This window comes from Acipenser ruthenus, chromosome 4, assembly GCF_902713425.1.
Source record: "Acipenser ruthenus chromosome 4, fAciRut3.2 maternal haplotype, whole genome shotgun sequence".
Taxonomy (NCBI): Eukaryota; Metazoa; Chordata; class Actinopteri; order Acipenseriformes; family Acipenseridae; genus Acipenser; species Acipenser ruthenus.
In genome coordinates, this window is record NC_081192.1 from 4,550,702 (window position 1) to 5,050,985 (window position 500,284).

Below are 500,284 nucleotides of genomic sequence, written 5' to 3' on the forward strand. Positions count from 1 at the left end.
GGAGGAACAACGTCAAGTGGGAGCCACTGGTGGACCCCCGGAAGGTGCTGATGCCACCACTGCACATCAAATTGGGCCTTATGAAACAATTTGTCAGAGCTCTAGATAAGGAGTCGGCAGCCTTCAAGTACCTTCAAGACTTCTTCCCTAAGCTGTCTGAGGCAAAGGTCAAAGCCGGTGTCTTCGTCGGACCACAGATAAAGAAGATCCTGGAGTGCAATGAATTCCCCAAGAAGCTCACTAGTAAGGAGAAAGCGGCTTAGAACAGCTTTGTTGCAGTGGTTCGGGGCTTCCTGGGCAATCACAAGGCTGAAAACTATGTGGAGCTGGTTGAGACTCTGGTGAAGAACTACGGCACAGTGGGCTGTAGGATGTCCCTCAAAGTCCATATCCTTGATGCTCATCTTGATAAATTCAAGGAGAATATGGGAGCGTACTCGGAGGAGCAAGGCGAGCGCTTCCACCAGGATATACTGGACTTTGAACGCCACTACCAAGGACAGTATAACGAGAACATGATGGAAGACTACATTTGGGGGCTGATTCGTGAAAGTGATTTACAATATAATCGTAAATCTCGAAAAACTACTCACTTCTAAATCTTTTGTAGTCATTTTTGTATTACTTTAGTATAAATACATGTTAATTTGGATTCATATGTTGTTTTTTTCTGACTTTATGTGAACAAAAAGACACAAATTCGCCCGTTTTCTCATTGGAAATAGGTACATTTCAAAATATCACTGTCCTGGTCACAAAAGCAAAGTTTATGGGGAATAATAGCCATTTTCTATACTTTTGAGGCATAAGCAATTAGGAAATAACACTTACTACCCAGGAACAAAAATTGTGTTACATTATGTAATTAGAGCAGGGCTCCAGAGAGGTTATGGCAAGCAGGAGAGGTTTGAAAATCACTAATGGAGTAAAGATAGTGGTCCTGGGTTTCAATGGGTTTATTTGCAAGCAAAATAATTATAACTATCCTGTTTTTTATGTTGTATTTCAAATGGTTGTTTAAAATGTCTTAACCTTTTGCGGTCCTATGTCGGACCTGATCCGACATTGCAATTTTCCCTTTCCGGTCCAATGTTGGACCCTGTCCGACATCATCAAAAAGAAAAAACAGGTCTCTAGTCGTTTTTTCTCCGGAAAAAGCCGAGAAAACCATTAAATGGTCGAGTGAGACCATTAGGAGCCGATAGAAGCCGAAAAAAAGGGGCGTATCTCATGAATACAGATAGCCCCGCCACCACATAGATAACATGGACATAAACAAACAAGATAGCTGCTTCTGCATCCAGCACTCAAAGAATATCACAAACATTTGCAGACTTTTTTTTTTAGATATTATAGTAATAAAATAGTGACTTGGATAGCATTATTAAGGAGTTTGGTGATAAAACGAGTGATGAGGAGATGATTTATCGGTATGCACTACTATGTAGATGTATGTGAAAAATACAGCGAACAAGGGGTGGGGCGGGGCTGGAGATGCAGTACTGAGTGTCCTGTTGATATGCAGTGCCTTTTAAACCTGCTTTACTGTGAAAAAAATACTTTTAAACAGTGCGTCTAAAATAAACTGCGCATGTAAAAATAAATTGGAGCTGACACGCCTGAGACACGCTGAATAAATGCACTGCTAAGGGTTAATAAGCTATTATCCAGTATTATTTAGATAGATGCATGGGGTTAAGTGGAATCATTGAAAATCATGATAATAAAGGTCAGACTCATAGAAAGATTAGTAAGTAATACCTCACACTTTTGGGCAGGGCTCACACAGGAGGCCAGGCAGTCTTGTGGTCATGCCTTTTGGTCTCTGCAATACGCCAGCCACATTTGACCGCCTCATGGAGTGGGTGTCAGCTGCTGTACCCCATTCCGAGTGTGTGCTGTACCTAGATGACCTGTTGGTCCCAGTTTCGACAGTGCCCTGAGGAACTTGCGCCAGGTCATGGACTGTGTACGTAGTGCTGGGTTGAAACTGAGCCTGAAAAAATGTGACCTACTGCAGCGTGAAGCCAAGTTCTTAGGGCACGTGGTGGGACCAAGCGGTGTGGCCATTGACCCAAGCAAGGTGTCAACCGTGCAGCAGTGGCCAGTACTGACCAACATCACAGAGCTACGCAGTATCCTTGGCTAGGCCTCCTATTACTGTTGCTTTGTTCAGGACTTCGCCAGTTCGACTGGACTCCAGCCTGTGAGTCCGCCTTCATCGAGCTCCGTGAGACCCTGGCCCTGGCTCCTGTCCTCGCCAACCCCAACCCCGGGCAACCTTTCATCTTGGACACTGACGTGAGCAACGTGGGAGTGGGAGCAGTGCTGTCACAGGAGGGACCTGATGGAGAAAGAGTGGTAGCGTACTACAGTAAAGTGCTCAGCCGACCGAAACGCAACTACTGTGTGACGCAGAGAAAGCTTCTGGCAGTGGTGCAGGTGGTCTGCCACTTCCACCCATACCTTTACGGCCGCTCCTTCAAGCTGCGGATCGATCACGCGTCCCTCACGTGGCTTCTCCACTTCCAAGAACCGGAGAGGCAGATGGCTCGCTGGATCGAGGTACTGCAGGGCTACCACTTCATCATCGAGCATCGTGCTGGCCACCTCCACTCCAATGCGGATGCCCTTTCCCGCTGGCTGTGTGAGGGAGAAGACTGCTGCCCCTGTAGCCGGCTGGAAGACAAGGAGGAGCAACGGAGTGTGACAGAGCTGGTAAGGGCTGGGGCTGCTGCTGGGGCTGACATGGTCCTCTCTCTCACCAAAGTGGAGCTGGAACGTGTGCAGGTCTCCGAACCAGTGCTGGGAGAAGTGTGGGGCTGGGTAACCTCCTAGCAGCGGCCAGTCTGGGACCAGGTGTCGGTGTCTGCCCCGGAGGTAAAAGTGCTCCATTCGCAATGGAGCAGCTTCGTAGTACGGGGTGGACTGCTTTACCGAGCCTGGAAGGAACCGGCTCAGGGTCTAACTCGGTGGCAGCTCTTGGTCTTCAAGGCTCTGCGCGCTGCCGTGTTCTGCAGTGTGCATGGGGCGGCTGGAGTATGACACTTTGGCGTCAACAAGACCCTGCGGCGCCTCCGGGACAAGTTCGACTGGGTTGGTTGCCGGCAGGATGTGGAACTACACTGTCACTGCTGTGAAACCTGCACTTTAGTTATGTTTAATGTTTAAATACTTTAGTTATGTTTATATTAGGCTAGCTATCTGATTGAGTATTAATAACAACATGAATATATTCATAAATGTATTCATATTTATACCTTGTTTAAAAATGTACATTGATTCAAATGGCATCATTAGGAGGAGAATGGCACATTTTCCATACATCACTTAATATAAACAAGATAATAGCCTAATAATCATGAATCCCAGATACTTGTAACTCCGTTTACTAGGGATTTCAACATGTGAACAAAATGCTGGGGTAAATCAGTGCTGCATTTACTTTTGTTCAAATGCAGCTACTCTAGTGTATTCACAACTATACTGTATGTATTGTGCATCACAGTTCACACAGAAGGAGGGTTCTGAACATAAATGGTCAGTCAAATGCTGCAAATCCATAACTGTTTGTGAGCAATTTATTATGTGATTTTTGTGTTCGAAAACAAACCATCAAACATTTGGTAATATTAATTATCATGCACATGATATTGTTTGTAATATGTTATCGTACACAATATATTAGTATTACGAATATAGATCTTTTATGCTTATGTTTTAAAGTGTATATAATGCATATAAACTAAATATATACTAACTAATATCTTGGCTGTAAATATCTAAAAGAGTTACAATTTCATTCGCTGCTACATCAACTTCTGGAGTCTCCACTGGAGATAGTGCTGTCAATCACGGTACTGCACCTGGGGTTTAGTTTCACAGACTGAGTTAAGGTCGCAAGCATTTTTAACAATTGTAAGTCGCCCTGGATAAGGGTGTCTGCTAAGAAATAAATAATAATAATAATTTTAAAAAATCGAGCTGACCTGTCCGGCTTATCCACTAAAACAATTGGACTGTTCCAGTCACTATGGGACTCCTCTATTACCCCCAGTCTGAGCATCTCATCAATCTCTGCCTTTACTACCTGCCTTTTGCTCTCAGGTATGCGGTAAGGCCTCTGGCGAACTGGCGCCCCCGGATCAATCTCAATTTGATGGTGGGCCAATCGAGTCTGCCCCCGAGCCTGACATTTCTGTGTTTGTGTCAGATTATCTGCAATCTGTACCGACCCCTGTTTCGCCAACACAGAAGGATCAGGTCCCAGGGCTGTGATGTCATCTGCTTACGCCACTAACAAAGCCTCCTGTTGCAACCAGGGCTTCAAGAGGTTTACATGATAAATGTGCTTTTCTCTCCGTCGCTCCAGCTGGCAGATCACATAATCCACCGTCCCAATCCGGCGTGTAACCTCATAAGGTCCTTACCACTTCGGCAGAAGTTTAGAATCAGAGCTGGGTAACAATAGAAGCACTTTATCCCCCGGCTGAAACGTGCGTAACCAGGCCCCCCTGTTATATTGGATCTCCTGTCTGCATTGAGCCTGCTGCAAATTGTCATGCGCCCAATTTCCCACAGACTCAAGATGTTTGCGCAGGTCCAACACATACCGGACAGTATTGGTCGAATTATTCTGCTGTTCCTCCCACATCTCTCTGACCAGACTGAGCACACCCCGGGGTCTCCACCCATACAGTAGCTCGAATGGTGAAAACCCTGTAGAAGCCTGAGGTACCTCTCTGATAGCAAAGAGAAGGGGAGGAATCAGCTGATCCCAGTAGCGCATGTCACTGTCAATAAATCTGCGCAACATGTTTTTGAGGGTCTTATTAAAACACCGAGGTTCTAATGGTCTTAATCCCCAAAAGTTTACATGTTCCGCGGAATAGCCCGGGACATAAAGTTGGTGCCTTGGTCGGTCAGTATTTCTTTGAGGATCCCCACCCGAGAGAAAACCTTCACTAGCTCATTGGCAACTGATTTAGCAGACGCAGATCGAGGGGTATGGCCTCTGGATAATGCGTAGCGTAATCCAAAATGACCAATAGGTGTGTGTATCCTGCTGCACTCTGCTCTAGCGGTCCAACTATATCCATTGCAATACACTCAAACGGAGCTTCCACTATTGGCAACAGCACCAATGGGGCTACTGGGACGGCTCTAGGGCTAGCCTTCTGACACTCCCCACAGCGTTCGCTAAAACACCTGACGTCACCATCCAGCCCCAGTCAATAGAACCGTGTCACAAGCCTAGCTTTGGTCTTGTCCCTTCCCAAATGACCAGACAGGGGAATAGCTGCAGCAAATCCTCCTTAAAGGGCTGAGGAATGAGCAATTGGTGACGCACTTCCCCAGTCTGTGGTAATTTCTCAACACGATATAAGAGATCTCGATTAATTTCAAAGTGAGGGTACGCGGCGGCGTGTCTGGGCTCGACCACCCAACCATTAACCACCACTGCTTGGTCAAAGAGCCTGCCCAGCACGTCGTCACACCCTTGCTTGAGTCGGAAGTCACGGGAACAAGCTAAAAAATCAGCTCCCATGGCTTCTAGATCGGGATCAGGTCGGTCCTGAGCGGAGGCAGCCGAGCCAGACCCCTGCGCTGACTCCGCGGCCTCCCCCCCAGGCTCTTCACCAATCGCCCCCACCTGAAACTTCTCAGACCCTCCATTGCCAGCCCTCATTCTTAGCACGATGGCCCTGCCGTGTTCCTCCACGGCTAAGCTCTCCTCCCGGAATTTGCGGCAATAACCCTCCGGAGTCACCCGTACGCGGTTGGGGATGGCAGCTTTCAGCATGGGGTAGTCCAGCCTTGCAGTGGAATCCAGGGTCCTCGTGGCCGCCTGCGCCTCCCCGTCAGCTGTGTCAGGAGTTAGCTAGCCTACTGCTCTCCAGCCCACCCGGCAGAGATCACCATAGCCTCAAATACCTCCAGGTATGCGCCCGGCCGATCATCTGCCATCATTTTTGTTGGCCGCTCTAGCATTGGGTCGGGCGCGGCAGCTCTTACACGCCCCTGCAGTACCTCAGTTAGGGTTTGGTGCAGGAGGTCCATCATAATGGCGAATTGCTGTGGGTCCATTCTGACTCTCTTCTCTTGCACTGCTTTGTGTGGGCAGTGCCAGTGAATCCCACTACTAACACCATGTGCGGAAGGGTGGTGGGCAGTTCACTGACACACATGGGAGACAGAAGGTTTATTTGCAACACTGCACTGGTGCCCAGTTTTATTATTTTCTTTTTGGCTTTATTTTCTCTGTAGCCCGCAAAGGGCTCTGTTGTCTGTGGCCTGAATACCGACAACGGTAGTCAAGTCCACAGTAATACCAATACAGGTACAGTCCAATGCTTTCGTACTCACAGGTGCTCAAAAGAATAATGAAAAACAAAAGGCGAAAGAAAAAGGGAAAATAAAACACAGTAATAAAACTAAAAAATAAAGGTGCTGCACTCCGCAGCTTTACCCTGACCGTCGCTATCCGCATGGCCCGGGTCTCTGTCCTACGCTCACCCGTTCCCTCAATCTACTTATACTGTTCGGGGTTCTGCCCAAGTTTTTCCCTGCTACACAAAATTCCTTTTCTTTTTCGTTTTAATTAATTTGTTGTTGTGCTCGTTCTTTTTCGTCCGTGCTTGTTCCAGCAGCAGCGATTCCGCCAACTGGTCATTTTGTCTTAGAGGGGCAGGCTGAGGGAACAACAGAGTGTTATCTTATAGGGCCAGCAATCCCCCAAGGCCCGCCTCTCAGCCACTCAGAGAGAGGGAAAGCCAACACACCCTCTTCCCCACCTCTCTGTGTCACTGCCATGACTGACAGACGGATCTACGAGGCTGCTGCCCCCTTCCTGCAGTACCATGCATGCGCCAGAAAGTCAGCACGGATCTCCCCTGTTACAGTGAGGAATACGGGGGATTTCTGAAACGGGTTTCAGGAGTTGTTTCAGAATCGCGACAAGGGTCATTAGAGGTTTAATAAATAAACAATGATCTAAGTAGAAAGAGAATATTAAAAAGATATTAAACTGGTAAGAAATGTAATATTCTGAAAATGTACTGTGTGTGGTTTTCTTTTAAATCAGCTCCGTTGGTTACTGGTTAACCAAGGGTTTTTCCATGCTTCACTGAATTTATTGTTAAATTATTTTGCATGCTTCACAATGCAGTCACTGTAATTTAATTAGATACTATAATATTTCTTCAACTTTTAGAATGATATACTGCAGTTTCTAGAAGCATGAGCATTTATTAGAAATAATAATAATAAAAACAAAATTGTAGCTGTGCAAACATACATGCTTCAAGAAATTAAATTTACAAACCAATCAGCAACAGCAAACCTTAATTCACTTGAGATTTGACTTCACATACTTTTCATTCATGTTAACATCCGCTCAATTCAGCCACATAACTAGCCACAGTTTTATCGTCCCATTGAGAACAGCAATTTAAACAGAAGTAAGGTATCTTCAACAGCAAGGGGTGGTTTGCATATAATTTCATTATGAAACTCGCACACTAGCCTGTCTTTAAAGGCACAATTTAAGACTTCACCGAACTGACAGTGTATAGACAGTTTCTTTGATGCAGCCAATTATACTGCAATTGACTCACCCTCATATGGAATCTTGACCTTTTACCATTACCTTGGGGGAGGGGGGTGGGTTCTCATGGAATGTATTCACTTTTTGAACAAAATGTCAGTCAAGAAAGGTCTCTCAAGCATGTCCAGATACCCATCAAAGCTGGATGAAATTTTTCTGTATTGTATATTTTCATTTAGGGTTACTCAAAATTGTAATTTTAGCCTTGATCAAAAGACATTTAATAAATCATGGCACGATTGTTAACCGTCGTTGTTTTGAGGAGAAACAATTCCTGCTGATTTTGCCTCCCTGACCCGCTGGAGCACCAGAGCCATTGTGACACCCCAGAAAAGATCAGTAATGCTTTCCCTACAGACCACACAATAGTACCTTTATACTGCCTGCATCCGCCCACTTGATGCAGAACTCATTTTCCATTGTTTGATGAACTGTTCTCGGCGATCTCTGTATGTAGTTGGTTGTTGCTGTCCTCCCTATCCTTGATAGATTCCTGTAATATTCTAGGGGCTGGTTTATGTGTTTAATTGAAATAAACTGTTAGAGTATTACACTATACCAGAAGTTTAAAAATGATTTAAATATACAGTATGGAAACATAAGGCTTACAGTTCTTCCCATTCCTAATGAGACACTGCTTATGTGGCTTATGTGTGTTCTTAAATTTTTAAGCAGAACACATACTTTCCTCATGGCTTTCAACCACATGTTTATAATGTGGGAGAACTGTTCAGTTTTTCAGATGTGTAACAAATGAGCTCATAGGTGTGGCGGGTTGTGACTGCACTGCATCGGTTGTAATGGGCTGGTTGTCACTCCTGGAATGGATTAACTTTGCGTTGTGTATTTTTTAAATAAAGACTAGTCTTGGGTTCCCGGTGTTCCTTTATTTTGCCTACGTTGTGAACATAAAACATGAAAGGAATGAGTAGTCACCTCTCACCACACAGCCACCTACGTAAATCAGAGAGGAAACCAATCACCTTTCACACAAAAATAATATTAAAATAAAGAAATGAAACAGCGGCCCGTGCACATGTGCTAGGCCTCCCACACAACGCACACGCTACATCCACATAGCCATCATTCAGATGCATTATCCACACACACGTGGTTAGTGCCAAACAGAAAATAAAAATATAACATTTAAACAAGATTCCAATGCAATTCATCCCTAAATATCACTTTATATATCTTCCAATTGTTGTTCCTATTGCCCTTTACGGCAAAGGAAGCTGTGAAGATGCAAATGCTGCACTTCGTATCAGTGATATCATGGGGCAAGTACAGCATGGAAGAGGAGTCCTTGGTCTCAGTTCAGTTCCTCCTACATGGCACAATGCAGCCCCAGCTCAATGGAGGAAGATGGTAGTCAACGAGGTGCAAAAGCAAGAGGCGAGGATGAAGTGTGTAAAGACATTGGAGAGTGTGGAACAAGGCAAGATATATGGACAATGGAACAGAGCAGGATCAGTTTCCTCATCAGGTCAACATACTGTATGATGTTCTCCCATCACCACAGAACCTTAATTTATGGGTAGGAGAGGATTCATGGTGTCCTTTGTGCTCATCGCCAGCTACATTAAGACACATTTTGATAGGATGTAAGGTGGGTCTCAGCCAAGGACGATTTACTTGACGTCATGACCAGGTGCTGCAATGTTTTGCCTTAGCATTGGAAGACAAGCACAGCATGACCAACATGCTGTGCTTGTCTTCTGTGTGGTCCAGAGGAGGCTGTGTGGTCCAGTGGTTAAAGAAAAGGGCTTTTAACCAGGAGGTCCCCGGTTCAAATCCCACCTCAGCCACTGACTCATTGTGTGACCCTGAGCAAGTCACTTAACCTCCTTGGGCTCTGTCTTTCGGGTGAGACGTAATTGTAAGTGACTCTGCAGCTGATGCATAGCGTCTGCTAAATAAACAAATAATAATAATAATAATGTTGCCACCAATGCCAGCAATATATGACACACAAAGAACAACATTCCTCTATCCAGGGGAGCAACCTCCAAGAAAAAGTATTGTGACAGGGTGGACGAGTGGTCTGACGTCAGGCCAGATGCAGGAAGGATAACTGACACCCGGGATTGCAGTTAAAGGCGCTCGCGCCGTTTTTATTAACAAAAATAAATAAAATATTCAAACAAAAACACTTGCTCACAGAGCGAAAATAAAACAGTAAACAAAAATAATCACGAACACAAAATAAACAATTAATAAAACAGGTCAGGCTGGGCAGTAGCCTCCACTGATCCTGTACGTTTTCTTTTTAGTTTCGTTTTTGTGTTCTATCGCCATCTCTCTAACCCCCACACCTCGAGCTGGAGAGCTGCAGGCTTTTTATATTCAGGTGACCATCTCCCGATTAGCAACAAAATGAATCACTTAATTAATTCGGGAGACGGCCACCTTCTGCACGAGTTTTTTAATTGTGTTGTGGATGGGGCTACAATCGGCTACGCCGTCATTAAAACACAACGCAATAACAAAACATACGGCGCTTCGCCGACATAAAAATAAACAAACACAAAACAATCTGCACAGGGGCAGAGGGGACTCCGTTCTAAAAATAAACAAAACAATGTACAGGGCTGCTCGCCCTGTTACATATCCCCCGCCTTGTGCAATGCACACATGGCCCCAATGGCCACCTCCCCCCTCAGTCTCAAAGTCCCGGAAGAGGGGGAAGCAAGTTGCTTCTGGGGGTTGGCCATGGTGGAATCTCTGGCACCCCCCAATTCTTCATGGCCGGCAGCTCCCTCTTCCGGGGCTCCCGCCACACTCTATCCTGCCGCGAAAGTGCGGCTGGGGGAGCTGGTCTCCTGACCTTCCCCCTCCTCTTCATAGCCAGCAGTTCCCCTCCGTGGGGCTCCGACCACACAATCTCCTGCCGCGAAAGTGCGGCTGGGGGAGCTGGTCTCCTGACCTCCCCCCCCTTCTTCATGGCCGGCAGTTCCCCTCCGTGGGGCTCCGGCCATAGTGTAGTGACCCCAGGCGAAGCAGGATCCCTGGCGACCCCAGGCGAAGCAGGACCCTCGACGACCCCAGGCGAAGCAGGACCCTCGACGACACCAGGCGAAGCAGGACCCTCGACGACCCCAGGCGAAGCAGGACCCTCGACGACCCCAGGCGAAGCAGGATCCCTGGCGACCCCAGGCGAAGCAGGATCCCTGGCGACCCCAGGCGAAGCAGGATCCTGGACAACCCCAGGCGACGGCAGCAGCAGCGGACCCTCGGGAGGCGACGGCAGCAGCAGCGGACCCTCGGGAGGCGACGGCAGCAGCAGCGGACCCTCGGGAGGCGACGGCAGCAGCAGCGGACCCTCGGGAGGCGAACTCGGGAGGGGAGCCCCTGGCTATGGAGGCGGCAGCGGGAGCTCCACTCTCTCGTACCCTGTATCCTGTGGGGAACAAAAGGCAGCCCCAGGCGATGCGGAGCAACAGGCAGCCCCAGGCGATGCGGAGCAACAGGCAGCTCCAGGCGATGCGGAGCAACAGGCAGCCACAGGCGATGCGGAGCACCAGGCAGCCACAGGCGATGCGGAGCACCAGGCAGCACCAGGCAGCCCCATGCGATCCAGGCGTGGCATCCATGAGCGGAGCGGGCGTGGCATCCCTGGGCGGTGCGAGGCTGGCATCCTTGGGCGGTGCGAGGCTGGCATCCTTGGGCTGTGCGTGACTGGCATCCTTGGGCGGTGCGAGGCTGGCATCCTTGGGCGGTGCGGGGCTGGCATCCTTGGGCGGTGCGAGGCTGGCATCCCTGGGCGGTGATGGTGGAGGCAGAGGCAGCTCCTGCTCCTCTCCCTCAGGTGGTGATGATGGTGGATGCTCTGCTCCTGGCGAAGGCGGCAGGGCCTCCTCCCCTTCTGGCTGCGAAGGCGGCAGGGCCTCCTCCCCTTCTGGCAGCAAAGGCGGCAGGGGCTCCTCCCCTTCTGGTTGCAAAGGTGGCAGGGGCTCCTCCCCTTCTGGCTGCAAAGGCGACAGGGGCTCCTCCCCTTCTGGCTGCAAAGGCGGCAGGGCCTCCTCCCCTTCTGGCGGCCAAGGCGGCAGGGGCTCCTCCCCTTCAGGCTGTGAAGGCGGCAGGGGCTCCTCCCCTTCAGGCTGCGAAGGCGGCAGGGGCTCCTCCCCTTCAGGCTGCGAAGGCGGCAGGGGCTCCTCCCCTTCTGGCTGCAAAGGCGGCAGGGCCTCCTCCCCTTCTGGCGGCCAAGGCGGCAGGGGCTCCTCCCCTTCAGGCTGCGAAGGCGGCAGGGGCTCCTCCCCTTCAGGCTGCGAAGGCGGCAGGGGCTCCTCCCCTTCATGCTGCGAAGGCGGCTTCTCCCCTTCTGGCTGCGAAGGCGGCTCGTCCCCTTCTGGCTGCGAAGGCGGCAGGGGCTCCTCCCCTTCAGGCTGCGAAGGCGGCAGGGGCTCCTCCCCTTCTGGCTGCGAAGGCGGCAGGGGCTCCTCCCCTTCTGGCTGCGAAGGCGGCAGGGGCTCCTCCCCTTCTGGCTGCAGCGGGGAAACCAGCAGGCATGTTCCCTCTGCTGGTGGTGGTGGAGACAGAGGCAACTCCTGCTGCTCTGCTCCTGTCGTCAGAGGTAGTGGAGATGGGACCAGCAGACACTCCACCTCTGCTGGTGGCGGTGGAGGCAAAGGCAACTCCTGCTGCTCTGCTCTTACCTTCTCTGCTGTGGGTGGAGGCGGGACCAGCAGACACTCTCTCTCTGCTGGTGGGAATGGGCGCAGCAGGCACCCCTCTGATAGGAGGGGGCAGTTGAGTGGGGAATGCCCCTGCTCACTGCAGATGGGGCACCAGCAGTCCTGCATGACCACCCGGATGATGGCATCCCAGCTGCTCTCCCGCTTTGTGGCTGCGGCTGGTAGCTCCCGCTTCTGGGGTCTCCCCCGGGGTACCTGGTCCTGGCTCACTTGGGCAGCCCACTCCTCTCCCTGGTATTGGGTGGGGCAGATGGCCACGGTGTGCCCAAACTCCCCACAACCAGGGCACCACTCGTCTACCACATAGCTAGGGCCGACATCCCCTGGTGGAAGTTGTTGCCGCCGCTTTTGCTGCTTTCTGCAGCTCTTCCTTCCCATCCTTCCTCCTCTTCGCAAGTAATAATAATAAAAAAAAAAGAATAATGAAAAAAAACTGCAGTACCCTCTTCTCCTCTGGCCTGAGTCGGATGGCTGTGGTTGATCCCACGATGACACCACATATGACAGGGTGGATGAGTGGTCTGACGTCAGGCCAGATGCAGGAAGGATAACTGACACCCGGGACTGCAGTTAAAGGTGCTCGCGCCGTTTTTATTAACAAAAATAAATAAAATATTCCAACAAAAACACTTGCTCACAGAGCGAAAATAAAACAGTAAACAAAAATAATCACGAACACAAAATAAACAATAAATAATCCAGGTCAGGCTGGGCAGTAGCCTTCTGATCCTGTACGTTTTCTTTTTAGTTTCGTTTTCGTGTTCTATCGCCGTCTCTCTAACCCCCACACCTCGAGCTGGAGAGCTGCAGGCTTTTTATATTCAGGTGACCATCTCCCGATTAGCAACAAAATTAATCACTTAATTAATTCGGGAGACGACCACCTTCTGCACAAGTTTTTTAATTGTGTTGTGGATGGGGCTACCCATCCACGCTAAACAAAACAATCGGCTACGCCATCATTAAAATACAACAATAACAAAACATACGGCGCTTCGCCGACATAAAAATAAACAAACACAAAACAATCTGCACAGGGGCAGAGGGGACTCCGTTCTAAAAATAAACAAAACAATGTACAGGGCTGCTCGCCCTGTTACAAGTATTAAAACCAAAACTCGTCTAGGACAACTGGAAGCTGCTAGAGACTGGAAAATGCTTGCAGATGTTGGACAATGTCTTATTTTCCCACCTGAGATTGCCACCTCTACCCTTTGACCTGATATGGTCTTGTGGTGTGGATCAGCACACCTTGTTCGCCTGGTAGAGTTAACAGTGCCATGGGAGGATGCTGTGGATGAGGCGTACAAAAGGAAGAAACTTCGGTGGAGCGGTTGCTGAAGTGGAACAGGTTTACCCAGTGGAGGTGGGTTGTCGAGGTTTTGTGTCACACTCCCCAACCTGGTTTCTCAGAGACATCAGATTCAGTGGTCAAGAGTTGCGATGCATAGGGAAGAACTTATCTGAAGCAGCAGAGAGGAGCAGCAGCTGGCTGTGGTTGAGACGAAAAGATTCTGGTTGGGGACCTCAAGCACATTAATTAAAAAAACGTTGATGTAAAGGAAGATAAGTAAGCTGGGCTGGAGCTGGGATGCCAGGTCCACTTGAAGACTCCAGAGAAGTACCCTACTCAGCTCAGTCCAGATGGTTGTCATGATGATGCGCTAGGGGAACCGCACTGTGGTTGATCCCTGGAGCCAGCATTACACTTCAGCCATCAACACCAGGCAGAAGGATAGTTACATCATCAGATGGAAGGAAACAGATGGATCACATTCGTTTACAGTAAACAAAGTCCGTTGTGAGGGTCTGGAAACAACTCCCCAGTAATGTTGTTGAAGCTGACACCCTGGGATCCTTCAAGAAGCTGCTTGACGAGATTCTGGGATCAATAAGCTACTAGCAACCAAATGAGCAAGATGGGCAGAATGGCCTCCTCTCGTTTGTAAACTTTCTTATGTTCTTATGTTCTTATGTTCTTATGTCTTAGTTGGTGCTTATCCTGGTGAGAGCTGGGTCCAATATCAGCATGAAGTTTTAGCACCTACTCTCATGTAATGGAAATCTATATAACATGTATTAATTTTATATATAAACCTTTGGCATAATTGAATCTTCCCCAATCAAATAAATCTAATTACATTAATAAAAAATAATCAATAAACATTTTCCATCCAATATTACAATATACATCAAATTTATAATCACATTTAAACTAGACATTATTACAAAATAATATTTTTACAAAAGAACAACAGAGCTCATTGGAAAAACATCTTACCTCCTTCACAGGCGTCACTGACAGAGAAAGAGGAATTTAAATGACTGTGCTTTCGTTACTACAGACCAAACCATTTTTTCCCTGTGGACCCATAGCAACGATGACCACAAGATATATACAATAAAGATTTGTAGCACTAGCCTCAACAGTATTTTTCATTACTTAACACAGGAGGTTGGATATCTTTCACTTTTTCCACTACATTCCCCTATTTTTATCATCCACCTACCCATTTTTTTCTGATATATTACCAATCAATTTTTACCAGGGTAATTTTCTGAATAGAATAGGAAATAAAAAGAAACATCATGCCTTGGTACAATGGTATTGTATTTACACACTTGGATTTCCTACCATAAAAGGCATTTAATAATAAAGGCTAAATAACAGAGCTATTGTACTAAGCAATGCTGTGTCAGGACAGAAAATACAATGTAAAAAATTAAAAGCAGTATCAGTTCCTCTTTCCTGGGGAACATTACACTCCTGCAACTTGATACAGTCAGCGAAGCTAAGATCAGCAGGGTACAGTAATACCGGATAGCTCTATTAGAGAAATGATTTACAGGAGAACTTACAACTACAATTATATACCAGTACAATAGAGACCATGCAGATTGAAACAGAATTGCCATTCATCTATTAAAAAAGGAGTATAATAGGGCTTCACAAAACAGTCTTTTGATATTAAAAATGTACTTTGGTCAGGGCGTCCTTGACCTTCAAGGACTGTGGAATGCAGAAGCCTGTATTCACAGTGATTGTAGCTTTCTTTTTTATTTCATTTTTTATTTACTCATGCACACACATGTATATTATTTATTTACTTAGCAGAATATTTATTTACTTAGCAGACGCCTTTATCCAAGGCGACTTACAGAGACTAGGGTGTGTGAACTATGCATCAGCTGCAGAGTCACTTACAATTACGTCTCACCCGAAAGACAGAGCACAAGGAGGTTAAGTGACTTGCTCAGGGTCACACAATAAGTCAGTGTCTGAGGTGGGATTTGAACCGGGCACCTTCTGCTTACAAGCCCTTTTCTTTAACCACTGGACCACACAGCCTCCTATGTATGTGCCCCATTATTAGTGAAGAATGCCAAAAAGAGTAATGTTACCCACTGTATATATCCAGAACACATTAGACCTGTGAAACAAACCCAGCTCTGTATACAATAATACAGTACTTATCTGTCTAATATGGAGCAACTATTCTTTAACATTTAGGTCCCATTTAGGTCTTACTCATGAAAAAATGTAGGTCATTGAAAAATTATTTCAGCGTCAGCTGCAATGTTTAGGAGAATGACTTACTGAGTCAGAGCATAAATCCCTTTACAAGTTCCAGTAACAATCTTTATGATGTCATTTTTTGGGGGCCACTTACAAGAAGCTGGTGCCATGCTAAGAAGGAAGCTGTTTGACAAGTGAAGGCTGTTGACCCCTGAAGCCAGTGGATTGGCCTCAGGTCTTGGCTGTTGACCTAATCCCCTGCTGCACATGAAGACAGCAGCAGACAGAATTACATAACTTTATGTTACTTTATATATTCTCTAATCCATGTAGGCCTTTGGGGGTGCTGACAGGAACACAACTGTCAGCTTTAGACATATTTATTTTGAAGTTCAAATCACTTCTGGTTTGAGCCAACAGATTTGGCCTCTTTCACAGCATGCAGAGCAGTAACAAGCAATGGCAGAAGTGACATTAACTACAGGGGTCCTGTAGAGTTTTGGGTTATGTGTTTAGATTGAAATCAGTTGTTTGGAATGCTAATGAAGTATAGGCACTGTGTCACACTGTACTTTTAAGAGTGCCAGATTTGGCCCACTTCTGCTGAGAAGAGGCCATTCAGCCCATCTTGCTCGTTTGGTTGTTAGTAGCTTATTGATCCCAGAATATCAAGCAGCTTCTTGAAGGATTCCGAGGGTGTTGGCTTCAACAACATTACTTGGGAGTTGGTTCCAGACTCCCACAATTCTCTGTGTAAAAAAGTGCCTCCTATTTTCTGTTCTGAATGCCCCTTTATGTAATCTCCATTTGTGACCCCTGGTCCTTGTTTCTTTTTTCAGGCCGAAAAAGTCCCCTGGGTCGACATTGTCTATACCTTTTCGAATTTTAAATGCTTGAATCAGATCGTCACGTAGTCTTCTTTATTCAAGACTGAACAGATTCAATTATTTTAGCCTGTCTGCATACGACATGCCTTTTAAACCCAAAATAATTCTGGTTGCTCTTCTTTGCACTCTTTCTAGAGCAGCAATATTCTTTTTGTAACGAGGTGACCAGAACTGAACACAATATTTTAGGTGAGGTCTTACTAATGCATTGTAAAGTTTTAACATTACTTCCCTTGATTTAAATTCAGCACTTTTCACTATATATCTAAGCATTTTGTTGACCTTTTTTATAGCTTCCCCACATTGTCTAGATGAAGACATTTCTGAGTCAACATAAACTCCTAGATCTTTTTCATACATTCCTTCTTCAATTTCAGTATCTCCCATATGATATTTATAATGCACATTTTTATTGCCTGCGTGCAATACTTTACACTTTTCTATATTAAATGTCATTTGCCATGTGTCTGCCCAGTTCTGAATGGTGTCTAGATCATTTTGAATGACCTTTGCTGCTTCAACAGTGTTTGTCACTCCTCCTATTTTGGTGTTGTCTGCAAATTTAACAAGTTTGCTTACTATACCAGAATCTAAGTCATTAATGTATATTAAGAAGAACAGAGGACCTAATACTGATCCCTGTGGTACTCCACTGGTTACCTGTCTCCATTTTGAGGTTTCTCCTCTAATCAGTACTTTCTGTTTTCTACATGTTAACCACTCCCTAATCCGTTCAGTTTGAGAATTAATCTTTAATACTGGACTTTGTCAAAAACTTTTTGGAAATCGATACAGAGAACACATTCTCAACATAACAGTACAGTACTCAAAACCACATTAACCCCAAAACCTCCCTCTGATCCCCAGTTAGGTGGCAAGCAATCCTGCTAGATAGGTATTACATCCCCAAAAATAATTTAATGGTAATTTAGCTGATGAAGGGCTTCTTTGTCCAAAATGTCCTGAGTAAATTCATTCACCTGTTGAACCTGAACTGCTGTGCATAATTACAATTGATGAGTGTGCACAATGTAGTATGATTCAAAATCCCAAGTGTAGTAGACGCTGATCAAGGCTGTAAACAAATCCACCTCCAATTGGGATCCCTACTTGTAGAATTTCAGATCACACTGCATTGGAATCTCTACCTGTGGCAAAGTGGTTTGCAGGGTACAGGTGTAGGAGTGATGTGGTGCGCAAGGAAGAGACAGACAGTGATAATCCAATCAGAAAATAGATTTTATTTATAATCCAGGTCTGGTGACCAAAACAATAATCCCAGGTAATACACAGCAATGTGTATTGCACTGTTCAAAACAAAGGGTTTGCAGTCCCAAATAATAAACACAGTCCAGTTACAAACATAAAGATATAAACACGGTCAACCAGTCCTGGGTGCGTGCTGTAGTGCTTGTGGTGATAATACAATAATTATTGTGACACAGGTGTAGTGATGTCCTGGTTCGTGCTGGCCTCTGGCGACAGCTCCAGAACGTGTTAGCCATCTACTAATAATAACAATCAACAATTAGAGATGAGACAAAACAAACAAAACACGTACGCTATCACAACAATGGTCCTTCTGGGTCATTTCCTTAACCATAAACGAAGGAACAGACCACGTCTCTCTATCCCTTATTTGTACCGTCACACATGACCCCTTGGTAAACGAGTGCAGCCACTCCTCCAATCCGCGGCTGCGACATCGTTTCCCTTCTGGGTTGATGAGATAGCGCACCGGAGTTCCGCCCCCTTTCTAGATGACTGACTTCCTTTTAACCCTGGGAATGAATTGTCAGGCCAACCAGTCCAGGGTACTCTGTTCCTATTATTTAGCGCCCTCACAGGTCAGGAGGGAGATTTACCACCAAGAATCATTCTATTTCTGTCACATATCCCACCGCTCAGAGTGGAGCCGAAGGAACACGCGGCTGAATCTACCTTTCCCATTACTCCCCACTCCTGGGAAAAAATAATCTGCATTTTGGTGGACTTTCCCTGCACGGTGTACCATATGGCACATGAAGGGCTGCAATGCCAGATACCACCAAGTTATCCAGGCATTGCTGTCCTTCATTGTGCTTAACCACTTGAGTGGGGGATGGTCTGTGACAAGATCAAATGAATGTCTCAGCAGGTCATAAAGAGTGAGTAGCCCATTTGATGGCCAAACACTCATTTTCGACTATGGAGTAGTTGCTTGGGGTAGGCATCGAACTTGGCAATAGCGTTTAACTTGCGGAAATCAATGCAGATGCGGTTAGTGCTGTCTTTTTGGCCACTATCACAATTGGACTGCTCCTGGAAGGCTCAATCACCCCAAGCTCGAGCATCGCCCATACCTCTTTGCTAACGCCACTTCATCAACATTTTCTGGGATGCGGTAAGGTCTCTCTCATAATGTGACACCTGAGGGAGAGATAATGTCATATTCAACAAGGTTAGTTCTACCGGTTAAGTCAGAAAAACATTGCTGAACTCCTCAATAAGCTTACACAGCTCTTGTTGCTGATCTATAAATAAGGCCTCCCTTGCTTGCCAGGGCTTTAATAAATTTACATGATAAATTTCACATTCATTACGGCGATCTGGCTGTCTAATTTCATAATTCACCTTTCCTATAGCCCAAATCACTTCATATGGCCCCTGCCATTTAGCACATAACAGATTCTGAGGAGAGAAGCAGCAGCATTACCTTGTCTCCTGGTCGAAAGGTTGAAATTAGTGCATTTTTATTATAATGCTACTGTTGCCGGTGCTGAGCCGATTTGAGGTTGTCCTGGGCCAAACGACCGACCAAATCCAGGCGATCTCTTAATAGGAGCACATGCTGCACTACATTTTTGTACAAGCCTTTGTGCTCCTCCCACCCCTCTCTCAGCAGATCGAGGATGCCGTGCCGTGAGGCTGTCAGCCGTACAAGAGCTTTAAGGGGGAGAACCCTGTCAAACTCTGCAGCACCTCTCTCACTGCAAAAAGGAGGTAGGGAAGAAGCGATGCCCAATGTTTTTGCTCTTGGTTTACAAAACGTCTCAGCATCTGCTTTAGAATCTGATTAAAGCGTTCCACCAAACCGTCCGTTTGTGGATGATAAACAGATGTCCTGATGGGACGTATTTTTAATAATTTATATACTTGCTGTAGCGTGTTAGACAGAAAGTTGGTTCCATGATCAGTCAAAATTTCCTTGGGGATCCCTACTTTAGCCATAATCTGCAATATTTATTTGGCAATTGCAGCTGCACTAGTGGACCTCAATGGAACTGCCTCCGGGTATCGAGTTGCATAATCTACCACCACTAATGTATATGCATTCAGAACAGAAAATAGGAAGCACCTTTTTACACAGAGAATTGTGAGGGTCTGGAACCAACTCCCCAGTAATGTTGTTGAAGCTGACACCCTGGGATCCTTCAAGAAGCTGCTTGATGAGATTCTGGGATCAATAAGCTACTAACAACCAAACGAGCAAGATGGGCTGAATGGCCTCCTCTCGTTTGTAAACCTTCTTATGTTCTTATGTTCTTATGTATACACAGAGTCAGAAGGTAGCAAAGGGCCCACTATGTCTATTGCAATGCGTTCAAAAGGGGTGGAAATAATCGGCAGTGGGACCTAAGGGGCGGGGCGCACTCGACCCGGTGCTACTCGCTGGCAGTCTGGGCATGTGGCTACATATTTTGACACTTATGAAGTCCTACCCAATAAAATCGAGCCAATATTCTCTCCCTTGTTTTGTCAGCTCCGAGGTGCCCTGCAAAATAGATATCACGCGCCAGCCTCATGACCTAGGTCCGACAAGACGGGGGAACTAATAATTGTGTTACAGGCCCGTGGCAAGGTTTAACCTATACAGTAATTGGCCCTTGATAATGAAGTGTGGAAATACTAGCACCCTTCAATACTACCTTCAATAGACCGGACCTGTCCCCAAGTGTGCACTATTGAGGGATCATTTTGTTGTCTCCACACTATGTCCGCACTTGAGTGCCATATGTCCGGTATATTGAGAGGGGCTGAAGTAGCTTCTGCCCTGGATAGCCCAGTAACCTCGCCCTCTCGGTCACACTGCGTTCTGACTCCTTTTGACTGGCGTTTGTTACCATTCAAGCATTCTCCCACCAGACCCCAGCCTTCTCTCATTGATGCTCCCTCACATTTTTTGGTCCTTCCCTCTTTATTTGTTTTTCTAGGACAGAAGGCAGGAGAAAACATTTCAGCTTGAAAAGGGAACACATCACCAATTCGTTCCCTTTTTTCTGCCACGTTTACATGTGTGGCTGAGACTGCCATTATTTGCATTAATTTTTTTAATTTCGGCCAGTCTCAGCCCAGAATAACCGGGTGTGGTAGCCTTTCCGCCACCCCTACTACCAGGTGACGTTTTATCGTTCATACTGATAAGTGCACTTTTAGTGTGGGGTATGCCGCCGTGTCTCCATGGATACAGGAGATGGCCACCTCAACTCGTGGCCGCCACAACACACAGCCCAAGAGAGCTGTTCGAATTAAGGTCTGCTCACACCCTGTGTCCACTAATGCGTGGGTTTTCACGTTCCCTAAAACCACATCAACCATACAAAGCCCCTCCCGACCATTTTCCCCTCGCTTACCTATTTCTGGTGCCCAATTGCATGTCACACTCCATTGCTGCGGGGCATGACCTGGCCAGGTGCCCTGGTTGGGTATTCACTGACACGGGAGACAGAAGATTGTACTTGAAAACACAGCACAGGTGCCCATTTATTTATTTATTTATTTATTTATTTTCTTTTTTATTTATTTTAGCCCGCAGAGGGCGCTGTTGTCCGTGGCCTGTATACTGGCAATGGTAATCAGGACCACAGGGTTACCAACACAGGTATAGTCAGGTTCGTGCAGGCGCACTCACAGGTGCTCAAAAATAATAATGAAAATCAAAGACGACATGAAAAGGAAAATAAAACACAGTAATAAAACTACAAAATAAAAGTGCTTCTTACACAATGTCCCCACTGCCGCTATGCCGGTCAGCTCAGGTCTCCGTCCTACGCTCTGCTATGCACTATACACTGGGGTGGCCAAGGTTCCCCTTCCTATAACTACACACGTCCCCTCGGGTACGCAACAATCTATTTTAATTATCATTTTCTTTATTTAAGGACGGCTGTCTTCCTCAGCCGTGCTTGCCTGTTTTTGTTCTTTCGCTCCCACCACTGGTGTTCCTGCCTGGTGTTTGTTTATGCTTACCTCCTCAGCTAGCGTCACTGGGTTTCCCCAGTCATGGCCACCCGAATGCATAACCAAGCGCAGTACTTATGGGCTGAGCAATCCCCCAAGGCCCGCCTCTCAGCCACTCAGAGAAAGGGAAAGCAAACACACCCTCTTCCCCACATCTCCGTGTCATCGCCATGACAGACAGGCGGATCTTACGAGGCTGCTGCCCTCTTCCTACAGAACATTGGTCTCCATGAAGGGGAGACTAGGTGGCCCATCGGGGTCGGCGGTCTGGGAGGTCTTGATCCTGGTGCTGGTGTGGGTGCTGATGGTGGTGGGAGAGAGAAAGGAGGTGGTGTGCGGCTCCAGTTGGTTGGAGAAGTGAGGATGCTGGTCCGGGCGGAGACCAGGGAGTCTTCGAAGTCCTCGGCTAGTGTCATGGCTTTTTCCAGGGTGTTGGGGTTGTGGCGCCGTATCCACGCTTGAGTGTTGGCGCCAACCACATGCCAAAACTGCTCCACCACTATCAACTCCCCCATTTGTAGATTGGTCTTCTTGGTGGGGGTCAGCCAGTGTACCATGTGGTCAAACAACCTCTGCACGACCACCCTGAGGAGTGTATCCGGGGACCTTTGGTACTCCCTGAACCATACCCGGTGCGTCTTCGATGTGATGTTGAGGCAGTTTCACCAGGTTGTAATCGGCGGCTTCAGCGTCGGTCATCGTCTGGTAGGCTGCCTGAGCCTCCCCGATCAGGCAGGATCCCAGCTGGCTCACCCAGAACTCTCGCGGGCATGACGCTGTGGTGGCCAGCTGCTCAAAAGTGACCAGGTATGCTTCTGGGTCATCCTCTGTGGTCATTTCCAATGCCCGTGCCTTCGGTGCTGTCATGGCAGGTGCTGTTGTAGAGTGTGGCATTGTTGCCAGACCTACCCTCTCAATGAGCATCGTGTACTTCTCCTCTCTCTGTCTCCTCGGTCTCCCATCTGTGGTCCAACGCCTCCAGCAGCTCCGCTAATGCAGGGCGATCCATAGTCCCATTATCTGATACCACGTGTGGCAAAGTGGTTCGCAGGGTACAGGTGTAGGACTTGTAATTGGCTTTTTATGTATTTATTATATTTTTTTCATCCGCCTCCGGGGTCTGGATTTGAACTGCTGACCCTCGGCACTGACAGACGCGCTACAGTTTCGCTAAAGGGGAATCCCCCCTAGCAGGGTTTGTAGTCATGTCTTTTATGCACACATACAATGTGCCTATTCGGCCAGTGATAATCCAATCAGAAAATAAATTTTATTTATGTTGGTGTGGGTTCAATTAAATGTATTTTATATGTGAAAATATTGGTGACAAATTGTATGGTTAGACAAATATTTTGTCTTGGGACCGATTTGTGTGGGCCCAAAAAGTTAGGACTCTTACTACCAGAATGAAAGGAGAGAAAGGGAGAGAACACAAACCAAACAACGCCCCTAGCTAGATCTGAACACAAGAAGCAGTGCATTCTGACACTCAAGGATAGGGCAAGATAGGCAAGCAGGTGCAAATGAGTACTGTAAAACAGCAAATCTCTGCAGCAGCATTATTTTGCAGATGTCTCACTATGGATAAATTTAAGGCAATGGATATTTGCGCATTTTAAACTATAGATTTACTGTATATAACTTGAATTGAGTAATTATGCTAATTCTGTGGCTTGTATATTTTACGTTTTTTTAATAAAAGCAAAATTAGTGAATATTTCTTGTTGGCAAACATTTCATGTTTAACAGTACAGTATCTGTGTAAAATGAATGTCAGTGGAACAAATCATGATATACTTTGAGGTCATTAATGTCCACAAAGCATACAGGCATCTCAGTTTATAAATATTTTCATAATTAGTTTTAGTATGAATCTTTGAAATCAGTTGTTTGGAAACACCAAAATTATAAGAAAATGTATGTATTCATTTTGAGTTAACACTTATTGCAAAATAAGTATAATGTGTCTGTTTTCATAAGAATAAGGTTTCCAGACACACAAATTACTTGCTTGACTGAAAAGCACCTTAAGGCTTACAGGCATACAGGCACTTTAATTACAGTGTCTCAGGGTTTCAGATTCAGGTCACTATTAATATGATCACTGTACTTTTTTTGCAAAGTATTGCAGCAAACTCCCTAAAGGATCGCTGTGACATTTTTGAGAAAATTCATTTAAATTGAAAAGGTACAGTTGGGAATTGACTCCTACAGAAACATATTACTAATTTTTACGGCTCATAAGTTATGAGGAGGCTTAAATATCCCTCCTGGGCACTGACGTGGGTATCCAGATTGGAGTTTAGATTGAACATTTTCATAACAGTGCAGAGAAACAAGTGAGCACATACCTAAATACTATTATTAAATAACATACCCCATGCAGAACGCTGCTTTTCTGGTAGCTATTTTAAATGTAGTAATGCTGTATAATGGTTCTAATTCTGTAAAGCTTATCTTCATATTTCTGGGATGCAGTTTTGTCATATCCCAGAATCTGCTGTAATAAAGCTTCAGAACATGGAAAGAAGATCTCCTGGAACTACAATCTGGTGCTCCCTCACTAATTGTATTTTATAGGATAGAACTGTGGAGCAGGTAACTTATTGGCACCTAACAGAGATATTGGAACACAGGGCGGAGGCTGGTCATGAAACAGCGCCCCCTCCTGCAGCAAGCGAGTGTCTTAACCACTATGCAAAAGAGCCGGGCTCATCTGCATTCCTAGTTTTTTACAGCTGTGTGGCGTAGTGGCGGGCAGTCAAGGCTGGTCAGTGGGAGAAATAGCAAACTCCAAACACAGAACTTGAGGACTTTTATTCAACAAAATAAACAAAAACAGGAACAAACAAAAAGTTAAACAAAAACCCTACAAACCAAACAAAATAGCACACCCAAGCTGGGCAACACACCTTCACTGACACACTCTCACCAAACAAACACTCCTTTGTTCCCTTTTAATACCATGTGGTCAGGGGCTTAATTGATTTCATCAATCATCCAATCACCACCTGGCCACATTCCACCCTCTCCCATTCAAAATTCAATCACTCAATTAATCCAACAATCAAACAATTAAACGGTTAAACAATGCCCTGTTGCTGTACAAAGGTGGTTATCTTGGTTCCAGCTTCCTTCACAAAACTCACACCCACGTGCACACTCACACCCACGTGCACACTCACACCCACGTGCACGCCCATGTGCAGAGCCTCAGCTTTGTCACAAGCTGTTAACGTCATCTTATCTCACCCTGTTTGAAAAGTGAATTTCCTGTTTGGAAATGATGAACATAAAAAGAACAATAGAACATGCATCAAATTGTTTATAAAATGTGTTCTGAGCATTAAAAATAATATGGCACCTGTTGTTTTGAAGAAAATAGTTGGGTTTATGTGTATGTCAAGTTTGGTTATAATATAAATACAGTTTTGTATGTTAGTTTGTGTTAACCCATTTTGAAAGTTTGTTTTGTCTTTAGCACTAATTAACTTTAGGAAGCTAAAACCTAGGAAAATTAAATAGCGTGTTCAATTATATAGAGACTACTGCATGGGTTAGTGTGTGATATGAGAATTTATGCCCATCCGAGCGGTGGGATACTACATAAACATTTAATGCCCACCCTCAGGGTGGGATACTACACCTCCAAGCATCACATTTCATTTATTACACACTACCCCATGCAGTATTTTTTATAATCTCTGGTGAGCAATTTTATAATTAAAGCAAACGAGAGAACAGAGGACAGAGCGGACAGCTGAGTCAGAAAAGCTGCTGTGTGAATGTGCAAGACTGTTTGGGGCTGGGAATATTCATCCCAATAAACCGTGGAGGAGCCAGCATTGCCGCTGCCAGTGTTGTCCCTAGCAGCATTTCCGCTGCTGGAATATGCCACCCCGCTGTCAGCATATCCGCTGACAGCATTGCCACCAGCAGCCTTTCCACTGCCAGTAGTGCTACGGGAGGAAGAACTCACCCTGCTGTCAGCATTACAAATGGAGGAGGACATCGCTCCACTGCCAGCACTTCCGCTGACAGCATTGCCGCTGTCAGCCTTGCAACTGCCAGCGTTGCTACTGGCAGCATGTTCGCTGCCAGAATCGCCTAGGCTGGAGGAGCCCATATTGGAGCTGTCAGCATTTCTGCTGACAGCATTGCTACTGGCAACATTGCCGCCCTTGATGCGTCTGTTCTTGGCCCAGGACTATAGGCAAGACTTTTGGGGTTTTAAGTGGGGAGGTGGCCTTTGAGGCCATGTGTGCTGCGCACAAGGAGGGAGATGTCTGATGGGGTACCCCCGCCCTAATTTTGGTTTATTTTGTATAGTTTGTGTTATGTATCACAGGGGTGTTAATATATATACTGTATATATATATTGGCATGTGAGCACAGGGATGTGGGTTTGTGTGTGTGGAATAGTGGTGGCAGGGAGGCAGTTAAAATCCTCCTTGTAAAGCACATGGGAATGTGGCTGGAGCTGTGAATTGAATAAATTATTAAATGATTAATTCATTAATGAATTATGGGTGAGAAAGGGGTGTTCAGAGGCAGAACGTGAGTCAGGCAGAGGAGTAAAAGTAAAAGTAAATATAAACAATTGAGCTTTCTGTGCCCTTCACTGCACCCTTCGACTGAGTGTACAAAACAGCTGACTTCTGCAGAAGTGTTTTTGTGTGGAAGTCCCAGAACTCTTTACGTTAAAGACGGAGACAAGTGGGAACAATTCGCAATATGGCAGACGCGGCTGCACAGGAATGTAATGTAACTGTAGTTCCCTTTCAAGTCAAAAATAACCATCAAGGTATGGGATATTGCCGTCAGGCAGTAGGGATTGGCTGAGCTTTTATAGCAAAGCTGCCGATAGGCCTCTGCACGAGCTGCCGTGTAATCCCGCCCCCCTGGGAGCTTACTATACGCAGTGCGCAGAGACTCATTTCCTCTTTTGTCTTCAGCATTGGTAGCGGTAGGTAATAGAGCTAGGTAACTGATTGTACTCAATAAGTGTAAGCTTGAGAAGCTGTTTTTTTCCCCTTCTCCGAGTTTATTTCAGTTATTATTATTTTATTTGTTAGGATTATATATTTGTATTACATTTATATTTTCCTTCACGCTTTGCTTCGGCATTGCGTTTCTTTTCTTTCTTTCGTGGTCTCTCGTCTTCCCTCTGTTCTAATTAATTAATAATTATTATTGTTGTATTTCGGGTTTTTTCTGTATATATATATCTATTGTTTATATATATTATATATTGTTTAGAGGACGTGTTGTGCGTTGGCCTTAGGCCACGCGCGTATACTGCAGCCTCAGTCTTGATTTAGACCGCGTGTGTGTGAGCCTGCACTGCAGTGTTCCCCGATTCCCATTGCGGCGTGTTCTGTACTGCCACGTGGTAGCTGTACGGTTTCCCTACAGTCCCCTTATTTTATATAGTTGCTGCAGCGTCCAAAAAAAAAATCCCATTCACTATACAGAGGAAGACGACCACAAAGTGCAATTCCCAGTACCAACAGGTAGGTATTGCACAGCACCCAAGACACTGTACCAGCACTTCGCGTCTCCGCTCTGCGGGTCAGCTGACGCCTAGGCGTCTGTGCTAGCGTTCTACGCTCGGTACTCACGCTCCGGCACTTTTGGTGTCAGCGCTTCGGCGCTTGGTGCAGCGCTTCAGTGCTTGGTGCTTAGTGCATCCGCGCTTGGGGACTCGGTGCTCGAAGCTTGACGCTTCAGCGCTCGGTGCTCGACACTCGGTGCACTTCCATTGACGCACGCACCTTCGGTGCTCGACGCTCGGCGCACGGTGCTCGACGCACGGTGCTCGACGCTTCGACGCTTCGACGCTTCGACGCTCAACGTTTGGTGCTCTGCGCTCGGTGCTTGGCACTCAGTGCTCTGCGCTCTGTGCTTGACGCACACACCTTCGGTGCTCGGCGCTCGGTGCTCGGTGCTCGGCGCTCGGTGCTCTGTGCCCCGGCACTCAATGCTCGGTGCTCGGCTCTCGGCGCTCGGCGCTCGGCGCTCGGTGCTCGGCGCTCGGTGCTCTGTGCCCCGGCACTCAATGCTCGGTGCTCGGCACTCGACGCATGCACCTTCGGTGCTCGGCTCTCGGTGCTCGGTGCTCGGCGCTCGGTGCTTGGTGCTCTGTGCCCCGGCACTCAATGCTCGGTGCTCGGCACTCGACGCATGCACCTTCGGTGCTCGGCTCTCGGTGCTCGGTGCTCGGTGCTCGGCGCTCGGTGCTCTGTGCCCCGGCACTCAATGCTCGGTGCTCGGCACTCGACGCATGCACCTTCGGTGCTCGGCTCTCGGTGCTCGGTGCTCGGCGCTCGGTGCTTGGTGCTCTGTGCCCCGGCACTCAATGCTCGGTGCTCGGCACTCGACGCATGCACCTTCGGTGCTCGGCTCTCGGTGCTCGGTGCTCGGCGCTCGGCGCTTGGTGCTCGACGCTCGGTGCTCTGCGCTCAACGCACGCACCTTCGGTGCTCGGCGCTCAACGCACGCACCTCGACGCTTTGACGTTCGTCGCTTCAGCGCTCGACGCTTGGTGCCTGGTGCATCGACGCTACACGCTCACGCACCTCGACGTTCGACGCTCAGCGCTCGATGCTCGGTGCATGAGCATGTCTTTCCATTGGTGCGTCACTTGCCAGGCGAAGTTGCCTGCGAGTGACCCACATGATGATTGTGTGGCGTGCCTGGGCCCAGAGCACGCCGCATCCGCCTTAGCGGACAGGACATATTTTGGCTTGTGTGCGGGATTCCAAACCCCGCACCCTTCGCCAGAGGGCGAAGGCGGCAGTTGGTGGGCATTCGCCCTCCTCGGGGTCGTCCCACACCGCCTCTGCCCCGCCGTCGTCCACGGCGACTCTGCCAGTCAGGCTGCAGCTCTCCAGAAGCCCGTCCTCCCAGCTCACAGCTGGTCAGAGGTCCCCGCCCAGATGCTTGCGGGAACGCTCCCCCAGTCCTGTCGTGCGAGATCCCTCCCCTTGCAGGGAACGCCCCCGTCGGGAGTCCAGATCGCGCTCCAGGTCACCGCGCCGGAAGGGACGGTCCCGTTCCCCTCGCTGAGACAGGCGATACAGGGACCGATCAGGTGTGGCGGAATTGACCTCCAAAATGTCTCAATTTATGGAGGTCATGATGGGCCAGCAGTCCCTCCTGATGTCCTTGGCGAATGTGGCGCCTCCGGTCTCACACCAGCTGCCCAGGCCCACTAGCCAGCCGGTGGCTCCTCCACAGCCAATACCGGTCCCCGTCCCTCAACTACACCAGGAATGAGACGTTGATGCTGTCTCTAGGGACGCATCTGACGGGAAGCCTCTGTTGGAGGAGGACAGTGCAGAGGCAGAGTTAACCTCCCAGCCCTCTGAACAGGACGTGGAGCTGGAGATACTGGATACCAACGACCCTATGTGGTCGTTGGTTGAGAGAGCAACCCGCCACCTGGGTGTGGAGTGGCCTATGGTGGAGCAACCGCGGTGCTCTCTATTTGAGTCGCCCTCAGCTCAGCCCCGTTAATCAAGGATGCTCCCGACATTCCCTGATTTTATAAAGGAGGTGCAGTCCACCTGGGGGACTCCGACATCTCGCAAGGCTTCGGCCTTTAACATGCAGGGGGCAAAGGAAGCTGGGTTGGCGTCCTTCCCACCGGTGGATGCTGCGTCCCAACAAGCAATGCAGGATCACAGAGGTACACCTCAAAAAGGGGTACTCTGCGGCCACAGAGGTGGTCAGGCTATCTAATGTAGCCAAGCTGCTCACTGTTTACCAGGCGGCGCTTATATATAAACAATATATACATTGTGAATACTATATAAAGGAAAATAATTAACCAATTAAGAAAAAACAAGTTTACTTTGTATATTGTGGAGAACTACTGTACTTACTACTGTACAAACATTAGTGAAAGCAACAAATAACTTAAAATACCTTCATAACTTAAAAGCATCAATTAGGTTCAGAATACACAACAAAGTGGTCTAAAGAAACAGAGAGAATAAATAGCTTGTTTATAAGCTGTGTAAAAGCCTCCGGATTTTTGTTTTTATAAAGCCCCTGATGAAGAACATAACCCTCACTAGCACAGAATGACAGAATGTAATAGGTTTCCTTTTATCATGCTAGTACACTGATTTGGAGGTGATTAAGGCCTGTGAAATGCACAGCACTTTTCTTTGTGTTTGATGTTTGCAGAACTGTCACTGCTTGCACTGCATTAAAAGGACCAAAGCCAGAAAGTATATCTACTGTATAATGAGCACTGGGATGTTGCTGCTGTTTCTTGGTTTTTCAAATCACTTCCTGAGACATAACTCTGTTTCACTGCTATGGTCCATCGCCAATCATTAGATACCAGGAAGAAAGTATTTATTTTTTAAATCTGAGGCACTATGTAAGGATTGTGGAAACAACTATAATTTTATTTATTTTTATTTATTGCATTTATATAGCGCTTTTTATACAAAAGTATCACAAAGCACTGTACAGTACTGTGTCAGTGACAGGGTTAATGTTCCTGCCAGCAACCACAGATGTGGCCACTCTCCAGTTAGTGCAAATTGGTGCGAATAGGGGAGTGGCCATCTGCATAAAAGCAGCCAAAAATCCTCTGTCTAGGAGAGGGGAGTTTGGTGAGTGTACACTGTGTTTGCTATTCTGTTTCTGCATATTTGGTGTTTGTAAAGTTCAGTGAAGGCTCTGCCCAGCTGGAACAGTTTTTTGTGGTCTGATTGTAAGTAGTGCCGGCAAATGCCCAGCCTATGTTTTTGCGTTTTGTTTAAACCTTTATTTTGGCCCTTGTGCCCTTTTTATTTGTATTTGGTGTTATTTTGTTTATTAAATGTGTGCTTTAGCGCTTAACTGCAGCTTCCTGGCTTCTGAGTCTCTGTCTCGCCGCTACCCTGAAACAAATACATAGCAGAAAAAAAGAACAAATCACAATTCATTTGTATAGCATGTCACACGTACAACTGCCACAATCAGACCATTTAAATAACAGTATACACATAATCCAAAAGCAGTCATTTTAAAGTTACATTAACACCCACTAAGATAAGAATGCTATTTATAAAAGTGCGTTTTTGGTCTTAAACTTTAACAGTTCCAGCTTCCCTGACAAACGAAGGCAGGGCATTCCATAATTTAGGAGCTCTACAAGAAAAAGCCCTACCTCCTGTGTTTAAAACTACTCATTCTCTGAGTAACTTATAGCTTGTTATTACCTAAATGGCATTGTCTCAGATTAGGCTTGTCTACTGGAAACACATGCTTGGCAGTAATACTCTCCACCGGGTGCTGCATAACATTACCCTTTTGAGGAGGAAGCCCAAACTGTAATGATGTCTGTTATATATGCTTAAATAAATGTGGAATTCATATCATGGTGTATGACAAGAATAAACTATTTGCTTGAATATTAAAATATTCCTTGATCATGTACTGTACAACAATCCCATTCTATTCCTAAACGTCAACTTGTTAGCATCAGTCTCACTGTAGTATTCTACCAGTTCATTAAACCAGGTCAAACCCAATTGTTTTTAATTAAGGCTCCTTCATGCATATTGAAGCTTTGACATTTAATTTCTATTTCAAATAATGTCGCGTTTGATATCTTAGAATGCAGAATGAGATTGCTTTTATAAAGCAAAACTGCAGCCCTGAAAAAAAAAAAAAATCTTTGTACACTACCAGGGAGTTACATTGATTAAAAGAACACAAAAACAATGGTATATTATTATCAACAGCGAGAAGAATCATTAATGTCAGCCCTCGTCGTTCTATATATTTCTTTTTAACTTGGTTTTCTCTTTCAAATGCTAATTAGGTCTGTGCACATTCATTTAGCAAATAATTCTCCTTCAGATAAGGTCTTAAAAAGTTGATACTTCTATAAGTAGAAAATGCTGAAAGAAATAGCTTTTCTAAATAAAAAGCATTGTTTTTTTCTACTTTAAAAACATTACTGTTTCATTTTTGATAAATAATAAAATTAAAATAAATAATAATAATGCACATTTGTCAAAGCTATCAGTTACAAAATTCCCAGATCATGAACACAGATTCCCTTAGTAATCATCACTGGCACTCCAACAACCTTGAGCACCTCTTCCTGGGAGGTACTGGAAGTACCAAGTAAATGACTTTTTCTTTATGGTTGTGTTTTTTACATAATTGGGTGCCTTATTTAATGCATTTAATTATTTCATTGTCCCTCATAAATTAACCTTACGTTGTATCACATCTGAAGCCTGTTGTACACAAAGGCTTATTAGTTGATGTGTAGATCCCTCAGAGGAACCACTTCTTAATATGACACTGGTATGTGTAGATCCCTCAGAGGAAACACTTCTTAATATGACACTGGTATGTGTAGATCTCTCAGAGGAAACACTTCTTAATATGGCACTGGTATGTGTAGATCCTTCAGAGGAACCACTTCTTAATATGGCACTGGTATGTGTAGATCTCTCAGAGGAACCACTTCTTAATATGGCACTGGTATGTGTAGATCCCTCAGAGGAACCACTTCTTAATATGGCACTGGTATGTGTAGATCTCTCAGAAGAACCACTTCTTAATATGGCACTGGTATGTGTAGATCCCTCAGAGGAACCACTTCTTAATATGACACTGGTATGTGTAGATCCCTCAGAGGAACCACTTCTTAATATGACACTGGTATGTGTAGATCCCTCAGAGGAACCACTTCTTAATATGGCACTGGTATGTGTAGATCTCTCAGAAGAACCACTTCTTAATATGGCACTGGTATGTGTAGATCCCTCAGAGGAACCACTCTTTAATATGACACTGGTATGTGTAGATCCCTCAGAGGAACCACTTCTTAATATGGTACTGGTATGTGTAGATCCCTCAGAGGAACCACTTCTTAATATGGCACTGGTATGTGTAGATCTCTCAGAGGAAACACTTCTTAATATGGCACTGGTGTGTGTAGATCTCTCAGAGGAAACACTTCCTAATATGGCACTGGTATGTGTAGATCCCTCAGAGGAAACACTGAGCCCCTCTGCTCTGCCAGAAGTGGAGGTGTGAAATGCAGGATATTAATCAGAACAATATGAGATCACAGATGATCGAATCCAATTGTCAGGAGCATAAAATATCAGACCTTACAGTATTAAGTTTACCTGTCACAAATGACAATTTGTTTATTAAACCAGTATACTTACTATATTGCTCCTTTCATAAATGGTCCCACTCCAAGTCATTTTTCACTGGACAGCATTAGTTACTATAGTGACAGGCCACTAACAGAAGGAACTTCAGTGATTGAGAGATATCTCTTGGTATCCTGGCAGCATTATTAATTACTGGAAACAGTTTTTCTAGCAAAACCGTTGACATAGGCTGAGATGTGAGATTCTGTATTTAAGGCAAATTGATTTTAAAATCATGGTTAATACACACTCACTGCTGATTTTAAAATCATGGTTAATACACACCCACTGTTGATTTTAAAATCATGGTTAATACACACTCACTGCTGATTTTAAAATCATAGTTAATACACACTCACTACTGATTTTAAAATCATGGTTAATACACACTGATGATTTTAAAATCATGGTTAATACACACTCACTGTTGATTTTAAAATCATGGCTAATACACACTTACTGATGATTTTAAAATCATGGATAATACACACTTACTGATTATTTTAAAATCATGGTTAACACACACTCACTGCTGATTTTAAAGTCATGGTTAATACACACTTACTGATGATTTTAAAGTCATGGTTAATACACACACTGATGATTTTAAAATCATGGTTAACACACACTCACTGCTGATTTTAAAGTCATGGTTAATACACACTCACTGCTGATTTTAAAGTCATGGTTAATACAGACAGGAATTATGGGTGAAAGCGCTGGTGCACAGATTTATTGCAACCAAAAATATATAAAACACTTTTACAAAAACACACAGCTCACCAAGCAAAATAAAAAAAAAAAAAAGTTTAAACAAAACAAAGTCTCAGACACATAAAACAAAACGATACTCAGGTCAGGCTGGGCAGTCGCCTTCACTGATGGTCCGATGACACTAGCATGCTGGTCCTTCCAGCACGCGTGACACTTGTTTGTTTTCCTCTCTTTTTACTTTTGTTTTGTTCTCTTTCAGTTCTTGCTCACTCACGTTCCTATCTGACCATCTCCGGATTAGCAATAAATGAATCCATCTGGAGATGGTCACATTCTACATGAGTTTAGAGAGGTGGGGCTTTAACCCCATCCACGCTGCCAAACAATAACACATTCACCTGTTCTAAATAAACAAACACAATAAATGTGACATCATAATACACCCCACAATAATACATTTAACTGCAGCCCCACTAATCGCGTGCAGGGCTCTCCTCTGCCCTGCATATATAAAACAAGTTCAAAAAGAAATTGTTACAAAATGCTGACAGAATTTCAACAAACATGAAAGGTATGCACAAATGAATTTAATTTAGACCTCATTTTCGTTCCAAGAAATTAGTCAGGCACCCTGCTTAGAACACTAAAAATAACCATTGCTTTGATTTTTTCCAGTTGTGTTTCAGAGGTAGTAAAACACACATGCAAGTGCGAGCTGGATTACAGAGGAAAATAAATGAGATTTCCCTTTTGCAAAAAGACATGAAAGGATTATTTGCCTGCGATTCTATTTTTCTATTGTTTTGCTCGCAGCTCACTCTGGTCCCTTCTTATATTGCTTGACTGGTGTGAATAACTCAGCAAAATGTATTCTTATTTGGAAAAGGTTGTTTTTATCCCCTTATAAACACATCTTTTTTTTTTAATACATTTCAAAATACAGGTAGATACATTTAACACATATTTACTACATGCACTCCATATTAACAACATACATTTAACAAAAGTTATTTCCAGATCATATGGTTTTATTATAAATATGTGCTATATTTGTGAAGCGGTTAACTCTAAATAGTCATTAACATTTTTTTTTTCAGAAAGGAAAAGCACACACAATACAATTAAAAAACAGAAATAAACATCTCACATATTTAATTTAAGGACTTCTAAGTAGTCTTAAGTGTTTTTTTAATTGTTATTATCCTGGATTCTGTTATCAGAATATCATTTATCATTTGAGAAATGTTGCCAAATTGAAGTCTGTGCTGGATACGAGGGATTCAGAGATGCTGATACATGCATTTATAATTTCTCGTCTTGACTATTGCAATTCCTTGTTTGTTGGTATACGTGCCACTAAACTCAGAAGGCTTCAGCTTGTTCAGAACGCAGCTGCCTGACTGCTTTCTCACACTCGTCTTTCTCAACACATTACTCCAGTGCTCAGGTCCTTACATTGGTTACCAGTGAGTGAACCAAAATGATTTAAAAGTTGCCGTAATAACTTATAAGGTCCTTCATGGATTAGGGCCATCCTATCTCCAAGAACTACTAACTCTATATGTTCTATTGATTCTTTGAGATCAAAAGCAAAACTTTTTTTTTGCTGCTGTGTTCCTCGTTTAAAGAAACTCTGTTCCTCAAACTCTATCATTTCTCATTGTTCACATTTATTTCTATCTGCATAGGAGGAGGCTGTGTGGTCCAGTGGTTAAAGAAAAGGGCTTGTAACCTGGAGGTCCCCGGTTCAAATCCCACCTCAGCCACTGACTCATTGCGTGACCCTGAGCAAGCCACTTAACCTCCTTGTACTCAGTCTTTCGGGTGAGACGTAATTGTAAGTGACTCTGCAGCTGATGCATAGTTCATACACCCTAGTCCCTGTAGGTCGCCTTGGATAAAGGCGTCTGCTAAATAAACTAATAATAATAATATCCTCAACTAAAGTTAATAACACATAAGAAACCAAGATATTAAACACAAAAAGTGATAATACTGCTAGTCCTGGAGTTAAAAATACAAATATCTTGGTTATTCCCCATCCCTTCCTATATAGCTTCATCTCACTCATCTGAATGCAAGCTCCTGGTTCTCTAACAGAGGTCACTGGATGCAATGTTGTTTCTTAGGGGAGAGGAGGCATTGTTGCATAAGGGACATGCAAACTCTGTAGCCCTGCACCACCCACTGGTAATACAATTGTGTTTATTTTGTCTTTATAAAAATAAAGGTTGGCAACTGTATTTTACAGTAACAGGCGTACCATTTTTTATGTTTAATAAGTTGTTATTCGAGTGCAATGGTGTAACGTCAATTTTTGCTGCTTCGTCAAAATTTGCTACCGGTGTAGTGTTAGAAAGTTCCATTAAGATCACGTAAATGGATAAGAACGATTTCAAATAAGAGCAGTTTCAAACAACATGAATTCGGATACCTATAAGAGTAAAATCAAGTACAACATACAGAGAATAGTTATAGTTAAGAGCATTAGTGGAATACGGCAAAGTATGGAGCAGTTCAGTGCAAGTACAAGATGATGGAAGTACTGATACAGGTGGGTGCCATGTAGTCCAGTATAGTCGAGAGTTGTGAGGTTTACAGACGCTGTAAACAGAGGTTTACCATTTACTATTTACAATTAATTATACTTTTTTTTTTGCAAATTTAAATTGGAAACAGACAATCAATTTCTCTAAAAATAAGAAAAAAAAATCACAATGAACAAGGCAAAATGATAAGTCCACTGCAAGTTGCATAAGTAATAAAATGACAAGACCCAACGTATTGCATATGATAAATAGTTGCATACTATTTTCTTAACGTTGGAAAAATATGGTTAATTCAATTTAAAAAGATGTAAAAGACTGAAAACAGCACAACGTACCAAATTTGAATGGGTGATTCCCTGCTTTCTTAATGGAAGTTGTTTAGGCATGTGCGAGCATGCACAGTGCGCTGCGTACCACTTTTTACTGCATACCTGAAAATAACACAACACCGGTAGCAATATATGACATGTATGACCGTCAAATTTTGCTACCTTGTCAAAATCTGCTACCTGTACCAAAATTTCATCTGTACCTATAAATGTAATTTTTTTGGGTCAAGTTATAACAATCCAACAGTTCATTTTGGTGGTTATAATTATAGAGAGTAGTTTGAAAAGATTTCAAAAAATATATAGCAGAACTAAAATAATGTAATATAATTAACATTACTTATTTTTAAACTAATCTCAATAACATGACTGGAATTCACACCAGGAAATATCTCTAATAATAATAATAATAATAATAATAATAATAATAATAATAACAGTACTAACTTTGCAAAACAATTTTACAAAGCTGTACTTCAGGGTTATACAGTGTCAAGAAAACGCAGCGCTTCAATGTAAACAATTGCAGTATAGTTGCTGTCTGTATTTAATATAATTATTACATGTGGAGTAAAATGTAACTTTACAAAACACGCACTTTCTCATCCAAAAATATAGGCAGCAGTTTTTGATGAGCATCCTGCGCATAGCAGGGTGGAAATAGTCTGGGCATGTGCAGTACGCAAAGTAGGAACATTTGATAGGCAGCATAAATTGATGTGACAACTGTAATAATACATAATCTTAACCCATGCCTGCTCACTCAACACCATAGCTTTCTTTATGTCAGAGCACCGTTTTTTTTCTTTTATTATTTATTTATTTCTTAGCAGACACCCTTATCCAGGGCGACTTACAATTGTTACAAGATATCACATTATACATTATTTCACATTATACAGATATCACATTATTTTTACATACAATTACTCATTTATACAGTTGGGTTTTTACTGGAGCAATCTAGGTAAAGTACCTTGCTCAAGGGTACAGCAGCAGTGTCCCTCACCAGGGATTGAACCCACAACCCTCCGGTCAAGAGTCCAGAGCCCTAACCACTACTCCACACTGCTGCCCGGATGCTGAATGTTTTTTTAATTTTGATATGATAATAGAAAAGAAGTGTAATCTCTACCCTTAATGGACAGTCAGGGAGAGTTAACTGTGTGCCGTGGGTTCACAAGAAAGACTGCAGTGAGTAACAAGCTAGTACTGATACTTTTAAATTACATTTACTTCTAGGTAATGTCACACATGACATGCGTTATCTGCAGAAGCTATTAACCAGTCTAGTTCATTTAAAATGTTTGCTGTTTTTTAATTAGTTCAGAAGAAGTGTATTATACAGTACTGAGAAAAGCTGATTATATTTTGTATTTTGCTCAAGTTAAAACGTCTTTGTTTGCTGCAGGTCCAGAATCCGAACTTGTGTCAGGAGGTTCAGATAACCTGGTCCTTCTCTAGGAGGAACAGGATGGAAAGGTATGTTGCAAACAGTAGGCAGTTCCCTTTTAATAGGGCCCCTGTGAGTTGGTATTATAATCTGGATCCTTCTGTAAGGGTTGGTTCTTAAGCGTTCTAGGGTCCTATGTTTGTATGGTGGTGTCAACTCTGTTCTTGCTCGAGAGTTTTCCCCAAAACGTCTTGCAAACCTACTGTTTTCTTTTGGGGTTGGGCCCAAGACAAAAAAAGTGAATGCAAAATTCAAATTTTCAAAAGGGTGCTTTCAGAGTTGTATGTAGAATTATATCCTAATTACCTCAATAATATTAAAAAAAGATAACTACAAAATATGTGTGGAGGTGTAGCACAGACTGCAGCTCTGAATCGTTAATGCTTCCCCTGAAGCTAATATTTGCCACTGCAATTAGTAAGGTTGCTTCTTTAAAGCTATGTAAGCATCAACATTGACACCTGCTGTGTGGATCTGGAATTGCTGTTTTGCTTTTTTTTTGCTGTAAATCATTTCTGACTCCTGGGTCAGCAGAGCTACCATTAAATTCACCCTGCTCATGCCGAACAAATAGAATCATTAAAAATAAATACATAACAAATATCCATTTCTTCTTAAAACAAAAACTAAGCCTCTGTATTATACTGTCATGCAAGGGGAGTTGGGGGAATCAACATTGGGGTAACATATCTCCAAGACTGGAAACATAAACTATTTTACAGGTATTCAAAGCTGCTGAATTGGATCTTTAAATCTTCAGTGTATATATTCACTTTTTTTCTGCCTGGTTCTCCAAGTCTGGACAACTTATTGGCCACACTGGAGCAGTCTGTGTAGTTGATGCTGTTTACCAGGATACAGAAGCTGCCCGTCAGCTACTCGTAGCCTCAGCTGCTTCCGACTCCACAGTCAAAATCTGGACTAGACAAGGCCCAGAGAGTAAGTGGTTACACATGGGCTATGCAGACAAACATTTGGCAACGTGCCTGTAACATGCTGTACACAGATATGTTTTTAGACACCAGTAATTCAAAAAGCAAGTAAACATGTTCCTTAAAAATAATGTTCATGTTTTATCTCCCAAAATTAAATTTTATACCTGGCATTTTGAATTTCATACTTCTACAGCATGTAGAGAGTTAATTCAGGACACTGAATAATAGACAGTTGCCATACGTTATTTACAAGTTGCACAGAATAGATTGTGTACAGTATAATGCTACACCTATTAAATTGAAATACATACTGTATAAATTGCTCTTGCACCTTGTTTCATGATGGAGACAATTTTGACACAAACAGGCTGAAGTAAATGTGGCCAAAGGAAGTAGTGAGTTACAATTGTGCCTGGACAGAGTAAAACGGCAGGATTGGATTAGATGTGATTGCAGCTGATATGACACCACCTGTTTCAGGCTATAAGAAAGGAGTGAATCCCTGTAACCTTGGCTAACGATCCCATAACAAACATCGCCCATAGTTTTCCATGGATGGCAGATCAGAAGAGAGAGCTCTGATTTGGGCAGACACATCTAGTTAGAATGAACCTATTTCAGATGCAGGTCATGTAATCTGCACTTGAAAAGATATCCCTGTCTCGGGTGGTTTAATACAGGGCGGTGGAGATATTTCTCATGTTTTATGCTCGAGATACTGTAATGCGGTCTGTGGTTTGGAGGAATGGTCAGTTTTATTATGTCTCAACACAGCATGCATTTGTCATATGTGCATCAGTCAATAAAGAACATTCTGTGCGTTGTGTAGGTCTTTAGGGTAAATGACACTTGTATCTGTAATCATGACCTCATGATATTTAAGCATCCTGTGAGCTCATACTTTACCTCACTCTTTTTTTTTTAATCTTCAGTACAGTGTGTTCAAACCATATCGTTTGGAAATGGATTTGTAATGGACGTCTCCCTAGCGCTGTTGTCGGGCATTAGTGGTGAGTGTTCTGCTGCTCCCATGTTTTAAAATGTATTATTTTTATTTTTTACTTTAATGTTTAACAGCTACCTGTAAATTCAGAACCAACACTTAACGGGGGCTTTCTCACTATGAGCAGCCATTAGCTCAGCACTGTTAAGTGAACAGAGACACTCAAGAGTTACTGAATATGGCAGCAAGTCTTCTATATGCAGCTTTAAAAGAGCAAAGCTTTGACCCTGTCTCCTGTAACAGTTATATTGGTCAGATCTTCCTGTTACTAACTAACACTACTCGCTTGCTTTTTCTCTCTGCCCCGACAATAACATTCAGTTTTACATTAAATATAATTATATCATTTTACACTTAAATATAATTATATCATTTTACACTTAAATATAATTATATCATTTTACACTTAAATATAAGTCTGCCTCACATTTACTTAGAACCAGACTCTTAACCCTTTAAGGTACAAGGAGCATATGTGTCCCACAAATAAACGTTTTTATTGTTGCAGTGAGGTGCACGGAACAGGATTTACAATGTACTGACAGGTTGGATCTGGTCATCCATATTTTCAATTTCCTTGTGATCCCTGAGTCACTCTCAAATGTATTTTAAGAAACCGTTTGAACAACCGCTCAATTCCTTGTGTCCCTTGAGGGGTTCATATTTGATAAAGTCCTAATTTAAAAGGATTTGTATGCACTTACATTGACCAATACAATTTCACACATTTAACCTCGTTTAAAGGTTACTACTGCGTGTTTCTAAAGTTATAAGCTTATTTTATTATTAGATCTGCTGTAGAAATACAAATGACTGCTTTAGTTCATGGTGTGTGTGATGGCTAAACTTGCGCAGGATATTTCAGTTTTTTGGTCGTCCTGCCTATGTCTTCAACCACAAGTGTCCCATTTTTCTTTCATGTGCTTGAAGTTTGACAGATGCACTAAAGTGCTATTCTTTAGAGCATTGTGCAATTATACCAACACATGTATAAATATTTGTAAAAAGAGCAGTATAAGAAATGTTCTAGTCTTCAATGGTCATGTTTGTGATAAGCTGATGATCGTTTTTCTTTTTCAGTTCCTGTTTTGGCTTGTGGGGGTGATGACTGTAAAGTTCATATATTTATACAGCAGAGCAAGCAGGTAAGGTCTTCTAAGCTGCATACGTTTCTGACAGTGTGGAACCCAAAAAAACTGTTAATAAGAATGTTTAGCTGGATTATACTGTAATGGGAGTCTGTGTGGGCAAATGTAATGTCAATTATTATTACTCTCTAGAAAATATCAATCATATTTATTGCTTATGGTAAATAAAAGCATACTGTAGTTTACCTGCTGGTTCAACATTTATTGTGAGAAATGAGTGTCATTCCTAGAAAATTAATATCATTTTGGATTAGCACTGCTCTTGAGACTCATTAAAACAAATTGGATGTATCTGAAGAAATTACTGTTTTTTTTTCCCCAGGGATATTAATATCTTTTGTAACAGGTGGCCTGAATGGGGTTTAACAGACAACACAATTCTCTTTTGCTAGTTTTTTGGTGAACTTCTGATAGCGTCCTCTGCTCTTTTTAGTGCAGTCTCTTATGCAGTGATATTAAAGGGTTTGATTGTACTTGTTGGTATCAGGCTTTTGTCATTAGAATATTTTTTCAATAGATTGAAGTCAATAAAAGTATTTTTGTAAAAAAGATATGATCAGAGACTTTGTTCACCAATTGCTTGTGTAACTAGAATGTTTCTTTTCTTATCATCTGAGAAAACAATCATATGGAAATGTTTGATTCCATGTTTGTGTTATTGATTATGAACATAAGACCCCTTTGTTTTTCTTTTTTTTCAGTTTCTGAAAGTCCTCTCGCTCCATGGGCATGAAGATTGGATCTGAGGATTAGAGTAGACTGTTCATGGTAAAGATGGAAACAGACACTGTCATTCTGTAGTTCTAGACGGCATTAGTAATTCATGGTGCCTTCTTATCTAGCACAATTATCATTCCCCTGCTTTTTTTCTCATGTTAAACATTTAGGGTTCTCTTTACATTGAAAAGACCACCAAATATAAGGCAGTTTAAACTTTATGTACAGAATGTTGAGATGCTTCTTTGGCTCTCTTCAAGGTCCCTTCTGGTAATGCATTTTGTTAACTTAGTTATAAAGGCTTGTGCAAGTCACAAAATATTGTGTTTAAATGGCTAAGTCATATGAATGTTGGAAACAGTCATTTGAAAGAAGACATTCTAATTCCTTAAATTATAATGACTATATACAGTAAGTTGCAAGTAAGTTTTTTTTGCCTCTGTCTTGCAATTTCTAAAATATGTTTATAATGCAAGGATAAAGTTTTTTGCTCTGTGCTGAAACATGGTTGAGTCCCGTCGTAATAAAATATTAAAGAAAATAAATGCAGTATGTAGTGTAGCATTACAATGGATACATTTCAGTTTTATTTATTTATTTTTTAACAGGTGGGGATGTTTTATTAGTGGGCTGTGCACAGTGTTTGCAAAGCCTGCCTTTAGTCCTGAGTCCCTGGAGGAAGACATTATAAAAGTTGTGCAGAACTTCTTCATGGTAAAAACAACGGGTGAATCATGACTGCTGAGTGTACGTGGTACACTGACTGCCACTTAATGTACCAAGTCCTGCTGTCCTTTAAAATGTAATTACTTCAATTGAATTAACCTTGAATGTTTTAATTAACTGTTTGAAGAAGTGGTAGTTCTGTAAAGGATTGAGCTGTGCACTGCACTCCATTCAATTGTGGTCATTATGTCCTGTCAGCTCAACTCTAGCATTGTGCCACATGCTTCTGTGTGGACAGGGATTGTGAAAGTAAATAAACTTTACTGATCGTCGTAAAATTGAAATCATATGTAATAAAATGCCACTGCCTTGTGTAGTAAATAAAAACACAAAAATTGTATGTGTAATTGTTCATTTGGCAAGAAAGTGAGTTCCTAAAAGTGAATAAAGCAACATGAACTGACAGGAGCCAGTGAATAACTTCACGAAACTGTGTAAAGAGCCAAAACGCTTTACAAATTTTAGTCCCTTAGGTATTAATCAAAAAAAAAAAGTCGGTGTAAAACAAAATCGGTTCACTTTTGTACATTACGGGAAAAAATCAAATAACAGGTGAAAGTCAAGGGGTTACAAAACCACCAGGAGGAGTGGCCAAAGTCACTGTGTGTTTTTAACTCTGCAGTATAAAACAGACCTTTATTTATTCTTCAGATTGTTGCACATCATTTGCAGTTACCTTGGAGACTGTGTTGGCAGGCCACGAAAACTTGGTGTATGGAGTTCACTGGCAGCCTCCTTTTCTTAAGGTAAGACAGAAGTAAGTGTGTGACTGGAGAACAAAAATCTAAAAGTAAATAGGATATATAAGTCATTTACAACAATAGTAACATGATAGCATAGTGTAGTAAAGCATAGTGAAAGCATGCTAAAATAAAATGAATAAATTACCATGGCCATTTAAACCTTTCATAAGGGATGGTGCTGAGTTTAGTTTAAACTAGTACTGGGACGAGCACGGCATTTTCATGTTCAGATATTCGCTCATAATTTAAATATTTGTTCTGATATTTCTTCATTTTCAAAAAGTAATAAAAGCCATTATATTGCTCGGAACGCAGCAGAGACAGCATAGCAGCAGGGGGAGGGGGGTGTGGCCCCTGTGTGTGCCTTTATTTTACAGCAAGACGTTACAATATGTAAGACGTTAAAGTAGAAAAATATCGCAGGAGTAAAGAATACATTGTGTTGACCTTACTTTACCCCAATGAATTAAGTACAAAATAAAGGATGCCAAATAACAGTTCAAGTTAAATGTTGTTTTGTTTATTCCCGAAGAAAATAGTACATAAAGTTGACATCGCATTATATATTTTTTTACTTATTTTCATTCCTTGCCATTGCTGTTTCTTCACAGTAAACAGTGGCCATCGACACGTTTTCATAAAGTAATAACATGAGGTTTACTTGTGCCTTTTTATAGCTAAACAAGCAAACGGAAACTTAAATTTAACTGTAAACACTTCAAATAAAACAAACGTGGAAGTGGCTTTGTAAAACAAAGGGGAAACAACTCAACGTTTAGTTTTCGTTTATTACATTCCACATAACAGAAAGTCGCAACAAAAAATATATAATATATACAATGTATAAAAATCACTACACATTTCCAGCAAGTTGGGCACTGTTTAAGCGAGACATTTCAGAACGACATGCTTGCCTTTTTTCTCTACCATGAAATTCTGACTCTGCAGCACAACACTTTTTTGACCCAGATGGGTTTCCACACTATGCGTGCGAGTGCATAATCGGGTTTGTTTACTTTTTGTTGTCTAAAACTTTTAAATAGAGGCTCGAGCTGCTGTGTTGATCCTGTGTTTTTTTTTTATTCATTTATTTATTTATTTATTTTATATATATATATATATATATAAATTAAATCTCACAGATCACACCAAGCTCTTTTTCATTTGCCATTTTTGAAACTGTTGTGCAGCTTCTGGTGAGGCAGTAAAGAAGTGCAAGGTATTTCTGTAATTTCTAGCGAATACAAACTGATTTTTTTATCCAAATATGTGTCAAAAAATATTCGTTCGACTATTTGGATATTTGTCCCAGCACTAGTTTAAACATTCAGCAGTACAGTAGTTTAAACTTGATGCCCTCAATATCTTGATCTTGTTTATCAACAAACTGGGTCGTATTTGTTGGTTTTGCAACCAAAAATCATATCAGAAAGCCTCTGTTTTAAATGGAATTTTTCCTTACCACAACAGACCCAGTAACTGTGATGTTATTATCCTAAGTAACATGTGTTGGTTTGTTCCTGTAGATGGCATTATCCAACAGCCAATATGTCTGCTGTCTGCCTCAATGGATAAAACTATGATCCTGTGGTCTCCTGATGAAGAGTGTGTGGCTGGAGCAAGTGAGTACACCCTTCTTCTGCTGAGCAGCAGTGTCAAAGCTCACACCATTGCTGTGTTTGCTTTTGCAAACATTGCAGATCCCATAGTCTTTACACACACCCCCAACAATGGCAGTACAGTGACTTGTGTGACAGAGATGCACACACCATTTTACTAAATTTCTGAATGGTATACTAGGTTTTTATATGATATGTCTTTAAAACATTTTAAGAATCACAAATTTCCAATTTGTTTTCCAGCACTTGATGATTATGTATTTGTTTATTCTATAATTATCATCAGGTGTTGGTTTTCAATCATGATAATTGTCAATAATTATCAATGAATTTGGAATTTCGGCTTCTCTCGGCTCCTGTCTGTCTCACTCAGCCATTGAATGGTTTTCTTGACTTTTTCCAGAGAAAAAACGACTAGAGACCTGTGTTTTACGTCTTTTTGATGATGTCGGACAGGGTCCGACATTGGACCGGAATGGGAAAATTGTAATGTCGGACCTGGTCCGACATAGGACTGCAAAGGGTCAACTGTCGTACAACTTCTGGTGAGGTGCAACTGCTGTTGCTGGGGATAACAAAGCCCTGTGTGATGACAAGCAGGCATCCCCGGGAGGTGTTGTGCAGGCACCCCTGGGTGTGGGCGAACTGGCCTCCCCAGGTGATGGCAAACTGGCCTCCACCGGGTGGAAGGCTTGGCAGCCCTAACCGTGCCAGGCTTAACATCCCCAGGCGTTGCAGGCTCGGCAGCCCTAGGCGTTGCAGGCTTGGCAACCCCAGGCGTTGCAGGCTCGGCAGCCCTAGGTGTGGCAGCCCTAGGCATGGCAGGCTTGGCAGCCCTAGGCGTGGCAAGCTTGACATCCCCAGGTGTTGCAGGCTTGACAGCCCTAGGCGTGGCAGGCTCAAATGAGGGAGTGGCACTGTGGCATCCTTTTACATCAAGAATTATTTTTGTGGCTTGGCAATACCAATTTACTGATACACTGAAAACCACGTGCGCTTTTATGCATTTGCTTTTGTTTGCTGTCACTTTGCATGAACGTGTATTAGAAATGTAACAGGATTCATTAATGAAACTGTGTGTTTTGAGAAACAGGGCAAACTGCTGTGTCTTGATAAGGGGGCCTCTGGCTTGCAGATATACTGAACGATGTGACCTATTGATTAGGTGACCGGCGCCTGGACTGGATTAGGCTGAGCGGACAGTTGAATTATGTACAGATATTTAACACGTGCAACAACAATCGTTTTGTCGCAAGGAAGACATAAACTAGTGATGTCCCAGTGGAAAAGGACATTAAAACATCAAAGGACTGTGAGTTTAAAGAGGCAAGATACACAAATGATCTCATGAAAGTAGCCATTTAGCAGAGTGAAAAAGACTATAAATATCCAAGCAAAACTGAACATTTTGCGCTCCACATCAAACGCTAAACAAGGTGCTGTCACTCTGCTAAGCAGAGCTGCAACTCCGGGACTCTGCCTGAAAACGGACCCAAGACGAGGAAGCAAGCTGCAAGCGAGTCAACGGCCACAAGCAACGGGACTGAGGCCCGGCTGGAGGACTGCCGTAAAACTTACAGCAACTGTTATCAGATAAACCAGTCTGGGTCGTTTGTACACCTAAAACCATAGTATCCAAAAGAAACTGCTACCGGCGTAGCTAAAGATTCAGCGAAGAGGACATAGTGGACGGGTGCTGTTGTGGATCCTATACCGAGGACTGAAGACTTTGTTGCAGCTGTTTGTTGATTCTATCGAGAACTGAAAGCTTTGTTGCCGAGTTTCAACCAAAGTGGGATTGAAGACTTTGTTGCTGAGAGGAGAGCTTTTTGTACTGGACACTTCAACAGATTGAGTTTCCAAAACAGTGGACCAAAAGTCTAAGCTTCAGTCAGCTGCATTTTCCTTTCATGGAACTAAATTAATTAATTGTAACACATTCACATAGAATTGAACTGTTCATTATTTAGTTTGCACACTTTGTGTGTGAAATAACTTTTAGTGAAACTTGATGAAGTAACTATAAGTAATCTACCTCATGTTGTTGTATGAAGAATTTCTGTAAAAGTAAACTTGCCATATCCTTAATCTATATACCATTAATAAGCTTAATGTGATTGTGGCAAAGTGCCCCGCCCCTGTGTGCATTTGTGTGTTGTGTTGTATGTTGCGTGTGTTAATGTCGGTGTATAGATTGGTACACGGGATATAAACGGGTCTGTGTTTCACGTGTATTTAAAAAGTGTAGATTTGTATTTAGGCACGAGGAGAGCACAAATCACTTCACGTGCTGGTTAAATGTAATATGTGAGCACGGGGTTGCACAGAATTAATTCACGTGCTGGGATTCAAGTGAATAATTAATTAGTAATTGAATCCCAGCACAATAGTATATATAGACGCACATTTCTTGCACTCAGGGTTGGGTGTTCGGAAGAGGAGAACGGGTGAGAAAGAGAGGAGAGTTAAAATCATTAGAAAGATAGTAAAGATAAGTGTTTGTTCTCACCGTGTTTGTTTGTCTCCGTGCACCGTTTGTTAAGTGTCAGTCGTTTTGTCTGTCTGTTTATTTTGGCGTCAAGTGCCGTGTCCTGTTTTGTATTCCGTTGTTTAAACCTTTTTATTTTGTTAATAAACGCTGAGTGCAGCCATTGCACTCAGCTCATCATCACAACCACTGTCTGTGTTTGGATTCCTTTCTGGTCTGACGCCACCCACTCTGGCCGTCTTTGTGACAGTGATATATTCTACAATTGTCTGCATCATCTCAGTTAAGGCTGTGCTTGTATGTAGGCATGTGTGTGTGTGAGCAAGCTACTAGCTAAGTCACAGCTTGCTCAAGCTGCTGCTTTGTGTGTGAGGAGACAGGCGGTGTCATATTTCAATTGCCTGCTAACCAGCATGAGTGCAGTGAGAGCTTTTGACTTGTGCTCAGAGACTAAGAGATTTACTTGCTGACTTTCTGACCATTTCCCCCTTCCTCTGTGAAATTTACTGTGACTGCTCTGTGATTTTTAGTAATAGATATGAATGACATATCAAACAAAAAATGTCAGTCTCCTCCATTTAAAAGATCAAGAGGAATTTACCACAGAATGGTCATTCATTAAAATAAATAGTGTCTTAATCTCACGTCTGCTGTGATTACGGCCGGACAGACGAAGAAACACCAGCATAAGCAAAATCTCCCCATTGCTGTATGTTTGTGCAAATGGGTTTTGAGGTTTAACTCACTTCAATTAATTAAATAAATAAATTAATTAATTAATTAATTAATTAATTAATTAATTAATTAATTAATTAATTATTGAATACAATGCAACATTTTGTGTTTTGATAGTTGCAGAGTAGTGAACAATTACATAAAAAAACATTGTTAAATCTTTTTTGAGGTGTTATTTTGATAGTTATTTTTTTATAAAGTTTTGAGGTTGAATATTTCATCTTTAAATCCAGAATAAATTAATAAATTCCAAGTTTTAAAAAATCCAAAAATCAGTGTTTTTATTGGGGGGTGTTTAAATTTAAAAATGCAGTGTGTTTACAATTACCAAAATGATAGTCATTGGCTTACCAGAGCCGAATAACCTTTTAATTTCTAGGGGCTAGCAGCCACTGGCCTTAAAAAACTAAATAAACTGCGACTATTTTCTCCTTTGAGAAGTTGGCATCTCTGCTAACAAACTAGAGGGGCTGGGCTATTAAAACCAACATTTCTTTACAGAATTTACAAATATTGTGCTCAGTTAAAAGGCGTGTTGTACATAATAACATCATAAATATGTTAAATGAAAGCCTGCCTTATTTGTAGAGGAAATGGCCTCTGTTTTTTTTAGAAGCAAACACTTCTATGACCTGATGGTCAGGAATACTGCGGATAAGCTCCTTTTCCGTTGACAGTACACCAAGTGCGTTAAGTCTGTCTTGGGTCATTGTATTTTGCAGGAAACATCTCTCTGATTCGGCTGTTGTTACTATTATTATTATTATTTATTTATTAGCAGACTCGCTTATCCAGGGCGATTTACAGTCGTAAACAAAAATACATTTCAAGAATCACAGTACAAGTATTAATACAATTAAGCGCAAGATAAAATACAATGACTTGGGGAAGTAAGGGCGATCTCAGGTTTCTGAAATGGCTCTGAAGGTTGTTCTCCCTCAGCACTTTAAGCAATGGCGACACTCTTTACAGTTTCGAATTCAGTACTGCTGCACAAAACCGTTAGTTCACTTTGAAGTTTTTCTTTGCATAGCACTGCGTAACACTTTACTGCCATGTGCAGATGTTCATTGGGAAAATCGATGGAAGCGTTCTGAATCAATATGATCTAATGACATCAAGTGATTATCTTTGTCGAAGCGTTCTTTTGCCTGCAGAATCATAATATTACATGCTTCCTTCACTACATCAGCATTGTTTGATCAAATTATTTTCTTTGGTGGTTCAGTTTCGCTGTGGTTTTTTCAGCTTCTTCTGTGGGAAGGTTTTCTTTCGATGCTGTCACAGATTCAGCGAATTTGTCCAGAGTGTGTTTAATTGCTACTGCAGTCGAATTTCGCTTTTGCAAGATATTGTAAAGAATGTCCATGTAAAGCATGGCAGAATGAAAAAACTTCAAAAAGTAAAGAAAATCTTTATCTCCCAGAAGCTTTGCCAGTTCATAAGATTGCATAAACTGATCCATCATCCCAGCCGTCCTCATTCTGAATTTTCTCAAAGCACTCTTGTAGAGCCTTTTGATTTTCATAAACTGTGTTTACTGTTCTGCTTTTAAAATTACACCTTGTTGCCGCAGAACTTGGAATTCGACTGTCAAGTACAGCTGTTTGTTTTGGAGATGTTGAGAAAAATGTTGAAAAGGTTGAAACTTATGCACAGAAAAGTGATTGGTTTGACAACTGATCAGACGTGTCGCATAATAATATTTAGCTGATGAGCATAATAATAGACAAAGTGCACGTATGGATAACTTTCTTTGAGTCTTGCTTGGACATCATTAACTGCACCACTCATTACAGCTGCTCCGTCGAATGTCTGTGCGCTAAGTTTTGTTTTTAAATTGTAGGCTCCAGTTCTTGCTTCAGAAGAGTTGCTAATCCTTCAGCCGTTCGGTCCCGAACTTCCAAAAAAACGTGAAACCTTTCAATTACAGAGCCTTCCTTGATATACCTAAGCACAATCACTAGTTGAGCTGTACATGACACATCTGTCATTTCGTTGGCTTGTACTGACACGAAGCTTGCATTTGAAACTTCAGTTTTAATTTTTTTCATGTTCACTTCCAGCATACAATCTAGAAGTTCGTTCTGTATGGTCTTCAATGTATTTTTAGACACAGTTGCATTTGCAAGGTGATTAGCTAACGGATTCTCTAGTTCAGAAAACGCATCTCCCAAATCTCTAGAAACACTCATGACTTCCACAGAACCCGATGTAGTCAATTATCCAGGAAAGAGCATACTTATTCTGCTGTACAAGATCATTATACCTTTGCATGGAAATACGGCAACCTTCATCAATCTGAGTAGCAATATTAATGTTTCCAGTCGTTTTCAGTTAACACAGTTCTCGACATGAGAAGCACTGCACTCATGTTTCTTAACTTTCTCTGACAGGTGTTTTAATCATTCATTCTGGGTTTGAACCAAGCTGTATCCCCTCCACACGAGATGCAGGGAAAACAAGACAAGGTTGTTGTTTTTTTCAATCACCGTCAGCCAATTCTTCCTGTTAAACTATGACACACAAAAGCTTCGGTTTTATTTCTTGTGATTTTGTGTCATTTTAATATCACAAGGCTTGTGTACACCCATCCTTTTAACCTCACAACTTTTCTTCTATTGACATAGAAAAAAAGGCTTCTGAACCCTCGTCACTCACCGAATAACTGAGACACTGGCGGGCTGAAGGGTTACATCGGTAGTTTCCGTAAATACTCGGATAAGACTTGGGCTGTTGGTGATTAGCCCCATTTTATTCCCGGCGTGCTTCGCATGAAATGTAGGGAGTCCCTGCAAGCCCCGACTGATGAAGTGATAAACACATAGCAACTCGAACAAAGAGCTAACGAAATGTAGCCCTTTCCGGACTGATAACGACGAGGAGTGTCAACAATGTCCTGATGCAAGAGAGCACACCTTCACTGTAAATTTAAACATGGGAGTGAATTACATTTATTGATGATGAGAGAAACTAACCATGAATATTAGTGGTTGGGGGAGTGCAGTGAGTGCTGTGGTGCTCATTATAACTAGGGGTCTACTTAAATCGCGGTAAATTTACGTATTTTTCACGGGTATGTTGCGGAATAAAATTAGGATTTCGCGGAAATTTCGCGGACATGTTTAAACATTAAATAAACCTAAGTAGACAGTATTTCAGAACACTATAAAGCCTAAAAATAGTGGTACTTGCTTCCTTACTAAAACAGAGTGCTGGCATTTGTTAAAGGAGAATATGTAGCATCCCCCTGCAGTTGACTTGCCCATACATTGAGACTGCACGTCTGCATCCACTGAATTGGTTGGAAGTTAAGGCAAAGCTTTGCCAAGTTATACAGATGTGGATACCGATTAGAAACAGCCCAAAAACTCGGTTACACAAGGGCATCTGGCATACTTTAATGAAGTCAATGTATGCAGCACGTTCGTTGTCATGTTATTTGTCCCATCCAATAATTTATTTTATTAGTACCGAGTCAAAACAAAGAAAACGTGGCTATTCGGGTCTAAAATTCCAACTGTAAGCAGCAGGTTGAAGCGAGGTGGCTGTGCTGGATCGTTTTAGTACTGATTTAACTTGCAGACAGGAATACTTTTTGTCTCGGCTGACTTTCCAGTTTGGTTTCTGAAAGCTGTTTATTTTACGTTATTATTATTATTATTTATTTCTTAGCAGACGCCCTTATCCAGGGCGACTTACAATTGTTACAACATATCACATTATACAGATATCACATTATTTTTACATACAATTACCCATTTATACAGTTGGTTTTTTTTTTACTGGAGCAATCTAGGTAAAGTACCTTGCTCAAGGGTACAACAGCAGTGTTCCCCACTGGGGATTGAACCCACAACCCTCCGGTCAAGAGTCCAGAGCCCTAACCACTACTCCACACTGCTGCCCTCTGTAGTAGCCTTTTGTTTAATGTGTGATTCTGAAGCTAAATAGCGATCGATCGTATTTTCTCCAAATACACATTAAGATATGGAAAACAATTACCTCAGTCTGCATGTAGTTTATTTGGAAAATATCTTGAAACGATCATCAGCCGAAATATAGTTTGCTTTCTTTGTCGTCCATTTCTACTATTTTACCTCCAATGCTGAAAACTAGATTTTAGCAACCGAAATCAAAACAGCAATGCAGCACCAACTTTGTCCCGCAACCTCCTGCACAGTACAGGTCACATAAAAGCAGTAAAGACGCACTGATAGGCTGATTAAAACTTTGTCATTTGAATAGTAAACAAGAACGTTAACTGCTTTGGAGAATTTCTTTTGTAAATGTTACTTGTGGACATTTTTTGTTTTTTCTTTGCTTAAGTGCAATGCACACAGGACGGCGAAGGAATAAGAATGGGCTATCTACAGAAGGAAGATACGTATTTTGCGTCACTTGCGTTGTGCAGAAGTTCATTTAAACGCGGTTTCTTTTTTTTTTTCTTTCCTCTCCGTACTTGTTTGTATGCATTGGCCCCTAAGAGGTGAATTTCGCGGTGACCCCTTAATTTCACGATTTCCGCGAAATCCGCGAAATCGCGAATTAGGTAGGTCCCTAATTATAACTCCATTGCTCAGTAGAATTCCCATTAAAAATGATATTTTTTTGTTGCAATGCTAGTTATCCCAGTTAACCCAATATCTAATTTTACTTGGAAGTATGATTAACATTCTCAAAATATTTGATCTGTTAATGTATCTTCTGGGCCCCCCTGGAATGCCCGAGCATTCCGGTTATACCACCACTGTGGGCGTGTGAACAGGATGGCTTTGCAGGGGTGGCGTCAGACCAGAAACTCCAGGAAGTAGCAGGGGGAAATGCTAAACAAAAGGGCACATTGGCCAAACAGACAAACAAACAATAAACAATAACAAGTATCATGCTGTTTTATTGACCAGCACGTTTAGCAATTGTTATCTCTCTGCGTTTATGTTATTACCTCCTCTCCACACTCATTCTCCACTCTAAACCCTCTTCCAAAAATGATCTTGGAGTGGGTCTTTTATATCTGCTGGAGCCTTAATTACCTATTAAACAGTGAATGCTGGCTCCAGCCACATTCCCACAAGCTTTACAAGGATGGGGATTCAACCCCATCCACACCAGCTACACTTTACGAGACTGGCTTTTTATATATATATACAGTACTGTGCAAAAGTTTTAGGCAGGTGTGAAAAAATACTGTAATGTAAGAATGCTTTCAAAAATAGACATGTTAATAGTTTATATATTTATCAATTAACAAAATGCAAAGTGAATGAACAGAAGAAAAATCTACATCAAATCAATATTTGGTGTGACCACCCTTTGCCTTCAAAACAGCATCAATTCTTCTAGGTACACTTGCACACAGTTTTTGAAGGAACTCGGCAGGTAGGTTGGCCCAAACATCTTGGAGAACTAACCACAGTTCTTCTGTGGATTTAGGCAGCCTCAGTTGCTTCTCTCTCTTCATGTAATCCCAGACAGACTCGATGATGTTGAGATCAGGGCTCTGTGGGGGCCATACCATCACTTCCAGGACTCCTTGTTCTTCTTTACGCTGAAGATAGTTCTTAATGACTTTCGCTGTATGTTTGGGGTTGTTGTCATGCTGCAGAATAAATTTGGGGCCAATCAGATGCCTCCCTGATGGTATTGCATGATGGATAAGTATCTGCCTGTACTTCTCAGCATTGAGGAGACCATTAATTCTGACCAAATCCCCAACTCCATTTGCAGAAATGCAGCCCCAAACTTGCAAGGAACCTCCACCATGCTTCACTGTTGCCTGCAGACACTCATACGTGTACCGCTCTCCAGCCCTTCGGCGAAAAAACTGCCTTCTGCTACAGCCAAATATTTCAAATTTTGACTCATCAGTCCAGAGCACCTGCTGCCATTTTTCTGCACCCCAGTTCTTGTGTTTTCATGCATAGTTGAGTCGCTTGGCCTTGTTTCGACGTTGGAGGTATGGCTTTTTGGCCGCAAGTCTTCCATGAAGGCCACTTCTGACCAGACTTCTCCGGACAGTAGATGGGTGTACCAGGGTCCCACTGTTTTCTGCCAATTCTGAGCTGATGGCACTGCTGGACATCTTCCGATTGCGAAGGGAAGTAAGCATGATGTGTCTTTCATCTGCTGCAGTAAGTTTCCTTGGCCGACCACTGCGTCTACAGTCCTCAATGTTGCCTGTTTCTTTGTGTTTCTTCAAAAGAGCTTGGACAGCACATCTGGAAACCCCTGTCTGCCTTGAAATTTCTGCCTGGGAGAGACCTTGCTTATGCAGTATAACTACCTTGTGTCTTGTTGCTGTGCTCAGTCTTGCCATGGTGTATGACTTTTGACAGTAAACTGTCTTCAGCAACCTCACCTTGTTAGCTGAGTTTGGCTGTTCCTCACCCAGTTTTATTCCTCCTACACAGCTGTTTCTGTTTCAGTTAATGATTGTGTTTCAACCTACATATTGAATTGATGATCATTAGCACCTGTTTGGTATAATTGTTTAATCATACACCTGACTATATGCCTACAAAATCCCTGACTTTGTGCAAGTGTACCTAGAAGAATTGATGCTGTTTTGAAGGCAAAGGGTGGTCACACCAAATATGGATTTGATTTAGATTTTTCTTCTGTTCACTCACTTTGCATTTAGTTAATTGATAAATATAATCTATTAACATGTCTATTTTTGAAAGCATTCTTACTTTACAGCATTTTTTCACACCTGCCTAAAACTTTTGCACAGTACTGTATATGCACATTTTTGTTAATTGTTTTATTAGTAATTATCCCCTGCTCATGGTGATCATTGTAAATTAGAGCCAGGTGCAGGGTATATAAAGAAGGCAGCCAGTCTGTTCTGGGCTGCTGGTGTGTTTAGAAGCCCGCTTGACAGTGTGCTCAAGCGTAAAAAGAAAAGGTTGTGTAAAAACCTTTTTGTTTCTGTGTTAAACCTGTGTGGTTTGGTGTGTTTGTTTGGCCGTCCTGCGAGCTAGTCAGGGACCTGCCTGTATAGTCAGTGTTTATTTTTGTTTGTGAGTGCCGGCCGGGTTCTATATATATATATATATATATTACCATTAATAATAATAATAATAATAATAATAATAATAATAATAATAATAATAATAATAATAATAATAATAATAATAATGCAATACAAATAATATTGTCATATTTACATAAATTGTATCATACAAATAAATCATAAAAATAGCGCACAATATATACATAGGGGCTCCCCGTCACAGGGCGGCACTGAGAACCCTAACTGAATCTATGCAACTAGTTTGTTAGCTTTTATTTCTAAGTAATGGAGGGGAGAGGGTAAGTGTATTATAGTTCATCACTAGAGCTGAATACTCTTGACGCACCATTTATCGATAGGTAATCACTGAACTCAGTGCTGGTGTTATCGATGTAGTCTGAAGCTAGATGGGATGTGCATTTTCAGTGACAGATTTCCATCCTGTGCTTACACATCATCTGGGAAATGGATCTCTGCCATGTTCTGAACTGTAAACTGTTTAAATACATGCCGGCTTGGGACAGCTGAGCAGTAAGAGTGTGTTACAAAGCCTCAGAGAGAGTGATTCGTTTTGCCTCCTGGGTTTTCATAATTAGGCGGTAAAGATGCCTGTCATTTTGAAACATGTTATTCAAGTCCATTGTCTGATGTTTCCTGGTATTTATGTGCAGTTAGTTTATTGTAAATGAATGGTAGTAGATTAATGCCCGTGACCTCTGAGGTCAGATGTTCTCAGTTTTTTTTAAAGCTTTGTTGAACAAAAATGTCTTTAGCCAAGATAAATAAATAAATAATATATTCAGAATCCTTAACCTTTTACTAGCCTTTATTTTTGTTGCTCATTTTTGGGAGAATCGATAACCCAGAAGCTCTTTGAAATCACAGCTGTGTTGCCTTTCCAGGTCTGCGTTGGGGAGGTTGGTGGAACACGCTGGGATTTTTTGGCTGTCACATGAGTGCTGATGGGTCCATGATTCTGGCTCACGTGTCCCATGGAGCTCTCCATCTTTGGTGCCAGGATCCTTCTAAAGAGGGAAGCCCATCTTTAACATTCCCCTTTTCTGCAGTTAGTAACACTTGAGCGTTGGCTATATCGCACCTTTTTGATGGCTGTTATGTACATGTGATGTGTTTTTGCTCTGACTTTCTTTATGCAGCATTAATGAAATGCATATCTATGACATCAAGCAATAAACTCCAGATTCTACCACAAGTTATGTAAGCCATAACTTGGCTGAGGTATTGAATGCTACATCTTGGGAACCACAACAGGGATGGAAAAAAAGACTCCTATTGCACAGCAATTTCACCCAATCCAGGTTTTAGGCTTAATTAGCCTCAATGTATAGGTGAAACGCTCGGGTGAGTCTTTTCAAAACTCCTAGAAAATTCAGGATCAAACTGCTATGCAAGGGGAGTTGCCATTATTTCCATTCATTAGGATGAATGGTGCCCCACAGTTGTAATTTCTGGACACCAACAGTGTTCATGACCTGAGCTGGATTCCTGAAGGTGAATTCATTGTGTCAGCTCTGACCAGACTACAAGGCTTTATGCTCCCTGGAGAAGAGCAAACCAGAACCAGGTAATACTGTATCTCTGCAAACCAGAACCAGGTAATACTGTATCTCTGCAAACCAGAACCAGGTAATACTGTATCTCTGCAATGAACCATCACCCCCTGATCATGTAACTAAACCTACACTTCTACAAGTACCGGAAATGGCTTTTTTGTCTAGTACCCCCAAGTTTCAGAAAAATATGTAATTTTGCACTGGGCTGGTCAGCTTTACAGCCATGTGTTGCAGTGCCTGTTTAAAACCCAGAATGGCAGAGATATATTCATAAAATCATTTGTTGACAATAAGGATGAATGACTGCATTAAGCATGGGTGAACGTTTGCTGTCCATTCCTAATGCAGGTGTGTGTGGGGGGTGGGGATATTTTTGATCATTTTGTTATGGTTTTGCCTTTTAAATGGTTTAAAATGTAATAAAAAAAAAACAGAAAGTCTTTCAGAAGGCACCAGAAGTCCGATTGATAAAAACAACAACAACAACAACAACAAAAAAAACACACAATAAAACACACCCTACATGAACATTGGTTTGACCCATAGTCCACACAGCACTGCTTACAACAGCTAAAGTTAGCAGTGGTGTGACTGTCTTCAACAGAAGATGCTGGGCAGTTTGTGGAGACTACAAAAAATGATTAATTAAATATAGGCTAGCTAGTTGTTAGTTTTATTCTCTATTAATTAAATGATATGCATTAAAAAACAAAAAGGCAAGAGAGAACCAGACAGTTATTTATTTATTTTTTTAAATAAGGAAGTTAGTAGGTTCATGTTGCTGTGGGGCCATAAACGGGTTTCAGTTTAACACCCACATTAAAATAATACGGTTATTAAGCAGTAGTAATAATCTAAAGCAGTGGTATTTCAAAATAACAGAAGCCCGTTTTTATTTTAGTGGAGTAGGCTAGGATTTATTAAAAATGCGTCGTTGTTCTTTATTGAAATACATTTTCAGCTTTCACATAGAAGCTTGTTGTGTACGACTCATTCAATCAAACCAAGTAGGAATTTGCTTGCATCGTTTAAGACGTTTTTCAAGTCAAGGAAGTTTATTTGTGTATAAAAAGTCGCAGTCATTTTTTCGCAGCCAGTGACACTTTAGTAGGGTTCAAGCTATTTTTGCCTGTTTTTTTTTACTATTGTAGGTTTGTGGTTATAACTCTTTAAGTATAAAGTTTACAGGTACATGTCATACGTGGAATGAATGTGGACACTAGGCTTCCATAAAAAAAGTGAAATAGTCCTGAGACTCACCCTGTTTAATACAGATAACAAAAAACACAGAAAAAGAGAGATGCTTTTTAGAAAAAAAATATTTTAGCATGGCCAGCTCAAATCTGACGTGTACAATGACACTTCAACATGTAGGGAACATGGGAAAAAAGAGAAAAAAACGCATTCACATTATTCGTCCCAGGGACCCTGATCATTTGGCACAATATGGGGCTGTTCACTGTGGCTTGAATGGCCAGCAAGGTGGCTGTACCCTAACTCTAACAGCGCGTGTCTCGGGCATCTGATCCACAAACACGAAAAACAAATAGATATTTATCGGAAAATAGGTCCTTGTGCCTTCGATGTTGCCATTTCTCTTCTTTTGTGTAAAGATGTGTGAAAATGTTTGTTTACTACATGAGGTAGGTCTGTGTGGCAAAGTGCCCCGCCCCTGTGTGCATTTGTGTGTTCTGTGTATGTATGTGTGCGTGCGTATGTTAATGTTGGTGTATAGATTGGTACACGGGATATAAACGGGTCTGTGTTTCACGTGTGTTTAAAGTGTATAATTATATTTAGGCACGAGGATGGCACATCACTTCACGTGCAGATAAAATATGTATAATGTGTGGCACGGGGTTGCACAGAATTAATTCACGTGCTGGGATTCAAGTGAATAATTAATTAGTAATTGAATCCCAGCACAATAGTATATATAGACGCACATTTCATTCAGTCAGGGTTGGGTGTTCGGAAGAGGAGAACGGGTGAGAGAGAGAGAGAGAGAGAGAGAGAGAGAGAGAGAGAGAGAGAGAGAGAGAGAGAGAGAGAGAGCAGCAGCAGCAAGATGAGCTCTTAATTTAAACTAAAAAAATGTTAATCTAGAGTAAATTTAATTGTGAGAATTAAGAATATAAATCAGTAAGAACAAATAAAAAACAAATGGAAAACTTTTACTACAGAAATAAGACATCCAGGAAAAATTAAACAATTAAACAAGAAAGAAAGAAAGAAAGAAAGAAAGAAAGAAAGAAAGAAAGAAAGAAAGAAAGAAAGAAAGAAATAGAAAGAAAGCAAAAGAAAAGAACTGAACTGAAGAGGAAAAGAAAAGAAATAAGACCTCCAGGAAAATTAAACAAGAAAGAAAGAGAAAGAAAGAAAGAAACAGAAAGAAAGAGAAATAAACAGAAAGAAATAGAAAGAAACAGAAAGAAATAGAAAGAAACAGACAAATTGAAATAAACAGAAAGAAAGAAAAAGAAAAGAACTGAAGAGGAAAATAAAAGGTAAGCCTTTTTAATATAACAAATTAACTAAAACCTAATAGCTAAAAACTCTCAGTCACTGAAAGCAGCTGAAACCGGTTGGTTTTTGACAGTTGGTCGGAATGGATAAATGTATCAATTTAGCCCTGCAGAGTGGGAGGGGCCAGACTAGCAGTGTAATCCGATACCCTGATGAGGTCACCAGTGCAAAGGCAAAGAAGCTTTATAAGAACAAGCTAATGAAGGAGTCCCCAGAGACACTGATAGCAGACTGCAGCCTGGCTGGGGGCAAGAGGACCAAAACCAACCTGCTGTTCTATACACAGCACCCCACTGCCTGGCACACAGCCCTCTGCACAGCACATAGTAATATCAAGCTGGGAGGGATTTGCAAAGGAAGGCAACTGCGTATAGGAGATGAAACTGACCCTGACAGCACAAGGCTCAGCATCAATGTGTTTTATAATGGCACTATTATGATTCAGGGAACTGAGGCCAGCCTAGAACTATTCGAGAAAGATTTCCAGGCTCTAAAAGAACTGGCTGAGAAGGAGAAAAAAAATCCAGAGGTACTAGACCCAGAACAGCAGCCAGCTCCCCACACCGCAGACACAGCCCCCTGCAGCCCCCACACTGCAGACACAGCCCCCTGCAGCTCCCCCACTGCAGCCCCCCGCACCCCCCCGCTCACCCCCAGACTGCCCAGCACAGTGCAGCACTTGAAGGAATGCCTCTCACTGCTGGAGGTGGAGTTTGCAGAATTCAAGGAGCTCACCCTGACCACGCTGACAGAGAACGACCTCGTGCAGCAGATAAGAGACGAGGTGAGGCAGGTGAGGAACGAGGCCAGGGCTTCCATCAGGGAGCTGGGAGCTGAGATGGGAGAGCTGCGGCAGGACAACGAGGCCCTGAGAAACGAGCTGGCCAAGCTGAGAGAGGAGCTGCAGCGCAAAGAGAGGAGCATACAGAGCCTGAGAGAGCAGCTACTCAGAGTCACACCTCCCCCCCCCACCCAGAACAGCAACACCACAGCCAGCCCAAGAACACAGGAGCTACAGCAAGCAGGGCCTGTGTGACTGACACCGACACCGATACACACACCACATCATCCCACACACACACTGATCCAAACACACACCCCACTCCCCCAGCACACCCCGACAGTGAGACACTCCCCCCCACCACACACACTACCCCCCACTCCCCCACCACACACACTGATCCAAACACACACCCCACTCCCCCAGCACACCCCGACAGTGAGACACTCCCCCCCCACCACACACACTACCCCCCACTCCCCCACCACACACACTGCCCCTCCCTCCCACATCACACACACTGCCCCAGAGACACAGACTCCCTCGAGTAGACAGGCTAATAAAATATACAGCTCCAAGGTAGCCATTCTTATCGACTCCAACGGGAAGTACTTGAACCAGCGAAGACTCTTCCCCAGCAGCCGGGTAGCAAAATTCTGGTGCCCAACTACAGAAAGGGCGCTCCAGCTGCTGTGCCAGTCGACCCTGAGAGACCCCGAGCACATTATCATCCACACTGGCACCAACGACCTGGGCTCTCAGGGGGAAGATGTGGCCGAGTCGGTAAGGAGAGTAGCGGAGAAGGCCACAAAGGAGTTCCCTGGTGCGAAGATAGTGATCTCCACCCTGCTGCCCAGAGAGGACGTCCCCCAGCACACTATTCAGAGGATCAACAGTGACATTTCCAGAGGCTGTGCCCTTCTGCCTAATGTCCACTTGGCACACCACCCCACCCTGAGCACGCTGCACCTGTACGACCATGTACACCTCGACCAGGAAGGCGTTAGGATCTTCGCCAAAAACCTAAAGGACACTGCCATGGGCCGAGACCCCGCCAGCCACCCCCGAAACAGGAGCACACCGGACCACCACCAAGGACAGCGCAGCCCTGTGCTTACGAGGAGACCCCCCCAAGAACACCAGCCTCTGCAGCCTGGACACCGGCAGCACACACTACAACAGACCAGAAGAGCCCAGCCCAGCAGAGCCCAGCCCAGAGGGACCCAGCCCAGCAGAGCCCAGCCCAGAGGGACCCAGCCCAGCAGAGCCCAGCCCAGAGGGACCCAGCCCAACAGAGCCCAGCCCAGAGGGATCCAGGAACAGCAGCAGCTCCAGCACAGCAGTCAGACAGAGCAGCAGCAACACAGCTATGCAGCAGCTGCTTCCAAACCAAGGACCCTAGCCAGCTCTGAGATGGGGGAGATACGGCAGCTCCTGAACTTAATTTTCAAAATCATGAGCTAAGTACACCCCACTCTAAATGTATTAGAAAAGAAATGTACAACTAATAATAATAATTAGAATAAGAAAATAGTACAAATAATAAGAAAATACTTAATAGTGTAAAACATGTTACTGATTTGTGTTCAATGTTTCTGACATTATATTTTATTCTAGATAATAATTATAAATAGCTTAAATTATAAATATGAGATCGCTTACAATTAGCTCCTGGAATATTCAGGGTTTGTGTTCGTCAGTGTTTGGGCTGAAGAGCACAGACCCTGAATTCATCAGAAATATAAATAACATAGATATAATTATTCTCCACGAGACGTGGTGCCGTGCTGATGTGTCCACTCACTGTCCCTCAGGCTACAGGGAGATTATAGTGCCCTCTCTGAAACACTCACACGTAAAACGTGGCAGAGACTCAGGGGGGATCATTGTGTGGTACAGAGAGGAGCTCACCGACTCTATTAGACCAATAAGAACAGGAGAGACCCACCTGTGGCTAAAAATGAGTAATAGCATTGTCACCTGCCAAACAGATATCTACCTGTGTGCAGCCTACATCCCCCCATCGGACTCCCCTTATTACAAGGAAGACACCTTCCATGATCTCCAGACAGAGATCTGCCACTTCCAGGCCCAGGGAAGTGTGCTGCTCTGCGGTGACTTTAATGCCAGAACAGGCACTCTGCCTGACTTCATGAACTCACAGGGGAACAGCCACATATTCGGACAATCCCCTCTGTACCACACGCACATGACTACAAACAGGAATAGCCATGACAGTGTGGTAAATAAAAATGGGAGACAATTATTGAATCTCTGTCAAGGCCTAGGCCTATATATCATGAATGGCAGGATCAGAGGGGACTCTTTAGGTAGGTTTACATACAGCTCAGCTCTTGGTAACAGTGTGGTGGACTATGCCATCACTGACCTGGACCCCTCCTTTATTAATGCATTCACTGTCAGACCACAAACCCCCCTGTCAGATCACAGTCAAATCACTGTGTTCATAAAAAGAACAGAGCAGATCAACAACACACAGACACAGCCCTGTAAGCTGTACAATCTAAACCATTCCTACAGATGGGCTCCAAACAGCACAGAAACATACAAAGAAGCAATTGGCACCAATGAAATAGAAACCCTAATACACACATTTCAAAACACACAGTATCAACACACAAAAACAGGAGTAACTCTGGCTGTAAAAGATTTGAATAACATATTTAGAAAAGCAGCAGAAAAATCTAAATTAAAAATAGTAAATCGGAAAAACAACCAAAAGAATAAATTCAAAGAAAAGTGGTTTGATGAAGAATGTAAAACTAGAAGGGAAAAACTAAGACAGCTATCCAATCAAAAACATAAAGATCCAGACAGCCCAGACTTACGTCTCAGATACTGTGAGGCACTGAATCAATACAAACACACTCTAAGAAATAAAAAACAAGACCATATTAATAAACAACTCAGCGAAATTGAGGAGTCAATAAACCAAAATCATTTTTGGGAAACCTGGAATAACCTAAATTCAACAAAAAAAGAAGAATTGGCCATCCAAAATGGAAACATTTGGAAAAAACATTTTGAAAAACTTTACAAAGAAATACAAAACAAAGAACAAAAAACTCAAAATGCCATTTGTGAAAAACTAAAAAATTTAGAATCCTGTATTAAGGACAATCAGAACCCCCTCGACACCCCAATCACGGTGGAGGAGCTGAGTGATAAACTCAAGGCCCTCAAATCAAAAAAAGCAAGTGGACCTGACAGCATCAACGCTGAGATGGTCAAACACAGCAGCCCCAAGCTGCAGGAGGCCCTGCTCAAACTCCTCAATCTTGTACTGAGAGCTGGGTATTTCCCTGAGACCTGGAACCAAGGGCTTATAACACCCATATATAAAAGTGGAGACAAATTCGACCCCAATAACTACCGGGGCATCTGTGTGAGCAGTAATCTGGGGAAGGTGTTCTGCAGTATCATTAACGCCCGGATACTGGCCTTCCTTACCGAACACAGTGTCCTGAGTAAGAGTCAGATTGGATTTCTACCAAAACACCGCACTTCTGATCATGTTTACACCCTACACACCCTAATCAATAAACACGTCCATCAAACTAATAAAGGAAAAATATTCGCTTGCTTTATAGACTTTAAAAAGGCATTTGATTCAATTTGGCATAAAGGACTATTTCTTAAACTTCTTCAAAGTGGTGTAGGGGGTAAAGTCTATGACATCATAAAATCGATGTACTCAGAAAATAAGTGTGGTGTGAAAATTGGCAACAAAAGAACAGAATTCTTCACACAAGGGCGTGGGGTGAGACAGGGCTGCAGTCTGAGCCCAACACTGTTCAACATATATATCAATGAGCTGGCCACAGTGTTGGAGCAGTCTGCAGCCCCTGGCCTCACTCTACATGACACTGAAGTCAAGTTTCTGCTCTATGCAGATGACCTGGTCCTGCTGTCACCCACAGAGCAGGGGCTGCAGCAGAGCCTGGCACTGCTAGAGCAGTACTGTCAGACCTGGGCCCTGACAGTAAACATGAACAAGACCAGAGTCATGATATTCCAGAAGAAAGCCAGATCTCAGGGAAATAAGTACCACTTCACTCTAGGTAACACCACCCTAGAGCACACCAGCAGCTACACATACCTGGGTCTGACCATCAGTGCATCAGGGAGCTTTAACCTGGCAGTGAATGCACTAAAGGAGAAAGCACGCAGGGCTTTTTATGCCATAAAGAGGAGGCTCTACAATATAAATCCCCCCGTCAAAATTTGGCTCAAAATTTTTCAAAGTGTAATTCAGCCAATTGCTCTCTATGGCAGTGAAGTGTGGGGTCCAATCACCAACCAGGACTACACAAAATGGGACAAACACCCCACAGAAACCCTGCATGCAGAGTTCTGTAAAAACATCATGAGATTACAAAGAAAAACACCAAACAATGCATGCAGGGCTGAATTAGGCCTTTATCCATTGATTATTAACATCCAAAAAAGAGCATTAAAATACTGGATTCATCTAAAAACTAGTGACCCAAACTCACTCCATCATAAAGCCCTGCAATACCAAGAGCTCAGCCCAGAAAAGAGTCCCCTCAGCCAGCTGGTCCTGAAGCTCACTGAGCTGAGCAACACTGACATCAGTCAGCTTCAGGACAGCACTGCAAAAACAATTCCAATTAGTGTAAACCAAATTATAAAACACCTGAAACACTCCTATCTGGACCATTGGGATACAAATACTAAAACACAAAACAAACTAGAGTGCTATCGGACCTTAAATAGAAATTACACCCTGGCAGAATACCTGGTAACTGTCAGAAACACAAAGCAGAGGCAGATCCTGACCAAATACCGGCTCAGTGACCACAACCTGGCCATTGAAAAAGGCCGACAGAGGCAAACCTGGCTGGCCAGGGAGAACAGGCACTGTGGTCACTGTGAGACAGGAGAGGTCGAGACAGAGATTCACTTCCTGACACACTGTGAAAAATATAAAAACATAAGGGACATTTTCTTCCCCAAATTCTGTGATTTAGTCCCAGAATTCCCAAAAATGTGTGATACCCAGAAGCTGTCAATCCTGCTGGGGGAAGACAAACACACAGCCAGACTGGCTGGTCAATACGTGGAGACCTGTCATAGCCTGAGGGACAGACCGTGAACACGTCACACTAGAGAGGGAAAAGAGAGAGGGAGGGAGGGAGGGATTCTGTTTAATATAGAGAGAGGGAGGGAGGGAGGGAGGGGGTATTGTTTAATTGAGGGAGGGGGGATTCTGTTTAATAGAGGGAGGGAGGGGGATTCTGTTTAATATAGAGGGGGGAAGGGGGTACTGTTTGATATAGAGGGGAAGGGAGGGATTCTGTTTACTGTATTAATATAGAGGGAGGAGGGATACTGTTAGTATTAAGAAAAATTCTTTGTCTGTATATTTGAGTTGGTTATGCCATGTATGTGCTTTGGCAACACAATTATTTTTATTGTCATGCCAATAAAGCCAATTTGAATTTGAATTGAAATTGAGAGAGAGAGAGAGAGAGAGAGAGAGAGAGAGAGAGAGAGAGAGAGGTAAAGTAAATATAAAAGATCGTAAAGATAAGTGTTTGTTCTCACCGTGTTTGTTTGTCTGTCCGTGCACCGTTTGTTTAGTGTCAGTCGTTTTGTCTGTCTGTTTATTTTGGCGTCAAGTGCCGTGTCCTGTTTTGTATTCCGTTGTTTAAACCTTTTATTTTGTTATTAAACGCTGAGTGCAGCCATTGCACTCAGCTCATCATCCCCACCGTCTCTGTCTGTGTATTCCTTTCTGGTCTGACGCCACCCACTCTGGCCGTCTTTGTGACAGTCTGTCATACAACGCAGCAGTAACATTGCAAAACACTCTCATTGATGCATAAGGCATTCCCCTTTTAAGAAGTGTACCGTAAAAATTTCAGTTATTTACAATATTTGCCAGCAGACCTTGAGACCGGCGTTTATATTAGATCACTAGCTTCACATGCTTCATGCGGTTATTGAGAAGCCGCTAACATACAACCTTGTAGCAACATCGTAACTCAATTTAAACATTCCAGCAAATTTGTTAAAAGGTTGTGTGTCAGTGGGAACCAAGTAACAGTTTTGTTTTATAGCAAAATTACATTGTATTGTACACCCTCAAGTATAAAGCAAAAGTATTATTACACTCTTCCTATTTACAACAGCATGTTGGTTCTCTTATCTGTCCAACAATCTCGAAGTTACAGTTATTATAAAGTATTGTTTATTTCGTACATTTCTGTTTTGAACAAAATAAAATAAACGCTGTTTCTCACACAGTGCTTAACACATAACTTTGCTTACTAGCATACTTTCAAAAGATCTTTCTTCAACATTATACCTGTCACTGATCTGGTATTGCTCATAGTGCTGCATGCATTTCCCTGCACAAAACGAATTCTTTTCAAATAAGATCATTAGGTTTATATATTTTTTTATTACAGACATTTTGTTATGCCTTCTAATTAAGCATTACTGCCAGGTGTCTTCTGAAAATCTAGTCTTGCTGATATCTGAGCAGAGATACAGACTTCATATTTTTAGTGTTCTGGAATCTCACCCATGGAAATATGTCATGGTAACCGTCTCTTTATTTTATTGCTTATTTTTATTTAATTACATTTTTACATGTCACCTAATGTAGCTGTTGTATTTTGGTTGTGAAACTTCTTTATTTTTTTTATTCGCTTCCCATTCGGTACACAAATTTGAATGTATTTTTTTATGAATCTACTCTTTTCTCTCTTCTCCCTGACGGTGACAGCATACCTGCGTTGGGACTTTCAAACAAGGCTGTCTGTAGTGTTGTATTCCCTTGATTTATTAATCTCTCTCTCCGTGCTCTTTCTTTCGACTGCATTACTCTCTATGTAACATCTAGATACCAAATGGACTGTGTTATATAGCTTCGGTCCTAGTAGGTCATGAAACATAGTGTTGTGGAACAATATAGGAATTCACTTGCGTCATCTCGACGGGGATGGGGGATGGGGGATGGGGGATGGGGAATGGGGATGGGGGGTCATATAGTAATTATGCATGAGTCCTATAATACTGTTTGAAAGGTGCTGTTTGTTTTTTTTTTTTAAAGCTTTTTAGCACCTCAACATCAGCACCTCATTTTTATGAAGCTAGTTAATGGAATAATGTTTCCATTTATGTTTGAACTAGAATACCAGGAAGAGGAAGAACCAAATGCACTAAATAATGTAGTTGCTGAGAATGCTGATGTGCAGCTTGCTATATATAGCTACAGTAATGCACTGGTGCTGTTTTTGTTAATACCTGTGAAGACACTATTATTATTATTATTATTATTATTATTATTATTATTATTGAGTAAGCCTGGAAGCTCAGGAAGCTTCTCTTAAGAGCTTTTAGGTTAGTAAGGAGAAGACCAGTTAGCTGTGTACCATGATTACAGATTTGACGTCACAGAGTGCGTTGCGGCAAGTTCCCAAGGCAGTGTGTCTGGCGGTGGACAGATGTGCAATTGAGTGACTTAAGCAGTGTGCTAGAGGTTTCACTGAAACCATAGCCTGTAATTTGCTGACCTTACATAATTCAGCCTTTAGCAAATCAAACTAAAAAGCGAGACAGCAGATTATCTGAATGGTGCTATTTTTAATATTACCTGTAGATGTGACATTTCTGGACATCCACTGCCCACCTCTTTCTAACGTTTTTGGTTTGTACTGTTTTAGTTTAGAAAGGTTTTCAGCATTTATTGTGTTGTGTTGTCTGTGTGTTATTTTAAATTTCTATTTGAACTGAAGCATGTTGGTGTGTGGTACATCACTTTTTTTGTTTTGTCATGTTGTGCTCTTCTCAATGCAATACCCACGGACAGCTCTTTTGTACAATACGTTCTGGCCCGTGCGCTTCTGTTGCTGGTTTGTGACTTGCTACCGAAAAGCGTGAATGTCAGTCGTGCGTTTGCTGGTCTGCAGCAAGGATGTGTGGTTTTGTCTCATCTCATCTGCCCTGCAGTTTTTTTTTTTTTTTTAAATTGGTGGCAAAATTATTCTGTTTACCTGAGTAAGCAAGTTTAAGGTGACGTGTATTTCCAATCCTTATGTCTTACAGGTGTGTCCTTAATTTGCTACATAGATACATTTTTTTTATCCTATTTAACTTTAAATATAAGTGAAACAAACCCCTTATTTTATTTATTTATTTATTTGTGTATTTAAAAAGAGGCTGAAAAAGGTTTAAAATAAATCTAGTTAAACAGGATCAAATACTTAAAAAAATATTCTCAAGTTACATTCCTTGCAATGGAATCAGTGACTTGCCACCCAAAAATATAATCCCTCACCTCAGTCTGAGACTAGCTTGCCATGCTTAAGGATGATACAGAATCCTCCTCACTGTGACTTATAGATAAACTGCCCTTGGAGAAGGAGGCGATACAGGAAAGATACCCAGTCAAGCTAAGCGTTTTAGTAAGACTCAGTATAGCTGTCTTTATGCTTTCTTTTTCCCTTCTCCTCCTCTCTTTCACAGGTGACCGGTGTGCTCAGACCCCTGAGGGGGGGCAGTTCTTCAGTGTATCTGCTCAGTATAGCAAGTCCTACTTCCAGCCGGTCATTCTCACAGGCAGCCTGTCAATGCCAGTGAACAGAATTGTGCAGGGAGTTGTTCATGCCAGAGGTTAAAGCAGATCTAATTAAGGCCACTGGAATTGTAACACAACTTTCTGACTCTCACTAATGCAGTTGTGTGTTTTTGGGGGTGGTCTTCCATGATTGAAAGTTTGAAAACAGGCCAGTAGAGTGCAGTAGTTTTTTAATTTATTTTTTTGCTTGAATTCTCTCTTCCATGCAGAAACACTGCAATGACACTTGTCGGTGTACACATGATTATATGCCATCATACACAGAGTTTTTCTGTCCTATAACCTTATACAGTAAAAAGACTCGCAACTTCATGGCAACTTATCTTATTATTTATACAAATCAAAAATTATAAAAATCAAACATTTATAAGCAAGTTATTAGTGGAACTCTGCAGCAATGGCCAAAGGTTTTGCATCACCTAGAATATTAGGATTGAGACAAATAAAAAAACCTACATGCATATGAACATAATTTAGATCTTAATTTAACATCATGTAATCAAAGAAACTACAAAATGATATCGCCATAATAGTAGTACAGTATTTCATGTTAGATTTCAAAATGTCAAATTATTCAGTTTTTTTCAGTTTTTCTTAAGTATATTGAAAACTACAAAGTGGTATGTAACTCAATATGTTAACGTGACATTATTCAGCAGGTTTCATTTGACTTCATCATTTGACTGATTCTAGCACTAGGGTGGCAAAGCAGGGGGTGCTGTGGCTATACACCCTGCAGGCTTGCAGCAGTGATTACCATTGATGTGATTTGGGAAAGCTCTGGAATCTAAAATAAGAATTAGAAAATAAGTATGTTCTAATTACAAAGTTAAAATGCTGGTGGCCGTGGGCTCAGAAAGGGGCACTAAAGCAGAGGAGACAAAGTTGTTCATGGAAGAAGCAAGCAAGGCAGACAGCTGCTGACTCACTTGAGAATAATACAATTAAGAAGAATATGAAGGCTGAATAAGTAGAGGGAGGGAAAAACAAAACGGAAAAATAAAAGTTGATTGATAAGATTAGACAAATGATGCATGGGATCTGGTGATTATATTTATATATATATATATATATATATATATATATATATATATATATATATATATATATACTGTATATATTTATGCAGCAATTCCCAGAAGTTATTCTACATAGGTTTTGTATTGTGGAACATGGCATTAAATCCATTGAAGCAATACCACTGTTTCTTCTCAAATCGGCTTCCATTTGATCCTGATTACTCACTTGTTTGTTTGATATCAGAATTCTTACCTTTATAAAAGTTCCCCACAGTAAAACCATATCCGTGTAATAAAGTGTAGTGAAAGTATAGAGAGCATTGTAAAAAATAACAAGCTATGGTAAAGCATATGCTAAATACTGTGGTAAATGTGTATAAGGATATATACTGTATACAATTCACATTCACACAGCAGTTGAATTTCTTTTTGTTTTTGTGGTGTTTGGGGATACACTATGTATGAAATGTGTGTTTCGAGGATTTACGGACCTGTTTTAATCAGATTTCAAGATTTAAGGTTGTTCTTATTCTGTAACGCCTTGTGTTAGTTAAATTATTTTCATGACCTGTACTAATTTTACTCTTTATTTTGCACAGTGCCACCTCCAGAGGATCACTTCCTACAGAACACACTGTGACCTGAAGTTCAGAAACTGTAAGTCTCTGAAAAGGTGACCTAGCGACATTACTGTAACTGAAATACACTGTCTGCCTTGCTTTATGTAGTTTGTAAACCAAAATTCTTATGCCCACTGAGTTCAAACAAATTTTGTAGCCCTTAGAAAACTGTTAACGAGGAAATGGATTTCATTACAAGGCATAAATAAGAAAATTAAGTAAGAACATAAGAAAGTTTACAAACGAGTGGAGGCCATTCAGCCCATCTTGCTCGTTTGGTTGTTAGTAGCTTATTGATCCCAGAATCTCATCAAGCAGCTTCTTGAAGGATCCCAGGGTGTCAGCTTCAACAACACTACAAATATTTAGGTTACAAATATTTAACATTACAAATATAAGTAGGATAGAACATGAAGGTACCAGGACATCCTATTTGTTATCCACTTTGACAAAAACAACTTTATGGCTTAATTTATTTTTTGTGGTGGAAATTGGCACATCTGATGTAAAAAAAACAAAACAGTAAGAGTGTATGTATTAGAGTAATTAGACTGCCAAAGCATCTTATTTAATAAGAGATCACCTATTTACCAGAATATACATAAACTATAATTATTGTGTTCCGAGTTCATTTAAGGCCTTAATTGCCTTTTCAATTTAACGCATTCTTTATTATTAAAGCACAAATTCAGCACAAAATATGCAGTACTCAGAGCCTGTGTTTGCAGATGACCTGATGTGGCGGAGTGTCCCGCCCCTATATGTATTTGTATTATTATTTGTATTTTTTTTTGCGGCGCAGGTCAAAGCGCCGCGTATTTGTTATTGTTTTTATATTTTAAAAACCTTGTGAGGATGCGTGACTGATCAGCTACTGATTATTTAACTAGCTGACAGTCACGCATCCTTACTAAACTCGTGCAGACTGTGGCCGAGGGGTAATAAGATAATTAACAGCTAGTTAACCCCTCGGCCAGAATATAAGAACCTGCAGCTGTCCGTGCTCGGAGGAGAGTGTCAAAGGCGAGACAGGTTTTGAGCAAGCGCGAGAGAGTAAACAACTGCTAAGTATCGTGCTGGGGTAAAACCAGCACGCTTATATGTTTATTTATAGAGAGAACATGATGGGAGACTACATTTGGGGGCTGATTCGTGAAAGTGATTTACAGTATAATCGCAAATCTCGAAAAACTACTCACTTCTAAATCTTCTGTAGTCATTTTTGTATACTTTAGTATAAATACATGTTAATTTGGATTCATATGTTGTTTTTTTCTGACTTTATGTGAACGAAAAGACACAAATTCGCCCGTTTTCTCATTGGAAATAGGTAAATTTCAAAATATCACTCCTGGTCACAAAAGCAAAGTTTGTGGGGAATAATAGCCATTTTCTATACTTTTGAGGCATAAGCAATTAGGAAATAACACTTACTACCCAGGAACCAAAAAAAAAAAAAAAAAAATTGTTATACGGTGTTATTTAATAAAATCAGCTGTACGCTGTATCATTTCAGCTCTCACCCGTACTTCCTGAGTCTGTGTTTCTGGTCTGTGACGTCACCACACCTCACCACTGCAAGCCATCCTTCACACCTGATTAAAATTTGTGCTGACATACAGTAAGTGGCACTGTTCATTGAAGGCTGCTTAAGAGCAGACATGCACCAATAGCAGCACGTATGTACCCAATGAGCCTCTACACAATCGTGTGTGTTTTGTGATGTGGACTAATATCCACTGGGGGCTATGCTGGAAGAATAATATGAAGTAGGGTGAAGGGGCTAAACAGCACTGCTGCTGTGGCAATAGACCAAGCTGAAAGCAGAAGGATTTCTTTTAGTTTTCCAGAGAACAATCATTTTGAACTATGTAGTCTAAATTGCTGTACTTGTCATGTGAAGTAATGGGATAAAGCAGAAACCAAAAATAAAATGACAAATAAAACGCAATGAATACATTAAGTTAGAGACTTTATACGGTCTACATTGTTTTTGAATATGTTACTTCTCACAGGTACCTGTTCAGCATCCTACAGGATTATGTATGTTTTGTGGTTCTCTGTTGCTGTTTTTGCTTGGGTTTGTGCAACTCTAATTCTGTGCCATCTGCACCTGTGGCAACTGTGAGTTAGCAGTCTGTTACTCACAGAGGGGATACACAATTACAGCTGCACACCTGTGGTGTCATTTACCAACCAGTTCAGCTCTTAGGGGTCTTTTTACCAGCAGACCCAGGAGTTGACCTTATAAATACATTGTAAATGACCCAAGCAGAAACAACAATAGAGAATGATTGAGGATATTACAAAGGTAGGGCATTTATGAAAATGTAGATGATGTGTCTCTTTACCCTGTAGTATCTATGTAGTGTACATTACCAAGTACAGTACCCGTAACCTTAAATTGACCATGTATGTATATGTTATTTAACATTTTAAAATGCTTCATACTGTGTGTGTGTGTGCGCAAGGCACTGTCTGTCATAATCGATAACCTTCTGTTTTATCTTGTTAGTTCACGCCTGAGCTCGTTATAACCTCCTCAGTTTGATTGTGTACAGTGTTTACAATTCACATTCAGGGCCATTGTCTTCTGCACTTCATAGAGCACAACAGTGATAATATTTACATCTCTGTAGCGCTTTTTCATGCACTACAGTGTACTAAGTAATATTGTCACTGCACTTCCATTAACCATGGCAACCATTATGTGTTTTAACCTGGCTCTTTGAAGTCTCAGACCTCTTCCTGATTGCTGTGCTTTCAAGGTTACCAAGCATTGTGCAAGGGCAGCCTGTTCTCTGTATTTTCTGTTGCAGGATGTGCATCCCAGTTGATATGGGTATACAGTAGTGGAGGCGCTTGCATATATGTTGCTTTTCTGTATTTCTATCTATAACTTGTCCAATTGTGATGGTACTTTATATACACACTTTGTCATCATACTAAAAGTTCAACAACCATGTGCTTGTCGTGAGGAATTGTTGCCGCCAATAAAAAGCTTTTCACTTTTGTCACTTTTTTTTTTTTTTAACCTTCATTATAGCTTGAAACATGTGCTACCATACCAGTAAAGCACAACACAACTCGGATATTTATGTGCCAGTATGTATTACCGGCTATTCTACAGTTTGTGTTTTGAAGTTATGAACGCTCTTCTTTGGGATGGTTGCTAATGTGTATCTCTCTCTCTCTCTCTATCTCTCTCCAGTGCCGGTTTCAGACCCCTGTGTGTTCTCTGCCACTGCAGGCCTCTAAGCCGGAGCACGCAGCGATCCTCCTGTGGAGTACCTCCAGCTGGAAGCAGCTGCAGAGCCTGGCCCTGCCCAGCCTCACAGTGACTCAGGTGGCCTCTCCTGACAGCAGGTTCCTCCTGGCTGTGTCTAGAGACAGGACCTGGTCTCTGTAGAGGCAGAAAGATGAGGCCCAGTGTGATGCTCCTAAGTGCTGACTGGTTAATGTGGGGTTACTCTGGAACTGGAAAGATAGCATTTATATCACTGGTGAGGGAGAACGTTCTGCTCAGGGTTCAGATTAAAAAAATAAATACAGTGCCTTGCGAAAGTATTCGGCCCCCTTGAACTTTGCGACCTTTTGCCACATTTCAGGCTTCAAACATAAAGATATGAAACTGTAATTTTTTGTGAAGAATCAACAACAAGTGGGACACAATCATGAAGTGGAACGAAATTCATTGGATATTTCAAACTTTTTTAACAAATAAAAAACTGAAAAATTGGGCGTGCAAAATTATTCAGCCCCCTTAAGTTAATACTTTGTAGCGCCACCTTTTGCTGCGATTACAGCTGTAAGTCGCTTGGGGTATGTCTCTATCAGTTTTGCACATCGAGAGACTGAAATTTTTGCCCATTCCTCCTTGCAAAACAGCTCGAGCTCAGTGAGGTTGGATGGAGAGCATTTGTGAACAGCAGTTTTCAGTTCTTTCCACAGATTCTCGATTGGATTCAGGTCTGGACTTTGACTTGGCCATTCTAACACCTGGATATGTTTATTTGTGAACCATTCCATTGTAGATTTTGCTTTATGTTTTGGATCATTGTCTTGTTGGAAGACAAATCTCCGTCCCAGTCTCAGGTCTTTTGCAGACTCCATCAGGTTTTCTTCCAGAATGGTCCTGTATTTGGCTCCATCCATCTTCCCATCAATTTTAACCATCTTCCCTGTCCCTGCTGAAGAAAAGCAGGCCCAAACCATGATGCTGCCACCACCATGTTTGACAGTGGGGATGGTGTGTTCAGGGTGATGAGCTGTGTTGCTTTTACGCCAAACATAACGTTTTGCATTGTTGCCAAAAAGTTCGATTTTGGTTTCATCTGACCAGAGCACCTTCTTCCACATGTTTGGTGTGTCTCCCAGGTGGCTTGTGGCAAACTGTAAACGACACTTTTTATGGATATCTTTAAGAAATGGCTTTCTTCTTGCCACTCTTCCATAAAGGCCAGATTTGTGCAGTATACGACTGATTGTTGTCCTATGGACAGAGTCTCCCACCTCAGCTGTAGATCTCTGCAGTTCATCCAGAGTGATCATGGGCCTCTTGGCAGCATCTCTGATCAGTCTTCTCCTTGTATGAGCTGAAAGTTTAGAGGGACGGCCAGGTCTTGGTAGATTTGCAGTGGTCTGATACTCCTTCCATTTCAATATTATCGCTTGCACAGTGCTCCTTGGGATGTTTAAAGCTTGGGAAATCTTTTTGTATCCAAATCCGGCTTTAAACTTCTCCACAACAGTATCTCGGACCTGCCTGGTGTGTTCCTTGTTCTTCATGATGCTCTCTGCGCTTTAAACGGACCTCTGAGACTATCACAGTGCAGGTGCATTTATACGGAGACTTGATTACACACAGGTGGATTCTATTTATCATCATTAGTCATTTAGGTCAACATTGGATCATTCAGAGATCCTCACTCTACTTCTGGAGAGAGTTTGCTGCACTGAAAGTAAAGGGGCTGAATAATTTTGCACGCCCAATTTTTCAGTTTTTTATTTGTTAAAAAAGTTTGAAATATCCAATAAATTTCGTTCCACTTCATGATTGTGTCCCACTTGTTGTTGATTCTTCACAAAAAATTACAGTTTCATATCTTTATGTTTGAAGCCTGAAATGTGGCAAAAGGTCGCAAAGTTCAAGGGGGCCGAATACTTTCGCAAGGCACTGTAAGTATATATATATTTTATTATTTATTTCTTAGCAGACACCCTTATCCAGGGCATCTTACAATCGTTACAAGATATCACATTATTTTTACATAAAATTACATTATTTTTTACACATTATTTTTACATACAATCATCCATTTATACAGTTGGGTTTTTACTGGAGCAATCTAGGTAAAGTACCTTGCTCAAGGGTACAGCAGCAGTGACCCCCACCTGGGACTGAATCCACGACCCTCCGGTCAAGAGGTCAGAGCCCTAACCACTACTCCACACTGCTGCCCTATGCACATGCACACAGTCAACCTCGGCTAACTCGACTGATGGATAACGCGACACCTTCACTTAATTCGACAGTCTTCGTCCTTAATTTTCTTCATATAAAATATATGCATCCTGCCTCTAATTTTTTTATTCAACACCATGCTTTACTCATAACTTGACACTTATTACTGGTACCAAAGGGATAAAAACTATTAAAAAGACTAGTGGATAACTCAACACGGTCATTTCACATGACTGACCTTCGACTGGAAACGGATTGATCATTCATGAGTGAGAAGTGAAAAATTAGATCTCGTTCAATTGGCTTTAAAGCTCAGGTTATTCGAGATAACAAGCTTGTTAGCAGAACTTTTAAAACGTGTGTTTTTACATGCAAAACAATCAACAATGTTTGATTTCTGTGTGAAACTGTGTTGTTTGTTATTGTTTTTGTTCACCGAGTTAATTCTGTATAATGTACATTTGTTAAATTTTGCTATTTAAGCCGTCACATTAGACAGTACAAGCCAGTAACTGAAAGTATAGTCAACAGTTTGTGGTTGGATTGTTTTCGTAAAAATAACACTGCAGTTATTTTACTAATTCTTTCAATCAAACTATACTAGTTGTACCATGTTTGTACAGCACTGCAGTTCTTTCAAACATTTTCATAAGGACATTTAACTAAAAATAAACCAGTAAATACTGTAATACTGTAAACGTGTGAGTTCTGTTACTTATATGCATGCTAATGCCATGGCTCGTGTGCACCTGTGGTTAACTTGATATCTTGGATAAGTCAACCCTAACTGGCATGGAGAGGGGAGAGGGAGAGGAGTGGGTGGGGGTTGGTATGAACATTTCTATTAGTTAATGTGGTTTACTGTTGTAAATTATCTGTGCATTTTACATGAAATCAAATAGTACATTGTTCTCTATTCTGAGACCTGCAGTCTAAACAGCCTGAATGAAATTGAAGCCTCTCTGACATTTGCACAGGATTCTAGATAGATAAGGTCTGGGCTCTGTCTGCCTCGATGTGGCTTGTCCTGTCCGCACATTACTAAACCGCTCAAATACAAGAATAAAGCTCCAAGAAATATAACCGTGCATTGCTTCTTCTTATATAGAAGAGGGCTTGGTTCAGTGAATCACTTATATCTATAAGAACATAAGAAAGTTTATAAACGAGAGACGTCCATTCGGCCCATCTTGCTCATTTGGTTGTTAGTAGCTTATTGATCCCAGAATCTCATCAAGCAGCTTCTTGAAGGATCCCAGGGTGTCAGCTTCAACAACATTACAGGGGAGTTGGTTCCAGACTCTCACAATTCTCTGTGTAAGAAAGTGCCACCTATTTTCTGTTCTGAATGCCCCTTTATCTAATCTCCATTTGTGACCCCTGGTCCTTGTTTCTTTTTCAGGTCGAAAAAGTCCCTTAGGTCGACATTGTCTATACCTTTTATAATTTTGAATGCTTGAATCAGATCGCCGTGTAGTCGATTCAATTCTTTAAACCTGTCTGCATATGACATGCTGTTTAAACCCAGAATAATTCTGGTCGCTCTTCTTTGCACTCTTTCTAGAGCAGCAATATCCTTTTTGTAGCGAGGTGACCAGAACTGAACACAATATTCTAGATGAGGTCTTACTAATGCATTGTACAGTTTTAACATTATTTCCCTTGATTTAAATTCAACACTTTTCTCTATATATCCGAGCATCTTGTTGGCCTTTTTTATAGCTTCCCCACATTGTCTAGATGAAGACATTTCTGAGTCAACATAAACTTTTTCATAGATTCCTTCTTCAATTTCAGTATCTCCCATATGATATTTATAATGCACATTTTTATTGCCTGCATGCAGTACCTTACACTTTTCTCTATTAAATGTCATTTGCCATGTGTCTGCCCAGTTCTGATGCTGTCTAGATAATTTTGAATGACCTTTGCTGCTGCAACAGTGTTTCCTACTCCTATTTTTGTGTCATCTGCAAATTTAACAAGTTTGCTTAATATACCAGAATCTAAGTCATTAACAGGTTATTGTATGGAGAAACTGTGACTCCTCTGAAAATACAGCAGAAAATTATGAAGTTGCCATTCGTCCCTGCTCTTCGGTGCTGGATGTCAGTGAAGCAGCCACTGCTGTCAGCTTCGCCCCTGTGTTGATCCCAGATCAGAGGTATTGTGCTGATAGACAGGAATGGGCAGAAGCACATGATGGCTTTGGCAGCGTGTGCAGAAATAATATCAAGAATCATTTGGACAAAGCAGTGATTATGTTTTTTAAAAACTGTGTAGTTTGAATGCATGGAGTAGCTTGTATTAAATGATTGTATTTATTTATTTATTTTTTTAAATTATTTTTAGCTACATCCTGGCAGTAGGTCTAGAGGGTGGGAAGATTAAGATTACAGTAAAATAACCCTTTCTTTGCCTATTTGTTTAACCTGTGGCCATATGTGATACAGACCATGCACTTTGAGGTAGTGTCTTTATATTTGGTTGGCAGCTGTATTCTTTGATTCTCTCAATAATAAAGGTAAATTAGTCTTGCTGTTATTCGATTTTTATTTTTTTGCCAGATCAACGATTAATATCGACGTTTATTTTAGAAAGAATTTATTTTAGAAAGAAGGACTTGTCAAGCACAGGTCCTTAGTGTTTTTTTCTCCGGAAAAAGCAGAGAAAAGCTTTCATTGGCCAAGAGAAGCCGAAAAAAAAAACAGTGGTGGATCTGAGCAATACGCATAGTCCCTTCACCACAGACATAACACGGACATAAACAAACAAGATAGCTGCTTCCACATCCAGCGCTTAAAGAATATCGTGGACATTTGCCAAGCTTTTTGAGATGTTATAGTAATAGGCTAATGACTTGGATGACATTATTGAGGAGTTTGGTGATAAAACGAGTGATCAGGAGATGATTTATAAGTATGCACGACTATGAAGAGGTATGTGAAAAATACGGCGAACAAGGGTGGGGCTGGAGATGCAGTACTAAGTGTCCTGTTGATATGCAGTGCCTTTTAAACCTGTTTTACTGTGAATAAAATTACTTTTAAACAATGTGTGTAAAATAAACACCTTGTGTGAAAATAAATTGGACCTGATGCGCCTGACAGGTGCTGAATACATGGACCACAAAGGGTTGAGATAAAGATCCTACACAAATGTAAAAAATGTCTTAAATAAACCATAGAAAATGTAGCATATAAGTGTATTACCCAGACTTTTAAAGCATACATTTACAAGTAAAAATAATATGCACAGAACAAAACATTAGATTGTTGAAAATAACTAACTTGCACTTATTATTCGGAGTCTGAGCTCCCTCTCTCCTGTTTCAGCACAGCTGGACTCAGTCACTGGAAGGCAAGGCAGACGGGCCCACTTCGTCCTGCCACGGAGTCTTTGGCCGTCGATCAGGGGATTGTGCACAATATTCATTAAGTGTTTTCCTCTTGCTCCCCATTTTCAAATCAAACTAGTAACTTGTTACTGTATATACCTATAGATTCTGGCTGGGGACAGGTAAGTAAGCTGGGCTGAGTTGAGTGGGGGACGGAGGGGGGTGATGCTGGGACGCCAGAATCACCGTCGAGCCCTCTTGAGGTGTCGTGGGCTAGTCGACGAAACACTGAGGATGGAAGGTGCCCACTTGAAAACCCCAGAGATGTACCCTACTTAGCTCAATCCAGACGGTTGTCATGCTGATGCGCTGGGGAGGCCGCACTTTGGTTGATCCCCGGAGCCAGCATCGCAGCCGTTGTGTGTGCTGATGCGCCAGGGAGGCAAAATAAGCTGATCCCTGGAGCCAGCATTACACTTCAGCCATTAACACCAGACAGAAGGATATCTACATCACCATATGGAAGGAAACGTAAATGGATGGAGACACATATGGATCACATTAGTTTACTGTAAAGCTACGTCTTAGTTGGTGCTTATCTTGGCGAGAGCCGAGTTCAAATCAGCATGAAGTTTTAACATCTACTCTCGTGTAATGGAAATCATGAAGATCTGGATACGTCCAGTGACTGCTGTGAATAGTGCAGCTGGCAACAAGGGAAAGACCTTGTGACAGCCTGGAGAGACAGCTGACAGGAGGAAAGAGACCCCATTGGGGCTGGTAAGGGTTAGCTACCCTTGTCGGCAGTATCCAGCTCTGTGTTTACAGGATGCTGGAGACACCCGCCCAAGGCTTCTAAGAAATTAAAGAGAAAAATACCCCTAGAGTCTGCGAGAGCGGGGGCGGAAGATGACTCAACGTTGGACAACACGGTTAACGACTTAGGAACGGAAACGGATATGAGTATGGAGAGTACTTCACAAAAGACTAGTTCAAGATCTGCAGTTAACAAAGACATGGAACTCCAGGTTTGTGTCTGCGGCTGGAGCAAGGCGACAACGGTCAGGGGTTTGAAGATTCATCAAGGGAGAATGAAATGCTTGAGGGAGAAGGGACAAGGGCCTCGCATTGATCAGTACTTCTTACGAAGTCAGTCAAGTCAGTCGAATGAAATCCAGCGACAGGAAGCAAACCACAGTTCGCAGGATATCAGCACCCCTGTCATAGATGTGAGGAGGACTTGCATGGACACAGTTAGTGATGAACCTAATGATCCTTGTGAACCCGGTCAGACAAACCAGCATAAGAAAGAAAAGAACCTCAACGGGCACAAGCCTGGAGTTAAATGGCCAAGAGCTTGTGAGAAAACTGCATGGGACACAGTAAACACAGATCTCTGCGTTGCATTGGAAAGATTAAGTGGAACAGTTGAAAAGAAGCTGGATAAATTTGGGGACATCATCTACGCATATGGAAGCGAGAGGTTTGGAGTTGAAAAAAGGAAGGAAAAAGTACAAACTATTCCTGGAAAGTCTAGACGGCAGCAAGAGATTGAACGCTTAGTTAGAGAAAGGAGACAGCTGAGGAACCAATGGAGAAGAGCAGAACAAAGTCAGAAGGAGGGACTCAATCTCTTACAAAGGGTCATAAAAGATAAGCTTGCAACATTGCGCAGAGCTGAGCGCCTACGGAAACGCTACAAAAAGAAGGAGCGTGCGAGAGCTAACTTTTATAAAGACCCATTCAAATTTGTAAAGAAGTTATTCACCAGTGAGAAGAATGGCACACTAAAAGCATCTAAGGTTGAGCTGGAGAGATATTTGGAGGAAACACATACAGATTCAAAAAGGCAGGAGCCTATGTCAATTCCGTCAGACATCCCACCTATCAATCCACCAGAATACCAAATGGAGGACTGTGCACCTAAGTGGAAAGAAATAGAGCAAGCTGTGAAAAAAGCAAGGGCTTCATCATCTCCAGGGCCTAATGGAGTTCCGTACAGAGTGTACAAGAGTGCTTCAGGAGTTCTACGAATTCTGTGGAAATTGATGAAAGTGGCATGGGAAAAACAGGTTGTACCAAGAGCATGGCGCCGAGCAGGTGGAGTCTTTATACCTAAAGAAAAAGATTCTACAAGCATCAGTCAGTTTCGTCCTATTTCCCTATTAAACGTAGAAGGCAAGATTTTCTTCAGCATTATTGCTCAGAGATTGTCAGCTTACCTATTAAAGAACTGCTTCATTGACACTTCAATACAAAAAGCGGGCATTCCAGGTTTCCCAGGTTGCTTAGAACACATCAATGTGATCTGGCAACAAATTCAATCAGCTAAAAAGGAGAGGAAGGAGCTCCATGTGACATTCCTGGATTTGGCTAATGCATATGGTTCAGTGCCACATGAACTACTTTGGGCAGCATTTGATTTTTTCAGTGTACCGATGACAATAACAAATTTAGTGAAAGCCTATTTTGGAGATTTGCAATTCAGTTTTTCAACTTCAGAATTCAGCACTACATGGCAATGCCTAGAGGTTGGAATAATGGCAGGATGCACCATTTCTCCACTGGCTTTTACCATGGCAATGGAAGTAATCATTAGGGCATCAAAATGGGTAGTAGGAGGAGAGCGCTTGGCTTCTGGAATGCGACTACCACCAATTCGAGCATACATGGATGACATGACAACCATGACTACAACAGTAGCCTGCACTGATTATTGGGCAAATTAACCAATAACATTGAATGGGCACGAATGCAATTCAAGCCCACTAAATCAAGGAGCATCTCTATAATTAAAGGCAAAGTAGTAGATAAAACATTCTTCATTAATGGTGAGGCAATACCAACAGTGTCTGAGAAGCCAGTGAAAAGTCTTGGGAGATGGTACGACGGGGATCTAAAGGACACAGTTCGTGTGGGAGAAGTTAGACAACAAGCAGTGGAAGGGTTGAAGAGCATAGACAGCTGCGCTCTACCAGGTAAACTAAAACTCTGGTGCTTTCAGTTTGGTCTACTGCCGAGGTTGCTGTGGCCACTGACTGTGTACGAGGTTTCTTTGACAACAGTAGAGAAGCTGGAAGCTTTAATCAGTTCATACATCAGGAAATGGTTGGGAGTTCCACGCTGCCTCAGCAGAGTGGGACTTTATGGTAAAGGAATACTGCAGCTACCAGTCTCTGCTCTAACCGAGGAGTTTAAGTGCGCCAAGGTCAGACTGGAAATGACTTTAGTAGAGTCACGCGATAAATGCGTAAGGGAGGCAGCACCTGTGTTGAAAACTGGAAGAAAGTGTGCGGCAAAGAAAGCTGTGGAAGATGCAAAGGCTGCCCTTCGAATTGGTGATATCATGGGGCAAGTTCAGCATGGAAGAGGGGGTCTTGGTTTCAGTTCAACTCCTCCTACATGGCGCAAGGCGGCCCCAGCTCAAAGGAGGAAGCTGGTAGTCAATGAGGTGCAAAAGCAGGAGGAGAGGATGAGGTGTATAAAGGCCATTTCCCAGGCCAAGCAGGGAGAATGGATGAGATGGGAGAGTGTGGAACAACGCAAGATTGGCTGGAAAGACCTATGGTCAATGGAACAGAGCAGGATCAGTTTCCTCATCAGGTCAACATATGATGTTCTCCCATCACCACAGAACCTAAACCTCTGGGTAGGAGAGGATCCCTCATGTCCTTTGTGTTCATCACCTGCAACATTAAGGCACATTTTGACAGGATGTAAGGTGGCTCTTAGCCAAGGACGGTTTACTTGGCGCCATGACCAGGTGCTGCGATGTTTGGCCTTAGCATTGGAAGTCAAGCGTAACATGACCAATAAGTTGTCACCTGTTCCATCAAAACATTACACACAAAAGACAACATTCCTCCGCCCAGGAGAGCAACCACCAAGAAAAGGTGTTAAAACCAATTCTCGCCCAGGACAACTGGAAGCTGCTAGAGACTGGAAAATGCTGGCAGATGTTGGTCAACGGCTTATTTTTCCACCTGAGATTGCCACCACTAACCTTCGACCAGATATTGTCTTGTGGTCTGGATCAGCACGCCTTGTTCACCTGGTAGAGTTAACAGTGCCATGGGAGGATGCTGTAGATGAGGCGTATGAGAGGAAGAAACTGCGGTATGCTCAACTAGCCACTGAAGCGGAACAGCGAGGATGGAGAGTTCGGGTTTACCCAGTGGAAGTGGGTTGTCGAGGATTTGTGGCACACTCTACAACCCGGTTTCTCAGAGACGTCGGATTCAGTGGCCAAGAGTTGCGTCGCACAGTGAAGAACTTATCTGAAGCAGCAGAGAGGAGCAGCAACTGGCTGTGGTTGAGACGGAAAGATTCTGGCTGGGGACAGGTAAGTAAGCTGGGCTGAGTTGAGTGGGGGACGGAGGGGGGTGATGCTGGGACGCCAGAATCACCGTCGAGCCCTCTTGAGGTGTCATGGGCTAGTCGACGAAACACTGAGGATGGAAGGTGCCCACTTGAAAACCCCAGAGATGTACCCTACTTAGCTCAATCCAGACGGTTGTCATGCTGATGCGCTGGGGAGGCCGCACTTTGGTTGATCCCCGGAGCCAGCATCGCAGCCGTTGTGTGTGCTGATGCGCCAGGGAGGCAAAATAAGCTGATCCCTGGAGCCAGCATTACACTTCAGCCATTAACACCAGACAGAAGGATATCTACATCACCATATGGAAGGAAACGTAAATGGATGGAGACACATATGGATCACATTAGTTTACTGTAAAGCTACGTCTTAGTTGGTGCTTATCTTGGCGAGAGCCGAGTTCAAATCAGCATGAAGTTTTAACATCTACTCTCGTGTAATGGAAATCATTAGCAACAACTTACCTACACCCTAACCCGCTAATTTCAAAGTAGGCACTTTGAATGACAGGTGCTGCAGCTGGCAAATGAAAGTGCACAGTCGGCACAGGTCTTGATGATTGACAGTCATTTAAATAAATGAGAGCATTCTACCACTGCTTCAGTCAACGAGATCTGTCAGAACAGGATGAAATCTGACAGTGAAACTAAGTAGCCTACTAAGGGACCACTGAGATGACTGACAGCGACATCTAGCCAATCAGAGCGGAACGGAGATGGGACAGACAGCAAGTACAAAAATTACACAAACTAGAGATGATTTCTAAATTATTGTTTTTGGTAAGAAAGTAAAAAATTGCCAGTGGTTTTACGAATATTTATCCTATGTAAATTTATTTCACTCCTATTTTTTGGGACACCTAATTATAGGTGTCCATTAAAAATGTTAAATTTTACTACCACATTGTGCTAAACTGGCTGGATCGCACGCTTTTTCAAATATCCATTTTACTTTCATGTTCACAATCCATTTTAGATATCTAACTATATAGTCAGCACTCGGATATACTACACTCAGATGCACGTCAGTCGCGTTTTACCGTCCTTGTATTAAGAAACAAATCAATTTCCATTATATATATATATATATATATATATATATATATATATATATATATATATATATATATAACAAATTAATGCACTTACCCGTCACATGTGATTTCCGACTCTGTCACCAGTTTTCTGATACAAAGCCATCTCTTCAGTGTTAAAATTTATTTGATTGTCCGTCACAGCCCTTGTTTTTTTCCCCTCAAATCAGTTTGTCTTTATTTGTGCAGTTACACAGAGCTTCCTCCAGTTTCACATGACGAAAATGCAGAAAAAACAAAGCAAACGAGACAAGCTATGGTAATGTAAAACAGTTATTCATTTAACAGTTCTAGATACTGTGATGCATTTTTTAAAATCTGTGATCTTTAGTTGCTTTTATGCATTTGTATTTGCAACTGAACTGTATTGAGCACTATATTCTGCAATGTTGAATACTGACTTTGGATACTGTTTTAATTTTGGAAACTGTTTTTTTTATCTTTTGCTAAATTGCATTGCCTTTACATTTTACGCAGTCCTGTGCATGGGTAACATTTTGATTTAATTTTGCATTAATGAGGAATTTTACATACTGTTACAATATGTTTTATTATGTACTGTATTACAGTCCAAATGTCCACAGTCGCCTCTTTTGGCATGTGATACTACTTTGGTTGAAAAAGTCAAAATTTTATAGGGTCAGATATGTGAGTGCTGACTGCATAACCAGGAGAGAACTTTTTTTCCATTCTTTCTCCTGTGCACTTTCACAGTCTTTTTTCCTTATCCATGCAGTGAAAGAAGTCATTTGAATCTTGAAGTCTGTAAAGCTCCAGGTTTGCAATGCCACTCTGACTTCCCCTGGCCCTAAATAATGAATCAAGCGAGAAACAAAAGATTAGCTGGTTTAGGATGATGAGAGTAATTGGAAAGGTCACTCTGCATTATGATAGTTTGACAAGTAGGATCTAATATATAGTGCCGATTAATTACTATGATATGGAAGAATGCACTTAGTGATTCAAAATGTGTTCTTATTAAGCATTCCTGTGAGGGGCGATTTGTATGAATTTGCAAATCCACCATCACCACTGCAACCGCTAATGTCTCATAATAAACCATTTGTGTTAAGGAAACCCTTTGTGCAGAATCTAACGGCACCCTCTTTAACCTGTGACCTAAGAAGGCTGCCTTTGACTTTTTGCTTTCCAGATCACAAGACCTAACTCTGGGAGGTACTGGCTTCATACTTGGTGCTCAGATGTTTGTGATTGTCTCGGTCAAGTTCGATCTTTCTATTGTAGGTACCTAAATGTGAACTTGTGACTCTGGCACCCAGTACAATAAAGCCACTTCCCCAGCAGATGAAATGCTGTAAGAGTACAAACCAAATGCAAAGCTCGATCTAAGATGGCAGGTCGAACTGTCAACAGCAGATGTGCTCAGAGGTCATTAGCGTTCCTAATAACCCCAGTAATTGAGGAATCCTGCCGATCCGTGGGATGCAAAAAGGCAATTTGTTTTTCAGCTGGAAGCAATTGCCAGTTGCTGCACTAATTAGGTGAACGACGGAGTATAAACAAAGGAGCTTGGTTAGTCTTAGCAGGTATATTGCATTTAGCGGCATCTACACCAAATTCCAATTACTATTCATTGCAGGCCCACAGGGATAATCATCTTATCAAGCATCTATAATAGTTACTCAATGAAGTTCGAAACTATCGTGGTGTCAGTCTCTTTGGCAGAATCTCAACTTTCTTGTTCTGAAAATTAACAGTGCTGATACATGAGCAGTTGGTCTGTTTAAAAGCTCTTTAAAGGTAATGTCGTAAGGCACCAGGGGAGATATTTTAATGTAGGGTCAGAATGGTTTCTTTAGACAAAAAGTGAGGAAACTGCCATTTGAGTCTTAGTACATGAAAAAGCAGTGTTGCACCTCACAGTTTCACCTCGTGTTTTTCATGGCTGCAAAGGTAACACCATTCTGAAAATTCAAAAAATAAACATATAGCACACAGCACATGTAATTGGACTGCCACATCAGTTTTGCACCTTTGGTTGGTGACCACAGAAAGACAGCTTGTGTCTGGAGACATGGTTTCTGTTTGTGGTGCACTGCTGTTTTCTGGATGTTTCTATTTTTTCCTTGCCTGCCCTTTGCTATAGCCAGTGCCATGCCCTCGCAATCAAGCGCCTGTGCTGGAGACCGTGTGTGGGCAGAGCAGGCCACGGAGATGACGGTGGGGACAGTGTGTGGTTACAGCTGGCCAGCGCAGGAGTCGACCACTGCATGAAGATATTTAATGTCAACAGACTGTTTAGCTTAACAGATGGCACTACCTACCTCTCTTAGCATGTTGTTTAGTGCTTCTGATCATTAACACAAATAGAGGTGCTTGTTCAGTGGATTCAGTGGAATACAGGGGGTGGGTAATGTGACACCAATCAGACTGCCTTAACCCTTTGCGGTCCATTGTCGGACCTGGTCTGACATTGCAATTATTCCTATTAGGTCCATTGTCGGACCCTGTCCGACATCATTATAGAAACGCGAAAAACGGGTTTCTAGTCATTTTTTCCCCGGAAAAAGCCGAGAAAACCATTCACTGGCCGAGTGGGAGCGACAGGAGCCGAGACAAGTCGAAAAAAAAAAAAAAGCGTATCTCATGAATAGTCATACATGGCCCTGGTATCACATAACGGGGCGGTCATAAGTAAACAAGCTGGCTGATAGTGCATCAGCGCACAGAGAACACGGACATTTGCAGAGCTTTTTTGAGATGTTATAGCAGGGGTGCCCAATCCTGGTCCTGGAGGGCCGATGCCCTCCTGGTTTTTGTTCAAACTGTACACTAAATTGATTAATTGGACCAATTAAGCTTCTAATAAGGGCTTGATTGGTCCAATTAAGTAATTTAGGGCACAGTTGCAACAAAAGCCAGGAGGGACATCGGCCCTCCAGGACCAGGATTGGGCACCCCTGTGTTATAGTAATAAAATAATGACTTGGATCGCATTATTGAGGAATTTGGTGATAAAACGAGTGATCAGGAGATGATTGTACGACTATTATTATTATTATTATTTATTTCTTACATAGGTGAAAGGGTGAGGCGGGGCTGGAGATGCCTAGTGAGTGCTTTGTTGTTATGCAGGGCCTTTTAAACCCGTTTGACTGGTGGAAAAAAATACTTTTAAACAGCGCGTCTAAAATTAACTGCGCGTGTGAAAATAAATTGGACCTGACGTGCCTGACACGCACTTAATAAATGGATTGCGAAGGGATAAACTGTTTACCTTGTGCTCCAGTTCACACATGAATGATAAGGATGTTTGGGATCCTCAGAGCATCTAGTGCTCATGGCTTCACGTCACCAGCTAGTGCTGAAAAATGGGTTGTTTTACTGCTTACACGATTACTCATGCAGATGTAACACCTCAACCACCTTGTCAAATGGTTTGGTTTAATAATAAAAAGTAGCAATACAAATTATTATTACATAAACGTTTCTTCAAAGAATTATGTATCTATATTTTATAGTGACTGAAAAAATAATTCCACAAATCTTACCTGTTGTGGACTTCTATTCATTGTATTTGCTCAGATGTCCATGTTTGAAAGAAACAAAGATTATTGTAAACATGTATTAAAAAATAATACTAATCATGATATCTGGTGCCACACTTGGTTACCAAAACCTCTGTTTGACATTGCTACTTTCACATAGTGTTGCACTTGCTTGGTCATTTCCCCTGGAGAGTGAAACTGTCCCAATCCCCTTTATGGCTTATTTCCTGTCAATATTCTATCATCTGCTTCTCTTATTTACTGGCATGCTAAGACCGTCGTAGTAATAGGTATCATGTTTTAAAATGAAGATACATTTAACATGTGTTTCTTTCAAAGCTGCACATTTGAGATCGATGTAGCTTATGGAAGTGCAAAAGATTGATGGAATGATGTTGTTAGTTACAACTACTTTAAAAGCAAACAGCTACACCGTTCATTACCATTATAAAATGAAAGCTTGTTATCTTTGATGCTCATTTGTGTGTAAATCGAGGGCACTCGTGTTCCAATTTTATTCTATTGTTAAAAAAAACTACAACCACAAAAAAAACACTTGATAACCTCAAAGAAAACGCACCCACTCACCACTTTTAGGTCCCTTTTGTATCGTAGACAGAAGATTGACACATGAAGGCATAGTACTAGAAGAAGGATTAAGTAATCCCTCGAAATTATCAAATGTATTTTAAATGAATCTCTTGAGTTCTTTGGACATGCATGAATTGATAATAGGATTTGAGGATTAAAGCAGAAGGTTGCCAACGGGTTATTTGATATAACAGTAAAGTGAGAACACAAGGAGACCTTTATTCCCCTTGAGATAGTGATTCTCAAAAGAGTCAAGCATTTGCATCTCATTCCAGCCTTACAATGAAATTGAACTACAGTATGTATATATTCTGGTTGTTTTCCAATTACTTTTTGTATATCCTTTTTACCTGAGGTACTGTCATTTGACATAGATGGATTTGTAAAGCCTGGAATTGTGTTACATTTAATGTATCGATGAGAAGAGATTATTTATTTATTTTAAAGATTTATACCCCCCTCTCAGACCCTTAATTTCCTGTATTTGGAGAGTACTTCAAAACTGACAAACACACACCAATTGGCTGAGGATCATTTATTTGGTGTACTCTACATGCATTGCACAGTGCTAACCAGTAATTAATGTTTACAGTAGTTAATTGTAGCTCACAAATAAAACTATAATGCATAGACATGTTTATACAATATTTTACCAGTTTCTTCCATCATTACATTTTTTTATTGACACATTTACAACGAGTAGTCACTCAAAATGCAGAAATTATTTTTTTTTTGTCTTTTCATAATAGCATATCATGAAACAAATCTCAAGTAGGGGTGTACAGAGACCCCACTGCTCATATTCCTCAACCAGTACTTACGAATATGGAGACTTTAACTTGGGTACCCGTCACCGGAAGTGTATTTATTTATTGTAATGGAGAGGTGCTTGTTACCAAAAAAAGGTCAGACGTTTTTTAGAAAGTAGATCGTTGGGAATTTGATTACTGCAGCAGTGCTCGCAAACAATAATGCCCTATTGGAACCAAGACATGATTCAATGCATTTTATGACATAGATTATTTTTTTCCCCTTAATACAAATAATAACAAAATTACCTGATTGTCATACTCATTACGAATATTTGTTTGTACTTGTTGCTCGGCACAGGCGTAATCTCAAGGGCCTAATCTCTATGTGTGTAAAATATGTGTATTAACTATGACTGTATGATTAGGTCCTTGGTGATACTGACACCTATGTTGCTGACAGCGTAACTGCTTTTCTGCACAGTGTGACCTAGCAGCGGTGGGACTCAAGTATTTTAAGATTTACAAACAGCAGCTGCATGTCAATACATGTTAGTTATTTCAGTATTCATGAGACACAATCCAATTTCCCCTCTATAATGAGATTCAGAGGAGCTTTCAAGGGGGCCCTGGAGTTTTTGTAATCTTGGAAAAAAAAAATAGAACCTGCTCCAAAAATATAAGCCATAGACAACTAGTGTAGTTTACAATTCATAAGTTTATATACACCTCAAATTTGTATGAGGGTTGAATTTCTGCACACCATTTCTCTAATACCAATAGGTGCATTTTAGTTAACCATCAACTTGTAGTCATATTCTGCAGTAAATAATCAATAAAACAGATGAAAACAGGTTATTTAAGTTGAGAGACAAAGACACGCATTAGATTGACGGTCTGCCTCGTTCTCAGTTACATGGTAACTGAGATGTAAATCTGAGGTTGGAAGTGACTCTGCAGCAGCAGTTGTGATGCATAGATCACCCCCTAGTCTCTAATTCGCTTTGGATAAAAGCGTCTGCTAAATGACTAAATAATAGTAAACTTGACATGGATTCTGTCATACTAAAGCCCATGTGGGTGAGTGGTAATGGGACATCAGTTTTACTTAAATAGACTAATTCATAACAAATACAATTCCACAGTTGGAGAGCAACTGTCTGTGTTAAATCACAGAACCATTGCCTCAGGATGGAAGATCCCTCATTGACGGGCACTAACGCTTAAATATAAACTGATAGAGAGACGTTATTATTGTTGTAATAATGTGGTTAGTATGACATACATAGTGGAATATTACTTTCTGAATACAGCCCTTAGATCTAAATGAAAACAGATACTACATATTGCAACATATTACGTCTTGTTATGAGATTTTCTCAAATGTGATGCCTAATTCTATTTTACATCCATTGAAACAATTTAGTATCCTTGTATAACCTTGTTTCAAAATGTGTAATACTCATGTATTTTTAAAGTCATATTTTTTTTTTTTTTACTGTAGAGCACTAGTACACTTCTACACATAATACGTATAGGTATGCATGAATATGGGTATCGTGTAGGCGATTTGATTAAGCTGGTCTGTAACTACACCAGAATCTTCTGCCAGCATGAATTGTCAGAATGGTTTGTTTAGTAAAGGCCAGGGCATTGTTTACAGTCCCTGATTGCTCCAACCCCCCCTGGGTCACAGGCCTCATTATTACCTGCTATGAAGTAACTAAAAAAACGATTCCACTGTATAGACTACCAGAGGTCAGGTGCAAAGGATGAGGGTGTTCTAAGAGTTTATTAAGAGAGGCTGTACCCTTGCTGAGGTACCATTAGGTCATGCAAAAATGCCTCAAGTCTACTCCCTTCCTCTGGGTATATGGTGAAAATGTATTCATAAACACAGTTTTAGTTGGCATGCAGAAAGGTATTCAGCAAGTATTAATGCGTGTATGTATATGAAGAACATAGCAAGTTGGTCTGGGGTATATGATCCTGTAGTGAGGAGTAACAAGGGTGGTTATGGATGCTCCCCCAAGGTACACAGTGTGCCCCCTTGATAATGTATGTGTATGATACTACCATCTGAGGATAGATAACAAAAAATCAAATGACTGCCTATTGTGAACTAGCCTTCATAGTACATCCCAAAGCAACCTGACATGTCTGATAGACATGGGTTTCTGAACTGGGTGTAAACTTTCATACTGTATATAATGAAGCAGCACCTTTAGCTGCTTTCTACCCACTGCCTCACATTACCAACATCAACATACATTTTAATAGTATAGATTTTCACCTTGGACTAAATACTTTCCATTTGTAATAGTCACAAAACCCTACACTCCTTTTCTGAATCATTTTTCATTTGACCATTAGGAAGAGGGAAGACACAAACAGCAGACCTCTCGTGGAAGAAACTGCTCGACTTGCGACTGAGCTTGATTTGTGACAGCAAGCTTGTAGCTTACTGCTTCATTTGGGAGTTTATGGCTACTGCTGAAGGAAAGAAAGAATATTGTTGAATGGATTGCCTGGTCAAAGTGCAGTGGATTGCATAGGGAGCATTATAAGATAGAACGTGATGACATGAGCGTGAAATATTGGCAGCTGCAGTGCCGGGGCGAGCGCAGCCAAATCAAGGATAGGACAAACCAGTCGCCTGAACCGTTCGATTGTGCGATCCCATGATTCAATGCGCGTATCCATGATTCGTTGCACATAACACTACAGGCGCCATTATTGCGCCATTAAATATGTTTTTATAGTGGGGTATGTCACCTTATCTCCATGGATACAGGAGAGCGCCACCTGGCCTTGTGGCTGCCACGACACACCACCCAAGAGAGCTGCCTTAATTAAGGTCTGCCCACACCCGGTGTCCACTAGTGCATGGGTTTTCACCTTTCCCAAAACCGCATTAACAATACAAGGCCCCTCCTGACCATTTCCCCTCGCTTACCCGCTTCTGATGTCCAATTACACGTTGCCACGTCACACGCCATTGCCGAAGGGATGGTGTCCCTGTTGGTTGCATCTAAAACAGGTGGGCGGGAAGGAGGGAACATTGGTCAAATATCTGTCCCGTTGCTGGTTTAGTGCTGGCCCTCGGCAACAGCTCTGGAATCGTGTTAGCCGTCTATTGTGGTGTAACAAAACAAGACGATTACACACAGACAAACAAACAAAAAACACTTACGATACTACTTTCTTTTTATAGAGGTCTCTCACCGTCCTTCTCAGTTTGCCTTTAAAAACCAAATGTGAAGGAGTAGATTGCGATTCTCCATCCCATTTTATGCTATCACGCATGACCTCTTAGTAAACGAGTGCAGCTGTCTCTACAATCTGCAGCTGCTACGTCGTTTCCCTTCCGGGTCAATACGTTCCTGCTTCCAGACTGACCGTCTTCCCGACCCTGGGAAAGAACTGTCAGGCCAGCCTGTCCAAAGAACTCTACTTTCGCTGCTTAGCGCCCTCACAGGCCGGGAGGGAGATTTACAATCAAGATTCATTATATTTCTGTCACAGTCATCCTCCGCCGTCATTTTCTGCTGCCTCGCCTTTGGGGCCATCATCACGGGTGCTGTTGGTAATGTGGGCTGGATCGCCAGACCAACCCTCTCAATCAGCGCCGTATACCGTTCCTCTCTCCTTCTCTCTGCAGTCTCATGGCTGCTGTCTAGCTCTGCCAGCAGTGCGGATAGTGTTGCGCGGTCCATCCCAGAGCTACGGTACACTAAACCGGGTCAGTGGTTTAGTGTACAGTAGCTCCGCCCCCTTTCTAGATGGCCGACTTCCACCAAACTCTGAGAATGAATTGTCGGGCCAACCAGTCCAAGGTACTCTGTTCCCTTTACACAGCGCCCACACAGGTTGGGGGGAGATCTACCACCAAGAATCATTCGATCTCTGTCACAGCATCATACTGGAAATGACACTTTGCATTGCTATGTTGCCTGGCATGTTTACCAGACAATGGGCATTAAGATTCAAGCACTGCTGGAGTGAGGCATTGTAGCTACTGTTAGAAGTGTTTGTGCATTGCCTGCTCAATATGGTCCCCATTCCCTTGGTTGGAAATTGGGATAACATTAAATTAGAATATTGACAACCACCATCTGCCAGCTTGCTCACAGCTGCTGCTGTGACCAGGTTCATACTCCCTGAAGGTTAAGTAGACAAAAAAAGGCAAACACAATATCTTTTTCAGTATTTTATTCATAAAAACAGACTTTGCGACAATATGAAAAATTGATCTCATGCAGTATTAGGGTACAAGAAAATGTTTGATAATAGACATGTTGTTTTTTTAATTTTTATATTCTGACAAGTTCCCGTCTATTTTATTTTATTTTTTAAAGCATTTGTTTGTGCACTAACATTGTTTTGAAAACACCACTGGGGCACAGCCTCTTCATAGATTTACAGATTTATATTATTTTTACCGCAGTATAAAATAATGGAAACATTGAATAACTAAGAGTAGTATTTGCTTTGTTTTTTTTATTCTGTGGGGAAACTTTGCAGTTTTAAAAAAGACACGTTCCAATACTGGACAGAGAACTACAGTATCATTAAGACAGATAATGAACTGCATGGTATAAACTTAATAAACTGCACACAGTCAGTATTCACAGACAGTTTACGGACACACACACACTCCTCTCCAACAGTCCTATTCTCTGTAGTGTTTTTTTTGTCTTGCTATCTTAGAATAATATTTCTATAGCAAAATTGTTGTATACATTATATACAATTATAGTCCTCTTCCCTTTAAGAAAACATAAATACATAGAAACCTCCTGCTATGTTGAGTTAAGGAGGCTCAAAACGGTGAATTTGAATTAGTTTAACTTGCAGTGCATTCCAACCAAATGTTCAGTCAAATACCAATACATTGAAACCGATGTCAGGGTTAAGTTATCCATACGTATACCCCACAGTTTAAACCATACATAACAACAATACAAATAAATAAATAAATAAAATAAAAACTTTAAATGAAAAAAATTATGTTTCTTTGGGCCGAACCAAATCAAACCCCGAAAGAGTGTTTATGCGATAATATCGCTAATTTCCATATCGTATTTTCTTTATCACAAAACCAAAACTAGCCATTTCCAATCCGCGAAAGGGGCGGAGAGAAGTTTCGCAGGCGTAGGAGGGTCGCTATGAAGGTCTCTGTGAATAACACACTTTCATGTTTTTTTACAGTGAACAGAAACAGTTCTACAGTACACAGGGTATGCGGTTTGAGAGAGCTGGATTGAATGCATTGTACTGCAGGCCAGCACACCACTGTCTTCTCAGTCTTGCTGCAGTTTCTTTCTCAAACCCTTACATAGCTCCACACTCAATGCCCTTCAAAGAATTAACAGAAGACCTGCAGATCATATTTATTTACTAGCGAAAAAAACTAAACAGTTTAAGAAAATATTTGCCATATTCCAATACTCTCTTCTTAAAGACATCAATGCATGGTAATTTATTTATTTATTTATTTTTAATGTTGAAATATATACAATACTCTTTTCGAATCACAAAACAGATTCGTTGTTGGGGGGTTATCTATACTAAATTAGCCATCACATTTTGGGATCTGCTAATAAACTGGAGAATAACTTGCAGTTTCCAATATTTACTAAAGCCAGAACTTTTCTAAATATCTTTTTTTTTTTTTTTTAAAAGGGACGAAATAAGACACTTTAAAAAATCTGTAAAAGTTCAGAAAATACATTGTACTGTTGGGCCACATTTTAAGTTTCCTCAGTTTGTAGTCCCAACAAGTCAAATGAATAAAAGCAGTGTGTAGATTCTGAAAACGCCACTGGAACCCCAATAACCTTCGTTTTGCTTAGTGTGTGAATAGTTGCAGTGCACTGCATGGTGACACAAGACATCCACACACTGTATGATGGGAGAGACCCATACTGCTCTAATCATGAAAGTATGTTGTGGTGCGATGACGGTAAATATCTACCTCATAGCACAATCTCTCTACTGTACAATATATAGATACAGATACTGTATATAAATGTGTTGCTTGTAGCATTTTGAGCATTGGAGGTCATAAGAGTAAGCCCAGTTGCTACCTGCCCCCATAATTTAGCAGGCTTTGAGTGAATAACTGAATTTATATTGGAGAAGTCTAAGGTCCTTAGATCTGATATGGGCCATATCTCATTAAAGGGAACACACTTAAGGCCTTATCCAGTCGCTGCTTTGTGCATGAGGCTTATAAGATATTTATAGCTAGGTATGAACATGTAGTTAAAAACGGCAAAATATAAACATTTAAAGCCCTGAAGTTAACAAAAGCATGTGACTAACAAAGTAGAAACGCTAAAAGAAAATAAAACTGAAATCCAGAGGATTGCTCTATTATTGTAGCGTTTCTGTTATTGTTATTAGTCAAAAAAAAAAAAAACTGTTCTGGTTTTAAACATGTTTTATATACGTCATTGTATGCAACAGTAACTCTATTCTGAAATGCTGTTTTTCTTCATTTCCTGTCTGCGGTGTAAATACCTGTCCGCATTTAGACACAGCTCTCTCTGCATCCACAGAGTTTGTTAGAATTAACAGACAGCACCGAGCTAGAGACGGGTTTGTCCTGTGTTTTTTTTATGTATTTTCTGCTCTGTTGGTATATATTTGACTTCCAAATTATTTTACAGGAATGACTGAAGCACTTTTTTAATTTATTTTGGACACTCATTTTAAAATGTAGGTCTAATTTGACTCGGCTGACGGTACTACCAGTTGAAATCCAAAGGTCATCTAAACCCGCCCCGGATGCCCATGTCTACCAATCTGTGAGTAGAGCTCAGTTGTAGGCTGTTGTCAAGTGTCAATCAGTAAATCCTGTTCTGTTCATGAGCTTTCTTTTTTAAATTAAAACAAGCTAACAATCGCATCAGGAACCTGTAACGGTACATATAACTGCACTGGATTTTACTGTAGGGTAAAAGTACACAAAAGACCAGATTTCACGGTTTATAGCATAATAATAACTTTGTTTTCCATCCTGGCAAGTTGAACTCTAAAGAGTTTTCCATCAAAGGAATTGCGATGTACAGTATGGTTTGTAATAAGAATAAGACTGTGTGGAATAAGACACTTTAAAACATTGTCAGGGCTCAAATGTTTTTCCAGTAAGTCGTGTTGATGCATTTTCAATAGCTCAAAATTCAGCTGCCTTTTCCTAAGTATGCTTTATTCCTTTTATCTTCATGTTTTATGAATGTCCTAGTCTACTTTCTAGCACAGTGTAACAAGCCAGTGCTATACATTCCCCACAATGCAGGAATACATTGCTACACAAAAGGTTTTATAATGAGCTTAAGCTGAACCAACCACTGACATTGTGCTCCCCATATTAAGCAACAACATAAAACACAAACACATTAAAAGAATTTGACTCTGAAGGTTCATTTTTATTAGCTGTTCCTCATCAATCAGCTCAGGTGCTCGTCCCTCGGCCATTTTTAAGGTTGTAGTGAACCATTTTTTTTTATAACCCTTTCATTAGCTTTAGCAGAATTTCAGTGTTGATTATTTTGCTGATTTTTTCCACACATTTTCTTTCTCTCACTCAGTGAAGCATGTAGCTTCTCCACCAGTACAGAGCACTGCAGACATTCTTTGAGCAGAGGAGAGGGAGATTTTCCGACTACACTGATTCCAGTGAAAGGTCGGAAAATGATTTTAAAAAGGCCATAAAATGCACCTTTTTTAAATGTAATTATGTACAGTACTTCCTTTCTGAAATGTAACAGATGGTAATCTAAGAAATCTATTTTCTCAATCTTTACCTGGGTAGTTATTTGGATAAAAGTGTGTATTTGGGATATATAGATAGATAGATAGATAGATAGATAGATAGATAGATAGATAGATAGATAGATAGATAGATAGATAGATAGATATTATTGTAACTCTCTCCTCGCTGGTCTCCCTGCTTTGGCTATTCGTCCTCTTCAACTTTTTCTGCTGCTCATCTGCTATTCTCCCAACCCTGCTACTCTCACGCTACCCCTCTGCTTCGCACTCCCCACTGGATACCTATCTCTGCTCGGATCCAATTTAAGACCCTTGCTCTTGCTTATCGCTATCTTCATCATACTGTCCCTTCCCATCTCCAATCCCTCGTGTTTCCTTATATTCCCTCTCGTACCCTCCACTCATCCTCTACTGGCCAACTTGTTATGACTTCTCTTCACTCTCCTTCCATCCGGTTATCCCCAGGACTGTTCAGTCAATGTTAAGAATAACCAGAAAGTTCCAATAAATGAAGAATCTTGCAGTTAAAGTGCACAAAAATGTCTCACAGTATAGATATGTTTCAAAGAAATCTCTTCCTAAACAGAAGTTTAGCTTTAGCCTACTGACACCAAGACACTAATGGTGGCGAAAGATATGTGTTTAACATGTCAACAACTGGCTGAGAGTTTGGGAATTGCACTTGTTTTCAGAATGTAAAAAGGCTGCCACCATGCGCAGTATTCCGGTGAGGCTGTGTCACTTAATGAGCAAAAAATCAGCTTTGACCTTCTCAACTGCATTTAGAGGCAGGAAAACAAGAAACTAAAATCACTATCCATAAAATCACTATCCATATATAATAATAATAAAGTTTTGTAATTGTAACTGGCTGACAAGAGTGTATTTATTGATAATTATTTCATAAGTGGGATATGTCTGCCATTTCATCTTTCATTGGGATTCCAAATCCCATTACCCTGTGATTATACAAAAGGAAGTCAGAAAGCAGCACATACTGTAACTGACAAAAATCCAGAACGTAAAACCTCTTGTCAAATAACAGAATCCCAGACCGCATGTCTCGCTTCTATCCATTTCTTCACTCGGAAGACTTCTCTCCATATACTCTTGTTGGGCCCTGTAGGTATTGCTTAAAAACAAACAAAAAAAAACATACCATACGTCTATCCTTGTTTTACTCACTCCAGACTTTTAATAACGTAGCCAGCAAACAGTTGCAATCTCTTGTATGTTAATCTGATAAGTACATTTGCTTTCCCACAACCTGCTTGGCCATTTGGATCTGCAGTCGGATTCATGAGCTGTAAAGAGACTGTATTTGTATATCCAGGTTTACACAACAATGACCCGAGTGATACAGGGTGCCTTGACTAAAACCAATGGTAAGAACCCAATGGTCTCGGATCCCCTGGAGACACCCTGAGAAAATGAAGGCGAATGGTTTTCAGACATTGAAAAACAACACTGTTGCCAACTGCAATTTTTCAAGGTCTTTAACTAACAATAGTCACTTTGAGTGAACCTCCTATTTATGACAGGAATGTTTTCAGAAATGCATATATATATTTATTAATTATTCACATTTTTGTGTACCTACATTACCTTTTTCTTATATATATATATATATATATATATATATATATATATATATATATATATATGGATGGATGGATGGATGGACAGATAGATAGATAGATAGATAGATTATATACAAACAATCTTCCTCCTTTTGCATCCCTAACAGTATCCAATGTTTAGTAAAATACCCAAGTTTGACAAGTTGACTCATGGTCAAATATACGACAAAACAAAATGAAAAAACATACAAAACACGAAAAACCCTTTAACATAAAAGGCTGACGGTTGTGTCCTCTGTTGCCACAAGCTTGTACATCAGGAGTGGTTATGGGTGATGGCCTTGGCTGTCAGTCCCTCTGTGATTGGAGCGTGCGTCGTGTAGAGAGTACTGGGTCACGTACACAGTTCGTTTTTTGCTGACTACAATATAAGTTCAACAAAAAACAGGGAGCCTCCCCTCTTCCTCCTTTGCTGTTGCTCACAGGCCGGAAACCATGGCCCGGAAGGACGGCTGCACATGCCTGTGCCGAGGGCTGACACTCGGGCTCACTGAAGGGCTGGAGCAGCTGGCGTCCACTCCTCCTATGGAGGGCAGGTAGGCATGGTGCAGAATCGGCAGCTGCAAGGACAGTCTGCGCTGTATGCTGTAGAGATTAGCAGAAAGACAGAGACAGGCAGGTTAAGGAAGGACACAGTTGTGGTTTGGACTTTGTGAATTGAGTGTTAATGAGAGATAAAAATTACGAAGCGTCATCAATCTAGCTCAGTCGGATCTAAACTCTCGTAGCTCATTCGTAATGTACTCTGGGAATGCAGTTTATTGGTGTCCACTGCCCACTGTTAATCACACATTAAAAACTACAAATCCCATACCCAGGCAATTTCACTGATTTATCAGTGCGATGGCTACTCGTTTCCAGACAGTTTGAAAACTTGTCAAACCAAGATGAGGAAAATAACAAATTATTTTCATGTGATTGGAGAGGTTTAGAAAGAAAACCGCGATAAACAATATTCAGATATGTCGACATCTTTACAAGAAATGAACAATGAAGGTACAGGTAGTGCACCGGCGTAGATTTAGCTAGGGACGGTAGGGACATGTCCCTACCAATGTCAAGGGACCGTTGAATTGTCCCTACCAATAATTTTGATAAATCTGAAACGTCTTTTGTCATGTTATTTTATCCGCTCCACAAAGGGTTAACTCTCTCAAGATCCCCTCGTTGCTCCTCCCTCCTCCAAAAAAACAAAAACAAACGCTAATTTGATTGGCTTAGGCACTATGTTCTCAACCTGGGATTTGTAGGTGTTTGGTGGGGTTTTGGGGTGTAATCAGCAGACAAGAAAACTACAAATTCCATAATGCATCACTGTAACACAGACTCAGTGCGCGGATGACGTCAGGGACCAAGCAGAGTGTTCTGTTTTTATTGAGGCGCGAAAGTGAACAAGGACTCGGGAGTTAAAGGTGATTCTCCGGGTTTAAAATAAGGAACATTCTAGTCAATCTTAAACGGTGTATATTGTGCCACATTTTTCACATTTATTTTAAAAAATAAGAACAAATGTACTCAGTTAAATTCTATATTTATTTTGTGTTTGTTGGTTAATGCGTTGTCACATTATTTCAATCCTCCTCCTTCCTCCCTTTGTAACTAACTTACTCCTTGCTTGATATTTTTGTATCGTGTGTGTAAAAAGCGAACACGAACATATATTTGATTGAATGGACAGTGTGACTATCCAGGTGGCTAAATAAACGCTCTATATTATATAGGTAGTCATAAAAAATATATATATTAAAAAGTCAAATTAACCAGGGGGAGGAGATATAAAAATAAATTTCAGTGGGGCGTGAGTAAAAAAGGTTGAGACCCGCTGGCTTAGGCTGGACTCTGGAAAGATGCTCATCTGAAGCTGCCGCTTGCCGGTCAGTCTGATATGAGTGTGAGCCACTGACTGAATGAAAGCCAGGTACCGCGGCTGAAGGTATTGTCAGCTCATCAGCAACATAGTTTGAGAGAATAAACCTACCTACCTACCTAATGGGTAGGTAAGTAGGTTTATTACGTTAGCGACACATTGCTAGCTGCTAACCCCACGTCCTTGGTGGCTAGCTAGCTTGTTTCACAGCTAATCATTATGTGTGTGTGTGTGTGAGAGAGAGAGTGTCAGTGTGCGTGAGCATGTTTTGATATCGTCAACCAACTAACGTTAGCGAATCACTTCAATTTGGCTTTAGGTGACTAAAGCATAATGGCAGCCAAAAAAATAAAGATGGACATAAGGAAGTTTTTTTTTACAAAAAGTCAAAGTGTAAGTAGGAAGATGTTATTAAAGTAATAAACACAATTGATAATGATTCTCATAGCAAATGTAAAAATAATTTACTAATGAAGTTAGCAGAGTCATACTTTCTCTCTGAACAGCATGCATCAATTTATCATTTTATCAGGAGAGTGAAGCAGTGCAACCTGGTAAAAGCAGTACAGAGGCAGGTGGAGCAACAGGGTCGCAGGTGAGGTCTGTAATGGCTTAGTGATAATAAAAGTGAAAGTGTTAGACTCAGTTTTGAGATATATTATTGTTTGAGGCACATTGTGATATGATAGTAGGCTAATGCTGTATAGTAATACTCAGCAAATAAAGTTAGCATAGCCATATATTTTCTCTCTATATGGCATGCATCAATTTATTATTTTATCAGGTGAATGAAGCAATGCACTCAGGTACGAGCAGCAGCACAGACACAGGAGAGGCAGGCAGAGCACGTGAGCGTGCATGTGCTCATGCTTGTAGTGGTAGGGGTAATGGTAGCTTACAGTAAGGCTGGGATAGGTTATAATTCAGGTTATTAGTAATTCTATAGCAGGGATGTCAAACCAGCTTCCAGGAGGGACACTTTATCATAGTGTTTTAAGTGTATACCAGCCAACTTCATGTCAATCAGATTATCCTCGATTCATTCATTTCAAGCCACCAGAAGTGACCATTTAACAGCTGTCTCCTAAAAAATGTCTTCCCGGGGGGGCACGCCCCTGAACCCCCCTAGCGACCGCGACTCCACCCCCCTAAAAAATTGTGTCCCCACCAATGTTCAAACCAAACCTACGCCCTTGAGGTAGTGAACAAATAAATGGAAACACCAATGTAAAGTCATTTAATAGGGTGTTGGGCCACTATGGTATCCCGCTCTGCGGAGATCTCGGCGGACCGTTTTTGATGAAACTGGCTGCTCGCGCCCCAGACTGAAATGTGCAGTCAATTGATCTGCAGTTGCTCGCCTGTTTTGCCTTACACTTCGAATTAATGCACGGATATCATGATCCTCGAGTATGCGCTTCCGCCCACTGTTGCCCTTTGCTGATGATGTCTTTCCCTCGGAGTTCCATGCTGACATCACCTTAGACACCATTGCTCGTGAAACATCAGCAAGTTGAGCTGTCTTGGTCACTGAAGCTCCTGCCAAATGCGCCCCAACAATCACTCCTCTTTCAAAGTCACTGAGGTCTCCTCTTGCAGCCATGCTAGCCATAATTATAGGCAACCAGGCCTGTCCAGCATTTTTATACATGACCCTATGCATGCTGGGATGTTATTTGCTTAATTAACACATGAGCCACACCTGTGTGGAAGCCCTTGCTTTCAATATACTTGGTGTCCCTCATTTACCCAGGTGTTTCCATTTTTTCGTTCACTACCTGTATGTTAGAAGATGAACGTGAACAGGGAACTTCGAGAAGGGCTATGTTAGTTACAGCATGGTCACAGTTGTAAGTAGCAAAAGAACATACAAGTTCAACCAACAGTGGCTAAAAGATTTTCCCTGGCTTAAGTTTGACAATGTCAAAAAAAAAAAAATCCATGTTTTGCACGTTTTGTCAGGATGCAGGGGAACTCATGGCAGGCAAAACTGCATCAAGTTCAAACGTGAAAATATATTAAAACACAGTGCTTCAAAATGGCACGCAATGTGCGGAGAGGCATACATCCAGAAACGTCAGCCAGACCATCCCGCTACCATAAACAGGCAAGCAGCACATTCTGAGGAAATGCTACCAGGCACTTAAAAATCATTTAAGTTGGAAAAAAAGTTGTCCATTATAATTTTGTTAATGTAAAAGTATTGAACTGCACAAGTGTTATGTAAGAAAGGAAGGAAAAAAAGATTTGTAGATATTCAACAATAAATTGGAGACAATTATTTTTTGTGTGCCCCTAAATTTTTCACTGCATGCCTACATATTTTAACTTAGGCACACATGTGCCTACACCAGGTTATAAGACTTGGATGAAAAATGCTGGTAAGTTTCTGTTTTATAACTGCCTATGCTTAATATTAAAAAGGCTTTGATTGCACATTTGTTATGTTTTTGCTGTTTTGGTTGTTTTGTTTTATTATTGCTGTCTTACGTATTGGACTCTATTATATTAAATCCCATTAATAATTGTTGTTCATAGCTTACTGGTGGATTGTCGATCCCTTCTCGTTGCTCTTAATTGTATTAATACTTGTACTGTGATTCTTGAAATTTATTTTTTGTTTACGACTGTAAGTCGCCCTGGATAAGGGCGTCTGCTAAGAAATAAATAATAATAATAATAATAATAATAATAATAATAATAATAATAATGTAATCCATATGATAAGAGTAAGCTTTTGAGATCCAGTAACACTAACTACATTACAGTGACATGCTCTCCTGTCTCTTAGAGGTAGATCAGAATGTGGAGGTGCACTTACACAATGCAATACACAGCTCAGACAATGCAATGCAGCCCTTTCTGCCATTAGGGCGTATGTGCACTTAGGCCCCTTTGGCACTAAACAAAACAAGAATCTGCAGTTGTGTCTTTATTGTTTTCTTATTTTATTCAATGCAGTTTAGGATTTCAGTCATGGCTGTGAGTAGATCTCATCCAGACCTTTCATTTGATACGTTACACTCCTAAGCCCAACATGTCACTTCCGCCCCTCTGGATCTGAGCCCTCCTGCTGTTTGTTCAACTTGCAATAAGAGAGCAGCAGTCACAGCTGCGCTGACAGGAGGTTATTTTCTCTCATTAGCTTCTATTTTGCAACAGTTCTAAAGTTTACATTTAATGGGTTTGTTCCGTTAGTTCTATCGTACTTCAAGGAGTAAAATATCATGCTTTTCTCATCAGCAGAAAACTGTTCTTGCAAGCCCCCTTATCAGTTTTTTGTAGCTTGTTTAGTGTTGTCCAGACTTTTTCACCACACAGTAATTTTCAAGAAAGAAAATGTTATTTTTTTTCAAAATCTTGGTTATTACAGTGCACTTCGTTTATAAGAATCACATCCGTCCTGGATGATTTGATTCTTATAAGCGGTTGATGCTTAAAAGCGGACCGATATGATTACAGTGGTGAAGTGCTGCTGAATTAGTATGTTAGTTTGAGAATGAAAGCTTGGTTCCCTGCAGTGTAATGGGTTGACCACTAGATAGCATAGGTTCCTGCATGTATGCACAGGGACCACACAAAGTGTTGTTTAGTTAGTTCTCCAACTAAGGTTTATTTTGTCTGTTTGTTTTATTAGCGGTTGTTTCCCCACCGCACTGTAAGAAAAATAAAACCAACAATGGTTTTAAACTGTAAATCAAGACTCCAGCCTGATTATTTACACTGTGCTCGGCCACGTCACATTACAATTAGCAAAAGCGCCTCCGCGGGTCAGCAGTTTAAATACAGTATACAAATGTCAATGGTGCTCAATCACTGAGGACAATACATCAAAACCAGTCCTCGTGGGTAAGCAACTTGCTATATGATCACGATTATGTTTACTCAATGCTGCAGAATCCTATTTTACTACAGTATACTTGAGAAGCGATCGTCTCGTGAGGGTGCCTAGAGCAACTGCCGTGCAGTGTTACGTGCAGTGACCTTTGAATTAAAATGACATTACAGTGCAGTATTTTACTGTCAGGACCACCACTGCATTTAAGCATCTGTGGCTTGGTTTTTTTCAGTTGCGATGCAAATCTCACTAAGCGGAGATGCAAAGCTCCTCAATCCCCACCCCTCCTCATCATCATCCTCATCCTCACCGCGCCACACCGCAATCCCACTCCCTCTACATGCATATCACACAATAACACTGCTGTACTCCGTATGTATTCAATGAATGTGTATTCACTTTATTGAAACAAATATTCAGTAACAGAGAACACAAAAAGACATACCTGCACAAAGCAGTGGCACAGTCACTGTTTGATTACAAACAATGCAGTGTTTCCTGCATCATGGGCCATTGTGGGCTCTTACATGGGCCCTGAACAGCACTGCTTCATATGATCAAACATGAATGTGCTGGGAATTGCTTTGGGGCTATTTTAAGGCTGCTGTTACACTGGTGCACTCTTGTTCTGTACAATATTGTAGAATTTGGGATTACAGTTATAGAAACAGTTTGAAGTCTTTTTTGTTGTTAAGAAAACACAGATAAGAATGCACGTTTTAAGATGTGCAGTATTGTGTGATAAAACATTTTTATGGTCATATCTTTTTTTACTAGTATTATATTTTAGCCTCCTGAGTTTTCATTTAAGGGATATTGCTAACTGTTTATTAGAGATCAACAAAAAGAGTGAAGCACTTACTGTTCTGGTGAGTTGATGTCTTCGATAGGTTCTGTACTCGTTCTGGAAGGGTCCACAGAGCCCCACTGTGCTGGAGGTTTCTGCTCGTGATTGTTTTTCAAGATAGATTTGTCTCCATCTGCAATGACACAGGATCATTTTTAGGCTCAGACACTGTCCTGCATATTCTCTCATATATGAGTACTGTAGTCACTGTAAGAAGGAATTGGCAAAGCTATGACAAACATACAATGACATGCTTAGAAATACTAATGTTTTTTGTGTTTTTATTAAGCCTGCCCAAAATGTTTAGTAGTTTAGTTTAGTATCGTAACTCTGGTTCCCTGAAATAGAAATGTAACCATTACCAAATGTGTATTTACCTCCTAAAGACCGGAATCCTGAAAATTGCATACCAAAGCTACTCCTAGAGCCTGTGACGCAGTCGTGACCCCGTCCCCGAGGGATAAAAGGACTGCGCTCACAGATCTCAGCGGAATTTTTCCTTCAAGCCTGCTGGACGCAGGACCTTGAAGATTTATGGTTACAGTTCTATTTCAAGATTGCAGAACAACCGGACTGCTACAAGGCTAAGCCGAAGGCTGCCCTGTGCGTTACCAATTAGAACCCCAGTAACAAGTGACTTTGGTACTGGGACTGTACCGGGACAGTATCGGGTCAGAAATGGGACGGTTCAGTACTGGTTCGGTGACTTTAGCAGCGGGTTGGTACTGGGACAGCACCGGGTCAGTTCGGTACCGGTTCGGTACTGGTTTGGTGGCTTTAGCATGGAGTCGGAACTGGGTCGGCACCAGTTAGGTGATTTTAGCACTGGGTCGGTACAGGAACGGTACCGTGTCGGTTTGGTGACTTTAACGGACGGTACTGGGTAGGAACCAGGCCGGTACCACGACGGTACTGGGTCAGTTCAGTGACATACAACCGGGTCGGTTTAGTACCAGTTTGGTGGCTTTAGCACCGGGTCGGTACCGGGACGGTACTGTTACTGGTGCGGTAACCTTGGTCCTGGTTTAGTAATGGTGCGGTACTGTACCAGGAGCGGAAGCAGGTTGGTGACTTTGGTATGGGTCCACCTGGTCGCAGTTACCGCGGGTGCCAATGCACAGGAAATGTACAGTAAAAGCCACTGGCAAAACCACTCAGTCAGTACCAACACGAGACTGAGGGAAGTCTGCTTGTCAGAATAAACTAACAGCCTTCACAATGGTGATGCTAATAGCTGTTCACCAAAGTGGCATCGAGACACTGTGGTTGTAATACAACCAACAAAAAGCCGAAGCGAGTATCTCGGTCCTACGCAGCGCTGCTCTTACTGTACGCATGTCAAGCACCACGTTACAGACAGGCCTGTGCTCAATATCTGTAAAACAGAAATAAAACAATGGGGAAAAAATCTTTCTCTGTTTCAAAAAACAGTAATTTAACAATGACAAATACATTAAAAAAAATAAATAAATATATATATAACCACCTCGTATTGGCAAAACAAGAAAAACTGGGGGTAGAGCACAAAGTCAGCCCACTTATGTTGCTGGGTCCTTGGGAAGGAGCGACTCGAGCTACTGACTTCACACGGGACACAATGCCGCAACAGGCTGTAGTGCACACAGTCCACAAAATAGAAAAACTATTCTAGCGATTCACTTAATATCACATAAAAAATTGTAGAAACACATAAAATGCGAATATATAGAGATATAAGCAATAATTGTAGCGATCTGAACAAGGCTGTCCGTCAGGTCAGTCCTTTTGATCCCTTGGGGGGCGGGGTCACGACTGTGTCACAGGCTCAAAGGAGCAGCTTTGGTATACAACCTTCAGGATTCAGGCCTTTAGGAGGTAAACACCCGTTCGGTAACGGTTACATTTCATACTTGAAAGGGAATCAGGTGGTTTCAAAAGGCCTAAAACTGTTAAGAAATACGAATTGCTGCAACTTCAGTTCTACTGTAGTTCATGGACAAAGTGACATGGGTGCTTTTAACTTCTGAGTTCTAAAAAGTAACCAGGAGTGATGACTAAAACAAACAATAGAAAAGATATGCAAACTGAATCTAAATAAGAAGTACAATACAATGATTAAAGTAACTGATCCATACACACCAACATTGCTCTACGTTTAGCAGGTAAATGACTGCTTGAACAGTGTTCAGAAGTCTGTGCTGATCATGTGAAACCTTTCAATTAAGATACCATGTTCAAGTTCTCTGAAACCAGAGCAGTTCGTAGAAAACTATGATAAATGTGTTGCAGCATTTGTTTTGTATTTTGTCAGCACACAGGGTGCAGCACTTTGGATGAACTGTAGTTTTGACAGTGATTTATTTATTTATTTATTTATTTATTTCATCGAAGTCAAGTCTATAAAGAATTGCAGTAGACAAGCCTTGAAATAATAAAGCCATGCACATGGGTCTCTGCAGTTAAACAGGGACGTAACCAGGCAATATTTCCGAAATGGAAATAGTCTGTCTTCAGAACTGTGCTCTTATTAGAGTCAAAACTGAGTTTCAGGGTTAAAAGGACACAGCGCTGCTGAGTCTGAGACGGCACTCCTCCAGCAAGACAGGAGGAAAACCTTGTTCTGGATGCCGCGGAGACCCAATTAGAAAAGCTTCTGTCTGTCCAAAATTGAACTGAAGGACGTTACTAAACATCCAATAATGCAGACAGCAGTACATAAACTGCCTGGGGCTTGGTTAGGGGAATTTATATTAAAAAAATAAAATAATACAGTTGCATACTGTCTCTATGCAGGTGAAAACAAACAGCAAAATACATCCCCAAAAGGCTGCATATAGGTCAGATCCAAACCTACGATATATCCCTTTGGAATGCATAAAAGGGTGTTGATATGAAGCCATTTGCTGCTAAAACTGGCCATGCTGAGATAGACTTTCCAAACTCGCAAATAGAGAAATGGAGAAAAACAAATGACCAGATTTATCAATAATATGCAGTCTGTACAATAAAATACAATAAAATTGTTAGTTACAAAACTAATAGCAACACACACACACTTCAGTATTTAATGTCTCAAAACAATCTGTAACTAGTTTTGTAACATTAAAGTGGTTCTAGCTAATGAAAGCACAGCGGGGATGTAGAGGATTGAGGTAAAATATAAATCCTTTCCTTGACGATCATTGGACGATAAATAAGAAACTAGCTATTCGATTGATGATTTAATCTGGTATTGGATGTGCCTAAATATGCTTGATGTTTACGTAATTTGATCTAGGGTTAAAGGGAGTTCCCTGCCAGAACCATCGCTTTGCTTAATTTCTTAATACATGGAGGCATCACTGTACGTTTGTTCATAAACAGCAATGGCTGTGATTTAGCTGCAAATTTATTAAGGAAAATAATATAGATTTTTGCTGGAAAATGAGGTAACATATATTTGCTACAGCTCTGATGGCTTACTTTAACCACTTCAACACCATGACATATGCCAAATGAAAACCCACTTACAGTACCATGCCGTCCATGCGTACGTCAAGTTTCCCATTCTATTCTATGATCGGTTTCTCAGTCTAGCATTTCAGGTTTCATTCCCTAAGGCAGTGCTCGTACTGTGGAATGTGCAATGAAAGTTGGGGGAGGGTCAGGTGATATTTGTATCCAATTGCGTGTCGGGTAGAGATTCCAATCTACTTGTGGGCGTTTAGAAGACCGAGATATATATATTGCGGGAAGCCATTCAACTTTTACAAGTATATATATATATATATATATATATATATAGATATTGTGAAAGAACTCGCACCACTCACGGTTCTTTGCCCCTTTAAAAATAGACCCAGACACAGGAAATGGATTTTTCACGCGCTGACGCGCAATTTTTTTAATAAACAAAATAAACAAAAACAAAATAAACACCTAGCTCTATACGAGCACTAACTAGACACACAGAAACCTAACTTATAACAGGACGGCCAAGCCGTTTACCTGCAGCAAACAAAAAGCTTCAACACAACCACACAGGTTTACACTTCACACACTTTCCTCTCGACTGCTCGGAAACAGAGCACCTCGTCTGCCTCCTTCTACTCAGTAGCCCTGAGCTAACTGACTGCACTCCTTAAATACCCTGCACCTGGTTCTAATTTAACAATAACTACCAGGTGCAGGGGATAATTAATAATAAAACAATTAAGTAAACAATAAAGCAAACCAATACAATTAGGCCAACAAAATGTGTCTACGCACATGTTTTTCTGCAGGGAGGATTTAACCCCCTCCCTGCTGTCTTACAATATATATACAGTGCCTTGCATAAGTATTCACCCCCCTTGGACTTTTCTACATTTGTAGAGTTACAACCTGGAATTAAAATGGATTTCATTAGGATTTTTTGTCACTGATCTACACAAAATAGTCCATAATGTCGAAGTGGGGAAAAAAATCTACATATTTTTCAAAATTATTTACAAATAAAAAACTGAAAAGTCTTGATTGCATAAGTATTCACCCCCTTTGCTGTGACACCCCTAAATAAGCCCTGGTGCAACCAATTGCCTTCAGAAGTCACATAATTAGTTGAATGGAGTCCACCTGTGTGCAATTAAAGTGTCACATGATCTCAGATTAAATACACTTGTTTCTGGAAAGCCCAGAGTTTGTTAGAGAGCATATCTAAACAAACAGCATCATGAAGACCAAGGAGCTATCAAAACAAGTCCGGGATAAAGTTCTGGAGAAGCACCAATCAGGGTTGGGTTATAAAAAAATATCCCAAACTTTGAACATCCCCTGGAGCACCGTTAAATCCATTATTAAAAAATGGTAAGAATATGGCACAACCGCGACTCTGCCTAGAGAAGGCCGTCCACCAAAACTCTGTGACCAGGTAAGGAGGGCATTAGTCAGAGAAGCAACCAAGAGGCCAATGGTAACTCTGAAGGAGCTGGAGAGATCCACAGCTGAGATAGGAGAAATTGTCCATGGGACAACTATAACCCGGACGCTCCACAAAGCTGGGCTTTATGGAAGAGTGGCGAGAAGAAAGCCATTGCTGAAAAAAAACCCATATCAAATCCCATTTGGATTTTGCCAAAAGGCATGTGGGAGACACAGCAAACATGTGGAAAAAGGTTCTCTGGTCTGATGAGACCAAAATTGAACTTTTTGGCCTTAGCGCCAAACGCTATGTGTGGCGCAAAGCCAACACTGCTCATCACCCTGAGAACACCATCCCCACGGTGAAGCATGGTGGTGGCAGCATCATGTTATGGGGATGCTTTTCATCGGCAGGGACTGGGAAACTGGTCAGGATTGAGGGCAAGATGGATGGAGCCAAATGCAGGGAAATTCTAGAGATAAACCTGTTTCAGTCTGCAAGAGACCTGGGACTGGGGCGGAGGTTCACCTTCCAGCAGGACAATGACCCTAAACACACAGCCAAATCTACACTGGAGTGGTTTAAAAACAAGAACCTGAATGTTTTAGAATGGCCCAGTCAAAGCCCAGACCTCAATACGATTGAGAATCTGTGGCAAGACTTGAAAATTGCTGTTCACCAACGGTCCCCATCCAACTTGACAGAGCTTGAGCAAATTTGCCAAGAAGAATGGGCAAAAATTGCAGGATCCAGATGTGCAAAGCAGGTAGCGACTTACCCAAAAAGACTCACAGCTGTAATGGCTGCCAAAGGTGCTTCTACCAAGTATTGACTCAGGGGGGTGAATACTTATGCAACCAACAAATGTCTTTTTTTTTGTTTAATTAACTTTTGTGTCACAATAAAAAATATTTTGCACCTTCAAAGTGTTAAGTATGTTGCGTAAATCAAAAGTCCTGTATCGGCTTTCAGCGAGGGAGGGTAAGATTCCGTTCCTGGATTACCTTTTACAGTGCTGTGTCGAAATACTATCAGAACACAGTACTGGGTACAAGGCAATGAAGCAGGCATCTGTGGCAGCCAGATCCATCACAATGGGGAGGCTGTGTGGTCCAGTGGTTAAAGAAAAGGGCTTGTAACCAGGAGGTCCCCGGTTCCCACCTCAGCCACTGACTCATTGTGTGACCCTGAGCAAGTCACTTAACCTCCTTGTGCTCCGTCTTTCGGGTAAGATGTAATTGTAAGTGTCTCTGCAGCTGATGCATAGTTCACACACCCTAGTCTCTGTACGTCGCCTTGGATAAAGGCGTCTGCTAAATAAACAAATAATAATAATAATAATAATAATAATCACAATGCCTGCGCAAAGTAGCCCTGTACACACATTTGTGACTATCCCTCCAACACAAGGGAAGCAGAGATCGCAAAAAAGTTGCAGGGTCTGCTATGAAAACAAAAGAAAGGACACAAGAAAAATGTGCAGTGGTTGCGAAGGCAATCCTGGGTTCTGTTATATTGAACATTTCAATAAATGGCACAGAGGAGTCGATAATGGCACACGTTTTGATGTTGTTTGATTTTTATTTGATAATTACTGTTTACTGATTATTATTGTTATTAGCAGCATTCTTGCTTTCATTGTTCAAACAAAAAATAAAAAATAAAAATAAAAACTTGTTTTTATCTCTATATTGAACATGGGTATGTAGTACACAGGAGCATATCCATTACAGGTTTGAAAACATTCTTATTATTATTTTCAAAATCTGGTACCTGGGAAGGGGTTTCATTTTTACATGGTGGTTAAGCTGTATTTGTTTGAAGGTGCTGTATAACTGATGTGTGTTTGTGCACTGATTAGGCAAAGGGCTGCAGTAGAGCTGATTTTAAGCTGTCACAGACACATTATGTAGATATAAATGTCTACACACACTATTATTACAGCATTTGGTGCAGCCATTAGCACAGCTTAAAGCCTTCACATTAGTTGATCAACTGTAAGTAGTTCAGGACAGAAGCTTTCACTGGTTAAAGCTTTTATTAAAGCTTTTGTTAAACTAGCTGCTGATTCGCAGTGCGCTTTCTGTCAAAGCATGAATAATCGGGAGCTTACTGTACCTAATCACTTCCAAAGTAAAAACCAGCACAGATAAAGTACATGTGTTTCTATTTAGTATGCATGGTGGTGGCATTCAAAAAGGATTTTTATTCCTACATGTTTATTTGCTGGCCGGCCTCACTTTGTTTACATATGAAAGCCTGCCCTACAAAGAAGCAAGAGAATTAATGGACTGACAGGAGATGAACTTCATAAAATTATTTTGTGTTAATGGAAAATAGTCAATGTTATTTTTCTTTCTTGTAGCTGGTAATTGCTTCAAAATCATAAGCCAACTAAGTGCTACTTACATTTGGCATCTATTATAGATGTTCAGACCTGGAATGATAATGATGAGCCAGACAGACATGTCAGGTGTTCCTGTAAAATGCAGTCGTAGCAATTCTCTGACTAGACAGTGGAGTGCAAATACATGTAGCAGGCATTTAATACTGGCTTGTCACTGCAGCCCCCCCCCCCCAAAAAAAAAGGTTCTTCAAAGACAAGTTTGTTCTCATCTTGCCAGGGAATGAAACGCTTGGTTGATGTACCCTGGCAGCAAATGAAATGAACAATGGGACACATGCTGATGAAGCTGCTAATCATTTGCTGCTAAAAGGTAGAGAGGCCTGTCTTGGCTGCTTTTAATGATTTTCAGCGTGGCAGGTGTTAATGTCAGACTTAGCCCTGGAACTGAAGGCAACCTACATGAGATCCTTTAATCTTGACAGGCTTTATTGACTCACCATAGCAAGACAGTAAAACAGAATCTACAGCGACTGTCAAGTAAGAACCTGAAGGGTCCACTACAAAGGGTTTAAGGCCTCAAAGAGCTGATTTGGTCACTGTTGAAGGTGAAGAAGTACACCTCTGAGCTGAATACACTGTTGAAGGTGAAGAAGTACACCTCTGAACTGAATGTACCATTGAAGTGAAGGAGTACACCTCTGAACTGAATGTACCGTTGAAAGTGAAGGAGTACACCTTTGAGGTAATTGCACTGTTGAAGTGAAGGAGTACACCTCTGAGCTGAATGGTTGATGGTGGACAGGCAGTGTTGAATTACTAACGTAACAGTGTTTTTCTACATTGAGAAGCCTTACATTGCGCCTCAGAGAAAAACATTATTCTGTAAGGCACTGTGGCAAAGTGGTTAACAGTGTGCAGGTGCAGGAATGCAGCAGTGATCAATAAACAGGCAGACAACGATAATCCAGATGCAATGATATTTTATTTGTATTCCAATTTGTCTGATGACACAAAGACAGTAAATAATAACAGTGAGAACAGGCAATACAGCAGTGTGTATTGCTGTGTTTTAATCCACGGGTTAGTCCCAAAATAATAATTGTCCCGATCTTTAACACCCACACGTAACACAAAACACAAACACAAGTCCACAGTGATTGATATAGTACTCGTGGTGCAAATACAGTTTATTCGTGAACAATTGGTGCAGTGATGTCTGGGTAAGTGCTGACTATTGGCGACAGCTCCGGATCATGTTCAGCCGTCTAATCACAACAAACAAAGTGGTTCCTTAGACACGACAAAACAAACAAACAAAACACTCACGATTCCAAAACAGGTTCTCCTTCCAGTTCAGCTTTAACCATACAAAGGAACAGATCACTTCGCTACGCCCCCTTTTGTACTGTCAATCATGTACCTCTTGATTAACTTGTGCCGCCGCTCCTCCAATCCGCGGCTGCCACGTCATTTCCCTTCCGGGTCGATGATTTTGTGTACCGTAGCCCCGCCCCCTTTCTAGATGGCCAACTTCCGCCTATGGCCGTCTGGCCATCCAGTCCAGGGCACTCTATTCCCTTTACACAGCGCCCTCACAGGGCGGGAGGGAGATTTATCACCAAGAATCATTCTGTCTCTGTCACAGGCACACAGTAAGTCTCTTCATCGTTCTAGAGGATCAACAAGATCTGATCATCTGAAATCACTTCCTTCGCAAGCCTGTGAAAAGACAGCTCGGCACAGCCAGAGGCGATAATTCAGAAGAGCACTGAGAGTCTTATCAGTCAATTCGACAAGGAGTCACAACCCCAGAGAAACCCTGAGCATTCGGATAACATTTTGCCTGCAGGAATGAACATGACTCTTTATCCAAAACAATAATTCATTTATAATGATGACAGTAGAAGTTTGTATTGTTGTAGCACACTATATATATACACTCTTAAACTCAGGGAAGACATTTAAGGAGGTCACAGATATGTTAACTAAAACAGAGGTCAGAGAACCATTGGCAAACTGAGATCACAACATGGTCTCATTTGATGTGCTTTTCAAAACCTAAAAAGGTTAGACTAAAGCGAAGGTTTACAATTTTAAAAAGGCAAACTATGAAGGAATGAAACAGAGGCTAACTGAAGTAGATTTGAGTAAAATAGAGAAAGCATCCACAGAGAAAGGATGGCTGTTTTTCAAAAATGTAGTACTAGAGGTGCAAAATAAATACATCCCCAAAGTAGACAAAACTAAATCTAAAACAAAATGGTTTAACAGATCAATTAAAAAAAATATTCAGACAAAAAAGGCACTTTACAGAGCGTTTAAAAGGGACCAAGAACAAAGTACACAGAAAGAGTACTTGAAACTGCAAGCACAAATCAAAAAGGAAGTTAGAAAGGCCAAGAGAGAGATAGAAATGAACAATACAAAGGGGGCTAAAACCAATTCCAAAAAGTTTTTCCAATATTATAACAACAAAAGAACATGCAAGGAGGAAGTAAAGTGAGATAAGAGATACAAATGGCAACATCATAGATGATGAGAAAAAAATAGCAAATATATTAAATGATTACTTTTCACAAGTTTTTACAAAGGAGGATATGGACAACATGCCCCACATGTCGACCTGTTTCTATCCAGTTTTAAATAACTGTAGCATAACAGTGGCAGAAGTGTTAAAGGGACTAGGAGCTCTTAAAATAAACAAATCCCCTGGGCTGGATGAGATCCTCCCAATAGTACTCAAAGAAATGAAAGAAGTTATTTACAAACCACTAACCAAGATCATGCAACAGTCTCTTGACACAGGTTGTACCTATAGACTGGAGAATTGCAAACGTAATAATGATCCAATAAGCCTGACTTCTATTATATGTAAACTTATGGAAACTATAATAAGATCAAAAATGAAAATTACCTATATGGTAACAGTATCCTGGGAGACAGTCAGCATGGTGGGAGATCGTGTCTAACTAACTTGCTTGATTTTTTTGAGGTTGCAACATTGACAATGGATAACTGCAAAGCATATGACATGGCTTATTTAGATTTCCAGAAAGATTTTGAAAGGCCAGCATAAAAGATTAATTTGCAAACTGAACACAGTAGGGATTCAAGGAAATTAATGCACGTGGATTAGGGAGTGGTTAACATGTAGAAAACAGAAAGTACTGAGTAGCGGAGAAACCTCAAAATGGAGCGAGGTCACCAGTGGTGTACCACAGGGATCAGTATTGGGTCCTCTGCTATTTCTAATCTACATTAATGAATTAGATTCTGGTATAGTAAGCAAACTTGTTAAATTTGAATACGACCCAAAAATGAGAGGAGCGGCAAACGCTGTCATTCAAAATGATCTAGACAGCATGCAGAACTGGGCAGACACATGGCAAATGACATTTAATAGAGAAAAGTGTAAGAACTGCTGCTGAAAACAAGTTCCAGTGTATTCAAAGGTAATTGTCATTGACTATACAAGTCAAATAAAACTGCTACGAAAGAGCAACACTTAGTGTAAGCAACACAAGCTTCAAATACTTCAATTATAAGGAATCTCTTAATTCTTATAGATACCAAAATTACACAGAAATACTTTCCTGGAAGCAGAATTTTTATAACTAGGTCAGATGTGTTACATACAGGGGTATCTTAGAAGTGTCCTAAAATGTGAGCAAGGAATGAAAAAATGAAACACTTGTGGAAGCTGATTTACATGGTTACTTCAAGAAATGGTTTGATGAGGTTCTTGCTTGGATCAATAAACAACTGTGGCAATGTGGCCACACCCTTGTGCATAGTTTGTGTTATATGTTGTATGTTACGTGTTGCGTGTAAATGTTGGTGTATAGAGATGGTACACGGGATATAAACGGGTCTGTGTTTCACATGTATTTAAGAATGTAGATTTGTATTTAGACACGAGGATGGCACAGATCACTTCACGTGCTGGTTAAAATGTAATGTGTCGTCACGGGAGTACACTTAATTAATTCACGTGCAGTTGTACCGAGATTCCAATTGAATGATTGACTAGCAATCGACTCTTGGTACAACTGCATAAAAGCAGCATGTTTTCACTCACTCGGGTTGGGTGTTCGTAAGTGGAGAACGGGAGAGAGAAAGGAGAAAGAATTAAAAGCTAAAGAATAACAATTGCTACAGCATGCTGGAAGTGCCAGCACGGTACTTGTTTAAACGTTCGTCCACTTGTTTTGTGTGTTAGTACGTTTTTGTTTGTCTGTTTATTTTGGCTCCAGTGCCGTGTCCTGTTTAAACCTTTTTATTTTGCAATGAACCTTCTGAACGCTACCATTGCGTCTCAGTTTCACTCATCACCACCGTCTGTCTGTCTGTTTCTTCCGGGTCTGACGTGACACTACCAGCCAGCCTTGTGACAACAACCAAATGAGCAAGATGGGCCAAATGGACCTCCTCTTGTTTGTAACATTTCTTATGTTCTTAAAAAGTCACATACAACATAACACCTCCATGAATCTATACTGTTCAAATCTTTTAAAAAGTTAAACAGGTAAACTGAGTATAGTGCTAAACTAGACTATCCTGATTGACTCATGTACACTGTAAAACATTTATTTTTAAACACTTACAAATAATTTAATAAAATTAGTTCAGCAGGATAAAATATATATATATATATATATTTCTGTTGAACTGCATTACTAAAAACGTGGAGTAGTGGTTAGGGCTCTGGACTCTTGACCGGAGGGTCATGGGTTCAATCCCAGGTGGTGGACACTGCTGCTGTACCCTTGAGTAAGGTACTTTACCTAGATTGCTCCAGTAAAAACCCCTGTATAAATGGGTAATTGTATGTAAAAATAAATAAATAATGTGATATCTGTATAATGTGAAATAATGTATAATGTGATATCTTGTAACAATTGTAAGTCACCGTGGATAAGGGCATCTGCTAAGAAATAATAAATACAAATTTACAAAACAAAACAAAACAAATGTGCCGCTAATGTAGATGCCTTCCTCTTACATGCTATTAGAACATAATTCTGTTTCAAGCCAAATGAGAACATAAGAAATCTTACTAGCGAGCGGAGGCCATTCGGCCCATCATGCTCGTTTGGTTGTTAAAAATCTTGCAAAGAAAGTAAATTAGACAAAAGACTACCACTATACTTACTATAATAAACCTCAAGTACTTTTCATTGCTTTCATGCTGACCCTGTAGCCGTCTGCATGGGCGGACTTGTGTTGTGTGACTCGGAACCTCTGCAGGTGAGGCATCACATTGATCCTGTTAGGGAAACTGATATGCTGGCAGTGAAGTCTATTCATTCTGGTCTTTTTACTGCTCATGCATGCAATTCAAAACACAGGACTTTCACAACTATCATTTGACATGCGGTAGAGTTTTAATGACACATGTCGGCACATTTTATTTTTGCACTTTCTAGCACATGCACTGTAACGACAAAGTAAACAAGCATCAATGAACTCCCTTTTGACCCTTTTGTGACTTTTTTATAAGTAATATGCACTGGAATTCAACTAAAAGAACGGAAGAAACTACATTCAAAGTAAACTTCGGCAAAGAGATCGGGGTGGTGACCTGAAAGATGTTTCAATAAATTGGTGGCATTTCCTCCATTTGTTTTTCACTTCTTTAGAACACTTTTGACATTTTGACTGTCTGCTTTCAACCAGATTGCTGTTGTCGTCTGGCTGAAATCCAAAATAGTTCCACATCAAGCTTCTGTCCAGCATTCGCCATGACTGCTGCAATAGTTTAAGTTTCCCAGAGCGCGCAGGGAAGTAGGTCACTTCTGCTAAAAGCTTAGTTCATACTGTTTTTAAAGCACACAATTTGTTTTGTTTTAAAAGCTCAAAAAACAAACAAACAAAAAAAACACCATATCGGAAAACTGTGATACTTGGATATTTTTATTTTACCCCGATATAAGGTATCGTAGGATTTTGGTATCATGATATACCATAGGTATCGCTATACCATGGAACATTACTATAGATTTTACAAGTCCAAGTGGAAAAACATGGATACACACAAACACACACACACACACACATCACATTTTGTGATAATTTCATGTAATCGGTTCTTCAGCATGGCACTAGACAGTTATGCTGTCAAGTCTAGGTCCTCATGGCTTCTCTTTCTCTCACTTTATCTTTTCCACCCACACATACACACACGCCCACACACGACAAATACAATATGAGGGAAGGGAGTAACAAAAATGTCATTGTGAATGTCAGTGCATTAAACATTACCGGCAAAGCTCATTGAAACAACAAATGTCAAATTGACATAGCTCAGCACTCGAATTGAATTAATATATGTAAAATTGACACAGTTCAATAATTAAACCGTAAATATGAAACCTTCAATGAAACTGCCTACAATTCAAATTGTGAACTGGTGTCACCAGCCTTGAAATAAAAGGACTAGGGGTGGGGCATTTATGGCCTCTTTTTATCCCACTGTGACGGCATACACCCCGCCCCTGTGTGTGTTATATTATTTGCTGAATTATTTAAAATGTATGTTTTGTGTATAAAAACACAATGTTTTGTTATTATTGTTTACAGCCTGGATGGTGTTAAAATGCCCAATCCAGATAAAATCGTGAGAATGCCTGGTCAACAGCGAGTGTTATTGATAAACTGGCTGTTGACCATATATATGATAAAACCCATGCCGAATGTGGTTGAGGGGTAAATTAGGTAATTGATAGCCAGTTGACCCCTTGGCCACAATATAAAAGACCTGCAGCTTTGGCTGAACGGGTTGGGTTGTCCAGAGGAGGAAAGACAAGTAAGAACAGATACTGAAAGTAAACAATTGCTACTCTTGCTGGTTTGTAAAGTGTTTCTGTTGTGTTAAATCTTTTTCTTTATAATTAAAATGTGCAGTAGCATTTTCATACCCTGCAGTATTGTCTCTGGGTGTGCTATTCTCTTCCTGGCCTGACATCACCACGAAGCCAGCCTGTGACACCCACTCAGACCCCTTACTTTCTAAATATCTTGGTATGTCTGAATAGCTACTTTTCTCCTCTTTTAAAATAAACCCTCTCAGAAATGCAGATTTCTGTATCCCAACGTGTAATGTATTTATAGGCATGTGAAAAGACTAGGGATGGTGATTTTATCATCCAGTTTTTCCTGGTCATGAAATATCGTGGTGTCCCAGAATCGATCATTTGCGTGTGTGTGTGTGTGTGCGTGCGCATGTGTATGTGTGTGCACGTGTATTCAATTATTTAAGTGCCACTTTGTTCAGAGGAGATGCGCTGGACAGGAAAGCACCAGGCAGCACCAGAGGGGTTTTGCTCCCCAGCAGCGTTCCGGCTCGCTAATTATTTCAAATTGCCTTCAGTGTACTAGGCTCTCTATTTGTGTCCAAGAATGGAAGAGGCATATTAAAATACTGATAAATAATGAATGTTTGATTAAAGAAAAGAAGAGGCTTCACGGGATGACGGTCCTTGTACTAAATGCCAATACACAGTTGCATCTGAGCCTTCCATCTTAACAGTATCTGCTTTCCTTGGAACGAAGGATTCTTTACCTTTGAAAAATAAAGCAGGTTTTATTTCCTTGTTTCACCTGTAAATGTTTGGTTTCCAGAAGAAGTACAGTGGTTCCTTTGTTTTACTTCATCTACTGTATAACTTCAAATTCTCAATCATAAAATCTTAAATTTCACTCAGTTGTTTGACTGTTCTCAGTTATGTAATTGTGAAGGGTGCAGTGCTGTACAGTCCAACTAGTAGTAATATCAATGTCTAATATAGTCAACTTTTCATCAGCAGTTACAGTACTGCATATCTTGTTGACAACTGGTTGAAAACTGTTTTTCAATTTAAATGACATGTTGACAGAAGCCATTAAGACATCCATGATTTTCCTGACATTTAGACACCACCAAGCAAATGCAGAAAGAAAGAAAGAAAGAAAGAAAGAAAGAAAGAAAGAAAGAAAGCATTTCTGTTAAGTGGTAGAAAGAAATGCTGCATACCATTTAACCAACTACCATTTGGAAATTAATCTGTTTTTTTTTTTTTTTAACAGATATTGAGCGGTAACTTCAAGAGTAAACATATCAATCCCAAAGTTTATTGATGGCATGCTTCCAGTTACATCACACACTAATATGTTTACCAATACTATTGATGTAATTTGGAGAAAAAAATGGGCAAATGCACAATCCAAAGATAGCCATTAAAATGTGAAGCACACATGAAATAAACATAATTGTTATTTATGATTTCCATCAGTAGTAATTGCACTTTAATAGCATTCATTTAGAGATCATTTTGCACCATTGTAATTGAGAAACTGTTCATGTGAAACTACCAAGGCTATTGCAGTAAATACAATGGAGGCCATTTACTATGGTTTGATATTTGTCTAATAAAAGAAGTTTCCACTTCCACCAACTCTCTTTATGAGTTTACAGTCTCCCCCCCCCATTCATTCAGCTATGTTGAGTCTTTAATCCTTTTTTAATTAATTTACTTTTTTTCTATTCAAAATAAATCTAAAATATCATTATGTGGAATAATCGATCAGACACCTTTCCTACTTCACATACCATGAAGCACATTTGATCTGTAACATGCTGATTAAAAAGATTAATTCTTAATGGATATTTGCAAGAAGAACAATGTGATGGAACAGCTTGAAATCAGTCAGATTCAGAGACCGATGACACCAAACAGAACTAATACTAAATAAAGCATCCTTCCCTTCTTCTCACTTTCCCAATAGCTCTTTATTTGTCGTACAAGATAACTGAGAGCTAAGAGGCCAAAGGGCTGTTAAAATGTCTTTTTTTTAATTACAATGAGCATACACCCACAGATTTTTTCAATTTTCCTGTAACAGTTGTATCATGTTGGTTATAATTATGAAATATTATATATTTCAATTGACATTACATGTACTGTTTCAGTGAGGTGTTTGCCATTAGAGTGTGTCCAGGTTTGTTTACAAGCAAAACTGGTGCCTGTACCTTATCATGGTTACAGCAGGTCTTCTCTATTGGAAATAGAACCTCATGAGCATCCAACATGCCATTACATTCCCCAAAGAACAGATGTGTGTTGATCAATAGGGTCTAGTTGTTATAGACAGTGAAGTCTGTCCTGTGCCCTCTAGTGAGATCCTTTCTGCCACATACTATGTAGTGTTACATGTCATGACTTTGGGATAAATTCTCAAAGCTATTCACTCCAAAATTTCAATAGCATGGTTTTCTTTAGATAGTAAAAACATACCCTATAAAGATACCAAATCAGAAATAAACAAAATCAGACATTTAATTTAGGGGCTTGTGAGTGGTCTGAAGTGGTTTCTTATCCCTTTTAGAATTGTAAATGGTGTTTTTGTTCCTTATTGCTGATGACGATTTGAAGTAAATAGCTTTGAGAATCTATCCCCTGGTGTTTTAACAGCCCATACTGCTTCCTTTTGAGCAGCTTACAGATTTCTAAGTGCAGTCGTGGCTTTTTTCATAAAACAGCAAACCACTGAGGTTGAATACCAGCTTAGGATTTTAAAATACATCCTTGATTCTAATACCCAGCGTTACTTGGATATTAGAACATAACTAACCTCCTCATTGTTTCCTTCAGGGGTAAATGTAATGTTTTGGTTTTTACTTTTCATCTTGTTTTGATTCCATGTTAGGTCAATGGAATTTTCTGTGCTAAAATCTCACTGTGCACTCTTCAGGTAGCCAAGCAACAGTCACCCACTTTTCATACAGGTGTTCAGCCCTGAAGAACTTCAGAGTTCAAAATGTGTTCCCTCTCAGCCAACTGTACGTGTTCCTAAATGGTCTACACAAGACATTTCAATTTAAAGACTAACACACTATATTATTCACACCAAGGTAAAAAAACATTTTTTAGGTTTAACTGTTTGTCAAGCAGGGGGTAGTGAGGTGGGATTTGACAGGAAAGTAGGCACACTTGAAAATGCAATTGGTCATGTTCTTTAAAGGCAGTTTAGACGTTTTGTGATTCTTTCTCTCACACAAAGTGCAGTACACAGAAAAGGACAATGCTGCACTGTAGGGGTCAGGGCCAGATGTAACTACAACCCATAAACACATCTGAGACCATGCAAATTGCCAATCCAACCAGCCAACTGGCAAGCCTTAAAGCACCAGCAAAACCATTTCATCTGCTACGTGAAGCTATTGAAAACCGCATGGTAAAGAGAGGAAGGAGGAAGCAATATTAGTTTTCAGGAGCAGAGAATCGAACCCTGCTGTTGTGGTGGCATTTATCAACAGTTGCTACAGTCCAGTACATCAAGACTTACTAAAGAGAGCCCCAAGCAAAAAGCAGTGCGCCGGTGACATCACAGGATTCAGCGGCTCCGCTGTTGGCTTACCTTTCCCATCTGTGAAGTTGTGTATGCCCAGGATGTTGTTGAGATCCTGATAATGGTTCTGCTTGATGTAGGGTGTCTTCTCTGGCGTGTCTTGCAGCTGCATGGTTACCTCCTCCAGGTCCTTGTCGAGCTGCAAATGAAAAAAAAAGTAAAGCAATGTAGTCTTTGAGTGAGACAGTGAAGATTCCAGGGATACTCCCTCCTCTGTCCAGAAACTTCATGGTTTACAGTATTTCCTCAGTTGAACTTTTGCAGTACTGTGTACATATTGTACTGCATATACTGTGTACTGGAGGACCTATTACTTCATACTCATGAAGCCTGGTTTTCCTGTCTTGCTAGGGGACATAGACAAGATAAAGAAGGATGAAGTCACAGCAAAAGGACAGGGTTGGTGCTGCTGTGGTGTAACACTCCAAAGTACAGTAGTTTAAAGTGTCAGAATCATGCTAATGATTCTGAGGTCATGTTTGTCAGTGAAGGGGTAAAAGGGTTCCCATCGGACTGCAGTAAAATACTGTCAGTACATCGCTTTTTCTGCACCCACATGTTCTTACTATCCACTATTATTTTATGGGATATATATTTTTTTTAATTTATGATTTTATACATAAGAAAACCCTCTTTAGTATATGTAGCATACAACCAAAATTATTTTAAATTACTAGAACGTAAGAATTTAAGTGACCTGTTACGACTGACCTGGGAGTGGATCAAAAGAATACACAGCTGTAAGTAAAAAAATAATTCAGCAGTTTGATAAACACATGACAGATTTGTTTGTTAAGAAAATGGCAGCTCTGACAGCAATTTTGTAATGTGGCAAATCTGACAGACTTGAAATAATCAGCTGGTACTTCCATATGTGTTCTGGGTAGTAATCACCAAATAATTGTTTTTAGGAAGAATTAAAAACAACTTGCAGAAAAACACTCTTGTCCTACACCCCACTGTGTTACTGCAGACATTTCAGTATATATATATTTTTTGTGGTCCCATACCTTTATTTTTCTGTAAGGCCAACTTTACAGGGTTGTGTTCCTGGACATTAGAGGCCAACAATTTGGCTCAAGAATGCATGCAAATCTGTAGCACCAGGACTGATCTTTCATAATAACAAGTTTACCTGCAGTATCAGCTACTGTACATATGATACTCAAACAGGTATCAATAACAATTACTGTACCTTTAATAATGTATAGAATAAAGTTAACATACAAATTAATGCAATTCAGTACAATTTTAACACGTACAGTTAAGGTAATGTTTGGTACCGGTTCAGTGATTTTTTCACCGTGTAGGACTGGGACAGTACTGGTTTGATGACTGTAACACCGGGTCGGTACCGCATTGGTACTGGGTTGGAACCGAGTCGGTACTGGGACAGTTCGGTGACTTTAGCACCGGATTGGGTCAGTGACTTTAGCACCGAGTCGGTACGGGTACTGAGGGAAGCCTGCTTGTTAGAATGGTAATAACAGCCTTTTTAATGGTGATGCTAATGTTGTCACCAAAACGGCAGCAAGATACTGCAGAAGACATTGCAAGCAATCACAACTGAAACAAGTATCTTGGTCCTGCGCAGTGTTGCTGAAACCAGCAACTGCTCTTGCTGCACATGTGCTATAGCCCCACGCTGTAGACAGGACTGCGCATAGTCTCTGTAAAAAAACTGAAAACACACAAGAGCAAAAACTTTCTCAACGAATACAGTCATTTTAACAATTACATAAAATAAAACGTCTCGTATTTTTTTCCAAAGCCAAAACGAGAAATAAATAACTACAACCGGAGCTATTGTAGCTTAGGGGGAGAGCACAGTCAGCTGACTTACGTTGCTGGATCCCTGGGAAGAAGCGACTCTAGCCGCTGGCTTCACGCGGGGCACAAGGCCGCAGTAGGACGTAACGAGCAACAGGCTGTAGTGCACAAAATGTGCATAATTAGTAAAAAGATTTACAGCGATTATTGTAATATCACATATAATTTGTGTAAAAACACAATAAATGGCGCTGAGACCTGTGAGTCCTCTTGTACCCTCAGGGGCAGGGCATGACTGCGACACAGGCTCGCTGAGCAACTTTGGTATATTTTATTCAGGTTGCGGGTCTTTGGGAGGTACATACCCATACAGTAATGGTTACATTTCATACTTGAAAGGGAACTTACTGTTAAAAGAGCAGTGTGGAGCAGTGGTTAGGGTTCTGGACTCTTGACCGGAGGGTCATGGGTTCAATCCCAGCTAGGGGACACTGCTGCTGTACCCTTGGGCAAGGTAATTTACCTAGATTGCTCCAGTAAAAACCCAACTGTATAAATGGGTAATTGTATGTAAAAATAATGAGATATCATGTAACAATTGTAAGTCGCCCTGGATAAGGGCGTCAGTTAAATAAATAATAATAATAATAATAAAAGGCAAATAAGTAAATTAGTTAAACTCTCCTGTTAACTCTCCAGTATTGCTTTGCAGTAGTGTATTAGTGTTTGCCTTCTAATTGTTTGTATAAAGTTATTTTAGGGACTCAAAAAGCTTTATTGACAAACCAGGAAGTGAGTTGGGTTGAGAAGTTGGAAGAAAATGTGTACAACATGTGTGCTGCACTGATACAGCTGTGTGACAGAGATCGAATGACGCTTGCTGTTAGATCTCCCTCCCGACCTGTGAGGGCACTAGGTAAAGGGAACAGAGTACCCTGGACTAAAAGGCATGACAGTTTATTCACGTAGATAGGTGGAAGTCGGCTGGCTAGAAAAGGGGGCGGAGCTACGGTACCCAAACTCAATGACCCCGACGGGAAACGGTGTGGCATCCGCGGATTGGAGAAGTGGATGCGCTCGTTAACCAAGGGGTCATGAGGGAGGATATAAAATAGGGGCGTAGCAAAGTAATCTGTTCCTTGGTAAATGGTTAGATACAACCTACAAGGAGCCTGTGTGTATTGTGCCGAAACACTGTGAGTTTTTTCCTGTCTGTGTTAGTGTCTGTTGTAACTGTCTGTTTGTTATTTTAGACTACTAACCACGATCCGGAGCTGTCGGAGCAGACACCAGCACTTCTCTTTGTTCATGGAGAACTGTCTTTGCACCACGAGCACTAATATCACTCACTGTTATCTGTGTTGTGTTTTGTGTTTTGTGTGGGTGTAGTAAACTGGACTTTTGGTTGCGGGTCAAACCCGGGGATTACAAATACCGAGTGATACACGTCGCTGTATCACTCCATCATTATTATTTACGGGCGCTTGCCTTAAGGCTCTGCACATTGTTATTCATTTTCAATAAACACCCTTTCTGTATCCACTCTGCACTGCACGCACCTGTAATCACTCATCACTTTCCCAGAAGCTGGAAGAGTGGAATCTGTCTGCATCCAGCTGAATTATTGATATATGAGTTATTTCTTCAACATGTCCAACCCCAGCATTACAGTGTCCAAATACGCAGGTGGTAATGGGGAGTAAAACAAAATATTTCTCACAATTCTCGGATTCAAAATCCATCCAAGGTTCTAAATTGCCTGAACCCTAATGTGGACAGCCTCACTTCAACACAGGAAGTTAACATTTATATATCTGTAATAGTAAAACGCACATGCAATTTATTATAGAAACTGAAAATGTATGCTTTGAGTGGTGTGTATTTTTAATAACCGAAAATAACCGATTCTGCCAAATAATAATAAAAAATGAAAAAAAAACCCAGACGATGAAGAATAAAACCTGAAGAATTCAAGCCCTAAAAATACTGTATATTTTAAACCTCATTGTTTTTCTGTCATTATCCTACCTGAAGATGACGACTAATCGTATTTCACAACCTACTAGGAAGACACATTAAAAAGCAAAGAAAAATATCGACCATAACAGCAACTACTGTGTAACTGAAGTGGACAGAAATAGCATTTTCCTAAAAAACAAATATGAATGTAGATGCAGTGAAGTACAGGTGCTGACACAGTACCTCTGTGATTCTCATCCTCAGGCGGTGGTTGTCTGTCTGCAGCCCCTCCAGTCGAGATGTGTTGGCCTGGTTCACGCTGGTCACAGATGTTGACGTCTTCGAGTCCTCCTTCTTCTGGTTCTGGGTGAACTGAAGCCTCCGGTTCTGAGTGGCTGCGTCTGGATTCGTTCTCATTGTGATTAGCTGTCGGAATTAAGATAAAACACAGACTGCAGAGCAATCCTTCAAGGCTGTTCAGCACAGCCTTCCCAACATGAACCCAACGGCGCTGGAGCCTTTCTAAAGTGGGTGGGCCAAGGTCGCAGTGGGGGTATGAAGTATTTCTATGGGTAAATGAATCCAACTACGTAAAATATTGAAGCAGGTTATATATTTATAGTCTATAGTTATTTAAAGTTTGCAACAACAATACGACTACACTACTACAACGACTACGACTACTACTAAGAATAAGCTTGTTATCTGAATCGTTTAATTTACTTAAAAATAAATTCAATGTTTTTTTATAAAACAAACAAAAAAAGAAAATGACCATGTACAGCATTTACATTGATAAGGAATACATTGATAAAGAATATTAAACAGCTGTCTATAGTATTTGTTTAGCTTTATAGCCTATGGAGCTAGTATTTCTTTAAGTTCTACAGTTATTTACTGCTTTGGACACAAATTACATGAAATGGTAACAAATGTTTCAACATGTTTCAACAGTTCTATAGTGTTACAAGATGATGAATGTAGAAACATTCGCCACCACACATAAACTTGGCTTCAGTGTACCTCTGTAGAAGCTGACGGCGCAGCGAGCGAAACGTTAGGATTATTGTCTATCAACACAGTCCCAGTTGTCTTAATTTGTGGATTTATTTGATTGATCGGTGTCGAGCGATGAGATTCAAGGTATATATATATATATACATATATATTTTTCTCTCGCTCTCGCTGCTAAAAGAGGATGGGCAGTGGCCTGTTGACCCACCCGTCTCCGGTGTACGAAACACACAGGTCATTCCAAAGAAAAGGATAATTAAAAAGTCATACTTTAAATGTTCTAATAGCAGCTGGTTGGTCCATGTTACTTTATAGTAGACTTATAGTAACATAGTACATTAGCCCTCAACAGAAAGAAACATTATTAAACCATAAAGTATTCAAAATGTGTTATGGAATAAAATGAAAAACCTATTATCTACACACATTCTAAATATGTTTTACACAAATCCCCCAAACAGGGTTTGTTCATAACTCACACATCTAACAATGTACTATTGGTAGCAACCCTGCCACTTTCAAAGAATGTCACAGTAGTCTAAGATACATAATACTTAAGATAACACTCATGCAAAAAATTAAGTTGCCTAACATCAAAAATGTTACTGTCAAAACACATTTTCAAAAGCCAAACAGTTCTTAAGCTGTAACAGAAGAGAATGCAACCAGAGTGCTTTTGGACTCACCTTTGGCATAAACACTAAACACAGGGTGATAGTGCTACAGAAAATGATGACCAGCGCCACTATGCAGAACTGCACGTTGGGCTGGTCGCGGGTGAGGAAGGACACGGCAGCTCCGATGATGCACATGATGCCCACGTTGTACACACTCATCCCGATGTACTTGCTGTCGTTCAAGGCAGGGATGCTTACATTGCGAGTCTCCCAGGCTAGAAAACACCCGAATAACTAGAAAACAAGAGAGGGAACATTCTATTATACAACATTAAGAGATAAAAATGATATACCGGTACTCATTTAGATTGTTGTAAGATTTGTTTATTCTGTTTGTCTTTGGCTAATTTAGAATGACAGGATAACCTGACCAGTACATTGGAATACATTAGTGTTTGAACTGTGTTCTGGGATATGGTCCAATGTTGATAAGCAGAATAGTATTTTGTTAGTATTTTAGTTCACATTCTAACTAGGGGTCTGCAGAGTTTGGATTTGGAAATTGGCAGGACCAGATTGGAATGCAGTACTACAATTCCCAATATACAGTACTGTAATGATTTCCATTACATGAGAGTAGGTGTTAAAACTTCATGCTGATATTGGACTCAGCTCTCGCCAAGATAAGCACCAACTAAGACATAGCTTCTTTTACTGTAAACTAATGTGATCCATCAGCGTTTCCTTCCATCTGATGATGTAGATATCCTTGTGCCTGGTTTTGATGGCTGAAGTGTAATGCTGGCTCCAGGGATCAGCCTATTTTGCCTCCCTGGCGCATCAGCACACACAGCGGCTGCAATGCTGGCTCCAGGGATCAATCATACACTACTCTTCAATAAGTATTCATACTACATAGGACAAAGGTGTAAAATGGTAATAGATAATTGGAAATATCCTAAATCATTGGACTCAATAGTCATAGATTTATTTCGATTCCACTTTCATCCCTTCCTCCTCTCACATATTTTATAGATGCTCAGTGAAGGTCAGTTTTTTGCTTCCTAACTTTTAGCATCCAGCCAGTTTGATCCAGGACATGTTCTATCAACTTTAAATCAATAAACTGCCAAATTGCTTATTTATTTACTTACATTTTTTTTTAACCAAGAAACTCTTGGAGCAGATTGTCAGATCTCATTTTAAACTCTAGGGAGATGGACGGGCCAAAGCTATAGGCACTCACACAGAATGACAGCACAGACATTCACATGCTGTGAAAAAAAGAAACCAAGCGTTTTAAAAAAAACACTTACACAAGATGTCCAAGCAAGAGTGCACTGGTTTTAAAAGCCGAGGAGGCTGGTGTGGGAGTTTATGTAGGCGGCTGGTGAACTGCAGGACAAGGATCTGCAGCAAGTGAGAGCAGCCCTGCCAGATTCAGCCCGACAAGTTTCAACGAGGCAGTGGCATCACCACAAGGTACTTTAAAGAAGCGACGATTCAGCTCAGCACTGTATCTCTTCAGGAATTATAGAGTGTAGGAATTGGGAAATCGCTCATGGTGAGCTATGCAGTCCATTAGGTTACTTCTTTTTCAGTTTATACATTTGGGCAGCAAAGTTAATTTGATTTAAAGCGGAAGTAGGTTGAAGTTACCTTTTCTTTTTTTCTGTTCCTATACCTCTTCACAGTGTTCGCAATCATTCCAAGTGGTTCTGAGAATTACTCAATTCTTTTTTCTGTTCCTATACCTCTTCACAGTGTTCGCAATCATTCTGAGTGGTTCTAAGAATTACTCAATTCTTTTTTTCTGTTCCTATACCTCTTCACAGTGTTCGCAATCATTCCAAGTGGTTCTAAGAATTACTCATTTCTTTTTTTCTGTTCCTATACCTCTTCACAGTGTTCACAATAAACTTCTCAAAAACATAAAAAAACACACATCATCTGAGTAAGGGTTAAGGGGAAAGTAATAATACAGAAATGAATAATATAAAACCAAATGAACAGGAACGTTTATTTTGAAGGGAATTACTCTTTAACAGATTAGCAGATTCTCAAGTCACATGACATTCACCTGTTTTGCAAATTACATCCTTTGATATATAAAAGCTGCATGTCCTTTCTGCGGTCAATTTTAGTCATGATGACAAAGGCAGCACATTTGACAGATAGAGGGATGACAGAATATAATTGCCCAATTTGGCAAGTTTTGTTTGTATCTAAGGCTGCACAAATCACTGCTACCTAGTGATTACATCAGTTACAGTGTGTAGTCAAATCTAGTTCCGGTACTATTTTCTATAGGCAGCTGAGACATCATCGTTCTGCCACTGACACACAGACATGTAAAATAAAGCATTCTGAAAGATGGAGAAAGGCACTTTGTGGAAATACTTGTGGAAATTAGACAAATGCATTTCCCTATTATAAGTGTTAATAGAAGCTCAGTATACAAATAAAATGTGAATTTGTATAATAATAATAATTATTTAATAAAATCTATATTTTAGATTTCATTAAACTGGAGGAGCTAAACTGGAGGTCATGCTTACCATGAGTAGCCCTTTGTAGGCATAGACTATGCCAAGCCAGATAGTCATGTTTGCATTTTCACAGTGTTCCAGGAAAGGGCGGATTGCAATGTCTCTGCCTTGAGGGTCTGCCTGTAAGAAAGCAAAAGAAAAACAGAGTTGGGGGAAGCAATGCCGGCAGGTTGCCTGTCAATGTGTTTTATTTCCCTTCTTTTTCATCATCCTTCTACAGGAGCTCAAGGATGAGGAATGTGTTGAATTTATTTATACTGACTACTGGGGTGCCAAAAGCTATAAAGCGTTTCCCTATTGCTGAGACAGAGAGAATGCAATGATTAATCTGGGATCTGCATTCTGATTTGCCAGTCATACTTTGTCTATGTAAATCAGAAACGTACATCATCTGCAAAAAAAAAAAAGCAATAGATAATTAAGAAATACTTCTGGTTAAAAAAGGTCTGCTTACCAATGCTTTCTTAATAAAACCACACATGAGGCGTCTGCAGTGCATTACCTTTGGGTTTTTTAGGTTTTTTTTTAGCGGAGGGGACTCCCATTATGTCAATGGTGTGAAGTTCAATTTACTTCCTAAAGCAGTCCTAATGAGGTCCTAATGAACACCTTTCAATTGGTATTCCCATACTGTACACATCCAAGACAACAGGCTTCAGCACTTATTGGATATGCTGGAATTGTTGATGAATGCAAGGGCATTGTATTTATCTGAGCTGTAGATGAGTGGTGTGTGCATTGCAGATGATACAAATGTTCTCATACCCCTAAGGATGAACTATGGAAAACAAGTAAAAAAGTCCCCAAGCAGTCATACTTTAATAGTAAACTGAAGATGATTGTGGGGCACTAGCAGTGCTACATTCAGACAAACGCAACTGAGGTCAATGGTAATACAAGCAATCCTGCAGCTTTAATGCGCCCACTCTCTACAGAACGGAAGCTGTAAACTTTTAGAATTCAAATATCATTGCAGAATGCAGATATGGTTGACTCGTCAGATTTTTCCTTCTTTTGACTCTGTATATAGCTTATATGAGGACCACAAAGATGCTGTCATCAAACGTGCCTACTTGGAAGAAAGGTATTGGTGTATTGAACGGTATCCAAAGAAATTACGAAAACCCTCTCAAACAGGAAAAAGCTATTGGCAACCTGTGCTGCCTCACTGTAGATAAGTGAGTGTGCCAAGCCAGGACAGAAAACAACTTGCACAGTGCAAGTCAGTTTCAGCAGAGTTAAACACACATGTATATTTAACCCCTTGTGGATGGATTTGGCCTGGGCTGATCTACCCACGTATTATCTATTGAATACCAGTGTCTATCAAGATTCAAATTGAATATATACTTTTAGAAAATGGCAAGAACAGACGGAGCAAATCACATTGGCTAACAAGTGTTCCAACCTGTGCAGATATGTCATCATACCGGCACAGCTTGGAACTTTGACTGATTCCTTTGACAACGAATTCACTGTGTGGAAGGGTAGGGGTGCCACTGTTAGTTAAGCTGCGTTGCTAAGCAGATGCAGAGCTTGAGCTACAAATAAATAAATACATAAATAATAATACATCTCAAATGTTAGCTGTAAATATAGGTTTAAACATACTTTCTTTTCCACACATTATCGTTGATGTATAAACAGAATACTCCATGAAGGTTCAGTGCTGAGGGGTTATTCAGTCATCCTCACTCATAGAATAACTACAGGACTCTATGAACGTTCATAGTGTAGCCTCTATTTACAGGGCTCCAGTTGTCTTTCTGTACTGTATATAACACATTTAAAATATGCTGTGTTAAATGAAAAAGCCTCCTTAGAACAGTTTTCTCCTCAGGCACATGACTGTATAATCACAGATAACACTCTCATTGTAATAATTCATGCTGCCATGCTGTCCCATTAGTTTACTGTAGAGGTATTGCATTGCTTGGGATGATGAACACTTAATTGCTTAAACTGTGACAAATTAGATGTGTCTTGGCAACACTTTGTCAGTGATTTTATGCCACCAATCACGCTTCTCTGACCACAAATAAACAGCCGATGTAAAGGGAAAAAAACTTGGCAGAAATAACAGAACCACTGACATCAGCAGAGGATCTCATTGTGATAGCTCTACATAGTAACTGATTCTGAATAACTGCACCACTGACATCAGCAGAGGATCTCATTGTGATAGCTCTACATAGTAACTGATTCTGAATAACTGCACCACTGACATCAGCAGAGGGTCCCATTGTGATAGCTCTACATAGTAACTGATTCTGAATAACTGCACCACTGACATCAGCAGAGGATCCCATTGTGATAGCTCTACATAGTAACTGATTCTGAATAACTGCACCACTGACATCAGCAGAGGACCTCATTGTGATAGCTCTACATAGGCACTGATTCTGAATAACTGCACCACTGACATCAGCAGGGGATCCCATTGTGATAGCTCTACATAGGCACTGATTCTGAATAACTGCACCACTGACATCAGCAGAGGGTCCCATTGTGATAGCTCTACATAGGCACTGATTCTGAATAACTGCACCACTGACATCAGCAGAGGATCTCATTGTGATAGCTCTACATAGTAACTGATTCTGAATAACTGCACCACTGACATCAGCAGAGGGTCCCATTGTGATAGCTCTACATAGTAACTGATTCTGAATAACTGCACCACTGACATTAGTAGAGGGTCCCATTGTGATAGCTCTACATAGGCACTGATTCTGAATAACTGCACCACTGACATCAGCAGAGGGTCCCATTGTGATAGCTCTACATAGTAACTGATTCTGAATAACTGCACCACTGACATCAGCAGGGGATCCCATTGTGATAGCTCTACATAGGCACTGATTCTGAATAACTGCACCACTGACATCAGCAGAGGATCTCATTGTGTTAGCTCTACATAGTAACTGATTCTGAATAACTGCACCACTGACATCAGCAGAGGGTCCCATTGTGATAGCTCTACATAGTAACTGATTCTGAATAACTGCACCACTGACATCAGCAGAGGGTCCCATTGTGATAGCTCTACATAGTAACTGATTCTGAATAACTGCACCACTGACATCAGCAGAGGATCCCATTGTGACAGCTCTACATAGTAACTGATTCTAAATAACTGCAACACTGACATCAGCAGAGGGTCCCATTGTGATAGCTCTACATAGGCACTGATTCTGAATAACTGCACCACTGACATCAGCAGAGGGTCCCATTGTGATAGCTCTACATAGGCACTGATTCTGAATAACTGCACCACTGACATCAGCAGAGGGTCCCATTGTGATAGCTCTACATAGTAACTGATTCTAAATAACTGCAACACTGACATCAGCAGAGGGTCCCATTGTGATAGCTCTACATAGGCACTGATTCTGAATAACTGCACCACTGACATCAGCAGAGGGTCCCATTGTGATAGCTCTACATAGTAACTGATTCTGAATAACTGCACCACTGACATCAGCAGAGGGTCCCATTGTGATAGCTCTACATAGTAACTGATTCTAAATAACTGCAACACTGACATCAGCAGAGGGTCCCATTGTGATAGCTCTACATAGGCACTGATTCTGAATAACTGCACCACTGACATCAGCAGAGGGTCCCATTGTGATAGCTCTACATAGGCACTGATTCTGAATAACTGCACCACTGACATCAGCAGAGGGTCCCATTGTGATAGCTCTACATAGTAACTGATTCTGAATAACTGCACCACTGACATCAGCAGAGGACCTCATTGTGATAGCTCTACATAGTAACTGATTCTGAATAACTGCACCACTGACATCAGCAGAGGATCCCATTGTGATAGCTCTACATAGTAACTGATTCTGAATAACTGCACCACTGACATCAGCAGAGGATCCCATTGTGATAGCTCTACATAGTAACTGATTCTGAATAACTGCACCACTGACATCAGCAGAGGATCCCATTGTGATAGCTCTACATAGTAACTGATTCTGAATAACTGCACCACTGACATCAGCAGAGGAAATTGAAACAGGAAACTTAAAACAGCTAAATGACCTTTGTGCCTTGTGCAAATAAATATATTATTATTATTATTTTTATTATTTATTTCTTAGCAGACGTCCTTATCCAGGGCGACTTACAGTCGTAAACAAAAATACATTTGAAGAATCACAGTACAAGTATTAATACAATTAAGAGCAAGATAAAATACAATGACTTCAGTTCTAGCAAGTACAAGTATATGACAAAATATAGACATAAATAAAAATAAAATACATTACCAAGAACTTTTTACACAATTATTATACCAAATTAATGACGATATATTACTGATTCTAAATTAATCAGTGTGTTTAAATACATCACACAGACTCTAGCATCTCTTTTTATCAATGTTCGAAAAACTCACTCATGGCCACATTTTACTAAACATTTTTAAACTAATAAATAAAGTTACCATAACGAACAATATCATATTCATCATAGTAAAGTAAACAGGAACACACTTAAAGTTTGAAACTCATTGTCTGGAGCTTGGTGTTATTTACGTTATTGTCAATACACTCATTTTGTTAGTGGTTTGACCACAGAGGTTCCCTAATGCCTCAAGGTTTCAGGGCTAAAAAAAACTAATATCAACTTTCAGGTGATCACATCTAACCAACACAGACTCCTAGTCAGAGAGCTCCTCTTCAGACCTATTCCAGGAGGTTTCAAAACTAACCAGACTCAATACAGAAAATAAGCACACTGGGAATATCACGTGTTCATAAGCGTACAGTATTTCCATGTCCTGTATATGATCTGTGAAAACCAGCCTTATACTGTAGAACAATTATTTTACTCTTTCAACACAACATTATGGGAAATACTTTATTTCTATACATGTCATGCACTTCTGAAATAAAAATAGCACACACGCACACAAACACTTTAAAAGTGAATCATTTTATACTGCTGGTTTGGTTCCTGGTCCCAGTGCAGTTCACGATTTATTCAAGCAGCCAAAGGCCTGGTACAGACACAGCTAAATCATCCACCAGCAGTCAAGCTGCTTTTGAACAGCAAGGAAACAGCGATTGCTTGGTACCTTTGTTCTTCAGGGTTGTGTCCTAGAAGTAATCACCTGGAATTGGCATCTGTCGCTAGTGTGTATATCAGGGCATTAATCCAAAACAGCACAACACGCTAGAGTGAATTACCTGCATATATCAGGGCATTAATCCAAAACAGCACAACACGCTAGTGTGAATTACCTGCATATATCAGGGCATTAATCCAAAACAGTACAACTCGCTAGAGTGAATTACCTGCATATATCAGGGCATTAATCCAAAACAGCACAACTCGCTAGTGTGAATTACCTGCATATATCAGGGCATTAATCCAAAACAGTACAACACGCTACTGTGAATTACCTGCATATACAGGGCATTAATCCAAAACAGCACAACTCGCTAGTGTGAATTACCTGCATATATCAGGGCATTAATCCAAAACAGTACAACTGGCTAGTGTGAATTACCTGCATATATCAGGGCATTAATCCAAAACAGCACAACTGGCTAGTGTGAATTACCTGCATATATCAGGGCATTAATCCAAAACAGCACAACTGGCTAGTGTGAATTACCTGCATATATCAGGGCATTAATCCAAAACAGCACAACTGGCTAGTGTGAATTACCTGCATATATCAGGGCATTAATCCAAAACAGCACAGCTGGCTAGTGTGAATTACCTGCATATATCAGGGCATTAATCCAAAACAGCACAACTGGCTAGAGTGAATTACCTGCATATATCAGGGCATTAATCCAAAACAGTACAACTCGCTAGTGTGAATTACCTGCATACATCAGGGCATTAATCCAAAACAGCACAGCTGGCTAGTGTGAATTACCTGCATATATCAGGGCATTAATCCAAAACAGCACAACTCGCTAGTGTGAATTACCTGCATATATCAGGGCATTAATCCAAAACAGCACAACTCGCTAGTGTGAATTACCTGCATACATCAGGGCATTAATCCAAAACAGCACAGCTGGCTAGAGTGAATTACCTGCATATATCAGGGCATTAATCCAAAACAGTACAACTCGCTAGTGTGAATTACCTGCATACATCAGGGCATTAATCCAAAACAGTACAACTCGCTAGTGTGAATTACCTGCATACATCAGGGCATTAATCCAAAACAGCACAGCTGGCTAGAGTGAATTACCTGCATATATCAGGGCATTAATCCAAAACAGTACAACTCGCTAGAGTGAATTACCTGCATATATCAGGGCATTAATCCAAAACAGTACAACTCGCTAGTGTGAATTACCTGCATATATCAGGGCATTAATCCAAAACAGTACAACTCGCTAGTGTGAATTACCTGCATATATCAGGGCATTAATCCAAAACAGCACAACTCGCTAGTGTGAATTACCTGCATATATCAGGGCATTAATCCAAAACAGCACAACTCGCTAGTGTGAATTACCTGCATATATCAGGGCATTAATCCAAAACAGCACAACACGCTAGAGTGAATTACCTGCATATATCAGGGCATTAATCCAAAACAGTACAACTCGCTAGTGTGAATTACCTGCATATATCAGGGCATTAATCCAAAACAGTACAACTCGCTAGTGTGAATTACCTGCATATATCAGGGCATTAATCCAAAACAGCACAGCTGGCTAAAGTGAATTACCTGCATATATCAGGGCATTAATCCAAAACAGTACAACTCGCTAGTGTGAATTACCTGCATACATCAGGGCATTAATCCAAAACAGTACAACTCGCTAGTGTGAATTACCTGCATACATCAGGGCATTAATCCAAAACAGCACAGCTGGCTAGAGTGAATTACCTGCATATATCAGGGCATTAATCCAAAACAGTACAACTCGCTAGTGTGAATTACCTGCATACATCAGGGCATTAATCCAAAACAGTACAACTCGCTAGTGTGAATTACCTGCATACATCAGGGCATTAATCCAAAACAGCACAGCTGGCTAGAGTGAATTACCTGCATATATCAGGGCATTAATCCAAAACAGCACAGCTGGCTAGTGTGAATTACCTGCATACATCAGGGCATTAATCCAAAACAGTACAACATGCTAGAGTGAATTACCTGCATATATCAGGGCATTAATCCAAAACAGCACAACTGGCTAGAGTGAATTACCTGCATATATCAGGGCATTAATCCAAAACAGTACAACTCGCTAGTGTGAATTACCTGCATATATCAGGGCATTAATCCAAAACAGTACAACTCGCTAGTGTGAATTACCTGCATATATCAGGGCATTAATCCAAAACAGCACAACTCGCTAGTGTGAATTACCTGCATATATCAGGGCATTAATCCAAAACAGCACAACTCGCTAGTGTGAATTACCTGCATATATCAGGGCATTAATCCAAAACAGCACAACACGCTAGAGTGAATTACCTGCATATATCAGGGCATTAATCCAAAACAGTACAACTCGCTAGTGTGAATTACCTGCATATATCAGGGCATTAATCCAAAACAGTACAACTCGCTAGTGTGAATTACCTGCATATATCAGGGCATTAATCCAAAACAGCACAGCTGGCTAAAGTGAATTACCTGCATATATCAGGGCATTAATCCAAAACAGTACAACTCGCTAGTGTGAATTACCTGCATACATCAGGGCATTAATCCAAAACAGTACAACTCGCTAGTGTGAATTACCTGCATACATCAGGGCATTAATCCAAAACAGCACAGCTGGCTAGAGTGAATTACCTGCATATATCAGGGCATTAATCCAAAACAGTACAACTCGCTAGTGTGAATTACCTGCATACATCAGGGCATTAATCCAAAACAGTACAACTCGCTAGTGTGAATTACCTGCATACATCAGGGCATTAATCCAAAACAGCACAGCTGGCTAGAGTGAATTACCTGCATATATCAGGGCATTAATCCAAAACAGCACAGCTGGCTAGTGTGAATTACCTGCATACATCAGGGCATTAATCCAAAACAGTACAACATGCTAGAGTGAATTACCTGCATATATCAGGGCATTAATCCAAAACAGCACAACTGGCTAGAGTGAATTACCTGCATATATCAGGGCATTAATCCAAAACAGTACAACTCGCTAGTGTGAATTACCTGCATATATCAGGGCATTAATCCAAAACAGCACAACTCGCTAGTGTGAATTACCTGCATATATCAGGGCATTAATCCAAAACAGTACAACTCGCTAGTGTGAATTACCTGCATATATCAGGGCATTAATCCAAAACAGTACAACTCGCTAGTGTGAATTACCTGCATATATCAGGGCATTAATCCAAAACAGCACAACTCGCTAGAGTGAATTACCTGCATATATCAGGGCATTAATCCAAAACAGCACAACTCGCTAGAGTGAATTACCTGCATATATCAGGGCATTAATCCAAAACAGCACAACTCGCTGGTGTGAATTACCTGCATATATCAGGGCATTAATCCAAAACAGCACAACTCGCTGGTGTGAATTACCTGCATATATCAGGGCATTAATCCAAAACAGCACAGCTGGCTAGTGTGAATTACCTGCATATATCAGGGCATTAATCCAAAACAGCACAGCTGGCTTGTCTCAAATCAACCCTTGTTCAGTGCAAAACAATCAGCAAATTAATAATTTCATTTTAAGAGGATCAACTTCCCAATAAAGTCATTTTGTTATGTTACAATTAGCCCCATTGTACTTATGCCACACTGGGAACTTTAAACTGTAATTGCATCATAAATTGAGAGAAGCCAATGAAGTAAGTTGCTCAGTTATGTGTTTTCTCTTTATTTTCATATGTTACTTTCTGTAAATAACCAAAAAACATCCCATATTAAGATCAGGGAATTTGTGAAGGTTCCTTATACACCCAAGTACAATCCATTATGGTCCTAGTTGTTAATGAACCAAATTAATCAATTATGAAATTAGCTAAACTAGTTGCAAGCAAAGCATTTGCAGAGACTGTGAAGATTCTCTGTAGGTACAGAATAAAGTGCTGTGTATAATCTCTGAGCTGCTCAGGAGGTGCAGGACTGACCCTGCCATTAGAAGGGTTCTCTGAGCAGCTCAGCTACATGATGCACCCAGTGACGACTTCCAGGACACTGCTAGCCTAGTGCACCTGCAGCTGCTTTATTCTAGTGGTGAGTGCTGGCTGAAGGCCAACAGTCTGACACAGTTACGCATTATTTGGTCCCACTCGATCCAGTAACAGTAGACAACAATGTGCAAGAAAAGGTTTGCAATAACAGGTACTGTAATGGCTTCCTGTCACCTTTACGAGATATGGGGTAAGGGAAGCTGAAATCATTTAACTGCTATTGATCACAGATTTAGCTTCTGCAATGATACAGTGTTACATTCCACAACACTACGCAACCACTGCTGGAAAATGGCTTGTTTCAGTATTATTATTTATTTCTTAGCAGACGCCCTTATCCAGGGCGATTTACAAGATATCACATTATTTTTACATACAATTACCCATTTATACAGTTGGGTTTTTACTGGAGCAATCTAGGTAAAGTACCTTGCTCAAGGGTACAGCAGCAGTGTCCCCTACCAGGGATTGAACCCACGACCATCCGGTCAAGAGTCCAGAGCCCTAACCAGTACTCCACACTGCTGCCCCAGTATTCGAGCTTAAAATGAATGGTCTGTATAATCAGTGAGCCACAAGATCCTCAAGGTTATTGCCAAGTTGGGCTCTTATTTACCCTTTCGGTTTTCTAAACTCCAAATGGCTACTTTATAGTGCTTGGGTTTTAAATTGTGCTGGTCAGAGCATGTAAATGATTAACACTCAACACCTCAAAATAAACACAGCCCCAAAACTCAGCTAGCCTGTCCAATATGTCTTTAATCATTTGCAATGATTTGTGGCTCATGCGTTAATTAAGCAAATAACATCCCAGCATGCTTAGGGCCATTACTATTATTATTATTATTATTATTATTATTATTATTATTATTATTATTATTATTATTATTATTATTATTTATTTCTTAGCAGATGCCCTTACCCAGGGCAACTTATAGTCGTAAACCAAAAATACATTTCAAGAATATGGAATATGGATTATACTTGGTGTCCCTCATTTACCCAGGTGTTTCCATTTTTCTGTCCACTGTCTGTATATATATATATATATATATACAAAAAATATCAAAGGCCTTGAATATCCCTTGGAGCACGTTCAAGACGATTATTAAGAAGTGTAAGTTGTATGGCACCACCAAGACTCTGCCTAGATCAGGACGTCCCTCCAAACTGGATGACCGAGCAAGAAGGAGACTGATCAGAGAGGCTACCAAGAGGCCAATGGCAACTTTGCAAGAACTACAGGCTTTTATGGCCAAGACTGGTAAAAGTGTGCATGTGACAACAATATCCCAAGCACTCCACAAATCTGGCCTGTATGGAAGGGTGGCAAGAAGGAAGCCATTACTCAAGAAAGCCCACCTTGAATCCCATTTGAAGTATGCAAAAAAACACTCAGGAGATTCTGTAGCCATGTGGCAAAAAGCTTTGTGGTCTGACGAAACTAAAATGGAACTTTTTGGCCTAAATGCAAAGTGTTATGTTTGGCGCAAACCCAACACAGCGCATCACCCAAAGAACACCATCCCTACTGTGAAGCATGGTGGTGGCAGTATCATATTATGGGGATGTTTCTCATCGGCAGGGACTGGGGCACTTGTCAGGATAGAAGGGAAAATGAATGGAGCAAAGTACAGAGAAGTCCTTGAGGACAACCTGCTGCTCTCTGCAAGAAAGCTGAAACTGGGACGGAAGTTCACCTTTCAGCATGACAGCGACCCAAAGCACACAGCCAAAGCTACACTGGAGTGGCTAAGGAACAAAAAGGTAAATGTCCTTGAGTGGCCCAGTAAGAGCCCTGACCTAAAACCAATCAAAAATTTGTGGCATGATGTCACAAGGCGGGCTGAGTGGTGACACGTCAGACCCGGAAGAAACAGACAGACAGAGACAGCGAGGTTGGTGAAGCTGAGCACTTGGTTGTGCTCAGCATTTAATAAACAAAACAAGAGAACACAAAAACACAGGACACGGCACTTGAGCCAAACCAAAAAGACAAACAAAACGGACTAGACAGACAAACACGGTGAGCAGATACTTTATCTATTCTTTTTAACTTTAACTTTACCTCCGTCTCCAATCCCGTTCTCCACTCACCAAACACCCAACCCTGAGTGAATGAAACATGCATCTATTTATACTGTTGTGCTGGGATTCAATTACTAATTAATTATTCACTTGAATCCCAGCACGTGGATTAATTAAGTGTACTCCCGTGACCACACATTACATTTTAACCAGCACGTGAAGTGATTTGTGCCATCCTCGTGCCTAAATACAAATCTACATTTTTAAATCACTCGTGTTACACAGACCCATTTATACCCCGTGTACCAATGACTATACACCAACATTTACACACGCAACATACAACATATAACACAAACTACGCACAAGGGCGTGGCCACATTGCCACACATGACTTGAAGATTGCTGTCCATCAACGCTCCCCAAGAACTTGACAGAGCCTGAACAGTTTTGTAACAAAGAATGGTCAAATATTGCCAAATCTAGGGTGTGCAAAGTTGGTAGAGACCTATCCCAACAGACTCACAGCTGTAATTGCTGCCAAAGGTGCTTCCACCAAGTATTAACTCAGGGGGGTGGATACTTATCCAATTATGATCTTTCAGTTTTGTATTTTTAATATATAATTTTTTTCTCAATAAAAACTTTTTTCCCCTTAACAGTGTGGAGTATGGTGTGTAGATAAATGGAAAAAAATCCTCATTTAAATGCATGAAACTCTGAGGCACTGACACAACAAAATGAGGCACTGTATATATATATATATATATACACACACACACACACACACACATACACAGTATATATGCTAAGCTGCTGTTGGGCTGGTACAGAAATATAACTAAGTGGGCCTGGCATGGCTGTCAGCGGCTGCTTACTTAAGGGAATTGCAAACTAGGTCTGAAGTGAGAAAACAGAATCCAGGGAGAACGGGCCATTCATTCATTATCACACATCTCAGCAGAACAGAAAGAAGAGGAAGGCCACTGCACACAAACAAATCATCAAATCGACAAAAACCCGTTCCCCAAATCTCTGTGCTACCCAAGCAGGGAAAATTACTTTTTTTTTAACACAACAAAAAGTTGGGAAATGTACAGAGAAACGAATGTTTCGATAAGGAGTCTTTATAAGGTGTGTGTCATGCAGTGTACCATGGTAAAAGCATGGAAAAGTGTGGCAAAGGAGAGTCAATGCACAGTGTAATCATGGGTAACCACAGGTAAGGAAGGTACAGTAAATCACAGTCATGGTACTGGAAAACAGGCACAATGTGGATGGAAATGGAAACAGGTAGCAGTTTGGTTGCTGAAATTTAATTACACTAAACATTTATTAATGTTAGTTTGATATTACAGTTCAAGCTTTATATTATGTGCCTGTAACTTTAAATGTGCAGGTTGACTTTTCGCCACTGTAGTTATGGGAGGGTCTTCCTGGAAGTATTCACATATAGAGTAAGTGCTGCAAAAAAAGCAAAAAGCAACTGAATAACAAAATGACTAGATGTTTCTTTTATTTTTCTAAAGTACAGTTTCAGTTTTGTATAGTATCAGTGTGCAAATGGGAAGAGATAAATGTTCAGGAAGCATAGAAATAATGAATAATTCTAAGGAAGGAATGATTCATAGTACAGTAAAATAATGTGCCCAGTCTAGGACAGTAGTGTAGCATGCACGGGGGTAGGGGTCAGGGCTGGTAGGTGACGCAATCAAACATGAAGACATAAGCCCGATACCAGCTCCTGCAAGGGAGTCGGCTCTTTTGTACAGCGGTATCAGCGCTATGCTTCAGAGCAGGAGGTCATGGGTTCGCGTCCCACCATGAGCCAGATGGCAGCAGGGATGTAGAAACATTTGCTCTAATCAACATTTGGGCCGACAGTTCAATCCAGAGAAGCTTGGAACATGCTGCTCACTTTTTCAACTCCCGCATTCCCACAGACACTCATATTTATACTTGCATACAAGGACATAAAAAGGCACAAGTAAAACAGTACAACCAATCATAAAGCATTGACCTTTAGATTAAATACAAAGTATTACATTAGACATATCCCACCCAATCACAACCAGTACCCGCATTGCCAGATGCACGCTGTTGCATCAAATGAAGTGCATACTGCACGTGAACTAAGGGAGCCTGGTGTGTGACATTAGCGCCAACAGTGCAGCCGTACTCCTGGCCACAAATAACAGTGGTGCCCACACTCACAATTACAATACTGTAAATTCATTAAGAAAATGCTAACTGTTAAAAAAGGAAAAGATATATGAAATTAAAGTCCTGTTTAATTCAGTTAAATTGCAGCTGGAAAAAGGCTTTTAGAAAATTAAAAACGTAGTTCCTCAAAATATACAGTATATATTGACATTTTGACAATAATTTCTCTAGCCTCTGCTATCTATTTACTAATGTGAGGGATGGTAGCAAGCAAAACAAACAGTCATTATAGTTTGTCTTATTTGGGCATCAACTGCCTTTGAAAAGCAACACAATGGCAGTTCAATTTGACCTGCATGTTCCATTGTAACATTTAGAGCTTGTGCTTCCAGTGCTCCAGGGCTAGTTTTCTGTGAGTAATTTCAATATTATTGTGATTTGCTGCCTGTGAAGGCAAGCCTCTCACTGTAGTGGCCTTTTACCAGAATGTGTAGAAATCTCCTTTGTCCCAGAGAAACATTACATTTTCTTTACTCAAAGGCACAGATAATACATAGTAGACAGTGCTATCTTCGTTGCACCTGGCTCATTTAATGTCTTTTGTATGCGTAAATTACTTGGACTTTTGCTTTTGAAGTCAAACTATAGGACAAGCAGAACAGGGTCTCATATAAAGCTTTTGATTGTTCAAAATGTCTTGTTACTCTAAGTATAACTTTCATGAAGTATTCTTTCTTTCAAAACCAACAGTGTGAGACAAGCAAACAAGTGGGAACACACCGCACACCAAACAGTGGCTTTAATTGGGTTTGTCTTAAACATTGAAACAAAAATACAATGAATTAAAATCTTATATTCTGTAGCAGTGAGCAAACACTAGATTTCCATGCAGTACACGGTAATGACCTACAGCATTTGGCCACTACAATAGAATAAAGTATTTAATATACAGTATGGGCATCCATCAAACAGGAAGTGCAGTAGGCTAAAACAACCAGAATTACATCTCATAGGCAAGTTTACAAACCACTGTGCCTCCTCACACCAATTTACAATTTCACCAGCAGAGGCAGTGCCTTTAAAGCACGACTCAAAGGGCAGACAGATGGTTCCACAGACGGCAAGTCCCCCAGATTCTATCCTTTAAAGCTCTGAGTGCCTGTGATCGATTACGCACACACTTCTATCAGAAGAAGGGTGGCTCCAGCACCACAGCTGCAGGTGTCACCTGTTGCTTTATGCAAGACTCTGAAGAGGATCAATTAAATCAGTGATGTGGAAAGAAAATCACCTTTCTGAAAGTGATTTCAAGTGTGTTCTTTGAGGGCAGAGCTTTTGTGGATAATGAAGAAGGGTGGAGGGGCTGTGCAAGGTAAAGAAGCTTCTGATTTCTTCAAAGGCTACACTGGCATCTTCCACTGTTAACATATACAGTAACCACTCCACCCTGCAACTCCATCTTAAATACAATGAATAGCACCCTATTCCACTGATCTAGCACCGGGAAAGTGGATCTCTCAATAAGACATTACAGCAGTTGCAGCACCAACTATGTCCAAGTCCCCAAATTGTGGGCACCATTCTATACTACAGCTATGGCCAAAAGTTTTGCATTACCCTATAGAATGAATTAATTTTGCTTCATAAAGTCGAATGAAACCTGCTGAATAATGTCACGTTAGCATATTGAATTACATACTGCTTTGTATTTTCCATATACTTAATGAAAAACTGACATAATTTTAAAGTCCAGCATTAACCTCCTGTCTGCAGATCTCTGTAGCTTTTCCAGCAGTTTGTTAAGGTGATTATAAACACTGTCATATTATCTCTGGCTTTTAAAACACCAATCATTTCCACTGTTAACTCCTCACCCTCTCAGTTTAATGTGACGGTTTGAGGTGATTGTTAGCTCTGAGGGGATTTACATTTTCACTAGCTTTCCTCAGTCATGATGCCGGCTCTGTGCTCATAAAATAAGTCTCACAGCCGCTCCCAACAGCAGCTTGTTTAAAAGAGCAGTAAAACTAGATGCTGGCACGAAAACTGTCACAATCCGTGGATGAAATGCTACTGTGTGTGTTACGTACTACCCAATGTGTGAAAAAAAAGCAGTTCCGCATCGCTTCTATTCAGACACATTGAAGCAATTACCATGGTTTCACTCAGGCCATTTTGTAAAAAGTGTCAAGTTACTGGAATTTAAACTGGAGACCTCCTAAGTCCAAACATACAGTAATCATTAAATATAAGAGAACATCGGATCCAGTACTTTGCAGCAAAACTTTACAATGGCTGTGCAACATCCAGGAGCAGTTTGGATTCAAATCTCATAAAATGAAAACATTATAGAAATTCACATACTAATAACAGAATTACAAAGTCACCAAGTTGCAGAGGTTATAGAGTCGTTTCAAACAGATGTATGTTTGACCAGTATTAGCAAGCAGCGTGTCACCAAAGGTTAGAAGATAGAACTCAAAATAATCATTGTATTTGTTCTATATCCTTATCTTTCTTGGCTCTGTACAGCTTTTCAGCTCAGGCTAAACTTCAGTTTCAATGCATTGAGCTCTTGCAGAGGGTTCTCATTTCCTCACCAGCTTCTTTGGGACAAGATGGACCACTTGGATACATTAGCTAATTTCTTCAACCCACTAGGGTTTCTCAAGCCCTTCAGCCAGCCGACCAGCCAGCTTCCATTTATATTCCCAAATCATTCCAGTCCAAAGGCACCAGCACAAACCACTAAGCAATTTAATGAATGCATAGGCCTAATTCTTCAGTTAGCTGAAATACCATTAGAACATTTCAGGTCTTGTTTCTATTGTAGAACAAGTGCAATAGGCATGAGTGTGATTGGGATAAAGACTGTTGGCTTTCATGCAATTAAACTAAACTCCATTGTCATTCATTTAAAGATTGTTTGCTGCAGTCATTTAAAGGGCAATGAGGATATACTGGCTTCTGAAATCCCAGACATAATCCATTTTCTAGAATCCCAGACATACCCCCCCCCCAAAAGAAATGTAATGCAAACATGTTTGGTAAATATCAGGTGAGCGAAGTTAACCAGCTGACCTGGTTCACATTGGGTCACAGGTGGTTTTTCTTACAGACCATGAAGCACAGCTCAGGCAGTCTGGGTGCTGACCTCCATAAAGAGCTAATTGGTGCAGAAATGTAAAAGCAGAGTCACTCCAGCCACGACACATACACAGATATGCACTTACACAGGCATCAGCACACCTGAGCTTGGCAGCAAGTCATAGCTCAGATCACTAACCCGTTACTGTTCTGCTGCAGAGTCGGCAACTAAGTTCTTTGATTGTTTGAGGGTATGAGTCAGCCTATCCCACAGACACATCTTTGGCTTTCATTACATTCTTGGCATGCAATTCAATGCAATCAATTTTATAGTGGACCTATCCAGGCTACATTATTTCAGATGTTTTCAGCTACACAGCCAGGGCTTTAGAAAGGTTGTCCAGCAGCAGGCCACTCATGCAGTCATGTGAGGAACTGAGGGAATTTTCTCATCTCATCTTTCTTCGCAACTCTGCTTGTGTTGTGAATGTTTTGCATAAAATCGCAAATGAGTGAAATCTAAAAGAAAATTAATAAATTAACATAAATTAACACAGGAAATCAACTGCAACTCTCTCGAGGTATAGAACCATCGCAACTTTTTGCAAAATGAAGATGTATTGTTTGGGCTTGACGAGGCATAGCCCCAGCACCTCCTCAGCTATGAAAGTTAAAAATGTCATTAAATGTTTTGCTCTCAAATGCGTTTTCTTACAATTCTCAACACAGTTTTATCCATTCTGCAAGTTCTTGCGTGCGCTAAACAAAGAGACAGTCCACTGCCAGGGACATTTAATTACTTTACCATTTATGTGCCATAAAGATGACACTGGCTGAGAAAGAAGGACTGTGACTCTATTGTCGTTTTTTATACACAAATGAAATAAGCTTACTTGATTTGAAAAATGTCTTGAACGATACAAGCAAATTCCTACACTACTTGGCAAGCTTCAATATGAAATATGAACATTAATTTCAATAAACAAGTTTTTAATGAAAACAAATATTGTAGACTACTTCACTAAAGTGAAAACTGGCTTCTGTTATTTTTAAATAACACTGCTTCCGATTATACAACTGCTTAATAACAGGAACAACATTTTATTTAGGGTTAGTGTTGAACTTAAAAGCGTTCATCCCTGCCTGTACCCCTACCCCCACGCAGGAACATTTAATAGAATTTAATTAATAGAGAATAAAAACAAACCAAGCTAACAACTATCTAGCCTAAACAGAAATGTATTTATTTATTTATTTATGTATGTATGTATGTATGTATTTTTTGCAATCTCCACAAACTGCAGGTTCTGTTGTATTCACAGCACTGATAATGTTAGATATAGCTAGATATTACTACAGTGCGGACCATGGGTCAAACCAATGTTTGTTTAGGGTGCGTGAATCGTTTTTTTTTTTATTAATGTCGGTCTTCTGGAGTCATCTGAATGCCTTTCCACTTTTTATTTCATTTTAAACTGTTTAAATGCCAAAACATAACAAAACATTTGAGTAATAGTGTATATACACAAAGCAAAAAAAGTGAACGAGCAAAATATATAGTTGTCGTCACCCCCTCTGACCTACGGGTTACATGCCTATTTATACAGGCATATATATATATATATATATATATATAGTCCTGCATTTGCCTTTAATTTATTTTTCTGCACATACTACTGCTTTGCATATATGATGTAGAATATGTGATTATAAAATTTAACACTAAAATCTAAACTTGTTATGATTTTGAATGTGCGCTTCTTAAGAACGGTATTATTGTCATTGCTTTTGCCCCGGCACCTCTTTCTTTACAAATTAAGCACTGGTAATTAGTATTGTTTAAAATAAACCACAAATAAATTAAATGTTTGAGTTGGAAATAAACCAAAATGTTATTATGTTTAATCAAAGTATAAATCGACTAAGGGCTTCTTCAGTAGACAAGTCAAGGAATGTTGTGCGTTGTCTGTATATTCTGCCCGCATGATATTTCCTCTTTTTCTGTTGCTCTGCTAGCATTCGCAAATATAGCTGTCTGAAAGCCATGTTCACTCTAACTAGAAAAAGAGATTGTCCTGAAATATTCTTGCAAAATAATTAAGAGATGTGTAACCAGTCTTAAGTGATTTCCATGCAACATAGTGATTTGTGAGGAAATTAACTTTTGAATTTAGCTTGAGGTGGTGAACTTGCGGGATTATTCATGACACCTCCACTAATTTGGGGGAAAAGCACCTGCGAGAGAACAAACTCATTTTTTCGAACGCAGCATCTGTTTTGAATTTCACTCAAAAGCGCAACTTTTTTCGCAAAAAAATCTCTACAACTCCCCTTGCGACACACGCAAGTCGTTTGAATATTTGGCCCTGAGTTTCTGTTCTAGAATAATATTCCAATCTATTGGGCAGTAGTTTGATACAAGCTCTGTACTTTTGCTAAGTGGGTAGTACAGTCACAAAACCTAAATACTACCACTTCTAGGTATGTTTTTTATAGGAGAAAGATATGCAGACAATCGCCCTTATGTGGCAGAGCTATTGAAGATACTCCATGGGGACTGGAGACATTTTACAAACTAGTATTCTGGATTCCATCCCTTCCAGCCATGTCCTGTAATAAAAATTCATGTAATAAATGTTTTGGAAGCGACAGGCCATGGCTACCAAAACGGCCTCCTCAACAGAACTCATTTATCTTCTAAAGGCATTCCCAAGGGACGCTTGTCCCAAACTGAGTGAAGACACAGAATTATCAGCATGGATAAAATGCAAATGGTTCTGGGAATCTCAAAGTGAGTGCCCTCACTTGATCATAAGCTGTCAGCCTGCCAAAATCCAAGGACACTGGGAAATTACCAAATTGAGGTATACGACATGAATAATAAAGAGAAAGTTGAAAACAGTGTGTGAACTCATTCCTTTAACAAAAAAAAATATCACTGCCTTTTCTGACAAGGACTTTGGTTATGAGTTAAAAAGAAAAATGACAATAATATTTTTAAAAAAGAACAAAGGCAAATCTCTAGAGAGGAACAATGTAAACAAAATGTATTCCTCTCAAAATACGGTGTCAATGCTCTTGTTTCAAAACACAATATGTCAATTTTTTTTAATATTCACATTTTTGCTTACTGTTTAATTTTTTACAGGACTTTTCAGGTTTTTACCACAATCCATCAGTTGATAGGCTAATACAATGTTTTGGTGGTTCAGAAATTAGACAGCACTATGAGGGATGAAACATTTGCTCAAACCACTTGGGCCAAAGTCTCAGCTCTAGCCAGTAATAGTTTTACTATGTGAAGCAGTGTGACAAAGACAGAATGATTGTTGGTGATAAATCTCTCTCCCAACCTGTGAGGAGTTTGTGTAAAGGGAACAGTGCCGTGGACTGGATGGCCAGACACTTCATTCCCAGGGTTAGAAGGAAGTCAGTGATCTAGAAAGGGGGCGGAGCTACAATACACTAAATCATTGACCCGCAAGGGAAACGACATGGCAGCCGCAGATTGGAGGAGCGGTTGCACTAGTTAACCAAGGGGTCATGATTGACGGTACAAAAGGGGGCGTAGCGAAGTGATCTGTTCCTTTGTATGGTTAGAGCTGAACCGGAAGGAGACCGTGTACTGTAATCGTGAGTGTTTTATTTGTTTTGTTCTGTCGTGTCTAGAGAATTACTGTTTGTTATTATTAGATGGCTGACCACGATCCGCAGCTGTTGTCAAGGTCCAGCACATATCTGGACATCACTGCACTTGTTTCACGATAAACTGTATTTACAGCATGAGCACTAAATCACTCACTGTGGACTTGTGTTTGTGTTACGTGTGGGTGTTTAGGAAACAGAACTGTTATTATTTCAGGACCAACCCATGGATTACAACAGAGCAATACACGCCGCTGTATTGCCTGTTCTGATTGTTATTGTTTACTGCCGTTTTGTCATCAGACTTTGGATTTACAAATCAAATATCATTGCACCTGGATTATCGTTGTCTGTCTATTCATTGATCACTGCTGCATTCCTGCACCTGCACACTGTTTAACCAATTTGCCACGAGCAGTTACAAATTAGATCAAGTATGTCTGGCAATGAAGTAACAGTGAGTTACCCTTTCAAATACAGTGCAGCCTGTTCACAACTGTAAACTTCAGTGAGTTCTGTATATTGAATAGAAAGGGGAGTATATTTTTCTTGTGAGCAATCACAAAACTTGTGATCACATAGTTTGGCCAAAATCACACTTCCTTTGGTATCCCTTTTTGTTACAAAACTCAAAAAACATGACAGTGAAAAGCAGAATACTGAGTGCCCCTCCCCAGACAATAGCACTGTACCAAAGGAAGGTAAACTCCCCTAGGTTCAAATACTGCCAGTCCCCTTCTCCCACTGCCAGCCCGCTGGGAATGTGTTCCCCCTGCAACTCCGTCCGTCAGTCCTCATTTTTCCGGCTCTCTAACTGCTGTCAGGTGGCCCCGCAGCAGACTGGCTGTCTTGCAGTCAGATGGTCAAAATCAATTCATTACCGAGCCTCAGCTGCTTGTGCTGGAAACATAACCACCAGGCAAATCGCAGGTGCCTGCCCACTGTGTGCCACCCTGCAGGGCCAGTGCTTCACCTGCTGTGGTATTCTTTGAGCGCTGGATGCAGAAGCAGTTATCTTGTTTGTTTATGGCCGTGTTATCTCTGTGGTGCCTGGGCTATGTGTATTGCTCAGATCCGCCCCTCGGTCTCACTCCGCCATTGAATGTTTTTCTCGGCTTTTTCTGGAGAAAAAACGACTAGAGACCTGTGCTTTACGTCTTTTTGATGATGTCGGACAGGGTCCGACATCGGACCGGAAAGGGAAAATTGTAATGTCAGACCTGGTCCGACATAGGATCACAAAGGGTTAATGGTAAAGCAATATCAACAGTGTCTGAGAACCCTGTGAAAAGTCTTGGGAGATGGTATGATGGGGACCTAAAGGACACAGTTTATGTAGGTGAAGTGAGACAACAAGCAGTGCAAGGGTTGAAGAGCATAGACAGCAGCGCTTTACCAGGCAAACGTAAACTCTGGTGCTTTCAGTTTATAATAATAATATAACAATAATAAACTATTTTATATAGCGCCTTTAAAAGCAACATCTCAAAGCGCTTTAGAAACAAAAAATAAAATAAAAACAGTCATAAAAATGCCTTTCTATAAAAGTAGGTCTTTAAGCTAGATTTAAAAGCATTAAGAGTGGCAGAATCCCATCTCTTTAGGAATGGTGTTCCAAAGTTTTGGAGTATAACAACAAAAAGCCCTGACACCCATAGAACGCAGGTGAACAGAGAGAACACATAACAATCCAAGATAGAACGCAGGTGAACAGAGAGAACACATAACAATCCAAGATAGAACGCAGGTGAACAGAGAGAACACATAACAATCCAAGATAGAACGCAGGTGAACAGAGAGAACACATAACAATCCAAGATAGAACGCAGGTGAACAGAGAGAACACATAACAATCCAAGATAGAACGCAGGTGAACAGAGAGAACACATAACAATCCAAGATCAGTTGAGCGAAGGTTGAGTGAAGGGGTGTAGACTGATAAGAGATTAGATAATTACTGTTAAGCCAAACCATGTAAAGCCTTAAAAGTAAGAAGTAAAATCAACACGAAACCTGACAGGCAACCAGTGCAGAACAGGAATGATATGATCCCTTGCACGTGATCTTGTCAGGATACGACCTGCTGAGTTCTGAACATGTTGTAATTTGGACAGTGTGCTTTTGGAGACCCCTGCAAGCAGAGCGTTACAATGATCAATCCTCAAAAAAACAAATGCATGAACCAGCTTTTCAGCTACAGAAGCAGAAAGCATAGGTCGCACACTAGCGATATTTCTAAGGTGGAAAAATGATGCCTTAACAGTATTCTGCACATGAGGTTCAAAAGTTAATCCATGATCAAAAGTAACTCCCAAATTTCTCATTTTGGATCTAAACTCAAGCATAGTACCATCAACTGACAAGTTTACAGCATTGGTTTTGCGTAACTGGTGGGCAGTGCCTACGAACATAACCTCCGTCTTATCACAGTTAAGATGGAGAAAGTTTTGTGACATCCAATTCTTAATATCAGAAATGCAATCAGCAAGCATAGAAGCAGCAACATCAACATCCGATTTAGTATGCACATCAATTTCGGTGTCATTTGCATAAAAATGATAATTCAGGCCATGTAATCTTAGTATGTGACCAAGGGGAAACATGTAAATACTAAATAGTAGAGGGCCCAAAACTGAGCCTTGTGGGACACCGGATGTTACCAGCCCAACCTCAGAACTAAAACCACCAAGCGAGACAAAGTGTTGACGCCTAGTAAGATAAGACTGAAACCATTTTAGTGCAATGCCAGAAATGCCAAACAAACTCTCTAACCTATCAAGTAGGATAGCATGATTTACAGTGTCGAATGCAGCACTAAGATCCAAAAGAATTAAAATTGATAACACACCTGAGTCAGCTCCTAGAAGAAGATTGTTTGTAACTTTAACAAGGGCAGTTTCAGTACTGTGTAGTTGCCGAAAACCAAATTGCAAAGGTTCAGAGAGTTTATTTGCAGTTAGATGGTGATTTAATTGTAAAGTGACAGCTCGCTCTAATATTTTTGCAAGACAGGGCAGATTTGAGATGGGACGATAATTTTTAAAATGATCCAAAGCCATGTTAGCTGTTTCAGGCACTGGAGTGACTGCAGCCGTTTTAAAAGCAACCGGCAGCACGCCAGAGCTCAGGGAGTCATTTAAAATATTTAACACCAAGGGGCTAAGATTTGCAAGACAAGAATGAAAAAGAACAAAGGGAATAGGATCCAGTACGCATGAGGTGGGTTTCATTCAAAGGACAAAATCATTAAGAGATTCAGAGGGAAGCAGTGTGAAACAAGACAGAGAGGACCCAGCAAAACCAGGCAAACTAAAAGATTGTACAGAAGCATCATGCGAGGAGGTAAGAATGTGCTGGCAAATGTTATCAATCTTGGTTTTAAAATATTCTAATAAACTGTTGCATAACTGAAATGAAGCTGGTAAATTAATGTAACAGTTAGGCTTTAACAACCGATCAATGGTAGAAAACAGGTATCTGACATTCCCTAGATTATTCTCAATAATATTTGAAAAATATCTAGATCTGGCTGTTGCCATAGCATCCCTATATACAACCAATGATTCTTTCCACATGTGCAGGTGTAGCGTTGAACCAGAGTCCTGCCACCTACGCCCACTTTTACGACAGCAAGCCTTAATAGAGCGCAGCTGGACGGTATACCATGTTGCACGGCGAGTATAATTGACAGACCTGGTCCTAATATTTACTAGGGAGCTATTGAAAAGCTGCACCTTTTAATCCAGTGTATTAGAGTCAGAGAAAGCAGAGAGTGAGAAAAGAACAGAATCAGAGAACCTAGCAGGGTCAACTGAATGCCAGTTTCGAAATTTTACTGAGCGTGTAGGGATAATGCGAGGGACAGCAAGTTCCAAATCAAGTAAAATAGCCATATGGTCAGATATACCCGAATCTAGAGTATTATTATTATTATTATTTATTTCTTAGCAGACCCCCTTATCCAGAGCGACTTACAATTGTTACAAGATATCCCATTAGTAGTCGGATGCAAAGCAAGAGGGCAGTTAGTAATAACTAAATCCAATGTATGACCTTTGTTATGCATCTAAGTATGAACAGACTGAGTGAGACCTAGGATTAGAATTTTGTCAAACCAAAAACACAGCAGAGAGAGAAAGTCAAAGAATGCATCTAAAAAGGCAGCATTTTGTTTAGGAGGTCTATAGACAGTAAAAGCAAGCAAATGCTGGGGAGCAGGGATTTTAAAAACCAGACATTCAAATGGGGTGTACTTAGGGATAGGAATAATGCTCTGGCTGAATACTAGCTTATACACTAAGATAAGTCCATCTCCACGGCCAACAGAGCAGAATTTTTCAAATAACCCAAAACCAGGAGGTACAAGTTGATTAAACAAAAAACTGTCATTTTGTTTGTGCCAGGTTTCAGTCAAGCACAGAAAGTTTGGTCTACTGCCAAGACTTCTGTGGCCACTCACTGTGTATGAGGTTTCCTTGACAACAGTAGAGAAGCTGGAAGCATTACTCAGTTCATATGTCAGGAAATGGTTAGGAGTTGCCTCAGCCGAGTGGGACTGTATGGTAAAGGGATATTGCAGCTGCCAGTTTCAGCTCTAACCGAGGCGTTTAAGTGCGCCAAGGTTCAATTGGAAATGACATTGGTAGAGTCACATGACGAATGTGTGAGGGAGGCAGCACCTGTGTTTAAAACTGGAAGTGGGCAGCAAAGGAAGCCCTTCGTATTAGTGATATCATAGGGCAAGTACAGCATGACCAGAATTATTTCAAAATCAAGGCCCCAGCCATTGTGTTGAACCCATATGCTTGTGAGAGCTGAGAAATAAACCAAATCCCTTGAACTGCTCGTGAGAGCTGAGAAATAACCCATATCCCTTGAACTGTTCGTGAGAGCTGAGAAATAACCCATATCCCTTGAACTGTTTGTGAGAGCTGAGAAATAAACCAAATCCCTTGAACTGCTCGTGAGAGCTGAGAAATAACCCAAATCCCTTGAACTGCTCGTGAGAGCTGAGAAATAAACCAAATCCCTTGAACTGCTCGTGAGAGCTGAGAAATAACCCAAATCCCTTGAACTGCTCGTGAGAGCTGAGAAATAACCCAAATCCCTTGAACTGCTCGTGAGAGCTGAGAAATAACCCAAATCCCTTGAACTGCTCATGAGAGCTGAGAAATAAACCAAATCCCTTTAACTGCTTGTGAGCTGAGAAATAACCCATATCCCTTGAACTGCTCGTGAGAGCTGAGAAATAACCCATATCCCTTGAACTGTTTGTGAGAGCTGAGAAATAAACCAAATCCCTTGAACTGCTCGTGAGAGCTGAGAAATAAACCAAATCCCTTGAACTGCTCGTGAGAGCTGAGAAATAACCCAAATCCCTTGAACTGCTCATGAGAGCTGAGAAATAAACCAAATCCCTTTAACTGCTTGTGAGCTGAGAAATAACCCATATCCCTTGAACTGCTCGTGAGAGCTGAGAAATAACCCATATCCCTTGAACTGTTTGTGAGAGCTGAGAAATAAACCAAATCCCTTGAACTGCTCGTGAGAGCTGAGAAATAACCCATATCCCTTGAACTGCTCGTGAGAGCTGAGAAATAACCCATATCCCTTGAACTGCTCGTGAGAGCTGAGAAATAACCCAAATCCCTTTAACTGCTTGTGAGCTGAGAAATAAACCAAATCCCTTGAACTGCTCGTGAGAGCTGAGAAATAACCCATATCCCTTGAACTGCTTGTGAGAGCTGAGAAATAACCCAAATCCCTTGAACTGCTCGTGAGAGCTGAGAAATAACCCAAATCCCTTTAACTGCTCGTGAGAGCTGAGAAATAACCCAAATCCCTTGAACTGCTCGTGAGAGCTGAGAAATAACCCAAATCCCTTTAACTGCTTGTGAGCTGAGAAATAACCCAAATCCCTTGAACTGCTCATGAGAGCTGAGAAATAACCCAAATCCCTTTAACTGCTCATGAGAGCTGAGAAATAAACCAAATCCCTTTAACTGCTCGTGAGAGCTGAGAAATAATCCCACACCCTTCAGCCACACTAGAGTTAGCACTGCCTTGAACTGCCAGGCAAAATAATGCATTCTACTTACAAAGCCATTGTGACAGGGCGGAAGCCCTGCACATGGGGAAATCTGTAGTTTATTGTATATTTTTGAGTTAATTGTTGTAAACAGATTGATTGAATTAATTGTTTAACTGCTGTGGTGCTCCACCGGGGACGATTACCTGTCTGCATGGAGCAGCAGCTGAAAGCAATCAGCTGTTCCAGCAGGCAGGTGGGCGTGTCTCAGCGGAGCGTCAGTATAAAAACATAGAGATCACTGTGATCGGGGCTGCTGCAAGGCCTGCCGTTTTCATGGCACTTTTGATTTATAGTTTGTTGTATTGTTTTATTTTTGTTGTTTCTACAGTCTTGTACCGTCCACTGTGCGTTACCATTGCTGGTAGCGTCACATGACATTATTGTTTTTTTGTGTTTCACTGCACTTCTGTGTCTCCGTGCCTCCATCCCGGCTCTCACCTGCCTATCTGCCTGTTTCAGTGCAGGAACAACACGTAAGAATGCCTCATATGGTGTTTGAAGTGGGATGCGCTGAAGAGGGGACCTAGCTTCTGAGTGACCGACGGCCCAGAGATAGTGAGAGAAGACCGGTGATATACTTGGGGTGACAAGAGCCAGGGGTGATGCAGTTGCTGAGAACACTTGGAAGTGGAGCTTGAGATCCACCCCTCACATTTTTTGGGGGGGGGGCAAGGGCAAGCATGAGCCATGACGACGCTCAGCACAGGTAGTGCCTGCTGTGCGACGAAGAAAAGCATCCTGTCGAATATTGGAGTGGAGGAGCTCCAGCCAACCACTGGAGGATTGTTGCTGTCTCCGGTTCAGCCTTTGCTGCAGGTGTTGTCTACAATAGTTCCCACCGTACAAATGTTCCCACCCCAACTTCCGGTTCGCCAAATTGCCAAAAAGGTGTTTAGCAATGTACTCATACTAACTACATTTATTTGCTATATGTACTCATACTACATTTATTCACTAGAGTGGCTGGTTTTATTCCGTGTAAAAGAAGCAACGCTATTGGAAACAGCTACAATGTTTTAACAAAATTGCCTGTATAACACAGTCGTGGCAAAATATATAATTAACAGCACAGACAATGTTTTCATGTTGAAAAATTATGTTTTATTGACAAAATTATAACATAAAGTAATAACAAGCTTAACATTGTCTAAACGGATTCATAAAAAATATATAAAAATTGTTTTATAGCACTTTGTATAGCCTGCAGTGGCGATTAAAGTAGTGTGTCAGTGGTGTGTGTGTCTAAGAAACACATTTACATTTACAGTAGAACTTTTACACCAAAAAAAAAACCTTTCAGCTCAAGCGAAACACTGAAATGAATTGCAACGTTTCAACGATTGATTAAGTTTCACTTCAACCTCCGGAAAAGCCAAACCAAAAAAAAAACAAAACAACGATTTTAGTTTATACTCCAATCGGAGCTTTCCGCTATTGTGATATCAAATCCTGCGACGGAACCGGAAGTTGGGCTGGGAAAATTTGTATGGTGGGAACTATTGTATACGACACCAGAGCAGTCGCTCACATTCTGTGACATCATCACATCAGAGAGGGTGGAGCTTCATGTCCAAAGGACTGGGAGGGAGGAGTGTCTAACCCGAATGCCGAGTGAGGAGCCATCGCTGACTTCAGAGGGAGAGAGTGAAGGAGAGTAAGAGCGAGAGGGAATGCTACCAGCCAGCCAACAAGGTACTCGTTTTACAGATAAAAGAGAATCATTTGTTAGTGTTTATTTAGATTTGGCCCATGTGCCTATTTCTTTGATGTGTTTTTGTCTAAACTACTTGTTTATTTTTGTTTATAAAATAAACAAACTGAGCGCAGCCATAGCGCATCAGTTTCACCCTGTACGTTCTGTGTTTCTGTTTAATTTCCCTGTTTAATTTCCCTGGTCTGACATCATACGTTCTGTGTTTCTGTTTAATTTCCCTGGTCTGACATCATACGTTCTGTGTTTCTGTTTAATTTCCCTGGTCTGACATCATACGTTCTGTGTTTCTGTTTAATTTCCCTGGTCTGACATCATACGTTTAAACTATTATTGTGTTATTACATACTGTTATTTTAACGACATCAGAGTTGGTACGGCGTCAGCGAATTGAAAAAAAAGGGGGAGGGGAAGGGGATGTGGAACAACCACTCAGCAATAATACAGTACCGGTAAGAAATTAAAGCTACTTTCACCTCTGCTGTTTATCGTCATCAGGAGTCACTGGAAATGTTCCCCTCAGTCTTTAAGAAATGAAATAGCACTTTATGTTTTTCATCTTGTTTCCTTGTAGCTACAGTACACCTTCAGGCCACGTTTGCACTTCTGCACTACACACTAAAAGGCCACTTGTTATAAAATCAAGGTAAAAAAAGGAACGTGATACTCTATTTTTGCCACCAGGTGGCAACAATCTGTTTCATTTTTTTAGGTTATTGCTATTTTATTTTTAAATGCTTTAACCAGAAAAAAAGAAAAAAACCTCTTGAGATTTTTTTTTTGCAAAGCAGCATCTTTTGTCCTACCTGATTATACCGCATTTCATTATAATACCTCATTTGTATGTTCAAATCATACTCCCACTCTCATGTAATAAAATGAATAAACTCAAGTTAGATCAAAATCAGTTTATGAACACGGTACAGCAAAACTGCCATTCTATCACTAAATAACACATGTTACAGCCTGGTGCTGCTCCAGACATAAAGAATTTAAAAGCTGTTACATAGAGTCAAGATCTGAGCTTTGGCCATAAGACCCAATAAGACTGTTAAGTGGCTTGGCAGGCTGTTTGTAGAGCAGTGGTTTTTAACCCCAGTCCTGGGAACCCACTGTGTCTGCTAGTTTTCATTCCAACTGAGCTCTCAATTACTTAACTAGACCTTTATTTGAACTGATAATTTGCTTAATTAGACCTTTTTAATTGTTTTCAGCTCTTAAACAGTTGCCAATTTCAAGTTAGCTATAACATTTTATAAGGAACTGTGCAACTGTTTAAAACCCACTTACAGTGCCATGCCGTAAGTGCGTACGTCAAGTTTCCCATTCTATTCTATGATTGTTTTCTCAGTCTAGCGTTTCAGGTTTCATTCTCTAAAGCAGTGCTAGTACTGTGGAATGTGCAATGAAAGTTGGGGGAGGGTCAGGTGACATTTTTATCCAATTGCGTGTCATGTAGCGATTCCAATCTAACTGTGGGCGTTTAGAAGGCTGAGATATATTGCAGGAAGCCATTCAGCTTTTACAAGTATATATATAGTGGTTTAAATTATTATTTTTATTTTTATTTATTAGTTTTACTTGTTTAGTTATAGTTTATATAGTTTTTAGCAAAAGCTAAACATGGCAACGTACGTGGTCTTTCTATAATGAGCAACGGGAGTGAAGTTGTTTCGGAGGATTTCAATACCAGCAATAGTGATGCTGACTTATCACTCAGTGATTATGATGAAGAGGATGTGGAGCCAAGAACAATACAAACTGTACGAAAAGAAGAGCATGCAGCTACTTTACAGGTACGGGAAGCTGTTTGGTTTGAAATGGCAGTGCTGTGACGAAATACTATCAAAACACAGCACTGGGTATAGGCAATGCGGCAGCCAGATCCATCACAATGCCTGTGCAAAGTAGCTGTGTACAAGCATTTGTGACTATCCCTCCAACACAAGTGAAGCAGACACCGTAAAAAAGGTACAGGGTCTGCTACGAAAATTAAAACAAAAGAAAAGACAAAAGAAAAATGTGCAGTGGTTGCGAAGGCAATCCCGGGTTCTGTTGTATTGAACATTTCAATAAATGGCACAGAGTAAGTCAATACTGGCACACGTTTTGGTGTTTTTTTTTTTATTTGATAATTACTGTTTACATCTAATAATTACATTTTTACATCTGGAGTTGAAGTGGTTAAGGGTCTAGTTAACCCTTCTATTAGGTTGTGGGTCTATTTGACCCGACTCTAGTTTCCAATTAGCTTAAATGCTGTTTTCGTTTCATTTTCTGTATAATATTTTATGACATTTCCTAAGTTGGGGTCATAAACTTATACAGAGAAAAAAGAACCTTTGAGATGTTTATTTTTTTTAGAACAGGTCATGTATACAAATAAGATGTTTTGGGTCACTTTGACCCGTGGCATTATCTATGTAGATTTGTGTGCAGGAATAAAACAGACTTCTTTAATTTGTTATTTTATTATTATTATGTTTTGTTATTATTTCTGGAAATGGCTGCACCTGTCTGGAGATATTTCTAAACAAAAAAAACAAACAATATATATCTACAAGACAGAGCCTAATTTTCTCTGTCAGTATTGCAAAAGCATCTCACTGGTAAAGACATTCCAAAATGAGACGCTCCCAGGTTGGCAGTCAAAGTTTTATCACAGCTCCTGGACTAAAAGAGCATAAAAGAGTAAAACTTTTGCAAAAAAAAAAACATTTAATCAATTTAAGGCTGTTTAAATTAGTTTGAAATTGCATCGGGTCAATATGACCCAAAAATAACAGATGTACCTAAATTCTGAACATAACAGTAGGGTTAAGTAATTGAGAGCTGAGTTGGAATGAAAACCAGTATTTATTTATTTTTTTTAAATCTGCTGACGATAACTTTAAGCAGGGGGGGGGGGAGGGGTATATTAAAGTTAAATTTCTAATTTCTAATTCAAATGTATTTATTTAACCAGGATAGAGCCCTTGAGATATACATCTCATTTCATGCGGGTCCTTGGAAGAGAAGGCTGCAATACATAACATTGTCAAAAACATGTCAGACATTAATGGGTTAATTCAAGAAACTTAAATCAAGTTAAGAGGATGTACAGCCAGGCCTGCTTTGCATTTTTCTCAAGTTAGTTTCTCTGTGTAGAACAGCAAACCTTGCCTTTGAGTGCAGTTGGCTGGGAAAAAAACACACACAAAAGGGGTTTCTATCAGTTAACCCTTTAATAACCCTGCTGTGGGATGGCCCTACAGGGTTTCCATATCCAACATTGTGCCACAGAGGTTAATTACTATACAGATGGCTGGCAGGAGGGGGCTGAGCTATTTGTAAACCTGGAAGATAACACTGCTGATGCCATCTGAGAAGCAATTCCCTTTGCTGCTGTATCTTACAGAATATGAACCTCTCTTGATAGCAGAACCATTAAAGCAAGCACTTTCATGTCACTGACATATCTGCATTTGAAGCCTTATGCTTTGAGCTGCATCTGCTGTGGTATTATAGTATCAGTAGATCTAACATAAGTAAATATCTATTCATCATTTTTGGTCGAAAAGCAACTTTTGACACAGACAACGTTTTTTGTCGAGATTGGCAATTTCACCCTCTTCATACAGTTTCTCACCACGTGTTCCTCTTTTGCATGAACACAACAACACAAACCCTTTTATTTATCTCCATCTCCCAAGAATGCATTGGTCCACTTAGGCTGGAATTACCGATGTAAACTAATGGATAACTAACAAATAGAACATTAAAACTGGGCATTACTTATTGTGTAGAAGCCCAATACAGTCTGTATCTTTGAGGACCACACAATGATATAAGTTGGGGTCCCATATGATTCCATTTTTTTTGGTAAAGAATTGCTGCAGACAAAAATTTCAAAACAGTATTTCAACCTGTTAGATATCTTGAAATCTAATTTAAGAAGACATGATCCCAGGCTTCCTGCCTGCCTTGTCAGCTTTCTGTTATATATCACCTGAATGTGCCTAAGCACTTTGTTTGCATTGGGCAGGTTGCACTCCAGCACTAAGTAAACAAACAGCAATAAATTAAGACTGTAAGGTTTAATACTGTCCATATGGTATACATTTCTGAACTGTGAACATATATCCTCTGCCCCCTTTGAATACTGATCCCTGGCAATTTGTCAGCATCCCGTAGTTCAATGTTTTTTATTTTTCCCCCAAGGTTTAGCAGAACACCCCTGTCCTTGAATGTCTATGACAAAGTGATTTTCTGGGAACAGTCCGTACATCATTATCCTGCTTAATTATTCAGGAAGCGCCATTCCTCTTGTTTGTTTGACTGCAGTGTCATAAGAACATAAGAAAGTTTACAAACGAGAGGAGGCCATTCAGCCCATCTTGCTCGTTTGGTTGTTAGTAGCTTATTGATCCCAGAATCTCATCAAGCAGCTTCTTGAAGGATCACAGGGTGTCAGCTTCAACAACATTATTGGGGAGTTGGTTCCAGAATCCCACAATTCTCTGTGTAAAAAAGTGCCTCCTATTTTCTGTTCTGAATGCCCCTTTATCTAATCTCCATTTGTGACCCCTGGTCATTGTTTCTTCTTTCAGGTCAAAGATGTCCCCTGGGTCGACATTGTCTATACCTTTTAGGATTTTGAATGTTTGAATCAGATCGCCACGTAGTCTTCTTTGTTCAAGACTGAATAGATTCAATTCTTTTAGCCTGTCTGCATTCGACATGCCTTTTAAACCAGGGATAATTCTGGTTGCTCTTCTTTGCACTCCTTCTAGAGCAGCAATATCCTTTTTGTAACGAGGTGACCAGAACTGAACACAATATTCCAGGTGAGGTCTTACTAATGCATTGTAAAGTTTTAACACTACTTCCCTTGATTTAAATTCAACACTTCTCACAATATATCCAAGCATCTTGTTAGCCTTTTTTATAGCTTCCCCACATTGTCTAGATGAAGACATTTCTGAGTCAACATAAACTCCTAGGTCTTTTTCATATTTCCCTTCTTCAATTTCAGTATCTCCCATATGATATTTATAATGCACATTTTTATTGCCTGCATGCAATACTTTACACTTTTCTCGATTAAATGTCATTTGCCATGTGTCTGCCCAGTTCTGAATGCTGTCTAGATCATTTTGAATGACCTTTGCTGCTGCAACAGTGTTTGCCACTCCTCCTATTTTTGTGTCGTCTGCAAATTTAAATAGTTTGCTTACTATACCAGAATCTAAATCATTAATGTAGATTAGGAATAGCAGAGGACCTAATACTGTGGTACACCACTGGTTACCTCACTACATTTTGAGGTTTCTCCTCTAATCAGTACTTTCTGTTTTCTACATGTTAACCACTCCTTAATCCATGTGCATGCATTTCCTTGAATCCCTACTGCGTTCAGTTTGAGAATTAATCTTTTATGTGGGACTTTCTGCAAATCTAAATAAACCATGTTGTATGCTTTGCAGTTATCCATTTTCAATGTTGCATCCTCAAAAAAGTCAAGTAGGTTAGTTAGACACGATCTCCTTTTCCTAAAACCATGCTGACTGTCTCCATGGATATTGTTACCATATAGGTAATTTTCCATTTTGGATCTTATTATAGTTTCCATAAGTTTACATATAGTAGAAGTCAGGCTTATTGGTCTGTAGTTACCTGGTTCGGTTTTGTCTCCCTTTTTGTGGATCGGTATTACGTTTGCTATTTTCCAGTCTGTCGGTACAACCCCTGTGTCAAGAGACTGTTGCATGATCTTGGTTAGCGGTTTGTAAATAACTTCTTTCATTTCTTTGAGTACTATTGGGAGGATCTCATCCGGCCCAAGGGATTTGTTTATTTTAAGAGCTCCTAGTCCCTTTAACACTTCTGCCTCTGTTATGCTAAAGTTATTTAAAATTGGATAGGAACAGGTCGACATGTGGGGCATGTTGTCCGTGTCCTCCTTTGTAAAAACCTGTCATGTTATTACACAGAAAAGTAATGGTTTGTTAAAAGTACAGCAAACCTCAGCCTGAAAGAAAAGAAGTAAGAAAGAAAAGACGTAAGAAAGAAAAGATGTAAGACCCTACCCTTAGATATCCATAACATGAAGGCACTGACAGGTCAATTAAGATATATTGTTCCCACGTTTGATTGGCTACTCGTCCAGGTCCCCTTGTCTCCCCTTACCAACATACTTAAACTGCAATTACATTAAATTCTAACACAGTACTGAAACTCACAAAAGACTTACAATAAGCATATCTCAGTTTAAAAGCGGTACAGCCCATGCATAGAGCAGAAAGGGGAAAAAAGACGGTAGAGGTTAGTGAGAAAACATTTGCAACTGCAGTGAGCTGGTCTGTGACAACTTAACAGTGCAAAACGCTATTTGCACAGCTGAGTTCAGGCTTCCCAAATAAGAATGTAACATCTGTCTTTCACCAGATCCACCAGGTCACTCATGAGAGTTATTTCTGGATGTGACAACACAACACAAGCACTTGCCAAAACATCCTAGTGCCAAAGTCCATGTCATGTACTGTACTTTAGTAGCAAGTTGACAGGCTTCCAATAAAACACTTATATAGTTAAAACAATATCCAAGAGGAAAACCACGCTTGCATGTTTGGCCCTTTAATTGAATACAAAATAAATACAAATAATAAAACACCAGACTGTGAACTACGGGGAATGACAGAATGATGGATACCCTAATCTAAGAACCTATTGAGGTGCGACCAAAAAGAAGAAAATGCACAGTCTGGTGGTTTATTTATTTTTATTGCATTTTGGCTAGTCCACAAAACAGTGTAACATAGTTACACAAATTAATAAATAAATAACCAGTTGCTTGCCAAAGTATATATGGAAAGATTAGTGTTAAATATGTGTCAAAGGTAGTTTTCAGGGGAGAAGTCAAGCCTCTGTTCAATGCAGTGATTTTTGTTTGGTCCAGCATCCAGAAATATAAAAGTATTTGTTTTATTTGTGAAGATGATGTGGTGTGCCAGCAAATTCCTCTGGTTTTTACCATCTGCAATTAATTATTTGTTTACGAAACCAAACTTATGTATTTGGGAACCGATGCTTACAAACCAAATTTTTTTTGAGGATTTTTTTTTTGGGCTTTCCTTTCCTGTGTATACCGGATGTTCTTTTCTTCTGGATTTTTTTTGGATTATCATCTGTGTGAGACGATAGCAGCGAGGACTGGTAAAATCTTTCCATATTTCTTTTTTTGGGACATGTTTTTTTTCTCAGACTGTGGCACCACCTTATGTACCACCTTTAGTGTGACGAGGTGTAAAAAGCGTTGTGAGAAATGTTCAGTCTTTCCAAAGTCAGCATTTTAATGATTTTTACAGGGATGTTTCATTATATCCCTGTAAAAATCATAAAAAGCTCAAAGCAGATGAATGAAACCAACTACATTTGTCCAACGTAAGTGTCAAGAAAATAAAACAGGCAACAATGTACATTCAACACAACAATCAGTAATACTGTATCTCACTTAAAAGAGGGTCCCGTATGTACAGTACAGTCAGCAGTATTCATTTGAACCCCTTGTTTCCTTTGGTCTATACTGTAGATATCATACACATTCCAGCTACTGACTTAATCAGAGTTAATGGCAGCTAGCGCACTTTCAAGATCTAAGAAAGTAGCGATTTTGGTAAGTACTAATGAATACTTGTTTACTGATGTAACTACATTAGCTGGTTGAAGGAATTCATTTTCTAAAGTGTTCAGAGCTGTGGTTGATTGAAGTTAATTTAGATAGCGTGCAAACTGGACCAGCTATAGACCTGCAGGACAGTATAAATTGGCAAACAGTCTTAGAACGTCAGCTGTCAAAGGGCCACGTCCAAGGGGAGTATGGGCTGTAGCAGTCTATGGACCATACGTCCAAGAGCAGTCTGAGCTGTGGCAGTCTACTTTCTTTAGTGTGGTGGAGAAACTGTTTGAATATTCGAACAAACATTGCTGCAGATGAATCTGAAGGCAAAAGTCCACCATAAATAACATAGATGATACATATTAGAAATAATTATCACAATGCATTTTGCCTTACACCGATTTACCACCTTGCCAGAATGTGTGCGATCGTTTCTGAAATGACAAGTGATGTGTGGGACAGTAGGGATTGACATTAAAATACAAGATCAACAAAGATTAGGCAGAGTGAGTCAGAATCGAGATACAGATGGAGGTATGCTGCACGCTTTCCAAGCACTGGCCCAACTTGCAAGTTACAGTATAGTGATAAGCGTTTTGTTTTGTTGTAATCTTAGTACATTCTGTTATGAGGACTGTAATAAATGGGAACCAAAACGGTGAGTTGTTTTTTCTTGGCCCCCTTTTCTAGATTTTGTTGAAGAGTTTATTTAAGTTAAATCTAAAACATTGCATAAGTAAACCACAGTAATGATATTACTTTATGAAAATGTGTCTTTTGCCACTTTGTTTATTGTGCAGAAACCACAATGCCAGGGATTAAAAAAAAATAAAAAAACATGTACATCATTTCTTTAAGAGTAGTACCTATTACATCAAAAAATTGTTTGACTTAGATTTTTCTGTATTATTTTTTCATAGCACAGTTGTTTCTTTATACCATTTTTTATAACATCATCCCTTTTTTAGGATATCTTGAAACAAAACTCAATCTCTACAGCAATTACTGCATAGTGTAATATTTCTTAATACTTATTTAAGGTTTAACTTAAGTGTTATATTACAGTACATGACTGAGTACAAAGCTTTCAGTATTTTCAGCTTCTTTGTTTACGGTAAATTAGTTATATTTTATCCATTATTTTATCTGGCTTATTTTGTATTTATAAATGTATCGTGTACCGATATGTATACATTTTAAAAGTATTTATTCATTGGCACTCAAATTGTATTTTTTTTTTAAATGTTTCCACCAGGCTGCACATTTGAGTACCTGTACTTTTTTGTTGAGAATTTCACCCCCCTGGTCCTGACAATATCCTCCTCCTCATCTATGCAAAACTGAGAACTGCTTTCTGCCGTGTTTAACAGACATGGGTTGGGCCGAAATGGGACGAACTGGGGTGTTTTTTGTTAGATTTTTTATAACCCACAGTGAAGGCACAATTCATTGGACTTACTGACACACTGGAATAAAATGCAGTTTATCATAGTCGCTCCCGAATGTCAAATCTAAAAACACACACACACACACACACACACACACACACACACACACACATATATATATATATGTAAAAACGTAAGTACAACAACATAGATGGGATTTTGAAAGGTTTGCAAGTTTGAAGTATTTTCTGGAGAAGAATTTAGTTGTAAGAAGGAGTAGTTAAATACTTTTTCTGAGTAGTTTCTTGTTAGTTTTATATAATTAAACTTCTCTTATTCCTTTCTGAAAATGTGTCTATCCACTTGCTTCAAAATAGGGCCTATAATGTTGTGGCCGGATAAGCTTTTAATTGACACATGCTCTCCCAAATATTAAATGACTACTCATTTTTTTTAGCACTCTACCCAGGGTCAAAATACATATATTAATAAATAAATCTTCATCAACAACATTGTGTATTATGGACATTTGCTCCAAATAGCATAAGAAAAGGTTCTTTAAAAGTGTGTTTGGTGGTAGCAGGTGAGCTACCTGAGTAGGGACTTTCTCCAGAGGACTACACATATTTATAAGCTCTTCATCTTCAGTGCTTCTCGCTTGCAGTTTTGATTAATAGAAAATTATGTATGCTCATAGTTTATAGACATAATATCCTAAAGAATACATAGACGGTACTATTTTTAGGCCATAAATCTTAGAGCTATGCAGAGTACCTGTATATGAGTAAGGGCTCTGCTCAGTCAGGTTGGTTGCTCAAGGGAGGGTCTTAAGAGATCAAGTCAGATACAGGATACCATCTCTAGAGAAGCGGTATCGCTCGTACAGAGTGGAATCTGTATTATTAATTGGGTCCTGGCGATCACTGAACACCTTCTCCCCATGAAAAGCCTTTCTTATAATTATAGCACCAACATCTACCACTCTCGGTATAAAAGGTGACACCTTTTTTCAGTTTTAAAAGTCAGGATTAATCTTTGTTAACCTGCTCTGAAGCAGGTTAGTTTAATCGTGATAAATTACCATGGATTTAAGCCTGAGTTATTATTATCTTGTCTTGTGCAATAGACTAAGCCTGACTTTCACAATTAAACCTGGAAGTTATCAGGATAACTCTTTAAACCACTTTTGTGCAATAGGCCCCAGGTGTTGGTATTTGTTGATAACAGCCATTTCCTCAGACAGCTTGAGCTGAATTGATCCAAATGCAGAGGACTCCCAGCTGAGCCAATCACCTTTCATCAAAGCTTCATCTTTAAAGGGAAGGGGGGCAATGGGGCTAGCAGTGCACAACTGACAAAGTGCAATTCATTAGAGTATGCCTTTCTGTACAGCCCTGATGGCACTGAATAAAATGATGCAGAAACTACTGTATAAAATGTCATTTGATCAGTCTTAACACAGTGGGATGTATCCTTTTAGCCTACAGATATTGATCTACTTAGTGTACCGGAATCATACTGCTTCAGAACATAGAATTGTTCAAATCTTTCAAATTATCTCTTTTTTAATGTATTGTAATAGCAACTGAATCTCACTTACCATAAATAGCTTGCATACACTAAAGCCTAGAAGTGGCATCTGTGTTTTCGGCAAAGTCCGTTTTTTTTAATTTATTTTTAGAAAGTAGAGCACAGAGAAGATTTGTAGTAAACATGCACCATTTTAGTGCAAAACTCAACAGGATTCAAATGACATTCATTCACTCACTGATGATTTCTGTGTCTTGTAAATAACAGCACCGTTTGCTTTCATCTGGTCGCCACATTGTTTTTGATTCAGGTCTGAGTCTCGCTTTTCCAATTCACTGGTGAGCGGTGACTTAGGGTTGTCTTTTCCAGTGTTGGAATGTCTTAGGCTGAAATGAGTCTAAAAGCAAGAATTAAAGGCTGGAGCAGCACGAAGCACAAAAGTGGAAGACTAACGATTGATTCTCTATGGGTAGATGGGATTAGGAGGGACCCAAGGATGAAGCAATGTGGTACAGTATGTATTTTAACACAAAATGTGGCATATGGCCACAGACCTCTCCTCAATGTATTTCTATTTTATTGTTTTTATTTTTATTTTTTTTTATTTTTTTTTTAAATGTCAATTAATAAACCCCCTGTAGGATTAATCATGTACAGCAAAAACTTAATTATCTGAATTTTGATTTTACAAACACCTCATGTTTTTGTGCATCATCTCCATGCCCTGTTGTCATGGAGACAATGTGGTAATCTGCACTGTATCTCTGGTATTTACAATACTGCAGTACATGTTATATATTTAGGTACACACTTAGATCCATTGCTATTTTGATCCTAAAAACAAATACTTGTGTATGTGTGGCAGTCTGGCTTGCAGTGGTGATGTCACAGACCAGGAAGTAACTGAGTCAAACAATGGATGGGCGGGTGAAACTGAGTGCAACGGCACTCAGCTGGATTTATTAATAATTAAACAAAAGATTTAAACAAAACACAAAACAAAAAGGCACAAGGGCCAAACGAATAAACAGACAAACAAATAAGTGACGTGCTGGCTAATCCAGCACGTTTTAGCAATTGTTATCGTCTGCTCTCTGCTCTCTCCGCTCTCCGTACTCTCCTCTGTACACACACTCCCCAACCGAACGGACAGCTGCAGGTTCTTATACTCTGGCCGAGGGGTTAACTAGCTGTTAATTATCTTATTACCCCTTGGCCAGAGTCTGCATGCGTTTGGTAAGGATGCATGACTGTCAGCTAGTTAAATAATCAGTAGCTGATCAGTCATGCATCCTCACGAGGTTTATAAATATAAATAATAAAAGACGCGGCACTTTTAACTGCGCCGCAAACAAAAATACAAATAATAATACATAGGGGCGGGACACTCCGCCACAGTCTGTTACAATTAAAGTCTGCTCATAATGAAAGCAGTGCATACACTTCAGAAGAGGTACAGTCGGTAGATTTATACGTGTTCAAAACACAATTTTAATACCTTTTATTCTGTATTGTTTTTTTAGTACTCTAGTAGTGCTGAGTGATCCAAATCTTAGACTTATCAATATTACAAAACCTCTGCTCCACAGTGCTTGGGGCACACAAGTGGTGAAAGACACATTGCTAATATCCTGAAGGTCAGTATTGTAAACATTGTACTGCATAGCAAGGGTGTATCACATGGAGAATCTCAATCTGCAGGAAGCTTATCTGCCCTTCCTTCCAAGTCATCAAATTAAACAACCAGCCAACATTAGCCATTCCATCTCTAAGGATCTTCATTAACAGGGAAAGAGATTACCCCTCATGAAACAGCAATGGATGTGTGTGTGTGTTACTTTTCAAAACCATCAGAAACTGTAATTGCACATTGATTCTAAGTTGACAGAAAGATGCCACTGTATGAGTAAACCTAGAGATCTTTAAAGTTGTTAATAAGGGTCTTAGGCTTCAACGTGTGCGATGACATTTAGAAAGGCATTGAAATTCCTTATGAGTATCTGATTGTATTTAACTTGCACTGTGTGTTTGTTTGCTCCAGCCTTGCTTTATTGGAACCCTCTGTGCAACAGGTCCTGGGAAACAGAGTCAAAGCATTAGGTCTTTATTATTCGAACACCACAAAGTCACATGACCACATGAGATCTTAGCAGTTGTAAAGGGGCAACGGTGGAATACCAAACTCATCTTGGAGAGATGTTTAAATACAGTGACTGCACTCCGATGCACAGATCTTTAAAACCTTGCTACTAAAAGAATCAAATGTAATCTATACCAGAGGTTCTCAACCCTGGTCCTGGGGACCCACTGTCCTGCTGGTTCTTGTTCCAACTGAGCTCTCAATTACTTAATTGAAACCTTCATTGAACTATAATTTGCCTAATCAGAGCTTTTTAATTATTTTAAACAGTTGGATGTCCCAAGTTAAATATAAATGATATAAGGAACTTGAATTCTCCAACTTTTTGTAAGCTAAACAATTAAAAAAAGTCAAATTAAGCTAATTATTATGGAACAAAAACCAGCAGGACAGTGAGTCCCCAGGACCAGGGGTGAGAATCACTGATCTATACTACTGTGGTTTCTAGATTGTCCGCTGTTTCAATCGGCCCAAAAATGTAGATACTTGCTCAATTTATTTGATGTTTTATGACTGTCAGTCAAATCTAAACACTGCAGCTTTCATACAGTAGGGCGGGCCAGTCAGAATTAAACATTTGCAATTGCTATCTTTCTGTGTCTCCGAAGCAAAGAAGAGAGAAAAAAACACATATGGTAACCAGCTCAAAAAAAAAAAGAAATCTCACCTGTCATGTTTGTATTAGTGTGAGCCTGAGAGATCTGACCATTTTTATGCATACACCACTCTTTTTACCCAGTTGGTTAAAAATCAAGGCAGGCAGAAAAAATAAAGGACATTCTACAGCAGGGATCAGTCCCAGAGCAGGGGCAGAATGCAATATGACTGTGTCCCAGCGACATGCTCTTCCTTATCTACAGTCACCAGCGGTTGCTAATGAGAGCTTTCATGTTCAGACCAATTACTTGAAATATTAAACATCCATCTTCTGGTGCATTTACACATGAAAGACAGCAGTGACTCATTCCAGCCATTCCGTTGCAGTGAATGCCAGCACATTCAGGGCAGGGTGATGGAAACACACGTAGCAGCACTGGGTGGCCCTTACAGTATATACATGGTATAAATATTAGCAAACCTTAAGAAACCCCCCCCCCCCCCAAAAAAAAGGAACGAAACAATCATGGACGGGGTGTCATATCTGCGGTACTTATTACTGCAGCAATGGGTGGCTAAGTGATTATTTTTTTGTCTGGACTATCAGCAGCGTCATGCTGGTGATATCAGTGTCAGAACTATGGCTGTTGCCATGGCGATGCTATGCTGAAATATTTTTGCAGCTTGTGTTAACGATAGCATAAGAACAGGGAAAAAAACAAGAAGCCTGCTGGAATGGAAATTAGACTCTTGATCATTTTTCTACATTGGTGATTGGGGTAGTCAGGTTATGTTTGTTTTTGGAATATTTATTTTTGGATGTGTATTATGCATACAAATTAGTCATAGTTGAAACAAAATATTTAAGTATATTTTGTGTTTAGGAAGAATGCACTGCGCTGTATACATATTGTAGATATACCGTTGCTGTATATAAAACCTCAAACACCTTCAGCAGCTATAGTGCTCAATCAACAAACCAGAATGTTACCATTTACATTTTGTTTGCTGCAAAAGTCAGTATTACATAAACATCAGTTAATGTGTACAATGTGTTCTTTGAAACGTCCAGTATAATAATTTATGTTATGGTTGCTATAGGCAGCCCCCCCAAGCAGTTTCCAAAGTGACTGTATTCACCAGTTTTGAGACCCATCCATGCTATAATGATGTTAGAAACCCCACCACATGTTCCCTTTTACAGCTCAACAGCAAGTGCAGCTGCAGCACCAGCCTGCATACAAACCTTAACTGTGTAGCTCAACATAGTCCAAATGACATCAAATATCACCCTTCACTTTCTAGATGACACTGCTTTTCTTTGTGTGCTTCTGTATAGCAATCTAGTGTGAACACGGGTGGACTGCATCATTAAAACTGTAGAAAAACTGTTTTTGTCATTTAATTTCAATTACTGTGCAGCTGTGTGCATGTTGTCAACCGGTAATGAATATCTTGCTTGTCGACATAAATCGACAACTCTTCTCCTACAGAGAAAAATTGACAAATGCACAGTGAATAAAATCGTAGTTACTTCAATGTTATATGCAACAAAGATCTTGTCGGGGCAGCAGTGTGGAGTAGTGGTTAGGGCTCTGGACTCTTGACCGGAGGGTCGTGGGTTCAAATCCCGGTGGGGACACTGCTGCTGTACCTTTGAGCAAGGTACGTTACCTAGTTTGCTCCAGTAAAAACCCAACTGTATAAATGGGTAATTGTATGTAAAAATAATGTGTTATCTTGTAACAATTGTAAGTCGCCCTGATAAGGGCGTCTGCTAAGAAATAAATAATAATAATGTAGTCATGTATTTTTATTTATGCGCCATTGCATACCACACAGCATGATTTAAGCGAATGTTAACTTTCCAAAGGTAGATTTATCAAAAGCCTTTCTGTATCCTACTGTTTAATGAGCAAATATATATATATACATATGGAGCATTATTTCTATCTGAATGCAAATCTCTTAAATCTGTATTATTTTAATGAAACCAACTAAGTAGCTAAACAGACTGCTGTATTGCAGCAGCAGGAATGAGATTATGCCTTGGATTAATGCGGTTGAATCATTTTATTAAAAATCATCATCTGTAATTCCACTGTGTATTCAGTCACCCCATCCAACAACAACAAACATAATTAATGTACTATTGGTTATATCCATAACTTTAAATATAAGACATTTTTCTAGTCTGAAAGTTTGTCTACAGGATTAGGATGTGTATTTTATTTTTATTCAAATTGTTCATTTAGATTTCAAAGCCTTCATTATAAATGCAGAGGCAAAATTGGATTCCATACAATACAATTATAAAAAACATCCCCCTACTCCTAATAATTCAATGGGGGTCCTTGCATTTCCATCTCATCCAGACAGAAGGCCCACAGCAATGTTTTGTGTCAAGTACTACTTCAGCTTGTTATTGTGGGCTATACTAGGATTTCAGTGCCATTACATGTGCACTTTTACCATCCCTACTTTTTGTTCTTAAAATATTAAAGGTAGGGCCTTTGACGAGGCTGAATAATGATTTTGCAACGTCCAAAGCATTGCTGGTTATTGCAAAAAGCGTTTTAAATTGAATACTGTCATTACAAGAAATTTGTAACCTAGCAACCAGAAAAAATTGACTCAAAATGACCCTTTAATATTTTAATATTGGCACAGTTCTATCACTCTAAATGCAAATTGTTTTCAACATGTACTGTATTTGTCTGAGCAGTCCAAATGCTTCAAATTTTTTGTTCGCAGCTCGCAGCGGTTTTATCTTAGCACTGCTTTGCCATTGCTACATATACAAGCATCTGTCAGTTGCAGCATTATCTTCAATTTGACTGCAGAAGCCTATCCATTTTTCACACTGAGTGGCAGAGTTCAACTAAAAATTAAGACACCCGTATGTTCGAATGTAGGCTTGATTGACATAAAGCTATCTAGTTTGTATTAAAATGGCTAGAGGTATTAACATGCCTTCAAATGATGTCTATTAAACACTGTAACAGAGTGGCGGTGGGACAGAGCCGAGCAGAGACAGAGTTGCTGCGGGTGGGGTGGGGGGTGGTTGGGGCAGCCAGTAATTTTAAACACTGTTTCCTCAACTTTTTTCTACAATACTTTCAGCCTGCTAGATCCCAAAAGGGACATGTGATTGAGACTGGGCGACTGCAGGCCGCCCAGGTGGTTGCGGACAAGCACATGTCTCTCTTGAACCGTCTGCTAATTTTTTTGCCAGGCCAGCAACTCTAAAACTTTCATGTGGCGACCCTTCCATGAGAAGCTCCACACATCTTGCACACCTCGGCCATTTCACACAGCGCCCCAGCCCAGGCTGGATGCTTTCGTGGAGACAACCTCCCTTCTGGTGACACTGCCCAGTGCTACGCCTTGGCATAGATGGGCAGGTTGTTTCCACCAAGAGAGTGCCCCTAGACAGAGGTGGGACACTGTCAATAGGCGGTCGCGATTCAATGTGGGCTGGAAGACCCTGCGATTGAACCAGTCCTGCAGAGGGCGCATATGCAGGAGACCCAATGGATAGGTCTGGGAAGCTGCTGCCATCAGACCCAGAAGTTTCTGTAACGTCATTATCATTTGTGCTCTGTTGAGATGAAAGTGATCCAAACAGGTGGCTATTCTCTGTGTTCTGCCATCCATCAGAGTTACCAGCATGGACCCGGAGTCCAAGCACACTCCGAGATAGGAGGCTGTTTGGAAAGGTGTGAGCTGGCTTTTCACATGATGCGGTTTGAGTATCAATGGGGCCAAATAGCTTCCATGCACTTCGAGAAGGCATGTGGAGCTAGAGAGAGGCCGAAAGGCAAGGCATGGAACTCGTGTGCTGTTCCCTGAAAGGCAAACCGCTGGTACTTCCTATGCGCTGGTTTTATGGGGATGTGGAATTAGGTGTCCTTGAGGTCAACTGTGGACTGTGGCCTGATTGACTGCAACAGTCATTGCATTGTCAACATCTTGAACCGTCTTCGGTTTAGAACAGGTTGTCTGAGGTTGAGTATCTCAAAGGGGTCTATCATGCGAATAGCCCGTTTTTGCAGCAGAGCTGTCACCTCCTGAGACACCGCAGCGGCATCTTGTGGCCTGTGACTGATGTTGTAGTCACGCCCCAAAAGGGAGAGGGACCGTGCTTGAATAGCAGCAAATAGCCAGTGCTCTAGATGGCTCCCTGAAAAGGGGCTTTGGGCCTGAGGTAACAAACCCCTAGGGCTGCGGTTTCGCCTGTGGCTTATCTTGCGTCTTCTGTCTTTGCAGAGGGCAGCAGAACCTGTTATGGACTCCGCAGTGAGGAGCCACGGGTCCCGAGCACTGCCTTTGGCCGGCACTGCTTATTAGGGCAGGCAGCATCCTTGCATAACAGCACCAAATTAAGCGCCTGGACCAAGGCAGCAATGTAAGCCTCAACCGGCGGAAATTGGGCCAGTCCCAGCTTTTCCACATTATGCACCCTATATAGGGCATCCAATGTACGGGATGTTGCCAGATGGTCCCAGGATGACTGGATTTCATATAGAAAATCCAGGTGAACTGGGGGTGATATGGGAGAGGTGGAAGGCTCATCATCAAAAATTGATTGCCTTGTTTCCCCTGCTGTGGGCCGGAGCACTTGCAAAGTTGCAGTGGCCCTCTTGATTAGTGATATGAACTCTGCCGACAGGGAGAGCTTTACTGCTGGGACGTGCTGTCTGACTCCACGTCGTCAGGTGGGAAGGCCAGCTCCTGTTCGCCCACCTCCTCAGAGGCGGCGATGGACAGTATGTCCTCCTGAGGCCAATCTGTAGAGCAAATGGCGCCGAGCATTCCCGCAGCAATTTACAATAACAGTTTCCTTGTGGGAAACAGCTGCCCAGATTTTTTCCATGTGCTCTGAGTCTGCTGATTGCCTGGAATGGTGACTCTTCCTCCTCAGGGTGGGAGGGGATAGAGAGCCACAGCTCGAGGAGGATGAAGAAGAACGTGACGCTTTCCTGCCTGGACTACATTCCTGGGTGCGTCATCCGCTATCCCTTGGCACAGAGTCATAGGGTGAGGATGCAGCCACCACTCCAAGAGAAGATGATGGGGGAGAGTGCTAAGCAGGAGTAAGGGAAAAAGAACGTTCCTTACAGCTGTGGGACCACCTCTTCTCAAGCGTGCATTGGAGAAAGGGACACAACATTTGCAGAAGCTGCAATTAACCAGTGCCCCCTTGGAATGCTCTGGCCCCACACAGGAAGAACACCTGTTGTGCTTGTCCTCCGTAGGCAGATTGGCCTTGCATATCTCACAGGGATGGAACCCGGGCATGATGCAAGGAGCAAGCAGTGCAATGTACAGTACAAGCTTGTACAGCTGGTGCCTGCCTCAGTCTGCTTTTATATATTGACTGGGCAGGTCAAGACCCTAGCGGGAGCGGTTTGGTGACGGGTTGGAACTGGGTCGGTACTGTGGCAGTATCGGGTCAGTTCAGTACCAGTTCGATGTACTTAACACCAGGTCAGTACTGTTTCGGAACCGGTTCAATACTGGTTCGGAACCTGGTCGGCACCAGGTCGGTTCGGTAACTTTAGCACCTGGTCGGAGCCGGGTCGGTGCAGTACTGGTTCGGAGACTTTAGCACCAGTACGTTACCGGGTCGGGAGTGGAAGCTGGTCAGTGACCTCGGTACCGGCGGTATGGGTCTACCTGGTAGCAGTTACAGCGGGTGGCAATGTACAGACAATGTAAAAGCCACTGGCTTTTACTATCTGTAAAACAGAAATAAAACAATGGGAAAAAAATCTTTCTCTGTTTCAAAAAACAGTAATTTAACAATTACAAATACATAAATATATATATATATATATATATATATATATATATATATATATATATATATATATAACTTTCTCGTATTGGCAAAAGCAACAAAAACGAGACAACAATAAGCTGCAGCCAGAGCTATGCAGCCTGGGGGGAGAGCACAAAGTCAGCTGACTTATGATGCTGGGTCCCAGGGAAGGAGTGACTTGAACCGCTGGCTTAATGTGGGGCACAAGGCTGCAACGGGATGTAACCAGCAACAGACTGTAGTGCACACAAATACACAAAAAAAGAAAAACTATTGCAGTGATTCATTTTATCACATAAAAACTGTGTAAAAACTAAGGCTGCTCCGATTAACAGATTAATTGGACCGATTAATCAACCAAAGAGTTGATAGCAGATTCTTTTTTTTTTTTTTACAATTTAAATCGCATGCAGAATTTTATTTTTTTTTATATAAAATGAAAATCAACCAATAGAAGATCTGCATTTTCTCCGCGGCAGTCCAATCATAAGTGAGCGGAGGCGGGACATAAACAGTTGAAGGTATTCTCCATTTTAGTTGAAGGCCTTGTGAGTTGAACCAATGGGAAAATCAAAGATCTGCCCTGATTTTGCAGCTGTCCAATCATTAGTGAGCATAGGCGGGACATAAATATGCTAGGGTAAGGGCATAAGAATAGCTGAATTTCGTGCGATATTGCTAATATTATAGAGACTGTTATTGAAAATTATATTGAGAACGTCAAAGTAATATTTAGAATTGCTCTTTACAAATTAAAAAATAAATTACAGACAACAGAGACATCATAGTCGATTTGGTTACAAATCAATCTTCAAGAACAGCTTTCTTAGAAAAATTTGAGATTGTTAAAAAAGGGAGCTATATACCACAAATACACTGGAAGAGAAAGGATATACTCGCCACTTCCAACATTCAAATTATGAAAGGTATCCGTGGCTTATCAGTAGCTGTCAATTAAAAAAAAGTATACTGCTGAATTGTCTTTTGTTCAGTACACAAAAGGCGATATGGAACAGTACTGGCTACAGCAATCTAGGATGTCTATCGAAGTCAGCACAAAAACATGAGCATTCCCAAAGTCACTTACGAGTCACTGTTACACAAAATTTTTGGACAAATCCAGATTGATGTTCAACTGGATCAGCAGAAGCATAGGGATATAATACATCACAATGAGCAAGTTAGATAAAATTGTGAGGTTCTTAAACGCTTGATTGATTCTGTTGTTTACCTTGGCAAGTAAGCGCTGGCATTCAGAGGGCACGATGAAGGCACCAATTCCTCAACTACAGGCAATTATGTGGAATTACTTTCTCTGATTTCTGACTACGACAGCATGTTAAGCAATCACTTGTCAATAGCCACAGTATTCTCGGGTACCTCTAACAAGATTCAGAACGAATAAAAGCAGAAGTACAGGAAGCCAAGTATGTAGCTTTAATGGGAGATTAAACAACCGAAGATGGAAACACAGCTCAGCTGTCTTGTGTTTTCAGGTATGTGACTGACAGTGGCCTGAAAGAACATACGAACATAAGAACATAAGAAAGTTTACAAACGAGAGGAGGCCATTCAGCCCATCTTGCTCGTTTGGTAGTTGTTCTGTGAAAATGTGTTACATTTACTCTATTGATTTTTTAGTATTGCTATACAGGACAGCAGCTATAACATCGTTACCTTATATTAAAAATGTGCACGGATTAATCTACCAATTAATCAACTAATGCCCATAAAGTAACCGATTAAATGTTTTAATCGAGTGACAGCCCTTGTAAAAACATAGTAAATGTGAAATATATACAGATATTATACTGATCTGAACAAGGCTGTCCGTCAGGTCAGTCCTTTTGATCCCTCGGGGGCGGGGTCACGACTGTGTCACAGGCTCAAAGGAGCAGCTTTGGTATACAACCTTCAGGATTCAGGTCTTTAGGAGGTAAACACCCATTCGGTAACGGTTACATTTCATACTTGAAAGGGAATCATAAGTCATGTATTATATTTTCTGTTTTTATCTTGAAAGTAAGCCATGTAGTAATAAACGTGGTCAGAAAGGCCACATAGCGTATATTGTTAACAACAAACATTGTTTTACTCACAGAAAAAGTAACACACATTGCATTAGTGAATATTTCTTTACTGCAATGAGGAGACAAACAACTGAAAATGTAGTCAGTAGATGAGTTACAATATAACAAAACTGGATAAACAAATACTGCATAACTACAAAGCACATAAATATACTGTAGGTGAACTCCCCTTTGTTTTACCTGTCATACTGCAGGACTGCATTTATGTGCCCCTATGAACTATATAGGGTATCCCCAAGGTTTCCCTGAAGACTTTGCAATATGCCAAGTAAACAGTCGCCCAAGGAGTTCTGATGAACTCACAAGTCGGGCCCTTGAGGTTTTCACTGCTGTAATCCAACTTGTTTTCCTCTGCCCTTGCTTGCTTTAACCTCTCTTTGAGGGATACACTGCACTGCGGTGTTCAACACAACATGTTTCTGATGAATATGCCAGCCCATCCCAACTGATTTCAATCTGATACCAGACAAGAGCTTTTTTTCACAGATACTCTGAGATATATAGAATGGGGGAGGTGTTGCCCAAATATTCAGCGACAAACATTTTCTCTTTGTCTTTTGCAGCAGATATACTGTAGAACCCACTGTCCTGCTCATCACTATCTTTTGCTTGGCTGGTTTTGTGTCGTAGCAACTGATATGAGCCTGGAGGCCCAAAGGAGATCCCGGGCTGCTCTGCTCAGGGGGCTGGAGACACGTGGCTGTTGTTGTTCTTCAAAGTGCAGAGAGCAGCTGATACATAACTTATACATCACATCTACTGCATGTGCTGGTGGGATCTGTTTCTTTTGAAATTATTATTTAGTGTTAAACTAAAAAAAAAAAAAAAAGATGATCCTGTACAGTATAACTAAACTAAGTAACTAAGTTTGACAGCACCTAGAGTATGTGCTGTATTTCTCATAGGGATTTCTGTAGTTGTTAACTACATCAGGGTTTAGCCAGGCAAGGCCGAATGTTCTGCTACTCGTACATATATTCTTTCTGAAGTACCAGCATTTTTTATTTTTAATGAGTCAGTTTATTTGCCTGCTATGTAATGGTGTCCCTTCTCAGTTATTTAGGACTGTTTGGCATATTCATTGAACCCAATGTGTCCATGAAGGTGATGCAGAACTCTGTTCACCCCATAATTTAGTTATGGTAAACATGGCGTGCCTCAGAAAGACACAGATCTTGTGAAATATTCTTGAATTGGGAGCCTCAGTAGGCTAAATTTAAACAATTATCACGGCATATTTTTTTTTTGTATCTTCTCCACACGGCTGCACCTCACCACCGTTTGATAAACATGAGACTAGCTGAAATGAAAAAGACAAGCAGACACGAAACAGACCACAGAAGCCTTTGATGAACTAATAAGGTAACACTTCAGACTCCTTCAAGCTTTGGAGGACACCTTCTTAAGATGTTATCCATTGCCGGAACAGATCTCCATGCTATACATCCTTCTTTAGCACACACTTCATTTCCTCATTACAATTCCTTCTTCAATTAAACTGATATCGTAATTTACAGAAGGCGCCATAAAAGATGAAAAGGACTCAAAAGACATGCTATTCTGAGAACTGCTTTAATGGAAATAATAATGCCATTTTCTCTGGATGTTGCCATTTTTGGTGCTTGCAGCATTAAACTTGTCTAATTTTACATTTCAGGTCTGGTTCAGTATTTTACAGCATATCATTAAGTGGTCTGGTATACTGTATCTACAACAAAGAAGGCAAAATTAATGTTGAAATTAAGAGATACAGCTTACTGCCCCAAGTTGAAATAGAGGAATGCTTTTAATTTCCAAACTGGTCCCTGTTGGAAGCATCATGGATGATTGAATCGTTACACTATTTTAGTGATGGTATGATTCAAACAAAATAAGTTACTAATTGTGAGAAGATACTAGTGATGCCTAACGAATTCATAAAATAAATTAATATGCAAAGTAAAACCTTAAAATTACCTTGTGGATTTTTACACTTATAACCGACTCTCCTCAGATTACTGCCTCCTATGTTTTATATAAATAAATAAATAAATTAATTAATTACTTAATTAATTAATAATAATAATAATAATAATAATAATAATAATAATAATAATAATAATAATAATAATAATAATATCTTTATTTTTATATAGTACCTTTCATAGTGGACCACCATCACAAAGCGCTTTACTGAGGTAGGCTGTCAACTGTGCATTATATGCAGAGTTACTAACAATAGGACATTGATTTATAATAATAATATCTTTATTTTTATATAGCACCTTTCATAGTGGAGAACCATCACAAAGTGCTTTACAGAGGAAGGCTGTGAACTGTGCATTATAAGAACATAAGAAGAACGAGAGGAGGCCATTCAGCCCATCTTGCTCGTTTGGTTGTTAGTAGCTTATTGATCCCAGAATCTCATCAAGCAGCTTCTTGAAGGATCCCAGGGTGTCAGCTTCAACAACATTACTGGGAAGTTGGTTCCAGACCCTTACAATTCTCTGTATAAAAAAGTGCCTCCTATTTTCTGTTCTGAATGCTGCTTTATCTAATCTCCATTTGTGACCCCTGGTCCTTGTTTCTTTTTTCAGGTCGAAAAAGTCCCCTGGGTCGACATTGGCTATACCGTTTAGGATTTTGAATGTTTGAATCAGATCGCCGCGTAGTCTTCTTTGTTCAAGACTGAATAGATTCAATTCTTTTAGCCTGTCTGCATTCGACATGCCTTTTAAACCCGGGATAATTCTAGTTGCTCTTCTTTGCACTCTTTCTAGAGCAGCAATATCCTTTCTGTAACGAGGTGACCAGAACTGAACACAATATTCTAGGTGAGGTCTTACTAATGCATTGTAAAGTTTTAACATTACTTCCCTTGATTTAAATTCAACACTTCTCACAATATATCCGAGCATCTTGTTGGCCTTTTTTTATAGCTTCCCCACATTGCCTAGATAAAGAGTCAACATAAACTCCTAAGTCTTTTTCATAGATTCCTTCTTCAATTTCAGTATCTCCCATGATATTTATAATGCACATTTTCATTGCCTGCATGCAATACTTTACACTTTTCTCGATTAAATGTCATTTGCCATGTGTATGCCCAGTTCTGAATGCTGTCTAGATCATTTTGAATGACTTTTGCTGCTGCAACAGTGTTTGCCACTCCTCCTATTTTTGTGTCGTCTGCAAATTTAACGAGTTTGCTTACTATACCAGAATCTAAATCATTAATGTAGATTAGGAATAGCAGAGGACCTAATACTGATCCCTGTGGTACTCCACTGGTTACCTCGCTCCATTTTGAGGTTTCTCCTTTTAAGTACTTTCTGTTTTCTACATGTTAACCACTCCCTAATCCATGTGCATGCATTTCCTTGAATCCCTACTGTGTTCTTCTGTCCTGCCTGTCTTTCCTATACAGTGTGTACCCACTAATATTATATTCGTCTCTATCACTCTCAGACAATGAAGTTTCTGTAACACCTATCACATCGTAATTACTTGTTAGTGCAGTAGCTTCAAGTTCTAACATTTTGTTTCTCAGACTTCTAGCATTAAGATAAATACATTTAATGGCTGTCTTACCTGAGTTGTTGCCTTTGTTTTGATGTGGTCTCCCTTCTGTTTTTTTTTTTGTTTTCTCCCCCCTTCCTTCTAGTTTAAATGCTTCTGGACCTCCTCAAGGATTCTTTCTCTTACAGAGTCACTTACAATAGGACTTGCAGAGTCACTTACAATAGGACATCGATTTAACATCTCATCCGCAGGATGGAGCACAAGGATGTTAAATGACTTGCTCAGGGTCAAACATTGAGTCAGTGGCAGAGGTGGGATTTGAACTGGTGACTGTCAGTGGCAGAGATGGGATTTGAACTGATGATCTTCTGGTTACAAGCCCTGGACTTTAACCACTGGACCACACTGCCTCCAGTTTTAAAGTTTTCTTGGAGAAAAGCAGACCAGACGCTGTACATTTTACACAATGCGTATATCATATAGATTTAATTTTGACTAATTTACCCACAATACATCTCACGTGAACTGAAGGTCAGTTGGCATCCTGCGATCACATGACCAAGCCAATTGTCAGTTTACACCAAGGAGCTCTACAGGTGACATCAGAGAGAAACTGGCCCAATAAAACACAGAAGATCATACACTATAGGTAATTGTGGGGTAGATTTTTACCTGTTGATTTTTCTGTACGGGCAGAGTGGTGGCTGGGAAACAACGGAAATGCCACCTGCAAACTGCTTTCCTTTCTTTATTTCATTTAAAGAATATGCCAGAGAGCAAACAACTCTGTGTAACTTCACACAATCAAATACCTTTAATTTGTGCGCAGTGGATTCACATGGATGCTTTGTTGTGGTAGAAGAAACATACCCATCGAAAAGGCAATACTGGATACAACAAAAACCTATTACAAGCTGGGTCAAAGACAAATCATCAGAGATCCTGATTATAAGCTATGTGTAATGATTCCTGAAATGACCCTTTTAAAAGTTTGACACATTTTGCAGCTCTCCCATGCTTTAGCATGTTTTTATTTTTATTTTTTATTATGCCTACCCATTCCTCGCAGGCTTTACAATGCTCACCTATACTTTACCATGCTTTCACTATGCATTTTTACACTTAGTTATTCTTTTATTGTGGTAAGCATTTATAAGAGGGCGGCTAACAAATGATGTCTCTGAAGCCCTTGATTTTGCTATTTATCTCCCACTAAACTGTAAAAAGTCACATTTTTTATTTTATTTTGATGACTTGACCACTGCCTTTGCATGTAGATGGTGAAAGGCATCCTCACTGATGCCAAGTGGTCAGCTGTTATCTGGACAATTGCAATGCTGACCAGATCTTTGGAACATAATTAAGAAATTCTAGAAAATGTGCATCCAACAGAAGCCATGGACACACAGAGTTCGATAAACTCATCAATGTGCTCAGTGAGGCAAGGCATTACTGACAAACTATCCACTGCCTCATTTCCATGAACGTAGTGATTGTGGTGGGCAAACATGTTTTTAAAAATTACTAAAGAAATGGACTCACTTTTACAGCCTGTAATCTAACTACCATCAAAGCATGTGGAAATGAATCTATTCTCAATTCCAGTCGTGATCCCTGTATTTTGTTGTTGTTGTACTATATACACTAAATGGTGCTGCGTATTTTGCTGCAATTATATTTAGATTTCTATCCCTATGTTTATATGGTTTCCAGAACACAAACTAACCAAATGCTTGATGTCATTTGCACTTTTCCTTAGTCCATCTTATCCCATCATGAAGATCCAGCCAAGTGCTCTTTTCCGCCACAGCCTGCCAGCATCCCCCTCCTGTCCAGCAAGCGGCTGTGGCTGCAGAGGAGGGATCTGTGTTAATTTCCTGACTTCTCAGCCAGGAAGACAACTGAACCATACCTTAGTAAATAAAACAAGACATCCAGAACCTCACTATATATCCATGCAGTGTCCATATTCGCAGTGTCGACAGCGAAGAAGAGGCTCGTTCAGGTCATGCATACTGAATGAAACTTGTGAAGTGAGCGACTTAATTCAAAGTGCACCCTTAAAACCTTGAATATCAATCAGTGTAGAACGGGTGGATGTAAAAAATAAATACAGCTAGTGCTGGTTCAGTAAGATGTCCTCACCTGCCAAAAGACAAGTGCCCATTTTAAAGTCTTTCATGCAATTCTAGAAATCTCATGGCCTGGGAAATGTCACAGCCTTGCATATGAATGTTTGAGTCTTCATAAAGTAATACTGCTAAAGGCTACAGATGCAATTTTATCACAACAAAATGGATGAAGAGGCCTAAATGTGTGTTGAAGGAGTTAGTTATGATGATTACAGGGATTTCAGTACAGCATAGTATATAATTCCCTGAGAAAGAAACTGAATAAACCATATTTCAGTAACCACTTAACTACAGAGAGTACCAAGTAGAGCACACATTTAAATACATGTTGAATTAAAGCTGTAACCCCATAGCACCACATGCACCAACAATATATATCCCCAAACAGCTGAGTAAAACAGGGTTATCAGACTAACAGCCAGACCAGTACGATTAATTTCTACTAAGAATTCAGTCAAATGTGCACCACCGCCTGCCCTGATGCTACTGGCCAGTTACACGAACTGAAACTGACAGTACACTTCAGCTTTAATCAGGTATGAGTCACACCTATTAAGAGCTTAAGCACAGAAGCGTAACATTTTATTCTCCCACATAAGAGTGCAGCATACACAATGAAATTACAAAAGTAGTTTAACCCTTTCTCCTTTGAATAGTCTGCTGTTAAATCATAAGAGAGAGAGGAGGAGGAGAGAAAAAAAGCTTGATTGTGCCCTGCATGGCCAGAGTACTGCATGACTTTCTGCAGTGAAGGACAAACTATTCCTCCCTCCTCCAGACCCCTTTCTGGTTAGAGTCAGCCTGGAAGCAGACGCTCTACACACATTCCCTAAGATCTGTTTTAGTGATGGGTTGTGGAGCACTGCTTACAGTTTATAACTTGGCCAAAAATGACATATACAGTAGGGGCCCTATTTCCGTACGTGACTAAATTGACTAAAGTTACATTTTTTTTTTAGGCAAGTGTAATCAGGGCTCAATTGTTGTAAATGACTAAGTGTTTAATTAGGCTGAATATCAATTAGGATAGTAATGAGCAGCCGGGGCACAGAATCGCCTACATTTAGATCTCTAGGCATTTGTAACAGTCAGCGTGCTTTACAATAAATGGCTGCAAACCCCAATACAACTGGAGAGTGAGAAAATAAAAAAGAACAGAAAACCACATTTTTCATCTGAGGAAGGAGAAATATTTGTTGATGCAGTTATATAAAACCTCCCTACAAGGCAAAGGATCAACAGATCCCGTGACCATGCAAAAAAGAGGCTGGATAACATGTTGAATCCCTGCAATTGTATACAATTCTTCTTGTTTTTTGTGACAACTGTGTAGGAAAGCATATATATGTATTCACTCTCTTAACTATAGCAGCAGTCACTTCAGTCACAATTTTGGACACGGTAGACTGGCTTATGCCCGAGCTGTCTCCGAAGGATCTTTAAAATCCCCCTGTAGCATACAATATTAGGGCAGTGGTTATCTTCACGGATAACTCCTCACATAAAAATATTGCTTGTGTATTTAGTCGAAAACTACTAATACTAATCTGTTGGGCCAAAAAAAATACAGGGTCTGTATAATCTAGCAAAAGGATACCCCCCTCCTCCTCCTTATTTTCCTTCTCTCTGCCTGAGCCAAAAAAAATCTGCCATTCTCGCTTTCAAAAGGGTAGTGAATTGTCTATCTTTTAAACAATAGCGGCTGAAGTTACACAAAGTAGGTGTAACTTGGGAGTGTCAGTTATTTTTCTTTTCTAGCTTGCAGCACAGCATGTTGCACCAAGCCCAGTAAAGTACTCTGCATATCCCCTAATTACAAGGTGAGCACCTACCTCTAAATTGTATTCTTCCACTGTCCGCTTTAGGGGGTCTACAATCTGCCAGCAAATCAGGATGCAGAGATCAATCAGCAGCATCCCACCAACTATTATCATCAGCTTCTGGTCTTTAATAATCTGAAAAAAAGAGAGTCAGAGAGGATGAGTGAGATGGCAAATGATTTGGAATACACAATGTTTAGTAACAATGCTAGAAACAAATCAGAAATATCTTAATAGCCCCTGTGACTGTAAAAACTTGTGAGGAGAAGGGTCATGGTTGGAAGGATATGATATCGTTTCTGACTTTGGGGCAGGAGCTCTGATGATTTGTTTCTTTCTTATAGCTCTCCTAAAGCCAATAGATGATATAATTGTTGGTACAGTGACTCACTAGATGGCACTCTTGCCTGAAAGTCACAAGTTGAATTTTGCCTGCAGCCGGATCGTACGCAGCCTATCTACCAACACCCAATCAACTCTCTCTTTTTATTTTTTAAAGAACATATTCATCAATTAATGTAACTGTTAACATGTCATAAAATCACATTTACAAAACATGTACTATTTAAGACGCTCATTAACAATGTATTATTTCCAGTCATGGACTGAAACTCATAGGGCCTTATTTAGCAACAAGTGCAATACCAAAGGTGCATTGTTTAAAAGGAATAAAGCAATTTTAGCTGTATAGGACTGGCAGTTAATTCATCAGAACTTACAGTGCCTGCTCCTAGCTGCTTCTTTGAAATGTGTGCATTCCTTTAAGAAAATAAGCCTTTTCCATGGCACTCCTTGATAAACAGAGCATCTTCTGATTTAGCAGAACTGTACATAGCATTAAATATACATTTTGACAAGAGCTTTGAAATATTTTCATTTACTTCTCTTGGCACTGGTATAAAGTCATCTCATAGGAATAAAAGGAGCAAATGAGAGAATAGGGGCTGCACTGGCAGTAAACAGGGATACCGTTTCCAGCAAAACTTGTTTATATTAGTAATATTCAATATGGAGTTATGAAGCTACCTGTTTATCAGTTACTTAATCCAGTATTTGACTAAATCGAAAACAACAACATTTCATGTTAATGTTACAAGAGTTAAAAAAAAAACCAACAAGCTGGAAGGTCTCCACACACCAGACGCGACCCGATTTTTTAATTGCCGACGAGCATCATGACCACACACCAGAAGCGACACAGAGGCGATGTGACAGGTTTGAAAATTGCCAGAATTATACAACTGTTAAAAAGTGCTATTAACAAACCTATGATCAAGACTAATACATATTTCAGCATGAAGCATTACGAGTGCCTTCTCTGGCTGTATTTCAACACATATGGCAATAAATCACACATACCAGGCTTATCCAGTTCCTTCGAAATGGACTCCCATATATTATCTTTCAAATCTGTATCTTTATAATTGTGATGATCTTTGTCATAAAGCTCTGGGTATTTTTTCAACAACAAGTATTATTGTTTCTTCCGTCATTTTGGATATTGCTTCACCTGGCTGGATGGCGTGCATTGAAGCTGTTCTCTGATTGCTCAATGCCCTAGTTGACGCGCGTCAAATTGCAAAAAATAGGATTCAATCGTATTTATTTCGTGTCGCTCCAGTACCGCCCTGGTGCCACTCTCACGTCGCCTCTGGTGTCAAAGGTACTTATCAAAAGTATAGGTTCTATTTTTTTTGACGCATCACTGCACAGTTCTGCTTGCCACACCGCGTCTGGTGGGGAGTAGCCTTTAGCTCATGAGGTTGCTTCTGTGTGTGGAAGGGGGCAAGGGGCACAACCTTCTAGCCATGACTTGCACACAGCAAAACAAGAGGTTGTTGAACCTAATCAAGGGCTTTCTTTGAAAATAAATGACACTTTTCATTGTTGACATAAACAGGACTCAGAGATGCTGAAAATGAACTTTAAAAAAAAAAAGATTGGTTATGCTGATGTTATCTGGTGCATTGAGGCAAAAGGTGAGACCAATGATCTCCATCAAGATGGAGAATTGAATGTGAAAAGCTTTGTGTTATGTGTTTTACTGTCTTCTCTTCTAAGGTCCACAGTTGCAGTAAAATATCTTTAAAATTACATTGTTAACCTTTTCAATGTCAAAATTGTAAATCTAATTAAGTGTTTACGAACCTCTAAAAAGGTAAAATTGTTAAATTACAGTATTATTCACAGCTTTCCCTCAGGTAAGCTAACTGTCATCATAACATTTGAAGGCCAAATATACATATATCTTACTTTAATAATACTTAAACGTCTACCTATCTTAGGTAGGCAATGATGAAAAACAAATGATAAAACAGTGTTTAAATCAGATGTTACATAAGAAAAAAACAAACATATTATTGAGAAGGGTTTTTTTGTGTGTTATTTTAATACTCTGTACTGTGTCTCCAGAACTCACTGCGGGTTCATGCTTTGCTTAGACAAGAGAACACTTGAGGAGTTGAGTGAAGCTGACAATGGAGCTGCCACTTCTGACTGAAAATACAGGGGGAATCTGACTGACAACTGTTTACCATGCTCTGAGGTGAGTGAGGAAGGGCTAGCAGGATTTCGGTTTACACAATGCTCGCTGCCTGGCACTGCACGCTTTCAGATTTACAATTAGCTATCTTCAAGAACAGTGGAACTAACCACTGTTTAACCCTTTCCATCTTTAAATACAAAAGGCAACCCCCAGGTATCACTTTCAATTTGAAAAGCTGTTGGAATTAAATGGATAAAACAGAAGCCTTTAGTCTGTTATTAGTGTATTAATAAATCCATCAAAGACTATTGAAAAAAAGCTCCATTCCACCACCAACGTAAGAGTTTCCATTGCAAACCAATGATAGTAATACATCACCAGGCAGGAGTCAGGCCTGTGTAGGGGACAAGGTGCTTGTGACTTAGTAACAGAATAGGAGTTTCCCCTTGACTACTCAGAGAACCGCCCTCGCTGAGGTGAGGCTGAACCGATCGACCTCCAAGACCGGGAAGCTAGGGACTTCCCCCAAGGGGAAATTAAAGAAGGGTAGGAGGACGAAGCAAGGTCTCCCAGGCTTACTGAGTCGTCTAGTTGAGAGAGGTCAGGCTCAGCTGATGCTCCAAGGCCGCATGAATAGCCGTGCGATCTACGCAGGGAGAACAAAAGTGTTGCAAAAGAGAATAAGAAATTAATATATAAAGAGGGCCAGGGGGTCTCCCTCCAACCCCTCCCAACTGTAAGAGCCACCTTCGATAAGTTGAGTCAATGACTGACTCGAAAGTTGGGAGCACGCTTTGCTCTCCGAAGGGGGAGACTGGCACGGGTGCAAATGAATTGATTTAATGGAAAATAGAAAATGAAATGTAGTTAAAGTTTTTTGGCTACGCCACCAATGGAAAGAAGAGAGAAATTGTTAGTTAGAAATGATAGTTAGTGATTAATTACATTTGACTAATTACAAGTATATATATATTGTGAGCCAGCTCACAGGTTCACCAGCAGGAGGCGTTCATGGCAGGCTAGGAACAAGCCCACAGGTGTTGCAGATAACACAATGATAGACCTGTGGTCAGCATACTTGCCTGCCATGATGTCAAGGAGTTGACGGGTAAACAGGCTGCAGGTGTGGTTAGGTAGGGGATCAAGGTTGTACCATGGTTAATTCTCATTAGCCTTAATTGGCCCGCACCTGTAGCCTGTAAACCGTCCAATTACCAGATGATCCAGCACCCTTTAAAAGAAAGCCTTCACAGCCAGTCAAGGTTGGCTTCCAACCAGTGAGCAGCGTGAGATTATCTACAACCAAGACTGACCGGGAATATAAAACAAAGCTGCCTTTGCGACTGAAATCTTCTTTCCTGGGTCGGCGCTGTTGGAAGGGAATACAGCAACGGGGGAAAAGACGCTGCTGGTTTTCACATGCTGGAGACAAGCTGAAGCCAACAAACAACCTGGTAAAACCCAGGAACCAATTAATTCAACTGGATGTGGTTAACTGTCCAGTTAGTTTACATTGTTGTTGTTTTTTTTGTTTGTTATACAAATCCTGTTTGAACTGTTTATTTTCTTTACATCTCATCTTGCAACCAGGATGGTATTTTCTTTTGTGAAGTAAGCGAGCAAGTTTATTTTTTTTACTTTTGTGAAGTTTAATAAACAAACTTGGATTGGAAACTACTGTCTGCTTCGTCTGTGTGCACCCACACGCCCACAATATATATATATATATATATATATATATATATATATATATATATATATATATATATATATAGTTTCTTTTTATATTTTTATATTAACTAATCTAACCACTCGGTGGAGAGGAAAAACCCTGCCTTCTTGTAGGAGGACACCTCTGGTGGTCCTGGTGGAAAGATGGCCCCCACTCCGGGCATGCTAGCAATACTGTGTTTAGTGGAATAATATCAAGGAGAGAAGAGCGAATGAAAGACTCCACCACTGAGGGAGGACTGGTTGATTTTTACTTTGGCTGCTGATGTTGCTGCACCTTTACAAAATGAACAGGAGAATACGATTGGGGAGGAAGAACAGCTTTAGCATAAGCTGAAGACAGAAGATTGTAAATGTAAATTTAGTTGAAAACCAGTTTGCTGAATGGAGGAATGGGTGGAGGGAAAGGTTGAGCTGAGGGAGCCAGACGTCTGAATTGAGTGATCTGTAAACTAGAAAGGGCGTCACCAGTGTTACTAGTGATACCTGGAAGGTATTGGGCTTTCAAAATAAAATTATTGATAACTGAAATCCAGACTAGCTGGCAAAGAAGTTGCATAATAGAGGGGAAGCGGAACATCCTTTATTAATAATATAAAACAGTAGACTGATACATTTTTTCTGCCAAAATGGGCCCCATAGATAGGCTGCAATGACAGTAGGGAATACTTCAAGTAAGGCTGTGGATTTAAGCTGAGGAGGGAGATTTTTGATTTTTGGAGGCCAGACATCTGAGAAGCTGGCAAGAGAGACCTGAGTTCTAGGAATGTTTCAGCTGGAGGGTCATTTAGATGAAAGGGCAGATGGAATGTGAATGAGCATCACCACAGAAACTGCACAGATGTAAAAAACAGCATCTTTTGGAAATGCAGAATGAGGAATTGAAATTATTGCACAGCTGTCTCCCGCCGGAATATTCGATGGGTCTTTTTGGCAGTGTGCCCCGTACATGTATGTGTTATGTGTTGCGTGTGGTGTGTTAATGTTGGTGTATAGGTATTGGTGCATGGGATATAAATGGGTCTGTGTAGCACGAGTGATTTAAAATATATAGTTGTATTTAGGCACGGGGATGCATAATCACTTCACGTGCAGATAAAGTATGTGGGATTCAAGTGAATAATTAATTGGTAATTGAATCCCGTCACAACAGTATATATAGATGCACGTTTTACTCACTTGGGGTTGTGTGTTCAGGGCAAAAGAATGGGAGAGTGAGGAGGTAAAAGTAATAATAATAATAATAATAATAATAATAATAATAATAATAATAATAATAATAATAATAATAATAATAAATAACAACTGCTACGAGTGCTGGAAGCACCAGCACCGTACTTGTTTTGTGTTTAATGTTCGTGCCCTGTTTGTTAGTGCCTGTTCACAGTCTTCCATGAGAATCGTTGCTTGTTGAAAAAGCAGACGGAGCTGAAGAATGAATAGGAGAAATTGGAGACGTGTGATTCCTAAAAAAAAAGAGTGTTGTCGAGAGCAGGGGAAGAATAATTTGAGGCTGATGAGGAGACTGATGAGGAGCCTGCTTTTGGACACAGAGAGGTAGAATGGGCGGTTGAAGCACAAACTCTGTAAGCGTTAGTATGGAGACCACTGAAGAATCTAGTAAAGAGATCATGATCAGGTTGAGACCAGTCAATCAGGGTTTTGTCCAATGCTAGCCGAGATGCTGCTTTGGCTGAACAAGATTTATGATACTTTATGAAATGGTACCGCCATATCTGACTGAGAGATCAACGATGTTAAATAAATATGAGACTAGTTATTGTTGTCGGTGAGCATAAACTTCACAAAAAACATAGTGAAAAACAGAAAATGCAAGCACAAATTCTCTAAGAGTGAGACAGATCTCCACAGTCAACTACCCTGTGATCCAGAAATTCTGAGAGTGCAATAATAATAGAGACCAAATTAACGTCTTTACCTTCAATACCATTGCGTCTCAGTTGAGGAGAGAGAGAGTGGCAATGCACAACAGAGGCGGTCTCTAGAGTGAAAATTAGCAACTCTAGAGTAGGTGTGGCCGTGGCTGAAGCAACGGGACAGATGAACGCTGTTGTTGTTGCCACTGATGAGGAAGTAATGGCTGCTGGTTCCAAGCGAGTGATCCTGCTATCTAGCGCATCCAGGCGATCAGATACTGTAGAAATTGTGGTGGATAGAGGATGAATGAGTTGAATGAGTTGCTTGATATCATTAAAATCACAAATCGGAAAAAGGATCCAGCAGGGACGGCGTGTGAATTGACTAGTTTGGATCTCTGCTGAGACTTATGTGGGTGGAAAAGAGGCTCAGCCAATATAGATTTGCTATATTATTATTTGTTTATTTAGCAGACGCCTTTATCCAAGGCGACTTACAGAGACTAGGGTGTGTGAACTATGCATCAGCTGCAGAGTCACTTACAACTACGTCTCACCCGAAAGACGGAGCACAAGGAGGTTAAGTGACTTGCTCAGGGTCACACAGTGAGTCAGTGGCTGAGGTGGGATTTGAACCGGGGACCTCCTGATTACAAGCCCTTTTCTTTAAGCACTGGACCACACAGCCTGATCGCTCCCTGCTTCAATGGGCAATCCTATTTTTTAAAAGAGTTTTCACGAGTTTGTCCATGGGCCAATCTGTAAAAACATTGCGCTGGAGAATCACCCTGAGGTCTGATGCGTTTAGAGTGGCGAAGAAGAATGGCAGCGGGAACCGCTGGATAAGCAGAGGTTCAAGCAGCAGCATTGTCAAATGGAGGAGAAGCAGGACGGGTGGATTTCTTTGAACATTTTTACAGTGGATTATTTGTTGAAAGACAGCCAGAAGAGAGAGAATTTCTTCATCTGAGTCAGATGAAAACGAAAGCTGCCTCAGGTGAATAGTCATTTTTGAAAACAAGGTTTGTTTTAAGATTGGGTCTGCAATTCTGCATTATAACCGCAAACTGAAAAGCAAGATGAGAATTAGGAAGCTGGCTACTGTTTAAATAGGGTGACTGACAGGTAATTAAAGGTTGACTGACAGATATTTTAGCAGGATGACACAAGGGAGGAGTCCTGGCTCCAGCCCCCCGAAATATGTAGGTGAACAGTAACTTGTGGAGAGCTCAGCAGTTTCTAAAACGCATTCCTACAGCAATCTCCTGTCCTGCATCTCAGTTAACCGAGCCTTGTATGCTTTTTTATAACCGGCACGGAAGAATTAAACAAACAGACTGTCTTTTCTGTATTTACTTCCCGATTTCATTTTCAACTCAAGTGCAGCGAAACAAAAGCACGGTGTCACTGCCTGGAACATTGTGTCAGGGTCAGTATGGAAGCGGAAGGTAGCTAAAAACAGCTCAGACCCACCTACTGTACTATTCAAACCCACAGTTTCTCTGACACATCGTGCTCTTCCTGCCCACATGGTAACAGAAACACTGTAGCTGTAAAATCTAAAAAAGAGGCTTGAATGGTAGCTACATCTGTGACCAATTCTGGACACTGATTTACATAACCTGTGTGAATGTAAAGCAAGGTAACAATTTGTCATTTGGTAAAAAGGTGTGCTAGTAAAAATTAACAAATTTAAGAATTAAAATCAGTCAATGTAAATGTGGACAACTACCTTTCTGAATTGGAGTAACCCTGAAACTGAGTTTGTAGTAAAACGCTGGTATGCAGGAATTGTTGTGCTTGGATTAACCCAAAATGTATAGACGTGGCTAATCCTGGACTACAACACCTAAGATAACATCAGGTAGTCCAAATCAATCCTATACGGCTTCATTATTTTTTTTCCCAACTGTTTTTTTTTTTTTTTACAGCTAAGTGAATTGATTCTGCAGTGATCATCATAGTCAAAAAACACATCTGGAAATACTTTAATTGTGTAAAATCCTCTTTTCAGTGGTGCTAAAAATGCATGGGAATACCAGTACATAAGCCCTTCGATTGGTCTTGTTAATGCATGGGAATACCAGTATGTAAGCCCTTCGATTGGTCTTGTTAATGCATGGGAATATCAGAATGTAAGCCCTTCGATTGGTCTTGTTAATGAATTGGAATATCAGAATGTAAGCCCTTCGATTGGTCGTGTTAATGCATGGGAATACCAGTATGTAAGCCCTTCGATTTGTCTTGTTAATGCATGGGAATATCAGTATGTAAGCCCTTCGATTGGTCTTGTTAATGAATTGGAATGTCAGAATGTAAGCCCTTCGATTGGTCTTGTTAATGAATTGGAATATCAGAATGTAAGCCCTTCGATTGGTCTTGTTAATGAATTGGAATATCAGAATGTAAGCCCTTCGATTGGTCTTGTTAATGCATGGGAATACCAGTATGTAAGCCCTTCGATTGGTCTTGTTAATGCATGGGAATATCAGTATGTAAGTCCTTCGATTGGTCTTGTTAATGCATTCTAATGCAGGAACCTATGTTGAGGTGTCTAGGGACAAATCTGCTCTCCAATCTAAACTCCCCAATTGTTTTTTAAAGATTGTTCTGAAGCGATCAATGAGACAGCATCAGGGAGGTAACTGTATTTGTTCCCATCATGCTTGCTGACGTAGAGTCCTGCATCGGATCGGGTACCTGCAGGTGACCCACAAAAGCGGGTCGGGTTTGGGTCGGAATGTGAACTTTTTTACAGTTTGTGGTTTGGGTGCGGGTCAATAAAAAATTATTTTCGGGTCTGAATTCAAATCACCAAAAACGTCCTTTCAACGTACTCATCTGTAACCCTTTCCCAAATAACTTATTGGAAGGCAACTGTACCGGTTTTTCCTACACTAAAGCAGGAGGCGATTAGGGAGGAGTCAGCTGACTAAGCGGTATTGTTCTCGCTTGTTTGATACGTCGCAAGATCTCTTTACATCTGCTGGGTGATATTAAAAATGTTTGTGAACGAGGTGAAACAAAAGATAGCTCAGGGTTTATACTTTCGCTCTCTGTGTTTATCCCAGTGTCTGCGGCAAAGAGCTTCTGATGGATGCTGTCCTGCTATGGGCAACACAAGGAACAGGACAGCGTCATTTTTATGGGGTTGACCGTCCCCCCCAAGCCCAGCCCCTCAACCAATCAAAGAGGTCAGAGCAACACACTCCTGCTCAACCTCTTTGTGTCAGCGCCATAATTGACAGGCAGGATCACACATGCGCCTGACAGCCAGCACAGATCTCCCCGTCACAGTGACCAAATTAGAAATCTGCATGAAATCAGTAGTCGTGCAAAGCCAAATTGGAACACTGACAGAAATATTTAAATATACCCTCCCAAATACGCATATTAATTAGGTCACTTGAAAACATCACTTTCAAAACATCAGGTTCCTATAAAAGTTGAGTGATTTATCACAGTATTTTGAGCCCTCATAAAGATATAAAGCTCTAGTTCTAGTACATGCATATAACAGATGCCTGTATTCCCCACCTTCTTCTTCATCTTGACATTCTTAAAGATGGCGTGGACTCTCCAGGTCTTTGCAAACATGGCTCCGAACGCCGTTGTGTAGCCAACAGTGAGGATCCAAGTGCGCACCTGCAAGAGTCAGGACAGGGAATAAGCACGGCCAGGCAGGGTCTCACTAACTTCACAATGAAAAAGCGTTGACCTTTTTAAAGGTCTCATTCCGTATCTGTACATTGGATCCATACAGGATAACTTACATGCTTTTACAGACTTTACCCTGTACAAAAAGAAGGAGTATTACAAATCTGAACACCTGTTTTAGTAAAAATCATAATTCTCAATGGATGCAAGTGTCCTTTCTGTCTGTTTACAAGCTTTTAAAGTTAATATGTTTTTAGAAGGCCATGTCCTTATAAAAGTTTACCATGGTAAAATTACAGGAAAGTGCAGTAAAGTGAAGTGAGAGCATGGCAAAGCTAGGAAGTATGGTTTTCTGCTGGGCATGGTGGTTCAAACACTTTAATGCTTTGAAAGAACTGCTTTAACTAGATCAGGTTCCGGTAAGCCAGCACTTGTGGTGTTCCACACATATGCCCTTGTGTTTCTCCAGTATCATATTTTTTTATTATAGAATTTAACTGATGTCACAAGGATACTTTGGAGAAATTAAGTAGTAGACCTTCTCTACTGTATCTGTACAGTATACACCACTATATTATTCTATACCGTCTCTGCATTGTCACACCAGCGTATCATAAATGCTGGGTTCTATTTCATCAGCTGCTATGAGAAAATATGTATTTACTAATGGTGCTTTCCCACCCCCATAATACTTCATTTAGCTGACACCACTGTTAACTTCACTCCAGACATGGCTTTGCAGAGCATTATGCCTCACAGCATTCAAAGCAGTAAATAACAGTGGTGTTAACCTTTTAACAGTAGTGCACAAACACACTTAACAAATGACCATGTGCTGCTAATGTCCCTTGTTTAGTTTATACCACTGTGTGAAGTCTAATAGAATATGATCCACTGTATTTAAACTACTCGAGTCTGAACACTGTTTTGTTGTTTTCATACTGATGCGGTGGACCATGATAAGATGGATTTCTGGTACCTATCAGTGACTAAACAACCACAAGGGGGGCACATGTATACCAAATATCTACAGTATATACCATTCTTGTTTTATTCATTTGTTATTTTGCAAGCCCAAATCTTCCTCCTGCATCCATCGGATTTGGTGTCCCGAGTTTGACAGCTTTGAAAAGTAGCTCTCATGAACGCTTTCTGCTGACTCTTTCCAGTTGTGTCAGTGCTAACTACTGTTGGTTACATATAGGAGTTATTTTTTTGTTGTTGTTGCATCAGTCTGACCATCAGCAAGTACGCCACTGCTTGCCAGTCCTCTGGACAGGTATGCAGGGATGTGTGTGCTTCAGTCACAACATTTTCCCAGCAGTACCACCAAGAGGTCAACCATTTCCCATCTAGTAATTTCCACATTGTTTGATTTTTGATAAGTGCCTTTGTCACTGCAGGCAATGGGATTAATATTGTTATATTCAGTGAGTGTGAATGTGTTGGAAGTAATATGCCTAAGTAAAATACCAAAGGTTATTTATGCATTTACACATGTATATAACAATTCACAGCATAATGCTGATACTAAACAAAATGTGTTTTTTTGTCAAATAGTCATATTTGAAGATGCGGCAGAAACATGCAGCCTTAATATCAGAGGTAACTTAACTAATGTGCTCTTCTTCTTGTTTAGATTCATATTGCATCATTTGGTGTTTTAGACCAATAAGAAATACCACATAGAACAAATGGGGTACTTCTTACATCATCGAGATCAGGGGCAGACAGCTCTGGTCCTAGAGGTACATTCCGCACCAGGTTTAACAAGCATAATTTTAAAAAAATGAACTGCTTAAGGAACAAAGACCAGGCCTAGAAGGGCCATCCCTTCACTATATGATACAAAGTGATTCTAGACAAGAAGAATACATTATTGCTTATTTTGCGTCACTGTGGTCAGAACCTTCGATTCCCACTGCAAATTCTCTCAGTCAAGTAACATTTATGCATCAGGGCTTCAAGATTTTCAGATGCTTCAGCAGTTTGTGGTGAGAAACTGGAAACTGGGTACAACACCCCCAGCAGAACCTGGATACTTATGCAGGTTTTCTCTTTATTATCGTTAGATACAGTACTTACAGTGCAAAGAGTTTCAAATACTTTGTCAGAGACAAAAGATCCGTCAAGACCAAAGAGAAAGATGGATGCGTAGGACAGCATTCCTCCAAGGATAATCAGGTTGTTCATGTATGGACTGGACATCTTTATCAGCCTGTAGAGACAGAGACAGACAGATAGCAGAACCACATTGATTTCATATTACTGAGAAGGAAAGTAATGAGCTGCATTTCCAGTATGATTAATGAATGAGACTCCGGTCTGACCCGTTTACAGGGCTCCACCGAGATTCTCTAAATATCTCAATCAAAAGAACAAGGCCACCGAATAACTCAGATATTGCACAACTCATCTTTCAAGTGGAGGGGACAGACTGACTAAAGCTGTGACGTTTTTCCTTACAAGACAGTACAAGATGTCGCTATGCTATCTCCTCATTTGATGAGGTGAAACTGCTTGTCTGTTTTCTATGGCGAGAGAACCAAATTACAGCAGTTATTTAAGATTCTGAAGCAGAAAAGGTGTCTGGGGATGCAAGGTTTTCTATAATTGCAGAAAATATTACGTTTGTGAGATGTTTCAAGCCTACTTATGAACCTGAAGAAAACCAACAACTTGAGGACTGGAGGAAAGTTGTACAGAGCTCAAAAAGCTTCTGTGCTACAAATCAGGGTCGCTGCAAGGCCATTGCTACACAGACGGGCATTGAGGGAAAGCTTGTTTGGTTTACATCCAGGAGGAGAGCGTCTGCTCTGCAGGAAAACTACTATGGAACCCTTCAACTGCAAGACGGTGCCTGTTGCTCTGCCAGGACCATCACAATGACACGGAGTCCTGGGAGGCCGGGACTTCGGGAGCAGCAGCAATAGGTTCGTTTAGGGGATGCTGAACCAAGTTAGAGAGGATTACCATAGTGTAGTAGGTTCCTGGAGTGGGGTGTCTCGTTTAGTGAGACCAGCACTCACCATGTGTGGCAAACTTGTATTTTGAGCTTTGTTTAGTTTTGTTTTCTTTATTAAATATGACACTAGGATTGCTGGTACGCTAGTGTCAGCGCTTGTGTGTTATTAAATCTGCACGCCTGTGCGGTGTGTCAACACCAATGCTCTGTGTCTGCCTCGATATTATCCAGTGACGACCCACAAGTAACAAATCACCCTGGTACAACATCATACTTGGGACTTCCAAAAATTCTGTGACAAAGTGTCGCATGAAAGGTTTATCTTCCCGCTGCAATCTGTGGGAATACAAGGATGTACATGCAAGTGGATACAGAACTGGTTAAAACACAGGAAGCAGAGAGATTGTAAGAGGGGAAATCTCTAACTGGGCAATGTACTCAGTGGGGTGCCGCAGGGCTCTCTTTGGACCACTGAATTCTTATCTACATCACGACTTAGATAGGGAGATAATTAGCAAACTTGTCAAATCTGCAGATGACACAAAGCTTGGGGGAGTGGCAGACACAAGTCCAGCAACTCAGGAAATCTCAAAAGATTTAGACGGCATACAGAAAAATGACAAAAGAAATTCCATATCAACAAAAATGTAAGATCCAAATACCAAATGGAGGGGAGAGAACTTGAGCAAGCACACAAAGAGAGAGACCTTGGTGTGGTAATAGATTCATCGCAGTCACAAATGACACAGTGTGGGGAAGCAAACAAAAAGACAAACAGCTTAGGTATATAGCTAAAAGTGTGGAGTAAGAGGTTATGATGAAGTTATATACACTGGTGAGACTGCACTTGGAATAGTGTGTCCAATTTGGTCACCACAGCACCATGGTACACTGGCTCTGGAGAGAGTCCAAAGAAGAGCAACCAGAGTAATTCCAGAACTTAAAGGACTAAGATACGAAGAAAGGATGAAATAACTGAATCTATTTAGCCTGGAACAAAAGAAGAGTCAGGGGGGACATGATTGAAATCTTTAAAATCTAAAAAGGAGTTGACACAGTTAACCCAAACCATTACTTTAAGTGCAGTGCCGAAACAGGGCCAAAGGGGTTAACTAGTCAAGTTGTTGAGGTTGAATTACTTGGATCCTTAAGATCCAACTTTACCAAGTTCTGAGATCAATCAGCTACTAGGAACCGGACGAGCACTGATGTGCAGAATGTTCTCCTCTCGTTCGTAACTGTTCTTATTTTCTTATATAACACTTAGTAACAGCTTTCTCACAATGTCACAGTAGAAGGTGTTTTGCACTCCAGCTGAGCTGTTAAAGACCACTCCGGAAACTGATATCTCATTAAAAGTAAAAAGAACATGAACTCAGCCAAAGCCCCAGCATGGCATGGGTTGGGGGCAGGATATGTGGTTCTAGTGGTCTGAGGATTCAACCGAGGGTAATAGCCATTGTGCGGTTCAACCTATGACCTCCTGATTAAAATGCACAAGTGCTAATGTCATTTTCATTAATACTCTCTTGCATGTCTTTCCTCAGGGTAGTAGAGGCTCCCAATTATCTTGTTTGTCATCTACAATATAAGCGTTGTCCCTGACATTTCAGCAGCCAGGAAATCAAAAAATAAAAATAAATGCAAAATGCAAAATCTGATGAGATCTTCTAGAGAGAGAGAGTTTGAAGTAAAAGGTCTTACTTATGATTGCGGTTTTTGATGTTGAAGAAAAGGAAGGCTCCTGCCATGAACATTCCCAGGATGGTAACGGCAGAGAGAATGCTGTAAAGAGGAAGGTTTATGTTACGCCGCTGGTTTTGGACAATCGTCCGGTCTTTTGGAGGCTCCACACCTAAAAAAACAAAGAGAGGGGTCAGCTGCAGTCCACACCTACTCAAACACCGAGCACATTAAAAGCAGGTGAATGAAACACAGCATGCTTTACTATGCACTGTGCTTTGCTTTTACCATGGTACATCGAAGTAAACCTTCACATGCAGGTTACTGACATTCACTGGTCTTTGTCTCTTTACCTTGGAACCTGATGGTATTGTTCATGAGCTCCAGTACGTCAGCTATTGCATTATACTCCCCAACCTTTACTTCTTGACCTTCTGTAGAAACAAAAACAAGACACATTATTTAAAAAAAAAAAAAAAAAGGTGTCTGGATAATGACAGGCAGTAGTTTGCATTTACAATCAATGTGCTTGAGTACACAGTGCTGAACTTGCCACTATAACTTATGTATTGTTATTGTTTTAAACTTCGAAGTAATAGGATTTACAAAAAAATTCAAAAGTAGGCATTTATTTGGCTAACGCATTCATGCACTGATGATGAACGTTTAACCATTTAAAGACCGTGGTCGCATAAAAACACGATCATACTGAAGTGTTATTCTGGGCCCGTGATCGAGTAAACACAATAAAAACACACTTTGTTTCTTTGACTTACTGGGCCACCATACTTCGCAGTACAGCTTGTTAACGCATATCATTGGATACGGGAGGGATTGAATTTCACTGCCTACTTGTTTTTTTCCCCATGTATCGTGAGACATTTTCATCAGCTTGCAGAAACAATACATGACACAATAACTTGTTTACAGCTAAGAAAAAAGGGAATCTACTTTAGAGTTTGTGTTGCATGCAACTTATATCAAATGAAAGACCACAACATGTCCTTTCATATTATATACATTGCAACAGGATCAGGCATACTATATGTGGTAGAGATGAGAATATATGTAAAACACTTTTCCAAAACAATCATGTTTGGTCACTACTATATATATATTTTTTAATAGATGGCGCAAAAAAACACTGCACCATTGAACTTCAATATGAAATGAACATGGGAAAAAATGAAGCAAATTGCGTGAAAAACAACTGTTTTATTAGCACTTTTACCAACCGAGCATTTTTTGGAACAAAACAGAATATGGAACACTGAAGAGAACTATTTACAATTTTACGTGCTCAGGCCTTGTCCATTACTTTCTGTGCCACTCTGTAAAGCAGCTCCAGTCTGGCACAAGACACAATGGATAAAAGTCTCTCACTCACTTTCTAGCTTCTCTAGAAACCTAGTTAGGCACTGAAATACACCCACTGATCTGATGCATCTCACAGGACTGTACTCTTTCAGGGAGCTGTAGTTCTCTCTACATATATGGGTATTGCTGGAAAGCTGACAGTAAGCTTTCCAACGATACCACCACTTTCCGTCTAGCTGCTAAAATGACATTCAACTCATAACAAAATCTATGCGTGTGACCCGTCACATGATGAGTGGCTTACCTTCAAGCGACCGTAGCCCCAACTAGGAATACCACATACCAACAGTGAATACGTCATTGGAAAGTGTCAGGTCTGTACTTGTAAACAGGTCCTGAACCACTAAGTGGCTTTTACATTGCCTAAGTAACATGCACTTAAAGTTTGATACACCGGCGCACCAAAACGAAAGAGTCTAAGTTTAAATTAATGGCCCGCTCACAGCTTTTTGTAACTTAAAGTCCTGTTAGCTCATTTTTAAATACTGCATTACATTCCCTCTGTGTATGGCTGCAAGGACTTAGTTTTACTGAAATCTGCCTTGCAACACATGACAAATCTGAAACCGAAATATTGGCTTGCGGTCTAATTGGCCTCATTCTAATACGCCGTTGGCTTCTAGTGAAGAGGTTTTGCAAGTACTGTACTTAATTTAGTAACTAAAAAAGACCATATTTTTTCTTGTTTTCATAGGTATATTATGACCCTATCTCAGATGGAGGTACGTGGTAGACTAGATTATTTGGAAAGGGGTACAGGGCCTAAAAAGTTTGAAAACCACTGACTTACGTGTAATTTGCCCAAACATCAATATTTCTCAACAAAACTTTCACAAAGTATTGTAAGGTCCCTTGCATCACAGAATAACATGTTTTTATACACGTATCTCTAAGAAGAATACATTATAATAAGAAAACACTTAACACTGAGAAAAGAAAACCAAAATATCGTGTTGAAAAAAGCAAAAAGGTTTCTGAAGTACTTTATAATGTTCGCCAGAGTTTTTTGGGGGGATAAAAGGACACCAATTCCAAGATGCTACTGTAAAATAAAAATATTTTTGGTGACTTTTTATAGGAAGAGACAACTACATCCAAAAAAAACCTTGGTCCTTAAAGTAATAGATCCTAGCTCCTTACATCTCCTCGTATAAAACTGACTGCCCAACAGAGAACAGCAAAGAGGTATAGTTAACTGAAGGATAACATTAAAGGTTTTCAAATCAGTTTTCTAACTATAATTATAAACACCCTGTCCTTTAGTTTAAGATGTTTAGGTTATTTTCCTAATATCAATAATTCAATTTTGAAAATGTTGATACTTCATAGACAAAGCTATAACAGTTGCTGAAAGTAAAAGTTGCTGCTTCTCCTTGTAGCAAAAATCACTTTTCAGATTTACTCCAATAGTCTAACGGCAATCGGGTCATGTGACAGAAAGTTGTTGGATACCAAGAAAAACAACTGTCTGTTTTATTCTACAGTGTTGTACTAGAATAATCGATACAGAAATATGCTAATTTGGCTAATGCAGTTTGAAGAATATCAAGTTGCTTGTCTTCTTGAAGGTTTTATGACTTTCTACACCAGTGGCTCTCAAACCAGAGGTTTTGGTGGCCTCAGAGTGCGGCAGCCAGCGCTTATTCATGGTTAGAAACTCACGCTCGTCCCCTTGCCCAAGACTACTTAAATCTGATGAGGACTAGTTGATGTCTGTGTCTCAGTAGTCCTCTGGGCGAGTACTTAAAACAAATGTACACATATACTCTTAAAAAAAAAGCAGGGAAGTCAATTTTCTAATGGGGTGTAGCAATGGTGAATAAGCATTCACAAATAATGCTTAGAAAACAGTTACTCGGAAATGAAACCTCCCTTCACCTCCCCTACGTTTTACATTTGTGTTCTCCCTCTGCGCGATAATCAGTTCGTTTGAAAACCAGGCTTTAATCAGTGATAATAGGTGCACAGGCAGTGATTCTGTGAGTGCTCTGGAGCTCAAGCACCAATGGTGTTGATGGCTGAAGTGTAATGCTGGCTCCAGGGATCAGCTTATTTTGCTTCCCAAGCGCATCAGCACACACAACGGCTGCGATGCTGGCTCCGGGGATCAACCACAGTGCGGTCTCCCCAGCGCATCAGCATGACAACCGTCAGGATTGAGCTAAGTAGGGTACATCTCTGGGGTCTTCAAGTGGGCAACTTCCATCCTCTGTGTTTCGTCGACTAGCCCACGACACCTCAAGAGGGCTCACAGTAATTCTGGCGTTCCAGCATCACCCCCCTCCGTCCCCCACTCAACTCAGCCCAGCTTACTTACCCGTTGTGGCAGGATGGCTTGCAGTGGTGAGGTGTGGTGACGTCACGGACCAGGAAGTAACTGAACCAAAACAATGGATGGGCGGGTGAAACTGAACGCAACGGCGTTCAGCTGATTTTATTAACTAAATAAACAAAACAAAAGATTTAAACAAACAACACAAAACAAAAGGGCACGTTGGCCAAACAAATAAAAATAAACAAATAAGCAGATACTTAGCAGTTGTTTCTCTTATTCGCCTCGCTCTCTCCGCTCCCCGTACTCTCCTCTGTACACTCAACCCCGCAGCACGGACAGCTGCAGGTTCTTATACTCTGGCCGAGGGGTTAACTAGCTGTTAATTATCTTATTACCCCTCGGCCACAGTCTGCACGCATTTAGTAAGGATGCGTGACTGTCAGCTAGTTAAATAATCAGTAGCTGATCAGCCACGCATCCTCATGGGGTTTTAAATTATAAATAACAAATAACAAAAGACGCAGCGCTTTTATCCGCGCTGCAAACAAAAATACAAATAATAATAAATAAATATATAGGGGCGGGACACTCCGCCACATCCGTACATCAGCGTTTCTTTCTTTCTATTGTGCTTGAGATCCCCAACCAGAATCTTTCCGTCTCAACCACAGCCAGTTGCTGCTCCTCTCTGCTGCTTCAGATAAGTTCTTCACTGTGCGACGCAACTCTTGACCACTGAATCCGACGTCTCTGAGAAACCGGGTTGTAGAGTGTGCCACAAATCCTCGACAACCCACCTCCACTGGGTAAACCCGGACTCTCCATCCTCGCTGTTCCGCTTCAGTGGCTAGTTGAGCATACCGCAGTTTCTTCCTCTCATATGCCTCATCTACAGCATCCTCTCATGGCACTGTTAACTCTACCAGGTGAACAAGGTGTGCTGATCCAGACCACAAGACAATATCTGATCGAAGGTTAGTGGTGGCAATCTCAGGTGGAAAAATAAGTCGTTGACCAACATCTGCCAGCATTTTCCAGTCTCTAGCAGCTTCCAGTTGTCCTGGGCGAGGATTGGTTTTAACACCTTTTCTTGGTGGTTGCTCTCCTGGGCAGAGGAATGTTGTCTTTTGTGTGTAATGTTTTGATGGAACTGGTGGCAACTTATTGGTCATGTTACGCTTGTCTTCCAATGCTAAGGCCAAACATTGCAGCACCTGGTCATGGCGCCAAGTAAACCATCCTTGGCTAAAAGCCACCTTACATCCTGTCAAAATGTGCCTTAATGTTGCAGGTGATGAACACAAAGGACATGAGGGCTCCTCTCCTACCCAGATGTTTAGGTTCTGTGGTGATGGGAGAACATCTGTGGGAGGGTGGTGGGCAACTCACTGACACCAGGAGACAGTATTTTATTTGAAACGTCGCTCAGGTGCACTTATTTATTGCGTCCAGGAGATGGCGTTGTTGTCCGTGGACTGGATACTGGCGACAGTAACCAGCACCACGGCTTGTGCCACAACAGGTACACAAGCAAGGGCACAACAAGTGCTCATAAATAATAATGAAAACCAAAGGCGAAAGAAAAAGGGAAAATAAAACACAGTAATAAACCTACAAACAAAAGTTCTGCTTACGCAGTGCCCCCACTGCCGCTAAGCCAGTCAGCACGAGCCTCCGTCCTACGCTCGCTTGCTTTACACTGGGATGGCCGGAGTTCCCCGTATAACTAAACCTGTTCCCTTGGGTGTGTAGCTACGTATTTTGATTTCTCTTTTAATTATTTTCAGGCCGGCTGTTATCCTCAGCCAGACTTGCCTCGTTTTCCTCCTTTTTAACACCTGACGTCTGCGGTCAGGGTCACGATGTGTTCCCCAGTCCGGCCACCCGAGTGCACCTAAAGCACCGTTCTTAAGGGCCGAGCAATCTCCCAAGGCCCCCCTCTCAGCCACTCAGAGAGAGGGAAAGCACACACACACACTCTTCACCACCTCTCCGTGTCATCGCCATGACTGACAGGCGGATCATAGGAGACTGCTGCCCTCTACCTGCAGCAATACGCATGTGCCAGATAGTCAGTCCAGGTCTCCCCTGCTACAACATCATATTTTGACCTGATGAGGAAACTGATCCTGCTCTGTTCCATTGTACATTACTAATGTATTAAAGTTAAATAAGAACTACTTTCAATGTCCAATCACATGCTGCACAATTTCCAGCAAAATATAACAAAAGTATATTGATTTGCAAAATCTTTATATCATAAAGTCATATGTAAAACTGTATTAAAAAAAATATCCCAGAAGAATAGGTTGCGAAGGCCTTACTTACCCCACTGAATTAACTATAAAGCAAAGAATGTCACATGAATACCTTTTTTCTTGTGTGTAGTTCAGGCAGAAATAATACAAAAAGTAGACTTTGCAATAAATAAAGTGGCAAAAGCACATTTCATAAAGTAATAGTATTAATGAGGTTTACTTAGTCCTTTTTAGCTGTACGCACAGGTAAAGTCAAATTTAAATTAAATAAACTTCAAATAAATTAAATGTAGAAAAAAAGAGCATTATACGAAGAAAAAAAAACGTTTTGGATTTTGTTTATTGCATTCCTCATAACAGAAAATAGAACCATAACATGAAACAAAACTTTGACCACAATACTTAGCATCTAAGTGTTTGGAAATGTGGAAATAGTGTTTGGAAATTGTGAAGCATTTTCCAGTGACGTACTTGCACCTGTATCCCCTGATTCTGGCTCACTTGCCAAATCTGAAGCAGCACTTTGTTGATCCTGTTTTATATATATATGTTAATCCCACACCACAGACAGAGCTGTTTTTTTACTTGCCATTTTAGAAACTGTCACGCAAATTCTTGAAGGTTGTAAATTGGTGCAACGCAAAACACCTTGTAGAAACGCTGGTTATACTACTAAATATTTATATGGAGAAATGGTTTTAAGTAGAAAGCAATCATGTACAGACATAACAAATTAATTATAGTGCCAAATAACATTGCTCTAGTTGCACAGCTATAAAGAATGAATTTATTAGCAAAAGAAGCAGGACTGCTGTACATTCAATCCCCTTTGCAAAATGAGTCACAACTAATTCAATGTCTCCAGTTTCCTTTTCACTGACATCCTACAATTGCTCTACACCTTGGTTCATAGTAACAGACAAAGAAAATGTTCAGACAAATTCTATCAGATGAAGAATTCTGTTTATATAAGAAACCTTCAAAGTCCTCTTTTTCTGTGTATTAAATCTCTATGTTCTGAAAGCAAGTCCTGCTTGTGACAGCCTTCTCCAATTAGTAGCGTTTACAGGTTAAAGCTGAGAAGACTGATCTTTCTCATAGATAAATTGGCATGGATTGCTCTGAAAATGCAAATAAAATACAATGTATACATAACAATATCATATCTTGGAGATATTTTTTTATTGTCACCAAATGATCTGTTTTCATTCTGTGACAGTGCTGTACAGCAAAAAGATAATGCCAATATACTGCTTTTAAATGTAATGTGTGTATGAATAAGGTAATATGCTACTGCTACTAGATTACCAATTTGGTGGCGTATGAAATGCAATTCTATTTGTCATAATTTATTTGATCAAGTTCAATACTATTTTCCTCAGATATTGGTGAATTTCTGCTACATATTTCCCTCAGTGGAGGGCTTCTGAAGTAATACTGCATGGAAGTTGTCATGATGCAGACTTCTGCAACACTCTGAATGTCAGTTGATACTTGAGTGTATATAGAAAATGTATATCACAACAAATTAATACTTTCGATTCATCGATTAATCTGTTAATTTCGATTCATTTTATTTGTTTTCATTTAATAATGCAGAAAAAAAAACAATAAATAAAGTGGCATCCTCACTATATAGTAGATGATATTCTGTAACATTAACAGACATGTCAACTCCTCAGTGTTCACACCAGTGAGACCCCTGCTGAAAAACCTTGGGATTGAGTAAAAACCTTAACCTAGACCACTAGATTTTGTTTTTTGGGGGGGCGGGTGCTGGTGATGGATCACAAAAGAGCCGTCTCCTTTTGTACAGTGATATCGACGCTATGCTTTAGTGCGAGAGGTCCCGGGTTCATGCCCACCCTCCGCCTGTGTGTGGATTGCTTCACCCTGTGTGATGCGCCTGCCTATGTTAACCGGGATCGCTACATTGGTGTCAGAAGTGGATGCAGGTACCCCGGCATGCACTCGTCGAACTGTAGCCTGGTGAGCAAGTCCGAGGCGGACTTGAGGCTGGCAGGGGAGAGTGTAGCGTGCACGGGGTTAGGCAGCAGCAGGGCTGGTAGGTGAAGTAATCACACGCGAAGACATAAGCCCAATATATGCTCCTTCCAAAGGATCCGGCTCTTTTGTACAGCGGTATTGGCGCTATGCTTTAGTGCGAGAGGTTCCCAGGTTCGCGCCGCCCTCTGCCTGTGTGTGGATTGCCTCGCCCTGTGTGATGCGCCTGCCTGCGTTAACGGAGACTGCTACAATATTATATACTTTTATTGATTCTCAGTTTTAATGCTGAAAAGAAATGGAAGAGAACCAAACTCCCTGCTGCCCTAGACCTCTACCGTACTCTCCTCTCCTCCTTTCTCCTCTCCTCTCTCCTCTGCTAAATGTACTTATTTCCAATCTGTAATCCAAGCCTCCACTAACAACCCACGTAAACTATTCTCTACCTTCTCCTCCCTCCTAAACCCTCCCCCCTCCTCCTCCCTCCTCTATCTCCTCTGATGACTTTGCCTCTTTCTTCTCTTCTAAAATCACAGATATCCGCAAACTCTTTAATACCTCTCCCTCCCCCACACCCCCTCCTGCTCCAACCCCTACACCCACTGCATCCCCTACTAACTCACCCTCCTTCTCCACCTTCTCTCCCCTCTCAGACTCTGACCTCTCCTCCCTGCTCCAAGGTCAGAAACCCACCACGTGTGCCCTGGACCCCCTCCCCACTCACCTCTTTCAAGCTGCTGCTGCTCTACTTCCCTTCATCTCCTCCCTTCTCAACACCTCTCTCCTTTCTGGTCTCTTTCCCTCTGCCTTCAAACAAGCCTCTATCACTCCCCTCCTCAAAAAACCTACCCTCGACCCCACCTCCCTCCAGAGCTTCCGTCCTGTCTCCCTCCTACCCTTCCTCTCCAAAACCCTCGAGCGGGTTGTACACCGCCAGCTCTCTGCTTTCCTGTCCAACCATTCTGTGCTCGACCCTCTCCAATCTAGCTTCTCCACTGAAACTGCCCTCCTGTCTGTCACCAACTCACTAAACTCTGCCCGAGCTGCCTCTCTCTCCTCTGTCCTAATTCTCCTCGACCTCTCTGCTGCCTTTGACACTGTCGATCACTCTATTCTACTATCCTCTCGCTGACCTGGGAATCTCTGGCACTGCTCTGGCCTGGTTCTCTTCCTACCTCTCCAACCGCACTTACCAGGTAACCTGGCGCGGAGCAACCTCCACACCTCACCCTCTCACAACAGGAGTCCCCCAAGGGTCAGTCTTGGGTCCTCTCCTGTTCTCTCTCTACACCCGCTCCCTGGGCCCCCTCATCACATCCTATGATTTCTCATACCATTTCTATGCTGATGATGCTCAGATTTTCCTCTCCTTCCTCACCTCTGACTCCACCATCCCCTCCCGTATCTCTACCTGTCTGTCTGCTATCTCCTTTCTAAATCTGATCTCCTCTTCTTTCCCTCCTCCTCCTCCCCCTCCTCTGATCTCTCTATCTCTGTTCCTCTGGAATCTACCACTCTCTCCCTCCTCCTCAGCTAAGAACCTCGGAGTCACCCTGGACCCCTGCCTCTCTTATTCCCAGCACATCTCCACTCTGGCACGCACTTGCCGATTCTTCCTGAGTAACATACGAGGAATCCGACCCTTCCTCACCAACTACGCCACCCAGCTCCTGGTCCAGGCCCTGGTACTCTCCCACCTAGAGTACTGCAACTCCCTCCTGGCTGGTCTCCCTGCCTCCGCCACCCGTCCGCTCCAGCTCACCCAGAACTCCGCTGCTCGCCTGGTGTTCTCTCTGCCTCGCTTCTCCCACGCAACTCCACTGCTCCGTTCACTCCACTGGCTCCCGATCACCGCTCGCATCCAGTTCAAGGCTCTTGTACTATCCTACAGTTGCCTTGACCAGACTGCACCCAGCTACCTCCAGACCCTCATCTCTCCCTTCACCCCCACTCGACCTCTCCGCTCCTCCTGCACTAGAAGACTGGCTCTACCTCCTCCTCTACGCTCCCCTGCCTCCAGAGCCCGCTCCTTCTCCACTGTCGCCCTGCAGTGGTGGAATGACCTTCCTACAGATGTCAGGGCTGCCCAGTCCCTGACCACCTTTCGGCGCCTCCTCAAGACTCACCTCTTCAGACTGCACCTGTAGAACTCCTCTTTTTTTTCCCTCTGGACACTTATCACTCTTCCTTAAATGCGCTTTACTTGCTCTTATCTGCCCCCTATTTTACTGCACTTAATCCTGTACTTTAGAGTACTGTAATCTGTCAAGTGTTATTTAATCTGTAGTATTTTGTATTTAATTATATCCTGATGTAACTATCACTGACACTTATCTTCTCCATTATTGAATGGTATTTTGTTATACTTGTACTTGCTAGAACCAAAGTCATTGTATTTTTATCTTGCTCCTAATTGTATTATTACTTGTACTGTGATTCTTGAAATGTATTATAAGTCACCCTGGATAAGGGCTTCTGCTAAGAAATAAATAATAATAATAAAATCTTCTCAGTTATTATGTGAATGTGATTATTATTATTATTATTATTATTATTATTATTATTATTATTATTATTATTATCTTTGTGGAAATTTGTTTTCCTTTTCTGTTTGGCCGGTGCCATAGTTGCATCAATGTCGGGGTCTGCAGAAGCCATCGCTGGATCCTATTATATTTGCCTACTACTTCTTCTTTCTGTTCACTATACCACTCATTTATCTTTGCTAGAAGGAAGTTCTAAATCTTTACTAAATCTTAAAAATATAGTTATAATGAGGCGTAAATTCCGATCTCTCCTGTATAATGAGCAGTAATTTATGCTGTTCGTAAAAAAAAAGAGCTGTTTAGTACATTGCACGCAAAAATTCTATGAAGGAAGGAGGCTACGAATTCACAATATTTACGAAGATGTAAGTAATATTAGTACATACAGCCCTACATGTTCCAGTATAGACATTTCCGTGTTGCGTGCAGGGTAAGTCACATGATCAGGGGCTCTGTGGTTTGAACCAGGGTCATGCAATTCTAACACTTTTCAGCTAAGGCTGTTTATTAACCAAGCATTGTAAGATAATAAACTGTTATTTCACTAATTTAACAAGCATAAACCAACCTCAGCTTAATCAATATTTACAGTTATTACTAAAGCATTAAGGTACAAGAGGGAGTGGGTTACCATGGATATTGTCACTGCTTGGTGCGTTGTTAGGTACTAGGCGTAGCGTTATTTTATTATTTTAATTATTCGTATGTGTGTGTGGTGAGTTTAGCTGCATGTATGCTCTTTCTCTATATGTGTGTGGCTTTTTTGACTGCACGTATGACTTGCTGTAGCCTAGGAAAGTGTGTGGGGCGAGAATGACAGCTGTTGAATGCTGAGAGAATGGTTCTTTTTCAGTTTACGGTAGTTTCGTATTAATGTTTAAAATAAAGATTGATTAGCACTTTGAAAAACATTTTAAAACAAGCTCTGGTGTCCTGCCTTTTTGTTATTTTTTTCTTGTTTCTTTATTGCCACTGGCGAAATCATAACACGCCTCTGCTGCACTGTTATTTTTTTTTTATTACCGGTATTTCAATAGGCGCAGTGATGGAATGGTGCCACGGGTCTAGTGATTTACCCAACAGTTACTATACCGGGGATTATATCACGGTTTAGAACCACTGGTTGGCCAATCAGCATGCAACATTCTAACAAGCTGTTTTATAATCTGCATTATGTTAATATAAAGCAAGACCAATGCATCAACAACTCTAGTAATGTGAAGGATGTATGCATACTAATTAGATGATAATAATAATACTACTAATAATAATAATAAAAATACTAATAATAATAATAATAATAATAATAATAATAATAATAATAATCTGGTGGTACTGTAGGTGTCACTCTTGCCAATCTGACACTGAGACAATCAAACATATGGTCTTTCACTGTCAGACTACTTTATATATGCAACATTTGCCATTGTGTAGTTTTGAACATGATACAGTATTTGACAGACCCAGGGTTTCTTCAGCACAATGGTAGCAGTTCCAGTTTCTGTAAAGGAGATTAATGTCTGTCTTGCAAAAGGGACAGCGCCTCTTTAAATATTTATTCAGGGCTATCCCTTCTTCACCAGCAATGTGTCAATAGGATGTCAATTATTTTCTGCCCAGAGAGAGAGAGAGAGAGAGAAACTACACAGCTCAGTAATTTTTCACAGCCACTGTACAGTGCAAGATCATCCATTCCCAGACTACAATTTGGTGTGAGGGATTTCAAGGAAATTCAACTCTTTCTCTGCCAGATCAAGCTCTAAAACAAAATGGAAATGTCACGGCTAGACTGAAAGACGTAACCCTTCACGCTATTTATCTATATCTTCCCATTTTTCCTGATCTTCACTTTTCTTTTGTGACATTCATTAATTAAGAGAAATAGCATTGCTCTTTTAAATTAATTAAAGTAGCAAGTTCCATACCAGTTAAAGCATGCTTACCTTGAAACTGGTTAAATCTGATGGTCCCCATCCGTTCTCCATTACGGAACATAACCTGGCCCTGGGAAGATAAAAAGAAGAATATGACAGACATACCAGAAATAACGGTACAAATATACTCAAGATTCACAGGAAATGCTGCATTTTTCACTCCATAGCATGTTAAACCATACTAATAATAATAATAATAATAATAATAATAATAATAATAATAAGAATAATAAGGAGTTAATTTGTAAACAAAAAGGTACCAGATCTTATAATTAAGGAAGAGGAATACCATTTTAGACTATTTTCACTCTCAGGTGAAACCACATTTTAAATGTATTTTCTGTTTTGCAGGTACCAGAGCCTAGAACCCCACCAGAGCTCACATAGAGTTCTAGACTGAGTGTGAGCCTCAAGAGGAGTCCTATTAAATGCTGCTTTTATAGCGAGGTTCAATGTCATGATTAGGAGGCCTAACACAATGATGCATATGGTATTGCTATTTGTGGATGACCCTTCGTGCTCTGCCATAAGGTCTGTGGACAGGCTCCTGTGATGTCTCATTAACCTGTCCCCCGATTATCTGACCATATGAGAAGGACCTCTTCATTAACAAACACAGCTGCAGGCGGTTGCTTCATGCAGTCTCTGACCCGATCTGTCTAAATCTATGATATAATTTAGACAGTTGGGACTGACTCTAGCACTTAGGTATTTAATTGCATTCAATCATGCTAGTTACAATCATTCAAAACACTCAAAGTTGGATTACTCACTTTGAACACATTAGTAAAAAGGAAGCCGTATTCTTTGTATTTAAATTCCTTCCTAATCTTCCTCAGCTACAAATGGTGTAGCACTTACAAATAGAAATACTGTAATTGTCAATGTATGACAAGCATTATACATATATATATATATATATATAATGACACACACACAGTTGTAGTCAAAAGTTTACATACCCCAATGGAAATTTATCATTTCTAGAAATTTCTCGAAAACCGAAATATTTTAGGAAAAATCTTTTGTAGCAAAAGTTTTGCTTTTCTGGATCAGGAAAAAAATTACAATTATTTATTTCAGTATTTTTAATTATTATTATTATTTTTTTTTTTTTACAAAACTCCAAAAATGCTAATTCAAAAGTATTCATACCCATTAATGCTATCATAGTTTTGTCTACAAGGTGCTAGAAATTTCAATATGATAATGCAGAACTTGTAGGTGAACATTCTTAGAGAGTATAAAAGGGTTAGGCATAGGATGATTGCTGTCATTAGCAATAAGTCAATATGGGAAAAAGTAAAGAGCTATCTGAAGGCCTTAGGCAGAACATTATTTATTGTCATAACGCTGGAGAAGGATACAAGAAGGTTTCCAAGCATTTGAGTATCCCAATTTCAACTACTGTTTCTATTACCAAGAAATACAAGACTTGCGGTGCCGTCACAACGCTCCCTCGGTCTGGAAGAAAGAAGGTTCTTTCACCAAGAACAAGTAGAAGAATTGTGAGGAAGGTTAATAACAATCTGAGATTGACTGCCAAAGATATTCAAAGTGAATTGGCTGCAGGTGGGACTGGGGTTTCCATTTAGCCCATAGGTCGAGTATTGCATGGTGAAGGTCTCAATGGTCGCAGGCCTAGGAAAACGTCACAAGGACAGTCACTTAAAGTTTGCAAAACAGCATTTGAATGATGGATATGAGTTCTGGTCAAAGGTTTGGTGGAGTGATGAAACAAAAATCGAGCTATTTGGTCATACTGATAGTCGTTACGTTTGGAGAAAGTCTGGTGAGACATACAAAGAAAAGAACACAATACCTACTGTCAAGCATGGAGGTGGTAATAGCCTTCTATGGGGATGTTTTTCAAAGGAATGGCACATGAAATTTACATCCAATACATGGTAAAATTGAATCCATAGCATACCAAAAGAAACCCTCCGCTACAAAACTTGGATTAAAGCACAACTGGACAATCCAAAGCACACATCAAAATCTACTTCAGAACGGTTAAAGAATAAAATCAAGGTTCAGGAATGGCCTAGTCAAAGTCCCAATCTAAATTGAGAATCTTTGGTATAAGTTGAAGAAGGCTGTACACAAGAGAAGTCCTTGAAATTTAAATTAGCTGGAACAATTTTGTGTTGAAAAATGGTCAAAAATCACTAAAGAATCATGCCAAAAGCTCATTGAAAAATATCCTAATCGTTTAAAAGAGGTTATTATTGCTTAAGGTGCCTCTACTAGATATTAAATATTAATTTCATTTTCCTTGTCAGGGTATGAATACTTTTAGAACATAAGAACATAAGAAAGTTTACAAACGAGAGAAGGCCATTCAGCCCATCTTGCTCATTTGGTTGTTAGTAGCTTATTGATCCCAGAATCTCATCAAGCAGCATCTTGAAGGATCCCAGGGTGTCAGCTTCAACAACATTACTGGGGAGTTGGTTCCAGACCCTCACAGTCAGTGCCTTGAAAAATATAATATAATATAATATATATATATATATATATATATATATATATATATATATATATATATATATATATTTTTTTTTTTGAGAAATTTCTAGAAATTATGTATTTCCATTGGGGTATGTAAACTTTTGACTACAAATGTATATATACACACACACACACACACACATATATATATATATATATATATATATACATATATATATATATATATAGTGGTTTGCAGAAGTATTCACCCCCTAGCAATAACGTCACATTTTGTTGAATTACAAATAATGTATGCACAGTTTTTCAAACAAACTTTTTTTATTCAAAGCTGTAGTGTTTAAACTGAACACTGTTATATCGCTGACCTGGGGATCTCTGGCACTGCTCTGGCCTGGTTCTCCTCCTACCTCTCCAACCACACTTACCAGATAACCTGGTGTGGAGCAACCTCCACACCTCACCCTCTCTTAACTGGAGTCCCCCAAGGGTCAGTCTTGGGTCCTCTCCTGTTCTCTCTCTACACCCGCTCCCTGGGCCCCCTCATCGCATCCTATGGTTTCTCATACCATTTCTATGCTGATCATGCTCAGATTTTCCTCTCCTTCCCCACCTCTGACTCCACCATCTCCTCCCGTATCTCTACCTGTCTGTCTGCTATTTCCTCATGGATGCACTCGCATCACCTCAAACTCAACCTCTCTAAATCTGACCTCCTTTTCTTTCCCTCCTCCTCCCCCTCCTCTGATCTCTCTATCTCTGTTCCTCTGGAATCTACAACACTCTCTCCCTCCTCCTCAGCTAAGAACCTCGGAGTCACCCTGGACCCCTGCCTCTCTTATTCCCAGCACATCTCCACTCTGGCATGCACATCCGAAGAATCCGACCCTTCCTCACCAACTACGCTACCCAGCTCCTGGTCCAGGCCCTGGTACTCTCCCGCCTAGACTACTGCAACTCCCTCCTGGCTGGCCTCCCTGCGTCCGCCACCCGTCCGCTCCAGCTCATCCAGAACTCTGCTGCCCGCCTCGCTTCGCCCACGCTACTCTACTACTCCGCTCGCTCCACTGGCTCCCGATCACCGCTCGCATCCAGTTCAAGACTCTTGTACTAGCCTACAGATGCCTTGACCAGACTGCACCCAGCTACTTCCAGACCCTCATCTCTCCCTACACCCCCACTCGACCTCTCCGCTCCGCCTGCACTAGAAGACTGGCTCTACCTCCGCTACGCTCCCCTGCCTCCAGAGCCCGCTCCTTCTCCACCCTTGCTTCGCAGTGGTGGAATGACCTTCCTACAGATGTCAGGACTGCCCAGTCCCTGACCACATTCCGGTGCCTCCTTAAGACTCACCTCTTCAAACAGCACCTGTAGAACTCCTCTGTTTGTATCCTGGGACACTATCACCCTTCATTTAAATGTGCTTTATTTTGCTTTTAATCCTGTACTTCAGAATACTGTAATCTGCCAAGTGTTTAACCTGTAGTATTTTGTATTTAATCATATCCTGATGTAACTATCACTATGTAATCATATCCTGATGTAACTATCACTATTATCTGCTGTATTATTGAATTGTGGTTTGACACACTTGAACAAAAGTTATTGTATTTCTTGCTCTTATTGTATTACTTGTATTGTAATACTTGAAATGTATTTGCTTACGATTGTAAGTCGCCCTGGATAAGGGTGTCTGCTAAGAAATAAATAATAATAATAATAATATGAGGAGGAGGTTAAATGTCAGCAAAACTTGCAAAGAAAATGTATAAAATGAAATTTACTGGTTGCATAAGTATTCAGCCCCTTAAGTCAGTACTTGGTAGAAGCACCTTTTGCAGCAATTACTGCTATGAGTCTTTTTGGATAGGTCTCTACTAGCTTTGCACAATAGGATGGTGAAATTTTTGCCCATTCTTCACGGGAAAATTGCTCCAGTTCTGATGAGTTTGTTGGGGATCGTCAATGGACTGTAATCTTCAAGTCTTGCTATAAATTTTCGATTGGATTAAAGTCAGGACTCAAGTCAGGAGTCACTCAAGAACATTAATTCTCTTCTTGTTCAACCACTCCAGTGTTGCTTTGACTTTGTGCTTCAGGTCATTGTCCTGCTGAAATGTGAATTTCCTCCCCAGGGACTGGCTTATTGTTGATGTGTGAACACTGACTCCCATCTCAGACACAGAACTTTGCAGATCTCTCAAGGTCATTGTTGGCTTCAGAGTGACATCCCAAACCAGTTTCCTGCTTGCCCGACTACTCAGTTTGGGAGGGCGACCTGATCTGGGTAGTGTCTGGGTGGTATGATGCATCTTCCACTTCTTAATGATGGACTTCACTGTGCTGAGAGGGATCATCAGAGCCTGATGTACCCTTCTCCTGCTCTGTGCCTCTCTACCACTTTATCCCTGACTTGTTTCAAAAGCTCCTTGGTCTTCATGGTTGCTTTGTTGGATCACTATGTGAGTTGCAGTTTGAAAGTCTTTATATACCTGCGTGAAATTATCTACAAGTTAAACCACTTTGAGAACACACAGGCTGAAACCGGGTTGAATACTTATGCAACTAAGATTAATCTGTTTTTCTCTGTAAATCTTACCTATTTATATTCTATATGCATTTTTTTTTTTTTACTTTATCAATGTGGAGTAGTTTATGTAGATTCTACATGTAAAGTCTCATTTGAAAACGTCATGGATTATGCTCAGGTGCCAACAAAATGTGAAAACTTTGCAGGGGGGTGAATACTTCTGCAAACCACTATATATATTATAGGGTGTGTGACAGGATAGTGTTGTGGGCCCAGGTGTTATCGGCAGAGACTCAGAGGCAAGGAAGGCTGCAGTTTAAACGCTCACCCATACTTTTAATAAACAGAATAAACACAAACAAAAGGGCACAGGAACAAAGTAACAAATAAACAGACACAAAATAAAAGTCAAACAAACACAAAAACGTAGGCGGGCATTCACCTTCACTACTAACAAAATACAAAAATTGTTCAGACTGGGCAGAGCCTTCACTGAACTTTATAAACACAAACGCATAGACACAGTTACAAGACGGGTTCACTAACCAAACTCCTCTCTCTTAATGGAGCCCGGTGCTCTCCATTTATAGGATATGGCTGCTCCCAATTAGTAGTCCCTGACCTACCACAGGGTGATTAGAAAGTAAGTTTACCACATCAACGCACCATATCTCACAAATGGTAGAGCACAGGAAAGTGAAATTGCATAAGGTTGTTAAGGGAACCATGGGGACGCATATGCCACAGTTACTACTTTGTTCACTACAGTACTGTGGGTATTAATAGGCCTCTCACTTGCAAGGCAGCTCAGTCAAGCAACATGAACACCAACCGAAGTTGTTGCTGAGATCAGCCATGCCGTAGAACAACCCAGCACCAGCACACGTGCTGTAGCCCGCCGCCTGGATTTGCCGAATTCAACTGTTGGTAAGGCTCTTGGTTCAACTGTGCGGATGTTTCCATACAAGCTGCATCATGTTCAAGCATTGGAGGAGACGGATTTCATCAGACGTGTCGATTTTGCGTTGCAGTTCTTGGCATGACTGGAATTGGCTGGCCTGTGGCCTGCTACTATCCTGTGGATGGATAAAGCTAACTTCACCCTGTCTGGAAGTGTGAACACGCACAACTGTGTTATCTGGTCGGAGACTAATCCACGTGCAACATTTGCGAGACCCCTACCTGATGTTAAAGTGACAGTGTGGTGTGGCTTTACAGCTAACTTTGTTACTGGGCCATTCTTTTTTGAAGAGCCATCAGCAAGGGTACCTCAAACATGCACACTGCTGCACGATACCACACCATGCTGACAGCCCATGTCATTCCTATGTTGCAGCAATGAAGTGTGATAAACACTACAGTCTTCATGCAGGATGGTGGCCCTCCGCATATTGGTAACCAGGTGAGACGCGTCTTGCAGGAGCACTTTCAGGACAGAATCATTTCCCGACACTTTCCTTGTGAATGGCCACCTCGTGCACCGGACCTTACACCAGTGGATTTCTGGTTATGGGGGTACCTGAAGTTACGCGTGTACCGAGGGGACCCTCACACAATTCCGGACCGCAAGGATGCCATTGTCCGGGAGGTGGCCAGCATACCTGATGAGATGTGTAATGCTGCCATAATGTCTGTTATCACACAAATGCAATTCATTCTGCATCATAGAGGAGCACATATTGAACACTTGTGATTATCAGAGGTAGGTCATAGTGGCACTCCCTAGTGACAAAAATGTATAACTGTGCATTTGCATCCCCATGATTCCCTAAACAACCATATGCAATTTCACCTTTCTATGCCCTACCATTTGTGAGATCTGTGGTAAACTTCCTTTCTAATCACCCTGTGTGTATATGCAGTATATATTAAAACATCTTCATATATATATATATATATATATATATATATATATATATATATATATATATATATATATATATACATATATATAGTAAAGCAATTGCACTCACGGTTCGTTGCCCCTTTAAAAACAGACCCAGGTCACAGAAATTGAATTTTTCCAGCGCTGATGCGCTATATTTAATTCACAAAATAAACAAAAACCAAAATAAACACCTAGCTCCTTTGGAGCACTAACTAAACAATATGCAGGTCCCTGACTAGCTCGCAGGACGGCTAAGCCGTTTACCTGGCATACACAGAACACACAATAACAACCCCGTACTCACAAGGGTGACTGCCTGGAAACAAAGCACACCGCCTTCTGCTTCCTTCTACACAGCAGTCCCGAGCAAACTGACTGATTCTCTTAAATACCCTGCACCTGGTTCTAATTTACAATTACCACCAGGTGCAGGGATAATTAACAATGAAATAATTAACAAACTAATTAAACAAAATATGCATACACACATGTTTTATGCAGGGAGGAATTAACCCCCTCCCTGCTGTCTTATGTATATATATATATATATATATATATATATATATATATATATATATATATTAAAACTAATTCGAGAATTGTAACAGGCTATATTCAAGCTGGTAGTTACCTGCTTTAGGACCTGGATGGAGGTAAAATTGGTTCAAGAAAACAAATAAGAACACAGGTGGATCCAAAACGCAAGTGGGACTGGAACACAAGCCAACCAGTTCGGTTCATTAATTTAGACAGATTGAGATCTCAGGAAATCAAGAAACAAAAAACAAGTATCCTTGGGATGGATTTGCTACCGAATGTATAAGGGAATATAGATTTAAATTCATAAAGTGAGCATTTTAAGCTAATACTTTCCCCCTATGAATACAGATTAAGGGCAGAAACAGTCAAAAAATCTCCCGAGTGATGAGCCAGATGGAAATAATACTTAACAGGCTGGTGATCTCTTGCTAAAATATTTACTTGCACACCAATAACTCCTCATTTTACTGAAAGACATGTGCTTCTGAAGGCTAGCAGTGTTTTTTGATGGATTTTATGCTTTTACACTAAAAAAAAGTAAAATAAATAAATAAAAATACAGCATCGCATCAGTGACTGAAGCATTAAATTCTAAAGACAGCTTAAGCAGCTCAGATTCTAAATGGTGGGACAGACCTACATTCTATGTTCAGTCATCACTTCATCTCTTTTGCATCAAGACTTCCCCTTGTAACTGTACTGTACATACAGCTGATTGTTAGAATAGTACCTATATTGAGGCACAGACTAGCTGGCTGGTCTGGACAGCAGTCCATGGTATGATTGGACGTGCACCGGCTTGAGATTAGTTGCGTCTGGGAGGAGCCTCACACATTCTTTTATCATACAGCAGTTGCTTCGGGTTACGTCACTAGACAAAGGGTAGGTTGGGATTGGTTGTGGAGCAGGACGTTCACTCAGGATAATTACTGGAAGAAGACAGAGCACAGGAGATCAAGGTTTTGGCCACGGAGAAAAGCAGTTTGCGTACAGAGTTGCGTAGTGATTTTTTTGCTGCCTGCTCCACATAGCTAATGCAACAGACAGTGTTGGGTGATACACTGCCGTTACAGATTGTCGTCCCCCGTCGGTGAGATGAGGTTAAAAGCTCTAAAACCATGAATGCCAATGAGCGTGTCTTATTTGTATTGTGGCTAAGACGCTCACTTGTGGTGTGCGGGGTCACCAGTTCACACACAGCCTCCATCCTGTTACACTGGCAATTAGGCCTCTGGCTCCAGCTATTGAGGTACTCAGTCAGATAAGAAAAGTATCCTCCTGCAGTTAAACGTAGGGGACTGAACAAGAAATATGTATGTGGCCTCTTGTTGAACAAGCTTGTGTCTTGTGACAAAATTATTCACAAAAGAATGTGGATCGAGATCATGGTAAATCAGATTCAAGGTTCAAGTGAAAATCCATAGTCATTAGAATACCTATTTACCTATGCATTTACCGTAAAAACCGTTGTATAAGTCGATTTTCTAGGCATTTTTAAAAGGGGGAGCGACTAATACACCGGTGCGACCTGTGTGCCGGTGTGTCTAATTTGAGTTTCAGTTTGTTGTAACTGCAATGCTTTTTGAGACTGGAGTGGCAGAAAAGGGGGAGGAGTCGGGCGAAGCACCTGGCTCCAATTTGTTTTAATGGGGCCCTGCATAAAGGCAGGGAAACCCCATGGTAAGGGCTGCAGTGGTGAAGGCTGTGTACAGGCTTGAGGAGACCTGTCTGGTTGGAATCAGCACAGGTACCGTGGAGACCTGTATTGGATTGTGTGTGACTGGGAAACGGCTTAGCTGTCAAGTAGTGTTAGGTTAGGATTAATCAGAAATGTTTTGTTTAGCACTCCCGGGTGGAGTTAGGTTTTTGTTTTGTTTTGTTTGCTTACTTTACTGTGTGAATAAAAGTGTGCAAGTACGCACTGAAAAAGAAAAATTCCTGTGTTGTGTCAAATAACTTGTGCACAACGAATCCGAGAGCCAAATGCTCGGTAACACTGGATAAAGTAGGACCGTCAGACAAAAAACAAAAATCCTACACAACAGATTTGAAATTGCATGTTGTTGAATTTGCTGGAATACATCACAGTGCTGAAAAAACAGTACGTGACTGGAGACGAAACAAAGACAAACTTAAATATGGCGAAAGAAAAACGAGCTGATATAGGAGGAAAGTGAATATGGCCTGATGTAGAAAACATTGTTTAAATGAAGTACTTTGAATGACTTTGATACATAACATACTGTAACTTGTTCTACATGTCAGTGCAACGCAGTCGTACACTTGTAAAGTATGTTTATGGTTCTGATTAACGAAACAAATGTATTTTTACTGCTGGAAATGTTCAATTGTACTGCACCATATGCAACGCTAAGATGTTTTGTTTAATAGTTATTAGATAGTGCACTGTTTAGTTTATAGTTTTTTGCTTGATTATTGATGCAAGCAGCACTGTTTAATACTTTACTTTTAAATTTGAATTAATACAACGAATTTGTAAAAGCCAATGCAGCTGGAACTATTGTCCATGGTACGGGAATACACACACAAAAGGTAAACAAGCAACGGCAGAATACAGAGGGCAGGGAACAGCACACAGCATGCAAACAAACAGGAAATACAGTACACAAACAGAAATGCATGGATCGCCACAGTATCTATATTTGATGTATTTTGACAGTGCATTTAAATTTACTTGAACCAATTATTTAGAATTTTTGAAAAATTGAATAGTTTCTAACTAAAAACGAAAAACACTGTAAAATTATTAATGGAATAAAATGTTGCAAACAAGGGTTATTTCAAAACTAAACCTGTGTATCTTTCTTTATCGGTGTTGAGCATGTTTTCCTAAACTTTTCCTAGTCTCAAAAAGGGGGGAGGGGGGGGGGGGGGGGAGGTATTATACCCTGTAAATCATGCGGTTTCCACAGGCAGATTACACTTCCTCTGTTGGCCAGTATAAGCACTGGGGGATCCTACAGCAAAGAGTTAATGAGTGAGTTCAAGTAAGTCTTGACAGAAATAGTCTTCTAGTCTTCATGAACTGGAAACTGTGCTGTGGTGCTGAAGCTGTGCCAAGCTGAACAAGAGACAGTCAGCCTGGTTCTTACTGCAAATAAGACCAGACAGAGTTTTTTTTTTTTTTTTTTTAATGGGACACTTAAAATTGGACTCGCACACCTTGTTTTCACTGCTGCCCAGGCACTTGCCGAATTTTAATGAAGCTTGCTTTTTTTTTTTTGTTATTTGTGCAAATGAAGTGCTGTTTTTCCTGCTACTATTTCCGTTGTAATCCAACCAGCAGGCTTTAAGGTTTTTCGTGCATGTGTGTGGCCAGGCCTGTAGGTTAACAGCCTGGAGGGTTTTTAAAACAGCGGAGACTGATGTAAATATACACTTTTTGTTCCGTTTTGGAGGGTGTGGGGCTATTGTTTTGTACTATTTGACAAAATTTTCAGTTTCTATAATACATTCACGAATACATATACAAACATTAACTTACTGTGTTGAAGTGAGGATGTCTACATAAAGATTTGCAAATGTAGAACTCTGGTTGCTAAGCAACTCAGGTATTGACTTTCCTAGCGTATTACGTATGTCCACAACATTGATTGGTCAGTAGCAATGTCTTTGCACACTGCCAGCCTTCTGAAAGCCGTTTTCTTTATGTACAAACAGTAGTGAATGAGTGACATTATTTTAAATATATTGCCAAAGCACAGGTCTATCAGGGTGTTTTTTCAGTTGTTATCAGTTAAAACCGAAAACTTCAAGCCCTATAAATGTATATATATATTTTTTATTAACTATATAATAGAAACAGATTGCTAGATGTCTTCTAGTTCTTCCCGGCATGAGGCAGCCTTACAAGGGTACGATGTTAATCCTATTACAGCAGCCTCACACGAGAGGTGAACGAGCACAGACAGTGAGATGCCTACAGCATAGGACAGTGGTGGCCAATACACCAAACACTGCGATCCATTTTGGTGGATCTCAATGGGATCCGTGATCCACCAGTAAGCTATGACCAACAATTGTTAGCGGGATTTCATATAATAGTGTCCAATACGTAAGACTGCAATAATAAAACAAAACAACCACAACAGCAAAAACGTAAAAAACGTGCAATCAAAGCATTTTTAATATTAAGCGTAGGCAGTTATAAAACAGAAACTTACCAGCATTTTTTTTATCTGAGTCTTAAAACCTGGTGTAGGCAGGGCTCTAGTCTAACTTTTTTTTTTTTTTCTGGTACATGTGCGACTAAGTTTAAAAAATTTAGGCAAGCACTGAAAACTTTAGGGGCACACACACACACACACAAAAAAAACATTTGCTCAAATGTATTGTTGAATATCTACAAATCTGTTTTTTTTCCTTCCTTTTACATAACACTTGTGCGGTTCAATACTTTTACATCAACAAAATTATAATGGACAACTTTTCTTTCCAACTTAAATGATTTTTAAGTGCCTGGTAGCATTTCCTCAGAATGTGCTGCTTGCCTGTTTATGGTAGCGGGATGGTCTGGCTGACGTTTCTGGATGTATGCCTCTCCGCACATTGCGTGCCATTTTGAAGCACTGTGTTTTAATATATTTTCATGTTTTAACTTCTGGCTCCCTGTTAAAAATGCACTCTTGTCTGCCATCAGTTCCCCTGCATCCTGACAAACTGTGCAAAACATGGATTTTTTTTTTTTTTTTTTTTTTTTTTTTAATTGTCAAACTTAAGCCAGGGAAAATATTTTAGCCACTGTTGGTTGAACTTGTATGTTCTTCTGCTACTTACAACTGTGAACACACTGTAACTAACATAGCCCTTCTCGAAGTTCCCTGTTCGCTTTCATCTTCTGACATACCTTCATTGCTCATTTCTTGTAAAGACGCCGACATATCTGAATTTTGTTCATTGCGGTTTTCTTTCTAAACCTCTCCAATCACATGAAAATAATTTGTTATTTAGCTCATCTTGGTTTGATAAGTTTTCAAACAGTCTGGAAACGAGTAGCCATCGCAGTGATAAATCAGTGAAATTGGCGGGGTATGGGATTTGTAGTTTTTAATGTGTGATTAACAGTGGGCAGTGGACACCAATAAACTACATTTCCAGAGTACATTCTGAATGAGCTATGAGAGTTTAGATCCGACTGTTTTTTTTGTAATACTTTCAGCTGAAAAACAATCATGTTTATTTTTTAGTCAACCTTTAGGAATTTCTAGTCGCACTTGTGCGCCTAAATTAAAATATACGTTCACACAAGCATTTTTTTAGTCTCATATGCAGAAACTGTCTGGATATTTTCTCTCTGTGACTGGACGACACATAAGGCTCTCCTCATCAGCCGTAACACAAACTGCTGTATGCTTATATGTTGGTGTTTGTTCTGAATTGTCCCAAGATCCACTAAAAATCTTTTGCGATCCACCCATGGATTACGATCCACGTATTGGCTACTACTGGCATAGGATAATCCACACTGTGAACTGACAGCAGGGTTCTGCATTATCACTGCCTGGGCCCTCTCACTGACCCGGAATACACTCCTTGCCTTTCTGTTTCTCAGTACTCTTTCCACTGCCTCTTAAAGCTGCTTATCACCATGATTTACTGATTGGTTACAGGCATGCAAAATATTTTACTGTTTATACATTTAAGAAATACCTCAAACATTTTTTAAATCATGCTATTCTCAACTCTTTATGAAAACATTTGCATCCTGGTAGTACATTGTTGTTTTCTATCACATTGCAGAGAAAAAAAATTCCAACATAAATACCTTACAAACAAAGCTGATTTGAAAACAATACACCTTTGATCAGTCATTGTCAAACAATCTTATTCATGTAGCCATCCAAAACTCCTATCTAAAAAAGTGTACTTACTGTCACACCAAGGAAGTTCGTCCCATTCATGACATCCAGGACGATCTCTCCGAGCTCCTTGTTGGTGTAGTCGTAGTCCTGGATCTTCTTGTGTCCTTTCTGTCTCAGAATTGCCATGACCCTTGTCAACGTCTTGGCAATCACCCAGATCCCATCATAAGCAAAGCCGTGAAATTTGCTGGACTCCAGGCCTTTCTGCAGCCTCCTCCTGTTATACTCTGCCTCGTACTCTTGTGGCGTCTACAGAAAAAAAAAAACAACCTTTGTGATGTTGTTGGGAGTCATAGCTGTTATTTTTTTTCTTGCAAAGAAAAGAAGGTAGTAGTGTATCCATTTTTTGGTGTAGTCTGAAAGGAAAGGCTCTGCTATAACCCCTAACCCTGGTGAACCACTTGTAATGAATAATTTAATGTAATGATTTAACAAAGTATCGGGGTTACACTTCTAAGAAAAAGCTCAAATGGGACAACCCTTAATTATACTATAAACACCGTGTTTGATCCTATTTCTCAGGTTAATGTTACATTAAATCAGGTGTTACAAAAATTAATGAAATAGAAATGTGTACCATAAAACCAGTTCATATGAAAGGAACATCTTATTGTAGCGGTGACAACAAGTGTGTACTACATGCAGGTTTAACTTTACAATGTGATACGTAACTTCAAAGTTATAGTCTTAAATTAACCTTATTCCTAATTACACATGGTAAGTGATTGCTTGTTTGCAAATCTTACACAATGATTCTTAGTGTGCATACTGACTATTTTAGCTGTGGGGGCTGTGTGGTCCAGTGGTTAAAGAAACAGGCTTGTAACCAGGAGATCCCCGGTTCAAATCCCACCTCAGCCACTGACTCATTGTGTGACCCTGAGCAAGTCACTTAACCTCCTTGTGCTCCGTCTTTTGGGTGAGACGTAATTCTAAGTGACTCTGCAGCTGATGCATAGTTCACACACCCTAGTCTCTGTAAGTTGCCTTGGATAAAGGTGTCTGCTAAATAAACAAATTTTATTTATTATTAATTATTTCTTAGCAGACGCCCTTATCCAGGGCGACTTACAATTGTTACAAGATATCACATTATTTTTACATACAATTACCCATTTATACAGTTGGGTTTTTACTGGAGCAATCTAGGTAAAGTACCTTGCTCAAGGGTACAGCAGCAGTGTCCCCCACTGGGGATTGAACCCACAACCCTCCGGTCAAGAGTCCAAAGCCCTAACCACTACTCCACACTGCTGCCCAGAGCAGCAACTGCATGTAAAACAATGAGATGCTTATTGTTTGACCTTTTTTCAGAAAGAGTGCCAACTAGCCAAGCAGGCAAACAGTACCGTCAATCCAATTCCCAATAGTGAACCGTGTTCCCTTTTGGATGCTACCCACCCTCCCTGATACTCCTCTGGTCTGTTTGGTGCTGAGCGGTTCGAAATCCACGCTGATGTAGCCCTCCATAGCTGTGAGAAGTTTCTTGGTGGTGCAGTTGGTGGAGTTGGCCTGCTCCCACCAGTTCCCCTGATACCAGCCTGGAATGACCCACTGGTACTTACTGCCATACATGTTCAGGTTGTACACCTGAAGAGACACACACAATATATATGTCAGGTTACACTAGTGAGCACACAGCTCAGTTTTGTAAGTACTACATTGCAGCTCATTCAGAGCAGAAACGCAAATAAAAATGATCCCAGTTGAACTTTAACATGCAAAGCATTGACTCAGCCAACTGGAAAACATTCATTTTAAATGGTACCATACTGTATGCATATTCCCAATTTGGATAATTCAATAGATTTAGAAATATAGGGCTCGTTAAATACATAGGATTTATTTTTATTTATTTTAAGTAATGCAAGCTGAATTTGCAACATATTAATATGAGTTATGCAGTCAAGTGTTCTGTGGCAGTGGGAGCTTGTATGAATGTATTTTGGTGCATCTGTTTGGTTTTGTACTTTTAAACTATACAGGTACTAAAACAGCACATATTACAGAACAATGGTATTACATAAAAAACATAATTTACAAAAAAAAAATCAAATTGTCCCTCTTATCTCCTGCAGGTAATTTACAAAAAATAGCTACCTGCTAATACAGGCTATTCATCATTTGTGTCTATTGAGTCACATATCTTATTACATATCGTCTGTCTTCATTAAAAGTTAAGCAGTTCTTTAAATAATATTACATAACATAATAAAACATAGATATACCAGTACTTAAAATTGAATTAGACTTGCACATTATTAACAATGTAAAAAAAAAAAAAAACCCGGACTGACTGAGTCTGACTGAGTTGATGCTTGAAGTATTTATAATAAAGGGTCAATGGCTCAGAATGTGACACTGGTGTAACTAGTTCTGGGTAATGTGTACTACAGATTTAGCACAAACTGTCCATGTATTATTTAGGGTCCACTGGAATCTGGCATGTACTAAGATGGGCCAGTCGCAGTGCAAACATACCGCAATTTGCATTTTCATTACGACAATTCGCAAAGTGCACATTTTGTCGTATGTACTAAGAAAAAATATGTTAATGAAAAGAGCCGCAATATACAAAATATTATTTTGTGTCATCTTTGCGAGATTTCTAGCGAGAGTTGTGCAACATTTTTTCAAATAAAATAGCGGGAGTTGAGTTGTGGTTTGCTGCAGCAGAGGGTGCCCGAAGGATAACGTCTATACATGCAAGGGTGCAAGAATCAAAATAACATTGCTTTTGTTAAATGTAAACGTCATCTGTACAATGCATTCTGTTCCATCTTCATTTTACCTATTTTAATACTGTTATACACTGAGTGTACAAAACATTAGGAACACCTTCCTAATATTGAGTTGCACCCCCTTTTGCCCTCAGAACAGCCTCAATTCGTCGGGGCATGGACTCTACAAGGTGTTGAAAGGGTTCCACAGGGATGCTGGCCCATGCTGACTCCAATGCCTCCCACAGTTGTGTCAAGTTGGCTGGTAGTGGATCTCTACTCCGAATAGCTTGTTCCATCTCATCCCACAAAGATGCTCAATTGGATTGAGATCTGGTGACTGGGTAGGCCACTGCAGTAAGCTGAATTCACTGTCATGTTCGTGGAACCATTCCTGGACAACCCTAGCCTTGTGGCATGGGGCATTATCCTGCTGAAAAAATCCATTAGCAGATGGATACACTGCTGCCATGAAGGGATGCACCTGATTGGCAGTGATGTTCAGATATCCTGTGGCATTCAAACGTTGCTCCACTTTTATCAAGGGACCCAATGTGTGCCATGAAAACACACCCCACATCATCACACCACCACCACCAGCCTGCAATGTTGACACGCGGCATGATGGATGCATGTACTCGTAGTTTTCTCCATACCCTAGTCCTCCCATCAGCGTGAAACAGTAGGAACCAGGATTCATCAGACCAGGCAATGTTTTTCCAATCCTCCAGTGTCCAGTGTTTTCGTTCCTTAGCCCACTGCAACCGCAGTTTCTTGTGTTTTGCTGAAAGAAGTGGAACTCTGTTAGGTTGTCGGCTGCCATACCCCATTTGTGTCAAGGTACGACGAGTTGTGCATTCTTTTTTGGGTCTTTCGGCACCAATGTTGTACTGGACTGTCAGTTGACTAACTGTAGCCCGTCTGTTGCTCTGCACAATTCGTGTCAGCCTCCTTTGGCCTCTTTCATCAATGAGCCGTTTTCGACCACTGGCCTGCCGTTGGCTGGATGTCCTTTGGGTGGTGGACCATCCTTGATACACACGGGAAACTGTTGAGCATGAAAAACCCAGCAGCGTTGCAGTTCTTGACACACTTAAACCGGTGTGCCTGGCACCTGCTACCATACCCCGTTCAAAGGCACTTAAATCTTTTGTCTTGCGCATTTACCCTCTGAATGGCACACATACACAATCCATGTCTCAATTGTGTCAAGGCTTAAAAATCCTTCTTTAACGTGTCTCCCTTCATCTACACTGTGGATTTAACAGGTTACATCAATAAGGGATCCTAGCTTTCACCTGGATTCACCTCGTCAGTCTATTTCATGGAAAGAGCAGGTGCTCCTAATATTTTGTACACTCCATGCATATATATATATATATATAAATATATATATATATATATATATATATATATATATATATATATATATATATATATATATATATATATATATATATAAAATGAGAGGCAGTTTAATCCTATCAGATTCTGTAGTAGGGCCACAACCTTCACCCCCCTAAAGCTTTTCATAATCATACAGTAGCCCCTCGCTAAACCGGACTTAAGGAGGTGTCGGGTTTAAAAACAATACAATAAAATTGCACACATACATTTACTGTTCTGAATGAATTTTAAATATAAATCATTGCGCTGAAATAACACTAATGTGTTTTGGGTACACTGCACATTACATTATGTAAAAATATAAATCTGTACAGTAGTCCTATACAGTATACAGTACAGTAGTAAAATCAAATGAATACCTAGCGCACTTTCTTTTTACTTTAGTAACACAAAATGGTAACACAAAATAAATCATGCTGCTGCATCCTACGCATTGGTGTACAATGCGAATAAAAGATTATTTTAAATTGAAACTAAATTATTTTTAAATTTTATTTTAATTATTATTATGTTTAACTTGGTCTACTTAGTAGCCTAGACAATTAACACACAATAGATCATGGTCCTATACAGATGTTCAGAATGAGCTGGAGGGGTTAGTGGCACATGTGTGCAGTCTATTGCTCCCAACACGCTGAGAAAACCAGAAATGTCATAGAAATGTGTTTTCAAGGCTTGTAAGTACACCCTGCCTTTAGTGAAAATTAGGTAGGGTGTTCGTCTCACTGGCAACATGAGAAAAAGCTGACTCGGAAATGCCAGCAACAATTAAAACATGCTTTCAAAGGTTCTTAACAAATTGATGAAATTGTAAGTGTCGCAATTGCCCACAGCTTTAGTACATCTCATTACAATATTTTTGATCCTTCATTTGTACTGTCTCCACCCTGTTTTTGTGAATTTCTGCAGGAACGCCCAGAATTACATATTCATTTAAGACTAAAGCGCAAATAAGAAGCCAATTCGTTAAAATGATGCTGACAGCGTTGCGTTTGTTTAGTACATGGCATGTTACACTTCCAACTGGTTTGCAATGATTGCGACAGACGCAAGACTTTAGTACATCTACCCCATAGTTATAGAGCAGTGCTTTAGTCATGGAGGCCAGAAATTACTCCCTTGATTCTTGCAGACTATTTTTACACACAGGCCTGATAAAAGCAGGTGCTGTAAACCTTCAGCTTTTTTTGCAGACATCTGTTTCAATATTGTTAATAGATTCATTAGACAAGTTATTTATAATACAGAGAATATACTTGTTATTAACTCTTTAAGGTATTCTGACCAGCATGTTTAAAAACATTCTTTTGGTTTACCCCATATTTCTTCTTGATTCAAACAAGTGTGTACCTGCAAAATGTGAATTTAGAAGCTGAGCGGTGTTGCTGTCCATAGTTACAGGGTTAGATTTGTTAGTATTTGTAAAAAAAACAAAATACTTCTGGGACACTTTAGAGTCTTTATTTGCTATGTTCTTTTTAAGCGATTTGATCATTGTAACTTGGTGATTGCTGGACTACCAAAATCCTGTCAAAGCACCAGTTCATTCTGAATTCTGCTGCCCCAGCCTTGACACATAGCAGGTCTACAGAGCCCATCACACCTGCCTGGAGAAATCTTTATGGGCTTCCTGAAGCCTTTAAGATTGATTTTAAGGTCTTGTTGTTGAACTTTAAGATCCTTCGTGGGCTATCTTCTCAGTACCTTTCAGACACGATGCCTGAGTAAGTCCCAGCTCATTCTCTATGCCCTGCAATTGCATTATATTGTATAGTTATTAATGATGTGAATGGTAATCACATTCTTTCAACAGGTTTTGATTGCACATTACCGAAGTAGGTAGTGTGGACATGGTATTTAGCCAGGGAGCAATGCAAATGGGTCATGAACCCAATCTTCATCCTGGATACACCCAAAAGTGCAGTTGATGTTTCAACTTGTTTTTGTTGCAAACAGAATCATCATCATCCTCATCTCCTAAGATCATTGTTGGTACTATGATGGAATCCCCTTTGACAAAGAGAGCTGTATCCTGCATATTACTCCCACGTCCACCACTGGGGGATCCAGAATAAAAAGAGCAGAACAGAAAGAGCACAACATGTGTACAATGATTAGGAGAAGTGTGCAGTTAGCAGGATTATAGCAATAACACCTCTGTGTTAGAAAACTGTGTGTGTGTGTGTGTGTGTGTGTGTGTGTAAAGGGCTTGTAACCAGGAGGTCCCCGGTTCAAATCCCACCTCAGCTACTGACTCATTGTGTGACCCTGAGCAAGTCACTTAACCTCCTTGTGCTCCGTCTTTCGGGTGAGAAGTAATTGTATGTGACTCTGCAGCTGATGCATAGTTCACACACCCTAGTCTCTGTAAGTCGCCTTGGATAAAGGCATCTGCTAAATAATAAAATTATATATATATAGAGAGAGAGAGAGAGAGAGAGAGAGGGAGATAGATAGATAGAGCAATGCTCATAGAACAATAGTATAAGCCAGCAGACCTATAATCTTGCTGTCTTCGTCTCTGCCATATACAGCATCTTTGTTTTCCAGTACTGAATAAAGGGAAAGTATTACCACCTCAGTGCAAGTAAAACTGAACCTTGGGCAGCTTGTTGAAGTCATTTTCTATTTTTACCAGGGAGTTTTTAAACAAAGAAGGACAGAAGTCCTTCAGAAATTCAAGACTTGTTTATGGATTCTGCCTTAAAATCTGACCATCAAATTATAAGTGTTTCCATTCAAGATGTTTCTGAATCCTTAGGACGGTTTGGGCATTCAGGCTTTCTTGATTACCAAGAATGCTGCAGAAGGAGCAGCTTGCCAAAATGTGACTAATTTGAATTGTATTTCTACTATTTTAAGCACACTGTGTCCATTCGTTACTGTACATCAATGTATTGAGGTACATTAGCTACACACACACGCATATATATATATATATATATTTACAAAAATGTTCACAATGAATCAGCAGCACAGAGGCATTGTTTTTCTTATAGTGAAATCAGGACATACATTCTCATTCAGCAGGAATCCAATGAGTCTGTCAATCCTGTAGCTACTATTAGAACAACATTATTGCTGCAATAATTGTGAATTAATGAAAGGGTAGAAAACGTCTTATGGCCAATTAAAATGATTTTAAGCAACTGTCCCCAGCAAATGTAAGCAAGGTCTCTGGATTATTATGGCAGTTTCACATGCTGTGTTCTGTAATTTCTTGGCAACAGAAACACAGGGCCACAGTGATCATGTGGAAATTGACCCCTTAGACATTGTTGCTAGCACCCCTATCAATAATCAATTTAAACTGGAGGCCAAGGTTCAGTGGTTATTTCTGTAACCCTCAGGGACAGAATATAGTAGCTGCTAGTCTGTAGTTGGCTCTGTATCTAAAAGGCAGTTTCCACTGCTGGCCGGATGCTTCTTCTGGCCTGGTTTGCTATATCGTACCCGATGTGACCAGACCTGACCACAAAGGAACTCCGTCATCATGTGGCAGGGAGGTGTGTGACTCTGAAATCCAGTGATTTGGCACTGTGCGGAATATGTGTCCTCGAGAATTTTATGTAGAGCGAAAATCAAAATAGCAACTAATTAAGAATACTCTGTAAATGTGTGCTTGTAAACTGTGTTATTCTTGTTCAGATCTGTTAGCGTTCTCTGTGTGTTTTGGTGCTTGTGTGACAGAGCCGAGAGACTGTGTGTGAGTGCGTCACTGAGGGGGACGGGAGCCGGTCTGACACCACCAGTCAGAGATAGGGAGTGTTGGACCAATGAGAGAGGAAGGGGGAGGGACTTGGGTGTGTGTGTGGAGATGACAGTTTGGAAGAGAGAAGCGGGACCTGGCGATGGGAGAATTGAGAGAGTTGAGAGGAAGTTCAGTTTGTGAGTGAGAGGAGAGGAATGAGAGTCATTGTTCACTAAAAGTTAAAAAAAAAATATAAAAATATAGCGGTTTCCTCCTGCTTTGAACCGCAGCTGTTGTCTGTCTCATTATATCCTAGAAACCCCGCAGCTCTCAGCACTACAGTATGTAAATAAATCCTGTTCGTCTGCAGGGCGTATCAACTTCAACTTCCGTCTCGATCTCCTGCCTGTCACTCAGCAGCAAATTCACACACCTAGACAGCTACTCTGTCACAAGCATTAATACCCTGAATCTTTCTAAACAAGGGATTTAGGGGAGCTCTCTAAAAGCAGAATCTCAAAACAATAATATAGTACAGTAACTGTTACAACTGTGTGTAATGGTATTTAACAGGATTCATTTATCTGCCTTTTTACATATCCGCCCTTACTCTGGTCCCACCACAGTCGGATACGCAATGGATTACTGTACTGGGTTTCTTTAAAACACAGCACAATATCATCCCACAAACCCCCAGTGACCATTTGATTTGGTACAAGAACTTTTGAGGGTGACCACATTTGGAAAAAGCAATTAAACATGTTTTTCATGGCCAGGGCCGGCCCCTGCCCACAGTGGAAATGAGGCATTAGACGACACGCTAGGGACAGTTTAAAGGTGATACATTTAAGAGCTATTCTAGAGAACAGCCTTCATTGCACTGAGTGGTTCTATATCCCTTCAGAACTGAAACACCTTGCGCACACATCAAACCTGTCCTGCCCTGGCTGTCCGTGGTGTAAACCCTTTTGACAGTATCATGTGCAGTCCTTTTAAATACATACATTTTAAAGATAGTGATACACTGAAATGCCTAATATAAGACTTAGGAGCTACTGTCACAGAAAGGATGTTATGCCAGATAAGAAGACAATCACTGAGCAGAGGTTCCTCAAGAGAGAGAAAACTCCTGTGATGCCAGTGAAATCATGTCTGAAAACAACTCAACCATCAATGATAAGAACTAATTTAGTTCCTCACAGAAAGTGAGTGTTTCAATGTACAGTAATTTTAAAAGCCAGGTGCACCTATATATATATATATATATATATATATATATATATATATATATATATATATATATATATATATATATCATGACTTTCCGTCTTTCATTCTTCAGTAATTATCGTACATCCATCCACAGGGACCCATCTATTGACTTCAGCTGTTGTTGTGAAGCAGCGCAATGACAGCAGCAGTGGAGATTATGTATATTTCAGGTATCTGTACTTACACAGCAAAAAACTTTCGCTGCCAAGTTCTCATCAAACTGCCCAATAATTATCCGGACATCGTTATCCTGCAGAAGACAAAGAAATAAAAATCATAAATGTGTAAATAGTTAAAAACAAAAAAAAGAAAGCACCTCCAGGAAATTCAGTCACATCTGTCTCACAATATGATGCCAAGAAAGAGTGAGCCACTCATCAATTAGACATGTTGGGCACTGTTTCAATAGGAATAAAATCAGCATGACATCAATGAACTTGCATGGGAACTACTATCGAGAAGGGACACTTAAGACAGGGCAGCAATCCAAGTGTAGCCTGAAGGGGTACTTGGTTTGGCCCTGAGAAGACTTAACAAAATGGAACTACATTTTGCTGAAAAGGGTGAGGGACTTGTGTTAGTGGAGAGAAAACTAAACCTGAACAATGTTATGAAAGCTATTATGCCAGGTCAGAAGCCCTGCTGCTGTAAATAGTTTGTGGGTGTGGGTGTGGGTGTGGGTGTGTGAATGTAAGGTTGGCAGGGATGGGAAATTTCTCCTTCTTTATATACAACAGGCCACTTCCCAATCAGCATCAATTACCTTACATTCCCACACACACTCAGTATTTCTGCCCTGCCACAGTTATGTTGAAGCCTGTGCAGGTACTTAGGGAAAGCTTTGTGAAGGTAGACAAGTGCAGTGAGGGAAAGAGCTGCACTTGCTGTGTGTGGCGGTTATTGCACTTAAACCAGGGCTTCTCAAACCCTGGTCCTGGGCACCCCCTGTGTCTGCTGGTTTTCATTCCAACTGAGCTCTCAATCACTTAACTATACCCTTAATTGAACTGATCATTTGTTTAATGAGACTGTTTTACTTGCTTGTTTTCAGCTCTAAACAGTTGCAGAGTTCAAGTTACTTGTAAAATGTTAACTGGAAATCTGTAACTGTTTAAGAGCTGAAAACAATTAAATAGTTCAAATTAAACAAATGATCAGTTCAACCCTGGTTTAAACCAAGCCACAGTCATCTTTGTTTTAAAGTGTGTTAAAATATCCTCCTTGATCTGGAATATCTTTCGAATGGTGTCTAACTTCTGATTAATAACATTGTGCCTGATACCTCTGGTCTCCAGTGTCTCTCTGCTCTCTAGCACCTCTGCTCCTGTCACATGTGCTTAAAGATGTGACCTGATAGCACGTTGTTGATTTGTCAATACGTTGGCTCGGATAACTTATTTTGAAGTGGGACCCAGGACACAAGGAGTAAACAGATGCATTTACATTTTACACCATTACTGAACCCAAATCATTTTTGTGTATTGCATGTAGGTAAACTGCATTTTAAATATTTAATGGCAACTGAATCCAAAAAGCAGGAGCCCTGCACATTAAAAAGCTGTCTCTGTTCTCATAGGGGAAGCTTTCTGCTGTAGCGAAGTCTATATTCAAAGTGTAGTACTTCAGATCAGTCGGGTCTGTAACGCTTTTAACCACATCCAACTGAATTACTGCACCTCATTTGCAAAAGATAAATAAAACAATATGTATAGTTATGCACAACACAGCATTTGCATTCAGTTTTTACATAATTCTACACAGGTTCGTCCATTTGAACATATTCAATTTGATATGATTAATATCACTTAATCCAGACTCTTCTGGTATGATTTTAATCAAACCCAGGTGAATACTGCTTGACAACCCATGTTTCATTTGTAAATTAAAAAAAAAAAAAATACATGTTATGTACTTTTTTCTCAATTTGCAGAGGGAAAAAAACACTGATGATTATAGGCTTTGAAATATCTTGACAGCATTCAAGGCACTTACAAAATCGCAGCACGATGATTTAAATATGAGTGCTTTTTGCCTACAAGTAGCGCCAAACAAGTTGCAAAGAATGTGCCAATCAAAGTGAAACTGATCTACTTCATGCCATTCTGCAGCTGTGCAGAAATGTTAAACAGAATCATGACTTAGCACCTCTAGAAATGCCAGCACTACGCCAGAGACACATGAATGAAAACCTGAAGACTCATAACAGTCTATTCAATTAATCTCAATTGTAGAGGATTTAAATGATTTTTTGTTTAAAAACTAACATCTGTAACAGTGAGTGTAAGTCTCTTTTTATTTTATATTTCTATGTTTACATGAAGATGGAGATCAGATATTCATGCCTTGATGGAATTGCTGGTGTTTTAGTTTAAATCACTGGAGATATATACTTTGTGCATGCAGGCCGTTTGTTAAGTATAGTCCAACTGCAGCGTGCTGGAATAAAACAAAGTTATGTTTCTACAGTATGTTTATTTGCATACAACATGAGTTAGCATTAAAGCATGTACAGTATTTGTTGAAATGACAGTAATGTTGCATTTTACTCACCCAAAACTCACTTTCGGCCTGATTTTCAGAAGGGGCAAAGTGAAAAACAGATAGGTGGCAAACTGTATTTTCAAGACCTGTAAGTCAGCTGCGCAATGGCATTTCAGGGTGTGCGCTTTATAAAAATGCACTCACATTACAGCTTGTTAAGCAAGTTCTATTTTGCAAATAACGTCTTATTTTCAAAAGGTGCAACTGATGTGCCCATATATCAATAAGAAACATCTGCTACAAATCAAGGATTCCTGGTAGCTCTTCCATTCTGGGTGCAGGCTATCGTTCCATTAAAAGAAACAAAAAAACAATTTGCCACATTTTAGGCCTGCTTTTCACATATGTAAATGAGGTTGCAGACCAAAATATGCGACGGCACTGAGGCGGGCCTGGGACAGCACAATAGTGTGAACAGGGTCTTAGTACACCAAAATACATTTGCTAATTAAGACACCGACCCCTCTCATGTCTTATTTAAACTGTGATCGCTGACAGGGCTACTGAGCTGTAATCGACAATGGAGGATATCGAAGCACTTCCAATTCTCTGACTGGGGCACGAGAGGGAAGGGAGGAGGAAAAAACGACCCTACCAAAACCCATAATAGCTTGTCCCCGTCAGACATTTCTAGATCTAACTCCAATACAAGTTATACGTAAATGCAGATTGGATATAGGCACTATAAAAGAGCTGTGTGATCTGCTTAAGTCTGATTTAGAATCACAAACAGCCCGCAGTCATGCCATACCTGTACCTGTAAAGAGTATATAATATTTCCAATTGGGGATGTGGAACAAAATAGAACCAAACAAATTTTATGAGTTGTCTGGCTTCCCAAACGTGCTTGGTGTAATAGCTTGCACATATGTTGCAATATCCCCAGACTCAAGGAATTAAATTGATTTCCAAAAAAGAAAACATCATCATTCTTTAACTGCAAGTTTAATGTGATGCTCAATGTATTATCACTGATGTGGTTGCCAAGACCCTGGCTCTTGACGCGACTCATTTATCATGGAGAACAGCGCTTTGTTCAGAAAATTTGAACAGGGGCTTAAGTGGAGGCTGGCTAATTTTAGAATATATTAAATACGTAATTAACATATGACCATTCTAAAACATATGTCACAAATGCATATTCATTTTTAACATTTTTATTATGATTTTTCACAAACACACAGAAACATTCAGAAAAATAATATGAATTTTAATATTACATCAGAGAATACTTTGTTATATTGAGGATTGTTTTTTTTCTATAGGAACGCTGCATTATTATTATTATTATTATTATTATTATTATTATTATTATTATTATTATTATTATTTAGTCATTTAGAAGATGCTTTTATCCAAAGTGACTTACAGAGACTAGGGGGTGAACTATGCATCACAACAGCTGTTCTGCGTTTAGGTCCCAGAATCTTTTTTGGACTTCTTTATTTTACCTTTTTATGGAAGAGGTTGCATTTATTTTTTCGGTTATATACTTCCGAATTTTAAATTTAGCAGTGGCTCCGGACCTTTTGCCGAAAAGAACATTTTGATGTACTAAAATCTCAGAGCAAAAGCTCAACTTCGGTGGCTAATTTTTTTCCCCCCATTGTTGAAATGACATTTCCTCGTTGGCTTCCTCGTTGTTGTCCAGTTAAAAGGAAGTCCAGACTATTGAATGTGACTAATTGGCTTGTTCAGGAACCCGAAAATCAATTGCCGTTTCAATTGAATCAGTCATAACAAGAAATCACCAAAAGGCTTTGCGAGCAGGAGAAATGAACCTGCCCCTGTTGAAAATAAAGAAGTATAATTCGGTGTCAAAAAAACCTTGCAGTGCAAATGTATTGTGTCGTAACCAGAGCTGACATTCTACCAGGTCAACCGAGGTTTCAAGCTATAGCTTGGAATATATGCTTGGTATTTACTATTCAACCTCCAAATCTATGTTACAAGGCAGACTAACAGAGAAAATTAAGGAGTTTTGTACTTTACCAGAATTTTGACATGAGCATCAGCATTGATGATGCAGAAAAACAAGCGAGGACACGACCTTGGAGTCCTCATAGCTAGATTGCGACCTCTATTTTATCTCTAAAAATGTGCCTTCTGAAAATCAGGCCCACAGTGTCTAAATTGGAGAGTAAATTACTCAATGACCCAAAACCTTACCTGGAGCGCTGATGTGAGTAATAAACACTCAAGGGCCAAGGATAACAAACTGAAGGAAGAAAAATTGAAGCCTATGTAAACAGAATTAAGATGTTGCATCATTTGTTTCGCCTGCGGTGTTCATTAGTTCATTTAAATCAACATGTTTATTTACTTATTTATTTATTTTTTTGCTCCATTGGTCCTAATACCATTTATTTATTTATTTATTTTTTACTGGAATGTACATTGTTACATTGTTTGAGGAAGAAATAGACTGAACAGCAGATAGGTGACTCCCTAAACTCATTCTCACTGTATCCCTGTTCTGGTAAGTCAGTTACCATATTTTAAATCTATATTATAAATCTATATTGAGATAAAACCGACAATCCTCATAAGGAAAATATAGAAAGCAAAGCAAAGACAATGCCTTGTTCAGTTTTTCTATAGGAAGTCATCCTTGTATGTACAGCAGACAGTATATACAGTCACACAACTTTGATATTATACATCTCTTTTCTGTAACAATATATATATTCGTTTATACAGTTACGTGCTCCCAGTTAGTGCATTTATTCTTTCTCTACTAGGTTACCAGTACCGGTAGCTTTATTTTTGTGGTCAGTCCACACTGGATTCCTGTGACCAAGAAGGTGCTCTTCCCATCATGCAATGTATAAGTAACCTTTTATTTTATTTCATTGGTAACCCCAGGTAAAAAGCAGGACCAAATTGCTAGCTGTGATTGCAAATATCTCTCTTCCACAGGCACCATTTTAAATCGCACGTCGTAGTATGTGGTCTTAAGTCACATCAACTTTGCGTCTCGCAGCAAATCTGTCAATTGAATGAACAATCTGAGCCTGGAATGGGCTTTTATCACAGCCAAAAAGATGCTGGATGAGAAGGTCTTTGTTCTGCAGGTCTTGTTTTTTCACAGCTTTCAGTTTTGCCTTTTCATTCCTGTCAGACAAGCTGCTGTTTCCCTGTTACGTCCCCTCTCAAGCAAACACAGCTCCCTTTTCTCATGAAGAGTCACAACTATTCACTTCACATAGCTGGCAATTGGCAAGCTACGAGGCCATGGGGGTTTAATACCATATGCAAAAGAGACTTCACCTTTCAGGATTATAAAAAGGAGGACCTGCTTCATTTATTCTGGCAAAAAGAGTGAAAATGATTCTGTGTACTGATAGATGAATGTAGACACTGATAAATACACAAAAGGCTGCTGTAGATACAATGTGGATGGATAGATGAAGGGATGGATGCATAAAAGATGATAATCTGTCACCATAAAGTCAAATATGACAGTATGAGACAGACTAGGGGCGGGATATAATACAGTGGCCTTGGCTTAAACATTGCACACAATGTAATTGAGGAGTCAGAATTGTGTTGCTCAACAGCCCCTCAACATATATGTTTTATACTTTTTCTTGTTTTTTTTTTTGTTTTTTGATTGTAAAATGATGTCAAGAAAGAAAAGCAATTGTTCTGGCAGAGGCTTGAAACAGCAACGTGTTGGATTCTTCATGACACGGCCAATCTGACAAGCTTCAAAATGCAATTATTGTTAAAACACACCGGCAGATTACATTTAGAGATGGTACGGCTCTATTAATAGATGAGCAAGCTTGGCAGTCTATTTATGTATCAAAGATCTAAGTAGCAAGCTGTTTTTCCATCTCTCTTTGCAGGGACATCCAGTATCTGGGCAACTGCCACTGCATCTTTTGATAAGTGACTTTAAGCTACAAGCATACATGCTATCTGCTCCTTGCAAAGCTATTTCTGTCTCACATGGAGGTGTAAAAAGCTCACCACTGATCTGTATGCACATTATAGACGTGGATTGCAAACAGCACTGTAGTAGCAGATGCTATGGGACCACAGAGATTTTTATTTTCTAACTAAATTGGACACCTTATCCAATTGAGTGGCACCAAAATTAAATGCCCAGAAAAAAATCTCCCTTAATTGAACAGCAGCTTTAACATATATTATTACATCTGAATTACTGAAGCCCTTGAATGAGCACTGCACTCACATATCAGATTTCTAATAGACGCCACCCTTGAATAAATGCTGCTCTCAATAATTAAATGTCATTTTTTTCCCCCTACCCCTTCTCAAATAAATGCAACACTTAATAAAGAAACACATAAAAAACACAGTATGGCAAAACATTACAAATAAAAACAATATTAATTGAATGAACTTGAATAAAATGTATTTAAAAGAATACAATTACACACTGGAGCACACAGGTATTTTACTGTAAAGTTTATGGTACCCAAATAAAAGAAGCATACCGTAGGTACACCACACTATGTACTGGTGTAGTAGTAAATAGAGCAGCACTATATATCTATATTTATATATATATATATATATATATATATATATATATATATATATATATATATATATATGGGTAAATGAGGGACACCAAGTACATTAAAAGCAAGGGCTTCCACACAGGTGTGGCTCATGCATTAATTAAGCAAATAACATCCCAACATGCTTAGGGTCATGTATAAAAATGCTGGGCAGGCCTGGTTGCCTATAATTATGGCTAGCATGGCTGCAAGAGGAGACCTCAGTGACTTTGAAAGAAGGGTGATTGTTGGAGTGCGCTTAGCAGGAGCTTCAGTGACCAAGACAGCTCAACTTGTTGATGTTTCACGAGCAATGGTGTCTAAGTGATGTCGGCATGGAACTCCGAGGGAAAGACATCATCAGCAAAGGGCAACAGTGGGCGGAAGCACATACTCCAGGATTGTGATATCCGTTCATTACTTTGAATTGCAAAACAGGCGAGCAACTGCATATCAATTGACTGCAAATTTCAACCTGGGGCACGAGCAGCCAGTTTCATTAAAAACGGTCCCCCGAGAACTCCACAGAGCGGGATACTATAGTGGCCCAATGCCCTATTAGGTGACTTTACATTGGTGTTTCCATTTTTTTGTTCACTACCTGTATACATATTAGGGATTAGCAAGAAAAGTAATACATTTTAGTTGTAATGCTGAGCTGTATGATTATTATTTAAATTTCTTAAATGCATTTCTGTTTTGGTTGTATGCACGGTATTTTGGCTAATCCAGACAGGAAGTTCGGAGAGGGGTGTGTGTGGTGCTTTGGAGTGTCAATGGGGAGCAGAAGCTAGTGTAGCTCTCACTGTGGCGTTGCTGTTAGGGGATAGCCACGGGATCAACTCATCTTCCTCACAGAAGCCAAGCCTGGATCAGGAGTGTTTAGTTGTCTTGCTGGTTGAAGAGAAAGAAATGCACCGTATATTAAAGAACTGCTGTAAGAAAAGAAAGGGAAAATAAACTGCCGGTGATGAATTGACATTTCTCTCTTGTTATTATTTCCCTCTCCACGCTACACTGGTATGTGACCTCACCTAGTTAAACACCGATCTGCTCTGAGAGCTCAACAGATTTCAGTTTGAAGTTGTAGGACTTCTTCACCATCCTGATGCAGTTGAATCCGCAGAAATAAACTCCAATATATGCTCCCTCAAATACCGTAAAAAACGCAATAAAAAATGATTTAAAAAACCATAGTAATTCTAATTACCACCGACCTTGAATAAGCGCGCAGCTGTTTTTAACAATTTAAAATAAATGTTGCAGCGTTAATAAAAAAAGTAATATGGTATATTCATTTTTTAAAGAAAATATACTAATTAAATTATTATTTTATTGTAAGCTGCAGTGTTTCATTAAAAATATTTTAGTTTCTCTCTTTGTTTTTTCTCCAAAAAGCGTATAGAGTCAGCATTCGGATATCTGTTATGCAGATACACGTCAGTTGCATTTTACCGCCCTTGTATTAAGAATAAAATCAATCCCCATTATACATGTAACCAATTAATGCAGTTACCCGTCAAACACGATTTCCGACTCTGTCGCCAGTTTTCTGATACAAAGCCCATCTCTTCAATGTTACAATGCACTTCTTTATGGTGTTTTTTGTTGTTTTATTCCCTCGCATGCCAGTCTGTCTTTATTGAGCAGTTACACAGCGCTTCCTCCAATTTCACATGATGCAAATTCAGCAAAAACAAAGCTATGATGATGTAAAAGTTAATCATTAAACAGTTTTAGATACTGTGATGCATTTTTAAAAAAATCTGTCATCTTTAGTTGCTTTTGTGCATTTTTATTTGCAAGTGAACTGTGATATTAGGGCCTTATCGAGCACTATATTCTGCAATTTTGAATAATGACGTTGCATACTGTTTTAATTCTGGAAACAGGTGTTGTTTTTTTAACTTCTTTTGCTAAATTGCATTGCCTTTTACATTTCACGCAGTTCTGTGCATAGGTAACATTTTGATTTCATTTTGCTGTTGGGTCGTTAATGGGGAATTTTACATACTGCTACAATACGTACCACATTTGAGAGTATTGTAATGACCCGTGCCCTTGGAAGATGAAGCAGAACACGTAATGCATTGCCAGGTGCAATGAATAACCAATTTATTGGTAGAATTAACATGGTCCCTGTTTGGGCCAAGACCACACCACAAAAACAAGAAAAACCCCTAACTCCTTCCTTCACTCACTTGCTGACCCCACTCTCACTTTCTAAGGTCCTTGCTCTCAGACTCTCACTATACTTCCTTACCCGGCTTCAATCTCTCAGTCTCTCACAGGCTTACTTGCTCTCGCTGTTTAGCACTGGAGTGCTGACTGTTCGGTTCCGTGAGCATTCAAACCTTCCACTGACTCACACTGTCCCGCGCAAGTGGTACTTATACCCCCCTGTTGCTCCCACCCATTCTTCCTGGACTGACCAACCGAATCCATCCCTCGCTCCTCTCCCCATTCTAAGGGGCATGGTGGCACCCTTACAATACATGCAACATGTACATAGGACAAGACAGACGAGACAAACAAACAGGATAACATACAAGTCCAATAGACACACAACGGTGCCCGGGTCGCTACAGTATGTACGTGTCCACAGTCCTCTCTTTTGGCAAGTGATATTTTCATATCGTTCTGAATTAAAATACTTATTTTGTTGAAAATATAGTACTGTACCAACAAAACCAACTACAGTACATCTAAATGGAAGCCTACTTATTTTAAAACACATCCCTTTTAGCTATGTATTTTTTTTGTGTTCCCTGAAAAAACAGACAAGGGTTGGAACAGACCAAAATAGAATAATCAGATATGCATCACACTCGTTTAACCATCACTGAAGTCAAAATTTTATAGGGTCGGATATGTGAGTGCTGACTGTATAAATTATTTAAAATGGCCACTTAATTAAATATTCAATGATAAGATCTAGTTCTCAGCTGTCTTAATCTCAGATCTTTAATAAAATAGCCAGATATTGCATTCATCACTTATTAAAATACAGATGTGTCTTGATTTTTTATATGCCTTAAAGCTCATCACCATTGATTTAGAATTCTTTATTAAATGTGCCAGTTTAACGATTATGATCTGATATTAAATACATGTACCTCACAGTTCCTTTAGTTTATTTAACAAGATTTATTCAACTTACGAACAATCACACACATACAATTGATCAAATCTTTGTCCCCTCCTTTCCACTCAGCAAGTTAACCAGTTTACACTTCATGAGCGGTGTTGAACTGAAGCTGTCAGAGTAATACTCAGGTGCACAGCTTCTTCACACTCACCCAACCCTATTATATAAAGGGTAACCCTTGTATGTATGTTAAAATCATCCCCTATTAGATACACTTTTTTTCACACTATTAAAAATAAAATAGTTGGAGCTGCAGCTATTTATGTCCAGCACAGTGATGGAAAACTTGAATCATTACTAGAACCATCAGTTTGCAAGCCCTGGTTGTCAGTGATATAACTATGTCCTGAGAGTTTTGTCACTTTAAATCCGAAGTGACATACAGTAACAGATGCACACATTTAAATTGAAAAAAAAAAAAAAACTACCAAGGTAGCAAGAATCTGTTACCTGTAAGGATACAAAATCCACATCACCTTGGTTCAGTGAAGGAACTTCAAATTTATTGGAAGGAACGTTTGTCATCAGTTATTGCTCCCTATATAATTGTTTTTAATCTATTAACTAAACTGCAGTTTAAATGCAGTTTAAACCCAGTCTTTTAGTTCTTGCCCTCAGAAGTGTGTGAATGGTCTATGACCACATTTTTATAAGACAGTAAAACCTGTATTTACAACCACCTGGACTAATAACCACATAGTAAACCCCAGAGCACACATATTCTGTGTTCAGTATAAGTGAATGACAGGGGCACCTTGATTAAACAGCCACCTGTCCTAAGAAACCACAGATCCCTGTGGTGAGCAGTCAGTTCAGATTTCACTATAATCCACTGCAGCCCACATGGGTTTCAAGACATTATTCTCACAGTGTTATAAGGGTATGGATTACACAAAGACACAGATAAAACAGATAAAGCAGAAATGTATTTGAGGTGGAAAAAAAAAAAAAAAGTTATATCTGGGATTTACAAATTCTACAAATTCCTTTCAATTGTTGGTGTAAAGTAATTAGTGTACAATGTGCTGCCACACATTTCCTCGCTGGGTGTGAATTAAATACATATAAACACAGCAGTTATCAAGTGACAGGTGCGATCCTAACCTCAAGTGTCGAGCAGATGTGTCGCTGTTTGACTTTGCAAGCGCTCATTCATGCCTACATTTGTGTAAATTAGATTTTCTCACATATCTAATTTATAACCATTGTGAGGAATTGTTTTGACCTGGGAAAGTTTAATGGTACACAAATCTAGTACACCTAAAACTAATGAAAAATTGTGAGAAATGTTGAAAGATATTTTTACAGTAATTTTTTCTTTTCTTTTCTAACGCATATTTAATGATTTCTGAATTCAAAATGAAGGCTGTACTGAGAGAGAGAGAGAGAGAGAGAGAGAGAGAGAGAGAGAGAGAGAGAGAGAGAGAGAGAGAGAGAGAGAGAGTGTTATTGATCATTTAGAACGCTACAAGGAAACGACATAACATTGTCTTCATGTTTCATGACATTGTCGTAGCTCTAAGGAGCAGAAACGGTTTTAGCCTTGTAACGCCCAAGCATTTCTGAAATGAGAAAGGCTACTTTATTTATGTAACTAATTCCATTTCTTGTACAAAACACTCTTTTTTTTCCTGTTCGAAAACACATAATGTACTGCATATGAAAAAATCTGCCTTGTGAAAAATAATAATGTAGAGGGGTGGCTAAACATTGTATCATATATGACACAGAAATGGGAATTAGAGGTTGGTTTTTTTTGGTTGTTTTTTTTTTACTGTATATCGTGTATTATGCATTTCTCTGTATTTAAAGTATTATGGATTTTCTTGTTGTTGCTGCATCTTGTAAAGCGCTTTGTGATGGTGGTCCACTATGAAAGGCGCTATATAAAATAAAGATTGATTGATTGATTGATTGATTAATGCATTTTCCATATAATTATAATATATAATTAAAAAAAAAAAATAATAATAATTGTAGGCTAGAGAGTTGTTTACTGCTAATTTTATAATGTTAAAACCTTTCCATTGTTCCTAAATAGGCCTAGGGCCCAATAATTCTGTAGCCTCCTGCTGTCCTGTGCTTGTGGACACAGGTATATTTAATTAACTCCCAGCTTCTACAGACTTTTTTTTTTTAATTTGCCAGAAACAGACTTCACATACACATCAGAAACGATAACCACGAGCATCACTCATTTTCATATTCAAATGCCATGCAAAACATCAGACACATGTGCAGCAGCACCAGCTCAACACCACCCAGCTTACTTACCTTGAGTTTCTTCACGTTGATACAGGGATCATTAGAGAAGCTCTCGGTGTCAGCAATTCTAATATCTGCCTTCTCCAGTTTGCTGGTCAGGTCGTTTCTCACCTGTCAGGAAACAATTGGAGTGAATAAATTGACAAGCATTTACAGTAGGAGGGAAAAGTCTAACTCGCCCCTATATCAATCTGATAAGGAGCAAAATGATTAGTTCTTCAACTTCCTTCCCAGCTCCCCCCCTGCCAAGCGTCGAAATGACCCGAATGCAACGCATCTGGAGGACAGCTCCACAATTACCACAGTACCTATCACCAGAGCCAATGAGCTGATCCTTGCCAGGGATAGTGACAGGGAAGAGTGGTGATTGCACTCATTTACTTTCAATTATCCTGCAGTCACTTTAATGGTGAACTTCATTACTGTACAGTAATTAATGTATTTTTTTTTTGTGGCTATTAATATAGTGACTTTACTCTTAACTTAAATGTGACAACTCAAGCAGACTAATTTGAGAGATAAAAGGAGCGTGTGGGCTATAGGCTTTTGTGAAAACAATTACAATGGAATATCACAATATCATTGAAATGTAGTGCTTGTGACAGGTGAGGCTCAACGGCACTGGCTTCAGCCAGGTACTATGGTGGCAATCTCTATGACAGCTTCTACCAAGCCGTTCAATTACAAAATGCCCTGGTTTATAATGGGTGGTTGGCTGAGGTCACCAAACTAACAGATTCTAACCCAGGCCAGGTAAACAAAATGAGGGGCTACTCAATTGGAATGCTGCACATCTCCTTCTGGCACACTGCATGGACATTACTGAGATAAATATCCATCTACTAAAATGTATTTCAAGTTGCCCACTTCACTGTAACTTACTGTTATATACTGCAGTACCATCCAGCACTGCTAAAACACTGAAAACAAACAGTGGCCATGCATGCACACAGGGAAAAGACAAATCACACCCAAAAAGTTGGATTTTAAACCCTACCATCTCCGATTTACACCAGACTTGGTTCTTAGGGTTGTTTCAGGCAAACAAGCTCAAATTTACATTTTTTTTTTAATGGGGTAAAAAGTTGTAGAGAGGTCAAAATGTGGGTACCCCCCGTTAACGTTAACCAACCTTTTATTTAAAAACAGTTTGTGCTACAGACTTGTGAGAGGTGTCATTGTATTGGAAATCGCACAGCAAATCCAAAAAAGGATCATAAAAAATACAGCTGAAAGAAAACAAAAGGAAGTTATATCTAAACAATGTTTTTTACCTTTGATCTTGGGGGAAAACCCCCAAAATAAAAATCTCAAAAGGTCAATGCCTCAGCTTCGTCAGTGCAAAATTTCAGGAAGGTAATATTTTTGGTTTGCTTTGAAAAGATCAAAGCCTAACCTGTCTTCCCCCACCTCTAAGAAACCCGAAAAATGTTCCTGTAACAAACATGAATCGGATGACACAAGTAAATGAATAACATCACTGGTAGGAAAAGAAGTCAGCACCTTTCATTCCAGGTGAACAGTTTGTCACACACGGTTCTGGCACGTCCCTTTTCTGCTATAAGTCATTAGATCCTTTTGCATGGAAGGCCCCGGTTGCAAGGGTGTGCGGTTCTTTGATGGACCCAGATTCAGTTAAAATCTGTTTGCCCACTGACGATGGGAATGATAATGTAGAGATGGGAGCCCAGCTAACAAGATTTAAGTTTTTGCAGGTATCAAGTAAAGGCCCTGGTCGCTCACACCTCTGATGTAAAACGCTGGATGCACAGGCCTGTTGTGGTGTTCGCAGAACCAGTCCGAGCTGAGCCTGGCGCAGAGTTAGAATCCTGTTGGGAACGTGCCAACTTATTAGAAATAGATTGGATTATTTAAACTAACCTGTATTGATTGAAGTAATATGATATATTCTTTGTCAATAATTATAGTAATGCTGTATATGTTCCTTTCAAAAAGATCTGTATACTCAGCAGACAACAATGGATAGCTGTTGTGTACAGTCTATGAAAGCACCTGCTGGAAGGAGTCAAACTTGGCAGGCTCTTATCATAAGACCTTGTTAACATATTCCAGTTTTATGAGAAAAAAGTAGCTTCTTTTGTTACTTTACTTTCATTACTTTTGGATAACAGAAGGTAGGAGTATTAGAAAATGCTTACGGTAGTGTCTCATACTAATCAACACTAAAAACTGACAAAAGGCTAGGGTGTCTTAACACCTGCTTCAACTGGATTTTGTATGAACAGAGAAAGGGAACAGACTTAACTCAGTAAAATAATATTACCATTTCTAGGAGCAACTGTTATACTGAAGTATCTGAATTAGAAATACATGTTATAAAATCATTTAAAGTTAAACTGTTATACAAATAACATTATTATTGTAGAAAGAACATATTACAGTTAGAAACGAAAGAAGTTCAGTACTAACTGAATATTGTAATAATTGTACTGTGGTTTAAAGAATATAAAACCAGCATAAATAATATTACAGCAAATGATTACAATGATTTGAACTAAGAAAACTGAACAAGTGTTAATGTTAGAAAAAAAGCTTGTCTATGTGCCTTTGTCATTAGTGCACATACACGCGTGGAACTCTGTAACCTTGAAAGAAGCAGGCATCTGGGGGAACTAAACATGGAGGCTAGGTATTGCAAATTAGCAAAAACAAAAGGTTAACCCTTTTCAGACAGAATGATATTTGAAACTAAAAAGACCTATTTGATTTTATTTGATTGTATTGTTACTAAGCATAGAGGTTTTATATAAAAAAAAGTATTCTGATCTAATAATAGAGTGACAAAACCTTCTGAAGAGAAATAATATGTTTTAAGTATTTTGATCTAATAAGAAACATGATATTTAAACTAACAAGTGTTTTTGCTTGTTAAGGCTCTATTGTAATACACATATACTGTAAAAGCAGGAGCGATCATTTAATTTAATCCATTTAAAAATTTGTTCAGTTTCTTTCTCCAACTAAATAAAAAATATTTTAGACATTACAATATCCATTAAATTAAATAATATACATGTTTAGTTTATAAGGTTTTACTGCAATAAAAAACAGGAACTGTTAGGTTGGAATATTAGACAAATAAAGTGTAAACTGTATTCAAGGAGGCTGTGTGGTCCAGTGGTTAAAGAAAAGGGCTTGAAACCAGGAGGTCCCCAGTTCAAATCCCACCTCAGCCACTGACTCATTGTGTGACCCTGAGCAAGTCTCTTAACCTCCTTGTGCTCCGTCATTCGGGTGAGACGTACTTGTAAGTGACTCTGCAGCTGATGCATAGTTCACATACCCTAGTCTCTGTAAGTCGCCTTGGATAAAGGTGTCTGCTAAATAATAATTTTAGTACACAATAAATCTACAGAACAATAGCCGTGCCCTTATCTGCTTGCAAGCAGAGCGGTACTAGATATGGAAGGTTCTTTTTGGCAGTCAAAGTGAGATTTACTTGTAGTCAACCGTTTTGAATCCAAGGTCTTTCTATGATAAGAAAACCAGGCAGTCGAAGCGAGCATTCCACAAATTACCGCTCGCATTCAATTGTTGTGCACAAGCTTTTACTTAACTGCAATGATATTAAAATAATCACGTCGGGGGGAGAGGAAAGGAGCGAAAATGTATGTGTGCGGGACAATCATTGATATTTATTTGAAAAATTCGATTTTGTGTGCCCAGTTAATCGCTTGCTATTTGGAGACTTAACTCCTAGTTTATTTGTTTGTTTGTTTGGCCAATGTGCTGTTTATTTTGAAAAGTATTTTGTTTTTGTAAAACCTTTTTATTTAATAAAGAACTGAGTGCCATTGCGTTTTAGTTTTGCCCCGCAGTAGCCTGTGTCTTGTGGTTTCTGTTTCTGGTCTGACGTCACTCCTACAGCCATCCTTGTCACAAAACCCCAATTGGGGTCATGTCCCACAACTTGAGAACCGCTGCCCTAGATCATTCAACATCAGCTGTTTGCTCATTTCAATCCAAACCTCCCCCAAGTGAAGGAAAAACTTCCCCAACTGAGGAAAATTCATTACTTCAGTGAGGGTTGTGCTGCCCAATACAAAAACCGGTTCAATTTCATAAATCTCTGCCACCATAAACTGAACTTCAACTTGGATGCAGAATGGTATTTTTTTGCAACTTCACATGGCAAAGGCCCTTGCGATGGTATTGGGGCAACAGTCAAGCGAAAGACTGCAAAAACTCAGAGAGGAAGTTTTGTTTCTCTCATCTATGCAGATATGTATTGGATGGGTATGATTGAAAACGTTTGAGGAATTTGGGGATTTTTATATCCAATTCATGCACCCTGGTGGGAAATGACAGCAATATCGCTGGTCAGAGAAGGATGACAAATGCTGGGCACTCCATGGCAACATTCTTTGCAGTGGCATATGCCCTAGTCTCACTTCGACTTCCTCAAGAGGCTACAAGTTTCAGAATCAAGATCTCAAAAAGACTGAGAAACTGTGGCGAGAGAGAGAGAGAGAGAGAGAGGGTGGAGATTGACTGGTGGAATAAAAGGTGCTGACTTTTTTTCCCAATGATAATGTGTTATTCATTTGGGGGGGGGGGGGGGGTTGGGCAGGTTAGGTTTTGATTTTTTCAAAGCAATCCAAAAATATTACCTTCCTGAAATTTTGCACAGATGAAGCCAAGACCTTGACTTTTTCTTGGTAATCTTTTGAAATTTTTATTTTGGGGGGTTTCACCCCAAGGTCAAATATCAAAAACTTTGTTAAGGTGTAACTTCCTTTTGTTTTCTTTCAAATGTATACCTTTTTGTATTTGTCGTGTAAAAGGTTGGTTAACGTTAAGGGGGGGTACCCATCAACCACATTCTGACCTTGTGAAAGGAAGACTTGAGTGGTGCATGTAGGTGGTGCCATCAGACCAGGAAATGAAACCAATATTTGTGGCTGGAGACTTAATTATCTATTAAACAATTACCTTATTAAGGCTCCAGTCATAAATATTGGTTTCATTTCCTGGTCTGATGGCATCACTCAAGCCTTCCTTTCATAAGGTCAGAATGTGGTTGATGGGTACCACCAGCTTTACCAGGATGGGGATTCAACCCCATCCACATTTTACAAGACCGACTTTTTGCCGGTCTCAAATAAAAAATAATAATGTCGGACGGCTTTTGTCCGTCCGCACACAAATACAATTTAATATAATACAACTAATACTACTACTACCAACAACAACAACAACAACAACAACAATAATCATATATAAATAATAAAAGGGGAGGGCACCTTGCCACAGACCTCTATAACTTTTTACCCCTTTACCTGATCACTGTAAAAATGTAAATTTGAGCTTGTTTGCCTGAAATAACCCCAAGAACCAAGTTTGGTGTAAATCAGAGATGGTGAGGTCACCTGTTGGGTGATTTGTCACGGAATGATCCATTAGGCCTATCTGGTGTTCCTTGTAAGTCCTCTGCATGGGCTTCTCAATTGTAGCTGCATTTTAGTATTGCTCAGCATTAGAGTGCACTGTAGCCGCATAAACTGGTGTAAATCAGGGGATACATTACAAAGGGTTGAGCTTGAACCGGATCCGCAAAGTAACTTCTTTGATATCAATACGATCACTCTCTCTTTCAGAGGTCGGGTTTTAATTATAAACAACTTGGTGGCGTCCATGCTTTAGCACACAATGATCTGTGTGCAGCCTCAGCAGTCCCTGCTACAACAGCTCGAAAGAATGATTGTTGATTTTTTTCTGGGATGGGCTGCATTGGCTCTATAAAGGTAAAAATAACTTTTATGGCTGGCTTTTTATAAAAAAAATGTTTTGCAAATATTGCTAAATCAGTCATATCACTGAAACATTAATGTCTGTAACAAATGTGCTCTTTAAATTGAGCGGTTACATTTGATCTGTGATTTTAGTAGATAAAGTCACAAATATGGAAACTGGTATAGAGCTTAAAAATAATTATTTACTGCAAAACAAAAATCTATGCAATGAGTGACTCTTTGAGCACTACATATGTTATTACATCCAGCCATGGCTTTTACATTACTTTATCTTTCTTATCAGCGATTCACTACACTCTGCTTTGGTAAATGACATACTATCGAAAATTACTAGTGTGTAGCAGAACATCTGCACACTTGAAAGGGCAGGACACAAGCTTTACTGTACATCAAAAATAAAAACTTCAACACTACACAATAGGGGGGAAGATTATCAAAGGCAGAAAACAGCTTTTAAATTGACAGAAAGATCTCGATTTAGCTAGAAAGTGAGCGCTGTGCATGACATCCTATCAAACAGAGAGCTGCATTTCACAGTGTTTACTGGTTCTGGGGTAAAGCTGGAGGGTATAGGCCTTCACTCTACCCACATTCTGTTGCACGTGATTAATAGGGAAAGTAAACCTAATACTGGCTATTAGGGCAATTGGGTTTCTGTCCATCTATCTAACACGTCAGTGCACTGATTATCAATAACAATAGTTCCTGGTAAAAACATGCTTATACTGCAGTGAGCAGTGCATCAAAAAACTCCTCATAGCACATCAGCGTCAGCAAGTTTACAGTAAAACACATTCAGTGGATCAATAAAACCAGGTTTTGCTTTTTCAAAAACAGCATCCTACATATCGTAGTTTGACAGAGTTGTGATTGATGGTTCAATAGCTCATCTGCAGTTTGTTAGGAAACACAGATAAAAGGTCATTCATTATATGGCACCAAATTGTCCTTTTACTGCCACTCTCTGCCTATGACACAGAAACTTATATTGTTAAAAATAAAGGATCTAATGGAACAAAGAGGCACTTAACAAACTACTATACTTTTTTATTGACACTGAGAAACCAGACATCCTTTCGTATGACTACATTTCTACCATTGAGTTTTTATAGTTCTGGATATACTGTATATGTAATGCTACCAGATGAGGATTAAAGTCCCTAATTATTGGTAAAGGGGTTAAACAGCTCCAGGCCAATGATGCACCAGCCCCGCACAAGAGACCAGCCAGCCAGAGCACCATTAAAGCTAGCTGCTATGATGGGACTTCGCCCTGGGAAGCCTACCAGGTGAAGTTCTGCCTGGTGACCCGGGTGAATGGATGGGCAGCTGGCAGCGTCGCTGGAGTGACAGGCATTGCAGGTCCTGCTTGATCTTGACCTGATGGGCCTTTATGACTTTAAAGAGCTTGCCACTGCTCTGAGCCGCCGGTTCGGGAAAGTCGAGCCAGAGATCGGCCTGGACCACTGGCTGGCTACCTGAAGCTGCGCCAGTGGGGAGAAGCTGGGGGAATGGGTAAGTTCCACGGCCTGGTCCCCACTGCCATCCGACAGCAGGTCTGGCTCGCCGCTCCAACCTCCCTAGAGCAGGCCCTGGCCCATGCCGAACAGGTCGAAGCTGTGCTTGAGGAAGGCAGTCGAGACCGGGCCATGAAGCGGGTCTGCGGTGCCACAGGAGAGGGGTCTGCCAGGTGTGCCTCCGAACAGTAACTGGGCAAGTCGATCCCATACTGGGACGGCGGCGCCTTAAAGCTCAACTAGGAAGCCTCCTAGTTGAACACGAGCTCTGGATGGCGGATATCCAGGACCACTGTATTCTGGGGCTGGATCTACTGGCCAAAGTGGGGGCCACCCTCGACCTGGCTGCTGAGGCTGTGTTCATCAGGCAAAACCACCTTTGGCTCGCACTGGTCCGGGAACTAGGGGAGGAGAGACGGCTGAGCGAGACGGCTGAGCGAGCCAACATCGGCGCGTCAACCAAAGAGCAGGGCTCGTCGAACGCGGAGGGGCAGGACCCGGCCTCTCTCAGAAGCAGATGACAGCACCCGCTCCACTCCGTGTCATATGGCGCCTCCACAGCCAACCAGCAGAATCGTTTCTGGGGTGAAGGACAGCGTTACAAAAAGGATATTGCTGCTCTAGAAAGAGTGCAAAGAAGAGCAACCAGAATTATCCCAGGTTTAAAAGGCATGTCGTATGCAGACAGGCTAAAAGAATTGAATCTATTCAGTCTTGAACAAAGAAGACTACGTGGCGATCTGATTCAAACATTCAAAATCCTAAAAGGTATAGACAATGTCAACCCGGGGGACTTCTTTGACTTGAAAAAAGAAACAAGGACCAGGGGTCATAAATGGAGATTAGATAAAGGGGCATTCAGAACAGAAAATAGGAGGCACTTTTTTACACAGAGAATTGTGAGGGTCTGGAACCAACTCCCCAGTAATGTTGTTGAAGCTGACACCCTGGGATCCTTCAAGAAGCTGCTTGATGAGGTTCTGGGATCAATAAGCTACTAACAATCAAACGAGCAAGATGGGCTGAATGGCCTCCTCTCGTTTGTAAACTTTCTTATGTTCTTATGTAAAGCCCCCTGAAGCAGCTGTAGATGCGGTTGAGGCCCTGTGGCAGCAGAGACGGGAGGGTCTCTCGCGGGCTCAACAGGACCAGCTGAGTGAGCTGTTGAGGGGGTACAAAGAATGTTTTGCAGCCAGCGTGGGGGACTGTAGCCGCACTAGCCTTGTACAGCACCACATTGACACTGGCAGTGCAGCCCCGCATCGCCTCCCCCTTGCTAAACGGGAGGCGGCAGATGCTCTCATACAGGAAATGGTCGTCGCTGGAGTTATAAGCCATCAGCCAGTCTGTGGGCTGCACCTGCTGTGCTCTTCTTTCAGCACCCTCAACCTGAGGAGCGGCTACTGGCAGGTCGAGGTGGCTCCTGAGGCGTGCCCGAAGACCAAGAGTCTGTGGCAGTTTTCAGTGATGCCGTTCGGACTGTGCAATGCCCCAATGACATTTGAGCACCTGATGGAGCGTGTACTAGCTGGAGTTCCCCGGACAGCCTGTGTGGTGTACCTGATGGCACACACTGCCACATTGTCAGACAAACTCGTAAACCTGTGTGCGGTCTCTGAGCGCGTCTGGGGAGCCGGTCTGAAACTCCACCTGGAGAAGTGCAACCTGTTCCATAAGAAAACGCACTTCCTCGGCCATGTCACCGGGATGGACAAAATCGCTACTGACCCTGCCAAAGTGGCCGCAGTAAAAGACTGGCCAGTCCCCATGACAGTGACTGCAGAGCTTTTTGGGCCTGGCATCATACAGGCGGTTTATTAAGGACTTTGCCTGGATCTCCAGGCCCTTGCACCGGAAAGGGGGCCAGTTCACCTGGGACTTACACTGCTTTGCCAGCTTTGGAGAGTTGCGGAAGGCCCTCGCAGACACCCCGGTCTTGGCGTTCCCCGATCCCCAGAAAACTTTCATTCTGGATACGGACACAAGCAATGTGGGGATCGGGGCGGTGCCAGGATCCCCCTGAGAAAAAAAGGAAGTGTGAAAAAGCAAAACACCAGCCACAGTGCTACCATAAAGAATGGGAGGCTGATCCTTTATTTGCTGGACGGTTACAGCCTGTAGTTGGCAATGCAACATGAGCAAGGTGCCATTGTTGTAACTCACTGCAGGACATACTGTCCTGAAAAAGCATGCCAAATCGAAGAAACACCAAGAAAAATTGAAATATTTGGCTCCAACTCAGAAGTCAATCACGCAGTGTATGCAAGTGAGTACTGAAAAAGTTACCTTAGAAACTGCTGTTATAACAGCAGAGCTGAAGCTTGCTGGATTTTTGTCTGAGCATAATATAGCCATGCAAGCCGCTGATCATTTGACTGATGTGCTGAAAGGCATTTTTAAGTAGCGCAAAATCTCAGCCTTGGTCGCATAAAGGCTACTGCTATTACAAAGCATGTAATTAGTGATTGCAGAAATTCTCAAAGGCAAGAAATTCAGCATTCTAACTGACGAGTCGACCACTCTGTGTTGTCGTATTGTCGTGTGTTTCTTTGATGATGCTACAAAGTCAGTTCAGAGCCGCTTCTGGCAGCTAGCTCAGGTTTTTTCAGGCATGCTGCACACGGGAGCCACAGCAGAACATCTATGTGAGGAAACTATCAAATCCTTCAGTAATGCAGGTGTACCTCTTGCAAACATTGTTGGTTTTGGTTCTGATGGATGCAACACAATGATGGGTAAAAATAATTCAGTTGCCAGTCGCTCGCGGAATGGTTTTCCCGGCATCTTAGTGCAACAATGCATTTGCCATTCATTGCACCTTTGCGCCAGTGAGGCATGCAAGCAGCTTCCTCGGAGATGTGAGGATTTAGCAAGAGATGAGAACTTTCAAAGCAAAAAAGTCATGATTACCACTCTGCGCAGCAAAATGGTTGAAACTTACACGGACATTCTCCAGTCCTACATGGGAAGAAATTATGTCCTAATGACACCACTCAGCCAACTGATCCTGCAGATGCATCTGAATTTGTACCACTTACCAATATGTACCTGGGTGTTAACATGATGCAGCATGTAAAGCTCTTACACAAGAAAATTCAAGTCTTAATGGATTTTCGAGTCAGTGCTTCCTCATGACTGCTTGTCTTGAAATAAAGAAACGCTTCAACTTTGATGATCCAGTTCTCAATCACATTGAATGCCTCATTCTGTCGGTGGCCACGGATCAGGGCTCAGTACCCCTCCTTGTTGCCACTACTACAAGAAGTACCACAAATCCTGGATCCTGAAAACACTGATTTACTCCAGCTCATCGATAACCAGTGGAGGCAAATGCCCTTGATGAAACTGCACGAGAACGTTAAACAAATGGATGTGGACAAGTTTTGGAGGATCTCAAAGGAAGGAAAATAAATGCTGAAGGAACTGGCAACATTTGCCCTTGACATTCTTGTTTTCCCTCACTCAAGTGCTTCTTGCAAATGGGTGTTTTCACAAGTTAATATAATTAAAACGAAGCTACGCAACAGACTCATCACTGACACAATCAATGGTCTGCTGCTCACTTCGCAGTGTGTTAACCTTTCTGGTGGATGCGTTAAATTCAAGCCTACTGATAATATGCTGCGCTCCATTACTTCCTCAAATTTATACAGACAAAAAACAGATCCCAAGAAGTCAACATCTGCAGGACCTTCACAAGCAGTAGAGGACAGCGATTCTGAAGTGGAATTCAACATAGATTAACTAAAGCGACTTACAGTTAACATTATAATGTAATTGTATTATATGCAATGGAACACTGTAAACTCTCAGATAACTGCAAATAAATGACACAGTGCAACACTAAGTACCTAATTCAGTAGTTTACAAATGAAGCAAAATATACAGTGTGGGCAACCAAAGCATATAAGGGGCAGAATTACAATACATAGAATTAAACAGCGAAACAAAACAAAAGAAGAACAAGCATAATAATGAATCTCAGTGCTTGCAGTAGAACAAAGAGTTAAACAAAAGGTGCTTGTGATCAGTGGGTGGTGTCGAGTACCGGTAGTTCAGCGCAGTGCTTGCGATACAGTTTATAAGGTAATATGATGTCACAAATCTGATAATTTTGAGGTTCCAATATGATATTTCCACTTTTCAAATCTGTCAACGCTGCTGCCTGCCTGCCTGCCTGCCTGCCTGTCGGTTGCTGCTCTGGTCTCTTTTGGTGACAAAGATAAAACAGTTGTCCCATATTTAAATGAACTGCAGGAATGATCCAATTACAATCCCTAAATAAGGAGGATATCCATACAACTGGATGAAGCCAACACTCATGAAATTCAAGATGTCTGTACAGGTGACTTCTATTGTCACAGCCATCAGACACGCATATTATTATTATTATTATTATTATTTATTTATTTCTTAGCAGACGCCCTTATCCAGGGCGACTTACAATCGTAAGCAAATACATTAAGTGTTACAATACAAGTAATACAATAAGAGCAAGAAATACAATAACTTTTGTTCAAGCAAAGTACAAGTGTGACAAACCACAATTCAATAATACAGCAGATAATAGTGATACTGTTACACATATGATCAGTATACACTCTACCAGTTTAAAATTCACTGGCATTGTCTTTTTTGTGTGTGTGAACTGATTGCAAAGGTGGCATCTTTAGCAAGTGATTCTGGGCAGTGGAACTATAATCTTTTAAATGGCCAGTAGGTAGTTTAGGAGCAGGCCTTATGTACATAATTTTAGGATTCAGACATAATTAAAAAAACTGGCTTCTTTGACACAAAGGCAGCGTACATGCTGTAGATTATACAATGTTAAGGGTTTTGCAGACAAATCCTTTTATAGGAGATTTTCAGCCTTCCAGATGCTGATCTTCAGAAGACAGTGATGAGAACAGCCCAGGGCAAATGGATAACATAATCAAATATTTCAGATTGTGCTTGTATTAAATAGGTTGAAATTGCCAATCCCTCTAATCTTTAATTATAAAAATAGTGTTTTGACCTAATCTGTAGAAATGCATGCCAGATTTTGACAGAAAATACTAAATCCACTTAGTCAGACACATATAATACAAAACATTAAATAAAAAAAAATCTCTGTGTGCTTTTGTCAGACAGGTACTTATTGAGAAACAAGTGCTGGGGCAAAAGCAGATTTTCTGGAAGAACTAAAATAATTTCAACTGTAGTAAACTACTTACAATACAGCAACAAAGGATAGCGGCACCATACTTAACCCTAGAATTAGTTGCAGGTGGGAGCTGCTAACTATTATTCTGAGTAACTCTGGCTGTTTGATATTAATCTTTTTTTTCTTCTTTTTTTCTTCCTATTCAGAAAATCTGCCTTTGCACTTGTAACTTAACCTAATGTAGATTTTAAAATAAAGGTGGTATTTATAAACCACTGCTCTTAGAACAGACCCACTGAGAACAGACCCACTCAGATAACATCCATCTTGTAATAAACTCAGCAACTGCCAAATGTAGAAATTTCAAGAGGAATAGAGACAGTAACCCTTTAGGCCTGCCACGAACCCCATTACGTGATGTTTCCTGATTTATGTTTCCCATATAGTTATATTTGGGGACCAGGCATGTAATAATTACTAGTACATCTCATCTCACAATCTTAGGCTGCATCAGCTGAGACCGAGAGTGTGAGCAGAAAGATCTAATATACTGTGCTCCCTTGCTACAACGTGGGTCTCGGGAGACACACAATATGAGTGTTATAAATGAAGAGCGTTATAAGCGGTGGAGGGGGTGGGGGGCGTCGCGGGACACAACACACATCTGACTGAAATACAAAATAAATCTCTCTCTATAATGCACATATAGTGAAGCAAAAATGTAACTTTCTGTGAACTAACCATGCACAAAGCACCATGTAATCAGCGCTATGTTTTTTGCAAAAAAAAAAAAAAAGGTAACAATCCCACTCATGGATCATTTTAATTAGCAGTTTTTAAACTATAAATAGCCTGTCTAAACGGAGTTCAGTTCGAAGCGACAGACAAGCAAACCAAGTACGAGAAGGAGAGCGAGTTGAGACAGGGGAAGAGGGAATGGGCTCGCCACAGGTTCTGCTGTCTGCTCTGACATCACTGAGTTGGGCACAGTGGGAGCAGGAGCATGAAGGAGTTGCTCATTTCAATAGGATTTTGCGAATGCAGTGTGTTAGTCTGAAGACATGGTATGATTTAGTTTAGTTATTTAATAACTCTCCACCGGGCCTGGGTCGGTCTATAAGTCATATTAAACAACAGGCTCATTTCAGAAAGCATTAAAGAATGAGTTATTATTATATATTTTATATATAGGTTCAATTAAGCATTAATGCCCAACCCAGTGGCCATTAACTGCTGGATAATTGGCTGTGGTGGCAGTTACGTGTCCCCAGCCGAATGCGAGGGCACTTGACAACAGACAATGCACTAGATTCTAAAAGCTATTTTCTACACATTGTCATTAGCAATATAAAAGTTCTTTTTGAGTAAAAAAGAACACGATTTACAAAACGAATAAGAAAGAATTGCAGACTGCTCACAAATCCTCAACTGTAATGTCTGCGTCCTTTATTTCTGATTTGGTATCCTTATTACTGAAGGTGTATTTGTGCTATCAGAAAAAATCATGCTAATAGTGTTTTGGAGTAAGTAGCTTTGAGAATCTACCCCAATGTGCGTTATCTACACGAAATGGCTGCAGAGGATATTATTGCTGTTATGAACTGCCAACAGTGTTTTTGTATATAAAGATTTTTTTTTTAAAGTTGTTAAGGTGTTATATCTATATCTTGTCTATAAAATGATGTTGCTGTTGAAAACCAATTTCAATATTTTAAAGTCTCATATAGGCTGACTATCTGTGGGATGATGATCACTCTAATCAGATTGACTGACACAATCCTTAATAGTTAGTAGTAAAGCTTCAAATTCATGAAACTGTTTTATGCTGTTGTATAACTAAAGTTAAAGAAATTCTGAATAGGGCCATGTCACAGTTTTGTTTTTTTTGTATTAGTTTGTTTAACGAGGAGGTCCTATACCATTCCTGGTGCCTTCACTGGCTGCCTATGGTACCCCTACACGTTATTAACAGGGTTGTAGCAGGTGCCTCATATTTGTCCAACCACTGTTACTCCAGGATACATGGAATAAAACCACAAGTAACTGAGAGCCTGTGATAGAGAAAGGATCGATGCTGCAAATCTCCCTCCCGATTAGAAAGGGAGCTGTGTAAGGGGGAAGGTATGCTGCCTCCTAGATCTACCACCTCGGTGGTAGGTGGAAACCGGAAGGTGACCATATTAGGAGGGGCGCGTAGCTGCAAGTACTCAGGACGATTCCATTGCAGTCAGCTGCGGGGCAGCCCTCTATTGGAGAAATCATGGCGACGCGTTGGCTGCAGGGAGGAGTTTGCTGGGTACAAAGGGGAAGCAGCTATGTCAAAACCTCCCCTTGCGCTGAGAATGAAACACAAACGGCCGGAGCCTGTATTGTTTTTATGATTTTGGATTACGTGTGTTTTGTGTTGCAGAGGAGGAGTGAGCCGCGGACCGGCAATTATAAAGAGCACGTCCTTTCACTGCACAGCACAGCACAGCACAGCACCGCACTGCACCACTCACGGCACCACGCTTCTCTGGAGCGAGAGCACTGCGCGCACAGAGAACGTGGGGACGGACAAAGTCCCATTTTTGTTTATTTTTAAGAGAGCTGCCGTGTACCCCCCAATACCATCGCTGGTAAAGGGGTGGACTTATTTTGTGTTATTTGTTATTATTTTTATTATTATTAAAACCCACAGACTGTTTTGGGAGAAAGGATTGTGTGGACTTGATTTATTTACTGCACCACTGCACCTGACTACAGAGCCCAAGGCACATTACACTCCTAGATACGTTTTTTGGCGAATAATGTTTAATGTACAGAAAGGTGAAAGCTGGTACACTAGATTCTGTGCAATTATCTCAATACATGACAGATGTGGAATGTGATATTCTTTGATGACTGAGCACGATTGTTGTTTCTTGTGTGGTTTTTTTTGTGCTAATTGTTATAGTATGCCACATGATGTTCCCAAGTTAATTGAAAGTAGCAATAAGGTATTGGAGATTCATTAGCTAGCGTGTCATTGACAGAAAAAACAAAGACATTATTATTGAAAGATGAGAACAATTAGAATAACTTACAGGAACAAAACAAAACACCAATTAAAAACAAAATAATTAATTAATGAAATAACATTATTAATTACAACAAAACAACATGTTAATTTACTGTATTGTAATAAATGAGTTGTTTTAGCAGTTTGTTGTGCTATCATTTCAATGCTGTTATTGAAATACAAGAATAACAATTATAATGTAATGCTTGTTTTAAATACCCACCCTCACGAGTATAATTAACTGGAACATAATGTTGGGGAGCAATACTACTACGACTACGACTACTATTACTAATAATAATAATAATAATAATAATAATGTGTTTATTAAATTAGCTTTTATATAGGGCTGGGGTGTCGGGAGTAGTCAGAAATCAACCCCCCCCCCCAAGTATAAGATGGACAAGTTCTGTGTATATGTCTGTCTGCGAGATGAGGTTGATATGAGGAGAACAACAGACAGCTTTAATAACAGGCTGTTTTCTGGTAAAATGCTACCCAATCCTTATTTGCCATTACGTAAAACATTTAAACTAAACATACAACTGAACAGAGAACAGTGGCTGCCAAGGAAGTTTAACACAAGCAGCTTTGAGAGCTCACATGACAATCTTGTGAAACAGGATAGTTTAACCAAGGCAAGCCCTGGACTCAAATGCTGTGGCAGGGCAGAGCACTGCCTGTAAATAAAGTGTTGGTGTTGTGTGTTTTGGTGGTGGTTGGCAGGGCTAGGGTTAATTCCTATACCTGCCAAATATATCTTAGATTGTGGCTCTTCCCAAATGAGATAATTGGTGTTAATTGGGAACAGCCACAGAGAATAAAAAGAGAGCTGGAAACTCCATTTGAGAGAGAACACCAGGGAGCTGGGAACAAACAAATTCTGGGGGAAAAAAAAAAGAGAAGCCTGAGTAAAGGTACTGTGTGAACCTTATGTAAGTCTGTAAACTTGTAACCGGTGTGAGTCTGTTACAAGAGTTTTGACTGGTAAACACCTTAGCTGTCCAGTTTTAGTTAGTAATGGAAGTCTAGTTTAGTTTAGCTGAGTTAGTACTCCACGTGGGAGTTAAGTTTTTGTTTTGTGTTTTGTTTGTTTATTTTAATGTAAATAATAAGAAGTACATGCAAGTGCTTTAAAAAGTACAGTTCTGTCTCTGTCTGCTTTAAAAGAGCATAAACGAACGTGAGCCATAAGGCTTTGTTACTGTACAGACTGGGTAGAGAGGGTCTTCCAAGACTTTGTATCTTGTGTTAAAATCATTAATAAATCCATATTTCATGGCAGACAGACAAATCAGAGTCCCTTACAAACAGACATGGACTGGTGGAAAAATGATTCTGTTTATTTATAGCAGAAATAATACCCAATCCCAATTCAAACAATGCTTTCTATTCAATTTAAACTGGGGTGGCAGGCCCATTCCTATTTGCCACTGATCTCCCCTTGTCTCCAGGTGTTTCATTTCACAGCCCACTTGCTTGCTTCTGCATGTCATTGCCTTGCAACATGTGGGAAAGTGGAAGTTTGTTATTAACACTTCACTGGCTTACTTTTGATAAGAGAATAACTTGCACAATGCTAATTAGGGGGACTTAGATATTTATCAAAGCCTCTGTGTATCCAAGAGACAAAAATAACGCTAATTGAAAGAAAAACAATATGGAGCTCAGCAGGAAATAGAAGAGATTAAGTGTTTGTTTAACTGAACGCGGCAGGCGTCTACCTACTGTACCCAACCAACGGAGAGGCAAAATCACATAACACCCCAGAGAGAGAAAGAGAGAGATGTGCTTTCTGTTCATGAAACAAGTCTCTGCACTTGCATTCACAGGATTTCCCCATAGGCTGGCGATGTAACTCCACCAACAAGTCAGGCCATTGCAAATGGTGTCCTGCTGCTTCCTGAGTAGTTAAGTTGAGGCAGCTGAGTCCAAAAGCCAGCTATATAACCAAAGGGTTATGAGTAAATGGTACAGCAATACATACCATAAAGTACCATTGTGATAGTAAACAGCGATCAAGAATATAACCCCACATGGTGCGACTAAATACTCTCTCACACAAGTCCTTGTGCTGATCTCACATACATTATGGGCTCAACCCTCCACAAATAAGGGCATTCTCCTATAGGTTTAATTTTGATAAGAGGATAATTTGCACAATGTGTGGCATAGTGGTGTGCGGTCAGTGCTGGCCACTGCAGTGGCACACATTTATTCACAAAACATCTTGGCCCCAGGCTATTCCTTTGCACCTGAGCCAAGGTGGCTGTCAGCCACAAAACAAACATTTTTCAGTGTGCAGGGCCTCTGCCCTGTCACAGTGCAACTATACTGTAATATACACGGAGATGACAAGTGTGTACATTCTTTTCATCTGCGTTCCTCTCAGTTCTGGCAGTTTTGCTGACAGTTTAAATTCTCACACAGTAACATACTGAAACCTGACAGTGGAGTAACATTTGGTAAATACTGAGTTTGACTCAATTGCTCTGGCAAAACACACACTCATATAACTTCTTTACAGTGGATTCCCTTAGAAACCGCATAATATTCATGATATCATCCAACAAAAATTAAAACCAATCTGAAGCCTATCATCATATTTTAAATACCGTACGTTAGACATCCCAATGGCTATTTCTTTTTTTTTTTAGTAGTCGCCAATTGTTTTTTTATTACTTTCTCCCAATTAGGAATATCCAAATATTATTTAAGCTTGGCTCACCGCTACCACCCCTGTGCTGACTCGGGAGCGGCGAAGACTAACACATGCTGTCAGCCGACCGCTTCTTTTCACACTGCAGACTCACTCCGTGCAGCTACTTCAGAGCTACAGCGTAGGAGGACAACGCAGCTCCGAGCAGCTTATAGGCAAGACTGCAGGCGCCCAGCCAGACTACAGGGGTCGCTGGTGCGCTGTGAGCCAAGGACACCCTGGCCGACGTAAACCACCCCCCCGTGCGGCGCTTGGCCAATTGTGCGCCGCCCTCTGGGAACTCCCAACTCAAACCGGCGACGTCCAGGCTTTAGGGTGCATCCTGCACTCCAGGCGGAGTGCCTTTACTGGATGCGCCACTCGGAAGCCCCACCCAATGGCTATTTCAAAGACATTTTCGTAAAACATGTGACAGGACAAACAACAGAAAAGTCACGACAGACCAAACAACCTTTGTGGTGCAAAGGATTCGTTTTAACATTGGAGCCCATGTTTTCAGTGTAAAGACAAAAAGGTACTGTACATTTTCAGATGAATGGTACAAAATCAATACAATCATTTTAACAAGAACTAGAAAGAAATTATTCAGACCAATACTGGGAGCACTCCTTCTTCTAACCAAGCTGTTTTTTTTTATCTGTTTCCAGTTAAACATTCTGTATTCCCCTCAGAACCTTTCTCTTCAAAATAGGTCATTTAGAAAGTTACATTTATGAAATACTGATTTCTGGCAGGTTTGATTGTACTCTTTAAGATTTATAAGAGTTATACCCTATTATTCTCAAAATCACATACATTGGAGGGAATATACAGCACTACAAACCCACAAGAATCCTTTTTCAGTTTCTCACTGAATACTTTTCCACAAGTTCAGATATTCCGAATAAAAGTTGTCATTCTTTTGAGTTCGGTTATGATTTTACAACAACCTGAATGAAGATACGACAATGGCATAACTATAACACAGGAAATTGCATTTTGTGTGATACAGTGCTGTGAGTTCAAGTTCAGCACTGTACAAGCTCTGTACTTGTGAGGAGTATGTATGAAGCTTCCGGATCTTCTTTGCAATCAGCTACAGGGCTGCCCTTCTCAGCAGAGATTGTGGGTCATACTTGATATAACTTTGCATTCGTTAATCTTTTTCAATCTGCAGAATCAGGTGCTGGCGTTAACATACACATGCTGTGGTCGACCTTGCAGCTATTTGCTTCTGGGGGATGTCATAAAGGGGATCAACAAGTACAAAATAAAAATCCTTAAATAATAAATGCTGTTCTTGATTTACCGCTTCATTGCCAGAGGACAGCACATAAGTGTGCTTGTCAGGGTTGTAGAGACAGGCACCTAGACAATCCAAAATGCTCAATCTCTGTAAAGGTTTACTTTGGTGTACCAAAGAAGAAGCATATAACAGTGTAGTATAGGACAGTAAGGAAAAGGCAAGCCAAACAGCTACACAAGCAAAGGCAACCCTAATATTTACTGGTATAGCTAAATATGTGATACTGCATGGTTTGTTATAATGGTATTAAAGTAAATAACCTGGCATGGACATCCCACAAGCTTGTCAGGCTGTACCATGTAGATGAGGAGAAAAAGAAGTCCCCTGACTCCTTTAACACTACATTAGTATTACAGTGGAGAATAGACAGCTGCCACCGGTAAAGGCTGCACATCAGCAGTAATTCAAATAATCTGCATCAGCACCAGTTAATCGGATTGTTTAATATCAAATACTGTGACACACTTAGTGGTGAGTAGTGCCAAACTAAAACATATGGATAAATAACAACACAATGGGAGAGGGGAAGGGAGGGGGGGGAGGAATAGACACTTTAGGAAATTAGTTTTGAGGTCTGAAAATGACAGACAGGAAAGGAGGTGGATGGAAGCCTCCAATCCACAGACTGGTTGACATTGAAAGCCGAGATAGTCTTCGGCAAGAAGGCAGGATTGGTGTGGAGCGTGATCTTTGTCCTGGCCTCTGTAAAAAATGAGCAGGGCTTTCGCAATAGAGAATGCCTGCATCTCGCTGTCGTACGGGAAACAGCAGGAGCAGGAGCCGGGTGAACTGGCGCTGAGATCTGTGAGCACAGCCCTTTTGTTCCCTCGGGGGTGGGGGCCACGACTGTGGTATAAAAGATTTGGGTCTTTAAATTTGGTAAAATGTTTCTGATATTAACATCATTCCTTGTAGTTGCTAGTTCTGTTGCTCCAATATTAAATTATACTCATTTTCTATATACAGTGGCTGCTTAGAAATCCCTAATTGCCACCAGGTAGCTTGTATTGTACTTCCACATTCTAGTCAACTCCTGCATCTGTTACCTTTCAAATCTGCCCCCTCACACACTCAATACAGAGAGCAGAGATGAACAAGTCTACAGGCAGGTACACAGAGCTATAGAAAAAAACGAGTACATCTTTGGAGCATACAAAATTCACACAATGGTACAAACCTCATAACAGGACAACAGAAATAATAATAATCATCAAAATGGCATATTAAAATATCTACTTGAAGAAAAAATACTTTAACTGTATATATACTGTGATGTGTTGATGTGGTAAACTTTCTAATCACCCTGTATATCTATGTATATAAACATTGATGGCAGGTTCACTGAACTGAAAACAGTAAGTATATTTCACTATATGGAATTGCAATGTACTGTCACTGAAGCGTGAGTTAAAATACATTCAAATGCTACAGAACAGCCTGCAAGCTTACAAGAAACCTGATGTTACCTTTGCTCTGTTTCGCTAGTTGTCCGTATTGCAGCGTTACATTTTTAAACATATTGTCAACTATTTTGAAATCTCATATACATCAGAAGTCATAAATCAAGTGGCCAAAACATTTCTCAGCAGATTTACTCGGGAGCTTGCCAGGAGAAAAACAAATCTTTTCCAAGGACCCCTCCTGCAATAGTGCTGTTTTTTTCTGTCCCCACAATGCACCACTCCTTTCAATCAGAGTGGCAGGATTGTTGCAGGAGGGTGCATGAACTGAGTGCACTGCATTGTTTGGAAGAATGATTATCTTTCTCCTGGTGACCTTCCCAAGTAAAAGTTAATTCCCTAGTTGATTTACCTATGATGTGTGAAAAAAACATCAAACCAATGGGGAATACAGAATATGGACAACATGAGATAGAGCCAAGGTAAAGTAATGTGTTTCTTGTGGACTGCATGGGGGTTCTGGAACACTTCAAGTTTAGAACACAGCAGTTTTAATTCAATATAAAATCAGACTGGCAGATGACACCTAGGGGTGTTTTTTATTATCTCAATATAATGGTCAAAAGGTAATTAATAATCAAAATCATAAACAAACTGAAAACCCTTTATTTAGCAAATGAAATTAACTAATGAAAGCATACCATTATCAAAAGGATAAGATTCCATATTTATGTTACCTGCTGTACAAAACTGAAAGACAAACAAGTGATTAACTGGACAGTAACTGAGACCTAGTGCAGTTAGCTGTAGTTATAAGCCAGTCTTAACTGTAACAGTCTTACCTCAGAGAACCTCTGCACATCCTGGGTCAGAGTCCCCACCCTACTCCACTCATATTTCTTGAGGAACTTGATGACTGCTGGGTTGACTGCATTGTCCGACGGGACGGTCCGGAAGAAGTTTGGATACTTTTTTTTGTCAGCGAGAACTGGTGTGGTTGCAGCAAAGGAAAGCTAAAAGAGAGCAGAAGACAGCTGAAATTAGTTAACAGATAAGAAAAAAAGAGAGGAGCTTGTAATATGTTTGGGTAATCTACAAGAATCGCCATATGCATAATCACTCACCAGCTGTGACCTCAAGTATTTCATGTGAATTTATCACATTAGCAAATAATCCACATTTTTGGCACAGCCTGCTTGACAAAGGGCACCCCATAAATCTGTATATTACTTAGAGCATACACTCTGAAGGGAGGTAGCCCAGTCTACATGAATTGTAATCACGAGGTCCCCGGTTCAAATCCCACCTCAGCTACTGACTCATTGTGTGACCCTGAGCAAGTCACTTAACCTCCTTGTGCTCCGTCTTTCGGGTGAGACGTAGTTGTAAGTGACTCTGCAGCTGATGCATAGTTCACACACCCTAGTCTCTATAAGTCGCCTTGGATAAAGGCATCTGCTAAATAAACTAATAATAATAATTTTTAATGCCTGGTAGAAACAAAAAAATCCACTGGAATAGCCCACCAGCACCTGGTTTTACACTACATGTTTGACAAGGTACTCTAGGCTAGGTAGGCTGCCAACAACAACGAGTTTGTGTGATATGTATTGCACAATGCATATAATACAAAAGAAACATCAATACATGTTAGAAATCGTGAGTGTCAGAACACATCAGGTTTCATAATGCTGCAGAGTAGCTGGCATTCTTAAAGGGACTGCTGCGATATGCTTCTTGCCTGTGATAGCACAGTAAGCACAGTGTGATACAGGAGCTGAGCATGAGGAAGTCAATAGCAGGTACACTACCTTCCAACTATTGGGTCAGATGAAGACGTGAAGTACCACCAGGGAGGGGCTTTTTACCCCATTCAGACTCACTGATCTCTTACTATCCCCAGGCAGAGAGATAGCCATCCTCCCATCTTCAAATACATGCAAAAATACTGAATTACAGAGAGCAATCAATCCCACAAATGCAGTGGTATTCCAAATATTATCAATCTGTATAGTCTCCCTCTTACTGTATGTGGTTGGGAGGAATGGAAACTATGACCATTTTGTTTTATAACTGGTGCTGCGATATAAAGGGACCTCTTTCAACAAGGGAGCACTGTACTGTACAACCCAATGGTCTCATTCAATTCCTTCATCAACAGAGGGCATCTATAGTAGTTTAAAATGGATATTGCTATTGTAGATAATGTATAATATGATCTAACTGAAGTAATTGATCTTGATCTGACCAAAGGCCTATATACAGTACAGGTAGGGGACCAAATTAGTGATAGGCTCTAAAAGGGTTTTCCACCTTAATAGTAGTATGATTTTTCCTCATCTAATTTCAAAAGTATTATGGGCTACAGCAACAAATCGCACTGCCAGACTGACACATTTACTGAACATTCTCAGACTGACTAGCTCTGGGAGTGTGTTCATTACTTTAAAATATTGGATGATGTTGACCGTGGATTTCATCTTCTTGCTGGTGGCTTTGAGGTAATGGTGATAACTGAGAGTCTGGTCAAGGGTGACTCCGAGGTACAGTCGCCACTGCTTAGAATGGGCGTGTTTCTGTTAACGTGATTCCGCCCCCTTTCTGGATGGCCGACTTCCAACTTTCCCTGGAATTAATTGCCAACCCATCCAGTCCGGGGCACACTGTTCCTCTTATACAGCGCCTTCACAGGTTGGGAGGGAGATTTATGACTTGGATTCACTCGCTGTCTGTCACAGCTCTGTATTCGGATGCTGCTCCATAGCATGGCGCAGTGTTAAAAGCGCAGCACGCACATACGTAGCCATTCAGAAAAAAATTCCCCAGTCATCTAGGCGGTTCTGTTTGCACGGTAAACCATAGGCAGGTAGTGAACTCCTCTAAAACAACGTGGGGTTTTCAATTTGTCAATCACATTTTTCACTGCCATCCATATTACAGCAAAGCAGGACTGAAATTCTTTCCTTCTCTCTTTCCAGCCATGCTTGCTTGCTGTTGCAGTCATGACTGTTTTTTCAAACTGTAAACCTGACACTGCATACAGGGATTAAATAGCTAAGGTACAGTACTGGGGCAATCGCTGAGTAATGAGGTGCAAACAGCTGACTGATCGATCTGTCAAGCTTTTAGTACAGTAAAGTGCTGCCTTTTGTATTGAAATCTATGTGAATGGCAAGGTAACAAGGTGCAAACAGCTGATTGGAGGATTAGTAAGAGCGATTACTCCAGTAATAAGCAGTGTGTTAGTTATTTAGATCTATGTGAATGGGACATAACGAAATCCAAACAGCTGAGTTTGTTTGAAATGTATGGAATGCTTAACACGGTATAAACGATGCCTTTGTTATTGAAATCAATGGGAATGGCAAACGGCAAACACTATTTGTCCGATATAAACGGCTGCCCAAAATAACCCTTGTAGCAACGTGGGGTGTTATTTACCACAGTACTCAGCAGGTCTTTCACAGCGGTCCTCTAGTGTGGTGTTGCAATTACACTCAGACAACAGAAATAAGGTCTAAACAGGGTGGGACCTGTGTGTTTATTAGTTTTACTGTGTCCTGTCATAGGGACACAGAGTCACCAATTTTTTAAACAAAAATTACAAAACAAAATAAAACTTTATCTCCTTTTTTTGGAGAACTTACTAATACAACAGCCATTTACCCTAACTGTCACCCAGGCAGCTAAGCTGCTTGCTGGTTTCCAAAACAAACTCAAACAGATACACACAACCTACAATAGTTGTCGTTATTACCGTTATTAATTTTCCTCCACTCTAGTCTCCTCTGTTGTTCACAGACATTAGCTCCACATTGCCAGAGAACCCCTCACGTAGGGCGTTTAAATACTCATCATTAATTAAGTACAGCTACAACCCATTCTCCTGTAATCAAGCCACTCAAAGCCCCTTGGGAAATGTAGTCTTTTAGCCCGCCGCCATTAACTCCCTCAACTACATTTATTAACTCAGTGGTCAGAAAGGGTATATGCTTCTTTCCAGGTGTGGCCCTATGTACCTGCCCTCCATCACTTTACCCCACACTTTATCACACCCTGTAAAGTGTAAGTGGTGGGTACTGTCTCAGAATTTGACTTCAAGGCTTCGATGTTTCTCAAATTGATAGACAGTGATGTCTTCAGGTGGATTGTGGGGCGGCACCAGATGACATTTGTCAGCTTCAGCAGGAGACACTTTAAAATATTGTAAGATGTCCATTTCATGGTGTACTGATTGGTCACAGCACACAGCTATATACTCAGATACAGATTACATGTACTTTATATCGCAAACATGGACATCCCTGCCTTCTGTAATGTATATTAACACATATGGAAACGTGACAGGTTATCATCGTACTGTTCAGTTCATTGATGATATTTCAGGTCAGTAGTTCTTTTGAAAGTAGAAGATTTTGAGCTCAGATTAGGCAGCACTGGGAATTCTTTGCAATCACATTAAATGCATTGCAATTTGCAAAATACAACCATTTGCAATTTCAATTTAACAGACTCAGATCCCTGTTTAGCGATGCACAATGAATGAATGCATATCTGATTCAGATTTGTACCTGTATTTACATCTGTAGTGAGGGTGCCTCCTAAGTGGTCCAAAAGAAAATAGTTTGGTTAAACTGTATTTTGGACTTCCGGTTTGTGAAGGCACATAGCTCATTATCTTTACTTTCTAATTCTGTTCCTGGTCACAAATTAAACGTTGTCTTGTCTGATTTCTTAGTGGACTGTAATTCTATACAGCACACAACTGCCACTCAGTGTGGCACAATCGGCAGTTGTTGTTCAGATAAGCTTTGGGAATTGAAAAGTTAAAAGGATTAGCACCATCATTTTAGTTTTGGAGATTGTCTAACTAATAACAGAAATCCCATTATCTTCCCACAGTAGAACCACCCCCCCTCCACCCCGTCACACACACACACACACACACACGTATTTAGGCTTGGGAACAATAATTTTGCAGTGAACTTGCATGCATATTATTATGCATGTTTTTATCTCCATAATGAATAATCCAGCCTTAGTAAGCATAAAACCCACCATAATAATTTCATGAATACAGTACATGCGATTCAAGCTTTCTTTTCCTTCAGGCAATAATTGTTTACGACATCAGCGGTACTCCTGTAAGAAAGATTTTAATTCCCCTTGTTGAGAAAACCTCTTAATAATTATTGTAAAAACACAAATAAAAACGTAATGAAAAAGCAGAGCAAGCTTCAGCCTCCCCTCGTAATTATGCGTTTCAATTACAATATGTAGCGTCCAGCAAATAAAGCAGGTATCCTTCATTAAATTCCTTTAATAAACTTTGTTTGCAATGAACAAAATGCTTCGCTAATATCATTTGACGTCAGAGAGGATTAAAATAGCTTTTTTAATGATGCATATTTTTTTCTGACTTTTCAGGAAATTATGTATTGTGATAGCTACAGCAACACAAACAATATCTGCATAGCATATATTTGCAAAAGTTTATCCATATTGGACCATAGGTTCTACTGCAATTGCAGGATTGGTCTGGTGTTATGAGACCTTAACTCACTTTAATATGCATTATTCATTATTAATAATTATTATTAATAGTGGTAGCACTAGTGGTATTCATAGTATTAGTATTAGCAGTAGTGAATAAAAATGTAATCGTAGTATGATTATTAAAGAAATATTCCTGGATTATTATAAAACAAAGGCTGAGAGGCAGTCTTAAATTTGAATATAAAAAGAAACAAGAATAATTTGTTGGTTTCTCGCTCCACTGCCTTGGCATTCTGTGGGGTCCTCTTATACATACAGTTTGCAACTCACTTAAAATGTGCTCCTTTACCACAGGGCCCCACAGCACATTAGAATGTATTGCTATGCGGGGTATGAAACATCTCCTCATATAATTGCATACATATACCCGTATAAATAAGGACTGTAAATAAAACCCCTCTACCGGGACACACCACCAGCTGCAAGATGTTTTGCTGCTGCTGTTATTTTCAGCAGCTTCATTTATTACTTTGCACTGGAGGAATCTGACCTTGGAGGTGGCCGGTATAGAAAAGCTGTTTACAAATACTGGAGCCATCACTGAACAGTACAGCAGTGTGCTCTTTTATTGTTTAGCATGGCGACATACAGGCTGCTCTGTTTGCTTGCCAAGCACAAAGGTAGTTCAGGACTTGAACCACGCTATTTGGCTAAAAACATTTGAGCGAGAAAATTGTTTCAATAGTGGCTTCAGGCTGAGAAGTTTACTTTTGGTTGCTGTTGACAGGAAACTACATTGTTCTGTTAGTTTAATGGCATGTTACCTTATTTACCGCCTTTTCCCCTTATAAAGCGCTGTAAAAGGGCCTCAATACAGTCAGTTACAAATGACACGTCTCGAGTTCGTCTTTGCATGAGTTCCCGTTACTGATTTTTGTTATTGCATAGAATTGGTTTCATTTAACCCAAACACTGCAACAGTGGGAACAGTGCATGACCTCAGAGCACAGAAGTGTGCTAACAATACACTTCTCAATCTACATGTATTGTTGTTCGTCAGCCACATGGAAGAGATGACCCTGAATCTTGTACAGGTTTCATATAGTATGGTACAATACTTGGAACAATGGCTAATACTCAGCAGTATGTGGCAGTTTTAGTTTCAGTTGATTAGTCATGAGAAGATGAGTCAGTCAAGCAAATCTAAGACACACACCTGCTCTTTATTATATTAAGATGTTTTCATTACGCAAATGACAGATTATGTAACCAGCAAATGCAGATAATTTTAATGCATTGCATACAATAGGCACCCAGTCATTTACTAACCATGGGAATTGGAGAACTGATTTCAAGCAAAGGATGTGCAATATTTGCATTTACTGGAGCACAGAGACTTTTGTAAAAGGTAGTGTTGAAGATGTTCTGAAATGTTCTTAGATCTTGCCCAAGCAGTTTCCATACCACTGAAAATCTGAATTATGTATCTGAAATGGAATATGAGATATTAGAAGTACAATTTCCTAAAACATATTAGCTCCCCTTGTTATGATTACAGATTTAACATACAGAATTCTGCTATAGTGAGATGGTTCAGAGCTGTACTGCTGGAATGCTGGTTGTATAAAACAGCTTTTTCCAGCTCTATTCAATGCATTTCTATTAAAGATGATAAGGTAAAATAATATAATTTCATTTTGAATGTGTGCTGTACTTATCAGATAGACTACAGCCAAAGAAAGACATATTCAGTTATCCCCAGTCTCATACTGTGTTACAGATCAAAATAAATCTTCACTGAGACACATTAAGAATGAATTAGTAATATTATTGTGGTTTAACTGGGATGGATTTTGACATTTATTCTTTCAAAGTCAAGCCCCTTGGTTTTAATAATGCAGTCCCATTAAGATAGTACTACTGAAATACATGCTTCCTCTTTATTTGACCTCTTCCTTTAATCCTATCACAATTCCAACATATTCATTATTACATTCATAAGCATTAACATGATAGCAAACCTACTAACCCAACATGCAATGAAACACCTGCGATAACAGTAAATATGGGAAGCCAGAACAGTGCTGGTTTGACATGATATGACCATTCCTCAATGATAGCTCCCTTTAATTTCTACCAAATATATTACTGCAATGTATTTCCAGTAGTGGCACATTGACTCTTTATTTGTACTGTCTCTAGGTTTCTTTACAAGGTTTTGTTGTGACTTTATTGCCAACTAGTTCTTCAGTTCAATGGGTTACAATACAAAATGTCTCTCATAATACATCCCAAGCCAGTTATTATACTATTGTAGCCAGCTAAGAGGAGGTGGGAGTAGATAATTGGAAGCCTCCATCTAATCCGGTACTGTAATATCCAGCAGAGACAGGAAAAAGAAAAGAAACACATGGTTTGTTAACAAAGGCTAACAATGCTAGTACTGGTATAGAAGGCATAGCGAGTGGAATGTAAGGGGACTAACGGCATAATACTGTATATGAGGCATGGTGTGAAAATTGGATTACAAATGGTGGTTTAGACTTTGCAGTTTACATTATAATATTGGTCACACTTTATCAGTTGCATGTAATTAACTGTTAACAATAATCTTATTAATGTTTGCTAAATAGTTTTAGGTGACTTTTCAATCAGTTTATAAATAGTTTGCTACAGTAAAATGTAAAAATAGGTTGCTACAGTATACAGTATATTAACTGTTCACATTCCCAAGATCACAGCTACTCAAACAATGTGCTTGGAGCTACACATTGTGGGCTAATGAGCCCATTCTCAATTATTTTTTTGGCTTGTCATAATTATAAATAATGTACAAGTTGCTTGTCTCTGAAACTTTAAAGGAATACAAACCCCCCTTTGTTAATTAGGCCTGCCATAACTATATTGCACCTATAGCACAGAGCGCCCCTTGCAGTTCCTATCAGCTACTACTGTTAACAAAGCACAGCAGAACAAGAGAAATATCCATTTAATATTCAAGGGAGGCATTTAGCAACACAGTTTGATATCTCTGCTGGAGTGGAACATCATTGTAGCTTCCTTCAGTGCAAACAACTATTGGTACTGACTTAATGTCATGGTGTAAATATGAGAGAAAAAAAACCTATTATAATCCATGCCTTGCAATCACACCATCTCAAAAATATAAACATGCTTTTATGTATGTATGTATGTATGTATGTATGTATGTATTTATTTATAAGCACTAACTTTATACCAAGGAAGTCATACTTTGTTTTCTTCTGTTAAGGAGAAAGTCAAGTACAGAAAAATACATTGTATTCAATCTTATTACTATGCTTTAAAGCAGCTGAGAATGAGAATGTCCTTTTTCTTCACATTGTTTTAAATCCTCTAATTACGTTCCATATGCATCCCATTACTAAGTGATGACAGCCCTTTAAACTCACTGGGAACTGAAGCCTGCAGGCATAGCTTCAGGACATCAAAGCAATTAGTGTTGGACATGCCACGCCTGAATGAAAAAGAAACAGAATTGGTGCTACACTTACTGAGACGGCAAAACAATCACTGGTACAAAAAGGGGATTCATTTAAAAACAATATCTTGGATTCATTTAGAGAGTAAGTAGCGGGGTTCCGAAAAATACAGCATTTCACGTCCCCATGTGTTGTTACAACTGTTTAAATAATGTACCTGTAATTGTTTTTTTCATTGTTAAAACTTTTTACAATTATAACTTTAAAGTCTGTTTCAAAGCTCTTTTAAAAAACACGTGAGATAATGCTATATTTTTCAGAACCCCGCTACTTACTCTTTAATGTGGTGCATAATTAAACAATGGAACCCTTAGAGGGCATTGCTGTCTGGTAGTTGACTGGAAGGTAAGTCTGTAAGTCTTACCAATTCTGTGGTTAGTTATAGGCATACGACATGGAATAGCCTATAAGGTGTATTTCGGGGGACGAGATCTGGGTCTCCACCCTGCTTTCCCTATTTCCTATTTAAGTTTGAATCTCACACAGCTCGCTGTGTAGCATTTTCAGTTTGTTTTTCATCTAGTGTCTTCACTTTCTAGCAATCGCTTACACTCCGTCAAACATGCTTAAACTTTCACGACTACACATGGGCTATGCCGAGCCAATCTATCTTATGTGTTTTCTGGTTCCCGAGGCTGCTAAACAGCCTGCCTTTGAGGCCTCTCCCTCTCCTCTGGCCAAGAAGAACCTCTTTCCTTTCCTATCCTACCCCGAGGCCACTCCTCAACCTCTCCAAGTAACAACCTTTCACTCCAGCCCTGGCTCTTGCCCCGTGAAATGGGATTTAATGTTATGAATGTAATGCATCTCTTGATTAAAGCCTATTATTAATTATCCTGTATTCTTAGTGCAATGCATGTATTGTATCCATTCAGCCAAGTTTGTTACCTTTTTTTCTGCTTCTACTAAGAATTATAGTTGATATTACACTGGTCCCATTACAGTGGTCTATACTGTATTATATAGAGCCCACAAAAACTACAGAAAATTCCAAAGAGGAAAAGTTGAAATAATTCATCAAGATTTCTCTTAGTTATTACATAACTGGAGTTTACCCATGTGTTACTATGGTTTGGCAAAAGTTTGGGGTTCATTAAGTTCTAGATATGCCTAGGGGCACTGAACATTTATATACCAGAGTGATTATAATGTAATCTTCCTTGCAATCACGCCAAGGCTGGCCTCAGAACCATTTTAGGCAGTACATTTTTTTTTACCTTATCATATGTTTTTAAAAACTTAATTAACAAATATTAGAAACCTGTGGACTTCCATCCACATAAGCACACAGTGTTCTCTAATGGAGCATAGTGGATCAATGTCTGGCTTTAAAAAAGAAAAAAAACAGTAGAAAAGACCATTGAAAAGGCAACAAAAAACAAATCTATAAATGAAAGACTGCCTTAATTTACTGACATGATGAACCACTGGGTGGTTATGTTCTAATCAGGGTATAAAGATGGATATTAGGTAGATCAATAGAATATCTTCCTATACATCCATATCACATGTCTTATGATATTTATGATGAAAAAACAAGCTCTCAGGGATGTTGTGCCGTTGGTTTAGCAGGGGGCAGCTTTGCCCCCAGAACAGTATTTTTGTAGGGGTGCATCCTGGGGCAGACTCTGACTGCTCTGTGGACAAATCTTTAAGAATACAATGGTACATTTCTGACTCAGTGATGTTGCTATTCAGGTGTTAAATCCCAGTCTGGAGCCTGGGTATCAATTCAAATGGATATATGCTGGTTGAGAACAATCTCCCTTGAGGTCATAAAGTCTGGTCTGGTTAAATTCCCTCAGTACTGATGATTGAATTCCCATCTCTGAAATGTACAGTATAACTCTCTAGTCAACATGTTTGCTCAGAACTACCGGTACTGTATCGACTACATTTCAATTTACGTGATGCGTAACACTTTGCCAGTTTTCCTCTCCATTAGACATTGCCAGGCGCTTGTCGATAAAAGAATTGGCGGTAACATTTCCAGGCTTGATAATCACACCCCTGATTACACTGCTAAATATTAATCAGGTTGCTTGTTTTTTTGATGCAGACAGGCTCTGGTATAAAAAGAGCCTCAATTATATTGTGGGAAAACAACACATATGCGGTAACAACATTAGTCTAGTACATTACATTTTGATATGTTATAAAAAGTATGTTTTATTTAAATATGTGTTTAATGGTTTAAAGATGCAATTCTTAAATCATATTCACTACTGCTAGAAGAAAAGGGAAGTATGTTGGATTCAGAATGGCCAGATACGCCAGGCATAAGCTCCACCTGTGAGAACACTGTTTCAAAGAGCATAATCAGATGCAACACCCCAGAGACAGAAACGCAGCAACACAGGCAAGAACTACAACCTGACAACCAGTCCTGCATTTGGCTGGGACCCAAGTCACTGAAAGTAATGAGTGAGGGGGTTCACAAATTACATTAATCTTTGAAGATCAGTCATCACATATCAATATTACAGGAACTGCCAGTTTTAATGGGAGGGCCTGAATGAGCTGATATTACTAGCAGGACAGAACGGAGAAGGAGCCCAAGCTCCTGCCCCTGAATCACACACAAGGTTATAAATAATAATCATGCATCAATGCAGTTTTTTCTGGTCCTTATAAAATGTTATGTGTGATTTATGTCTGCAATGTTAATGCAAATCCTGCTTCAATACACAGTAAGGAAAGCAATCCTTGCAGTTTAGTACAATACACATTACAAAAACATCCTAGCATTAAACGAAGTTAAACAGCAGACAAAATATCTGTTAACGTACTGCAATATTGAGAAAGAAAAAGCAGTCACTCTTATTATTAAAGTGTACCATGGTGCACAGATATATTAAGTTTACAACAACACAACTATCATGTCCAAGAAACCCCTGTATGAATGTTAGTACTTTTTATTATAGTGTGACTCCCAGTAGGCTATTTGTTTTATTGCTCTTTATGTAATTTGCGTACAAGAATAAACTGATTAATTTGATGCAGGATATTTTCTTCCTGGGGTGAGTTTACTGTCTTCTGATAAACAGCAATCATATTAACATTGACATTAACAGAAAAGAGACTGGAGTGTTTGCAATTGTTCATATTCCATTTTTATTAAATGCCGGGTGATATGCCAGTAGGCCACTAACAGAGGCAATTAGTCAAACTAAGGAAATAAAAACCTAAAATAAAAGGGCATATATACAAGGTTGTGTAAGAACTGTCGTACAGTATCATCTGCAACAGCTTTGATAACAGATTCTCCTTTACAGCACTGTGCAACACAATACAATAGCTAACAGACAACTCTTAACAAACAATACTTCAAATCTAAATAAAAAATAAAGAGAAACCAAGGTCAATTAAAAGTTAACACTTCTGCTGGTAGGCCTTCTTCAATAAATACATAGAGAACAAATGAGTTCTGATTGTTTTGCTCAACCATTTCTCTGAAAGGTCCTTTATTAATCAAATAAGTCTCATTAACGAAACTTGCTTTTAATGTACAGCTGGCTAAAATCCAACTCTGAAGGGAAGAGAGATCCATGTACTGTATGGGATTATGTTAACCCCTGTGATGCTGCCTTAACATGTTTTTTATTTTAAATATTTATTTACCAAGTTTTGTACAGAGTGATTTATCATGCTTGCCCATGCTTTATATGTAGGGCTTCTGATTTTAGATTTTAACCAATAAAAATGAATAAAACACCCCGGATACAAAAAATATATATATTATTTGTTTATTTAGTAGACACCTTTATCCAAGGTGACTTACAGAGACTAGGGTGTGTGAGCAATGCATCAGCTGCAGAGTCACTTAAAACTACGTCTCACCCGAAAGACGGAGCACAAGGAGGTTAAGTGACTTGCTCAGGGTCACACAATGAGTCAGTGAGTGAGCCGGGATTTGAACCGGGAGCCTCCTGGTTACAAGCCCTTTTCTTTAACCACTGGACCACACAGCCTATGTGTGTGTGTATCGCCAATAAACACCAGAAATGGTTACTCAATTCACATTGACTTCACCCCTTTCCCATTTAAAAAAACAAAAACCTACTATAAAAAAAACAAAAACAAACTACCTTTCCCAGTGCAGTTGGGCAGTTCCTCCTTCCTGACTTGTATCTATCAGTGATTCGTTCTGAATACTTTAAACCCTCTCCAACTACTGAGTGGCAGAAAATTACTACATTTCTATTGGAGACTCTGCTTGCGAGACTTAAAACAAGATTACAATTGGAAGGCATCTTGTGGGATTTAAAGCTATATTACAGTTAAATAGTGAGAATTTAAAACAGAATTGCAAAATGCCTAGACACACAAACCCCAGAAGAATGTACCCATGACCATAGGGATTTCGTTGTGGAAGACAGCAAAGGAAAGAAGGTACTGTCGAGTTACTATACATATTGTGACAGAAAAAAACGCCCAAGCATTTTGGAAAACAATAATTTAATACAGTATATAAAAAGCGAAAACCCCTAAAAAATAACTATTTACATAAAAATTAAAAATAGCTAAAATAGCACTGAAAATACATTATACCAGGGGTGGCCAAAGTTGGCCCTTCCACTGCTGTTAAACCTGGAGTGGAATGTCCCTCCAGGACCAAAATTGGACATTGTTGCTTTTTATGACACTGCTCTTCAACTCATCTCTATTTTTTCACACCTGTACTGCACCACAATATCCTCTTTGAGCTACTGTAGCTGTTGGGTCCCTTTAAATCTCTGCAGCCCCATTGGTCAGAATGCAGCAGACTTTATTGAAGTGTCCTTAATCCCACTGACTAATAGGTGACAAAAGTGCAACGGACAATTAAAAAAAAGTGTATCTGGATTGCCTCTCCAGCATTATATTTTGAACCGGTAGGTTAGAGCCTATGAAAGATTAATAAGCAAACTTGTCTTGCCAATACTTTTCCCTCTCACAGGCTGGATTGAATTGCATATTGCTTTTCTTTCACCCTGGATTGTTGCCATTTTCTAGCTACCGTTCCTCTGCTATACTTTAGACAATCTCTGTCAGCACGTTTCCTGCCTATATTTAGTGCGGCCCTGCGTATGAGATGCCTCTCGAAGGACTTCTCCTCTCCGCTGAAGACACTGTTGCTCCACAGGAATTACACGGCTCATAGCAGGGAGATGCCATTAAAATGAGCTGCCTCAACTGTCAAACATGATATAGCACCCTGAGCTTCGACCCTCTGCCCCTATCATCAATTACACAGGAAAGCATATGCCATCTAGTGTGCCAGCATAATTGTATGTTCACCTGTTCCACATTATTGCTAATAATTATAGCCTTCGTCCAGACTGAAAACCTAAAAATGGATGGAATGCAGTTACTTTTCCCGTCAACACATACATTTCCTTTGTTTCTGCAGTGATTTTGAAACAATCTTTTCAACGTCAAATGTACATTGTAAACTGTGGAAGGGTTCTAGTCACCAGGGGAATAAGAAGATTGAATGCCCAGAGCAGTAGTAGGCAAATTTCTAAGCCTCAATTATTTTAAACAACATGCACAGAATTTACACAATTAAAATTAATGTTTTAAAACAACAATAACAATTTAAGAATGTTATTCACCAGTTGAGAATAATTCATAAAAAAAAAATACTTAATCTACTAAAATTACCATTGTGCAAGTGTCTTGGTATGTGCAGGTTTTTATTTTTCCTCAATTATCTCATTCCCAAAGCTGAAATTACTTGTTACATCTGAAGACACTGTTTCTTGTATGACCGGTATACTGAATTTTCTGAGATACAAAACAAGTTAAAACCGTTTAATACACCAGTTTTGAAAATAACAAAAACCAAAGGAACATTTTGGGCTTGATTCTGATGAAACATGTGCAATCTCTGATCAAAATAAAAACCCAGCACACGTGCGTTTAGTGGCGCAGTGAAAGCGCCCAGCCAATCAATGCTGAGTAGGTTGGGGAATCTGCTATCCAATCAGGGCCAGGCAACAATCCCTTTAAGAGACAGAATGCACTTGCTTCGCCGCAAGGTTCCGTTTTGAACGTAGAAGCGGCGATCATGTCGAGCAGCAGTAGCACAGAGCAAGAACAACCAGCGCAAGTCAGAACAGCAAGTGGCAGGTCACTCGCCAAGAGAATATGTAAACCATGCTTCACGACACAGGAGATTGCTATATTAATAGAAGTGGTAGAGGCCCTTAGGGCAATCATTTATTATTTATAATAATTATACAAGGTACATTATTTCATGACATTGACATTATTTCATGTAAAGTGTAAAATACTTACTACCCTCCCTGATCTGTCTACCAGTAGCAGCAGCTGATTCATTTTCTTGTAATGTTTGTGCATTTGTGTACGTTAGGTCCTAACATTTATTAGCAAAATAAATCAAATAAAAAGTTTTAGTAATTAAAAATAATCTAGTTATCTGCAGTATGTGTTAATCCTGGTTGTGCTGTTTGTTCAGTTATTTGTTCACAGTGTGTGTTCATAAAGTCAAAGCCTACTTCTCCTGGCTTTAGAAGGCATGCAATGTAAACAAGTGTAACCGCCTCTCCTATCTGTGGCTGCCACGTCATTTCCCATCCGGGTCAATGCGTTCTTGCAACAGAGTCTCACCTTCATCGAGACTGGCTGACTTCCCGACTCTGGGAAAGAACTGTCAGACCAGCCCGTCCAAAGAACTCTGTTCTCGCTGCTTAGTGCCCTCACAGGTCGGGAGGGAGATTTACAACCAAGAATCATTGTATTTCTGTCACAGTGCCCCTTTAACAAAACAAAGGGTTAAAGCATTGTGTGTATACATGAGTCCTTTAGACTAAAAAGTAGTCTTTTAAGTATGATGGTGGCTGTCTCTAAGTTCGCCATGGGTACCTGGGAGTGACTTGACTTGAACTGGGATCAGGGTTTTGAGCAAGTATTAGTGCAGGTGATGAGGAGACTGGATCAGTGTTGTTGATGTCATCTGGGTCATCACATGCAAGGTGGTTAGGTTTTGATCCTTGCAGCAGTTTAAAATGTGAGATATTTCTGGTGATCTTGTGGTTTCCTCTTTGGGTTGTGATCATGGTTCCTTTGACTGCAGTCACTTGATATGGTTGAGCGTGGTATGGCATGGAGAGTTTGTTCTACGGCCGGTTGTTCGCTAGAGCATTATCCCCAATTTTTAGTGAACAGTTTGATGTTTTTCAACATTCTCTCAAATTCCTTGGCTGCTGTATCTTGTAGATGGAATTGGTCATTGTGGGCAGGAGTGGCTATTGCTGGCAACTTGATTCTTAGTGGGTGGCTAAACAGTGCTGTAGCAGGTGGGGTGTTAGTGTAGTATGTGGTGTTGCTCTGCAGTTTCTTAGAAAATGATACAGTTCTTGCTTCATGTTGCAGCCATCTGAAATCCATAACACTCTTTTCAGTGTTCTCATAAATCGCTCTACTTTACTATTGGCTTGAGACCAGTGAGGAGCGATGTTCAAAACCAAGGTGTTCTGCAAACTTGGCAAAGTCTGAGCTGTTGAATGGTGGGCCGTTGCCTGTTTTAGCGATCTGTGGAATGCCATAGGCAGAGACTATTTTCTCTAATTTTGGTAGAACCGCTTTGGCAAATGTGGTCACAAATTCTACCTCTGGGAAACGTGAGTAGTCATCGATAACGACTATCAAATGCCCTCCAGAGGGTAAGTCGCAGAAATCGATGCTGCCTTCCAACCAAGGTTTGGTAGGTTGGACATCTGTGGTGGAGGTATCTTGTGCTACAGAATTGCTGCTTGGCAAGAAAGGATTGGCTTGATGCAGCACTCTACTTGGAGGTCTATACCAGGGAACCAGACTTTATCTCTTGGTTTTCACTAGCCCTTGATGTCCTTCATGAGCTAAATTGATGGTGCGAGTCCATAGTTGTTGTGGCATGATGAGTTTCGTATTTCTTAGCAGCAGATTAGTTGAAGTCTGATTCTCTCATTGTGTTCAGTTCTGGTCACCTCGTTACAAAAAGGATATTGCTGCTCTAGAAAAAGTGCAAAGAAGAGCGACCAGAATTATCCCAGGTTTAAAAGGCAAGTTGTATGCAGACAGGCTAAAAGAATTGAATCATTCAAAATTCTAAAATGTAATGACAATGTCGACCCAGGGGACTTTTTCGACCTGAAAAAAGAAACAAGGACCAGGGGTCACAAATGGAGATTAGATAAAGGGGCATTGAGAACAGAAAATAGGAGGCACTTTTTTACACAGAGAATTGTGAGGGTCTGGAACCAACTCCCCCGTAATGTTGTTGAAGCTGACACCCTGGAATCCTTCAAGAAGCTGCTTGATGAGATTCTGGGATCAATAAGCTACTAACAACCAAACGAGCAAGATGGGCTGAATGGCCTCCTCTCATTTGTAAACTTTCTTATGTTCTTATGTTCTTATATACTGGAAAAAGAAAAGAAGGAAAGAAGCATGATTCATTTTCTGAAAACTGGCAGCAATAAATAACCTGGATCACTAACTAAGTCCAATTGCAATAGCCACCAGTGTTTCACAACAGTTGCTGTCTTTTGAAGATTAGTAATTTTGGTGAAAGGAAACAAACAGTACCTGACTGTTGTTAATAAGAAGTGTGGCTTGGTTAATATTCTTTAAGACTGTGGATCTCTGCAGGAACATATGACCACTGGTCAGGCTTGATCACATTTTTAACGAGAAATGCGTTCATTAACGACCTCATCGACTCAATTTCAAAGCATTAACGGATTGATTTCATTTACACATTTTGTTTGAAAATCACTTGCTACTAAAGCTCTCATTACTATACCACAAGTTCGGTTTTTGAAAATCCTGCCCAATACACCCAAACAATAACAATAATATTATTATTATTATTTATTTCTTAGCAGATGCCCTTATCCAGGGTGACTTACAATTGTTACAAGATATCACATTATACATTATTTCACATTATACAGATATCACATTATTTTTACATACAATTACCCATTTATACAGTTGGGTTTTTACTGGAGCAATCTAGGTAAAGTACCTTGCTCAAGGGTACAACAGCAGTGTCCCCCACTGGGGATTGAACCCACAACCCTCCGGTCAAGAGTCCAGAGCCCTAACCACTACTCCACACACCAACAATACAAAAATAATACAAATAAACACAGTGGCGGGGTCACAGACTGTTAAATTGAAAACTGAAACCCATTTCAAACCATTGAAAGCAGTATATTTTCAAAGAAGCCGAAGAAGTCTGGTCTTGAGTGCTGATGGAGCCCGTGGACTCTGAACCAGGCACTCGGCGTGCCTTCCTCAGTCGCTACTTTATGTAAGGACAGTGACTTCTCTCTTCAGCAATTCCCCAGTTGCTGTGAAAGAGCTGATAATTGCCGAACAGCAGTTTCATGATAATGTGTGTGTTTTATCACACTATTGGAACACTTGCCTGTTCATGTTAAAAGCAGAAGTAGTGTGAAAATGCCTTCCTTCTTGTTATATTGAGACAGTATTATAGTTACACCTTTTGGTTATGGTAACATTAGTTGGTGTCCTGGGAATAGCCATTTTAGGCTAAGAAAGTAAAAATCTGAATTCATTAATTATAGTAAATGTACAGCAACTCTTCAGAGTTACAGGCTGCCTATATTACCGTATTTGACATAGTGTCTATGTCAACAAGTATAACTTATAAGCAAAGTAATAAAAATACTAAATGTTGTTTCTGCAGAATCGCCTTCCTTAAGAACAGGCTGGCCCTTTTGTTCCTTGCATCACAAAAATACTAATGAACTGGTGTTACTGAGAGCTGCAAAAACACACAGAAAAATTCTGTGGCGATTACATAGGTGACTACATTTAATTGAATATGTACCTGTAAACTGCTAAACTATAGGTATAGTTGTAAGAACCATTGCATGAGAATAAGTTTGAGATATTAATCTTAAAATGCCTACCCCTGTCTAGCTGGAGGAAAGATACATGTAAGCCCATCTTGGGGTATCGTTTCTGGGCTTGTGGAGTGTAGATAGTGGGTACCAGCAGCAGTGTAAATCTGTTACAACCAACCCTCCAGAATATTTTAAAGGATTATGATACAACCATTATCACACTAAACTGCTCTAAATTACTCCTACATTCTTTCATCGAGCCCAAAGGCCCATATATTATAAAGGCAGCAGTACTACGATGTAAGTGCTGAAGGTATGCTGCCACACCACTAAAATGTGAAGCTACAGTACATGGCTGGCAATAAGCATCCAAAGCGAAAGACGCAAAAGGTTTGTTTGAAATCTCTGACTTCAGAAAAAAGGCAAATATTGCATGCTAGTGAATTCATTTATAAACGATACATGCACGTGATCTTAGACGGCAGGTGGGACCAGCGGATGTACTCAGTTTGATATTGGCACGAGATGAGATTGAGTTTTTCAGACTGGTCTGATGGTGCAGATGGAAATGTGGCACGAGAGGACCCCTCCAGAGCCCTGCACTTGGGTTCTTTGCTGCCCATAGAAAACTAAGCAAGGTCAGGTGGTGTCCTATTACCCATAACACAGGAAGTGAACATGTATGTGAATGGCAGGTAAGCTCCAGTCTGTGTCTATAATTCTCAAACAGAATTGGTATTAGCTGCTAACAACTCAGCTTACAATAAAGCTCACAGCACACACACAACCTGATCCCACCCTACTGATTCAATTCAGAAGGCTGTTTTCTAGAATGGCTCAGGCTGTTATTACAATTTTTTTAGGAAAGGATTAGGATACTTGAAGTTTAGTTGCTCTGTCTATAATATGCTACTTATATTTTTGCTGAACACTCTTAAACCACAGTCCCAGTGCAATTTAATTGCATTCACAGCTCAATTAAAATGGTGACTGACAACACTCCAAATTACGACATGTAAATCAGCCGTTGCCGAATAGCATCCAATATTTTTTTTATTGTTTTATTTTTTTAAACTGTGCAACTCTTGTATTTACTTATCTGAAAGTGCTGTGCAACATCATGAACAGAGCTTCAGGGTCTGTGTTTCAGTGTCTTCCAACAAACACTGCTAATTGGTCCTCAGACTCTTGTATGTATGTGTGCCTTGATGGAATGACCCACTGTAACAAGCACAGCTTTTGCATTGCAGCTTTTTAAAACTACTCCATCTGCCATCTACCCGTTTTTAAATAAAAAAGACAGGATGAGTTTCTATGTATTGCTTTATACAGGTACTGTAGTATTCTGTTTTTGTAGATTCTATTAAGACTTTCTAACTGCTGCTTTAGCTTATGAATGCATAAAGTGTGGTATAATAGATTCACCATATGTGAATCAGTGGTTGGAAATTCTGGCCTGTGATTGGTTCAAACCTCCTCATAGAGGCAAAAATAGATTGAACTATTGCCCTAACATCCTTACACCACCGGGCAAGTCTCCCTCTGTCATGTGATTGGTTCATATCACTGCCCGTCCCACAAAGGAACGCCTTCTCCCCTGTAATCCTCACAACAAGAGAAAATGGCTGAATGTGAAAAAACTGCTGAATAGCGATTCTGTGACTTAACAGAAAATTAATTACAAAGCATACTACAAAAGAAACTCCAAACACTAAAATGTTTTCTCACTTTCTGAAATTCAAACAAATTCAACTCGACGATGTAAACAAATATGATGACGGGGATCTAAACTGGATTCTGCAGCAGACAGAGAGCCAAAAGTTTGATAACTATGCAGTATGAACTTAAAAAAACATTTTCTGTTATTTATTTATTTACTTATGCTGTACCAGCTATATTTAAACAAAATATATAAAGTTATATTTACTATCCAACCTTGCCTCACTTATTTTCTTGAATGATTTATATATTAAATATGTACTGCAGACTCAGCCAGAGTGGACAATTAAATGCCCCTCGGGAAGATTATTGTTACCTCCAGGGTGCAATACCCTCAGGCTGCGGCTTCGGACATTATAGCCCCCTGTCGGTAACAATACTCTTCCCTCAGGGCAATAATTTTCCACTATAGCCCCCCTCTCCAGTCCATATTTACTATATATATATATATATATATATATATATATATATATATATATATATATATAGAGCGCCTGTCCTGAAGATACAGGAGCAGACTAGATGTGTCGAGTATTTGCACCAAGAGAAAGCTGTTTAATTGTTAGTGGGCAGGCAAAAGGACCAATTTTCTTTCCCACATTGAGGCCTTTAGAAAGCTCCTGTGTGCTTTTATTCTGTTCTTCAGCTTCCTGGCAGAATGCTAAAAGGCTCTTTCATTTAAACAGCAGGAAGTAAGGCGAGAGATAAATAAAAGAGGTTTCCACAAAGAGAAGGCCTTTGCAAGTGTTTTTTGTTTTTCACTTATGTTATTATTGTTATCCTATGTGTATAGATAGACAGACTGCTGTCCTTAACCAGTAAGTTAGGTTATCACAACTGTGAAATTGGAGTCACGTACTGTAATGTGCAAGGTGTGAGGAATCAGCCCGACATGCTTTGGGTACATCTACACTTCAGATAGGTTGTATACATAATATTACTCAGCTGTCACTCTTTGTTAGGATTAGAGTACAGGTTTGTGGTAAAAATTGTGATTTAAGATCAGGATTAGGTTTTGTGACAAAGCACTTTCCTGCCCACTTTTATTATTTACAACCAAATTATAAACAAACAAAACAAAAGCCTAAATCCAGCTTGGAGCACTAACTAAACTTTTGGCTCCCTAACTAAATGGTTGGGACGGCTAAGCTGTTTCCCCAACAAAAGCACTCCTTTAAACTACAGTAAAACCTGCCAAGAGTGACCACTCATGGGAGTAAGCAAAAGTGATCGCTTGTAAGAGGAGGTTTCTCTTCAAAGGTCAGCTGTAAAATGGGCACTTTTACGATGTACAGAAAGGCTACTATTGTTACTGATGTTTCCCTTGCTTCAAAAGGCATTCCACTACACTATCTTCTTTTTTTTATTAACTTTACATACAGTATATACTACTGTATTTAAAATCTCTTGGTGGGCTTATTAACATTTATGTTACTCAAAAGAAGAGTAACATTCAGTTCTAACAGAAATGCTTATTAAGTGCTATGAAGTTATTCAATCATTAGCAAAAATACCAAAATGTTCTCGAAACACTTTTGGTTTGCTTTTTTATTTTTCACTTCCATGCTGGCTTCTTTTAGCTTTAAACTGCAACTCACAGTAGTACCTTTCATTTCAACACGCTCACATCTTCAACACGTTCAAGTTTTGGTTCTGATTCGTGTTGAGTATGAAGCCGTTAATGCAGAAACGGTAATGAGAAAAAGAAACATTTTTTTGCTTGAAACTTCAAAGAAACACAGACTGATAAGCGGAGATCGGTTTCTCCTACAGGTCTGTTTTTATGGACGGGAGTAAGAAAATGGGGTCGCTGGTCGCAGATGATAGGTGGTCGCTCTTCACAGTTAAATTAGAGGGGAAAAACTTTCCGTGGCCTCTGCAAGTAGTCACTCGTGACAGGTGGTCTCTCTTCAGACGTGGTTGCTAAGGCAGGTTTTACTGTACTAGGCTACTGTACTAGGCTATGCAAAAGCCTGGTTTTCTTTTGCCTCTTGCTGGTGTTTGCTATTGTTTGCCAGGCTAAGCAAAGCCTTCACTGTCTTTCTTCTTCTGAAGTATTTGCCTCGCCACACCCCATAACAGGGTTTCCCTGCCTTGTTTTTATGCAGGGGTAACTGCACACAGGTGTCTTTCATTTCATTAGAGCCAGGGGTACGTTCAATAGGCAGAGCGCTCCAGAGCGTTACGTGGTGCTTTCTATTGAACGACCCGCACGCTGAGAGCACTTCGCTCACATTGGCTAACATTCTGATGAGCTGACTCGGTGGGCTTTTCAAAATGGTGGAGATATAATACCAGTGCAGCAGCTGTGGTGTAATTTCCCCACATATTGGACTTTTTGAGCAACATATCTGTATGCATTCTTTTTCTAAAGGGAAATCTGATTATTAACAGCGTAATTTACTATTTTCCTTTTAAAGGAAGTGAATCTGCAGCAAAGCATGCAACATTCGAAACGCTCAGCTTGTTATTGTTTGTTCGGTCAGTCTTACATTGAGGAACGTTTTCTTAACTGCATTTAAAAAGAAAAATAATGGATGAATAGCGCTGTGTTAAAGGTGAACTATATGTAACGCTGTTGTTTTTTCTTTTATAGTTTTGCTGTTTTTGCGAGATTAGGCTTCACAGTGTATCTCGGCTGAAAAAGCACAGCAGTATAGGCTACACCGAAAACCTGAAACCCTTTTTTTATGGCAGTAAAGGGCATGTTAGAATAAGGGAACTGTACTAAAATTAGGTACTTTTGCAGTGTTACATTTGGCACTTTATAAACAAAATGATATACAGTATGTACTATAAGACTTAAATCATATTGGAGAGAAAAAACAAACAAACAGTGGTACTTCAATTGTAAGACTTTGAGAGGAACAGAAAAGATGCAGGAGCTCATGGAAATGCAGAAGGTTGCAAAACAAAGAAACTAACTGCTAAAGTCATTCATAGATGTATTCAAAGAATCATTGAAGAAATAATTTATTTGGAAAGTTTTATTTTTTTATTTGCTGTATAAAAATGTTACTGGGTTGAATAATTGTTGAAAAAAAATTGTTCTATTTTTGGAAAGTTTTTTTTTTATTTTGCTGTACAACAACACTTACATACAGTAGAAACATCTTAATTGCAAGCATAAACTGCACTGTAGCCACCTGTAAATAAAACATGCGATATGCAACAATTGTTTTTATCCAAAACACAGAACTTAAGTAAATAAGTAGGAATATATTGAGATTTATTATAAGCACATGAAAAACTACATAACGTACATGTATATCCGTGCTCAAAATGAAAAAACTTGAATTCACATCAAGAGATCTTGTTGCAAAAAAAGTTATGTGGAATTGCATGAAACTATATAGACTTAGTTCAACCACAATGCTGACAAAATGGTCTCTTTTGCTTTGTGCTGTGCAATCAGCCTCTGCATTGCCAAGCTCTTGGTTAGCATCAGTGTCATCCATGCCTGTCATCAGCAGATAACTTTTCTGTGTTAATCACAAACATTGTATAAAACACATGCAGCACTGATGACCAGGGGAATGTTAACATCTGTGGTCATGTGCTGGTATTTCAAACATCTCCATTTGTACTTGAACAGACCAAAAGCTCTTTCAATGTCCACTGTTGCTGAGCTGTGGATTTTGTTATAGTTCTTTTGAATAACACTCAAATGGCCATTGTCTCTGTATGGTGACAGATGAAACGTTTTGAGAGGCAGGTGGTAGTCTGATATATTTAATCCCTCTAGGTGATTCCAGGGTGGGCTGTTCTAAATACCCTAGCAACTCATCCTGGCTCACTCCCATGGCATTCTGGGGGATGTAGTCTTCTATCACACTCCATGGACTACATTTTTCTCTCTCCTCCCCCTACACTCCCACAGTTTATATGCTCCTGGAAATGTGGATGTTTTTGGAGCATTTGCTTCTGGGTAAATGGTCAATGTGGATGTGAGGTGGCAACTAGAATACGTGGCATGACCTGGCTGGAAGGTTCTTTTTTTAATACTGAACTGAATACTGTACCAAAGTATACACAAACGTATGTTGAAACAATAAACTGCTTATATAGACTTTTTAAAATCATAACTTTACAGAGACATATTGATTTTTTTTTTCTTTTTTTATCAGTTGCCATCCCCAAGGAATTCTAAATGTATTCTCAATTTTTCTTTTCTTTAAACATTGACTTCTTCAGTACTAAATGAAACTTTCCTCAAAAGAATGAAAGACTCAAAGTTATTTACAAGTTGGCATATGACAAAACAATCTGTTATGTAAAAAGTTACTGTTATCTCTGTAAAACGAGGGCACATTTAAGCAGCGAGAGAACTACTGTACAGTCTAAGAGCCGTGCTAGATGCTCTAGCAACTCATCCACCCAGGGCATGGGATAAGCAAAGAACTTTGATTTTTTATTGACCCTCCTAAAGTCAATGCAAAACTGTGTCGCGTCATCTGGCTTATCCCTAAAACAACTGGACTATTCCAGTCACTATTATCCTCAGCTTGAGCATTTTGTCAGTCTCCATTTTCACTACCTACCTGTCATTTGTGTTCAAGTATATGGTACAGCCTCTGGCGAACTGGCGCCCCCGGCTCAACTTCAATGTGATGCTGGTCTACTCAAGTCTGCCCCGGACTGGAGAAACCACATCAGGAAACTCTGCCACCATCGCCCGAGCCTGACATGTCTGTGTTAGTGTCAGATTGTCTCGAATCTGCACCAAAACCTGTTTTCGCCAAAACAGAGGTCAGGTCTGTGACATCATCTGCTTGCACCACTAACAATGCCTCCTGTTGCAACCAGGGCTTCAAAAGGTTTACATGATAAATGTGCTTTTCTCTCCACTGCCTCGGCTGGCAGATCTCATAGTCCACGGTCCCAACCCAGAGTGCAACCTCAAAAGGTCCTTGCCACTTCGCCAGCAGTTTAGATGCAGAGCTGGGTAACAACAGAAGCACTTTATTCCCCATCTGAAACGTGCGCAACCGGGCCCCCCTATTGTATTGGGTCTCCTGTCTGTGCTGAGCCTGCTGCAAATTGTCATGCGCCCACCGACTCAAGACGTTTGCGCAGGTCCAACACATACCGGACAGTATTGGTCGAATTATTCTGCTGTTCCTCCCACATCTCTCTGACCAGATCGAGCACACCCCAGGGTCTCCACCCACACAGCAGCTCAAATGGAGAAAATCTCATAGAAGCCCTTTCACACCATCTATAAAACAAAGTGAACAACCCTTCATCTTGGTTTAGGCTCTGCTTTCATTATACTTAGGACTATGGTTCTCTACAGAATCCAATAACTGCATGACTGTTTCTAATCAATTTGTAGTAACTGCACTGCAGTGAATGTGAATCATCCTCGCTGAAGCGTCAAGAGCCCTCAAAATAGGAGCAAGACGGTCAGATCCAATCTATCTATCTGTGTATTAGACTGTCAGCTCATCTATTTACTTTCCTTCAAGTCGTTTCTCTTTCTGAGTATAAATGATTTCTGTTTAGCAACTCATTCGTCTACCTTTAAACATCACCCTACCAATTTATATCAGAAACACCTTGGCAGCACATAATGTACATTAATCTTACAGTCAAGAAAAGGAACGTCCTGTCAGCCATTAGAAAAAACATTGCAATAATGCATGAGGATTACATAACCCATGAAAATAGGGTTTTGTCATACTTGAAAGAAATGTGTAACTTGTATGAAGCAATTTTCAAACATTATGCCGCTGCCAATGAAGGCTGCTGTATTTTGTTTAATGTGAAACTTCAACAAGACACAGAATGCTAAATTTCCAAGTGAAAAATGACTTGTCAGTTACCCACCAGGCAGTGACAACATGCTGCGGATACTGTAGGTAAATTCCTTAATTCAATGCATACAACTGTGCCAACTGGTTGCTGTCAAACAGCAAAATGCAATTAAGTGACATTTAGCGATGTACAGTACTGCAGAATAGATCCCCAATTTACGGCTGCTATGTACACCACTTAACAATCAAAAGCATTTAGTGGAGTTCCTGAACGCCATGATTTCAAACAAATGCCCTTTATCTAGTCACAAAAATGTCAAGCTGGGGATATTTCAAGGTTTGTTGTCTTACTAGTTTTTTTTTTTCTATTGCAGTTTAAGAAATGCTCAGCAGGACAGGTTCATCCCAATCAGACAAGTGATTTGAGAAATATGCTGGAGAGCTGTCAGCATGCCAAGCTACTGCAATACAAATGAATGAAGCAACGCTGGCATGCTGATGCTTTATTATCCCCATTGCTCTTATTTATTTAGGCCACGGCGAGGCAATTTATTATTTACTAGGAACTACATAAGTAAACTGGGAGTCCCTTTTTTAGAAATAGACAGGCAGGCAGGCATATGATTAGAGCAAAAAGAGCCACGCTGATGAATAGGGGGTTCTTAAAGAGACAGAAAATCAAAAATACAAATTGAATGTAATTGTGTGTAAGCCTTAATATTTTTAGTTTACTAAAACTAAACATCTTTCTAAACTGTATATATATATATATATATATATATATATATATATATATATATATATATATATATATATATATATATATACAGTGCCTTGCATAAGTATTCACCCCCCTTGGACTTTTCCACATGTTGTAGTGTTACAACCTGGAATTAAAATGGATTTAATGGATTTTTTTGTCACTGATCTACACAAAATAGTCCATAATGTTGAAGTGGGGAAAAAAATCTACATATTTTTCAAAATTATTTACAAATAAAAAACTGAAAAGTCTTGATTGCATAAGTATTCACCCCCTTTGCTGTGACACCCCTAAATAAGCTCTGGTGCAACCAATTGCCTTCACAAGTCACATAATTAGTTGAATGGAGTCCACCTGTGTGCAATTAAAGTGTCACATGATCTCAGATTAAATACACCTGTTTCTGGAAGGCCCCAGAGTTTGTTAGAGAGCATATCTAAACAAACAGCATCATGAAGACCAAGGAGCTATCAAAAGTAAATGGCTGGTTATTGCCCAGTGTGACTAGTATACCTCTGTCTGATAACCCTGGGACCCAACTGAAAACTAACTGGGTTGTTGTGGAGTATGAACTTTATAAATATAATTTGTAATCTTTCTCCATATCTCGTCATGTAAGAGAGTTTATTTTCTCTAATATTTCAGCAAAAAAGCTATGGGCAGTGCAATCGGGCCACTCAAGGAGCGACTTGATTTTTAAACTTCACAGGAACCAACCTAATAATTTCTATTTAATGGGGTCAATGCACAACTGTGTTAAGTGGCTTATAGCAAATAAGCCACCGAGTTACTCAGCACCAGCAGACGGTTCTACTTCTCATGACAAGCTCAGCTGCCAAAGTACACTCATCTGTCATTATTTTTGATAAATATTTGATAGTGTCATTTTAAAAGTCAGCTTATCACATTCATGTTTTTTAAAGGAATGAGTTTAGCAGATCATGCTGGCAGAACAGCATAGCTATTTAAATATGTATTGGATGCACCATGGAAAGTGGGGAATTTGGAGAAGTAATCTATTGAGCAACATCAGGTCACATAACCCCCCCCAGAACTGTAGGGCTGATATAGAGTGGAGTCACACTCCCTATGCCTTGAATGGGTTAGACACTAATAACAAACAGAAAAGCAATCTAATGATAATACTGCCCTCCAGATGACTTTGGGGTCGACTGCAATTTGATTTATTATTAATACAGTTCATGAGAAACATTGTGTAACAGCACTGCACAATGTAAAACATTTTCAGTGTATTGAAGGTGCAGTACAACTGCATTTGGCCAAGCTGGTTTCCGCAATGAACTACTGTATAGTTTAAAGCACATACGGTGATGTGATTCATGGAATATGCTATATGTACAGTAGACGGGACACTTTATATCATTCAGCTATTAGATTTTACCAGGGAGTATTCTAACTCTAATCAACTTTGTGACTTGAATTAATCGCTAATTTGGTCTTCGCCAACTTACTTCCCCACAATCACTCTTGAGGAGAATTTAATGGCACACAAATAAAAGGGAGGTTACAGTATATCTTCTATTGTAGGCAGCCATTTTCTCTTGCATTGCACTACAAAGTTTAAGGAATTCCAGTGGATACCACAAAAGAAAAGGATTTTGAGCACACCAGGTCAAATTATTCTTTTCAACATTTATTGTAAGCTACATAACCACAGTTTACTGCTCCTTATTCTAGTTGTTAAATTGCGTAAGCACAGAGCTAAGCTTAGTTAGTACTGGAAATGACAGCCTCCAAGAATGCTGAATGCAAAACTTGGGTTAGTGAAGGAAAATAGATGTGATACACTCCATCTGTGAAATAATTTTTGTCTCATTAGTTAATCACAAATCTGCACCTGATTTTACCTGTACAAGAACACAAGCCTCAGAAACCAATGGCTGAAAGTTATACATTACATCAATCAATCAATCAGTCTTTATTTTATATAGCGCATTTCATAGTGGACCACCATCACAAAGCGCTTTACAAGATGCAGTAACAAGAAGAAAATCCATAATACTTAGATACAGAGAAATGCATAATACATGATATACAGTAAAATAAAAAAATACATAATTAATTAAATACAGTGGAAAGTGCATAATACATGATAGTAGCATAGTACATGAAATAGTACATTAAATACAGTGGAAAGTGAATGATACATAAAATAGTTGCAACAACACAGCAGCTAATAGCAGATATCACACTAACAGGTGGGTCTTGAGAGTTGATTTAAAGCGAGCGACGGTGAGAGCATCACACACCAAAGCTGGGAGAGAGTTCCAAAGTATCTAACATTTGCATCGCAGAAACACCGTATTTAAATGGAAAACATAAAAGGCTTTATTTTTAAAATGAGCGCATAAAAACAGTAAAAAAATATAATAAAATACACATTTCAAAAGAAACGAGTATGTACATATACCTGTGTACAGGTGTAAATGGGTATAAGTACATACAAAACTATAAAACTGAAATCATTGTTTCTAAAACTTTCTAAAAATAAAATATAACACTACTTCCAGTATGATGGCTGCATTGTACCCTATGGAGGAGCGTACGCGTCTGCCAGCTGACTGCCTGCATCCAGGAGCTGTGTTGTTATCACAGACGCAGTTTCATTGAACCCTATTGTGTAAACATGTGGTACATACAAACCTGTAAAACCAAAATGTTTTTTTTTTCTAAAAGTAATATAAAAAAAGAATATATAAAATACGTTTCATATTAGGCACATAAGTTGTTATCCTACCTGTCATTTCAGTTTGCTGTGTGCATCTGAGTGCAGCTTCCAATCAAAATGTTTACTTTCAAGATTAAATATTTCCTTCTGATATATTCCCACTTGCATTTGTGGAACAAAATGATTGTTGTCTCCCAGGTACATTGAGAAATAAGCAACTAGGCTTTCACTGAGTTGGCATCTTGACAAATCCACAATCGTAGCAATCTCTGTCTCGTAGTCAGTCTACAAACAAAGGCTTGAAATTAAAAAAAAAAAAACATGTGTGCTAGGAGGAGGAGGCATGTCTTGTTTGCTGCATTTACAAAAATAATAAAATATCTTACAATAAAATATGTTATATTAACAAAAAACATTGACCCACGTGGCGGTTCTAGGTAGAACTGTTTATAACTTTATCATTTCTGCGATTCTGGCTATCAAACGCTGTCAGGATATTTAATTCACATATTTAGGAAAAGTCAAAAACGGACACACACATACGATTTACAACGGAAGAGTAATTATCATTTTAAATGCAAAATGGGTCAAACTGACCCGCATGGCGGTTCTAGTGTTAAGGAGTTGAGTTATGCAGGCCTTTACTTTTGAATCTGAAACACGGTTCTCCTGCACAATAAAACCTACAAGTAAAAAAGAAGCACATCACTACTTCCATGCGTCTGATGTCAGGAAAATTCTAATTGAACCTAGTTTCTATTAGGTAGCCCCACACCAACCGTTGGCTTTGTTTTTACTCTATAAATCAAAAGATTAATACTGCTTGCCCTATGCTTCCCTCTGTTTCCTTGGAGATGTTGGTGACGTTGAAGTCTTCGTAGTGTTCTATCCATTGCCATTCCCCAACATCCACGCCATTTTCTTGAAAGGGCGTATTTCGCCATGCTAGCTGCCTTTTGGTCCGTGCGTCCAAACTCCAGTTTGCTTTGCATTAAGACGGTGTGTGACGAGAACCATATTTCAAATTCATAACATGAAAAAATGAGGGGGTTTTAGGACTGTAGGCTACCAGTAACATCTATTACATACATTATAGGGTGTTACATACTGTTCTATGTAAAATGCAGTGTTTGTAGTGGCATTGCAGTTTACGCCGAGAGAAATCTGCTCAGTAGCCCACTGGCACTGTGCCGCCACTGAACCACCTCACAAGATGGTTCAGTGGTGGAATAAAGCGTGCATTTTACAGGCATTTCCCATTAACACTTAAAGTGATACCACATCAGTGCCCTAAATGCGGTCCAGCAAATCCTGTACTAAAGTACAAATCTGTACTAAATTAGTCCTGATTGCAGCGTACCAAGCAGCTAATCCTGAAAATTGATTTAGCTCGTCTGAACAAGTGGAACAAGTTAGCCTGACAATGAAGACTTACCCCTAATAGCCACTACAAATGCAGGTACACTGCGAGACAGACTAGGATTTTGAAGTTGCCCTTAACCATGTAATGGCCAAGCATTTTTTTTTTTTTTTAATGAGGGAATAAGCTACTTTATTTATGCAACTAGAGTCTGTGTCACAATTTACTGCATATGAAAAACATTCAACTTGGGAAGCTGTCTTTAAAAAATAATAATACGCAGTGGCTAAATGTTGTATCATATTTGCTTCAGAAAAGGACATTATAAGGTTAAACTGAAGCAATGCAACATGTTAATTGAGTGCTAAACCTTTGCTAAATTAGTTCTATTGATTATCTCGTGGCAGCATAATAGCTTTTAACAAATTAAATAATTAAATAGCCTACCATCACCAATATTTAAGTATTCTATCAATAGCTTTTTAAAAACTTTTTTTTTTTTAAGTTTATAGTTTCTAATAGAGCTACTGTATATATTACTAATTAACAGGATATAAATAGCAACTTTTAAATATTCTTTACTAAAATATAAATTTTACAAAATAAAAAAGCATCTTAAATAAACATGTAAGTTTATGCTTTTTTATTTTGTAACATTTATATTATCACAATGAATGAAACAGATCATTAAGAAGCTGTATAAATTAAGCAAATGTTTTGTCCTCAAGTCACATGTTTATTTCTTTCAATGTAAAGGCAATTTATGGGGCCAGTTGGCAACCCTGGTTCAGTTTATCTTTGGAAGTTTGGCAATTTTGTGACACAATGTCATTCTGTGAAAGATACAAGCAGTACTCAATCGATCCCAAACTGCCAATGCCAAGACAAACGCGTTTTAATCTGTGAAAGAGGCAGAGACTGGTGCAAAACGAAGAAGACACTGTCACCGAGTCTGAAGAAACATTACCGAATCACCATCAGCATGTTTCACATGATGTAAGTTGACTGTGTCCATGTAGTTATCCCTTTTTACCTACATGATTATCCTAACAGCTAAATACAAGTAGATTAGGCTATATTTGGATTAGACTGCATGGCAGTGCTTGGTTGGGGTACTGTCTTTTACAGTAGTCATTATTTCTATATTATTATTATTATTATTTATTTCTTAGCAGACGCCCTTATCCAGGGCGACTTACAATCGTAAGCAAAAACATTTCAAGCGTTACAATACAAGTAATACAATAAGAGCAAGATATATAGTCGTATCTCTGTGACTATGTATTTTAGAATGGTTTTTGTGTAGCTATAGTCAGTGCAGGCTACAAAGAGAACATGTTGTTCTTTGTTTACAGTTGTTAATGGAATCAGATGTAAAAGGTGAGCTTTCTCCAAGCAGTTGTGGTGATCCACAAGAATGTGTTAACTCAAGGGGAAGATTCCGAATCACAGCAAGACAATGATGCTGATTTGCAGCAAGATTATGAATATTCTTCCAGCTCACAGCAAGATGATGACAGTCATTCTGAGCATGATGATTACAGCAGTAATGTAAGTTATGTTCCTGTTGTGGACATAATTGTTGCCTTGCCATGATTATGCTCTTCGAGCTGTAATTCTTCAATTTGTAATTGCAATATGAATCAATTGTTTCATAATTCTGGAATTATTAATCTACCAGCTGGTGATTTGTGCCTTTCCCAGCATGACATTCCTGGGGCTTATCGTAAACTGCTGTGCTTCCCAACTACCTCCATCAATGGATATGGTTGAGTGACACTTACTCGTTTTTTTTTTTTTTTTTTCAATTCCAGGTTAATATGCACAGTTATGATTCTTCAGAAAATTCCAACTTCCAACAGGATAATGATTCTGAACAGAGGATTATGAGAATGAAGTGAGTGTAACTTTATATTGCCAATATAATCTACATTCATTATAGATTTTTTTCTGGCCATGAAAGAATCAGAACCATTTGTAATATCTCACCCTAACCCTAAACCTATTTTTACATTATGAACATAACATTATTCATTTTTATAGTGAGCGTTAATTAAAACATGTACTGTCAGCAAATTGCCTGTGACAGAATATTCATGGTTTACTGATACTCAAATGTAGAACACATGAAATGTAGACCATGCATGCTTTTGCTATTGATATAAATTAAATATACGTAACATGTATTCTTGTTAGTTTCATTAATTTTTGCTCTTCCAATTTCAGGGTTTCCACATGGAAGGAGGAAATGAACCTATTTATGCTAATGCAACCATCACCAAGAGTCAGATTTTGATATTAATAATGTTTTTTGTACTGCGCCATGGACTTTTGGATGTGGCACTGGATGACCTTCTGAAGCTGATGAACTTGCACTGTCATGATAGCGTTCCAGAACTGAAGACTGTCGTGATAGTGTTCCAGAACTGAAGACTGTCGTGATAGTGTTCCAGAACTGAAGACTGTCATGATTGTGTTCCAGAACTGAAGTACTTGCTCTACAAACACTTAGATTCAAAGTGTGACGTGTGTGCAGCACTACACTACTATATTGCTTTAGGGTTTATTACCATGGTTTGTGTCCTCAAATATGCTGATAAAAATATTATTTTGAAGTGTTTTATTAAATAATGTGATAAGGTATAAGAACATCAGAAGTGAAGACACCGTTTCTAAAGCAACCAAATGAAATAGGCCACATGAGATCTTTAAAGATGCACAGTAGGGTACCCATATTTGTTATGGTTTTTGTATTTTATTTTAGGTTCACTTTTATTGCAAGGACTGCACATTGTACTTTGGAGCTGACAAAGACTCTAGGGACTGTGGAAGCTGTGGCAGTCATTTTGATGTGGAGGATAGTTAGAAGTTGGGTAGCTTTTTCATTAGAATTTCCATAAAACAGTAGATTCAAAATAGTTTACAATCAGCAGAATGGATGATCTGTTTGAAGACACTGATGTAAAGGATATAATTTATGGACAGCTGTATAAAGATCTGCTTTGTCAGAATGTTATTGGGGATAAGGATGTATCACTGCTGTTTAATACTGATAGGGTGTCATTATTTAAATCATCCAATTACTCTGTATGGCCCATTTTGGCCACAATGAATGACGTGCCACCACATCTTTGTAGGAAACATATAGTTATGGGTGGGTTATGGTTTGGGGAAAGAAAGCCAAACATGAATACATTTCTGAAAGCATTTATAGAGGAGTTTATTGATCTGGGAACTGCAGGGTTGCAATCTGAAAGTGGTATAACAATGGTGTTTGCATTATTCCTCTCTGCAGATGCACCTGCAAGGGCTATAGTAAGAAACTCTAAGCAGTTTAATGGGGCATTTTGTTGTGATTGGTGCTTGCAAGAGGGCACACCAGTTGCAATTGGTAATGGTCCTCCTGTCCGTATGTACCCTTATATGGGCAATGTGCCCTTGAGAACGGACAGGGGACAGAGAGAACTGTCTGTAAGTAGTTATGAATCTGGATCATGTCAACAAGGGGTGAAAGGCCCCTCGATAGTAATGTGTTTACCAATCATGACTGTGTAAAAGGTGTCTGTGCTGAAATGCAGCACACAGCCTTTTTGGTGTTATGAGACAGTTTGTAAATGCATGGGTTGATACTCGTAACAGAGAAGCAGACTATTATGTTGGTAAGCAGATAAGCGATGCAAGCTATTTGTCCACCTACTGAAATTACTAGATGTCCCAGGTCTCTTTCAACAAGAATATACTGGAAAGCATCTGAATGGAGGGCCTTTGTGTTATACTATCTTGCTATTCTTCAAGATATTCTTCCAGCTTTGTATTTGAAGCATTGGTTTATGTTAGTATTTGCAATATATAATTTGATGGGAGAAAGTGTCTCCCAAGTCAATATTCATAAAGCTCATGTTTGCTTTTGTAAGTTTGTGCTGCTCACTGAGCGACTGTATGGTATTCATCAGTGTACTTTTAATGTTCACTCATAATTACACTTTGCCCAGTCTGTGCGTACAGAACTATGATTAAGTTGTTTCAGGGAACACAGAAAGTTCCACTTCAGATTGTGGAAATGTTTTTAATTGTAAAAAAGATGATAGTGTTGGCGAGTTTGTGTATTTATGAAGATACACATCCTGCTGTTTACAACTTATACATCTCTTTTACAAATGGATATGTCAAATCAAGATTTGAGATTGTACTTGGTGAAAGTTTAAGGGGTCTCGGGAAAGGGTGTTCTTCCAAACTGTCTCCTTCTAAGTTGATTGCTGTTCAGGCTTTAATAAGAAATCAGGTAAATAGTTTAGCTGTGTCATACAAGAGGTTTGTATATAAACATCACCTATTTTCTGGGATTGTGTATGTCAGATCTTTGCAGCATTGTAATTCCTATGTTACTTTTACAAATGCTGAATATCTTTGTGGAAAGATAGTATGCCTTCTGTCAATCAAGGTGTGTCAGTGTAGAAATATTTCTGTGTGTATGTGCCAAAGAGTAAGCGTTTTGCTAATACGGCCATTCACAGTTGTTCGTCGGCCATTAGTTTGTGAACATAGATTAGAATGTTTTTCAGATTTTCTAATTGCAGGTCAATGATATAAATTAGTATATCTGTATATATCCTCAGAATATTTTCCAGAAGTGTGTATTTATAAATATCGGCAGGGCATCGTTTCTTTGCCCATTACCTTCTCGGTTTTACTGGGATTAAATGTGTTACTTGTATTTTAAGCCACGGTCTTTTCATGTACAATACAATACAAATTGGTTTTATATAGCGCCTTTCACAACCAGGTTGTCGCAAAGAGCTGAACAATCATGCATTTTAAAAATCAAAAGACAGTCCGTCTCACGGATAGACTCAGGGAGTGAGTGCAGGTGTTTGGGCACATAGACAGAGAAGGCTGTACAAGCACGTTTTCCCATACTGTACCATATTGTACAAATGTACACGTCTTAATTGTAATATAAATGTTATATAATTGTTATAATAACATGATGTAATAATAAATTATTCATGAAATAAATGTTTATGATGTGTTTTTGTCTACAGGCCTAGGATTCTAGATTCTGTAGGGTTCTAATAGAACCCCAATATGACTCTTTAGATATTCCTATAGGTTTCTATAGAAAAAATAAATTAAAAATTCTCTTAGAGACCTATAGGTTGTCTATAGGTTTACCTGTAGTCATTTCCCAAGAATAGTGTATAGGTCTTGTATGGAATTTCTATCAACTAGCCTATAGATATTTCTATAGGTAACATTATTAATCTTTAAATGTGTATGTATGTTATTAAAATTTACACTGAACTTTAGTTTTGAAGACACATCATACAAGATTATCATTATGAGACATATATATTTATATATATATATATATATATATATATATATATATATATATATATATAGTGAGCGAAAGTGCTCTATTTTGTAAGACTCTGACTGAATGTGCTATTCCAAAGACTGAGTCGGAAACAGAAAGGGCGAACCAATAGGTGAGATTTTATTTACAAAGAAAACAAAAGTAGAGACAAAACTAAATATGAGCACCAAAATAAAAACTAACCCAGGTCTGGGCACTAACTCACTTTTCAAGCCCTGACTATTGATTAGGGAGTGGCTGATCCACACCCTAATAATAAAGAAGAACTGTACACACAAACATAATGCAATTAAATCCCATAAAGATTTACTTGAAGTCCACTGGTACATGCACCTTTTCTTTTCAGTCTTTTAAGTGTCCACCCGTGGTGCACTTAGTCCAGTAAATAAAAAGAAACACAGCATCTCTTTCTTGTTCCTGGGTAATCACGTTGGCTTGTCAGCCTTTCCACCATTTGAGTATAGGAATATGTATTCCGGTTGTAGAGCTTGTACTCACAGCTTGTTGTAGCGTTGCAGGTAAGTTTACATCCAACTTCAGAGCAGTGTCTTCAGTATTACTGTTCCGTCCTTTGCGTTGAATTGCGTACACCCAAACGCGTCTTTTTTTTTAAACAGCGCACCTCGCTGTATTCACGTATTTCCTCGTCCTTTGAAGACTGTCCCTTACAGCCTCTGCTCGCGATGTAACTGTATCACCGTATCACCGTTTAGTTTCGTACTAACAATATTTTCCACTCTTTGGCCCCCACAGGCACGTCCTGCTAGGATTTTCTTTATAATGCGTAAAAACAATCCAACACACAGGCCTCACTGCCGTACCACCACCAACCCTTGCTACAAAACACTCCCCTTTTATTTACCCAGAATCCCGCCGTTACAGAGCCCCTGAGTTCCAGGAACTAGGGGAATTGTAGTCTTTTAAGCGGCAGCCATTTTAAAACAAACGAAAAGGAAATCTTGTGACCAACAGTACAGTTATCGCTGTTCTTTAAATAGAAATCCCTACTATTTCTATCGGGACTAACCCCCGATAACCCACTATTTATCACATATCCTTTTCCCCAGCTCAAACCTACTGGTTGGAGCGGTTTCATCACCCTTGCTATATACCCTGGACAAACCATCTGCATTTGCATTCTTTAACCCACTTCTGTGTTCTATCTTATATTTGTATGGTTGTAATGCCAGGAACCACCTTGTCACTTTCGCATTTTTCTCTTTATTTTCCTTCATCCATTTTAACGGTGAATGGTCCGTCACTAGAGTAAATTCTCTACCGAGCAAATAATACCTTAGTGTTTCTATAGCCCAACGTACTGCCAAACATTCCTTTTCCACCACGGCATACCTTTTCTCTCTAGGTAATAACTTGCGGCTTAAATACATAACCGGGTGTTCTTCTCCGTCCACTGTTTGTGACAGCACCGCCCCCAACCCTACTTCCGATGCATCCGTCTGTACAATAAAAGGTTTTGTGAAATCTGGAACTTTTAACACAGGACCACTACACAACAGTTCCTTCACCCGATTAAAAGATTTTTCTGTCTCCCCAGTCCACTTTACCTTATTTGGTGCGGACTTCTTAATTAAGTCTGTCAGTGGAGCTGTGATGGATGAAAAGTCCTGTACGAACCGACGGTAATATCCAGCTAAGCCTAGAAATGCCCTAACCTGTTTTTTATTTTGCGGAACTGGCCATTCTTTGATAGCTTCCACCTTGCTAACTTGTGGTTTTACTGTACCCCCACCCACAATATACCCCAAATATTTGGCCTCGGACAAACCAAAAAAACATTTATCTGGGTTAGCTGTTAGTGCAGCTTCTCTGAGACTTTGTACAACTGCTTGTACCCTAGCCAAATGTTCCTCCCATGTCTCTGAGAAAATCACAATATCATCTATGTATGCTGATGCATACTCTACATGGGGCCTCAGTATTTTGTCCATTAATCTTTGGAACGATGCGGGAGCTCCATGTAGGCCAAAGGGCATTACTTTATATTGGAACAGACCCCGGGGCGTTGAAAATGCAGTTTTCTCCTTAGACTCCTGGCTTAATGGAATTTGGCAATAACCTTTAGTTAAGTTTAGTGTCGTTAGATATTGAGCTTTACCCAGCCTCTCAATTAATTCATCTATCCTTGGCATTGGATATGCGTCAAACTTTGATACGTTATTTAACTGCCTGAAATCGTTGCAAAACCTCCAAGTGCCGTTAGGTTTCGCCACCATAACAATTGGACTATTCCACGGGCTGGTGGATTCCTCAATTATATCTAACTTTAACATGGTTTCTATTTCTTTGTGCACATCGATCAGTTTAGCCTCAGGTATACGATATGGCCTTACTTTTACTCTTACTCCAGGGGGTGTGATTATTTCATGCTGGGTGGCCGTCGTTCTTCCTGGCAACTGGGAAAACACATCTTGATTTCTTTTAACTAGCTCTTTCACTTCTTTCCTTTGCTCCAACGACAATCCTGCACCCATATTTACAGGTGTCTTATCTATTTCACTGGCGTGTATAGTCAATACTTCGCGGTCTACCCATGGTTTTAATAAATTGATGTGGTACAATTGTTCCGGCTTACGTTTATTGGGTTGACTTATTCTATAATTCACTGGCCCTACGGCTTCAATGACCTCATACGGCCCTTGCCAATGGGTAAACAATTTGCTTTCTGGGGTGGGAACTAAAACCATGACTCTATCACCCGGATTGAAAGAGCGTGGCTTTGCCGTTTTGTTATAATTAGTAGCTTGTCTCGTTTGCGCCTGTCTCAGATGTTCCTGTACAATGGGGGTTACTTTTTCAATACGATCTTGTAATTTCATCACGTAATCAACTACATTTTTCCCTTTAGATTTTTGCTCTTCCCAGGTTTCTTTTGCAATATCAAGTATACCTCTTGGTTGTCTCCCATATAAAAGTTCGAATGGTGAAAACCCGGTCGACGATTGTGGGACTTCCCTTATGGCAAACATGAGATATGGTAGCAATAAATCCCAATCCTTACCGTCATGACTAATTACTTTTCTTAACATTGATTTTAGCGTTTTATTAAATCGTTCAACTAATCCGTCCGTTTGTGGATGGTAAATCGAGGTACGAATAGGTTTTATATGCAGCGTGCTACATAATTCTTTCATTAACCGATTAACAAATGGTGTGCCCTGGTCTGTTAATATTTCCTTTGGAATCCCCACCCTTGTAAATACCTGTACCAATTCTTTAGCAATAGTTTTTGATGCAATATTTCTTAAGGGAATAGCTTCAGGATAACGTGTGGCATAGTCCATAATCACCAGAATATATTCGTGTCCTCGAGCCGATTTGCTCAAAGGCCCTACAAGATCCATAGCAATCCGTTCAAATGGGATGTCGATTATGGGCATAGACTCTAGGGGTGCTCTTAAATGGGGTCGAGGACTTGCCTTCTGGCATTTTGGGCAAGATTTGCAAAACTGTTCTACGTCCTTTCGGATCCCTAACCAATAAAATCTTTGTAAGATGCGCTGAAGTGTCTTCTCCCCCCCTAAATGAGCTCCGAATAAATGGTTGTGTGCTAATCTCAAAACTGAATTCCTAAACTGGGGTGGTACCAGTAATTGTTCTACCGGGTTTTCATTAATAATTGTATTTCTGTAAAGTAAATCATTTTTTACTACAAAGTGTTCCTGTGGATTAATGATTGCATTTTCTACCAGTGTTCCATTTACTGATACCACCTGTCGCTTTACATTGACTAATGTCGGGTCGTTCTCTTGTGCCCGAGCAAACTGGTCGCTGTTAGGAGAAAAGGATTCATCCCAGCTACCTGCTTCTTCCTCTGTTTCTATCAATGGTACTGGTGCTCTTGTTTCTGCTAATATGTCGTCTACGGTGCACTGTGTTGCCACCCCTTTCCCGACTCGTTTTGTACTCTGCGTGACTAAGACGTGTGTGACTGGAGCCCCTCTCCTTTTCTCTCTCTGACGCTGCTTTCTACTTTTTAATATTTTTCCGGTAAAACTTTCCTCAAAAAAACACTCTGTATTGGCAAAGGGAAACAGTTTTACTACACTTTCAGGAGATTCTAGGTCCCTCTCTTGCTTTATTTCGGGATTAACCAATTCCCCGTTTAACTGCACCAAGTCTTCAAACCCTGGAAAATCTCTACCAAGAATTACTGGGTGAGGCAACCTGGGGATTACCCCTACTCTCATCTCTTGTTTCACTTCCCCACAAACTACTACAACCTGAGTAGTAGGGTAATATTTTACATCCCCATGGATGCAAGTAACGCCAGTTTTTAGATTCTTAGTCAATAGGCAGGGGTCTACAAACTCAGGTGACACTAAGGTAATTGCACTACCTGAATCCACAAGGGCGTTAGTTGTGTTCCCGTTAACCATTACAGAGACTAAAAAAGGATACTTCCCTTGGGGTGAGCTAGCCACAATAATACTTCCACAAAAATTATCATTAACATTACATTGCATTGGTTCCTCACTCTCAGTGCAATTCTTTGCAATATGTCCTAATTTTTGACATTTGTAACACCTGATATTACTATGGTCAAATCGATACATTCCACTATTTCCCTGGTACCCACTCCCAAAGTCATTGTCTCTGTATTGTCCCTTCACAGTCTGTGACCGCTCCTCTACCCTCTTAAAGCCCTCTGCCTTACCCAGTCGTGGGCTGCTGCGTTGTCTCCATCCGGGGTTGGTAGAGGGTTGCCGAGCCAAATCCTCGGCGGCGTGTTGTCGTTCCACCAAAGCGACAAATTCGTCAATAGTAGAGGGGTCTCCCTGTCCCACCCATTTCCGAAGGTTTGCAGGCAGTGACCGTAGATAACGATCCATCACTAGTATCTCTACTATCCGGGATGCAGTGTTGACTTCTGGCTTTAACCACCTGTTGGCCAGATGGATCAAGTCGAACATTTGAGATCGAGGGCCCGTACCACTGCTGTAGTTCCACGCATGGTATCTCTGGGCTCTCAAGGCTGTTGTGACCCCTGCTCGAGCCAGGATCTCTGATTTTAATAGTTGGTAGTTGTCTGCGTCGCTTTGCTTTAGGTCATAATAGGCTTTCTGTGCCTCGCCTATCAAGAAGGGCGCCAGTATCCCAGCCCACTTGACCTTGGCCCACCCTTCTCTAGCTGCAGTCCTCTCAAACGCCAGGAGGAACGCCTCAATATCATCTCCCTCTGTCATTTTCTGGATCACATGTGTGGATCGAATTGGCACACTGCTGAGTGGCTGTTGGCTCCCCTGAGCCAAGTGCTGCATTATGGCCGTTCGCTCCTGCCGAGCTTCATTCAACTGCTCCTGTATCAGTCGGTTGCTTTCTTGTTGCGTCTGCGCCAACATTTTGAGTACCTCAGCCAAATCCGCCATTTTTTTTTTTTTTTTCAGTTACTCAATCGTTATAGCACTGGGAGTCTTGGTGGATATGTTGACTTAGCGTTCAGTCAGACAATCCCACTTCTGACACCAAGTGTGAGCGAAAGTGCTCTATTTTGTAAGACTCTGACTGAATGTGCTATTCCAAAGACTGAGTCGGAAACAGAAAGGGCGAACCAATAGGTGAGATTTTATTTACAAAGAAAACAAAAGTAGAGACAAAACTAAATATGAGCACCAAAATAAAAACTAACCCAGGTCTGGGCACTAACTCACTTTTCAAGCCCTGACTATTGATTAGGGAGTGGCTGATCCACACCCTAATAATAAAGAAGAACTGTACACACAAACATAATGCAATTAAATCCCATAAAGATTTACTTGAAGTCCACTGGTACATGCACCTTTTCTTTTCAGTCTTTTAAGTGTCCACCCGTGGTGCACTTAGTCCAGTAAATAAAAAGAAACACAGCATCTCTTTCTTGTTCCTGGGTAATCACGTTGGCTTGTCAGCCTTTCCACCATTTGAGTATAGGAATATGTATTCCGGTTGTAGAGCTTGTACTCACAGCTTGTTGTAGCGTTGCAGGTAAGTTTACATCCAACTTCAGAGCAGTGTCTTCAGTATTACTGTTCCGTCCTTTGCGTTGAATTGCGTACACCCAAACGCGTCTTTTTTTTTAAACAGCGCACCTCGCTGTATTCACGTATTTCCTCGTCCTTTGAAGACTGTCCCTTACAGCCTCTGCTCGCGATGTAACTGTATCACCGTATCACCGTTTAGTTTCGTACTAACAATATTTTCCACTCTTTGGCCCCCACAGGCACGTCCTGCTAGGATTTTCTTTATAATGCGTAAAAACAATCCAACACACAGGCCTCACTGCCGTACCACCACCAACCCTTGCTACAAAACACTCCCCTTTTATTTACCCAGAATCCCGCCGTTACAGAGCCCCTGAGTTCCAGGAACTAGGGGAATTGTAGTCTTTTAAGCGGCAGCCATTTTAAAACAAACGAAAAGGAAATCTTGTGACCAACAGTACAGTTATCGCTGTTCTTTAAATAGAAATCCCTACTATTTCTATCGGGACTAACCCCCGATAACCCACTATTTATCACAATATATATATATATATATATATATATATATATATATATACATACATACACATGTATATATAATTATAAGTACGAAACAGAGCAAAATAATTATGAACATAATGCAGTATTTCAGAATCTAGAACAGACTACAAAATTATTCAGGTTGATGTAGAAATCTGTAGATTCTTACAGGCCTATAAACCTATAAGCATACAGGTCTGTAGTGCACCTATAGGTTTCTAGAACCCTATGAACCTATAGGAATGTAAATCTGTAGAAACCTATAGGTTCCTATAGAACTATACGCCTACAGGCCTATAGATCAATAGAAACCTCTAGGTTTTCGTAAGGTTTGGTCTAACAAAAATGACAGAGAAGCATATTAAACGATACAGATGAGGCCCATTTCACGCTTTTATCAATGAAATGTGCTGCCTGTAGTGAACTCACATAATTGCTTTAAATTCTAATTACTTTTTCTCTCCTTCCTCTACTCAAAGAAGAGCCAATTTGACAAACAGAAATACATTGATTTCACAGAGATTTGTAGAAAATGACCCCTATAAATGATATTCAAATCAAGGTACAGTAGTTTGGCTGTTTGTTAAAAACATATTATTGACTTTTTTATTTACCTTAATTTTTGATTGCGATATGTACCTTTGCATCTCTGGAGGAATGTTAGTATTTATAGTGAATGTTTTCTTGTGCTGAGAGGCTGACAAACCATAAACTGCACATGCCCCACAGCACACACTAAAATAACAGGATTTAATGAATACATTTGGCTGTCATATTTAAACACAAGTTCATAAACGGTGTTATAGTATAAACCCTAAATCTAGTTAAGGTCTCGCTAAATTCCTTTTTTTAATGGTTTAATTCCTCCTTTATTTTCTTATACGTGGACTTTTATAGTGTTGGTTTTGCAAACCTACACTCAGAAATCAGTGTTCTCAATGGCATTGGAATAGCTGGGCTGTAGATTGAGAGTGTTCTGGCCATTCTCAGTAATAATTACAGTAACAAGTAATTCCTGAAGGTAGGTAAACATGATACCGGTAGTGCTGTATACCATTTTTTTGTTTGTACCTTTTTTTTTCTGAATCGCTTGTGAGAATGATTATATTCAATAACAACAATAGGTGCAAAGATAATCTATTCACACCAATTTTCTCATTACCAGTGTTACTATAACACTCAGACAGCGAGTAAACTATTTTTAATTTGGTTATCTAATCAACAATTCAATGTTATGAAGAAGCTGTATAACAGACAATTAGGATGTGGTGAATGTATTAGCAGTCATTAGAGAGGAAGCTATCGGCGGGTAACAGAGTGAGAGCTCTGGCAGGAGCTGAGAGAGGAACCGCGGGGGCTTTCCTACCAGCACCCCCTGGGAAAAAGACTAAAAAATCAATCAACCCCATCAGCACTGGATCCCCTCGTCTGCTGTCACTCTGGAGAGCGACACCAGGGAGTGTTTCTCAGGGGAAAAAGAAAAGGCAAACTTTTTTTATTTTATTTACAAACACACATACTCTAATTGTCTGACCTACAAGTAGAAACTGGGATTGGGGTGTTGCCTATTTCTTGGTTGTTTACCTCAACTCAGACCACTTGCTAGCTACTGAAGAAATATGTGTATCACTTACTAGACAATTGACCGCTCTTCAGATATGCAAATGATTTGAATAAGCAAGCCACTTTACTAAATATCTTGGTAAACCTAAATAAATAGCTGTCTGCCAAAGCTTTTAATAAGCAAGGTGCCCCACGACTGCAGTAGTACCCCACAAGTGCAAATGACACATAAACTCTGCCGGATGGAGGCAAAACTGGCTGGGCGAGGCACTTTTGTCTCCGTCCGGCTTTTACCCACTCCCACAGTTACGTTTCCTAAAGGGAAGCTTGGCACAAATAGCACTGATGCTCACAGACTTAACATGCTGTACATACAATGACTGACATTTTTACAGACAAGCTCGTGAATGATCTTAAACCCTCTCCTAAGAAAAGACACGGCATTAAATAATCCCCAGACCCATGTACTCTGAACAGGATTCATTATTCAATAAACACTTGCACCTGGAATTATTTTATACAAAACTACTCTATTCAACATTCATACTTTTACAATAAACATTCATATATTTCACGTTAAACATGTTTCTTCTTCTTTATAATGTACCTATCCATGCATTTATGTTTATGTGCCCTATTCCCTGCTGTCTGTTTGTGTTTGCATGCTGTGTGTGTTATTCCCTCTCTGCTGTATTCCGCCATTGCTTGTTTGCCTTTGTTTGTGTATTGCCGTACCATGTGACCCGCTGTTTGTTTGTTTGCCCTGGTCTGTTCTCAATGGTTGTTGTCTGTGCGTCCTCATTGGTTGTTGTTGGTCTGTGCCCATTGGTCCTGGTGTGCGGCTGAGGGCCAATGGGACGTGTCTGGATCCTGGTAATCTATTTGTATAAGGGGGCGGGCTAAGCCTATAAGAAGGCGCACAGCGCTGTTCTGGGAGTTGTTGTTGTGCTGATAGCTATGGTTGCTGTGTTACTGCATGTGAATCCTGTGTTGTAGTCAGAGCTGTGGGCTCTGGTCTGGGTGCTGAGAGAGCGTCCAGGGAAATAAATAAAAACAAAGGATTTGAACAGCGTTTCTCTGTTTTCTGCCACCTGCAAAACAACACAATATGTATTTGTTTAACCTGCATGACTACCGTCTTTGTTTACCACATGCTCGTTAAACTATTATATTGTGAACATTACCATTACCCCTTCTATTGGAAGCTTACCGAACATATGGCTACAACAAAACCCTTGTCCCACATGTATAGCTATGGCATTAAGGGAAGCACCCTAATCTAAATACAGCAATACATCGTCATATGTCAAATACACTTGCTCAACAACATGCACAATACATAATAAACCATGTATTGTTTTTTTGAGGAAATACCTTTCTAGCAGGTTTATGGATTCTTGGATGTTAAGGATCCAGCAATATTTAAATATATTTAAAATCTATTTAATCAATGTCACTAAATGTTGGAACACCTTTACATACTGTAGTGTTGTTTTTATCTCTGAAATAAATTGCCCTACCTGCTCTTCAAACATGACAAACCCAGCTATATTTTGGAGGCGATATTAAAAAAAGGAGAAAAACAGATTACAAACACATGTGTACATATATTCCTATTTTAATAATTGAAAGGCCAGTATTTAGATCCCCACAGTCTGGATTAACCAAATAGACTCCAGTGTGTTTTATGCAAGCATATTCTATTTACCAATTGAACAGCAGCCATCTATCAATGGCAAAACACACCTCAGAAGTTAAAAAAATCAAAGGATTCCAGGAAACTTTTCAAGCTAATGTCCATATCAGTAAGATGTGTATTTACCATCTAGCATTGCTCAATCTGTGCAATGTGTCACGCAATCAAAGCAGTGATGAATGTGAAGCGGAACAAATGGCAAATCTCCTGAGGTTCAATAGTAAGCTGTCAGCGAGCTGAGGCTTGGAGCAGCAATTCATTTAGCTCTTTAGCAATGTAGCCAATTTGTTTTTTCAATCCAAGCAATGACAATTCCACTTTGTATACACATATATTATGTTTTTCTGTAGCAATGCAGGTAAAGAAAATGTAAAGATTAAATTGCCCCCTGCTTTTCAGTGGTGCCTCTCAAATCAGCTGTTACAGCACAACAGAGGGTTAAAGCTGGAATTAGAATCTATAACCCTCCCCACCCCACTGTAAATTAAACAGTATTAAGAACAATAAGCATGATGTTAGCAAGAGAACCCGTCTATCACTTATTTCTCACCTGCTTGATATTTCATGATGGGTTTTCTCCAATATTGTTTTTGCTCAGAGCTTTATTTACCAGGCTTACTAACTTCATTCATAATCATTTTTAAACCACTGGGTCAGCTTCTAAAAGCTGATTTTAAAACCTTGCTTAGAGATCCATTAGTCCTATGCTAAATACAATAAAGGAAACACGATCACCCCACCCCATGCTGTAAAGTATAATTCCTAAGGCCCTGTCCACACTATGCCTTTAAACCATATTAGCTTAAAAGTGCTAAACAGTGCTAATCAGATGATTTTTAATGGTTAGGTTTAGGGTTAGGCATTGGGTTAGGGTTAGGTTTTAGGGCAGGGGTTGCTTAAGGTTGGGGTTGGAGTTGGGTTAGGGTCAGGGTGGGATGATTTCGTAGAGGTGCCGAGCTCTGGAAGTGAAAGGTGGGAGTAAATGGGAAGTGCCCTTGAATCATCTGATGATTTTCTAGTGGATATTCCTTTACTCTGCTGTTAGTGTACACTCTGCACTACATATTCATTTTTATGTTTAAAAAAATTATCTGTCAGGACATCTCTCTATTGAACTACTTGGGAAAATAACAAAAACACAACGTTAAATTAGGCGACTGCAAAAATGAAATGTGAGTTAAAAGTAGGATCGGGGATGAACAATTCACATAATTTGTCAGCTCTGTTTGAAATAAATTTAAAGGCACCAGAATTAGACTCAGGCAAGATATGAGGGTAAAAACAAAGATTGTTTTAATTAACAGTCTTTTTCTGAGTTTAATTATGAAAACAGGATCAACTCAATTTGTTTAAAGAGACGTTGCCTGATTAAAAATATAACCCAACAACTTCAAGCCCTACTTGTGTGTAGGTGTGTGTGTGTACTTTTTTCCAAAATACTTTTTAGCAATACGCAATTCTATTAATATGAAGCATAACACATTATTTTAAATGCATGGTGGAATACTATCATATTCATTTCCACTGTTCATTGAGCTGCTAGGAACTGTAACCAAACTATTTTACTAGTGTGTGGATGCATTAAGCCTGACTAAACATGAAATGGTTCTTCAGTGTGGAGGCTTTGAGCTGGATTAATTAAATCGTTTTTGAGTACGGTTCTCGAGTTCAGTTATGTAGTGTGGACAAGGCCTAAGACTGCTGATATAAACGTGAGACTCTGAACCAAAGGGAAATTAACAGGATCCCTGAATACTGTGCCTCCTCTGCCACAGCTTAAAAAGCGCTGGTGATGCTCTCTCTCTTATGGTTACACACGGGCCTTGGGTTGTGCTGTGGTACACTTCAACAGTACGTCAAACGCAGGATTTGTCTGAATGGAATACCCGTGGCTTCAGAAAAACTTCTTATTATAGAGAAAAAAATGACTATAATAAGAACTACTACAGACTACACAAACAAAATTTAAAAAAAAAACATACCAAAAGCTAAAACAAAACAAAAACCTGATGGGATGCATTGTACCCATGTCCTGGCTTTCATAGAGTAGCCTTGTGAGAGCTAAGGTCCTGTTTGGAGTCCCTGTAATCATGTCCTGGCTGTCATAGAGTAGCCTTGTGAGAGCTAAGGTCCTGTTTGGAGTCCCTGTACTCATGTCCTGGCTGTCATAGAGTAGCCTTGTGAGAGCTAAGGTCCTGTTTGGAGTCCCTGTACTCATGTCCTGGCTGTCATAGAGTAGCCTTGTGAGAGCTAAGGTCCTGTTTGGAGTCCCTGTACTCATGTCCTGGCTGTCATAGAGTAGCCTTGTGAGAGCTAAGGTCCTGTTTGGAGTCCCTGGCTTGAAGACTCATCAGATCTCATCTCTTTTCACCCCAAAAAACTTTCAAACACAATGCTACAGAAAAGGGTAACATTTTACATTGTGTATTTAATTAATGTGTATTTATATAGTGCTTACTTAGTAAATACAAGTGTACTTACAGAAAATTACAATGGTATTAAGCATAGTTACAGTGTAAGAACATAAGAACACATGACAGTTTACAATCGAGAGGAGGCCATTTGGCCCATCTTGCTCATTTGTTTGTTAGTAGCTTATTGATCCCAGAATCTCATCAAGCAACTTCTTGAAGGATCCCAGGGTGTCAGCTTCAACAACATTACGGGGGAGTTGGTTCCAGACCCTCACAATTCTCTGTGTAAAAAAGTGCCTCCTATTTTCTGTTCTCAATGCCCTGTTATCTAATATCCATTTGTGACTCCTGGTCCTTGTTTCTTTTTTCAGGTCAAAAAAGTCCCCTGGGTCGACATTGTCAATACCTTTTAGAATTTGGAATGTTTGAATCAGATCACCGCGTAGTCTTCTTTGTTCAAGACTGAACAGATTCAATTATTTTAGCCTGTCTGCATACACCATGCCTTTTAAACCCAGGATAATTCTGGTTGCTCTTCTTTGCACTCTTTCTAGAGCAGCAATATCCTTTTTGTAACAAGGTGACCAGAACTGAACAGAACTGCCCGTGCATCTTCCTTTCCCTGAAGGCCCACTCCTTCAAGGGGAATCTAAGGAAAAGTAGTTTCAACTATCAACCTAATCCCAACCCCACTAACCCTATCCTTATCTCTAGCCCTAAACCTACAGTAACTCTAAACCTAACCCTAACACTTTTCTGATACAATTGTGTACTTACATATATTGTGCAAAACATTAAGACACATTAAGTACATTGCATAATAACTATGTATAATAACATAGTAAGTATGTGTAAATATGATGTCTATGTAAATACACAGTAATTAGAGACCCAATGTAAAGTGTTACCCTTTTTTCTGCACAGTTTATAAACTGAATGGGAAAAAAGGTAGTGTATGGCAGGTGAATTATTCCCACAAGCCCTTTGGACATGTATCACCTCATGACATTAGTAAGCAGCAGTTGACTCTAATCTCTAGATGCCTACCCTGAAGCCATTCGGAGCCCCTTTGTTCCTGATAGTTTAGTTTTTTCTTTTAAAAATGAAACCCATTCACTGCCTCCTTTGGTCAGTGTAACCAGGGCAGGGATCTTTTAAATGGATCTTGATGGTCTTAAGTACTCATTTTAGATTCAAAGGACACTGTAAAAGATACATGATATACAGCCATTCGGCCGCTTTGGGTGTCTCCTCATCACATAGCATGTAGATGCCAGGTACAGTTTAGAGGCTTTTCAAAATAATGTGTTGAATTACCACAGGTTTCAGTGGCACATTTACTGTAGACTAAAAATCTGTTTTTTCTGGTAGAGATCCCTGTTAAAGAGGTACATCCATCTGAGTGTACTGCATCTACAACACTCGCAAACCAATAATCTGCCACTCAACACACAACACAACCTATATTCTGAAGATTATTAAATAATGATATACCCTTGATTTGCCTTAATATTGACATTTTGGCAGTTTGTTAAGGGCTTACATTTATAATATCTCTCAATATGTAGGAAGTCCCTACACTGCCTTGGACATGTTTGGAACAACAGCCTTAATGAAAACCAAGCCTATTACAACAGCCTGTATATCTGTTTATCCATTTCCACACATGAAACTAGCACAGCACAATTCTATTCACTGTAATGTCTAGCACAATAATTACAATGTCTGTTAGGCATAGGAAGAAAGGAGGCATGTTACATTAAGTATCTAAATCAAGGATGCACAGATCTCTATGGCTAATAGTTATATATATATATATATATATATATATATATATATATATATATATATATATATATATATATATATATATACTATACTAACTAATGAACCCACAAGTACTGTTTTTTAAGGCTTGGTTTGATAGATAGCATTGAAGTCTCTTTGTTTTTAAACTGCTGCTGATTCCACTTTTGGGAAGTTGGCAAAAGTAAAAATAACATTAATTGATTGTGGTCCTTTGAATTCTACCCCAAGGCAGCCCTTCACAAACTACACTTGCATAATGAAAATTAACACGACAAACACCATGTACAGCAATTGCCTCTTCAATTTTAAATTACAAGGCTTCCTTTAATCAATAGATAATCCAGTCATGCTTTCAATTGAGTACCCAGATTAATTAATTTTAGGATGAGAATTAAAGGCAATGTAGTGTGCAATGAGTGAGGTTTACTAGTCAATATAAATTTAATACATTTGTTTAATTGAATCACCAACAGATGTAACCCTTTATTCCTTTCTGTACATGTTTACTGCTCTTACAGCTACACACTTTGTTGCATGACTTAGGTAACAGGGCAGTGGCATTAACCGGCGACACCGAGCACATCTGCATTCATGATTATAGAGCATTCAACCTCATCTCCAACATTATTTATAAAGGCAAATGGCCTGATTTTTAAAGTGTTCTTTTCAAGAACTGCAAATGTTCCATGCTAGAAAAACTCAAAAGTATAAAGTCCAACTACCTCATACAGTAGTCCATATTTGCATCTTTCATTTTGTTTCGTGGTTTAACACAGCATGCCTGTTAGCTTTGTTATCATCATTGATATACTTATTGCTAAGCACTTATTTTATTTAAATAGAAAATCAATCTATTAGAGCAATTAGTTCTACAATTAGTTTATATACATCCTCACCAAAAGCTGTAAGGGAGAATGCTGTGCTGTACCTTTGGTTGCTATGGTTACTACTGTAAATGTTTGTGATATTAAGACAATCAAGGTCTGAGCAGAGATTAATGGGCGATAAAGACTTTTATTTTCTACAAATCAAAAGTTTTTCACAGTATAGACATCAAAAAATATTTTAATAATAGTAATTAAAAAAAACTTTAATAGTGTTTTATTTGAAAATAAATACATTATAAGGTATATAACATTATTCAGCAGGTTTCAATTGGCTATGAAGCAAAATTTGTTAATTCTCTACGGTGATGCAAAACTTTTGACCATAGCTGTAGAAGTGCTTAAGTTTGGTGCCTGTAATTTCTTCCTTCTTTAAAGTTAAAAGCCATTTTAACTTTAGCTGATAGAATTAGGGAAGAATTGGCCAAGGAGAAAAGTGTTGAAAATAGTGAGGAATTAGTAAAGTTTTGAAACCTGTTTAAGTGCTGTATGCTCCAGAGTGTATTGGTATTTATGCTCCATATTCAAGCTTTAATTTGAAAGTAGCAAAGGAAAAAAAAAACAGAACTCCATCTGCAGTTTATGGTTAAAAAGGCATTTTAATAACAGACGCATTAGTAGGAATGTGCACTCTGATCGAGACACCAAGTCTGTTGCACACCTAACCCTCTGTTCATTAGTCTGAAACACAGGGCACTATGAAATAAACCAAAGAAAGCTTCCTGACTTTTAATGGCAAAATCCAGCAATCAAAACCCAGATGATAATTCACGTGTCTCATTGGTAATTGCTCAGTTTATCAATTCATCCTCTTAGCCTACTCCCCTGAGCCACTGTTAAGAGAATTTGCAGGAATGAATGTTGCTGCTGCTGCTGTATATGTCCAGTCAGGTAATTACTTGCAGAAATGTGCACAGTCAGAAAGGGGGGGGGGGGTTGACTGACACAGGAGGGCTGCAGTTTCATGAATTAGACGTTTTTAGTATCTTTGCCATACATTGTTGTTTCTTTGTCCAGTAATGTTTTGATAGACGATAGATGTATTTCATAAATAGCTTTTGTAGATCACCTGATTTGACCCAGACAAACAGGTTCATGGGTTAATAGGTGTTTGTATCACATTCATTTTGGTTGCTCAGGTACAACAGAGGTATTATAGCAAGTGCATAGACATTGCTATATGGGGGTTCTGGGATTGCTGGACCCACCATGTGTTGGGGTTGTACAGTGATTTTATACAATAACTACATAGGTAAGGCAGTGGTATTGCTGATCTGGTGCTCGTGATTTACCAATGCATGGTCCAGAGTGCTGTAAGTCTAAATTCAATCCAGAGCTTTCATATTTCTTTACTATCTGCAGTAAAGGGTAATTGGTCATTCATTGAGGCAAAGGGGATTGGAAGGTCCAAGCAAGTGTGGTACAGTTCAAGGTCCAAGCCCAGGTTTATGCAGGTGGATAGACAATCAGCTAAATGCCAGGCTTGAAAGAACACAGTGTTAGGAATGTTAGCCTCGGGAGAATTGATTACTTCTTAAAAGCTCTGCCTGGCACAACTAAAACATGTGCTGGACTAGAGCAGCCTTTGTTTAACATGGAGTTCATGTGTTAAATCAGTCTGGCAAGCTGCCTGCGTTGAGTGAACCTGAACAAACCTGTTGTGATCAGAAGCTGTGTTCGGCTGTACTACAAACCTGCCTTCCCTGCTTTAACCATAGGACTAGGACAGTATAAACTGATGCAATGGCCGTTTTTGGAATTGAGGCACAAGTTATACTGTACCACTGGAGCCTGAGAGTAATTTTGTGCTGCTGCCAGTGCTGGACTATACTTTCTATTTTCAATGTTACCTAAAGTTACAAAATAAACACCATTGTGTCACTTATAAAATAAAGCTAGACACATGGCTCTCCAGAGCAAATGTGGACTGATGCAGTGCTAAAGTGTTGTACTTCACTGCTCACACTGCAGTTAATTGTGCCAGTCTTCTACTGCACCACATCATTCTGTCCTCTGAATCGTCCTCTGGGAGGTCACCCACTTATGCTGAAGCCTTTCTGTATTCTAAGTATAGCCAAGCTTAGAGTGCACTCCAACATGCCACAATGTAGGCATACTCATTAAAGCCCCTATGCTGTGAATGAATGTCTGGATGCCCCATACTGAGCTTGTGGGCATGCATATATCTGGCTTGGCTCAAGATATATTTAGGAATAATGAACAGTACAGTCACCACAAACATTTGAACAACTTTTTGTTAGCCTTCCCTAGCCAGAGTTGTGATTTAAACTTTCTAAACATATAACTATTTGGAAAATGCTTAAAGCTGTCAACAATGTTGTTTTAATTAAGTCAATTCAACAAGTTAGGAAGACTTCCCACTTCTTTGGAAAAAACATTCTCGCTAATGCAGGGAGATGTTAATGGTTAGTGAATGGCAGAAAACCAGTTTGCTAAAAGTGACTTGGCATAAGTAGAGTTGCTAAGGCAACAACCCACTTGGCTTTAGACATAGAATGTTGAGTTACAAGGCATGTGCAAAAAAGAATGGGAAAGGAGACCAGGGCTGCAGAAGGATTTGGTCGGGAGCCGAAGATTATCCTTCCAAATTTCAAGACATTGTTTCGTCTGAGTGATTGCAATGCTATAATAAACGTTTATTCTCATGGTCTTTTATAAGCAATAATTGACACTACTCTCGATGTTTTTCTCAAAATAAATATTTCTAAATAAAATAATAGTTCTTCATTCCATTATTATCAGTAATAAGAAAATGTAGTACCTGATAAATTTAGTTTATGAAACATTATCTGCTTATATCCACTCATTTCTTCATAGTTATACATGTTGTAAAGACATATACATATATATATATATATATATATATATATATATATATATATATATATATATATATATATATATATATTAAAACAAGTACTCAATGTTGTTATATTAGCCTCTGTGCTGTTCTCAATCACTCTGTAAACAGTGCTGATATAAACCGCAATGATAGCCTGTTATTTAAAAATGTCAATAATGTATTTTTGTATTAACTTCGCCAGGTCAGCGGTAGTAATGCGTGGATAGTGAACTTTGTCTCTGCCTTCTTTTCTGTATCTTTTCATTATCAACAAAAATACATGATTAGCATTGGTCACTAACAAGGCTAACATTGCGGGTTATGTCAGCTCTGTTTACGGAGCAATTGAGACCAGCACGGAGGCTTCCTTTATTTGAATTAATTACAATAAATGGAAACGTTAATGTTTACAACAAATAGACCCTTGTTTGAGGGACTATTTTGTCTCCAAAGTAGAAGGATATATAATCAAATGGTTTGTATTTTTTTATTTTTTTTTTATTTTTTACTGTACCCGTTTTATAAGCGGGATAACACTCCAGGGCTTGTGCGTCATGTTGCTTCACTTCATGCCTCCAACTCTGTCATTTGCGTGGGTATGCATATGAGTGAGTGGAGGGACACGCAGGATTTGTCACGCCCCACAGGCGCTCAGGATTTATTAACACATAAGAGAACGAAAGTAAACAAACCGGTCATGTGATGTTACCAGCAATGGTAACGCACAAAGGACACATACAGCAAACTGTACGAAGGCAAAATAAAACACAGTACAAAAACTACAAATAAAAGGTGCCTGTAAAAACGGCTAGCACTACTCCCCTAAACAGGAGGTCCCGCTGGAATACACTTGTCTCTATACTGCAGGCTTTTGTTGCCTGAAACTAAGCTCCATTCCTACCCTGCCCCGGTATACACACAACCGCCGGCGGTTACAGTTTCTTCTTGCGTGAATGCTGGAACCCTGAGTCCAGGCTCAGTGGCAGCGTGAACTCTGTGGGGGGGCATCCACTTATTTAGGATGGGCTCATTTTGGAAAAGACAAATCTATTAGCTCATATTCTCTACTATTTTACTTCACTGTGATGACAATAAACAAATAAATAAATAAATCACGACAGCGCAATATTATTAACTATCCACACAGCACGAATTACCACAGCTCTATCCGTAACTGTCCAGAATTTACATATGAATGGAGCAATATCACGGAACTGTCCGCTTCTCGCTTTGTTGTTGTTGAAAGATGCTGTGTCTGCGCTCCAGTCAAGCTGGCCATCTGTGATTGGCTCTCAGCAGTTGCAGGTACAGGTTTGGTTGCTTTTGTCGATGCGAAGTATTGATTGGCTGGTTTTGGTGGATAATAAAATAAATTTGGACCAATTGTGTCTTGTTTAGTATTTACTTAAAAATACAGCAAATCAAAAAGAAAAAGCCAGCACTTGGGCGGATTGATTTTAAATTTGATTCACAGTTGGTGCTGAGACATTCCAGCGGGCACCTACCGCTAGAACTGGAAGCTGATGGTTAGGGTTAGGGTTAGGGTTACCTAAACTGGACCTAAACTGGACAGGCCAGGCCCCCTAAGGCCCGCCCATAGCGCCGGGCCTGACCCTGACCCTGGTTAACCTATGCAGTCATCAGCAGTCTCCAGTTCTCTCCAGCGGGATTCCAGACTTCCGTAGCAGAGTCTCATGGCCTTGCAGCAGCCTCGACCAATCTCAGATGGATGTTTTTAAGGAAGCGGACACTCAGGCTGTGTTCCATTCCAAAACCTCACCCCTATGCCCTACTCCCTTCAAAGGGAAGTAGGGCATAGGGGGCGCAAAAGTGTTTCAATTGGAACGCACTTCAGCATCATCATTCACTGCCAGGGAAAGGCGTCATCATTTGTCAGCGCTAGAAATGTGGACAGTCTGCCATAAGAAGAAGAATGTGTTGGGAACTCGGGAGGTCGTTGACATTTTTGTTTGTATGTGTAAGAGATTCTGCTCTAGTAGCTATTCATTATAAAGCACTAATAAAACACTTGCTTTTCTTGTTGTCATTTTATATGCATGCGTGTGTCTTTTTTTGGAGGGGGAGAAGTGGGGTGGCGGGAGGGTACTTGGTTATTAGCAGAACTACAATCAAAACATCTTCACAAGGATCTTCACTACAAAAAAATTGTAATAATCATAATAATTAGTACTGTTACATGGTAATTGAATGCTATGTACAACATTGTCTCTTATACCATTTTAAAGTTAATTGTGTTGCCTTTCATTTGACCTAGAGAACATATATGTAGCATAAACCAGTCAGAAGATATACATAATAAAGTGAAAACAGCAAAACCAGGCGGAATTAACCCGCGTATAAAGAGTTAGAAATGTAATTCCAATTATTATTTATTTTCTTAAGGGAGACTCAGACAAGAAGGCAGCAATACCAACATACCAACAAGTTATCTTCTGCATTAACAGCAATATAATTATGTACACAACATAATACTAACCAATACAACTGAGATATGTAAATATACATTTAAAAATCAAATAATTAAAAGTGAATATAAATATTAAAAAATGTATTTAAAATTAAAACCCGTCATCAAATTCACTTAGGGGGATATAGCCTTCAGTGCTACCCAATCTGTCACCTGTCCCTGTAATAATTCAAATAAATGAGCTGAAAAAAGCTGTTTCACAAGAACAAATTAGCTATCTAGCAATAGATAGCCAACTAGCTTGTTAGCAAGCTATCCCTCAAGGTCTCATCTATAATGAGTAACATAGCTTGCTATTTGTTTGTTTTTATTGACAATAGCAAGCTAAGAGAAAGCAATAAATTAGTCTCGAACATTGATTTATTTATTTATCTATCGGGGACACATACAAGAGTCACATGCATATGACACAAGAAGCATTATAATATTGTTATGGTATATGATTGCTAATTACATTTGTAGACAAATTCTGTCTTTTCTGGCTCAATTTTTGCGCTCTGTCTTTAAGACGCAATGTTTGATGGGATTGATGCAATGCTTGGTGGATTATAAATAGAAAATCTCTTCCGCAGGAGTGTACAGTGCTTGTACACTTTGGGAATGCCCACTTGAAAGCCCCTTCGAAGGGAGCATTTTATGTTCACTATGGATTGGAACACCCCTTAATATGTCCGCCGGCCACTTCCGCCCTTTGATCTTCACTTCGTAGGGCGCATTTTCATGAATTGGAACACAGCCTCAGTTGGGACACGCCCACCTACTGGTCAGTGATTAGCAAAACCAATCGCTTATTGCCTTTCCCCTCAACCAAACACAGCAGGCAACAAGTCCCAACCGAGCGTCCGCTAGCAAACAATTATTTAATTAAACATAATTACAAAAACACATTCTCACGTGCAGGGGTCCCCTGCCACACTCCCTAGTAAAGAATACATTTTAGATACTCCAAATCTATAAATTGCAGAGAGTTTAGAGATTTTTTAACTTGGAGATATTCTCCATGTATGCATTTTCTTCTTGCTTCTGTAGCTGAGTCATACGCATGATATACATGGGAGGGGTCCTACGCAAAAGGCACTCATCATATAATAGACGAATCCCCCCCCCAACTCAACACCGCACGGCCAGCATGACAGTAAACACAGACATAATGAAGCGTTCTTCCCTTTATATCGGTAAGTTAGTGATCAGCAGATGTGTCAGCCGCACAAAGAGCACAGGGTGTGGTTTTCACTAATCCTACTGTGTAGAATAAATGATTTTTTTCTGTGTAAATATTGGGACTTTCTTTCTATGCATCGGGACGCGGGACATTTGCTAGGAAATCTGGACTGTCCCGACCATATATGGACTGTTGGCATGTATGGCTCTATAAACTACGCTACCACTTCCTTTCTGTAATTATGTAACCTTTCCACGGAGCCACAGATTGAGAACCACTGATTTAGAGAGATCTCTAAATAACTTTCTGTTCATTTAGAGATATCTTTAAATCATTTTACAATATCTCTAAATAACGTCCTGTTCATTTAGAGATGTCTAATAGTGCATATTTCAACACATATATCAATTAAAAGTAGGCCTAATAGCAGAACGGAAAGTAATTTTCTCGCCCCCAAGCCCACCTGCGCTTTATGCTTCTTAAAGATTGGCAGGTGTGACCAGAAATGGGGCTTGGCTAGGGTTCCGCTTGTTTTGGGCTTCATTTGAAGAACGAGGTCGCTATTTTTCTGTCAGAAATCTGGCAACCCTGTTTAAAAGAGAGAAGCGGGATCTGGCGGTGAGAGAATTGAAAGAGAGAGTTAAGAGAGGTTGATTTTGTGAGCGAGAGGAGTGGAATGAGAGCTACTGTTCACTAAAAGCTCAAACAAAAATAAATACAGCGGTTTCCTCCTGCTTTGAACTGCAACTGTTGTCTGTCTCATTATATCGTGGAAACCCCGCAGCTCAAGGCTACAATATCCTGTTCACCTGTGGGGAGATTCAACTTCAACCTCCATCTCGATCTCCTGCCTGTCACTCAGCAGCGAATGCATGCAACCACACGGCAGACGTCTACTCTGTCACAAGCATTAATACCCTGTATCTAATACCCTGTATACTAGCGGTGGCCACCCTGGCAACAGTGTGGGGCACTCCAGCAGGGATGGGGTTAATTTCCTATTCCTGCCAAAATGTGAGAATGTGGCTGGAGCCTTAAGTAGGTAATTGATTAACTGATGATTAATTAGGCTCCAGCCACATGGCATATAAGGAAGGTGAAATCCTTTATCTGGGGATGCCAGTTCGCCATCGCCTGTCTGGGTGAAGGGAGTTGGGTGAGTACAATGTGAGTGTTTGCTGTCAAAATATTTAAAACTTTGTAGTGAAGGCTAATGTCCAGACTACGTTTTGGTATTTTGGTTAAACCTTTTTGTTTTGGCCCTTGAGACGGTTATTTTGTTCCTGTTTATTGTGTTTGTGGCTTGTTTTGTTAAACCTTTTTATTCAGCTCTGTGAACAGGGTTTTGTTTTGTATTTTGTTTTGTTTTGTTTATTAAAGTGTGCAGCAGCACTTAAACTGCAGTGGCCTTGCCTCGGAGTCTCCTTCCCTGCCGGTAACATCTGGGCCCGCAACGCTATCCTTTCACAGACCATTCTTTATAACATCATCCCTTTTTTTTGTTTATGGTGAATTGGTTATAATTAGGGCTTCTGTTTTTCGGGTTTTATTAATTGGATTTTTCGGTGCTTATTTTTAGCTATTTCCGAGTTTTATATAAATTGTTTTTTTCGGGGCTTTCGTTTTTGATATACTGTATGAAATTAATGTTTTCGGTTATTTTTCTAAATGCTTGAGCGTTTTTTTTGTGTCAAAATATGTATAGTAACTCGACAGTACTTGCACACTTAAGTTGTACCTTCTTTCCTTTGCTGTCTTCCACAACGGAATCCCTATGGTCACGGGCACATTCTTCTGGGGTTTTTGTGTGTAGGCATTTTTGTACATTTCGTCACAATTCTGTTTTAAATCCTCTGTGTCTTAACTGTAATACAGCTTTAAATCCCGCTACAAGCCTCCATTCTGATTGTAATCTCGTTTTAAATCTCACAAGCAGTCTCCAATCGAAATGTAGGAATGTGCTGTCACTCAGTAGTTGGGGCGGGTTTAAAATATTCAGAATGAATCAATGATAGATACAAGTCAGGAAGGCGGGACATTGCCCAGCAGCACTGGGAAATGTATTTATTATTATTTTTGTAGTAGGTTTTAATTTTTAATGGGAAAAGGGTAAAGTCAATGTGAATAGATTAACCATTTCCACAGTTTTTCTGGTGTTTTCCAGTGCTTATTGGCTATCCACCGATTTTTATTTTTTGTATCAGGGCTGTTTTATCGTGTTTTATCGGTTAAAACCGAAAATTAGAAGCCCTAGTTATAACTGATCAGTTATTTCAGGCTTATTTTGTATTTATAAATGTATCGTGTACCGATATGTATACATTTTAAAAGTATTTATTCATTGGCACTCAAATTGTCTCAATGTTTAAAATGTTTACACCCGGCTGTGCATATGAGTATCTGCACTTATTTGTTGAGAATTTCACCCCTGCCGCCTACCATCATTCTCTCCCGCAAAACAGAATGAAAAGACGCCCAATTGGCAGCACTGCTCTCCGCCGCTTCCCCGCCTCCTCTGTGCATAGAATGCCGGGGACGCATTTGCATGTTAGCTTCAGATTTAGCCATGCAGATTTATCTGTTAGCTAAATGTTGGATGCCAAGTATAAAATAAAGATTCCATGTATTTTTCACAGGTTTCTTTGTGTCAGCTAAATGTTGACTCGTCAAGTGTAAAAAAAAAGATTTAAAGACTGAAGCATTTGTTTCCCAGATTTAACTATCATATTGACTTTAAATATTTAATTTGTGATAAGTATTTTCAATATTTATAAATTATCGCTGAAAGTACACATTTCAAAACTTTTAAGTATGTCGTTGTTAACATTTATGTGTTAAGGTATGTTTAAGTTAAATCCGGTGGTAAAACATTTGTGCTTTTTTTTTACACTTTGTGCCTCATAGAAAGGTCATGGCCAAACACCTCAAGACAAGTTGTGAGCTAATTTGTTTAAATGATTGCAACTGTTTTTTTTTCTGAGTTAATTATTTTTCTCTACTCAGTTGAAACCCACCAGTATATTAGAGACACAAAACATGTAATATACTTGCATTAATGCCAGTCAATTTGAGTGCCATATGATGATGTCAGTGTAGAAGTTATTATGCAAGCATTTATTGATTTTATTTACTTGAACTGAAAAGCATGGGCCATTGAACTAAAGCAGCGCTTAGTCAATTATGAGCTGTTTGTGTGTACAGATTGAGTGCTAGTATGAATTGCTCACACATAACAGTAACGCTAAGCTGTTACATTACAATTTCACTTTTTATATTTGTTAAACAGATGGCCCAAGTTAAAAGCTGCATTCAAAGCATAAGTGTTAAGTTAATATGAAATGCCAACGTTCCCGGCTCCCTTGAAGCATCTGTCAATATGCCACCTCCAACGCAACGGTGAATATATGCCTAGGGTACTCTGTATACGTCTGAAAAAATATAACGCAAGTTTCCTTACAACCTACAGCTCTCTGGCTTACTTACAAATCAGTCGGAAGGCTTTATGACTCACTATGAGACTCTTGACTGCGCTATAATGACGCCAGCTCACAATATGTTAAATAGGGGTCTTTTTTTTTTTTTTTTTTTTTTTTAATCTTGAGTTCCATGAAAGCTTGAAATTATTATTATTTTTTAGTTATTTTTGTTCCTGTTAAAAGGCAGCAATTACCGGTGGAGTATTTGAGTCTTTCAAAATACAGGCCCTCTTTAATTAGGAAACAGAATATTCAATACTTAAGCAGTTTCCAGTATTGCCTCATTACTAGTTAAATCACTGTACCTCTCCGCCTTTATTACTGTGGACAACATTGTTTGCTGCTTCCATCTTGCTTTGTCACAAGGGAGAGCTGTAACAATAAGATAGGGTTACCATGTGGCTCCAGATTAACCGGACGCTGTGAGACAGAACGGGATTTCAAACTTGCCCCTAAATTGAAATAAATGAAGGTGTAAATGAACCATCCTTAGCTACAATTAAGAATGATGCTTAAATACATGCATGCACGTCAAATAATTGTATTATACCAAGAATGAATTGCAGCCAGTCGCTATTTTTTTCTGTTTGCTAAAATTCAATCGCCCATATTATTCTGCAAATACAATCGCATCATCATCTCGTTGCTCTATCGATAAATTAGCTATTTGTTCATTAAGATCTGATCAGTGTGAATTGTTTGCTGCGCCCAAGCAATTCCACCACAGCAGGATTAATCTCAGCAAAGGTGGAACTCATTTATACGTGAATTACTTTCAATTTAGGGGGAATTTTGAAATTCCGGTCTGTCTCAAAGCATCCAGGTTAATCTGGAGCCATATGGTAACCCTAAATAAGCAACCTTAACAGAGAGTGAATGCCTTTCAGAAACAGACACCTTCTTAAAAGCTCAATACAACTGGTTAATGCAGGGGCTTTGTTTAAAATGTTTATTTCCTGACTTTTTATATGAATTTTGTGTTAATATAGTGAAGGACGTATTAAAGTTCTCACCCGTCTGCAAATGGCAGTAATACTAATAAGAAATGCCTCTATGTTCCACTCCCTCAAGCCAGGGAGAAATGTAGTTGTGACCCAAATCAGAGACTTTGACTACAGCAATGTAAAATACACAGAAACCATACAAAAAAACAGTCAACGAATTAGGAAAGCTAAAGGAAGGTAATATAATGGAGAAACAAACTAGAATAATGTGGGAACACTGTGACTGTGTTTTTTTTTTTTTTTTTTTCTTTCAAAGGGGACAGGAAGTGCCTAAAATGAACCACTATGTAAGCATACACCTGCTTATACTGTATTTGGATATTTAGAAATTCCAAATGGCTCGTGATAAAGCTGGCAAAAGCTTATTTTAATTAGAATATGATTCTTTATTGAATCCTGCAGTTTATGGAAAGTAAAGCAGTCCTGTGTATGGTATGTTTCTAATTACTGACATAAGAAACAATCAAAAAATTAAATGACTACAGCCCATGGTATGACACAGGAAGAATCCCAGTTAATGTCAGAGCTTGCCTTGGCGGCAACAATGGAAATTGATCACACTCTTCAGGATATTTTTAATACCTTCCCAGCTGCTGAGTAGGAATCTTGGCAGTCTGCTTGCCGACTTAGCAACTCAAGTACTTTGGAAAGTCATTAAAATGGTGTGAATTGGAACATTAGCTGGGATAAAATAAGGCTGGATTAGCCATTGGAGGAAGCTGGGTGCTAAAGTTGCAGTACAAAGCTAAACAATCTATCACATAGGATCACAATATTCTGGATTCATCCTTTGTCCAGAACACAAGCTGAATTTATTATTATGTGTTTATTTAGCAGACGCCTTTATCCAAGGCGATTTACAGAGACTAGGGTGTGTGAACTATGCATCAGCTGGAGAGTCACTCACAACAACTCACCCGAAAGACGGAGCACAAGGAGGTTAAGTGACTTGCTCAGGGTCACACAATGAGTCAGTGGCTGAGGTGGGATTTGAACCGGGGACCTCCTCGTTACAAGCCCTTTTCTTTAACCACCAGACCACACAGCCTCCTTTAAATCTATGTCATTTAATACATTTCAAATCAATATTTCTTCCCAGAAAAAAATGAGCTTTATTATCACACTGGGTAGGAAAACACCAAGAAAGCTTTTTGGCATTTTTACTGGCTTCGGTTTCTTATGCCAGTTAAAAATGCTCAAATGAGGACAATGGCACTTAATGGGTTAAATGAGTTTCTAGGGTATGTACTGCCCAACATATAATGTGCTGTGTGCACAGAAGCAGCCCAGAAATACTAAATAAAGCACGTGATACTATGCTTTTGGAATGATACGCACATCACATGTCCTAGCCCACTGTTGGACAATAAACCCATTACATCTATTAAACAAGTCCCCATAAGAGCAATGCCGTCATTAGCAAAGCATTAACACATTTTCCACCTGTTTTATTAAGAAAATAATAACTACTGTACACAATAAAATAAATATTTTTTAATATTTAAACAAGAATTGTATTAACATGTAATCTGTTATAAGCTAACCAGGAAAGAGTGACATACATTAATCAAGACACATTTGTAGATTTCAAATGCAGAGGGGCCAATGTCTACATTTTATTGAAGTAATTTATGAACATTCCAAAAATAAGATGAATTTGACTTATATTCTGGGAACATAAAATATAGATCCAATAGATGAAAGGCGTTTGTACGTCAACTCTCCAGAATACAGAAGTTCACATATTTTATTCAGCAGCTTAGTACGGAACTCTGTGGAATTGCATAGAATATACCCTCTATTGGTGGTTGTATTCTAAAAGGAATAATACAGAATGTAGGAGAAAAGTGTGGGCGGCAGAGGCAGGAGTGTATTTTTAGCTTTAATTCTCAATGAAGCAACTAGAATCAATAAACAATTGGAGCTGTAATGTATCTAACAAACGTCACGTCCATGGCATGATTAAGCACCACACATTTTAGCATGAACATTATCAGATTCAATTAAAATGAGTACTTTACATCATTTTTTTTTTTAATGAGAATGCTCAGTGCCTTTGACAGCCAACAAAATAACACATTCTATAATCTCAGGGAATGCTTTGTTTCTCCTTTTCCAAGTGATTAAAACGGGGGATGTATTGTAGCAGGCTCAATTCAAAGTGGCACAATTCATTAACCTTACCATAGGCTGGAGGACAAACCAACATGTATTAGCCAATGACTTGAAAGTCACCTGGAACACATACAGTACCATAAGCTAATTGTTCACAGTTATGCTTACAGGGAAAAGACAAAGTTTCTCTCAGTGAAATCATCAATGTTCATATTTCATGATTGGCAGGGCAGTTTAAGTATTATGTATCGTACCTTTTTATTTATCTTAAATGTATTTTTAATCACATGTATTCCTTAATCCAGTCATACACACGCACACACACACACACACACACACACACACACACACACACACACACACACACAAAAGCTCATAAACAAAATACATAAATAAAAGGTGTTCTGTGGGATATAATATTATGTAATGAGTCTCTGGTTGCTATTGTCATGTTTCAGGCAAGAATCAATTGTACAGCAATGGCATAGTATATGTCAGAATAGGCCAGGGATTTTGAAACGCCCTGTATAGTAGACAGTACTTTTGCACATACAGATATGTACACTACATGCATGTACCACATGGGTGGAACACATGCTTACTATGTGGATAGTCATTTATATTCCCACATACTTCAAAGATCAATTAAAATATTGATGTGGTCTCGCTTGTTTCATTGTTTCAGGTTCTTAAGACTTCCTAACTGGGCTTATGTCCTATTCTTGGCTTCCCTGAGGTAAGGGTTAACTATCACACAGCTACAGAGTGTCAAACTAATTGAATTGCATTTCAAAAGTGTACCACTACTCAAAACTCACAGTGAAAACTTCAAAAACAGAATCATTTACTATGAGAATTCAGTTCATTTGCATTCTGCTCCTGGTCTCAAACAGTTATACAAAGCAAATCAATATACATGAAGTGATGAAGCAGTTCTAATTTCCGAAACGTTTTATTCTGTTTTAGATTTAGACATTTCATGTTTTACTCTCCCCTCATGGACCATAGATGCTCTGTATTTGCTATGTAAATAAGTGTGGTGATTTCAGCTTGGAGTTCCGATCTCGTCTTGCTCTGGCAACAAAGCATGTAATGGGAGTCTTTATTTCCATCTCTGAAAGAGGCATGCACTGTAATAGTTGTGTGCTGTAAACTGCATTTGAACAGAAGAGGCTAATAATAATAAATAACACTGGGGAACACTTAGTTTTACATGATATCCTATGTTAATGTTTTGCTCAAAGGTGTGATGATGTTATATAAGGTAAAACATGTGTTCCCATATAGAAATCTGCCATTATACTATACTTTAGATTGTAGCATACTATGGTAAGCAGGGGCTTCTCACACACGGAGGTGGGACTCGAACCCCGGACCTCTTGCTGTGAAGCATAGCGCCGATACCGCTGTTCAAAAGAGTCAGCTCCCTTGCAGGAGCTGGTATTGGGCTTATGTCTTCATGTTTAGATTGCGTCACCTACTAGCCTTGACCCCTACCCCCGTGCAATACAAACAGCAACCATAACTGTAAGGCAGAGCCGGAGCCCTGCACATGATGACGGTTTTTTATATTAATATATATTGTAAATAGGGTGTGTTTACTGTAATTGTTGTAATTATTTAATTAAGTGCCTGACGCTCCTGAGAGATCCTGTCTGCTGTATATGACTGCCAACTGTGGATAACCAGCAGGTAGGTGTGTTCCAACGGGGTGTCAGGTCCCGTTTATTCACCTCAGGGCTGCTGCAAAGCCAAGGACAACAGGCCAAACACCGTCCATGCTACCCGGAAAAAGAGACCTACCGACCTTGCTGTAATCCTCTGATCGTCGTGAGAGTGACCCGGGATCAGAACGTAAAAAAAAAAAAAAAACGCTGACGGCCGTGTGAGTAGCCAGTCGGGGTTTGTTTAGTATTGAACAGAGAAGATTAGTTCAGGGATTGTAGATCCCACCACGATATAAAGCACAAGGTAAAAGTGGGATCTCCCATGTATTAGGAGTAGGGCACCTGTTATTTTATAGTTTTTGTACAGTGTTTTTTTTTTGCCTTTTGTACACCTGCCCGTATGTCCCACGGCGTCACGTCGTGTTCCTGTATGTTTTGTCTGTGTTTATGTAAATAAAACCTGCACGTTTGTGGAGCGTGTCAACTACAACCTCCGTCTCGATCTCCTGCATGTCACTCAGCAGCGAATGCACGCACCCACACGGCAGTAGCCTGTCATAGGCAGTTAACACCTTTTTCAACAATTTAAACATTTAAATAGTGAGATAGATAAACTCCAAGACTCCAACCTCATAAATGTCAATCATCGTGTATTGTTATAAAAAGCTGTGCATTTTTATTCGAATGATTGTAAAAATGCCTGTGGAAGTAAGGTAGTAGACTTACATCAAACAACATCATGCTATCCCTAAAGTAACTGTACTTGGTGTGCTTAGAAATCATTTGTATAACCTTTTGAAGCTTCAGGTATCAGCAAAGATCTGCAAACTGTACAAACACTTTGAAAATTGTGGATTGTTTTCCCCACAAAATGTAGCCATGTAGTGCTTTTTTTTAAATATAAAGTCACGTATTTGAACTGTCAGTCAACTCAATAAATTGCAATGCACACATTGAAAGATGTGTACCTATAATGGGCCTAAGATAATAATAAAAAAGGTACATTTGACTGTTATTGTAATTATTGTCACAGATGGTGTGTCTTTAACAGCAGCACCTAAACTTGTGGCAGGTGATGGCACCTGACCGCAAGCCAAATATTAACTGATGCCAGCCTGTACCCAGCTGTGTGCCAGGCGCCTTGTGATTAACAAAGGAAATGCTGCACCGTGCTATATGAAGTGTGTACACTGCCACAAGCTCTCTCTGCACGTGGCAGCTGGTTCCCTGGCCCCTTTCTTGTACCTGATGGATGATCTCATTTTATAAATGCTGCTCCCTCCCCCTTCTCGAATATTTTAGGAATCTCGTTTACATGTCTTCATGTTAGATAACTTCTGCTTAAGGCTATAATAAGATTGAAAAAGACATAAGTCTAGTTGTACTTTCAAGAATGGCTTGTCACACACCGAAGCTTTTAATAAATATATCGGCACAATAAAGTATGTGATTTTTCTGTTCCTCTCAAAGGGAATTACTCTAAACCCTTGTGGAACAATGCAGATAAATAACAGGGATCTACAAGACCGTTTTTGTAGCAGGATTATGAAAACCAGCATCTCTGACATACACTTCTTGTACATGACGTGAAATTGCATATGCAGAATTAAATCGCAGTACTAATTTAAGAACATTAACAGTTAAAATAACATCAGCATGTAATTAGATCAATTCCTTCTCTTGCCCATGTCCAGTACTACTAGAGGAAGTTTTTTTAATATGGCAACAGACCTGCTGAAGCTCATGTGTTGTGTGCCATCTTAAAATATATATACACACACACACAATGTATGTGTGTATTTGTTTGTGTTAGACAACATGTACATCCTCTCCAACATTTATAATGAAGGGCCATACCTCCCAGAATGGAGACCCAGCTGTCAAATGAAGAAAGACTTCCAGAACATCTGGGAAAAGTATGCTGGATCTTTATACAATCAGCTATTATTATTATTTATTTATTAGCAGACGCCCTTATCCAGGGCAACTTACAATTGTTACAAGATATCACATTATTTTTACATACAATTACATTTATTTTATTTTTTTATTATTATTATTTTTTTTTACACATAATTCCCCATTTATACAGTTGGGTTTTTACTGGAGCAATCTAGGTAAAGTACCTTGCTCAAGGGTACAGCAGCAGTGCCCCCCACCTGGGATTGAACCCACGACCCTCCTGTCAAGAGTCCAGAACCCTAATCAGTACTTCACCCTGCTGCTCTACACTGCTGCCCTGCTATAAAATGAAGGGCCTCAGCCTCACGCCTGGAACTACTGCAAGTTTTTAATATAACATGTCAACTGTTGTTACTATTTATAACCAATCTGATCAGCGTCAGCAGGGATCTAATGATGGGTTGTCAAGACATGCAAATGAGCTGGGGACTCCACTCCACTGCGTTTGTGCCATGGTTGCTTTCCAATCGTGGCTTGTTTACTCATTTATTATTGTGTTTTGCAACCACATATTTGAAATCTATTAACAAGCTAATTATCAGGTGATTTTTAATAGTATATGCAAAGCAATTATAGCTTCCTATCTGCCCTGACCTGGCTGCATTAGAAGTTAATAAAAAAATAGTAATTAAATCATCTAGTGTCTCACAGTGACCTTCAGTTTTACATTAAGTTCATTTTATTGAGCAGAATTCTGTTTTATTAGAGCAGTAGTTAAATTCACACCATATACAAAATATCAAAAAACTAAGAAATCATCAGATGGAAAAACTCCATAAATCAGTAAGGCAGCAGGGAGTTCCCTCCAACCCATAAGTCTTATTTATAAAACTATTATTATTATTATTATTATTATTATTATTATTATTATTATTATTATTATTAATAAACGTTTGTTTAACCATCATGTGAGTGTGATATTAGTCACAGTATGATTGTTGATATGCATGCCAGTAAAATGTCACTTTCATGGTTTGTTTATCTATCCAGTAACATTGCTAACATACCCTTTGTCTGAAAATAATCTACTGGTCAAATAACTACATTCTATCCCTGAGCTATGCGTTGCTATGGGAACACAGCATAAACTGTCCTCCGTAGGGGAGGCGAACTGTACACATTGTTGTTGATAAGAGAATGCAGGAATGTACCTTTTTTTTAAGGAAATGCAATAGACAAACATTAAAATTAAAAATGTCATTAAAACTCAAAATGATATAGATATCTATTATATATTTTAAAAGCCTTTAGATTTAACTAGTGTTATGCAGGTAAAACCTATTCATATTTAAGTAACAATGTAAGTGTGAATGCACTCTGATGGTGGATTGTTGATGGATTAGGGGATGAGATTGAAAATTCAGTCCTTTATCCACAACTGCCACCCTTGGTTGCTGGCAGATACTGTGTAAACACTACTGTACTTAACCATACCTGTGTCATTTAACATGTTTAGGTTGTACAGAAAAGGACGGGGCACTATTACGACATCCACTGAGCGGTGCTAAATATACAGTGCCTTGCGAAAGTATTCGGCCCCCTTGAACTTTGCGACCTTTTGCCACATTTCAGGCTTCAAACATAAAGATATGAAACTGTAATTTTTTGTGAAGAATCAACAACAAGTGGGACACAATCATGAAGTGGAACGAAATTTATTGGATATTTCAAACTTTTTTAACAAATAAAAAACTGAAGAATTGGGCGTGCAAAATTATTCAGCCCCTTTACTTTCAGTGCAGCAAACTCTCTCCAGAAGTTCAGTGAGGATCTCTGAATGATCCAATGTTGACCTGAATGACTAATGATGATAAATAGAATCCACATGTGTGTAATCAAGTCTCCGTATAAATGCACCTGCACTGTGATAGTCTCAGAGGTCCGTTTAAAGCGCAGAGAGCATCATGAAGAACAAGGAACACACCAGGCAGGTCCGAGATACTGTTGTGGAGAAGTTTAAAGCCGGATTTGGATACAAAAAGATTTCCCAAGCTTTAAACATCCCAAGGAGCACCTTGCAAGCGATAATATTGAAATGGAAGGAGTATCAGACCACTGCAAATCTACCAAGACCTGGCCGTCCCTCTAAACTTTCAGCTCATACAAGGAGAAGACTGATCAGAGATGCAGCCAAGAGGCCCATGATCACTCTGGATGAACTGCAGAGATCTACAGCTGAGGTGGGAGACTCTGTCCATAGGACAACAATCAGTCGTATACTGCACAAATCTGGCCTTTATGGAAGAGTGGCAAGAAGAAAGCCATTTCTTAAAGATATCCATAAAAAGTGTCGTTTACAGTTTGCCACAAGCCACCTGGGAGACACACCAAACATGTGGAAGAAGGTGCTCTGGTCAGATGAAACCAAAATCGAACTTTTTGGCAACAATGCAAAACGTTATGTTTGGCGTAAACGCAACACAGCTCATCACCCTGAACACACCATCCCCACTGTCAAACATGGTGGTGGCAGCATCATGGTTTGGGCCTGCTTTTCTTCAGCAGGGACAGGGAAGATGGTTAAAATTGATGGGAAGATGGATGGAGCCAAATACAGGACCATTCTGGAAGAAAACCTGATGGAGTCTGCAAAAGACCTGAGACTGGGACGGAGATTTGTCTTCCAACAAGACAATGATCCAAAACATAAAGCAAAATCTACAATGGAATGGTTCACAAATAAACATATCCAGGTGTTAGAATGGCCAAGTCAAAGTCCAGACCTGAATCCAATCGAGAATCTGTGGAAAGAACTGAAAACTGCTGTTCACAAATGCTCTCCATCCAACCTCACTGAGCTCGAGCTGTTTTGCAAGGAGGAATGGGCAAAAATTTCAGTCTCTCGATGTGCAAAACTGATAGAGACATACCCCAAGCGACTTACAGCTGTAATCGCAGCAAAAGGTGGCGCTACAAAGTATTAACTTAAGGGGGCTGAATAATTTTGCACGCCCAATTTTTCAGTTTTTTATTTGTTAAAAAAGTTTGAAATATCCAATAAATTTCGTTCCACTTCATGATTGTGTCCCACTTGTTGTTGATTCTTCACAAAAAATTACAGTTTCATATCTTTATGTTTGAAGCCTGAAATGTGGCAAAAGGTCGCAAAGTTCAAGGGGGCCGAATACTTTCGCAAGGCACTGTATAAGCGACTATTGTTCCTTACAGCCGCTGAACTAGATGAAGGTGCTTCAATCTCCTGGGGTTGAGCTGAAAGGGCAGCCCTCTGAAGGACGGATATACGTTTCATTTCTCTATATAGCAAGTCCTGACTCCTGGGCTTTTTAAAAAATATATACAGTACATATAAAACATATTTTGGACGGTCTCTAGTTGAAAAGTCTTCTCTATGTGTGCCTGCTTCCTGAATTAACATTGTTGAGAGTCCGTTAAAACTCACCTGCTGTTGTGGACAATACCCCTTTCTTTCTGACACTCACACAGGCCTCTGTTGTTAAGGGCTGTTATATCAGGCAACTTTCTTTAGTTTACTGTTACGCAGCCGGTAGCCAAACAGTACAAGGGTTTTATGTAGCTTGTTTCAAGATGGTAAACTCAAGCAGGTGAAGGTATCAGTTAATCTGGCCTTTACACTTTCAAATTAGTGGTATAGTATTCACTTTTCTGTCCTTCTGTCTTGTGTTTACGGCAGCCAGCTGCCCCTTGATACTCAAGGCTATCTGATCACCACATGCGCTGAACCGGCCCGTATAAAGAAGCAACATTAGACTGAAACAGCCAGTAGCACTTACATCACGCATTTACTTCTTCACCTTCACAAAACAAGACTGAAATGTACTTCAACACATCTTCTTGTTACAGAACTACAGAACATAACATTTCAGAAGAGTGCCAGTCTCTCAGAAAGAACCAGTGAAACAGCTGCTAGTAATATTAATCAGGGGTTTCCTACCTGTACAAGGTTCCACCCTTCAAGAGACTCAGCAATGATGGACGTCACTGACGGGCAAACTCCCCCAAAGATCATCAGGTGCTTTGGGCCATAATATATTGCATCAAAGAAGGCCTTCAGTCCCTTTGCATTGTCACACTGAAAGAGAAAGAGGAAAATATGTGTTAGATGTATTTTGGAAATGAATAATACAAGCCTGATCTGTTCACAAACTGATACGTACGTTGAACACAAGAAACCACTCTAGTTAGATCACTGTATTATCACAACTTAAGGGACCAACCTTAATAGAGAGTAGGTCCTAATAGAGAGTAGGTCCTAATAGAGGTGAATGTATCCCTGAATTGTAAGCTACTGACTGTGGTACTAATGGCGAGGTGTGATCTTTGTATTGAACTGGTCACAAAGAGGTCAGCTATGCTGTGGCTCGACACGCTCTTATGATCATAGACAAACCACCATTAAACTTGATTGTCATTGACGTTCCTTCCGTTTTTGTTACCATGGTTGTTCATGCATGAAGACCCATAAAAAGAGCAAGGATGTGACATACTGTTTACTATGTGTGAGTTTATTCAGTACAGCATGTCAAGCCCATGAACAACAGATCAACATGCTAACAGGCAGATTATTGTGTTGATGTGGCAAAATAGTATGCCTTGCAGGCACTAATGGGTTAGACACAAAAAGATGTGGTTCCTTGAAAAGCCAGCTAGGACTTCCTCCATTACAGCAGCATTGATGTTTTTACTCTGAGCTCCAGTGCCGCAACCCCTTGAATTTGTATTTTATGGGAAGGGAAAACTTTGCAATAAGCCAATACTAAAATGGTATAGCTGTATATCTTTGGGATATTACAACATTCAAAGCTATGCCGCTTTCATTGTTCTTTTTCTAATGACAATAATGAACAAGTATCTTGTATTGGAGAGAGCAAGAGAGTGGTGATATTTCTACTTCATAAATAAACATTTATTTATTTTTATTTATTTCATTTCACTTATATAGCACCTTATGTCATAGACCCCAAGGTGCTTTACAGAAAACACAAAACACACAGCATAATAAAACATTAAAATAGCTCAATAAAAGACTATAATAAAAAAGGCTATTTTAAATAAAAGTAAATACATTTCCAATCATGTATATTAAAAAAAAAGAAATAACAGATATCAATAATAAAAAGACTATATAAAAAGGCTTGTGTATATAAATAAGTCGTCGATCTTGACTTAAAAACAGCAAGACTCCTAGCTTCTCTGACAAAAAAAGGCAGAGCGTTCCATCATGTAGGAGCCTTATAGAAAAGGCCCTTCATCCCATACTATTAGTATTGACCCTTTAGGAATAACCAAGAGCCCTGCATCCTGAGATCTAAGATTCCACTTAGGAATGTATGGGATCAACAGCTCTTGTAAACAACTGGGTGCTAATCCATTAAGGGCTTTATAAATTAAAAATAAAATGTTAAAATCAGTTCGAAACTGCACAGGAAGCCAGTGTAAGGAGGCGAAGACAGGAGTAACATGTTCACCTTTTTTGGTTTTAGTTAGAATTCTTGCAGCAGCATTCTGAATAGGCTGCAAGCGAGACACCAAGTACTTTGGAATCCCAGAAAAAAGTGCATTACAATAGTTGATGAAACAAAGGCATGCATTAGCCTCTCAGCATCAGATCCAGAAATAATACATCTAAGTTTAGCTATATTTCTCAAATGATAAAAATATACTTTAGTAATTTTCCTAATATGGGATTCAAATGATAGAACAATAGAACAGGATAAAAAATAACCCCCAAATTTCTTGCTTCAAGTTTTAGTTCTGAAGAAAGGCTGCTAAGACCTATTTTATATAAATCAACATTTTTTAATTGGTGCAGTGAACCCACAAGCATGACCTCCGTTTTATCAGAATTCAACATCAGAAAATTCTCTGACATCCAACACTTTATGTCCGCAAAGTAAGCAGCTAATAGCACCCCAGTAGAGGGATTGTCTGGCTTGAAAGACAAGTACAGCTGATTATCATCTGCGTAACAATGGAAATTCACTCAATGCCAGCGGATAATATCCCCTAATGGCAACATATATAATGAAAACAACAGGGGACCTAAAACGGAACACTGAGGAACACCACAGACACCCTCTGACAATCAGACTTCATCTCCCCGACAGACACGTACTGAAACCTATCGGAAAGATAAGACCTAAACCAAGAATGGACACCGCCTGCCAAAACCACTAAACTCCCAAGTCGATTAATAGAATGGAATGGTCCATGCTGTTAAAGGCAGCGCTAAGATCAAGAAGAATTAAAATTGAAGGAAAACCAGAGTCAGAGCTTATAAAAAGATCATTTACTACCCTAACAAGAGCCGTCTCAGTGCTATGTGCAGATCAAAATTTATAACATAGTCATTTACTATACAAGGCTGTCCTGTATCTGTATTGTTTCTAAAGGCAGAAATTCACATCCCCATGGCAACACCCCTCGCTCCTGTAACTACTGAAGCATGTGAAGTGGGTCTATTGATTGCAATATGAGCTGGTAACTCGTTTCAGCTTGATTTGCAAGGTTGTAATGATAGTTTAGGCATGTAAACACGTTATCATCTCATTCACACAACAGCCAAGTCGTCTGCAGTATTACTCATCAATTCTCATCTAGCTTTCACTTCTGATTATGCTTGGATAAGCCACCTCTGCTATAAATCTACTGTACATACTTTTCAGAGGATTTAACCCAAAAAAACACTTGTGATGAAAAGGCTGTTTGCAATTTGTTATCAAGCCTTTTTTAAGCATTCACAGTACTAAAGCAAACAGAACTTTAATACAGTATTTTTTTATGATAAAGTATGGTTGTGCATATTAGTTTTGCTTCAAAAGTTAATTGGTCTGACAGTTTAGCAGTTACGAGGCGTAGTATCTAAGGGCAATTAATCTTGTCAGCAGTAATCTTACCGTTAATAGCAATATACAAGGGTCATTTATAAAGGATTATTACAGAACCAGGATTGTCTTTCACTGCAGCCATGGAAAAAAATCTCACAACAACACATGTTTTCCCGGGTGTCCATTTGAAAAAAATGTAAAGAATCGTGTAACCTCCTGGTTGCTATGGGAAGTGGAAATGAGTGCCTAAATATTAGACACAAGCTTCACTATGCAAACTTTATGTGATCTCATTTTTTATTTTTATTTTGAGAGCGGGGCTGTGTTCACAATTAAAATTTTCTCACGATTTAAAAACAGATTTGTTTATATACAGACAAAACAAATACAAGAAATCACATTTGATTTGTGTTTCAACAGTCTCATACTGATCACAGCAGCTGAGGCAACACTGCCTTCTCTTGCAAATTCACCCCACTGGCAACCAACAGGCCTGGCTGGTGTCATGGATCCAAACTCCTGCAATCATATCAAGAAACAGACAACAAAGATACGGCATACCTGCACTTGGAATAGCAAGTTAGATATAGTATCTTGTAAAAAAAAGTATTTTGGCAGACTTCTTTAGGTAAGCTGTATACCACTAGCCTACTATTCTAAACATACAATGCCTGTTCTAATTGACCACAATATTTGTAAGATCTGCAAAGATAAAGCAGATTTGTTCACTTGGCCACGTGCCTCATTATTCACAGCAATGCACCTATGCCATGGCTTTGTGCTTGATTTTGTGTAGCTAGAACACATGAATGCTTTTCTAACACCCCTTTGAGTATTACTCTGACATTTGGAACTGTAACCCAATACTCATACACTGCAATTTGTTTGTGTGAAAACAGTTTGCAGCTAATGTTTTAAATGCTGATCTGGTCTCAGACAGCCAGACAGTTTTTAACAGTTTTTAACTATTCGCTTCTAAATTCCCAAACTCAAAGGCTTATGTTTATTATTTCTACTGCAGTGCATTAGACATTGAGAGCCTTACGCAGCATGTTAATGTTATCCAGCAGTTTCATATGGTATGACAACTGTCCCTTACAACTTATGTTTCCAAGCCATATGTTTAAAGCCTAATAGATACATTAATTCTCCATTCTCCAAAGCACTCAAGCTAAAATACTGAGCATCCTCATTGTTGGAGGGCCTGTTAGCCAGATAGTCAGTACCTGCCCCTGGTATAAACTACAGGAGAGCTAGTAATGCAGATAAAACAAAATCAATGCAGGAACAAACAGCTACCTCTGCATACAGTAGGAACTCACAACTTACAATGTCCTCGAAAGCTTCATACAAGGATTTTATGAAGCCCCCTGCACCCTCATTTGCATGTCACCCCTGATCTCTTATAAGAGATTATCACAATAAATTTGGGATTTTCAATGATTACTTATGCTTTACCATGCTTTCATTATGCTTTATTGCACTTTACTATGCTTTCACTATGAGTTACTACACTTTGCTATGCTTTTACTATGAGTTACTACACTTTGCTATGCTTTTACTATGAGTTACTACACTTTGCTATGCTTTCACTATGCTTTATTGCACTGCTATGCTTTTACTATGAGTTACTACACTTTGCTATGCTTTTACTATGAGTTACTACACTTTGCTATGCTTTTACTATGAGTTACTACACTTTGCTATGCTTTCACTGTGCTTTATTGCACTTTGCTATACTTTTACTGTTGCTTTTTTGGTTTATTTTAAAGTATAGTGCATGACACCTTGGCAATCAGGGTTTTGAAAAACAAACAAGCCAGTGTGTCCTTTCTCATATATTTAAAAAAAGAAAACATTGTGTGGTGGATTTGTCAGGTTTTGTCATTTTCATGATTTGTTTAAAAATAATAATTACAGACACATCTATAAATGTACCTTTACTGATTCAGAGACAATATTAATATTGATACATTTAACCCAATGATTCCGTGTCCTCTCCAAGGAATAGCGTTTCAAATGGATTCTTTTTGTTTGTTTACAGAGAGCGATAATAAGTTCTCAGTCAGCTAACGCCTGTCAGAGCTGGTCTTGATCAAGCAGTGATCTATCTTGCCGACAGTCAGTTGTCTGGCAAGATCCTCCTGCCATGGACAGCCTTGGGCCCAGATACTCGCTGGGTCCTTCAATCTCGACCCAAACGTCAGCACAGTCACCCCAGAAGCTCTACTCTTAATATATTGAGGAGACCAAACTGCCTTTTGTCAGCCACATTGTTTAATACAGACAGTCTGTTGTGGATTTTGTGCTTGTCATCTACAGAAACTACTCTTTATTAGCCTTCTCTATTACCATCTCCATGTAGTGTATTTAAATAGAACGTATTGAAGTGTATGCAGGTGACCAGACATGCTGCAGTTAGTTAATGTATGTATTTTTAGTGGTCGTGTCCATATCAGAAAACTAAATTCACAGCTGCCATTTTCAGTCTTTCTTTGTGTCAGTCAATAAAATAAAAAAAAACAAAAACAAAATTGTATGCATTAATTAAATCGCGACACAAGTTTTTGCCTTTTGCTAATGCAGTGCTGTGTTAAGGTGTGTTTACCTGGCCTGTGGTGAGAAAAATAAAAACGTTCATTAATGCGAGCATGTCTGCCTTTAGTCTCTCCCTGTATTGATTGAGACATTGGCTTCTCCTGGGACACAACAGTACATAAGTACACAAGTACCACTGCATGCCTACTCTGCTGTAAAATGAAGGGGAATCCTCAAAATCAATACCTGCCAAACAGTGCTCTTGGGAGGGATGCATGCTTGGAATAACTTAGCTCAGTTACTGTACTAATTTGCTAAACAAAGGTCATTGTAATTTACATGAGGCCACATGTTACTTGGGATTCCCAAGTAGTCATAGCTTACAGCTACTGCTTGCTGTTTATATGCAATTTTCCAAGCCATTACTTGTATTGTTGAACAAAAATGGATCAAATAATATTGCATGAATACATTCATATAGAAATAAATAAAGAAAAAAGAAAATAAAAATAATACATAAATAATAAAAAATGACCATGCTTCTGGTTATGACTAAATATTAAGTATAATATATCAAAAGGTAATTACATTTCACCCCAAAAATGTGTATGTGGAACAAGCAGAACAAAGCCAAGAGGCAATGCATTTTTTTTTCACATATTTCTAGTGAATTCGTATTTCAGTTTCATGGCCCCATGGACATGAATAGAGAGTGAATCATGCTGTAGCCTAGGGACGATTTGAAATGTATCTGCAACCAGACATCTATAATATTATAGAATTGTATAGTATTTTGGATGAGCAGTACTGTACCAGAAGATTGAACAACACTATACAAGATTTGCAGTACTGCAATTAAAACTTATCCTAAACATTATGTTCTACAGTGTACAGTATACTGTGTGATTTTTGGAATTCGTTAACTGTGAGGCAAACTGTGTAGCTGGGCCTGCTTTTAAAATGTTTTACAGGAACGCAACCCTACTGAGAAAGCGTGGGAGTGTTTTTTTTTAAAAAAAAAAGAAAGCAAGAGCACTGAAATGACTCCAGCGACAGCATTCACAGTCATTACTGATTGTGTTTACTGTGGGCTGTTACACCTGCCAAGTCAAATCCATCTGAAGTGAGACCCACCGATAACTCTGGACAGGGAACCACACAGTAGGTGTTTAAGGGAGATGACTTTTCCATTTTCATAGGGCAAAAATAACTTATTTTAAATATAATGAATTATGAACTAGAAATTGCACAATGTCTATGAGTTTATATGCTAGAATAGGCTTGAGGCAAATTGAAACAATTGAAGCTATATTAAAGTGATTAATCCCTCTTCTATATAATGCATACTGACTAGAGTCCCACATAGGTCAAAGGTGGGACTACACTAGAGTGCTAAAGCAGAATAAATGTGAGACCTAAAATGAGACACTAAATGACTCCCCTTCCTTCACTAAGGTCCTGGTATCTTTGTCTGAATCACAATGGGTGAGATTCTCAAAACTATTTACTCCATTAGGATTTATTCTTGCTTATGATCATTTGAAGTAAAGAGATTTTAAAATCAAGCCCAATGTGTTCTAAACAAAAACTGCTAAAACTGATAATAAATAAATAGCAAAAGTAACTGTTTTAGCTACATGCTCTTCATATTTGACAACTGGGCATTTGCAAAGATTTAAATTGATTTAAAATAATGGAACACTCTTTAGTGGACACCACAGGTACTGCAAGAACATCAAAAATAAAAACCAGTTGTGTAACTCAGATCACCCTTCTACTTTTTTTGTTTTTAAATTGCTTCTGTTTTCCAGATCTTTCCTTCACAAATCATCTGCCCTATTAGGAACTAAAAGTAAGATTGTTGGGTTCTCTTTGGGAAGAATCCTGGTTTAACATGTAATTAGAATTTCATTTATTTTAAAACCCTCAATTTGGAAAAGCTAACCCATCAAGGATTTCCTTGTTTACAACTGTGTTCTATGTGCTAGCGACAGCTGCAGGTGTCATTGTCAATTGCACCTTACAACACTTAAACCAGCAATAATAATAATAATAATACAAATTACAAATCACTAAGAAAAAGTATAGATGTCAAATGAGGGAGTTCACCTCATCACCCTTGAGGAAATAAGCCAGTGGGTGTGCAGATTAAACATTAACATACTTTTGTATCAAGATATTGAATCAAAATAAACATCTGGGAACTGTACCCGACACAAACAACTGCACTGCACTGTAGCTTTGTCTCATTTCCAGGAATAAATCTCTGTAAACTAACAGGTGTCTGAGGAAAGTTTTCATTGAGAGGGCCCCACTTTCTTATCACTTTCAGACTCTTTAGATCACATCAGATAGACAGCAGCCAAGTACACTAGAGACGGGACAACATCAGATTGTAAAAGTGTGTAGTAATCGCAGAGCCGCTACAGCTGGTCTGGCTAACACTACCAAGCTGCAGCTCATGCAGAACGTTGTCAATCTACTGAGACACCCACACTGCTCACGTGTTCCATATTTTTAGCTTGTATGCCGCTTTTCACTGAAATCCTCTCTTTAAGGACATCCATATTACAAACATAAAAAATAAAACTCGTATTTCAAAACATATTACATTGCTAACCTGGGCTATTTCGATGTACAGAACTTTGGCCATTTACAGAATTTATGTATAATAAAATATATTTATATTGTTGTCCTTTCATAAGTAGGCGCTGTGTTAAATGTATTGCATAAACAGGATTCTCACCTATAGATATTTTATAATCAATAATGCTGTATGAAGATGACTGATTTTGCAATACACAAAGACCCTGTTTGTGAAGCATTGTGCATCAACAATACCGGTACATCAGAGTTCTACTGTGCTGAACCTCTGCACTGGCAGGTTACTGCCTCACACCTAACAACAACAGAGAAGTCCTTATCATTGACAGTTACCACACAGCTAGTACTATCTGAAGTTTCTTTAACTAAATTCACTGGACACGGCTTCTTTAATTGTTTAACATGGACTGATGGAAAATCATAGGCTATATCTGATGTTTCAGAGCAAATTCTGGGAACTGGAGCATTAGTCGTGAACATTTTATTATTATTATTATTATTATTATTATTATTATTATTATTATTATTATTATTATTATTTATTTCTTAGCAGACGCCCTTGTCCAGGGCGACTTACAATTGTTACAAGATTTCACATACAATTGCCCATTTATACAGTTGGGTTTTTACTGGAGCAATCTAGGTAAAGTACCTTGCTCAAGGGGTACAGCAGCAGTGTCCCCCACCTGGGATTGAACCCACAACCCTCCAGTCAAGAGTCCAGAGCCCTAACCGCTACTCCACACTGCTGCAATAAAACTTTCCTTCTGTCATTAGAAAATGTAACATATTTTGAAAGTTCTGTTATGCTGTATAATCAGGGGTTCACATAACAGATACGCAGGTACGCATGTGCACCAATAAAAAAAAAAAGCAGAATTCCAGATTGTTTTTGAGACGCAAAGGTGTCAGGGTTTTCTATTCAGTCGCAGGGTTCCAATTAACTAAGTCCCTCCCTGCTAGTGCCATCATTGGCTGCGTCAAGTTTTGTATTACAAAATGAAGAGCGATAGGTGGAACCACTCCAGTTCATAACATCAATCATTTTCTTTTAATGGGCACTTAAGAACATAAAAACATAAGAAAGTTTACAAACGAGAGGAGGCCATTCAGCCCATCTTGCTCATTTGGTTGTTAGCAGCTTACTGATCCCAGAATCTCATCAAGCAGCTTCTTGAAGGATCCCAGGGTGTCAGCTTCAACAACATTACTGGGGAGTTGGTTCCATACCCTCACAATTCTCTGTGTAAAAAAGTGCCTCCTATTTTCTGTTCTGAATGCCCCTTTATCTAATCTCCATTTGTGACCCCTGGTCCTTGTTTCTTTTTTCAGTCAAAAAAGTCCCCTGGGTTGACATTGTCTATACCTTTTAGGATTTTGAATGCTTGAAACGAGGCTTGGCGTTGTGAAGCTCGCGGACGCTTCACTTCCCAAACTGAGTGCGGATGAGAGGAGTTTAAAAAAAAAATACATTTACTTAAGCATTATTAAAATAATATTTTGTTCCCCTCAGTTAAATACTGTAGTGCCGTCAGGCTAAAATGTTCAACAACACTAATAAAGTGACTCCCCAGGGAATGTGGGTGATTTGTTAAAAATTGTAATAACCAGCAATACGGACGAGGTGGAGCTCGACAGCGACATGGGTGATGACCCCTAATTTTGGTGAGTACCAAACCTAATGATAAAAGTCATGTGAAGCCCTGTGTATAAAAATTACAAATGCATGGAGTGCAGGATGCGCCCTATAGCATGGAATTTGCCGGTTTGAGTCCAGGCTATTCCATTGCCAACCGTGGACGGGAGTTCCTAGGGGGCGGCACACAATTGGCCGAGCGCCGCCTAGGTCAGCCAGGGTGCCCTCGGCTCGCCGTGCACCAGCAACCCTGCGGGCCTGCATGTAAGCTGCCCGGAGCTGCGTTGTCCTCTGACACTGTAGCTCTGAGGTGGCTGCATGGTGAGTCTGCAGTGTGAAAAGAAGCGGTTAGCTGATGGCACATGCTTCGTGGTAGGGGTGGTAGCGGTGAGCCGAGCTTAAATAATAATTGGATATCCTAAATTGGGAGAAAATAATAAAAAATAATTGGCGAGTACTAAATAAAATAAATAAATAAATAAATAAAAGAATTACAAATGCATTATACAGTATTGATATATGTATTACCATTCATTAGTAAATCCCCTTAGAGAATTAACTTGCAAATGCCGGTTATGTTAACTTTCCAGGCAGACTGACTGGCCAGGATCATGCAACAGCCAGTCTCTGATGGTTCATTAAGGGTTTCTATCCATCATGCATTTCACCTGAGCCCCAAAGCTGTGTCATTGAATTCTGTATGTAATAAAAGGACCTGGCCTTGCATTTCTGTGTGACAGCATGAAGACCCACACATGTGCTACATGCATGACCACCCCATGAAACCACCAGCTGTCTAGGACTTTTGTACGCTGCATTAACCTACACGTTTACAGTGTGTATAGAAAGTTATATTCTCCTAATATGTGATCTGCAGGTAAAGGGATCAAATCTAAATTGTGAACACAAAGGGGATTACAGAATGCTCATTGAATCTCTACAGAGAATCTCTCATTGAATCTCTACAGCTCATTGAATCTCTACAGAATCTCTGCAGTACCAAATACACTGGATCCTATAAAAGGGAATACAATGATAAATATATAATTAACTGTATTTCTGCAGTATACAACGTATGAACCTCCCTTTCTCTGCCAGGGTTTTCCCGGTGAATCCTCTGCCAGTGCAGCTGTCGATACAGGTCTGAACAGTGTACAAATCTCCCGGGAGCTCAGTGCTGGTAAATCTAATTGAAGAAGGAACATTTCCGTATTCCCAGGTGCAGTGTTCGCACGTGAGCTACAGAAGCTGAAGGTTTATCATACCTCAACCTCAGGGACTAACACTTGCTCTTAAAAGCTGTTTATTTTGTATTTATTTTTCCCAGAATTCCCACCTCTGATGTTGGGAGCTACAGCAGACATGCTTTTCGTGCTTGCAGTCCTGGAGCGAAGCATGATCTAATCAGTGGCAAAAGAGCCAAGACTGTCACTTTTTATTAGACTTTCACAGGTTATCTGAGTGAAATCCAGAGCCAACAGCGAGATTTAAAAAAAAAATTAAATAAATGATAATAATGTTAAAAAGAAATCAATGTCGCTTTTTAATTTTCTTTTTTAATTGAATTGATGTTCAGTGAGAGTCTTGCTGCGTTAAACTGTCTTTCCTGGCAGCTATGCTCTGCTAGAGCAAGGGTTGCTTGTTGATTCATGGTCAGTTCACGGGTTCGGGTCGTGTACAGCAGTGGTTTCCAACCTGAGAGGATCCCTTATGTCCTTTGTGTTCATCACCTGCAACATTAAGGCACATTTTGACAGGATGTAAGGTGGCTCTTAGCCAAGGATGGTTTACTTGGCGCCATGACCAGGAGCTGAAATGTTTGGCCTTAGCATTGGAAGACAAAACAATATTCCTCCGCCCAGTAGAGCAACCACCAAGAAAAGGTGTTAAAACCAAGCCTCGTCCAGGACAACTGGATGCTGCTAGAGACTGGAAAATGCTGGCAGATGTTGGTCAACGGCTTATTTTTCCACCGTTTGCCACCACTAACCTTCGACCAGATATTGTCTTGTGGTCTGGATCAGCACGCCTTGTTCACCTGGTAGAGTTAACAGTGCCATTGGAGGATGCTGTAGATGAGGCGTATGAGAGGAAGAAACTGCGGTATGCTCAACTGAAGCGCAACAGCGAGGATGGAGAGTCCGGGTTTACCCAGTGGAGGTGGGTTGTCGATGATTTGTGGCACACTCTACAACCCGGTTTCTCAGAGACGTCGGATTCAGAGGCCAAGAGTTGCGTTGCACAGTGAAGAACTTATCTGAAGCAGCAGAGAGGAGCAGCAACTGGCTGTGGTTGAGACGGAAAGATTCTGGCTGGGGATCTCTAGCACAATAGAAAGAAAGAAACGCTGATGTACGGGTAAGTAAGCTGGGCTGAGTTGAGTGGGGGATGGAGGGGGGTGATGCTGGGACGCCAGAATCACCGTCGAGCCCTCTTGAGGTGTCATGGGCTAGTCGACGAAACACAGAGGATGGAAGGTGCCCACTTGAAGACCCCAGAGATGTATCCTACTTAGCTCAATCCAGACGGTTGTCATGCTGATGCGCTGGGGAGACCGCACTGTGGTTGATCCCCGGAGCCAGCTTTGCAGCCATTGTGTGTGTTGATGCGCTAGGGAAGCAATAAGCTGATCCCTGGAGCCAGCATTACACCAGCCATCAACAGCAGGCAGAAGGATATCTACATCATCATATGGAAGGAAACGCAAATGAATGGAGACACAGATGGATCACATTAGTTTACTGTAAAGCTACGTCTTAGTTAGTGCTTATCTTGGTGAGAGCCAAGTTCAAATTAGCATCAGCAAGTTTTAACATCTACTCTTGTGTAATGGAAATAACGATCACACCTTGCCAACCTCAGTTCTCTCAGATTTTAAGCCTAGTATGTGTTTATGTGATCTTTTAAACATACTATTTGACATCTTTCCTGTTTCTAATAGTGTTGAGTTGAAAGAGAATGTGTGACAACTTTCCAAGCACAGGCACTTGATGATTTATATGAAACATTTTGTGTTCATTTCCTAAGGATCTTGAAAGGCAATACAGCGGTCCTGCACATATAGTAGGGGTAATGGAAGCACAAGGGAAGCTAATGTTATTACCCAACAAATCAGGAAAATTCAATGTATAATACCATCTACTGCACCCCTATTGTTACATACACCAACAATGTCCATGCCTTTGAGATCCTAAACTGAGCCCTACAGCTCAGCAAAAACAGATTTGTTACATATATAAGAGTGCAAATCATTTTGAGCAATGTTTTGAAACATCATAATATGTGTAAAATCCTGCCTGTAGTATTGCCCAATGCATTGGTAGCTGTCTTATTTATATCTTGCTCTACTTTTTTTTTTTTTTTACAAGCTATTTTAACTCTGGTTTATAGCCATAGGCAACAAGGATTAGTAGGATAGCTTCCGTGGCATCTATCCCATACCACCGTTTGCCAGCCCAGATCAGGTGTATGTAATGCATTCTTATTGATTTCACAGACTCTGTGGAGCACCTGATAGTTAAAGGTTGCAATTCAATGTCAAAATGTCATTGAGGTGTCATCAAAGAACTGCAAAAGACGACACGTTATCGAGCCACCTTGAGGTGTCATGGCAACACACCTGTGACAAATGGAGCCAGCATGGTGACCCTGTGTTTAGTACAGTACATATAAATATTGACATGTTTATGCATGACCTTTTAAAGGTTCTGTATGCCTCTAGGAGGCTGTGTGGTCCAGTGGTTAAAGAAAAGGGCCTATAACCAGGAGGTCCCCGGTTCACACACCCTAGTCTCTGTAAGTTACCTTGGATAAAGGCATCTGCTAAATAAACAAATAATCATAATATAGGAATGCACAATTCAAAAGTGCCTGCGTTAGTAATGTTAATATTGGTGTAATTAAATGATTTAATTTAATGTAGATAATTGCAATTAAGTTAAGGACAGCAGCACCATAATTACATTGCAATCCCATCTAAAGTACAGTAAGTGAGTGATCTAATGGTCCCTGACGTTGGGGTAGTTTCCATGTGGGTACTAATTTTACTTGAGCCAAATGAAAAATGGCCCTGTACATTTCAGGTTTCCATTGGCTCAGTTAATTTTACTCGAGAAAGCTGTGTTGTAAATGCCTCATGCCTGGTTGTTTAATAATACGTTTCACTGCTCTTGTCCAAATTGTTTTTCAAATGTCCATTGGTGGGGTGGCATATCGTTAGTAGTGAATAATATTCCAACTCATTTATCACATGACTTATTAATTAAAGAAAAAAGAAAATAATGAACCCAGAGGTATATAAGGAAACTGTCCAACCCAGCTATTGCAGATCACCATGGCTGAAAATTATAGAGATCTGTGCCAGACACCGTCCACATATGCTCCCAAGGCTGTCTGGATTGGGAGCAGTGGACGTTTTCACGTGAAATGCGGGTTTCCATGGCGTGAATTTCCCGTGTTTTACGTCATGCTCACGAGTGAATGAGATTTACCCTATCCCTCTCTGTGGCCGTTAATTTCGGCAACAAACCTGATCCTCTCAAGCAGTTCTCCTAAACTTCACGTGTAAATAACCACACATGGAAACTCCCATACTGACAACGTCATCTGTCACACTTTGCACTAAATTCATTACATGCCACATGAAAAATGTTAGAATGAAGTTTCATCTAATTATAAAGTACTATACATGGTGGAAGAATGAGACAATTCTTTGGCTTTTAGTGAGGGGTATAGAATGTGTGACATAAGCATACTGTGTTTTCATCAGAGTCAGCGCCCCTCCAATCTATGCAGCAAGACAACAGTATTTACTCCAGTTTAAAGGAAGCTGATCAATTACAATCAGTACAAGCAACGATCAACTTCTGTGGTTTCTAATAGGGCACTGCTGGCATTGGAGACATTAAGTAACTGACAAATGGAAAGTTGGGGACACAGTAAGTGAATGGCTGAGTAAGGATTTGAAAACAATACAGCGTAATTTACAATCCCCATCCCTAATCTTTAGACCACTCTTCCTCTTCAGGGACAATCCCCACTTGATTCCTCTGCTTCAACCAGCACATTTTTGAAAAGCAGCGGGGTGCGTAATTCAAAGGCACGGTATTCTCAATGCAAATTGATTAGAAATGTACCAGTTAACAACATGCTATGGTGGTGTTTATGTTTTATTGTTTTAGATGTTAAAGGTTACCTTCCCAAACGCAGTATTTGGGTGGGGTATACTATTGTGCAGAGAATCCTTGCAGCTTGATATTGCATGATTTAGTGCTCTTCAAGATCACAAAGAAGTGGAAAGGCTATAATTTACCAATACTGCTTGATATAGTGCTCAATCTGAAGTATTCTTACATTGAGCGTCATTGTCTTCTGTTCCAAAGTCCTGTTTTAACCCTTCTTTCCCTTCCCCCCATGCTTGTCACCACTGCGCCAGAGCTGTGTGCTGTCACTGCTGCTGTTGCAGTCTGCTGGCCTTCTCCCCGAAACGCTGTCAGGAATGTAAAAGGCTAGTAATGACTTGACTAATGAAAGCTATTCATCAGAATCAGAATTTGACAGAATCTCATTCGGAGGCAGATTAGCTCCAAGTTGTTACGGCTCTATTACAGCCTGTAATTTGCCACCTGAGCCAATGCAGTCAGAGATGAAGTCCCTGTGGGCATGGCCCCCCCCCCTCACCTGGCCTCCACCGCTCTCCTTAATCTCCCCCCAACCCCTTCACTCCGGTCATCGACATGCTCCTGATTGCAGAATGCTCTATTATCAGTGGAGATTACCATCACCAGGCATGAACAATGAGACCATCGAGGCTTTACTGAAACAACAGAGGAATGCAGTATTTCTTCTTTAATGTCATTCCTCAGAGGGTTGACTCTCCTTGAAATATTATCTTCGGTTTTGCTTTGATTTGGACTAAGCACGTACAGGGTCATGTATGATTGACTGTATCTTCTATTGTTGGACACAATGTGTATTAAATATATATATATATATATATATATATATATATATATATATATATATACAGTTGTAGTCAAAAGTTTACATACCCCAATGGACCTCATAGGAAAAGTCTTTTGTAGCAAAAAAAAATGCTAATTCAAAAGTATTCATACCCTGACAAGGAAAATCAATTTAATAGCTAGTTGAGGCACCTTTAGCAATAATAACCTTTTTTAAGCGATTAGGATATTTGCCAATGAGCTTTTGGCATGATTCTTTAGTGTTTTTTTTACCATTCTTCAACGCAAAATTGTTCCAGGTCATTCAAATTCCGAGGACTTCTCTTGTGCACAGCCTTATTCAACTCATACCAAATATTCTCAATCGGATTTAGATCAGGACTTTGACTAGGCCATTATAGAACCTTGATTTTATTCTTCTTTATCCATTCTGAAGTAGATTTTGATGTGTGTTCTTCCCAAAGTGGGGGTCATGGCAAGATTTCTGATGTGTCGCCAAACAATCTAAATACGACATTCAGGACTCACTGTTAAGATTTAGTTTCACTGTACAACTTCTTATGCTTATATTCAAAATAAATATAATTGACATGCAAATCATTATCAGTAATGATGTAAACAATGTATTGTTTTATCACCAGTCTTCTGCTTTAAATATGGACCAAAACAAATAAAGTATAAGGTGACATTTTACAGGCGGTTACTTGGGATTTTGAAAACAGTTGTTAAAATGGATGCAAAACGAAAAATGCATAATGCTACTTGCAGCTCAAAGAAAAAAACAAAACAAACAAAAAAAACTTGCAATTACTTATTAACTTCAGTTTTTGTTACATTGGTGACGAGGATGATCCGCGTCCTCATGTGTAATTTGTGTTGAAGTACTGGCTCACGAATGCTAAGGCGTCGGCATCTTGACACGGCATCCAGATTGCGTTGGGAAACGACACAAGTTTTTCCAGAAGAAAGCTGATCGATCAGCTAAACAGTAAGACCTCTTAAAAAACCAGTCACTGTCTCAGAGAAGGAGATGAATGTATCCTACCTGGTTACAATGCATATTGCAAAAACCTGAGCTGTCGTGTGAGATAATGTTTGTAGAAGTGGCACCCCCCCCCAGGTTTGTCTGCCTCGTTGTTACAATATTGTAGCAAACTCGGTTAACGCAGGCAGGCGCATCACACAGGGTGAGGCAATCTACACACAGGCAAAGGGCAGGCGCGAACCCGGGACCCCTCGCACTAAAGCATAGTGCCAATACCGCTGTACAAAAGAGCCGGTGCCTCTGCAAGGAGTGTATATCGGGCGTATGTCTTCGTGTGTGATTACGTCACCTACCAGCCCTGCTGCTTCCTTCCCCCGTGCACGCTACAATACATTAATTTAATACAATTTTTTTTTTTTACTAATAATTAATTTGATAAAAGCAAACATTTTAGCAACCTGTAAAATAACCTGAATAATTTTGGGTTGTGGGGTCATTATTCCTGTGTTAATTTGGGTCGCCAATCAAAAAGTCTGGGAAACACTGTTGTAGACAATACTATCATAGCATCAAAGGGTATGAATACTTTTGAATTAGTATTTTTGGAGTTTGCAAAAAATTGCTGAAATAAATAATCGTAAACATCTATTTCTTGTAACTTTTTGTCCTCATGCTACAAAAGATTTTTCCTACAATTCATTGTTTTCGAGAAATTTCTAGAAATTATAAATTTCCATATACACAGTAGATGCCGCTTATTAACAACTCTCGGTTCCCAGCAAAAAGTTGTCATTAACTGAAAGTTGCCAATAATTGAAAAGCCCCCGTTTTCAAGTGTATTTATATGGCACGATATATACTGTAGTTGTACAAATATGGCACTGAAATACATGTGTTTTAAATGTTACAAGTGTTAAAAAATTTACATGAGAAACACGAAATACGAAACATAGAACTGTTTACTTCACATGTGTGTAAAACAAACAAAAAGGAGTAGGCTTAAATAGTACTACACATCGATGTGCTACAATTGTCCTTACAATGAGTAAAGCAAACATAAAAACATGTGCTGTACTTACAGTCGATTTTAAAGAACAATTTTAAAATAAGAAATTGTCCAACGTTGTCTGCTTTTTACAATGTACCACCTCCTGCTGTAAATCCATCTCAATTTTGCATGCAGCTTCATAGCGTTTCAGCCACAATTCTGCCTCAGTCTGCCAGAAATACGCAGTTGCAAAGTCAGTGTTTTTAGGAGGCAGTGTGGTCCAGTGGTTAAGTCCAGGGCTTGTAACCGGAAGATTATTGGTTAAAATCCCACATCTACCACTGACTCACTGTGTGACCCTGAGCAAGTCACTTAACCTCCTTGTGCTCCATCCTGCGGATGAGATGCTAAATCAATGTCCTATTTTAAGTGATAATGCACAGTTCACAGCCTACCTCTGTAAAGCGCTTTGTGATGGTAGTCCACCATGAAAGGCGCTATATAAAAATAAAGGTATAAAAGCTGCAAGAAGTATGCACATAAATCATGCAAGTGATTATATATATATATATATATATATATATATATATATATATATATATATATATATATATATATATATATATATATATTTAAATAATTACTCAAGGCTACCAACTCTATCCACTGATCCACAGTTTGACAATGTGAACATTTGTTTTTGATATATGGTGTATTTACTGTGGAATCCGGAATTTCAGTGCCCACACCTGGTTTCTTTTGTATTGTCAGCTTCTGCTGGGGATTCATTTCCCACCCATGGGATTTAGTGGAGACATGCATAGGTACGCCAGCCATTTTGTTCACGTACCTAGAAAATGGTCTGTCTTTATGTCACATCTACTGTATATATTCAGGTATATCTTGGAACTCCAGGTTTGTGTCTGCGGCTGGAGCATGGCGACAACGGTCAGGGGTTTGAAGATTCATCAAGGGAGAATGAAATGCTTGATGGAGAAGGGACAAGGGCCTCGCATTGATCAGTACTTCTTACGAAGTCAGTCAAGTCAGTCGAATGAAATCCAGCGACAGGAAGCAAACCACAGTTCGCAGGATATCAGCACCCCTGTCATAGACGTGAGGAGGACTTGCATGGACACAGTTAGTGATGAACCTAATGATCCTTGTGAACCCGGTCAGATAAACCAGCATAAGAGAGAAAATAACCTCAACGGGCACAAGCCTGGAGTTAAATGGCCAAGAGCTTGTGAGAAAACTGCATGGGACACAGTAAACACAGATATCTGCTTTGCCTTGGAAAGGTTAAGTGGAACAGTTGAAAAGAAGCTGGATAAATTTGGGGACATCATCTACGCATATGGAAGCGAGAGGTTTGGAGTTGAAAAAAGGAAGGAAAAAGTACAAACTATTCCTGGAAAGTCTAGACGGCAGCAGGAGATTGAATGCTTAGTTAGAGAAAGGAGACAGCTGAGGAAGCAATGGAGAAGAGCAGAACAAAGTCAGAAGGAGGGACTCAATCTCTTACAAAGGATCATAAAAGATAAGCTTGCAACATTGCGCAGAGCTGAGCGCCTACGCAAACGCTACAAAAAGAGCATGCGAGAACTAACTTTTATAAAGACCTATTCAAATTTGTAAAGAAGTTATTCACCAGTGAGAAGAATGGCACACTAAAAGCATCTAAGGTTGAGCTGGAGAGATATTTGGAGGAAACACATACAGATTCAAAAAGGCAGGAGCCTATGTCAATTCCTTCAGACATCCCACCTATCAATCCACCAGAATACCAAATGGAGGACTGTGCACCTAAGTCGAAAGAAGTAGAGCGAGCTGTGAAAAAAGCAAGGGCTTCATCATCTCCAGGGCCTAATGGAGTTCCGTACAGAGTGAACAAGAGTGCTTCAGGAGTTCTACAAATCCTGTGGAAATTGATGAAAGTGGCATGGGAAAAACAGGTTGTAATAAGAGCATGGCGCCGAGCAGGTGGAATCTTTATACATAAAGAAAAAGATTCTACAAGCATCAGTCAGTTTCGCCCTATTTCCCTATTAAACGTAGAAGGCAAGATTTTCTTCAGCATTATTGCTCAGAGATTGTCAACTTACCTATTAAAGAACTGCTTCATTGACACTTCAATACAAAAAGCAGGCATTCCAGGTTTCCCAGGATGCTTAGAACACATCAATGTGATCTGGTAACAAATTCAATCAGCTAAAAAGGAGAGGAAGGTGCTCCATGTGACATTCCTGGATTTGGCTAATGCATTTGGTTCAGTGCCACATGAACTTCTTTGGGCAGCATTTGATTTTTTCAGTGTACCAATGATAATAACAAATTTAGTGAAAGCCTACTTTGGAGATTTGCAATCTAGTTTTTCAACTTCAGAATTCAGCACTACATGGCAATGCCTAGAAGTTGAAATAATGGCAGGATGCACCATTTCTCCACTGGCTTTTACCATGGCAATGGAAGTAATCATTAGGGCATCAAAATGGATAGTGGGAGGAGAGTGCTTGGCTTCTGGAATGCGACTACCACCAATTCGAGAATGCATGGATGACATGTCAACCATGACTACAACAGTAGCCTGCACTAATCGGTTATTGGGCAAATTAACCAATAACATTGAATGGGCACGAATGCAATTCAAGCCCACTAAATCAAGGATCTTTATAATTAAAGGTAAAGTAGTAGATAAAACGTTCGTCATTAATGGTGAGGCAATACCAACAGTGTCTGAGAAGCCAGTGAAGAGTCTTGGGAGATGGTACGACGGGGATCTAAAGGACACATTTCGTGTGGGAGAAGTTAGACAACAAGCAGTGGAAGGGTTGAAGAGCATAGACAGCAGTGCTTTACCAGGCAAACTAAAACTCTGGTGCTTTCAGTTTGGTCTACTGACGAGGTTGCTGTGGCCTCAGACTGTGTACGAGGTTTCTTTGACAACAGTAGAGAAGCTGGAAGCTTTCATCAGTTCATACATCAGGAAATGGTTGGGAGTTCCATGCTGCCAGTCTCCGCTCTAACCGAGGAGTTTAAGTGCTCCAAGGTCAGACTGGAAATGACATTAGTAGAGTCACGCGACAAATGCGTAAGGGAGGCAGCACCTGTGTTGAAAACTGGAAGAAAGTGGGTGGCAAAGAAAGCTGTGGAGGATGCAAAGGCTGTATTCGAATTGGTGATATCATGGGGCAAGGTCAGCATGGAAGAGGGGGTCTTGGTCTCAGTTCAGCTCCTCCTACATGGCACAAGGCAGCCCCAGCTCAACGGAGGAAGCTGGTAGTCAACGAGGTACAAAAGCAGGAGGAGAGGATGAGGTGCATAAAGGCCATTTCCCAGGCCAAACATGGAGAATGGATGAGATGGGAGAGTGTGGAACAAGACAAGATTGGCTGGCAAGACCTATGGTCAATGGAACAGAGCAGGATCAGTTTCCTCATCAGGTCAACATATGATGTTCTCCCATCACCACAGAACCTAAACCTCTGGGTAGGAGAGGATCCCTCATGTCCTTTGTGTTCATCACCTGCAATATTAAGGCACATTTTGACAGGACGTAAGGTGGCTCTTAGCCAAGGATGGTTTACTTGGCGCCATGACCAGGTGCTGCGATGTTTGGCCTTAGCATTGGAAGACAAACGTAACATGACCAATAAGTTGCCACCTGTTCCATTAAAACATTACACACAAAAGACAACATTCCTCCGCCCAGGAAAGCAACCACCAAGAAAAGGTATCAAAACCAGTCCTCGCCCAGGACAACTGGAAACTGCTAGAGACTGGAAAATGCTGGCAGATGTTGGTCAATGGCTTATTTTTCCACCTGAGATTGCCACCACTAACCTTCGACCAGATATTGTCTTGTGGTCTGGATCAGCACACCTTGTTCACCTGATAGAGTTAACAGTGCCATGGGAGGATGCTGTAGATGAGGCATATGAGAGGAAGAAACTGCGGTATGCTCAACTAGCCACTGAAGCGGAACAGCGAGGATGGAGAGTCCGGGTTTACCCAGTGGAGGTGGGTTGTCGAGGATTTGTGGCACACTCTACAACCCGGTTTCTCAGAGACGTCAGATTCAGAGGCCAAGAGTTGCGTTGCACAGTGAAGAACTTATCTGAAGCAGTAGAGAGGAGCAGCAACTAGCTGTGGTTGAGACGGAAAGATTCTGGCTGGGGATCTCAAGCACAATAGAAAGAAAGAAACGCTGATGTACAGGTAAGTAAGCTGGGCTGAGTTGAGTGGGGGATGGAGGGGGGTGATCCCGGGATGCCAGAATCACCGTCGAGCCCTCTTGAGGTGTTGTGGGCTAGTCGACGAAACACTGAGGATGGAAGGTGCCCACTTGAAGACCCCAGAGATGTACCCTACTTAGCTCGATCTAGACGGTTGTCATGCTGATGCGCTGGGGAGGCCGCACTGTGGTTGATCCCCGGAGCCAGCATCGCAGCCGTTGTGTGTGCTGATGCGCTAGGGAGGCAATAAGCTGATCCTTGGAGCCAGCATTACACTTCAGCCATCAACACCAGACAGAAGGATATCTACATCATCTTATGGAAGGAAGCGCAAATGGATGGAGACACAGATGGGTCACATTAGTTTCCTGTAAAGCTACGTCTTAGTTGGTGCTTATCTTGGCGAGAGCCGAGTTCAAATCAGCATGAAGTTTTAACATTTACTCTCGTGTAATGGAAATCTTAAGAACTCCTTCTAAAATGATTGTCTAGGTCTGGACATAGCACAAGCTGCAGAGAGTAACATAATAACAAAAAAAGGACTCAGAGCGGTATTCGTGCTTCCATCTTTTGACTAAAAGCTCAAACAACTCAGATAAAAAAAAACCACTTTCACTCTGCTATCTTGTGAACTCTCACTAGCAATAAAAGCTACAACAGCCAGACAATGGTGTTCATAATCATTTTTGAAAACTGCAGCCTTTTCTGTCATGGTACTGTTTCATTCATCACAGGCGATTTATCAGCTGTTCCATAACCACAACAAAATTATTATTCTAAATTAAATTATTATTAGTAGACGGCTAACACGATCCGGAGCTGTCGCCAAGGGCCAGCACAAAACCCAGAACAGCACTGCACTTTTGTCACGAATAAACTTGTATCACCTACCACGAGCACTACAGCACACAGCCAGGACTGGTGACCGTGTTTGTACATTGTGGGAAGGATATGTGTGTTTATTATTTGGGACTGCATACCCGTGTTTATTTAGCCCATGAGCTACACATTGCTGTGTATTACCAGGGATCTTTATGTGGTCACCAGACCTGGAATTATAAAATAAAAAGAACCCCTTTCCAACTGGATTACAAATCTCTGTCTGTTAATTACGACCCGCATCACTCCTGCACCTGTACACTGCAAACCACTTTGCCACACTACAGTATATGCCTGTCTGTCATCTTGTCTGGCTTTTTGTTGTTTTTCTGTCTTTTTGCATGGCATTGCCTCTAACTCTTCATTTCTATTTCTGAAGTTTATATTCTATATACCGACACATATTATATAATACAATGACAAAACGTCCAGGTTAAGCAGATGTTGGGTAAGTAAATATGTAAAAAAATAAACATATTCCCTTAAAAGAAAAAAGAGAGCACAATTCTGCTTTTAGTGGCACCAAAGAAAACTATTTCTCTGATATTTCTATTCGCATGAGTCTGGGGTTTTGGCAGCTGATAGCTTTGATCTCTCAAGTTATTAAAACACATGATATATAAAAGTGCTGCAGACTGAATGATGGGGCATTAAATCATTTTATTTCTTTACACCATGGAATGTCAGATGAAATCCATCATTTTCCCTTTGTTTTCAGGAAGACAAGCCAGCTGATACAGTGAAAACAGTACCTTGAAGAATGCTACCTCTCATCGTGAAGTTTTGATCTAGGCTCTTCCTCCGCCAAACTACTTGTACTTGGGGCATATTTATGTATCTCGTCTGTATCTTATGGTGTCATAATGTCTATACTGGAATGAATTGCCATTGGATGACTATAGCTATAACTCGAGAAATGTTTGTTGTTTCTGAATTATCAACACTAGTGCAACTTTCCAACCATAATGAGAGATGAGACATACAGTATGGTACTACTACTATCAGGAAGAAGAAGGAGAAGGAGAAAAAGGAGATGACTGAGGAGAAGGAGAAGATGAAGGAAATGATGAAGGAGAAGGAGAAGATGAAGGAGATGACGAAGGTGAAGGAGGAGAAGGAGAAGAAGGAGATGACGATGGAGGAGAAAGAAAAGGAGATGATGAGGAAGGAGATGATGAAGGAGAAGGAGAAAAAGGAGATGACTAAGGAGAAGGAGAAGATGAAGATGACGAAGGAGAAGGAGAAGAAAGAGATGACGAAGGAGAAGGAGAAGATGAAGGAGATGACGAAGGAGAAGTAGAAGAAGGAGATGATGAAGGAGAAGGAGAAGAAGGAGATGATGAAGGAGGAGAAAGAAAAGGAGATGATGAGGAAGGAGATGATGAAGGAGAAGAAGGAGGAGAAGGAGAAGGAAGAGAAGGAGAAGAAGGAGATGAAGGAGAAGGAGAAGGAGAAGATGAAGGAGAAGGAGGAGAAGAAGATGAAGGAGAAGAAGATGATGGAGAAGGAGAAGATGAAGATGATGGAGAAGGAGAACAAGATGATGAAGATGGAGAAGAAGGAGAAGTGTGGATTTTTATGACACCTATGTTATACATATGTCGCCTTGCTATCATTATCAATCACACATTTACTTGGTTGCTTTTAAGGCTAGGATTAAGTCACGGTAGTCATGGATTCTGTGATTTTAGTAGAGAACATTGAACTTTACCAACAGCGCTCCAGAAAGGCATCAAATGTACCACATGTTGTATCAGAATAATAATAAACAAACAAATAAACCAAAAACGTAAAATGCAAACTGTACCACAGCAGAAGCAACATATGCACACAGAGACAGTCTTTTTGAACTTCAAACATTATTTTTTAAAGGTATGTAAAACCTACAGTTTTTGTTTGCTGCCTTGTAGAAACCCCAACAAATGTTATGTAAAACGGACATTTTTGTTTATAGTTGTATATGCTGTGAAGCTTACCGATTTACAGGATTCAAACTTGATTGAACCTGATGTTATGAAAACTATAATAAATAAATATTTAGATGAATTATTTTTTTTCTTCTTCTATAGACAGAGTAATTTTATATTTAGATAGGTACTGTATATTGTATTTAAAAAAAAAAAACGTAGTTGAATTTTCATCCCTGTGACTTCACACACCATTTCCCTTTTTGTCTGTGATTTTGAATAAATTTACTGAGATTTTTTGTACAAATTTCCATGACAAAATCCCAGCCTTACTTATAAGTTATTAAAATAGCAATCACAAATCAAACATATATTATACTTCACGGGGCGAGAGCTGGGGCTGGAGTGAAAGGTTGTTACTTGGAGAGGTAGTTTTAGGAGTGGCCTCAGGGGGTAGGATAGGAAAGAGGTTTCCGACCGGCGGGCACCTTCTTGGCCAGAGGAGAGAGCGGCCTTGAAGGCAGGCTATTCAGCAGCCTCGGGAACCAGAAAAAACATAAGATAGATTGGCTCAGTGGAGCCCACGACAGGCTCTGTGGAGCGGCAGTCGTGTAGGAGGAATTGGCTCTTGTGCTGAAGAACCTGGAAAAGGAATGACAGAAGAGGGAGCTGTAAATAGAGTCCAGACATAGCCATAGAAGTCGGGGAAGTGAGCTTCACTTACCCGCCCAGAGGAGATCTTGATGCAATGGCAACGTGGGAAGAAGGAGGGGAGGAGGGGGAGAAAATAAACTGAAAACGCTAGACAGCGAGCTGTGTGAGATTCAGACTTAAATAGGAAATAGGAGAAGATTGACAGGGAAAGCAGGGTGGAGCCCCAGATCTTGTCCCTCGAAATACGCCTATAGGCTAACACATATATTACACATACACAGAAATATTGAGAGGAATTTACCACAGAATGGACATTCATTAAAAGAAGTCGAGTGTCTGAATCTCACGTCTACTGTGAATACTGCCGGACAGACTTCTCTGTGAAACATGGTGGGCGTCATGACTGTATCACTCACGTAGGTACGAAGAAACAACAGCAGTAAGCAAGATCTTACTGTATGTTTGTGCAAATGGGTTTTGAGGTTTAACTCACTTTAAATAATTAATTAATTATTGGATACTACACAGCATTTTGTGTTTTGATAGTTGCAGAGCAGTAAAAATGTAAATAAAAAACATGATGTTAAATCTTTTTTGAGGTGGTGTTATTTTGATAGTTATTTTTATAAAGTTTTGATGTTGAATATTCTAGTCCAGGTTTGATATCACTTTTGAGATCCTAAAACAATCTTCAAATATATATATATATATATATATATATATATATATATATATTGTAAGATAGTGTAGTCTGGGGTGAAAACAGGACTACACCTCCCAGAAGGACATGGGCTGAAAAACCCTAATTTAATTGTTAATTTTTGTTAATTATCCCCTGCACCTGGCTAGCATTGTAAATTAGAGCCAGGTGCAGGGTACTTAAGGAGAGCAGTCAGTCTGCTCAGGGCTGCTGCTGTGTGAAGAGCCCGACTGTGAGTCGTTAAAAAGGAAAAAGGTGTGTGTGTACGATTCTTACTGTGGTTTTGTAAGGTCGGGGAAACAGCTTAGCTGTCCCGGGTTAGACAGGGTGTTCCTGTAAGTTAGTTAGCACTCCAGAGTGGAGCTAGGTTTTTGTTTGTATTTGTTTCTTTTTGTGTATGTGTCTAAAAATAAAAGAAAATTAGCGCAACCGCGCTGGAAAAAAGAATTTCAAGTTCCTGTGTTTGGGTCAATTTAAAGGGAAAAGAGCCTGAGACAGCCTGTGTAGCGAGCGTCTCCTTTACAATATATATATATATATATATATATATATATATTTGTATTGTTTTTTTTTAAATTTCTAAATGCTGTTTGTTTAGAATTACCAGAATTATAGATTGAACAGTAAACATGAGGTCATTGGCTTGTCAGAGCCTATGAACCTTTCAATTTCTAGGGTAGGCTAGCAGCTACTATTTTCTCCTTTCAGAAGTTGGCATCTCTGAGTTGATTTTGCTGTTCCATGGTAATCCACAAAATGGTCTAGCTCATCATCAGTCAGCTGTAGAACAGGCGCTTATATCTCGCCCATCCCCCATTCTGATTTGCAATATTATTGATCAGTTGCTAATCACTAATGCTGGAATATCCTTGGTCTTCTTTTAATTCTCCTTCCACCTGAAGTGGTGATATTATGTAAATTCCCACGAGCAAAAATATAGAAATACACCCATCTACTACAGTATTTGGTACCAGAAATATTTGATACCAAAGATGTTGGTGTGGAATATGCTGTGCAGAAATGTGCATGACAGAAACTTTCTAATAGATTAGTCACTGATCCTGCTGCTTCACCAGCACATACAGGACAAGCTACTTATGATTATTCTCTGATTGCTTGGAATGTGGAATCCATCACATGTAAAATACACCGGAGCTCAGCTTGTAGTAATGGCTTTCTGCAGGAGGTATTTATTTTGTTAATAATGTTTTACATTATGTGTATGTGCGTGTGTCTTTTTAATCATTATGTTTAAATTGTGTTTGAGTGTGCTTTTATAGTCGTTTTAATCCAGTATTGTCCAATAATTCTCTCATTACACGTGGGTGACCCTGAGACGGAGGGAGGTATTTTAAAAGACACGATGGATGCACCCTGCTGAATGTGGCATGCGGCGGACCATAAGGTCAGAGACCACCGCTCCCTTTCCCACAGAGGAAGTATGTGATAGGCTCGCTCTGTGTAATAAGAGAACGCTTACCTCGATTATTGGACAGAAACCAGGTTGAAAGGGAGGCAACAATTGCTTACAAAGGTATAAATATCAAACACTGTGAAGTTTTGTCAGTCTTTTCATCTGTTTCAAATTGACTCCATGGATATCCGTGCTTTCTGATACAAACATATGCACTGAGCTGAACTGAGGCCTTGTCCAAAGTCAGTTTAAATCTCATACTTATATGATTGTATTGGAGGTATACCTTTCTTGTATATAAAGTGTTTTTGAATCAAAAAACATTTGTCAGCTTAATTTTTTCACTACACGTGAATATTTATAAATGTATTGTCAGGAGACCCAGCTCCCAACAGCATAGGAGGTGGGATCAGTACCACTTGTAGAAAGTACCAACCTCCTCTGTGGAACCAACCAATGAGTGCACCGTGTGCATGTTTTCTCCAGAGTTACTCAGAATGCTCGGCTTTAGTATGGTCACATGAGCAGGTGCTCTGAGCAAACATGGTCGAGTAAATAAACATAAGCCCTTGCAGTGATACCATCAGATGATATGATCCTGCATGTTTTAATAAAAATACAAGAAACTACATGCACTAATGTACAAGACTACATGACAAATCTTCTTTACTTATGAGAGGATTGGTCTTTCAAATGAGAACATCTGAACTATTTTCTAAACAACTTAAAGTATTTGTAGCTAACTTTTCTGCCACGATCTTGCTTACAATCTGCAGTCAGTAATTGGCCACTGTGGTACGATTATAATAAGAAAATAATAAAAGTAAAGGGAAGAAATCGGGAGCGATCTGCACGCACCCATGTCTCCCACACGTCTCCCGCACAACAACCAACTCTTCCTTTTCTCCCAGCATTCTCTCTCTTCCCTCTAGCTACGGGGGCTGATAAGGTACAAAATTATATACGTACACTAACAAAATATTGTAATTACTGCTAGCTTCATTATAACGGCTCACAGCACCTTACGTCATAGACCCCAAGGTGCTTTACAGAAAACATAATGCACACAGCATATAAAACATTAAAAGAGCATAAAAAAGATTATACTAAAAAGACTATTTTAAATAAAATTTAATGTAATTTCCAATCATGTATATTTAAAAAAACACACAAAAAAACAGTAATAATAAAAAGACTATAATAAAAAGGCCTGTATATATAAGTCCTCAATCTTGACTTAATAACAGCAAGACTCCTAGCTTCTCTGACAAAAAAAGGCAGACCGTTCCATAATGTAGGAGTCTTAAAAGAAAAGTCCCTTCCTCCCATACTATTTATATTTACCCTCGGAATAACCAAGAGCCCTGCATCCTGAGATCTAAGATTCCACTTAGGAATGTGTGGGATCAACAGCTCTTGTAAATAACTGGGTGCTAATCCATTAAGGGCTTTATAAGCTAAAAATAAAATCTTAAAATCAGTTCAAAACTGCACAGGTAGCCAGTGAAGGCAGGAGTAATATGTTCACCTTTTCTGGTTTTAGTTAGAATTCTTGTAGCAGCATTCTGAATAAGCTGCAAGCGAGTCACCAAATACTTTGTAATCCCAGATGCATTACAAGTGCATTACAACAGTCGATTCTCGATGAAACAAAGGCATGCATTAGCCTCTCAGCATCAGATACAGAAATAATACATTGAAGTTTAGTGCTATGTGCAGATCGAAATCCAGACTGAAATTTCTCAAATAAAGCATTACAAGTTAAAAATTTGAGTAATTGGTTGGCAACAACTTTCTCCAAGACCTTGGCTAAAGATGGAAGATTGGAAATTGGCGTATAGCTGTTAATAACTGTATGATCCAAATTATTTTTTTAAGCAGGGGTTTAACCACTGGAACCTTAAGTGCAGAGAGAACTATACCAGATGAAAGTAATTAATTTATAATTGTTAAAATGCTTATATTAGCAACACTAAATACATCTTTTAATGGTTTAGTAGAAATGGGATCAAGGGGACAAGTGGTTGGTCTCATATGCCTAACTAACACTGTCAGCTCTTGCAAAATAACCAACGAGAAAGCCTCCATCATAACTTTATCAGTTAATTCAAAGTAGGAAGAAAGGTCCATAAAAGAAGGAGTCTGTAAGATCTGATCTCTAATGTCAAGAATTGTATTTTGAAAGAATTAAAAAAACTCAAACCAATATTGGAGATAGAAGTAATAGAAGGTGGATTTACTAATTTATCTATAGATGCAAAAAGAAATTATTTATATTTTTTTCAATCAGGTTAGAATAGTATAAAGATCTAGCCTGGGACAAAGCCTTCTTATATTGAACTTGGTGGCTTTTCCACGCAAGATAATGAACATGCAGTTTGGATTTCTTCCATCTGTGTTCCAATTCACGAGCATCACATTTCAGTTTCTGAGTAGAATCATTAAACCACGGAGTGCTTCTATTGGAAAACACCCTCTGTGTTTTAACTGGAGCTATAGTATAAAAAATGTTAGTCATGCAGGTGTTATAGGTGTCAACTAACTCATTTAATGATACAGCCTCAGCAACTGGCAATTACTTTAAGAAAACATGTGTTTCTCAATATGTACAATGGCAGACTTGTAACAGGTCAGAAGAAGCAGCTGTACTGTATGTGCGAGAAGATGTGAGATCTCTGGAATACACCTTGGTCGATAGGATTTTAGTATTAGCATACCAAGTGAGTTTTAATGCATTTATTATTATTATTTATTTCTTAGCAGACGCCCTTTTCCAGGGCGACTTACAATTGTTACAAGATATCACATTATTTTTACAATCACATTATTTTTTACACATTATTTTTACATAGGAGGCTATGTGGTCTGTAGGATGCTGTGTGGTCTAGTGGTTAAAGAAATGGGCTTGTAACCAGGAAGTCCCCGGTTCAAATCCCACCTCAGCCACTAACTCATTGTGTGACCCTGAGCAAGTCACTTAACCTCCTTGTGCTCCGTCTTTCGGGTGAGACGTAATTGTAAGTGACTCTGCAGCTGATGCATAGTTCACACACCCTAGTCTCTGTAAGTCGCCTTGGATAAAGGCGTCTGCTAAATAAACAAATAATAACATACAATTACCCATTTATACAGTTGGGTTTTTATTGGAGCAATCAAGGTAAAGTACCTTGCTCAAGGTATAGCAGCAGTGTTCCCCACCTGGGATTGAACCCACGACCCTCCAGTCAAGAGTCCAGAGCGCTAACCACTACTCCACACTGCTGCCCCTAACCACTACTCCACACTACTCCACACTTAATGGCAGCAGTGGCAGCAGGCAGCCCCCACCTCTGCCATTAACTTTACTACTACTACTACTATGGAGGTGGAACAGTTACCAATGCAGAGGTGTTCAGATTTAGCTGGATTGTTTTAGGTTTGCATCACCTTAGATTTGGAATTTACAGGTTTTGGGTTGTCAATCCTAATCCGGCATGTTATTATTATTATTATTGTTATTTATTAGCAGACGCCCTTATCCAGGGCGACTTACAATTGTTACAAGATATCACATTATTTTTACATACAATTACCCATTTATACAGTTGGTTTTTTTTACTGGAGCAATTTAGGTAAAGTACCTTGCTCAAGGGTACAGCAGCAGTGTCCCCTACCAGGGATTGAACCCACAACCCTCCAGTCAAGAGTCCAGAGCCCTAACCACTACGCCACACTGCTGCCCCTATCATCCTTTTACCTATTGCGGGCTGTAAAAGTGTTTCTTTCTAATTAATTTACTAATATCTGCTCTTCATTCTGAATAGGCTCAGCAATCAATATTTTGGGTTCCTAGAAATGTCAAGACAGCCAGGATATAGGAATGGAACTTTACAAGGGTAGAAATGGAGCATGGCTGATTGAAACATTGGGAGGTAAATTATATACAGTGTCTATGAGTAAATGATATATATATGATATACACAATGAGTCAGTGGCTGAGGTGGGATTTGAACCGAGGACCTCCGGGTTACAAGCCCTTATAATAATAATAATAATAATAATTTCCTTCCAGTTTCAGAGTTTTCTGTAAATTACAAATTATTGGAGGGGAATTTTGCAGCAAAGCCAGGCAATTGGACAATTTTGTCACGTTTGAGGACCTAATGTCTGCAATGTTGTTACCATAGCTACAGAAAGGGGGTGTATCAGAGAGAAAATTAATTTGTGTGCAAGGCCAGTGAGCAAAGAAAACAGCTCTTTTCAAAAGAAAAAGCAGTGACAACTGAACATGAAGGAGATTATCAGGGAAAAAAATCTGTAAAAGAAAATGTGCAGTGGAGATAACACAAAGGTCTCTGATTCTTTCATTAAGCCCAAGTGCTACATTTCAACTGGCAAGGATTTTCACATCATTGCACAATAACACACAGTTCAAAAAACAGAAGCAATAGTTGCGTAGGGTCATCAAGAACAGCCATGAGGGCACTGCTGCGTCAAATAGGGGGTGAAAATCTGCACCAATTAAGTCTGTTCTCTAGAATGGCCCATAAAGCAATCACTTCTGAAACATCAGTAATGTGTGCAGTCCTGAAGTACCTGTCAGATGAGCGCCTACTATCAAACCTCTGCCAAAGTCTGTGAGAGCTGCTGTCTTGTCCATCCTGACTCAAACGGATTTTCAATAGGAAGATGCAGCCTTTATATATTACAGAATACATGTCAGGGTTACCATCTGTATACTAAATAACCAGTGATGTGAGGGAAAGTCAAACCCCTGTATACGTGTATAGGTATGTGCACGGGTGTAGTACACTTGTGTGCTATTTTTGGATGGTTTATTACATTCTACAGGTTCAGCTGGGTTTGCATCTTTCTAAAGCAGTAGGTATTATCATAAAGGATTATTGTACTTGCATATTCTGTTTGCCACACTATGGCAGTCAGCGAATATTTGCAGGATCTTTGGTGTCAGCAGAGATTACAGGCAGAGGCTATGATAAAATGTGAAAGTAATCCTGGGATGTAATTTACACCTAGAAATGCCTTGTGTGCAACTGATCAACCTTGTGGATATCTCAAACAATCAGTTTCTCGAGCAGAGTCATCAGTACATTATGCAAGTAAGAAATGTATCTATTTGTGACTAGAGAAACCATACACAGAATAATCTGGATGTATTCTATCAAGCACCAAAAACAATTCAACCAGCCGCTATTGCTGTTAATAAAATGCAGCCGCACCTAATAAATAAAACAAAAGTACCGTCAAAGTATCAGTATTTTGATTATTATTTCTGTTTATGCTTTAAAAAATACAGACAGATTGTGCTTCACTAATTAGTATTCAATTATACGACGTATAATTGAGCTGCACAGACGACTCCATAGGCAGACTCACCTGGTTCACCCTAATATCAGAGGGGAAATCTGCTCAATCGAAATCACTCATGTGTACAGGTGGATGGTTATTTTGAAACTATGCTATACTAACCTTTGAGCTGCTGAACAAAAATGAAATATTTATGCATAGTGGTTTAAACATAATATATATTCAATTTCAATTCAACATCAAATGTTTCTACCCTTACTTCACACTGTCTTACAGTACATCTTGTGTGAGTTTTTTAATGCAAGAGGAACTAGTCATGGTGTGTTTGAAAGGCAGTTTCCTACCTTCTTTTGCAACCAATTAGTTGCCAGGAAGAGATATGAATATTGCAGCTGACAATTGAAGCACATCAGTCACGACTGTAAGGTTGGTTTCTGATTGTGGGTTTCAGCAGGAGCTGCTAAAACTTGCAAACAAGGAGCTGAATCCATCTGCCTTGAACCTAGATCTGCTCTGCACACTAGTTTTTATTTCTGTGAGGTTAAAGACGGTTGAACTGCATAGCAATAAAAAATGACGTTCGCGAGTAACTATCGTGTGAAATATAATGAAAAAAAAAAGAAGGATCCATTCTGCTTTCAAATTGCATTCTGCAGCCTTTGTAACACCACTCTGCATTATCACAATCCAGAGCACATTTTAATATTCTCATTGTAGAGCCATGTACATGTGAGCAGACAGCATAATGGGGTGCACATATTGCAATGGCACTGAGGCTTTCTCATCGAATGAATAGCCATACAGAACGAATATACTACCCAGTACACACACACACACACACACATACACACACACATACACACACACACGCATTCTATATATTGTCAATATCTCACCCCAATATGACTGCCATCTTAGGTCACAGCTCAAAGAGAGGAGTGCTAGATTTTGGCTCAGAACCTGAAGTCTCATTGGTCATTTAGAGAAGCAGTTGTTATTAAGAACTGACAGCTTTTTGAAACCATACCATTCTGGTAGTACAGAAAAAAAAACATTCCATTCCTATGGTAACCAAATGGGATACTGAATAGTGACATAATAGTGGCAGCAGCCGTGACAAATCACTGGGGAAAAACGAGTCAGCTTAAACAGTACAACTGCAATAGAGAAACAGAAGTTTTAATACGAGTATATGTTTATGAGACATATATATATATATATATAACAAACATATGCGATAATCGTGTCTGTCCATTTATCCATCCGTATGTATGTCCACCTCTCTGTCTGTTACATGGCTAACATCTGACAACTGTCTTGGTTTTGCATCACTTCACCAAACTTATACCATACACACCTAGCCTCCTACAGATGTTTTGGATTGCATTTGGCCACAATTTCATAAACAGTTTCTTTATAATACGTGATTATGAAGAGACTGCGTGGTCCGTGCAGCGGTTACTAGGAGACCGATAGAGACTAGGTGGCATTTCTTCAGTTTAGTGAAATTCCTGAATGCACTGTAAGGATATCATACCTTTGTGGACTACTGTATGAATTGCCCAAGTTCGGTATCTTGTTTGTTTGCACGATCACAAACATCAAACATTTTTCACTTCATCATCTGGTTTAGTAATGGGGTCTTTCCTTCGTGAATTGAAACACAAAGGTTAATGCAAATTCTCTGACATTTCTGAAATTGAATGTTGTGCCATTAAAATCAACACCTTTATCTTCTGTAAAGTTCAAACCAGTCTTTGGGTTATCTTAGTATCCCCAGTTCCACAGAAACTGCCAGCCCATGCATGCCCACAGATGGGGACTCTAAAAAAAATTTAGCAGTCACTGTTTTACATACATCAAATGCTAAATCAGTAATTTAAATTAATTTCACATTTACAACTCTTTCACTACATGTTAAGAGTTTTTATTTTCAACTTGTTTTTTGACTCAGTAAAATCCAACAAGGAACCTGCTAATACACCTAATATCCCACCAAGTCTAAAGTTATGCTAACCACATGCTTGATCAGCGTTGTGATTTGGCATCTAATTAAATTGCTTGAAATTACTGCACATTGATGTTATACAATACTCTTGAATCCATTACCCCAACATCAAAACCACAGGTGCGTTGTAATTTAAACACGTTAATATTGTGGGCAAGCTATCTGTATTGACAGAATCCTGGACTGAAGGTCAGCTCAGTAGATCACCCAAGCCATCTGATTTACAAACAACTGATTATCAAGGTTGTGTAGCAATCCACTGTAGGCTGACACTTCAGAAGGGCTGTGCTGAGCACCGTTTGTCTGAGATTTAATGATGTTTCAAATGAATGCTGCTGTCCCACCCAAAGGATTGAGAAGCCAGAAGAACTACTCTGTATTACATTTTGCTAGCCAGTCAATACCAATACTGAATCTGCACCATGTCACAGTGATCTAATTTTCTTTCCCTGTTAAACCAATGAAAGATTGTAGTTTTATAGTACCATGTACAGTACCAGCGCACAGATATCATACATTATAAAATACTCTGAAGTGAAGTAATTCAGAGCAGAGGCTGTCAAGGGAGGAACAAGTGAAAAAAATATATGAAAAAGACCTTAGCGTTGCATTTACAATGGTGTGGGCGGATATGCGTGGGCACAGATACATATTAGCTAGAACATGTCAAAATATATACATCTCTCTCTCTCTCTGGATGAAAACCTGTAGGATAAATCTACATTTTCCAGGGGTCATAATCATTAAGCGACTGAAGGGTGAACCTGACTTCAATTAAAGATCGACAACTCATTGTTTTAGAGTGCAGGGGAGTTCCCTCTGTGAAGGGCATTCCTGCTGATATATCAGAAAAAAGCAGATGTGTTGCAACTAGCCTTTCGCCTCTGGAGGCCTCGGTTTCATCTGGTGGAACTGTCACTCTTTGCTTGGGAGATACCCAGATTAAATGGCAAAGGGGGCTCCTCCCATATTCCTCCATATTTTGCAATGGAAATTTAAAAAAAAATATGTTTTCATGCAATATCTTGTTATAGTCTCTGTTTCCATGGTTACAGATCTAGCATTGCTATTACAGAAATTAAAACATATTAAAAACATTACATTTCATAATAAAAAATGCCTGTTCTGTATCAATTCAACCATATTAATAATTAATAACACCTACTTACCATACCCATGTATGTAGTTAATGTTATTGTCCTTAATTTTGTTTATTATACTATTTGAGTTCTGCATTTGCATATATTAGTGAAGTACAGAACTGTAGTTTTGTTGTCTTTGTTTTCGTACGGTAGAGAGAGGTGACGGAGTGTAATAGAGGATTGAATCTGTGGCTAGTTTTTGTTTTTATAACTGTAGTACAGCTCATTTAATTAAAAGTCTCTAAACTATTTTATATCGCTGCTATTTTCTTTATATTGGACTGTGAATCAACAATCTCCCTCTCGACCAGCGATAGCACTGTACAACAGGAACTGTGTGCCTCGTACTAAATGGTTGGGCAGTTCATTCCAGGGGCAGTCGGAAGCCGGCCATTCTGGATGGGGACGGCATCACGGTACCAGGAGTCATCACCCTAGTACTGTGAGCGAAGTTTTGAACTAGCTATCGGAGGGGCTGAGGCTGAGGGTACTTTAGGGGGACGTGATGCCATAATTGTCAGCCTACGTTCATTGTTCAACACGTTACTACTGCACCCACAGTGCTAAATTTATATGTTCATTAAAACTGTTTTTCTTTCAAGAGATCGACAGCTTCCCAACACTACAGTCTTTCTAAAGCTGGGACCGTACAATGCCTGCTTTTATATTTGTTTTGTTTTTGTTTACAGCTAATTTAAAACCTCAACAGCCTTAGCGCTGATTTAAATCCCCCAAGCTCTTGTTTTTTCCCTAGGTATTGAAGGGATTATTTATATTTCTTCACATGTAGGTCAGATTTACATCATTTAATACTTCATGTAAGACAGTAGTGATTTTGCTGTTAATAACCTTATGTAATAAGATGTCCCAGAAGCACACAATCCCTCTCTCCTTCAGTGACATACTGTTCAGACTAGGCTTGTAGAGGGATTTCCTACAAATTAAAATCTGTTAAATACTAAAGTACAGTAACTTGCATTCCTCAAAAAACAAAATTAAGCCAAAAGCAAACCTATAGAACTCCCTCCCCAATGCATATTGTAATGTTTCAATGCTTCAAGTCTGAGAGCTTTAGCTAATTACAATAAAATATGTTTGGCTGTGTTTTGCTCCATGTTCTGTGTTTCCCCCTGTTATCACAGGGCTTCGACAGCACTGGTTTACTTCATTGAAATATTTGAGGTGCTGTTCAATAAAGCAACTTTCAATATCAGGAGAAGAACTATTGTGGTGTTCTAGCAGCACATGTGAGAGTGCTGGGGGGTGGGGGGTAAGGAGGTAATGCAACAGCTGGCCACTGTGCTGTGTACTCCCAGGTCCCCGGGAGCGAGGTGTAAGGTGTTCACAAGGAAAGAGCAAAAACTAATGGCAGCAGTCAAGCTCTTTTTTTTTTCTGTGCTCCGTAACTGTGGAAGAAGGAATATCTTTTATTATTATTATTTATTTCTTAGCAGACACCCTTATCCAGGGTGACTTACAATTGTTACAAGATAGCACATTATTTTTACATACAATTACCCATTTATACAGTTTGGTTTTTACTGGAGCAATCTAGGTAAAGTACCTTGCTCAACGGTACAGCAACAGTGTCCCCCACCTGGGATTGAACCAGCAACCCTCCGGTCAAGTCCAGAGCCCTAACCACTACTCCACATTGCTGCCCTTTATGTAAAGCACTATCACATCTGGAAAAGTCATCAGATATGCTCATGGACATTTTGTTGAAAAAAATCAGAATTCTGAGACTGTTAGGCATGAAAGAGTCTGTATCTTCCCCCTGTGTAAAAGGCCTGGGTTGTTTGCTCTCTGAACGTGCCTAAAATCAATTTATAGCTACAGTTATATCATTTAAATTACAATGAGGCTCTTCTATCAGTGCTAAATCTCCCAGGTATTTATGTTGGCAATACTTCATCAATGACATAGTGGGGATTTCTAGTACACACAGCATTGCTCCTTCTGCTTGTTATCCTGCTATCACACATTTTAATAAAATCCCTGATGATTTTCTTGATATAGTTCACTCATTTTTTTGCTACAGAGCAAATGACACCCTTTTCTCATGCTTTGTTAACAAAAGAATGACCGGGATACTAAGCTGTATTACATTACCTACATGCATACATACATGTAGTGCACATATACATACATTCTATAATTACATGACATATGCTGTGAGGACATCAGCGATGTATCAATAATGTACTGAGATTTCACATCAAACTCACTGCTTACCACTGTGGCAGTAGGGCAGCTGCAGAACAATGGGATGAGCTATTGGTACAATGGTAATCTTTGGTAAACATAACCTGATATGTATTTTAATGGGATTATTCAAACTTTTCTGGAAGGGTTGATTAGATGGTGCATCTTTAGTTTTCTGTCCATTGATACAGCAATGAGTCAGGTCTACGTCCAGTGCTTGACAGCTAAGAATGCCAGAGTCCAAGATGTAGTAAAATAACATTGGTGCAGGTAATGAGAAAAACACGTAGTTTGAACAAGCCTTATACTGTTAATTTGTACTTGTGTGCTTTTACAACCTCCTGCAGATCCTGCAGTTCTGATCTTGACACTTGGGATCGGATGAAACTGGTCTTCAATCTTTTCTCACTTTCACTGAACCTAAAGATTTGCAAAACACTGTCTATCTAATCTGCAGATTTGCCACTTGCTAAAATTAAGTGTCCTGGTTCTGGAAGATCAGTAATCTAAGATAACTAGGCCATCTGATTGGTCAATTCCAGATTGGAGGGTACATTTCATTAAAGCTGCTTGGCTGAGTGGCATATGGAGACATCAAGCTGCATTCTAATTGAGATCAGCAGATATTGGTAACATGCTGGAGATTTCCTACATGAGCTAGGGAAGATGTCTGCTATACCATAATGCAATAAATTTGTGTACATCATTCTGTTTCATGTTTTATGTGAAGTTAATAATACGAACACAAACTGCAGTGCAGTACAGCATGCACCTGTACGTACGCCATATCACAACTGTAAAGGTAGTCTTTAAGTCAAACCAGGCTTGCCTTAAACCAAACAGATCCATTTCTGGCAGCTAATTTTCTACTGTAAAAGAATGCCATAGTAACCAATTAACAAATATTTTGTTCAGCAGAGTAAACTATGAAGTATGCTGACTTTGGGGCTTTCAGCCAGTAACAAGAAAAACACTATAGTGTGATCCATGATGGACCTGTCTTTGCTTGGGACTTCTCAGTCTGGGATGTGCGATGTCCAGGCTATAGAGCGCATCCTGCACTCTAGCGAGTGCTTTTACTGGATGCGCCACTCGGGAGCCCCTCAAAGTTAATACTTTTGTTAAACAGGTAAACAGCCTAGCTGTCCTGTGGTTAAAATTAGGAATTCGTTTGTGTGAACCATCTCATGTTAGTTAGTGCTCCGTATGGAGTTAGGTTTTTGTTTGTTTCTTTTGTTTTTGTGTTCCTGTGTGTCCTGTAAATACAATTCCGGTTGTACTACATTTGAGCCTGAGTCATGAAACAGAAAATCCTTTTCTGAGGCCAAACTTAAATTAAATTTCCCTAGAACATTCCTTCTGTCAGACGCTGAGAAATGCTATCATAATATGTGTGTGTGTATATGTATGTATGTATGTATGTATAAATATATGTGTGTGTGTGTGTATGTATGCATATATACTGTGTGTGTATATTAGTTCCCCTGCTTCGCTGTGCTGAGTGCAAGGGGCAATATAAAATGATGAAATTTATTGAGGATGCAACTCTATTCAAGTCAGATTAATGTTGTTTTTTCTGTCAACAGTGTTGACACAAAGGCTTAAGGGTGCCTGCTTTCTAAGACCTGGCTTTTAGACTTGAATAAGGCTCTGTCTGAAGAAATGCAACCAAGCAAAGTTTTACAGCTACAGTTTGATTCAGACTATTGAAATCTTTGCTTGTGCTTCCTCTACTACAGAAATGAGTTCTGCTACCTCACACTGTAGATTAAAATGAAACCTGAATTAGACAAAGGCATTGAACATGTGCTGCAGCTGAATTTTCAAGGTGCTGCTCACCCTCATTCATTTGCAAGATAAAAATTAAGCTCAGGTGGATGTGAATAGAGGTTTTACAGTGCATGTATGTTTTCAATTATTGACTGAACTGCAAAAATACAGAAGAAAATACAGTGTTACTGTAATTATAAGAGTGAGGTTCAGCCCACTACACTAATCCTATTGGCTAACCAATCATATAAAGACTAAGGCACCTTCCACCAAATGTTTTTTCAGAATCCCCAGGCGTACTTTGCATATGGATCTCCCTTATGGGGGGTTGGTGGTCTTCCATCACCCTGCCTTGGTTGACCACTGACCAACGTCGGAGTTCGGTACTGCGATTGAGGGCAGTTCCTCTCGGACTAGAATATATTTTTATACTATATCCAACAAAGCCATGCCTTGATCTTTGAATACATAGTTTACAGTTTAATAACAAAATACAATTAGTGTCTACGTCTCTGGCAAATAGAGTAATCCAGAACTCCTACTGTATTATCCCCACCTGCTTTTAAACATGAAAACACATCACTGACTTAAAAGCCTGGGCCTGGGCAGAGTCTTTGTATAGGACACTTCTGGCCAGGTGACAGTAAAGTGTATTGATTTCTGGTCGTCTCAGCCCAAGCTCATGATTGGTCCACATCACAGAACCACCATTAAATCTGCTACTGAAATATACATTTGCACGACAAATATGTCCCACTGCTGAACCCATAATTGGTGCCTTGAGTGCCTATCACAGACACTGCACCATGCTGTGCCATGTCCTTTCTTTGCAGATAACTTTGCCAAGTGGTAAAGTGTCTCCATTTGAAAGCACACATACAGTAGGACATCTAGAAAAGCAACGCTGTCACAGGCAATGAAGTCAAACCCTCCATGTCAAAGGCATTTACTTAAGTAAACACAGTTTACTGGTTAATACTGGTGAAAGCTTCTTTTAGACTGCAGTATTTAATATGTAAAATAAATACATATCAGCTAGCACTCTTTAAACTAAGTTATAGTGACAGTGGCAACACAGAGTGTATGCCTGTATTTATGAGAGGACTCTATTCTGGTCACCATAACAGTGTGAACACTCAATGTTGACAAGGAGATAGTAAATTATGGTTAGAGACTGCAATAGCTTTTAAGTACTGGTAACCCTAGTGGGGGTCACTGAAACCACACAATTATTAGTGTGCACTTGAGGAAAAATATACCTTTTGATACAGTTAATAAAAACAAGACTTACAGCTGTTGCTGTAGATTACAACACAGTTTAGTGCTAATGGCTCAATTTAATATACTTTGACAGCAGTCTCTTTTCATACAATGCATGTTCCTGATATACAGTAAAAAGAAGCAAACTATGCTTTCCATCATGTGTTCTCTTCTACTTCTTGTCTTTTCTGTTTTGAATGCCACTGCCTTGCACTGTTATTTGTGAACACCTGCCTGACTGTTTGGTTTGCTGTGTCTTCTTGACACATTCTAAGATCCTTCAAAATCAAGCAACCACTCTGTGATAGAGAGAGAAAGGATCGATGCTGTAAATCTCCCTCCCGATTAGAAAGGGCGCTGTGTAAGGGGGAAGGTATGCTGCCTCCTAGATCTGCCACCTCGGTGGTAGGTGGAAACCGGAAGGTAACCATATTAGGAGGTGCGCGTAGCTGCAAGGACTCAGGACGATTCCATTGCATTCAGCTGCGGGGCAGCCCTCTATTGGAGAAAACAGGCGACGCGTTGATTGCAGGGAGGAGTTTTCTGGGTACAAAGGGGAAGCAGCTACGTCAGTACCTCCCCTTGCGCTGAGACAATAATTGACCGGCCGGAGCTGGTGTATGTTTGTTTGTTTTGTTACGTGTTTTTGTGTTTTCGTAGAGGAGCAGGAGGACGGGAGGCTGTCGCTACAGAACTAGCTCTCACCTCAGAGCACGCCCCTCATCGCACAGCACAACACAGCACAGCGCACGCACCACAGTCCCCTTTGTAAAGAGCACAGTTTCGTGGTTAAGGAGTGTCTTTTTGTTCGTTATTTTTGGAATGTGGACCTTGTTTTGTTTTGCCCCGATTACCATCGTTGGTATCGGGGTGTATTATTTTTCTGTCTGGATTATTTTTGTGAATATTTCTGTTCTTGTTTGGATTATTAAATTATTTGTTTTGGGGAGAACACGTTTGGACATTTGCAGTCTTTTGCACCACATCATTCATCCTGTCACACACTCCTATTGTGAATTCCAGGAAACAAATAAATTGCAACCTTGAATATCCAAGAATTAATTCAAAAGTTTGCCTGCTATTAAACATGTGCTCACAAAACACTCTGGGCGCTTTTCACAAAAGAGATAAAAATTCTTACCTTGAAATTCACAGTTATTTTCTCAGCCTGCTGGATTTATAAGTGTAATCAAACTGACATCTAGGAATTTTAGTTGTCTCAAGAGGGATGCTGTGAAGGTTTGCCGTGAATTTTACTAGAAGTGGACCTTCTCATAAATTGAATAATTATAGTTTCTCACCTTTGATTCTTTGGCAATCCACAGAGACAGGTCTGATTTATAATATGGCAAGTGAAAAAAAAATAGATTGTGTCCTCAAGAATTTCCTTCTGCAAACCTTTTAACAATTACGATTGTAACAAGTGTGCACTGAATCCACAATCTTGTGTTTATTGTTACTGTTTCCTCAGGACTCAAATCACTGACCATGTGTGGGGACACTTTAGCTTTCAAATATATTTTGAATATGTCCAGTTATAAGACCAGAAAGCTTCTAAAGTCCTGCCTTTCTTTAAAAAAAGACCTTATAGTGCATTGTTATCCAGTTTATGATACGATTCTGGTGGTTTGTGGCTCAAGTGGTAATGTATGTTTTCCCAAAGCACAAAAATACAATACCGGTGGCAGTCTTCTCTCATCAAAAAGAATGCGTGGGGTTGAAACAACCCTCTTAGCCAAACTGACAATCAATTCATCAGATAAGAAGCAGAGCACTTGTGAAAACAGTGGGGAACAGCCAGGAGCTGCACAATAATTAAGTCTACTTGTGCTAGGTGGGCACTGGAGGACTGTAGCCTCTACCACTGTGATTCCAATGTCTTTTACAGGTATGACAATTTGAATTAAGCAAATCAACAGTGAAATAAATAAATCACGAAACAGCTGCTCGCAGTAAGCAAAGTTCCTTTGCAAGGGTTCTAGCATTCCACATTATAGTCAAGTGGGTTTTTCTTTTCATTTTGTTTTGTAATAGCTAGTTGTGAAGTACGTTTAGTAGAAGCGCCAGTGCTTACAGAACAAAGGATTCACATCCCTTGAAAAGCTCTAATCTGAGCCTTGTTCGTCTGTTTAATTGTGGAATCTGAATAGGCGACAGTAACTATTGTGAGAAAGCTTGATTGGAATGAAAGCTAGAGAGTGTCAGAAGCAGTATTAATCCTTTAAAAACCCAGTCTTTTCTAGTCTCAAATGTGTAATGGCTACTTTTGTAATGTTGTATAATGATCTTGTGAAAAAAAGATCGATATTTATCCGTAGAATTGAAAGATTAGTTTTACTTCCTGTGAGAAACGTCCTTCTACCTGCATGCTGTGTTTTCCTTGAAACAACACCTTGGATCACTTTCATTCACATGACCTGAGCAGGATTTGGAAACCATCTTGGAGAGGCTAGTATTGGTGGCACTGCAGTAAACTGACACTGTCCATCACTGCAGTAAACTGACACTGTCCATCACTGCAGTAAACTGACAATGTCCATCACTGCAGTAAACTGACACTGTCCATCATTGCAGTAAACTGACAATGTCCATCACTGCAGTAAACTGACAATGTCCATCACTGCAGTAAACTGACACTGTCCATCATTGCAGTAAACTGACAATGTCCATCACTGTAGTAAACTGCAATGTCCATCACTGCAGTAAACTGACAATGTCCATCAGTGCTGTAAACTCTTTTATTCTGTGTGTTTAATGAAGTTGGTAAGCCAGAACAATAACGATACTCCAGAAAGCCTCAGCATGCTTATCAGAGGCTTGCAAACGCTGCCTCTTTCAATGAAAGAGACATGCTTTGCAGGGCTTTTCCTGTCAGCGCTGAATTAATGTTCAATCTGCAGCAGGCAGCTCTTTCGAACACAAGCTGTTTCTGCCATTTTCATTTCCCAGGAGGCTTCCTATCAGAAAAGAAAGTCGGTTTGAATCTCTCATGTTTTATAACCATCTCACCTCATGTGAAAAGTTAATATCCTGCTCCTAAACTGAGGTCAGCAGACATCAACACTGGTGCCACATCAGCATTATTCACCACTGCAAGCCATTGACCACATTGTAACCTCCAGTCTCAGAGCGTCAGAGCAGGCTATCAGCCACCAAGGCATCACTGAGCTTGATTACCTTAACAGCAGGTTGGGGGACACTGCTACTGTACTCTTGAGCAAGGTACTTTACATAGATTGCTCCAGTAAAAACCCAACTTTACAAGTGGGTAATTGTATGTCAAATAATGTGACATCTTGTAATAATTGTAAGTCGCCCTGGATAAGGGTGTCTGCTAAGAAATAAATACTAACAACAATAATAAAAGTATTAAGACAGATCCTGTCATAGGCAGAAAGCATGAACAATATCCAAACTGCAAGAACTAATCCTGTTTTATACTTGTGCACTAGAACCTAGAGCAATGTAGTCTTGCCAAACCTCTTCAATGTAGGCCTTTTAAACAGCTGGTCATCTGTCATTTTGGGTTTGTTTGTGTGGCTGTATCACCTGCAATTGTGAGCCCCCTGCAATTGCATTTTACAGTTAACCACCTGGCCTTCATGTTTCTAAGATGGTATTCTACTGGTTAAGCTAAAAAATAAATTTCCCTGTGTACCAAAGAGAGTTTATTCTTCATAAGCAACTGTGAGTGTGACAGAGAACAAATGAATCCTAGTCAACAATCTCCCTCCCGACCTGTGAGGGCGCTGTGTAGCAGGAACAGTGTGCTCCAGACTGGATTGTTTGGCAGTTAATTCCAGGGTCGGTCAGAAGCCGGCTATCCAGGAAGGGGGCGGGGTCGAAGGTATAATAGGGGATGTGATGATGTAATCTGTTCCTTTTGTTGTGGTTATCAAAAAGGAAATGGAGACTTAAGAAACGTATCATGAGTGTTAAGTGTTTGTTTGTTTGCTGACTGTCTGTGTTTGTCATTGTTAGACGGCTAACACGAACCCGGGAGATGTCGCTACCAGCCAGCACCAAACCTGGACTACACTGCACCATTGTCACTATTATTACCTTGCACCGCATCTGCACTAAGGGCACGCACTATCAGGAGAAGTGACCGTGTCTGTGTTGTGTGTTATTCTTGTTATTATTTCGGGACTGAACCCCTGGTTTATATGCTGGCAATACACATCGTTGTGTAGAGCCAGTACTATTATTTAACCGGTATCCAAAGACAGAAAGAAATAAAAGAACAGTTTTGAACAGTGAACTTTGTGTCTGTCGTTGTTTGGAGCACTTGCATCACCTGTAGACCTGCGCACTGCAAACCACTTGTTCACACGTGGTGTCAGAGAAAGAGGATGGACGTTGCAATGCTGACCGCACTGTTGCAAGCGCTGGAGCAAAGATGGGAGACGGACAATAGACAGAGGGAGAAGAGATACACGGCGCTGATCGAGAGGGTCGGGCTTGGAGCTGCACCCCAAGTACCAGTGGGACCTGTGATGGCGCCTCTTAAAGCACGGGCGCAGAAGATGACGGCGGAGGATGACCCGGAGGCGTACTTGGTTGCTTTTGAGCGGTTGGCCACCATCACATTATGGCCAAAGATACACTGGGCCAGTCAGCTGGGCCCCTGTCTAATCGGGGAGGCCCAGGCAGCGTACCAGGCCATGTCTAATGAGGAGGCAAGTCAGTATGACCTGGTCAAGCAGGCCATCCTCCAGTGCCTGAATATCACAGGGGAAACACACCGGGTGAGGTTCAGAGAATACCAGAGGCCACGGTAGACCCGCCCAAGGGTGGACGCCCAACGATTGTGTGACCACATGGTGCACTGGCTCAGCCCAGCCCAGAAAACAGGGGCACAAATGGGCGAGGTTATACTTGTGGAACAATTCTGCCATGTGGTCAGCGCTGAGACCGAGGGATGGATACAGAGCCACAACCCGGACACCCTGGAGGCCGCTGTCAAACTGGCGGAGGATTATGAGTATGCCACAGTGGTCAACCCTCTATTGAACCTCACTAAAAAGAGTACACCAATTTCAATTAAATGGACAGGAGAATGTCAGGGGGCGTTTGATACCATTAAGCAAAAACTGCCAAGCCCCTACCCTTATCACACCAGATTTTGATAAGGAATTCATCCTCCACACAGATGCTTCGGATGTTGGTCTGGGGGTGGTCTTGTCCCAGGAGGTCGACGGAGTAGAACACCCCACCCACTATATAAGCAAAAAAATGTTCCCCCGGGAGTGTAACTATTCCATCATAGAGAAGGAATGTCTGGCAATTAAATGGGCCACTCAGACCTTACGCTACTACCTATTGGGACATTCATTCAACCTTGTTACTGACCACGCCCCACTCCGATGGTTAAGCACGATGAAGGATAGCTCGTGGTATCTGGCGCTGCAACCCTTTATGTATTTTATGACACACCATGCAGGGAAAGATTACAAAAATGCGGATTACTTTTCCCGGGAGGGGGGTGTAATGGGGAAAGCTGAGTGTTCCTTCGGCTCCACTCTGAGCGGTGGGATATGTGACAGAGAGCGAATAAATCCTAGTCAACAATCTCCCTCCCGACCTGTGAGGGTGCTGTGTCGCAGGAACAGTGTGCCCCGGACTGGATGGTTTGGCAGTTCATTCCAAGGTCAGTCGGAAACCAGCCATCCAGGAAGGGGGCGGAGTCACAATGCCAGAAGTCATTGCCCTAATGCGGTACGCGAAGTGTCAGTCATGGATTGGAGGAGACGTGATTGAACTAGCTATCGCAGCTGTCGTGACTGAAGATATAATAGGGTATGTGGCGATGTAATCTGTTCCTTTTGTTGTGGTTATCAAAAAGGAAATGGAGACTTAAGATATGTATCATGAGTGTTAAGTGTTTTCTTTGTTTGCTGTCTGTGTTTGTCATTGTTGACAGCTAACACGAACCTGGGAGCTGTCGCTACCAGCCAAATAAAAATTGGCAAAATAGAAATAAACATAAACATATAGAATGTCAATGTTTTGGGGAATAGCAAAGAAATCGAAGTGGAAATTCATAACCAACTGAGGAAAACATTGGCAAATGTCTGAGGATGTCACTGGTACTTTATATACTCACTCAACACATTTTGGTGTAAAGGTTCATATTTGGAACAATTTACTTTACATATGACAGGTGTGAAAGCCATGTCAGTGCAAGATTTGTGTGAACTGCAATGCTCCTAAAGCACCCAATAATTTAGTTAATTTGCTTTGCTGCAAACAAGCCTTCACTGGCATAACTGCCTGAGAATCACCATTAGCTGCATCCTTGCTGTGAAAAGTTCTCAGCAAGTCTACTGGGGGATCATCCTTTGGGGCAGATTCTGAGAAGCTATCATTATCCATATCATGTTCTTCTTGTTGAGGAATTAGGCAGGGTTTAAGTTCGAATCTTGGTTATGCGAGGCAAGCGCTCTTCGCTGGGGACTCGGGGGGGCGCATTGGCTTTGGCGCTCCCAGGGTTGGCAAGGTGGGTTACGGCTTAGACTGTTTCTCCTCTCCGCTCTGCAGCGACCCCTACAGGCCCAGCACAGAGTGAGCTTGGGGGCGGAGATTTGCTGTGCCAGAGGCCGGTAGCCTGCAAACATCTCGAGTTCCAGGGTGTAAAAAGATGCCAATTGGCTTGTGGGATTGGAGGATGCCCACTCAGCCTCGGGTCCCTGAGCTGTGTGGGGAATCGCCGTGGTTACAGAGAAAAAAAAATAATAATAATAATTGGGCATTCCAAATTGGTAGAAAATCAGGCGGAAAAATAATTGAAATTTATAAATTTATTAAAAAAATTAAAAGATAGGGTTTAACAGAATTATCAGCTAGACCAGAGCCAAGTTATAGCTTATTAATACGCATCTTGCTGATGTTGTATTTACTATTGCCATCAACAATCCCCGCAGAAAAACCAAACACTGTTATTTAATTAATTTTCAGACTAATACAAGAGGAAGGAGATTGGAGAGCATGGATGCTGCTCACAGATAAGCAGCAGAATCACAGGTGCCAGATCACTGGTTCTGTCAGACACATTTTGCAAGACTTCTCAAGTGCTGCAGAGCACATCAATGTGTTGTTTTGTGCATTGATTCACGGGCCATGCATTTTGTAATGGTCTGAGGTGAAAAAATAAGAGAGGTATGCACAGCGGTTAACCCTGTGATGCAAAGCGACCTCAAAGAGGGACAGATAAAAAAAATTTCTTCCTGTCTTTATATGAGGACATATAGAAGATGAAAATGTATGAGCGTCTCATATGAGGATGCCATTTTTCCACATATAAAGCAATGAAAAATATATTTATTATGTGTCCAAAACTACTTTTTTCATCTAGTTTCAATATTTCATGCATTAAAGGGTCAAAACGTTGGAATATTAAACTTAAGAGATGAGTGTAGATTACTGAAAAATCATGAAACACAAGTCCAGGGCTTGTAAAGCAATTAGATTTATCTCATAATGTCATTCTATTTTTAACATAGGGGGAAGTCTCTTTCGGGCTTTCCAAGATGTAACTGTATGATATATTATCTGCCCTGCTGTAATAGCATATACAGTGCAATTAATCACATTTTACATTTGTTCAGTTAAATATTAAACTCAGGAGATAAAATGTTTCAGCTGCTGCTTTCATTCGTGCTATGAATATTACTCTTTTGTAGGCATTTAGCAGCAATGCTTGTCAGCCAGTTGTCATGATTTCCACTGTTTTGATTGCCCCAAACAGCTTAAACATTTCCATCCCACTAGGGGGCTGAAAACTATAAAGATGCTGTGAGACAATGTATAGAAGCAATACAAAGAAACTAGCAAAATTATATAAAGTTGTTTCTTCAAATATGTGAAATGCAAATCAACCTGTTTAAAAAGGAAAGACAAACAATGAAAGGATTCCTGTTCCTAAATGAGGTAAATTAAACAGGCAAAGACAGAGAAAGGAAGGGAAAGCGAGACAGAAATTCTAACAAAACCTGACACTCATTGTAACAAATCTCTATCTACAGTACTGAACAGTAATATTCAGTGACTAGTTCTGTAGAATTCATCCTTGTTCATGTTACTTGCAGATCGTCTTCCCCTGTAGGCACTGTGCACTCAAACTTCATTTCATTCGCATTGCAATATGAGAGCGCCACTGCGGCTACAGCATTCATCACCCCTCAAAACCTCAAAAGCAACATGTTAGGAAGAGTGTTACAAACTAAGGCACTGCTTTAAAATGCAAATCAGGGATTCTCGCCAGCAAGGTTGCTAATTACATTTCTCCTTAAAGAGTAAGTAGCGGGGTTCCGAAAAATATAGCGTTGCACGTTCCCACGTGTTGCTACAACTGTTTAAACATACCTGTCATGTTTTCTTTTCATTGTTAACATCCTGACAATACACTTATAACTTTAAAGTCTATTTCAAAGCTCTTTTCAAAATGTCCGCTCTAGTGCACAGGGGTTTGAGATCTGTCCTCTAAATCACTGCAGGAAGAGCAATTAAAAAAATTTTAAAAACATAACAAGTGCTCTGGCTTTTCTGTTCCGTACCACATCATGGATCGTTATTGCTGTGTTACCTGTTTGACAATGTGGGCAATAATCCTTACACTATCAGTGCACTAGAGCGGACGTTTTGAAAAAAAACATAATTTAAAGTTGTAAATGTAAAAAGTTGTCAGGATGTTAACAATGAAAAGAAAAATGCCAGGTACGTTATTTAAACAGTTGTAGCAGCACATGGGGATGTGTAACACTATATTTTTCAGAACCCCGCTACTTACTCTTTAATGTGCACGACTAAATTGTTATAACTGTACAACCTATAATGACACTTTTGTATTTGAATGTTAAAAAATGCAGAAGTAGCCCCACAAATTTCCTTTACCAATATTTACAACCAATGTCAATGGTATACAGCAGAGGTCTCCAACCCAGGTCCTGGAGAGCTACAGGGTCTTCTGGTTTTCGTTTCAACCAAGCGCTCAGTTACTTAATTGAACCAGTTATTTTCTTAGTTAGTCAAGATTAACATCTTCAGCCACTGATGACATAAAAAGTCAGCTAGAAAACCTGCAGGACTGGAGCTCTCCACGACCAGGTCTGGAGACTCCTGCTCTACAACATCTCATGCCGTTGGCAGCAATTACTTTTAGCTACTGTATTGTTCCCTTCAGGGAACCTTTTACTATTTATTAATGGTTATTCTTTTATTCTGGGTATTCAACCAGGATACCAGCTACAACCTGATTTAAAGGCATTATTATATGATACATGAGCCAACCACTGCACAGAAAATGTTGGGCATTGTCAATCCTGTGAACAGTGTACAAAGTTTTTACTGTAACTGTTTAGCACACACCCCTTGTATTTGCTGACCAAAACTGTTTACTGTCATTTAGGATGTGTGCCACATATGCCCTTCCTAACCACCAGCACTCAGTATTAAGCAGATAAGAGCCGGCTCCTGATTGAGGCTGGCTGGCGGTAAGCAGATTGCCATTCTTCAATGTACTTTAAACAACAAGCTGAAACATTTGTTGGACCAGCTAACACATGTTGGCCGGGAGAACTGAAAGAACTGAAATAAAAACTGTGCCCAAGCATTTCCAAGGGACAAATGATTAACAGCTCGTTCTCCAAATGACTTCCATGAGATTTCGTTCTTCACCTTTTAATGTGCCTCTTTTTTTAATTGACTCGTAACTGGTCCACTGCCCCCCCCCCCACCCCCGCAAATGAATTGACAAAGGCCTTGCGCCATCGATGACAAATAATGTACACAGTTAGCATTTAGCCTGATCTCAAGACATACAATTAGTAATTTACCATAAAACAAAAGTGGCTAGACAAATAACTGCACTCAGCTTGAGCTTGGAAGAACATTAAGAGCCTGCGGAGAACAGGGGGATCAAAGGGCTATTTTGGGGTCTTGGACAGGGAAGATAAATAGGCACTGAATTTGAAATATCACGACATATCTGTTTTCCTCAAACACAGAAACACATAGATACAGTAGTAAGCTTCCCTTTTTTCATTTTTTACAACAAGACATTGCAGTAGTGTTTTGTTCTTGATCCGTTGTGACTTATTACTGTGATTTTGTGTAGCTCTTGGCAGCACAAGACCCCTGTAGCAATGCAAGCTATCAGTTAAACTGCGTGCAAAGCTTTATCAGACCTAATTCGCGGCCCTGAACAGAAAGCACAGAGTGCAACCCAATCCTGCCCATTCAGTCTGTGCTGGCTTGAATCTATCTGTGGTTGTATACAATATTGCAGGCAAAGAAACCTTTAATCAAACTGTCTTGGTTCTGGCGACAGGAGCAGGGGCTCTTCGCTAGTTCATCCAGCCATTCTATCAGTTATCCTCCCTATTTAACCTCTGGGTCAAACTCATTCTTTGTCTTGCTTTTTGCGTTTTCCAACTTCCTCCGCTCCTCCTCCAAAACACAGCACCACCTCCGCAAGTGACGTTGGGGGCAAGTGACGTTAACGTCCCAACCTTAGGCCCAGCCGAGTTGGCCTCAACCTCCGACAGGAAGGTTCTCTGAGAGCCAGAGGGGACCCCAGGACAAATCTATCTTTACAATCTTTCTATCATTCCAGGTTTCCCCCTGGGGGCAGCATACATGCTCCCAGCCTTGGAGACTGATGGGATCTGTCTCTCCTCTGAATGGGCCTCTCTCGTTGAGCCAGGGGCAACCCTGCACTCTTTCTCAAATCTCCATTTTCTATCACTATGATCCCCTCGAGGCCAGCATACATGCTCTCCAGCCTTAGAGCCCCAATCGGTTTGGCCTCACCTCGGAGAGGGCGGCTCTCCCTGAGCCGGTGGGAAACCATGTATTCTTTACTAACCACTTGCTTTCATCTATGCCAGTTCCTCTCTGGTCCCTTCTTTGCATGTTAATTTCCTTCTCTCTTTCAGAATTCCTGTCTCCCCGCATGGCTCTGTCTTGGAGGTCTGGCTGTGCCAATCTACTGAAGCGTAGGTGTTCCTTGTTAGTCGGGGTGACTTCTAGTCTTCTCAAATGTATCCTCTGTCCTTCTCTTCATTTTCCCCTTGAGGGAAGTTACGCTTGCTTGCCTTGGAGGCCAATTGGTTCTGTCTCACCTCCACGAGGGCGACTCTCCACAAGCTAAGGGGAAAGCAATCTCATCTTCCAAAGCGTGACAACTTCCTAAAGTCACGAGCACATAATTTCTATTTCAAGTCCCAGGGCTTACTCCTCGCAGCCCTTACTCCCGTCCCGTGAATTATAAGTAAAAAAAAAAAACAGACGTACAGTGCTGGACAGTTCTTATTTTATATCAATCATAAGCAATGCTCTTGCTATGTCTCCAGACTCAAAAAGACAAAAAAGAGAAACTTCCTACTATCTAAATCGTATCCATTTTGTTGGACTGTAATATCCTTTTAAAATCACGCTGGAAGAACGTCTCATTAAGAGGCAGGTGGGAACACCGCTGCTTAATGTTCCAATACAACCCAATTAATGGAAACGGCACAGTCAGACTCAGTAATATGTTTATTACTGCAGAACCTGCCGTTTAGTCTGAGAAATATGAATTACCCTTGACTTTAAGAGAGACTCCCTTTTAGGAATCCTGATTATTAATGTAGCATATTCTTGATGTTGTGCACTAAAAAATGGAATTGCTAAGCTATTGTAAACTTGTATGAAACAATCGAAGTTAATAAAATACATAGATTTTTTTTTTTACATTTTTTTTTCACATTTTCCAAAGATTTTGTTTAAGATAGGGCTGGACCCCTCTAGGCTATCTTTTCACAGTTTTAATTTTTTTCAATTCTTTTTACTGTGAATGAAGTTGGTCTGGGGTTACAAAAAAAAATTACATGAAAGTGAAAAGGTAAACAGTGGTGGATCTGATGACATGTTATTTGCTCCTTATGAATCAGAAACTGTATTTGAAAGCAAGTCATTTATAAGAAAGTTCAACTTTAATAAATATATAGCAGAAAAAGGCATTATGTCTAGTTGCCATTGGGTATCAGCACTCAATTCAAGACCAAGACTCAAAACTCTGCATTATCATCTTCAGAATGTGGGATATCCATTAAACCAAGTGTGACAGGAATGGCTGAGTGGTCTGACGTCACGGCAGAAGAAGGGACAACAAAAACAAAAAGGTATTGTGCAGTGGCGCGGGCGCCGTTTTATTTAAAGCAACCAAAAATAAATAAATATTCAAACAGAAAACACTCGCTCACAGAGCAAAATAAAAGGTTAAACAAAAACAAATCACGAACACAAAATCCAAAATAAATAAACCATAAACCATACAGGTCAGGCTGGGCAGTCGCTGTCACTGTTCCTGTATGCTATGCTTTAGTTTCGTTTTTAAGTAACTTTGTCTCACACACTCTCTCCTTCTGACACCCACCCCGAACTAGAGAGCTGCAGGCTTTTATTAAGGTGAACCATCTCCCAATTAGCAACAAAATTAATCCCGTAATTAATTCGGGAGATGGTTCACCTTCTGCACGAGTTTATTAATTATTACTCCTGGCAGAGGACGAGCACCGATCTCGCCTCTGCCAGGACACGTTTTAAAAATAAACGAAACAATAACAAACATACGGCGCTCGTCGACATAAATACAATAAATCATAATAAACAAAAACAATACTTTGCACAGGGGCGGAGGATGAACCCTCGTTCTAAAAATAACACAAAACAATGTACAGGGCTGCTCGCCCTGTTACATATCCCCCCCCTTGTGCAACGCACACATGGCCCCAACGGCCACCTCCCCCCTCAGTCTCAAAGTCCCGGACGAGGGGGAAGAGAGTTGCTTCTGGGGGGTGGCCATGGTGGAATCTCCGGCACCCCCCAATTCTTCGTGGCCGGCAGCTCCCTCTTCTGGGGCTCCCTCCACACTCTCTCCTGCCGCGAAATTGCGGCTGGGGGAGCTGGTCTCCTGACCTTCCCCCTCCTCTTCATGGCCAGCAGTTCCCCTCCGTGGGGCTCTGACCACACAAACTCCTGCCGCGAAAGTGCGGCTGGGGGAGCTGGTCTCCTGACCTCCCCCCCCTTCTTCATAGCCGGCAGTTCCCCTCCGTGGGGCTCCGACCACACAATATCCTGCCGCGATAGTGCGGCTGGGGGAGCTGGTCTCCTGACCTCCCCCCCTTTCTTGATGGCCGGCAGCTCCCCTCCGTGGGGCTCCGACCACATGACCTCTGGCCGCGAAAGTGCGGCTGGGGGAGCTGGTCTCCTGACCTCCCCCCCTTTCTTGATGGCCGGCAGCTCCCCTCCGTGGGGCTCCGACCACAGTGTAGGGACCCCAGGCGAAGCCGGATCTCTGGCGACCCCAGGCGACGGCAGCGGACCCTCGGGAGGCGACGGCAGCGGACCCTCGGGAGGCGACGGCAGCGGACCCTCGGGAGGCGACGGCAGCGGACCCTCGGGAGGCGACGGCAGCGGACCCTCGGGAGGCGACGCAGGACCGGCAGCAACCCTAGGAGACGCAAGGGAGACACAGGCGACCCAAGGCGATGCCAACGGCGGGAGGGGAGCCCCTGGCCATGAAGGCGGCAGCAGGAGCTCCACTTCTCCCAATGGTGGTGGTGGTGGAGGTAGAGGCAGCTCCTGCTCCTCTCCTCTTGACAGTAAAGGCGGCAGGGGCTCCTCCTCTTCTGGCGGCCAAGGCGGCAGGGGCTCCTCCTCTTCTGGCGGCCAAGGCGGCAGGGGCTCCTCCTCTTCTGGCGGCCAAGGCGGCAGGGGCTCCTCCTCTTCTGGCGGCCAAGGCGGCAGGGCTTCCTCCCCTTCAGGCGGCCAAGGCGGCAGGGCTTCCTCCCCTTCAGGCGGCCAAGGCGGCAGGGCTTCCTCCCCTTCAGGCGGCCAAGGCGGCAGGGCTTCCTCCCCTTCAGGCGGCCAAGGCGGCAGGGCTTCCTCCCCTTCAGGCGGCCAAGGCGGCAGGGCTTCCTCCCCTTCAGGCGGCCAAGGCGGCAGGGCTTCCTCCCCTTCAGGCGGCCAAGGCGGCAGGGCTTCCTCCCCTTCAGGCGGCCAAGGCGGCAGGGCTTCCTCCCCTTCAGGCGGCCAAGGCGGCAGGGCTTCCTCCCCTTCAGGCGGCCAAGGCGGCAGGGCTTCCTCCCCTTCAGGCGGCCAAGGCGGCAGGGCTTCCTCCCCTTCAGGCGGCCAAGGCGGCAGGGCTTCCTCCCCTTCAGGCGGCCAAGGCGGCAGGGCTTCCTCCCCTTCAGGCGGCCAAGGCGGCAGGGCTTCCTCCCCTTCAGGCGGCCAAGGCGGCAGGGCTTCCTCCCCTTCAGGCGGCCAAGGCGGCAGGGCTTCCTCCCCTTCAGGCGGCCAAGGCGGCAGGGCTTCCTCCCCTTCAGGCGGCCAAGGCGGCAGGGCTTCCTCCCCTTCAGGCGGCCAAGGCGGCAGGGCTTCCTCCCCTTCAGGCTGCGAAGGCGGCAGGGCTTCCTCCCCTTCAGGCTGCGAAGGCGGCAGGGCTTCCTCCCCTTCTGGCAGCCAAGGCGGCTCCTCCCCTTCTGGCAGCCAAGGCGGCTCCTCCCCTTCTGGCAGCCAAGGCGGCTCCTCCCCTTCTGGCAGCCAAGGCGGCTCCTCCCCTTCTGGCAGCCAAGGCGGCTCCTCCCCTTCTGGCAGCCAAGGCGGCTCCTCCCCTTCTGGCAGCCAAGGCGGCTCCTCCCCTTCTGGCAGCCAAGGCGGCTCCTCCCCTTCTGGCAGCCAAGGCGGCTCCTCCCCTTCTGGCAGCCAAGGCGGCAGGGGCGCCTCCCCTTCTGGCTGCAACAGGGAAACCAGCAGGCATGTTCCCTCTGCTGGCAGTGGTGGAAGCGGAACCAGCAGGCATGCTCCCTCTGCTGGTGGTGGTGGTGGTGGGAGCGACATGTCGCCCTCCCACGGAGACGGAGGTGGCACCAGCAGGTATTCTCCCTCTGCTGGTGGTGGGAGCGACACGTCGTTCTCCCATGGCGGTGGAGGTGGAACCAGCAGGTATGCTCCCTCTGCTGGTGGAGGTGGGAGCGGCTCACAGTCCTCCCACGGAGACGGAGGTGGCACCAGCAGGTATGCTCCCTCTGCTGGCGGAGGTGGGAGCGACTCACAGTCCTCCCACGGCGGTGGAGGTGGAACCAGCAGGTATGCTCCCTCTGCTGGCGGAGGTGGGAGCGACTCACAGTCCTCCCAGGGCGGTGGAGATGGCACCAGCAGGTATGCTCCCTCTGCTGGCGGAGGTGGGAGCGACTCACAGTCCTCCCACGGCGGTGGAGGTGGAACCAGCAGGTATGCTCCCTCTGCTGGCGGAGGTGGGAGCGACTCACAGTCCTCCCATGGAGATGGAGGCGGCACCAGCAGGTATTCCCCCTCTGCTGGCAGGTACCTGGGCTGTGGACCTTCGGCCTTCCCCTTCTTGGGCCGTGGACGCACCGACTCCCCCCTCTCGGGCCGTGGATGCACCGACTCCCCCCTCTCGGGCCGTGGACGCACCGACTCCTCCCTTTTAGGCGCAGGACGTTCGGGCTCCTCCCTTTTAGGCGCAGGACGTTCGGGCTCCTCCCTTTTAGGCGCAGGACGTTCGGGCTCCTCCCTTTTAGGCGCAGGACGTTCGGGCTCCTCCCACTCAGGCGCAGGACGTTCGGGCTCCTCCCACTCAGGCGCAGGACGTTCGGGCTCCTCCCACTCAGGCGCAGAACGCACCAACTCCTCCCTCTTGTCTCCCCTCCAGCAGCTGTAATCCCAGTCTTCAGGGAGGGGGCAATTAACTGGGAAATGCCCCCGCTCCCCACAGATGCAGCAACAACTCAGCTGGCTTATGCTATGGAGGAGGGCTTCCCAGCTCATCTCCTGTGCCTGCTGTTGTTGCTGCAGCGGCTGCTGTCTCCTCATCCTCCTTCTTCCTCCCATCCTCCTCTTCACTCTCCTTTTCTCCACACACAAAAACGAAAAAAAAAACGAAAAACCCTGCAGTACCCTCTTCTGCCTGCGTCCTGGAGGCGCTGCGATCCCACTTCTGACACCACGTGTGACAGGAATGGCTGAGTGGTCTGACGTCACGGCAGAAGAAGGGACAACAAAAACAAAAAGGTATTGTGCAGTGGCGCGGGCGCCGTTTTATTTAAAGCAACCAAAAATAAATAAATATTCAAACAGAAAACACTCGCTCACAGAGCAAAATAAAAGGTTAAACAAAAACAAATCACGAACACAAAATCCAAAATAAATAAACCATAAACCATACAGGTCAGGCTGGGCAGTCGCTGTCACTGTTCCTGTATGCTATGCTTTAGTTTCGTTTTTAAGTAACTTTGTCTCACACACTCTCTCCTTCTGACACCCACCCCGAACTAGAGAGCTGCAGGCTTTTATTAAGGTGAACCATCTCCCAATTAGCAACAAAATTAATCCTGTAATTAATTCGGGAGATGGTTCACCTTCTGCACGAGTTTATTAATTATTACTCCTGGCAGAGGACGAGCACCGATCTCGCCTCTGCCAGGACACGTTTTAAAAATAAATGAAACAATAACAAACATACGGCGCTCGTCGACATAAATACAATAAATCATAATAAACAAAAACAATACTTTGCACAGGGGCGGAGGATGAACCCTCGTTCTAAAAATAACACAAAACAATGTACAGGGCTGCTCGCCCTGTTACACCAAGGTTCAAAAGTTATCTGAAAAATGTGTTGGATAGTCTTTTATGTTTAACCTTTGATTAAATATCACAAGCAAACACATACAATTAACCCCATAATTAACTGCAGTTTATTGAATTGCTCTAATCTACTTAAAGATGCAGCATTATAAGACAAATGCATTACAAACACACACATCCACACATCAATAGGATGCACAATACTTGACTTCTAGAGTATGTTTTTAAAGACATTAAAAAACACATACAAGATGATATATACATACATGCACTCTATTTGCATTGTACATTTAGGGAAAAACTCCTAATTTTAAGCTTAATTTTATAAGGTAAATTGATGCTTTCATAAACAAAGTACAATGAAGCCAAGCAAATGCTTCAAAACCTGTCATTAGAGCTATGTATTACCATTTCAAAGACTTCTAAGATTAGTAAGGAGTGAGGAAGCAATGCTATAGGGAATACAATCTTCCTTGTGCGTTCGCTTTTTGTCTGGAGAAAGGAACAAACTGTTTTCTCCTGCTCTTCAATAGCTCCTCTACATATGCTCATTCATGTGGAAAAACCAAATGTGACAGATTATGAATATTTGATAGGTCAGTCACATAATTTCCTCACCAATGCAGCCCTGCATGTGTGTGCATACATGTGTTTGTATAGACTATTTATATGAGTGTGTCTGTGTGCATTCCTATAGGCACGAAGGGTATGTACTGCACTACTACAGAACTACAGGAGTCTCACAGCAGCTGTCACTTCATCACAATGCACCTTCTACATGTCACTAATAGCAAGGTGAAAGGTTACCTGGGTATCCTCCAGATAAAATTGGATTCCACAGTCCTTGAGGGCAGAGGGGTGTTTCCTCAGATGGTGCAGAGCAAGGTGAATGGCGGGCATGACCTCCGCAGTGAGGTTGGCACGACCAGGGAAGGTGCTGACTGGCATGAGCCACATGATAGGCAAGGCGTAGAGGCAATCGCAAAATATAGGCTCTCTCAGGAGGAAGAAGAAGGCAAAAATCCTTGTAGCCTGTCTCCTAACGGCCATCTTATCTCCTCTCTCTCTCTCTGGTAAAGTGTCTCCCTTGGTTCTCGGTCTCTCTAGGGACAGCGGTCCTTAAAGCCTCTTCTTAAGCTGTTGCTGCTGTTCAGTCCCACAAGGGGCCCTGTACCTCAGAGACTATGCTGAGTGTGATTAAGGGATAGAGAGCTGCCCTGGGCTGATTAATTATACCAGCTCAATACAATCCCAGCTCACAGTTCACCATTGCAATTTGTTTTTGGTCGGTTCTCTGGGAGAAAATAAATGCATATTTAAATACTACCTTGAAATTCAGATTGAGGGACTTGAGATAGGATCAGTCTATTTATGCTCAATTTAAATTAAGGGAAATAATACTGTTGTTCAATGAAATGCAATGCAAGAAAGCTCTGTTCTTACATGCAAATTGATGTGAAGTAAGGGATTAGATCAGCGGTTCTCAATAAGGTAGCCACGCCCCCCCTGGGGGCGGTGTCAAACTTTGTAGGGGGGTGAGGTGAGCGTTCTAATAATACAGTAATTATAGCAATAATAAAACATTTCAAAATAAAAGTCTAAATCTGAAGTTTAGAAACTCAACAATTTTTGTTTACCTATGATAGTCTGGAAAACCACACTTAATAATGCAGAGATCCAATGACGGGTGATTTTGTGTTCCTGTTCCTGCTGCATTGCACCCTTGTTCAGTACATAACGAATCGATTCATGGTGCATGAAAAACAATTGTGCAGATGGATCATCAATTAAACACAAAAATGTAAATATGAATAAAGTTACTTGGAAATTGGATTGATCTTTGTTGGCACTGCAGATGAACCTCAGTGTGTCGTCTGTGGTGATGTACTGTCTAATGACAGACTGTTTATTAAAAACAAAAGTGCAGCCTGAGAAACGTGTTCAAAAGGAATCACTTATTTAATGACCCTTTACACTTGGCTTATAACACTACAGCAACACAGTCCTTTATGTCCATTTTATTAACATGTTTGTTACCAAGCTACACACGGCAGGATCTTTCAAAAAACAGTGTTATTGTATCGAACTCATGGTATAGTAACGAGAGCTTTAGTAGCAAGTGATATTCAAACGAAATGTGTTAATTAAATCAATCCGTTAATGCTTTGAAATTGAGTCGATGAGGTTGTTAATGAATGCATTTCTCGTTAAAAAGCTTAATTGCCGCAGGTCACCTACATCACTTCCTGTCTCAATGACTAGATTAGGGGAACCTCTGTTCACTGTAAGGCTATTATAGCCTCTACAGTATTTTGTGATGTAAATAAAGGGGTTGATAATTACTGCAGGGGAAAACAGCGGTGAGATTAATGCAAGCAGTGCTTTGAGCCAACAAATATTGAAATCATTCAAACAGACCCCGGTATGTCCTAACACTAGGGGTGAAATTCTGCCAGTACTCACCAGTACTCCATACTCAGTTAAATCTGACAGTTTTCATCTGCCTGTACAGCTAAAAAAAAAAGGCATTCATAAGCCCCAGTAATGCTATTACTTTGTGAAAATGTGTCTTTCGCCACATACTTTGTATGCCTAAATTCACAAAAGAAATGTATTAACTTCACTATGTCGATAGCTATCTTAAAAGAAAATTGTATTAGATTGAAAAAATCTGAAAATAGCATTATTAAAAAACTGGAACTTTCAGTTTTATTAATAATTCAAGTATTTGCTATGTTGACTAGCAAACCTGTTTGAAAAGCTGATTGCCAGGAAGTGTGTGGGAGATGATGAAAAATCAATGAAGAAGGTATACAGTATGTGTACCACTGACATAATTCCACCACATTTCCTCTTTTCTCAGGGTCTGGAAAGTAGGGGATTGTTTCAGAGAACACTACGGAGATTAAAATAAGAGAAGTACATCTCTTTTTAAGAGTAGTGCTTGTTACATTACAAAACAGAGGGGTATTTCAGCCCCTATTGTGTATTGTTTAACTTGGACTTTTTTTTTGTAAAATGTGTTCATTTTTTCATGCAGTTTTTTTGTTTATACCATTTTCTTTACAACATTGTACCTTTTTTTATCTTGAAAAAAAACTCCCTCTCTACAGCAGTTACTGCATAGCGTAATACTTCTTAATCTCTGCAGAGGGTACAAACACTTTCAGTATTTTCATCTTCTTTGTTTATGGTGAATTGGTTGTCATTTTTTTAATCTACAACCATTGGACATTTGTATTCACACTCCATAGCTTTTCCAGTCTATGCTTCATGGAACTGCCACATTTTCAAATCTTTCCACCTGAATCTAACAGGTATTATAATGATTTTAAGCAGATACCACTCGGCTCCTGATATAGACATGGACAGGCTTATAAACCTTAGTAGTAATTAAAATAATTACAAAACCCGTATGTGTATTTTAATTTGCTAGTTTGAGGAATCCCAGAAAACTGCATGATGCTGTTTTGAATAAGAAATTACTGCCATCTTCAGGTAGAACAGAAAATCAATAGCGCCCCATGTTACACATTAAAAAAAGGAAAAATGCCTTAGAATTTTGCAGACAAATTCCCATTCCATCGTTCCAAATAGAATGTATCACCTGCATAAGATGCCCTATCTCGAGCCAGAAACAAAATTGGTAACATTATTGTTGCACTTCAAAAAGAATTTGAGAGCAGCAAAGACCTGTAGCAATTTTACATAGGTAAATAAAGTGGGAACTGTAAATCAAAGGTGATAATTCCAACATGTTGTATTTCTAAAGTAAATATGCTTATAAGCAATTATTAAAGTCTGTTTATCTGAAACATCACATTACTGCACGAAGATATTTCTTTTTTTCCTCCTTTTTTACTGCAAAGAGATTCAATGTGTTCTCTTATTTTTTAATAAAGTGCAATGAGCGTCAACGAGAAGTTCCCAGTGAATATTTGCCGTTGTAAAATGGTATCAATGTAATAATACATTTTTGCGTCTTATTTTAGTTACGCTTGTTTTAATAACTGTTTGTTTTTGTGTTTTGTAATATCAATCGATTCACTCAATCAATCTAGTGTATTATATTATACTATTATATAGTGTAAGTGTAAAGTAACGACTGCACAGGTCATTTGAACCCATCTCGGAATTATAACGGACAGCACCTGCAACACTACGACTTATAATAATGCACTGCCCTCCACCAGCTTATCGTGTTGACATAATGTTGACCATCAATAAATAGCAACTCCAAAAAGAGCAAAATAGTGCTGGTTACCTCTGTATCGTATATTTCGGGGATCAGCGAGAAAGAATAGAGCTTGGACTCGTTAATGTGCTGAATGGCTAGCAGGACAGCCGGGTGGATCCCCTGACCGATGTTGCTCATAGGCGCTGTCTCATTCATCGGCATCAGTACCATGATGGGTAACTGCTTGCCGTCACTCGTGTACCCGGCGTTGTGTCCGCTGTGGCCAGTCCTCTCCCTGGGTACCGAAGCAAATACAGGTCCATACCCCAAGACAAACAGCAGCATGCATCCCGACACCGCAAACATCTTCGATCTGCATTTCATCTGGGATGGAGCCATGCTATCTGAACGGGGCGATTGAACAGAGCCGCCCTTTCACTGCCCTGGCATTGCAAATAGGGTTGATTAGCGTGGATCCAGGAGCCCCCAGTAATAATACTAGTATAACTGCAATAAAATAAACACCTTCACCAAGAGATGCAATCAACAGTCCTTTTCTTTAAGGATATCCCGTTCAGGAACAGTTTTCCTTCAATGGCGCTTCGCTCTTGCACCTTGTAAGAAAATATCAGCGGTGATGTGATGATAAAACGCAGGGATTTAAGGCATGTAAACATACAATGGATATTGCTCTCTCCTTTCTCTCGTCTCTGATCCAAACAGCAATTGGTTCTACTGTGCAAGTGTCACCAACCCTTTCATCTCCAAATCCCAGCTCAATCACGATACTCCATCATCACAATCCAAACGGGGAGAAAGACAGGAAAACAGTATAACTTTCTAGCAGGTGCAGATATTGTCAAATCCAGGATCTTAGATATTCCAAAAAAGCAAGAATTTAGTGTACGAATTCTGCATTCCTGGCAGCGCCCTGACTCGCTTTGATCAGGAAAATTGTACAATTATAAGAGCAAAAGCTGGTACTAAATGTGGTAAAAACTAGCAAGCTAGCAGCAGCACAGCCTATGTGACTTCCTTACAACTGCCACAGATATGGTGCGGCGGCGGCTGACTTAGCTGCTGTAGAGCAGGTTACACGTAAGTGTATTGGGAGCTTCTGCTGATGAGAGAGAGAGAGAGAGAGAGAGAGAGAGAGAGAGAGAGAGAGAGAGAGAGAGAGAGAGAGAGAGAGAGAGAGAGAGAGAGAGAAAGAGAGAGAGAGAGAGAGACTGCAATGAGCTATGCAGTTTTTATTATTATTATTTTACTGTAGATATTGTAAACCAGACATAATGGCTTAAACAAAAAAAAAAAACGTTTACAGTCATTATATAAATGCGTGTCTTATTTTTATATTAAATTGGTCACTTTTTTATTATTGGTCCAAATCAATTCTCACAGATCAGATCAATGTGTAAACAAGCGAGCTAATTACCACTCAGCATGGCGTTGTTGCTGTACTGTAGACTGTGGCTCAAGGATGTTTCATTATTATTATTAGTAGTAGTAGTAGTCGTAGTAGTATTCGTCGTAGTAGTCCTATTTAATGCTCAGTGGGCGGACTACACCAGCTGCCCACTGACAGAGAAAAAATTCATTTTAGCACCCCTAAACAAAAAAGGGGTGCTAACAAGTACTGGATATTAACTAATTTCAACGAAAAAAACGGTTCAAAGGGCTGTAAATTAAATGTGCAAAACAAAAGGGACGGTGGTACAGAGCACACCCCATAGAGCCCATTGGTCAACAAAAGAGGACTCCGCGTGGGCGTGCTCTAACTTAACCCTTGAAAGGACCAGGGCCCTGAACATGGCCCCGCAGTCAAAGAGACCCTCCCCGATCATCTTACGCTTCCTGGTCTTGTAGATGTCCAGTTTAGCAAGAGCCAGGAGCAGATTCACCAGGAGCTCTCTCTTCCTGGTGGAGCCACGAACAGGGTGCCCGAAAATAAGAAGGGTAGGGGAGAAATGCAGCAAGAAATGCAGCAAGAAGTTCTTCAAAAGGATGAACAATGGCTGCAGCCTGGCGCATGAAAAATAAATGTGAGTCACCGACTCGGACTGACCGCAGAAAGGGCATGCAGCGTACGAGTCGGTAAAGTGATGCAGGATCTCTCCTGATGCGAGCGCTCCGTGCAGCACCCTTCATCCCAAGTCCCCAGCTCCTCTGGAGACCAGCGGAGAGTACAGGGACTCCCACTGGGGACTCTCACCCTCTGGGGGTCAGAGGGGCTCCTGCCAAGCGGTGTCTTGGCAGGAGACGAGGTCGAGGAAGTGGAGGGTGTGGAGCGTCATCACATACAGGGTCCTCCTCGTAGTAGTAGTAGTCCTATTTATTGCCCAGAGGGCGGACTACACCGACTGCCCAGTGGCAGCCGGTGCACCGGCCGCCCATAGGCGGCCGGAGAAAAAATTCAATTTAGCACCTCTATAAAGGGGTGCTAACAAGACTGGGCGATAACTAATAAACAGAAAAACCGGTAAAAGGACTGTAAATTAAATAAGCAAAACCAAAGGGGAGGTGGTACAGAGCACGCCCCCTAGAGCCCACTGGTCGACAAAGGTAGCCATGTCGCCAGCGGACTCCGCGTGGGCGTGCTCCAACTTAACCCTGGAACGGATAAGGGCCCTGAACATGGCCCCACAGTCAAAGAGACCCTCCCCGATCATCTTACGCTTCCTGGTCTTGTAGATGGCGAGTCTAGCAAGAGCCAGGAGCAGATTCACGAGGAGGTCCCTCTTCTTGGTGGAGCCATGAACAGGGTGCCCGAATATGAGGAGGGTTGGGGAGAAATGCAGCCAGAACTGCAGCAAAAGGTTCTTCAATAAAAGAAAAAACGGCTGCAGCCTGGCGCACAAAAAATAAATATGAGCTACCGACTCGGACAATCCGCAGAAAGGGCATGCGGCGTCCGAGTCGGTAAAGTGATGCAGGATCTCTCCTGACGCGAGCGCTCCGTGCAGCACCCTTCATCCCAAGTCCCCAGCTCCTCTGGATACCAGCGGAGAGTACAGGGACTCCCACTGGGGACTCTCACCCTCTGGGAGTCAGAGGGGCTCCTGCCAAGCGGTGTCTTGGCAGGAGACGAGGTCGAGGAAGTGGAGGGTGTGGAGCGTCATCACATACAGGGTCATCCTCGTAGTAGTAGTAGTAGTAGTAGTTTTTTTCAATTCAGTTAATTATAGATCAGTAAAGCAAACCATAGTTTTACAAGTACAATTTGAGAAGCTGTAGTGCATGTGCTTTGGGCAAGGCTAAATGACATACAGTCTTGTCACCTTTTACATGGAGAATGCAGCAATCATTTAATCCATGGCCTGGTTCCTGTTTAATAGCCGTCATTAAAAGTGATGGCAGCACTAAATTCAATGGCTCTGTGTTATGACCCATTAGCCCGACAGTCCCATGGTCCTGACCTCTGGATAGGACACTGAACACACAGAGGGAGCTGATAAAGCTGGAGCCCCCAGCTTAGACATACAGGATATAGTAACACCCCTGTCCTGCACAACCCAGTTAAAACTAAAGAGATGCATTGCCTTTCTTGTTACTTTTTTAAAGCATTTTGTTCATCAAAAGTTTTACGTCCTGTATGCTTAGGCATTGGGAAGCATCATGCCCCAGAACAAGGAAACAAAGCGAGTCTAGTTCCTAAACTAGGACTGTCACCAAGCAACTGTGGAACTGAAAGAACAAAAAGGCACGGACGTATTTGTGCATCCAGATCTTTATGCGATGGTCACTGAAATGCTTTGTGATGGGCATGCTAGTCCTCGCCTTGGCACTTGGCTGTTTGATACGGTTGAGTCTGTATTACTAGTAGTAGTAGTCGTAGTAGTAGTAGTACTATTTTCTTTCTTCCAATGAATCCATGGACAATGTGTTCACTCTTGTAATATAGAAGGATCACTGGTTGTTTTGTCAGTGATCTATTCTTACATTTATGAGAACAAGAACCTTTTTTTTTGTTCATTTTGATTTGAATAATATACACATATGTAGCACCATAGCACCCCTGCTACAGTATTATATAAGCATAAATTATGTCTATTCTTTTTTGCACAATACAGATTAGCAGAACCAATAGTTACGTTTTTTTCCAAAACAATATTAATTTTAAACTTTAAAAAAAATGTTTATAAATGCGTATACAAGGGGTGTCCAATCCCAGTCCTGGAGAGCCTTAAACTCCAGGTCTAACATTTCAAATGAGATCATCAACCACTTCAGGGTCTGGATAGAGGTTTAAGTGGTTCAATTAAACAATTTAGAAAAAGGTTGGAACAAAGACCAGCAGTGGAGATGCAAGTGTGACAAAACAAGCAGAGCCCCCCCCCACTCCCCCCAACCCTAACCCTAACCCTAACCCTACCCCCCCCCCCCCCCGTTCACACCTTCAGCAGAAGAAGAGCGGGTCATTGGAATATTGGGAAGGGCTCTCACATATCCGCCCTCTTCAAGCGGTGCTTCACTTTGATTTCTTGATCAGAAACCATGTCAAAGATCCTGCACACATATCTTCTGATTCCCTTTGTCCCTTTGTCTCAGCCTCTGTTTTAAATAAACAGCATACATTAGAGCAGCCATGTTGTATTTATAGGGCAGGTAAGTAGGTGTCGGTGGAATACGACAGGTAATACGATCAAGTTGTGATATGTTATAAAATTGTAGACAAAAGTATTGGCACCCAACACTGAATATAAGATAAACCCAGAAATTATGTTAAATACAAGAATTTAGTAAACATTAGCCACTAATTAGTATAAAAAATACCAAAATACACAATTTCTGGAAGTTAACAAACAATATTTATATAAAAAACAACAGCACTAAAGCAATTTGTATTTGTTCATGATAAAAGTCTTAGCACCCCTGCTTTTGTATTCTGTGTGTCCTCCTTTTTGCTTTTATTATGGCTTTCAGACGTTTATAATAATTCTTAACCAGTATGTTACATCTTGTTGGTGAAATCTTAGCCCATTCTGTCTCGCATATTTCTTTCAGCTCAACAGATTGGATACACACTGCCTGGCTGCAATGTTTTTCAGATCAGTCCAAAGCATTTTTATTGGATTGAGATCCGGTGATCACAAAGGCCATCCCAGAACTTTTATCTTTGTTTTCTTCAAGAATTCCAGAGTTGACTTAACCTTATGCTTTGTGTCGTTGTCGTGTTGGAAGATAAACTGTCTGCCAATCAGCCTACGAGCAGATGATATCATTGTACTTTATATAATGCAAAGTGATACGTGGCTGCATTCATTCCATCTTAAATCACATCAAATGTCTCCAGTCCCTTAACTGCTAAACACAACCATATCATGATTGAACCACCTTCATGTTTAACTGTAGGTACAAAGTTTTCTTCGTTGAAGGCTTTTTCATTTTTTTTTCTCCAAACATACTATGGTCCATTTTGGGGGAAAAGTTCTATTCTAGACTTATCAGAGCAGAGAATGTTGTTGAAGAATGCTCCAGATTTCTGTTCATATTGCTTGGCTTGTTTAAGATGGTTTACAACTATACAACTGTTCTGTGTTTTGTGTCCGTTGTACAGTTCTGTCATGCATTATTATGTCTGATGCTTTCAAATCTTTCTTTAAGTCCTCAGCTTTTCATTTTGGATTTTGTTTAGCTGCTCGGACAATTCTCCTACCTGCTGCACCTGCATTTTCTTTAGATGTCCTCTTCTTTCAAGCGTTTCACTTGAATTTATTCTGTGGTACTTCTTGATTATTGCTCTGATTGTGGATTTTTGTATTCCATATGGCTTTGATATTGTTCTGTAGCTATTTGCTTTGCTGTAGTTTGTTACAAGTGCTTTTCTCACATATGAATTCAACTCCTTTGTCTTGACCATCATCTGATGTGTTGCCAAAAAGTTCTTCAACAGATGTAGGAAATAATTATCTCTTTTTCAGGCTATTGACTTTATAATGCAGTTAATTACTGTGTAATGGTTTTCAATCAATTTATATATATATATTTGTAATTAGTTCTATTATTTTTACAGATTTTTAATATTTGAAATTGCTGAAGTGCACCAGGAATTGTGTATTTTGGTCTTTGTCATATTAATTAGTGGTGGATGTTCACTAAATGCTTGTATTTAACATACTTTTGTCTGCGACTATACTGCAGTACTTTACTGGAAAGCTGGATTCAAGACTAAACTCCATTGTCTGTCAGGAGACTGTCAGGAATAACTACCCAACACCAGAAGTTAAAACCATTAAAAACCTCCCCCCAGGCATTTCTCAGATATCTGAGCTAGTACTGTAAGAGGACTTGACTGTTCTTTGAGCTGATCTCATGTAAAATACCCTCCAATCAATATTGGGACACTTGTTGGACTGTGGTGTGTGTGGAGTACAAGACATCAACATTTCCTCTCAGACATGTCTACAGAATAAAAGCTGTCGGTTTACCATGGTGAGAACACAGTGTAGCGAAGCAGAGTAATATCATGTTAAAGCATAATAAATGCATTGTAAAAGCCTGTGGTTAACTTGCATAAGGGCATCTTTGAGAAGAGAGCGGTAAACAGGTCTTGCTGCAAGCATATTTAGAACACTTGTACAGTGATGTGGTCTGCCGAGCTGGGCTGGGGGAGTCACTCTTTAGATCAGCCAGCAATAGTGTTACCAGAAATATGTGACTTCAGATTCCCCAATTTTCTCTTTTAATTTTAAGAAACTCACTTTAAGGCTTTTTTTAAATGTATTTTTAATTTTGAGCTTTGACCAAAGGACCGCAAGGGGTCTTGTGTATTATCTGTCCATCTCCACTCATGTAATTAACTGGGGTGTTGAACACAAGTGTGTGGGGTAGTCTGTTTCTAAAGAGTATAAAAAGAGAGGAGGGTAATAAAAATATAAAAACTTGACAAAACAGAATATCTTAGTAATTGATTTGAAATCTTCTCAATTAATTTGTAGGATTTACAATTTGGAAGGAAGTATTAGGCTATAAATAAATACCACAGAAACAGAGTCCCATCCATCCTTCATTTTCTGGTGTTTATTTCCCTCACTGAACAATCAGCACACGTTTCAAACAGATTTCCCAGCTACCTCTGGTTTCATCAATCAGTGCTGTCCCCCCTGCTGGCTGATACTGCACACTACTCCCTGGTGAAGCTCACCATGTTGTGAATACATACTTTATGATTACAAGGTGAACCAATGCAGAAAAATAATAAGAAATATATATCATATCCTGTATGTTACACCATACCTACTGTAATTCCCTAAGAAGCCAAACTATAAAACACTTTGGGGTTGTTTTCAGGGGGTTAAGGAGTTCAAGGACATGGTAGGTAAATTTAAACCATCTTACTCTATAATAAATGAACCAGGGCGAAGATTAAGAGAGAGATATATCATTTGAAAGACAGTATGTATATAATAATATCTATTCAAAAACATTGAAAGCCGCTCTACGCTCTTAACGTTATGGTTCGTGTTGTACGCAGATTGGTTTTGTTCTTTGGCATCGGGACATTGAGGTGTCGTCTTTGATTAGGAGCTTCGAAGCTTATGTATGCTATTATGTGGGTCTCTTTTTATCAGTGGAGAGGCCTAGCCAGGCTTTGCTGTCAGCTGCAGCACTACGGGTGAAATTCTAATTCACACTCTGGAGTTTTGATTTATTGTTCTGCTCCCTTATTACTGGACGTCGGGCTTCAGCTGGTTCAACAGTGCTGCACCCTGACTCACAGAATGTACATTGGCTTCCTGTTGATAAAAAAAATATTTGATTTCAATATTTTACTGATCACTTAAAAAGACTTCAAAGCACTCTGGCTCAGACTTATCCTGAAGTTACTTGACCTGGCCTATTAATCTACCCAGAGTATTGACTTGAGTCCCTGGGGCGCTAAGCTTTCAGTGGCAACTAGGCTGGGCTTTGGATTTCTCTAATACGATGTCTGTGTCTTTGTGGCAGGGCTGAGGCTCTATATAGTTTAATTTGTGTATTTTGTTACATTTTTACCTTTTGTGTTTATTTGTTTTCATGTAAATAGTTATTACAGAGCCAGGTGCTCAACCTGAGACACGCTGCCAGCGAGTTTGTTTACAGGGAATTGCAACCAAGGTTTGACCGGCTGGTGGGCGTATATCCCGGAAGACAGTCTCGCAATAAAAGAGGTCAGCTGACACACCTGGAGGCTACGAGCGAAGGACCAGACGGTCCACACTACCCCAGACAACAAACCTGTCGTCTATGAAAGAAACCAAACTGGAACTGGGATCGAGGGTTTTAATTCCTAGCAGGGCAGTGATTAGTTTAGGGATTTTAATCTCACTTAGTATAGGACTGTGTGTCAGCAGGACATCCTAGAATAGAGGAACAGCACTAGCCATCTTAACAGCACCTTTTATTTTGTAGTTGTGTTTTTGTCCAGTGTTTGTGTTTTGTCTTTTTTACACCTGTTGTATGTCTCCCATGCGCTACAATATTGCTGGTAGCGTTGATGAGTATCCTGTTGGATCCTGATTCTCCTTGGATATAGAGCAATTTGCTGTTTTTGAACTCTCTCACATATACATATAAATGTGCATATGCATATACACACACACACACATACATATACTGTATATCACACACACTGAAAAAGTTTTTATGGCATTCAGCTACTCTGTAAATCACTTCAAAATGTTCTCTATTGCATGAAAATCTTAGATTATAATCTTAGATTATTGTCATTGTCATTGACTGTTTTTCACAAGCATCTAAGCATCTGTATTCTTAGTAACAGACAGCAGCATCATTTTATTTTCAGATGGTAATGAAGAAAAGGCCTCTAAAATAAATGACTGATAGATCATTGAGAGAACAGTCCTGTTCCAAAGACAATAATTTAATTAGCCTGAGCAAAAAAAAACAAAGAATCAAATAACCAATTTAAAGGTTTATTGAATTAGGGTAGACAACAAATTGCCAGTAATCTACTCTCCCTCACACACTCACACAGACTTAGTTTACCACCTACAGTATATATGGGCAGGCTGATTATGGAAGATAAGTATCCTGTTGTTTGCTCCTGTTGCTGCAGAGTGCAATCAATGTTTGCTGGTTACTGGATTGGAGACAAAATTATTTAATGTTAGGCATTTTAAAAGATGTGCTTTTTAAAAACTTGCAAGGTCAGGGACATTCTTATTTATGCACACAGAAAAGAAAAACGTGTGCTCATAACAGGCACACGTGATGATGTTCTTTATTAGCAGACTGGCGGATTAAGATAGTAAAAAATACATCTAGTTGGATGTGCCAAGAATCATAATGTGCCAGTATAAAGCATTCAGGATGCCAGCCAGTGGGCTACTATATATATATATATATATATATATATATATATATATATATATATATATATATATATATAAAACAAGTAGCTTTCGAGTTAAGGTGAGTGAAAGCAGTAAATTCAAAAAGCATTACAAGAGCCAATCAAATTGCATATCTCCCTACAACCCATTTGTTTTTTAATTTACTGCTTTCACTCACCTTAACTCGAAAGCTACTTGTTTTTACTTACTCTCCTGAGCCTTTCTGAAGTCAAAATACAGTTGCGCTGTACTGATGAGCCCCAAAAAGGGTGAAACATGTATGCAGCTACTGTATTTTGACTTTTAAAACGCTGTGAATGTAGAAGCCGTTAGGCAACTTTCACGCAATTTGATTGGCTCTTGTAATGCTTTATTTGCATGTCTCCCTACAAACTATATATATATATATATATATATATATATATATATTGTAACACAGCAGGGAGGGGGTTAATATCCTCCCTGCATGAAAAAAATGTGCAAATGCACAATTGTTTTGTTTTATTGCTTAATTATTTTTGTTAATTGTTTGATTAGTAATTATCCCCTGCACCTGGCTATCATTGTAAATTGGCGCCAGGTGCAGGGTATTTAAAGAAAGCAGCCAGTCTGTTCTGGGCTGCTGAAGAGTGAATAGCCCAGTTGGGAGTGTGTGCAACTGTAAGGAAAAGAAAGGTAATGTGAAACCTGTGTGATTTATTTAGTTTTATGCCAGGTAAACGGCTCAGCCTCCCTTTGAGCTAGTCAGGGATCTGCATAAGTGTTTAGTTAGGGCTCATTAGAGCTAGGTGTTTATTTTGTTTTTGTTATTGTTTATTAAAAACAACGCGTCAGCACTTTTAAAACTTCAAATCCTGTGTCCTGGGTCTGCTTTTAAAGGGGCAACAAACCGCGGAGAGTGCAGCTGGTTTACAATATATATACATAGGAGGCTGTGTGGTCCAGTGGTTAAAGAAAAGGGCTTGTAACCAGAAGGTCCTCGGTTTAAATCCCACCTCAGCCACTGACTCATTGTGTGACCCTGAGCAAAAGACGGAGCACTTAACCTCCTTGTGCTCCGTCTTTTGGGTGAGACGTAATTGTAAGTGACTCTGATGCATAGTTCACACACCCTAGTTTCTGTAAGTCGCCTTGGATAAAGGCGTCTGCTAAATAAACAAATAAAATATATATATATATATATATACAGACGTGCTCAAATTTGTTGGTACCCCTCCACAAAAAACGAAGAATGCACAATTTTCTCTGAAATAACTTGAAACTGACAAAAGTAATTAATTGGCATCCACCATTGTTTATTCCATATTTAATAGAAATCAGACTTTGCTTTTGATTTTTTATTCAACATAATATTGTAAATAATAAAACAAATGAAAATGGCATGGACAAAAATGATGGGACCGCTAACCTAATATTTTGTTGCACAACCTTTAGAGGCAATCACTGCAATCAAACGTTTTCTGTAGCTCTCAATGAGACTTCAGCACCTGTTAACAGGTAGTTTGGCCCACTCTTCCTGAGCAAACTGCTCCAGCTGTCTCAGGTTTGATGGGTGCCTTCTCCAGACTGCAAGTTTCAGCTCTTTCCATAGATGTTCGATAGGATTCAGATCAGGACTCGTAGAAGGCCACTTCAGAATAGTCCAATGTTTTGTTCTTATCCATTCTTGGGTGCTTTTAGCTGTGTGTTTTGGGTCATTATCCTGTTGGAGGACCCATGACCTGCGACTGAGATAGAGCTCTCTGACACTGGGCAGTACGTTTCGCTCCAGAATGCCTTGATAGTCTTGAGATTTCATTGTGCCCTGCACAGATTCAAGGCACCCTGTGCCAGACGCAGCAAAACATAACCGAGCCTCAAAACATAACCGAGCCTCCTCCATGTTTCACTGTAGGTATGGTGTTCTTTTCTTTGAAAGCTTCATTTTTTCATCTGTGAACATAGAGCTGATGTGACTTGCCAAAAAGATCCAGTTTTGACTCATCTGTCCAAAGGACATTCTCCCAGAAGGATTGTGGCTTGTCAATATGCATTTTAGCAAATTCCAGTCTGGCTTTTTTATGTTTTTCTGTCAAAAGTGGAGTCCTCCTGGGTCTTCTTCCATGGAGCCCACTTTCGCTCAAAAAGCGACGGATGGTGCGATCAGAAACTGACGTACCTTCACCTTGGAGTTCAGCTTGTATCTCTTTGGCAGTTATCCTTGGTTCTTTTTCTACCATTCGCACTATTGTTCAATCTGGGGTCGATTTTCCTCTTGTGGCCACGCCCAGGGAGGTTGGCTACAGTTCCATGGACCTTAAACTTCTTAATAATATTTGCAACTGTTGTCACAGGAACATCAAGCTGCTTGGAGATGGTCTTGTAGCCTTTACCTTTTACCATGCTTGTCTATTTTCTTTCTGATCTCCTCAGACAACTCTCTCCTTTGCTTTCTCTGGTCCATGTTCAGTGTGGTGCACACAATGATACCAAACAGCACAGTGACTACTTTTCTCCATTTAAATAGGCTGAATGACTGATTACAAGATTGGAGACATGTGTGATACTAATTAAAGAAACTAATTAGTTTGAAATATCACTATAATCCAATTATTTATTATCTTTTCTAAGGGGTACCAACAAATGTGTCCAGGCCATTTTGGAATATCTTTGTAGAATAAGCAATAATTCATCTCTTTTCACAGCTTCTTTGCTTTATTCTATGACATACCAAAGGCATGCAAGTATACATGATAAAATAGCTTTTAATTTCATCACTTTTCAGGAGGAATGAAGCATTATTTCAATGAGCTGTAAGGGTACCAACAAATTTGAGCACGTCTGTGTATATATATATATATATATATATATATATATGGTGGGGGGGGGGGGATTAAGTATGGTTTTAATGTAGTAGTACATCAAACAAATGCTAAATATCCTGCTCAATTACACCATGACTGAAAGATAAATGGTGAACTTAAACCAATCACAGTCTTCAGAGCTGAGGGAACTCGCTTGCCCTTGTATCCAGTCACTTTTTATGCATTACTAGATTGATCTCATCTCCTGTACATATATACACTTGCATGTCGGTGGCCTAGGATGGGCTCAGACATTTTTTATTATTGACACTGTGCTGTGCATCAAAGGGTAGGTCATAAATCCCATGCTTCAGAGGTATGCAGGGTGAAATGCCAAGTCTCCCCTGGGATGAAAAGCACACAGCCTTCATTCCTGTAGACAGGAAATTAACAGATTCCTCTGTATACTCTGTATCACAAGATGACATCAATTGGAGATTTCTTCTGAGGCTTGAAATGTTTTCTTGTTCCACTTTTTTTTTTTCTTATTTATTTTGGCGGTTAAATGTACACCTTCTATGGCATGCTCTCATTAAGGTTGACACAGGAGTGACGCTTTTCATCTCTGCTGAACCTGTCAGAATTAAGGGAGTCGTGTTTACTAAAGCTGTCAGTTTATGTATAAATCTCAGTGCAGCATGACTGGCTACCTGTCTTTCATGAGTGCTGCTGCCAGTTCCTTGGTTTGTAAAAGGGTGATTAGTTGAAGGATGATTAGTTACTCATCCTTCAACTCCTCTTAACCTTTTGAGTTCAGCTTGCCATTTCACTGTTCAAGAGGATATGCTGCATTCTTCACATAAATATGGTAACAAAACATTGCTTCCTCACTCATGATTCAGCTTTTAAATTGCCGGAGCAGGCATGCGCTTGTATTATCTATAGCTATTATGTTGCACTGTAAAATGTAACACAGGATTTGGACTGAGTGAACTGCTATCCCTCGTATCACTGAGCACAATATCCAGCTCTGTGTGATCATTATAAGAGGCTTATGCAGCAGGCAGCAACCATCCCAAGGAATTATATTTACCCAGTCAAATTCCCACAACCCCTGTCACAAGACTCTTTCCAATGCATGTTTCTTTTTGTAGCTAAAGCCACAAAAGTTCAACTACAGAAAATCCATCCATCCATGGCAAGTGGCGAGTGGCTTGGGAGAACAATTCCGTTCTACTGTTCAACAGAGAGGCCAACATTATTGTTTTTTTTTTTTTTTTAATTATTAAACACAGCTTCAGTTTGTGATAGTATTCGCAAACAGAATGCCTTCAGATCCCAGACACACCTTGGTCTAATTATTGCTAGATACCAAGGAGAACATACTAGAACTGTAGTAACAGAATTGCTTGTGAAGATGATTTATTTTCGTGTCTAAAACTTGGAAGTTGCCAGGATGTAAACACTGATTTTTTTTTTTTTTTCAGAAATCCTCAAATGACAGAATCTTAAATAAACATAAGAACATGTGCACTTCATACCAGGACCACAGCTGCTGAACAGGGAAAACCATCATATTGTATTCAAGTTGAAAGGGAGTGACAGTCTTTAGCAAGCTGGCACAGGAAGAGCATTTACTGAAGTTCTGTACTTTTATCTGTAAGCACCTCCAGGGCTTTCCCATTTGCAAAGAAAGACTGTGTTTACAGTGAAGAGGATTGCTTTGTCCTTTAAGATTGTTTGTTTGCTTGCAAATTCATTTATGTTTAGTTCCAGTGGAAATGCAACTGTTGATGATCAAATATGCACATATGTTCATGAATTATGATCCCATCTGAAAACTCTATGAAATGAGCTGATTGGACAAATTATAGGCAGCCTGCCTGGCCTCATTTCTAGAACATCGCTACAGTTATTGTAAGTGTTACTGCAGTGAACATTTCTGAAGTTCGATACAATTTATTTGATGAGCCATGCATCTGCCAAAACCATGTGCAGAATGTCATTGACTCAAGTTGGATAATTGATTGCCAGTTCGAGTCTGACCACAACTATTAAAGAGGAGTCAGCCCCTTTGTTTAGGGCAGGGGCGTCCAAAGTTGGCCCTTCCACTGCTGCTCTTTGTTCCAACCCTAGTCCAATTGACCAAATTAAACCCCCTTCCAAACCCTAAAGTAGTTAATTGTCTCATTATAACTGTTACACCTCCAGGACCATGACTGGGCACCCCTGGTGCACTGTGGTAGCAAAGTGTAGGTTCTGTTTTGTTACGTGCTTAACTACACTCTCTGTTCTCCTGGGTGTGCTATTCCTGCCACTCGCCAGCTTTAACTGTCCAGCTATTCTTCCACAGGCCTGCCACAAGACTGATCTGTGCAATGGCTCTTCCACAGGAAAAATCTTTTGTAGCAAAAGTTTTGCTTTTGTGGATGTCTACAATTATTTATTTAAGCATTTTTTTTGCAAAACTCAGAATTCAGAATTATTCATACCCTGACAAGGAAGATGATTAATAGCTAGTTGAGGCACCTTTAGAAATAATAACCTCTTTTAAACGATTAGGATATTTGTCAATGAGCGTTTGGCATGATTCTGTAGTAATTTTCAATTCATTCAAATTCCGAGGACTTTTCTTGTGCACAGCCTTCTTCAACTCATACCACTGATTCTCAATCAGATTTAGATCGGGACTTTGACTAGGCCATTCCAAAACCTTGATTTTATTCTTCTTTAACTATTCTTAAGTAGATTTTGATGTGTGCTTTTGATTGTTGTGTTCGAACATCCAGTTGCTCTTTAAACCAAGTTTTGTAGCGGAGGGTTTCAGATGATTGGCCAATATCTTTTGGTATGCTATGGAATCCATTTGACTAAATTTCCTGTGGCATTAGAGGAAAAACAGCCCCATAGAAGGATATTACCACCTCCATGCTCGACAGTAGGTACGGTGTTCTTTTCTTTGTACGCCTCACCAGATTTTCTCCAAACATAACTACAATCAGCGTGACTAAACAACTCAATTTTTGTTTCATTAAGAAGTTGGTAGCCTCTCTGATCAGTCTCCTTCTTGCCCGGTCATCCAGTTTGGAGGGACTGCCTGATCTAGGCAGGGTCTTGGTGGTGCCTTACACTTTCCACTTCTTAATAATCGTCTTGACCGTGCTCCAAGTGATATTCAAGGCCTTTGATATTTTTTTATATCCATCCCCTGATCTGTGCCTTTCAACAACTTTGTCCCGGAGTTTGTTTGAAAACGCTTAGGTGCTCATGGTTGAGTCTTTGCTTTGAAATGCACTACCCAGCAGAGGGAACCTACAGGAACTGCTGAATGTAGCCTGGAATCATGTGAATCACTACAATTTAACAGAGGTGGAGGCCACTTGACTTGGTGTGTGATTTTGAAGGCGATTGGTTACACCTGAGCTAATTTAGGATTGCTATTACAAAAGGGGTGGACACTTATCCAACCAAGCTATTTCAGTTTTTATTTTTAATTAATTTTCTACAAATTTCTAGAATATTTTTTTCACTTGGGGTAGGATGTGTAGATAAATGATAAATGAAAAAAAAAAGATTGTAATGCATTTTAATTCCAGGCTAGAAGGCAACAAAAGGTGAAAAATTTGAAGGGGGTGTAGACTTTCTATAGGCACTGTATACTGTAAACCCAGAAATATTTGCAAGCCTTTTATTATGCGTTTTTTGCGTATGAAAGAAAAGCAAACATTTTTGGCACGAAATCAAATTCCAGTAACAATACATACTTTGTATACTGCAACAGGTCACCAACATTTCTGGAGCAAAATAGGTATATATATATACATATATATATATATATATATATATATATATATACAAAATAGGACAAATATTATCTCGACATATATATACAGTCGAGGTCAGTTAACTCGCCATCCCATGCGGATGCCATTTAGGGTTTACTTTTCCAAGGTGTCGAGTTAACCACAGGTGCACATGAGTCATGGCATTAACATGCATGTAAGTAACAAATGAATACATTACAAACATACTTTAACGTAGCCTAAAGTTAAAAAAATATGTTACCGTACATTGCAAAATAATCCAAATAAACAACACTAGTCTGCATGAAATAAAACTGCTGGGAGTTTGCAAATTCTGTTTTCTCCTGCTTTGGTAAAGAAATAACACACAATGCTCCTTTGCTTGTATGCCATAGAACAACAACAACAACAGCAGCAGTATATGGCCACTAGATGACGAAAACATCCTGCTGCATGAACTGCATTGAACATTAATAACTGTACTCAAATTGAGATTTATTTATTTATTTATTTTTTAAATTTAGTTGTTGCCAATTATTTTTTATTATTTTCTCCCAATTTGGAATGGCCAATTATTTTATTACACTCAGCTCACCGCTACCACCCCTGCGCTGACTCGGGAGGGCGAAGACGAACACATGCTGTCCTACGAAGCGTGTGCCGTCAGCCGACCGCTTTTTTACACTCTGCGGACTCACCATGCAGCCACCCAAGAGCTACAGCGTCGGAGGACAACGCAGCTCTCGGGCAGCTTACAGGCAAGCCCGCATGTGTCCGGCCAGACTATAGGGGTCGCTGGTGCGCGGTGAGCCGAGGACACCCTGGCAGACCTAACCCTCACTCCCCCCGGGCGGCGCTCGGCCAATTGAGCACCACCCCCTGGAAGCTCCCGTCCACGGTCGGCAAAGGAATAGCCTGGACTCGAACTCGCGACGTCCAGATTATAGGGTGCATCCTGCACTCTACACAAGTGCTTTTACTGGATGTTTTATTATTATTATTATCATCATCATCATATTTCGATGTTTCCAGTACTTCCAAGAACGTTTGTCTAATCTATTATTTATTTCTTAGCAGACGCCCTTATCAGGGGGCAACTTACAATTGTTACAAGATATCACATTATACATAATTTCACATTATACAGCTATCACATTATTTTTTTTACATACAATTACCCCTTTATACAGTTGGGTTTTTACTGGAGCAATCTAGGTAAAATACCTTGCTCAAGGGTACAGCAGTAGTGTCACAAGGGATTGAACCCACAACCCTCCGGTCAGGAGTCCAGAGCCCTAACCACTATGCCACACTGCTGCCCACTGGCAACTCTGTGAATCAAGTGCCATGTGAAACATCAGCCACTGAATTTGCATTTGCCAGCTCTCTGAACTATGACCATGGCATCAATGACTTTGCATCACTAAAGGCAAGAAAAGTTCATTTGTAGGCGCTAGGCTTTGCTTCTATTGTTGCATTTCATTGGACATTTACAAAGACTGAACCCTTTTTTTATTTATTTTTATTCACTGACTGCAAGTTCTGGACTGCGGGGGTGGAGTGGGGTGCAGCTACACCCCCTTGAACTTTTTTCACATTTTGTTGTGTCAGTGCCTCAGAGTTTCATGCATTTAAATGAGGATTTTTTTCCAGTTATCTACACACCATACTCCACACTGTTAGGGGGAAAAAAAGTTTTTATTGAGAAAAAAATAAAAGATCTAGGAGTGCCCAACGATGTCCGGTCAAACTCCGAAATGAATGTCAAAGATCTTTCATTTTATGTTTTCAGGGGACAGAGACAGAGCTGTGATTGAAGAGCTTGTTTGACCCACCTTACCTGAGTAGCGTCATTCACTCACTCACTCACTCAGTCACTCACTCACTCACTCATCTCATTCATAAAAACTACACAGGAAGTCCAGTTTCAGAAAATAGGCATATATTTAAACATGTATTTTTATTGACGAAATGACTATATAAAATATTTAATGACATATATAAGACTCATTTATTTTAAACAAATTATTAAAATCTAGATATGTATTACGTACTTAACTTACAGTCGCAGTCACTCCACTGAGTACGCTCTCCAACTTCCAAAGGTCTGCCTGTCACTCAGAACAGTAATGAAAGAACAGAGGGAGTGATTCTGACTTTTATTTTGAATAATATGTAGCTCAATAGCTTGCTTCAATACATGTAAATGACATAATGCAAAATAATACAATGATTCTGCACTCTGAAAGATGTTCACAACTACACTTAATTAATACTCATCATTGTTCATCATTCCTCCAGCAGGAAGAGATGATATGAAAAGGAGCTTTACTTCTTACTGGTTCCAATCTAATGAATGCAGAAGTTCACAGTAGCTCATCACAATGGGAAGATGTTTCACATGGCACTTGATTCACAGAGTTGCCAGTGGAAAGAATAATTTGTGGACACAGTCACTCCCTTCAATATCACTGATAATAATTAAGCTGGATTTACATGGGACTTGGCAGTGTAATTAGGATCAAAGCTTGATTCTGAATCATTATAGACTGCTGAGGATCTTTCAGCCAATAAGAGCACAATACAGCTGGATTTTTATGAAACTTGTATATTACCAATAGAACAGTATATAATACAGTGTCTATTGACAATACTGTTGTGGAGAATTCATATATATAAAAGCAATAAATTAAGGGAACTCCAAAAACCATGATAATTTAACAATTGCGTTTATTTCAACATATAAACCTTTTTCAATATCGCTCTCTGAAAACAATAGAGATTTACATGATACCATAAACTACCAATAATAACTCACATTCCATTAAACTACCACTGGATTAAATATCACTGGTATTTATTAAGCATGCAACAAAATACATTTGAAAATCACACAAAACAGTTACATATTTAATATCACAGTAAAAGCATTACAATGAGAACTATGGTTTTAAACAACAACAATTTATCAAATAAATATTAGTACATACTTCCTTTTTGCCTTACTGTAGGCTTTGTGCTAAACCCCCCTTCCCCACTAGACGGGGTAATTCAATCTCAAAGAGTCGTGTTTGATTAGCCTTTTGTTTCATCAGTGCCTGGCTTATTCAAAGTGTTAGATAGATCGTTATCACCAGGCAAAGCTAGACAAATTAGATTCGATTTAATTCAATTTAGTTTTCTGTTAAAATATATAATATCCACAACATGTGTAATATATTTGTGATGACAAACACTATATGATCTACACTGTGTATGGGTTATTTTGACACTGTAGGTATTACATCACATAAAATAATGTGCATGTATTTTTTTTATTTAAATATGTGTATTATATAAATAGATAGCAAGAAACAGACTTGTATTAACAATAATGTCTGTTTTGTGGTAGTATTTCTGTTGATTGTTTTCTGTGCAGGAGATGACACTTTTGTCTAATTAAGATGTGTCCTGTAATATTCAAGATTAATTGGACGAGGGATTTATTGATTTATAACATAAACATATTTCACCTTTAAGAAAGATTGGAACCACTGATCCATGAGCATCACATTTGCCTTTCAAGTGCTTGTGCAAATGCGGGTAGCTGAGATTGCAATGCCTCTGAAGAAATGTCCTACACAACAGATTAAGCATCAATATAGAACATACATTGCTCCTCTTATAAGAACATAAGAACATAAGAAAGTTTACAAACGAGAGGAGGCCATTCAGCCCATCTTGCTCGTTTGGTTGTTAGTAGCTTATTGATCCCAGAAGTTAGTCGACCTCAAGAAATCCAATGCAGAGGTACCATTCAACAATTATCCTCTAAGGGAGTGAAGCAGAGGGGCATAAAGGTTTGTGTGCTGGTATTGACTGTGCTTTGACCTTGCAGACTGGACTCACAGCATCATACCTGGGCAGGCAGCAGGGATACCGGTGAGCAGTATATGAGGGGTGAAGCTGGAACCAGACCTCCAGATAACCCAGGGACTGTTTGGGAACCCGGTGGTTGATTGTGTTAATCCTTCTTTGTTTTTCTTTTTATTTAAAACAACGCACACCCGCCCTCACCTACCCTGCCAATGGAAATACGTCTGTTTGTTTAAAATAAACAACCCCTTTTGCTTTCCTTAAACCCTGTGTTGGATTTTCTTTATTTCCCTTATCTATACCAGGCCCTTGACCACCCACATAAGGGAAGGTAAAAAGAAGAAAAAAAAAACATAATAAAATGTCATTAAAGCTGGCATTTCTTTAAAATCATGGTACCTGGTTTCTGATGCATTTCCCAAACGATGCATGCTTGCCTTTGAGTTATTTCAGTTTCTTATGTGCTTGCTATTCCAAGATTAAAAACACACTTTTATAATATGGTGTTTTTATGCTAAAGTGATTTTATTCTCTGTCTTGTTGTATTGTTCTGTGTGTTTCTTTTGTTTTTGTTGCTTTTCTTGCATTCTTTTGTGAAGCGCTGCGGCAATTATTATTGTGAAAGGCGCTATATTAAAAATAAAGATTATCATTATTTATTAAAATAATCCTTTGTGGTAATGTAGATTCCCAAACCAAAATATGTGACCACATCACACACATTTGTGGTTACATATATGACAATCTGGGGATATCTAGTATAGTCTAGAATAGCTCACTAGAATTAAAAATAAAATACAGGGGAAAGAGACTTCTGATCTGAATAGAATGTAGTAGGTGGATTCAGACAAAGAGAGACAGTTACCATTTTATTATAGCTAGATATATTCCTACCAATCCTACATCCATCAGTATCCTGCTCTTATGACAACCAAACAGCAGAGGAACGAGGAAACAGATACACAGCTGGGATGCACAATCGTTTTGGGATAAGATGAACATTTGGCTCCTTGCCCTTGTTAAACCTCAATGAACCTAATATTTTATTTGCTTAAAGATTAAGGAGTAAAAGGAGATTGTGTAAAAGTAGGTTACTGTGACCTGAAGAAACAGAGCTAGACAGGATCCCAGGTGATATCACCCCACTTATCTTTGTAGTATTTTGGGAATTTGCTTCAGTAAAAATATTAAAAATGACCTAGTCTATGAGGTGGATTCTACAGCTGGGTTTTCCATAGATACTGTATTACTGACATTAGCAATGATTTTCAAATTGATGCAAAGTGTATTTATTCCTTTTTGATAGTTATGAATATTTAACACTAAACAGCAATTCAGTACCAAGAAAATGCTGCAGCTGCTAATTCACACACATAGAACCAAAGTCTCTGGGGACAAGCTGGGTGTCCTGTACTGGACTTGACAAAATTAGAGTCACTGTCTGTATTAAGTTGCTACTGTTGTCTGTTGAAAGAGTTGACATTTGACATCACCAGTTGTGCTTTCTTTCTTTCAACACGTCCTGACAGTTTTACTGCATAATTTATCCCCCATCTCCATATTTTCTGTAATAGCTTTTACAAACCGTTTCACATTTGGATGTTGATATTTGAAGCACAAGAAGGCCCTCTTTTCCCACGCAATGACGCAATAATATACAAATAAATGAGATAATCAATACAGCTAAATGCTTGGGGAAATCCCAGAAGGTCTTTACTGCCATTAACTCTTAGACTCAAGCATTTATCTAATGGTAGTTGCTCCACAAGGTCAGCCTTTTTCCTGGAGTTCCACTCAATCTGAAACAGCCCAGTCTTAAATGTCAGTTAATAGCTCTTAATGTCTGTAGTACTTATTTAAGTTTAGACCAAACCCAGAGAGGATATCATTATTTTAAATAGCAATGGAATGCACAGTTATATTTTATTTAAGCATGTATATGTCACGGGTGACTAAGATTTATTTGTATCTGTGTTTTGTTTATTATCTGTGGGTACTGCGTTGTGTTTTCATTTTGTACTATTTATTATTATTATTATTATTATTATTATTATTATTATTATTATTATTATTAGTAGTAGTAGTAGTAGTAGTAGTAGTCGTAGTAGTAGTCCTATTTAAGGCCCAGTGGGCGGACTACACCAGCTGCCCGAGAAAAAATTCAATTTAGCACCCCTAAACAAATAGGGGTGCTAACAAGGACTGAGCCTTAACTAATGTAACGAAAAACCGGGTCAAAAAGGACTGTAAATTAAATATTCAAAACGAAAAGGGAGGTGGTACAGAGCACGCCCCATAGAGCCCACTGGCAAGAGCCAGGAGCAGTTTCACTATGAGGTCTCTCTTCCTGGTGGAGCCACGAACAGGGTGCCCGAAAATGAGGAGGGTGAGGGAAAAATGCAGCCAGAACTGCAGCAAGAGGTTCTTCAATAGAAGGAAGAATGGCTGCAGCCTGGCGCACAGAAAGTAAATGTGACTTACCGACTCGGACAGTCCGCAGAAAGGGCATGCGGCGTCCGAGTCGGTAAAGTGACGCAGGATCTCTCCTGACGCGAGCACTCTGTGCAGGACCCTCCACCCCAAGTCCCCAGCTCCCCTGGAGACCAGCGGGGAGTACAGGGCCTCCCACTGGGGACTCTCGCCCTCCAGTGGTCGGAGGGTCTCCCGCCAAGCGGTGTCTCGGCAGGAGACGAGGGCGAGGAAGTGGAGGGTGTGGAGCGTCATCGCGTACAGGGTCCTCCTCAACGCCGATCGGAGGGGGGTCGAGGAGAACTGCGAGATCCTGCTCAGGTTGTTCTCGAGTAGTAGTAGTAGTAGTCCTATTTATTGCCCAGAGGGCGGACTACAACGACTGCCCAGTTTCGCACCCCTATAAAGAGGTGCTAACAAGACTGGGCAATAACTAATTTAACAGAAAAAAACGGTAAAAGGACTGTAAATTAAATGTTTAATACAAAAGGGGAGGTGGTACAGAGCACGCCCCCTAGAGCCCACTGGTCGACAAATGATGGCATGTCGCCGGCGGACTCCACGTGGGCGTGCTCCAACTGAACCCGAGATCGGACAAGGGCCCTGAACATGGCCCCGCAGTCAAAGAGACCCTCCCCGATCATCTTACGCTTCCTGGTCTTGTAACTTGCCAGTTTAGCAAGAGCCAGGAGCAGATTCACAAGGAGGTCCCTCTTCCTCATGGAGCCATGAACAGGGTGCCCAAAAATGAGGAGGGTTGGGGAGAAATGCAGCCAGAACTGCAGCAACAGATTCCTCAGCAGCAGGAAAAACGGCTGCAGCCTGGCGCACAGAAAATAAATAGTGGAGGCGGGGCAGGACCATTGATGGTGTGCTGTGTACAACGGAAAGTGGTACCTTGTTAGAGACTGACCAGCAGGGGCACCAGCAACGTCAATGGAAAACTGTCCGGATACACCACCTTAGTCTGTAGGTGGGGCTCGGTGGTGGAGTGGCACCTCCTGTTGTGAGTGCGGTGAATCTGATTAAATTAATTGCCAAATTGGGGAGCAGGAGATTGGAACCACATCAGATACCGATGACCTGGCTAGGGAAACCGGTTAGTGAAATTGTAACTTGACTGCTTATTAATTATTCATATTCCCTTTAATATTGTCTGTACCAGAATAAACATAATTAATTACTTACCTGATTGTCTTGTCTGGTGTTACTGCTGTTCTCCTCTGTGGATGCCTCGAACCTGTGTGAACAAAGAAAGTGGGTTAAACAAAATTATAAATATTGTCCTGTTGCTATTAGCCACCCGATAGGATTGCAATCCTATCGGGTGTATTAGCACAGGACTGGCATAGTCAGACTACAATTTATAGCGCCCAAGGGTATTGGATCGGACCACCTGATCGGTCATAGTGTCGTGTTAAGTTAAGCGGGAGATTGGATGTAATATTCAATTTTATCTTAATGTTGCCCTGCCACAGCTACAGTACTGTGTCCATTTAGTTAATTCAGTGTGTTTTGGCAACAGCAATTTATACAACAAATAATTAGTGTTCTATGTATTTATGTTCTCCAATAAGGAATACTGTAGTTGTTTTTTTTAATGCATGTTTTTATGACAATGGCAATGCCTAACTGAACAAAAGCGTTTAGAATGTTTGTGATCAGTATCTGTGGACAGTAGCGGAGCACGGGACGATCTAATCTGTCTTTTGGTTGTTGGTTTGTCTCTGCTGTGGGCGGGGCTGCCTGTGTGCTGGTGAGTGATTTGAAAAAGTAAACATTTTGTTAGAGTTCTATTGTGTGGAACACATTTGGAGTTGTATATACAGAAAAGTAAAAAAATATATATATATATTTTGTTATTATCGCAAATCCATTACCCCTGCACCATCTCATTACAAGGAAACGATGTGGTTGAGGTGAATCCTTACTTTTAGTTTTGTAATGTATTTCTAATTTATCATTAATTCCTTAATAATACTGTAAGCCCCTTCAACATGTTTTTTTTTAATTTGTCAAAAAAGCAACAAAAAAAACGAGTGAAGGTCAGAGGATTCCACTGCAGCTACTCCGTCCCTCAAAACAAACAAACAAACAAACAAACAAACAAACAAAAAACGAGTCAAGTTCAGAGGATTCCACTGCAGCTACTCCGTCCCTCAAAACAAACACAAAAAAAACGAGAGTCAAGTTCAGAGGATTCCACTGCAGCTACTCCGTCCCTCAAAATAAACACAAAAAAAACGAGAGTCAAGTTCAGAGGATTCCACTGCAGCTACTCCGTCCCTCAAAACAAACACACAAAAAAAACGAGAGTCAAGTTCAGAGGATTCCACTGCAGCTACTCCGTCCCTCAAAACAAACACAAAAAAAACGAGAGTCAAGTTCAGAGGATTCCACTACAGCTACTCCGTCCCTCAAAACAAACACAAAAAAAACGAGAGTCAAGTTCAGAGGATTCCACTACAGCTACTCCGTCCCTCAAAACAAACACAAAAAAAACGAGAGTCAAGTTCAGAGGATTCCACTGCAGCTACTCCGTCCCTCAAAACAAACACAAAAAAAACGAGAGTCAAGTTCAGAGGCTCGACGTAGGCCAAGTGGTCAGAGGTTTAAACACAAACGAGATGCTAAACCAACTGAATTAAGTGTTTCAATTATTATTATTTTTTTTAAACTTCTTCTTGCCAGAGATTTAAACAAAAATACTATTTTTGTTTTCAAATCACAATTCTTCTGTCTTCCTTAGCATCTAGGTAGTGGATAGGCATGGATTCTAAACTTCAGTAACACTTTAGTTTAGGGATCCGTTATAAGTGATTATAAACATGTTATTAATGATGCTATTAACAATTATATAATATTATAATAAATAGTAAGACTATTTTTTAAATATATTTATAAATACTATATATTTCTTTTTGCTATTGTTTATAACCACTTATAACGGATCCCTGAATAGGCTGATCCCACCAGGACTGGTTTGAGTAAGGAGATTCAACCCAGAGGATAACCCCTAAAAAATGAGTGATGCAAAACACTGTAAACAATACATAAGCAGGGCCTATAATAAAATGCATTCTAAATATCATACTGTAGCGCAGTCAGAGACAGCAGCTGCAGCAGGAGCAGGGGGGTGTGGCCACCGAGTGTGTTCGTTCTTACTGGTTGTGTTATGTCTGTATCGGTTCAGTGTGTTTTCTGTGCTCATTTACATAGATGTATTACTTTGTTTATTATGCCATGTCTGGGTGTCCCCGCCCAGGTCCTCCTGAGATGTATATAGGAGTGAGGGCCTGGTTGGGTTGTAGTGTGTTGTCGGTCACTGCCCTGCGTGTGAATAAAAGTGCCTGTTCATTTTACATGCTGACTCCTTTTGTTCTTTTCTCCACTGCTACAGTATTAGTACAGTATTATTATAAAATTCTCAGTATTACAATATTTGGAAAACAATCAGATATACACAGCTGTATTAACAGTGCACTTTGAACGGCAGCATACTATTAGGATGGTTATGACTGGTCTCCCTTTTTTCTGTTTAAGATAGATTAATGATGAAAAGATTTTTCAAGCACACCTAAAAATTGGACCTCAACAGATTAAACGTCCATATCATCAGCAGTGGATGCCAAGCTGTGATACATTTTACTTACAATGAATTATGATACAGTATACCACACACACCCTTTAGTGTTTACAACAAAAACACTACTAACCACTGCTGTCTCCTGTGCTATATGTATTGCTGAAATATCTTTGATATTGGCGACAAAAACACAGTGAGGATTATGTTATACAGTTTGATCTTGATTTATATGTACTTCTTGGTGCCTTCACAACATATTGTAATGGGCTTTTTGTATATGCTTTCTTTTAAAGCCAGGAAGCAAACAAAAGGAAACCTTGTATAAAAATCAATAAGCACTTTATTCTACTGACAGCATTTGCAGACAACAAGGAAACCCTGCTTGGTTATGTGATACAATTCCATCCCCTTTCTGCTTGTGATGAGCATATACATCTCTGCAAAACTACCATTCCATCCTCCTATGGAAGCATAGTCCTAAACCAAAAGTAAAAAAATAAATAAAATGCTATATATAAGAAGTCAACATTTTATTACTACAGTATTCATTAAAAAGAATATGTTATTGTGACAGAGAAAGAATGAATCTTGGTTATAAATCTCCCTCCCGACCTCTGAGGGCGCTGTGTAAAGGGAACAGTGTGCCCCAGACTGGATGGTTTTGCAATTCATTCCAGGGAAAGGTGGAAGTCGGCCATCTAGAAAGGGGGGGGGAGCTACTGTACACCAAGTCATCGCCCAAGACGGGCGGCAATGTGGTAATCACGGATTGGAGGAAAAGCGATTGCACTCGCTAACCAAGGGGGCGTGGCTGAAGGTACAAAAGGGGATGTGGCCGAGCAAACTGTTCCTTTGTCATGGTTACGAGAGAACTGCTGAAGGACTGTAAAGTAACCGTGAGTGTTTCGTGTTTGTTTGTCTGTCGTTCTAATTGTACTCGTTTGTCATTGTTAGATAGCTAACACGATCCGGGAGCTGCCGCTAAAGGCCAGCACCAAACTTGGACAGCAATGCACTACTGTTCACTGTAAATTGTATTTCACCACTTGCACGGATAGCTCTCACTCTGGACTTGTGATCGTGTTTGTGTTCTGTGTGTGTTTATACTGTGTTTATTATTTCGGGACTGAACCCCGTGGTTTTAACTGTGCAGTACACATTGTTGTGTATTGCCAGTTACTATTATTTACAGTTGACAACCGACCAGGATTATAAACTAAATAAAGAACTATTTGGACCGTGAACTTTGTTGTTTGTCATCTGTTTGAGCATTGCATCACCTCTACACATGCACACTGCAAACCACTTTGCCACAGTTATGGATACAAATTAAAAAATCATAGAGGTTTTTAATTGAGTCTATTTGATGGTTCAGCAGTGTTAAAGGTTTTCAACGAAGATATTTGTGGAATCCTTTGTCACAAAAGCGCCTGTAATTAACAATGTTTTTAAAATACATGTTTTTAATGGGTTTATCCCGACAAATTAATCTGTAATGCGCATAATATACAGATAAAAATAAGAATCCATTCCATCAGGTAACACTTTACAATAATTATCTGTAACTACACTATATATATATATATATATATATATATATATATATATATATATATATATAGTATAATTAAACATGTTGCATTTTAACCACACAACCATGAAGGTAATTACTGTGATATTACAGAGCAATTAAAGAGTAGACCGTTTTTCCTCTGCTAAGAGTACATACAGTACATACTGTGAGGGTACAAACACCAATCAGAAATATTTTCCAAAACCACTTGCTGTGTAGGATCCAAATATATTTCCCTGTGCTGCTGGGCAATGTCCCGCCTTCCTGACTTGTATCTATCATTGATTCGTTCTGAATACTTTAAACCCTCCCAACTACTGAGTGACAGCACATTCCTACATTTCTATTGGAGACTCCGCTTGCGAGATTTAAAACGAGATTACCATCAGGATGGAGGCTTGTTAGCGGGATTTAAAGATGTATTACAATTAAGACATGGAGGATTTAAAACAGAATTGTGGCGAAATGTACAAAAATGCCTACACACAAAAAACCCCAGAAGAATGTGTCCGTTACCATAGGGATTCCGTTGTGGAAGACAGCAAAGGAAAGAAGGTACAACTTAAGTGTGCAAGTACTGTCGAGTTACTATACATATTTTGACACACACACACACACACACACAAAACGCTCAAGCATTTTGGAAAGTAACCGAAAACACTAATTTCATACAGTATATCAAAAACAAAATCCCCGAAAAAAAATGATTTACATAAAACTCGAAAATAGCTAAAAATGAGCGCCGAAAAATCCAATTAATAAAACCCGAAAAACAGAAGCCCTAATTATATACCATTCAAAATGATCCCAAGGGGTGTTCGCTAAAGCTTTAATTATATACCATTCAAAATGATCCCAAGGGGTGTTCGCTAAAGCTTTCAGCTTTGTTCTCTGCGAGTGTGTGTCTCTCATAAACTATAATCATATTGTCTTTGGGTAATTGTATCTCTTTCTGTAATGTGAGTGATGCTATTGTGAAGTCCATCTTGCTATGCACAGGAAACCCCACCAACGAGCTGCTGAAACTTAATATGGCTTTTCCTCAGCATAATGAAAATAATTAAATCAGTTTATCTCTTGTAGAAAGTCTCTTCAGATTGAATCGCAACAGAGAAGAGAATTCAACTAGGGCCGCACACAAATACCAAGTCAGCTCCGGCACAGTTTGAAGTCTTTGTGGGAGAGAAATTACATGCCGATAAACTTAAACCTGTATATTTGAAATAAATCAAACAATCCTGCAGGTTGTAAGAACATGTAGAAGGAGGTAGTAGTAGAACCGGTATATATTAGTCATTTATCCTTTCTAAGTAAGTGACCAAAAGACAGACTGGTATAAAAATCATTTGTATTTATTTAATTGTTACGAGCATCAGAAAATGACAGCAAGCAATGATGTTTACTCTATGGAGAGACCTGACCATCATGCAATAATATTTTAGTTTAAAGCAACCGTCTTTGTTCTGAATGTGCAAGTATGATAAGCATTTGGTTTCCGCTTATTTTTCTTCACCCATTGTTTGGATTCAATGTTTTTGGAAATCTGTAAGATTCTGTGTTATAATAAAGGTGGTTATTTAACTAAAGATTGTCCTGACTGAAATATAAAAAGATGACATCCCTTCTTGTAAAACCTTTTCAAAAGCAGAGTTAGCATTAATCAATTATTTAAATTAAAGGCAATATACTACAGTCAGCACTCGCATTAAGAATAAAATCAATACCCATTATATATATGTAACAAATTAATGCACTTACCCGTCACACGCGATTTCTGACTCCGTCACCAGTTTTCTGATACAAAGCCCATCTCTGTAATGTTACAATTTAAGAACATAAGAACGTAAGAAAGGTTACAAACGAGAGGAGGCCATTCAGCCCATCTTGCCCGTTTGGTTGTTAGTAGCTTATTGATCCCAGAATCTCATCAAGCAGCTTCTTGAAGGATCCCAGGGTGTCAGCTTCAACAACATTACTGGGGAGTTGGTTCCAGACCCTCACAATTCTCTGTGTAAAAAAGTGCCTCCTTTTCTGTTCTGAATGCCCCTTTATCTAATCTCCATTTGTGACCCCTGGTCCTTGTTTTTTTTTTTTCAGGTCAAAAAAGTCCCCTGGGTCGACATTGTCTATACCTTTTAGGATTTTGAATGCTTGAATCAGATAACGCGTAGTCTTCTTTGTTTAAGACTGAATAGATTCAATTCTTTTAGCCTGTCTGCATACGACATGCCTTTTAAACCCGGAATAATTCTGGTTGCTCTTCTTTGCACTCTTTCTAGAGCAGCAATATCCTTTTTGTAACGAGGTGACCAGAACTGAACACATTATTCTAGGTGAGGTCTTACTAATGCATTGTAGAGTTTTAACATTACTTCCCTTGATTTAAATTCAACACTTCTCACAATATATCCGAGCATCTTGTTAGCCTTTTTTATAGCTTCCCCACATTGTCTAGATGAAGACATTTCTGAGTCAACATAAACTCCTAGGTCTTTTTCATAGTTCCCTTCTTCAATTTCACTATCTCCCATATGATATTTATAATGCACATTTTTATTGCCCGCATGCAATACTTTACACTTTTCTCTATTAAATTTCATTTGCCATGTGTCTGCCCAATTCTGAATGCTGTCTAGATCATTTTGAATGACCTTTGCTGCTGCAACAGTGTTTGCCACTCCTCCTATTTTTGTGTCATCTGCAAATTTAAATAGTTTGCTTACTATACCAGAATCTAAATCATTAATGTAGATTAGGAATAGCAGAGGACCTAATGCTGTGGTACCACCACTGGTTACCTCACTCCATTTTGAGGTTTCTCCTCTAATCAGTACTTTCTGTTTTCTTCCTGTTAACCACTCCCTAATCCATGTGCATGCATTTCCTTGAATCCCTACTGCTTTCAGTTTGAGAATTAATCTTTTATGCGGGACTTTGTCAAAAGCTTTCTGGAAATCTGGAAATCTTTCTGGAAATTCTGGAAATCTAAATAAACCATGTCGTTGCAGTTATCCATTTTCAATGTTGCATCCTCAAAAAAGTCAAGTAGGTTAGTTAGACACAATCTCCCTTTCCTAAAACCATGCTGGCTGTCTCCCAGGATATTGTTACCATATAGGTAATTTTCCATTTTGGATCTTATTATAGTTTCCATAATTTTCCATATAATAGAAGTCAGGCTTATTGGTCTGTAGTTACCTGGTTCGGTTTTGTCTCCCTTTTTGTGGATCGGTATTACGTTTGCTATTTTCCAGTCTGTCGGTACAACCCCTGTGTCAAGAGACTGTTGCATGATCTTGGTTAGCGGTTTGTAAATAACTTCTTTCATTTCTTTGAGTACTATTGGGAGGATCTCATCTGGCCCAGGGGATTTGTTTATTTTAAGAGCTTCTAGTCCCTTTAACACTTCTGCCTCTGTTATGCTAAAGTTATTTAAAACTGGATAGGAACAGGTCGACATGTCGGGCATGTTGTCCGTGTCCTCCTTTGTAAAAACCTGTGAAAAGTAATCATTTAATATATTTGATTTTTTTTTTTTTATCCATCCACAGCCTTTGTTTTTTTCTCTCGCATGCCAAATCAGTCTGTTTTTATTGTGCAGTAACACAGCGCTTCCTCCAGTTTCACCTGACGAAAATGCAAATGTTAATCATTAAACAGTTGCAGATATTGTGATGTATTTTTTAAAATCTGTGATCTTTAGTTGTTTAGGGCCTTAACGAGCACTATATTCTTCAATTGTAAATACTGACTTTGGATACAGTTTTCATTCTGGAAACAGTTTTTTTTTTAAATATTTTGATAAATTACATTACCTTTTATGTTGTACGCAGTTCTGTGCATGGGTAACATGATGGGTCGTTAACGGAAAATTTTACATATTGCTACAATATGTACCTATGGCAAAGTGGTTTGAAGTGCGCAGGTGTAGTGCTGATGTGATTACGTAACAGAAGACAAACAAAGTTCACTGTCCAAACAATATGTTTATTTGTAATGCAACAGGTTGCAGTCCCGAAATAATAAGACACAGTTTGTAAATAATAAACACAGCAGAACACACACACCAAGACACACGTTCACAAGTCCAGAGTGATTGTTATTGTGCTCATGGTGTAATACAATTTATTAGTGCTACAGTGGTGCAGTGTTGTCCTGTTTTAGTGCTGACTTCCGCCTAACCCTGGGAATGGATTGTCAGGCAATCCAGTCCAGGGCACTCTCTTCCCTTTACACAGTGTCCTCACAGGTCGGGAGGGAGATTTATCACCAACAATCATTCTGTCTCTGTCACAGTACCGTACTGTATTACAGCCCACGTGTCATCTCTTTTGGCAAGTGATATTTTCAGAATCATATCGTTCTGAATTAAAATACATCTTCTGTTGAAAATATAGTACTGTACCAACAAAACCGATACAATACATCTAAATGGAAGCCTATTTAATTTTAAAAAATGTAAAAAGTAAAAAAAAACTTAATTTAAAAAAATGTAAAAATAATGTGTAAAAAAAATAATGTAATTGTATGTAAAAAAAATAATGTGATATCTTGTAACAATTGTAAGTCGCCCTCGATAAGAAATAAATAATAATAATAATAATAATAATAATAATAATAATAATAATAATAATAATAAAACACAGTCCTTTCAGATATATATTTTGGATATTGTACCATTTTTGTGTTCCCTGAAAAACGGACAAGGGTTGGAACGGGCAAAAATGAAAGTCACTGAAGTCCAGATTTTATAAGGTCGGGTATGTGAGTGCTGACTGTATATTGTAAACCACAATTAAATCATAATAGATTATAGTAGTATCCGCATCTCTAGATGTGCAAGGACAACTTACATAAATATATATTACAAATGATTGTGTATATAGCTATTTAATAATTATGTTATGTATTATTAATAAAGGTTGTACTTGCTCAAAATCTGTTACTTTGCACCTGTGCTTTAACTGAATACTTCACTAGAAAATTCTAATAAGAAAATTAGAAACTCAAATCGGGCCCTGTTCAGCAATAAGGTCATATTTTTCTGAAAGGAATAAAAACCAGATTAATGTTAGATGCAGCTACAGTATGAGCAGGAAAATGATTATGCTGAGCAATTCCTTGCTAGTTTATTACTGCTAAAACTGGGTTATTCCTTTGCCCTTGCAATCGTTGCTAAGGAAAGGGCCTATATCTGGTTGTGTGTGACATGATGGATTGCATGTTTCTGGACGGCTTGTTTGATTATGGCAATTGTGTGTATCAACGTGTGAGGTATCAATTTTGGGAAACTTTACTATATATAGTTATATATATATTTATCATTGCTGAATTATTCAAACTAGGCAGACCTTGGGGACACAAGGTGTTTTTAGAGCTGTGTATGAAAAGATCAATGCCAGACTCTTCATGTGACCCTCTCAGAAAATGAACAGCTCTTTCAGGTCATCAGATACTAAGATTTATTTAGCCTGAGGTCAGATCAATAGCAGGTAGCTCATGCTCTCAATTTCTTGGCCTGTATGCATTAAGCTCGATCCCTTCCTGCCAATATCAAGCTCCCATTGGTTTACACAGGAAACTGGGAACATCAGCACGGCTTGTCTCTACTGTATGCACAGGTGGTCAGCTGTGCAGGTAGGGCAATTAATCTTAATCCTCACAAGGCAACCTGGGGTCCATTCGGACCCCACAGTGCTTTAGAATCCGTTATTATGTGGATCTAGTGACTTGATTATTGTTTCCTTTCAGGTAGCTGTCAGGCACCCATCCTGTTACAATATGCAAAGGATAATTCTAGACCAGGTAGCCTGGTTGAATTTCCCAAATTGTTTTAGGTTTGGGGTTTCGCTTGGTATATTAACTGTTGGAGCACTGAATGAGGGGGTGGTAGAAAGAACGCATACAGGCATGCCTGACATCAATGGAAAGCGCAAATCCTTTGCTTTTAAATGATGTTGAATCCGGAACGCTATCTGTTGAAGCGACCAAGTAATAGCCAACAAACGAAATTTAGGAGCTGACTCATGTCACATGACTCGAGCCTTAGTTTTGGTTTGCTGTAGTTTCGCCTAGGAACGTGTGTTCTGGACATACGATACATCCTTGGAAAGCTCCAAATCTGTACTTTCAAACAAGCCTTGAACCAAGAAGGAACTAGCTATTACGGTGCCTGAGATATTCAAGCAAGAAGGTCGGACTCGCTGATCAATCACTGACGCTCAATGAGAAATACGAGAGTGAAAAGATTGTGCCAAAATGAAAAAACATACGAAATAAATAAATATAACCCATACTAAAAAAATATATATTTTAAATATATTTTTGTAAACATATTATTCATATAAAACTCATAGTCTTTGGGAATGATAAAATATATGGAAAAATATATGTATTATGTATGTAACGTTATATAAAATATATTTAACATATTACAAAATTGGCCCGTTTTCATCATATGGAAAATATAGTTACAATGTATTTGCTTAAACATATTTTAAATATATTTAAAATATAATTTCAGGAAACAATATATCAATTATATTGTCCATGTATTTTTTAGAAATGTATTATTCAATATATTTACTAAACATGTATTATATAATGTATTCACAATATATTACATAATGTAAAGTGCCTGGACACACACCATATTTTGCATGTGTTCTACCAAACAGATATGAAGCAAATAAATAAGAAAGGAATGGAATTCCGCAATTTCATTTAAAAATAACTACTATCTTTAAACATAACGAAATATATCAACATTTTGTAAAAATTCAGTGTATATAAAACACTCAAGTACAAAAATGAAAAGCTTTCAACATATGCTAAAAGGCTGTTTGCATTACAACAGGTGTTTGGGCTGCTTCTCTGTAGACCTGCTAACATTGTTCTTCTGAAACTATGAGACGTTACAAAAAACTGCTGCTTCCAATTAAAAATGCATTAATAGCTATGGAATTGGTCCTGAAAATAGAGCTATGAAAGTAAAAAAAACTTCGGTATCTGCAGAAAGATTGATTAACGGCCATATTTGTTCCGTCAAGAATAAACTTATTTACCGAATTAAAATCACAGTGTCTGTGTTTTTATCTGCTGTACATGGATAAACTTATGAAGCCGCCTTGTTTTAAATTTAGTGCTGCCTGACCGTCGCAGTCTCCCATTATATGCAATATATATATATATTTTGTTTGAAAATACTGCATACACTTTTAAATATATTAATGTGAATACATTTATTTACAACATATTTTACAATGTATTTTGAATATAATTTAGAAAAATAAAATGTATAAATGTGAATATGTTGATTTACAAAATACATTTATAGTATATTATAAATATATTTAAGCAACATGTAATGTTTAAGAAAATATATTATAAATACATTTAAAAAATATATAATTCCATATATTAAAAATATATTTATTTTCCGTATCGTGTATTTCGATTTTTATTTATTTATTAATTAATTTATTTATTTTTTAATTTTGGCACAAGTTATCCTCCATAGTAGAGTATGTAACACTGTGTTGTCTGCAGAGTTGAAAGGTAACTGCCTACTGTACACGATTACCTGACTAAAAGTATGGTGATCATCTTGCTTTCTCAAAACTTCTTACAATGTAATAATATATTGTTATTAGCTTATTTATTGGATTATTATATACTTAATAGAGATAATTGTTAAATATTCCCACACCCCTAAGTTATTGTACATCAAAATTATTACTGGTATTACTGTCTGATTAATCTGATATACTGCAAGTGTATATCCACCCACATTCACATTATGCAATTTCAGTCCCATATTTTTGGTTAACATTTTTCTTTGAAGAGGGGTTCTTCAGTGATTGCAGTACTGCTACACTGCATACTGAAAGCTTCTTGTTATTATATACACATTATTAAATAGCAATATTTGTCTTTTGTCTCCCTCATCTGGTGGGTCAGAAGAGTTTAATTAGAATGACTCTCCACAAACTGTTTAAAAGAAATTCCATTTTAAAACGTGTGTGGGGTTTTAAACCATTATTTGTAAAGATACAGGAATAATAAACAGAGACAATTTCAATTTTACAATATCAAACAAACTGAATCTGGCAACACGTGTGTATGGCTGGCAGGCAGTATTGGTATTTAGTAAACAGTAGATACTGACACCCAGCGGTCCAGATAAGCTGCATACCTGCCATTTTTACTAAAAAAACGCATATATTTTAATTTAATACGTAAAAATATGCATAGCAATTTTGCTCACAGCTTGTCTGCCTACATCTCCCAGAATACAATGCCTTCAGGTACTAGGAAACTACACAAGAAAAACCAACCCAACAAACATTATCCAATCTCTGGTAAGTGTTGTCTTTGCAGCCAATCACAGTAAGAATAAGAAAGATTTGCCACAAAGCTACACAGGTTGAAGCATAAACACCCCAGTCCAGCTACAAATCCAATTGGAACCATCGTCAGAGGCAACCGCTAAAACAAGATGCCTATAATATTGTAGCATTTTCAGGTTCTTGGGACAAAGATGAGACTGAGGCAACGATGGAGTTGAAGGCTCAAGCCCTTACTCAGACCCCCACGTCTTTCGCACCAAACCTACACACAATTCCACCCCAATTCACCTACACACACATCTACACACAACATGCAACCCCTACACACGATGCAACCCCTGCACACACACCACCATGCAACCCCTGCACGCACACACCACCATGAAACCCCGGCACGCACACACCACCATGAAACCCCGGCACGCACACACCACCATGCAACCCCTGCACGCACACACCACCATGCAACCCCTGCACGCACACACCACCATGCAACCGCTGCACGCACACACCACCATGCAACCCCGGCACGCACACACCACCATGAAACCCCGGCACGCACACACCACCATGCAACCCCTGCACGCACACACCACCATGCAACCCCTGCACGCACACACCACCATGCAACCCCTGCACGCACACACCACCATGCAACCGCTGCACGCACACACCACCATGCAACCCCTGCACGCACACACCACCATGCAACCCCTGCACGCACACACCACCATGCAACCCCTGCACGCACACACCACCATGCAACCCCTGCACGCACACACCACCATGCAACCCCTGCACGCACACACCCTCTACATTATCCTGATTTTTCCCCTTCCCCCAGGAGCGCTAGAACTTATTAATGCATTTCTGTATGGCTTTATATTGAAGTTTTAACATGTTCACTGAGTTTAATAGCCGATAGAACCTTGTAGAACACATATATGGTTGTACAGTAGTTCAAAGTAGCATTGCAGTTAAAATGGAAGGCTCTTTTTTAATGCCTACCCCATTACCATTAAAGATTGTACAGTATGTATCGAGATTACTCATGATTTCAAGGTAATGTTGCATTTTACCCCCTGAAAATACATTTTACTCTGTCAGTGTTAAAATTAGAGGGTAAGTTACTCCCAGACCCAAACAGGAAGACGGCCATCTTTGCATTTCATGCTCTGGGGGTGGGCCCTTGTTTCAGCTGCTTACTTTTCATTCATCCGTTTCCTATTTTGGGGGGTAGGTAGCATTGCGCGACTGCAGCTGTTGCATTAACCGTTTATCATTTTCACTTTTCCAGTCATGGTTTGGCGGCTTTGTCTTTTCGGGGGAGGTGGCCCTACCCATGATGTCATCGTGTTGTTGCTAGCCGGCCAACATTGTGGATAGCTGTCAGCACCCACGGGCAAGGTCTCTGGCCAAATTCATTATCATCATTAATTTGTCTGTTCAATTGCAATTTAAATCATCCACATTGCGGATTCTCTGTGCTGAAAAAACAATTCTATAAACTGCAAAGAAGAATTACTGTAGGCAAGAAAAAGCTCACATGAGTTCAGATTTTTAAAAGAGTAAGGTGAGCCTGAGAATTAGAAAGGCCTCAGACCAAATTAGTTTATTGCCTCTAATGATAGGCTTGATAAATTATAGGTGACATTGTGAGCAATTAAATTCAACTGCAGTTGTATCTCCTAGTGGAGATGGATTTTAGGTACAGTCACAGTATCGCAATCTGTTCAATTATTCCATTAGTATGTGAAAAGAATTGTTATTCACAGAGCTACACATGCTTTATTGCACACTCACATGCACACTATAAATCAGGGTATGGCTTTTAACCTTTCAGAAGTAAAAGCCCAGATGCCTGAGCAGATATCTCTTGTTCCATAATAAATGGCTTTTGGAGCTAGGAGCGCACTTGCAACCTTCGATATTTTGTCAATGCAGTTTCATCTCCTTTAGGAAAAAAGACATAATGAGAAAATGTAAATTCTCATGGTTTAAGAGGAATCATCTTTTGTCTTTCACCCTACATTTAAAAAAATGAAAGAAGCTAAACCCCTACAAATAAACATAATTTACCATTTACCAATGACCTTTGGCATTGCCAGTGAGAACAATTATTGTGGTGGTAAAAACAGAGTGGCATAGATGGCTATATTAAAAAACCATTCAGTATTGTTTGTGCCAAGCGGTGACCCCCAGTCTTTAGGCCACTATAATTAATTCAGTCTAACCTTTAAGTTATAACAGGCTGCAGGCATACCTTTCTTTTTACACATTCTGTGATACATTTTTTTTGGTTCTTCCCTGTTTTATTCCAATGTATAGATCTTCGAAGATAATAATTTCGGAGTGCACATCGTTGTAATTAGCTGTGTTAATTAGCTGTGTGATCTATAGCTAAATACACCTTTCGCATTGTCCCACTCAAAGATGCCTGCATTGTACACAGCTAAGCACCTTGGTTGTGGTACTCATGAAAGCATTTTGATCAATTCTGGAAACACAAAAGGACTCATACATTTCAAGGGACAGATGTTTTGCTAACATTGGTTGTGACTGCAACAAGGCAAATAGGGCTGAAAGGAGGAGATCAGCTTTGATAAATAAAACCAATTACACTATACAATGGTATACTGTTATATATTGGTATACTGACATATGCTGGCATGAACCATTACAAACCTCTACGCAGTACAGCACCTCACACTATACAAATCCATTGTACTACATTACGTTTGACACTGGATATGTTTTTTAGGTTTCTTGTATTTCTATATTGAAATATTACGTACTGTCTCAGTCGTTGAACGAACCTGTTGAATCGGCTGCTGCTTTCCACCTAATAGTCTTTTTCTACGTTTTCCTTTTGATGATATCTGTTTGAGGTTCTGATTTTTTTTTTTACTGCTTGTTCATCTAGTTAATGAAACATGAAGCATATTTCTATTACTTTTCTTCCTACATTAAATACCTAACCTTAACCCCAACCCAAGTGCTAGGAGTCATATTTTGTTAATGTAATGCTTTTTCCTTGATTAAACAGAATTACCTCTCCAATATCAAAGAGTCTGTAAGTTCCAGTTCCTAAATTAATTCCAGGTTTTTTATATCAGGCATTCGTATGGAAATTGCACTTTTGGTCCTTGATTGAAATTATTCTGTTATTGAAGCCTTTGGCTTTTAAAAAAGAATCGAGCCATCAGATAAGGATTTTTGACATTGCCGAAGGAAGGTTTGGACCTTTGTTGGTACTAATTTGCATAATTTACTGGCGACTATAGCTACTTCTATTCAATTGAAAATCGTATTATTTTACAGGTAATCCATACAAATGGACAAAACATCCAAATGTAGTTTAAAAATACGTTATACAGAACAGTAATCATGTTTTTATAATTTCAATAAAAAATAAAAATGCATGTTGTTTATTTACATGTAATTGAAGCTGCGTGTGATATATACAGTAGCATTGCAGCAGCACCAACTACAGCGGACTGAGGCAAGACAAAGCTTTATTTAACAGTCACCATTCCAAGCAGGTTATCAGCCACATTTTACTACGACTACGACTACAACTACGACTACTACTACTACTAATAATAATAATAATAATAATAATAATAATAATAATAATAATAATAATAATATGAACTGATGCTTGTCAAGTGACCCCAGAGATTGGTTGTGCCTCCATGATACATCAGCAGTTGCTTGCACAGTTTGCATCCAACTTTATTTTTTGTTCATCTGGACATTTAACAAAAAAATCCCAAGCAGCAGAGGGGTTTCAAGACATTTCTTTCAATACAGCTTAGGCTATACAACGCTTTGCTATCGAGATGGTGAATGAAGATTAAAGGTTTGCCTCTGGATAACATGAGCTAGAGGGGGAAGGGGTGGACGGTGCTTAGTTTTCTAAATTAAAATGATTAGTGTTAGTGTATATTTTGTTTCAAACATATTCTACCATAGCACTTCTCTTACACTAGTGCTTTGGCATATATCCTGCTCCATACATGGCAGCGGCGCCATCTAGAGTTGCTACGTGTAACGATTTGGTAGTGGATTTTAATACAACAACTTTTGTGTATGTAATATGCATTATACAAATCCAAAGATCCCATTTTTGTATGTGAGTGACATTTAATGTGTGATTTATAGTATTCACACATTGCCAAACGGTTTCTGTTAAAAAAAACAAAAAAACAGTGCGTGAATGCCACTTCCTTCAAATTCCCTGGCTAGTGAACAAACCTTCCAACCTTCCAACATAGCACTAAAGTCGACTAGCCACTTCTTAAAAATATTAATAAATACCGATGTGGTGTTATTTTGTGGTACACGTTACAATGTGGTACGCCATGTACTGTGCAAATGATTTTAGCTCAGAAAACAAGGAAACGCCCATCTGACCGGGGTACGATGTGCTGAGTTTGGCCCTTAAAGTTCTTTTAATATAATTTTTTTTTCACAATTCAGCAAATTTATGTGAATTTAACTGATGAGCAACAAATTGGGTTATCAAAAATTGTCAACATATGATTTTCTGGGTGAACTGCAGTTTGTCTTTTTCGTAAGTGATTTGTTTAGTCATCAATCACAGCACTTCCGAATCAGTGTGCCCTTAATTAGAGCCTTGTATGGCTGGAGATCTAATTTTAAAAGGTGTCAAGATAACTTTTTAAATTACTGTATTATCATAAGAGATGTGCAACAGGCTTTAAAGGTATGGGGCTATACTAAGATCACAACGATAACTCTGAGCAGTATTTTTGTTTGTTTGTTTTTGCCCTGTGTTAGCTAGTTAATAAATGCCTTGCAAGCCATTTTTCTTGACTGTTCTACCTATCTGATTCAATGCTTAGTGTTAGTCCTCCTGAACAGGATCATCTCACATCCGATTTGGTACGCTGCAATCAGGATCTTGTTTAGTTTGATTTAGCGGATGATCCACCTGTGGTGATTATCATCTGGTACTCTGCAATCGGGATTAACAAGTGTACTAACTTTAGTCCAAGCAAGTGGACTAAACCTGCTTAATCCACTAGTTAGACGCATCAAATGGACTGATTTAGGTACGCTGCAATCGACCCCAGAGGATCGAATGATGTTCAAACGTCACGCATGATTGGTTCTCTGTTCACAAACACATTATCACCTGATTCTGCAGGCCAATCAAAGTCTGATTATTGTGGAAAGTGCTGGTCGTAGTAACTAGCTTGATCAAAAACTAAACTGAAATACTTACATGAAAATACACTATTTTTAGTGGATGAGGAATGGAGAGAAAACGTAAATTAAGTCATGAATATTCAAAAGAAAATGAGTGTTTAGAAGTATACAAAAAGTCAAATAGCAGAAGTGGCTCAGATGAGGCAGAGGACGCATAGCGCTGCACATACTGCTGCATTGAGGTACATGTTCGCGCTGACAGAATAAAAACATACTGAAAGTAAGCAGCATATTAAACTAACACGAAAAAGTGAACCGAGAGACCAGCAATCCATTTCTGCGGCTTTTACACACACTTTAATAAAAGAGAGAGTGTAGAATGACGACTGTGTTAATGAGTTTGTCAGAGCGCTGCGCTTTTCTGGCCAGCAGCCACTGTTTGGAAATATTGTATAGACACAGTCTTTGTGATCTGTGCGCTATATTTTATTATTATTATTATTATTATTATTATTATTATTATTATTATTATTATTATTATTATTATTATTTATTTCTTAGCAGACACCCTTATCCAGGGCGACTTACAGTCGTAAACAAAAATACATTTCAGGAATCACAGTACAAGTAATACAATTAAGAGCAAGATAAAAATACAACTGCTTGATTTAAAAAAGTGTATTTATTAATGTTCTAAAATGTAATTTATGTGTTAAAGCAACCGCACTTCCCTCCATCTGAAACCACGTGCTTCACATTCACATTATTATTATTTATTTCTTAGCAGACACCCTTATCCAGGGCGACTTACAATTGTTACAAGATATCACATTATTTTTACATACAATTACCCATTTATACGGTTGGGTTTTTACTGGAGCAATTTAGGTAAATTACCTTGCTCAAGGGTACAGCAGCAGTGTCCTCTACCAAGGATTGAACCCACAACCCTCCGGTTGAGAGTCCAGAGCCCTAACCACTACGCCACACATATCTCAAAATGGCACTGGAAGCTATTTAATCTTACTCTTTAACATTAGATATGCTAGGTTATAACTATCTAGATTTTAATAGAACGCTTGCAAGGTTTCAGGCAGGAAATCTATAGTACAAGTGCCTGGTACATTCATTGGTTAATCAACAAGCCTATTACCAGCAAGTTCCAATTAACCTATAAGGTGTGTGTATGTATATAAATATATACATATAGCAATTTCGCAGACTCAGTCTTGCCGTGCTTTCAACCTCCTCTGCCTAATCATTTTTGTTTACTGGGATGAACACGTTGCATAGATTTATTATTTTATTGTTTGTTCCTTATCAGGTGGCAAGGGGATGCTTCAAGGGATGAGCCTGTGCTCCAGCTACTTTTATTTTTCTTCATCCATTGTTTGGGTTCAATGTTTTTGGAAATATGTAAGATTTTGTATTATAATAAAGGTGGGTATTTAAGGCAAGATTGTCCTGACTGAAAAGGTATTTCTCCTTTAATTACATAAGATATAAAAAATCCACACAAACGTTGTTTATGTAAAGTGTGAACAAGGATAGAACCTGGTCAGACCTCCCCCTGCTGACGCTCAGCGAGGTAGAGTGGGAGCTTCTGGGAGCTTCATCCTTACCAGCATGCTTTCAGCTGCTTAAGCAATTATTAAAACCAGGTTTCTACCTTCCTGCTAAGCCCCCTACGGCAGAGCTTATTCAAGAGCACCCGCCGATCTACAGCATCGATTTGCTTTCAAAAGGTCAGTAAAAATAGCACTGTTTAGAAGCCCCCTGTCTAAGCCTCTCTTTGTGTCGCTCAGCAACTCTAATTGTTCAGATTGTTTCTGAGGACAGTTGCCGCGACTCAGCTGCTTAGGCACAGTGCCAACAACAGTCGATGGCCAGTGCTGTTATTTTCTGTTATTATGAATTTAGTTATGGTTATAGTTATAGTTTAGTTAGATATGGTTTTGTATTCTCTTGCTCCAATTTTGAGTTATCATCTTTTTCTCGCAATAGATACTGTATGCCTTTACCTTGTTGTTAATAGCTTGGTGAATCCTAACTGTTGTGGATTGAACAGACTTCCTTGTTCCATTGAAATCATGGGAGAATATGACCTTTTAACTCCCCACATGCTCCTGTTCCGGGTGTAGAGGAGTCTGGGTCAGAAGAGTTGATACAGCTATGGCCAAAAGTTTTGCATCACCCTATAGAAATAACACATTTTGCTTCAAAAAGTCAAATGAAACTTGCTGAATAATGTTACATTAACATTGAATTATATACTGCTTTGTAGTTTTCCATATACTTAATGAAAAACTGACAAAAATTGAAAAATGTGACATCTTAAAATCTAGCATGAAATACTGTACTACTATTATGGCTTCCAGTAGTGTCTTTTTTTTTTTTAGGTCTCATTTCAGAAAAGTTTAAGCCAGAGCTTAAAGAGATATAAAGAGATATAAAAAACTAAAACATTGTGAAAAAAACACATAGAGAAAGAAAGAAAGTGTTCCACTGGGTAACATATGCTACTAAGTAAGAGTTGGAAATAAGTAGAAATCTAAATGAATAAGGCATCTGTATTAATTGTCTAAAAAGGTTAAAAATCGGTTCTAGACAAAATCGAGTTCTGAGGTTGTATCCTGTAGTTTTGCAGTGAGTCTTTCAAGGGTTGCATGTTCAGTCATTAGATTAAGCCAATGTGGCAGTGAGGTACTGCACAGGTTTGTAAAATAACGTTTTTTGGCTATTGTTAGAGAAAGAAGCAAGAAATTTGACTGATGGATGGAAAACTCGAGGGCAGAGAGATCACCATTTAGACATAATGCCGGGGAAGCTGGGATGTTAAGGCCCATAATGCAAGAGAGAACATCCAAAATCTTGTGCCAAAATTGTTGAATTGGTGGCATGACCAAAGTGCATGGAAGTAGTTGTTGAGTTGGTGTCATGACCAGAGTGCATGGAAGTAGTTGTTGAGTTGGTGGCATGACCTGAGTGCATGGAAGTAGTTGTTGAGTTGGTGGCATGACCAGAGTGCATGGAAGTAGTTGTTGAATTGGTGGCATGACCTGAGTGGATGGAAGTAGTTGTTGAATTGGTGGCATGACCTGAGTGCATGGAAGTAGTTGTTGAGTTGGTGGCATGACCTGAGTGCATGGAAGTAGTTGTTGAGTTGGTGGCATGACCAGAGTGCATGGAAGTAGTTGTTGAGTTGGTGGCATTACCAGAGTGCATGGAAGTAGTTGTTGAGTTGGTGGCATGACCAGAGTGCATGGAAGTAGTTGTTGAATTGGTGGCATGACCTGAGTGCATGGAAGTAGTTGTTCAGTTGGTGGCATGAAGAGAGTGCATGGAAGTAGTTGTTGAATTGGTGGCATGACCTGAGTGCATGGAAGTAGTTGTTGAGTTGGTGGCATGACCAGAGTGCATGGAAGTAGTTGTTGAATTGGTGGCATGACCAGAGTGCATGGAAGTAGTTGTTGAGTTGGTGGCATGACCAGAGTGCATGGAAGTAGTTGTTGAGTTGGTGGCATGACCTGAGTGCATGGAAGTAGTTGTTGAGTTGGTGGCATGACCAGAGTGCATGGAAGTAGTTGTTGAGTTGGTGGCATGACCAGAGTGCATGGAAGTAGTTGTTGAATTGGTGGCATGACCAGAGTGCATGGAAGTAGTTGTTGAATTGGTGGCATGACCAGAGTGCATGGAAGTAGTTGTTGAGTTGGTGGCATGACCAGAGTGCATGGAAGTAGTTGTTGAATTGGTGGCATGACCAGAGTGCATGGAAGTAGTTGTTGAATTGGTGGCATGACCAGAGTGCATGGAAGTAGTTCCATTAGATAACGTCTGCTCCAGGTGTAGTGAGTCCTGTGTAGTACCTGGTATTGAATAAGTTGGATTTTAGAATTGCATGAGAGTGAGAAGGTCTGAGCACAGATTTCTTTCCAGAAATCAATATTGCCACTGATGTGTAAGTCTCTCTTCCATGTATCCACTGGAATTCAAACATCACCACACAACAATCTTAATAGTTTATACATTTTAGATACTATATTCTTATTTTCCGTTATATTTAACAATCCAGTAACTAGGTGGAGGGCAGTAGGGTTGCTGATTGGGTATTGAGTTTAGCTCTCAAGACCTGTCTTTTCTGGAAATATTAGAAAAGGCAACTCTCTTTGTAGTGTCTCTGAATACATTATCTTAAATAAAAGATCTAAATTATGCTCATATAATTCTTTTTTTTTATTATGTTTCAATCCTAAAGTTCTAGCTGATACAAAACCTTCAGCCATAGCTGTATATAGATTGCACCCCTTTAATTTCTTTGTTCTAACATAATATGCCAGCCAAGAGCTTGGCTTATTCCCTGGAAACCTTGTATAGATTTCTTCAACAGCATATCACAGTTACAATCCTAAAACTAGCAATAATTTACAGTTAATCTGTCCTATTAGAATAAATGACAAACACGCTATATAAATTACTTAAGGCTTTTACTGCTTTTAACCACAAAGGTAGTAAAGGTAGTAAACTACTGTAAATATTTCATTGTTTCTTTTCTTTTTTAAAAAAATATGTATAAATATATTTATGTATTAAAGACCCCCATACATTTGGTTTGATGACAATTATCAGTGAGTTGTGTCTGGCTGCTGTATTTCTAAAAGCCACTTCTGAATTGCATCGGTCTTCCTTTTCACCTCAGATAAGTCCCAGCTAACTTTGGTCTTTCTCGATCTACTTGGGGCTTCTGTGCCGATGAGGGGAGAGAAGTGCTGTATCTTGGTGGCTGGCAGCGTGAAGCTCTCCTGGCTTCGCTTCAGACGTCTCTTGCCCTGAATTTCCTTCAGCTTCCGGTAAAAGACCCTGCAGCTGAACCCTTCTTTCCAGCCATTTACAATGTGGGTCTGGAGGACCCCCAGGCTTCGAAAGTACCGCAGGCAGCTGGCACACTTGTACTGGACCTCCCAACCCATGCATTCCTTGGAGGAGATGGTCCGGATGAATTTGAAGTCTAGGAGGTCAGATTCTTGGTTTACTTCCCATGTTCCATGAAGAGGGGACTTTGAGTTCTGGTCGTCCTCTATGGGATTGTGAGAAGGCTTTCGTGGCAATGTGTAAAGATGCCGCTGGAGCAAAGGGATGCCAGTCTTGGAAGTAACCGGGCGCACTGACCGATTTGGAGGTCGGGCAGAGAGGGAAAATAAAATGGGCTTGAGTAGTTCCTTGGGACAGTGGCTTGAAGTTGCAAAACCTGAAAGGAAAAAAAAAACAATGTTTTGTTAAGTTTAGGAAGGGGAAGCGTTATCTGCTCACAAAGAAAATAAAATGCTCAAGTACAGCGTGATTAATGTGAATTAAGCCTGGTCTAAAACAGGTAGTGCGTTCTTTAGTATTATTTAATATACATCTCTTACAGTGCTTTAAGATATGCATGGATAGGGTCAAATTGGGTGTTACAGGTTATAGATTAGGTAGGGATACCACAAGAGTTATGTGTTTGAAGGATGCGTTAACCCTCCAGAGGGGCTTGAGTCAAACATGTGATTATTAGGACAAATTGTTGTATTTGTTTGAATATTTACCTGCAAGGTCTTTATGTCTTGTTTTCAGTGGAATAAAAGAGTCTTTCAGTCTTCTGGGGGCTGAAAGGTCCATTTTTTAGGAGAAAAAAAACTAAATCCTTATCTATGAAAGATGTGAACATCACCAAACAGATTGTTTTATGTTTTTAATAAGAATGTTTGGTTCTATGTTTCCCTGGAGACCACAGTTCCAAATAAGTGTTCCAAGTCACTCCACATTTCCTCTGTGACATCATGGAAAAATATGGTGACATCATAAATAGTGCAACTGACACCAAATCGTCACACAAAAACTAGTACTATATTTAAATGAAAATGCTGCTGTACATTAGGGTCTGAAATTGTTAACCCACCTGCCAAATAGAAAGACAGAAATGGTTTGAACCTCACAGATGATTACCAGACAGATAAGAGGTTGACGTCAAAGTCACCCAACATTTTTCCCATTTTCGCCTTATTGTTAGGAACATCATTAGCAGATTTACTCAACATAATCTACCAACCATTGAAAAAAAAACTGCATTTAAGTGTCTACTTCTGCTATCCTCTGTGTGTTGCCAGCTATCTTCTGTGTGTTGCACTGTATACAGTATCTCCTCTTTTGGCTTCTCATATCACCATATGCTGATGATACTCAGATCTTTCTCTCTTTTCCTTCCTTTGACTCCCATATCTCCTCCCGCATTTCAGATTGTCTCCGCAGTCTTGAACACATTCACATCACCTCAAACTCAACCTTTCTAAATCCGTCCTCCTTTACTTTCCTTCTGTTTTTTCTCTCAGTCTTTCTTGATGTTTTCAATCTTTCTCCTCCTCCTTCTGCCAGTAACCTAGGTGTTATTTTGGACCCTCCCCTCTCCTATTCTCAACACATCTCTTCACTAACACGTACTTGTCGTTTCTTTCTTATCAACATCTATAGAATCTGCTCTTTTCTATCTACTTATTCCACTCAACTCCTGGTCCAAGCTCTTGTTCTTTCTAGATTGGATTATTTTAACTCTCTCCTCACTGGTCTCCCTGTTTCAGCTGTTCGCCCCTTTAACTTATTCAAAATTCTGCTGCTCATCTGATATTCTCCCAACCCTGCTACTCTCACGCTACCCCTCTGCTTCGCACTCTCCACTGGCTACCTATCTCTGCTCACATCCTGTTTGCTTATCGCTCTATTCATCATACTGCCCCTTCCTATTTCCAATCCCTCGTGTCTCCTTATATTCCCTCTTGCCCTCTCCGTTCATCCTGTACTGGCCACCTTGTTATGTCATCTCTTCGCTCGCCGTTCTCCCTGAAAGAACATGTGTTGGTAATGTTAAATCACTTTGCTGGATGTGACTTTGGCACAAGTAGAGTTGCTCAGGTAACTTAGGTTGGATGATGAATGATAAAGCATGTCCAGAAATGTATGGGAAAGGAAAATATGGTAAACAATTAACCACAGTAACGTATGTTCTGAGTCTACTATAGTATAAATACCAGGCATACTGTAGAGGCATACACAGACTGATAAGCTACCAGCACCTCCAGGATCATCGTGGACCATCACCATCAGTCTGAGGCTCTCCCCAGGGGTTAAGGTAACTTAATCAATTGACTATCTCTGTTAATACTAGTGGCACATATTGTAATGTGGGACCTCTTTGAAAACACTGAAAGCACTGGTATGTGTTTGTGTATAAGGGTATGTGATTTTGAATTGTTATTTATTTGAACTGTGTATAACATTGTATTTGAAAGTGTTGATTAAAAAAAAAAAAAAGTTAAATGTGAGAATTATACTGTGGCTTATACTAACAGCTGGTTTCACAGACCCCAATTGACCCCATAAACCCTAACCCTAACTGTAACCCTCACAGTAATCCTTACAGTAACCCTAATGAATTAGCGGTGCATAATGGTGCATTCTGTTAATATGCCTGTCCATGACTGATTCAATTTTATTATTTTATTATCCATATATTTTAGACAATGCTGGTAAGGATAACACTACAGCAAGTACATGGCTCATACGAATGTAAGGCTTGTGTAATAATACGTGGGTTTAACTGGGAGAGCCCACTATATTTGGAAGTGTACAGAGCAAAAAGGGATAATGCCATGTTTAGGGTTTCTTACAAGCTCCACCCACGTTTCTCTCCTCACTTCCTGTATCCCCTACATCAACATGCGGGAACCCAAACAGTTTAATTGCTAACATGCGTTCATTCAAATCTGTAATTTAAAGGTGTTGACGCACATTTTAAACCTAGTGTAACTAATATAAATTGCCTATTTTCTGACCTACACTAGTGTCTGGTTTCACAGGTCCCAATTAACCCCAATCCTAACCCTAAACTTAACTCTAAGCCTATCCTTAACCCCAACCCCATACCCTAACACTAACCCTACCCTACTTCATGTAGGTATTCCAAGATCAATAAAAAAAAATGTATGTATCTATAAATGAATGTAAAAACTGTTTTCAATTTAAAAAGAACAAACTTTTACTTGTAAGTTGTGATGATGACAGGGGTTGCTTTCTTCTGATGAAAACAAATCCACAATGTCGGTTTGCAAAAAATATATATTAATAGATGGGTGGGCGTCCAAATGTGTGCAATGTATTTGAAATTCTAAATGACGAACTGAACAGATTTGCCTTATACAGTATATGCTTTAATATTTTATTGTTAATTAAATACAATCATATCATACTGTATTTCACAATAATATAATAAAGAAACATATGATAGAGATATAGACTTTTTTTAGTTTGTGTTCAGATTGGAGGGCGCCAGTAATAACTGATATGTGTCAGGTGCTTCCACTTTCAACAGCCATTTCAGAAAGAACCTGCCACATCCGGCTTTTTTCTTGCTGGTTCTAATAACTCCTCGCTGGTTTTGCTCTTCCTTCCTCCAATTTGGGTATCACTTTCATTAGAAAGAGAATGGCTCTGGGTGTCTGTGGTCGACACCTGGCTACTCTTTTGTGCCCGCTTCTTCTCCTGCATTTCCTTGAGTTTCTGGTAGAAAACCCTGCAGCTGAACCCTTCCTTCCAGCCGTGTGCAATGTGGAGCTGGAGGCCCACCAGGCTTCCATAGAAGCGGAGGCAGCTAGAGCACTTATACTTATTCTCCCCACCCATATATACCTTGGTGGAGACAGCTTGGATGAATCTGGCGTCCAGATGATGAGATTCCTGGTTTGTCACCAATGTGCTGCTGAGCACAGGTGCACAGCTGGACTTGTGTGTCTCCTTGGGGTTGGAAGCTTTCGATTTCTGGCTCTTGGTGGGTGTTTCGTGTGGTCTGTAGATCTGATGTCCATGTGACTCTGTGAGAGTGCAGCACTCCGGCTGCTTTGCAGCCCTCCCAGGGATGGTACAGTCACTAAGCCTAAGGCTTTGTTGGAAATCATATATGGGAGTTTGAAATCCTGCATGGAAAATGGAAAATGAGACTTTGATAAGACTTTTTTATACGTTGAATGTGAAATGTACAAGTGTCAAAAGACCTTGTGTTGAATGACTTTATCATACAGACGTGCTCAAATTTGTTGGTACCCCTTCACAAAAAACGAAGAATGCACAATTTTCTCTGAAATAACTTGAAACTGACAAAAGTAATTGGCATCCAGCATTGTTTATTCCATATTTAATAGAAATCAGACTTTGCTTTTGATTTTTTATTCAACATAATATTGTAAATAATAAAACAAATGAAAATAGCATGGACAAAAATGATGGGACCGCTAACCTAATATTTTGTTGCACAACCTTTAGAGGCAATCATTGCAATCAAACATTTTCTGTAGCTCTCAATGAGACTTCTGCACCTGTTAACAGGTAGTTTGGCCCACTCTTCCTGAGCAAACTGCTCCAGCTGTCTCAGGTTTGATGGGTGCCTTCTCCAGACTGCAAGTTTCAGCTCTTTCCATAGATGTTCGATAGGATTTAGATCAGGACTCATAGAAGGCCACTTCAGAATAGTCCAATGTTTTGTTCTTATCCATTCTTGGGTGCTTTTAGCTGTGTGTTTTGGGTCATTATCCTGTTGGAGGACCCATGACCTGTGACTGAGACAGAGCTTTCTGACACTGGGCAGTACGTTTCGCTCCAGAATGCCTTGATAATCTTGAGATTTCATTGTGGCCTGCACAGATTCAAGGCACCCTGTGCCAGACGCAGCAAAGCAGCCCCAAAACATAACCGAGCCTCCTCCATGTTTCACTGTAGGTATGGTGTTCTTTTCTTTGAAAGCTTCATTTTTTCGTCTGTGAACATAGAGCTGATGTGACTTGCCAAAAATCTCCAGTTTTGACTCATCTGTCCAAAGGACATTCTCCCAGAAGGATTGTGGCTTGTCAATATGCATTTTAGCAAATTCCAGTCTGGCTTTTTTATGTTTTTCTGTCAAAAGTGGAGTCCTCCTGGGTCTTCTTCCATGGAGCCCACTTTCGCTCAAAAAGCGACGGATGGTGCGATCAGAAACTGGCGTACCTTCACCTTGGAGTTCAGCTTGTATCTCTTTGGCAGTTATCCTTGGTTCTTTTTCTACCATTCGCACTATCCTTCTGTTCAATCTGGGGTCGATTTTCCTCTTGCGGCCGCGCCCAGGGAGGTTGGCTACAGTTCCATGGACCTTAAACTTCTTAATAATATTTGCAACTGTTGTCACAGGAACATCAAGCTGCTTGGAGATGGTCTTGTAGCCTTTACCTTTGCCATGCTTGTCTATTATTTTCTTTCTGATCTCCTCAGACAACTCTCTCCTTTGCTTTCTCTGGTCCATGTTCAGTGTGGTGCACACAATGATACCAAACAGCACAGTGACTACTTTTCTCCATTTAAATAGGCTGAATGACTGATTACAAGATTGGAGACATGTGTGATACTAATTAAAGAAACGAATTAGTTTGAAATATCACTATAATCCAATTATTTATTATCTTTTCTAAGGGGTACCAACAAATGTGTCCAGGCCATTTTAGAATATCTTTGTAAAATAAGCAATAATTCATCTCTTTTCACAGCTTCTTTGCTTTATTCTATGACATACCAAAGGCATGCAAGTATACATGATAAAATAGCTTTTAATTTCATCACTTTTCAGGAGGAATGAAGCATTATTTCAATGAGCTGTAAGGGTACCAACAAATTTGAGCACGTCTGTATACAACGCCTCAGAGTGAATCACTTTTTTGTATCAGATCTCATTTTGGAATCTGTCTTGCATTCATCATTAATTACTGGAATGGTCCCTGAATTCTTCTGTTTAATACTTTCTTTTCCATATATTGTAGTTACAAACAGAATATTTTATGAATGCACATGGAGTGCTGTGTATATTGTTGTAATGAATGACTGTAAACAACCCACTCATCTCCTTTGAGAGTTTGTTGATTATTTGGCCATCCTTATGTATTTAATTACTACAGTACTCCACAAAGGTTCATGGAGTTTCCTGTATTCAAATGACAAGAGGAATCACTCTGCAGTTCACTGATAACAAATCCTGTTATCCTGCGATAACACGACACAGTACAGTTCAGAGAAACAAACGTTACACAGGGTCCCGTTGACAGCACAGCCAAAGCAGCCTGTTGCCTTGCTGAATGGCTTATTTGGTTAAAGTCAGAAAATAAATAAAGCAGACTTAATTTATTAAAATTCAGGAAAGACTGAAACATTTGTCGTATAATAGCGATAACAAGAGGAAGCATGAAATGTAGTTGGAGACATATCTATACAGTAGTTATCACCTAACTAATAACATTCCAAAGATTATTTTAGAAAAATCCCAAAACATGAATAATTTGCCTTTTATTGGTTTAAAACACACACGCACGCACACAGTGGTACAAACATAAAAACCTACCGGCAAACTCTTTCACAGAAAGAGAGTTCATTTTGAAATATTCTTTTGAGGTATAAAAAGTGCTAAATGCTTTCACTGGCTTTGCTTAAAAAATCTGTTATTCTTTAAATTGTTTGGTTTCTTGTTTCCCATGAAACCAAAGTTACAAATTGGATTTCTTGTTTCCCTGGAGACCAAATGTTCAGAATTCTAAAATCATGGACAAGAGCAGTGACATCATATGTGTGTGTGTATATATATATATATATATATATATATATATATATATATATATATATATATATATAATATATATATATATAATATATATATATATATATATATAATATATACCTCCAATGTTTTGATTCAAACACAGGCTCCCTTGAGAAAGATATGTACAACATATTGAAACGTTGGGCAGCTGGCTCTTTGAGCTAAAATATATATATATATATATATATATATATATATATATATATATATATATATATATATATATATAAATATAAAGTGATGAAGTACTATATGTTCTGAACACTAATTTGGAGGCTTTAGGACAATGGGGTTGAGGAACATGCACTTCATGTTGATGAGGGCCTTGTAACAGTGTTGCATGAGTTAATTTAATTAGTTAATTGTGTACTTAATTGTATTGTTGCAAATAGTTGGGTGATTAAGATAACCTGTAAGTGTTTGTGGAGCTTTAAAAGAACTGGGTGTTTGTCTGTTTAGGTGAAGGTGTGTAGGAGTGTATGGAGAGAGAGAGGGAGAGGGAGAGGGAGAGGGAGAGGGAGAGAGGGAGAGGTAGTTCGGAAGTTCGGAACGCTACATTTATTTTGGTTGTGTAAACAGGACCAGCCTGTCCCCGTTTAGCCAGTGAATCCTCGTTTAGGTAGGGCCCGAGATGTTTATTTGGGATACATGCCACGGTGCTGTACTGCATCATGGTGTTGGACAATTATTATTTAAAGAAGAACACAGAGTTTGAGGTCAGTATTAATAAAGTATGAGGCTGACTTTATTACTATATATATATGTGTGTGTGTATGTATGTATGGTAAACATTTGCAGAGTACTAAACCTTTGTGGAGACAAAACTGTCTTTATTCACAAGTCTGCTGCAGCCATATTAAGCTACTATACTGATGACCACAGATGAAACAATTGCCTTCATGTTCTTATTCATTGTGCATAGCCTACAGTTTTCATTGGAAATCAAAATGCAACCTACAGTGTCAATCCACAGTGCCATGTTTAACAAAGCAAATCAATTCTCAACGAAACTATTGCAATCTGGACTGACATATTTATTGTGACATCTGATTGCAAATAGTAAGTGTGTGTGTATTTTGTGACCATGGCAGTTATCTGCCTCTCATGTGCATCACAGGAGCTGCACCCAGGAGAGTGGAAGCAAGAAGCTACCACTGGCAAGACAGAGACAATTTCAACAGAATTGGCTTCAGGGGGAAAATAAATCTGATAGGAGAATATGCATCTTTATGAGTCATGAGGACTGGGAGTTGGAATCATATACATTTCAAGTGTGGGTTTGATCACATTAAAGAACCAATTTCATCATGCTCCCATGCTGTGTAAACCAATTCCATCTGCAACATGGGTAACAGCACCAGCTCAAGTATTCTATTCTTGGAAAGCTACTTTTTTGGACATATTGGTTGACACACTGGTCTACTTCTTTTAAATTAAGTACAGTGACCAGTCCTCCTGGTTTGACTGTGACTGGCCCCCTTTCCCAATAACTGTCCCAGTCTATCAAAATGTTTCCCAAAATCGTAAAAAGTCCCCGGTTTGCAACCATGCCAGATAGCAATCCTTACATCATTTACACAATAGCCAAACATTGGATAGTGGCAAACACTGTCATTCAAAAGGTCATTCAAAATGATCTAGACAGCATTCAGAACTGGGCAGACACATGGCAAATGATATTTAATAGAGAAAAGTGTAAAGTACTGCACGCAGGCAATAAAAATGTGCATTATAAATGGAAGATACAAGATGATCAGATATATTGTGAGAAGTGTTGAATTTAAATCAAGGGAAGTTATGTTAAAACTTTACAATGCATTAGTAAGACCTCACCTAGAATATTGTGTTCAGTTCTGGTCACCTCGTTACAAAAAGGATATTGCTGCTCTAGAAAGAGTGCAAAGAAGAGCAACCAGAATTATCCCGGATTTAAAAGGCATGTCGAATGCAGACAGGCTAAAAGAATTGAATCTATTCAGTCTTGAACAAAGAAGAACATGCAGCGATCTGCTTCAAGCATTGCAAATTCTAAAAGGTATTTACAATGTCAACCCAAGGGACTTTTTCGACCTGAAAAAAGAAACAAGGACCAGGGTTCACAAATGGAGATTAGATAAAGGGGCATTCAGAACAGAAAATAGGAGGCACTTCTTTACACAGAGAATTGTGAGGGTCTAGAACCAACTCCCCAGTAATGTTGTTGAAGCTGACACCCTGGGATCCTTCAAGAAGCTGCTTGATGAGATTCTGGGATCAATAAGCTACTAACAACCAAACGAGCAAGATGGGCTGAATGGCCTCCTCTCGTTTGTAAACTTTCTTACGTTCTTATGTTCTTATATTAAACTATGGCTCCAGTGGTTTAAGAAAATGTACCAGTGTATTCAAGAATAATCCCTTTGTAGAGTCAAAGCTACTATTCTTGAATACACTAGTACCATTTGATAAGTCATTGTGGACATTTTTTAAGCAATTACCTAAATTAATGGAACTGAAAAGCAGCATTCAGTCAATTTACTGGTGAGGCAGAGGAGCAGAGTCTGCAAGAACATGAAACTTGCAGTGGATTAAATAATAAAGAACGAAAGGACTGGATTCAAGTGAATTAAATCAATATATCAAAAAAAAAAAAAACTGTGAACGTGTATTTTTGACAGTGATCTACAGAAATTCCCTTTTCATGTAAAACACAACCAGAGTTTTAGGTCAATGGACTATATATACCATCATATGATCTAAAATGATTGGTATGGTTATGTTTATAATACATTAAACATGCCTTTTATATGTGTAAAGTCATATTTTCCTGAATATTTTTCAAAATTATATGGTAAAAATAGCAATATATGGTTATAACACATTTAAATATTGCCATGAATTGGAAAGGGAAGGTGCAGTGGTCATTTTTTTTGTTTAATGTGAAAACAATACTAGTGATAAAAGCACTATTCAAATTAGAAGCATTCTTATATATATATATATATATATATATATATATATATATAATGTTCAATTCTGAGCTGTGGAACTCTGGTCACCCTAGGAAAGTTAATTTTAGGACACCCCTACACATAATCAGTTTTGACGTTTTCTTATTTACAGTAATTTAAACCGCAAATTATAGTTTAAGATTTATTATAATTTAAGAGCTGTTAGATAGATTAATCTAACCTTTGAATGAGAAACTGATGCTATGGAAATTGTAAATAGCAATCCTATGTATGCTACACACTCTAAAGTGGTAATGTTACAGGGGTGCTAACTAAGGAACTTAGGAAATTGTTTTTTTTTTTTTTAACTAAATCCTATTTCCCACTGTACTTTTAAGATGAAGCATGGATTATTTAATGTACTAAGACTCACATTTTCCAATAAATCTCCAGCATGGCGAGGGGATCACTGTCACTAAAGGAAACAATATCAGTGTAAGAAAGGTAAGACTATTTTAAAGCATTTATTGCCAGTTAAGCACTGTGACAGGGTAGCATCACTGGCAAGGCTGTTTCTGATGTGCACATTTATTATAAAAACTAGACAAACAAAACACATTAACAAACAAATAGGTGCAGTGGCCAAAATAAAAGGTTTACAAAAAACACCTGTACCTATACCCTTCAATACAATTATGGCCCCAGCCACATTCCTACCTGTTTCTGTCAGGGAGGAATTGAACCCCCTCACTTGATTCTTCAGATTTAAACCTCATCGATTAGTAATAACAATTCAGTGGCTTCTAGTAATCTGGTCTTCTTTGGGAATTGTGTGCTAGTTGTGTACAAATGAATCTAATTGAATTTGTAACTTAAGCACGGTTCAGATTGAAGATGTGGCTAATGTCTGGCTAAAAGTGTTGCTGTCTTTACCACGTTTCTTTGAAGTAGTGAGACAGCACTCATTAATGTTATTTACTCATCTCTCATCACTGCTGACATAGGACAGCTCAATGGAATAAAGTATCATGAACAAAAGGATGCATTTAAAAACACAATCTTGCACCACATCAAAGAAAAAAAAGGTAATACCATATCAAGTTTCATCCCAATTGGATGAACTGATGTCAAGATATAGCCATAAGTGTAAGTGTCCCATTTGTATGTATGTAGCAACTGGAGACTTCACTATATGATAATGTGTAGAATTGTTTCAATTTTTTACACAGTATTATTTCAAATGCACCTGCTAAACTGCTCCTGGCCTCAAATATATGTGCATGCGAAGAAAAAATAAAAAGACAAAATGAAGACAAAACAACTTTTCAGATTTTTTTTATTTTTTTTAATTCATTTTTATTCAAATTTAAAAATTAAATTAGTCTTTGTAAAAACCACCAAATCTAAATAAGTTCCCTATTGTCTAAACAGTACCTAAGAAACACTGTTTAGAAGAAAATAAAATCTGTAGATTATTTTAGTCTTTGCATGCATTACCCAATAAAAACAATTTCAGATATTTAAAAATATATTTTTTTTAGTTAAGCTTAAGTACTGAACCTCAGTAAAGGCCACTTCAAAACACAAAACTATAAATATCACAGCAAAACGGCTTCAAATCACACTTGAGTTTCCTGTTGTGTCTTTCCTGTTTGCTTCTCGAGTCAAGTATCCTCACTTAAATATAAAAAGATTCATAGAATGATTTGTTTGCAGGATGAGTTAAGAAGCATTGAGTTCAGTTGGAGGTGTGTTTTAAAAAAGAAAAGATAACAGTGTAGAAAACAGACCCTTCAGATACAAACTGAGGTTCACATTACATCAAACAAGAGCACAGATTCAAAAATAACAAACGATTGCTGTATTGCAAGAAATGTACTTCAAAAAGCTCAACGAGTCTTTTTTAAATTATTTAAATACCATCACCTGTTTATCTCCCACTTATACCCCGCAGTATATCAGGTTTAAGAGCTTTATGATGCCAGTATTTTATGTTGAGAACTAGAAGTCATGACTTTAGAGATGCTTATGGACATTGCATGTGTGTTCATGATTAACAAGTTTTATCATCGAAATACATCTGATCTGATTTGAAATGTAATCAAAAATAATCACGGGCAGTGACAATTCATTTTGTGACTATACAAAGCATCTGCTTAAAATATCACATACATTAAAATAAAATAAAATAAAATAATAAAAAAAAACACATTAAGATTGCATGGTGGCCATGCAGGATAATTGTATACACAATTCATAATGTCACACCCTAAAAATGACAGGACTGTATTATATCCCCTTTATGTGTTTTGCTAGGCACAATTATGAAATTCAATAGAAGTAAGTTCTTTACCACCTTGTGCCTCTGTCCCATCTAACTGATCAAATGACAACTGGACATGTCCTGTGAAAACAATGATTTGACAGTATAGTATAATACAATTCATAAATGCAAAGCACATCAAATTGCTGCATTGGTACACCTGGTGATTATTCCACACCATTTCGACCAGATACCATTACAAGAAATGATACATGACTCAAATTATTATTATTGTTACTATCAACATCATCATCGTCGTCGTCATCAACCTGTGGCTGAAATAAATCATCTTTAAGGTGTTCATGCTTTGATTCTCCTTAAATGAACCTACTGAGAACTTCCAGTGTTTGTATTCAGTAGGGGTCAGATGGGGTCTGTGACATCACATTATAGGGATGAGGTGAAGACAGGGGTCTCCAAACCTGGGCCTGGACAGCCCCAATCCTGCAGGTTTTATAGGTGGCTAAAGATCTGGAACATGTTAATCCTGACTAATTAAGCCAATAACTGGTTCAATTAGTAATTGAGAAATTGGTTGGAATGAAAACCAGAAGACCCTGTGGTTCTCTAGGACCAGGGTTAGAGACCCCTGGGTTAAGATAACTGGAGACCTAAAAAGTGCAATTACAGTACTTTCAGTCACAGTTCAATAGTGTGTACTATAAAAGCAACTATATCTTTATCTGGGTCATTTAGGTCCACACTGGTGCCCAATTTGTTCTTTTTTTAACCAGATGCTTTCAATGTGAACTGTTCCTTAAAACAGCAGGACAACACAAATAGTGCCAAACGTTCTAATGGTGGAAACAGAACGGAAATTGGACCCAGTACAGTAGCAAGTAGACATAATAAAGTTCACCCTAATTGGACCACACACCCTAGGATGCTGTGTGGTCCAGTGGTTAAAGAAAAGGGCTTGTAACCAGGAGGTCCCTGGTTCAAATCCTACCTCAGCCACTGACTCATTGTGTGACCCTGAGCAAGTCACTTAACCTCCTTGTGCTCCGTCTATCGGGTGAGACGTAATTGTAAGTGACTCTGCAGCTGATGCATAGTTCACACACCCTAGTCTCTGTAAGTCGCCTTGGAAAAAGGCATCTGCTAAATAACTAAATAAATAATAATTATTTTTACAAATTAGAAGTGCCCGTGACAGGGGCTGGACTGACAGCACAGAAGATTTGCATAGAGATTCAACTCTATTATACTATTATATTAGACTATTCTAACCCGTTCCCCATTGCCAACCCCAAAATTGGTTAACTGAAAATGAATGGCACTTGCTACCAACATAACAAGCAGAACTAGCTCTGCTGAAGATGAATACTCCATATCCCTTTACTAATTCAGCAAGCTGCACGGGAATGAAAAAAGCGTGAAATAAAACAAAAACAACAATACAAATATAAAACAACAAAGACTGGAGCTGCCATTTCATGTATACAAACCAAACAGCAACAGGATGTAGTTCCTCTGGGCACACATTTGTTTGCAAGAGGAGTCCTTGTTATGTTCTCTCCTGGAAAAACCATTTCTGCAAGTCGGAATCCGTGCAGGGCTGCAACACAGGAGCTGGGCTACCTTTGTATGACTTATTGACAGCTTGCACACACTTCTTGGTCTGGATGTGGTATAAGGTGCTATCCTAAAAGCAATAAATAAAGGAGATTGGTATCCAAAGCATAATCGACAAGTACTTCTGAATTAGCATTTTTGCAGTTTTGCAAAATAAATAATGAAATAAATAATTGTAGACATCTATTTCTTGTAACTTTTTTCCTCATCCACAAAAGCAAAACTTTTGTTTCAATTTTTTTTTCCTATAATTATGTTTTTGAGAAATTTCTAGAAATTATAAAATTTCCATTGGGGTATGTAAATTTTTATATCTCTAGTTTAGTATTTATTGTTACATTCATTTCGACCGAATTCATTTTTAACCTCTTGTTATTTTTTCTTTTTATTTTTAAGGGCAAATTTATGTTGTTCAATACATTTGTCATGCTGAAAGCAAGTGTTATTTTTTTTTTTGTATTAACATGACAGGGCTTCAAAACCAACTGTAAATGGTTCCTTCATATAGAACTTATAAACACAAAAGTAACACTACAACCGGCGTGTATAACAAAGGTGCACAGACAAGATACCCCAAGATTTACATTTAATTCACTCACACTTAAAATGACATATAACCCACAGGTAAAGCCTGTATTATCCCTACAGTTATGAAGTACCCCGACAACATTTTAATATGCGCAACTTAATGTCATCAGACAACAGCTTGTAAAGAGGACTTCTGATAATATTTAATTACAAGTGCGATGCAAAGCAGCCCACAGAGACAACTACTGTATCACTGCACAAGAGGCCTCCACATCACTACTCAGGAGTTTAATCTGAATGAACCATCAATATCAGTATATAAATCTTTAGAGCAGGGGTCTCCAACCCTGGTCCTGGAGAGCTACTGTGGTTGCTGGTTTTCATTTCAACCAATCTCTGTGTTACTTAATTGACCTAATTATTGGCTTAATTAGTCAAGATTAACAGGTGTTCCAGATCTTTAGCCATTGATGATGTAAAGACACCTAGAAAACCTGCTGGAGAGGGGCTCTCCAGGACCAGGGTTGGAGACCCGTGCTTTAGAGCAATAATCTGCTGGTGGGCAAAAGAAACATAAGAAAGTTTACAAACGAGAGGAGGCCATTCAGCCCATCTTGCTCGTTTGGTTGTTAGTAGCTTATTGATCCCAGAATCTCATCAAGCAGCTTCTTGAAGGATCCCAGGGTGTCAGCTTCAACAACATTACTGGGGAGTTCCAGACCCTCACAATTCTCTGTGTAAAAAAGTGCCTCCTATTTTCTGTTCTGAATGCCCCTTTATCTAATCTCCATTTGTGACCCCCTGGTCCTAAAAATATATATCATTATTATTAATTTCTTTGCAGATGCCCTTATCCAGGGCGACTTACAATTGTTACAAGATATCACATTATTTTTACATAGAATTACATTATTTTTTACACACAATTACCCATTTATACATTTGGGTTTTTACTGGAGCAATCTAGGTAAAGTACCTTGCTCAAGGGTACAGCAGCAGTGTCCCCCACCTGGGATTGAACCCACGACCCTCTGGTCAGGAGCCCAGAGCCCTAACCACTACTCCACACTGCTGCCCATAAACCTTACTGGAAACATCATTTACATTCCCCTCTCCGAAGGTCAAACACTCATCTCATACCAAGGCCCAGCGCATTCAAGTGGGTTTCTCACCTCTCTTAAGGTAAACTTCTGATCCTCTGGGACAGCCTGCGCAGTTTTTCTGCACGGCTGCATTGTCAAGTAATCCGTCCCAGAATTCACTGCGACACAGCCGGCTGGCTCCCGGGTGTTATACCGGATCTCGTTGTAAGTCGAGTATTCAAAGAACTGTCGAGGGATAAATAGATAGTTCTGAAACATTTTCATGAGAAACGCTTTTCTCTTTGTTTGTTTCACACATGCAGCAATGGGAAAAGCAGAATTCTCAGAATCGCTTTGGAAGAAGGTCAGTCGTGAATTTGGACGCACATGCTACAGAGATAATTTCACATGCAATAATGATTTCCATTACACGAGAGTAGATGTTAAAACTTCATGCTGATTTGAACTCGGCTCTCGCCAAGATAAGCACCAACTAAGACGTAGCTTTACAGTAAACTAATGTGATCCATATGTGTCTCCCTCCATTTACGTTTCCTTCCATATGATGATGTAGATATCCTTCTGTCTGGTGTTAATGGCTGAAGTGTAATGCTGGCTCCAGGGATCAGCTTATTTTGCCTCCCTGGCGCATCAGCACACACAACGGCTGCGATGCTGGCTCCGGGGATCAACCAAAGTGCGGCCTCCCCAGCGCATCAGCATGACAACCGTCTGGATTGAGCTAAGTAGGGTACATCTCTGGGGTTTTCAAGTGGGCACCTTCCATCCTCAGTGTTTCGTCGACTAGCCCACGACACCTCAAGAGGGCTCGACGGTGATTCTGGCGTCCCAGCATCACCCCCCTCCGTCCCCCACTCAACTCAGCCCAGCTTACTTACCTGTCCCCAGCCAGAATCTTTCCGTCTCAACCACAGCCAGTTGCTGCTCCTCTCTGCTGCTTCAGATAAGTTCTTCACTGTGCGACGCAACTCTTGGCCACTGAATCCGACGTCTCTGAGAAACCGGGTTGTAGAGTGTGCCACAAATCCTCGACAACCCACTTCCACTACCAATAAACCAACGCCTCCTTCATCTTTATACTTCTTAGTTAAAAGGTAGAAATGGTATGTTTGTCTAATGTATTATATTATTTTCTTGTTTGGTTTCACATTCAGTATTGCCCTGTCTCATTGCATTCTGGCAACTAAATGTTTTATATATTTAAACTATGGTCCTGCTTGCACAGTGATAAGATGCTACGTTAGCAAGCACCAGTTACCAAGTTTGCAACCCTGTCTTCCCTTGTGAATTGGGTTTCCTCAAGCTAGTCCATCATCACCCTGCTCCCCTCCTCTTTTCACTGCTACAATGGCACCTCCCTGACGTGTCCGTGAGCTGAACACACAGCACCAGCCACTGAGATTATCACTCACCTGGTTCTGCCCCATGCCATGACAATGATACAGGAAAACTCTCTGACCAGCAATGTTCTGATTATTAGGTGGGTTATAGTCAAAACAGTAGTTCACCATCCCTTTGTTCTGAAGCTAAAGAGGAAAAATATTTAAATATTTATGGGTGTTTGAGAGCAGGACTTTCACACTCTTATTTGAGGAAACAGAATTAACAAAAAAAATGTAACCTAACCCGAAAGCAGAATTATGAGGGATATGAGCATTTATTTATTTGACATCATTGTGACTGGATTGATACCAAACCATTTCCCCACATTTGCCCTCACTTTACCCTCTACACAAGCAAGTTGGAATTATACCAGTATCAGGAAAGGGTTTATATCAGGGCACATGTGTGGAGGGTGTTCAGTTCATTAGCTGCACAGAAATATTCTCTGTGGACTTTTGAACTGAATAGACATAACTGCACACCTACCATGCCAAACAACCCTGGTCGGTCTTCTGGGACGTGGATATCTGGGTAAATATTTTCTAAGTACCACTTAAAATCTTTACATCCTAGTTTCTCTTTGAGTTCTAATCTCTCAGTTACATCCCCGAATGGCTCCTAAAAAGAAAAACACATTTTAATAAAAAAAAATAAATACAAATGTTGACCGGCACAAATGGATGGCTATGCCTGAAAAAAACATTTCAGTTATCATGTCTAAAACAATGGCATTGTCTTTTGTTTCTAAATGGTAATTATGAAATGTGGCTGTTATTAGATTTTCTTGATACAGTACCAATTAGAAATCTGGTTCACACTAAACTACATGCATCTCCTCCCAGTTCTGCTTTGTACTTAGCTTTTGTTTTTCTAAAATTATGAATCTAGTTTCCTATCCTTATTTTCAGCATAAGTAGTGCACAATTTTTAACTAACTTTTTGGTTTACTTATTTAAATACATTTAAAAAGCAGTACTTTTCTATGGTGGATTGTGAAGTTCATTAGAAGTGATTTAGCATTTTAACATAGTTCCTTTGTTTCATTATAAAGGTTTAACCATGTTTTGTGTAGGTCCTTTTATTTAATCATACCAGAAACGTTTTAAAAAGATTTAAAATGATGTTTAAAACTATAAAAATGATCTAGTCTAGCCACTGAGATATAATTTCTATTCGCTCTCACCAAATTATAAATCCGCCAAACACTTTCAACTTCAAATACTTTTAAAAAGAAGAAAATATCTTATAGTCGGATTTGATTGTAGTATGTCAGGGATCGGAGACACGTTACATATCCATTGGGCTACTGTGTTGGTCAGGGAGTGGTTTTGTGAAAAAACGTGCACAACACTTGCCTGTTCTTCTCCACTCCCAAACCACCCCAATCTGCATATATTTTACTTCGCCAAACTTTCCCAAACTTCTCTACAACTCCCTGCTACTCTCAAGGTTGACTGACTTCAGGGACGTTAGTACTGGGAGGTGTAAGGGAAGTTAAGAGTAGGATGTGCTACGCTTAAGGGAAGTCAGTTTCATCAACTTGCCCCCCAAGTCTCCCTGTAGGGCAGCCTCTGCTACAATAATACCCAGCATTATTCACAACTACCCCTGCAGTTCTATTAGGAGCCACAAGGGGACCTCGCAGCCACATGGTTGAAAGCATCAGCAGCTGTAATACATGAACAGTGAAACATTTCTAAAGTAGGTGAAACCCTGCCTAAAATGATATCCATTCCATTCCACAGACTTTCCTTAGACAATTTCCTTTGGTTTATAAACTGGCACAATCTCCATCTTGAAACAGCAGATTGCACTGTAATTGAACTTTCTATATTTGATGCCAGCTAATAAGCTTGCCCTTTGGGAGCCAAATGCCCCATTTAACCAGCCATGTAGACTTTTAATATTCAGCATTGCTATGCACTTCATGGATTAGATTCAAAAAAGACTGTTACAGCAAAACTGTTATTTTTAAGTATTAAGAGACTTTATAAGACTAGAACAAAATGCATGTGCAATTATGCCAGCTCTTTAATGGTCAGATATAACAAGTACACATTAGTTTTAATTGGTAAATCAACTCTGTATAACACCAACTCTGCATAGTACATATATGATTTGAACACTTCAGATAAAACAGGGGGAACCCTTTATAGACACATCTGTGTCCAAACACCACTGTTTGATCCAGTTTTAATGGTATGTCTCCTTTTATTAAAGATACCTTTCAAGTTTAGTTTTTTTTATAGTCCATAATCATGCTTCAGGTTTTTGCTGGTCTATTTATTCATATTTTAATTGAAAACATATTCATTGTTATTCATGTAGGAACCACTAATATGCACCACATGGCAATTATGTATTCTTATAAATAGATTTAAAAGAGTTAATTCCAGAATGGAGTCTCTAGATGGAAGGCTATAGCTCTGTTGTAATGCCAGTGCCTTCTCTAGAAAGAGTACTACTCAACCAGTAAGTAATACTCAAGTTTAACTATACTTTTAATCTGCATTTACTGTATCTATCAACATGTTTGTCAGGAAAGGAAAATTATTGGCAAATGGCACACAGTGTTTGCTCGTAAAAAATTCAAACCAAACATCTTTGAGGCTGTTAGAGTTTTCAAACTAGTAGGTGGCAGTATGGTAACGTAAATCAGAAGCAGCACAGTACAGTATGTGTTCTTCAGGATGTTATCCAGTGGCATAGGCAATCATCAGAAGGACAAAAGGGCTTACTGGTTATTGCTACTTGGATAATACTGGACTGAAAACTGTGGGTAGATTATTATACACATTTGTGTTGTACACACACACACACACACACACACACATAAAATGGCAAATGAAATACACAATAATATTAAGGTGGACCTTCGATGGACAAGAAAAGAAATATAATTTTTAGATACCATAGTAAAACTTGAAGAAGGTTCAATTGAGACTGACCTCTTCTGTAAACCTACTGACATGCACCAGTATTTACACATGTCCTCTGCACATCCGATACACACTAAAAGGGCAATCCCAAAGGGTCTAGGAATAAGAATATGAAGAATATGCTCAAAAGAAAGTGACTATGTAAAACAAAGAAATGTATTAAAAACAAATCTTAAAAAAGAGGATACAAAGAAAGAATTATAGAGACGGAGTTAAGAAAAGTGGATAAACTAAAAAGAGATGATCTACTAGATTATAAAAATAGAGATAAAAAGGTCAAGAGAGTCCCATTAATAATGACTTACTCTGAACTTTTGCCTAATATTTCTAAGATAGTTTGGAAACACTTGCGGGTTCTACATAATTCAGAAAAATTGAAAAAAGTATTTCTTAAGGCCCCAGTTGTAGCATTCAAAAGAGAAGCTAATTTAGGTGATATTTTAGTTCACAGTAAACATAAAAGAATAAAAAGCAGGCCAATGTTAACTCTAATCTTAAACAAGTTTAACGAGCAATGTGTGTACAGAGTAAGCGATCACTTGATATTTAGATATAACAAGAGCATGAAGACCTACCAGGCGAGCGTGGGGGTTCCTGTGGTAATAGAGCTCTTTGTAGGAACCCAACCACACCTCTGCAGCGCGGACACTGTTAGCCAAAGCCTTGCTCCGGGAATAGGGGGCTTTTTTGGGGAACACATGGCCTACATGAGAACAAGGATGGATCTCCAAGCTTCCGCCACACTGCCAGATCTGTAACGAAAATAAAAAATTTTTTTTTTAAAAAAGAGTCACTGATATATTGAAGGACTGCACTAGAGAGACAAATGCACTTAATTTTCAAATGTATTTATTTAACCAGGAAAGAACCATTTGATGTATGCATCTCATTTCAAGGGAGTCCTGGTAAAAATTGTTTTTCAGTTGTCACAATGAGCAATAAACTAAGGACATGAGTATGTGTGGTTGACAATCTTAGAAAGGATCTATATTGAAAAATCCAACTATTTTATACATCAGTCCCGCATTTAAACATTGCTACTAGTTTTTTATTTTTTTCTGCTGGCAGCAAATTGTTTCAGCTAGCTTACCCTGAAGGAGAATTCCAGGTTCTCTCCTCCCCAGACTTCCATTCCTGTATCGTAGGTACCCAGATACTCAAAATACTTCTTCCTGATGGCAAACAAGCCTCCAGCCATAGTAGGAGACCTGAAAATGGAATAATTAAAAATAGATGAAAAACAAAAACAGAACACTTTCATTAGGAGCTTTGATATAAACCTTGTCTGTTCTCAAGAATGATATAAAGCGACTACACTGTATTTCCGATTCGGTAACAAATATTTATGGTTTATCTAAGTGCTCTACCTACCTTAATGTACATTTTCCTCCTGAATGATCCTTGCACAAGTTTTCTGACCACCGGTTACTAACCTGATGACATCAATGGGTGATCTTCTTAGTTTCTGCTCACGTTCTGGGACCACGTGCCAGGTGAAGACCAGCCTCCAGTCAAATCCTCCAATATGGGGCTCCCCAGAGTTCCCCAGGTACTCGAAGGTATTCCAGTCAATCACATCGATCACTGGGCACACTACTGCCGTCTCCTCTTCCTTTATTCTGGGGGGGGGGGCAACAAAAAAAAAAAACGTTTTAAAAAATAATCAAAATGAATCCTAATCTTAATTATGTAAATGTTTTATGTATCATATTGGAAAATAAAATAAACAAGTATTTAAACTTCTCTTTACACAAATTGTCAGATTATTTGCATAATTGTAATCATTTACCTGTTTATCACTGGGGGGCATTTTTCTTAAGAACAAATTCATTTAAATGTTGCTGATTTCCTTTGGGTGAAAATGTTTATATTTATATTCATTTTAAGTATATTAACTATTGTACACAGTGTATCATTGTGATAAAAAGCACTCCAAAGCCCTTTAAAGGGTATCCCTTATCCCAGGGCTAAACGTGAGGCAACTCATTCCCAGCTACCTAGCTTGGTGTTCCCTATTAGATTAGACAGGATAATGGCAGCAGCACCAGTGAACAATGCTATGTGCCCTTCTGGTATACCAGTCTTACCTCTCAAGCAGTGGCTCCAACCAGCCTTCGTGAGACTCACAGTGACAGTCTAGGAACGTCAACACATCCCCCGTCGCTACTGAAGCGCCTAGCAACCGAGCTCTGACCAGCCCTTCTCTCTTCCTTGCCCGAACCAGACGCACTTTCCTCAGGGAAGAAATGTAGTCTTCTAGAGGCTGCTTTAAATGTTCTGTACAGATGGATGATAAAAATATGTTGTGGAAGTTATTCTGTTTTTTTATTATTATTAAAAATAAATATGAATATCTGTAAGTTCCCTCCACAATGAGTGCCTGCAAACAGTTGCTCCTGGTATAGCAGTGCTGGCACAGCCATTGTGGAAAACACAACACTCTCAAGGGTGAAGATGTCTTTCCTCTCCCTCTGGAAAACAATATCCCCAAGTCAGGACAACGAAGATATGGAAACATGACCGAAACCTATTTGAGGGCTCTCAGTTCCCACTGCTGCCACGTGACCGGCTGCATGTTCTGTTTCATTGGGATAGTTATGCTCTGTGATTTGTTGCAAGAAGGAGCCTTACAGTACTATCAATCAAATGCACATTAGAGTCATGATTAAAAAGATGATGATGGGTATATCAACAGTATGTACAGAATAGTACAGAATAATAATTAGCCCCAAAATGTGATAGTCTCAGTAATGTATTGTAATAATAGGTTCGTCGTCTTCAAAATAATAAGTCAGTCTTCTTCACTTAATCTTCAATCAAAAGAGTTTTATTCAGAAACAAAGCAAATCCAGTACAGGACGCAATCACAACAATACTAGAAGAGCAGTTACAGGTCTCAGAACGTGACATCTTGAGCAAACAAAGCTGCAGATCTCGACAAACAAAACCTACAGGTCTCGATAGATTGAACCTTGAGCAACGAAAATACCTTTTACAAGCTGTGACAGGAGTCAGGCCAAAATGCAGGAAGAAACCAAACTAAAAAACACTGCGGTGCAAAGGCGCCGCGGCGCCGTTTATTTAAATAACAAACACAAATAAAATAAAAAGGTTTGAACAAAACAAATACTGCGCACAGAGCAAAAATAAAAGTTCTAAACAAAACAAAATCTCAAACACAAAACAAAACAGGACAGGTCAGGCTGGGCCAACACTGTCACTGATCCTGTATCCTTTTTATCTTTACTTTGCTCTCGCTCCTCTGTACACCCACACCCAGAGCACAGAGAGCTGCAGGCTTATATACAGGTGACCATCTCCCGATTAGCAACGATTGATTAACTCTGGAGATGGTCACCTTCTGCACAAGGTTTTTAATGTGGATGGGGCTTCCCATCCACGCTGTAAAACAATACAAAATAATAACAAAATACGTCTCCGTCATCATATTTATAAATAAATAAATAATAACAACACCACAAAACAAATACAAAATAATACATTGCACAGGGGCGGAGGGGTACCCCATTCTATAAATAAATACACAAGCATTAATATACTCCGCAGATTACTGCCTACTGGGTGTGGAACTACACCTGGAGGGAGTGGAACTCTCCATTCACCAATAAAGCAGAGTCACCCCCCTTCACTGGAGGCGTGCCAGCAGGCTCTCTGAGACGCGGCACCAAAGGCACAGCGCACCACTCCTAGCAGAAGTTTGTGTATTAGAACCGACTTTAGCTGGGTTGATTGTGAGCCACACCTATTGATCAAAATCATCTTTTTTAGAGACAACTCCTGTCATCCGTAGTCATCCGCCCGAGATCACAACTGCTCTCTGAGAATCACGAAAAAAACGTTTCTTATCCTGATTCTTCAGACATGGAGCCACCTCGGGCTGGGTGCAAATTTACACAGCTACAAGGACAGGGCAGCACTAAGCAGCAGATTAAAAAAAACAAAAACTTACATTAAACACAGGAAAAATCATACAATGTTCAGAGAGCAGAGTTCCTCACTTCTTTACCATTTAAAGGGGCACATTCAATTACTACAATTTATATAAAACATGACAGTATGCTAAATAATAGTATTACAAAGTCTTATGATAACTGAATAAGCAGTTCTCCAGATGTAGTAGAACCTGCCACATCCCACTGAACTGGTTCCAGGGGTCCATTGCTTATGTGTAAATATCAGATCTCAGAGGGAGTTGTTATACTACATTGTAGTTGCTTTATTAACTTCAGAGCATTATAAATGAACAAACTCAGGTAAAGCAGTGTGTCTAAACCACCAAAGTACAGTACTGCACATTCATCCCTTGCTTTCTTGTATGTGAACTTAGTGACAGATAGCATGTAAATGGCAGTCTAGTGACCTGTACTTAGTCCACAGAAGGTCCTAACCTCTATCACTGTAGTCGTCGACCAGAATGACTTCCCTGAGCAGGATATCCGGAGAGGTCTCCAGCACACTGTGCACTGTGCGTAGCAAAGTGGACCAGGCTTCATTGTAAAATGCTATTACAACAGATGTAGTTGGCAGACTGCGATAATCATACTGTTTCTCTTTGCACCTGCAAGGTACAATAAGAATTTCACATTAAAATGTGGTTAGATAACATAGAAATCAATTTCCTCTAGCCACAGAAATAGCTTTCTGGAGAATTTGCTTTTCAAATAACTATGAAGACAGAATGGATATACATTTTAAAAGGTTTATGTGATTTAATTAAAATCAGTACAGGACATAATCAGGGCACTTTAAAGGTTTGTTAGCTGATGTTGGCATGCTTAATTTGACTTTTTTTTTCAGAATCTCATGTATCGCTTATGAAAGTTGCATGTTGGGTATAATATCATGCTCTCTTACTGGTACATCTTGAAGCTATACTGTATAGTATGTTCCATCAGAGAACATTCTTTAATGAATAGCAGCCACAAAAAAAAATATATATATATATATATATATATATACACTCTATTGCCTTCAATTCCAATTCCAATCCATGAAATACATATTGTGTAGATACATACAATAACTAATATGTACATTCAAATAATATATACATCTTTCCTCTTTTATTGCAATTGTTCTTACTATAGAAATAAATATGAATTACAGTAGTATTATGATATCCATCTATCATAATGTACATGTGTATATCCATTAGACCTGGGAGTTGTAAACACAGTTTGTGAAAAGTAACTATTATTTGAAAATAATTAAATACATTTTACAGAAATTAACTATTATTTGGAAAATAATTAAATACAAATTGTAGAAAGTATTATATGAAAATAATTAAGTATATTTTGCAGGAATAAATTATTATTTGAAAATATTTCAATTCAAATAATATTTTAAAGGTGGTTTGTGGAAAGCAATTATTATTTCAAAATATTGAAATACAAGTAGTTGAAATAAATTGAAATGCTTTAAACGCTTCAGAAATATGTAACTGTAAACCTAGCAGCAGTGTGGAGTAGTGGTTAGGGCTCTGGATGGAGGTGCTGGGTTCGGTCCCAGGTGGGGGACACTGCTGCTGTGCCCTTCAGCAAGGTACTTTACCTAGATTGCTCCAGTAAAAACCCAACTGTATAAATGGGTAATTGTATGTAAAAAATAATGTGGTATCTTATAACAATTGAAAGTCGCCCTGGATAAGGGCATCGGCTAAGAAATAAATAATAACTGTAACATACAGCAATTAAAAAGGAATTGTTACCATGCATTCTTAGCAGGTTAAGAGCTCGGGCTTGTTTCTATGTCACAAGGTCGTATGTGTAAACACGGCAAGTCTTTTGACCACTTCTCACCTCCGAACACGATTGGTTCTCTTGTGTTTCTATAAACCTGTCGGATCTTAATTGCTGTCTCGTTTGAATACGACAGGGAGGCTACAGCGCCGTATTACCTGGCAAATACGCACCGCAATTATGAATGGTCTGGGAAAATGCATTCACGTGCAAAACTATTTCTGTGGGAGACATATAGTACTGTATTAAATGTCCTAAAACACATTTTCATCTAAGCTTTATGACCTTAATTGTATATATACACATATAATGCAGTCGTTTGGAAGTGCACCATTCACAGATTGTATTGCATAGCATTATAGTTAAATAGGTATATATATAGCACCTTTCATAGTGGACCATCATCACAAAGAGCTTTACAAGATGCAGTAACAACAAGAAAATCCATAATACTTTAAATACAGAGAAATGCATAATACATGCAATACAGTAAAAAAATGCATAATACATTAAATACAGTGGAAGACTGAGGTTACACACACCACCTTTGATAGCTTATTCCAGCATATGTTTGATTCAGAGGCTGATAACAATCATGTCTTTGCCTTGATTAAATGTAAGATGGCCGGGAAGCCTATTGTTGTTGTAAAGATTTTTATTATTATTATTTATTTTTTTTTTTCTTCCTCCCTCCCAAATTACAAAAGCCTATAACTTTTAAACGGCTGCACCAAAACTCACGAAATTTGGCACGGATGTAGAGGACTATGGGATGTTGTGCCATGGTCAATATGGCGGCATTATTGGTCACATGGTGTGGCAGCCATCTTGGATTTAATGAACATTTTGGGAAATTTTCAAATGTCTTCTTCTCATGAACGGTACATAGTACAGCTGTGACAATTTTTGTACATAGTGCGCTCATCTCCACGATTGATTTTACGCAAGAAAAAAGTTGATCGGTCACATGGTGTGGAAACTATGTGACTTTGAAGTGCATCTTTCATTAACTGGTTATTTCAGTTAAATAAATACCAGCTGACCAGCTTCTCTGCTATAATGTTAAAAGTAACCTCGTGGACATGCAGACAGAAGCCAAAAAAAAAAAAAAAAAAAAACACCTGCACTGTTCTTTTTAACACCAGAACCGCCACGGTAGTCATTTTGACGGTTTTCACTTTTACAATTTAAATTACTATGCGTGTGTTAAAGATCAGAGGTTGTCTGTTCTTGACTTTTCCTAAATACATGTATTGAATATTCTGACGACGTTTGAAAGTCACAATTGCAAAAATAAAAAAAGTTCTGAGCATTTTTACCTAGAACCGCCAAAAGTAGTCATTCTGACGGCTTGTTACAACACATGCTTTTATTATTAATATAACCTACAATGCGCTGTATGGCCCTATATGCGCTAATTTTGAAAATAAAGCCTTTTATATTTATTTTTTCATTTAAATACGATGTTTCTGCTATGCAAATGTTAGATATGATGTTCATAAATAAAACTTTTGAGTTGTATCTGATAGTTTGGGGGGGGGGGGGGCACTTTGCAAGCGTAGCTTTAATTAACTGGTTATTTCAGTTAAATAAAAGTATATACAGAACGGTTAAGAATCGCTTGGTCTAGAACCGTGTTATTTTATAATTGTAGCTGACCAGCTTCTATGCAGTACTCACCACCTTTTCCACAGCTCACTGCTTCAGCCATAATCTTATACCTATTTAACCTTATCTTGTTACCTGTAGTATCCCAATATTAGAACAAAAAACGAAATATCACTGTGTTTTACATTAACAAGCAGAAAAAAAACAAAGTTTGGTCTTTAACTACGGTGTGGTACAAGGTTGCCCTCTTGTGGCGAACTGTACAACAGTCTCTGGAGACAAAGACTGCGTTGGAAAATGTCACCACAAGAGGCCGCTTATGACCATGAAAAGCATATATTGCTTAATACTATTATCACATCTAACAGTAAATTATATAATGGTTAAAAAAAAATACTGTGCCCAGTTTATTTTTTAACAGTGTAAAATTGACATTTTTTATATTATTATTTGAATTTTTTTTTCATACAATTACTATAATCTCGGGGTGTACAGAAAATTGACAGCCGGGGTATTTCAGATATGCAACTGAAAGTTCCACAGCGCGAATTGCACTCCCACAATGAATCACAAGTAGTTTCAAAATGAGTACTAAATCAACATTTATAAAATACTAACAGTTATCCTGCAAAAAACACACACGATGCTTTCCAATTAACAACATGTTCGTACGATTTCCATTTTCACGAGTCTCAAACCGTATCTTGTTCTGCTGTAAATGCCTGGAAGCCTTCAAGTTGCCTGCAACTTCTAGTTATTATTATTATTTTCTTTCCTTCCGCTGCAATGCTAAATCTTTAACAGCCCATAAAATGAAAACCGTTGCATGTAGAGACTCGTCGTTTGGAACGTTGGTAGATACCTATGGGAAGTTGACCCTGAAGCAAAATGGTAGGTCACATGGTTTGGCAGCCATGTTGGATTTTTGGAAAATTTTGGTCATTTTCAAAACTCTTCTCCGAAACCGCTTATGCTAGAGCTCTGAAATTGCTGTACATGTTTATGAATGGTCAATCTTTAAAAGTTATTCAAAGAAAAAGTTTTCATCAATGGCGGCCATGTTTATGACATCAGAGGTCAAAATTGAAAGTAGTCGATAACTCCTTATAGAACGCAGATACGGCCACTGTTACAATGGAACACATACAGGAACCCATATGTGTTCTATCAAAAACAGTCATTGCCCATGACCTTTGACCTCTCATGATAGGATTATCACTATTGTTATTTCTTATCGTCTGCCAAGGACTTTAATAGCCCATAAAACAAAAACCATTGCACGAAATCGCTTGCCGTTTGGTATGGTGGTACATGACTATAGCTAGTTGACCCTGAAAAAAAATGGAGCAAATAGGTCACATGGTTTGGCAGCCATATTGTATTTTGTATTTTTGGTACCTCATTTTGAAGACACTAAAACAACAAAAACCATTGCTGCTATTGCCCTCACATTTCTCACATATGTTGAGGAGGGGTGTACAATTACACATATCACGTGACGTGACACGTAGTCGCCATTTTTGATTTCTACATTTGAGCTTTAAAATGCAACTCCTCCAGAACCGCTGGACCGATTGAGCTGAAACTTTCCAGGGATCTTATTAAACATGACATGGACCTAACATGGTTGACATGGACCAATCTTGCTTATAAGTCCTTACAGAGTACAGATAGGGTCATGGTTACTATGTAAGACATATAGTAAGCCATACATGCTCTATGAAAATATGTCCATGCCAGTGACCTCTGACCTCTCCTAAAATAATGTTAGCCTGTGACCTCTGACCTTTCCTAATGGTCAAATGGCTTGTTACTCATTAGATAGTGCAGAAAGGGCCATGTTTACTATGGAACACATATTCCAACACTTCGCTAGTACCTTGGAAGCCTTCTAGTTGCTGGCAACTCTAGTTTAGTTTTTGAAATGCTGTTTAAGATATGTACGTATTTGATATATTACTTTTAAAGTAATGTTTGTTATTTCATGTAGTTTTTGAAATGTTGATTAAGATATGTACGTATTTTATATATTACTTTTAAATGTTTCTGTTATTTCATGTCATTTTTTAAATGTTAAGATATGTATGTGAAGGGGCACCCGAGTGGCGCATCCAGTAAAGACGCTCCTCATGGAGTACAGGATGCGCCCTATAGCCTGGAGATCGCTGGTTTGAGTCCAGGTTATGTCATCGCCGACCGTGGCTGGGAGTTCCCAGGAGGCGGCGCACAATTGTCCGAGCTCCGCCCGGGTGGAGAGGGCTCAGGTTGGAAGGGTCATCCTCGGTTCGCCGTGCACCAGCAACACCTGTGGCTGATAGGGCGCCTGCGGGTCTGCTGCAGAAGCCGCTCAGATCTGTGTTGTCCTCTGGCACTATGGGTCTGGTGGCTTCACTGCAGACCTGCAGCGCGAAAAAAGACAGCTTGGCAGGACACCTTTCAGAGGACACGTGTGTCTGTTGCCGTTTTCCGAGTAAGTGGGCATTCCAAATTGGGGAAAGAACCGGGGTAAAAACCATTGGCGACGACTAAATTAAAAAAAAAAAAAAGATATGTATTTGATATATTTTAAAGTAATGTTTGTTATTTATTTCATTTAGTTTTTGTTTACTTTTAAATGCAATAGTGTAATATTTGTTTTCTAATTTTGTTTTAGAATAGTTTTTTCCTAAATGCTCTTAATAAAATTAATTGTTATTGAAAACTTTCTTTCAGTCATTTTTTTCATAGCATTAGGTCTGTTTATACCCCCCCATAGATATCCCATGCATACACACACACACACACATATATAGAGAGAGAGAGAGATTGGTGTTAGCATAGATTCTATGCTAACACCAAGATAGCTAACCATTCTAAATAATTATATATATATATATATATATATATATATATATATATATATATATATATATATTATATATATATATATATATATATATATATATGATAAATAATTACTTTATAATTTCCATTAATCTCAATTAACGTTTCCCCAGTGAAATTAACTTAAATTTCTTACCGGTACTGTTGTAGTGTTTATAAAAAATAAAATAAAATAATAATAATAATAAACTCGTCTAAATAAGTTATATTGGTTTCAACAAAACGCTCCCAACTCAGTAATGAACTTTTCTCCATCTTCATTTAAGAAGTATAGTCTATACACGGCAAACGTATGAAAATGCTTTTTATTTTAAAATAAAAAAGGTAAACCAAGGAGATTCTGTATGCAAGGGACTCTGAAAATGTCCTGGTCAAAACGGGAGTCTTGTCAGGTATGTCTAAGCGCATCTTAACCTAATAGTTTGCGGCACAGAGGCAGTAGCTATTTTGTACCTGCGGACCCTTGCTGTGATCCTGTTCAACGCGCTTTAGGCGCTCTAGTGCGGGTTTTGTGCGGGCAATTTTAAATGTGTTTCCTTTTTTATAAAAAGCATGTCATTCAAGAACACCTTTATGTTGGAACCCCTGTAAAGTGACTTGGCATCACCCCATATTTGAACATGTTCTTACTAATATTAATAGTAATACATGGTAGAAATAGCCTACTTAATATCTGGAGTTTCTAAACGCAATGTCTACTGTCTGTAAAAGACCACCTCCGATGTAGCCATCATGTACAGTATTTCTTGCTGGTGATGTGATTATTAAAAAAAAAATTTTGTACGTTAACTGTTTTCTAAACTATCCTGACATAAGTTAGAAATTACAGACAAGATAAAACTTATAAAAAAAGAAAGAAAGAAAAACTTACAGAGGATTCCATCTCTCTGGCAACCTGCGGTGCAGAGATATCTTTTCGCTTACATAAATATTAATCTGATGCTTTTGAATGCTCGCCTCTTCTTTCTTTTTTTCCTCTCCTTCTAAATTCAGTATTACAGGTGTCCCCATCTCACCCAGGTTATTAAGGTCCAGTGGAGGTTTTTCGTACACCGGTTTTTTTAATCTCTCGAGTTCGTCTCCTTGAACCAAATGTCCATTTCCATCTACATCCCTCTTTGCAGGAGCATCCCCCAAGTCCTTGACAGTATTCCTCTGAAAGATTATACACCCAATCGCAAACGCTGCGAGAAGGAATAGTTTTTTTCGGTTCCTCCTTCCCCACATTAGCATTGTCCGTGTAATTCCAGTACGTCTCATTCCCAAACCATACAAACGTTTTTGTTTTTTTCACAACAACGTTAATTGTGCTCAAACTTGCTGAAAAGGCAAACCACCTTTATATATACTTCTGTGACGTTGCAGTTAGTCTTCCCTTCAAAAAACAAATCACAAATATTTGTAACGTCATACAAAACTTATAGCAAGTTTAAATGTTTGAAGCAAGATTTTAAATAAATAAATAACATCGTCAATGCTTTACAGGCGTCTTGTTGTAGACGAAATTGGATTTATCCGATTACATAGATTAGAATAAAAAATAAATAAAAATCCAGGTCAATTCGAATAAAGTGCTCGGGTTAGTATCAGTACTAAGACAAATCCACTTTGAGCACTGCCCTTAATATTCTCCCTCCCTTGTTTGTTCAAGAACCAAAGATAAGGTCGCTCGAGAATACGAGGAACAATAATGTTTTAGCGGTGTAAACTGACACTCCACGTAATCAACTGACTGACAGAACAGTCAAAATAAAGATTACTTTTTTTAATTTAATTTAATTTTTTACATAGTTTTTTTTTCGTCTGTAAGAGCTGCATGGCAACACATGTTGAAAACACATTTCCAAACGGCGACGGTTGTTTTCTGTTTGGTGTTCATCATGGATTTTATACAACAGAGATGTTTTGCGTTCACGTGTACTTTCCTAACAAACAAACTACAAGTTTGATGGTAATTCCTGACTGCATCCGGGTACGCTGCAGGTATGGCCGGAGACGCGTCACGTGACTGCGCAGAGTCTTGCGTTTCAAACAAAATTACAAGCTAAAACCAAGGCAATTACGTGGCTTTTTCCCTAGTACTGTACCTACATAATAATAATAATAATAATAATAATAATTAGTGCAAAAGCATATAACGAGAAATGCAGTTTAGAACCAACCTGCCATCCATGTGATGGGCTACAAGATGTTAAGGGACTTTTAACTAAGGAAGACAAAACACTCCTTGATCCTGCAAAGTTTAAGAAAAACAGAGACAATGGAGTACTCATATTTAAGATTAATGCTACCTGTTGCCTAAGTGTGATAGCTTTATAAGGTATTTTCTAGTATTTTACTAGTTTATTTAAGAAAAACAACACATTGATAAAACATTTTTCCTTCAGTAAAAGAGAAAAGGTCACGGCTCAGATTAATGGGGTGGGGGGCTAGGGGTGGAGTCGATCCCTTTAAGTTTCTCCCAATAGTTATTTCCTTTTTAACATGTTTTAAGCTGGCAGGTATCACTTAAAAGAGAACGGAACCTTTTACAAACGTGTTATGTATGATGACATTTCCTGCCTTGTTTATGCAGTTTTTCAGTATAGCCTACCAATTATAAACTGAAGGTTATAGTTTCATCAAATCCCACGCATGCCAGACCTATTTATATATTTATATTTATATTTATATTTATATATTTATATATATAAAATATATTTTTTACATTTTAAAACATAAATAAATCATATAATATAAATCATATAGATGTCTTAAGTGCGTTCCATGTTGATTCACAAAACAAGTTAATTGTCATTAAACTCAGACGTTCTGTATAATAGAGAGAGAGAGAGAGAGAGAGAGAGAGAGAGAGATGTGTGTGTGTATGCCTGGATAAAACATTATTTATTTATTTATTTATTTATTTGCGTGCAATGCGTGCGACCAGTCAATTTTAAAATATCAATAAATCGTTTAATATTATATACATATGCGTGCATAAAAGTGCCTCGGGTCAGCAAAAATATGCAAAAAAAATAAAAAATAAAAAAACAGGAGAAAAGGGAGGACGACATTTTTACCTGATTTCTCTTACTGTATGACAGGTATTTACTTTTTTTCCTTCATTTCACCTAAGAGTTTTGGGAACTACAAATTAAAAGTGAAATTGTGCTTTTGGCTGATTTACTTTTGCTGCGCCAATACCCGGAAAACACGCAAACTTTCCTCGTTATATAGAGTCTGGCAGTTCTCACGCTTCGCTGATAACTTGACGCGGGGAACTACCGTTGCTCTCAATCAGGGCAGCTTCTAAAAACTCAGAAAATCTGTGAAAAGGTGGGGAAGCTTATGGCAGATGCAGTAGGCTTCATTTATTGCACTCAGTCAAAAGATAGGATATTTAACGCATTCCATCACGTTCAAGCTTTCCACCACATAATATAAAATGATGAGTCTTGTTTAATAGTAGAAAGTGGTTGAAAAATTTTTTTTTCCTAGTATCTATTAATCACAGCACACCAATGATCCAAGCAGAAACTGCAATAAGAAAAAAATACAGAACAAATACCATGTGATATTAAATGGTAAGAAATTCAATATTTTGAAAAAAAAAAATAGATTCTGTGAAGTAACCATTTATAAACAGAAATACTGAGGTATGTAATGTGATCATACAAGAAGGGCCTGGTTTGGAGTTTGGGCACTGGTGGATAGCATAGAGATAGAGAAAGAAAGACTTCTTGAAAGTGGAAACCAAAGAGAAGATTCCGTTTCTTAGGCAGAAAAGGGACTAGATTTGCAGCAGTAATCAGCAATACATTTTTTTTTTGTGAATTGAGAATCTCGGAATTTTATATTATTTGATATTAAGACAATAAGATAATTTATTCACAAAAAAAGTTTTTAAAAGTAAAAAAATTCCACTCTGAAAATCACCATGAGCCTCTGCATTCACTTTCAACATGATATTGGATCAAAGTGAAAATGAAAACCTTAGAGCTTCCCTGTAGTTAGTTCACAATGTTTCCATACTGTCCCAGTTTAATGACTTGAGAATCTGGTCACCCTATTTATACAGGGCAGGTCCATTAATACTGTATATCCTGTTATTCACAAGAACTTCCTGTTGGCAACTGCTTGTTCAAACAAGTCTTTTGTAGAGCTGTTCAGATACCGGGCTGGCAAGCACCAACTGTTTATCCTCACGCCTGCTTCTGACACTCCCAAGGGAGACCAGGGGAAAAGACTCAGTGAGAGATGTATGAGAATGACCTCTGCAGTGTGGCAGTGCAGGTCAGGCAATACTTCTGATCTATAAACGACTGGCTCTCCTGTGCAGTTGTTAAAACACTGGGCTGACGAGTGCAAGGTTTCAAGTTGGTACCTGTGCCTGTGCATTGGGCTGCCACCCTGTCCATACCCACAACTGCATTAGGAACATCACCGCCTCAAGGGTCTAGTTAAGTAATTGAGAGCGCAGCTGGAATGAAAACCAGTCGACACAGGGGTCCTCATGACCGGGGTTGAAAACCACTGCTTTAGTGCACTTTTTTCAGCCACCTTTTAGATTTTTAAGATTGTTGCCAAAATCTGACAAGAACTATTATAAATCACATGTAAGAAATCAACCACTGTTATGGATTTGACAAACTTACCAGTACATCTTACATCCTGTGTACAGATGTCATCCTTGTAGAACAGAACATACCACACAGTTATAAAGTAAAATTCTGTTTAATAGTGTTTCCTGAATACAGTCTCCATACTCAGGAATATCTTCTGTTTGCAGTTCTCTCACCGAACTGCACTAGATGACATCTTCATACATTAGAGACACTTCACAACAACTTAGCAGACACCTATTCAACTTTTGCTATGTTGTTTTTAAATGATTTGATATATTTTTTGTATTATTATTATTTGATCTTTAATATTCCCATTCCTTTGTTTAGGAAATTAGACTGAAAATGAGACTGACAAACTAAAATGTAGAACTTAAATTAATCACATAAACGGATGAGCCATTTTTCAGAAGAAGAAATAGCAACATGCCTCTGACATTAATTGATTATTTTTACTTGCTTTACCTTTTAAGAATCAGTTTCCAACTGCAGTGTAATCTTTATAGTGTGTAGCAAAATAAAACATGACACATTTTTAATGCACACACACACACACTAACAGTGTGCCCTGTTCCCTTACAATACATATAACACTGAACAAGACATGACAAACAAACAGACATGACGAACACAGTGTACAGGACCATGCCATCGCCATACATATATGCTGGTGGTGAATCGCCAGGATTACATTTCGAAGGGGGGCGGGAGGGGAGGGGGGTGGAATCGAGATTTTTCCACATGGCTGATATTTTTTATTGTCCCACGTAGTTGAATAATTCATTTTGGCGGGTGGGGTTCAAACCCCTAAAACCACCCACTAGCTACGCCACTGGGTCATACTTGCAAAATAAATTACTTGTATAGTATTCAACATTTTAATTTTCTTTCATGATGCAATCCTAATTTTTGTTAAGTGGAATGCAAACAGAGAAATAAAACCGTGAGTATTTTATTCACTTTTTTTATTTTATTTGAAGTGTTTATTCAAGTTAAAAAACTAATGTTTGTGGCAAAAACTATATCCTTGAAAGGAAACTTCTATCAGTTGCACAGTCCATGTTACGAAAACCAAAAGAAAAATATCCAATGTTCAACAGCAGATCCTTCTGCTGTCCCGTCGTAGGATGGTCCATAGTGACGCAGAAGGTTGTGCCTATTGGAAGCTTTTAGGCATTTGGAAACCAGGTTATATTATAATACAAACACATTAAGCAGTTAGTCAGTATACTTTATAACTTAATTGTACCTAATCATTTCCATTAGTTCCAGCATTGTTTATTATTATTATTATTATTATTATTATTATTATTATTTATTTCTTAGCAGACGCCCTTATCCAGGGCGACTTACAATTGTTACAAGATATCACATTATTTTTACATACAGTTACCCATTTATACAGTTGGGTTTTTTTACTGGAGCAATTTAGGTAAAGTACCTTGCTCAAGGGTACAGCAGCAGTGTCCCCTACCAGGGATTGAACCCACAACCCTCCGGTCAAGAGCCCAGAGCCCTAACCACTAGGCCACACTGCTGCTGTTTATGCAATCTCAAGATAGCAATACTAGCTTTAGTAGTACAAATAACAGATTTCTAATCATCTTTTAATCAGATCACACCATTAGAACACAGCATATAGAACCATGCATAAAAAATGGCAAGATTGTAAACATGCATTTAAAGAATACAACTGCAGTTACACACATCAATACATTTGCACACTTTTTTTCTGTTTCCCACGTCCCTATTTTTTTTTTTCAGATACAACACTTGTAACACAGAAATAAAGGGTAAACCATTACATTGAACATGCTATATGTCTGCAGTAATAACATCCTCTTTTCAGTTTTTAAAATGCTTTAGCTGAACTGTAATTTGAACACATTACAAATGGTATCACATTGAAGCATTTTATCAAATAAAACAAAACAAAAAAACAAATTCAGTTTGTCATTCACGCCTGACACTTTAACTCATATCTGTTAGGTGATTTTCTGCTTCTTTTGGATTTGTCCCGAAATAATAGTCCCATTCTTTATACACCCACACGAAACACAAAACACATACACAAGTCATTTAGTGAATTAGCACTCGTGGTGCAAATACATTTTATTCGTGATATAAGTGCAGTGCACCGAAGCTCTGCCCCCTTTCTAAATGACCGACTTCCTTTTAACCCTGGGAATTAAGTGTCAGGCCAAACAGTCCAGGGTACTCTGTTCCCGTTACTTAGCACCCTCACAGGTCGGGAGGGAGATTTACCACCAAGAATCATTGTCTTTCTGTCACATCCTCACACAATGGCTTGCAAATCATTCTAAACAAGTCAGCCACGCACTGCTGTTACTAGTCAAAGTGTTCAATCAACACAGGTGGCTAATATCGTTCACGTTACAGCATCAAACTAGCAATAACTCACTTTACAATGAAAACAACCCATACTTATTTACTTACAAGAGCGTTCTGATCCGTCTGCTATCCTGCTTGCTGCATTCTCAAATTTTACAATAATTGAAGACATGAGTGTTTTTCTGTAGTTGTGAGTTTTTGCTGTTTATTCCTCTTATACCACAATTAGCTTTTATTTTTTACCCATGGTGATCCTTCATTACATTGGTTTAGTTGAATCCACAGTTCCCTTTGCAACCAAAGATGAGCTTTTTCTATAGACAGACACAGACAGCAGCAGTCCCTCAGGATGCTATGTCCTCATGCAGTGTCAGGCTGTGGCAGCAGCCCCCGATTAGCACTAATCCTCGGAACACCTTACCCAAGGAAACATAGGCAAACAGTCCAAGATGAGTGCTAACCAGGGTCTGTGAAGTCCTGGGTTTGTCAATTACAGATGATGTTTCTATGTACTTGTTGATTATGCTTCAGATAGCACACCTTGAAAATCGAGTGATGTGAGCTATTTTAATCGGGATACCTACTGTAATTGGACATTCCACTGTGCCTATCATTGTTAAATCATTATAGCTAAGGGAGAATAATAGGTCAAAATGAGGAGCAGTCCCTCATATTATTATTTATTTCTTAGCAGACACCCTTATCCAGGGCAACTTGCAATTGTTGCAAGATATCACATTGTTTTTACATACAATTACCCATTTATACAGTTGGATTTTTACGGGAGCAATCTAGGTAAAGTACCTTGCTCAAGGGTACAGCAGCAGTGTCCCCCACCTGGGATTGAACCCACAACCCTCTGTTCAAGAGTCCAGAGCCCTAACCACTACTTCACATTGCTGCCCCAATAAAGCACAGCTTTATTAGGGCAGCAGTGTGGAGTGATTTCACAGTATTATCACTAGTATTGCAAGCTGTGCCCTCATAAAGCACAGCTTTGCAATATTAAAGTGATAATACTGTGAAATCACTGTACATTGAAAATGGAATATGGAATTTAGCCAGCACATGTCATTGCCTTTCTGGCCAGCAGATGGAGCATTAAGTCTAACTCAGTAAATAATAAAATAAAAAAAAAAAACATGCATTTCAGTATATTGTTACAATTATAAAACCCTGCCCTTACTTTGTATCAACCACCATCAGAAAAAAAGTGATTTCAAGCACGAATAACAGTGATTCAGACCAATACAATTTAATGAATAGGATCAGGTTTAAAATATTGAGAGCCTTTGAATAAAAAGGAAATGCTACATACTGGTCAGAGTTGAAGCAGGACATTACTGATTTTTTTTAAATTACACTTTTTTTTAATGAAATTAAAGATTAAAGTCCAAAGACTTTCCTGAGTCACAAGTACTGTAGGTGTAACTGGAGGACACATCAACTCTCACTAGTATAACAATCTGAACCTGGTGTTGGAGTTTTTGCACTTGGAAGCCTAGTTATTAGTACACTCTGTGTCCTTCTTTCAAAGCAGTGTGCTTCTGTAGGAAATATATCAACAACTGATAGCAGTAGAGAGACTACCTTTTAAAATCTGACATAAATATACCCAGAATAATACAAGAAGAAAACAAACCAGACATTACATTAACAGAATGGTACCATATACACACATAATACAGTATTCCTCATTTAAGCAACTCAAATGATAGAATATTGCATCTCACAACCACTGCAAATGAACCCTTAATCCAGTCTTTTAGGATTCTGTTTGTAAGTACACTCAAGATAGTGAGGATTTACCTGTCTGAAAAGCATAGCTGAAAGGCAAAACTGAAATGGGATTACAGTGTGTGATAGGTTAACACTGGTGCTAGATATCTAATGGGTTATCCATGGTCCAATAGGAAAAGCATAGTGCACAATGGATAAAATCTAGCAGTAAAAAAATCTGAAGTGTGCAAACTGAGTGCTAAGTACACATAGGAACAGCAACATCCTGTTCTAAAAGGATTTAGCAAAGAAAGAAAATACCAGCAGGTAAAACCAGTCTGGGTGTGTGCTGTAGCAATCCAGTCTGTTTAGCCAGAAAAACAGTGGAAAATGCATAGCAATAGGAGAAGCACTTCTCCAGATGCATGCAAAAATGAGAGAATGCAGAGGATGTGTTTTCTGGAGCACACGCTTATATCTGTCATTACTAATTACCATCCCAATGTTTTCAATTATATTTGAATTACATTTTAGTGTCCCTGGAAACCATATTGGGCACTGATTCATCCAGTTCACATGAGCATCACATAACTGTCTCCCAGTGTTCCCAACACTGAACCAGCTTTTTTGGGGCAAACATGATGGGCTTTATGAGGTCCCGAGAAGCAGAATTCTGGGCCAAATATTTCTTATTATCAGGGGAGAAATAGAGAGATGTCTGCAGCTTATGAACAGAACACTGCCTCACTTATCCTTATTCTGTACTCCTGTCAGATGCTATAATATGTGTTTCTGTATTTAGGGGACCTGTAGCTTTGTCATATTAACTACAAGGCAAACTTTACCGTATTTTATCGTGGTGTGTGGCACGCCTCAGCAAACACAGAAACATGCAAGTTCCTGTTCAAAGCCACTTTTGTTTGCTTATTGCCTGGTTGAAGTCCAGTTTGCAACTGTTAATTCAAACCCTGATAATAAATCAATGTATTTATTGCCCCACAGCCAGGCTGATTAATGAAAAAGATTGGCCAGTATGTTTATATTTAGTAACTACCAGCCTTAAGCAAATACGGAAAGCTACTTCATGGCTCTCGGTACAGAGTCAGACGCTCAGCAATTCATGCAGCATCCTAGTAACTCATTCTGAAACACTGCATCGCCACAAAACATAGTGACTTATAGTATAAAAAATGAAAGCATTGTCCGGCATTGCAACACTGCAACAGAAACAATAATGAGCTGGAATTGGAAAAAGCCCGCATTACATTCTCTAGAACATGCAGGACCAGTTGAAAAGCATTTATTGGGAAAAAAGAGCAATGGCATAGTAAACCATTTGTAAAACAATTGTGTCTACATAGTGTGTATACTAATGAAATATACAGAGTGCACTGGTGTAGTGGAAATTCACTTGATGAAATCCCACCACAGGTTTACCAGTGTTTGGAAGGCATTGTCATTTTACACATGATTTATTGAGTACACCCTATTTGTGCATATTTGACAATAAAAAAGAGAGTTTTGCTAAACAATATTTTAGCATTTTCTACTTTCAGATTAAGGCATGTAACCCTTTTCATAATGTCCACAGAAACATTATTTTTAAGGTTGCAAATCACAATTAAACTACTCAGTGACACAAAAAGGTACACTTTTTTAACCTCTTTCATGTTTTATTTGTGATTGGTTACGTATAATTGAAGTCATTAATGAAATTACATGTCACCTTCAGTCTTGTAACTAACTGGATTGAATGGTAGGCAGTACCTAGTCTGACCAAGATCACAGCTATGCATGGACGAAGTTCACAAAAGTGAGACTTACATAAGCAAGTATTTGCACTGATGGCTTCAATTGCACCACAAACGCGTTACTCAGATAGCTTTTCTAAAGCAGGGGACATTAAGAGCACAGCTGTGTCCTGCTGTGTCGTTCCACTTCATACACAGGTTACTAAAGTACTGTTTATTTCTCCTAAACTGGTTTGAGCAACGACATAATTTTAATAACATGGATGACACAATCTAATGATTATCACACTTAAGTTTCAAATGTGTACCCAAAGCCAACATTTATAATGGGATAAAGTTATTATAGGTCAGTGAATGTGTTAATTGAGGTATTGAGAAGTGATTGCTTTGAAGACTGAACACTTCCATGGTTTGACTCCTTTGTAACTATGCTGTTTCCCATAATGTGTCTAGTGTGAAAACCAACATACCAAGTGTGGTCAATATTTAAAATATGTACTGTAAAAGGCTCCAGACCTATGCTTAAAACATTTAAACACATTTATTTCTTAGCAGACGCCCTTATCCAGGGCGACTTACAATTGTTACAAGATATGGCATTATACATTATTTCACATTATTTTACATACAATTACCCATTTATAAAGTTGGGTTTTTACTGGAGCAATCTAGGTAAAGTACCTTGCTCAAGGGTACAACAGCAGTGTCCCCCACTGGGGATTGAACCCACAACCCTCCGGTCAAGAGTCCAGAGCCCTAACCACTACTCCACACTGCTGCCCTAAAAAAGAAACTTCTGATGGTTTAGGATTATTTTCAATATAGTGTGCAAGCACCAGAGGGAACCTCCTTTATTAACACGATAGGGCAGACAATAATGACACTTGGATACGACAGAACCCAGTTATAGTTTATTTGTCCCCTTCCCTCAACAACAACACGCAGTCCTTAATCGTCACTAAACATGCTTAGGATTCACAGCATGGTAAGAAAAATGAAGACGTGTGTCAACACATAGTAATGATCAGCAGAAGAGAAAGTAAAACACAGCCGCCCTATATTGCCAAATTCTCAAAAAAACAGCATTATTGAAAAATATTTTATTATTTTGGTTCATTCTTACTTTTAAATATTCTGTTTTTTGAAAAAAAAGAAAGATGGAAAAAGTTTACTTCTATACTCCATGAAGGTAAATCCAAAACAGCGCGTTAATAATAATAAAAGAATGCATGGCAGAGCATTGCTGAAATGGCAAGCTACTGCTGGAGAACTGGGGGTCAGAAAGTATACAGAGCGCACATTCACTGGTCTCTAACTGGATACTCAGAGGCCATGTAACACCCCAGCTCCTCAATTGCATTACATTCTATCGAACCAGCTGGACGCGGCAGCTGTGATTTGTAAAATGATCTTTACATTGTTGTCAGTACTTCTGTGTTTTGTTTTCTAATGTCATGTTTTAAGTTGCAGCCACTGCCCCTAGACTAAACCCAGACTTGCTAGTAAGTAATTCTATACCTGTTACACACCCTCTTCATCATTCAAAATAGCATGTTAACTTGATGTAGCTCATCATAAACGGTGCAGTGCACTCCATATGGTTTTAAAAAAGACATGTTTTAATATTATCTTATGAGTGGATAATTGCAGAATGAAAGCTTATGCAGATGTTTCCTGTTATATCACTCGTAACCTATGCTATAATTTGACATTTTGTTTGTATTCAGTTCTCACCATTTTTCATCTGCTCTCTTCCTTGTTAAATTATTATAAATCCTATTTATTTCTTGTCTTCCACACACTATGGAATGCGTGCTTTGATCTGTATTTCTTGTGAAATGTATATGGTGGTCAACACATCTGAATTTAAGGAAGACTTTATTTGCAAGAAGTGTTCTGTCACGTATTCTTTAATGCAGAAAGTTCCCGAACTTGAAAAACAAATTGGAATACTTACAAGCATAAACAAAAATAAGCAGTTCATTGAAAATAGTTTTAACAAAATTAATAACACTTGGTTAGTTTTGGATACTGAAGGTGAGACTGAAAAGAACTCTGATTTTAACTTTATAAATGCGCCTGGTCCATGTGACGTTTCAGTGCCACAGCATGAAAGTGGAACTGTATGTGTAGAGGTCCTGAGAAGGTAAATATGGATGAAAGGCAGGAGGTGAGTGGGGACTGGGTAACTGTGATTGATTGGACCAATTTGATTGGTCCAATCAAATTGGTCTCTTGATTGGACCAATTTACGTCTAGGTTTATTTAATGTCAGGTCTCTGTCTAATAAGGCTCTGTTAATTAGTGATTTTATTCAGGATTACAAAAATTCTCTCTTTAACTGAAACATGGCTTGGACTGAAGGACAATGTTTCCCTGATTGCGGCTTCTCCACCTAACTAGTCTTTTTTCCAGAAAGCTTGCTCTAGGAGGTGGACTTTCTGTAGTGAACTTAGAATCAAACAGGAAATTGTTGAAGGTTATTCATCTTTTGAAGTTTTGACCTCGACATTAAACAGTCCATGTTCATATTGTAATTATGTATCCACAATATATCAGATATGATAGGATTCTTTTATTGGGTGATTTTAACCTTTATGTTGACATTGATTCTGATTCTAACTCCTTGGAATTGTTGAGGCTACTGGACTCCTTAGATTATATCCTGCATTTCTGATCATCTTGCCATTCTTTTTGAGGTGAATCTGCCAGCATCTACAAAGACTGTGGACTGTACATTTACTTACTTACTTACTGCCCATTACGCCTCTGGTGTTTAGAGCAGCGACAAAGCTCCTCCACTCCTGTCTGTTTCTGGCAAGTCTTTCAATGGTTCCCCAGCTGAACTCCAGGTTTTTCAGCTCAGCTTCCTCAGCTCTTCGCCATGTTGTTTTCGGGGGACCTCGTTTTAGCTTGCCATCTTACTGCTGTTCTGATGATGGAATCAGTTTCCATCCGAAGCACATGGCCAATCCATCTCCAACCCCTTCTGGTAATGATGGTGCTCATATCTTCTTGGCTGCACTGTGTGAGTAGGTCTTGGTTTATTGTTCTGGGCCAAAAGATACAGAAATTTTTTCTGAGGCAGGTTGTATGGAATGAAGACAGTTTGGACCATACATTTAAATCCCCGGTAATTAATTATTCAACTGCTATTAAGCTTTCTGATGTCTTGAGCTCATTACCACTCTCTGAGTCCTTATCAGTAGATGAGCTGGTTAATACCTACAGCACCACCTTGACTGGTATCTTAGATACTGTAGATACAACTCGATAAAATAAAATATGAGGGTCGTAAAATAGAACGGAGATGGCGGGAATCTAAATTGCATGTTTATTACATCGCATGGAAGGACCACCTTGTTAAATATAGGAAGGCTCTGGTGTTGACTAGATCATCATATTATTCTAATTTAATTGAAATAAATAAAAATAATCCTAGATTTCTTTTTGCTACCCTAGATAAATTAATTAATCCTTCCCCTAATAGTCCTACCCTTGACATTGGCTCCTCTCACAGCTGTAATGACTTCTTACATTTCTTTTAAAATAAAATACTAGACATCAGAAATGAGATTCCACAGACACCTTCTATTAAGGAGGACTCCAGCACAATTTTACCAACTACACCTATTAAGGCTATTATGGGGGCTTTTTCTTTGATTACCTTACAGGAACTGACAGAGTTAGTTTGACATATGAGAGCTACTACATGCTCTCTTGATCCTATTCCTACAAAACTATTAAAATATGTTCTCAGTGTTATTAATACCCACATTTTAAAAATTATAAATGGTTCACTTTCCTCCAGTATAGTTCCCTCAGCACTTAAGGTAGCTGTGGTAAAGCCTATGCTTAAGAAACACAATTTGGACCCTAAAGTCCTCAATAACTATAGGCCAATCTCTAACCTACCATTCTTAGATAAGGTTCTAGCGAAAGTTGTTGCAATTCAATTACAAAAATGTCTAACGCTTAACGGTCTAGTCTCAGTCTGGTTTTCTTGCTGCACATAGCGCCGAGACGGCCCTCGTCAGAGTTGTGAACGATCTACTGATAAGCTCTGACTCAGGATTTCTATCAGTATTAATTCTTCTTTTTTTTTTTTTTTTTTTTTTAATTTAGTAATCGTCAATTATTTTATTATTTTCTCCCAATTTGGCATATCCAATTATTTTTTTTAGGCTCAGCTCACCGCTACCACCCCCACACTGACTTGGGAGCGGCGAAGACGAGAACACGCTGTCCTCTGAAGCATGTGCCGTCAGCAGACCACTTTTTTCACACTGCAGACTCACCGTGCAGCCACCTCAGAGCTACACTGTCGGAGGACAACGCAGCTCTGGGCAGCTTACAGGCAAACCCGCAGGCGACCGGCCAGACTACAGGAGTTGCTGGTGAGTGGTGAGCCGAGGACACCCCGGCCGACCTAAGCTCCCAGGGGGCGGCACTTGGCCAATTGTGCGGCACCCCCTGGGAGCTCCCGTCTACTGTCGACAATAGAATAGCCTGGACTTGAACCGGTGACCTCCAGGCTATAGGGCACATCCTGAGTATTAATTCTTTTTGATCTAAGTGCTGCCTTTGATAGTGATGGCCATTCCATCCTACTGAATTGTCTTCAAAGCACAGTAGGACTGTCTGACCTTGTCCTATACTGGTTCAAATGTTATCTTTCTGATAGGTTTCAGTTCATAAGAACATAACAAAGGTTACAAACGAGAGGAGGCCGTTCAGTCCATCTTGCTTGTTTGGTTGTTAGTAGCTTATTGTTCCCAGAATCTCATCAAGCAGCTTCTTGAAGAATCCCAGGGTTTCAGCTTCAACAACATTACTGGGGAGTTGGTTCCAGACTCCCACAATTCTCTGTGTAAAAAAGTGCCTCCTATTTTCTGTTCTGAATGCCCCTTTATCTAATCTCCATTTGTGACCCCTGGTCCTTGTTTCTTTTCTCAGGTCGAAAAAGTCCCCTGGGTCAACATTGTCAATATCTTTTAGAATTTTGAATACTCGAATCAGATCGCCGCGTAGTCTTCTTTGTTCAAAAGTGAATAGATTCAATTATTTTAGGCTGCCTGCATATGACATGCCTTTTAAACCAGGAATAATTCTGGTCGCTCTTCTTTGCACTCTTTCTAGAGCAGGAGGTAAAATTGGCATTATCAGAAGTAGTCTGTGGTGTTCCACAAGGCTCCATTCTAGGTCCCTTGTTGTTTTCATTATATATGCTACCGTTAGGTGACATTATCCGCAGACACGGAGTGAACTTCCATTGCTATGCTGATGATACCCAGCTATATTTGTCCCTAAAGCCAAGAATTTCTTCTGCCTGGGTGATATTAGCTACTTGCCTTACAGACATCAAGCATTGGATGTCACAGAATTTTCTAATGATGAATTCAGATAAAACAGAGGTTGTGCTAGTGGGATCACAGAACCAACTAAAAGGAAATGTGGGATTACATGAGCTCGACCCTTGCAGTCTCTCATCAAAATTAGATATTAAGAGTTTGGGGGTCATCTTTGATCCTGATCTATCATTTGAGACTCATATTAGGGAAGTTACTAAAGTATCTTTTTACCATTTCAGAAATATAGCCAAACTTAGACCAATTATTTCCATATATGATGCCGAGAGACTAATGCATGCCTTTGCTTCATCTAGAACTGATTATTGTAATTCACTTTTTTCTGGTGTCCCAAAACTTGTGGTATCCCGCTTGCAGCTTGTTCAGAATACTGCTGCTACAATTCTGACTAAAACCAGGAAAAGTTAACATATTACCCCTGTTTTGGCCTCTTTACACTGTCTCCCTGTGCAGTATAGAATTGATTTTAAGATTTTGCTGTTAACTTACAAGGCCCTGAATGGATTAGTACCAAGTTATTTGCAAGAGTTACTGACCCCGCATCTTCCAAACCGCACTCTGAGATCACAGAATGTGGGGCTGCTGGTTATTCCTGGGGTCAACAAAAGCTTTCTTATCTTAGTGTGTTTTAATGTAACTTTAAAATTGCTACTTTTGTATTATTATGTGTATACTGTTATTTAAATGGGCTGATTGTGGCAGTTGTATGTGTGACATGCTATACAAATGTATTGTGGTTTCTTTTTTTCTGCTATGTACTGTACAGTGCTTTGCGATACTTTTGTATAAAAATCGCTTTATAAATGCAATAAATAAATACAAAAATAGTAAATATCAGCAAAAACATCATGTAAAGGGGGAAAAAGGGGATTTCTTAAAAATTTAAATGTGTTATATTTCTTATAAAAGAGCATGTAGATGACATTTAGCAAACTATTTGTCACAGTAATTTGCTACTGCCACAGTTTAGTTTCTAGAATTGCAGAAGTAAGGAAGTAAAACAATCTTGTAGTGTGCAGTCTGTTAGGCCTACCAAGACTGGTGTCACATTGTTTTCTGCAGTCTTGAATTACCGTGTGTGTGTGTGTGTGTGTGTGTGTGTGTGTGTGTTTTAATACAATTTTATGAAACTTGATTATTTAAGAGACTTCGAACTGTCTGACTTGGTTGTTTCGTGCAGATGTTATTGATGTTTCGAAACTAATGGAGGATTATAATGAGCTTCCTGTAGCTAAGGGACTAAGCAATTCAACTGAGATCACTGACTCGTAGATCAGTCAACAGGTTGCGTTATTTTCTGAACCAAGACAACAGAAAACATCATAGCAGAGTTAACCTGCTGAGAGCGAGCCCCATTATTAGGGCAACTGAAAAGGCTGGCTAATCCCATGTGAGTGAGATCAACTGGATCCTCCCATTTTCCACTGTGTGTGCAACAGCTGTGTCTGGGAGAAGACTGGCATGCAAGCACCTGTGTAATCCCCTTAGCTTCAGCTAATTTGTTCATATAGAGATACTGTACTGCAGTGTACCATTCTCCAACCCATGTGTCTGTGGAGCAGATATGAATAAATGTTCAGCAAAACTATACTGAGAAATGTAAGCTCTGTGAAGGTGTTAGAAGATGATGGATTGGTCTTTAGATTTTGGGTCTGAAGTATCTAAAGTTTTTTTTTTGTTCACCTCCCAAAACTTAGACTATACTTAGTAAAACAAAAATAGCTTTTGTACTCTGTATAACCTCAGTTGTCATCTCTACAAGTTTATCATTGTCTATTTTTTCATCTGTGTCTCCACACCACATTCTTAGCTTGCATAATCAAGAGAGATTGGCAGCAAGGTGGTCCATAGTGCCTCACTTAGCAAATGCACCACTGCTTGGAGTCTGTCCGAATCATCTTTGTGTCGAGTTGGCAGTCTTGGATGGGAGCCCACAGGGCTCTCTCTTAAGAACATAAGAGCATTCATTGGTCTTTGTGCTTCAGTGGGTGAAGGAGAACAATCTGATTGGGATAGTTCACTTCACTACACCTCATTGACCCCTACTAGCAAGTCACCCAACCAGTCCAAGTGTGGCATCACCTCTAGGGTTTGGGGGTGGAAAAGGCTTTTAGCTTGACATTGGGAATTAAGGTCGCCTTTTAATCTTCAGTTCCAATCTCAAACAATGAAAAATCCATGCTCAAAGTTTCATTTTCTTGGTTATGACATTGTTCTTTCTCAAGGTTTCAGAAGGAGCGTGTGTAATAGGGCAGATACTGGGCCCAGACCGTCTACCTTCACACCACAAGTGAGCATCTTAACTGTTATAGAGCTTTTAACCTGATCTCATCTCACTGACAAGGGACACAATCAGTAATGGTAGCTTATCACACAACACTGCCCGCCACACTCTTCCCCTCGCTAACATTAATGTTCGGCTGCAGCCAGTCTATGAGATCCTAGTCACTGCACCAATATAACAGTGCAGGGTCTGAGTGTGAACTGGCGACCCCGCACACAGCAAGCAAACATCTTAACCACAATGCAAAAGAGCTGGGCTCGTCTGCATTCGTGCTGGCAGAGATTTTAACCTCCTCTTCAACTGACAGGATGCAGTGCATCATACAAAGCATCACAAGTAGGTTGTTTTACCACATCTTTAGTGCAGCAGTAAGTGCATTGAGCTTCAACTGCTCTGCAACAGCAAACTAAACAGAGAGGAATGCACATTACCAGCCACAATATGATTTCTTTCTCGGGTTGTGCGTGAATATGTTAGGTTGTGCAGGTTCATGCATTTGGTGGCTTTAAACACTTTTAATATACATCTGTCATTTTTGCAGTTTACCATGCTTTACCACAATGGCCTTTAGGATGCTTTACCATGATCTCACTGTCTTACACAGTAAACTTTTATAAGGCTTGCATCTGCCTCTGACAAAAATAGAAAGCTAAAGCTGCATTCTACACACACACCGGTACTCCTACCGCATGTTGGAGTGGCATTGATCAGAAAAGCCACTGATCACATGAAACCAAGGTTCGCTTTCCATTTTGTGAAACAATATGGCACTGACACAAACAATAGAACCTGTTTCCTGTCGGAGGTGGTATTTTGCTGAGTGCTAAATGCCTGCTGAGTCATTCCATGTCAAGCGTGCTTATGTGGTGGTTTGACATCTCAAAACAATTAGAAATAGCTTTGGTGTCCATGCCAAAATGAGGAATGCAGTATTTCTCCTCTTTACTACCTTGTGAGGCACGGCTCTATTGCAGGAACCATGAGAGCTGCAGAGGTGGTTCAGACAGCAATTCAAACCTCATAACAAGCACTTCAAATGGAAGTACTTCTAGTGATCGGTGAGGGTTGAGTCATCACTTTTGTACACTTCACATGGAAGGACTGCTGTATTTGGCTATAACTTACTGTAAACATCCTGCGTAACCACTTAACCAAGGAAGAACGAAATAACTAATATAATGCTCTCTCCACTTTTATAAATATAAAATACATTTAAATACACTGTACACTAAAGGTTTAAATAATTTAAAAAAATAATGTATTTCAGGATGTTTTGGAGACAAGCCCTTCTTCATCTGTGTAGAAAGAAAAGTAAGCACAGTGCAGTAAACTTGTTATAGATGTCTGCACCATTTACTTTTCTTTCTATGCAGCTGAGGAAGGGCTTTTATCTGAAACGACCTGAAATAAATGATTTTTTAAATAATTTCAACCTTTTGTGTACATCCAAATTTGTATTTTGTTTTAAATTTTGTTGACTGCAGTTATACCTCCTCTCAGCTGGATTTAAAACTGGCTATGGCTACGCTAAATAACTATACATGTTGATTGAATAGCTTTTGATGGCTCATGAAAAATGAAAAGTGTCAAATGAAATTAAAGCCTGTTTATCGACTTAGGCTTGGCTCAGCTGACAACATTATACATTGCATTGCTGGTACCTGTATAATAAATAAATAACTAAAAACACACTTCTAAATGAATTTCTTCACGTATAGCTGCGCAGGGTTTCTAAACCAGCTAATGTGTGTCAATTCCCAACCTTGGTTATTTGCGACTTTCATGTGTGACATTGCACAACAGCTTCTTTACACAAGTCAACAAAGATTAGCTACTAGGAACCGGACTAACTTAAATGGGCTGAATGGCCTACTCTCGTTCGTAAATGTTCTCATGTTCTAACTGAAAATGGGCACGTCTTCTTTTTTAGGGTTTGTTGCCATCTAAATGGAGATGATGAGTGCCCTCTACCATTATATATATGAATTTTTACGAATTGTATATATATATATATATATATATATATATATATATATATATATATATATATATATATATATATACAGTGCCTTGCAAAAGTATTCAGACCCCTGACCAATTCTCTCATATTACTGAATTACAAATGGTACATTTAAATTTCGTTCTGTTTGATATTTTATTTTAAAACACTGAAACTCAAAATCAGTTATTGTAAGGTGACATTGGTTTTATGTTGAGAAATATTTTTAAGAAAAATAAAAAACTGAAATATCTTGCTTGCATAAGTATTCAACCCCCACACATTAATATTTGGTAGAGCCACCTTTCGCTGCAATAACAGCTTTAAGTCTTTTGGGGCAAGTATGTACCAGCTTTGCACACAGTGTCGGAGTGATTTTGGCCCATTCTTCTTGGCAGATTTGCTCCAGGTTGT

General features: G+C 39.9%; 2 protein-coding genes and 1 pseudogene across 3 annotated transcripts; 1 reads left to right on the forward strand and 2 right to left on the reverse strand.

Moving 5' to 3' along the window:
* Nucleotides 1–28,862: 28,862 nt before the first annotated feature.
* LOC131733313 (elongator complex protein 2-like) lies at nucleotides 28,863–78,301 on the forward strand (annotated as a pseudogene).
* A 15,456-nt stretch (nucleotides 78,302–93,757) lies between these two features.
* On the reverse strand, nucleotides 93,758–405,225 carry LOC117399920 (gamma-aminobutyric acid type B receptor subunit 2-like). 2 transcript variants are annotated; one of them, XM_059021519.1, is made up of 19 exons: nucleotides 400,773–401,050; nucleotides 342,228–342,365; nucleotides 270,992–271,162; nucleotides 249,278–249,379; nucleotides 236,967–237,032; nucleotides 229,094–229,282; nucleotides 227,702–227,941; nucleotides 214,393–214,453; nucleotides 202,343–202,423; nucleotides 202,011–202,161; nucleotides 199,427–199,559; nucleotides 197,222–197,329; nucleotides 187,604–187,726; nucleotides 131,029–131,139; nucleotides 128,540–128,764; nucleotides 127,083–127,265; nucleotides 123,120–123,249; nucleotides 105,535–105,652; nucleotides 93,758–99,552 (listed from the first exon to the last, which is right to left on the reverse strand). In XM_059021519.1, the coding sequence occupies exons 1-19, from the start codon at nucleotides 401,013–401,015 to the stop codon at nucleotides 99,387–99,389; spliced, it is 2,739 nt and encodes a 912-aa protein (XP_058877502.1). In that variant the 5' UTR covers nucleotides 401,016–401,050; the 3' UTR covers nucleotides 93,758–99,386. The 2 variants fall into 2 exon arrangements, with proteins under 2 accessions (XP_058877502.1, XP_033855265.1); XM_033999374.3 differs by lacking the exon at nucleotides 400,773–401,050 and adding an exon at nucleotides 404,230–405,225 and having other exon boundaries at nucleotides 98,970–99,552.
* A 55,810-nt stretch (nucleotides 405,226–461,035) lies between these two features.
* On the reverse strand, nucleotides 461,036–481,760 carry LOC117399641 (polypeptide N-acetylgalactosaminyltransferase 12-like). The gene is made up of 10 exons (XM_033998944.3): nucleotides 480,664–481,760; nucleotides 473,949–474,118; nucleotides 471,627–471,816; nucleotides 470,973–471,158; nucleotides 470,630–470,747; nucleotides 470,115–470,291; nucleotides 467,087–467,218; nucleotides 466,630–466,743; nucleotides 465,287–465,442; nucleotides 461,036–463,656 (listed from the first exon to the last, which is right to left on the reverse strand). Exons 1-10 carry the CDS (start codon nucleotides 481,050–481,052, stop codon nucleotides 463,519–463,521), a joined length of 1,770 nt encoding a protein of 589 aa, XP_033854835.1. The 5' UTR covers nucleotides 481,053–481,760; the 3' UTR covers nucleotides 461,036–463,518.
* Nucleotides 481,761–500,284: the final 18,524 nt, after the last annotated feature.

Bases quoted from the DNA above. Each gene is read 5' to 3' on its own strand.
- LOC117399641 (XM_033998944.3), bottom strand. From the start codon at position 481,052: ATGAGACGTACTGGAATTACACGGACAATGCTAATGTGGGGAAGGAGG. The intron at 470,292-470,629 runs GTAAGCTAGCTG...TTTTCGTTACAG, and splicing joins ACCTGGAATTCTCCTTCAGG to ATCTGGCAGTGTGGCGGAAG. The intron at 465,443-466,629 runs GTGAGTGATAAT...ATCCCTCGACAG, and splicing joins ATGGCATGGGGCAGAACCAG to TTCTTTGAATACTCGACTTA.
- LOC117399920 (XM_033999374.3), bottom strand. From the start codon at position 404,541: ATGGCTCCATCCCAGATGAAATGCAGATCGAAGATGTTTGCGGTGTCG. The intron at 249,380-270,991 runs GTAAGACTGTTA...GTTTCCTGACAG, and splicing joins ATGTGCAGAGGTTCTCTGAG to GTGAGAAACGACCTGACCAG. The intron at 202,162-202,342 runs GTAAAGAGACAA...TTGTTTTTTTAG, and splicing joins CAATACCATCAGGTTCCAAG to GTGTGGAGCCTCCAAAAGAC.